The sequence below is a fragment of the Ursus americanus genome, chromosome 4 (genome assembly GCF_024610735.1).
Source record: "Ursus americanus isolate L20-20 chromosome 4, mUrsAme1.1.p, whole genome shotgun sequence".
NCBI lineage: Eukaryota > Metazoa > Chordata > Mammalia > Carnivora > Ursidae > Ursus > Ursus americanus.
Genome location: NC_142130.1, coordinates 51,702,455 through 52,279,170, shown reverse-complemented (window position 1 = coordinate 52,279,170; position 576,716 = coordinate 51,702,455). Strand labels below are relative to the sequence as shown.

At 35.8% G+C, this 576,716-nt stretch overlaps 1 long non-coding RNA gene, 1 other non-coding gene and 3 pseudogenes across 2 annotated transcripts; 1 reads left to right on the top strand and 4 right to left on the bottom strand.

Moving 5' to 3' along the window:
- Positions 1 to 69,094: 69,094 nt before the first annotated feature.
- LOC123784256 (large ribosomal subunit protein eL6 pseudogene) lies at positions 69,095 to 70,077 on the bottom strand (annotated as a pseudogene).
- Positions 70,078 to 155,766: 85,689 nt separating this feature from the next.
- Positions 155,767 to 418,177, top strand: LOC148110248 (uncharacterized). The gene is made up of 4 exons (XR_015724101.1): positions 155,767 to 155,978; positions 210,668 to 210,858; positions 229,112 to 229,196; positions 417,951 to 418,177. It is a non-coding gene; the product is annotated as an uncharacterized LOC148110248 (long non-coding RNA).
- LOC123784445 (U4 spliceosomal RNA) lies at positions 284,187 to 284,251 on the bottom strand (annotated as a pseudogene).
- Positions 418,178 to 447,795: 29,618 nt separating the features above from the next.
- On the bottom strand, positions 447,796 to 447,957 carry LOC123784440 (U1 spliceosomal RNA). The gene has a single exon (XR_006777439.1). It is a non-coding gene; the product is annotated as a U1 spliceosomal RNA (small nuclear RNA).
- Positions 447,958 to 526,455: 78,498 nt separating this feature from the next.
- On the bottom strand, positions 526,456 to 528,024 carry LOC123784255 (ATP synthase F(1) complex catalytic subunit beta, mitochondrial-like; annotated as a pseudogene).
- Positions 528,025 to 576,716: the final 48,692 nt, after the last annotated feature.

Here is a 576,716-nt window from a genome sequence, read left to right as displayed (position 1 = left end):
TCATTGAACACTACATCAAAAATTAATGATGTACTATATGTTGGCTAATTGAACTTAAAAAAAATCTTAAATTGATGGAGAAAGAGGAATTGGTGAAAAGGAAAAAAAAATAGGGGGATTGAGAAAGGAGATTCTTCCTTCAACTTTTCTGTTCAGAGACAACTTCTGTAATCCACATTCATAGGTAGCAGTTTAGAGGAGAATTATCCCCCATTGAGATCCACTTGGGGGAAGGAAGGAAGGAAGGAAGGAAGGAAGGAAGGAAGGAAGGAAGGAAGAAAGGACGGAAGGAAAAGAGGAGTGGGGGCAAAGAAGCAAGGAGAAAAAAAAATCTATTTTATTTCAGGGGCTCTTCTTCCTAAATGAGCATACACAATTTTATTTTAGTTAATCTTGATAGGTTCACAGTCCAGTGAGATTAGAACCACTATTTCCATTTCACTCTGAAACATAGAAAACTCAAAAAGTAAATAATACTTCTGAGATTTTGTAGCTAATAATATAATGGAGTTAGAATTTGAACCTAGGTTTTTAAGACTTAACGTTTACCTCTTTACCTCTCTTTCCATGTCAACAACTACCAGCTCTGCTTAATGCCTTCTTACAGGTAAGAAGTTCTGAGCTGGTAATTTTGGTCTCTTGCTTTACAGCCCAGTGCTCTAGCTTTATTCCATTTGAACTACAGTGTTTTGGATGGGAAGATACATTTTTCCTATACATACATTTTGATTGTGGCCATCAACATTAACCATCGACTGAATGGCCATCTGTTGGATTAATTTAGCTCACACCATTACTCATGTTCCCCCCCCCCTTAGAAATGATTAGAAAGGTTAAATAATTTTGGACTACCAGGTATAGACCAAACAGCATGCATTGCATATCATTGAGTAATTCTGGATTTTGAAATTATTCTTGGTTCCATGCCTTGCTCTTTAGAATATATTGAACTAAACACGGGTTAAACTAGATGTTAGGCTAAGAATTTAATAAGTTATGTTCTAAAAGCCCTTGAGGCTCTGGGTTCTTGGCTATGATATTTAGAATTGTGGCAATAATGTGTTACAAAATAAGGGTAATAGGGAGGGACAAAATGGGAAGAAAGATTTTTATAATGTTGAGATGGCTTCAATACAGTGAAGAGTAAAAATAAGCTTGGCTGTTCTATAGCATCGGACAATGACAGTGTAAAAAAAGAACACTGTAGTAGCAACACTTTAAATGAGAAAATAGCTTTGCTTTATCCCACCCTGGACAATATAAGATGTTTTATCTCTCCAGTTGACTGGATACATAAGTTCTTAATAGAGTCCTCAATAACAACTACAACAGCAACAAAAATAGAAATAAGGACGATTTAAATGCTTTCAGATCCACCAAAATTCAAGTGGGTATGTGATATGGAAGGGTTAAATTCTTGCCTTTAAATTTCCTAATAAACTTGGTAACAGGCTGTTAAAAGTTTATTAGCTTGATGTTGGTTAATCATCCTTATTGTTTCTGTCCTGGACCACAGTAAAGGCACACAAACCAAATTAACCAGCACACGAGCCCTATATCAGAACCTCTTTAAAATAATTTATTTAGCTAATTCACTCCCACATTTTTGAGTTCTCTGAATTATAGAATTCCTCAAGTGAACCAGTACCCCAAGTTGTTTGCCAAAATATAAAGATGAAAAGAAAAATGAGCTCTCTGAAAATACCCTCTGGGACTAATTACCCTGATCTGACTAGACTGGTTGTTAGATCTGAATTATAGTCATGAATAAGTTAGATCTTAATTAAAGTCATGTATGGGGTCCAAGAGGCAATGTCATACAGGCAAAAAAGCTGTTTTGTAATAAGTGGAAATTAGTACCATAATGCTTTATGAGAAATTGGGCTCCTGGTTAGAAACTTATCTGCTGAGATGTATCAGAAATTTCAGGTTTAAAAAACTTAACCCATCTTCTTTCACCACGTATGGATCTTTTTCTAAATTTTCAGTTCCAAGTCCTATTAATTGTTGGGCTTCCAATAACACAAAATAAATTATTTTTGAATTAGCCTTATTTTTCATTTATTTTCTTTCACCTGCAAATTTTTTGTAGCTTTATTTAAGGTTTCAAATTTTCCTAATAGTTCCCAACATCTTATATGAAAGGAAGACATAGAAGCAAGAAAGATTCTGGTTAGGTTAGACAATACAGGAGAGAATTTCCTGGTAGTAGAAGGTATTATACCTTAGGAAGTAGCCTTGGAGTGCATAATAGCATTTTCTTCTCTAGAGGCCTTTAAATTTAAAGAAGTTTCCTTTGGAAGGCAAGCGGATGAACTGCCTCTATGTTTCTTGTCTGTTTCTTTCACTGAACAATGAAAATGTTCTAAATTTGTCACCAGTCATCGGAAGGAAATAAGGTATCAACCGTATACACATAAAACCCCCATCGGGGCCACCCCCTTGTTAGGCCTAAGCTAAGGAGTTGTGCACAGGGGATGCCCATTCGAAGGAAACCCACACTGAGTGCTGATTTACATTTTTCTGAAATTTTTCATTTAAGTCGAGGTTCCTAATATTTCCTGGGAGAATAATTTCCTGGGGGAGGGGTGCAGTAGTTTTAATTTTTCCTCCCATTTGAATAGGACTTAGGATCGTGTTTACGAAATGCTCTCAACCTGGGGCGCCTGGGTAGTGCAGTGGTTAAGCATCTGCCTTCGGCTCAGGGCGTGATCCCGGCGTTCTGGGTTCGAGCCCCACATCAGGCTCCTCCGCTAGGAGCCTGCTTCTTCCTCTCCCACTCCCCCTGCTTGTGTTCCCTCTCTCGCTGGCTGTCTCTCTCTGTCAAATAAATAAATAATTTCTTAAAAAAAAAAACAAAACGAAATGCTCTCAAACCTACAGTGAGTTGATAGATGAATAGGAATGGTTATTCCCATTTTATAACTGGAGAAATTAAGACTTGGAGAAATTCAGTGACTTGCTTGGGCTATAGAACTGGAAAATGGCAGAGAGAAATCTCCAATGCAAGTGTCCTGACTCTCTTAGTGTTTTTCATACGTCTTAACATTTTTAAAATGGGTTTAGAGTCCTGCTTTGCTGGGAATTGAGGTAGTGAAGGAAGCTCAATAATTTTCTTTCTTAAGGGAAATTCTAAAAATTGTCAGAGTAGAGCTTTTTTAGCTGTTGATTTGGAGAGTTAAGGCCTCGATTTCAACTATCCCATCTATGAAGCCCAGCATGTAATGTTACATTGATATGCATTTGAAGGGACTTGTATAGAATGGGTCACAGGTTCTCAAGTTCTTTTTCAATACACGGTTCATAAATTCATATACCATTAGGGTCAGATAGGATCTTAAATATTTAATCTACTGTTTTGATTTACACAGGAGGAAACTGCAATAAAAGGGCTAATTCTATGCTCATTAGATATAAATAACAAATGAGAAATCTCAGTGAAAGTGTTTTTTTAAGAAAAATTCCAAAGTAGAACAAAAGCCACAAAAGCCCTGACCAATATTCTTTAATAGGAGTTGAGAAGGAAATTAGTAGCTTCTGCATTAACCAAATTTTAACTTTAAGTTTGTGTAAAGGAATATTAGTATCATTATGACACATCCATGAACTGTCACACCATGGAGTAAGACATGATGGATACAGGTGATCTGTGGTCTAAGAATGACCCGTAAAAATGCAGCAATTGTCTCATTAGCACATTTCCCGATTTTTGTAGTATTATCATCAAGCCTTAGTAGTCTTAAAGAATAGGGCATTGTGGAGATGAGTCTGCATTTCCATATAAATCTCCAGGCTCTGTGCAAGGGAAGCAGTGAATTTAAAAATGTATGTGTTTGTCTTTTGCTTTTTTCTGAATCATCTGTATATTTGCGTTTAGCCTACAGCATGCTTGTTTCTTATCTTAATCGTCCTTAAACAAAGTCATCTGCTAATAATGAATGTTCATTAATGCCTTAAATGACTTACATATGCAGTCAAATTGCACTTTTCTCAGAAATTGGCTTATAAAATAAGATCATAAGAAGAAAATCATAGATGGTCAGAGTTGAAATGTCCCGTAAGGTGTAGTATCAGAGTAATCCGAATTCGTTTTTTTTTTTTTTTTAAGATTTTATTTATTTATCTGAGAGAGAGTGCAGGAGAGCACAAGCAAGGGGGAGGAGCAGAGAGAGAGGGAGGGGGAGAAGGCTCTGAGCTGAGCAGGGAGCCTGCCACTCAATCCCAGGACCCTGAAATCATGACCTGAGCCTAAGGCAGACACAACCAACTGAGCCACCCAGGTGCCCCAACCCGAATTAGTTTTATACAGCTCATTTTCCTTCTTCTTTCCTGAAGTGAGCTCCAGATGAAGCATCTGGCTTATTTTTAGGGGCCATATGATACAAAACAAACAAACACATATCGCAGCTTTAAACACTAGAATCAGAATAGGCACAGAGCACGTGTGCATGATGTGGCTCGTGGAACCCAGACCCCGTGGCCTAGAGCAGGTGCCTCTTATCTCATGGTCAGGCTGGGCTATTCACGACTGAGTAAAATGGTGACAAGATTCACCTGTGTTATTTAAATTGCTATTTCTCCTTCCCTCTTTCGATTCTCTGCATGGAATTGAATTAGCTAAGTTAAATGCATAAATATGTGGTTTTTTTTAGCATTGCCCTCCCAACTCGTTATGTCAACAAGTACTAAGTGTACCATAAATAGGAATATCGACAGGTAAGATATTTGATAGCACCTGCTGTGGTCTGAATGTTGTGTCCTCCTCAAACGCATATATTGAAATCCTAACCCCCAAAGATGGTGTTTTTAGGAGGCGAGACTGGGGAGGGCCTTGAGGGTGGAGCCCTCTTGAATGGGATTGGCGCCCCTATAAAAGACGCTCCACAGAAGCAGCGTAGATGCTTCCACTGTGTGAGTACACAGCCGCAAGTCTACGTCCAGGAAGAGGCCTCCCCAGCGGCGCTGACACACTGGCAGCAGACTTCCAGCCTCCAGAACTGTGAGAAATAAATTTCTGTTGTTTATAAGCCCCCCATCTGTGCTATTTTGAAAGAGCAACCTGAACAGACTAAGACAGCAGCATTTGAGTTTGGACGATAGAATGTCCCTTTCTTACCCCAATCCATCCCTCAACAAAATCGGCTGAGTAATTTGGTGGATTGGTTGTGACTTCATTGCGTAGCACAGTTGATCTAAAAAATATTTTCGCATTCTGGTTATTCAACAGCCTTATCACAAAACATGTTTACTCTCATGGTAGGTGGTTCTTTGAATGGAATTAACTCAAGAGTGGTAGGGGAATTTAATGCAAATGATAACGGACATGCTTTGGGGAGTTAAGCACTTAAAGATTCCGCCCCGGAAGTATTTATGAGGATTCTCAGCTTGAGCCTGGGCTGTATGGAGGCTGGGAATTGGGCAGGTCTGGGCAGAGCCTACTAGCAAAGGAGACAGAAAGGCTCTGAGAAGACAGGTCTGTGCAAAAGAAGCAGCCAGGTTTGTGAAGCTAAGATAGGCCTTTTTTTTTTTTTTGCATCTCAAACCAAAACAGCTCTGAAAATAAAGATTTTTTTTTCCCCCTAAGTTTTCTGCAAAGATATTTGGTGGGAAAACCTGAAGTGAATTGACGCATACATCCTGAGCCTTTATCTGACCCTCTTTGACTATTCTAAATGTCACTGCAGATTGTTGGAGTGTTCGATTACTGGTACTTTGCCACAATCAGCTGGGGGGGGGGCGGTTATGAAATACATGGTGTGGACACCATGCTATCTTTTTCAAATTGGAAAAATTCTGAATTCTAAAACTCATTTGGCTTTTAAGGAATGGATCATGGACTTGTGATATTCTGCTCTGCAGTTTCCGCATTTTTGTACTAAATTTCCTTTAGGCCCCAGGTCTGCAGTTTTGAACCTACTTACCGTCTTCTCTCCTACGTGACCCCTTCATTTATGCTAAAATCTATGATTAGTGAGAAGGCTAAGTAAGGGTATTTATCCTTCAGATTTCTCCTCTGTATATGAAATTCTAGATAGAAAGTTTTTTTATTAAAGAACATTTCTGTTTACTGTTTCTGGCATTCTTTGGTACCTTAAGTTTGAAAAAGCAGTAAAAATAACCTATTCAGTCAGAAAAGGCAAAACAACAAGAGCGATGGGTATGTCTGGAGAAGTCAGTGGCACTTCAGGTGTGGAATCCCCATCGAGTGCAGGAGGCTAACGGCCTATCACTGAGATTGTCGTCATGGGTGTAACTCACTGAGAACCAACAAGAAACACCCTCTGCTGTCCAGTATTTCAAAGCTCTTTATTGCTTTATTTGTTCAGAGCTGCATCAGGTAAATGGAGTGCTTATAATTGTAGGTGTAGTACCAGCCATTAAAGCAAATATATTTACAGCCCCTGTAATTATATTTTGGTAAAAGTGGTTCTGGATGGCTCGGCAGGACTCCTCCCTGGGTAATATGTTTACTTCGATATTTTCTCCAATGATGCAGAACGGCTTATAGTCCAAACATTTTCTCCTGATGATAATTTTATTTCTGGCATGACCTTCTTCTAAGTCTGAAAGAAAAAAAAAAAAAAACAATTTGTAGAAACATATAGAGTGACAGATAGATGTAATGCACTCCAGGAACTTATTGACTTATTGACCAATAGTCACATTAAAAAAAATCTATAATCCAGAGGCTAATGAAAGAAGGAAGGCACAGTAAGCATGTTGTTAAATAAAGTCTATGTGGAAGCGTGATGTTTGAATTCCTCCCATGATGTCCTTACACTTAGATATTCTTGCACAGATTTCTCTGCTGCTTAAGCCATGTATGTAGAAAAACAGGGCGATAGATACTGTTTAATGGAAATATTGTATCACAGCTTTCTATTCAGCAACTTGAGCCTTCTCTTGGGAGTGTTTTAAAACCTACTTAATTAGGTCACCTTTGGGCAAACTGGGTTTCGGGCAAATTGAAAGGTATCTAAATTCTTTAGGATCACCTCAGTACCATTTAGTGTCCTGGTGTGTTAATTTGCCAAATGGAACCCCAGGGAAGAGAAATAATTAAGTCAATAAATAAAGAAAATAAGTAAATGCTTGCTTATACAGGAGAACTATCCTGTATTTGTATCAGATCTTTGACTTGTTTGTGGAGTATAAATAAAATATGTGATGAAAGGAGTTTTCATTATAATTTTATAACTGTTTCTTTTTCTCCTTTCAAAATGCATTTTCATGTTTTTTCCCCCATAACAGCTTTATAGGTTATAAGGTCATTGAAAGAATTATTTTCTCTTTCTTTTATAACTTTGTAATGCTTAATGTGGTGCTTTGAATAAATGGTGGCTATGTGCAGTATGTTGGAATTGGACATGTCTATTATAAAACCCAGGATTTTGGAGTTAAGTGAGAAAAAAATATAAATTAATATGTCTCATGGAAATTTTAGGCCACTTACAGCAGTGGAATTCTATGGTTTTGGCCTTTCCAATACCTTTTTTCAATGGATAGCCCCATGTTTTAAACATGCAACATAGCATGTCTGTTAACCAGTGTCTCATTGCTTGACAACAGGAATTATGCCCTAGGATCCTCTAAATATGGAATATATTTTCCCACTAACAGTACAATAGACACCTGTTTTTAACAAGGTCGATAAGCTTTCCATGATATTTTATACCTAGATGTTAAGAGAGAGAAACACATCCTTTTAGATTGGAAGCTGTTAAAATAGACCAGAGAGCATCTATCTTTCCATACAGAGTCAGTTTGTTGAAAGAGAACATGAGGCCAATATGCAAAGAGCAGCAAGAAATGGAGCCAAATATGGAAGGAGGGTCATTGAACTCCTTGATCTAGACATACCTGAATTTCACTTTTGGGCTTTCTAGTTATATGGCTCAATTTCCCTTTACTTAAGCTTGTGTCAGCTAGGTTTATTCATATGTAATTTAAAATATTTTGACTAATACATTTTGCACCTTTGGAAATGAAAAGTGGCTCAATAGAAATAGCTTTCTCCCCCCCAGCAGTCTTGTCTGCTTTTTCAGAAGCTAACATTATGTAAAGGCTGATACTTTGGATGTTGATGCATAGAGATTACTCAATATAATGAGAAGTGAAGTCAAATGTTTTAGTTATACTTATTAAAAGCATACCTAGCAAAATAGCGGTAGATAATGTTTTCTTTTACAGTGATGAACAGAAGGATTCAGAGTGAAGTACATTTTAAAGAATAGTTAAATACAATGATGGCATATATACCCACTCAATCAGATGTTATCAATCGTTGCTTAGCTAAATGTTGACTTTTATTCTTACCCATAAGAATAATTTTTACTTTTCTCACCTATTTAATTTTATTTCTGCACAAAATTCCATTTGCCTCTTCCTTTTGCTTCTCATCCTTTGCAATGAATCTTGCTACAGGTGTTGCAGCTACTTCCGACTTCAGAATAGATTCAAAAGTTTTAAAGCTATCTGTTTAGCTTCTGAGGGATGATTTTGATTTGCTTTGTGCTTCTGGAAATACCCTGCAAGGGAAAACCAGGCTCCTGCCTGTGGTTTGTTCTGATCCATGTCTTGGACAGACACAACTTCCCTCCCTCCCTCCCTCCCTCCCTCCCTCCCTCCCTCCCTTCCTTCCTAGCTTCTCCCTCCCTCCCTCTCTTGCTCTCCTCTCTTTCTCTCCCCCGCCTCCCCCCCCCCCCCGGGCTTTTCTTGCCCCCATGCACAGTCAAAGCAAAATGAAAAATGGGCTTCATTGTGGATGGCTTGTCTTGGTTGTGTCAAACACTGTGAGTATTTTCTCTGCTAGAGGAAAGATTATTTCTCCAATCATCCCAATCCATTTCCTTCTGTGAAACTGGGACATGCTCACCCCCTTCCCAATTTATATTATTTTAGCACATATTTTTAAATAAACATGCACAATTAAAAAAACAGATACACATTGATTTTTTTCATATATAGCAAGTTTGGTAAATATTTGTAAACCAAATGTTTATAAATTGCAAAGTTACTTTTAGGACCCTAAGTTTCTTTACTATTGTTATTGATCACCATATTGTCATAATTTCATAAAATTCCCCAATAGAATTAGCTTTGAAAAATGCAGTGTGATTCGCAGTACTGTCAATACATACTCATTTGACAGTTGTTGCTTTTTTAAACACTGGCAAGCCTGCAGCAAATTGTAAAATATATTAAAAGGTGTTTATCATACCCAGTATCTAATAGATGTAATCACACAAAGGTTTTCAAGCCAGTTCAGAAGATTCATTTTATAGGCACAAGATTATGGTAATTTATCATTAATGTTATCTTCTGGATGCTGTAGTTTTGGTTGAGGTGAAGATTTGCAGTTGCACATCTCTCTGTCCATGGTCAGTGTTCATCTAATGGCTAGCATCCTCCCTAAGATGAGATTTATGCATTTGTTTTTGGTTCAGGGTTTCTTGCTCCCGCTGGCAAACACAGATGCTCCTTAACTCCTCTCCACCTGAATGTGCACAGAATATAATTATGATGGGAACTAACATTATCTGAAATACATTTCTGTTTATGCTTGTAGACCAAGGTCAGAACAATTAATCTGAAAGATGGTAGCACCGCGGATTATGCCAAACAATATTTCCCACAGGAATGTGATACCGTATATCACAAATAGGCAAAATATTCATGCAGATCCTCTGCTGGCCTCTCTGTCAACCCAGGTTTACTGTCACTAAATACGAAGTTTACAAAATAGACTGCGGGGAATGCAGGTGTTTCTGGTGGTGTGTGTTTCATGCACACGTTGAAAGAACATTATGATGATTAATTCTTCCAGCTTTATTGAGATATAATTAATATATAACATTATGTAAATTTAAGGTGTATGACGTGATGGTTCGATATACATATGTTGAGAAATGATTACCATAATAAGATTAGTTGACACATTGTGATGGTTATTTTTTTGTGTTGACTTTGACTGGATTATGGGTATCCAAATGTTTGGTCAAATGTCATTCTGTGTGTTTTGGGATGAGATTAAATCAGTAGACTGAGAAAAGCAGATTACCCTCCCTAATGCGGCTGGGCCCCATCCAGTCAGTCAAACGGCTGAATAGAACAAAAATGCTGACCCCACTCCCCACCCTAGAGTGAATGAGGATTCCCACTACCTGGTTGCCTTTTAACTGGGATATCATCTTTTTCCTCCTTTGGGCCCAAACTGAATCCATTCTTCCTGGGTCTCAAGCACGTCAGGCTTTGGTTTGGAACCACACCATTTGTTCTCTTGGTTTTCAGGTCTTCAGGCTTGGACTAAAACTAAACCATCAGCTATCCTGGACCTTCTTACTCATTCATTTTCTCATTCTCTCTCTCTCCGCCCCCCTTCTTTCTGTCTGTCTCAGTCTCATCTATCTATATCGGTATAGATAGGTGTATCCTGTGGGTTCTGTTTGCTGGAGAACCCTAATACATTGATGATTTGTAAAACGGAGAGAGTGATCTTTTTCTGCCTATCTGACAAGGGTCTGGGAAAATCCCAAGTCCATTGCAAACATCCAGAATGACTGGTATGATGTTGTTGAATAATATCAGGTTTAATACCTCCTCCCTTCAGTTGCCTAGAGAGATTTGTGGCATTTTGATAACACAGTTGACCTAGGTAAAGTCTTGCCCTTTGGGTTGGTGAAGGCATAACCGCTTCGGTCACTAGGGTCCTGACACCAGATTTTTGCAACTAAATCAATAATTGAAAAACAGTTTTCCCTTAACCTTGAGCTTTCTGGGAACCAGGTAGAACAACAACAACAAAACTGTGGCAAAGATCTGGTAGTTGGGGACTTACTGACACATTTCACAGATCCTATGGCTGAAAAGCCATGGCTGCTGTGGTTGGAGAAGGGGCTAGTTTGGGAATCTCTGCCACCTCCTACCTCCAGTCATCTCTTCCTCACTAAGAAAAGTGGTCCACTCTTCGCCCTCTTCTGTTTATGGGAAGTCGCGGTTTGCCTTTGCATCAGAGTCCTCCACAACCTCTCAACTGGCTATAATTTGAGAATAAAACCAACTGATAAATCAAGTTCGCAAGGTCATAATCATTTGACAGAATGGGAAGCTAATTCTTTAAACTGTCTTTGATTTGACAAAATCATGGAATCAATCAGCGCCCGAAAAGGCCAGTCTTGTTACACCATGAACCTTTCATTATTGCCATATTCCCTATCACTCCTGGCATCAGTTACTTCAGCTTACAGGGCATGGAAGTCAGAGTTGTAGAGAGGTGGACAGCGAAGCCTGGTGACCTATTGACTTGACTTTGACAGCAGACTGAAACTGCATTTTTTAAACTAATCAGCCAATATAAATTTTTCCGTTGTATAGATGTGATCTAAAACACATAAAATATTCTGGGGCTTGAAAACACTTTATATCTGTCTAAAAACCATGGTCTTTAAAACTGATTTTAAAAGCTATGACCTTATGTAGGCTGCATTCTGGGACTTGAGTTTTATTTTCAATTTTAAATCTTTATTTAAAATCCAGGCGTAACATCAGAAAAAAAAAAAAAAAGTCTGAATCTAAGAGCAAAGGAATTTGATCCTGTGAGTGATTGTTGCTAAAGGACCATTTCATACAAATTAATCTGTAAACATTTAGCAGCTAGATACCTGATGGGAGGAGGGGAAGAGTGAAGAAAATTAGTCCGTTGGAGAGCAAGAAAATTACTCCCATCTGATTAGAAAAAGATAATCATGGTGTTTTCATGCAGACCAGCACCTTCATGATGTTTCTTTAATTTCTCTTTCATTTTTGCTTGCCTTGGGGTTAGGATATGGAGTCCTGAGGAGTACGGGGGGATACCTGATTCTCAAAAGGCTGCCTGGAAAAGTAAGGCAACTGAACACATTTCATGTTAAGACAGCTACTCAGGTATCTCATTAAAAAAAAGATCAGAAGCTAGAAATATACTTGTCACGTATTTTCCCCCAAAGCTCATTGGAGTTTTCAGAGTTGCTGACAAATTCTGGTTGAATTAGAAAGATGTATTTTATCAACATTTGAGGGAAACCAAGAGCTGCTTACAGCCATGTTTGGGATTGGTTGGATCTTATCTGTAAAAGACAGGAAAGCTTCTAGGAAACTCAATTTTTTCTTTTAAATCTTAGTGATAAAAAAATCCAAAGTCAAAAAACAACAGCAAGTGATAGTTATGCTTTATATCTTGCCTCTGGTGATGGTTACAAGACTCTGCACATATGATAAATTACGTGCATGCACACAAACACAGGAGTGCATTTAGAACTAGCAAAATCCGAATAGGTCAGCAGATTGTATCAATGTCAATTTCCTGATTGTGATATCACACTGTAGTTATGAACAATGTTACCACTGGAGGAAACTGGCAAAGGGCTTAACAGAGCTCCCTATATTGCTTCTTACAACTACATGAGAATCTATAATTAGTCACAATTTTAATTATTAATTAATATATATCATAAAGTATATTATTTTTTATTCACTTCCCCGAAAATTGGTGTTTGAACATTTTAAAAGCTCATACCCTGAAATTACTCTGAAAAACTATGGAAGAATTCAGAACCTGCAATTTTTCCACAGAGCAGAAAACAATAGGCTTTCACTTATAGGCCAAAAGAAAAATTCTAAATTATTGCTAATCTCACGCACTGTACTCATAAAATTGCCAGCATGTAACAAATTTAACTTGCTTTAATTCAATAGGACAGAGCAGTGAATACAATGTAGTCTATATAAAGACCTAGTCACTGTAAGTGTATAAGAAATTATTTCTTTTCATCATGTGACCTTGTGGATGAGTTAGTTTGAGCAGATACATTAAAAATTTTAGAGAATATTGAAATATATTTTCCCGAGTGATTTTTAAAAATATAGATAAATTTAAAAAATAACATTCATTTACATTTTTATTATATTAAAGATCCTGCTGATTATGTGCAATGTTAAACATTGAGACAACTAAGCAACTTTAAAAAAAAATTCTTAAAGATCATTACAAAATATGCACCAATTATTTGTCAACTACGCTGTGTCAGATAACAGATATAATAGTAAACAAGAAAAATGAGCTTTAATAGCACCTCTGTCCCCTGAAAACTTAATAGCATTATGGTACTACCAATAATAGTGCTATTATATTAATAATATAAATAACACTGATGGTTAACTAGTAGTGTCAAATATGGTGCTAATCACTCTTCGTGTTTTCATTAATATTCACTATAAACCTTCAAGTAGATTCTAGGAAGGACGTGTCTGGGATAAAGGGGTTTTGACATAAGTGATAGAATGAACTAGAGCTTAGAAGAACTCAGGGTTCTGATAAATACCATTGGTAAATTACAAAACAAAAATCCATTGAAACTTAAAATGAAAGCAATAAAACTCTTATTTGAACTGTACAGGAGAGACCTGGGAGCCCAAGGTATTGACCTATACAGAAGGAAATGTAATGTTTGTATACTGCTTGATGTTTCAAGGAAAAATAGCTACATAGTCATACTAATGAAAACATAGTTTCCTGGTACTCAACTTTTAAATACACTAACAGATAAATTATACAAAAACATTTTAAATGATTACAAGAGAAAAAGTAAATGCCAGTGTAAAGTTATAGTTGATGGAGGAAGGGATGTAGAAGAGAATGAAGGAAGATATTAGATTGGACAGAGAAGGACATCAAGACAGACCTTCTATAATTGATGAACAAAAGCAGAATGTAAAGATGATGTTTGAGGTTGCAGAGATCACTGTACTAAGGTGGAGGAAGGGGGGTGGGAGGGCAGAGAGTTCAAGCCCCCATAACACAAAGTTAGTAGACAAGGTCTGAAATAATAAGCTAAAAGTTAACATATTAATAGTACAATTATTGAGGAGGGGGAAACAGCCAGAAGTGGCTAAACATGATTGTCTCTGAAATGCGGAAAGTGTAGGGATAAATATGAAAGTTTCTTTTCACCATACACCCTTATTTAATTACTATTTAATTACTTAAAAAAAATAAGCCACAATGGGCTATCACCTCACACCTGTTAGAATGGCTAAAATCAAGAAGATAAGAAACAAGTGTTGGTGAGGATGTGGAGGAAAAGGAACCCTTGGCACTGTTGTTGGGAATGCAAACTGATGCAGTCACTGTGGAAAGCAGTATGGAGGTTCTTCAAAAAGTTAAAAATAGTACTACCATATGATCCAGTAATCACACTACTGGGTATTTACCCAAAGAATATGAAAACACGCACTCGGAAGGATATGTGCACCACTATGTTTATTACATTATTTATAATAGCCAAAATATGGAAGCAGCCCATGTCCATTGATAGATGAATGGATAAAGAAGATGTGGTGTGTGTGTATATATATGCATATACACAATGGAATATTATTCAGCCATAAAAAAGAATGAAATCTTGCCATTTGCAACATGGATGGATCTAGAGAATATAATGCTAGTGAAATAAATCAGTCAGAGAAAGACATACTCTATGATTTTTTCACTCATTTGGGATTTAAGAAACAAAACAAATGAACAAAGGAAAAAAACACAAACCAGAAACTGACTCTTAACTATAGAGAACAAACAGATGGTTATCAGAGGGGAGATGGGTAGGGGGGATGGGTGAAATAGGTGATGGGAATTAAGGAGATACTGATGAGTTCTGAGTAATATATGGAATTGCTGAATCACTATATTGTATGCCTGAAACTAATTTAACACTATGTTAATTATACTGGAGTTAAAATAAAACAAGATAAAAATAAAAAAATCAAGGTATTTTGTTTTATGTAGGAGAGTAAGTTCCCCCATTAAGAAATACTTGAATTTCAGGGTGCCTAAGTGGCTGAGTCGCCAGTTAAGCATCCAACTCTTGATCTCAGCTCCGGTCTTGATCTCAGGGTCATCAGCTCAAGCCCCATGTTGGGCTCCATGCTGGGCATGGAGCCTACTTAAAACAAACAAAACTTGAATTTCAGGTCTTCACTCAATAAACCATTCACTGAGCATATACTTATGTAAGGGCGGATTCAACTCAGAAAGTAAGACGATGCTTTATACTGGGTATATTTAACTGAAATGAATTTCTGGTCCAAAAGTTAAGATTTGGATGTGTGTGACTATATATTCAGGGGCTGAGAATGTGGAAGATGACATGGTTAGAATCATCAAGGTATACATCTAAGGTGTGGTAGTCATGAAGCTATTTATTATACGTAACTAATGAATCATTGAACACTACATCAAAAACTAATGATGTACTATACAGTGGTTAACTGAACATAATAAAAAATATTTTGCATATATCCAAACTTTGTCATGATTTCTAAAAACCCAAATCAAGAGTAATGATTGCTAGTCAACATGTAGTTGTTCCCAGCCCTGTCACCTTGGCTAAGTGTTAAATAAATCTGACCCCTGGAACTCTCAATCTTTTCCTCTGTTAAAGAAACATACTTCCTTACTGTGTAAGGCCCTAACTAAGTGGAGATGGTAATTTGTGAGCATTTTATTTGCTGCAAAAAAATCTGAAGCATTCTGGGGAGGTAGCAGTGCAATGTCTGTACAGAAAACATTTCCCAATTTAAAACCTGTTCAAATCTTGGGAAATTGTTGAAAATAATTGTTGATCTGAGGTAATTTGTTTTAAAGGATGAGGCTTTCAATATAAAACACATTATTTCTGCATTTGTCATCGACATTATTATTTGCTTAAAAGCATACAAGTCTTGCTAAATAAAGCAGGCACTTGAAAGGCAAAGTTTAAGAGATAATAATGGCAATAATTCTGTTATAGCAGCTGCTTTGGATGGGAAGTCTCACTGCCAGAGTCTGCTTCCCTCTGATACTCAAGGGGCAGAGCACGGATTTAGCAGTTAGTTGGCAAAAGTGGAACAGACACCTGGGGTCATAACTCAGATTGTCTCAGTTTCAGTCTATTCATCTGCAAAATGAAGAAGGACTACAGATCTCCCTTGATATGTGATGGGGTTACATCTTGGTAAACCCATCGTAAATTGAAAATAAAAGGGGAAAATGCATTTATACACCTAACCTACCCAACATCAGAGCTTAACCTAGCCTACTTTAATCGTGCTCAGAACACTTATATTAGGCCACAGCTGGGCAAAATCATCTCACCCAAATGTGAGATCCACTTTCAAAATTCAAAGTATGGTTTCTAGTGAATGTGTATTGCTTTTACAGCATTGTAAAGCTGAAAAATCACCTGTCGAATCATAAGTCGGAGACTGTTGGTATTATCATTCACCGAATCACTAACATCACTATCACTGCCAGTAATGAGAGCTAGCAGGTACTGGCGCTTACTGTCTGACAGTTTCCGTATTGAGCGCTTAGACATGAAGCTGATGTGATCCTCCAATGATCAGAATCCACATTTTTAATATCAAGGGTCACAGAGGCCTTAATTCTTAGTAACAGTAAGTAATGGAAAAGAAACTGAAACCTACGTCTCTCGGATTCCAAAGCCCTTATACTTAAATGCTACCTTAAAATACCCACTTTATATGAACTGAAGCATTCTCACAATTCAAATAGTCTGTTAGTAGCTCTAATTCCTGGACCCTGGACTCTGAGGGTGAGGGGCTGGGGCGGGGGTCAGGAGGGGGGAGGTGGTCACAGGTCCTGTAAAACATTCACAGCCCACATGTATCCAAAGCAGAATTTGTAGACCGAATAGTGTTATACACATGCATTGTTATATTTCAAGAGTAAATAGATGCCATGTGATTAATAAAAAAATGCAGTTAATTTATAATAGACATGCTTATTTTTTCTAAAGAGTAGTTTCTAAAAGTACAGTTTTTATCCTTATGGGAAGTGAAAGAGATTTTAGTGTTAAATAGACATCATCAGACTCCAGGTCACTGTACAACTCCAGGGGTGCCATTCCGTGGACCCTGGTGTGAATAAGGTCCCATGGACTTGTGTAATGCACAAGTCGTACCACTGCATGTGCCCAAATTCAAAGTCTGAATTTTATTGAATTTTATTGAAATGAGTATTGAAAAACGAAACATCCTTCATTGTATTGCATGTGTTTATACTAGCAAAAATGTGCCTTTGGAGATACGTAGTTAAAATGATTTGGTTATGAGTAACAGAAAAAACACCAAAAATAATGGTGACAAACAAGTTTATTTCTAGGACCATTAGGTCATTTCATGGCATCAAGGACCATGCTTCTTTCTTGTTGCTCTGCTGTTCTCAGCAAGCTACATTCTACCAAATACTGCTGAATCGCCAAGGATCATGCCCACATTCCAGACTGTAAGAAAGAGGAAAGCGTTAAAAGGGTGCGCATCTCTCTTTAAGGATATCTTGGAAGACCTTTTGCGTATCTTATTGGTCAAAACTTAATCACATGATACAAGGGTATTCTAGCTAAAACTTACTTGAGTTAGTACTTGGAAGAGGCAGTAGGGGAGAATGGATATTGGAAAAAAGTCAGCAGTCTTTGCTAAACACACTGGTTTCTCTTTGTATCTCTTTCATTTTCTGCCATAACAAAGTACCTAGGTAGTTTACACAACAGAAGTTTATTTTCTCACAATTCTAGAGGCGAAAAGCCCAAGATAAGGTGTCGGCAGGCTGATTTCTTCTGAGGTCTCTCTCCTTATCTTACAGTTGGTCGTCTTCAAATATAGTCACGTTCTGAGACGCAGGGGTTAGGATTTTAACAAACAATTTTTTTTGGGGGGGGTACAAATTCAGCCCCTAACAACTGCCTCACAGAGAATTCTTCCACAGAGAATTGCACGTGCACGCTCATGCTTTGCTAAAGTTGGTGGTCTCCGGTTTTGCCGTCTACTTCCCTGGCTTTTCCTTCCTAGGCATTCGCTAGCTCTACTGCTTTTTGTCCTCTGCCTTTCTCTGTCTACTCTTACCGTTTATAAACAACTTCATCCAACCTCCCCCTAGAGCTTCAGAATCCAGGGATTCTAAGGGACGGTGCAAACTCGACATGCCAGAACAGAATTCTTAGTATTTCTCTCTCAATCACTCTTCCTCTGTCTCAGTAACAGTACCAGCAATTACTACCATTGTTCAGAACCACAACTTTGGAGTCATCCCGTACACTGCTTATTTCCTCCCACCCGTATGCAATACAGAAAAAAAAGAAAAAGCCTATTCGCTCTACCTTGAAACGTAAATCGCAATTTCCAGTTTTTCTTTTCTCATCACTTCAAAAATTTACCATCCTAGTTTAATTGTGCATTATCTCTTTTACATAAACTATAGTCATTTCTTCCTAACTAGTCTCCAGGTTCTTTTGCTTTAATTTCGCTCACTCCCTACAATGATCTTTTAAAAGCATAATTCTGACTGGTGGTTACATGGTGTATATTTTTGTAAAAAGTCATTGATCTGTATACTTCAGATGTTCTCGTTTTGCTTTATGTAAATTTTTAATTCAATTTCAAAGAATTCAGAAGAAACAAGCATGGTTCAGTTCGTCCCTCATCCCTGCTCCTAGCTCTTCGGTGGCGAAATATTACGCTCTGAACGCTCTACCAGTTCTGTGTTGCACGTCCAAGCAAGCCCTCCAACTTTATCTGTTGCTCTCTGTCACTTACTCCGTCCTGTTCACACTGGCCTTCTTAATATTTTTTGAATACACCAAGTTAATTTTTGTCTTAAGGTCTTTTCCTTCTGCCTCAAACACCTTCTTTTTAAATTACTGTGTCTTCTCAAATACCACTTGCTTACAGAAGGGCCTACCTGGTTGCACTATATCAAATAGTACCTGGGCCCCACCCCCTCGCTCCATTATTCTTCACCTTCTTTCACTGCTTTCTTTCCCTTCATGGAAAAGATCATTTCTCGTTATTATACCATATTTTTATTCTTTTGGTTTCTACTGTTTTCTCCACTAATGGAGAAAATGCATTGCTTACGTCATTATTAGTATTCAGTAAGTCTTTGTTGAATGACTTACCAAAATATTTACATGAAAACAAAACTTAAAAATCACTTTAACCACAGTTTTGAGGTAAATTTTGGTAAAATTTCAAATAAAATTCAGGGTTTAGGATGTTCTCGCTTTTACTCCAATTCTCCATTTCTTTTTACATGCAGAACTCCAGCTTAACTAAAATCTGCTTTCAATTTTTTTTAATTTAGACAAACTTGATCTAAATTTGATTTTAAAAAAATTACTCTTGTTCTCGTAAACAACCAGATGAAGTTGAAGTTCATATGGCAAATCCATGCTTTTTCCCTAAATATTTGTAAATAGAGTTTTATCACTTAAAAGACATTTTCAAATACAACTGTGCAAACAAAATGTCCTTATTTTTGTCCATAATGTCCATAATGTGGCCTATAATAAGTTTTGGGAAGCTTTAATAGGTTCCCTATACATAAGAACACTCTGGAGGCCTTTATAAATCAAAGTAAAGTTTTATGATGTGAATAGTTGGTCTCTAAACTTCACTACTTTGATAATCCTGGAAAAATCTTAATTTTTTTGACCTTTCTTTTTATATGTTAAAAAAAAGAAATGGTTCTAAGAATAATGGTAATAACAATGAAATGATCACAGAGTAATTATATCACAGGGTAATTATAAGGTGAAGTAAAATAATTATGAGAGAACATATCGTAAAGTGCAATACTTTATAAATGCTAGAAATTTTACTTCAAATCAAAACAAGAAATATTCGAGATTCTATCATTTGAAGCACAGTGACCAAAGAAAAATCGTCATTTTAGCTCTAAAATGAGAAAACCCTGTTGAAACAGAGTTACAAAAAAGTTTTCAACTGGAAGTTAAGTGTCCTGATAAATATAATTAGTAAATCTTGACAATAAAAGTCAATTTTATAGTCACTTTTAATTTTTTTTAGACTTAATTTTGGTTCAACTGATTTTCTAGAAACTTACCTTTGGCATCATATTTTTTGGCGTCAAGTTTTCCTTCTCCACTGAGAAACTAAAAACGAGTCACTGATTTTTCTGATTCCCAAGAGCTGTCTTTCAAAGTGTTCACGATGTAGAAAAACTAAGCAACTAGATCTCAATCAAAAATACCTTAATAATTTGTCTATCTATCCCATCTATCCTTCTTCTCTCCAGTCTGTGATCACAAACCAACTTACACTTCTTTGTTTACTTAGATCATAATAGCATAAGCCCCTATGTACTGCCTTGTCAGAAATTACCTCCAAGAGATTTCATGGATTTCTGGGAAGTTTCCTAAGATACTAACACCAAAACAAGATCTTCAGATTCTTTGACTCACGGCCTCTTTCTTGCCACCAGCCTGCTATGCCTGTTGCTGGAGATGCTTGTGAATTATGAATTCTGCTGGGCAAAGCTATCTGTACTACGGATGTCACCTCTTCCCCCATTCCCATCTCAGAAGGGGCACTTCTCACTAATCCGTCCAAAGGTCAGTCTTGACTGCTCTTACTTGCTGCTCCGGATGGTGGCTGCTCTGGAGGCTAGGCCCTCCCTGTACTGCCCTGTGGTGACTGCCAAGGGCAATGTCCTGCCGTCCTGCTGCTGGCAAAGAGTAGAAGCTCACTGCCTCCACATGGCCCGGAGACTGTCACTGCATTCCAGGAATCACTCCAGGCCTTTCCACTCTTTGAAGTTTGTGATGATTAATTTTATGTGTCAACTTGACTAAGGGATGCCCAGATAGCTGGTAAAAATTTATTTCTGGGTATGTTTCTGGAAGAGATTAGTGTTTGAATCAGTACACTGGGTAAAGAAGATTCACCCTTACCAACGCGGGCAGGTATCCTCGAATCAGTTAGGAACAAAGAGGTGGAGGGAGAGCAGTTTTTTCTCTTGGGCTGAGGCATCCATCTTCCCCTGCCCTTGGACATTGGAGCTCCTGGTTGTGAGACCTTAGGACCTTGGGACTTGTATCAGCTGCACTCTGCCCCACATCCCAGCTCCTTCTCAGGACTTTGGTCTCAAACTGAGAGTTAGACAATTGGCTTTCCTAGTTCACAGGACTTTGGACTCAGACTAAATTATACCACTAGCTCTCTTGTTTCTCCAGCTTCCAGAGGGCAAGTCATGGGACTGCTCAGCCTCCTGTAATAAATCTCCTCATTCATTTGTGTGTGTGTGTTTTCCTATTGCTTCTGCTTCCCTCAGGGACCCTGGTTAATTAAGAGTCTTTTGGCTCCAAGTCACAGGAAAAAGTCTCTTCTCCATCATCAGTTCAAATTCTTGCCTAATAATCTACCCCAGGATTAACTCTACCTGGGAAGACTGATAGTGGGTATATCCCCCCCCCTTAAGAGATAATTTCATCTTTAGCCACCAGGTCATAGATTTGACCCATGGCTCTGATAAGGCCATTAAAAATTAATGCAAGATTGGTAAATTTCCGGAAATCCACTATTCAGTGGATTTTTATGATCACTTTGTTACTTATATTAAAACCAGACGGGTACTAAACATTTTGAAAGCTTTTAAAGTTTGAGCTGAATGACTGTCCAGGCTGAATGGAGTTAATAAATCTCAGCAATGGAGTTCATTTTGTTAAGGGCTATCAGCAACTAAGTACATAACATTTTATAGTGTACCTAACATTCTTTATAATTTAACCATAGGCAATAACTTCCAGATGTGCTAATTTCCAGTTTTTTGCTGATTGTCAGAACATACTGGTTATAACTTGGTGATCACATCAGACATATCTTCAATAGCAATGAACTTTAATTTGCAGATTTCTTAAGTGAAAGATATACTGCAAGCATACATATTCAGAAATATTGGGGTTTATTTGATATATGAATATGTATATAGTGTATGATCATTTTCTTTACAGATTACTACCTTTTACAGGAGATAATGGTCTCACCTGTAAACACATCTTGTATTCAAGTGCTCTTCATTCTTATCACTCTGCCATTAAATAATTGTCTAAGATGTGGGAACTATCTAAATAAGAATATTATATAATAAGAATTGCTGGACTTAATTCTGTTCTCAGATGTTCAAATTCATATTGACTTTAACTCTGACTCAGAACATCTATTGTATGTGACCATTCATGTACAAATGAGGCTGAGTAATTATGCAGGGCATTAGCATATTTGCACACGGTGATGTGAAGTGAATTCCAGATAACCCTCTGAGCTTTTTACAAGAAAATGGAAAGAAACTTATATCTGTTCAGATACCACCAGGCGTGCTCTTTTATCTAAGAGCCATTTCTTCAAGCTTACTTTAGGATCATAATCAGATGCAAATAAATGCAGGCAAAGTTATAAATCGCCACACTTCACAATGTCCTTTTGTGTTTAAGAGTCTGTCAGTTCAGAGTGGAAGCTCAATTTTAAGTTCTATTTGGAGTTAGGCAACACATCCCGTTACCTAGCTCCAGTTTTGTGCATTTATTTGTAGAAGACTTTGAGCCTCCTAGTAAATAACTTGTCTACACTTAAGGATCAGAAATACCTTTGAGTATCTGCTGATCTTGGGAGGAGGCCCAAATAATGCAAACTACAAAGAGAGCTACAAGATCCTTGCGAGAATTTGCTAAGGGACAAGGAGTCTTGTCGACCAAATTTGGTGACCTGGCCTGAAGTACAGGGGGTCGGTGATGATAAGTACAGAGAGAGGCTGCATTTGAATTCACTCTGCCCAAGGTGCCCTTGCAGTTCCTATGTAGAGATCAGAAGAAGTTCATTTTGCAGACCCTCTGCAGAAGAGGTCTGAATATTGAAAACCAGGATTCTCAGCAAGGTGAAATTATAATTTGTTATCCCAAAGAGGACAAAGTTGAGAGTCAAAGGAGATGTTATTTATAATTACTCTGGGACAAAATGCATATTCCTGACTATTCCAGTTAAATTTGTATATGCTGTTACCAGACCTAAATAACACCACTGTGGGTCCTTTTGCTAAAAGAATAACATTTAAGAGAAATAAGGCTTTCCTTCTGTTAGAAGAGCAAAAATCATCAAAGATTAAGAGATGGACTCTGATGGTAAAAGTCTCTAAGAGCCGTAGGCAAAAGGGACTCACGGGCAGAGGTGCAGACAGGTCACGAAGGCAAAGATTTTCAAGCCACGTTGCGGTGTCTGCAGGTGCAGCAGACGTAGCTTGCAGCCCATGGAGCGGTCTGCGTGAAGAGTGCAGGCTGGGGGCAGTGGTATGGAGCAGCAGCCCGGGAAAGGCCAGGTGGTGGGTCCTAGGTGGCTAGGATAGCAATCCTTAATAACTGTAGGGCCCATGGGAGGTCAAAGCAGAGCAGTGCTACAGCATGGCTGGCAGTGTGAGAAACAGCAATCAGGTGGCCAAATGTCCTGGTTTGCTTGAAATGGTCCTGGCATAATTATTAATGATCCTCCTATAGTGAGTCCCACTAGGGACTCACTGAGATGCTTTTACAGGCTGGTGTACCCACTTCTCAACTGCTGTGAGTGTGGACGGCTAATGGCTTACGACTGGCACCAGCTCAGCCCTCCCTGCCCAACACACGCGCGTGCATGCACACACACACACACACACACACACACACACGCTCAACTAAAGTGGTGGAGTGGGATTCACAGTCAATGGCTAGCAAAACAGATACAAAGGGTCCTTCCCTCAGCTCAAGAGGGAGGTAACTCTGTAGAGCAATTGATGCCTCAGTTTCCTGTGGATCACACCAGGACCAGGCTAAGCCCGCTTGCTCAGTTCTTTCCCCTTTTCCTATTCCGCTTGCCTTACTCCCTTACAGTTTTACCCTGGAGAGCTTCCCCTCAGTAAGTCACATGTATGTAAATCCTTGTCTCAGGTGGCTTCTTTTTGGGGACTTGACCTAAGGCAACATCCTTTTACTCTCAATGGTGTCCCAATGTGCTTAATAAATTCACCCTAGAAAGTAAAGCCTAATGCAGGCACCATCAGCAGAAACCAGCAGAGTAAAGTTTAGAGAAGACAGTGAGATTGCACGGGAACAGCAGGAAGGCAGAGAGAAATGGGAGGCGAGTATGTGACACCATATGCTATGGCCCCACTCTAGGGATTTTCACAGCTATATTACACAGAAGAGGGATAAGGTCCTGTGACGGTACGTGAGAGCTATTAATTTAATGGGCTTTAGGTCTAACTGTCAAAGTGAGTTCATTTTGTGTGATCCTAGGGGATATTCTGTTTATGTAGATATTAATGTAACCTGGGTATTAGTTGAAGTCACTCTATCCTTTTTGGTAAGATGAAATCAGCACAGTTTTATTACCTTGCATCTTAGTCTCATGTGCCGTTCCAAGACTTGTGTGAGTTTTGGGTGCTTAATAGTCTGTATCGGACTCTGGGTTCTGCTTTGGCTGACCTGGGTCTCACTCACTTGGCTATAGTGAAGGCCACTAATGACATTAATTGAGAGCTTATTCAGTGGAGTCCTGTGTATGGGGGGGGGCTTATTGGGAAGAGTGGGAGGTGAGGAAGTGGAGATATGAGAAAATGTCATTTTGAAGAGTTCACTAGAAAAAAGATTGGTGAAATGAGGCTGTGGCCTTGTGTCTAAAGAGGATTTTTTTTTCAAATATGGAAAATATTGAAGTACATTTTTATGTTAATAATAAAAATAGCTCTACTTACGTAGCTTACCATGTGCCTGAAACTGAGTGCTCCCCAAACATAAGCTTCCTTATTCTCAATTAAGGAATTCTCAATTTTCATATGAACCTACCACCCTACAGATGAAATGAACTCACAAAAGGGTTTACTAATGCAGCTACAACAGGTGGGGCCAGGATTCCAATCAGCACTCTAGATTTCCAGAGCCCATGCTTTTTAGAGTAGAGGGCACCGCCTCTTATAAAATAGGAGTGATCCTGCAGGGAGAGAGGTGACGGTGAAAGAAGGGGGAATGTTGCAGGAGCAAAGTCCTGAAGATTGAGAAGAAGGATGGGATCAGGGTGTAGGTGGAAGGATCCTACCCATAGAAATTGCAACATGAAAAGAGGTTATTAGCCTTCCTTGTGGCTCTCTTCTGGTGTTGTTTTTCATATTTCCTCAGCATGTGAGTTAGGAGTGAAGTAGAGAGGGACCGTAGTGAACATTTTAGAGGAGAGAAGACGTGAAACATATGAGTAATAATTACCTCATTTCTTTCATGCCCCACCATAGATCTTGAAGAGGATATCTGGTGCCTGTTAAATTTACACCTTTGGCTACTTCTAACCATTGTGCTTGGTTCACATCCATCTGTGTGCCATGGTTACTTTCTTAGTGATCCAGGAACTCCCTTCTATGTGAAGCCTGAGCTCCTTGACTTGGCCAACTTTCATGAAAATGGAGAAATGTCTCTTTTCCAAGATCCTATTAAGGACATATGGGAATGAAAATAAGGTTTTAAGATGGCCAAGGGCTAAACTGAAGCGTTTCATGTGCCTCGTTAAAACAAAATACCAAATACCACAATTGAAAAAGAATGAACCTTTAAAACCAATTGTCTGAGACCTCACCCCAGGAAGTTTTATTTTCTTACAGATTAAGCATGTCTTTTCATTTTCTTGGAAAGATATCTGCTTGTAAAAAGTGTTTTACGTACAGTTGAAGTGCCATTAGTGTGGTGTCACAGGAAAATGTGCATTGCTTTGTGAGTGTTTTCTGTATCTTTCTTTCCTGCTTCCTGTCAAGATATGTCTTCAGGTCCTGCTCCATTAATGCCTGAGACGTTCCAATATATAAACACATGCACTATGAATTTAAAATTTGGCAAATAATGCACTAATTCCTTCCTCTACTCATATTTTCAGTTGTAGCTCAGCATCCTTGACCTAGGCTCTTCTACATATTCTTCTGAATTCTAGAACATTTTTGATGCTATTTCTAAACCTAAATTTACAACTGTTTTGAGAGGAAATAAAATTTACTGAAGGTTTTGCCTCACTTGTCTAAATGACCGATTATATTTAAGCAGTGACAAGTTTTCTCAGATGTGTTTTAAAAGCCATTTAACTCTTCTGTGTCCAGTGGGAATTTTCAGTGAAAATGGTGAACCTAGCCTTAAAAATGATCAGTCTGCATCTCATAACCTCCCTCCTTGGACCCACTGTGAGAGTCACTACATCTGCTCATTGCCGCAGAGGGGATATAGAGAGAGTTAATGGAATGTTTAAGAGGGGCATGTAACCCAAAGTAAAAGGCTTTCTCAAAGCAGTGACATCATGGAAAAGGAAGAATTACTTTGGGCAGAAGGGGTTCCAATTCCATGGGCCAGGATTTAAAGCCAGGGAGTAATAGGACTGGTTTCCTCTTCTATCTGCAATCCAACATGCTGTGAATTTGAACTTCTAATTCTGCTTGAAACATCCCAGTTTCTTCCATTCACTTCTAGTATTCTGTGTGATGGAGACATTAATTGCTCCTTGTCTTTTAGGAGCTATGGAAAAAATATAATAATTTTTGATAAAGAACCCTGAAAACCCATTTGTAAAATCTCCTTTGGGAAAGGAATGACTAATCCTTGAATAAATAACTTTATAAGCCAAAAAGTGAAAAGAAGGCAAATCTTAGAAAGTTAATCTATAAATCCCAGACTCTGGTCACTCACTAGGCTTTTCTTAAAAAGGGAAATTATTATTATTATTATTATTATTTAAAGATTTTATTTATTTATTCGACAGAGATAGAGACAGCCAGCGAGAGAGGGAACACAATCAGGGGGAGTGGGAGAGGAAGAAGCAGGCTCATAGCGGAGGAGCCTGATGTGAGGCTCGATCCCATAACGCCGGGATCACGCCCTGAGCCAAAGGCAGACGCTTAACCGCTGTGCCACCCAGGCGCCCTGGGAAATTATTTTTTATTTCAGATTGAAACCTTTGAGTGGAAAGGAGATAGAGAAGCACAGCTAATTTCTGTATGCACGGAGATAGCATTTAATGGTTTAATTAATATGCAGATTAAGTGGTAGATAGAAAACCTTACTATTCTGAGTCTAACCAGGGAGTTAAGAATATTGTGTTTTCATTTCGAGCAAACAAATGCAAACAAAGGAAATCATAGTTGATAGAGAGGTGTTTGCTGATTGATATATTACCTGCAATATATATGATGATCTTTCTTGTAATGTCAGAATTTTTTTTTTTTGGTAGTTCATATCTAGTGTCTTTGGGTGTCTTTTATAGTTTCAGATATAGTAACATGGAGTAAACTTTAGGGACTTTGATTTTCTTTTCAAGATTTATAATTTTAGAGAGAGAGCAGGGGGAGGGACAGAATGAGAGAGAGAATCCTGAAGTAGACTCCCCACTGAGTGGGGGGCTTACCAGGGGCCTGATCTCAGGACCCTGAGATCATGACCTGAGCTGAAATCGAGTCAGCTGCTTAACTGACTGAGCCACCCAGGTGTCCCACGACTTTCCTTTGATTTTAGTTAGGTACAAATTATTTTAGTCATAGAGATGCTAAAATATCCCCTGACTCTTTAAAAAAAATTATGGTGATGAAATACACATAATATAAAATTTACCATCTTAAACATTTTTAAGTGTGTAGTTCAGTGATATTAAATATATTCACGCTGTACAACCATCACTACCACCCATCTCCAGAACTTTTTACGTCTTGTAAAACTGAACTTCTGTGCCCATTAAACAATGACTTCCCATTCCCTGTGCTCCCCAGCCCCTTGACTTTTAAATAGAATGTGCTCTAAATGACTTTTAAAAATTGAAACTGCAATTTATTATAGAAGCAACCAAACTAGTGGTGATTGAATTCCGAAACCAGTCCACAAAAGCCTATTTATAGACTAGCTCACAAGACCTAGTAAATCGATTAAAAACAGACAAATTAATAGAAGTCATAATAAGCAGTGGTCTGAAATTTGCAGTCAATAAAAGATATCTGTACATAGATACTGCCTACTGAGTACAAGATAATCGTGGTAAGCAAAATTTGGAAATGGGCAAAGTTTCTGTTTGGTATGCCTTCTCTTGCATTTATCTCCTTTATTCTGGTACTTTTCTCTCCAACTCCCAAGCTCTTACTTCCCTGGTACTATCTTAAACCTGAATGTTATGCTCCACACACGTCTGTGTCATTCCTTGAGAGTCCCACACTTTCAAAGTACTCCCTTCTCTGCACATTTTGGAGATTTTCAAAAGTAAAGATGGGGATGTTTTATATTAAACCAGGCTTGAAGGATTCCTGCGAATATCTACAATTCATTTTTCACATTCTTAGACCCCATGAGAATTCACAGGTAGTACATCGCCAGATAAAATTGTAATGAACAGATTCCATCACACCATGTGAAATAGTAAATAAAAAGCATTCACAAACACCAGTGATGAGATTCATTACAGCCTGGGCTCATTATCAGCCATTTTTCAGATGCCAACTTTGTGGTTTGCAGAGAAGCTGCTCTGTTATTAAACATAAAAAAGTAGTAAATTAGATTTGTTAGTTGGATCATAGATATTGAACTTTATAGATTCCCTCTAGTCAGTATCTCATTTTGCGTTCTGTATCCATTTTGCTCTCCCTATTTTATGCTCCTTGGGAAACTTTAACCTGAGATGGGGCCAGGAGTGGGGCGGTGTGAAAATTTAAAATGTAAATTTTGGAGGAGGAAGTGTTGCCTGCAAATCCCTAGGCCAGAGATGATTCTTTTAAACTTCTGTGGGTGGGGCCTGCATCTAATGGTCCTTATTTTACTGAGAGCTATTACTGTCAGGAAAAGAAGGCAAGTTGCTTTGCAGGCCAATAGTCACCCAAATGATATTTCCTATCTTATGCTATTATACTCATCATTTCCTGGGAGACTTTCAAGCTTTTTAGTGGTCTCACCTAACTCTGCTTAGACAATCACTAACCCAGACCAGAAATTTCATCTGCTAGAAAACAGGCAACCATTCAGTTTTTCCTTTTCGCAAAGTTTGGATTGTCATAGTTTGCCTTGGGATCTCTGTGGGCATGTAAACTTTTCTGGAAGGAATGCAGGAAAGGGAAAGATTCCTTCTGATATTTAAATGCTGAAAATTTGTGTAATTCATCAGTGTTTCCTCACAGTATACCTGGTGATCTTGGTTGGGATAGTCTCATAAGAAAAGAAAAAGCTTTTCCGATTCCATTACTCCATCCATGGCGCTCAGTCCAGTCCGGTTCGCCTGTGTAGAGCTCTTCTTTAGCAGGGGGACCACAGCTTATGTCTGGTGTATGAAGGTCAGCCCTTGCTTGAAGGTCATCCTTCAGCTGAATGTTACCATTTCTTGCTGGCTAGGATGTTTCAGCAAATGCCTTTGCTTTAGAAAGAAATCATGCAATTGTTTTTATAGCATACTTTGGTAATTAGAATAACCACAAGCGTTGTGGTCACAAAGAGTACCATTTGTTACAGTATACTATTTTAATATTTCAATTCTCAAAGATTATTCATATACTTACTAGTATGCTGGGAGAATAGTATCCATTAAGGGTTAGATGCTTGAAAGGTGTATTTTTCAGTAACACTAACTCTTTTCTTCTCATTCTTCTATTTTAATCATTGCTGTACTTGGTTTAAAACTGTGACATCTTCACACCAGTAATTCTTACAGGTATAATGCCAAGTAAAGTTACCCTTTTCAGCTCAAAATATCGCCATGGGATAAAACTAAATCGGGGTTAAAGAAACAATATAAAAGTAAATCAGAACAGACATTTATAGGGTGGAAATAATATTTTTATTGAATGGCCTACAGCAGCAGTAATGTTCAGAAATGGGAAAATGCCATTTTAAGGAAAATAGACAAATAATAGGAGACTCCATTTGAAGGACCAAAAACTTGTAATTTATAAATTTTCTCAATGTTATAAAACTTTTTTTTTTAATCAAAAGGAGAGGCTATTATTTCTTTATACACTAAGCCTGGTCTACATAAACAAAAGAAAATCGAATTATGTAATGAAGACGACCAGCCTAAGGAGCTGATCTAGATTAGTCTTCTATATCTTTACCCTTTCTGTATTTGGATTCTCTTCATAATTCTAAATAGAATCATCTATAACCAAATATCTGTTATTTATCTCAATTAATGGTGAATGTGTGCAAAATCTTTGGTCTTAGATTATGACTATATCTACCAAAGCCTAGTAATAGAAGCTGATCTTTTCTGACCATTCAGTCATGCTATTCTAATAGAGTCACTCAGTGATTTACATATAGGGGAGACAGGTTGATTGAAGGAATAGAAACCATGAAGTAAAAATACTCCTTTGCTACTATGCCCTATTTCTGTTACTGGGAATATTAGAATCAGAGTTTTTTGACACAGCTATAGTGAACCGTCTATGAATGGTCTGTAGTATTTAAATATTCCTACAAAGCCTACAAAACCCTTGCCCCCAAATTTTTACATTTACACTGTGCCTGGCTTTATGTATGGGCTGCATTCACCTGACAATTCACAATTATTTATTTTATAAGCTTTGGTGTATGCCCTGCAACGACTGGAATGGTTTGTGGGCTCACCTTATCACCAGAAATAAGCCAGTAATTATTCACAGTCAGTTGCACAAGGTAAGGCACAAGGCAATGCATTTATTTGTCAAAGGGCACCTAAAGGTCTCTTCCTTTATTTTCTACTCCCTTCTCTCCCTTTAGTTTACTAGCTCCCTCGGCCTCAACTACTTGTGCCCCAAGCCCACAAGTTCCAGTTATTCTCTGGGACCAAGGCTCCAAAACTTCTTTGCTCTAGAATTTCACAAACTTATTTATTACAAGATAAACCTCTCTCTATATATATAATATTTGTTTGCCTTCTAAAGATTTATTATGCCACTATACTCATTTTCCGCTAGGGGTTGTGGTGGGGCAAGGCTACGTAAGTGAAAGGTCCAAGGATCTGCGGCCAGCCCATCTTCTATGGTGAGTGTGGAGATGACCTTAGAGAGCACCCTGCTATTTTCAAACTGTTTACTAAATAAATAAGGTAGAAAAGAGAAGACACTGTGACTTTGTGCTAGATGATAACAGCAATTTGGCTGCAGCTTTCCTATGTTACCCTTTACTTATAAGGTGCATTTTTAAAGATTACACTGTTAATAGGCAACATTTTCCTCTAACTTTGTTGTATACTTTTACATGCTGTATCACGTACAAAACTGAATTTACGATACCCAATATTGGCTTTAGCAAGAGTAGTGCCTTACTTTTCCAAAGTTTAGAAATGGAAAAACAATCTTCTTTTCACTTCTGATTTTTCAATTTAAATGTGTATGAACAAGAATATCCTTTTATGAACATCTCACCAACAGGATTTTCTACTTGCAAATGGAATTTTTAAAATTTGCTAATGTGATATATGGGTAGTACACTAGTTCTTGACAAATATGGCTCCTTTCCTACTGTTTTGAGACTACACGAGTAACCTTTGCTGATGGGAGTCACAATGTGGCACTGAAAGAAATAAGTTTAAATCATTCAGAAGAATGCTGAGAGGTATGAAGCTGAGCTTGGAAGGGCATATAATTAGCTGGACTGTATGTTTCAGTCACTTTGGAGGTGTTGGTGGAAGATTGAATTATCTGAATAAAGCATTTCACTGACTTTCAAAGAGAAAAAAGATCTAAGATGGAAGAAATAAGCTGTATGCATCATCATTGCACCTGATGGAGAATGTGAGATTATGGAAGGGATGTTGCAAACGGATAACACAGTAGTGCTGGTGTGGCAGTTCTAAGATCTTGGTTATAAGCAAATTACTAAGAATTAGTTATTTGAATTGGTTACTGAATGCAATCTGTAATTACTATTAGAGAACCACTGGCCTTTGAAAATGCTCTCCAGGCCTTTCTTAAAGCACAGAGGAAGCATCCCTACTACCACATGGGAGGCAACAAGGATTAGAAAGTGTCCTGGCATTACAATTTGCCATATGTCACTAGGTGTTACACGCAAACAATGAATCATGGAACACTACATCAGAAACTAAGGATGTACTATATGGTGACTAACATAACATAATAAAAAATTATTTAAAAAATTTGCCATATGTATTTGGAAAGTCAGCAAAAGTTATCTTGGTCCTTTTAAAATTTTAAGGGCTCTCAAGAATTGTAATTCTCTGTGGTGTTGAATTATAGGCAAAAATGACACACACACACACACACACACACACACACACACTACCCTGTGTTTTCTAGAACACTTCTAGATAAAATGCCCAAAACTTATTAGCTATCTGTGGAGAAGAAGAAGGAAGAGCATATTGCAGACATACGCCAGGGCTACCAGAGTGCAGACCACACATAAATGCACAAGTCTTATTTTTGCACATTTATGTTTGTGAGATGGAACATTCATCTGATCTTTAGTTACTGAGCATCTCTTATATGCTGGGTGCTCTGCTGGATATTAGGAATACAAAGAGTTCTGACCTCAAAGAGTTTACTCTCTACAAAAGGAAATAGAAATAAAGAAACAAAAAAGTACAAATTGTATTGAGAACTCTAAAGAAAACAAATGTGTTTGTAATAGGGAATAGCATGTGAAAAGAACTATTTTAGGCAGTATGATCAATATACTCCTGAGAGTACATTTAGGTGGACCTGAGAGATACGAAGAAACCATTCTAGTGGAACAAACACCCAAAAAACCTGGTGTGGGAGAATGTTTGAAGTACTAAAAGAATCCAAAGAATACTGCTGGGGTTGGAATAGGGTGGACACGTAAGTTGATTTTCATAATGATGGTTGAGGATGCAGTTAAGCGTTTCCACTGTGCTAGAAGATTTCAGTAGATAAGGCTTAATGTATTTGGCTATCAAAGGAGGTGTAATTTTACATGTTAACTTCTCTGCATAGACAGAGATGGTCTCTACTGGCCAAGAATCAGAACTTGAAGGGAAGAAGCATACAGCTCTTCCTTTCTACTCTTGGAAAAGTGAAGTTTATCTTTATTACAGATGATTGCTTATCGATCAGTGGGATCCTTCCATCCAGGTCACAGCTTAGACACCTCTCTAAGACACATTATCCATGTGATCACTTATACTTGGGAAAACTCAGGGGTTCTAGTAGCCAGGAAATTTGTTCATTCTAGAGTTTCTGAGAGTTTGGAATCTTATGCTTTTTTTTCCCCAACTTGAGATTTTTTGCTCTGAATTTGAGTTTCTCTTATTCTGTTGCACTCTCTCTCTACATAGATACTTAAGATGTATATTTTTGGTTTCAAATCTATGTATTCATCTAAATGCCAGCAATATGGATCTTGAATTCAGCCCTGGCTTGTAATTTGTGCCATTTCCCTTTAAATTTTTTAGAAAATTTTCTCACCCAAAAATATCTTTCTCAGTTAATACTTCTAAAAATAGTTCCTAATTTGGAAATTTAAAAGCCTGAGACATGTTTGTATCATCCTTTCATAGAACCACTGGCTAGGGAACACACAATTTTTGAGGTCTTCCTAGGTTCTTTATAGGAAGTTACCCATGTTCTGCACAAACACTGAACATACTAGGGAGGGTTAAGCCAGATTTCTGAGCTCAAATAAATAATAACTTACTGGTTGTATGGGTTAGGAGAGTGTTTTTATGTTTGTTTTTAATCAAGAGAAGACTGAAATCATCAGTGATAGCTTTTGTTGGGGGACAGCATTTGTCCTGGGTAGGGGTGCAATAGATTAGCAAATAGCTTTTCCCAGTCTCTGACAGGGCCCAAACATGACATCTCGATGGGTGGCGCAAGGATATTTTGATGGTACAGAAGGCCTGGGGAGCCACAGCTGTTAGGAGCAGCAACATCAACTCTATGATATTCCGGCCTAATAGTTAAGAGAGGTGGCTTCTGGTCCTGACTGTGCCATTAACTTGCTATGCTTTGTGGAACAAGTCACTTAGCCTGTCTTGGCCTCAGTTTACTCATCTGTTTAATACATTATTTGCATCAGATTCTCTTCAGAGCATCCGTATTACTTCATGTACCAATATTTAGTGAGCACCTACAATACTAAGTATTGTGATGAGTGCTAGGTAGTCAACTTAAAACTAAAGACACTGGACAATTATTTCTCCAAGGTCCAGCTTTTTCATGAACAAAACAAGTGTTACAGATAATTCCTATCTCACAGGGTTTTGAGAATAACGTATGTACCTTGCATAATCTATAAAGAAGCATGGCACATAGGTTGTGCTCAAGATATGGTAGTTATGACTATGACCAGTAGGAGTGAAGATTGTAGTCCTTGGCCTCATGGAGCCACTGAGGGGATCAGACAATAGCAATACTGTGATAAGAGCTAGGGTAAGGGAAGGAGGCCTTGCTTTGGTTCTGAAGGCTGCTCCTGAAATACCCAGCCCAGCAGTTGCCTGAAAGCAGCCTGTGATTTTGAACTCTGAGCCTCAGGGTCTCATTTTTCTCTACCTATTATAGTCATACACATGGTCTGTTCTACTATAGAGTTGGTGAAATTTAGTCTCCAAAGTCATTGATCATCTTGTACTTGCCAAATTTTCCTGGTATAAAAACCCTTAATGTCAGTGTTGCAGATCTCATTTGGTATTAGTTTTATCTTATGTATTTTCACAATTGATCAATAAATACTAACAAATATCACCACATAGGAATATATTTACAATTTGTGCTTTTAAACCTCAGTAGTATTTACATACATCGAAAAATTGTATTGTATCACTTAGAGCTCTCCAGGGAAAATGAAGCAATATGGATGCCATGTATGACTTACATGAATGTGGGGCTGTTAAGTCCAAAATTTGTGGGGCAGGCTGGCAGGCTGGTAGCTCTTGAAGAGGAGCTGATGTTGGGATCTTGAGGTAGAATTTCTTCAGGGAACCTCAGTCTCGCTCTTAAGGCTTTTCATTTGATTGAATGAGGCCCACTCACATTATGAGGGGCTAATCTCCTTTACTTAAAGCCAACTTATTATGGATGTTAAAATTCACTACAAAACAGCTTCACGAAAACACCTACATTAGTGTTTTATCAAATAGCTTGGTACAGTAGCCTAGCCAAGTCAACACATAAAACTATCACAAGTACACATTTCTAAAAGATATTTGATTTATTCATCCTGCAAAAAGCATTTTGACATGCATATAGATTGAAGAGACTCTCTTTGGTTTTCTGGAGGTCAACGATCACAGATTGTATTCCATAGACTTAGATCAATGGGAAGATGGCATGATTTTTTAGGACCCCCAATCTTTCTCTTCTAAGGGCACAACAAGAACATTAGGCAAGTGTCCAGCTACTTTTTCCGGGGAAAACTCTGACTTTGCTTATATCAAAGTTGTTTTCTATGCTTGGCTCACACTGTGACACTACTCAGCAGAACAAGCCGGCTTCTGAGAACTCTGTACTTGTGATTTGTGATTCTTGTTTTGTTGTTCAGTATTCTTCCTAAAAACCCAGCTAGCAAGATATGACTGCTCTAACTGGCCCATAAAGGCAACACAGAGAGGATTATGAATTATTACTAAGGCATATTGATTTTTTGAAATGCTGCTGAGATTTAAAAGGAAGCAGAAAAGCCAAATCCTTGATTGGGGAAGGCTGGCCCTTATACAGGTAGAGGAACATCTTTATATAAATTTCTAGGAAGGAAATACACTTTTATAAAAATAAGTCTTTCCCTTCTAAATGCAATTTCTCATCTTCTCTTGTTGCTTTCTATCTCCCTCCTTTTCAGTTCCTCTGGTCAAAGATTTTATAAAAGAATGTGCATTTTATAGGCTTTAGTCCAAACAGATTGAAAGTGGCTAAGAATTATTGCTTAACAAGTATTTACCTAATCTGAGCAATTCCATATAACATAACTATAATTGTTGAAGTTGGCATGGTTCTGTCACTACAAGAGGTTTGAGGATGAGGAATCTTTCTTCTAATTTTAGCCTAGCTGTAGTACTGACCAACTATATTGCATCTCATGTTAATTATTTAAAAAGGAATCCAAACAAGGGAAGTAAAAATGATTATACAAATCGAAAAGTCATTTGAGAAAAAGTTAAACTCTGGTGAGAAGAACCCTAAGGGCAAACCTGATTACTGTCTTTGAGAATTTGTAGGACGTTTTGTCAGGGAATGTTGCTCAGTTATACTCTATGTCCACAAGGCATGGTCAAGAGAAAATAATCTTAAATCAATGGCAAGAGAGAGCTCTGTTGGACATGGGAGGTACTTCTTGATCACCCGGGTGATAAAACACTGAAATTGCCTGCGGAGGAAAGCAATGCTGTCTTTATCCCTAGACATTTGATATGCTTGATAATAGTCATAGTTGAATGAGAAATTTCCCTGATATAGGAGGCTGGACTACATGTACCTTCAAACTCCCATGCAACTCATTACATTGGGCTAACCTTTTTATGTAAAGGGCAAGCATTTATTGAATATCTACTCTATTAATTTCCTGTGCTGCCATATCAAATGACCACAAGCTTAGTGGCTTAAAATAACAAATTTGTTACCTTAGAGTTCTATGGGTCAGAAATCCGGAGACATCTCACTTGGTGGTAGGCTGTGTTCCTTTCCGGAAGCTCTAGGAGATGCTTGGTTTCCTTTGTCTACTGACAGACTTGTGCCTGTCACCCGAGGGCTAGTCCCACCTTCTAGAGCCTGCCTTATTCTTTGGTTCATGTTTCCTTTCCTCCATCTTCAAAACCATCAAGACAGGATTGAGTCCTTCTCACATTCTATCTCTCTGACACTCCTCTGCCTTCTTCTACTTTTAAAACCTTCTTTGATTAGATTGGACCCACCCTAATAATCCAGAATAATCTCCCCATTTTAAAGGAATTAAGGTACTAGGTACAAGGTAATTAAAGAATTAAGGTAATAAGACCTTAATTCTATTTGGAACCTTAATTCTCTTTTTCTATATAACATAACAATTCACAGGGTATGGGGATTAGAACATGGACATCTTTTGGGGGGCATTCTGCGTATCACAACTGCTGTGATATCAGCACTGACTGATTTTTGTGTTGGAGAAGAATCAATGTTTAAGAAGTTATCCTACCATACTCTGAGTTTACGAATAATTAATTAATTCAAAATATTTATGAGTACCAAGCATGCCAGACATTGTTTTAGGGGATGTTGTCCTTGCCCTAAAGATAATATAGGTTACCAGAGATATCTACTATATAAAGAAATGAATGTAACACTTAATGAGCGCTATAATAGAGTATAATAGAGTGGTGAAACAATCAACTATGTTTTTATGGCTAAGGTCTGGGAAAGTGCAGAGAAGGAGATGTTTAAATAAAATCATTTAGGATGAATACAGGAAAGTATTCCAAACCAAGGGAATAGCATGGAGAAGTGAAGTGCATGGCATAGCCAGGACTATAAATATAGAGGGCATGTGTGAGTGTAGCAGGAAATTCTAGAGCGATCTGAGGAACTAAGAGTTTATACTTTTGGCACTGAGAAAAATTTGGAAAGTTCTAAACTAGGATATGATGAGCTGATTTTCATTCCAGAGAGATCACTGAAGTAACACAAGTTATAGCAGTAGAGATAAGAATATCTGTCCCTCTTACATAGCTAATCTTCACTTATTTTACTTCCTAATCATTTATGTACATGCCTTAGCTTCTTTATAGATTGAAAATCCTTTAAGGCAAATATCTGCATTTGGCATTCACTCAATGCTCATAAAATTATCTTTAAGCAGAAATGTAGATAAATATTTGTTTGATAAATAATGCCAAACATATAATGAATGAATGTAATCTCTCTCATAATAAATTTCAATAATTATAATGTAAGTAAATAAAACATTGTGTGCTTATAAATCAAATGCTCATTTTCTGTATGTAATCGACCTATACTTGCATTTCTTCTAAGACAAAGACTATCATACTATTTGATTAGGATGAAGGCCAAGGTTCATGCTCAGGAAGGCACTATGCTAAGTGCTGAATAGTCAAACAGGCATAAAGCGAAGTTCCTTTAACCTAGGAGTTTTTAGATATACCTGGAGTGAGCAAGACATGCGCATAAATTACCTAACAATAGTCAGGAACATATGCTGAACCACAGTAAACAGCATACTCGATGAGTGTTTTTAGAAGTAAATGTTTGGGGAATTACCATGAGGTAGTTATAGGTTAGGGACATAGACTTTTCCTTTAGACAGATCTGGGTTTGAGCTTTGACTCTGCCTAGTTCTGCGACCTTGGGCAAATTGTGTGTGACTTAATTTTTTGACCTGTGAATTAAGATAATTAGGGTACTTCCTACTTCACAGGGGGTTGTGAAGATTAAACAAGATGTGTATGTGTCTTATGTCTAATATGTCTTCTATGTATCTTATATCTAATAGATATGTGTGTGTGTAAGCTAAAATATTTATTTTTTAAAAGATTTTATTTATTTATTTGTCAGAGAGAAAGAGCTCAAGCACAACAAGCAGGGAGAGCGGCAGGCAGAGGGAGAAGCAGGCACCCCGCTGAGCAGGGAGCCCGATGCGGGACTCGATCCCAGACCCTGGGATCATGACCTGAGCTGAAGGCAGATGCTTAATCGACTGAGCCACCCACGTGTCCCTAAGTTAAAATATTTATATACAATAAATGTATTTGTAAAAACATATAAATAAGATTATGATCTTATTTAATCAAAGATTATCTGTCTACTTATTTACCTATAAAGAACAGTGCTTGGCGCACAGTAAAATCTTATAAAATTTTATCATTATTTGTGTACAAAGAAGATTGGAAAGTCTTCCTGGAGAAGATGAGATTTGGGTTGAACCATGAAGAGTAAGGGAGACTTTTGTGGGAGGGAAAGGCAGGGAGAAGAGAGGGACTGAATTACAAAAGTGGAAATTCAGCCTTTTAGTGCTCTTCTCTCTTTCTGATAACCTCCAGAAACTAAAGTGCTTTTAGTTCAGGAAGGTTAAGGAAATGTAAGAGAATACCTGAAATTATTCTTCTAATATGACTGGTAATGTATTTAAAGATGGCTTTAGCTGTGTCATAGGACTTTTAACAAGAGCAATAGCCATCAGAAAATGGATATCAATAGAATTAGAAGGTCTTTTTTTAGAAGAAATCCATAGCATATAAAGAGCATTCGGATCTTGTAGATTGACCTGTTCTGAAATAAAGTGCTGAGGTTGAGTCACAGCACAGAACAGGTGACTTAGCTAACCTGTCACTCTGGCTCTTCACTCAGAGACTTTAGTAAGTTCTATGTCCTCTTTCAGGAGAGGAGCCCATGGGGAAACACGAATTTTGCCCTTATTCCCTGGAACCACCTGTGCAAATGAAAACTCCCTCCTCCTTTGAGAAGTGGCCCTAAGAAAGCAGGGTGGGTGGGGGGAAGCACATTTTGCTGCCACATTTCTTAGGAGACAAAAGAAGGGTAGCTTCTATTCTATGAATGCAAAGTGAAGCTTCTGACAAATGTCTAGGGCTGTGGAATCAGAGACGTAGTGGGCTACAGTATAACAGAGCATAGGCTTTGCACCAGTCATGGGTGAATCAAATCACATCATGCCTTACCACCCAAATGACAAAGATTGAAATGGAAGGTATGGGCTGAAGTCATTTAAAAAACCATCTCTGTATCAGCCTGCTTAGATTCAAATCTCTCTGTAGGGTAATCAAGCATCCAGATTGGCTTGGGATGAAGAAATTTCTTGAAAAAAGGACATTCAGTGCTAAAACTGGGACAGTATTAAGCAAACTGGTGTAGTTGGTAACCATAACCCACTAGCTGTGTGATCTTGATTCAATCTTTCTTTTGTGCCTCATTTTCCCCTTCTGTAGAACATAAATTATAATATTGCCCACTTCTTAGGTTTGTTGTGTAATATTTTTTTACCAGACCCCAGGACACAGAAAAGCACTAATAATTATCAACTAGGTGTATGTGTTAGTTTCCTATGGCTGCTGAAACAAATTACCACACACTTGGTAGGTTAAAACAATAAGCAATAGTTGAGGAGAGGAAGTCCAAAATGAGTTTTATTGGGCCAAAGTCAAGGTATTGGCAGGGATGCACCCCCTTTGGAGGCTCTAAAGGAGGATATGTTCTTTGCCTCTTCCCGCTTCTAGTGGCTACTGGCATCCCCTGCCTGTGGCTGCGTCACTCCTATCTCTACCTACTCCTATATATCACCTCTTCTCTATGTGGTATAGCCTTTCTTATAAGGACACTTGTGATTGCGTTAAGGGCCAACCTGGATAGTCCAAGACAATCTCCTCGTTTTAAGATTCCTAATTACATATGCAAAGAAGCTCTTTCCAAATAAGATAACATTTAAAGCTTCCTGGGATTAAGACCTCCTGATAATTTTGTGGGCCAGTATTCAGCCTACAATAGTGTATTACTAACTTTCTGACCTTTATCACTTTTTTATTTATAGAATAGGCACAAATATCTGCCTCACAGTCTTGTTGCAGTGATCAAATGAGGTAAGAGTTGGGCATATAGGAGGTGCTCTTTGTAGCTTGAGCTTTTTTCTCTTATTCCTTCCTCTTTCTCCAATGGATGGCTGAAAACAACTTTAATGCCTCACAGTTTTGGAAACTAAATGTCTGAAATTAGTGTGTCAGCAGGACCATGCTTCCTTTGAAATGTGTCAAGAGGAATCATTTCTTACCCCTTCTACCTTCTGGTGTTTGCCAGAAGTCCTTGCTGTTCCTTGTTTGAAAATGCATCACTGCGGCTTCTGTCTCCGTCCTCACATGGCCATCTTCTCTGTGCATCTGTGTCCAGATTTCCCTCTATTATGAAGACATGAGTCATGTTGGATTAGGGTCCACCCTAATAACCTCATTTTAATTTGATCACATCTTTAAAAAGCCAGTTTCCGTTTAAGGTTGCATTCATATGTCCTGGGGGTTAGAGCTTCAACATACTTTTTGGGGAGACACAATGTATGTTTGTGGGTAGACAATATACCTTTTTTTGGGAGACACAGAATACAATCTCTTGATTTTTTTTTTTTTTGGAGGAACCATTACGCTCTCAATTCTCAGGCTTGAATTTTGAATAGGATTGAATTGACCGAGTCTCAATTCCAAGGAAGAACTATGACTGGTTTAGGCAGAGAATCCTACCTCATCTCCCTGGCCCCTCTGCTTGGTTCTGGGTGTGGATGTCTTTCAGTTACAACTGTTGAGACACTAGGAGACATTTGCTGGGGTTCTTGGGAAAAAAGGGGGCTTATTTGTTTACTTGTTTAATTTTTGGAGACAAAGTATGGTATAAGGATTTGAAGTTTGAATCTACTAAAGCCATCTCACTACCATTAGGGGCATCAAAAAAGCAGATAAAGCCAATTTACAGAAGGAAGGATACCAAGACATAGAGCTATGCCCTGATGACATTGTGTCTCAGCCTGTCAGTACCTGAAAGCATCCCATTGCCGGAGTTTTCTGAGACAAAAAGAAAAAAAAAAAGCCCAAAAACCTTTTTATTTCTTTTCATCTAAGCTAGTGTGTTGGAGTTTCTATTCCTGCAGCAAAAGTATCCTAATTCTATTGTGCTGAGATTAGAGAGATAGCCCTTCCATTTATGGCAGGAATCTGAAAAATAATAACAGTGAAGATAACAGATTTGAATGATTACTGTGTTCCCAGCTTGGCACTTTGTATGAATTAGGTCATTCAATAGCTACAGTGACTCTAGGAACTATTATTGTCTTTATTTTATAAATGAGGAAGCTGAGACACAAATACATTAATTTTCTTATTTGAGTTCAGTGATCAAGTGGCAGAATGGGAATTTAAACTTTACAGCTTGACTCCAGGGTCCATTCTCCTAGCCACTCTGATACTCCCTCTTCTTTGCTATCAGGGTCTTTGCAAAGGTAGCTTAGAGAAACCCCAAATATTTCATATACATGAAACAGGGGACTCATTAACACTATATAAGATCCCAACCATTCTTCCCCCACCTCTGTATTAGTTTGCTATTGCTGTGTAGCAAATTAACACACACTTAGCAACTTAAAACAGTGTCCATTTATTATCTTCTGTGAATCAAGAGTCCCAACTGGGATCTCAGGGTCTCGCTAGGTTAAAATCAAGTTGTCACCACACTGAGATAATGCCTTATGCCAGTTAGAATGGCAAAAATTGACAAGGCAAGAAACAACAATTGTTGGAGAGGATGTGGAGAAAGGGGATCCCTCCTACATTGTTGGTGGGAATGCAAGTTGGTACAGCCACTCTGGAAAACAGTGTGGACGTCGCTTAAAAAGTTAAAAATTGAGCTACCCTATGACCCAGCAATTGCACTACTGAGTGTTTACCCCAAAGATACAGACGTAGTGAAGAGAAGGGCCATATGCACTCCAATGTTCATAGCAGCATTGTCCACAATAGCTAAATCGTGGAAGGAACCGAGATGCCCTTCAACAGATGACTGTATTAAGAAGATGTGGTCCATGCGTACAATGGAACATTACTCGGCTATCAAAAAGAACGATTTCTCAACATTTGCTGCAACATGGACGGCACTGGAGGAGATAATGCTAAGTGAAATAAGTCAAGCAGAGAAAGACAATTATCATATGATTTCACTCATCTATGGAACATAAGAAGTAGGAAGATCGGTAGGAGAAGAAAGGGATAAAGAAAGGGGGGGTAATCAGAAGGGGGAATGAAGCATGAGAGACTATGGACTCTGAAAAACAAACTGAGGGCTTCGGGGGGGGGGAATGGGATAGGCTGGTGATGGGTAGTAAGGAGGGCACGTATTGCATGATGCACTGGGTGTTATATGCAACTAATGAATCATGGAACTTTACATCAAAAACCAGGGATGTACTATATGGTGACTAACATAATATAATAAAAAATATTATTATAAAAAAAATCAAGTTGTCAGCTGAGCTGTGCTCCTTTCTGGAGTTTGAGATTCTCTTCTGGGGTCATGCGATTATTGTCAGAATTCAGTTCCTCATAATTGTAGGCTGAGGTGTTCAGCTCCTAGAGACCATCCACCTTTCCCTGCCATGTGGCCTTCTCCCCAACATGCCAACTTGGCTCTTTGAGTCCAGCAGGAGTGACAATCCCCCCACTTATTCAAGGGAGAAACTGTATCATCATATTCACGGGCATCACTGGCACTCAAGTGGAAAGAATTACACAAAGTATGTACACTTTAGGGTGGAAATCTTGGGAGCCACCTTAGAATTCATGCTTCTATACCCCCTTCCTCCATCCACAGTGCAAAGAGCCATACACAAGGAAGCATGCTATGGGGGACACCACGTGTGCTTCCTGCCTTAGACTTGTCAATGGCCTTCCAAGAACACAAATCTGCTATTCTTCATTGAGATGTTGTGGGGAAACATGCCAATCACCTAGAACATTATGAGATTAGAAGATCTGGAAAATGATTGAGAGTTTCTAAAATGAAAGAAGACTTCAAGGTCACCCCTTCCTAAAAGTACTACCTCCATGAATGTGGTTAAATTGGGCAGAAACCACCTTGCAAAATGGTTATTACACTTAGTTGCAGTTCATTAGGACTGTTTTGTGAGTAACTCTATTTGTGTTTCTGAATCCCCATTGCTTGTGGGGTCGGTCCCACTAAATCTGCCCCACCGCAATAACAAATCTTTTGGTAAAAATCTATTTGGACTACAAGTACTTAGAATCAACCTGATTTATTAGACTGAATTCAAAGAGGATTCTTAATTTGAAATCTGTTTAAAATGAATATTAGTTAAAACGGTTTATTTTTCATTAAGAGAACATTTCCATGAAAGACTAACCTTAAATTACCCTTTTTATTTAGCTAGACTCTGCCTAAGAGAATGGGAGGTAAATAAACACATTGTGTTATTGAGCAATTTTTATCTTTTGTTTATATTAAGTAGGCGCAGCAAGACTATCATTACTGCAAAGAAAATTGCATTATTCTATTGCTCACTTTTAAGCTTCGAAACAGAAACTAATGCAAGCTTTTAAGCTATGATATTCAAACATATATTTCCAAAGAAAATTGATTGGTCATTTAGGGTTTTTTCAATCACTAACTATGGTCATCTTTTTTCCCTGTTTTGATTTTCTTTCATCTCTTCTGTGTGGAATGAAGCCTCTAAGAGTTGTGTGAAGTTGATCTTATGAAGAAGTCTTAAATTACTATTGATCATTTTCAGTGGACTTTATTTAAATGTAATTTCAAATATCCAGTTATCTTATATGCATATTATGCTGACATTCTTTCTTGATGCTGATTACATTGCCATAGATTTAAAAGCTCTGTGCCTATCCCCCTTCTTCTGCCTTCATTTCCCATTCTGCCTCTGCCAAGTCTCTGATTTTCTCACCCATTCTAGCTGACTGTAGTCCCTTGCACAGAGAACCCTGTTTGTAGCTTCTCCAAGCCTCCCTGACTTCTCATGGAAAGGAATCATTATCATACTAATGAATCTGGCTCCAGGAATCATTGAGAGGAGAGGGGTTGTGATAACGGAAATGGCCTTTTGTTTTTATTGCCCTATCCACCCTCAACAACACACTTGAGTTTCTAAGACCCACTCCTTTTTTCATGGCAGATGCTCAGAATGGTCTTCATTTGTTGCTGACCTTTTTTGCCCCAATCCATCCCTTTCAAATATTTTTGCTTGTGTAATTCAAACTTTAAACCTATTTCTGGTCATTTTTGATTCAGTGATCCCTTTTGATCAGCTCTCTTTAAAGGCCAGTTTGTTTCACTCCTCAGAGTCATAACAACCTGGCTGCCTCAGGTAGGAACCCTCTAATTTGGTTCCATGGGACCAACCCATTGTAACATGAAAGGTTAGCCATGATTCCTGAAAGAAGGGAGAACAGATGCCAGAAACCATGAGAGGTGGTTTGGGAGGTACCACTAGTTGGCATAATGCAAGTGTTCACCTACCTAATCCCTGATGGAAGACAATTTCTTAGAAACTAATGTCATTCAGTGCGGGTGCCTAGTAAAAATAGCTCTAACACTGGAAGGGTTATACTCAGTGACAGCTGCACTAATGGCTACAGTAAATTTTTTCATGAAATTCTACAGGAGCATTTGATGCTTATAGTTACATCTAAGTATTTGCTGGGTTTGGGGTTTTAGCTATATTCCTCTGCAAGCTCAGGTCTAGGCTAAGCCCAGTCACCACATGACTTAGATTGGATTCCCTGGAGACAGTCCCAGAAACTGAGAATTGCATGCATATTTATTGGGGGCTGCTTTCAGGAGATACATCAGCAAGACTGGGCAGAAGAAGAAGCTGACCCATAATGAGTAACTAACGAGACATTAGCCAGCCAATCTATGGCAAGCTCTGGAGTTGGGATGGCCCTCAGAGTTATCCTAAATGGAGGCAAAGGGCAAGGACTTCTTATCTCTATGTAATCTAATCATTTACATCTTTGAGTGGAGTAGCACAATATCCACTATAGTACATTGTTACGTAAAGAAAGAGTGCACAGTTAACTGTACTAGCAATATTTGACTTACAATCAAGCAACATGCTTGCAAACATCTCCTATCCTTAACTACCATTAAGTGTACACACTGTTAGCACTTATGGCCAGTGTCTTGGAAAAAGACAGCTCATCATTTGAACCATCTGGAATGATCCTGTCTATTAAAGTAGCACTTTAAAGATAAAGATGGGTCAGGGGATATATAGGGATAACAAGGCATACTAGAAGACTAGCAATGGTAGGGTGCAATTCATTCAACTTAAGTTGAAAGGACAAGAGAGGTAAAGAGAGATATGGAAACCCAACGAAAGTTGGAGAGACAGAGGAAGGTCTACGCTAGAAGGAACTGTAGTCCCGGAGATGCACAACTACTAACAGAGAAGTGGTGCTGAAGCCCTTAATTACACGTTGGTGACCTCTTATTGGCCAACCGAACTGAAAGTCACCTAACCAGTGAGTGTCAGAAATGCAGTGCACAAGAGTTAGTCTCCTATGGCAAAGAGTAGGATGAGAAGAGCAAAGAATGATAAGAACTGGCAAATGGAGAATAGTCAGCACAATTTCCAAATAAAACGTAGATTGCTTTTCTATCCAAAAAGCAAGCCATTTTCTCTAGCATATTTGACAAATAATCCCTAAGTAAAGCACTTAATAAAAAGACTATTCCAGCTGAGATTCCTAGGTCTAAAGATAAAACTTCATCTACTCATTTTATTTTTTCCTCTTTAGAAGAAGCCCTCAGTAATGAAATGTTGAAAGGAATTTCTATGTTGTAACCACCATTCCATTTTACTTGTTGGGCAGGTGCCATATGACGAATGTTGGTTTTGAGAATGTGGCAATTTTAGACACTAGAGAAGCCACCAGGAGAATAACTAAAAGAAATAATTATTCCTGAATGCTCAATGTGGTGTATGTGGCTTTTGCAGTACAACACCCATTAAGTGAAAGTCACATGATTCAACTTTATACATATTTTTTCCCAAATTCACCCCCTAAGGGGCAAATTACAAGCACAGTTCTGAATAACATTATTGTGGCTGTTAGTCTTTGTGTGCATAATTCCCCATCCATGATGTTTACAATTTTCTCCTCAGTGTTGCTTTGAAAAGTGGTACAATTACAATATTTTCATTATACTATAGCTTACACAGATAATTAAACAAATAAATATGCCCTTACACAATTCATATTAAACATTCCCAGTCTTTATAAAACACCCTCATTTGGAGGAATAAAGACATTAGAGAACCTACAATTTTTATTTTCTTTTAAAAAGACATCACCTGAAAGATTAATAAAACTCATCAACCTAGGGTAAAACCTCAATAACTCACTTTACAATCAGAAATTAAGCTAGTGCAAAATAATAACCACCTCACAGCTTTTACATGAGAATAGTAAGAATAGTATATCTCCATTTTGAAGAGATGAAAATGTATTTCTCACAACTCATTGACTTTATCATTGAGGCAGTAGTTCAGTAAATTATGTGTTTAGTACATTTACTAAGATGAATTAAAATCTTGAAATTTGGGGTTTTAACATATACCATTTTTTGAAGTGCTAAATCTAGTAAAAAATGGTACTTAGCTGCAATAAGCAAACTTTCAAAAAAAATCTAGACCTTATTTTCAAAGTAATAGAATTTAGAGTAATTTGGATAAATGGGCTTATTTTGCCAATAAGGAAACCAAGTCTCAGAAATATTAAATGGCTTTCCAAGGTCTCACAGCTGGTTCCTGCCAGAGGCAGAATTATAAGAGGCAGTCTCCTTAATACCACCACTGTGTCCTTTCTCCTGTCCGGCATGTCCCTTCCAAAGGTCTTTATAATTTCTCTTTCAATAAACATTTATGGGCCTTTACGCTAAGCCAGGTCCCACTTGTGATGTCAGGAACTGGCAGGTGAGTAAGACATGGTTCCTGTCCTTATAGAAACTCACAATTTAGTGAGGGAGATGGGTAAGTAGATGAACAATTACTGTTTACTCTGCATTGTAATACATGCTTTGACGTCACAGAGGAAGGAGTGTTTAGTTCTGTCTTAACTTAACCTGGCTTTGGGAGTTCATTTCTTGGCTTCAATTAAGATAGTCCCTGGATCTTTGAACACATCAAGTCCTTAACAGGCATGGTCCTAGTTTCTTGCATGGTTTCTGTTGGCCTGCTGTGTTTTCCTGTCCCTCCCCCTGTCCTTCCTTCTGATTTATTGCCTCGTGCAGTAGTTGCTGCTTATGTGCCGCCATTTCTGGTTTGGGAAGTTTGAAACCATCCGCAGCAGGAATAGAAACTGCTCTCCTGAAGGAGAGAGAACACTCTCAGCGATTTCTGCTTCTTGGTTTTGCTTCTCGAATGATTGCCTTATTCTTTGTATTTCCTCTTTTCTGCCAACCTCTAATACCCCTCACCCCCAAAATGGAGAACAGACTTTCAGTGACACCATCTGAGTGTTATACCCTAATTGACTCACTGCACATGACCGGTGACATTCTTAAGCATGACATGCCACCGTGTGTGTACCAAGGATTGTGCACCCCAGACACACAAGGCATAAACTTCTTCTTCTTTTTTTTTTTTTTTTCACATTCATAAGAAAGCCCATAGGGGAAAAAATGAAAAGGAATGAGAGTGTTATGAAAGAAATGAATACCCCTTAACTGTTGACATAAAGTTATGAAGTCAACTATGAACAAAACCACTGTTCTAAAACCTGCTTCCTCAGTATCCAGGATCAAGCCCAGAGCACTGAATGCTGTCTTCCTCAATAAGGTTTCTCCTTTCCAAAGTGACTCCATTTCTTCTCTCTGTCCTTCATAAGTTTGTAATCCTAGGCTGATCTTTGGAGGCTAAATCATTTTCCCAGCTTCTGCAGCCAATCTGTCACATATTCAATTCACTCAGTAGGGATCAAAGGTGGGCATGAGAGCGAGCTAGTCACATTACCCTGGCTGCAAAGAACTACTTTGCAGTGTCTGCAATATCTGACCAGACCATTGGGCAAGCTCCTGCCTTCTGTGCTATCGCAACAGGCAGCTACTGCCTTTGGGCAAGTATCCTATTGACCCTACAGCCCCACCTCTTAGTATGTTGTCCAAATAAAGCTTAAATTGCCCACGGTTTCCAGCTAAGTACTTTCTGGTTAACTCCTGTGTGATTAGGATTTGTCCTAAAAATTAACACTGATGCCTCTGAAAACTTTAAATTTTACTTCTTTCAATTAATTATGGTTATGCACACTTTTACACAGTGATATTTACTGATAGCCGTTGAAAAATCTACCATGTGATTTTGTGTCTGATTCATTAGAAGTATGTGAAAGAAATATGTGCATTTTTTGGGCAGAAAGGTGGAATTTTTATGATTATATGTAATTGTATAAGGTTGTGGAATATACACTTCAGAAGATTTATTATAAATAATTTCAATCCCAATTTTAAGCCTAAGGGAGAATGTTGTACATTTGAAATGGTAGACACTGGGCTTCACCTGAGAAAGTCTGTGTGTCTTACTGCCACAAGTACATGCAATAGAAATTCTAAGATCTGGCTTGTAAGTTCAATGCTCTCCTCATTGAGAAAGGGATGTAAATCTGTGCTAAATAAGTGATCCGTGGCTTCTCCTATCTCAAAGCCCTTTTCTATTGAGGATGAGTGTCTTAGAAGAAGTCCCACCTGTGCCCTGACTTCCCTAATACACCCATAACTTCTAGCATGCTGCTGTGCACACAGTCCTATTTGCTCACTCAAGGGATAAAGCAGCAGCTTTTTGGTCATGCATGAACTCCCTACGAAGATAACAGGATTTACATGTGCATACAGAAGGATAAATCAGCCTTTTGTTAAACTGTTACATAAACTGTTCTCTTATTTTCCCTGAAATAAAATTCTGTGATCATTCCCTCCAGTTCTGTGGCTTTGCACTGTTGGCCTAATTTAACTATCTTTGCTTTTTGACTGAGGTCCCCTATGATGCCTAAATGTAAAATCAATGTTTGATGACAGATACTTTGTGTTCATTTAATATGTGAATTATATTCCTCCTTTCTTTTTAATAGATATGCCATCCGCAGCATCTTCATTTCCAGTTTCACCCACTGATATTCTCATTTCTTCCTTCTTGGTCTCTTGCCTTCCTGATAGTAGAAACACTTTGTGAAAGTTGAATTTAGCATTACTTTGTATTTTTAGTGTCTTCCTCTGCCATTAGTTAGTATTTTGGTTGCTCTTCTGAATATATCTCTTTACGTAAGATTTTTGGAAAATTTAAGAAAGTTTCAAACTCATTTCCTTTTTAAGTTCATGTTTCCCCTTTTCTCATCCATAAGCAGCTTTCATTATACACAGTAGAAAATTTAAATTAATTGCCGTTCCATAATTATTTCCTTTGACATCTGAACCTACTCTATCTAAAATTTTGTCTTAGGGTAGAAAAGGATAATCTTGACTTTTTAAAAAATGACTAATTCACAAATTATACTTAAGTGGCCTCATGCAGGGAGAATACTGGGTATCAGGAGACCTGATCTCAAGTCATAGCTTTACTGCTAACAAGCTTGTATCTTTGGGCAAGTTACTTATACTCTGAGTCTGTCCTTTTTATGGGCAGAGGGTTGGGGGAGGAGGATGATGAATTGAATTTCAGTTCTTTTCAGCTTTTTAAGTCTTTGTGAGAAAAGGCCTCTTTGGTTTTACTCTAATGTACCAATTGAGAAGGCAGGGGAGAGAAAAAGGTAAGAATTTTCTTGGATATAACACTGAATTGCAAGTCATATGAATGCTTTGATCAAGATGCCACCTCCCTGAGGGTTGTGTTTGAGATAAAGAGAATAAACCTCCATGAGCTCTAGTTCTTTCCTCTTTCGCTTCATTCTCTGTGCTTCCAGTAGGAATGAAAATCCATTATAACATTAGAGAAGGTTGGGGGGATGTGTGTGGGGGGGAAGATTAGCAAAGTCCTTTGCTGCGTATTAGGAAGCAGGGGTAACTAAATAATGGTGTATTTCTCCTGTTAAAATTGCCTCCATAACCTTCGCCAGAAATAGCATTTGAGACTGGAAGAGAATTAATGTTCAGTAATTTTTGGATCCTTATTTAAATGTGACTTTCAAATATCTTTCCCAAGAGGAGCACTTAAAAAGATCCATCAAAGCACTAGTGCTGATAATCTGCCATGGGACCTGGGCAGTAGGTTAAGAGACTAACCTCTCGTTAATTAGGTGAAGGATTCACAAAATGTTAGGAGTGCACCTGAGCCGAGTTTTCATTTTCAGAAGAGTGATCTATCCATGAGTGAAATGATATTGGAATTATCAAGCATCTAAGCCAAGGGGAGGACAGGGGAGTAAAATTTTTTTAAAAAATCCAGAAGTCATAAATGTGAAGATAGTGACATTGTTTTCTGTTTAAATGGTTTGAAAGGGTATTTGCAATGCAATCATGTTGGCATTCACTAGAAAGCAGAGAATGTCTGTGTGTATGAGTGTGTGTATATGTCTTGAAAGTGGAAACCCAAGTGGGTATAAAGGATCAGTTCCTGAGGGAACACAGTCCTAGAAGACCTGGACTTATGTTTCCCGGCTCCACGTCACCAGTACAACTTTGTCTGTGACACCCATGAGTCACCAATAAAATCTTCCAAAATCACGTTGCAAAGGTGGTCCTCCAAGCACTTCAAGCCCTTCAGGGAGGTAATGGGGGTTATTTAAGCCTATGGCTTAATCCGTTGATTCATTCAGTCACTTGGGGGGTGGAGAGAAGGGGAGGGGTAGCATGGGGAGCAGCTGAAAACAGTAGCCATCCTGTTCTCCGGCCCTGAGGAAGTAGGGCTTCTCTTTTTCAGGATCAAAACTATTTGCGGGAGACATAATCATCTTTCACAATGAACTGGAGCAAAATGATTTATCCACCATACCCAAACCCCAGAACTTTTGTTAGCTTTGGTTATTCCATTGCTGACAGATGTAGAGAAGAATAAATTCTGACTTGGCAGAAACTCCTCTTCATAGAGTCTGAAAAATACATAGGAGAGAGTGAAGGGCTAGTTCAACCACATTATTTTGAAAGATATTTTCAAATAAGTCACCTATAAAACTTTGGTCATTAAAGAGAAGGTATGCCACGGAGGCTGAAAGTAAAGAAGAAATAAAATGACCTAAGTTGCATCTTTTCTCCACCCTAAGAATTGTGGGGCTTTGTACAAAGCCTCCACTCTCCTTCCCAAATCCGCCTCCTCTTCACTGTGTGTCTCCAGTTACCTGAGTCTCTTTAAGTACACAAAGGGCCTTTATTTTAGCAGGAAGGAATGCAGGAATCCATTAAGGTCAATTGGGTACTTTTAATGTTCCTTATGTTCTGTGGGGAGATCAGATCAGTGTGAAATGAGAAGATAAGAGTAACACAAGTGACACCATAACCACAACAAATAACCTCAATTATCTGCCAAGGCAGTGTGGCCATGATGATGGAGGCGTCTCTGAGTGAGAAGTCAGAGGGTCTGCAGCAGTGGTTTCCTATGTCAATTTAAACTGGCTTGCGTTCATGGAAAATCAATTCACACTTCTCCCAAAGAACCAGCCTTTGTGGTGGTCTGTGATCTTAATTAGCAATCCCAGGGCCCTTCTACTCTTGATCAAATACATCTAAAATAGGATTGTACTGACTTTAAGGATTTTAAAGTGAAGGTGGCTTGGGAGCCTTTAATTTCTTTTGTATTCCTACAACCAGACTTGCCTGTTAACATTTTGAGACGAAGGCAGAAATGGACATGAGAATATACGAGAGGTTCATCACCTTGTGTATAAAAGATAAGAAATCTTACCCTTGAGCTCTCGAAACCCCTAAAATCTCTTCTATGCAAGGCCAGCAACTCTAGAGACTGGGAATCCAAGTTGAGCAATTCTAGCCATAAAATATATCTTTACATAAAGATGACAATGTTGAATTTTCCCCAGGCCCTGTGATTCTGGTAAACAGTGACGTTGATAGGAATGTCTATCCTTATCTACAATGAAAGAAAACAAAAGCACTTCCTACAAAGAACCACTCTTCCCCATATTTACTTTGATAAACTTAGCTGAGGCTCTGGGATGCCTCCACCCCCACTGTTTACTCCATATTCCCTTTCTTTGCCTCGTAAATAATTAGCTGCGCTGCTTGTCCCCACCACTTAGTCAGAATGAAGTGCTTGGTAGCCAAATTGTGGTTAGGATTCTCTCCCTCCCTCAAGTCCCTGAACTGTGGCCCACCCTCAGCCTGATCCAGCACAGAATCCTCCCGAAGGGCCCCTCCTGGAAAACAGAAAAATGGGCTGGCTGAAAAAAGAGGCCTGATGGCACTTTCTCTGGTCCACTATCTGATCCCACCACTTTTCACCCCTCTTCCCCACATCTCGTCCTCTATCTTGTCGATTCCTCTCTGTAAAAACATAGCCCTTTTCGCCTAATTCTTGAGATTCTTGCAGATCTTATGGCCACAGATTATTCCTGTTGCAATAGCTCCCCTTTTCCTCCTCTGAGAGTCTCTCTCACAGCTTATAATTATCCTTTTGAATAAGGTCTCTCCTTACCAAGGTCCAGAAATGTTTTTGTTTTTGTTTTTGTTTTTTTTGATTTGACGAAGACTTACAAGTTTGTTCCAAAAATAATTTCTGTTTATTTTTATTCGTGGTTTGTAAGGAGGATTGCTTTTCTCTATGCTCCATGTGCAGTTTAAATACCTAGTTTATACATCAACGAACTCTGTGTTGATTTTGAGAAAAGAGACCATGGTGTAGGTCCCTCTGGGATTTGTCTGTTTCCTGTAATAAGAACGGTCTCTGAAGTGACTGGGCAAGAAGAGGGGCACGTGCTCTTTAAAAGACTCTTCAGGGCGTTGGAAAACCAGACAAAGAGCTAGCTAGAAGTGGGCAGACTGCTCAGTACATTCCTAAATCTTTTGAACATCCAGAAGTGACTTCAGGTAGAGGGATGATCCGTGATTACATTGCTGGATATGGGATACCATTCACTCCTAAAGAAAGAGGAAGAAAACATTACTTATTCAGGTCATTCAGAGCCAGGGATTCTGATGAGAGAAAATGACACAGGAGTACTTCCTGAGACAGATGCCAAGTCTTGGTAAGTTTTACAGTAGTGAGGTTTCATCTGCAACTGTTTTCATTAAACAGCAAGAGAGCCTTTGAGTCGTGGCTTGGAGTAATTCTAAGATAAAAGCCTGACGAGAACACGATATGTAAATGCAGAGGGGCTTGGCTCCTTAACACAATCACTATATAAACCAAGGACCTTTTTTGTTGTTGAGTACAATTACTGCCTAGAAAAACCAGCATTCCCACCAAGCTGCGGTCCTTGAGTTTTTAGTCAACATGTTCAATCCTAGTGCTTGGCTGTTTTTACTGTTGGCTTCCCTACTGAGTCCCCAGAGAAACAGAGGTTGAGTATCCAGCTATGCCTAGGGCAAGACGCTGATTACTGCGGAGTCAGAAGCAAAATAAACTATCTGCAGATAGATCAGAGAACAAAAAGATTGGCTTTGGAACAATGGGGAAAAATTGCAACTAGGCCTTTTCTTCCCTTTTCAAAGCTACACTTTGGCCTGCATTATTTATTTTGTATCTTTGTCTATTGGTCTTTTGGCCTATCACAGTGCTTTCTACATTTTGATAGAACAGTAATACCAGGACAAACTTATTTATTACTTTCGAATTGAATGTCAATCATTTTCCATTAGAAAAGAAATGGCCTTCTTTGTAATTGAGAACTTCACTGATCTTTCCTATTCTGCTCTAATATTTTAGTACATACATTTCCTTTTATTTTACTATTTATGAAGTCATTATAAATCAAACCAATTGCAGTATAACAGGAGATGGTTGGCATTTTCTATCTCAAAGACTCATTCATAATTTCCCAATTACATGTAGTTTAAATACATAGCATCCAATCTGCAGTCTTTGGAATGGTGCCAAATTCCATCTGCTTTCCTGCATATCATTACAGTTATTTCTGATCATGACCTGAGAGGGGGCTTCTGAGAACTCTAACTTGAACACAAACTTCTCTCAGTAGAACCTTACTGTTAATCTTGCAATTTTCTGTTCAATATCCTTCTCTTACATAAGTGCATAGTTTTATTGATTTCCATATCCGGCCGCTTAATGACCTCCACTAGCAAGTTATCAGCGTTTCTTTTCCATTTGGACCAGGGGGAGCTGATACCTCTTCCAGCATTGCCTCAAATTCATAAAAGGTCGATTCTAATGGAATGCAAATAGAATTGCCATGTGTAAATGCTGCCGCAAGGCTAGATTCTTCCTGTGCAATTCTTAGGTTTCATCTCCAAATTCTACCCAAAAGTTTAAAGAATTTAAGTTACCCTTTGAGAAGGCAAATTCAAAATTCTTTTCTACATACAGTGTCACTAGTCAACTCTCTTTCATTAGTTTAGCTTTTCCTTAGGATTCCTTGTTTTCTCTCCTAGTGATACCATTTAGTTTCCAGAGTGCTTGTGGTATTATACATAATGTATGAATGAGTTTTTAAAAATCGGCACATTGAGTTGACAGGATTTAACATTCCTCTGGAAAATTATAAATATCGCAGTGTTAAAGTCTGCTGTCCCACAGGCACACCGAACAGCTGAAACAAATGGAAAAAAAAATCTTGTTCTTTATGCATTAGGGCTAACGTCATGATAGATTAATTACATAATCTCTAACACATTCTATGTCGGATTCACAGCAAAAGTGCTGTCATTCCTTAAAAAATTAGGCATATCGTTGCCTGCAGAAGTACCTAAGTATTTTCTCATTCTCTTTTTAAACTTTCGTTTGCTTTGTACTGATTTTTATTAAAATGCTAAAAGAAATATTAAATTTTGATAGCACATATTGCCTGTGCGATTATTTCCATTTTTAGACAAACTCTCAAATGCTGGCTCATTCAGTGGGGTTTCTGTTATTCTCCTCCTTGTATGAGTATTTTTATGGCTTCTACAAGTCATTTGGACTTGCCAAAACATTTTCTGTCTCTCCTTTCTCTAGTAATATTAAACTTCCTCCACTGCAATGTTTTCTGTGGCAGACTGGAACTTTCTGTCCATCAGTATTAGCAACAGTTTTTAAATATGGTGTGAAACTCTTTTGGTGAATTCCATACTGTCAAGAGGGGTTACACAGTAACAGACTTTCCATTTCTTAGCTAGTCCCACGTAGATGGCAACTGGGTATAGACCCGAGGCCAGAAACTTAGATTTACAAGACATACTGTATTTGTCCATTGTCCCTGACTTAACGTTATTTTTTTTTTAAGATTTTATTTATTTATTTGACAGAGATAGAGATAGCCAGAGAGAGAGGGAACACAAGCAGGGGGAGTGGGAGAGGAAGAAGCAGGCTCATAGTGGAGGAGCCTGATGTGGGGCTCGATCCCATAACGCCGGGATCACGCCCTGAGCCAAAGGCAGACGCTTAACCGCTGTGCCACCCAGGTGCCCCTAACATTATTTTGATGCCAAGCCCTCATCCTGCAGGCTGGTGAGATATTCAGGCTTTGCTATGCGTTGGGCTTTCCTCCTCCCGGAGATGGACAAGGTTTGATGCAGGGTGTGATTCTTGGTGGAATGGGAGGGGGCACTGTCTGGTAATGGTTATGTGACCACACTAGTAACTACCAGTATGTCCCCTGTGCTCATCTACACAGCCCACTCAGATCTCATCCTCACCAGAGAGAGTTATTTTCATGGGGCTGAGTACTCTGATGTCCGTGCTCCCTCTTTTTAGAAATCCCACATAGAGTCTTCTCTTGCTGTCTTCGAGGGCAAGCTCCCTACTGATCTAGGATCTACAGTCCTCTTCCTTGCCATTCTAAAACCCTAGTCTCCAAATCAGGCATAAAATTTAGAAATCTTGGGGTGCCTGGGTGGCTCAGTTGTTAAGCATCTGCCTTCGGCTGAGGTCATGATCCCAGGGTCCTGGGATCGAGCCCCACACCGGGCTCCCTGCTGAGTGGGGAGCCTGCTTCTCCCTCTCCTGCTCCCCCTGCTTGTGTTCCCTCTCTCACTGTGTGTCTCTCTCTGTCAAATAAATAAATAAAATCTTAAAAAAAAAGAAAAAAGAAAATAAAAGATTTAGAAATCTTAAGTCTGGAAGTCCTGTTGGCTACTGCTGCTGTCCACCCTGCCGGAAACTCCCTTGTTGGCACAGAGAGACAGTTGGGGGTGGGGGGTGGGGGTGGGGGAAATCTGTATCTCAAAAACACATCCAAACCCACATTAAATGTCTTCTGCCTCTGCTTCTACAGTAAATGCTGTGCTGGTACTCCAGATATCCCTCTGGCACTGAGAAACCTCTCCCAGTAACTGGGATTGCTTCCCACAAATAGTCCTCAGCTGTCTAATCTTTCTAGGAATTTGTCTTAGCTGAAGAGACCCATATTGCCCAAGGTCACAGCCCTTTCCAGGGGCAGTCTTCAGCCCAGTTAGGGTCTCAGGCCTAGCCCCTTTGCCCAACTCAGGGCAACTTTGAGGGGCTAGTCCATTTTAGAGGTGCTCAGGGAATTGGCTGAACCCTTTCTGTGACTGCATGAGGCCCTACATCTCCCTCAGCCCAGCCCTGCTTCCTTCCATTTCATGCAGATACTGATCCTAAAAAAATTCCCCATTAAACTTGCAGGAGAGAGATTTCTTCTCAGTCTGCTTTCTAAGGAAAGTATGCTGAAACAACTTGGTGCCTTGCTGGATCAGTAGTCTGCCTATTACCTCCCATTAACGGTATAGGGTATTAAAACATAGCATGCCTGAGAGAGGGATTGCAGATCATCTAAAGCTGTATTACTCACTGAGACATAGACAAAATAAGGGAGGACCCTGGCAAGGTGGTCCATTGGCAAAGAGCTTCCTGAAATCCAGGTAGTGGGAGACACAGAGAGAGATAAAAAGAGAGGGTTAGAGGAGGTAGTGAAGGGAGGGAAAGAGGAAGAGAGAAGGGGAAAGAGAGCAGGAGAGCACAAGCCTTGTTCTGGGGATAAATTGTATAGATATAGGTGACATAGGTGATATCAGCCCATTTATATCTATATATAAAATAACCTGCTGGCAGGATTTTTTAAAAAGATTTTATTTATTTGAGAGAGAAAGAGTGAGAGAGAGAGCACAAACCAGGGGGGAGAGGCAGAGGGAGAAACAGACTCCCCGCTGAGCAGCAAGCTCCATGCAGAACCCTGGGATCATGACTTGAGCTGAAGGCAGATGCTGAACTGACTGAACCACCCCAGGCGCCCCAGGATTTTCTTTTTTTAATGCAACAGGCAAATTTTGAGGAACTAGTCCTGGTGGGGAGAAATCAAAGGATAGGACACGTTGCCCTGCATGCAGGGATTCATGGGACAGAAGTGAGTAGAGCAAGACATCTGATGGTTTCTGTCCTGGCGGGGGTTAAAATGGTTTAGTTAAATGGGGGGACTTACTTCTGGCTAACTTTAGTTCTCCATACAACGTCTCTTTCTCTTTGCAGACTTTTCATAATCTTGTTACTTGAGCCCTTTAGAGTTTCTGGTGAATAGGCTGCCCTAATCAATTTGGGCTGCTGTAATAAAATACCATAAACAGGGCAGCTTATCAATAAGAAACATTTATTTCTTATAGTTCTGAAGGTTGAAATCCAAGATCATGGTGCCAGCATTGTTGGCCTCTGGTAAGTTTCCTCTTCCAGGTTGCAGACAGTTCCTCCTATTGAGCCCACTCTCTGCTCCCTTAGAAGGGCACTAAACCCATTCATGAGGGCTTTTCCCCTGTGACCTGATTACTTTCTCAAGGCTCCACCTCAAATTCATGACATTGGGGATTGGATTTCCAACATATGAATTTGGGAGGAAAACAAACATTCAAATACATAACATACAAATACCTTTATTCCTTAATCCATTAGGGAGTCTCTAATTTTTTCTGAAAAACAGAGCTTTTTTTTCCCCCTCTACTGCAGTGTTTTTTTACTTATTTTCAAGTCACCGTGCCTTACATGCCTATTCAACTTATGTCTTTTGTGTTCTCTCCACTGGGTTCTCCCTATCCTCCAGTAGTCTTCTCCTGGTCTTGGGCTCCTCTGTGAAACATTCACCATGGGTCTAAGTGTCTAGCCAGCAATATGGAGCAAATGAAATGAGGGACTCATTCTTATGGAAATAGGCTTGGCTGTTGAATTTGGTGATGAACGTGCACCTAAGAAGGCAAGGTGTGTCAATAGGGTTCTAGGAACCTGGGGATCAGCTTGCCAAGACAAAATAAAACAAGAAACCAAACAGAAACCATGTCATGAAGTTTAGATGGAAAAAAAAAAAAGAGAGACAAAGTCAGATTCTCAAAGCCTATGGGCATCTCTGACACACACCAATCTGGTACCTGATTATAAGTCTCAGGGTGACATCAGAGTCCTCTTCAGAGTAGGGAAGTCCTGGTGTAGAAGCATGATCTATGTTTAAAGTCTGGCTCACAGGGTAGTCTGAGAAATGTCTGTCAGATCTGGGCCCAGAGTTAGGACATGACTAGTTTTCAGGAGAAAGATCATAGATCATATTCTCCTAGTTTCCCAGTGGTAGACCAGGGGCCCCAAACATTTTCCGCAAAGAAGAATATGGTTCATATAAATACTGGCACCAAATTTTTGAATTTCTTCCCATTCTCTTCTTGTGTCAAGGACTGTATTAGAGTCGACTCCTTCATGATGGCTTCCATATTGGTAGGCCAGTTGCTTAGAACAAAACATAAGTTTACAAAATCAAAGAGTTGCTGTAAATTCTTCTTAATTTCAAATCCTCCAGCCCCACTTACCCCCTCCCCCATTCAGTCACAGAAGTATTCCAGTAGCAAATTCCAGTTCTTCCTTCCCTTCAGTTCTTTGATGTGTGCCAGTGTCTTAAACATACCCTGTAATGTTCTTTTCCAGTTATTTTTAACTTAGATGACATTTGTTCTCCCTCTTTCTGCACTGTTTCCTTCTAGATCTTTACTACCAATTCTTTTTTTTTCCTGGGCATTGACATCCTTCTCCAATGAATTCATAGGATTATACTTCTCAAGTAACTTCACCTGTTTAAGACAGTTTGCATTTTTGCACTAAAGGTAAAATTTCTCCTGCAAGACTGGAGTGTTCCATTGTGGGAGAATAATTGAATGTGGTATAGTGGGATGGGATTTCCTTTAAAACAAGCAGAAGTTCCTGGGACTTCATGGTAGTCTTTGCAGGTTATTAATGTATAGGAGAAAAAAAGTAGTGGACAGATGAAGAATCATGAGAGGGAAAAGTTGGGGATTTAACAAAGGGAGATTTAGAGCACCTTAGGGAAGTGGAACTTGGGAGAGTTGTTTGCCTTAAAGTATTCCTAAGGAATGATATCAGAATCCAAGAAATAAGTCTTGCTTAGTAAAATTTCAGGGTCTTTTGGGGAGAAACATGTAGGCATGGTGCTTCCTAACATCACCTAAATCAAAATCTATTCCCTATGTGCATGTGACTGACTCAGAAGAATTACTGTAGCTTAAAAATTTATCTGATTCAGTGTCTACTATTCTTTAATATTTGTAAGGTGCTTCATTCAACACCTGACTTTGCATACAGTATCAGCACAATAAATGATAACTATTGCTTCACCTTTTTTATTCTCCTAGATGAATTTTAATATAATTTGATCACATTTGAAAAAAACTCATTGCTGATACATTCAAATGAATTGCTGATTCAGTACATAAAGCAAGGTAAGTCTCGCAATCAAGCATGATAAGAGAAAGGAGAGAAGGAACTATGAAATAACTGGCTTGGAAACTGACAAGGTGGAAAATAGAGACAAATAATATACTAAATGTAGAAAACATTGTTTTTGAGGAAATCAATAGTATTATCATGTAGTCTTTCCACACTAAAACGTATCTGAAAGGTACCTCAAACTCCTGCACGCCCAGTTTTTAAGAGCTGTTGATCTTACCTGTTCCTTAAAACTGCAGTCCCATGGTTATGCAGACACGCGGGGTGTTGTGGAGATGTAAGGGAGAGATTTTGATATCAAAATTTATCGTTGACCTCTGAACAACATGGGTTTGAACTGTGCAGGGTCACTTATATGTGGATTGTTTTCAACAAATACAGTACAGTCCTATAAATGTATTTTTTCTTCCTTATGATTTTCTCAATAACATTTTCTTTTCTTTAGCCCACTTGTAAGAATTGTAAGAATACAGTATGTAATACATATAGCATACAAAACGTGTGTTAATCGACTGTTACGTTTTCGAGAAGGCTTTCAGTCAATAGTAGGCTATTAGAAGTCGTTTTTGGGGAGTCAAAAGTCCGATGTGGATTTTCAGGTGCACAGGGTGGGGGAAGTGGGTCAACACCGCCATGTTGTTTAAGGGTCAACTATACCATTAACTTTTCTTTTCAGAATGCCTTTGGCAAATTAACATTCACAGATCAGTTGACTCATTTGGACAAACAGACGGGTTTTCTAATTCAAATGGAATAGAGGTGAATGACAGGCTTGGCAAAGGCAGGTGAGAGACATTTTATAACTGACCATGGGTACCAGCTCTTTTTTTTTTTCCCCTCTTCTTCGTCTTTTAGTTCTGATCCAACATAATCCATTAGACTGTCACATTCACACTTGCTTGTTATTTATTTAGTGAGCTCTATTGAGTCCTTGAAGACTTGTGGGCAAAGCTTCTTGACTTGAAAAACTGCGTTACTAAGGGCAGAGGTGTTAATATAGATTTTGGCCCCTCAACCAGGAAAGCACTTAAAGAGAAGCGGCCACTAAATGATTCAATTAGTCTAACCTCTCACCTGCCCTTTTTAAGAAGAGAGACTCCTCTGCCACAGCAGTAGCCCAAGACCATCCCCTTTGTCCACACTCTGCAACAAATGGAGTTGTTTTTCTAAGTCGAAAGCTTTTGTGGGACAGATCTAAGGAAGAAAGAATAAAGGGTTGTTGATAATCTGAGGACAGTATTTCATGAAATGACTTGAACTGATGACTGATCCTACAGTACTAGTTTATAAAGTGTTAACTATAACAACAAAACTAGCATGAGTATCGGTGATTTGACAGCTTTCATGGTAAGAATTGGGTTTACTAACAAATCGTGGATTCCCAGCCCTCTACACTACACAGTAATTTCCAGGCATTTTAAAACCACTTCTGGCCTGCCCCCTCTACTTGAATCTACTGCTGAGTCTAAAAGCCTTCTTGATTCCCTTGTGTTTTTTACAGATTCTTTTGCCATTTGAAGAATCAATACTAAATGCAGGCTTAGATAGACAGCATTTTATACTTGGTATTTGGAACACCAGGAGGGTGTCATTTATCAATACTTTTTCAGGCACCAGAAAATTATAAGGCAAAATAAATTTGTAGAATAAACAGTTTTTCAGTCACAGAGATTATGGCACATCAGTTTCTAATGAGATATACATATCCAGGTAGACACAGAAAGCCTTGATGGAAGTGTAAAAACCCTTTGAAATGAACTAGCATTGTTAGTATTGTAAAACTGGGGAAAATATTTTGTCTGTTTACTCAGAAACTTTTAAAGAAACCTAGCAGCAAGAGATGCTTGAAACGTAACACTATGGGGTGCCATTTCCAAATTTTCTCATTGAAAAGAAGAGTGGGGATAGTGATTTACCCTTTTTAAGGTTTTATATTTGGGGCATACTTTGGGAAATTCACTACTTCATACTGAATGTGAGACACTGATAAGCCTTATAAAATGTTTCCATTTTTATACTCTCAATACAAACAATATTTATCTATGCTTTCCATTACCTGTCACTCAGCAAGGCACTGGAAACACAAATGGTCTCATTAAAATACTCCCTTCAAAATGTTTTCTCTGAATAGAAGTTGGAAGAGGTTTCCAGCTGAATTGAAAAAAGAATAAAGAGATGGAATAACAAAACATTGAACTTGGAAATGCCTTATTGTAGTTTTAATTTTGGATTTAATGTATCCATGAGATGTCAATCAAATCTGCTCTCTGTATGTTTCCAAATCATGTCTGTTAAGTATATCCTAATTGAAAAAGTACATTTTAAAAAAACAATCATCTAGGTCCTATTCTTGCACCTATGTAGAGATAAAATTTAAAACTGGAAAGGATCTGAAACTGTATGTTTTATCCCCACTGTACACTAATGTACTGTTTCATATTCCTTTGACAAAATGTTCTAGAAAGTAGTTACAGATTTAAGCGGAAAGATAAATGAGAATTTCATAAAATCATGCTATGTACTAGGCCATATGTGAAGTCCTTTCAATATTTTATATTACTTAAATCTTCAGCCATGTAAATAAATGTTGGACTCCTCATTTTGTATGTAAGAACGCTAAGGCTCAGAGTCATCAGGTAACCCGCTCCAGGTCCTACACTAAGAGATGGAGTAGATAGTCAAAGCCAGAATTTTGATACTAAATACTTCCTTGGATCCAAAATGCATTTTTGAGAAACAAGTTATGTTATGTCCATTAGTGGATGGCCAACCAGGAGCATAACACATCATTTGTTCAGAAAGTGCACTTTTATTTATATTACAGGTTATTTCGTGAGTACAACTTAGAAAAAAATAGTGCCCATCTAATAAGTGCCTTGATGTCGCTGGAGGATCACATTGACCGATTCTTTCAATCCGATCGCTCTGTTTCCTCTACCTTTGACCTTTCAAGCCTCCCTAGATAGCTTAGACAACATTTCATAAGAATTTAGCTTTTTTAATTTGTTTCCCAAATTGCCCTTGTGGGTTTAAAAGAAAAGTGTTCTTATTCAAGAAAGCTCGAACGACATATGAGCAGGAGATGCTACTTGTGAGTGTCGAATAATACCTCGACAATCAGTTCTGGAATTGCTGACTTTATGCTAAATTATATAAACATCTATTCCTAAAATCCCAGTAAACTGATTTTCTCTCCCATGTTATATGAATAATTTCCCTCAACTTAAACCTGTGTCTTATAACTAAAAAGGTGGAAACTATTTTATTTTAGCCATATACCAGGCATTAAATTCTAAGTATGGAGACAATTATGACTACCACTGCTAATTATTATCCCATCATTACTATTATTATTACTCCCAGTCTGAGCACTTAGCATACAACAGGCACTGTTCAAAAGACTACCTAACTCAATCTCATTGTGTCTTCATAATATCTCTAGAGAGAAAGTAGGACCCTTATTTTTTTTTTTTATTTTTTTAAGATTTTATTTATTTATTTGACAGGATAGAGACAGCCAGCGAGAGAGGGAACACAGCAGGGGGAGTGGGAGAGGAAGAAGCAGGCTCATAGCGGAGGAGCCTGATGTGGGGCTCGATCCCAGAACGCCGGGATCACGCCCTGAGCCAAAGGCAGACGCTTAACCGCTGTGCCACCCAGGTGCCCCAGGACCCTTATTTTATAAATGAAGCCAATCCTTAAAGGATTTGGAAAAGTTGTCTCTGGTAAAGGAGGCATAATTGTCTACCTGTATATAAAATAACTGTTTCAAGAAAATTAACCAGGGGAGCCTTGTTAATGATTTCAGCTCTGTGTGGATCTTCTTATGCTGAAATACCCTTTTTACTATAGACTCTCTATGGCATCTTTAAATGTCAGAGATAATTCTACTGCCAGGCCTCACCTGATTTTAGTAATTCTACACAAAATTTCAGCAAAACCTATAGTTACATTTCAATTACCCTTGAGGAGTGACCCTTACAGTAATTCTGTGGCAGTTACACTAAAATATTATTTTTATTTTAAAAGGAGAAGCATAATATAACCACATTTTTATTCTCCTGGAAAGTAGAAAAATGAGAATGTTATCTATAATTTATATATATTTTACCCTATGTTTCCCTGAGTTTTACATGTATCATTATGAATCTATAATTTTGCATTTGGCTCTTTCACATAATATTATGTAAAAAATTCAATTCATTACTGAGTCCTCTATATTTTACCACCTAAATATCTTTTGCCTGTGGTCTTTTCCTCTTTAGTTTTTCCGCCACCATCCTAATCCAAGCTACTAGCTTCTCTTTCCTGGACTTCAGTAGTATCTTTCTTAACAGTTCTACATTTTGGTTCACCTCCATTCTTCAGTTAAGATGTTCTTCTCAAAAAATGTGAATTTAATAATATCATTCTTAAAACATTTCACAAGTTTTTTTTGCTGACCTTGATATAAAGGCAAATCTTCTGCAGAGGGGTGCTCACCTGCTCTTCCAGCTTCATCCACGACCAAATTCTGCACTTTGCTCTTAATTTCAGTCACATTGGTTGTATTAGTCTGCTTGGGCTGCCATAATGAAATACAGTAAACTGAATGCCTTTAAAAAAAAAAAATTATGGCTGCCCAGGTGGCTTGGTTAGTTAAGCCACGGACTCTTGATTTTGGTTCAGCTCATGATCTCAGGGTGGTGCAATCAAGCCCTGCATTGGGCTCCATGCTAAGCATGGAGTCTGCTTGAGATTCTCTCTCTTCCTCTCCCTCAGCCCCTCAGCCCCTCCACCGGCAAGCACGTGAGAGTGTGTGTGCATGTGTGCCCATGCGCACTCTCTCTCTCTCTAAATCTTTTAAAAAATTTTAAAAGTTTTTATTTGAATTCTAGTTAGTTAACATATAGTGTAATATTAGTTTTGGGTGTACAATGTAGTGATTCAACACTTCTGTACAACACCCAGGTGCTCATCACAGCAGGTACACTTATTCCCCATCACCTATGTAACCCATCCTCCCACCCACTTCCTCTCTGCTAACCATCTGTTTGTTCCCTATAGTTAAAAGTCTTTTGGGGGGTTTGTCTCTTCTTTTCTTTCTTAATTTGTTTGGTTTCTTAAATTCCACATATGGGTGAAATCAGCACACCTGGGTGGCTCAGTCAGTTAAGCTTCTGACTCTTGATTTTGGCTCAGGTCATGATCTCAGGGTTGTGAGACTGAGCCCCACATTGGGCTCCATGCTCAGCATGGAGCCTGCTAAGGATTCTCTCTCTCTCTCCCTCTCCTTCTGCCCCTACCCACTTGTACTCATTCTCTCTCTGTGTCTCTAAAAATAAAATAAAATATTAAAAAAATCATATGGTATTTGTCTTTCTTTTACCAACTTATTTCACTTAGCATTATACCCTCTATATTCATCCGTGTTGTTGCAAATGGCCAGATTTCATTCTTTGTTATGGCTGAGTAATATTCCATTGCATATATACACCAAATCATCTTCATCATTCCTCTATGGATGGACACTTTGATTGCTTCCATATTTTGGCTATTATAAATAATGCTGCAATAAACATAGGGGTGCATTATCCTTTTGAATTAGTGTCTCATGTTCTTTGGGTAAATATCCAGTAGTGTGATTATTGGATTATATGGTGATTCTATTTTTAATTTTTTGAGGTGCTCCTATGCTGTTTTCCACAGTTGCTATACCAGTTTGCCCACCAACAGTGCATGAGGGCTCCCTTTGTCTTTGCATCCTTACCAATACTTCTTGTTTCTTGTGTTTTTGATTTTAGCCATTCTGACAGGTGTGAGATGATATTTCATTGTAGCTTTGAATTACATGTCCCTGGTGTTGAATGATGTAGAGCATCTGTTAATGTGTCTGTTGTCCATCTGCACATTTTCTTTGGAGAAATGTCTGCTCATGTCTTCTGCCCATTTTTAAATTGGATTATTTGTAGGTTTTGTGTTGAGTTATATAAGTTCTTCTATATCTTGAATGCTAACTGTTTATCAGATATGTCACTGGCACATATCTTCTCCCATTCAGTAGGTTGTCCTTTAGTTCTGTTGATTGTTTCCCTAGCTGTGTGGGAGCTTTTTATTTTGATGTGGTCCTGGTAGTTCATTTTTGCTTTTGTTTCCTTTGCCTCAGGAGACATATCTAGAAAAATTTTGCCACGGCCAATGCCAAAGAAATCACCACCTGCACTCTCTTCTAGGATTTTTACAGTTTCAGGTCTCACATTTAGGCCTTTAATCCATTTTGAGTTTATTTTTGTGCATGGGGTGAGATTGTGCTCCACTTTCATCCTTTTGCATGCAGCTGTCCAGTTTTCCCAACACCATTTTTTGAAGAGGCTGCCTTATTTTTTTTCCCATTGCATATTCTTGCCACCTTTGTCAAAGATTAATTTACCATATAATTTTGAGTTTATTTCTGGATTTTCTATTCTGTTCCATTGATCTATGTGTCTACTTTTATGCCAGTACCATACTGTTTTGATCACTACAGACTTGTAGTATAACCTGAAGTCTAGAATTACGACATTGCCAGTACTGTTTTTCTTTTTCAAGATAGCTTTTGGCTATTTGGGGTCTTTTGTGGTTCCATACAAATTTTAGGATTGTTTGTTCTAGGTCTGTGAAAAAATGCTGTTAGTATTTTGATAGAGATTGCATTAAATGTCTAGATTGCTTAGGTAGTATAGACATTTTAACAATAATTATTCTTCTAACCCATGAGCATGGAATGTCTTTCCATTTGTGTTTTCTTTAATTTCTTTCATGAGTAGTTTTCAGTCTTTCACATTTTTGGTTAAGTTTATTCCTCAACATTTTATTTTTTAGTGTAATTGTAAACGTGATTGATTCCTTAATTTCTCTTTCTGCTGCTTCATTATTGGAGTATAGAAATGCAATAGATTTCTGTACATTGATTTTGTATTCTGTGACTTTACTGAATTTGTTTATCAGTTCTAGCAGTTTTTTGGTGGAGTCTTTTAGGTTTTCCATATACAGTATCATGCCATCTTCAAATAGTAAAAATTTTATTTCTTCCTTGCTGATTTAGATGCATTTGATTTCTTTCTGTTGTCTGATTACTGGGGCTAGGACTTCCAATACTGTGTTGAATAAAAGTGAGAATGGACATTCCTGTCTTATTCCTGACAGTAGAGTAAAGCTCTCAGTATTTCTCCATTTAGGATAATGTCAGCTGTGGGTTTTTCATATACAGCTTTTATTATGTTGAGGTATATTCCCTCTAAACCTACTTTGTTCAAGATTTTTAATCATGAATGGATATTGTACTTGCCAAATGCTTTTTCTCTGTCTGTTGAAATGAACATATGGTTTTTACCCTTTCTTTTATTAATGTGGTGTATCCTGTTGATTGATTTGTGCATATTGAACCACCCTCACAATCCAGGAATGAATCCCTTTTGATCGTGGTGAATGACTTTCTCAATGTATTGTTGGATTAGGTAGCTTTGCTATTTTGTTAAGGATTTTTGTATCTATGTTCATCAGAGATATTGACCTATAGTTCTCTCTCTCTCTCTCTCTTTTTTCTTTTTTTTTTTTGTGGTGTCTTTATCTGGCTTTGGTATCAGGGTAATGTTGGCTTCATAGAATAAATTTGGAAGCTTTCCTTCCTCTTCTATTTTTTGGACTAGTTTGAGAAGAATAGGTATTATCTCTTCTTTAAATGTTTGGTTGAATTCACCTGTGAAACTGTCTGATTCTGGACCTTTGTTTTTTGAGAGTTTTTTTTATTACTGATTCAACTTCTTTGCTGGTTACTGGTCTGTTCAAATTTTCTACTTCTTGTTTCAGTTTTGGTGATTTATATATTTCTAGGAATTAATCTATTTCTTCTAGGTTGTCCAATTTGTTGGCATTTGTGGTTGTTTCTGGAGGTTTCCCCTGATCCTTTCTTGTCTTTCTCTCTTTCATGTTTTGCTGATTTTCCTTTGTGATATATTTGGATTACTTTCTCTTCATTCTTTGATTGTTTATTAGTGGTTTTCAATATATGGCTACCGTTAAATTTGTATATAACCTCTTCTGCATATAGCAGTCTATATTAAGTTGATGGTCATTTAAATTTGAACCCATTCTTTTCTCCTCTCTTCTCCATGATTTGGGTATATGTTATTTTATTTTATTCCTTTTTTTGTGAATTCTTTTTCTTTCTATTTTTTTTACAGAAATATTCATTTTTACTGTTTTTGTGTTCTCTACCTTTATACCATCACTTTTGGTCTCTCCTTTCCACTCAAAGAGTCCCCTTTAATATTTCTTGCAGGGCTGGTTTAGTGGTCATAAACTCCTTTAGTTTTTGTTTGTCTGGGAAACTGTTTATTTCTCCTGTTCTGAATGATAGCCTTGTTTCATAGAGCATTCTTGGCTGCACGTTTTTTCCACTCAGCACTTCGAATATATCATGCTACTCTCTTCAGCTTAACAAATTTCTGCTGAAAAATCTTCTAATCTTAAGGATTTTCCTTTGTAAGTTAATGACTTGTCTTGCCGCTTTTAAGATTTTTCTCTTTATCACTATATTTTGTAAATTTAATTGAGACATGTCTTGGTGTGGGCCTGCTTTTGTTGATTTTGATGAGAGTTCCCTGTGCCTTTTGGATTTGGATGTCTGTTTCCTTCCCCAGATTAGGGAAGTTTTCATCTGTTATTTTTTTAAGTAATTTTTCTGCCCCTTCTCTCTCCTCTTCTGGGACTCTTATGAATGTTATTACATTTGATGGAGTTACCGAGTTCCCTGTCTCTTCTCATTTAGCATAATTCTTCCTCTTTTTGGTTCAGCTTCATTGCTTTCCATTACTTTGTCTTCTAGATGATTAATTCGTTTCTCTGATTCTTCCAACCTGCTGTTCATTGCATCGAGCATGTTTCTAATCTCATTTATGGCATTCTTCATCTCTCTCCCTTTTCTTAATGGATCAGTTATTTAATTAGGTTCTTTGTAAGAAATTCAGAACACCAATTTGTGAGGGATAAACTCCATTTGTGAGAGAAAACACAGAGGTAGCCCTGAAGCTGAGGAACAGCTTTGATTTTGGGCACTATTTGTGAGTCCATAACTTTCTTTTCTTTTTCTTTTTTTCTTTTCTTCTTCTTCTTTTTTTTTTTTTTTTGAGGGAGAGTGAGAGAGAGCACACACACAAACAGAGGGAGAAGAGTCCATAGCTTTCTAATCAACCTTGCACTGCTCTGTAATCTCATATTTCTCTGTGTTGAAGATCTCACCTTCCTGGTGTCTGGATTTATTCAGCTTCTTCTTGTTGAAGTAAGCATCAGTGAGGTGTTTGGAGATTTTCACACTGCTGATATCAATTTTGGTGGAAGTGGTAATGACAAATTTCTGGTTTGTTCTATGCAGAGGAACTCAGTTGAGGGCCAGACGTCCAGTCACAAGTAGCAAGCCCCTACTTAGTTGCTTCAGGAAAACCACCCTCTTGCCTCTGTGGCGCCCGGTGAGGATGATCAAAATGGTCCCAGGAGTGATGCTAGCTCATAATTTTCTCAATGCTGACAGAAAGGTTTTTTTTTGCCATGGCTCAATAGCTTTCAAGGCACATCTTCAGTAGGATAATACTTAGGCATTTCGTAAAGTTTAACCACTCATGTACCACCTTCTTGTCACTACCAACTGGTTTTGTGACAGTAACAAGAACTTTCTCCTTCTTTTTCTTTTCAACCCTGGACTTAGCTGCTGAATACTCCTCTTGTACATGGCCTTTTTGGAATACATAGCCGATCAGGAATATCTGCCTATTCCTCTGTCTAGGACAGGGTTTCTGATGCAGTGGTGCTTCCCCTTCTTTGGCCTCTTAGCCTTGAGGTTACCCTTCTTAACCTTTCCACAAGCATCAGTCTTCTTAGTTCCAGGTTTCTTCTCCTTAGTATCTGGTTTCTCAGCTTTTTTACCTGCCATCCCCTTCATGTCCCACCATAAACTGAAGTGAGAGAAATTAAGCATCTGGGAGGCCTCTTAGTCTCAGCATGTCTGATCCCTGCAGGTGTCCACTTGACACCCTCCTGGTTCAGATGGTGAAGGATTGGGGGTCCCTTAATTGAGTCTTGCAGAGAGGTCACCATTCTTGCCTTGTAAGATGGGAAAGCACAATCTTCATCTTGGATTCTTTTTTAACTCTTCTGTCTCTGTGGTAATGTCTCACTGATGTCTTCTATTCTTTTCTCAAGTCCAATGAATATCGTTATGACCATTGCTTTAAATTCTCCATCAGGCATGTTACTTATATCTGATTTGCTTAGATCTCTGGTTGTGGTCTTATCTTGTTCTTCCATTTGGGGTAAATTCCTCTGTCTCACATTTTGTCTAAGTCTCTGCCTGCTTCTGTGTGTTAGAAAAGCAAGTTATGTCTCCTGTTCCTGAAAATAATGACCTTATGAAGAAGAGGTGATGTAGTGCCCAGGAACTGGCACTTCTGTGAGTGTCCCCAGTGTCCCCAGTGTATTACATGCACTGCCCTTGTGTTCTGGCTGCTCTATCCTTTAGGCCAGTCATCTGCAGAGGTCCTTCTTGGTTACTGTGGGCAGTGTTCAGTCACTTGCCCGAATGTGATGAGTTTTAACTAGGTGTGCTCTGGTCTGCTTGTGAAATGTGACCAGTCACCAACTCCACTGAAAATGAGGCCCAGCAAAACTCTCTGGTCAGGAGATATGGTTGGGCAGGGGCTTGTGCTGGTCTTCTGGGGAAGGGGCCCACCACACAGACTGAGAAGGACTGTTCCACTGGAGAGCAGGGGTGTGGGGCTTAGTGTAAGCAAGTTAGGCAGTCAGTGTCCATACTGCACTGCTTCCTGCAGGTGTCTCTGTGTTTATGCTGAGGAGCAGGGGAGGGAAATAGGGAAATGGCACTGGCAAGCTTTTTTGTTCCCGGAGAGGTCTGTGAATGCTGCCTCTCAGGGACATGCTCCAAGAAGAGCAAATAATCTCCCCACTTTGTGCCCCAGGTGCTCTTCAGATCACTGTTTCCACACTGTCTGACCCTGGGTTGTTTACCTGCCTTCTCTCCAGGGCAGCACAGTGCCTTCCAGGCTCCATCCCAGCCAACCCTGCTGACCTTTAAAACTCCAGGCTTTAAACCTCCTATTTGCAAGAACTCACAAAATTCAGCACCTCTCATTTTCCAAGCCAGTGACTATGAGGAAACATTTTCCTTGTGCATTCCCCTGTGCGTTCCTCTCTCTCACCCTTCTCTGCAACCATGGCTCCCTTCCCTCCACAGCAGCCAGGATCTGGTTCTCTCCTAAACCACATCTCCACACTTCCTACCTTCTTTGATGTGGTCTCTTCTTTCCCTTTAGTTGTGGAGTTTGTTCTGCCGGTCTTCAGGTTGATTTCTGGGGTATTTGGGATGATTTGATAGTTATCTGGTTGTATTTGTGGGAGGAGGTGAGCCTTGGGTTTTGCTACTCCACCACCATCTTCCTGTCTCCTTTAATGACCATTATTTTAAATTCTCTCAGGCATATTACTTATCTCCACTTCATTTAGATCTCTTGATGTGATTTTGTACTGTTTTTTCATTTGGGACGTATTTCTCTGTTTTTTTTTTTTTTTAATCTAACTCTCTGAGTCTATTCCCATGTATTAAGAAATTAAGCTTCATCTCTTTAGTGGCTTATGAAGAAGAGATTCTATAGTGCCCTGCAGTGCAATGTCTCCTATTCACCAAAACCTGGTGCTTCAGTGGTGTCTCTTATGTGCGTTGCATGTGCCCTATTGTGATGAAGCCAACTTTGCCTTCAGTCCAGTCACCTGTAATGACTTTCTTTGCCTATCGTGGGTGGGATTTGATCCCTGCACGGTTAGTGGACCAATCTGGGGCTGTCTTAGGCTTGACTTCAGTTAGACCAGACTTTTGCCAGAGCTGCAGTAGCATAGAACTGCAGGACCCTTTCCCTGTGTTGTTTCCTGAGAAGCTTTTATTGGTGGGCAGAATCTGCGGTCAGATCAGATGTCTGCCCCCAGCCCACTCCTGGGGCTGCACTTAAACGGGTATGTGTGGTTATCTTTCCCTCTCCCCAGAGCAGAAGTCATTTTGGAGTGGTGCTGGACACTCTCTGGGCTGCTTGCATACTGTCAGGCTTACAAAGCCACTTTGGATGGTGTTTCTGGCCAAGGTCATATTGGAGCAGGCAGGTCTGCAGGAGAACATGGGGGTGAGGCACATGGTTTTAGCAAGGTTTGTGCAGGTCTGCGGTGGGAGAGAACCTGGAACCAAGGCCTGACTGGAGGGAGCATGTCAGTAGAACAAGGGGGCAGGGCATACTGCTAGCAAGCTAGGTGGAGAGCGTTGGCACTGCACTGGTTTTCACAGGTGTCTATGTATCTAGGCGGGGGTGGGGGGTGGGGGGTGGGAGTAGGGAATGAAAACCGGAATGAAAATGGCACCCTCCAACTCTTCTGTTCCTGTAGTCTCCCAAAGTTCCCTGTCCTCCAGCATACACTGGGAAATTATTAAATAAATCTCCTCCCCATATATCCCAGACATTTTTCAAACTACTGCTTCTATGCCGTACCTCCCTGGAGCTGTTTGTTGTGCTATCTCTTTAAGAGTGGGGACTTAGTTTTTCTATCTCCCTCCCAGCTCTTCTAGAGCAGAACTCACTGTTTTTATAAAGTTCCGCATGTTAAGCCTCACTGATTGGAAAAGCTCCTAAAGCCAGTCCCCTCTGTCCTTCAAAGCCAAATGTTATGAGGATTCGTCTTCCCAGTGTGGGCCCCCAGTGCATGGGGTGCCCTACACATTTCCTCTCCTCTCTCTGAACCTCCCCCCCCCCCGTGTCTTCCCTCCTGTGGACAATCCTGAATACCTGTTTAGTTCCCAACTATGTCTCTACCCTTCCTACCTTCTTTATGTGTCTTTCTCCATTTAGCTATAAAGAGTCTGTTCCGTCCATTTTCTGATTTATTTACACTAACGTGGGTGTTATCTAGTTGTCCAGGATCCTCCAACTCTGCCATCTTCCCTGGAAGTCTTTTGGTGCCTTTTTTCTTCTAATAAGGTCTCTGCCCCTTTGTTTCTCTCTTCTTCTGGGAGCCCTATAATGCAAATTTTAGTCCATTTGTTATTGTCATATATGTTGCTTAAACTGTGTTCACTTTTATTTTAATTTTTTAATTTTCACCACTCTGGGTGAGTTACTCCACCTTCTCTTCAAGTCAACTCATCGTTTCTTTTGCTTCATCTAGTTTGTTGTTGACCTACTCTAGTGTATTTTCAGGTTAGTTATTGCACTCTTTAGTCCGTGACTTCTATTTGATAGTTTCTTATATTTTTCATCTCTTTGTTATAGTTCTTACCTTCTTCATTCATTCTTCTCCCTAGTCGATCTTTATGACCATTACTTTGAACTCTTTATCAGGTAATTTACTTATCTCCATTTATTAGGGTTCCTCCTTCCCTCCTCCTGGGGTTTTATCTTGTTCTTTCATTTGTAACATATTCCTCTGTTTCACTATTTTGCTTGACTCTCTATTGGTTTCTATACAGTAGATGAAACAGCTATCTCTTCTAGTCTTGAAGGAGTAGCCTTGTATAGGAGATGAAACTCTTCATTCAGCCCTGCCCCAGTTCCTGGTCATCTCTCAAACTTCTGTGCGTGTCCAGGCAGTCCACTATACTTTTAATGGCTCCCAGGAGTTGAGGATGTACCAATACCTGTCAGTGTTCCGCAGATTCAGGCTGACTAAAAACCAGGCCCTCAGTCAGCAGCTCTTAAAAGTATGCGAATATATGTAGTCCTGAGGGTCCACAAGCATAAGCTCTTCTGGCCCCTAGAGGCCAGCAATCTGGAGGTGCATCTGGATGGCAATTACAAAAATTTGGGCTACAGATGAGTGTATAAGTTCCTGTCTAAGAGAAACCAGAAAGCTGGAGAAAAACCAAAGAGGAAGAGTACCAAGATGGTGTCCATAGCCTATGTTCCTTGAGAGCAGCTCCATAGGCCACTAAATGTGTACTAAACCTGAAGTTTGCCTCTCAGTCTGAAGCTCCAGGATGAGCAAAGTGGCCTATTTTAACAGAAAGACTGGGGGGAGGGATGCCTCAGACCACTGTCCGTGCAGTGCTCTGGAGGTGCCAAGAACCATCCCTCCAATTGCCACAGTCCCATGGGACCCAGGAATGCAAGGCCCTTTGGCCACCAGAACCAGGTGATCAAGGGGTATCCCCTGGACATTGGCTGCAAAAACCAGGCAATAGATGCATATAAAGTTTCCCATGAGGAGACACTGGCACAGAAAGTCTGAGCCCCTAGGTCTGTTGCCTCTTTCTTTGCCCAGAGGGTGATAGCTGCTTAAGAATTCTTCATTGATTACAGTCCTGTGGGATCCATGAGCATAAGTTAGCCCCACTGGCCAGCAGAGCCAGGCTATGTAGAGGTGTGCCATGGCAGTATTCAAAAAAATCATGCCCCCAGACAGGGGTATAAACTCCTTTGGGGTGGCACTGATTATTACAGCCTCATGTGACCAGGCATGCAAGCTCCCCTTAACTCTAGAGCCAGGCAGTCAGGAGGCACCCCCTGAGTGGCAGCTGCAAAAATCGGGGCATCAGAAATGTGTAAATGTCTCCCTGGGAGACACTGCTACTTTAGAGCACATCAAAGGGACAGTGCAAAGACAAGTGTCCACCAGTCTCCATCCCTGGAGAGGGTTCCTACAGGTTCCTAGGGTTGTGTGTGTGTGTTAAAATATGTGCTTGGGGCACTGGTGTGGCTTAGTCAGTTAAGGATTAGACTTTTGATTTCAGCTCAGGTCATGATCTCAGGGTCATGAGATCCAGCCCACATAAGATTTTTTCTCTCCCCCTCCCCCCACTCTTTCTCTAAAAAATAAAAATAAATAAATAATTTTTTTTTTTTTTGCCCCTCTGGCTGAGATTTTAATATAAGCAGGTGAGCTGGCCCCTGAGATGGTGAGTCCAAGAGCACAGGTCCTTTAAGGGGCGTTTCTTAGATCACTACTGTCCTATGGGTCTTGGAATGACAGCCCTGTTGGTTTTCAAATTATTTGGGGGCTCATCTTTCAAGCGAAGGTCTTAAAAGTTGGGGTGCCCGATGTGGGGTTTGAACCCTTTGCTCCTTAGGGAGAAGGTCTGGGGTTTGAGTTCCTTCCAGTTGTGAGTCACCACTACTGAGATTGTTTCCCAGCCTCTCCTACCCACTTTTTCTTCTTCTTTTTTTTTTTTTTTTTAAAGATTTTACTTATTTATTTGACAGAGAGAGAGACAGCCAGCGAGAGAGGGAACACAAGCAGGGGGAGTGGGAGAGGAAGAAGCAGCCTCCCAGCAGAGGAGCCTGACGTGGGGCTTGATCCCAGAATGCCGGGATCACGCCCTGAGCCGAAGGCAGACGCCGAACGACTGCGCCACCCAGGCGCCCCTACCCACTTTTTCTTCTTTACCCAATGTGTAGTCATCACTTAGCCAGTCTTTAATTTTTTTAAGAGGAAATTTTTCCATATGTAGTTGTAGACTCAGTGTGTCTGTGGGAGGAGGTGAATTCATGATCCTTCTATGTCGCTGTCTGTCAGAGCTCAGGGGAAAACTGGCCTCTCCACACTAGACTTAATGCACAGGTACTTAATTGCAGCTTCTGAAAGGAGTTGCAGTCCCTTTTTTTTTTTTTGACTGAGTATTAATTCCCAATTTCATTAATTACGATTAGAGTATCTTATTTGCATTTCTATTTTCTTGAAAGTTTTAAGGTCTTTTTTGAGCTGATTTTGGGTAGTTTTTCATAATTACGTGTGTGCTGGGGAAAATGATACATTTTTTTCATAAGAAACAATTCAATTTATCTATTAGGCTTACATACTGTGTGTCTTTCTTAGGTCTTCTATATCTTTGCTAGTATTTTTGTCCTCTTGATCTATGTAGATCTGAGAAGTATGTTAAAATCTCTTATTAGTGATTAGTGTACATATCTGTTACTTTTATCTTTGTAGTTTTTGCCTTATGAAAGTTGTTGCTATGAATTGGTTATGGAGATCTTAGAATTATGAAGTGTCCTTCTTTGTTGCGTTTGATAATTTTGGTCCTGAATATTACCTTGTTTGACATTAAGACTGCATTTTATCAGAATATGTTATTTGCATTTGTGTGGTACACTTTTTTCCCCAATTCTTTTCATATTTGCTTTGTGAATAAATTTGGTTTATGTGAGCCTCTTATAAACATAAAAATCCAACTCTAGGGTTATGAACCAATATGAAAAATCTTAGGTTCATCAGTAAGTAATCTTTATTTCATCTTTTCTGGTTATTAACATAAATTATATATTTGTATTTGGTTTCAGTTGTCTCATCTTTTTCTGTGTTATATATACTGAAATTTTCACTACATGGATTATTTTATGGTTTTTGCTTTGTTTTTGGAATTTAGGAAGACTTATATTTCTTTATAGTGGTATACTTCTATTAATATCTCCTCTTTGAAATCTTTCTTAGTTTCCCCATAAGCAATAAAGGAATTTTTTTCTTTACTCCTGCCTGTATTCTACCTTCCAATTTTATATTATTAATATTATCTTTTGCTTTAATATGTATGATATTAACTGTACTTAATTTATTCTACTTGTTTGTTAGTTGCAAGTGACAACTTTTACTTGCAGATAATACCTGTAAATCTATCAGAATGCTTTATTGTCTATGGATTTTATTTTTTCTTTTTCTTCCCGTTTTTATTACCTATATTATTTCTGTATGTTCAGACCCTGTGTTTCTTAATATTATTGTGTCATAATTATGCTTTCTAATATTGGCATTATAGCTAAATATATTTAGTGTTAAACTGCAAATCTTAGGTTGACTCTTCTGAAAGTATTCTATAGCTGCCTACAGCTTATTTTCTATTTTATTTCATAGCTAAGTCTCCTGGGATCAACAGTCTTAAGATTTTTACATGTTAATAACTGTCTATAGTCTTTATACTTGAAGGATAGGTTAGCTGGATATAAAATGTTAACTTGTATTTTTCTTAAACATATTTTTGTTGAGAACTCTAATAGAAATCTAATTTTATTTTCCTTATTAGTAATTGAATTTTTATCCTGTATATTTAAAGAACTTCTTTCCTGAGTTTAAAGTCCAACATTTTCACTAAGTTTGGCCTCAGTCTTGTTCATTTGGGACTAAGTTCACAAGTATCCAGTGTGCCCTTTCTCTGGTAGTCTTTATTTCAGGATTTATTACTCCAGCAACTTTTCAAACATGAACAAACATTTACATTATTATCTGACAATATAAGATACATGGAAAAAAACACAAATGACATATCATTCAAGAAATATGTATCCGTTCATTGCCTGTTTGTTCCACAAATCTAGTTATAGTAATGTTAAGATGAGTCTGGTAGTCAGTATTATGTACTATTAAAATGTACAGATACTGGAGTTAAACTGCCTGAATTTAGATACTAGATAGACCTGCTGTTTTATTAGCTGTGCAATCTTGGGTGATTTTCTTAAACTTTTTTTCTGCTTCAATTTTATTATTTATAAAATGAAGAAAACAGTGTATTTCTCCTAACATTTTTGTGAAATTAAATGAGATAACACACAGTGCTTAAACATTAATAAACCTGATACCAAAATGTTAACAGGGACAAAAGTATTCATTTTCATTTCAGATTTTAATGAGCTCCATAGGTTATGGTCATCAGATAATTTCAGTCTTCCAATTGTTTTGTGTAATCACAGAATCCCTTTGTGTAAGGGATATAGTATTAGATAGTGGAAAGTAAATGAACCAGTGCAAAGGAAGTACGACTTCCAATCCTGGAGTTACTATGTGCTTAAATCCATCTATTGATTATTTGTCAAATGGGCACAATATTTGCACAGACCTCTTGGCTCCATCTTTCCAGGAGCCCATCTTATCCCTTTGCCTGGCTGCCTTGTTCTTATTATAAAAGAATCAGGCTGATTTCTACCTGCTTTGCTGGGGTAGGACCCTCCTAGTGTACATTAGGGCTCATGGAATATCCTTACTAACTTGTAGTTTAATTCTTATTATATACTCTGACAATTTTCTGATTCCATGGCTATTTCCTCCAGAAACAACTTAAGGGTGGAGAGTATATTTTTAAACTAATTTTGATAATGCCTATTTTTTTTGGTTGAACAATATATTTTTGTCAAACTTATATTCCCTAAAGAACAATTATAAGGGTAAAATGGAAAAATAAAAATTATGTTTTCCTAGAAATGCATTGTGTAAATGTTTAACAATTATAAATAATGAAACCCAACTTTAGAGATTGAAATTGAAGAAATTATGTCATTCAAAATCTAAATAGATTTATTTATTTATTTTTAAAGATTTTATTTATTTATTTGACAGAGACAGCCAGTGAGAGAGGGAACACAAGCAGGGGGAGTGGGAGAGGAAGAAGCAGGCTCCTAGCGGAGGAGCCTGATGTGGGGCTCGATCCCAGAACGCAGGGATCACGCCCTGAGCCGAAGGCAGACACTTAATGACTGACCCACCCAGGCGCCCCTCTAAATAGATTTAGCACTGTAAATAGAAAAAATCAAGGACATCCACTTTATTTTAACATGCCTTTCGAACCAAACAACATTACTAGCATATTAAATAGCTTTAAAAGGTGTGTTAGCTTTTTAAGAGGCAGGCATATCTTTAAGTGTTGGTTTATCATGTTTTCATTTGTTTGAGAAGCAAACAATAGGCTGTTCATTTTACCTTCCTCTGTGGTATGTATAAACACACCAGAAAGTCTACAGCTTATCTCTGAGCTCCTCAGTGCTGTCCAATTATAAACACAGTTGTAAATATATCTGGCCTGTTAACAAAATCTTATCCTATTAACGTAGGGTATAAAATTTCTATTAGTAAAAAGAGAAAAATATGAAAGCATTATGGATAAAGGTTAAGAAATGTACAGATGAAAATATTTGGAAAATATTAGTGTCAATAATGTGAAATTTATCATTAGCAATTTCCACATCTCATTTGGGTATCTTGTGCATCTCCATCACATCTATAATCGTCATTCTAGTGATGTCCTAGAAGATTGGAGAGATGAGTCTTAGAGAACAATTAGGAGATTATAATAGTTTGATTTGCATTAGCTCCCACAATGGCTCCCTATTCCTTAATAAATAAAGCATAGGTTATTTAATAATTCAAAGATTATTTGCATACTTTGAAAATTTTTCTACTACATTAAATTTGCAGGCTTATAAACCCCAATATCAATTAAATGTTTATCCGTTCTTTAATACATAGCTCCATGACTCTTCCCCTTCACTTCTGGCTTATAATTTTCTATAATTATTCTGCCTTATCTCCTGTGTCACAATTGTTTTTCATTCATTCATTTATGAAACACATATTTATTGGGATTCCTATATGTAATGTGCAGTGCTTGGCACTGGGGATTCTATTTGGCGAGTAGAAATACATAGTCCCCCATGGGGGCGCCTGGGTGGCACAGCGGTTAAGCGTCTGCCTTCGGCTCAGGGCGTGATCCTGGCGTTATAGGATCGAGCCCCACATCAGGCTCTTCTGCTATGAGCCTGCTTCTTCCTCTCCCACTCCCCCTGCTTGTGTTCCCTCTCTCGCTGGCTGTCTCTATCTCTGTCGAATAAATAAATAAAATCTTTAAAAAAAAAAAAAAGAAAGAAATACATAGTCCCCGATAACCGATGTGTTCTAGGGAAGTAGTAAGCAGTCAATAGAAGTTAGGTTTCCTCCATTTCTGGTTTTACACTAGACATGCAAAAAATTTTACTCTTTACCACCTCTCTGTCTCCACCCTTTCTTCTTAAAGAATCTGCATTTACCCCTTTTTAAAAAGCCTGCAACCAAAACAACTTCTAAGTAGAGAGTGGACCAGATGACTCCATAATGTAGCCATTTGACCAGACTTATAGTCATGATCCAAGCTCACACAACCCATTTCCTTTTCTAGGATCTTGGAATTTGAAGTCAGAATTGATTTAGTCTTTGTTGGTACTTAAGTTACAGGTTGATAAATAGCAGGAAACCTATGTGGCTAGTCTCTGGTATGTTAACTGAAGAATCAGGGGGAAAGTCATTGTTGAAAGAGAGGAGACTAGCAGAGGCTTGCAGAAAGAAACAGAGAATTGAAGGGACACCTGGGGACTCGGTTAATTATCTGCCTTCGGCTTAGGTCATGATCCCAGGGTCCTAGGGTTGAGCCCCATGTTGGGCTCTGTGCTCAGTGGGAGCCTGCTTCTCCCTCTCCCTCTCCCTCTGCCTTCCACTCCCCTTCCTTGTGCACATGCTCTCTCTCTCTGTCAAATAAATAAATAAAATCTAAAAAAAAAAAAAAGTAATTTTGGTTCCCAAATGATTACCTTCTTTGGGAGGCTTGGCTACATTTCTGGTATTCTGATACATTTTTCCATTTGCTTAAGTTAAGTGAGTTTGTGTGCTGTGCTACCAAATGTAACTTGACAAATTTATCAGACAGTGTAAAAAAAATGTGGAATATTAATGACAGTGAAAATTTCTTCATTCAAAGCAGGGGAATGGTTTTACTTATGGATGGATGGTGAAACACTTAATAAACTGTCTCCCATATTTTCTTGGCATACAGTAAGACTGAGTCTTATGGGAAAGGCAGTTTACCACCCCCAAAAAGAAAGGTATAGCATTGAAAATATAAGAATCTTCATAAAAAACTCTATCTGCTGTAAACTATCCTAAATTCTGAAATTTCTGATATTCAGAGCAAGAAATCAATTGAATGCTATGTTGAATTGCAGCTGGTGAATTCTCTGCCCTGTTTTGGCCACATCTATCATCAAACTACACAGTTCAGCAAAAAGCCAGGATTCTGACTTTAGGAATGATATGAGGGAGAAGCTGAAGGTAATAGAAGACCTCAATTTTACTAGATTATACCATTTGTGTGTGTGTGTGTGTGTGTGTGTGTGGGCATCTCATGCTAAATAAGCCTGATATGAATTCCTGGAGTATAGTGTCTTCAACACAGTATGAGCCTCGGGGGAATTGGCATTCTTCACATATTACGAGAACAAATTGTAGAATGGCTCATTATTTTCCTGTCTCTGTTCACTGTATTGTCCATTTATGTCTTCACTGATATCTTCATTCATCAGTCTTTGTGGGATCTTGATACTCTTCTGAGCATAGACTATGCAATAGTGAATAGAATAAGGTTTCTCCTCAAAGGGCTTATATTCTAATGGGAGAGAACTTTCAGACACAATGAAGAAAATTAAGTAATGGAATAGAAGGGGATTATGGGTGTGGAGGAGATAACACATTATCTAGAGTAATCTGGGAACCTTTTTCTTACAATGGTATAACTGAGTATAAAATAAGAAAAGAGAGAGAATAAGAATAAGAGAATAAGAAAAGGTCAACTATGGAAAGATTTGGGCAAGGAGCATTCTAAGAGGAAGAAACAGCAAGTTTCCTGAGACAGGAACATACTTGGTGTGTTCAGAAGAGGTTCAGAATAGCTGGAGTCCAGCAAAATATGAATACTGTGAAAAATTAGATCCGAGATATTACCAAAGTCACGTACTATACAGCCTAATAGGCCATGTTAAGGCAGTTGGTTTATGTTGCAGTTGTGATTGCAAAGATATTAGAGTTGCAAACAAAAGGCTAATATGAACTCATCTGGGTTTTAGAAGGACAGTGTATATACTTTGAGCAAGAAGAATTGAATTGGGACAAGGGAGGAAGTGGGTTTTGTAATAATCTGGGAGGCATGAGAGTGGCTGGGCTGTAGTGAAAATGTTGAAAAGTGGCTAGGAAAACACACTGGATGTGGGGATGGTGAGAGAAGTGACTAATGACTTTTAGGTCTGTGGCCTGAACATTTGGGTCAATATGATGCCATAATAGAGATTGTAAAGGATGGAAGAAGAGCAGATGGATTATTAAGAAGTAGATTTTAATTGTGCAAGGCGTAGGCTGTCTGTTCACAATCCAAGTGTAAAGATTGAGGGGACAACTAGACTTATGGATTTGGAGCTCACTGATGCATTTTGGGTCCAGAAATAAATAATGGAGTCATCAGCATATAGACAGTATGTAAAGCCAAGAGCAGGAAGTGATGAGTGAGTGAAATTTAGGTGAGAGAGGATAGATAAAGGTGTCTAGGATTGTGCTCTCAGTTGCTGAAACATTTTAGTGCAGGAGAAAAGGAGAAGCCAGCAAAGGACACTGGGAGGTATTATATAGTCAGAAAGACTAGGGAAAAGTATATTAGAAGAGAAGAGTGGTCAATCATGTCAAGTATCGTCAAGAGATTGAATAAGAAGAGTAGAACCAACCATATGATTCCTTAAGATGAATGCTGTAGTGACCCGAACAGAGGTAAGCCCAACTTGAATGGTCTTTAGGAGAGAATAGGAGAGAAATGGTGATAGTAATTACAGATAAAGAAATCTTTTGAGGAATTTTGTGCTGAAAAGTTACGGAGAAATGCAGAGAAAAATCAAAAGAGGTTCTTATTTTAAAAATTAGAATAAAAAAGTAAACTTGTATGCTAAAGAGAATGATCCAGAAATGAGGAGCAAACTGATATTATTGGAAAGAGAGGGGAATAATGGCAGAGGTGAAGACATTGTGTAGGCAAGTAGGGATAGGATATGGAGTAGCACTGTCTAATAAAAATACAATGTGAGCCATGTATGTAATTTAAAAACTTTTTAGTAGCTGCATTAAATTCCTAAAAAGAAATAGTGAAATTAATTTTAACAATATATTTAACACAAAATATCAAAATAGTATTTCAATATGTATGAATACAAAATTGAGATATTTTTCATTCCTTTTATCATATTAAGTCTGAAATTTGGTGGGCATTTTATACTTACAGCACATTTCAATTTCAATTGGTCATATATTAAGTGCTCAATAGCTACATAAAACTAAGGGCTCCTCTATTGGACAGTGTAGATATAGAGCACAGCTAGAGAATTTTGATTGAGATAAATGTATGGAAATTTCATCTATTGCAATAGGAAGAAAGATAGAATACCGATGTTTGGTGGCGGGAATTGGAGGTAGTTCTCATCTGATTGTATATGTTTTTAAGTTATGTAGAAGAAGTGTTAAAAATTTTAAGAGGACAGGGAGGGACTGTCCAAAGACCATTTTGGAGAGTGGAAAGATGAGCCTGTTAGGCTCAGCTCCAGAACATAGGAAATGGGTGAAGTCCTAGTTCAAGTTTTTGCTTAGCCACAGAAGCCTCAGAGTAGTGGCCAAATTTGACTGTGTGTGTGTGTGTTTTTTTTTTTTTTTTTTTTTTATAGGGGCAGCATGTTATGGAGCAGTAGAACCTAATTAGATGTTAAGCATTTGCTTGTCACTAGTGGAGATTGCTGAGCAAAATTTACTGTAAAAAAAAAAAAATCTGAGTATAACGAATAGGGGCCACTGCTTAAACTCAAGTCACCATAGCTCTCTATTTATCCCTTGGGTCTAGTATGAGGCATAATGGAACCAATTGGAAAAGGACAGCAATTTTCCACTACGTGAACAGTAAAATGGAAGAACCTTCTTTGCAGAAAGAGTGAATGAAGCATGTGTAGAAAAAGGCAGAAATGAAAGACCAACAACCCCAGAGAGATTTGAGAGAATAACTGTTTCAGTTACTAGTTCTAATCCCTTTTCAAGTTCATTGCTTTTCTTGGGTTTTGGGTTCCAAGACATAGCCCCATCATGCTATGAAATCGATCACTCTCCTTTTATTATCCTAGTTTAGTGATTTCTATGATTTGCAGCCCTGCCTCCCTCATATGTAGGGATAATGAGGTCCTGAGTTTAATATGGATTTAGTGGGTCAGTTGTAAAGAATTGTATCACAAGGGGCTGACTGAGCAGAGATACCTGACATGTGGTCAGGGAACACAGAGAACTCACAATGCCTACTATTTGATCTTATTTTGAAAATATATATTTTATTGAACAAATGTATACATTAACATACATCTCTTAGAAAAAAGAGAAAATACCAAAGAAAAAATAAGAAAAAATCCCCACTTATAACTCTAATGAACATAACTGTTTTGTTTCATTTTTGGTTATCATTTACTGAATTGAATGCCAACATGTCTACAGTCATCATATAGCTTTTTTTCCTACAAATGTCAGAGAAGAGAATTTTCCAGTTATCATAGAAATGCATCCCTATAAAGAACACTCCTCATTCTCTTTGCCTCCTTAACTCCACTTGACCCTTTCTTTATTTCATTTCCATAGAGAATTGTTATTTAGCCTTTGCTCCTTGAAATTTCTTCATTGCAGCTCTTCACAATACCATGGAAATGCAGGCATGCATCTCAGTGAGAAATTCCATTCAGGCTTTTGTTGGATCCTGCATAGAGATAGGGCCGCTGCTGTTGGGGAGATTTCTAGACTAATGGCATTTTTAATTTCCTCAGCAGTGAGCAATGCTTCCTTGGGAGCTCTTCTAATGCCTCAGCTTAGAGACAGCCTATGGAACTGGAGGCTAGCTCAACAGAGCTGTCACTGCAATAGTAACAACCTAAACAGAATCTTGGAAAAGAAGACAGAAAGCTTGTAGCATTTACACAGGGTTTCTGCAAAGGCTCTTCTTCTGGGTGAAGTAATTATTCTGGGGCATTACCTGTCAACAAAACAGCATCCCAAGAAGCTGGAGTTAAATGCCAGAGACTTCTGAAAACAGAAGGAAGACTACCCTCAATTTCAAGGTCTTTGCTTCTGGCAGCTCCTTTAGTTATATAATGGGAGAAGGAATTTTCCTTAGACTTTGCACCATCAGGAGCATGGACTGTGAGATTCTTTTTGAATAAGTCAATTTTCTACTACTACAATGAGCTAAATATACAGCCTATTCACCAACCCAGAGAGGTATTCGATTTTGTTTTTATAATACTGAAAACTCTCTTGATACTCACAGTGGGTCTGTAAGGGAGCAGTAACACAATGTGTATCTGCTTTTTCAATTTAGGAAATCTTGTTGAATATATAATGGCACGACTGGGATGAGGTTTTACAGAAGCCACATACACACATAAATCCAGGCATGTTGTTTTCATCTACCTCTTTCATTGGCTAGCTTTCTTACTCTGTCAAACATGTCTGTACTGTGTCAAAATAGTACAGTTTATGCTAAATCATCCACATTTGTTTTCAATTTAGCAAAGACCCACCTACGTGCAGGTGGTAGTTTATGGCATATAAGATTTTCTTTCCTATTACCCCGACTTCATTCCTTATTCCTTTAACAAATAAAATACTAGTTGGAATTTATTGAGCATGTATCATCAGGGACCATCTCTGCTTGTTCACCCCCGAACCAACAACAATTGTGACAGTAGTTAGCCTACGCTGTCTCATCAACAGAATGAAAGTGTTTATTGAATGAACAAATTATTTATATTCACATGTTAAAACACCCTTGCATAAATAGGTATTACTGTCTTAGTTTTGTAAAAGGAGAAATGTCTCAGATAAGTTACCACTTAAAGTCACAAAATGAGTAAGAAAAGAGCTGGGATTCACACATATTGCATGGTGCACTGGGTGTTATACGCAAATAACGAATCATGGAACATTACATCAAAAACTAAGGATATACTGTATGGTAACTAACATAACATAATAAAAAAAATTATTATTAAAAAAGCTGAGATTCAAACCCAGGTTTGGTCTTCTCTATGATCCTTCCTCTTTACCCTGCTTCCTCAAACATAGCTTTGATATGGACATCTACTATTTTTCTGACAGGTTCATTGTTAATTCCATGCTCTGTTGCCTTTAAGGGAACTGAGCACAAGGTTTCTTCAAAAATTAGAGTGAGTTACTTGATGATTTTTCTCACTTTATTTACTCAAACATGCAAAGACAGTTTTATGTTCACATGTTAATTCAGTTGTTCGGGTTCAGGTTTGCTTTGGAAACTGAGTTAGCTAATCCCTTTCCCCCATGCTTTTCCAGTAAGTCTGTCCTGTTGCTGTACTCACCACATTCGGCTCCAAAGACCCACTTTCTGGGGGACTATATGGGTGGAGACTTCTATACATTTCCATAATGGTAACAAAAATTGGTTGTCATTCTGTTATGGAAGTTAACCTGAAAATGCTCCATCTTTTAATAAGCAATAAAGTTGGTCTGATTAAGGTTCTTTATTCATTTTAATTTCATAAAATGTTTGCCTTGGAAAGTAACAGCAAGAATATACCAAGATACCTAGATATAAGAGCCCTCACTTCCATCTAATTACTACATTCATTTTTTTTTCTGTTGAATTCCTACATTGCTTGAATTTTAAATTCTGTTTCACTTTAGGCCATTCGAATTTCTCTAGTATCACTTCTTCGTATCCTCCTTTCTCAGTCCCACCTCAATGCCATTCAAAAGTTTTTGATTTGTTCATTTTTGCTACGTCCCTTCTCTGCCCTTCTGGAATTTTTTCCTTCTATAAAAGACATAGTTAGTTCTCCTTTCTTCTTTATATATTTACCTTACTGCTTGGAGAATATCTTTAGTAGGAAGAAATGGCTGCTGGCTATTTCTTCATTAACACTAGAACAAAACAAAACAAAACAAACCACCAAAAACCCCACACCAACCACACTAGCAACACGCACACACATACACACACCAGTTTCATGTGGAAAAGAAATCTGCAGAGATGTATGTATGGTTTCGTTCTTAGGCGTCTTGTTTTTCTTCCCTTTATATCCCCATTTTTGGCTACTACATCACCTATCATGTCATTTTTTTTTGTTTTCTGTTTTTGTAATGCTTTTATCTCTCTCATTCATTTCTCCCATGACACCTTAGACTATCCAAAGTGTATAGATCATATTAAAAGCATTAGGATTCTGCTGCATTTTATTTCCCCAGGAGACAGGAAGAAAATTGCTGGCTGTTCTGGTATTTTCATTAAGGTGAACACACCAAACTGAAAGAGCAATATTAATGCTGATAGTCGAGTTTCTATATGCCTGATGACGTGTTCTGATTTTATCTCACTTTTCCTGATATCAGTTTTTTTGGCAAAGAGGATATGAGGGTACAGAGATTCTGAGGCTGGGAAAATTAGATAACTAATTTGCCCATTTGATGAGTGGTATGAATATCGGTGGTTCTCACATTTGGCACTATGAATATTTTTGAATACCAATCCAAATACATTCAGCTGTCGGGTATTAGTTATGTCTGCTCAGGAAGATTGCCAGCTGCAAGATGGAGCAAAAACCTTGAACTTGGGGTACATCACATTATTCTGATGGAAAAACCCACTAGAAAGGGATTGATATAGTCATTAACAGAGATCCAAAGCTCTATTGAAAAGAGATTCAGGACATCTGGAGCTTCCAAAGTCTCTTCTTCAACTTTCCCTGCATCCCACTCTGTAGGAATATGTCCAACAATTGGGTTCAGGTAGACCATATTCTCTTTACCTCTCATTTTGCACTTATATTGCTGTATATTCTTTATACACATATGCGTTATGAGACATAAATGTCCTCTCTTTGAAATAGAAGAATACAGCTCTTTAATTATCTCTATCCAATATCTTACCCATAATTCATCCTCAGCCATAATTTTTGATGAAGGTCACTCATTTTCCTCTTATTTTACATTTAAGCTTTGGCTATGTGATCTCTTCTTGCCTAGTTTATGAACTATTTCCTAATTTTTTATCACTTTTTTTCCTTAGTTCAAATCTTTGAAAGTGTGCGTTTTAAATCTGATTTTGAGGAGCTCAAGGGAAAGAGAGTCCAAGATGAATATGGTTAATTGTGCAGGGCAGTCTGAGGAATAATTTGCAAAGAAGTAGTGAAGAGCATGAAGTTAAGGGCAGGAGAATTATGAAAAATAAAAGTTAGATGGTTAAGTGGAGACACTTGACAAAGACGTCAGTCACTGTCATCCTGGTTTTGGAAGCAGAAAACTAGAAATTGTTCCTGCCTCTTCATAACTTTATTCCCATCATTTTCAATGACCTGTCAATTTTACTTCTAAATAATCTCTTGAATTTATCCAATTATCTTTATGTCCACTATCTCCACTCTTGTCAAAACGCCTGCATTAACTTTGTGGAATCCTATAATAACATCCTGTTTCTCATCCATTTATTCATTTGTTTATTGTGTCATTAAAAATTGTTGAATATCTGCATAGAAATACAGTAATGCACAAAAAAGATGGTTTTTTTTTCTGTCTTAATGAATTATGTAGTTTAATAGGAGGAAAAACCTTTAAACAAATAAGCCAAACAAAGTGACATAGAAAACATCAGGGCTGGCCCTTTCTAGCTGTGACTTCACTGTATCACATCCAGGGTGATTTTCTTAAAATGCAGACATATATGTTATTCCTGTGATTAAAATGGCTCAACATTGCCCTTCAGATGAATGCAGAACTCTTTAACTTTGTCTCAGGACCTTCCATGCTCTGGCCTCTGCTTACTTCTTTTGCCTCTTCTCATCTCTCCACATATTTCTTTCAGGTTTTCTCTCTTATTTCACCATTTCTTACCTCAAGACCTTTTCAAATGTTCTCCACTCTTCCTGAAAATCTCTCCTCCAGCCTCCTTTACTTCTCTTCTTAGATCTCAGTTTAGATTTTATCTCCCCTGGAAAGCATTCCCTAATCTCCTGTCTAGGTTTGGAGACCCTGTGCTCTGCTCCCATAGCAACCCCTGCTATCCCATCATAACACTTACCTCCTACTGGAAATGTTTGTTGAATGTTCTGACTTACCTGTTAGGCCACGTGTTCTGTGTCTGTTCAAGTTAGTTGTTTCCCTAGGAACTAATAATGTGCCTAGGTCAAGTGCAAAATAAATAAATAAATCCATCTCATTTAACGTAAGTGTTATGTGGCATTCTTCCTCCTGAGCCTTTCAAATTAGTCCCTTCCTTTCGCTCTCTTCCCCATCTTTAGTTCAGGCTTCAATTCTAACAAGACTCTCCAAACCACTCATTTTATCTTTAATTGGCATGACTCAGTATGTTTCAGTGGGAGTGATCTTACTAAGAGGCGACCGTGATCATACTATTCCTTTGCTTTAAGAAAGCATCTGGGGCTCCCTATTGCCCAGAGCATAAAGCCCCAAATCACTGAATAGCATAATAGGCCCTCTAATTTTTCTTTGGCATTCTCAAACCCTACTGTTTCATACTGTTTCATGACTCATTTGTTACTATCACTCTACTCAACTGTCTGGGAAATTTCTACTCATCTGAAAGAACTTTCTCAACTATATCCTCTTGTTCTGAGACCCTCCCCCAAAGCTAAGTTTTTTCCCTCCTTTGTGCTACCAGTGTGCATTGCATGTATCTCTATTAAAGTGCTTTGTACATGCTATTTCAAATATTCATATAGCTTTTACTTCTCTTCTACTGGGCCATTCTTTTATTCTTTGTGTTAAAAACAAGAGAATAGGGCCAAAATGGAGTCCCTTATGTTAAACCCCACGTCACCAAACCAAGACTTAATTGTAGTTTTGGTTCTCTCAGAAATGGAATCTTAAAATAGTCAATCAGGAATCACCTGATCAGCACTAGTTAAATAATCTGTCTGACAAGCCCCTGCCATCCCCTAAAGGAAAATGATTTTGCAGTAACCAACCCACTTTTTTGCTCCCTTCTGCCTGTAAAAGTCTTTCAGTTTGCACAACTCCTCAGAGCTCTTTTCTGTCCACTAGACTGGATGATCTCTGATTCATGAATCATTGAATAAAACCAATATGATCTTTAAGATTTACTCAGTTGAATTTTGTTTTAACATTAGCATCTAGTGTTTTTTGTGTATGTGTGGAAAAAAAAATACGCAGCAAGCTGCTGTATCTGTTATGGTAGAGTTAAAGACACAGTATATTATAGCTGTGTTATCTACAATACATTTGGCAAAAGACAATCTTCCATGTAAAATTACTGGCACAGAAAGCACCTATTGGCTTAGATGTCATCAGTCTGTCATCTATGACTAAGTGGTGTTGTTTATGCAATTATCACTGCCCACCTTTGGGATATAGATACACCAGTGGGCTCACAACTCAGGTAAGCTCCTTCTTTGCATATCTTTGAAAATATACTTCTGGCAGTGCAGTTGGTCTGGGGACAACTTCTATAGCTTCTTCCTCTCTAGAGGATGTAATAATAACAACTGTTATTATTAAGAGTTTACTTATATACATGGTAACTATAATTTTGGTATAATATGGTTCAAAAGTCATACTAATTATACATAATTCCTGTTACTGAGGACATGCAAAATAAGCAACAAATAAGCAGCACAAACAAGAAGACATGTGAAAAGCATGTATCTTGTCTGCAGTCAGTGTCAGAATGAACATAGGTTTTATGATCTTAATTATTTGATCAACACACCATTTGCTAATATTCACTCACATCCCTGCCATGAGGGCCAAACAAAAGGTGGTCTGTCACCCTTATTCACAGTAATATTTGCATTGGGTTAATTGCATTTGAATAGGATCCTTATTGTCTGATTTATTAATTTTCATGAATCCTATATTTCTCAAGTACCAGAGGAACATTCACAACAAAAAGGCACTAAAAAAACCTATAAATAGGCAGGAAATACACAGCCAAAGGTGGATTGCTAGTGTAATCCCCGAGAAACTTTAATGAATATAGCTTTCTTTTCATTCCTAGGAAAGGGGTAGTCTAAGTAATTTATGAAGCACTAGTCAGAAATTAACAATGCAATAGCTACCACTATTACTGGCTCTACCTAAAATGGACCACAACATGAAATATGTTTCTCAAGTTGAAGTCAAGGTCGAAGCATATTTTTGAGATGCATATGGCTTACAAAGAGCTTATAAAGAAAGCAAAGAAATATCCTTTGTTGAGAAGAGGGTTCTGATAGGATTAGGGTTAAAAGAATTCTGCCAAACATGCCAGCAGACAGGCAGATTTTGAAACTGTTAGCCTGAGTCATTTTCTTTCTATCACTTTTAAAAGTTTGAAAGATTTGACTTAGTCCAAAAACTACTGAGGAAATATCAAATTGCCCCTTATTGTAGTTCAACAATCACTGAGGCTTCTCATCTTAGAAATTGCAAAACGCTTTTCTTACTTCGGACGAAAAGAAGCATAGAGATCATATATTAAAAATCTCATTTTCAGATGAACTTAGAGATATGCAGAGAATTTAAAAACTAGTAAGTTACAGAACCACAACTACATATATGTATTTATGACTATAAATATACATACACATAGATATACATGTGACCAGATTCTCTGAACTACTTCTCCAATTCCTTAGACATGTTTGCATCACAAAAATAAATCATTAGTTAATATTAAGGGATTTTAAATAATTTAGGTAAAGACTGAACTGTACTGTGTCTTGTTTAGAAAATCCTTTCTTTTTAGGTAGAGATATCTGCAGTTTTTATCTACTATTTTTGGCTGAAAACTATTGAAATATCCCAAATGTCTAAAGAAAAAAATCTTTACACGAATTCTGGAACTCACTGATAATTGTTTTCCGTATAGACAAATCGTTTTACTATATTCTCTAATAAAAAAAGTTTTTTAACTTTATTATACTTTAAAAATAAAACTGTTGTTCTTTATATTGTTCAGACTACTAATAAATTTTTACTTCATGATTCTTTTTTTCCTAACCGGAAATATTAATTGTATCCTACATTCATAAAATTTTTTTTTACCCAAGGGTTTCCAAATATTCTACAAGCATTGGTCTCACCATGGTTTGGTTTAAAAACAAAACAAAACAAAACAAAAACAGTATGGTGCACTCAAATTTAGTACTTTCTTAGCACTTAAATTTATGCCTCCTTCTCCTAGTGCCATCCTCTATGAACATGGACATCTCACTGTACTCTTTTAGCCTGGGAAATTGCGTTTAGAAAACACCTTTATGTGGAGCTTCACATGAGGTTTCTTAAAAGGACCCAAGGTTTTATAAGAAAGAGTCTTTTTCTCAAGGAGCTAAAGTTTTAAAGAAGATAAGCCATGAATTAAAATTTAAAAAATAGTACTAGAAAGTGTGTTAGGTATGTGGGGGTAAATAAAGTATTATTGGGGGATCAGAGAGGACTTCATGGAATAAATGACTTTGGGTTTGATTTTGGAAGGATAAATAGGTAGAGAATAAGAAGGGAGCATTATGGTGTAAGATATCCTATGTTAAAAGTATTGAAATTAGAAAGTATAAGATATGGCTAGTAGTTCCTGTTTGGGAACAGGGAGGTGAGATGAGGCACTTTTTAAAAAAGATTTATTTATTTACTTTAGAGAAAGAGCAAGAATGGGAGGGGCAGAGGGAGAGAGAATCTCAAGCAACTGCACTGAGCATGGAGCCTGACATGGGGCTCAATCTCATGACCCAGAGGTCATGACCTGAGCTGAAACCAAGAGTTGGACACTTAACCAACTCTGCCACCCAGGCGCCCCGAGATGAGGCATTTTTCAATCCCAGACCTAAGATCTTAGTAAGAGGTGCTGTGTGCCTTTCTTTCTAAAATGGCAGCCTAATGAGTCACCATTCATATGTTCTCCAATATACTCCAAATTCTTCTCTCTGGGTATTTAGAGAATTCTGTAATTAAAGGGAATCCACAGTCCTTTCAGGGGAGAACCAAACTTCTCACTCAATGGGAATTTTCTAGCAAAAGGAGTGGATAGCACCAAATCACTATAAAGCAGTGCTTACTCCAAGTGTGTTCCAGACAATTTAAAAGTGTTGGAAACCAATCCACAAAAGATAAGTATACAAACTGAAAGTAAGAATTTAGAAACTCTTTAGGCAATATAACATTGCCACAGCATCCAAGCCCAAGGCTGGGGGACTTGTTTTGTTGAAGAGGGTGTAGGACAGTTTGAGTATATTGAACTCATGTGCTGATTCATGAGTGACACAGGCTGTATTGTGATCATGCTTAGGGAACCACATAACAGTCTGTGATGGGCTAGAAATGAAAAACAACAAAACATTTCTTCACTATAGAGAAGCACTACAATAAAGAGTTAAAGGGAACATAAATTCACCTTTTCTCTTTAGCAAATATTTATCTTATGCCTACTACATTTTATTTTCTTTCTAAAGTAGTGTGTTTCATTCACAGGGTTTGCTGAGAAAATGGTTTGCCTTTTTCTCCCAAATTCAGCTACTTTTCTGCTGACCATGGAAACTAGGGATCAGGTGCTATTGTCCTAATAAATAAGTCAGAAATAAGCTAATAATGCTAAAAGTTTGAAACTTACTATGTACTATGGGACATTCTAAGAACTTTACAAATACCTACTTACTGCATATTGTGGTCCAGTCAGAAAAATAATAACCACAATAGGTATTCAGGTAGGGGCAATTAGGAAATTGGTTATATAGGTGTTGGGAGTTGAAATAATAACCATATGAAGGAGCTACATGGGCTCTGCTCCCCACAGCTGGGAGGACAACAGAAACTGGATTTACTAGAATCTGATAGATCACAGGAGGGTACTCAGACTTTTGATGAGAGGGTCACTTGGCTGCATTCGACATCTCATAAATTTGAGAAACAGCTTCATACATCCAATGTTTCATTCTCTGAAACAATGGCATGGACAGGCACTTGCTTATATCTCTGAAAGGGCAAGTGTTTTGAAATAAGCTGGAAACCCAATACACTGGCATGAATAACGATGACAAAAACAGCAAGAAACAGGAAGAAGTCTATTCTTCTTCCTTCTACTTTTCAGTCTAACTCTTGTGCCTCCTATTGGTAGAAACTAACTGGCCAAGGAGTCTGAGAGATATAGTTTGTAGAGTCCCTTCTCAGCACCAGTGATCAGAGGTTAGAAGAGTAGATTTGGGCTAAGAGACAAAAGGCAAATTATAGGCACAATCATTTAACCTCTATAATCCTATGAGGTAAGTGCCGCTTTTATAAGCAGAATATGATGAGCAAAAATTAAGCATTTTTATTATCCCAATTTTCAAATGAATAAAACAAGGGCCAGAGATTCTTATTTAGTTGTCTAATACCAACTGGTGGCAGAAGTGGGTATGAATCAAGGCAGTCTGACTTTAGAGCCACTATGCTTGCTCTCCATGCTATACTATTTCTTTGTTAAACTGGGTGTTAGGTCTATCAAAAAGATTAGCTGGTAAAAAATATTTACATACACCTATCACTGTTTCTTTAATTTTATGATTCCTGTTAAAGTTTTTCATTTTGAAGTTAAAATATTTTTAATTATTCTAGAACATTGAAAGGATTCTGCCATTATTCTATCTATACAGAAGAGATGAAAATAAGAGAAGCTTTATATTTCTGATGAAGCCTCAACTTTCTGCTTAATATGCCTTGCTATGTTTAATCAAATCTATGTGTATGTGCCTGGAGTGGTTTCAGGTGATGGGGTATGGTGTTAGAAGGGTTTACTCCTTCCTTTATTTAGCATATATTTATGGATCCATTCATTTATTTCACATATTGTAGGTGATGTTGAAATACCAAGGAGCAAGAGGTCCTAGCTTTCACAGGGCTTACATTTTATTTGTCCAACAAAGTGGACTAGTGAATTAGTGAAAGTCAACAGTGAATTTAAATGTCTTGGTGACTTGCTTATCTATCATCTATCTGTCTGTCTGTCTGTCTATCTATCTATCTATCTATCTATCTATCTATTTAAATGAGTAATTGGACCAAGCATATAGGTTGCTATAAGATGTAGGCTTAATTCTCCCTGTCTTTGCATCCCAACCAAGAACAGGGCAGTAGGGTAATGGCCAGACTGGAAGTGACCATTTCGTTGGGACTTCAGAAGATAAGAACACAGAGGTAGAGAAAGGGCTAGCAAATGAGAGGGCTAGCAAATGGGAAAGGGCTGAAAAAGTGATCAGAAAAGTTCCATTGGAAATAAAGCCAAAGTCTATTTGGTAATTCTTTTTTCCCCCTCAATAAAAACAAATAAATCTCAGCAATATAGTTCAAGATAAAAGAGCAAATGGTTGGGTAATTTATTGATGCTCCATCATTAACTCTAGAAATTTTCAACTGGAGCCTAAAAATATTGGCATGTGCCTTAATTTAATGTAATCAAAATATATTCACCCAGCAAGACAGAAAATGAATTCGGCTAAATAGATTCTGGTTTTTACCTCTCATGGGTTTTTGCCATGTTTCTAGTTATGATGGGGAAATCTGAGTTTGCATGTTTCAAATACTGATATTTCTGGAATAATATTTTTATGGGCAATTAGAATATTTGATAGGGGATATATAATATAAAATCATATATGATGTCTCCATTCTTCTTATAATGCTTATAATATCACAACTAGCTAGGCCCTTAACTCCAGGGATTTTTGTAGGTATGTTGAGGTAGAAGCTTAGAATAGAGACCAAAACATAAGAGAATACACATTAATAAAGCTAAGATCCAGGCAGAGCTATAAACTGGGGACATCTCCTACTCCAGTCCCCGTACTGCAAGAGAAGAAAGTGAAAAAGAAGGACCTGAATCCAGGAATCTGCAAAACAAAATGTTGGAGTAGATTAGAAGTGCTGCCAGTGCATACTGTAGGCTGGTTTGACCTGAGAAGTTCATTACCAGGATAAGGCACCATTCCGGCTTTCATCTAAAGATGACACGCTCTTATGTGTAACACCCTCTTCTTATCATCCACTTGTTTCTTTGGGACATTTAAAAAATCTTTCCTATTGTCTGATTCACCCTTCTCTTGCCTTAACTCTTCAACTTTAAAGAATGATTGATACTTTCCTGGAAATTAGCCTTTAACTCTATTTCCTGGTTACTGATTTTACATCTTGCCTTTGGCATGTTGCCTGTAAGGATTAATCCTTTGGTGAGAAGTTGTTTGGCTCAGCTCTTAGGCTTCTCATGCATATGCATTGCCCTTACAGAGAGCCCTACAGGGCTCGCCTGGGATGTATATCTGGGTAACCATCTCCTGGGATATCTCCTGGGTAACTATCTCCTGAGACTTGGACTGATGTAAAGAATGCCCAGTGCTGCTAGGCAATAGAATAATATTTGTCTATAACTGATATGTATCCTTTCAAGCTATCAAATTTTCTTTCACATTTTAAACTAGTTTTGATTTTTAAAAAATCCAAAAAATGTTTCATAAACTTTCCTGCTTTTATAAGCAGAATATGATGAGCAAAAATTAAGCATTTCTTGATGATTCATTTTAATTTTGAAAATTAACTACTACACCACAATATAAAAGAGAGTAAAGGCACTACATTAAATGGTCCCAGACAGCTATGTATTTTGCATCCTTATGTCATAATTATTTTCTGTTTGTTTTCTGGCTGTTAAAGTGTCCAATCCGCTCTTCTCCAATCTTCCCGACTTCTTTTGTAGTATGTTGTTTGGAATTGGAAAACCAGGTAACCAAACTGATTAAATGATGTCTCTCATAAACATAGGTGGTCTCTGAGTGATGGCTGATGGACCTGCCTTTTGGCAAAATGGAAGACTGAATTTCTGAGCCTTGACAAGGCTGTTTAGAGGCCTTTTGGTTCTCAGCTGGATTCTGGAAAATATAAGTCTGCAAACCCTCAAGCAAGTGGTATAGCATACTAATGTCTTCATGTTATAAATCAGTAAGGAATCAGCATATCGTAATAGGGCCAGGTGGGTTTGAATCCTGTTTCTGTTGCTTGCTAGCTTGAACAAACCACATAGCGCTTATGAGCTTCACGTTAGTCATCTGCAGGGCCATCCTAGTAACGGTGATCCGTGTCAAGGGTCTTGTGAAGTATACACCAAATACCCTATGTGAGATCCTTGGTGCATACTAAGGGCTTAACACTTGTTAGTCACTCAAATGACTGTGGGTAGATGGACCACTGTTACATGAGCCGAGACCAGCTCCACCACATATCTTGAAGAAAGTGACTGTGTGTAGCACCTGGGGTGGAATAGACTGGTTCAGAGTTTATCTTTGCAAAACCAAACTGTATATGCAAAGCCATATGTGAAAGTCATCTTTTTTTTTTCAGTTTTAAATATCTTTATTGTTAGAATTCTTATAATGGAAATCTTTGTCCACTCTTTAGGTCATTACTCTAGTGATGACCAGATGGCCAGGAGCCCAGAACCAACCTCTTGTCACTGCTCCCCACCCCTACCCAAGTGATTGCCCTTTCCAAAGGATAACTTCAGTGAGACAGAGTCTGTCAGAGGCCAGGGAAAATAATTTAATTAAATCCAGGAGGCTGGGACAGGCAGGCCAGAATTAAGAATATAAACCTGAATGGTACATTAACTCTTTGGTTGATGGAATCCATTACTTTGGTTCTATTTTGGAATATTCTTCTAGCATTTTAAAGCAGCCCAAGCTGGTGAAGTTACACTCCCTGGAGAGTGTAACTTCAGGAGCAATGCTTAAGCCATTCAGAGACTCAGAACTTTGTCCTCTTACCTGGATTCATGATTATACCCTAACCCACCCAAGGCTCTCTTTCCTAGCTTCTGAAAGTTGTTCACCCTCTTTTACCTGAGAGCAGAGGTCAGGAAACTACAGCCTATTGAGCCACATCTGTTTTGTGTGTCCGGCAAGGTAACAGTGGCCATTACATTTGGAAACAGTTGAAAAAAATCAAAAGAGGAACAATATTTCATAACATGTGAAAAGTTCTTAAAACTGAAATATGTATGCCGATAAATAAGGCTTATTGGGGCACAGCCATGCTCATCCAGTTATGGATTATCTGTGAGTGCTGTCTCATGACAGAGTTGAGTAGTTGTGAAAGAGATGACTCTCAGGCAGAGCCTAAAATATGAATTATCTGGACATTCACAGAAATGTTGCTGACTCCTGTAACAAGAGGATGGCCTGAGTCTTTCACTTTCCCCTAGCAACATCTGTCTGCTTACCTTCTTTTAGTAAATAGGAACTTTGGTCGCAACGGTAACAACTACACAACATTTATGTGTTTTAAAATAGTACATATTTAAACACGGTATGATATTAAGTGCTGAGTATTGAATCCCCTCATTTCAAATGCCAGCACAGAGTTTCATCAAGGGCAAATGCCCAAGAAGCCCTGAGAAATCAAGTCCTCGTGGCCATTGACCCTGACTATATCACAACTCTGAAAGTCTCTTTGTGGATGTATTTAGTCTCTACTCCTTTGGGAATGCTTGCTAATATACCTGGGGTAATATTTATTATGACTTGACTCATTTTCTCTCCTTTATCCTGGGGAGAGGGAATGGCAGTGAGAAGGAACTCTCTACTCCCACACAGTGACACTGCCGGGAAAGGGGGAACAACTATCATCATTTACTTCTTTTGTATGAGGCAGGAGGGAAGGGATAACTACGAAACAGATTTATCAAGTGCTCCGCTGTGCAGACTGCCCCATGCTTAATTTAGCTAAATACACATAAAAGGCAAACCATTATTCTGGAGGAGCCTGAGCCTAAAATCAGAACATGAAGGTCAGGTTGGCATGTATTGACTACAGAATGAAGCCCTCGTGCTGCTGCTCTGTATGGTCCTGTTGGCTCAGTCCTTCTCTCTTCCGCATCTCCACTTCCATGTTCTGCTGGTCTGGAACACAATAGGGGGCCCTCAGGGCATCATGCTTGCCTCCAAACATTTGTTCATGTTGAACCTTTACCAGGAGTATCCTATCTGCTACATCCCTCCTAGACAAATTCTGTGCAAGACTCAAGAACTGAGAAATATTCCCACTATTTAAAAAATATGTCACCTTTGAGTCTTCCAAACTCTGAAATTTTATTAGCCTTTTTTTTTTAAGTAGACTCCACACCCAGCGTGGTGCCTAACTCGGGATTTGAACTCACCACTGTGAGATCGAGACCTGGGCTGAGATCAAGTGTTGGACACTTAACAAAGTGAGCCACCCAGGCACCCCTTATCAGCATTTTAATTTTTGAGTATAGTCTCCTTATATATCCAGCTTATATTTTCTTTAAATGTTTCATTTGTGCAAATCCTAATTGTTTAATTAAATGTAAACTCTTGAGGTCAATTGGAGGTTGCATCTTTGTTTCTAATTTAAAATCATGGCATTCTACCATTTATAACTACATACACACAGAGTTTATCTTCATTATTCACAGATTCTGTATTTGTGAATTCACTTATTTTCTAAGATTTATTGGTAATTCCAAAATCAATACTCCTGATGCTTTCATGATCATTTGTACACATGTACAGAGTCTACAAAAAATTTGAGGCACCCAGTGTGTATGTTCTCCGCTCATACTGTTAACAAGTCTTCTTTTCAAGGTCCAATTAGTGCTATGTTTTTGGCTTTTTTGATTTTTTGTTGGTGGTGGTGGTGGTGATTTTGCTGTTTAAAATACCCTCAAGCATAGTGCAGAAGTGCTGTCTACATTGCCAAGTGTAAAAAGGTATGATGTGCCTTACAGAGAAAATATGTATTAGGTAAGCTTCACTCAGACATTAGCTCTAGTGCTGCTGAATATGAGCTCCATGTTAATGAATAACAATATATATTAAATAAGATGTCTTTAAATGGAAACACACACATAAAATAAGGCTGTTTATTGGTCAGTTGATGAAAACCTGTATTTACCCTCGGAATGATTGTTTACTATTCACTACCTCAGTGTCCATGGTGAGTTTAAAGAACATAACTGTGAATAATGGAATTGATGTGTGTATATGTGTGTGTGTGTTCTCAAGAAAGCTGAGAGTAGTGGTGGCTTTTTGGGCATTTGTCTGCACATCCTATGGACCCATAAGCTTGCAATAACTAAGTCTTCAGCAGCTCACTTTCTGCTGCTGACACTGGGTGAATAGCTAGACAAACAATTGAGATCAAAAGTAGTATGTCATTTTGAATATTGTAAAATGACTTGACATTACCTATCTATGGTCAAACCATACTGTTTTCTCCATTTTAACATGAATTGACAGCCTGCTTTTACCTCAATATCAGTAGCTACAGTGAAAGGAAAAATAGGCCTTAACTCAGAGATGACAAATATGTGACCCACTGGCCACCTCTCCCTTCTCCTTGTTCGTGGTTCATGTTACTAATTGCATGTGATACTCTGGCTACACCCTGATGTGATTAGAGCATCATTCTCAGCTCGGTGCTGTAGGAGGCCTCTAATACCAGGTTGGAGTGAAGATACTGATTGAAACTGTTCCTCATAACAGTGAGCATAATCTGTTCTCGTCAGCTTTGATAGACTCCAAATTGTATACACAGTGTGGATTTTCTGACACCCAATAAAAAGCTTCTAGGAAACAGTCCTGAATGGGCTGTATATTACCAAGTCATCCCATGTAATACAGGATTGTAGCGTAAACTTGCACTGGCTCCTACTGTGGTTAGGCAACCTTCACAGTGATTGCAGGGAATGTGCTCACAATAACCAATAACCCCAGTCAATGTTTCCAAGAAAGGAAGCTCATCCTGCTGCTTTTCACTGCAAAGCAGAGTGAAGTTAGATCAGAACAAAAACTTAATTATCATGCCCTATTTGTTCTCTCTCATTTCTCTCCCCTAAACTGATTTCCATAATTGCTATATGGTATCTCATTCATAAAGAAGTTCAAAATGCAAACATTAATGCTTTTCTTTTAATATATTATAAACTCTAATTTTGAATTTGCTTATTCTATAAAATCTGGTGGATAATAATGGAAGTTACAAGGACATTCTGAATGAATAAGTGAATGAGGGGTGTTTTGAATAAATGAAGTGCATAAAGCAGCTTTTGATGGGATTTGTTTATTTTGCCAGTTTAAAAAAAAAAGTGGCTTTCCTGCGTTCAGAGAAGAGTTTCCATTTCTCTACTCTTGCCTTTAACAAATTGTGTTGAATCTCTATTCCCCACATGCTGATTATATCTTAAGCAGGTGACATAACTTTTCTGATATTGGGAATACTATCCTTTTCAGATTTAAGTAGTTCAGTTCTATCTAAAAAAGAAAAAAATAAATGAAATTCTGTCCTCCATGCAGTTGAAAGCTCTGCCTTTCCCCAGGTGGAGCCTGAGGGAGGGCTTCCCCAACCAGCGTCGGAGCAGGGACACGATTTCGGTTCTTAAAGTTTTCTTTATGTCAACTCCTCCCCTGTTAGCTCTTCTGCTTCAGGCTCCTCTGGCTTGCAGGGAGAAGACAAAATATTGCTTTCCTGGCTTTGCTTATAATTCTTGATCATTTTGTAGTCTCTAGCAGGCAGCTCTCTCTCGGGGGGGGGGGGATTTTTGTGGATTCTTAAGACGCACTCCCCACTCTCAGTCTCTTGCATCTATGCTGCACACGCCTGTCTTGGAACATATAAATAACCCTCAGCTCCCACCCATGGATTTCCTCTGAAGTCCTCTCATGCCAGCAAGAAATGTCAAGGGCAGGATCTTTTCATAAAGGATCTATCTCAGTTCTCTTTGGTAACGTCTACTCGGCTTTTAGGGAAATACATATGCTTGTTCTACCAAACTCTGGAAATGTATATCATTCACAGAGCTCTTTTCTCTCCTTGTTTTCAGGCAAGAATCATACACTGGTCTTCATGCTTCCCATATTCCAAAGGACATATGCCAAATTTTCCAAAAGCCTCTTTTATTGCATATGTTCATGGTCCTACGGGGATGTCTTAGTCTGTTCAGGCTGCTATAACAAAACACCATGGACTAGTGGCTTATAAATTATAGGTATTTATGTCTTATAGTTCTGGAGACAAGGAAGTCCAACATCAGGGTGCTGGCAGATCTGGTATCTGGTTCATAAATAGCTGTCTTCTTGCTGTGTCCTCATATGGCAGAAAGGACAAGGAAGCTCTCTGGGGTCTCTCAAATAAGGGCACTAATCCTAATCATGAGAGTTCCACTACTGTGATCTAATCACTTCCCAAAGGTTCTACCTCCTAATACCATCATACTGGGGGTTAGGATTTCAATATATGAATTGGGGGGGGGCATAAACATAGCAGCCTGAACTAAGACAATGGTGTACTTGTAAAAAAAAAAAAACCAAAAAAACAAAACAAAACAAAAAACCCACTAAGTCTGCCACAATTTAGGATGATTTTACATTACTTTTCACAGACTCCCAGAAGAGATAAGGATTGTAGATGTCAGTTAGTTCACCACACGATGGTTAAATTTCCTCTGCAACGTCCCTGTCAATAATTCATTCAGTCTCAACACCTCCAGTCGTGGTGACAACACATTGTATTTGGGAACAGCTCTAGTTATAAGTCTGTTCTTTGTATTAAGTCAAATTTGCTTGCCTCGCTCTAATTTCTTACCAAGATTGTTCTTTATTCTGTTCTTTGAAGCTAAACAGGACAAGCTGTTCTCTCTTTCTCTTTCTCTCTCTTTTTTTTTAACATGAAAATCTTTAAATATCTAAGGAGAACACAGATGTTTTTCTTCTTTTCTTCCTTGAAGACTCAGTACTTCCATTGACTCTAATCGTTCCATACAGAGAAAGTTCCCTGTTAATAGAGAGGTCTCCTTTGGGCACAGGAGCACTCCTTTGCCCAGGGAGTTGGACTTAAATCAAGTAGATTGGGAGAATTGTCTCCCTTATTTTTGGATACTCTGCTTTTAAATTCCACCTCTCCCAACGCTGAGCGTCTTTTTCCTGATGGAATCCCATTCATTCTTTAGAATTTGGATATCTCCTCTCTGCCTACCACTGTTCTTAAATATCACTTTATATGTACACCTTTATTTTGGCACATATGACATCGAACAGCGATTTTATCTATTCAGTCATTCATTCATTATTTATTTTACACTGGTTTTCCCTACTAAATGCTAAGCTCTTTGAGATAAGAACAATGTGTTGTTATTCATTACTGGATTCCCCTTAGGTCTGGCGCAAACTAGAGACTTGATAAACGATGTTGAGTGAATGCATAAGTGACTGCAGACTAAGACTTGAGTCTTTTTAGCAGTTGTATTGTATGGTGGAATCACGTTGAGCATGTTGCCAACTTAAATTTCTGAGACTCTGTCACTTTTGCTTGGCTAAACCAGGCTTTCTCCATCACAGCTACATCTATGCACATACACTTTAACCCTATGTATACATTGCAAAATTAAGATCTGAAAAGTATATATTTTAAAGATTTTATTTATTCATTCAAGAGAGAGTGAGAGACAGAGCACCAGCGGAGGGGGAGGGGCAGAGGAAGAGGGAGAAGCAGACTCCCTGCTGAACAGGGAGCTGGACATGGCTGGATCCCAGGACTCTGGGATCCTGACCTGAGCTGAAGGCAGAATCTTAACCAACTAAGCCACCCAGGCGCCCCTGAAAAGTATATTTTAATTTAAAATATTTCCGTATTATTTTAAACCATTTATTAATCCAGAGTAGACCTTATATTAACTCACAGTACAACAGGTGCTTGAAAACAATGAAACTTTGTATCTTTTAACCTGTCCTTCATTCTTTCATATTACCTTCTCCAGGGAGGTTTTATTAGCTGTTTATGTAAAACGTCCTGATGTAAGCTATTGGGTATCTGAGAATCAACAAGGACAACAAGCTAAAGCAGATTTTGAGTGTTTGTTTTTGTTCTTTTTGATAGCACAGACTACTGTGGGGGAAGAAAGGACTTTCTTGCTCCTATTCCCAAATTCTGTGTTTTGGACAATGTGATCCATTTGTTGTTTTCATGTCTGTAACATGTCCACTAGGTTCCTTTATGTGTTTCTGTGTCTTTTCCTCCCTGAAGACCAGTTCAACTTGCTCATTTTGAAAGCAATCATTTGGCACAAAGTACCAAAACAACATCTGAGCAACCAAAGTATGTTCTCAAGAAGACTTGAGTAGAATAGCAGACAGATAAAATAGAAACTCACTCCTCATCCGGAATTTTCTCTTCCTTTGAACTGTCCTTTACTTCCCCTTAACTTTTCATGCGGTTTGTTTAAAAAAAAAAAAAAAAAGCAAATAAAAATAATCCTGGTTAATTCCCTTTGTAATTTCTCTTGCACATTTATTAGGTTCACAGAGTTTATTACAGCACATCATATTGTGAAGTGTATGGCGTGGGAGCTGTGGTTGGGAAAAAAAACAAACACTTATAATTCTATTTTAACCATTTATCACAAAAATTAGTATTTTTCCACTAACCATGTCATTATTTACTCTATGCTCAGTGTGATTTATTTCTCTTCTGGATCCATTTTCCACCCCCAGCCCCCAACCCCAGGGAAGAAATGCTTGTAGTTTCATAATGGATCTCCATGGAAAAAATCAGGTCAGGTTATCGTAAATTTATTGTACTTGGCTATTTGAAATTTGTCATTGTACGTGCCTGAGAACACAAGGAGAATGAAAACGGAGCGCAAGGAATCAGGTAAAGATTGGTGGACTACCTTGGAATGAGTCTGGAACATCTTTGTAGTATAAACTATTGCTTTCACATTTTTAGAGCGCTTATCTAAAAATCCTTTTTACAACCAAAGGCAATATTTCCAACCTCTTGAAACAGAAGTATGTTCCAGTAATAGTCTGATTTCTATTTATATGTTATCAACCTTCTAAGTAGTTTTCCTCTCTTTCTTTGCCCTGTAAACTCCCTAACTTCAAATTTTGCATTCTCTCCAACATTTAGCACATCGTTGGTGCTCAATAAATGTTTAACAGTTGGGATACTTATGTTTAACAGCTGCAACATTGACTCCAAGGACAGCTGCATTTTAACGGTGTGTGAAGTGATTTATATGTAAGCTGCTAAAACTCATAACTAAAGTACTTAGCACTTTAGGCTCCTCTGGGACTAAAGGTGATAGATTAAGGTAAAATGATATTATTATTTAATTCCGAAAGAGGTAAATTACTCTGGCAAAATGCTATTTGATGTTGCTGGCAAACCACTGTGGTCTAACACTACGCTGCCATCAGGAAACATGGCCCAGCGGTTGGAACTGTGGTATAGGAGGCAGGAGTCCTGGGTACTATTTCTGGTTAATTCACTGACTTCCTGGGTGACCTTGGGCAACTCACTTAACCTCCCCATGCCTCAGTCTCCCTCCTTAGAAATTGAGAAGGGTAAAGCTTTTCAATATTCTGCTCTGAAGGAACATTTTAAGAATAAAACTTAGAAATGCTTCATTTGCCAATAGCATTTTTGCAGTAATGGATGATCTGTTTTTCTCCCAGCTGCATTGCTGGCTGCAGGAAGGCAGTGCATATTAATATGCCCTTAGCCAGAACACACAAGTGAATGCTCAGCATGGCCATGGGCTCAGGAGTCCGGATTTCAGAACAGACCTCCCCACCCCCACCCCGTATCTCTGTCTCATGTCTCTGGCAATGACCAGAGAAGAGTCTGTTCATGTGTTTGGGAAAAATGACAAACAAACCCCTAAACTTAAGGCTTCTGCAAGTTCCTGAGTTGAAGAAAGAGTCGAGGACCACAGAGGGTCCTTATCTCAGTCTCTTTCAGCCCAGTGAGCCTGCTGAATGAGTATGTCACGTAATGCAGCAGGGAGCTTTTCAGATTTTGTAGGACCATATTTTGAATTTCAACTACTTTTCTTCCCTCTGAATTCCTGGAATGGCGACTTAAGCTGCTGTTCCTGGCAACACCTAGGCAGGCATGTAGCATTCATCCCTACCACCTGTCACGTGTAAGTTCTTTCAGAAATTGGTAGGTATGAGGTAGGTCGTATATAGAGGAAAAAGAAAGAATAAGAGAATATCACTATATAAAATCTACTCAGTTTTTGTAAGTAATAGACTAGAATGTTTCACTAAAAATTTTTCCTGATGATTCTTTGTCACTGATGAAAATATATCGGGCTTTTCTTAGGGGTATGGGGACTGTCTCTGACTCTGATCCTCATTTTAACTATCTCTAGAGAGACAATAATTAGTACGTACTCAAATAGTGCAATGGCCCCTGGACGGGGAAGTTGAAGTGACCTTGAAGGATACTGGGAAAGACAGTGATCTTAAAGGTAGAGAAAAAAGATTATATGGATAACATAAATATGCTCAGCTACTTTTTTGAATTTATGAATTATGGCTACTGGTTACCATCATATTTTTTTTAACTGCTGATAGTTATAAACTACACTACGATTTATTGCTATTTTGTGATTTTTTTTTTTAAAAAGCAACTTATTCAGGTGTGCTTTGTACAGTATAAGAATATAGGCTAAGTTTATAAAACTCCCACAGATGTGGACTCAAAGGCAAAGAATTGGTTAGTCTCTTATTTATAGCTTTGATCAAGAAATTTATGATGCAATAAAAACAACTTTTAACCATAAAAGCTACTTTTTTTTTTAAGATTTTATTTATTTATGCGACAGAGAGACAGCCAGCGAGAGAGGAAACACAGCAGGGGAGTGGGAGAGGAAGAAGCATTCTTCCAGCGGAGGAGCCCCATATGGGACTCAATCCTGGAACGCCGGGATCATGCCCTGAGCCAAAGGCAGACACTTAAGGACTGCGCTACCCAGGTGCCCCCATAAAAGCTACTTTTAATACTAAAATTTCCACAGCAAAGGCGCCTGGGTTGCTCAGTCAGTTAAGCGTCTGGCTTCGGCTCAGGTCATGGTGTCAGGGTCCTGGGATCGAGTCCCATATCGGGCTCCCCGCTCGGCGGGGAACATCATTCTCCATCTTCCTCTGCCTGCTCCTCCTCCTGCTGTACTCTCTTTCTGTCAAATAAAATCTTAAAAAAAAAAAAAAAAAGTTCCCACAGGAAAAAATATTGTGAATCTAAGATTTCGATTATAGCATAGTAGTTTCTAAAAATCTATTTCTCCCCATTATAATCATTACTTTTTATTTTTATTTTTTTTAATCATTACTTTTATAAGGATTTTGGTTAATTTGAGGTGTCTTTGGAATGTAACTTCAGATTTTGGTAGAAGAGGCAATAGGTACTAAATGCCCACAAATCCTTATCGGAAAAAATATGTGTATATATAATGCTTAATACAGGTAGTAAGAAACAAAGATTTTATGACAAAAAGCTATATAAGGAGAGAGTTGTAATGATTCTTTTTCTTAAAATTATGATCTGTTAGTCACCATACAGTACATCATTAGTTTTTGATGTAGTGCTAATAATTCCTAAGAATTTTTTTTAAGAGGGAGAGAGCAGGGTGAGGGGAAGAGGAAGAGAGAGAATCTCAAGCAGACTCCCCACTGAACACGAAGCCCACATGGGGCTTGATCTCACAACCCCGAAAACATGACCTGAGCTGAAATTAAGAGTCAGACTCTTTAGGTGCTGAACCACTCACGTGCCCAATTGTTATGAAATTTTAATGTTGATTTCATTATGCTGATTATGAAGGTATTTTGAGGAAACAACACATCAGTTAATGTTGGTGTTAACCCAGGAAAGAGGTATGAAAGAGAGCAATGGTTAAAAAATACAAAATTTTAAGAAGTAAATAAAAGCATTGAATTTCACAAAATTAAGGCATTAAGCCAGATTTATCCGATATATAGTCTCCCTCAAATCACTGTGACTCAATGAAATCAAACAGAGCTGAATTATTTGATTAGGCTGATTTGTGCAGGTAAAAACAACACAATTACCGACTGCCAGGTTTTATTAACAACACTGAGGTATATGTTACTAACTACAAAGAAACGTTAAGTAACTTGTCTGAGATCATATAGCCAAGAAAGTGATAGAATTGAGACAGCACAAACTGACGTCACAGTCTGTACTCCCAGTCGCTACACTGTATTCCCACTCCAGGAGTTTTCTGAATTCTGCAGAAATGGTGGGACTAAAGTGTCAAGAGGCTAGCTGGAATGTAGGCATGCTACAATGGTGTCCATATTAGCAAAATTACATTTGGGAGATAGCGACTCAGCTATTTTTCCCTACCCACAATACACATGAACCCAAATACACAGATACACACATTTTCAGTTTGTAAGGTAATTCTCCAGTGTAATAATACTATCTCAGAATTGTAAAGATCTACAAGTAATTTTAAAAAGCTCACATTAATGTATTTACATCAAGAACCCTGAGGATCTGAGATAGTTCCCTACTTCTGAGCTAAGGGTTAGCCTGTCCTAGACTCACGAATGCTAGAAAGAGAGGAGATTCCGGCAGTAGAGACAAAGGACTTGATGATTCATGGCAAAACAAGCACCATAGGCTTTGGGTTTACATGGATTCCCTTCCCAAGGGAGTCACTTGAGAAGATCCAGGATCCAGGTAGATGCTGTGTGTACAGTGTGTGTCACAGCTGAGAAATCCCAATCTTTAAACGGGCTGCAAGCAAACCTGCCCAACCTTTGCCTGGAGGGAGCTCTCACTGTGTTTTATTATCGTTATTATGCTGGGCAGCAAACAAATCTGCCCTCTGCCCAGGAGGGTGACACTACGTCTATCTTCCAAGGCTGCTTGCCACTCTTGAAAATAATGTCTTAAAAAGACATTTTGGGAAAGATATATGGGATAAAAGTTATCAGTAACTCTGCTGATAAGACATGCACATTCACATAGGGACCCATGGTCTCCCAACCACATATTGTTTCCTATGATCCATGCTGTCTCATTTGACACAAATTCTGTGAGATTAATAGGATAAATCTTTAATTTTATATTTTCTATTTTATAGATTTTTCTAATTATACAATGATTCTGTTGGCTAGATAAGACTAATATAGCTTCCATAACCTAAAAATAATTTAGTTGATGAAGTGTGTTGGTGTCTGAAAAAAAATCCCAAATATACAAATTGATATTGAAAAAGAGTAATTCTTATAAAATAAAAGATTAATATAAAAAGGACTCCCCCCCCAAATACTATTTTATATTCTTTGCTTATTTTTTTATTAGCTATTTGATCAGGGGCAAAGGAGCTAAGTGTAAGGGTCTATATTGGTAATCACTGACAATTGAAGGAGGAAAAGAAATAAAGATAATACACTTCCTAATTTACATTATTAATCAATAGAAAACGGGTGATCTGAATTGATAGCCTATGGAGGACTGCAGCTTTTACGTTAAGCAATTCAAACCTGTGTTGGAATGCCATTATGTGCATAATGCACTTAGCTGCCCAGTTTCCAATGTGTATAACTTCTAAGTGCGCTCAATTGTGAGGCCAAGACATCCTTTAATAATTGGAAGAATTTAAAACCTAATGAATGTGTTCTACTCCAGGAACTTCAAAGTAATTTGCCCACTATTACTTGGCTCTTTAATTTAGACAAGGCAGGTTAGATTTCAGCCCACTTTGATGAACAAAATTAAGTCACAGAAAGTTGGTTATTTGTCTCTCATTAATGAGCAAAGAGGAGATATCAATGTGGTGTCATGTAGGGGGTGTGTGAGGGCTGGGGATAGGATGGTTCTCATTTCCCGTTTCAGCTTCTACATGAAATGATTAAAAAAAAAAAGGCAAGGAAGCCAGTGAAAGTCTCTGCCAGCTTGAAGTGAATCAAAGCAAGCAGCCGAAGGGCAGTGAATAGTGTTGACCATTTACTCAGAAGTACTCTTTGGGTCTGTGGCTATTTCAACACCAAATGAGATTATTGTTTCTCATTTTAGGAAGCCTTTCCATTATTATTGATGACAGACACAAGCAGAAAAATGGCCACGATTGTACAACATCCAAAATATATTTGCAGTAAATTCTGGAAGATTTGGCCTCATCCATCAATTGAATAGGTTGTCCTAAATACACAAGATCATTCAACTCACAGCATCTGTGTAGCAGTTGACAAGCTATCATTGTTCAGTGGGACATTTAAACCTTGTCCTTCAGCAAAGTGAAATGAGAGAAATGTTCTCATCAAAAGTCAAAATCTAAAAAGCAAAATTTGACTGTCAAATGGTCAAGTGTGTTAAAGGTGAAAAATAAAGCTGCTGAAACACTTAGGTCTTTTTTTAGACTCTTGTTTCCCTGGCACGTGGAGTCTTTCTGAGGCAGGCTCTTTTTCAGTCACGTTTCACAGTTCTTTGTTTACCTACACATAAGCTCTAAATAATAACATTAAGGTCACGGTAAGACATTTTTACAGGTTTCTAATCACTCTGTGGTTATTAGTTTGGGGTATATTTTAATGCCTAGATCTTTAGACCTTGTGTTGCTTTTTACCAGCTCCCAGCTGAGAGAGATGTGTTGCAGAATAAATATGAATTCAGTATGAAAGATCAATATGAACTTAATTTAATTCAATGCTGAAGATATTACTTTTATTAATTATTCGTTTTCTAGGATTTAGCCGACCCACACCTATAATAATAGCCAAAAATGGTAGCAAAGATGACAAAGTATATATTTTGTCATTCAGGTCAGCCCTAATAGAATTGTATCATCTAAAATTTTGGCTAAATGTTGCCTTTACTTGGGGGTGAGGTAGGGTTGTCAGATAAAATGTGAGATGACTAGTTAAATTTAGATTTCAAATAAAAGATGATTTTTTTTCAGTGTATGTTCTAAATATCGCATAGGACATACTTATACTAAAATAGTTTCTTTGTCTAAAATTCAAATTAAATTAGCAAAATCTTTTTTTTTTTTTTCTAAATCTGGCAACCCTAGGGTGAGGGGAAGCCAATGTTTGAAAATAGCTAGATTCTATCGAAGTCTCAGAAAAGGTGAGGAGACACTTGTTAAGGCAGCAGTGCAGCTCAGGTAAGGTTTTTCCTATCCTTCCCCCATTCACCAAACAAGTTACCAGTACCATTTGTCCTCATCGCAGTCCTGGCCCATTTTTTAAAGTGCTCTCTTTTTTCCCTAGCACTTCAAAAGTAAGTACATCGCTCCGCTTGGAGATTTTTTCCCCGAGTATCGTGCAGCCACAAGATGGCAGCATCAGCCCATCAGACCCCACCCCCTCCCAGGCATCCCGAAGCCAATTTTCTGTACCTTGTCCTCTTTCTCTTTGCAGGTTTCAGCTTGTCACTTTTCTTCTCCCTCTTTGTTTTCTATTTTTACTTTTATTCAAACGCCAGAAAAACCAGCTGGTCGAAGAAGTCATGTGGTGCTCCACACGTTTGTCACAGGGGGTGCTGTGACTGAAAAGCTTAACTGATTTTCTAGGCTGCCGGGCTGAATATCAGGCAGGAGGGCAAAGGGACACATGCTCTGAAAGCTGTGGCTGGGTTGATGAGGACAGAGAGTTTGTGCTCTGCTAAGCCCTGGACACAAGGCCGATCCTCCTGCATGTGGGAATCTTTCTTGGCCGCTGGCAAAGACAGCCAGGAGCAAGGAGGTGGGGTCAGGAACTCAGGTGAGACTTCCCCAAGATTGGAGCTGAATTTTTAGTGGCTGTGATTTGTCCTTTTTTCAGGAAATGAAGTTTATTTTTACAGAAATAAAACCATTGAATTGACAAACTGTATACACAGAGGTGTCAGGAATTGATCTTGAAATTGTAGAGTGAGTTGAGTACTCTAGAGATTTTGTAAGTTGTGCAAAGGAGAACTTTACCATTTTGCTAAAGACCGAATCCCCTAAAATTCTTGCTCCAAGGAAAGAGAAAGATGGAGAATACTGTGAAGAAAATGGGTTAAATGAATTCGAGTTCCATTCTCGACCTTACTAAACGCACGTTATCCACATGACGAAAGGCACTCCTCACACTGAAATTCTTTTTCCTCCCATCTCTCTGTTCTGTCCCTACTCTTGTGCTGGTCCCCGCCACAGTGGTACCCAGTAAGATCTGGAGGAGATGTCTGTGCAAAGCTTTTGCTATTGATACTGACTAATGCTCCTCTCTCAGAATCCACACGTTAGTTCTTTCCAGGGATATAGCTTTTCTCATTTGACTATTCCTACGCAGATTATAAACGTAGTTTGGATCCTATTTGTACTACTTCATTGTTCTTCATGTTTGCCAATGTAAAACTAGGTATGATATACGTATATTAAGCTGGATGTTTCTCCTCATCCTTCTCTCATTTAGTGAAGAAAGTCAAGTAAAACACTCCTTTAACAACACTCCTTTAACTGGTCCGCAGACAGTAATACAAACAGTCTTATCTGAGCACAATGGACTTGATCTTTGCCCCCACTAACAACCAGCTGTATGATGGCCCAGCCTCCCATCTCTTTTAGATCTGTTCTTGACTCTTCCTGGAGAAGAGTGGAGAGTTCAAGCTTATGATGAGAATCTTCAACCCACTGAACAGCCTCTGGATCTAGGAATATGTCAGTTGTGTGTTTCTTCTTGCCGTGGAATGTTTAAAACAGGGAATTCTGTATAGAAAATTCTATTTGTGATTATCCATAAATTATTTATTTTCTTCTGCTCTGGTAATTATAAGCAAATGGTTTTCCTTAAAGGAGTTTCTAATACTGTACATCAGGAGATTGCCAAATAAACAAACAGAAATTACTTTTCAATAACATTTTCCAATAACATTGGGATATTCATTCATTCATTCATTCATTCATTCATTCACATTTTATTTGACAAATATTTATTGCGTATCATGGTAAGAGTTGGGGAAACAAAACAAAACAGATCAAAATGGATATTGCTCCAGCCTTCATGGAACTTAAAGTCCATAGGTTGGTTTATTTTAATGGGAATTATATATGTATTTAGTGATTTTAAAATCAGAGGCTGTGTCATATAGTGGAAAGAGGGAAACTAACATTCAATGAGTACTCCTATTAAAGGCATATGTCATTTCATTTCTCACCTCTCACTCTAGTATACCATCCTATGTCATGAATGCATAGACACACGTTTACCACTTTTTTTTAAAGATTTTATTTATTTGAGAGAGCGAGCGAGAGAGAGACAAAGCATGAACGGGGGTGGGGAGGAGCAAGAGGCAGAGGGAGAAGCAGACTCCCCGCTTAGCAGGGAGCCTGATATGGGGCTCAGTCCTAGGACCCCGAGATCATGACTTGAGCCACCCAGCTGCCCCATGTTTACCACTTTTAAACAATTATTTATAAAGTTTATCTGGTAGGAAAATGTCAATAGATCTCCTAATTGTAAACTCTATTCATACACTTATTCAACAACAAATATTTGTTGAAAGACTATTTACTGCCAGATGTGATATAGGGCATAGTTTAGTAAATAAGATGGGCAATATTCCTGCCTTCATGGAGATTATCTGTGAGTAGTTATAACAATTTTATTTATTTTTTATTTATTTTTTAAGGATTTCATTTGTCAGAGAGAGTGTGCACCCAAGTGGGGGGAGCAGCAGGCAGAGGGAAAAGCAGGTTCCCCACTGAGCAGGGAGCCTGATGCGGAACTCGATCCCAGGACCCTGGGATCACGACCTGAGCCGAAGGCAGCTGCTAAACCGACTGAGCCACCCAGACGTCCTGAAAATAATAATTGTTATTTTGACGTTCAGAACGATATTTGGTGGGCTATCAGATATCTACTCATTTGCTTCTATTGAGTCTCTCTCTTCCCATCTACAAATTCTGGAAGTTGATCACTAGGCATTTGAAAAACTTTGTCCTGGGATCAGAGAAGCAATGAAGCGTCATATACTTACTATACATTGCTTAGCTACGGGCGGTAGAGAAAATTTCTCACAAGGATGTGGGCATAAGCCTTCCTTTCAAAATTCAGCTAAAATGTCGATGGGCAATTTTCTGTAGGCAAAGCATGGTAGGACCACAGCTTTTATAGCTTTCTGAAATCCTATGGACTAAGATTTCAGAAAACTTTGCCCCTATTTCATCCCAGAACTCGTGCCTGCAAACTCAATACAGCTAAATATAAATGTAAATGTAGACGGAACTTTTTTACCCCTTTAACATAAAATGCTTTTCATTTGATTTCTCTTCATTGCTGCCAAGATGAGTAGATAGATACACTGCAGCTTGTGGTTTCTGGATTTTGTTGCAAACGTTGGAGCAAGGGGTTGATTGATTGGTATAAACATGTAGCAATGGCAACAGCTGCTTTAAAAAAAAAAGCATAAAAGGGAATGAAATGATTTAAAATAAACAGTAGTTACATTTATGACATACATACTGCCTGGATATTTTTAATTTGCCTTGCCTTGGCTAAAAATGAAACACTCGTACAGATCGCGGTAAAATAACTACATCCCAAATTCAAGTGTTCATGCCTCAGAAGTGTGAGTCTTCTTTAGACCTTTTTAAAATTTTTATTTCAATGACTTTTTTTTATTGCATTAGACTTAATTTTCCTGTAAATGTTATCATGTTTATTTAAATTTTGAAAATGGGGCAATTTTACAGCAAATTGTAAGCTTTTCCTTGATCTTGACTCTTATAAAGTAGATAATATCAATGAAAAAATTGCTAAGTATTTATTTTGCTATTATAATTACCTACCTCTTATTTTCAACAGTGATGTCATGAGTCATAGGTGGCATCTGAAGTGACATTTTGTTTTTTTTTAATTCTCAAACTTTTAAAGAGGGGTCTTTGAGTGACCTCCCTGTAAATGTGAATATCTTATTCCCCAGGACGGTTGGATTTAAATAGTCTGATACATCACAGGAACTTACTTTCTCTAACTTTGAGATTGGTAAAAACAACATTTTCCTTTAATATCTTCTTAAAAATGAGTGTTTTCTGGTCACATTGTTCACAAAATAAGAGACTATGAAAACCAGAATAGATGGTTAAAGGCCATGTAGTCCAAACCTCCATTATTCTGATGCTAGATAGTCTTCTAGACGGGAGACATTGAGGGACTTTCCCAATCTCTTTGAACCCAAAGAAAGTGAGAGAGAAAGCCAGAATTAGAAATCAATCTCAAGTTTCAGTGACTAATGAGCTTTTTGCATTAAAAACAAAAATGGGCTTCTGGGTGGTGCAGTCCTTAAGCATCTGCCTTCGGCTCAGGGCACGATCCCAGCGTTCTGGGATTGAGCCCCATGTCAGGCTCCTCCGCTAGGAGCCTGCTTCTTCCTCTCCCACTCCCCCTGCTTGTGTTCTCTCTCTTGCTGGCTGTCTGTCTCTGTCAAATAAGTTTAAAAAATCTTTTAAAAAATTTAAAAAAATAAAATCAAAAACAAAACAAAAAACTGTCTTCTCAGGGCATGATATTAACCAAAAGATACTGCTTCTTCCTAAGATTTTACTCACACATACACATCTGTGGCCTTGAGCACTCAGAAAAAATAGAACCAGGTCTTAGATTTTAGGTCTTAATTATCCCACTCATTTTTCACCTTCTCCCTGGGAGACAAGTTAGATTACTGCTTCTGTGTTACTGACAAGGAAATTGAGGTACAAAGAGAGGAGGTAAGAAGCACAATAAGACACTTCAACTTCTGATTGAGAAAAAGGTTTGTTTCAAAAGGTCTTTTGTAAATCTATTGTTTGCAACTCAGAATTCATTTCCCCATAAAAAGTCAAGTTATGCATAATGGTTGAGTGCCTATAAGAAACCTTCTAGAATATCTATTTAATATACCTTCTCTCCAGAATGTAGCTCTGAATGAAGATCGGTGTAGAGTCTATGCATGTCATTTTTAATGACACTTCTATGGGGAAAATAGATTAATTCATCATGTAAAATTGGGATGCACAGAATATCATTTATAGGGCTAACTCACTTTCTTTGGGTTCAAAGAGATTGGGAAAGTCCCTCAATGTCTCCCGTCTAGAAGACTATCTAGCATCAGAATAATGGAGGTTTGGACCACATGGTCTTGAACCACCCATTCTGGTTTTCATAGTCTCTTATTTTGTGAACAATGTGACCAGAAAACTTTCATTTTACATAGTCATTAGTGTAATACTTGTTACATATTAGGGTGTATTTGTTCTTTACTCCTATCTCATTCTTTCTCATATCTTTTCCTAAACTTTTGTCAGTGAAGAAAAAAAATGGACTTTATCAAGTGCCTTGGTTAGGCCTTGCCTGCAGCACATTCAGAGCCAAGGAAAGAAGGGGAAGGAATGACTGGGTGTTTCAGGTTGGGATAAGTAGAAAGATTATGCCACTTGTGTTTTAAAGACTTATCCAGATTTTGGAAGTGTTGAAGTTTATACATTGTGGTGGGCTTTTTAAAAACAATTGAATTTATGTATAAGAAATTAGGTTAAAAAGTAAATATTTATGATGAGAACAGAAATAATCCAAGTTAAAGACTTTTAAAAGCTGAGACACACCACAAACATCACAAAATCCCAAACAACTTAACATTTTTTCTTAATTAATTCTCTGGTACAACTTTTCAATACTTTTTTTTTTTCTTATTTTGGCTGCTTTCTCTTTGGCACTTTATATGTCAATGGTTTAATATCACTTCTCTATCAGGAATAGAAGGATAATTTAATCTGTCTTCTATCATTAATTTTTATTGATATTGAGGTGTACATAAATATGTAATTTCATATACAGATATGTTTGTAGTTTATAAAGTTATTACAGGTTTGTGACATCAAACAAAGGATTGTATACATTCTATTTCATGTGAGTCTCATAAAATGTTATACATTTATATTTGTATATTCATTATCAAATATATTTCTGACAGGATGAAACTTCCATTTTGACTAGGTATTAATGAGAACTGAATCCTCTTTTATAATTTTACATCTCTGATGACTGGAAGAATTTCCCATAGATTGTCTTCTGACACATTACCTTCCAAATCTTCTTTTTCCCTCCTTACCACTTACTTCTGGTACAGGGCACTGGGGGAAACGTCCATATAGCACTATGTCAAGGTGTAAGGGAATCAATACAGGAGGTAATAGGAGTATTCCTAGAAACCACTCCTAAACTGGGATAGCTAGCAACAACTTATTAAGAATGGAAATGACTATGAAATCACAAAAATATATTACACCAAATATACTAAATATGCACCCAAAATTCTCTTTCCCTGGATTTTCACAGTGGCATGGCGACTCCAAACTATCCCAACAGGAGGGAGATTCAGAGTGGAAAGAAATAACTGTGTTAACAGACTCTGGTTAAAAAACCCTAGTTTTGTAAGGCTCACGGTGAATCTGACCACAATTGTTAGTGACCTGTTCACATGGGGGGTCTTGTAGCTGAAGCATTAGTAGCTTGATGGGAAATCTGCATCTGGACTCAATATACTTTCTGTTCTTTTTGTCACTGTTCTCCAGATCCCAACTCGTGGCCTCTAGAAGGTGATCTGTTTGCTGTTTATAAGTAGAGGATTCATTTTTCATTAATACCTAGTCAAAATGGAAGTTCAATCTAGTCAGGAACATATTTAATAATGCCTTTATCCATACCACAAATGAGAATGATACACAGTTTATTATAGGCTTAACACAGACTAGATTTAACATGGACTGATAAAAAATGTTCAGTGGAGTTTCTTTTGTTGTTTTTTTACTTTTATTTTATTTTTTTTCTTAAGATTTTTTATTTATTTGACAGAGATAGAGACAGCCAGCGAGAGAGGGAACACAAGCAGGGGGAATGGGAGAGGAAGAAGCAGGCTCACAGCGGAGGAGCCTGATGTGGGGCTCGATCCCTTACGGGATCACGCCCTGAGCCGAAGGCAGGCGCTTAACCGCTATGCCACCCAGGCGCCCCTTTTACTTTTATTTTTGAAGACAGTTTTTAAAAGTAGTTTTAAGTTCACAGTGATTTGAGAACAGAGGTACAGAGCTTTTTTATGTACCCCTTGCCCTATCACATGTTCACCTTACATCTCCTCTTAAGGAATTAGAAACTCCTAACCCTAGGTGGTTAAAAAATTTCAGAACAAACTTCTTTCTCATCTCTTCCCTCCCTCCCTCCTTCCCTCCTCTTCCTTTTCTCCTCTCCTCATTCCTTCCTTTCCTCCTTTCTACTACTTCTTTCCAATTTTTTCCTTCTTTCTCATTTATTATTTTAAGGACCTCAGAAATATAGTTAGTTGAATCATAATCTTTAGTTCATTATGCACCATCATATTTCCCACATGCATTGTCTTCTTTTTATATTATTTTTTCTTGATTTTTAAGTAACATAATGATCTCACTGAATATCTTAAAAGAACAATGATTCACAAAAACTGTGTTCCTCCACTATCCCTCAGCTTCCTCATAGAGATGACCGTTATCCTAAATTTTGTGTTCATCATTCTCTTGAACATCTTTATATGACTAAAGAATATATTGTTACTTTCAAACATCATAAAAAGAGTATCATACTATTGTAGTCTCTTGCGAATTTTTTTAAAATTCTATTTTATATTACTAAAATTGCCCATGTTATTCCATGCTACAATAGCCAATTGTGTTAAATTGCTGTAATATGATCATTAAACTTCCTTTTGATGGGAATTTATATGGTTTCCAGTTTTTAGTAATAAACTACTTGAGCATTTTTTCCAGGAGTGAAATTTTGAAGCCATGGTTTGTTATCATTTAGTTTGTAAAGATAATCTCAACTTGTTTACAAGACAACTTGTAACCATCACATTCGTATCTGCGATACATAAAGATCCTTTTAATCTGTTTCTCCTTCAACACATAATATTGTTAAGCTTCTTAATTTTAGCCAATGAAAAGGGGGAAGTGGTATCTCATTATGGTCCTGACTTTCCTAATTACAAATGTAATTTGTTCTTCATGTATTTTTTTGCCAAATGAACTTCATTTGTTTTGTCCATGTTTTTATTGTCTTTTTTTTAAAGAGATTTGTAGGAGTTCTTTTTATGTTCTTAATACTAATCCTTTCTCAGTTAAATGTATTATAAAAATCTTCTTTGAGTTTAGCTTTTTTTTCTTTTCCTTTTAAAATATATCTTTTAATTAATAAATTTATTAATATACATAGAACTTTCAACTTTTTTCTGCTCAATAATTTTTGTGCATTGTCAATAAATTTTCTTACACCAAAATCAGTAAAATGTATTTATTTAAAGAAAATTTAATGCAATTATATCAATGTCAAGTGATATTTGATAAAGTAATTCCCTTTGACATTCTTTCTGCTTGTGTGTGTGTTTACATGTATTTTCTACCCACAACTGCATTAATATGGACACTTTCTTATATCAAAATAATTAATGCATTTGCAATTCCACTAAGTTCTGTTATTAACAGAATCTTCATGAATTATATGTGTAGGTCACTTGATGTCGCCTAGGTAGTTTTGAAAAAAGTCTGTTTTTACTTATTTATCACCTTAGATGCTGGGTTCTCAAGTTTCAGCATGCATTAGATTCACCCTGGTGGCTTGTTCAACTAAAAATTGATGGGCCCCACCCACAGGCTTTCTGATTTGAAATGAGACCCTAGGACTTGGATTTCCACCAAGTTCCCTGTTGAGGTTAATGCTGCTGGCCTGGGAACCTCACATCGAGAACAATTATCTTAGACTAACTTTGCTTGTATAGTCCTTATGAATTTCTGCTTCTTTTCCTGTCCTTTCTGACCATTGCTTTGTTTTCTCACCATGTGGAGGCAGTGAAGTGTGTTAAATTCTTTCAGAAGATGGAGAGTCAGCTGAAAATTATCTCCTTAGGAAGATACTTTAAATAACATTTAAAATAACAGGCAATCTATTGACCTAGCAGTGTAATAGTATGTAACACTCCTTGCTGGCTGCAACAGCCTGGGTTTTTATTCTTTAACTATTCCACATACATTGTTGTATAAGATATAAAGGGGACTTGAGTTCTATAGGGGAAGGTATGAAAGGGCAAGAGGGAATTCACAGTTTGTGTTTCCAGAGGGAAAAGGCAAACATCTATTCTGGAATAACTATTTATAGGCGACTATCCATTTATAAAGCAATTACTTAAGCTGGTTAAAAGTAACTTGGAGGTTTAGAGAATATTCCCAGGATTTTGGTTCTAGAAGCTTCTTGACCTTATTAGTTTTGCCTATAATTTATTTGCTTTGGTTTCAGAAGAGGCTTGCCCTAACAGAATGTCATGATTGATAAAATCTTCTTCAAACTCTGGTTACCTGTGCAAATTGTATTTGCCAATGAATGAAGTATATAGAATTCTAACCCCGTGAATGATACTTCAGATTCATGAATGCAGAGTTACATCTACTTTTTGAAGCACTGTTTGGTTGTTCATCGTGGGCAACTTATTTTTCTTGTAAACTGTTGCTCTATTACAATGACAACCATGTTAACAAAGACAAAGCCACTATTCATTTGTACAGTAAAAATTAATTGAATACCACCCTGTGCCAAGTCTTCTGTTTGGCAATGGCAATAAAATAATGAGCAAGACCGATATATTCCCTCATGTCCTGGTCTCCTATTCTTGCAGGGAAGACAGATAAGTAAAAAAACATACCAACAAAGCACTGTATGGCATGTAAAATGATAAACGTATTTCAAGTAGGTCTAATGGGATCTGGCAAAAAGAGATTCTGGAGTGCTTTGGCATAATGAGGAATGTGGTACCACACACTTATAAAGGAAATGAGAGCCATCTCTACTCACCTCAGATTAAAAATTTGGTACTGCTGAGGCACCTGGGTGGCTCAGTCAGTTAAGTGACCTAATCTTAATTTTGGCTCAGGGCATGATCTCAGGATCCTCAGATCAAGCCCCATGCGGGGCTCAGTGCTCAGTGCTGGGACTTGAACCTGCTTGAAATTTCCTCTGCATCTCCCTTCTCACCATCCCCTCTAAAGAAAAGACAAAACAAAACAAAACTGTTACTTTTCCTCATACAACCCTTCTTTTACTCTAAACTGCCAAACTTTTATAATCAATAAACATTCTCGAGTAAGCATTTTGTTTGGAATTCAGTCTCAAAGGGCAGGGAAAAGAGACCTACGCCCCTCAGGAATAGTTCACATTCACATAAAAAAGTATGGGACACAGGCTCTCAACTTAGACACCAGGAATTAAGCAATCACCAATCAGCTATAACAGAAACGAAAATTCAGAAAGACATAATGGCCTTCTAAAGTGAAGCATTTGGCAAAACTTGTCCAAGAGCTTTAGAAGCGCTGTTGGGCCCCTTACCATCTTTTCCCCCCCAAAGAATCAATTTTGTCTACAGCCTGAATTTCACAGCAGTGATCAACTATTGTAAACCAGAGTAATAGCGTCTTTGGCAGTATTGCTTGTAAAAATAACTGGGGAATAGCAGTAGACCTGCTGAGAGCACCCTAGGGGGCTGCAATGCAAAGCTTCCTGCACTTGTAGGATAATAGGATGAAATTCCCCTTGGCCACCTGTTGTGCAGTATAAAATCCCATGACAACCCTTCTTTACCAGCCTTGACTTTACCTTCTCCCCACCTTGCCTTTTGGCTTCACTTACTATTTTTTTTTTTGAGAAATAAAATGCAAATACCTTAAATAGTCTTACAATAATTAATGTGCTTCTATTTTTAAAAGAACATCTGCAATTGCAGGAAGTATTCATAAAACTTCAGTCTTTTTTTTTTTTTTTTTTGATCCAGCATCTTCTACTCTGGGACTTGTCACTTTCTTTCAGGTCTCTTGTCAAAGAGGTGCCTGCATGACTGACATGATAAAATGAGAGAACGTTTTAGAAGGGAAGAAAGAAGAGGAAATGTAAATCTCTCCTCTAAGATCAACACACTTCCCCATGCCTGCAGACTTCATAAATCAGGTTTGGTAACGAGGGTTGAAAGCGAGGGTTGAAGGCGTATGTGCTATGGGAGAAGAAACTGGTGAAGTTCTTGTCTGAGAACAGAAAGGTTCTGATCTTGAGCTGAAAATTCACAAGTTCATCAGAAACTAATTTTTAAGTCTGCGTAGAGGTGGGGATACAAGGATCATCTCTCTCTCTTTGTATTTGGGATGTTTTCAGTGCTCTAAAATGTTTAATGTTACTATTTATAAAATTATTCGGAATCAAATTCAGAGATAAATACAAACCATGGTATGGCCTGTGGGGTATCATTCTAACAAATCACTAGCAAGTAATCAAAATACCTTGTACAGATGCATACATCTTTAGATATTAAAGTTGAATATACCTTCGCATTTGTTCCTAGTTAGAAACATGATCCTCTGGGAAAATCTGGGAAAAATATAAATATTGGTTTCCTAAAGGTTATTTCATTTTACATTACATAATTGCCTCACTTATCTGTCTTTCCACCATCTGAAAACCAAATATCTAATCTTTTTCTACAAGTGTTCTGGGCTAGGTTTAGTTGCAAATGCATTTCATAATCTTCTACTGGAGGAGTTTTTTTGTACTTGAAGCTAAAGAAATTGAACCAGGGAGTTGCTAAGAACTTTCCAAAATTTGATAAATTAATGCTTTGCTCTCTACTCTTGGGGAATTACATTTAGAACTTGATTGGCTAGTGGTCAGGAGTGCAGGACATTTTTTCCAGGTTTAGTTTAATATATACTGGTTGGTTTAGAGCTAGGCAATTAGAGTTAAGGACAAACTTTTTCCCACTGTGTACGAGCATAGCAATAGAAAACCAAAGGTGTTACGGGTCCTGATAAATGGGTTCTACCAGTAAAGACAGAAGAACACATAGAAAGGATTTTTATACTGTGCATGTACTTTGTATTTATAGGACATTTTTTATTCCAACATCTCAGATTTAAACATACTTATTATCAGCTGAAGGAGGTTACTTCTCTGCCAAAGACATTAGAATGTGATTCACTAACTAACCCAAGCTCACTTACTACATTGGTATAAAGGTCGGAGGTGGAATTATAAGGTTTTTGGATCCTGCCATTTCAATCTCTCTACATCCTGACCCTAGTACTTTCTCAATGAAAGAAGTAGGAAGAGACCGAAGTGGAAATCAGATCTGGAATCTCTCCTGGATGGGCATAGAGACATTGAGTGAACAGGGGTGAAAGGGAGTATCTGGAGGGGGCATTTTTTTTTCTTTTTAAACCATATGATCTATTGATATACATATTAGGATCAAAATATTTGATATGGAGAAAACATTCTTCGATAAACTCTAAATTTAATTGTATTATCAAAATGTCTTTGAGCTGGAGCTCTCTTTCTGGCTATTAGCCCTACTAGAGACTTTAGCTCCATCCTCAATTTAAGATTGAAGTTTTATACGTATGCACAACGCCAAGTGCATAATAGTCATGCAATGTAAATTTTTTTGAGAAAATGGTATAGAAAATTGAATAAATTAGTAGTGCAAACTTCTCTGTAACATCCCATTTATATCAATTTCTACTATGTAACAACACTTCAGAACACATTAATATAAAAAGACAAAAAATATAAAATATCTTTGACTTGGTATTACTTCTGCTTTCTTTTTCTAACATATGAAATAATTCTGAGCTACATCAGTCTAAGTGTTTCTCTTCTGATGAATGTATGTTTTTGAAGGTGTGTTGAACTTCTAAGATAATAAGGCTAGAAGCAATATGTCTTGTTTTCATGATGTCTACAATAACTTGCAAATCATAATGACACAGACTGCCTTATTTTTTTAGCTCTGAAACTTGCAAAGGTGCCCAGAGGCTAATAAATGATGGGTGAATCTCATAAATGTAATAAATACATAATAACTAAATAAATAATAGATATGTAGCTTTGCTATTGACTTTCATGAGAGATACATGTGTATAGGAAGGGGAGATACAGGTTGACAGTTTTTAAAGTGCTTTATAAAAGGATCCATTTAAATATAATATATTGCTATTATTCTAGAGGCAAATACTTCCCTATAAGTAAAGGGCCTGTCAGCATTTCTATTGGAAGCTTTCATTTTAAGGGTGTGTAACTCAACCCTAAATTGTGCTGTCAGCTGAAATGTGGTATATAAAGTTTCAGTGTCATTGCCATTTTTTTTCAACATTTGGAATCACAAAACTCCAAATTTTTTTTTGCAAATGTGGACATTAATCTAAAGCAGAAGTCAGTAATTGCCAATGCTATCAAATTTTATTCCAACTGAATAAGATGCTATTTCCTAAGAAATCAAGGCTGCCAACACTAAGGAGCATACGTAAATATATTTTTGTGATTCTGCTTTATGTCAGTGTTTTGGTCAAATAGAATGTGTAGGTGGATGCTGTAATACTGGCTTCCAAGTCATTTGGAGGAAAATAATTATGCCTAGGGCACTGGAAAAATTTCAATTTTGAACTCGAGATGTGAAAGTATTAACAATCACGCCTACTGAGATGAACTATCTACCGGTGACATTTAAAACTAGCCTATTCATTTCTATTCTTTATGAGCTAGATGTCTATTTCAGGAATTTATGGCAAACATCTGATCCAAAAGTAGTTATGTTCTTGACAACAGAAAGTGATAAAGAAGCTGTAGAGAGCAATGAAAATTGATGGGGATAGAGAGTGATAAACAGCAAAAGAGACCCGTTAAGGGCCAAATGATTGGTAAAGCTTGTGGAGAAGGGAATGAGAGTAAATTGGAGTGCAGGTTGATCATTTCACAGGTGCAGTTGGCCAGCTTGTACACACCACTATTTCTGCTTGGTTCTGGGTGGAAATCTGAAGGTAACTTAGAGTTTGAGCCTGACGTCACTCTGCAGTTGTAAGAAGGAAAGAAGGACCGCGATTTATGCCTTAGGAAACTTAACATTGTAAAGTCCTCTAGTTTTAAGTTAAGTTCACAGAGAATTTTTTAAAAATCAGGATTGAGCAAGATAAAAATTAAAGAGTGAAGTGTAAATTTCCCGGAGTGTGTGGCTTCTAATGAATTCTGACTTTTAAAAGCATAGTGTAGGGGCGCCTGGGTGGCTCAGTCGTTAAGCATCTGCCTTCAGCTCAGGGCATGATTCCAGGGTCCTGGGATCGAGCCCCGCATAGGGCTCCCTACTCTGCTGGGAGCCTGCTTCTTCCTCTCCCACTCCCCCTGCTTGTGTTCCATCTCTCACTGGCTGTCTCTCTCTCTGTGTCAAATAAACAAACAAAATCTTTAAAAAATAAAAAGTATAGTGTAGTCTTCTCTTCAGATATTAGGGACTCATCTTTGGTCAGTTTTCGTTGTCAACAAAAGACTCAAACGCAAGACTTTGGTGCCTTAGAAGTTACATTCAAGACTGCGCTTTCCCTTCCTCTCAGCAAACAGAAATAAAGACGGTAATCTCCACTTTGCTTGTCATTCTTACCACCACAGTGCGCATGTAAGCTGAGTGGAGAGACTTCATGTTCTGTTTTCAGAAGCAAGCAGAGGGAGTGCCAACTCTCATCCTGGGTGTTTGGGGTATGTTAACCCATTTAGTTATCTGTACAACATCTATTGCAGAAGAAACTCCTTCCCACTTATGTAGATGAGGAAGCTTAAACTCGAAAAGATGAAAGTTGCTTGCCAAGTTGACATAACTAGTACATTACCAGAGATAGGTCTTTCTGGCTTCAAAGTTCATTTGCTTTCTATGAAAGCAAATTATATACCATGTTATATAGAAAGTGTCAACCTGATCTGTTATTCCAGGGATTAGCAATTTTCCTGAAAAATGGAAATATCTTTTTATCTCAGCAGCTATTTATTAGTGTTTACTAGCAAACCTATGGCATTTAATTGGCTCTGAAGCATTATCTAACTCGAGACTCAAGGCATTTTTGCTGGCTTTTAATGGGAGTATTAATGGCTGCAGGGCACACACGTTATCTTCTGCTCCTCAACTGGCACACTGCTGGGTCAGAAATGGGTTCTCAAAGAAGTTTCTAGATAGATTTCTATATCATCTGATAGTCTGCATGAAGAAATAGATGTTTATGTAGCTTCTTTTGTATCTACAATGAAGCATCAGCTCTCTCCATTTTATTTTACTGTAGGATGCTGAAGACGCCGGCTTTTGTGTTGAAACTTGTCTTTGAATCAACTTGCCTGTCACAGCAGAATGCTAATACTGCCTTCTCTTGTGCACTGGCTTCTGGGTTAGGCTTGGTTACCGATACAGAACTCCTTCCCTCAGCCAAAGTGTTACGAACAGAGAAGGGAGTATCAACGGACACAGCGTCTTTGCCTCAGGATGAAAGTGGCTTTAGGCAGATGCAGAATTACAAGTGGTTCCTGGACCATGACGCACCTGCACTAGCCCTCTACAAATCATCTGTTCAGTGGGGAGCCGTAGAAACAGGAGTGGAAGTCAGAGTGGAGCCAGAAAAAGATGGATGCCAAATGTAGCAATTTAGGTCTAGATCAGGGATTACCAGTTTACAGTTTTTCCAGCTGCCCCCTGGCTTCCCATTAACCTTTTGTCTGAGCAGGTCTTCCTTCGCACCTTCTCTCGTACAGGTGTCTACCGGAGGTGATGTATTTCCTCCTCACGCCCAGTCAGTCACAGGAGCGGGAGTTTACTTAGCATTGATTACACTGGTGTATTATTAATTATGAAGACATACTAGGAATTCAAATGTTTACTTAACCAGTGGAAAAATTTTCTCAGGTTCAAGGCATGTTAAAAATACTGTTTAACTAACTGCTATTATAAAGGAAGAAAATTGTGACCATATCCGGTAGTTAAATTCTCATTTTCGAAGCTTACTTGTCCTTCCCTTCTCCTTTTCCTTTTTTCCCAAAATCAGACAGCAAAATAATGTGAATAAACATCCTGTAAACTATACTGAATCCAAAAATGAGGTTGCTTGAATTGGCATAGTATCTTTTAATGTTCTATGATGAAGTCATTTTTAGAATGTTTCTAGTGTTTTATATTTTATCTATTTTAATTCATGATTGCTCCTGAATGTGGGTGAATAAAAACCCTCCTGCGTTTAACCCTCTGTGATTAACCAGATCCCTGGAATCCAACAATCTAGCAGTAGCCGGAACTGGTCTGGTGAAAGGGACCTTCAGGGACACTCTGCTGAGACCTGACACTTTAATGTTAGGCCAGAAATGGGAAAGGAACAGTGTCTTGGAGAAAAGAGGCAAAATGTGAGATGCATGGTTCTTTGCTTCCTGCTTTATTCTTTCATGTTATCTTACCGGCAGAAGCAACTAAAGGAAGTAAAAGCAATGGTATGAAATTTTATTTTATAATATGTTAAAGAAGACAAGTGCCTTCTGGACTGAGAGTGAATGTAATATATACTAAGTTTCAGCTGGGAGCAATTTTTTTCCCACGTAGACAGTTATAATAAGTCTGTTCTGGAAGCTTATGGGTTTTATAATGGAAATGCTGAACCAAACTTAACAGAGGCATCATGTGAAAGTGTGGATATAATAACAGCTCAGAAACCTCCAGAACAAGAGGATGATGAGATCCTCAGTGAGTAGGAGGGAAAGACTGAGATGTACATTAAAAAAAAAATGCATGCCTAAAAAAGAACAAATATGTGTTTTCAGTATTGCAGGCCAACATTTTGAATTATTTGGGGGAGATGATTTGGGTGACTGTCTTTACAATGGAGTTAAATTGGTTTCTTATTTTAGCCACTGCATTGGTTCAGCTTCACTCTGTTCCATTCTAAAAATGCATCAGCATATCAGTCAGCTGCAGGGCACTTGACTCAGCGTGCGTGCGTGCTTGCTATGAGATTAGGGTAAGTGGATGGAAACTTGAGAGAACAGATTTTGAAAGTTTACTGATAGGTGGTCTGAAAAGCCAAGCAAGACAAACCAGAGCAATCTCCAGTGGGGGTAAATCTCTACCACCCTTCACAACATTATCCATATTTTAAATGAATCCATTTGGCCTTGGGTCTGTTTGGGTATATTGCACTTTGAATGTTTATCCATAGCTCTCTTAAACACTTAAATTTTATTGTTGGATTTCCTGCTTATTAAACCATCAAATAAAATAATGGTGCCTTAGCAGTGAAAACAATTAAAAACAGAATATAATGAAACTGAAAAGCATCAGAATCATCTTCCTTCCTATTAACTTGCACAACTGCACATGTGTGTCAGCAATCACGGATTAAAGAAGCAATTAGTCTGAACAGGGAAAACGTGAAGCTGATACTTAATACACCAACTGACTGTGAGCTTGAGAGCCTCCGTTTTTGGTACGGTTGCAAGCAGAATTGCAAAAATCTGTTCCATCATAGCCCATCATTCTAATCAAATTGAAAAAGCCAATACTGGTAAATTGCCTCCCTATGTCATAAATCCACATTTTTAGAGATTTATGGACCCTAGAGTTAACTGACATGATGATTTATATCATCCGTGATTAGAAGCTGAACGACTTTATTTGTCTTGATGTTTCCAAGGAATTGGACTCCTAAAACAGCAAAATGTCAAGGAGCAGCATCTAGTGCTTCCCTTCATAGATGACTTCCCTAGTGCTTAGGGACATGTTTAGGAGCAAGTGGGACTAGGGTCAAAGGTAAATGTCGAATGTCAATTGTGTTTACTGAGATAAAGTTTATGGAATTATTTAATGCATGCAAATAGGGGAGGAAAATGAAAGGAATTTTTAATTACGTGACAGAGAGGCAGCGCAAGAGGAAACACAAGCAGGGGGAGTGGGAGAGGGAGAAGCAGGCTTCCCGCTGAGCAGGGAACCTGACACGGGACTCGATCCCAGAACCCGGGGATCATGACCTGAGCCGAAGGCAGACGCTTAACGACTGAGCCACCCAGTTGCCCCATGAAAGGAATTTTCATACCAAGTACTACTCTTCTTTCCTCTGCTTCAATCTTTGGTTTCCCTTCTGATCCACTGACTCCTCATGTCACCCTTCATCTACCACATGCACACACACTTAATGAAAGTCTTGGGACTAGAAGTAAATAAAAATTAGGTTCTCCAGATACTTTCTCAGTCTGCATGCTCATTTGCAATTAATGGTTCCAAAACATCTTAAATTTCTGAAGGCAATTCTAGCAGATAAAGTGAGCATCAGAATGAGCAGTTACTGTGCTAACGAAACCAAGGATTTAAGTTTTCCTTCAATTAAAATGAAGGAATGCACCAGGACTTCTCAAGTTTGCTGCTGACAGGTCATCAGACCCAGGGCAGAAACCATTGGCTTATTTTTATAAAATTACCACTCCTTCATTCATCTGGAGTGGCTTCTCAAATATTTTTGGTGGAAACTTTTTTTCAAGTAACATAATGTTTTCAAACTGAATAACATTTAAAAGATTTAGATATGAAAGAATATATTATCTGAAAACAGTGAAGAGATTACGAAAAAGAAAAATAGGAGAAGCATGCTTTATAAGTGATGAAAATATACTCTAAAAACATAGCGATAAAAACAATATGATGTCATTAGAATAGAAAAGAAAATAAGTGATGAATTAGAATAGAGAATCCAGAAATATAAGATATCATAAAGGTAATTTTTTTTCATTTGGGAATAATAGTTTTACTTAATCAATAATTCAAGCACAATTGGAAATCTTCCAGAAGGAAAATAAATCCGAATTTTACTTTGACAAAAAAATAAGGGATAGATGAAGTATATATTTAAATTTAAACATTTAAAGATTATATAAATCTATATATAATCTAGGAACTTAGAAGGCTTATATAATACAAAAATCTCTGCTGGGCAAAGCAAAAACAAAAAATCCTATAGACACATTTTTATGGCAAAATCTATCATAAAGTTTATAATAAATGATTGAGGGGAAAATTCGTAATATATATAAAACAACAACGTTAGAATAAAATGAGCTCTTATAAATTGATAAGAAAATGACGAGAAAAAATAGATGAACAAAGTGCATCATGAATAAATAATAGTTTATGAAAGAGTAAATCCAGAGAACCAATGAACATATTGACAGAGGCTTGGCCTCACTGGTAGTCCTCACTGCTTGTTTTAAAAAATGACATATTCTTTGTGCTTATAAGTTTGAACCAAATTATAAGAAGAGATAACACCCTTTGTAAATCATAGGATAAAAGGTAGGCTCATACTTTACAAGTAGAAATGTTATTTATTATAGCCTTATAAATAAATCCGGCAACAGATATTAAAATTGAAAATACACATACTTTTCAACTCAGAATTGCCTCAGCTGGGAATCTATTCCATGGAAAAATAAGCCACTGGGATATATGAAAACTGAAAACAAAGTGGATGCCCAACAAAAGGAGAATGAGTGAATAAATAATATAAATTCATAACATAGAATAATGTAGGTAAGGAAAATATAAAATTTTTTCTGGCACAGTTGATTTGGGAAAGATTTTTAAGATGTAATATTAAATGATAAAAGCACAAGACCAATAACCATATGAATGATAAACATAAGGTTATCACTTTTAGTAAAACAGATAACAAACCCTTATTATTATTATAAATTGCTGAAGAACATACACCAGGTTGTCAATACTGGTTATTCAGGCAAGCAAGGAAGAGAGAAGAAAGGCAGAGGTAGAAAAGAAAAGTGAAAGTATCAATGATAAAAATTGTATGTTTGCTATGATCTTGATTTCGGAAATGTTCCCAGCATTTTGCTGGGGTTATTTCTGAGTGGTGAAATTTCAGGAGATTGATATCTCGTAGTTATAGCTGAGGACCTAAAGCTGAGAAAAAGATAAGCTGCATACCAATAAATAAAAGTGCAGGACCAGCCCTAGAGTCCTTGCCAACTTTAGCTGGTCACCCACTTCTAAGCTGTATAAAAGAAGATTTGACTATTGGAGAAAGGGATTTTTTTTTTTTTATCAGATTACTGAGGTCTTGTCCCTCCTCTCAAGTTGGAGGATACGTTTTCTCCCAACTCCTCAAGTAAGTGTTTGTGTTTCAGGAAACCATCAGAAAGCTGGGCATGTGTTCCAGAATATAAGGGACAAAAGGACTCATAAAATATGTGAAAATGAGAATCTTGTTGAAGCAATCTCTGGCAGGAAAGGCTGAAGTTTTAAATTGGATAAGATGCTGAAATTTTGTTCATAGGCAGCACTATAAACTTTTTAATTCTCTGAATATTGAGGTCACTTGTTAGTTTTTGAAAATGACTAGGAGAGTTATAGAATCTGCCTGAAATCTCATTTAGATATGGGGAAAACAAGTCAAGAGGAGAGATTTAAAGATGTAGCTAGAAAGAGTAGCACTACTTCCTGTTTGCACTCTACTGAATCTCTCTCAATGAATTAACTATAGGTATGCTTTTATACATGATTAAAGAGTTTTTAAATGATCATGTATTTTTATATAATCAGATACAAAATCCAAACGTGTTTTCTTTGTGAAAAGAAAGAGAATTACATTCAGAATTTCAAAATACAGTCGTGCCTGTCTGGCTCAGTCAGTAGAACATGCAACTCTTGATCTCAAAGTCATGAGTTCAAGCCCCACATTGGGATTAGAGACCACTTTTTTAAAAAATCAGAAATTAAAAAAAAAAAAAAAAAAACCCCAAACACAACATTGGGATTGCTCTGACTGAAGGTCTCATGCAACGGCTCTCTCCCTCAGCAGCCATCTTCACTCACATCCCCTCATTACCCAATACCACCACCCACCCCCATCCAAACAATTAGATTCCTCCATAGAACTCAAGGGATCTGTGGTCTACAGTTTAAATACCACGGATCTGGACCATGCGCAATAAGTGGTTTTCGGCCTGTAACAAAATCAAATGTGTCTTAAGTGCCTACTCAGTGTCTCTCACTCTATACATATTCTCTTTAAGCTTCTTACTAACCCTTTGACAAATTCCAATATTATCTTTGAGAAGCTGAAACTTGAAAAGGGCGAATAACAGACTCAAAATCACACAGTAACAGAATTGGGAAGGGGAACCCAGGTTTGTCTGATTTTTGAAGTTGTTGCTCCTTAGGTCACAATATCATATGACTTTCAGGGGGTAACACTGAATTACTGAAGTCTATAAGAAAATAGATTGCCAGAACCCCACTGTCTTTGGCCATAAGGCAGAACACAAAGATTGCTGAAAGAGGACAGAGTCACATATTAATATCCTCCTCTGCGCTTTCATATATCTCTTCCACCTAAGAGCTTAACCAACATGAAGACTCACCTTAGGGATCTGAGGAAGCACTGAAATGCTCTGTTGAGATCTGGGAGATTAAGAGACTTTTAGTTCATTGACTTGTTATATATCTTGGAGTTATTCCTTATATATGGCTGTAATTGGTAGTTTCTTTCCCAAAACTATTGAGGGGATGGGCAAAGGTGGAAGCAATCCAATTCTGAACAATGCAAATGAATACTTAAACTGAAAGATTGGTAATAATAATTTATTCACCCTGTCAGCCAGCAAATACAGAGTATGAACTACCAGGTACTACTCCAGAAACAGAAAGTATAGTGAAAAACAAAATCAACAAAGTCTGTGCCCTCCCAGATCTTGCAATGTAGTAAAAATGAGATCGAGCAACAAATATAATATAATATAATATAATATAATATAATATAATATAATATAATATAATATAATATAATGGCAGATAATACAATCTTATCTAGAGCATGATAGGCAGGTGTTATTTTTAGATAGTGACATCTAAGATGACATTCAAAGTCCAAATAAAGTAAGGGTGTAAATATCATTGCTTCATGGGGGAAAGTATGTTCTAAGCAGGAGAAAGGGCAGGTACAAAACTGTCAGGCAGAGGCATACTTGCTACTGTACAGGAGAGTCAAGGGGACCAGATAACGGAGAAATGGATGAATTAGTATAAGTGGTAGGAAATGAAGTCAAAGTGGTAGATTAGGTAGATCTGGTATTAAGATAATGTGATGTTTTGGTCCTTCTTGCTCTCTAAAGTATCATTGACTCATACTCAGGATAGGAGAGTAGCGTCCCATGGCACCTCTACCCAAGATTTTTTCTCATTTACCCTCTCTTGCTATAATTCTTGATTATAGAACTTTTGATGATAAATATCTACAAGAATATGCTCTGGAAAGGTGAAGATTTGAGAGAACAAAAAAGCCTTTGTGCCAGTTGTGATAGGAATGAAACCCCTGGCCACAACAAGAACATAAATTGGGGGAAAAAAAAGAAAAAAAAAACAATTCATGGCAACATTGGTCCTTTTGATTCCCCTGCGAACTGCAGAATTAACAGTTTGTTGACAGGGAATCGCCCTTTGGTTAAAACTAAGTAAGTAAAGCGGGATGATCTCGTATGGCCAGATCATTGGAAGGCAATAATTAAAGGTATTTTTTACAAACTCCTAAGAGACTGGTTGGTCATGGCAGAAAAATAGCTGTTCAACTGGAAAAGATTGTCTTGGGGATGAAATCTCTGGAATTTTGTGTGGTTTTGTCTCTAGAGAAAAAGTGAAGGGGCTTTCTGTTTCATTCCAGGACAGGATAGGAAACTAGAGATCTGAATGACAACATATCCTGCAAATACTTGCACGTAAGTGTGAGGAGTGCGCTCAGTTAATCAAAGTCATCCTAAGATTCTTGGTTCATGGTGAGATATAAATTATGCACTTAGTGTTTTATATCAGTGTTATATCGTTGTAATTTCCAATAGCTGGTCCTAGAAATTGTTCTATCCTGTGATGTGAAGCAGGGAATAATTGTCTTACTCTGATATTATTGTGCTCCTATTTGATAGAAGAAGTTATAAATGACTTTTATAAAACATAAAAATCCTAGCTGCTGAAAGGATGAGGGTGGGGCTATTTTTTCACTCTGCCATTTTAGCAGCTTGCAAATGGATAATTCCTGCTGTTTTATGGATTAGATACCACACACACACATACACACACATACATATGCATATATATATATATATATATATATATATATATATATATATATATATATTTGAAAAATAAAGATTGAGCAACAATTTGTTAGTGGCTTGATCTTTTATTACATTTTTATTAAGATTTTATTTTTTTTTTAGGGCAGTTTTAGGTTCACAGCAAAACTGATGGTAAGGTACAGAGATTTCTAACATCCCTCCTGAACCTACACATACATAGCCCCCCTTATCTACGTCCCCCAGCAGGCGGTACATGAAATGACAAACCCGCACTGACACAGCCTAATCACCCGAAGTCCATAGTTTACATTATGTTTCGCGTTAGTGTTGGGCATTGTACGGGCTTGGACAAATGCATAATAACAAGTATCTATCATTATGGAATCGTACAGAGTATTTTTACTGCCTTAAAAATCCTCTATTCTCTACTTGTTCATCCTTCCCTCCCTCCCACCCCACTCCCATTACCCAGCAACTGCTGATCATTTTATTGTCTCCATGATTTTGCCTTTTCCAGAACGTCATATAGTTAGAATTATACATTAAGTAGCCTTTTCAGATTGGCTTCTTTCACTTTAGTAAGAGGCATTTAAGTTTCCCCCATGTCTTTTCATGGCTCACTAGCTTTTTTTTTTTTTTTTTTTTACGTTTTAAATAATATTCCATTGTCTAGATGTACCACAGTTCATTTCTCCATTTACCTACTGAGGAACATCTTGCTTGCTTCCAAGTTTTGGCAATCATGAATAAAGCTGCTATAAATATCCATGTGAGGTTTTTGTGTGAATATATATTTTAATTCTCTTGGGTAAATACCAAGGAGCACTACTGGTGGATTGTATAGTAAGCATTTGCTTAGTTTTGTAAGAAATTACTACATTCTCTTATAAAAGAGCTATACCATTTTACATTCGCACCAGCAATGAATGAGAGTTCCTGTTGCTCCACATCCTCAGCAACATTTGGTGTTGTCAGTGTTCCAGAGCTAGGCCATTCTAATAGGTGAATAACTCAAATAAAAAAAAAAAAATACTGGCCTATGAAATCCCAAAGAACAGGAATTCCTACTTAAAATTTTTTTAAAATGCAAGTTCTCTGTATTTCTTTGTGCCATGGGTACTTGTCCTATATTTTATTTCATTTTGTATATTTTAAATTTTATTAAGTAAGTTCCATACCTAGCATAGAGCCCAATGTGGGGCTTGAACTCATGATCTCTAAGATCAAGACCTGAGTTGAGATCAAGAGTCAGACACTTAACCATTTAACCGACTGAACCACCCAGGCACCCCACTTGTCTTATATTTTAGATTTTCTCAGGAATCCTATTCACTATAACACCAAGTATTATTCAATGAAACTGTTTCCCTGGGTGAAAATATGAGTCTTTGGATAGATAGATAGAAGATATGAAAAGAAATGGACTTAAAGCATTCATACCAATATTTATATGGGGAACTTGAAGAGATCAACATTTTTAGGGTAAGAACCACTATTTGTGGGGCGCCTGGGTGGCACAGCGGTTAAACGTCTGCCTTCGGCTCAGGGCGTGATCCCGGCGTTCTGGGATTGAGCCCCACATCAGGCTCCTCCGCTATGAGGCTGCTTCTTCCTCTCCCACTCCCCCTGCTTGTGTTCCCTCTCTCACTGGCTGTCTCTATCTCTGTCGAATAAATAAATAAAATCTTTAAAAAAAAAAAAACACTATTTGTTTAGGAGTTAAGAGGTCTGATTTTGAGACCTGATTAGTCACTGGCCTGGGTGCAACACTTCATATCTGGTTTTGTCTTTTTGAACCTCAGTTTTCTTATCACCAGTATAAGAGAGGGTGGCCTAATAATTTTCAAAGATCACTTAATTGCCAATATTCAATAATTTTTGGCCAATATAGTCAATATGGTTCATTTCTCTTTATCCACAGCACTTAATATAAGTTACCAGTTTAGCATATTAAATGTTAGTTTAGTTTAGTTTAATGTTTTCTATATTGGACTTCAGACTATGTTACATGTGTCCTATGGACAGTTATATTTACATATTTTGGGGTCTATATTAAAATGCCTTAGCATTCCTTAAAATGTTTAAGCAATATGCACAGTAGACAAGTCAGTCTAACATGGAAAGTCTGAACGAAATTGAGAGTAGATTGAATGATACTGTTTTGTTTGTTCTTTTGTTTCCAAAAGGCTCAAATTCTTTGAAAAATGGCAATGACTCTAAGTTCAGAGCACCAGATTCTAATAGGAATTGATTGAGTACTTACCATGTGCCAGGTACTTGGTAACAAATCTATGAAGTAGGTGTCATTATCCCTCTTCTACAGATGAGCAGGTGAGGTACAGACAATTAAATGACTTGCCAAAGTTCACACCAATTATAATGAAAACAGGCAATATATGAACATAGAATGGGATATATTTCTTAAAGAGCATCCTAAACTCTATTGCCAAGTGGCTGTTAGCATTTAGAATAGTTCCCATCATATAGGAAGTGCTTATAACGTTACTAACCTGCTAAGGGAGATATAAATGGCACTCATTGGCAAATTGCTTAATTTTTCTAAGCTTTATTTTTATTTATCAGTCAGGTGCCTGGCAGAAAACAGATGGCATGCACAAACAGAGTAATTAAAAGGAATTTAACAAAGGTCCTCATAATAAAGTTGTGGGAAAGGTTAAAGGAAATCAAAACGGGATGAAGATTCATCTTTGGGCTAACAGGGGCTGCATTATGTGAAGGGCCAGGGGAGGGAGTAGCTACTGGGGCCCACAAAGAGCTGTGACTGTAGCTGTGGCCACTCTGCCCAGCAGACATCGTGGCTTTCTATGGAGCCACACAGTCACTGACAATCTCCTGTGACAAAGTGATGGAGCGGGGGAAAATAACTCTGATCTCTCTTTCCTCCCACCCTTCAATCTCTCGCTGCCCTCTCCACTGGCCATACCCAAGCAGAAGCCAGAGGGCAAAGGTACCTATGGAAGTCAGCCTCCAGAGCAGAGTGGAAAATGGTAGAAAGATCTGGTGAGGCAGAGAATATCTAGTGCATTCACCTTTCATAAAATGAATTCATTAACGAGTATTTTTGTATGCCTACCCAAAACTGTGTTAAGTTCTGGAGAGTATTTCAAGTGTAAATGACAATGTCTTTTGCCCTCAGGAACTCAATTGTTAGAAATAGAATTGAAAATGACACCAGTGTAGAGTTCTTATGTTAAAGTGCAGGCTTTGAAGTTTCAGTGTAAATTTGGAAAAGTAACTTAAAACATTTAGAAATCAACTTCCTCATCTTGGAAAATGAGAACAGAAATGGTACCTTCCGCATTGGCCTATGTTGAGCATTGGATGTGCTGATTCACGTAGAGCATTTGGAACTGTGCTTGACATTAGCATCAGACTTAATAATGTGGGTTATGATTATCTGCCAAGTGCGATATAGAAGGTACGAGCGAAGCCTTAGAACTATTTCCAGAGGAGAGTACATGCCCCTGGAGGGGCTGGATTAGACATCTTTAAGGTCTATTCTGTGCCCTGCGATTTCATGGCAGGTCCTCAAGGTCACTCAACAGGTGGAGACAGTGTCAGAAATACTGCCAATTTCCAGGGTGCATTTAATCACTTGACCAGTCTTCTTCCCTTCTCCGGGTCTATAGACTGCATAAAGAAACCCTACTCAGGATGGTCATAAGTGAAATACTGCATCAGCTATTTAAATGTTCTAAGAAGCATATATTAAGGATGATGGTATTGATGATCTAAAATACTTACTGGCACTCGAACCCAAGGCAGTAAGGCATTTTATAAATCAGCCAACATCCCTTATGTCCTGGATCTAAATTTTGAGTTCTTGAGCTATATATCACAGATGTCTTTTTGTAGTCTATGCTTTCCTCTTTGGAAGGCAATTTGTTATTTTTGTCAATATTAATGTAATTGCCAATATATTTTTTTTAGATGAAGTATACGTGTCTGTCCATATCTGGCCTGGACAAATTTCTTTTGGATCAATGAGAAGTGTGCTGCTGGCTTTTTCTTTTTCTTTGCAAAATGTCTAAATGTCTTTTGCTATGGTTTTTGTTTTTATTTTTTTAACCAAGTAGCTAAGTAGCTTTAGTTTTAATTTGATTCTGTACTTTGATGAAGAGTGATATCTAATCAGTAAAATGACAGGAATTGCTCTTTTGCAAGAGAGAAATAAGCTTCTAACTAAAATGGCAGAGTAAGAACCCCCATCCCCATAATGCCCCTGCGGAAGCTGGAATTTTTTGAAGGCTTATTTTCTCCTATGGTTTTGTCATGACCAGCTACAGTATCTCTTTCCCATCCCATGGTTTGCTTTATGAAGTAACAGTGATAGTCTATTAAAATATTTCAGGCTGGAAGGAAGTTCAGAAAAATGCCAAAGGAAAATCCTGCTTTTCATAAATAAGAATATGTGGAAATTTAACTTGGTAACTTAGTTTGGCTGGCTTTTAAAAATTTTCTCTGTTGCTAAGGGAGCTTAATGGTAGGTGTAGAAATGAGCTTAAAGCAAGTTCTTAGAACAAGTTTTGCCCAACAGCAGTCGCAGTGTTTATGAGTGGCAACCCTGTCCATATGGAAGAGAAAAGCAAGAAGTGAGAATTACATCATCCCTTCCATATCAGACAAGTTAATTAGTTGGTCCGTAATCACAGACTCTGCTCCAAATGAAAAGAACAGCTTTTCTCCTTTTGAACGGAAAGGCACAGAAGGTACAATACCTGTGTAATTCATTAACAGTAAGAGTGTTTTGAAGGAAGAAATTCTGAATTTAGATTACCCTGAACTTCAACGTGTAATGGCCAAGGTTGTGGTGAGACTTTTGCAGTTTCCCAAAACAAATTTAAAACGTGAGAATTTCCTTTTGTGCTTCTCAGAAGCAATCTAAAGTGTTTGGAAGATTGTGTGACATTTTTTGTTTATTTGTTTAATTTTTAAGATATCAGGGAACTGTGTAGTGTATTGAATAATCTATGGATGCTTGAAGTTGAAGAACCAGTTGAAAATGTCAGGTCCAAAGTAAGGCCCCAAAGAACTTGAAAAATGGGAATTTCTGGATCTAAGTTCCTGGACTTTATATATATATATATTTGAACTCAAGCACTTTATGTATATATTAATGTCTAGGCTCCTGAAGTTTCCATGACCAGAGAAGGAGGGGTTTGCAGGTTATTGAAGCATACCCTGCGGTAGCTGGAAAGGTGACTCTGGATGATCAGATTGTAGGGAAGCTGCTCGGCTGAAACACAAAAAGGAAGAGCCAGTGCTTTGGTGTTTGGAAATAAGCCTGATCAGCCATTTGTCTAAATCTAGGTGAGATTGACTGAATTTTTCTTTCTCTCTCCCATTCCCAAATAAAAGAGGCAGAAAAATCAGAAATGTGGCATCTGGTTCCTGAAGAGAGTGAATTAACACAGTCTGCTGTCCCCTCCCCCAAACTCCCAGAGAAACTATAGAAGCAGAGAGGAGCCTGGATCTGGAAATGATGCGAAAGCTATGAGAAACCCTTGAGCTGTGGGAAGAAAGTTTAGGAAAGAGGTTTTCAGTTCTCGTGAGTCTTGTTCTTTTATATGTTACTTGGGCCTGTTTTTGCCTCATCATCCACACGGAAATGCATAGCAACAGCCTGGACCTAGAAGTGCCAAGGGCATAATATTAGGGTCTGCAAAAGTTCTGTTGCTCAGAGCTAATGGAACAGATGTCAGCTGCCAGGATCTTACATCCCTTCCCTAGTTCCTTGTAAATGGTAGGGCTAGTGGGTTTTATTTTTGGGAGACTTTGCCATCTTGAAAAATGACTCAAAAGATTTGTCTAGTCGAGTGGCAGCAGACAGAAGTGACTGAGAGAGGTTCTTTGGTATTATGAGGCCCCCACTTATTCTTACTCTTTCCCTTTTGTTTAGATTCATCAGAAGGAATAAAACTTAGGTCATTCCCTAATTCATATTATCAGACAGTGTCATGAGCTCAGAAAGGAAAAATGTAGATATTGGCAAAAACAACCCATAAAAGAAAGGAGATAAACTAATATCATATGAAACAGAATTCTTGGAACAGATGGACTAAGAATTTAAAATAAGTTTAACTGAAATACTCAGTGATAAGGAAGGTGTTAATTAAATGTGGAAGAAGTCATAAAAAAGAACCAAGTGGAAAGAGTAAACATGAAAATTATAATAGTTGAAATAAAAAACAGAAGAAATAGGGTAAATAATCCAAAGGGTTCAGCTGAAGAAAATTCATTTGCTGGAAGATCAGATTGAACACTCTCAGAAGGTTAACAGAAAGAAAGAAAGAAAGAAAGAAAGAAAGAAAGAAAGAAAGAAAGAAAGAAAGAAAGAAAGAAAGAAAATGTAACAATAAACTAGAGATTTGGAGAATAGAAATTAGTAAATAAAAATTAAAGCGCTAATATCCAGCTAATAATAATCTCAGAAGAAAGGTGGTGATGGTCATCATGGGGGACAAAGGAAAGATATATTTGAAGAAATAAAGAATATTAATATCCCAGAGTTTAAAAAAAGACATTGACCTCTTATTTGAAATACTGCATAAAGTAAACATTCTGTACCCTAGTTTATCCATCAATAAGATTAGGACAGTAAAATGTCTATCTTACTATCTTAAAAATATACAGTGACGAGTAAATGAGTTAATATATGTAAAGCCTTTAGAATAGTGCCTTGTTCATAATCACTATTTTAGTATTAGCTATTATTATCACCTAGATGTATTCTATCAAAGGCAAATCGAAAATGCTTCCCAGGAGAATGGAAGCTACCAAGGAAAAATATTTAGATTTATATCAGCCTTCTTAACACCATAATTACATGGTAGAACCAAGGGCTTTATCTCCAATCAGACCTGAGAATAATTACCATATGGAGTCCCACTTTGAAAAGCGCTTGGAGGGTGTACTGAAATAAGATGACATCTAAAAGCACAAGGGCACTATAAGAGGTACACGAAGAATGGTAGCTGAAAAACCAGAGGATGTTATGATTATTTTTAAAAGTTCAGATTGAGATAAATAAATTCTAAATAACTTCAACGTTGTGTTGGAGGTGGGAGACAGGGAGAGAAGACGAAAATGGTGTGAAAGCTGCAAGATACAAATATTCCTATATTGAGGAAATTAATAAAGGAAAAATAAAGGGAAGAATCCCTAAGTATAGATCTTAAGTTAGGGACAACCACTCTAAGAATAATAATAGCCAGTAAGAATTTTCATGCATTTCTGGCAGGATGCAGCTATTCTGGGTAGTTATTCTGGTAGTTATTAGCCAAGTTATATAGCATATAAACTATGGCCCAGTAAATGTATTTTTGAGTCTGCATCAAAGAGAAATTACTACAGAAGTCCATTTGGGGACAATGATAGCAATGCATTTTGGGGTCTCCTAGAGGTGTCCAACACTGGGTGTGGATAAGTTAAATCAAGAACAAAGTGACAGCAGCAAGCACTCCGGCAGCAGTGTTGGCCACTCTACAACCAGTACACAACTAGGACAATGACTTTATTGAACTGTCATTGTGGCGAGTGCAACCCAAGGGCTCTTTGTGGATGTCCTACTCCGTAAAAGATGAACCTCTAGAAGCGGTGGCAGAGAAGGAGAGAGGAAGTCACCGTGAACCATGAATGGGATACTGACAAGACTTGAAGGTCAGCCTTTGCTGAAGTTGGAGCCGTTTGGTACAGTGGGGTGATGTGTTTTTGTAAACATTGGGCATCACAGGCTTCTTAGTCTTACATCGCTAATTGTGAGAGCAAGAAAAGGACAAGAAAAGGGAAATTAGGGAGGAAAAGACTGGTTTCATTACTAGATGATTAAGGTAGTATGTTCAAAGTTAAACTATTAGAAGTGCTTTTCTTTTTTTCTTTTTCAAGTGAAGTGCTCTTAAATATGTATTGGAGTTTTCAAAGGGATCCAGGGTAAAACAGCACCCTTGGTTCAAACTCCTCTGCTCTTTTCTGTACATTTTCAAACTGTGTTACGCATGGTAAAATAGCAATTTCAAAGTCTTGCAATACTGTGGAATCAATAATTTTTTATTGGTACAAAAGCTTAGCTCTCCCCTAGTACGAGACCCATAGTATAGTGGCTAAGTGAGTGGCTCTGGGAATAGACTGTGTGTTCTTTTTTTTTTTAAGGCTTTTTTATTTATTTGTTTGACAGAGAGTGTGCGCGTGTGAGCATACAAGCAGAGAGGTGGGGTGGAGGGAGAGGGAGATGGAGAAGCAGGCTCCCCGCTGAGCAAGGGGCCCAGGATGGGGTTTGGTCCCAGCACTGGGATCATGACCTGAGCCAAAGGCAGAAGCTTAACTGGGTAAGCCACCCAGGCGCCCCTAGACTATGTGTGTTCAAAGTCCAGCTCTCCCATGCACTATTTTAATAAAATGATAATATAAAGTGTCTGGTACATAGTAACAAATGTTTTCCTCATTTCTTTCTATTTAATTATTAATCTGGTTGAAGAGGGAAATCTTTGTTTATGTGATTCATAAATCACATTTTGTGACAGTGTCCAAATTAGGCAAAGTTAAAGTACTGGACTTATCCGATTCTCATTGCTAAGTTTGGTTTCAATTTAAGACCCAGATGCATTAGTCTCTTGAGGAGACTTAGGTTGGTTAAAGAGAATTTTGGATTCTATGTTTGATCAATTCACATAGAACAGATTTGGTCTGTTATCCCATAGTGGGCTCTGAAATTCTTGGTTAAGGAAAAGCTATACAAGTTATAAACAGCCATTTATAATGTGACATAAATTTGCACCATTATCTTTATTAATTTATAATGCTAGAGTATATAATTATGAAAATGATTATTATATTTATGTTTTTAAATATGTATTTTTAGGCCAAAGTGTTCTATAATTTTCGATCACTTCAAGTTTCATGTTTATACCCTTTTTGACAATTGGATTTGGAGTATCACAGTTTATGATATGTACAGTGATTATTACGTGTTTGCTCTTTCCTTTAGCTTGAAAGGATGGAATTAATGTTGCCAATTTAGCATTATAAACAACCTAAAAATTTAGAATGAGGAAAATGCTAGAAATAATAATTATAATTGTCAAAACATATGTAAACATTAATTAATAAAATTTATAATGATTTAGGTACTTATACTCATTTTTAGATCATTTCAATAGTAAGTGGGAAACAAAACTGCTTTAAGAGTGACTATGTCGTATACGTACATGGTGAGTGGAGTCTACCCTCTATTCTTTTCACTTAGATTTTATTTGGTGAAAGAAAAGAGGATAAATCTAGGAAGGAAAAAAGAAGAGAGAGGGTCTAAATTACTTTTAGTTTAGTTGCTTATTTAAACACTTGAAAAAATGTAAATATGACTCAATATTCTCAAAGATAGGAAAGAAGGGAAGGAAAACCAACCAAGAGCTTTCACTCTTCAATAATTATGAGGCAAAATTAAAATTCCATTTCTTCTGGGAAGTTTTCCCTGATACTCAGCTGGAAGTAATTTCTTCCTCTTCTGACTTCCCAGTGCCTCTCCCAAAGCACTTAGAACCTTGTATGGTAGTGATTTATGGATGCTCTCCAGGGTCTTATGATACTGCAAGATTATAAACTAATGGAGTAGAGGATTTATATTTGAATCTGCTTCAGTGTGGAAGGCTGTGGCTTATAATAGAAAAGTATGGCATTTAGAGTCAGCAAGAACCTAGTCTCAAGCCAAGCTCTGTCACTTCCAAACTGTCTGAACTATGCATTAGTATTTCTGTGCTTCGATTTCCTCATATATAAAATGATGATAATATTTATCATTATAGCTTATAGCTTTTGGGAAAGATTTTATGAAATAATTCTTGGACTGCTTCTATTCCCTTGCATATATTCAATAGATGTTAGCTCTCTTCTTTCCTATCTCTGATAAACATCCCTTTCCTCCATGTAGAAGGGATTCCAATGACTAAAAAGTTAGTCATTTTGCAACTGTATCTCTCACTAAGGAAAAGGCAATGTAAATATTATGTTTGACAAGTACAGCTTATGGGATGTAATCATAAAGCACTCTTATTTCACTCTCCACACTGTTCTTTTAAACATTTTCCCTTCCTCTGGATAAAATTTTGGAGCAGTTCCATTACTTCTCTATCACTGATGGACAATCAAAATTTTCTGGTCAGCAGTTTACAGTTCTCATTCATTGCATGTGATAATTGAAACTTCACACTTTATCTGGGTTCCAGCTACTTCCCTTAGCTCAGTTCTGTTGTAGGTTAGCCATTGACTAAGGGGTTGGTTGGAGAGATGGCTGGCCTCTTTTCTTTTCCATTGATTTATGCTTCTCACTCTAAAGAGGCAGGGAAGTTATAATTTGACTAATGCTCTCATGAATTGGTGCCAGATTTTCAGGTTATGATTGTTCTTGTTTTGTGTGTTTGTTTACATGTTTTCAGATGGAAATTTATTGCTCAGAATAGCTTAATGGATTCTTCAGGGAATCATTCCAACCTAGACTCTCCCCATTGCTGGGGATTTTTCTATCTGCATTCCCTTTGAGATACTTTCTCTGGCTGAATATGAGACTACCATGAATAGGCCTCAGATTGTTGATGGTCCTTTCACTCATTCATTCAGATAATATTTATTGAGCCCTGTTAAGTGTCAAGAACTCTCCTGGGTGGACTAATTAGTGAACAAACAAAGATTTCTATCTTAGAAACATATATTTCAAAGTAGAAAGAACAATAAACAATAGCCCTAAAAAGTAAATATCAATGTATGTTAGAATGTGACATACACTATGGAAACAAGAAAAAGTAGAGCAGATCAAGGGGGATCAGGATAGTCTGGATGGGGTTAAAGCACAATTTTAAATAGAGTGATCATTGTAGTTCTTATTGACAAAGTAGGTTGCTGCTCTTCTCATTCCTGTACACTCACCTTTTTGCAATGCAACCTTGGTGCCCAAGAAGTAGACTCTCTCTTCCTGTGTCTTAAATATAGGGTTAGTCATGTTATTTGCTTTGGCTAACAGGCATTAAAAATTATGAACAAAACAAATGCTTGAAAATGCTTGTGCGTTGGTGTTTGCCCTCTCTTGTTGCTAGGGAACCCTCTACCACCAAGTGAAACAGCCTAGTTTTGCCTGCTGGAAGATGAGAGTCCAAGTGGAGATAGAGCTTTCAGCTTTCCAAAGCATTTTAGCTAAGGTCCCAGCTGAGGCTGAAGGCCATCCAACTGAGATCATTCTAGACCATCCAGCTCCAGCTGAGCTGGCACAGACAAGAAGATTAGACTAGCCAACCCACATAATCATGATCAATAACAAACTGTGACTGTCTTAAACTACTGAAATTTGTGGTTGGGAATAGCTGGCTGATACCCTGAAATTTTAACAAATGCTTGAAGGAAGGCTGGAGGTAGGTTAGCTTCCTCTGAGTACCTAGATTTATGAGTGAAGATGGTTAATTTTCAGATTCTGTTAAGAAGAAGGAAGGGGTGAATTAATGTTTGGTTGATAAGAATGCCCACAGCTATAGGTCTCAAATAGTTACAAGAGAGGAGAATTACACTCAGTTTTGTGTGTTGGGGAAGGGGTCAGGAAATGAATCTGTGTGGCAGTAACACTTTAGATATGGCTAGGAATTTAAGCAGGAGTTAGTCAACATGGTTGGGAGAAAAAGGGTGATGAATCCTTATAAGGGAAATAGCTTGGGCAAAGCACAGTGGTCTGTGGATTGTGGGACTTTGGAAGAAATACAAATAAGTTGGCTTATCTAGAGTAGAATTGTGTCCAGATATTTACAACATGATCTGAAGGGATTCATCAGCTATGTCCCTGGTACGAAGAAGTTGAGAAATATCCAGGAACAGAAATATTGAACTTCAGTGACCAAAACCTATGAAAAGATTTCCTGGAGAATTAAATGTCCAGGGAAGGTCTAGGCAAAGGCACTTGGTATATTAGGAATAGCTGATATTGTATTGCCATGTAGAACTAGAAGAATGTCCTTTGAACCTGCTCTTCAAGAAGAAACACAATTTTGAAGAACGTAAGAACCCCAGAGCCAGACTGAAAGAATTTGAATCCCAGTCCTGCCACTTGTTTACTGCTAGGACATCTTATGTAAACTCTCTGTTCCTCAGTTTCCTTTTCTGTGATATGGGCATAACAAGCCTCTTTCCTGCTCCCTAATATTATCCCCTACCCTTATTTCCAGAGTCTAGGTGTAACATTTCATAACCTGCTGGGGCTTGCTGCTTGACCTGGATGTATGTACTCTTTACCTTTCTTACACGTACGATGTCAGCATTCACAGCATCGCATGTCTGTTCTTGTTCTGCATGACCATACAGAAATATTTCCTTTTTTTGTAACCTCATGATTACATTTTTTAAATTGAATAGATAGCTATTGTTCTGATAGCCATTTCCCTCATCTGTTCCTGCTTTCTAGGTTCAGAGAATCCAGAGTTGCATTAACGTATTGTTAAGGGTTAAATTGGGTCTCCTGAAAGATATACTCAAATCCTAACCCCATGTGCCTTGGATGTAATAGGGTCTCTGCAGATGTAATCAAGTTAAGATGGGGTTATCCTGGGTTAGGGTGGGCCAAAATCCAGTGACTAGTGATCTTATAAGAGAGGGAGATTTGAGGGCACACAGACACATGCCGAAGGGAGAAGGCCATGAGACTGCAAAGGCAGAGACTGGAGTGATACACCTGGCAGCCTCGGGTGCCAAAGATTGTTAGCCACCACCCGAAGCTAGGGGGAGATGAGGAAAGAATTTACGCCAGACTCTGCAGAGGGAGTGTCCCTGTCGAACCTTGACTTTGGACTTCCAGCCTCCAGTCTTATGAGAGCATAAATTTCTGAGTTGTGGCAGTTTGTTATGTCAGTTCTTGGAAGCAAATACACCTATGTTGAAATATGCAAAGACTCTAGAATATAGGCCATAATAGTATGTATTGAAACTATTGACTATAAAAGCCAGAATTCTATATCACTCTGCTGTGGCTGTTATAAAAGCCAGTATCAGTATTTTTATTAGGAAGAAATGGATCTATGCAAGAGATTCAGTATTTTAAATAAAGAAATGAAGACTGTTGGGAAGGAAGGACTTTTTCTCCCATTTAGATCTTGTAGCTAAAACATCCTCTGCTGCCAGTGTGAATATTTATCATTACCTCTTGCTTACACTTAAAAACATTTCTATCAACTTTCTTTTTACTGTATCAGAATGTTTTGTAGGATGAGAATAATGATGCTAGCCCTATCTTTGTAGGATCCCTTTATCAACTTTGGTTTTGTTTTGTTTTCAGCCGACTTAATGAAGCATATAAAGACTTACTATTCCCCTGGACACGTTTTGTTCTTTAGCAAAGGAATTTGAATGTAACAGTTGCTGATGAAGAATGACAGAGCATTTTGGTTAGTGCAGTGTTGTTTGCTCGGCTTATAAGAAATACATTTTAAATTTAATTTCAAGTTTCCTCTTTCTTCTCTCTATGAACCTTAGCTTGAAATGCTTCTCATGGCCAAAATGCTTCCCCCAGTTGGACAGACACACCATTGCATCTGAGACCAAATTAGCCTCCAAGATGGGCTGCTTGGTACTGGCTTTGCCAGCACCACCACGGCCTGCAGGCCACTCGCCAGTCTGTAGTGGCGTCCGGGGAGATATCAGCTTCCTAACTGATTTACTCCCTCTTCCCAATCTAATTATTTGGAGACCTTCAAGCTTTCCAGAAATATCTGCAATTAGTCAGCTGGTGTCTAGGGCTTTGTTTAAAATTACAATAGAAAATTTATCAAGACCATTTGGTCTAATCTCTCTCATCATCTTCCCACTGGATTTTTTTCCTCATCTCTCTGGAGAGTTAGAAACGAGGTATCATGATTATTACATAATTACAGAGAATAATAACGATAATAATGCTTGAAGTTATTATACCATTAAGAAGAATGAAGTGTGTAAAGATAACTTCTTCTCAGATTTATAAAAATTTTCTTCCAGAAGCTCAAACAATGCATAATTATTAACTTTACCACCTCCTTTTGCTGATAGTGGTTACAACCCTGGTTTTATAAACCAGGGGTCATGAATTCATAGTTCGCTAGAGTCTCAACCTATGTCTAGTATCTAAATATAATGGCTGGTACAAAACAGTTATTCAATAAATATTGTTGCATGAGTTCATAGATAAATTAATAACAGGGAAATTTTTTGAGGTAAAGATAGATTATATTTCATTATGAGTAACCTCTTTTCCTAATTGCTTTTGGATAGTTTACGGCTATGCAGCATATCTGGTCAAGCAAAGGCTAACAGAGAAAACACTAGACTTAGAATAGTTGTCTGAAGTAGCTTTTAATATTTAGATTAATTGAGGGAAAATATACCTAAATATGATTTTTGTGGTTGCTGCCGAATTGCTCTCCTTTTATTCAGTTTTTCCTTGATGTCCTTGAAGAGTGTTTTGTAAGTTTCTCCTGAGGAATAAATCAGAAATGTGTGTGGATTCATGTTGTAAAATGAAAAGAGCTATGTGATTTTAAGCACTGTGTTTTTAAAGGAACTGTTATAATTGCAATGCACAGGAAGATTCTCAAAATCTGATTTTGTCTAATTACATTTCCCTTTGTCCTCAGTGAAACTTTTATCAACTCTTTGTCTAAGTAGTAAAATTGTTTATTCTTAATTTCATCCCATTTTATTTTTCCACCTCATATCATAGTAGAAAAATTATGAATAGTGAATTGTACAGAAGTGAGCATCCAGGAAAATTATGTTCCTCCAAACTGGGACAAATTATGAAGGTTTCTGCGATGCCAGTTATGCTGATGTTTACTTTCTTTTCTCGTAACTCCACTTTTGTCATCTGTCTTTTCTTACTTTGATATTTATGGATTTTTTCATTTGCAAAGAACTATGTTTAAAATTTTGAAACACAGAAAAGAATTTAAAAGCACTGTCCTTGCCTTAATTGGAAGCTAGCATATATTAGTTAAATGGCATAAAGACAATGAAAAAGAACATATCTTTTAATGTCAAATATTACAGATTATAAGAAATCTTGTGAATTTTTTTTCCCGGTTCTTATTTAACCAGACTGCTCATCTAATTCAACATCTGATTTCTCCGCGCAAGGATTCAGAGACACCCTTTGAAGTCCTTTTTCTTACATGAAAGTGCTATATATTACACATTTTCCTTGTGAGTCTATATAATTTTTTTCTAGTATCCCCTCCTAAATTAGAATAGAGCTGAGGATTCAGTTTCTGGCTGAGGCACTATGATAAAGTGATTCCTTGTGCTTTGGAACCCAAGCTTCTGGTTAAAGTTGCAGCTTCACGACGAGTTGAGTGAACTCAGCAAGTTGCTTAACCTCTGTACTTCAGCTTTCTGATTTACTACCTGTGAACATTAAGTGTGGATATACTACACAGGTCATAAGATTGGTTTGAAGACTAAATTATATTACTTATATATATAACTATTAGAACAGTGCCTGACACATGGTAACTATCCATTGAATGTTAGCTATTATTATTATTCCTTCTAATAATGTAGAGTTACAGGGCTATCTAGACATGTATTTAGAGGGTTTAATCAAATTAGGCCTTATGTTTTTGTGATGGTATGAGGAGAAGTTACCATCCTAGCAGATGGTATTCGAAAAGATATTTAATAAGGTCTCTTTAAGGTTAATAAGTGACTATCCTATGTTCTGTGTCCTATATTTTAGGATGAAAAAGATACTTTGAATGGAAAAGGAGGAAGAAAAGAGATGAGTAAAGTTGAGCTATGCTCTGGTATATGGCAGGTCAGAAGAAAAGGGAGACACAGTGATTGGTAAAGACAAGTACTTTGGGAGAAGATTCACACTTAAATATTTTTTCCTAGTGAAATACTGTGATCCATGAAATGTGGTGATTACCCTTTACCACAAATTTTTCAATAAAATGACAAGAATTACAATTTATTTGGTAAAGCTGGACTTTTAATAGAAAAGGGGCAAGTGGGAGCACATGGTTTGCTTAGTCATTTAAGTGTCTATCTTCACCTCGGGGGAAGGGTCCAGGGATCGAGCCTCACATTGGGCATCCTGCTTGGGCTCCCCACTCAATGGGGAGCCTGCCTCTTCCTCTTGCTCTGCTCCCTGCCATGCTCTCTCTCTCTTTTGCTCTTGCTTCTCTCTAATAAATAAATAAATACAATCTTTTTAAAAGGGGGAGGGAGGGGCTGAGCCTAAAGCCAAAACATGTACTACTTGGGTTCCATATAAATTCTATGGAAACCTGTCAGTCAGGAAAAGCATTTTGCAATTCTGTTTTTGGTGGGAGTAGTTCGAGTTATTGATGGTCTTTCTGGAACTACATGTTCTTTAATAAACACTGAAATCTGTCAGGACAATTCCATTTTATGAACTAGGAATAATTTCTTATAAAAATATGGATTTACAATAAATATGTAAAATTATGAATGTCAGAATTAAACTCAAGAAAAAATGTGGTCAACATCTTGTATTAATTATAATTTACCATTAATATTTTCTTTGCCTGGGTTTACTTATTTCATTAGTACACTAGTACACCTTTGTTGTAGGAAAACAGAGGCTAACATCTATCACACAATTTCTCATTCTATCCCGTAATTGCCCACTTAGTCTCTTTCCCTAATGAAGAATGACTTTTTGGAAAATGGGACTATGTTTTATTGCTTTCTATTCTTATTGTAGGAGGGTGTCTTGCATAAAGTACTTCACAAATATTGGTAGAATGACTTTTAATAGTTGAAATCTTGGTCCTGCTTGTGGATTATTGTTATTCCACAAGAAAAAATAATTGAAGTTGTTGAATTAAACCTTGAATTACAAGACTCAGGAAGGCAGTTCCTATGGTTACAGAGACATACTGATCTATCCTTTGCTAGACTTTTCCAAAAGGAACTCAAGAAGACCTGCGAAGCTGAAATACAGTTTTGGTTTATAATGTCTATTTCAGTTCTAGATTCTAGGAACCACTCAAATTACAAAACAAAGATCTCCAAAGAAAAATAAAGAACTCTCATGGTATATGTAAAGAGTGCCGAAAATTTAACAAAAAATACCCAGAGAAAAGATTTATGATACCCTTTATTCAAAATAGCCATTTAACTAAATTTTGGAACTTCTAGTATTTTTCACTGTACCTATTTACTTCATACCCCTCCCACCCCCCACCAAAAAAACCCAAAAACAAAAAAAAAAAAACAAAAAAAATAAAATAAAATAAAGGAAGAAAGAAAAGAAATACCCGAAAGGGGCCCAGGTTGACAGAGGAACTAGAGAATATATTGTTTATCTTTGTTTTTGTTTTTTTTATTTGTTTCTAGTTTGATGACTTGATGATTTGTGTTTTCCATTTTATATAGCTGATTTAATTATCATATTATATTTTAAGTCCCAGGATATTTTGGACATTTACCACTTCTTTTCTCCTAAGGATGTCAAGATGAGATTGTGGATGGGGGTTATATTATACCATGTGGAGAATTTTGTGATTTGGAACCAGGGAGGCATGAAAACAGCACTACCTCACAACATTCTCTTCACCTTTCACTTCATACCCTTGCAAATTCTATCCCTTCCTTCAGGATTGACCCTCTCTGATGTGGACTGTTTAATGTCCCCCCATAATTTATATTGAAACCCCAGTGTGATGATATTAGGAAATGGGGCATTTGGGGGGCACCTGGGTGGCTCAGTCGTTAAGCGTCTGCCTTCGCTCAGGTCATGATCCTTGCGTTCTGGGATTGAGCCCTGCATTGGGCTCCCTGCTCAGTGGGAAGCCTGCTTCTTCCTCTCCCACTCCCCCTGCTTGTGTTCCCTCTCTCACTGCCTCTCTCTGTCAAATAAATAAATAAAATCTTAAAAAAAAAAAAAAGGAAATGGGGCTTTTGGAGGTTATTAGGTTTAGATGAAGTCATGAGGGTAGAGTCCTCATGATGGAATTCATGTCCTTATAAATAAGATACCAGATCTCTCCTCCACTCTTGTCCCCTCCCCCACCATTTGGGGATACAACAAGAAGACAGCTGTCTGCAGGCCAGGAAGAGGACCCTCTAGAACCACACCATGGTAGCATCCTGAGTTCAGACTTCCAAGCCTCCAGAACTGTGAGAAACAAATGTCTGCTGTTGAAGCGACCCCAGTCTGTAGCATTTTAGCTGCCTGAGCTAAGACACTCGCCCATCTTTTCTTATGAAGCCAGTCTTCAATGCCTACTTCAGGTATTATCTTTCTTTGTGTGTATGTATGTGTGTGTGTTAGACTCTATTTTTAAACACAAGTTACACAAGAATGTATTTTCAATGTTAATATGAGAATGCAAAAGTTGTGAGAAATATACAAAGTAAAATATGGAAAACAAGGTTTCCAGGATCCTGAGGGGGCAGCTATTGTTAGGAAGAGGTCATTTATTACTGTCTAGAAAAACTCAGTCACGAGACCCTTCAGATATATATCGGTGGGTTATGTGCTTGGGGCATGATTGCCAACATATATCTTGGGGGGTAGACATAAAGGAAGTTTCCAAAGGAATTTTTATATGTTAAAGTAGACACAAAATCCTGGGGGTCGGGCTAAGATTGCCTCTTGCCCTGAGCAAAGTATTAACATCGAGGCAGCTGAGTTCCTAATAGAATGTCACTGTATTTCAAGGACTTGTCAATGGGCTGCAAGTAATAAGAAAATTTAATTTTTCTTTTGCCTTTGTTTCCCACATCGCTTTTGGTTACTCTTACTCCATCCTGCTGTCCGGGCACAGCCCTTCATTATGTTCTGTTTCATACTCTGAATTGGGTTTAGAGTAAATTAATGAAACTCAAACTTCAGAAACACTTACTTGCACAGGCTTCTTCCAGAATTCTGGGAGTGGCCTTGGCAATGTGTTCACATGATCGTAATTTTATATATTTGCAATTGTGGGGTGGTGGTTCTTGTCTTTTTAAAGTGTGTTCCAAATTGCATAAGTTTTGAGACCCTACAAAGCCTGACTATACCCCTGCTTGAACTATATTTATTTAAATAGAATGGAGGACATTATTTGATTTTTTTTTCCTCTGCAACAAAATGTGCAGATTCATCAATTTGTTCCTAGTGGGTTTGTAATAAAGTTAGGATTGAATGAGCCTCAGTAGTACCGAGGATTATGTAGAAGAGACAGTTTTAATCAGGAGCAGGGAATGTAGGTACACTATGGCTTGGATGTTTTGTTTTCCCTTTTGTATAATGTATATTGGTAAATAAATTTTAACATGTCAGTTTTGTTTTCCACTTCCATACTAACCAACACATCCTATCTGGTATATTTTGCATTTACTACATTAGGTAAGGAACAAAAAACCTCTGACTTCTTACACTTCAAGAAGGCCAGATTTGTAGTTCCTTAGTTTATGAGACTTCCTTTAAAGTAATGTTGTCTAATAAAACTTTATGAGATGATGGAAATGTTCTATAATATCTGCGCTGTCCAAGATGATAGCCACCGGCCACATACGGTGATTGAGCTTTTGAAGTGTGGTGAGTGTGATTGAGCAACTAAATTTTAAATTATATTTAATTGCAGTTACTTTAAATGTAAATGTAAATAGCCACACATGGCTGGTGGCTACCGTATTGAACAGTGCAGCTCTAGAGGGTTATGAACAATGTGATCTACTTCGGAGGGTTTAATTAAAGAAGTCAATACATGAGTTATAATTAAACATGAAGGATCAAGTTTGGACAATATTGCATCCACTCTGCCCACAGAAAATTTGTAAACCATGTTTGGCTGCATGCAAACTTAAAGGAAATCAACACACAACAATGTGATGAATTGAAAAAGCAATCTCAAAGGCAATGTAAATAACATTCAGTTTTTAAAAGCTATACTAAAATGAAGATGGAAGGGAAAAAATCCCTTTCTCTCATTCTGCTGGAGAACAGAAGCAGAACAAAAGAGAGAGATTAAGAAGGCCTGTGGGTATGCCAGGAATCTCATTGTTTCAATGTGTGCAAATATTTATGTGGGAAGGGAGAAGTAGGGGTAGTGACTACAAAAATACTGATTTGAAAAGGTATGAGCCAACAGGGACCTATAGTCTAAAACATTAGTACCACTGTAATCCCCAAAACCTCTGGAATTTGCAAATTGGATTATTTACTTTGCTAGTATGACAGGGGAAACATTTCAAATTATTTGCTTACTATGGTCAGCTCTCCAAAGTTATTGTTGTATGCTTTCTTGTTAAAAAAAAAAGAAAAGAAAAAAGAAACACAAACATTTCACAGACCTCTCTTTATTGTAATTGTGTGTGACTGGTTATGAATGTAAATTCTTTGACAAGAAGATGAAAATATACCCCTGGGATGCAAATTAAATTATGTGTCCCTGAAATCCGCATTTTGTATTATTTTAGAAAGTGCCTGCATCTGTCATTGCTGTTTATCACATATCTATGATGTTATTTCAGTGGTGATGGTGGGCTTTTGTCTAGAAGATGAATTTCTTTTACATGCAGTACTTGCAAGTTAGTTTCACTTTTGCAGAGATTATTTGGTACTTTTTAGATATTTAAATGCTGCTCTTTTAAAAAGATAAATATTTTAGCATGCATTTCTGGCCGAAAAAAAGAAAAAGGGCAGACTTTGTTGAGTTATACTTTATTGCGTATTAATGGTATTTTCTTGTTTGATTCATCAACCATTAGAAAAATCTCATTTGTTACTTATTTATGAAACTTCACAAAATATATCCTAAAAAGCTCATGAAATTGGTGTGGATGGGTTAAAAAAATAATTAAACATGTGCCTTGTTTCCTAAAGGAGAAAGAGCGTGGGAATAGCCCTAATATGTGTTCTAAATTCCTTCTTAGTTTAGCTTGTGGAGTAAATGAAGTGAAACATGCTTAGCCTCAGGAGCCATGAAGAAGGAGCTTCTAAGTTATCCAGCTGAGAGCAAGTTACCTGATGGAAGATTCCACTTGAACTTGGCTTGTGTTTTAGAGCCAAGCTTTCTGGGATGCCTGACTGGCTCAGTCAGTAGAGCATGCAACCATGCAACTCTTGATTTTGGGGTTGTGCGTTCGAGCCCCATGTTGGGTGTAGAGATTACTTAAAAATAAAATTAAAAAATAAAACCAATCTTTCCTTAAAAAACCCATACATGAATATTAAAGAAAACCATAGTACTAGAACCTAACTCTTGCTAACATTTCAATAAATTTTCAAAAGTATTCTTTGTGTCTTTAGGCTTATTTTATGTATCTGTAATGATACATTTTTAATACTTGTTTCACTTGGCATTAAATGACTAGCGTGCTTCATATTGCTTTATGATCATTAGAAACATTTTTTTTTACTGACTATATACCTATCAACAAAATCAATTATGACTGAATGACTAACTCAAAGATTCAAGGAATTATTATCTAGTTTGTAGATTATTCAGAACTCTTACTGTTTGAAATTCCCCCGCTTGTTACAATCTTCAATAAATTGCTTAATAAGACAAGATGAACTCAATAAAATTATTTCTCATATATAATCTAGTTGATTCAGCTGTTTTAGAAGAGAGCAAAACTAATTTAGGAAGCCCCCTTAAATTCTCAGACTAGGGGCACTTAGATGGCTCAGTCCCTTGAGCGTCAGACTCTTGGTTTTGTATTAGGTCATGATCTCAGGGTGGTGGGATGGAGCTCTTCATCAGGGTCTGTGCTCATCAGGGAGTCTGCCTGGGATTCTCCCTACTCCACCCCACCCTGCCTGCTAACCCGTCCCATCCCTCCTCCTACTCTCTCTCTCAAATAGATTAATCTTTAAAAAAAAGTTCTCAGACCACATTTACCATAATGAGCATTGAATAATATCTAAAACTGTCAAATCAACATGTACATCTGAAACTAATATAACATTAAATTTATTTAATACTTCATTGTACTTCAAAAAAAAAAAAATTCTCAGACTCTCACTCGTTGTGTTGCCATCACTCTGAAGTCTTCAAGTAAATGGGAAGGGCCTGAGAAGGTTAGTTGGCAGAAGAACAAAGGCGTTAGGCCTTGAGAAAGGGGGTAAACAGACTCTCTCACCCTCTTAAGGAGGGAAGGACTGCTCAGAAAGAGAAGCAGGAAGCTGCTGATCTCAAAGTTGCCCAGAAGATACCTACTTTTCTTGAAGCAACAGTGCAAGGTGGCCACACCTTTCTTGAATAATCTAAATAATCTTTGCCTCAGTAGGCTAAGTGAAAGCCAGAAGAGTGTTTAAGAACAGAGAAACCAAGGAAAAGAAGTAATTTCAAGATGTAAGAGGACGTCAGCAGGATCAGATATACTAACAATGTTGAAGAAATGAAAGGAAGAAATATTTCCACTGGATTTGGTAAGAAAATTATCTTTTAAGGGCCTCCAAGAGAACAATTCTAGTAAAATTGTGAGAATAAAAAGTTCACATTATTAAGAAGATAAGGAGTAGGTAAGGAATTAATGGAGGTAGAAGAATTCAGTGAAGAGAAAAAGACTGTGTTTCCAAAAAGGGAAAATATAACAGCAAGTTGCTTCAGCAGTTGAGGACAAGTTGAGTCAGGAGGGTTAGGGCATCTTGTCTACCAGTGCAAAGAAGAAAGACAGCTTATGCAGGTAAGGACACAGATTCAGATATCTATCTATAGATATATAGATTGAGTTACTGGACTAGGAAAGGTAAAAGCTGGAGCTCAGAATATATGATCAGCGAAGGAGCCAATATAAGGTGAAGAGGTATACAGTGGGAGGCTTCAAGTGAAAATTTGTCTTTAACAGTATTTTGGGGCCTGGGAGAATTTTAAAAAGGAGGCAGAAAAGGATGACAAGTAATATTCAGGATCTGGATGATGCTTAATGGGGTAAACGTATGGTGGATCAAATCTCTATGGTTCTAAATATTCCTCCAACAATGCTCAGCCGAAGCAGAAAAGGGGAAAACAAAACTCAGGAGAGGTGGAGGAGTGAGAATCGATTTGTAGTTCTCTGATGAGTGGTCTAAGCAGCTTAGAATATATTGATAATCAGAGCACAGAAGCTTCACATGTACTTTGTCAAGTCTCACATATTAAGAGGTAAGAAAGTTGAGGAATTTAAGGAATCTAAGCTCTATTCTTATTCTGTTATGTATATATGTATCTATTATCTCCAGAGTTCTAGATATATATATATTCTCACTTGAGAATGTAAGAGCATTGGCTTTGAATTCCGAGGTATCTGTGTTGGAATTTTCTCTATCACTAATTACGTAGTCATGTGATTTCATGAAGTACAGCCTTGGTTTCCTTATGTGTAAAATAGAGATCATGCTTCGCTTGCTGGGTTTTTAGTATTTATAAAAGGAATATAATGTTACTAATAATACTTGATATATAGGAGATATTTAATCAGCTATTTTGTGCTATTTTTATGTCAATATAAATGGAAAAAGTCTCAAAATCCTTTAATATACTTTTGATAAATCTACCTGACCAAAATGTTGTTAACTAGTTTCAAAAACTTTTTTTCTTCCACTTTTACATTCAATAAATGATACATTTGAGAGATTTCCTTTGGGTTTCACAGTAAATTGGCAAAGTAATGATTTTACATTTGGTTCTTTTCTTAATGTCTAATGGAAGTAAAATAACTTCCAGATTATTTCAAATGTGCTGAAAACATAAATAGCAATAGTTTGCCAGCTGCAAAATTGATGCTGAAGGTGCTTAAATGGCACACAGAATATTTAATGCCCATAATCACAAGTCGATTCAGTGCTGCCACTTGGCTGAAAACATGAGTTAATGTTTTAAAGTAAGTAGAACTCAAGTAGCATCTCTCCCTTGAACTAGTCTGCAGTGGGGGAGCTTTGAATAATCACATATTTTATATGATTTGTATCGGTTCTAGAATCCCTTCTTGTGTTTCCCCCGAAAACCCCACCCCATGTGAATTTTAAGGATCATGTACCTATAAGGTGCTTGGCCAGCCTCTAGATGGCACTTTTACAGTTTTGATAATTCTGTTGGTGGTTTATTTTTCTCCAAGAATGACCTGTAGGTAACACAAAGACAGAGATCATATTTTCTCCAGTGAATTAACACTTTATAGGCAAAATTTACATATTTCAAATATATGCTAGATCTTGAAATACCATTTCAACAGAGCTTTCCCCTCCCAGGATAAAAATTTAGCATTCATGGGAAAATTATTAAATTTTAACCCTTGCCATTTTAGCACTTCCATAAATGTTCTGATTAACTACAAAACAAAACAAAACAAAAAACCTTTTATTTAAATATTTCCTTTGGTTAGAAAACATCTGTCAGCATCTTTCTATATACATATCCTCAGTGGTACTCCAGAGTGCCATACTTGTCACCAAGCCTGATGCATCAGTACTCACAACTTCGCTTTCGTTTAGTTAATGAAATACTTAGATTATGCATATGAGCTGTTCCTGTTAATTTCATTTTTGGTATCCAGACTGTGAACTTCATCTCTGCTTCTCCTATGCATTATCTTCCAAATAAAACCAGTAATGCCTCTTTCCCCTTATGATCCTAAAATATTGAAATCCAGTGAGAAATAATGAGCAGAAATCCATTATACAGACAATCCTATAGTCAGCTTTTTGTCCCTTCTGTAACTGAACTAATGTGAGTTTGCTCCTTGGCGAAGCACAGAAACTGCACCACGTGAATTGTTGTACAAAGAAAACTTAATCTGCAGCAAATAAGATCGCAGGGAATGACTTCCAAAGCCATGACCTCCCGAGCAAGGGTGGATGGGTCCCTTTAGGGTTGCATGCCTGTGCCTTAAGGAAACATGCCTGTACACACACTGTATGTAACGTAAATGAGGCTTGTGCTCCTCCTTGGGTGGAGATTATGGTATTATGATTAGGTAAAGGTAGTGGTTAGTCATTCTAGCAGTCATGCCATGTCTACCTGCACAGGGTCAGGGTCGGTGTGAGCCACAGGTTAAGCTCAAACTGGTCTGGGTGGTCTGGGTTGGCTGAAGGTCTTGTCAGGGCATTCCCTATCACTAGAGAGGCAGTTTTGTTTTCCATTTGTCTGAGTTAAGAGATAAGTTGGAAAGCAGAACTTAAGGGAAAATGTGGGACAAAGGTCAGTGAGTACTAGCAGGTCTGCAGGAAAAGTTCAGGTCTTAGGGTTTAGCTGATGACACCTCTGTCCTTTCTTTTTATTTGCCTTCCTCAAATATAGATAATCACTTAGGGTGGAGGAAGTTGGTACTGAAGCTGTGTAGAATTTTTTTATACAAATTTGCTTGCTTAACAAACTGTCTTCTCCTGTATGAAAACCTTTTAATATGCCCTTCTGCCTTTACTCTGGGTCCTATCACTTGTCACTGCTTTAGGGACAGGGCAAAACTTGTTGGAGTCCTTTTCTCTATCATTTATCGTTAGCTTCTGTCCTTTTAGTAGCTCTTAGTCTTAACATTTTCCAGTCTTTCTCATCCTAAATAACAACCAAGCAAACTTTTCCTAAATCCCATCTTCCCCTTTCATTATGGTTTTATCTCTTCTTTCTAACAAAATCATGGTTCCCAAAAAATAAGATATACTTGGGGTACCTGAGTGGCTCAGCTGGTTATCATATGACTCTTGATCTCAAGGTCATGAGTTCAAGTCCTGTGTTGAGCTCCACACTGGGCATGGATCCTACTTAAAAACAAACAGAAAAATAAGATGTACTTGCTGTCTCAAGTTCTCCACTTTCTATTAATTTTTAACCCACGAGGACGGCAGGTAGCAGAACAACAGAAATCCTATTTTAAAACACATTTTCTCTACCATATTGCATTTTGACATTTCCTTTGGGAACAAGGTACTTCAATTTTGAAAAATGCTCCCTAGCTGATTTTCAGGTGAGAACCACTACTTAATGCAATGCCTCACAGTTAGCACTCATCATTCCCCAGAGTCTACTCACTAAGATGGCTCCCAACTGGCAAATTCTATTGCCACTTTCCAGCCTTATCTTACTTGAGCTCCTTGAAGCCTTTGAACTTGTTGACCATGCCTTCTTTGCAATCTTTTCTTGCATAGACTTCCTATGCACCACATCCTTCTTTTCCAGGTACTGCTAGTACTGCTATCCCTCCAGCCACTCTCCTCTCTTTCTATGCTCTCTCCTTGAAGGGTCCTATGTATGGATACATTTTTAGCTTGCACATGCACTGATAGCTCTCCAACATATCTCTCGAGGTCATGTCTCTTTTCCGGGTCCTAGATAAGTATATGTTTCTGCTTCACGCACCTGGCCACTTGGAAATGCATCCAAGTCCTGCTTAAATTTCACATTCTTTGGCTTAAATATTTTAATTATTACCTGTCTATCCTTTCTACTAGTCTGTGAACTCATATTTATCCAAATATTCCCAGTAACTTATACTGTGCTAAGTAAAGGATCAAATATTGGAAACCAATATATTTTACAGCCATCTTGTCTGTGAATATAGTGTACATAAACTCTGTAGTGAATGGTCAAATTAACACAAATCTTTCTATAGAATTCTTAATTAACAGAAGTAACATGAGAGTGTTCGTGTGGTAACTGATAAAGGAACAGTTTAATTGAATTTCTCTGGACATAGTAATGAGTTATAAACATTGAAAATATTTCCCTGCTCACCTAAAATATGAGTAATTTTTTACTCCATGATAACAATAAATAGTACTAGCTTCTCCATTTCAGTATCTGAAAGCTCTCTATGGAGGAAGGAAAACTGAATGGAAACAATCACAGTCTATCTAATTAGGGGTCAGCAAATTCCAGCTGATGCTGGCAGGACAGATGGGGGCTATGGCTTGTTTTTGTGGGGCTAGCAAGCTGAGAATCATCTTTATGGGCTGTTAAAAAAAAAAAAAAGAAGGAGGAGGAGGAGGAGGAGAGAAGAAGGAGAGGAACAGGTTCTCTGAGTTGGCCAAGTTCAGCAACTTCAAGTTAGAGTTGTAATGCATTTATTTCAATCATGGCCTGAATCAAAATGATTGACCTAAGATGGATACATACCTGCTTATCAGCTCCATCAAGTAATTAAATTTGTAACTTCCTTTAGATATCAGATTTATCCCAAATATACTAGTCTTTCTCATATTGGACAAAAGTCACAAAGACATTTTCATATCGAATAGGAGTGGGGAAAACATTTCTGTTTTTTAATAGTGTCTATAGCAATGCAACTTGTTTAAGATAAAAGAAAACATTAGAAAGTACCCAATCAAACGGAGATAAAAAATATATAAAACATGTTTTGGATTTTTACCAGCCATTCAGTAATTAAATTTTTTAAAACTTTTAACATTCACAGAGTGTGTTTAATATACATTTTTAAAAATTAATGATTTTAACAAATTAAAAATTGAGATTAAGTGACCCAAGCTTCTTATGGTGTCCTAAGGAATGTAAAAGCCCATGGAGTGCAACTAGGCTATGTTATAGCAGACTTCATGCACGCCTGGATGACTTGGGTGAAGTTTAGGGGAGTGGTTTGGGGAAAGATTTACCTTTAGCAGGCTCCTCTGTTTCCTGCCATAATTACATTTTTGCTGTGCATCGAGCTCAGATCATTTTCCCTCTGTATACTTACAGGCTGGTTGTTGAAAGACTAATTGAAGACTGTGGCATGAGAAGTCGCAGAGACATGTTATGGCAGATTCAGTACCTTTGGCTTTTCCTCTTCTCTTCCTAGTCCCCCCCCCCCCCCCCCCCCCCCCCGGTTTATCTCTATCACCGTCATAGCTATATGGTCCCAGGATTAACATTCTGGACTGAAGAGCTATATTTGATGACAATATCCATGATTTGCAAAGGGAGGAGAAAGGGATACAACGTCCTTCCTTGTCCTCTTTTGTCTGGGGACCATATAGACCTGTAGGGGACATACCTCCTTTGTGATTTACTTGGATCACAATTTGAAAATGACTGCATTACAATGACAGACAAGTTGCATGAACTTAAATGTTGTTAAAAAGAACACCACAGGCCTGAGGTGGAATCACTTGGCCCCAGGACAGCAAACTGAGACTTGATTGCAATTTCAACCTCTCTGGAAGTGGAATTTTAAGCCAATTAATCTGGAATTTTCTGATCTGCACCAATGAGGGACTCTGTCACAGGGCCCTTTTCATTCCCCAAAGGAAGGTGGGGAAATGCATCTCATAAGATCCCCTTCACTTCCTCCTAAGAGAAAGTAACCTTGCTTGAAACAATCCTTTCTTTTCTTTCTTTTTTTTTTTTTTTTGCTAATAACTTCTTGCCTCACCCTCCTGCCTATAAAAACCTTCCATTTTGTACTACTCCTCAGAACTCTCCTCCACTTGCTAGATAGGATGGTACCTGATAGATGAATGGCTTATTAAAGCCAATTAGATCTTCAAATTTACTCAGTTGAATTTTTGTTTTTTAACAATGTGAAGAACGCACCAAAGACTAGTATCCAGGTTTAGAATTATGACAATGGCACCAAAAATTGGAATTTAAAACTGAATTAAAAATAAATACAGACTTCAGGCTGGGAATACTCAGGGCAGATATGTTATGTTCAGAACAATTGTAAATAGAGCTCACCGAATTGAAATAATGACAAAATGAAACCTATTTGGTTGACAAGAGTTTTGTTACATAGGAAGTACTCAAAAAGATTAGTTGTGGTTTTATGAAAGGGAAAGCAAACCATATCAACTGAGGTCATAATAATTTCACTAGAAGTGTAAGAGATAGAAAAATATGAGTTAAAATATGACACGTGTCTGTATAAAATTTAAGAACTATAGGAAGACACTCATCATTTTCTAGATTACAGGCAGAAATTTGTGGAATAGAGTTATTTACCTAGATCAGGAATAAGAACTTGGTCATAGTAAAGGATTACATAGGATATTTGAAATAATAGAACTTCCCACCACAAACCTCATTGCAATTGCTCACCTAACAACTCTCTGGAAAAGATGGTTTACACTTAACAATTGATCACATACAAAATAATAGTTGAATTGTTGAAAAAATATTTATTCAAAATTGTAGTTGAACGTAGTCTGAATGACTGTAAGTTTGGTCTTACTGCCTGGTAGAAATCTTTAGCACTTTGAGTGTGAAATAAAGTAATTTACAAAGCTTTAGGAAACAAGATTCCCTTCCAAGGTTGATGGGAAGGTTACAAAAATCCTAGAAGGGCTTTGAAAATCACTGACTCAAATAGAAAATTCATGAAAGCTGAGACCAAACCAAATTAAATAGGCCCAACTCAACTCAGCATTATAAAGGATTTTCCAAAATACTTCTCCAGTGAAATACACAGGCAGCAACTTTGTTTGTATATAAAATCACTCAGGTGCCTCTGGAAATCAGTTACTGTGAAGTGCAAAGCTAAATCTCCAATTCATACATATATTATTTGAAAATTATGAATAGGATGGCCAAGTGGGACAATATAATAAAAAAAAAAATCCAGAGTTAGAGAAAATGAGCGAGGCTTTTCAGTTATTTTAACCACTTATTATATGTGCATATAGCATGTGTATCCCTAAATACTGATAGTCACATAAAGTCTTATTAATTTCCCTCATCAGGAAATATATATATCCTTGTGTAATAGATTCACTTATTCAAAATAATTTTGTTATTTTTTTCTACACTGAAACTGTCTTTGAAAGAAAAAATAAGAATTTGCAGAGATGGTGAGGAATGGTGGTGATGGCTAAGAATAGAGGAAAAGCAATAGAGGAAATACTTATGGTGAGGACCTAATTACATAATCACCACATCAGAGAAAATTAGTGCTGGAAAAGTTTTCAGAAATGTCAGCTAGTCTGTCTTCTCTGTCTTTAGGCAAACTAAGTTGGAAAAACCATCCCACACTCCTTTTAAAGGCTAGCAGATAAAAAGATTTTCCAAGCTTATATTCTAGTCTTAACAGACCCCTCTGTCAGCAGATCCCTCCAGATATCTAACTGAAATCCCATAAGCTTTAATTTAAGTCTATTTGTTCCAATTAGAACACAGAGAAAATAACTTCTTATAATGACCTGTAATAAGAAACTTTTAGCAAAATTCCTAAAAAAGAACAAGGAATATTCTCAAACTGGAACTGTCACTCCTTTATCTTAATCCATATGATTTTTTTGTCCGATCTTTAACTCTTTTATGCAAAAGCACCATCATGAAATTCTATCCTATTTTTAAAAGACATAATTTTAAAGACTGTGATAGAGATTTTTCGAGGATGGTAACATCATTGTAAAGAGAACAAATAACACATGTTTCAGCATAATGTATAAGTCAAAATGAGGTTGAGTGACATAAACTAATTCATTTAAGAGTTGGTGCTGGACTGTTAGCTAGGGTACTTTTTCTCTATTCCTTTCTCTCTGAGACATTATTGTTTAGTTTCAGTTCCTAATTGTTTTCTGAAACATTAAGACTTTAAGAGAAAAAAAGCCAGAATGATTAGCATATTTATCATGCTATTGATGATTGCATGGGACAGATCATTTTAAGGTTGCAACACTGCGGAAATTTAGCACTTACTTGCTCATGTTTTTTTTTTTTAACTTATTTATTTATGCATTTATTTTTGTGAAGTTTCAAACAGGTTGATTTTATCTTTTGTGTTTGGAAACTTAAGGTCCTTGAAATCTCACAGATTTTGAGAGAGGAACTAACAGTTATAAATTTCCTTGTCTTTTGAGACTCATTAACCTGATTGCTTGTGTTTCGATTTAAAAGATTATGTTACAATTTGCTTGGAGTAGGTTAGGATTTGGGCTGTTCCCCCATGAAATTATATTTTAAAGAGGACTGGACATAGAATTTCACTATGAGGATTATAATACTCATTTACATATTTGGTTATCTTCAATTGCCTTTTTTTTTGGATTCTTCTATTTTTTTTAAAGAGAAAAAATAGTAACTGAAACATTATACCAGTATGAGGAAATGTCTTCTACTATGTCTTATGATCTTCACATTTAGAAAATAATCTGTTTTATTCTCAGGATTGTATTCTGGTAGTTGAAATTTTGAAAAGAACTATAAATAAATAAAAGAAAAATCAGATTTCTATTTTGAAGAAGTTTCTGTTTTGAAGGGTTTCTATCTTGAAGAAGAATGGGATACGGGGAATTTTAACATATATTTTCATATGCTTGAAAGCATGCTGGATCACTCCTGATAAGCAGCTGTCATTGAATTCTTGATAAGGAAGGGCAAATGCTCATTGACTGGTCTGAAGTTACATAAGGCAATATCTTTAAAGGCTTTTTGATGTAAGAATGCAAGACAGTGACATTTGACTCCATGGAAATTTATGCTACTCCAGAAACTTTTTTTTAAAAGCATTTTTATGGTAGAAGAAAATCATACTCATTATGGAACAATCACTAAACTCTTTGTAGTGTCATCATTTGCCTACAGTCCTTAGGCCTGATTGTTGAGACTGACTCAAAAATGCCAGATGCCTTCCTCCCTCCCTTTCATTATCCCTCATCACAATTTGGGTTCTTACCAACAGAAGCAATTTACTTTAAGTCCTTTTAAGTCCATTGGGCCCACAGACAATTGTGGACATAGTTTGAATACTTTCCCAAAGAGGCTACTCTACTTTCCTGTAAGTCAAGGGTGTAGTTAGGTACTTTGGAAAGCGGTGGATTTATGTAATTCCACAAATCACAAAGTCCTGTCTAGTCGTAGAATCAAGCCTTACACCAATATCCAGTTTTGCTCTATTTCCATGCATGTAGGAAGATAGTAATTGCATGTGATTTGATCTATTAATATATAAGTAGAAAATATTGTGTTTCACTTCTAGGGTGGACACCTTTAAAAAGTGGCAGGTGGAACTCCAATTTTCTTCCCTCCTGGGTTGACTTGGCTGTAGAACCAGATGGTTTTAAAACTTTCAAGAAGCATTATTAGGCGGAAGTACTGATGTCTGTGGCTAAATGCCTGGCACCATTTTTATTCTAGTTTTTATCTGACCTACTAATTACCAGGACGCTTCAGTGTTTTTTTTCTGGTAGGGTAAAAGCATCCATTTGAGGTTTGAATTTTCTCTAAGTATTGATTTTAGAATTTTTATTTCTCCATATTTATGGTTTTGGGTTTTTACCTCTGTACCATCAGTGATAGTAAGTATTTCAACTGGTGTCGTCACATAACCTTAGGGAGGCTGCTCTTGAGCTCTCTGACTTACATGGGAGGAAATATTTGATTCCGTTTCCTGACACACTGGATGAGATTTCTCTTACGATGAGCATTCACACTGCCAATGAACATGCCATATGTTTAGACACATGGTTTTATTTTTATGATCTTTAAAACTTAATTTATTTTATGTAGCCCATGGCTGAGATAATCATTTATGGATTTCTGAGTACCAGGGTTGGTGTCAGTTTTGAAAGTGCTCTGCTTTGGGCAGGAATGAAAGGATTGCTTCACTGCAAGGCATGCATTCAGAGAAGCATATATATTATTATTAATAGGAGACTTCTTAGCAAGTTCATTTTTTATTAGTACTTGGTGGTGGTGTCCAATATTATATAGGATAGATGTAAGGGAAATGTTACCCACATATTGATTTAGAGAGACAGCATTATAGATTACATTGTAGTTAGCCATCCTATGCATTGTTGCTCCATGCCCCTTTTAAAATGCATGTTTTGGTTTGAGTTAAAAAGAGAGAGAGAGAAAAGAAAGATTATTTTCTCCTTGTTTTAAGCCTGATCATTTCTATGTTAGAGTATTATCAGGACAAATGAATAAACTAGAGAAGCTAGGGAAAAATAATTAAAATGAATTAATATTCAATCTCTATTCATTAATGCTTTTCGGCAAAGGATTTATAAAACCCCATTTGGGTGTCTTGAGGATGAAATTATTTTCTCTCTTATTGTCAGGTAAATTAAAATAATTCTTAGTTCCAAAAGGTCAGAACAAACATAAGGCCCACTATACTAGCTCATGGTTCTAAAACAGTAGACATATGGAGACGTTACTATTGCTGGCCAATATCCTGGAGGTGAACCAATGGGAAAGACACAGCCTTCCCTTCAAGATTCCACTGATTACATGGGTTAACAAAGAACACCAGAAGGCCAAAATACTTTAGTGATGCTAGTGAAGCATCAGGCAAAAAATTTTAAGATGAGACGTTAAAACATTTAATGATTATTGTACATATCAGAATGCTTCAAAAGAATTTAGCTAAAAAAAATGCTATTGGGTAATATGATTAAAGGTTTTAAATCTGGTATTAAAGGAAAACTAGGGGTTGAGAGTGAAGAATCCTATATTTTTAACTACATCATGGAGACTCATTTTTCTTAGTTCTACAGAAAAGATAAACGGTCTGTAAATTTCGTAAATGCTATGAAATTTTCAATGGATCCCACTAACAGTCTTCATTTTGTTCTTAAAATATTTGCCAAATAAAGCATCTAGGGAAGATTCTCTCCCTTTATCCTTACCCTGTCTAAGGCTTCTAAAGAATTTGCTGATCATCATTAATTATTTTATATTTATTAACTCAATAGGCCTGGTCTGAGAGGTCATATAAGAGTATGGTTATTTCACTTCAAAAAGGAAGACCCTCTGTTCCAAGTGAAGTATAGAGCAATTTGTTGGTTGGCTATCCCAAATTGTACTGCTTGCTTGGCACTAGTCTGGTATTGAATATTCAGGATAATATTTACCCAAGGCTCAGGAAGGCTTTAGGCATAGCTTTTCATTGCATTCTTCATCATCTCATGGAAATATCTACCAGGAAATAAATCTACGTATTGTTTTCTGAACTCTATCTTTGTGGCCATCAGGTAGTGACAGGAGGGCTGCAGCTACGGATACAGACCCATTTGCTGCTCATGGAAGAGCTGCACCTCGTTTGGTAATGCAGTAATTAGAACTGGTAACAGTCTTCTAATCCAAAGTTAAGTTTTTAAAGGGGTAAAAAGGTATGTTTTGTTATCCTTTCTTTAAAATGTGTTTCTTAATGAGCTGACACTACTTTTTGAATGGTAGACAGGTAAGTGTCTATTATAACCTTATCAGCTTGAATTTGATTTGTTCAGAAACAATCGACCCTGCTTCTAAAACAGAGCCAATTACCTTTGATAGACATTTCCTTGCTTTTAACAGGTTTGTAAAAGACAAAGCCATAAAATAAATTACCTCATTTGGTTACTTTGGTGTTCTTTCATGCCCAGTCTACCTAGAAGTTATTTTGCTCACAAGCATGAGTCTATGTAGTATAGGATATACTACAGAGAGTTTACTATGCCTGAGGCAGTTGTTTATAATTACTACTTTTTTTTTTCAAAATAAAATAATTTACTTTATATTCCATGAAGTGAAGCTTGGACACTGCACCTCTAATGTGCCTGTGCGCTGGGCTGTATTTAAAATACCCATCCGTAGAAAGCACGTGACATCATCTCTACGGAGCAAAAATAGGATGGCCTTCTATTTAGATAACTGTCTCTATGGGACACCTCAGCTTCTACAAAATGATTTTACCTCAGAATTTTGTTTGGTAAGAAAGATATATTTATGCTCAAATGGCAGCATGGATTAGTTACCCTGCAGCCTTCTTTTGCCAAGAATACAATCTCAAGCTCTGTCACTCATTTTTCAAAACATTATTTTATGGTAAAAATATTCAAGGAGGATTGCTTAAATGTCAAGCATTTTTATAGATAATATAGATTATATCCCTAGAAGAAGTTAAAACAGCAGAAATATCTAGTTCATTAGCATCTACTGGAGGAAGTCACTGAGAAGACAGGGCTGCTGGTTCACCTGTGAGCTGGATCTGGCAATCAGAGTCTCCTCACTCCACCTGTCCTTGGAATATATGTCTACACCACTCCCCCACTAGGAGCTATTTCAAGTTCACAGCCTCGAGAGTAAGGTGTTGTTGAGACCATCTGGACTAAATATGTGACTGAACCCAGTGAAGGCCTCTGTATAAACTTAGGGTTCTGGCAGGCCAGTGCAGAGATCTATTAGTCTTGTGGCTGTCCAAAACAAGCCTCATATGTAAGTTCCCTTGCTTATTAAACCTGCCACCTACTAATCTGAAATGGCTCACCTCTTTTTTCAGTCTCTCCTTGCCCTCTGTGGATGGAGGCCAATTTCAAATTTCACCTAGGAAACTCCCGATTTTTCAAACTAACAGCAACCCTTTGCAAAACTGCTTCTTCTGAGTTGTTGTTCTGAGTTGGTCACTGGTATGATGCCATCAGCCTATATTGAGGATTGAAGTTGTCATTATGCTTATTTTATCACTGTTGTGAAGAGTACTATTTATTTCATCATACAATGGCCTTTTTATCAGGAGCCCTGGAAGAAATTACTATCTGACCTAACCACCAAGGTGAATTCTTCTTCATCTGAGCACTTGATTTTCTGTATTTTATTTTATTTTATTTTTTAAAATTTTGTTTATTTGACAGAGAGAGAGAAAGAGGGGGAGAGAGAGTACACAAGCAGGGGGAGTGGGAGAGGGAGAAGCAGGCTCTCCACTGAGCAGGGAACCTGCCCCAACTTGGGGTTGGATTCCAGGACCCCGGGATCATGACCTGAGCTGAAGGCAGACGCTTAACTGACTGAGCCACCCATGTGCCCCATTCTCTATTTTAAATTGTGAATTATACAACTTATAATTACATCTTCCCAAACAGGATTGAATTTTTCTTTTTTCTCACAAAATATCTTTGTTGTTATTTACTATGAGCAACGTGCTATGATGAGTGCTGGAGTTTTTCAGTGGGGATCACCTTGATAATAGTAGCTAGTATTTATTAATTCCTTCCTAGGTTGCAGCAATGTTCTAAGCAGGTTAATGTATTGTCTTAACTATTATTATCATTAATTTATAGATGAGGAAACCGAGATGCTAAGAGAGGTGAAGAGACTAAGAAACTTGCCCAAAAACACAAAGCTAATGAGTATAAAAGGTCAGTCAAGTCCAAATAGTCTTACTATCTTAGCTACTATGCTATGCTGTCCCTCAATTTAAATGGAAAAGTTATTTGTTTGACATTTTATCTTATTTCACCTTATCCTATTTTATTTTACCTATAAAATTCAGAACTATGCACTTAGGCTTCAATCATTAAATATCATTTTACAGCTTAGAGCATGTATGTAGTGGGCACTTGGTAAGTGTTAATGTACTTACCTGGAGAATGTTCAGGCACAAATGAAAAAGGTTTATGGATACCCTATATCCAGGAGTTTATAAAGTTATTCTATTACTATAAATTCTGTAGATCTAAAACAAAGTATTAAATCATAACCATAGGTTAAATTGAGGCAGAAGATAGGTTGGCTGATTTAGGAAATTGGAACTAAGTAGAAAGCAAAAGCTATCAAAGAAGTCTTCAAAAGGGTGTCCTTTGGGGTGCCTGGGTGGCTTGGTCATTAAGCGTCCCACTCTTTTTTTTTTTTAAAAGATTTTATTTATTCGACAGAGAGAGAGACAGCCAGCGAGAGAGGGAACACAAGCAGGGGGAGTGGGAGAGGAAGAAGCAGGCTCATAGCGGAGGAGCCTGATGTGGGGCTCGATCCCAGAACGCCGGGATCACGCCCTGAGCCGAAGGCAGACGCTTAACCGCTGTGCCACCCAGGTGCCCCTAAGCGTCCCACTCTTGATTTCGGCTCAGATTACCATCTCAGGGTCCTGAGGTGAGGCTCTGTGCTTAGTGGGAACTCTGCTTCTCTCCTTCTTCCTCTGCCCCTCCTCCCTTTCATTCAATCTCTCTCTCTCTCTCTCTCAAATAAATAAATAAATAAATAAATAAATAAATAAATCTTTAAAGAAAGGGGGTGTCCTTTGGTTGATATATGTTACTTGTGAAAAGATTTCTTCTATATTTGAGAAGAGAAAATAAACAGTCCTCTACTCATGGTAAGTGCTCAAAGTATTTTTAACTTACTAAGGAAAAGAAGAGAAGTATAAAAAGGAGTTTTCTGGCTATAGTGATACATATCTCCTGTATCATAAGCCTTTATTCTTTCAAATAGCTTAGTCTTGAATGTACTCATTTTATTTTTCAAAAAAGTTTCGGCTATGGATTGAAGGATTTTGTTTGTTTGGCAGTTGTACACGTTATACAGCTCTAATAGCCTTCATAAATGTTGTGGTGAGTTTATTTTATAGGAACAAATACTAGAAGATTATTGTTTTATTTCCCCCACTCCTAGAGTTAAAAAGGTTGAGTTTGAGACTGTTAAGCTATCTGCAGAAATTTGAAATATAAACTTCTATAAGTTTTACGCTCACACTATATGAAAACCAAAAGCTAATTAGTAACAGGAGGCTAGCAGCTGATTAGTGTTCAACCAAAATGCATCAGAAGTAGAGTACTCCCACATCAGTGCTTTTTAGAGTAAGCATTTGACTAATTTAAATATGTTTAAAGCTGAGAGCTGGCCGAGATCAGATGCAATCCAGGTTTGTATTCAGTGTATTTCTTTGAGAAGTCTTTCCCAGACAATATGGAGCAATCAGAGTGGGAAGGAGTTTTGCTCCCTGGGATTCTTATCCAAAAGGTAATTGCAGGAAGACAAATAAAACTCCATTACTCTTCCTTGGAATTCAATTCTATGAATCTCTGAACCCAGAAACTCAATGATAGGCTTTCTTTTATTTCAATGCACTCATCAATGTAAAAGGAAAAAAAAATTACATCTCTGAGAATATATTAATATATTATTAATTTTATTCACCTAATATTTTCTGAATGCTCTGTGCAAGGAAGGTACTACTCAGATCTTATCTCTAAGATAAGATGCATCAGTGAAGAGAACAGATAAACATCCTGCCCTCACGGTACTCACCATGTAAACTAAGCTATTTAACACTTTGTGATAATACGGATACAATTGGACTAAAGACTATTATGAAGAATGTCTTTTTCTAAGCTGAATAATTACATAAAAAGATATACAAAATTATTTCTAACTTTGTAAGAATAAAACAATATGAACTAGATGATATTTAAGTTTCCTTTTCCCAAAAATAGCAGGGTATAATAATTCGATTTCCCAATATAGCTCCTGAATTCTGTTTCCACACTGTAAGCTTCAAGTTTACAGGGTTTTTTTTTACAATTATTTGTAATTCTCTGCGTGTCGTATTCTCTCTGGCTCTGTCCTTTCCCTTCTTCCTGGCACTCAATTAATGTATCTGTCCCAGTTTGACTCTCCTTTATCCTGTTAATGTTTATCATTTTTCAATATCCATCTCAGATTTCAGTTTCTCCAAGAAAACTTCTCAGTCCTCAATATTCCTTATCACATCTTGGTTACTTGTCACTCTCCTAATAGATCTAGGGACTAAATTTAAGTTTGTATTGTCGGGGCTAAACACAATACCTGGCACATGGCACATACTCAGATATGGTTTTAAGATGGACTTTGATTGACTGATAGAATAATTGACATTTGATATTCAGATCCTGCCAAAATTTGAATTCTGCCCATATTTTCAGCCATATCTTTTCAGTTGCTCCATGCATAATCAATCAATCTAACCCAACCAAACTATTCTATTCACAATTCACTGAATATGGCTTTTATACCTTTGCCTGTTTGGCCACTAAAGCATATCCAACAACATTCTACCCATGTGTCAAATCTCAAATCCAGTTCCACTGATTTCATGAAGTCTCCTGTGACACTTTGAATTTAGGTAGCACTTAGTGATAATGTGACTTGTAGACAATTAAATGACAAAAAATAAAAATGAGACTCGGTTATTAATATGTATCCTCATGGGAAGGCCATCAGACTGTAAGAGCCTTTGCTTGCAAACATTTTGGTTGTGTGGTTTATCTTACATTATAAATACTACACAAAGGAATTTTTAAAATCCTTGATGGTTGTAGAGACTTTAAGCAATAGTTATTATTGAAAATAGAAAACTCAGATACATCCTTATTTCTTTTTTATCTTACTCATGTTCTACTTTATTGTGAAAGGTGATAGAGTCAATGTAGTTTTAGAATTCCTAAGATATTGGTGAGATGGTATGTTTTGAAATAAAATGATAAAAAAAGGTTTTGAGCTTTTTTCTATAAAATTAGTGAACCTATCCCATCATTTAAATTGACCATACAGAAAACTTCACTAGATAGTAATTTTAGGAAGGAGTGACAGTGATAAAAGATTGTTAATCTAATTGAGGGAGGAGATTCCCTAGTGGAGGGTCAACATAACTCGAATGATTTTGCAATTTGAGTTTAAGTATTTAAATATTATTGTAACTCTAATACCAGTGATTTGAGTTGGGCTAATTTTGATACTTGAAAGCAAATAGTACCTGGTGTTAGCTCTAGTGAGCACTGAAAATAATTGACTTGACTCTAAATTGGATATTATATATTATCGCTACCAGGGTAATACAAATGACCATCCTGTATATTTGCACAAATCAAGTGATCCCAGGCATGTGGTTTGCAAGGAAGTTAGTAATGCAACTGAAATTAACTTAGGTGGGGCACTTGAGTGGCTCAGTCAGTTAAGAGTTTGACTATTGATTTGGGCTTCGTGTCTTGCTCTCACGGTCCTAAGTTCAGGCCCCATGTTGGGCTCCACACCCCATACTTAAAAAAAAAAATTAGATAAACTTAACTTAGGTAAAAATAAAAATTATCCATTCACTGATTTGAAGAAAGAGCTAAGGAACCAAGCTTCTGGAAAGTAGGTCCCACACATCTCCAAGGACTTCAGAAACTAATAACTGTATACTCTTTTCTCTTTCTTTCCATGGTTACTTCAATATATCTAACCACTAAACTTCACAAAATAGAACTGTGTTGGCTGGCAGTTCTTCAGTTCAGTCTTCATAGCTTTATAACCCAAGTGATCCTCCAGGGATTTTTTTTTCCAACTATAAACACACACAAACAAAAAACATAAATACCAAAAATAAAACAAACCCTTGGAGAATGACTCTGGAGCAGCTTAGAAAAGTGTTCACCTATTGGACTAATACTATATATAGGCTTGTCTTCAGACAATGTAATTATGATATGGTCTTAATGGGTCATATAGGACCTCCATGGCTAGATCACAAATCAATGTAGTAATGGGAAGCCATTACTAGAATCACATAGTTCAAAGGAGCCATTTATCAAAGGAAGGGGTTTATTAAAAAAAAAAATGGAGGAGGTACTGAGAAGAAAAACAGTTATGCGCTATTACAAGTGAAGGGGATATGGCCTTTTAATTCTGGATGTCCTCTTTCCATAGACCCTCAGCTGGTGGTTGTGGGCAACTAAAGGAGAGTAGAGGAGAGATCCCTTGGGAGAAAGAGCTGAAAGAGCTAAGAGTTGGTCAGGCACCAGCAAAATGGATTCAGAGTCAATCTTCATTCCCAATAGGTATGTGAAAATGAGTCAGAAATCTGCTTATGTGTACTGATAAGACATGGGTATTCATATTAGAGGTTTAGGGTATGAATTGTTGGAAGAAGGGTGTTATAAACTCAGGAGATTCCAGTTTTGTCCATGATATGCTTTGTATTTAGGTGATTGACATTTGGATCCCACTACCTTGTGGACAGACATGATAATAAACATTTTTCCTGATTAGGATCAGTTGTGGCAGATCCTCTTAGTAATTCCATCTATAAGAGGCTGGTAAAAAGGCAACAGATGCATTCTTATCCTTCTCCCTGAAATCTAATTTAGCCACCTAAATTTAAGAGATAGCCAGTTAAACAATAAAGAATCGGTGGCTATTAAAATAATAGTGGCCCTTGCCTGCTTGCATGTGGCAAAGATTTGGGAGAAGGACCTGCATTTAATTTGGAACAAAGGACAGAAAAAAGCAATGACTGCATGAAAGAATAATAATAGAGACTAGAGGATTATAGTCATTAGTAGAAGACATATTAAAAAAATGCTTTTTTTGTGTGTGGAGAAAGGTGTAGGTGAAAGAAAGTAGTATATTAATTCTTTGAAGAGTGTCTTTATTCTAAAATCATATCAAATCTACAAATATTCAGGGAAAAATTATAATAATATTTAAACTCCTTAAATTATTTTCTTATCTAGACTGTAGAATTTGGTATTCATAGATTCCCAGATTATTGGGGGGATGTCCCAATAAAGACTAGAAAACTACTCAGGTAATTTTTGGGCCACATTTTTATAGTCTTGATTTAAAAGTATTATTTTAGTACTTTCTAAAGAACCAATAAAAAAAGGTCCTCAAAATTGAAAAAAAAAAATGAGCTGTTTTCCTGCTTTCACTTAAGGCTGATGTATCCCTCATGTATATTCTTACAGAGTTAATGAAATACGTATTTGCAAGACACCATATTGATAAGAAAGAGTGATTGGAAAAAGTGTCACCTGTATTTTGTTAATTTGCTGCAGTCTCACTCTTCCTGCAGCTGGCACATATTTTTAATCTTTTTATTTGGCAGGATAGAAGTATCTGTGATGGGGAAACCAGTAGCAGTTCTTTCTCTTTGTAAAGGAAGGAATGCTGAAAATCTGAGTAATTACAGCTCCATTTCAATTTTACTCACAGCAGTTAAATTATTTAAATGTCTCTTCTGCAGTCAAAATGAATATATTTTAGTTTACAAATATTTTATTACCATTAGAGCAATTTTGTTTCCATTATCTTAGCTTTCCAATTCCGTGTTATTAAAAATGAGAAATAACCCTCACAAAGTGATTCCAAATGAGAGTTCTGGGGTAGAATTATATACATTGATTTTCTCAGGTTCTTTGACTAGGGGGACTACACTCTATATCAGTAGCTAAACTACATTTTCATATATATATATTTTGAATTTTAGTCAAGCAAGAAACATTATATTTCAGGCCAAAATGAAATCTGTTGAGTGCGTTATAGAGTTTCTGCAACAAGAGATTTAATACCACCCAGTATTATGTTAAAATTTAGAGCACGACAATTTTATTGATTATATCATGAGCTTGATGTCTTTGGGCTGCTGATATTGGAAAGAAACAATTAAGAAGTTTTTCCATTTTTATCCTGTTATCTTTTGTGAACTCAGTTATGTTTGATTTTTTTTTAATTTTTGAAAATCAGATTTTAATAACTTTAACTTGAAAGCATTTACACAGAAGGTATGAGAGTAAACTTTTATGGGTTTTGATTAGGTTCTTAAGTTTTCAGTTCTCATTCTTTTGGTCATCAGATAGTTCATTTGTCTCTGTGGTTTAGAGGAGGCAGCATTTTTACAATGCTTACCGTCTATCAGGATGAGATGATGAAGTAACTAGAAATTTCGCTTTATGTATATATTGTATAATTTAACTACTCTGTAAACCCAACTGAAAATGATCAACTATACCAAGACATTTTCAGTTTTTCATTATTTGGCATTTTATATTATTAATATTTCTTATTCAATAAGATATTTGCGCTTCTAGTTATAGTATAATTATACTATTATCAACATTTTGTGCTATTATCTCTAGGACTAAATCTTAAAGCAGTTAAATATTTTATTGCTTACTGATTAAAAAGTAGGATCTGTGTTTACTTCTTTAGGATTAGGAATGCATGGGCCTTAGTTATTGACTCAAAGCCTCAAGTCTTCATCTGTAAAACAGAAACACCAATAGATACCTCAAAGCTCCGTTGTGTTTACTAAATCTGAAAAATGTGAGTAAAACTTTTAACACAAGTCCAAGAACCCAATACTCATTTCCTAGTTCCCCTTATCTAAGCTAATAATAAAGAAAATGATCACTCAGCCAGTTTCTTACTCTCATTCTACTGAGTTTCAACATTAGAGTCAAATTTGTGTAATAAGAGTGAATTTCAATGTTTATACTTATATGTGTGGGGAACATAGCCTTATTGGGTTTAATTTGATTTGCTTCTGGATCTACATTCAATATCAGTTATTTAAGTCCATTTTCTCAATTTTGTAATTAATTATAGAAAATTCATATGATCTCTGTGATCTAACTTATGCATTATAGGGCCAATTGCAGTTCAGTTTAAGTTCATAGGCTTACAGCCCAATGGCTTTCTACTTCTCTGCCATTCATAGACCCAGAACAGATAGATCTGGCTCTTGGGCTCCAGACTCCTTTGGCACACTGTGTGCCTAGTCCTTTCTGAGAATCACCTACTTGCTGAGAGTTGCCCTGTAAAGCTGCCCGGTATGCTAGGGACTTCTCCATCTCCATTCTAGGCAGCTTTGTCTGACATTGCTACTTTTTTTTTTTTTAAGAGAGTGACAGAGAGCAGTTGGGAGGAGGGGCAGAGGGAGAGGGAAAGAGAGAATCTTCAGCAGGCTCCACACTCAGGGCACAGCCCTATGTAGGGCTTGAGCTCACGAAACTGTCAACTTTTAGAGATGTAATGAAGAGAAATATTCTGTTTATCAATACTATGAAAGAAATATTCTACTTTATTCATTTTTAATGTTGATGCTTCTTGGCCAGAAGAACTTCAAGATGTATCAAACTGAAATGAGAAAGATGAATATTACTTTTAATATGTATATGAAAAGTAAAAGCAATGTGGGCAGGATAGACAAAAGAAATTCTAAGTGGATGTAAATGAAAAAGTACATTACTTAATAGCCATTTTCTTTTCAGAATGTCAATACTGATATAATGGGTTGCCATCTGAATTAATCTGATATTTTAGCGTGAAAAATTTTTAGAGATTATTGTGTCAAATTCTAAATAATTCAATAACAGAGATTTTAAACCACCTAGTTATAATTTGAATGTCCTTTGGAGAGCTAGAGAGATAAGGTAGCTTTATACTTGTTCAACATGGCATCATTATCATTTTACCAAAGCAAGAAATGGAACAGATGACCTCTAAAGCCTCTCACATCAAGATACTTTATTACAATCAGGCAAGCTTTGCACATAGAGCTTACAAGATATTAAAATTTAAAATATTAAATAATAAGATCACATACAACAGCATTTCATTACCATTAGCTTCCAATAAATCAAATTTGCAGGAATTAAAGTATAAAGTTATTATGTTTCAGTGAGAGAGGAAATATTAAAATTCATGAGTATTTTAAAGGACACCATAACTAAAGCAGAGCAGATTACAGTTCTGTCCATAAAGGACTAGAAAGTTCCAATATGTCTTTACCATGAAATTATCAGAAATCAACAGGAAAATAAATATTGTCATTGACAAAAAACATGTAGGGTTAACTTGAATGATGGTTATAGAAGATAAAATAAGTTAGAGAGGTAATTTAAAAATAGCTGATATCCTTTATAGATACTAGGAAAGAGAAAATACCAGCAACGAGGTTAAACAGATTATGAAGGACATTATTAAATAGGTTAAGGAGAACAAAATATGAAAAAGTTGAAACAGACCCTTTTAGAAGAAACTGATTATAGTAGCCACAGATACTGATAAACAATAATTAGGCTTAGAATCAGCATTAATTAATAGTAGAGAGAATATTGAAATTTTATAAACTGTTATTAAAAGTCTTTATAATATATATATATAATATAAAATTGAGAAGAATATGAATTCAGAGAAAATAAATTTAAAGGAAAAATAACTATAAAAAGTGATACAGAATATTATTTAAATGCTCTCCATCCTCAAAAAAATGTATCTTATTATGAATTTTTTTCTTATACTGACAAAAATATATGAATATTAAAATAGAGATATATTCAGGAACATCAGAAATATTTTCATTATGAATATTTTTGCTATTTATTTCATTATGATAAGGTATTGTGCCCAAGATGGGTCAATTTGCCAAATTAATTTATATTTTAATCTTAAACTTTCTTCCCCACATATCCTTTTTTTTTTAAAGATTTTATTTATTTATTTGACAGAGAGAGAGAGAGCCAGTGAGAGAAGGAACACAAGCAGGGGGAGTGGGAGAGGAAGAAGCAGGCTCCTAGCAGAGGAGCCTGATGTGGGGCTTGATCTCAGAAGGCCGGGATCACGCCCCGAGCCGAAGGCAGACACTCAAGGACTGAGCCACCCAGGTGCCCCCCCACATATCCTATCCAGGAAGTGTGGCTAGTGCTTGGATGTAGGCTGGGAGATGCTCATAAAGGAATCTTCTGGGATGGTTTTTAATGGGTTCTTTTCCTTTGGAATATAGGAACAGTGGTAGTTAACAAATATGTTTAAACTTTTTCTCTTACATTATAATCCCCTTTAATTAGCCCAATATTTCATTAAAAGAGTGAACTTCCTTCTAGCCTTTAAAGGTCTGCTTTTCATTGATTCTCTGCAATTAACCAGTAAGAGGAGGGACTCTGTATTCAGAAGTTTAGAATGGTGACTAATTAGTACAGAGCAAGTGGGCTCAGTGCTGGGATCAATGGTGAGGATGCATAGTGCTTAAGAATCCAAGTTAACCAGCAGGAAGGCATATGAAACAATGCTTTTCCTTTGTAATGGATGCTAGAGAGAGGTCATCCTTGCAAAGGGAATATGTTGGTGTGTCTACTGCTTGTATCTGTAATACTTGTTTTAATCATTCTCTCATTTTTAAACATGTAGGCTTCTTTAATTTTTCAATACTAAAAATGCAGGAACATGGATTTGGTAATCAGATTTTATTTACTAGCTTTGTCACTTAATCTTTTTGAGTTTTCTATACAAGAGAGAAAAGTAATACCTATGTCAAATGGTTGATTTTTAAAAATTTATTATTAGTTTTTTAATTCAAGTATAGTTGACATACAATGTTACATTAGTACAGTGTACAACATTGTGATTCCACAACTCTACATGTTATGTTATACTTACTCACCGCAAGTGTAGTTATCATCTGTCGCCATACAACACTATTACAATACCCTATGCTGTGCCCTTCATCCTGTGACTTATTCATTCCCTAACTAGAAGCCAGTACTTCCCACTCCCCTTTACCCATTTTGCCTACCCCCCACAACCCCTTCTCTCAGCAGTCATCAATTTATTCTCTATTTATGGGTCTGTTTTTGCTTTTTATTTGTTTGTTCATTTATTTTGTTTTTTTTTTTAGATTCCAGATAAAAGTGAAATCCTATGGCATTTATCTTTCTTTGTCTAACATATTTCACTTAGCATAATACCCTTTAAGTACATCCATGTTTTCACAAATGACAAGATCCCATCCTTTTTTTCTGGCCAAGTAATATTCCAGTGTGTATGTGTGTGTGTGTGTGTGTGTGTGTGTGTGTGTATACTCTACATTTTCTTTATCCATTCATTTATAAATTGACAGGTAGGTTGCTTCCATATCTTGGCTATCATAAATAATGCTACAGTAAATATAGGGGTTCATATATCTTCAAATTAGTGCATTCATTTTATTTGAGTAAATATTTAGTAGTGGGATTGCTGGATCATATGGTATTTCTATTTTTAATTTTTTGAGAAATGTCCATACTGTTTTCCACAGTTAATCAATTTATATTCCCACCAACAGTGCACAGGGCTCTTTTCTCTCCACATCATCATCAATATTTATCATTTCTTGTCTTTTTGATTCTAGCCATTCTGACAGGCATGAGGTGATATCTCATTGTGGCTTTGATTTACATTTCCCTAATGATTAGTGATGTTGAACATCTTTTCATGTATCTATTGGCCATCTGTATGTCTATGGAAAAATGTCTATTCAGGGTCTCTGCCCATTTTTAAATCAGATTTTTTTTTTTTGGTGTTATATATGTCCTTTATATTCAAATGGTTGATTTAAGCATTGCATTTCATGTGTTAGTTTACGTAAGTGTCTAGCCCAGTTGCTGGCACATGGTAGATAATAAACAAAATTTGATTCCTTTCCTATGCTACTTCACCCTTATAAAATTATTTAGGAACTTGAAACTGCACTTAGTTTAAGTAGGGTCTAATCATTACAAAAGTCATTAAGGTTGTTACCTTTCTTTATGATACTGTCCTTAAATTAGTATAATCTAAGATTGAGCTAGATTTTTTCCCCTCATGTGTTTCCTCATATTGTTGACTTATATTGAACTTGTATATCTCTAAAACCCCCTAGGTCTAACTCTTGTGAATGACTCAGGCCAAGTCTTGCCAATAAATTGTTCAATAAATTCCTTTTAACAGAATATCTTTTCCCTCTTCCCCTACTGATAATTTCTTTTTACAATCCTTTCCTTCCTGCTCCCTTCCAGAAGTCTGTGTACTACATGAAGCTCTCCTGGGATCCCATTCAGGCTGTAGAAAAGAGAAAATCTCTGGTTATCTATTGGGGTTGAAAAGTCAATCAATAAGAAACATGGATTTAGTAAGAACAAATAAAGCCAAGCACCAAGGCTTCAGTGTGTGTTGCTAAACTGTGGCATTCTGAAAGATATTTCTTTGATACCAGCTACCTGTAGACTTCTTTAAAAGAAAAAGAAAAAAAAGATGAAGACCTGGTGTAAGACCAAATTGCATTTAATGGTGGATGTTTTAAGTCATAGGACTAAACTAAATAAATAATTGAGGCAAGGGTTATTTATCACTGATTTAAAAGGGAATAATATGTTTAATTATGGGTAACACTTTTGGAGAAGTGGCTAGATGTCTTTGTGCATAGCACAAAGGATTATTGGAGGTTAAAAAAGCATAACTATAATGAGAGAGGAAATAAGCCAAGAGCATTCAGACTAAAGAAAGGAGGACAAAAAACAAATCCACTATAAAAGATACTGAGGGGAAAATATCAGATACTCTTTTATGATTCCAAAATAAAATATAAACATAGAAACAATAAGATTCGCTTTAGAAAAAAACTTGAAATTAAGTATTAGGATTAATCTGAGCATTTAGTCAAACAGGAATGTAGGGATATTTCTCTCAGGAGTTGTAGAAACACCCCCTCTTTGCAAGTGAAATCATCATTTAAAGAAAATGCTGGGGCGCCTCGGTGGCTTAGTCGTTAAGCCTCTGCCTTCGGCTCAGGGCGTGATCCCAGCATTCTGGGATCGAGCCCTGCATCAGGCTCCTCCACTGGGAGCCTGCTTCTTCCTCTCCCACTCCCCCTGCTTCTGTTCCCTCTCTCCTTGGCTGTCTCTCTCTCTGTTAAAGAAAATGCTTTATGAATGTCAGTGTGCTAATAGGTTCCCTGGCCCTGCAGTCACTTCCCTTAATTCTCTTGATCTCTGGCTTCCTAAAGATACAGTCATTGGAATATATTTCTATGAAAAACTTTTAAAACCTCCAAATTCTAGTTATGTCAGTATATTTTATAAGGATGCTATATTTATTTACCAAAGTATTTGAATTTTTACCTTAGAAAACTTTGGTATAGGGCAATTGTGGTTTTGGTTTGGAGTCTTCTCTTCAGGCTGGATCCCTATCCTTGAGGGTGTTATCCAGATCCAAGGATCCCTGGAATGTTGAAGGGAAGGCATTTCTGTGGCATTCTCTGAAAGCATACCTTAGAAGGGGTAGCTGAAAGTAAACTCATCTACTGAGTGTAAAGGGCACCTTGAGGATGGATGCCCAAATCTAGTAGCAGGGTGAGTTGAAATCTGCATTGTCCAAAAGAAAGGCTAAGGTGAGGTAGTTGTGCATTTATCAGCCAAGAGTAAAATCTGACCATTCCTAGAAGCACTAGCTCTTGTTGTGGAAATGGTGTGTCATTTTAAAGCAACTGTACATCTTTGGACAGTTTATACATGTCTTCCATTGTTTAATCATGTGCTCCTGTTTTAGTAGCCTGCTGCTATAAAATGAAATTATGTTCTACTTTTTCCCCAAATGGTTAGAAGGTGATTCATCGATGATCTCCTGCTGGGAAAGTGGCACCCCTGTAAAGATTTCTCTGTTTTATTCCTGGAAGTTTCTTAGAGTAGTAACCTTACTGTGCTCTGGAAAAGGCCCTCCATTTGCTCTGATCTGGTCTTATACCTTCTAATCTTATCATCACCTAGCTGTTTCAAATGCTGCTGACCCATGTGAGTGAACAGCTATTTTGATGTACTGCTTTCAAAAACTTATGACCTATAATTTGCATCCATCTCACCTGTTCCTTCCAGTTTGATATCTATGTCATTTGACTTCCCTAATCCTGCCTCTTCATCTCAGACATTGCATGTTCTTGAGGAAGGAAGCTTCACTCCCTTTCTTTCCCCACATTGCACGTTTGGCCTGGAAAAGACTTAAGAAGACTGCTGAAAACTTTGCAGTAGTGGACAACAAACAGAATAGCTTCAAATTTGTCCTATACATAATTACTTGTTATTACTAACTTGTTCAAACTTTTTGCCAGGATCTCTGTTCAGCTCCTGCAGGTTTTCTCTGTGCCATTGGAGGGTCAATTCAACCCCACAATGGCAATCTTCGGAGACCTGCACATCTCAGTTTTCACATATGCTTTCCTTTTGTGCCTTTGAGAAATGCAGAAGTTCTTTCCTCTTCCAGTCTCTTTCCTGTCCTGTCACAGGAGTCTGACATAGTCTTCCTGGCAAGTTTCCCCAACTTTCTCATGCTCATCACTGCCTTTCATCACAAGTGTGTGGTGTGAATTATATCACCAGACAAGGCAGCCCTCCTATTCCATAGTATATTCATCAAAACTGAGCTTTTGAATCCCAAATTATGCCATTCATTGTGTCTTAGTTGAGTTTGAAGCTGTGTCAAATCCATACGCATTCCTTTACATGTTGTTTTTTTTTTTTTTTTTTTTTTTTTCCCTACACGAAGTGAAGTAAGGTCAGGATTCTCTACTGTTCTCTGGGCAAAGTCTGATCTTGGGTCTTAATATTGTTCCTCAGAAAGATACACATGTAACAAATAGAGGTGATTTCCAAAGTCCAGATTTTTTTAGAGGGAAACACAAAATAAATTGATGATTAAATAAAGGATTTCTCCAACTTTCTACACTACTGCTCTGTTAAGAAAACCTATTTAAGTTAATAGACCAAAGATCAGACCCCTCTAAATCAAGTTTTCCTCAAGAACAACAGAGAAGTTTATTCTGTATATATGTATAAATTGAGGGCTTCAATTGAGTGGCACCCAAGCAGATCAAAGAACAGACTTTCCTAAAATAAATGTTGTTTCTATCCTAGAATGTGAAGTGAGATTTGCAACTCTCAAAATGGCGGACTTCCAACCTCAAAATTGAGATATTCTCCATTGCCTGTTATTATACGGATATTAAAGGACTGGGCATTGAGTATTAATAAGCCCGAGTCTCACTCTTTCTTAAAAGGAAATATCAACTTGATAAGGTCCTTCTTTGGGTTTAGTTTTCTTACTGAACATAAAAATTGTGCAGCTACTCTATTTATGGTCCTCACCTGGGATGTGGTCTCAGTGGTAAAGTTTTAATTATCGTAGAAAATGTAGAACTCACATATTTATGTTGTTTTCCTGTTGGGACATGGAAAGAGACTTAGTTATATAGAGAAATCTGTTATTTTTTTCTTCTGCAAGTAGCTACACTATAAACATTTACATTTATACATACAATATATATATTATGCTATATACATTTACAAAATAGGGTTGTTATTTACTTTTATAGTTACATTTTTGGAGTCCATTAGGTCTACTTTGGGAAGTAGATAGATTTTCTTGGTGCTGACTGTAATCATGACATCATTAGAGGTTACTCTCTCCTTTGAGATGCATTTAAAATTGATTTGCATCCCCTATTTTATGTCCAATAAGAAATCCAATGCTTTTCCCAACATTTCTGTGAATTCCCAGGAGTGTACATTCTCACAGTCACTTCTAATTCCAATTTCTGGTTTACTTTGAATTTAATATACCTATTTGTCCCTTCCCCTTGCTGCTTTCTTCATACTTTACTCAAATAAGGAACATTGCCCATGTCTTCAAGTTCTTCCATATTTCAGTCACAGAAAGCATTTGTAGATACAGCAAATTATACCGAAGATTTAGAGTCAAGGGGGTGGAGGGCATTGCGATAATATACAGCAATTTATATAAAAAGTGAGTGTCAGATATCTTTGTTCTTTGAAGTTCTTTTCTTACATCCCATCCTTTGCATCAACAGTCAGGAATTTCTAATTGGCAAAGACTTTATTGGGTATGTGATATTTTAACTCCACTGTTCCTGAGGACCCTTTTAGTAAAAATATTTTATCAGAATTATTTTTGAACAAATGGATTTTCACATAAAAAGTATTTTCTTCAGTACAATAAAGAAAATAATTAACCAAATATAATTATAAGTGATCTATCTTTTTTATAGCACAGTTGAATTATTTTAATTTTTCTTATTCTCTTGAATTTTAAACAATTTGTTGGTTTTTTGCAGGTTTAATTTTGATATAAAGATATCTCAGAGGGGCACCTGGGTGGCTCAGTTGGTTAAGTGTCTGCCTTTGGCTCAGGTCATGATCTCAAGGTCCTAGGATCAAGCCCTACATCTGTGTCCCTGCTCAGTGGGGAGCCTGCTTCTCCCTCTGCCTGCCCCTCTCCCTGTTCATGCTCTCTTTTGCTCTCTCTCTCTCTCGAACAAATAAATAAAATATATTTTTTAAAGGTATCTCAGAGATCAGTACTTTAACTATATAACTATATTAAATCGTATCAGGTATAACTCCTTGTTTTTCTTTTGTGGCTCTTTTGTTTTTAATAATAATTTGAATTTCCCCATACTGATTTTTCCAAATCTAAATTTTGTTCAGAATTTTATTTTTCCAGCAATTTTTAATGAATAACATATTTTGATATGTGCATCATTGGCCATTGTCAATTTTTTGTTAATTATTTCTACCAGATATTCATTTTAATTTGAATAAAGACAGCTAAATTTAACATTTAATTGATAGCATTGTCAACTTTAATAATTGAGAAACATTATTATTTATTTTTTTTATAATGATGTTTTATTATATTATGTTAGTCACCATACAGTACAACCCCGGGAGAAACATTATTATTTAATACGCTTAAGTAACAGCCTTTGGTTGAGAAGTTCTGTTTATTATGGTTTTAAATAAAAAAGAGAAGGGTTATACACAAAGGATTCCACCAAAGGTGGGGGAACAGAGAGGCAGAAACAGAAACAGGACAACTGAATAATGCAGAGTTGCTACTTCTTTCTGGCTAAATGGCTCTTACGTTATGCACACCAGCATCAGAATTCCATGGTGGACAACTGTCGATGTCAAAATGGAGAAATGAAAAGCTTTTCTGGTCTTCTTTAGATCTTGCGTCTAAATGCTTCTCTGTTTTGTTCACCTCTGCTGTCACCCTACCTTCCAATCCCTACTCAACTTTCTGCAACCCGCAATTCTTACTGCTTCTTATGGAGAGCAGTTTAGAGAGTTCACATCTCCAGCTAAAACTCTACAGTAGTTTCCCACCTAAAGCAATGTGTTCTGCTATATATAAGACCATCTACCTTGGAGAGAAATAGGCTTCTTCCTTAGGGGCAGGGGTAACTACAAAAAGTTGTGGTGCTCCTTGATAAGTTAGATACCTGGCATCTTTCCCCACAGACACACTCTGTCCTTGTCATTCCAGAACATTTGTGTTTTATTCCCCATTGTCCAGCACTCCTCCTGAGTGCTTGTTTTTCTTCCTAGTTCTATCTGACTTTGTTTTCTGTAGGACAGAAGATTTTTTCCTCAGGAGCCTTCTTACTCTACCACAACCAATCCCAAAGGTGCTTATTGCTTGAGGGCATTTTCATAGCTGGCACTAGTTGGTAGAGGAGATGATTTGGTCCAGGACTTCTTCCAGGTGGTACTGCTCATATATGGCATATGTAAATGATATTTCACTTAGGTGTAAGGCTAGGCATAGAGATCTAAACTTCTGTGACAGTAAGTAGGGCATACTATACTTAAGTTTCTATTTGACATAAGAATATATTAGAATGTGCTTTAGGACTCTGTTTCCTCAAAGCTAAGTATTTAGAATATAATCTTGTTTCATCGGTGAGCCTGATAGCCATTGCATTTTCTCAGTGTTCACACCAAATTGTACAAATGACAGATTTTACCTTATCTGAAACATCCTGTTAAGTTTATGGTTATATTTAAATGTTAAATATCTGTGTTTTTGGTTTTTTTTTAAAGCACATGCACAGATTTGGGTCAAGAGATTTATTTATTAATTTATTTATTTTAAAGTCATGATATGAATCCATTCAACCATACTTTCTTGCTCTAGGCTCTAGCCTACACACAATTTTTCATTAAAATATTATTCGAACTGAGGACATTTGCAGTGGTCTGGAACATATTTTCTCCAGTACTTGACTCTAAGCTCTCTATAAATCTTAAGAGTTCTCTGAAAAAAATTCTCTGGCATGTTTGAGTACCACTGAATAAACAGCAGCTATGCCTATATCAAGAGCAGTGTCAGTCTGAGTGGAAAATATGCCAGCTTTTTATTAAGAGCATCTTTAATGGATTTAATTAAGCTTCTTATTCTGTCAATAATACCATTCTCTGAATAAAGAACTTCTCCATACATAACACATTATATAGTATAAAATGTTTTAAACATAGAGAAAAATGTAGTGAAAATCATAATGAATACCTACCATCACCCAGCTTTGTCAAATCCTAATGTTTTGTTTTATATGCTTCTGATAGTTTAATTAAATATTACAGATTCATTTGAGTCCCACTGTTCAATTATCCCCTCTTTCATTTCCCTCTCCTTCTTTCTTTCTTTCTTTCTTTCTTTCTTTCTTTCTTTCTTTCTTTCTTTCTTTCTAGCTAACTAATCTTTTTGTTGTTAATCAAATTAGTGTATGTTTATACTTTAATTAAATATGTGTATATTCTGGAATAATATTTAATTTTTTGTGTTATTAAAGCTTATAAATGTTATCACAATATAATTATTTCTCTGAAACTTGGTTTTTCTTCACATTATGTTTTTTAAGATTTTTTTCTATCAATACTTATAGGTATAAATTCCATTGCATGAAAGCTCAATTTATTTCCCCTTCTCTTGTCCTTTGCTTTTCACTTTCCTAGCAGTTACACTCTCAAAGCAGTTACATTTCACACTACTTGATACAAAGACATGTGAGCATTAATAATGATTACTTTTTTAAGCCATTGAGATTCAGAATGGTTCGTTATGCAGCACTAGTGCTAATTTCATTCTTTCCATTGAAAATAACAGAATATTTCTCTTCTTAATCCCTAAAGTACTTTCTATTTCTCATTGGATCCAAGTCTGTAATGTCTTTTTGTTGTTCCTTATGATGTACATTACATCTTCATGACTTATTTATTTTATAACTGGAAATTTGTACCTCTTAATCCCCCTCACCTATTTCATTCATTCCCCCAACCCCTTCCCCTTTGGCAACCACTAGTTTGTTCTCTGTATCTATGAGTCTGTTTCTGTTTGTTTGTTTTGTTTTTTTAGATTCCACATATAGGTGAAATCATGCAGTATTTGTCTTTCTCTGTCTGACTTACTTCACTTAGGGTAAAATCCTCTAAGTCCATCCATGTTGTTAACAAATGGCAAGATTTCATTCTTTTTTATGACTAATATTCCACTGTGTGTGTGTATGTATATATCACATCTTCTTTATCCATTTATCTATCAAGGGACACCACTTAGCTTGCTTCCTTATCTTGGCTATTGTAAATAATGCTGCAATGAACATAGTAGTTCACATATCTGTTTGAATTAGTATTTTCCTTGTATTCAGATAAATATGTAGAAGTGGATTTGCTGGATCATATGCTTTTTCTATTTTTAATTTTTTTGAGAAACTTCCATTCTGTTTTCCATAGTGTCTGCACAATTTTTTATCCCTACTAACAGTGCAGGAGGGTTCCCTTTTCTCCACATTCTTGCCAACATTTTTTATTTTTTGTCATTCTGACTGGTATGAAATGATATCTCGTTGTGGTTTTGATTTGCATTTCCCTGATGGTTAGTGATTTTGAGCATCTTTTAATGTATCTGTTGGCCATATGTGTCTGTTCCTTGGAGAAATGTCTATTTAGGTCCTCTGCCCATTTTTTTTTAAATTAGATTTTTGCTTTCTTGACATTGAATTGTATGAGTTCTTTATATATTGTGGATATTAACCCCTTATAGGTTCTATTATTTGCAAATATCTTCTTCCATTCAGTAGGTTGCCTTTTCATTTTGTTCATGGTTTTCTTCACTGTGCATAAGTTTTTTCAGTAGGTCCATTTGTTTGTTTGTTTGTTGTTTGTTTTTTGCTTCTGTTGCCCTTGCCTGAGGAGACAGGTCCAAAAAATATTGTTAAGACCAATGTCAAAGAGCTTATTGCCTATGTAATGTCTTTGATAGTAGTTTTTGACGGTCTCTATCTTAGTTCACCATTGAATTGTATGTTCTTCGAAACATGGGCCTGGAATTCCTACCTTAAGTGTTTGTTTTCCTACACTATTATTCCTGACTTGAGATTTCTAACCATTATTTTATTTCTAATATAAGTGAAACAAGTTGATGTTAAAATACATTTCACTGATGTTTTTCTTTTCCACAAAAGTGTAGGCCTTGGTAAGGGGTTTGGTACAAACCTCCCTGAAATGTGCCACTTTGGCAAGTGGATTACTTTGAGCTGAAGTCAATCAAGGCCCAAAATTCTTTCTTCTTCCTAAGAAGAGCTCTTTACTTCCTCCTTACCTGTCTAAAAGAACCTAGATAAAGGGCCTTTTCCAGGAAGAGTACAGATCACCAGAAATAATTACCAAGAATGTGGGTTAAGTGTGATAAACTGTGAGAAGCTCAGCAAGGTCTGGAGATCAAATTCCTCTCTGTGTCTTATTTTCTTTGCAGGGGATGGCAGACTTTTTTTTGCCAAACATTTGCTCTTCCTATCTTCGTGTGAATTGTCTTTCTTTCCTTTGAACTCTCAAACCACTGTCCCCTTCTTCTTAACTCAGGATAGCATATAGGCCACAGTTGTCTGGCTGTCTGTGGGTCGTATACTCTTATGGGGCTCCCATATGTGTAATTAACTTTATTTTCTCCTATTATCCTGTCATATCAATTTAATTAATAGAGTAGCAAAAAAAAAATCTAGAAGGAAAGAAGGGAAAAGTTTCCTCCCCTACACTTATTTTTACTTAAAACTGTATACCCAACATTTCCTTACTGAGTTTTTCTAATCTCAGTATATGTACAATCAGAAAAAGCATTATTTGTGGTCCTTTCATTACCCTCTCCAGTTCTGTTCTCTGTTATTTTTATCTGTTGTCTCCAGGTTAGTCCATTAGAAGCATAAAACCTTCCTCTGACATGATGTAAAGTACATCTTATTGGATACACCATCAACTTGCCTGTTTTTCCCTTTCAGCTTAAGACCATCTTCTGAACTCTTTGGGTTTTGGTCCTACTTGCTCCCCAATATTTGGGTTCACTTGATTTTTCTGCCTCCTACTGGACTACAAAAGTATCATGTATTTTAGAACTATTATTTGATCCTGTGCCAATTTTTAACTCATCCTTAATAAATCTGCCCTACATTCTTTGCTCCTTTACTCTTCCTTATCCCTCTGTGAGTTCATCCAATTCAGTCATGTTGGATGTATTTTTCCAAATGAAAAGGTCAATAAGCATGGTCTTATAAACATTGTTTCCTTTTGTTCTTTTTCTTTTTACTGTAGCCTATATCTTGATTATCCATTGTCCATGTTGAGTACCAAGCTATCAATTTAATTTTTTTAAAAGTTGCTTTAATTTGGCCATTAACATGAGTTTAAATTACTCAACTGCAAACAATCCATTGTTTCATGTTTGGATAAAATGAGGGTGATGAAAAATGCCAATCTTACCATTGTAATTTTTGATTTGGTATACTCAGTAGAGATGGCCTATGTTGAAAGTAAACATTTTTGCTTTGCCCTTCTTCAGGAATATAGTCACTGTATTTCCTAATGATTAGTGATAGAATAGTTATCTTATGATTTATTGTTTCAGATCTATCATAACCCTATTGTCTGTAATCATAAGGTGTTCAATCTTTAGTTCATGGTTTAAATTATGCTTAATTTATGGCAGCTACATGATGATCTTACTTCTAGTTTCTTTTGTTATTCTCCTGGATCTACTGAAACTCTAACCTAGTGATATTTTCATTTAAAGAGCAGATAATTTGTCATGCCCATGGTACACTCTCTGAGCCAAGTATGCTTTGCTATCTCTCTTCTGGGGTCCATCTTGCTATCCTGAGTATAAGTAAGGATCAGTGAATATAAAGCAGCTGAAAGAATGTGTTCTGAGAAAGTTCCTTGTGTACTGATTAACCCTGTTCACCAGAAAGTACAATCTCTATGGCTCTCAAAATTACTTTAATTTCACCAAAAATGAACTCATATTACCATAGAATATCATGCCTGGGAAGGAGATCTTTGACTCCATCTAATAAAACCTTATTCATCAAGGCAGAAGTGAATGAAATAGTCAATATTTGGCCAGTTTTGATTTTAAAATCTAATTTTCATTTGGCTTACCTAATAGATGAAAGAGAAAAGCCCCAGTAACTTGCCAATGAGACATCTTTAGGACAGGGTCACTGCACTATGTGGATTCATCTCTATGATCTCAAAAATACCATTTGATGTGGGAAACAAAGGTAGAAGAGAAGTTATTAAATTTCCTTACTACCTACAGCCCATTGACAAGTCCTTGAAACAGGCAGAGTGACATCCCTCTAGGGACTCAACTGCCTCAATGTTGACACTTTGCTAAGGGCAAAAGGTAATCCTAGCCCAATGTCCCCCTCCCTTCCCCAGAATCCTGTAAGCCTACTTTAACATGTAAAAATTATTTTGGAAACTTCCTTTATCTCAACCCCCCCACCCAAGATATGTGTTGGCAATCATCCCCCAAGCATGTGGCCCACTGATATACATCTGAAGGGTCTCATGACTAAGGTTTTATTAGATGGTAATAAATGACCTTTTCCCAACAATAGCTAGCCCCGTCAAGATGCTGGAAACCTTGCTTCCAAAATTCCTTAGAGACGCTATTCCTAACCCCCTCCCAACTTGAAAGTATATAATGGGCCACTCTTCATGACCTTAGTACAGCTCTTTCTGCCCACGGGTCCCATCCCTGTGCTTTAATAAAACCGCCTTTTTGCACCAAAGACATCTCAAGAATTCTTTCTTGGCCGTTGGCTTCAAACCCTAACATCTTTCCTACATCACCATTTATTCTGTCTCTCATGTTGCTTACCTATCAAAAAAAAAATATTCTTAGACAGTTGATACATATTTTGAATGAAAGGAGTGAGAAAGGAACCACACCAAAATTTCCCTCAAGGGAGATTAGGACTTTCCAAATGACTTTGAACTAGCAGGATATACCAGTGCAATTCATTGCCAGCAGGGAAACATTCTAGATCATTTTCTTTGTTCCAAGCCATTCTGCTATTATCTAAATAGACTCTTCTTAAGTGATGAGTGAGTAACATTCCAAAAACATTTGTAAGTGAGTCCCTCTGGATCTTGGAAGGCATTTTCCCATACAAATAACATAATGAATGATTATTATGTTCCCTGGCCAATATTGCAAAGTCATTTTAACACAGCAGGCACCTAAATATATTGGAATTGTTTCAAATACAGCTACCCATCATCTGTTTCATTGTTTCTATGGGACAATTGCTTTCTTAATTCTAAATCTTTTTCTGTCAATAGCAGCAGCAACTTCTACATCGATGTAGAGCATGATCTTCATTGGAGGTAGGTTGAAATATGCCCAGGAACCATTAAAGGAATTTTTTTTACTCAATCCATTTCTGCAACTACATGACAGAAAAAATGATGCAGGATAAACACTTTCCAGTTCAGAATCAGAAGATGAAAGAAGCATTGCACCCAAGAGTAGTATGCAGTTTCATACTTGCGTAGAAATTCTTGATGATACTATTGTATATAAATTGAGGACCACCTAATCCTCAGTTTATATCTTCTGTGCTTCCCATTTTGTATCTCAATCCCATTTTAGAAAGTATGCTATGTGGAAATTTGAGAGCTACATTTAATTAGAATAACCACATTATACCCAGCTACTTCAGTTTTTCATGGGTCTGAACTTCTCAAATTATTTTTTATCCAACAAAGTGTTATATTTTCATTCAGCTTCATGATTTTTTTGTAATGTGCCCTGTAGTAACGGAAACTTTTAAACTTAAAAATTAACTTTGACTTGCCAAAAAAAGCTTTGTTTCTGAAAGTAATTATTTGCAATCATTGCCATGCTGTTTTCTGAAGAGGTAAGATTCCTGGTGTCACATGGCAACCCCATTCCTGGGTCTCCTGCTGACTTCTGTCAGATTAATGTGTGCTGCTCCCCTGCTGAAAAATCCACATGGGTTCTCCTCCAGGCCACCTGTGGAGGAAGAGAGGGGCTTTTTCTTTTTCCCCTTAAATTTCCGAGAGATTGAGAATAGATAGAATGTGGATCAGAGGATTAAGTATCACTCACAGTAATGCTGTTTGAGAGAATTTAATCTCAAGAACAAAACAAGTTGAACTTCTGGTCTTGCAACCTACTAGCATTCCTCTCTCACATTTTTCTTAAATAATTTGACAATACTTTGACATTCTACATGCCTTCTCATTCTGCTCAAATATTGCCATCGTCTATCTCCTCACTTTAAAACAACTTTTCTTTAAAAAGGTGCCAATATTGGCTCTTGGTAAAGGTTAAGAAGGTTCAGACAAGAGTCTTTTACTATTTTAATCACTCAGTGTCTAGGTTGACAATATCTGTAATTTTTCCCTTTCCATCATTATTTTAACTTTTCTCAAAGCAGAGTCATCATCAGTGAACATGATTCCAGAACCTTCTCTTCATTGTTTTCCTTTATTCAGGGAGGGGATAAGCTTGATAGCTGCATTCTTATCAGGCAATGTCAGACTGCACATCCATTTAAAGATCACAAAGCCAATATGGATCTGAAATACCAAAGGTGTCAAGTGTGAGAGGTGATAAGTCTATTGGATTTGTTATACCAGATATTTGGAATCAATTTCAACCCTGCTGGAGTGTCTTTTAATTTTGAAAAAGTTAACTTTGGGATCCTGGAATATTTGTTTGTTTCCTGCATTTTAGGGGACTCTCTTTGCAGTTAGGTGAATTGTGTAAAATTCTGCGTGGTTGGATTCCCATACAGGCAGAGCTTCGTCAGTCATTCTCTATGTTCTTAAGAATGAAGCCTTTTATCTTAATGAAGAAAATTTCCAGACAATATTTTCTTCCTCCTGGGGTAATATTTATGCTTTTAGTATTTGTTGACTGGGGAAAAAAATACAATGACTGACAATTACTATACATTTAGTAAAGCTTTTAAATGTATTTTATTGATCACCAAGTCATTTTCATATATATGACAAAGAATACAGAATTGTATGAAGGATATTTTACTCAGTTTATAGACAATGTTTAGACAGCAAATAGATATGATCTCTAATCATACTTCCATGTTGGCCCCAAGAGATTGTCTTTTATTTATTGAGAACTGTAGAGTATTGTAGTATAAGCTGGTTTTGTGGTTTTATTGGGGGTTTACATATATGCTAATACTTACTCATAAAATGAGTGATGGACCATAAAATGTAATCTATGTGAAAGGAGCTTCCTAATTTGCTAGGGAAAAAAGAAAGATAAAGATGATTTCATGATGGTCAGGTTTATACCAAATCTGATATTTGTTGCAATACATGAACCTTTACTTAACTCCTACCTTTAAGGTATAGTGTGTCTTGTGTGTATATGAACCGACCTCTCCTTAGCCCTACCTAATCATCACTTCAGAAGGCTTAGCTCCATTTCTGATTGCTCATAGCATTTGACAAGGAAATTATTTTTATTCTTCAAAATCATTTCTGGTGAATTGTTATTAAAGTTGTCTAGCCTTGGGGGGTAGGGGGATTATCTACCTTACTAGAGACCTAAAAGGAAATTTCTACCAAATACATACTAATATGCTTGACTTCACTGATAACTGTTGCTTGCTGAGAATGTCCAAGGCCTCTAGCTCAGCCTGACCCATGGTAAATCCTGCTCAGTATCTTCCCAATCCCTGAACATTTATGTCTCTTTCTCAAAGAGTCCAGCTCCCGAGTTTTATTCTTTTCTTTTATTTTTTTCTTTTCTTCTCTTTTTTTTAGGGTAGTTTTGCTTTTTACACGAAATTGGGAAATTATTCCTTCCCTGAATACCTAATTAAGACTTAAGGTATAACTGCTTCTAGGGATATTTCTAGTTAGGGCCCTAAGAAAGCTAAGAATCCAAGGATAGGGAATGAGCATATTTTACCCATTGTAAATCCTAGGTGTCTAAAATAAGAAACTCCTCCTAGTAAACCTCAATAAATATGATATGAATGAGTGAACAAACATCCAATGACTCTTGAGTAATAAAACTCAGTCATTGGGGGATGGATACGTATGTATATATATATCCATCCATATACATATAATTTTTTTTCCCAAGCCCTCAAATCATACCACTCAGTGTTGCCCACTTCTCTTATTTGTATATGTAGCTATACAATTGTGAGGTCTAGGCATAGGGGCTATTTTGCTGCTTTTCAGAATCTAGATTATTATCTCACATAATTGTTGCTCTTTTATTCAAATGCAGTCAGCTGACTTTGTTTTAATTGTTTATTTGTTTTAATAATTGGTCATGCATCCCAAGTGTTCATCGATAGATGAATGGATAAAGATAATGTGGTTATATGCGCGCGCGCACACACACACACACACACACACACACACACACACCCTGGAATATTACTCAGCCATAAAGAAGAATGAAATCTTGCCATTTGCAACAACATGGAGGGATCTAGAAGTTGTAATGCTAAGTGAAATAAGTCAGTCAGAGAAAAATACCACACGATTTCACTCATATGTGGAACTTAAGAAACAAAACAAATGAACAAAGAAAAAAGAGAAAAACAAAAGAACAGACTCTTAAATATAGAGAACAAAGTTACCAGAGGGGAAGTCGAAGGGGATGGGTGAAATAGGTGAAGGGAATTAAGAGTACATTTACTTTGATGAGCCCTAAGTAACATTTAGAATTGTTGAATCACTATATTGTACACCTGAAACTAATATAACACTGAATGCTGATTATACTGTAATTAAAATATAATAATTGGTTGTGAATCTTAAATCTTTTCTTATTAAACACTTTCCTAAGGCTGCATGTGTTGGTATAGACTAAGGACAAAGAATACATCCGAATTTAGAATATGCATTCCTTACCACTGGTGTGCAGCTCTAACAGTAATAGGTTGCTCATTTTATGGCAGAATCTGTGTTGGTATCTGATGAGGTCAGCAACATGGGCCCAGTTAGTACATGACATTACTATGTTATTAAGCAATATGTCCATTAACACACTGATGCTCTCTTTCCCTCCTCAAGGAATCATAATAGAGTCATAATAGAGTAAATCATTAGAGACACAATAGATAGAAAAATCTCTCTCTGTCTCAGAGGTAATGGAAAAAAGATATTCCCAGAGCAAATAGGACTTTTTGGTGGCACTTATCCCATTGACATGACACCTTCAAAAGGTGATAGGATGTTTTGCCAAATCACCACTGTGCTTGAGCTTTTGCTCAGTTCCCAATCAGGTTTGGCAGCTATCCATGTTGGGAAGCCTTGAGGCTCTGAAAAAGGTCTGGGTCTTGGTGGCCTCTCAGACACCTTGCTGTGACTTGGAATAAAATAAATCTACTCAGCAGCCAAAGAAAGAGAAAAGAGGAGAGAGGTCAGAGGAGAAAAAGTTGATAAAAATCTTCATCTACTATTGAGAATTGTTTTGTTTTGTTTTGTTTTGTTTTGTTTTGTTTTGTTTTGTTTTGTTTTGGAACCTTGCTTGTCAGAACTTGGAAAATTTAAAGAAAAAGAAACTTCCAATCTTCTGTGAGGTTGTATGTAAAAGAAACATCTTTAGTGACATGACATACTAAAAGGTCAATTGAAGTGACATGTTATGCTTAAGAAATGGGATTTTAGGGGTGCCTAAATTTTAGGGGTGGCTCAGTTGTTAAGTGTCTGTCTTTGGCTCAGGGCGTGATCCTGGATCCCTGGGATCGAGCCCTGCATCAGACTCCTCCGCTGGGAGCCTGCTTCTTCCTCTCCCACTCCCCCTGCTTGTGTTCCCTCTCTTGCTGGCTGTCTTTCTCTCTGTCAAATAAATAAATACAACCTAAAAAAAAAAAAGAGAAAGAAATGGGATTTTATTTATGCCTCCTTCAGAAGAAATATTTGACGACTTTCAACTGTCCCTTGCATAAACTTGGGTTGAAATTTAACATAGGAAAAGAAATAAAGGCCTTATTCTTTAAGGTTGCCTGCCAATCACAATTATTGGGCAAACTTGTCAGGACTATCACATACATGAGTATAGGGTACTTGCTAGTGATAGAACTATATCAAGGAACAATATTGGGTTCTGTTGGTTAAAGCCCTGGGATTAAAAGAACTAAATAGTATCTGTCATGATATTGAGTTCTTCAGAGAAATGTGCAAGATAAAACAAGTTTATTTTTAATCCATTTATTTAGCAGGGTGGTCATATTCAGAAATGAGCATTTTATGTCTCTAAACTCAGAGAATATGGTTCTTCATAAGATTTATACATTGGGGCAGAATTTGTGATTATGTTTGTCCTATGAGAGCTTCTCAGTGAAAAAAGCTGCTTTGCCCAAAAAGGGTTGGGCATCGTCTGGATTCCTTTGTCTGTAGTTAAAACATTAATGATTTTAATGTTTCATAAGAATCGTAAGTATACTGGCTGTGTAACTTAGGTTTCATATTTGTTGCTCACTAGTGCTGCTTGTATTAAATTTTGGATTTTTAAAAAGATTTTATTTACTTATTTGAGAGAGAGCGGAGGGGAGGGGCATGAGCGGGGGTTGGGGCAAAGGGAGAGAGAGAAGCAGACTCCCTGCTCAGCAGGGCACCTATGTTTCCCACTGGATCTCAGGACCCTGGGATCATGACCTGACCATAAGCAGATGCTTAACCAACTGAGCCACCCAGGCGCCCCTAAATTTTGAACATTTTTAGCTATAGAACATTTTTTGAGCCTTGTAATACCTGTCTACTTTAGCCACCCCTCCCCCATCATTGGTCTTCTTTCCTTGTCCAGTAGTTCCCACACTTTAACGTGAATAAGAATCACCTTGGAGGGGCGCCTGGGTAGCGCAGTCGTTAAAGCGTCTGCCTTCGGCTCAGGGCGTGATCCTGGCGATCCGGGATCGAGTCCCACATCAGGCTCTTCCGCTATGAGCCTGCTTCTTCCTCTCCCACTCCCCCTGCTGTGTTCCCTCTCTCGCTGGCTGTCTCTCTGTCACATAAATAAATAAAATCTTTAAAAAAAAAAAAAAGAATCACCTTGGAAACTTGTTATAATGAGATTTTAATTAGTATGTTGGGATGATCTCAGGCATTTCATTGAAAAGAAACTCTGGATACCTCCAGGGAAGTGGTTATTCACACTTCAAGAAACCTAGTTTAGATTTTTCCTCAGGTAGCATCTTTCTTTTGATTAACATTGAACTGGGTTTCTATCTTCTTGGATGCGGATTCTGCAGGATCTTAGCTGGCCTTCTCTTTACCACCTATACCTACAGTGAGTTCACTTCACAGGGTTACAGATAAGTCGGAGAATGGCATGCTTGAAAGATTGTAAATATGTTACCTTACAAGGCAAGAAGGATTTGGTAGAGTTAAGGATTTTGAGATAGGGAGATAATGCTGGATATGTAGGTGGGCCAGAGAGACAAAGAGAGAGAGGGAGGTGGTGTGCTGCTGGCTATGAAAATGGAGGAAGTGACTATGAAAAGTTCGTACCTAGAACCTCCAGAAGGAACACCAGCCTTCCAACGTGTTGATTTGGGGCCAAGGAAACCAATTATAGACTTCTGACTTCCCCAATTATAAGGTAATAAATTCATGTTGTTCTAAGCTACAAAGTTTGTTGTGCTATGTTTTAGTAGCAACAGGAAGCTAGTATATCCTCTCTAAACATGTTTGTTCAATTCAATGAAAAAGTAAGAATAATAATGATTCCTATCCCTTAAGATTTTTGAATAGATCAAATGAGATACATGTAAAATATACGGGTACATATCAAATATATGCTGCTGATAGAGAAGATGGTGATGATAACAAAACCAAAGCTCTGCTTCACCTCTTCTAGTTACTCAGAGCCTTAGCCACTTCTAAAAATACGGGTTATTCTTATTTGATTTTAGATCATTTTCCACTTCCAAATGTCCCCCTAGATAATAAATTCTCCCTTTTGTGTGTTTCCAGGAAAAGCCAGCCATATTCTTGTTCCCATATTAAATCAACCCAATTAACAAGATTTTTTGACCATCAACCAACTACCCACAATTATATGTGCCAGGAATCACTTGGCTCAATCATATTTCCCTTGAGTTTCTATAATTTATGGTTTTAAGGTTGGATGAGGTCATTTTCCCTCCAGAAAAGAGCTTCTTTTGAAAATTTCATGGTTCCATGACTTTCTATTACTTCCCTTTATCAGCACCTGGCATGTTCTGAAATGATGTAAAGGATTAAAAAGAAGAAGTGATTTGCCTCTTAAGGAGCTGGTGATGTATTATAACAAATATAGCATGATCAAGATGCCAATTGAATGTAATGATAAGAACTCATAGGAAAGGAGCTGCATATTGATATGTTTGGAAAAGGTTTTAGGGTGGAAGTAAGTCCTGAGCTGTGATTTGAAGGATGGATAAAATTTGGATAGAAAAAAGGATGAGGCAATGTACTTTAAATTGAGGGAACAATGAATGAAAAAAATCTATGGAGTCCACTTAGAGATAGGGATGAGGAAAGATTACATCGGAAAGGATCAGCTAATAGGGAGATGGTATCAAGGTTGGATCATAATGTATTCAGGCTTTACAAGTACTGCAAATACTGCTTATTCCATTGTATTCTTGAACTTCCTTAGAAACCCATACCAGCACATTTGTAAATTTAAACAAGAAGACATTTTTTTTTCTTTTCCTTTTGTATTAATCAGAATAGTCTATACTCATCCATCCAAGCTGCTTCTCTGCTTTGGATTCTGGGGTTAATGGACATCCATCCTCTATCCTGCCAAATGCTTGCACCTTCTAATACTGAATTCCATTAATGGTGATAAAGTTCCTATTTTAGATATTTTTTTAAAAGGAAAAAAATCTAATAGGCATATGGAGTAGAGTAGGAATATTCTAAGTATCTAGGGAACTGTTTTGGAGAAGGAACAAAGCAATCAGCAGTTTATCATTATTACTGCTTCTCCCCAGTCACATTAATATAAAAAGGGCCAGCACATCAGTGAAGTAATAGTGCAGGAGGCATTAGCACCAGCATCCCTAGCAAAAATCTCAGCTGCCTTCTGGATAGAAGCAAAAGAACAGAAGCTGATGAAATGATTCAAGAAAATAGCAGAGATGGTGAATCAGAGCCATCATGGGCTCCCTTAGAGATAATTTATGTTCATGTTCAAAAGATGGTAACTGCTTCCTAAAAAACATATAGTAAAATAAATAAAAAGTAGAAAATAGTCCATTTCATGATCCTGGAGTAAGTAAGGAAATACAGGGATTTTAGGTAAGGGGGGTCCTTGAGTACATTTGTTCCATGTGTCAGAAAAGACATTCCCCTAACTAAAGGAATAACAGGGCTCCCAGCTTGTAGCAATTGTTGCCTGGTGCTTCTCATACATTTTCCTTTTCAATGCTTTCATGAACCTCCAACTATATGCATTAAAAATAAAATGAATCAGCACAACACCCTGAAGTTTTTTTATTGGATTTATAAAATATACAAAAACATACATAAAACACTTATTAGTGGATAATTATAAGATAAACACACATGTTAATCACAACCCTAGCCATGACATAGCATATTGTCAGTACCACAAATGTAACCCCTTCTTCCCACTTCCAGGTCCCTTCATATCACTATTTCCTCCTCTCCCCCAAAGGTAATCACTATCCTGAGTTTCATGACAATCAGTTCATTGAGTCTTATTTATACATTTGGCACTTATGTATGCATTATAATAAACACCACAATTTAGTCTCACTTATTTCTCAATGTTATATAAATACGATTGTATGATAAGTGTTCTTTTGTGTCTGGCTTTTCTTTTTTCCTTTTAATGTTATGTTTATGAGATTCATCTATAGTGTTGCTTGTGGTTCTTGCAATTATGTTTGAAGTCACTCTAGTGGATATTACATTATACACATGCATTACAGAATGGATGTGTAAACAAGTGAATGTATATTTCAGATAACATTTCTTAAAGAATCTCAGTTAAAATGAACATTCATCAGTTCTTAAAAAAGTTTTATTAGTTTTCTATTACTGTGTAACAAATTAACACAAATTTAGCAACTTTAAGTATCTCCTATGTAGTGTCTCACAGTTCTGGAGGTCAGACAGTTGGGTAATCTTGACAGTTTCTCTACTCTCAGTCTCATTAAGTCAAAATCAAGGTTTTAGCTCATCTGGTCTTATATGGAGGACTGGGGACGAATTCACTTCCAACTTATTCAAGCTGTTGGCATAATTCAGGTGAGACTGAAGTCTTATCTCCTGACTAGCTCTTGGCAGGAGGTCATTCTCAGCAACTAGAAGTTGCTCTCAGGTTCTTCCACGTGGTCCCCTCCATCTTCAAAGCCAACCAATGCACATTTCTCTCATTTTCCCTTCTGTCAAGAGCTGGGAAAACTCTGCTTTGAAGTGATTAAATTCATGTGATGAGATTAATCCCACCTAGAAAAGCTCTTTTGTCATATAATGTACCATAACGATGGGAGTGATATATCATCATATTTACAGAATTCATCCACACTAAAAGGAAAGGAGGTTTTATAAGGTAAGGATCATTAAGGGTATCATAGAATTCTGCCTACTGTAGGAGTAAGGAAAAGAACCATTTTATCAGTTTAGAATCTAGGGCTCCATTGTATCCTTGTTGCTATAAACTTGGATCTTAAAATGATGAGGGACATTCATACTTCTTGTAAAATTGATGTCAACCTTTAGCAGAGAAAGCTGATATTTGGCATGTTCTTTTTCTCTATTCCTTAATTTAAGTGTATTTATTGAGCATATACTATTAAGAAATGTAGATGATAAAAAGATGATGTGACAATTGTATAATAATCTATGGGACAAGATAAATTGTAAAAATACAATACTTAGAATTTTTCTTAAGATTTATTTATTTATTTGAGAGAGAGAGAGAAAGGGTGGGGGTCAGGGGAGAGGGGGCAGAGAGGAAAAGAGAATCTTGAGAAGACACCCCACTGAGCATGGAGCCCAAGGTGGGGTTCGAGATGGGGCTTGATTCCACAACCCTGAGATCATGATCTGAGCTGAAATCAAGAGTCGGACACTTAACTGACCCTCAATATTTAGAATTCTACATGAATTCAAAAGTGGGCAAGACTATATTCTGCTGTGGGCATTGAAGAAGGCTTGAAGTTTCAACCAAACTTAATGCCTATCCTTTATCTTTGTTCTGTTCTCTTTATTTCCATTCTCCTCACAAATCCTTTTATTCATTTAAGAAATATTTACATATACAAGTACCATTCTAAACCTTTTACATATTTTGACTCATTTAGCCTCACAACAACTCTGTAATCTTACTATCTCATTTCACAGGTGAAAACACCCAGACACGAAAGTTAAGTAACTTCCATAACTTTGCACAACAGGTCAGTAGCACATCTGGGTTTGAACCCAGGCACCGTGGTTTTGAGAGCCCTTGTTTTTAAACCATTATGCTGTACTGATACCCAATGTAGGTTAACAATTGCAACATAGCCGTGTTATTTCCAGGCTCGTATCATTGTGAACCATCTAGGGAAGTGATTTTCAATAAGTCTATTTTTGTCCTCCCTCTTTCATCCCCCCATTCCTGCAATGGATATTTGGCAATATCTGGAGACCTTTTTAGTTGTCACAGTGACACTAGCATTTCGTGGGTAGAAGCCAGGGATGCTGCTAAGCATTCTAATTCTTTGCCTCCCATAACAAAGAATTATCCAGCCCCAAATGTCAATAGTGTTGAGGTTGAACTCTTGAAGCCTTATGACCCCCAGGATTAAATTAAAGATCTCTAACATGGCAAACAAGGTGTTTATCTTCGTGCTTATCAATCCCTTCTGGTATTTTATGTGCACAAGGTACATGCACAGTGCTGTTTCTTGACAGAGTGGCTGTATTTATTCTCTCTGCTCTGCCTGGAATCCTTTTCTACCTGTCCTCTCACCCGTAACAATTCTCAGACATTTACTCATCCTTTGAGTCTTCACTCAGGCCACAGTCATTCATGAAGCCTTTCCCTATACTCCAGTCAGGGTGAGGGGCCCCTGTACCATCATTCCAAATTATCCTTTGCATTGTTTAAGTGTTACACTTAAGGCACTGAACGCTTATTAGCAATTTCTTTGCCCCTTTTCCCCTAGGAGTTTGGGAATCTCATGGGAGCAGGGACTCTGTCAAATTCACATCAGTGTCAAAAGCACCTAGTAGAGTGTGATTTATGACACAGATGAATCCAGTAAATCTTAGTTCAGTGAATTAATAAATAAAAGTATTGTATCCCTCTGTTACGGCTGCCATAACAAAATGCCACAGACTGCGTAGCTTAAATAACAGAAATTCATTTCTCCCAGTTCTGGAAACTAGGAATTCCAAGATCAAGGTGTTAGCTGGTTTCTTCTTAGGCATCTCTTCTTGGCTTGCAGATGGTTACCTTCTACCTGTGTCCTCACATGGCATTTCCCCTGTACGTGTACACTCCTATTATCTCTTCCTTTTCTTACGAGGTCATCAATTCTAGGGTCTTACCCTGATAACCTCGTTTAACTTTAGGTACCTCCTTAAAGGCCCTGTCTCCAAATATAGTCACATTGGGGGTTAGGGCTTCAACATATAAATTTTGGGAAGATACGATCCAGTTCATAATAAATATGAAATGAGACAATATAGTTATTATTTCAGTTTAGTTAGGAAAATGCTTCTCAAATCTAATCATTTGATATAAGCAATTATTAAAATATTAATATTTTTATTCTTTTCTTTTTTTTCCTTTCAAATGAATGTATTTATGGTGTAAGTGTAAATGAAAAGCAAGCTTCTATCCTTAAATAATAGGTATCCATACAAATGCACACAATGAAAACAAAATACTATTATTAAATTGTAGCCACAGAGTATTGCGCATGAAGATAACTGTAGTTGCATTTATGCTTTCTTTATCATTGAGATTAGCAGGTTTTAGAGTCATGTAAAGAGTCACTTGCACCAAAGTAATACATTGAAAGAAGGAAAGAAAAGTAAAAATGGAATGTCATTCTTATTATGCAAATCAATAATGGTTCTTCCACATCTTCACCAAATTAGATGCATTTCAAACTTGGCCACAGAGTAGGTTAGATTCTAGGATGTGTAATCAGGAGCGTTGGGAGTGGAGGCTACTGAAGCTAGTTAGGGCTAGGGGGCAGGAGACCACGCTCCGACTGCTGGCTTGGGTTCTGCTTATTTGCTTGTCTGCATTATTTGATGTTACATAACTTGAAGTTACTCCTTGGATTTCAAGTATCCTGAAAATTTTATCACAGGTCGTCTTTTAGTACTAAGAGAATTTGCATACACACTTTATAAACCTTTTTAAATTTGCAGTGCTAATTTGATTCTCAACCCATAACTATGTTTTATTTTTGGTGGCTTCACACTCCAAGCAGTGCTTTAGAGTGATTTTGTAAGTGATTTATGGCAAGGGGTTTCACATTTGGCATGCATGAAAATCACCTGGAAGGCTTGTTACAACAGAGTTTGTTAGGTCCTCCACTCCCAGAGCTTCTGACTCAGTAGACATTGTTGGGACATGAGAATATATATTTCTAACAAAATGTCAGTTACTGATAATGCTGCTTTTTGGGGCCCCATTTTGAGAACCACTGCTCAATGGTTCTTGTAAAGTACTGCCTTGCATCTTTGAAATATCTAGGTATGAAAGAACCTCATATTGCTCTTCCAGACTGGGAAATTAAAGGCATATGTAGATGCCTTTATACCCCCCCCTCTTCGCCCAGAGCATTTGGACATCATTGGTATTTTGAGTGCAGTGCTTCTGTTCCTATTTGGACCTTCATCCAGTTATTAAAGACTGATTTATTGACTCTTTTTCCCCCCAAGTTCTATGCTAGGTAATTGGTATGCAGGAGTGTGCACAGGTAAGGTTGCAGGCTTTATACAGTTTATAGTATTTACAGGCAGCTATGTGGCTATTTTAGTCAATGTGTGATCTCACAGACCTGGGAATCCGGTTCTGTTTCAGTTTGCCAAACTCCAGCCTTGTGCCCTTGAAAAATCATGCAGCTTAGGGGTGCTCGGGTAGCTCAGTTGGTTAAATACCTGCTTTTGGCTCAGGTCATGATCCAAGGTCCTGGGAGCCACCCTCACATCAGGCTCCCTGCCCAGTGGGGAGTCTGCTTCTTCCTCTCCCTTGGCCCCTCCCCCTGCTCATGCGCAGTCTCTCAAACACACAAATAAAGCCTTTTAAAAACATAATGTAACTTGCCTGGATTCCAGGTCCATCCTCTCAAAAATGAGATTAGCATCACATCCAGTGACTGAAATATTTCTGGAAAAGTATGACAGTAAAAGGATAAGGGACAATATAATAACGTCATTTTTTCTCTCACTACCTAGGTATAATGGAATGAAAGGAAATGGTTACTGTTACTAAAACACAATGATAATTTGTGTGATTTGTGTAGCATTTAAGTAATTAGTTGATTAGAATCTTGTTTAATTAGAATTACTTCTGCTTGGGACCTGATACAGTGGAAGGTATCTGAAATAAGTGCCAAACATCACACAAATCAGAAACTTACACTGAAACCATCTGAATCATCTTGTAGCATGTCTACCATGAAGTCTTTCCTGTCTCTTTTATGAGGATTAATTCTATTTGTTGGCAGCTCTGCCATATCTGAGCACACATATGCTGAGATAAATCAACACCCTATCTCCAGGCAAAGGCAGAACAGCTATTTAAGAGACATTTGACAGTTATAAAAAAAACTTTGGTACCTAGATAAATCTAGTGGGTAGGATATGCCATTTCACTGATTTGGAATGATATTTTTTTCTCCCAAGAAGTGGACAGAATATTGGCTTCGGAGCTGTACAGATTTGGACTTGAATACTGACTAAGCTACTTATGACTTTAGTGACATCAGACAAGTTACTTCAACTCCTTGAAGCACAGTTTTGGCATCTATAAAATGAGACTAATATAACTTAACAGGATGTTATGACAACTGAACATAATAACACATGTAAAACATTGAGCAACATATGTGACATATGGTAGATGTTAAATTTTATTTAAAAATAACTTGTAACAAGAAAACTGTTTCAAGTAGATTATAGATAATCACTTTGGACCTAGAAAGGATAATAGTATAAGGACATGGATTGCTGTCAACTGCTTATCCTCTGCTACTGCATGGATAACCTGAGGCAGAAGGCAGAACAAAGGCTTAGGGAAATATTTTGGTTTGTGTTCTCCTGAAAGCAAAGTATGAGACAAGACCTTGTCTGCCCTATGAAGTAGGAATTAAAGAGTGGAGAGAATGAGACACAGAGAGAAAATAGGACAATATTCTCAATATTCAGGTGTGTTTTTGAGGTTGCCACAGTGGTTATTGGGACTGATTCCCCCAGGCCTCCTAAGAATTACGGAGAATGCTTCCCACAACACACCAACTGAAAGAAGAGGTACCAGGAACATGGGGTAAGGCTGGTCCTGGGAGCTTTAACCCACACTTCTGGATGGAATCAACACATGGATTGAGGGAGTTCCCATAACCTCAGAGAAGATGCCTGATAGAGAGTGGAAAGATCCTCTAAGCATCCTTTACAGGTGGAACACTGCATCAGAAAGCTACAGATGAACCTGAACTGCAGCTGAAGTCAGAGGCTGGCTAAAGGACAGATTTGGGGGAAGCAGAGGCATCTACTACATGAAGCTAGGGTGGCTTTGTTCAGAATTACATAGGGCCAGCACTTTTTAGAATGGTATGGCTACAAAAGGTTCATCCTCTTCTCTTTCCAAAATTTCCCAAAGTCATGTTCAAACCAATAAGTATTGCCTTATTTTAAGCATAAACCAAAAGAAAAGTATATACTTGACTTCCTACATTTTAAGGTATGGGCATAATGCCCTAGGCATAATGACCATGCTAATAGACATCTGTTTTGGATAATATGGTCCTTAGACTACCTATACCAGAATTACCAGTAGGTCTTACTACATTAAAATCTCTCAGGACAAGTTATCTTCTTTAATAAGCTCTGTATTGGAAGTCTGGGAATCGTTATGCTATATTATTTTGAGCTTTGTGTTCTCTAATTTCTTTTACATTCATTGTCTACAATTTTCTTCTTATTCCCTTATGTGGAACTGGAATAGAATTTGAGTTGTTTTTCTCCTGTCTTTTGGTAAAGGTATGGGGAAATCATTCATGGAATGATTTGTTTTGGTTACATTGTGTGCAGGGTGTGGATGAGAGATTCTTTCATCTGCCACTTCTACATGATTTAACATACACACTTTACTGTAGACCTGCATACCTTAGAATCATCCCATCTCCCAGGTACAAGAGGAACAGTAAAGTTGACTATATCATTAGAGGAAACAGAAGCTAATAACACTTGAATGTTCTATTTCAGTGCAGATACCAAAGCATAGCTGAACTGAGATTAGAACCTTGTCCAGTACCCTAATATTGTTAGGGCAACAGCTGCCTGGAAAACTGACATGGTAATATCTCATAGGCTTGTTGTTTCATCCTTAAAGGGAGATAACAACCAAACACATTTTTCAGAACTCTCTTTTCTCAAACCAATTATAGTTTTCCTTTCAGACATTTTATAAAAGTACTAAATCTTATTGCGCATATAGGCAGTGATATCTGGGCACAATGAACTGATTTAAGAATAAAGAAAATACTTAAGCATAGGATTTACTTTCTTGTCAGCTGGTGTCACTGATTAGTTTTATGTAGGATTTCTTAAAAAAAAAAAAAACAAAACTCTTCCTAGAAATATGCCATTCAATGCAAGGTAGACAAATGTATGGACTGTGACTTCCAAATTCTCTTTTATTAAGTGCCCTCAGAATGTCCTTCTTATACTCTGGGTACTCAGGACTCAAACAAGTTTGCTAATAAGATCAGAGTGAAAACTTTATTAAATACTGGTTCATTGCAGATTTTATGGTTTTATTATACAGTTTGATGGTACTATCTGAAGACTGCATTGTATAGCTCCCTAAATTCCATGCTTTTGATAGGTTCTCTTTCCAAAAGGGCATTGCTATAATAGCTATGTAATGGCAACAGGAGAACTTAATGATTTCAGAACATTATATTTTATAACCATTACCTGTAATAGATAAGACAGGGAATGTTTAGAATTTATTATGTCATAAATGGGTAATCAAATATTTGGGTGGTGGAATAGATTGGATAAGTGAGATGAAAGCTATTGGGGCTGAAATTCTTTGGTATTTTTTTGGGTGTGGGTGTGGGTGGGTGAATGGGTGTAAATGACAGCAAACCATTACTTTTCAAGTTCACATACCTGATAACTATAGTTTTTCTACAGTTCCTTCCATTGTCAGACTATGAACAACTACTTCTTTCTGCCTTAGTTTCCTTATCTGTAAAACAAAGATAATAATAATAGTCATCTCTTAATGAGACTAAGGCATACACATATACACATACATATACACACATTATGTGTATATATTCTGCCTGATATCACAGTGTTACAGAGTCTGCATAATCATTTAGAGGTAGTTTGGTAAATTTTTACACACAATGCTAACAATATTGGCTATTTTACTATCCACAGAAAATTTGATTAAAGGGGATATTGCTAAATAAACAATTGGAACTGCATCAAATTAAAAAAGGCTTTGCACAACAAAGGAAACTAGTAACAAAATGAAAAGGCAACCTACTGAATGGGAGAAGATATTTGCAAATGATATAACATATGAGGGGTTAATATCCAAAATATATAAAGAACTCATACAGTGACACCAAAAAACAAACAAACAAAAACCCCAAATAATCCAATTAAAAAATGGGTGGAGGACCTGATCGATGTTTTTTCCAAAGAAGACACACAGATGGACAACTAATCACCACGGAAATGCAATTAAAACCACAGTGACATATCACTTCACATCAGTGAGAGGGGCTAGTATCAAAAAGATAAAAAAATAACAAGTGTTGACAATGATGTGGAGAAAAAAGAAGGAACTCTTATGCATTGTTGGTGGGAAATTAAATTGGTATGGCCATTATGGAAAACAACATGGAGTTTCCTCAAAAAATTAAAAATAGAAATACCAAGCAGAAACAGACTCATAAATACAGAGAAAAAACATGCTTGCCATAGGGCGGGGAGTGGGGGGAATGAACAAAATGGGTGAAGGAGGGTGGGAGATACAGGCTTCTAGTTATGGGATGAATGAGTCATGGACATGAAGGGTACAGGATAGGGAATACAGTCAATGATATTGTAATAGTGCTGTATGGTGACAGATGGTAGCTACACTTGTGGTGAGCACAGTATAATGTATAGACTTATCAGATCACTGTGTTGTACACCTGAAACTAATGTAACATTCTGTGTCAACTACATTTCAATTAAAAAAAAATAGAATGCCCTATGATCCAGTAATTCAATTTCTGGGTATTTACCCAGAGAAAATGAAAGACAATAATTCAAAATGATGTATGCACTTTAATGTTTATTGTAGCATTATTTACAATAGCCAAGATGTGGAAACAACCTAAGTGAATGAATAAAGAAGATATGGTATATACACACAATGGAATATTACTCAGCCATAAAAAAGAATGAAACCTTGCCATTCATGACAACATGGATGGAGGGTATTATGCTAAGTGAAATAAATCAGAGAAAGACAAATACCATATGATATCACTTACACATAGAATCTAAAAAGCAACACAAAATAAAACGGAAACAGATAAAATAAATACAGAGAACAAATTGGTGGTTGATAGAGGGTGGGGGTATAGGTGAAGGGGATTAAGTGGTACAAGCTTCCATTTATAAAATAAATAAACCATGGGGGTGAAAAGTACAGCATAGAGAATAATCAATTAGATTGTCATAATATTGTATGGTAACAGTAAGTACACTTAGTCATGGTGAGCATATCATAATGTATATAAATGTCAAATCACTATGGTGCACACCTGAAACTAATATAATATTGTATTTAAAATAAAATTTAATTAAATTTTTCAAAAAGGGGATATTGTTATATAGAAGTTAAACGCAACAAGAATTACAATGTCATTAATAATAAAAATGTGGCTTATAGCTGATGCATACATAATGCTTACTATGGGCTAAACCCTATAAATGTTTATATAAATGGATAAACTCATCACAGACCCATTATGAAGTAGCTATTAATAGCATCTTTATTTTACAGATGAGAAAACGAAGGCAGAAAGAAATGATTGCTCCCAGTGACAGAAGGAAAAGAGGCAGAAAAATTAGATTATTTGGTATATTAATTTAAAAAGCAGGGGTTTGTAATTATTTATTGTAGGTTCAAGGAATCCCTCAGTAACCTCTTCAGGCAACATAGTGTGGCAGCCAAGTAAAATATGTGGGGTTCATAACAACAAGCCTAAAACCCTTTAAAAAAAAATGAGTCACTTGTTATATTTTGAAGACAAAAAGTCTATTCTAGTTCAAAAATATTTTCACCTAAAATAAATGCTTCAAGTTTTGAAAACTAAAAAATATTAAGTTCTTTTTCATTGGACAGATATAAAGAAAACATCTCCTTAATTTTACCCAGAGTGCAAAATGGTATTCATCATAACTTTCATAGGTTAAAAAAAAAAAGTGAAAACAAAGAACAACAACACACACACACACACACACACAAGATTTATTGAAATTTAAGGAGGTACTCTGAAACTCTCTGTTTTCAAAAACAGGTTTTAAAGCAGAGTAAAGGATGAGGGAGGAGTTAAGATGGCGGAGGAGTAGGAGACACCGTTTTCCGCCGGTCCTCCGAGTCGAGCTGGATAGGTACCAGACCAGCCTAAACAACCACAGAACCAGCCTGAGACGCAGGAAGACGCATCTGGATCTCTACAAATGAACATCTCCAGCACTGAGTATTGAGGTATGAAGCGGGGAGCCATGAAACCGTGCACAGATATCGGAAGATAAACGGAAGGGGGAGGGAGCCACCGCGTTCGGGCGCCGGGAAGTGGTAGCCACTTGCACGGGAGAGCGGGCGGGCTCGCGGACGGCACCTGCAAAACAGCAGACTGAGACCGTGAGCCGGGTGCGCGCGCCACCAGGCATCTCGTGGAACACCGGAATTCCGGTGCGCTCACTGGATCCAGACTGAGACGGGGAGCTTCCGGAGCGCGCGTGGGGCGGCGGGCGGCTGGCGGCTGGCGGTGTTAGAAACACAAAGGACAGAGACACGCCGGCCCTGGAAGTGAGGGCAGGGACGCCGGGTGTGGGGCGCACATCCCGGGACGCTGCAGGGTTGAGCAGCACCAACAGAAACAGAGTTAAAGTGGCCAGAACGTTAGTAGAGAACAGGCTGCAATCCCTCTGTTCTGTGACAGAGGCTGAAATTCGGCCGCTGCTGCTCTCTCAGAAGAGGCACAGCAAACCGCCAGGGAAAGCCGCCAGAGAACAAAAGCCTGGAAATACCGGCTCAGAGAGTGCCCATCCCCATCCCCCCTCGCAGGGGACACGGAGACTCTACCCAAACAGGGTTGCCTGAGTATTGGCGCGGCAGGCCCCTCCCCCAGAAGGCAGGCTGAAAAATCAAGAAGCCTACAAGCCGGGCTCCTGGGTGGCGCAGTCATTGAGTGCCTGTCTGCGGCTTAGGGCGTGATCCCGGTGTTCCGGAAAGGAGTCCCTCACCGGGCCCGTCCGCTGGGAGCCTGCTTCTTCCTCTCCCACTCCACTGCTTCTGTTCCCTCTCTCGCTGGTTGGCTGCCACATAAATAAATAAATAAAATCTTTAAAGAAGAAGCCCACATCCCTAAGATCCCTATAAAACAAGGGGCACGGCCTGGGACCCAGTCAATAATTTGGGCTCTGGAAAACCCCGCAACCTCTCCTCATCAGAATGACAAGAAGGAGAAGCCCCCCCCCCCCAGCAAAGAAAAGACAGTGAGTCTGTGGCCTCTGCCACAGAAATAATGGATATGGATGTAACCAAATTATCAGAAATGGAATTCAGAGTCACGATGGTCAAAATGATGAGTAGAATTGAAAAAAGTATTAACGAAAAGGTTACTGAGCATATAGAATCCCTAAGGACAGAAATGAGAGCGAATCTGACAGAAATTAAAAATTCTATGAGCCAAATGCAGGCAAAACTAGAGGCTCTGACGGCCAGGGTCACAGAAGCAGAGGAACGGGTTGGTGATTGGAGGATGGGTTAACAGAGGAAAAAACCAAAATAGAAGATGATCTTAAAAAAATCCACGCCCATGAATGTAGGTTACAGGAGGTTACTGACTCAATGAAACGATCAATGTTAGAATCATCGGCATCCCGGAGGGGGTGGAGAAAAACAGAGGTCTAGAAGAGATATTTGAACAAATTGTAGCTGAAAACTTCCCTAATCTAGCGAGGGAAACAAACATTCCTGTCCAAGAGGCAGAGAGTACCCCTCCCAAGCTCAACCACGACAAACCTATGCCACGTCACGTCATAGTGCAATTTGCAAATATGAGATCCAAGGATACAGTATTGAAAGCGGCCAGGGCAAAGAAATTTCTCACGTACCAAGGCAAAAGCATCAGAATTACGTCAGACCTGTCTACACAGACCTGGAATGAGAGAAAGGGTTGGGGGAGCATATTTAAAGCTCTTTCAGAGAAAAACATGCAGCCAAGGATCCTTTATCCAGCAAGGCTGTCATTCAGAATTGATGGAGAAATAAAGACATTTCAGAATCTCCAGTCACTAACCAATTTCATAACCACGAAACCAGCCCTACAGGAGATATTACAGGGGGTTCTATAAAAGTAAAAAGGCCCCAAGAGTGATACAGAACAGAAAGTCACAGCCAATACAAACAAAGACTTTACTGACAACATGGCATCATTAAAATCATATCTCTCAGTACTCAGTCTTAATATTAATGGCTTAAATTCTCCCATAAATGCCACAGGGTTGCAGATTGGATAAAAAGAAATGACTCATCCATTTGCTGTCTACAAGAGACTCATTTCGAACCCAAAGATGCATTCAGACTGAGAGTAAGGGGATGGAGTACCACCTTTCACGCAAATGGACCTCAAAAGAAAGCTGGGGTAGCAATTCTCATATCAGATATATTGGATTTTAAACTACAGACTATAGTTAGAGATGCAGAAGGGCACTATATTATTCTTAAGGGAAGTATTCAACAAGTGGATATGACAATTATAAATATATATGCCCCCAACAAGGGAGCAGCAAGATACACAAGCCAACTCTTAACCAGAATAAAGAGACATATAAATAAAAATACATTAAAAGTAGGGGACCTCAACACTCCACTATCAGAAATAGAACACCCTGGCAAAAACTAAGCAAAGAATCAAAGGCTTTGAATGCCATACTCGACGAGTTGGACCTCATAGATATATATAGAACACTACACCCCAGAACCAAAGAATACTCATTCTATTCTAATGCCCATGGAACATTCTCAAGAATAGACCATGTTCTGAGACACAAAACAGGTCTCAACCAATACCAAAAGATTGAAATTATCCCCTGCATATTCTCAGACCACAACGCTCTGAAATTGGAACTCAACCACAAAGAAAAATTTGGAAGAAACTCAAACACTTGGAGACTAAGAACCATCCTGCTCAGGAATGACTCGATAAACCAGGAAATCAAAAATCAAATTAAACAATTTATGGAGACCAATGAGAATGAAAATACAACAGTCCAAAACCTATGGGATACTGCAAAGGCAGTCCTAAGGGGGAAATACATAGCCATCCAAGCCTCACTCAAAAGAATAGAAAAATCTAAAATGCAGTTTTTATATTCTCACCTCAAGAAGCTGGAACAGCAACAGAGGGACAGGCCTAATCCACGCACGAGGAAGCAGTTGACCAAAATTAGAGCTGAAATCAATCAAGCAGAAACCAGAAGTACAGTAGAGCAGATCAACAGGACTAGAAGCTGGTTCTTTGAGAGAATCAATAAAATTGACAGACCACTGGCAAGACTTATCCAAAAGAAAAGAGAAAGGACCCAGATTATTAAAATTATGAATGAAAAAGGAGAGGTCACGACGAGCACCATTGAAATTGGAAGGATTATTAGAAATTTTTATCAACAGCTATATGCCAATAAACTAAGCAATCTGGAAGAGACGGAATCTTTCCTGGAAACCTATAAACTACCAAGATTGAAACCAGAAGAAATTGATTTCTTAAACAGGCCAATTAATTATGAAGAAATTGAGTCAGTGATAAAAAACCTTCCAAATAACAAAACTCCAGGCCCGGACGGTTTTCCTGGGGAATTCTACCAAACATTCAAAGAAGAAATAATACCTATTCTCCTAAAGCTATTTCAAAAAATAGAAACAGAAGGAAAGCTACCAAACTCATTCTATGAGGCCAATATTAACTTGATCCCCAAACCAGGCAAAGACCCCCTCAAAAAGGAGAATTACAGACCGATCTCCCTAATGAATATGGACGCCAAAATCCTCAACAAGATACTTGCTAATAGAATCCAACAGTACATTAAAAGGATTATCCATCACGATCAAGTGGGATTCATACCTGGGATGCAAGCGTGGTTCAATATTCGCAAATCAGTCAGCGTGATACATCATATCAACAAGAAAAGACTCAGGAACCAATGATCCTCTCAATCGATGCCGAAAAAGCATTTGACAAAATACAGCATCCTTTCCTGATTAAAACCCTTCAGAGTGTAGGAATAGAAGGTACATTTCTCAATCTCATAAAAGCCATCTATGAAAAGCCTACTGCAAATATTATTCTCAATGGGGAAAAGCTGGAAGCCTTTCCCTTAAGATCAGGAACTCGACAAGGATGCCCACTCTCGCCACTATTATTCGACATAGTACTAGAAGTCCTTGCAACAGCAATCAGACGACAAAAAGGGATCAAAGGTATTCAAATCGGCAAAGAAGAAGTCAAAATGTCTCTCTTCGCAGATGACATGATACTCTATATGGAAAACCCAAAAGAAGCCACTCCCAAACTATTAGAAGTTATAGAGCAATTCAGTAACGTGGCGGGATACAAAATGAATGCTCAGAAATCAGTTGCATTTCTATACATGAATAACGAGACTGAAGAAAGAGAAATTAGGGAATCCATCCCATTTACAATAGCACCAAAAACCATACGTTACCTTGGAATTAACTTAACCAGAGACGTAAAGGACCTATATTCTAGAAACTATAAATCACTCTTGAAAGACATTGAGAAAGACATAAAAAGATGGAAAGATATTCCATGCTCATGGATTGGAAGAATTAACATAGTTAAAATGTCCATGCTACCCAGAGCAATCTACACTTTCAATGCTATCCCGATCAAAATACCGAGGACATTTTTCAAAGAACTGGAACAAATAGTCCTTAAATTTGTATGGAACCAGAAAAGGCCTCGAATCTTCAAGGAACTGTTGAAAAGGAAAAACAAAGCTGGGGGCATCACAATGCGGGATTTCGAGCTGTACTACAAAGCTGTGATCACAAAGACAGCATGGTACTGGCACAAAAACAGACCCATAGACCAATGGAACAGAATAGAGAGCCCAGAAATGGACCCTCGGCTCTTTGGGCAACTAATATTTGATAAAGCACGAAAAAACATCCAGTGGGAAAAAGGCAGTCTCTTCAATAAATGGTGCTTGGAAAATTGGACAGCTACATGCAAAAGAATGAAACTTGACCACTATCTCACACCATACACAAAAATAAACTCCAAATGGATGAAAGACCTCGATGTGAGACAGGAATCCATCAAAATTCTAGAGGAGAACATAGGCAGCAACCTCTACGACATCGGCCACAGCAACCTTTTTCATGATACATCCCCAAAGGCAAGAGAAACAAAAGATAAAATGAATTTATGGGACTTCATCAAGATTAAAAGTTTCTGCACAGCCAAGGAAACAGTCAGAAAAACTAAGAGGCAGCCCACGGAATGGGAGAATATATTTGCAAATGACACTACAGATAAAAGACTGGTATCCAAGATCTACAAAGAACTTCTCAAACTCAATACACGAGAAACAAATAAACAAATCAAAAAATGGGCAGAAGATATGAACAGACACTTTTCCAATGAAGACATACAAATGGCTAACAGACACATGAAAAAATGTTCAAAATCATTAGCCATCAAGGAAATTCAAATCAAAACCACACTGAGATACCACCTTACGCCAGTTAGAATGGCAAAAATAGACAAGGCAAGAAACAACAATTGTTGGAGAGGATGTGGAGAAAGGGGATCCCTCCTACGTTGTTGGTGGGAATGCAAGTTGGTACAGCCACTTTGGAAAACAGTGTGGAGGTCCCTTAAAAAGTTAAAAATTGAGCTACCCTATGATCCAGCCATTGCACTACTGGGTGTTTACCCCAAAGATACAGACGTAGTGAAGAGAAGGGCCATATGCACCCCAATGTTCATAGCAGCAATGTCCACAATAGCTAAATCATGGAAGGAGCCGAGATGCCCTTCAACAGATGACTGGATTAAGAAGTTGTGGTCCATATATACAATGGAATATTACTCAGCTATCAGAAAGAACGAGTTCTCAACATTTGCTACCACATGGACGGCACTGGAGGAGATAATGCTAAGTGAAATAAGTCAAGCAGAGAAAGACAACTATCATATGATTTCTCTCATCTATGGAACATAAGAACCAGGATGATGGGTAGGGGAAGAAAGGGATAAAGAAAGGGGGGGTAATCATAAGGGGGAATGAAACATGAGAGACTATGGACTATGAGAAACAAACTGAGGGCCTCAGAGGGGAGGGGGCTGGGGGAATGGGATAGACCGGGATGGGTAGTAAGGAGGGCACGTATTGCATGGTGCACTGGGTGTTATACACAACTAATGAATCATCGAGCCTTACATCGGAAACCGGGGATGTACTGTATGGTGACTAACATAATATAATAAAAAAATCATTAAAAAAATAAAAAAAATAAAGCAGAGTAAAATTTCTTCTTTATTTTTCAACCAACTATATCACATTCAAGCCCCGTCACTCTGCATCAAGCCTGCTTATGGCCATCCATACCTATTTTCTGTTCATAATGCTGTGAGATGATTCATTTGTTTATCTAGATTAATATTCACTTTCTTCAAGCTGATGAACAGAAGTTGCATATTTTGAAATTCATCTGGTCTATTGATGCTGAACATAAGAGGAGATGTAAGGATGTGCCACGGATGATTTTTAAAAAAAGGACCATTTATGCTTCTGAAATAAGGCTTAGCAGTGAATCCTCTCAGACTTGTTGATTGTAATCTGATCCTACTAAAAAATGGAAAGTTTGCACTGACATTAAAAAACAATCTGTTTAACAAAAGCAACCATAAAAAAGTATATAAAAGGGTAATAGGAGGAAGGTATTTGCGATATCAGAATAAGGTATGAAATATCCAGAATATTTAAGGAATTCTTTTAACAATACATTAGTAGAGAGAAGAGAGAACTTAGAAAATGAAAAGTAATTCAGAGAGGTGGAAATCAGAAAGATCTGTAAGCATTTGAAGAGATTGTTTATTTTCTCATTATTCATCAAGGAAATACAAGGTAAAGAACACTTTGCTTTCTCCACAATGGAAAAAATTAGGAAGTCACATAATATCTAAGCCTAGTGAGGATATGGCAAAATGGGAGCCTAAGTGCATGGCTGTTGGAGGTATAAATACTGGAAAGCAATTTGGCAGTATCTCATGAAATTAAGTTGCCTGTGATCCAGCATTCTCATATCTGGGCATATTCTTTCAAAAATATGTACTTCATAAGAGAACATGTGGTGGGATGTTCATATCCACACTGGAGTGATAGCAAGAATTAGAGTGTGTGCAATGACTTTTACCCATTAAAATAGGGGAAAAAATAGAATAGTATTAGGAGCACAACACAATTTAAATAAATACTCACCTGCCATACTACAATGTGGTTACAAGGGTATAACACTATCCCCCAAAATATTTGAAAAATAGATGGGAGGGACCTATATCACATACATTAAAAAGGTCTTTTGTGAGAGTAAGGGCTTGGAAGAGGACAAACATTTATTTAATAAAAGAAAAGCAGATGATCATTATCCAAATCAATTATAGGGTGGGAATGATTAACTCAATTCTGTGCATGAATTTCAGAAAAGGAAACAAGCAAAAACCCTCTACACTATACTATTCTTTCTTCATGCAATTTATGTGGTTAGGCAGGATAGGCTAAAATTGGGGAGGGCTTTGGAAATAGAAGGAGGAATTTCTGTGATCTATAAATGCCTCGTCCAAAGATTTTTGGTGCTTAAACACGAGTGGCTTTTAGGCCTCTGATGAGTGTTACTGGCTTTGCAAAAATATTAAAATATTCCAAAATACTAAAACTAAGACTGATCTATTTAAATCTTCTATCATTGTGGTGATTCCAGGTGTCATGATTTCTGATGAGTAACCACCATCACATGTTATAATGCAGAGTTCCTTTTGGATTAGATACATAACCTGAGAAAGAGGGTGGACATAGTATTGGCCACCAAATGTATTAGAGGTTGATTGTAGCCACAGATTGCTACCAGATTGCAGTTAAACACAGGAGGGTTTTTTTTTTTATAAGATTTTATTTATTTATTTGGCAGAGAAAGAGAGTGCGCGCACGAGCAGGGGGGGCGGCAGGCAGATAGAGAAGCAGGCTCTCCACCAAGCAGGGAGCCAAATGTGGGGCTGGATCCCAGGACTTTGGGATCATGACCTGGCCCTACAGCAGACCTACTGAGCCACTCAGGCACCCCAAAAACAGGAGATTCTTTTTTTAAAGTAAAATATTGCCATCTAGTTTATTTTCTACTGGGTTTGCTATTGATCATGGTATTTACAGTTCTAATTAGGAAATGGGTAATATTAGCAAGTAAACTAAGCTTAATAAGCATGGATTATAAAGAGCAAAATATATTTCTAAAGCACTCCGTGAGCTAATACAAATAATAATTATATTAATACATTTTATGTATTTATATTAATTCATATATTAATATATATTTTATATACTTATATATTATATATTTATATTATAGATATGTATTATATAAATATGATATAAATACAGCATAAAATAATAATTTTAATATCTTAAAATATTAATAGATTAGAATTGATTTTTTAAAATAAAGGTTGTTTTTATTTTCATGAAGGCAAATCTTATTTATTTATGACTGAAAACAATGGAAGAGAAATATATGCATTATGTTGAAACTCTGTGTGTTTGGCAAACATGAAAAGATTCTATTCTACATAGGAATGGTATACACAAGAAGAGGGTTTTTTTAAATGCAGTTTTAAAAAAAAGCTAAGATTGAATTGCCTGAAAAGGCAACATTTCTGACTCTATAATATTTAAGACGAGTTATGAACTGATGTATAGAATCTTCAGGGAATCAACACTGATGGAGCTTGACAATGAATACAGTCAATGACGGAAATGGGCTGCATGAAGCTGTCTCTTTAGAACAAGTGAATATTATCCACCAAAATAAATGGAGTATTGGCTATACTCCAAGATGAAATTATTATACTTTTAGAACTAATATTAACCTAAGTTCAAAGATGACTGATGACCATAATAGTGCTTACCATGCAACAGTGCCAACACCTGATTATTGGACTGTCAGTCTCCCTTACTAGGCGATCAAGAATCTCTCAAGATTTTTCAAACTGTGTATTTTATTCTATTGAATAAAAGAATGAATGTATGAATAAATGCACAGATATGTGGATATATAGGTGAAAGGATGAAAACAATAAAAGAAAAAATGTAGAGTCATCTTAAGTGGGAGGAGACATGACTTACCTAGCTATCATTACAAATTGAAGAATTTAGGCTGCGTTGGTATTTAGACATAATTCCAAATTAAAATTTTAGCTACCACCACATACGAGTTCAGGATCTTACTGAAAATATGAAACTTAGAACCAACGTATTTCCTAAGATAGGAGTAACAAAATAAGGAAAACTAAAAAAACTGAGAGCCTTGTAGTACTGTTCTCAAAATTTGTAGTCACAGCCAGAAATAAGCTGCATGAGTGAGGTGAGGGTGAGTGTCAGAAGGGGCTGTAGCTAATTTTTTAAAAATAATGGTACTGGAAGCATTTATGACATCTATAAACGTGTTTTATTTTTAGCCAGTGACAGAGGTCAAAGTACAGGACAGATTTGGCTATGCTATACTATTTTGGCCAAACATCAAATGGGAGACCTAGTCTCTTATCATTTATATAATGCAGCAAAGAATATCAATTTGATTTAATTTGCTCCTTTAGATTGATATTATGAAAAACTGCTGCTGATAAAATGCTTATGATCCTTAATTTGTACTTCAAATAAATATGCAATGACAAACATTCCATTTATAATCTTGCACTCTGGAATGTACATCTAAAAATATATCCAGGGTAAAGATTTTTTAAAGCATTTTTCTGTGACTCAAAACACAATAAATAATTATTAGATTTATTTATAAGTTTTATTCCTTTCCTTGTTTTACCAAGTATTTAAAGTTTCTTGCAAAATGTATGTAATAAAGGATAAAACAAAATTTTAGATTAAAGTAAAACAGAGATGGAAAAATAATAAAACCGTGTAAATACAGACTATTTTGTGCACTTGCTACAGATGGATCTCAGAATGACTATGTTTAATTGTCACAGCAAAAGAAAACATATAAGATTTTTGTTCATTGAAATAAAACCATTAAAAATCAGGTTAATCTCTAATTGCACAGCTTTGCTTGATATGGAAATCTGATAGGAAATTCCCTCATGACCTCCAAAATGGTACAATGTAGTAAATGGTATCTCTAAACTTACAGTAAATATCACTGTGTGTGTGTGTGTGTGTGTGTGTGTGTACATGTATCCTAAGTCCATCTATATATTTATATCAATACATATGTAAAATAAAAATATATATATGTAAAATGCAGTAATGGAAATTCTATTAGAGAGGGCTTATAAAATTAATTAGTATGAATAGATACTCTGGTCTCTGATAACCTGACTTCTTACTCCAAGGAATTAATTGAGACTGTTTTGACAGGATTTCTTACCCCAAGATGTGTATTATCATCAGGATTCCAGTTATGGGATAGAGGGATTTTGCAAACCACCCAAAAGTATATGTAAATGCCACATATACTTTTTTACATTTCCCCTACTACCAGTACCAGTATCACATAGCATTGCCAAAATGAATTGTATCCCTCCAAATTTGGTGAAAAATTGCATACCACATGTGTATTGAGTTATTTTAATTTTGAATAAGTGTGTATAGTTATCCCCTTTGATGATTTGTTAATTGTTTATTTTATTGTTAGTGTTTAAGTGATTCGCTATTGATGCCAACAATGTCAGAAACAAGGGCTCCTTTATTTTGATATTTTAAATAAAATATCATGACATTTTATTCAAAATGACTGTTTTAGATAATATATATGACTTTCCCTGAGAACCTTCCCTTAAAGAGGTTAGCCTATATTTGGAGAGTCTTAACTATTAAGGATATAGGTTTGGTATGATAAAAGCCACAGATGAATTGTTTATGAGCCAATATTTGGAGAAGGGTTTTACTTTTTTTTAAAATTCATATTGTCTCAATTAATGAAAGCTATTGAATCTATCACTTCATATAAAATCCAGGTCTCTGCCTGTGTAAATCAGCAATATCATATAATTCTTGGGGCATTAACTATGTTTTCCCGGCTCAGAGTTTATACTTGTTACTTTGCGCATGCTGGAATCTTAATCCACGTACAATCCTGGAGAGAATGTTGGATGACAGCAGTGCAAGATGACAATTGCTATCTAATTTTGAGGTAACTGCCTCAGGTTAGGTCATTGCAAATCATCACGCAAGACAGAAGCTTCTGTCACCAGACAGAAGAAGAGGCACTTTTCCTGATCTTACAAAGACATTTTGTGATTTGTGGGTTAAAGTCCTTATATTCATCATAATTCTTCCAAATGCCCCATTCCACTTTTGAGAGCTCTAGTCAATCCCTTAAATTTTAGGAGATCTGGCAGGGCTGATAAATCCATTTATGGTATAATTTAAGCAACCTGTAGAAGTTTCTGCTCTGCTTTTCAGTTTCAGGAGCCCAACCCTGCATGTGCAAGAGATATGAGATTCTTTCAGGATAAACATGGGAGCTTTCTTTCTTTATTATTACTTAAGCTAAGAATTTAAAACCTTGAACTTACTTTTTTTTTTTTAAATAAAATCTCCAGTGCTATCAGAATAGCCAGCCTACTGCACATGTTGTTTTACTCAGTCTCATCGTAACAGTATGTCCCAGCAGCCAGCTGGTCTGCCAGAGGTTGCTTTCAATGAGCATTTTGTTCCAGGGAATTACAGGATAATAATTTATGTAACTATTTTGGCACAAGCCTGTGGCCTAATGGCACGCCATTTCCCAACTTTCAAAACAACCAAGTCAGATAAACCGATTCTGAGTCATTTTCCTGCAACTTCTCCAGGGACCTAATACTCTCTCAGGCAAAGTTCTAGGTATTTTAAACAGAGAGGGGTTTAATTCAGGTAATTTGGTGGTTACATATCATCAGAAGTGTTTAGTTAAGGAAAGTTAAAAAAAAAATCACTGAAGCCTTGATATAAAGACCAAATTATTTTAGTTGCAACTGGATGTTAAAAACTGTTATCATGTTGCTACCTGCATAATTACTTTTTGTCCATGACACTGGTAACTAGGTATCAGAACATGAAGCTTACAAAGGCGCGTGTCTTTTAGAATCTGTTTAGTAACTGTAGAAGATGACTCCTATTTCTGTTCTTGTCTTTCAGACCTCGCATATATCTCAGTGGCAAACACTAGATGGTATCCAATAACTTAGCCACAAAGGAATGTGAGAAAAGGTCTTTTAGGCTTTGCAGTACCGGATGGACCATGGGAGGGTTGAGTGTTCCTCAATCTTTTTAATATACTTTACATAGTTAATTTTCTTTTTTCTTTCTTAAAGAACTTTCTTCTCTTGCTTTCCATGTAATGGTATTTTTTTTTCTCCTCATGCCTTGCCTGCTATTTTTAAGGACCCTTTTCTGGATGAAGTGAGTAAGGAAAATGGAGACAGATGGATAAGTTCATTATCTTTGATATAATAGCCAGGAAGAGTGCTCTGAATAGGTGCCATTTAAATGGAGATTACAAGATTGCGTGTGCGCATGTGTGTGCGGAAGTAGAGAAACATGGGGTAGTTTTTGCATACCAGCTTTTTTTTTTTTTTTCTTGTTCCTTCCTTTCTCCCTTCTTTCTCTTCTGTGGCAACTGTGGAGACCATCTGTTGAAGGTGGCAGCATCACAGCATGGAATTTTTTGGCATCCTCGTGTAAGTAACTTCCTCAACGGAAGACACACAAAAGAAAGGTACCCTATTATGAAGAACTGTACTGATTGTCATATGAAAAATAAATAATCTTCACTTTGTTTTAAGCCACAAAACAAAAGAGAGCATTTAACCTGTTGGTTTCGTGAAGATTTGGGGTTAATCAGAAAGTAGACAGAGAAGAAAGTAGAGTAGAAAGAGACAAGAAAAATGTGGGCATATACAATAAAGTAATTATCAGGATAGACAATGAAATTTAGGTCACATAAGAACAGGTAGTATTGATGGACAGTTAGAAAGTGATAGTTTCAATATATTTATAGCATCGACAAGTACAAGGATTTTGGAGGTATTTGAACAAGTGAGAAAAGTTTGGAATGTTGTTTTAAAGTGTATGATATCAAGAATTGATGGGAGGTTTGTTTTCTTGTGATCTCAAGATTAAGGGTGTGCTCATAGAAGTGAATGATGGGGGAGATACAAGGTCAACAAACTGAGAGGCCAAAGGCTTATGGAGCACCATTTGAAAGACATTTAATTTACCCATTGCAATATTTTAAATATTCAGTTTTATTAGTAGATGAAGCCAGAAATGCAGAAAACTGGAACTGCAATACTAGAACCCTATGGACCCTTTTCTCTTTACATTTTACAGAATTATCTTTGGTGAGGCAAAGGCAGTGTTCCATATAAAAACAATGGTTATTGGTGTCAGGCTTCTCACCCTCTGATTCTGGTTTAATCACAAGTTAAGTGGCACTTGGCAATTGGCTCACTCTTAAAGACTATTTTTTTCTGATATAAAAGGAATTTTAAAGATGAAATAAAGGCAATGATTTTGAATGTCTTGGCTATTAAATTACTGTCATTACTGTGAAATACCATGGCTTCCAACTTTGATGACCTGGCATTTAAATTCACTACTAAATTTACTGAAGGGATTACTGGCAAGGACAATATCCATGACATCATTTCTTGTTACCCACATAGCTCCTTACTTTACAAACAAAAACCAAAAACAAAAACAGAAAGAACCTTCCAGATTGAAATGCCAGGAGAAAATTGCTTCCACTGAGAAGCTGTTGTGTATTTTCAAATTCTCCATAAATCATGTTAATGGATGTTTAATCCCTTTTAGTTTTGGTGACTAGGTAATCAGAGTCAAAATTGTGGCTTAACTTTAATATAGGAAAGGATTCTGTGAATACCATATGCATACTCTCTTCCCTCCATTATTTATAACATTTTAATTTATATTTAGCATTTATTCATTTTTTATTTTACAAGTCACCTCAGTTCCTTTACGCACGCGTGCGCGCGTGTGTGTGAGAATAACCTCAATATCCTTAATTCTGAAACCACAAACTGTTGAAGAAAAATGGAGGTCTAGAAGAAGATTTCTACTGCTAGACAGTTTTTGTCTGTTTTGTTTTGTTTTAGTTTTGGTTTGTTTTTGTTTTTTAATAGTGAAGGGTTTTCCATTTTGGGACTAGGATGAAGCAGTTCTTCTTTTGTGAGGTACAAGGTTCTAATACACCTTTTTCTATAAGGCTGATTTTTATTTATTTATTTTTATTGAGAGAGAGAGAGAGAGAGGGAGCGAGCGCATACATGCATGCATAATGGGGGGCAGGGTAGGGAAGAAGCTGAGGGAGAAAGACAGAATCTTAAACACTCCATGTGTGGAGCCCAATGTGGGGCTTGAACTCAGACCCTGAGATCATGACCTGAGCCAAAAATCAAGAGTCAGATGCTTAACCGACAAAGCCACTCCGGTGCCCCAGAAGGCTTATTTTGATTTCAGAGGTTGGTTGTGCATCATCTATTGACTTTATTTCTTAATTTAGTCCAATCTATTTTATGATTATTATTTCTTTACATTGTGATTGCTAGCATCTGATGAGGGCTCTAGACTTCTTTTCTCAATTACATTTTTATGGATATGTTAATGGTAAAGTGAAGTGAAAAAAGATGAAGTACTGTTTCCTATTCTACCATTGAATCAAGCAGATATCATTTTAATAATGTTCTATTTTCATCCCTGCCATGTAGAGCTTGCTGCTATGTGACTGAGACACCATGTTAAGTAGGACAACTGTGAGCATCTTTGAGAAATTGCTCAGAGTTTAAATGTTTCTTAATTTTCAAACCAGCAAATGATTTCATCTTTGACCTGTAATTTGACATTCTAAGCATAGGATGTTCTGTGTTTTAGTATCAGGTGTGATTAAGCCAATTGGATTTCATCCAATCTTCTACTTATGTTGACACAGGGAAGGCTGAGGATACATTATTGAATCTCAAACCTACATAAGTTTCAACAAAGGCAAATACATAAGAAAGAAATCAAGAAAGTGCAGTTGCTATTAGTTCTGACAATAGCTCTGTGAAGTCTGGAACATGATAAACCAAATAGCGTACTCATAAACTGTTCTCTCCTCTGCAGATTTATATTTAATTTTAGGAGATATTTGTTATGTACCTACTTGTGGAGAATGTTAAGCTCTTAAAAGACAGAAGAAATGAAAACAAAATTGTTCAGGTTTCAAGGAATAGCTCTTGATTGCAGAATATGCATCCAGTTCAGAGAAAAAAAAAAAAAAAGATGTTTTCTTTATAACTTGTACCTGACGAAGTAGCTTTTTTTTTTGAAATTTATAAGTATTAGAAAACTACAAGTATATAACACTTGACACTAAGTTAACTTTAGAAAATAAGAAGTCAAGAGCTGAGGAAGCCTATCACAAGTTCAAATTCCCAACTCGTTTGCCTATATTTGAGTACTCCAAAATTTGCCCCTATTTTGTATTATTCAATCTGATTTCCCACTGTGCTTATGCACATCTTCTGCTTTATTTAGGTTGATTTCATCTGGTTTATTTTTTTAAAATGTGTTGAAATCAGAGAATGAAATTAATGAAGATGTATTCCATGTTCATGGATAGAAAGACTCAATATTAAGGTGCCAGTTCTTCCCAACTCAATCTATAATTTATTGCAATTCCAATAAAAATCCTAGTAAGTTACTTTTTGGATATTGACAAACTGATTTTAAAGTTTAGATGGAGAAGTAGAGGACCCAGAATAGACAACTCAGTATTGAAAGAGAAGAACAGAGTTGGAGGACTACTATTTAACTTCAAGACATACTATAAAGGTATAGTAATCAAGGCAGTCTAGTATTAACAAAAGAATACATGAATAGATTAATGAAACAGAATAGAGAGTCCAGAAACAGACCTCCATAAATATAGTCACCTGATCTTTGACAAAGGAGTAAAAGCTATACAATAAAGAAAAGAAAATCTTTTCAACAAAAGATTCTGAAATAATTGGACATCCACATGCAAAAAAAAAAAATGTAGACATAGATCTTACACCTTTCATAAAAATTAACTCAAAATTAATTACAGATGTAAATGAAAAGGAAAAACTATAAAACTAGAAGATGACATAGGAGAAAACCTATATGACTTTGGATTTGGTGATGACTTTTGAGATAAAACACTAAAGGCAAGATCCAGGAAGGAAGAATTGATAAGCTGGACTTCATTAAAATTAAAAATTTCTGCTCTGTGAAAAATATTGTTGAGAGAATGAAAAGACTCATCACTGACTGGAAGAAAGAAGATATTTACAAAAGACATATCTCATGAAAGACTGTGATTCAAAATATACAAAGAACTCTTAAAACTTAACGATAAGAAAAAAACTTAACAGTAAGAAAATGACCAACTCAATTAAAATTAGGCAAAAGACTTTAACAGACATCTCATTGAAAAAGATATACAGATACTAAATAAGCATATGAAAAAATGCTAAACATCCTATGTCATCAGGCAAATGCAAATTAAAACAACACTGTGATATGACTACACACCTATTAGAATGGCCAAAAGCAGAACACTGAAAACCCCAAATGCTGGTAAAGATGTGGAAAAGGAACTAACTCTCTTCAATTGGTGGTGGAAATGCAAATGGCACAGCCAAATTTGAAAGATAGTTTGGCAGTTTCTTACAAAACTAAATATACTCTTACAATATGATCCAGCAGTAGTGCTCCCTGGTATTTACCCAAAAGAGGTAAAAACTTATGTCCACACAAAAACCTGTACAAGGATGTTTATAGCAACGTTATTCATCATGGCCAAAACTTGGAAGCAACCATGATAACCTTCAGTAAGTGAATGGGAAAATAAACTGTGATACATCCAGTCAATACCTATAATCCAAGAGTATGATTCAGCACTAAAAAGAAATGAGCTATCGAATTGTACCAAAACCATGGAGGAACTTTAAATATATATTATTAAGTGAAAGAAGCAAGCTAAAAAAGCCACATACTGTATGATTCGATCTGACCTTCTGGAAAAGGCCAAACTATGGTAAAGGGAAAAAGATTAGTGGTTTCCAGGGATTAGTATGGAATTTGGGTGATGATGTGTTAATCAGGTTGTTTAAGTGTAGCACATGTACCGCTCTGGATGTTGATAGTGCTGGAGGATGTGGGTGTGGGGGGGGCCCTCTCTGTATTTTACATTGAATTTTGCTGTAGACCTAAAACTGCTCTAAAAAATAATATCTATTTAGAAGGAAAAAGAAACAATGCAAATTAAACTTAAAGCGATAAAATATAAATGCCTGAGAAGAAATTAATGAATTGAAAAACAAACATTCAATAGAGAAAATTAAGCCAAAAATTGGTTCTCTATGAAACCTACTTAACCCATGGCAAGACTTATCAAATTGTAGCAGAAATACAAAATATCAGTGTAAGGAAAGTTGAAGAAGACATTTATACTGACCAACAGTCACTGCAAATAGAATACAAGAATATTATAAGCAAGTTTAAATGAATTTAAAAATTTAGATGAAAGGGATAATTCTTAGAGAAGTACAACTTAGTAGATTTAATATTGTAATGAAGAGAAATTCTTTTAAAAATCCTATTCTTTGAAGGAAATTTAATCCATAATGAAAAGCTTTTCCTCAAAGACATTCCTACCCCACATAGTTTTCAATGTTGGTGGTGTCTATTAAAATACCCTCAAGACCAGGAAATCTTTCCTCAGCTGTATCCACTCTACCAATAATTCCATCAAAGGCATTCTTCATTTCTCTTCCAGTATTTTTGTTTGGTTTGGTTTGTTTATCTCTAGCATTTATTTTTGGTTCTTTGTTAGAATTTCCATCTCTGCTTACGTTGTCCATCTGTTCTTCTTTACTGTACTTTATCCATTGGAGCCAACTTATTCACATTGTTTTATTTTATTATTATTTTTTTATTCACATTGTCTTAAATTGCTGTCTGATAATTCCCACATCCCTGCCATATCTTAGTCTGGTTCTGATGCTTGCTATTTCTCCTCAAACTTTCGTGTTTTGACTTTCTCAACAGCTGAACACGATGCACTGAGTAAAAAGAACTGTATGTAATGAGGCCTTTTGTGGCAAGGTGTGGGTGGAGGAAAGTGTAAAGTGTTGTATAGTCTTAAAAGTAGGTCTCAGTCTTTTAGTGACTGAATTGTGAACTTCCCACATGCTTCTCAGTTTTTGGCCTCCCTTCATTGGGACAGGATGGGTAAAGTGGGCTGGAGTTGGGTATATCCCTTCTTCTACATGGAAACCTAGAGGGGGGCAAGAGTTGAGTTTTCTCTTCCCCCAGGTCGATAAAGTGCTGATTAACTTCAGCAGGGTAGGCTCTAGTGAAACGGTTTCACCTGATGGCAGACATTTTAAAGAACACGGTGCTCTGGTGTATTTCAGAAGATTCCTGTTTCTCTCCCCCTGTGAGAAGCACAGAGGATTTTTCTCTGCTCTTCACTATGAGAACCTGGTCCGGCTCCTAGAGGTAAGACACAAAAATGTGTGAATCCCCTTATATTAATGGCCACAGATGGGCTTTTTGTTTCAGTTTTGTGTTTTCCCGTTTTACAGATGACCTGAGATGCAGGTAAGTTTTGTATCATATTTCTATTACCTGCAGGATTTCCTTTAAATGTGTTGCAGTAAATGGTATTGAATTCTCTATTTTTGTCTGCAAAAGTTATTTAGCTTTCCTTTTTGAAAAATATTTTCACTTGTTACAGATTTCTTGGGTTGAAGGTTTTCTTTCAGAACTTGAAAGATGCCATTCAGTTGTCTTTTGGCTTGCATAAAAATTGAGCTGTGAGTTTCATTGTAGCTGTAGTTCTCCTTAGTGTTTCCTCTGATAAAGTTCCTTTAGTGTTACCTTGTACATCAGGTACAAGTTAGATCGACAGAGGGTTTTTTTTTCTCCATGTTCCTGTTCTGTGATTAGATGCAGACATTCCCTAGGTGTTTCTATATCAGATTAGGTCTCTCCTCATGCCCTTACCCAGGAACGGACAGCAGCAGCTTATTAGGGGTGCAGAGTAGCCTTTTGGTGGGGACAGAAGGTCATTCTCTGTTGTTCTGGTTCAATCTCTTAGTCTGTTCTTGGGGATGGGACTTCCGCTATGATCTTGTCAGATGTCCCTGCCAGATGTAGGATACCTCTAATAGCCAGGGTCTGGAGAGCCTCCAAGCCACCTTCCAAGGGTAGAAAGAAGTGTTTTTTTTTTTTTTTTTTTTTTTATTCTTTTTGCTAGAGCTGCAACTGTGTTTGCTTACCCCTCTTCCCCCACCGCCATGCTCATAGCTCAAGACTTTTTTTTTTTTTCCTTCTGTAGAAGAGAGGTTCCCAGGTGGAACTATGTGCTTTCATGCAGTGTCAGCTGTTTTTCTTGCTTAAGCTTACACCATAAATGGGGTCTTTTGCAGTCTTTCACTCTGCGCAAATTTGTTCTTTTTACCTTGTGGTGACATCCGTGGAAAAGTCCAATATTGAGTATAAAATCCTTGGTGTCTGTGAGTTTTGGGAATTCTGTAGACTCAAGCTATCCCACACTTGGTCTTTAACAATTTGTTTATAAGCTTTAGCTGAAATTTTCTTACCGGCTTATAGGATGGCCAAGCAAGCCACCACTCACATTTCCCTGAAGGTGCCTACCTTTCCTTGATGTTAGCCTATTTGTTTCCGTTGTGACCTCACCTATCTTATTAGCTCAAAACAAAGTATAGCTTTGTAGATTGTTTGGCTTTTTCTTGTTGTATGAGTGGGAGCAATGCTTTTACTCCGTTTCTGTATACTAATTGGACCTCAAACCTTTCTGGAGAAAAGTTTTTGATCAGGTGGTAGCTATTAAATCTGTTGCGGACTTCATATAACAAAAAAAGTTGCTCACACTTGTGTTGGGTTATTGAGATTATTACTTCCATTACCAGCTGTGTTGGCATCCCCCTTTGAAAACTGGGTTCTTCTTTAAAAAGGCCAGAGCAGAATTTTTCTGTGACCAAGGTATGTATGTAACCTATTGTAAATGTGAGGCCTCTGGCATGTCGTTATTAAGCTGGAGGCTTTGCAATGCTATCTATTTAGTTTTTTACTAGTAGAGCAACAGATTGAACGGATGTTTGTATATGTACAGAAATTATAAAAATGGCTTTTTCAATCCAATCTCACAATAAAACTTTATTACCTACCCATTTAAAATTTTAGAAGTTTTATTTATCTTTGGAACACTGCAAAATAGAACAGTAGTTACTTGGACAGTCAAGCAATTAATTTTAGTACCTCAAAATTCTTAATTCTAATGTATTTCATCGTTTCTATTAAATTTGATTTCATCATTCTTGCCATTATCACATTTTACTTAATCAGTGTGAAAACTACTTCAACGTAGTGCACTCTTGACTTCCAACGAATAGGGTAATAGTCTAATGCACTCAGAAAATATTTTTTCAAAGCTGTTATGAGTAATAGATAAGAAGTGCTCTGTATTCATCCAGCCGGGTCAAAAAAAGCTAGAAACAGAGTGACACTGTGAAATATAAAAGCTGTTTATCATGAATGAGCTAGGGCCTGACATTTTCTTCTTATATTGTCATTGTCACTAATAGGATGAAGAAATAGGAGTAGTGTAAAGTCGGTTTAACCATGTGACCTTTATTTTTTAACTAGACTTCATTAATTCAATAAGTTAATTGAGTGGCTATTAAATGACAAGTGCTGCATTGGATTAAAGGAACTGTGGATTTAGCAGTGACTGAGAACTAGCCCTTCTTTTTGTATAGCTCTCCATTTTTTTTTAACAAAAATTGAAAGTACTTATTATACCTTTTATATTAACTTTCCTGATGAGATCTCAAATGGGTAGCTTAAGTTTGCATGTCATTAATAAGTTTTAGCTGTTAACTACAAATTCAACTGCTATATAACTTCTCTACCATGCATAATGCTTCTTATTTTTATTTGAACGATTAGAATAGTATATAAATATTGTCTTTAAGGTTGTCAATAAAACTGAAGAACTAAAATAGAACATGAAATATTTGGTTCAAATTTAAGTGAAGGCTTCTGCAAAGTGTCATTCACTGATTTTCCTTTTGTGGATGTTAGATATCTCTGTGGCTCTTTCAGCACTCTTTGTGCATGAGACAACATCAGGTTTTTAGCAACATGAGGAATAGGAATTTCTTTACCAGGTTTAGACTTAAGGTTGCACTTACATTGTATTGTGTTTTGGTTGTCCTGTGGTACACTGGAGCCAGATCTTGCTGGCCTTGTGAGAGCCAGTTGTTAAATTTTCAGTTTTCAGACCTGGTTGTTTAAGAATTGGTGGCTTAAAATCTGATACCCACATCGTAACCAATACCATCCCCATGTTAAAAGATTTCCTAGAATGACTCCTAAGACTGAAATCTTAGGAGTAAAACTGTATTTTATTACCTAGAAGTAGTAAGGTTATACAGCTGAATCATAATGGAAAAAGAGTGAAGTAGACTGTGGAAGAATCCTTCTGCAGACTTCCTTAATGTCTCTCCCTGTCATGAAGTATCACATGGAGAACACTGCTCCCCACAATGAAAAGGTTACAGCATGCATGCAGGGTTTTCTGGGTTTGTTTCATTTTGTTTTGTTTGAGGAAGCTACTAAGAGACAAATGGCCAAGGTTTTTACTGGGAGCTGGTCACATAGGCACCCTCTGCCTAGCACATAACAAAATTCCAGACTCCCAGAAGGAAAGCAGACGTAGTATAAAGTACATTCTCTACGCAAACAGTCTAGACCCAATATACCACCCTATCATTTAGGGAATGGTAGGAACACTACTACCAACCAAGTTTCCAGATACCAGCCAAAGACCAATCTTGAAAGTAGGGCTTCTAAGAATAGTAGCCTCTAGACAACTAACTTAACACTTTTCCACACAATTAACCTTTTCCTAACGTAATTGTAAAAATCTTAAATGCTAGTTACAATCAAGTTTCTAACTATCTATTTACATTAATTAGAATAGGTTAGAGTAATTAATCTGATCCATTAGGCAGGCTGTCTTACTTGCTGTGTTCTGATAAGTAGATCTCTCTGCTGCCTCCTTTATGCTCATCCCATTATTCATTTTATGCATTTAGTCCTTTGATAAACATTTATTGCTCTATATACCATCAACATAGTTCAAAATATAGAGTACAAAATAGTACAAACTTTGTTCTATAAAGTAACTTATATTTGTGTATGGCAAGTATGTGTATATTAGAGTATAGAGATTGTGAACTTTTGCTAAATACTATGAAAACAATCTAAGGGGAATAGAGAGTGACAGAGTGGGATTTGAACTAGTTTATATGTTTTCAAGAAAGGACTCTCTGGTGGGGGGACATTTGAACAGAGAAGTGAAAGAAATAAGGACATAAATTACACAGATATCTGGAGGAAATTCCTCCCAAACAGACTTCCATGCTCCAGAGGCACAAAGTGATGGAGGAACGGCAAGGAGGTCAACATGGCTGATGTAGAGCACACAAGGTAGAGAGTTAGCCAACAGAAGACACCAGAGAGGTAGAGCAAGAACAGAAAACTGATATTTTAGAGATTTGTAGTTTCTGTTAACACCTTTTACATTTTCTTCTGAGTGAGAAGGAATCTGGAGGACTTTTGGAAAGAGGAGTGATATGATCTTATGTACATTTAAAAACTCAGAGCAAAGAATATGTTTATAGGGCAAGGGTAGAAGCAGAGAGAATAGTAGGAGTATATTAATCCAGGAAAAAAGGATGATAGTGAGGATCAGAAAAGTAGCAATGAGTGGAAATAGTAACAATGAGAAGTAAGATTTGGGCTGGGTATATTTTCACCTCAGTACCAATGGGAATAGGATAGAACAAATAGTATCTTCTTTTGGATGGTACTTTAAGATTTCTGCTCTGAGTAACTGGAAGAGAGGTGTTGATATTAATCGAAATGGGAAAGCTGAGAAAGAAGCATTCGTGGGGAGAATCAAGAATTTATGTTTGGATGTGTTATGTTTGGGATACATATTTGATGACTAAGTAGAGATGCTGAGTCAACAGTTGGATACAGAAGTCTGAAGATAAACTTGGGAGTCAACAAGTTAAAGATGATATTTAAAGCTATGGGAATGGAAGATATCAGAATGTACAGTTAGAAAAAAAAAAAGCATTACAAGGACAAAGCCATAGTTAATTGTTACAAGTCTGGAAGACGAGTAGATGCCTGCAGAGGAGGATGAAAGTTAATGAAGTAAAAGTACCAAGAGAAAGTGGTGTCCATAATCAATATGAAGAACATCTTTCGAGGAGGAAGTGGTCAGCAATATCAAATGTTGATGATTGCATTAGGGAGAGTTTGAGGATTGATAAATTTGTTAAGGTGGGTGTTCCTGGTGATACAGACAAGAGTAAATGATATAAATTACATTATCCTAGTAATGTAAGTTAGTGTGGGTTCAAGAGAGAATAGGAGAAATGGAGAGATGGAGTGTGGGTACAGATGGTGGCTTGAGAAGAACTGGAGAGGTAAAGAGAATCGTTTAATAGATCTTAATACAGCATATTTGATTATGATAAAAATTGTCAAGAAGCAACTGATAATGCAGAAAGTTAAGAGAACAGTATCATGAGTAAGTGAGATAGGATGAAATCCAATGCATAACTGGAGGGATGAGTTTTGGGTAGGAATACGGATACAAAGCGATAGCAGGAGAGAAAGCAGAGTATATGAGAGTAAAAGTACGTGAGTTGGTGAATGGCAAATTAGGTGCTGCTGAATGTTTCTATTTTGTCAGTGAGATATTTAAAAGGTGAACACCTGAAAAGAAGGAATGCCCTAGGGGTGGGCAGGTGGGGTGGTGAGGGAAGAGTTTTTGTTAATTTGAGAAGACAGGAAATAAATCTATTTGTCTAGAAGGGTGGATGACTGAATTGAACTAAAGAAATACAATAGGATTGAAAGGAAGGACAGATTTTGCCTGAGATTTATGGTCAGGGCTTAAGAGTTAGTGAATGAATTCATGTCCTTCAAGAAGAGGATGCCAGGTTGACATTAGACCTGTAAGAGTTTTTTGGAGGGACATACCTGTGAAAGGTAGAGAGGAGAGTTAGGTATGATGGAGAAGAGTTTTCAGACTGTGATGCAGGTCTGATGGCTATGAAATGAAAGCCAGGAAAACTGGGTAAGTACTTCAGACTGCGCAGTGCAGGTCTGAGAATGTCTTGGTCAGGCCAACGTGAGGTCCCCCAGCAAAGGCTGATTGTTAAGAGAATTCCAAATTGAGCAGAGATGGTTCCCCTATAGTAGTCTTGTCAAACCCAGGTACTGGGTGGGAGCAGCTGAGGGGGAGCTCAGCTATGGCATGAGCACTGTAGAGAATCTGTAGGTGCTGCTGGTGGAGGCTTTCAGTCAACTGGGCTCACGGCAGCAAGTTCTGAAGGGAGACCTGAGCTGCACATGTCCATAACTGCCATGTTCAGCTTGGCCATGTGTTTTACTCCAGCAGTGTTTAGCTACTCTGATGAATTTGAGGAGGAAGTGGAATGTTGTATTTAAATGGCTTTGAGAATTCCTGGGGTCAAAATATGAAGGGAAAGGGGAATAAACCAATTGAAGCATAACCAAATAGTTAAAATGAAGAAACATAGACTCTAAGCTGGTTATGGAAATGAGTACCTGAGGGTACTATAGTTTTACCTATGCAAGCAAGAAGCTTAAGTCCTTTTATTAAGGTAAAAATCGATAATTCCTTAATTTTCTTTGCAAGCTTGACTGTAGAAGTATAAGGCTTATAAAGTCATATGTGTAAATTTTTATGTAGAGAGAGAACCTTCCAAAAGTTATCAATTTACACATACATATACGATTTAGATGTGAGAGGAAAGCTAGGAATTTACTTCCTAGGTAGGTTTAAATTTCCATATGTTCTTTATACTCTTAACCATACAGAGTTGGATTTTAATTTTATATATTCATTGCAACATTGGTCTCAAATTTCATTGAACTACTTCATCATGTGCTCAGATGAAGAGGAGAGATTGAATGCATTGAATTTGTTGGGAGATGATATGCAGTTCTACAAAGTACTACCTTGTTGTGAGAATTTGAAGGATACTTTGGATGCTAGGGATTTCAAGGTTTATTGACTGGCATTAGGGTTAAACCCTAGTCAAAACTAAGGCCAATACCTGTATTCCCTCTTAACTTGCCACTACTTGTCTATTTAGAGACTCCACTCCCTGAATGAATATTATGGAATTAGAAAATCCCTATTCATCTGTTACTGCTCACCAGATGCTAACTTCTAACTGTAAGACTGTAATTTCCTTCCATTTGTCCTTGAGTTCATCCCTTCAGTTCTTTTTGTATTTAGGCAGGTCTAGTTTCAGACCTGAATCTTCAGTAAGTCTTGTTCTACTCCAATTAACAAAGCCTGGATGGTCAGATATATTAACAAGTAAATCATAACTTCAATCATTGCCACTGTCACTAGTAAGTGCCTGGAAGTGAGTCTGTTCTGAGAGCCTTAAGAAATATTCATATTCAATCCTTATAATAGCCATGTATTTTATTATTATCATTATCTCTATTTGGAGATAAGAAAAATGAAATCCAAGTAATGTAACTTGCTGAAATTTATACAACAAAGCCACAGAGAAACCAAGCTGACTTCTAATTCTCTTTTAATCTCTATCATATACCTTTCGTGCTAGACATTAAATATATCAATTTATAAATGTCTGATTGTCCCCATTTTCAATACATTTACAGATTTATCTCCTTTTGAAGTTCTATATTCTAATAGATACGGAAACAGTACTATCTCCTTACAGGAAAAATAATAATCCTATGTCTATACAAGGCCATCATTAGCTACTTGTTGATTTCTTTCAGACCCTGAACACATGGCTTAGTGCTTACATTTATTGATGCTTCAGGGTAACTATTTTTGGTTATAGCTATAATCATAACCCTCAAATAGAAGTGTATGTAATTTTTTTCCTTATAGTTTCAGGTCCTATTTTCATCAGAATCATTGCTTTGGGCTTGAGGCTTTTCAGATCATAAAACTGGCCTCTTAAATCAGAAACGGAAAGGACTCTTCTATAGGATGATATATGCTTCCAGATGGCATGTCAGAAAAAAGCAATATCCTTGTTAAAGGATGATTTTACCTATTTCTCTTTCTTGGTCTAAGAGTCATTTTCCAAAACTATATTGGGAAATTAATTACTTAAAATTGCAATGGCTGAAAAGCAAACTGAAATTCCAGTAAAGTCAATGATAGTTTTTCACTGCTGAAGTAAACCAATTACCTGTTGGAAACATTGTCCTGTTTGTTTAAAAGTTTTCTGCCTTCAATTGTAGCATCTGTTTTGGAAAGTTGTGAGGAAATGGGTTATAGCATTTAAGTCAAGTATTTCATTTTAAATAGAGGATTTTATTTGATAAAATTAGACACAGCCTTTTCTTGCTTTTCCTCATAGTCTTAGCCACAACTGTGAGTTTGTTTTGTTCTATGCAGAAGAATTTTCTCCCACTGAATTAAATATGTTAGGAGTATTCATTTCACTGGCAAATTGTTGCAAAATTCAAGGTGTCATATTAATTTTTCTGTTACATGGGAATCTAAATAAAACAATTTGAGCAAATCATGTTTGGTATAGTTTAGGAATTATTTTTACAGAAACAACATAAAAACCTTAAATATTTCTTATATGTATACTTGACTTTTTAAAAACACCTTTGATTTCCATATGAATAGTCTGGGTATGGAGAAATAGCAATTAAAAGGGAAAAAAGATTTAATATTTGTATTCTGTGTCCCTTATGCAACTGCTCTTAAACTGGCAAACCAAGTGAAAAGGAGATGGAAATGATTATTCATATAATACAGGCATGTTCAAAAGTTACTGTACTGTTGGGAAGACAGTTTTATTTCCTATATGCAGTAAATTATCTATAGGTTCTCCCTTTACAGCCTTTCATATGTGTTTCTTCCTTTATATTATTAATAACTTGGCCTTTGATAACATTGCATTGAAAGAACTTCAATAAGCTTATAATTATATTTACTGACACCAACTCTTGCTACTTTCAAACTACTTCCAGGTGGGTAGTTTAAGCACATCACCCTCACTTGGTTGTTCCTGTTTTAAGTTCTTTATCCCTTGGTTCTCACTCAGTCTTACTTGATCGCTCCACGTCCTGTACTTTTCGGTGAGACCAGCTTATCTGTGGATAACACTGGATGTTCTGATCAGATTAGTTGTTATTGCTTAGCTGTTCCCCAAATGAGCCAAATGCCGCCTTTCCATTTTGTCCAACATAGACTCTATCTGTTTATTCCATAAAGTCTCACTCAGTTGATTTGTCTCTGCTATGAATTTCTCTGTTCTGAACTCCTAAACCCGTCTATATTGCACAGTCTCAAACTGGACTCAAGCTTATATTGTTTTCTAGTTGCTTCATGTACTCTGTTCTCCAAGTAGATTATTTTAGAATATTATTCTCTACTGAGGCTTGTTGAACACTAAGAAACAAATAGATATTTAGTAATTATAAAACATCCTAATACAGGATCTACCACAGTAATAACATTTGTTAAAATCCAGTAGCATGTGGCTTAAATGTTCAAGAAGGTGTCCACAGTTTTTTGAAGACCATTTCATTCTTAATTTATATACATGAAATTAGCTCCATCTTATTCTTAAATTTCTTTCAGTACAAATTAGCAAGATAGCATCCTGAATAAAACCTTAAAGTTTAAACATCACATGTCTAAAATTTCATAAGCTCAGTAAAATATTTTCAACAATAATTTTTAATTATGTTAAAATGAGAAAAATATAACACAACATTTGATTCTTTTTGTTGTTGTTGTTTTATATGCCACTTGAGAAACTGATAATAAGCTGTGGACCTGCCCATTGTTCCCTCTCCAAATACAGTATGCATACAATATTTTCATGCTATTTTCTCTAGTTTATATTAGAAACAGATGTCCTTTGTAAAAAGTATAAAGTCAATTTTAAAATGATACTGCCATACTTCAAGTTTGAAATGAAAATAATGGCTTCCTTGAAAAAGACAGTGCAAACTGGGCAAGTAAAACCCAAAGGAGGAAAGTTACCTTAGCCTATGTGGAATCTTTAAAAAAGGAATAAACAAAAAGCAGAATCAGACCTATAAATACAGAGGACAAACATGATTGCCAGAGGGTTGGGCAAAACGGGTGAAGGAGAGTGGAATTTCCAGGCTTCCAGTTATGGAATGAATAAGCCATGGGAATTAAAGGAACAGCATAGGGAATATAGTCAATGGTACTGATTGCATGGTGACAGATGGTAGCTACACTTGTGGTGAGCACAGCATAATGTATAAACTTTTCAAATCACAATGTTGTACATCTTAAACTAATGTAACATTGTGTGTGAACCACATACGAATAATATATATATGTATATATATATATATTATATATATAATATAGTTGTTTTTTTTTTTTATGAGTGAATTGCCAGTATTTTACTTAAATGAAAAGTCGGTCTTTTGGATTTGATTTTGACATGGCAAAGCTCATGTCCTCTTAAATATCCATTTGAGCTTTTTAACATTTTATTCTGGTGATAATAAAATTGGTAATCTAATTCACAGAGGCTCACAGAAGCACATCAATTCAGAATTCCTATAGCTCATGTTGCCAGTAAGTTTAGCTTATGTCAAAGAATTCTTGATTTTTTTTCAAGATTCTCTGAGTCAGATTCATATTAGATTAATCCTCTCCAAATGAATGAGGTTTTACGAGTGTGTGTGTGTGTGTGTGTGTGTGTGTGTGTGTGTGTGTGTAATATATAATGCAATGTGGCATTAGTCATGCTATTTCAGCAAGAAAATATCTAAATCTATAATTTTAAAGTGTTATGAGAATTAAGCCTCAAAAGGGTCCTGCAGTATTTTCTCTCTTTGCAGACTTCTGCCTATTAAGAAACTGGTAAATCTTTGTGATTGCTGAGTTTATCCCAGAGAAACTCCTCTCCCAATCCTGGAAAGTTCAAATAGTTGTCTCTATTAACTCTATCAATACTAATATCTTTATACAGAGATATTATTTGCCTCTTTCATTCTCATTTTCTCTTTAGTTTTTTTGTCACCTCAATCTTCCCTTGGTAGCCAAAGATCAAAAGGATAGCTAAAAAAGCTAAACATTCATGTAGTTGTCACAGGTCAAACTGATGCCTCAAACCCATCAGAAATATGGGCTTTCCAGAGATTTTCTATTCAGTGATGACATCAGATACAAACGATAAGAAGTCAGGGATTCATCACCACATGGTCCATCACTTTTACAATAACCATTTTATCTGGAATATTGATAGATCTCAAAAGCCATTAAAATATTCTTTACTGGCAACTCATATGCATCCCCTTATTATCTTGTCATTTCTCTGATTCTAAAAGATCAAAATTAAGACTTATGGAAGTAGGGGAGCCTGGGTGGCACAGTTGTTGGGCGTCTGCCTTCAGCTTAGGGCGTGATCCCAGCGTTCTGGGATCGAGCCCCACATCAGGCTCCTCCGCTGGAAGCCTGCTTCTTCCTCTCCCACTCCCCCTGCTTGTGCTCCCTCTCTTGCTGGCTGTTTCTGTTAAATAAATAAAAAATCTTTGAAAAAAAAAAAAAGACTTATGGAAGTGGTATCATGTAGTTTGGCTTAAATCCAGCTTTTTTTTTTTTTTTTTTTTGGTTTTGGCCCCTCTCATCTCTGTGGTCACACAAATCATAGATGTGCAACCTTTTTCTCTTCAACGTCTTCCTCCAGAATAAATTACTGATCAAACATGCTGTGTTAAGTCCAATGGCTTTGTACAAATAATTTCTGACACATTATAACATGGTTTGCCTAAAATATACTGAATAAAATAGAATCTTTCAAATCAACTATCTGTACCCCCAAAAATGTTCTGCTCACATGTCCATATGTTTACTTAAATTTCCATTATCCCTATATAAAGCTCACCTTTAATTTCCTACATTCTTCTTTTCTTATAAATATTACCCATTAATGTCCTTATAAATACTCTTCTATTTTAGCCAAATATTTTCGGAAGCATTGATAAAGATGACAACTAAACCTTGTTTCTAAAGATTTACCTCATTTCAATGGCAAGTTTATCTGCCATCTATAGCCAGTCCACAAATGTACTTTTCCCTGACACATTATTTTGAGCGTTGACTTTTGTATTCTTTCAAAATTATTAAGTTCCATGCTGTGGCAGTTGAATGTGAGTTCAGGGAACTTGCTTCTATAGGATCAGTCATTCCCAGCTCTGAGATTAGTCATTCAGTGCAACAGTGATTCCTAAAGCATTGTCCAGGAACCCTTGGTGTTCCCTGAGACCCTTTCAGGGAGTATGCAATATCAAAATGATTTTTACAAAAATGCTGGGATACCATTTGCCTCTTTACCCCTCATTTTTCCCATGAAGGAAGAGTGGAGTTTTCCAGAGGCTACATAATCTGGTATTGAAAAAATGAATGCAGAAAGCAGGTAGGAAAATTCAGCTATTTCCATTAAGAGACATTAAGGAAAGCTGTAACATGTAAACAAGGATACTCTTTCTCTGAGTTTTCATTGTTTGGGGAAGTATAGATATTTTTATAAAGCATATAATTTAAGTTAAAATGTAATGGCTTTATTGTTGATTTTAAATAAGGATTTTTAAAAATTTTTTAAAAGATTTATTGAAGAGAAAGCGTGCAAATGTGTGCCCACACAAGTTGGGGAGGGGGACAGGGGGTGGGAGAGAGCATCCTCAAGCAGACTTGCTACTGAGTGTGGAGCCTGATGTGGGCTTGATCCCAGGACCCTGACATCATGACCTGAGCCAAAATAAAGAGCTGGCCACTTAACCGACTGAGCCACCCAAGCGCCCCTGGTAGCTTTCTTTAAATAATTTTGCTTTGTGTATTTTTCACTAAGCTCTACCTGTACTTGGGGCTTGAACTCATAACCCAGAGATTAAGAGTCACATGCTCTACTGACTGAGCCAGCCAGACACCCCTCTTTGGTTGCAATTCTTAAAACTTTTATTCAAGTATAATATACTTTATACATACATATTATAGTTATTTAGGATGATATATTTTGATAAATTGAGCATATTAAAACCAAAATCCAGAACAAGAAACAGACACTACCAGCATTCCAAGATCCTACTTTGTCTACTTCTGGTCACTATTCCAAAAAAACCCACAAATCTCCTCTCTCTATATTTATGCATGTGTATATACTTATATATGATCAAACAATATACATTATTTTCTATATAGCTTCTTTAACATTTATTTGTGAATTATCCATATTTTTGTGTGTAGTTGCGGTCTTCATTCTCATTGCCGCTTAGAATTTCATTGTGAGAGAATTCTGCAATTTATTTTACCATTCCACTATTGTTCAGCTTATTGGTGTTCTCTGAATAGTACTGCTATGAACACTTTAATATTTCTTTCTCATGAACATATGCATGCATTTCCATTGGTTATATATTGTAGGAATAGAATTGCTAGATCCTAGGATATGCTTATGTTCAGCTACAGTAAATTTTATCCATGGCATTTCAAAGTGGTCGCATGAATTTATACTCCCATCAGTACTACAAGAATTTTGACTGCCATATCCTTCCCAATTTGCTGGGGTTTTTTTTTGACTTATTATAGTAGTGACAAATTGTGGTTTAATTTGCATTTCTCTGAATAATGATATTGAGTGTCTTTTTACATATTAGCCATTCAGATATCCTTTTTCGTACTTGTCCCACTATTTTGCCCATTTTTTCTATTGGTTTGCTTGTCATTTTCCTACTGATTTATAGTGTTTTGTATATCCCAGGCATGAGGCTTTTGTTACATATGTGTGGGAAATACTTTGTCTCATCCTATGGTTCACATTACTATTCTTATCAGCTCAGTTTTTGAAAGAAAACTTAATTTTCATATTCTTTATCTATTATTTACTTTTATGATTACCTCCCTGTTTTAGAATTCTTATTCAAGGGTCAAAAAGATGTTTTCTTTTGTTCTTAGTTTTGTTTTACTTTTTACTCTATTTTCAGTAAATTTTAAATTTTACTAAAGTTTTATTTTACTGAGTTACTTCAAGAATTTATTAGTCAGATTGTACTCCATGTAGAGTTGACTTTTGTATATGGCATGAGATAAAGGTCAAGATAATTTTTCTGTATGGAAATCTAATTAATACAGCAACATTTATTTTAAAGATAGTTTTTTCCCCCACTATTTTATAGTATCTACTTTGCTATAAACTGGTTGATACTGATTTCAAACTTTTTTTCTATTCATTGTCCTATGTGTCTATTCTTGTGCTAATCCCATACTGTTTTACTAATATAGCTTTTAAATACATTGTTATAGTAGGTAGTATAAGTCTTGCTGCTTTGTTCTTTGTTTTTGCTTTATGTATTCTTGGACTGTCATATTTCTCTAAAGATTTTGAACCATCTTTGTAATTTTCATGGAAATAAATATCATTTGGAATTTTGCTTGGCATTGCTATAGATTAATTTGGGGAGAATTGGCATGTATAAAATATTGAGTATCTGAAGCCATGCATCATGTTATAGTAAGGAAATTCTTTTTTATTCCAAGTTTGATAAAAGGCCTTATAAATGAGTAATGAATTTTAATTGCACATGTATTTAGAGCCCCATTAGACATTAGATTTATTCTTTATGTTCAATATTTATGTATATTTGCCTGTACATTTGCCCTTTCTGGTGTTCTTCATTGTTTATTTTTATGTTTCCATCTGAGTTTGTTTCTTTCTACCTAAAAAAAAAAAAAAAATCCCATTTAATGTTTCTTTTCAGTGCAAATGTGCACTGCAAAGATTCTTTCAAATTGTTTGAAAGTCTCGATTTAATTCTTATTTTTGAAAAAATCTTTTCTGTGTATAGAATTATATGTTCCTTTTTTTTCCCTTCAAAGATTCATTCCACCACTGTTTTTCTTTCAAAAATTTAACCGTCTTAATGTTTTACCTTGTAAGTCCATCAACCTAATTAGAGTTACCTCACTGGACTGTAGGGAGTTGATTAGTATTAATACTCCTGCTTTCTTTATTTCTTTAACAAAAGTTTTTCTACTGCCTTCTATGACAGCATTTATCAGAGAATGTAACTGAGGAAACTCTTAATATTCCTTATTTTATATTTCTAATAAGCATTAGATAAAGTTAGGCTTTCTCATATTGACATATCTAATCACTCACACATCCAATTATGAACTCTTAAAAGGATGATGTTACCCACAGATGTAGTCATCCTCTTGCTTCCTATTTCTCCTTTTATCATTAGCCAACTGCCTTTACCTCTATGTCTCCATGACCATTCAGTTTCACCCAGGTTTCTGTAGTGTGCCATTGGGATCATTAGTATGGATAACAGTGCATGGAGTTCCTTTATCAACAACCCAAAGAATGACCTTTTCCTACTTGTACCTCACTCACCTCCATGAGGGGCATGCAACCTTGGATTTTCTCCTAGGGATATAGGAAAGTTCCTCGCCTTCAATTATACACTTCTATCATTTTGTGATTGAAATGAATTCTGTACCATGTTCTACTGTAGTCTTCTATTGTAGTCTTCTTCTGATTTGCATGTTTTAGACTTCTTTTTACTTATTTCTTGAACTTATTTGAACTGATTTACACATACTTAGTTATTTTTACTAGGCTCAATACCTGAGTGATGTCCTTTTTGGAGGAATGACAGATGAAGTAGATTTTTCTCTCTTCCACGTTAATGATAATATTAGGCCACCAACTCTTTTTTAGTTAACTCCATTTATTTTCACACAAGTTTTTTTTTTCTTTAAGATTTTATTTATCTGTCAGAGAGAGAGGGCACAAGCAGTGGAGCAGCAGGCAGAGGGAGAAGCAGGCTCCACACTGAGCAAGGAGCCTGATGTGGGACTCGATACCCATACCCTGGGATCATGACCTGAGCTGAAGGCAGACACCTAACTGACTGAGACACCCAGGGGTCCCTATTTTATACAAGTTTAATCTCTTTCCCGATATTAACATTAGGCTGAGAGATGGTCTTTTTTTTTTATTCCCCATGTACCCTTTTTTGATTATTATTAATTTTTTTTTAACCAGCCATAATCTCAATGTAAGGTCATAGACGAAGTGGACACTGATCATATGGTAACTGTATGCTTAAATTTGTAAGATATTGTCAAACTGTCTTTCAAAGTGACTGTACCATTTAAAATTCCCAAATGAGAGTTGTGTTTTTCTACATCCTCACTCAGATTTCATGTTGTCAGTGTTTGGATTCTGGCCATTCTAACAGGCGCATAGTGGTATCTCATTGTTTTAATTTGCATTTCTCTGACAACATGTGACATGGAATGTCTTCATATGCTTTGAGGTCTGTGTATCTTCTTTGGTGAGATTTCTGCTCAGGTCTTTTGCCCATTTTTTTAATTCAGTTGTTTGTTTTCTTATTGAGTTTCAAGAGTTCTTTGTACATCTTGGCTAACAGTCCTTTATCACATAGGTCTTTTGCAAACATGTTCTCCCTATTTGTGGCTTGTCTTTTCATTCTTTTGATAGTGTCTTTGCAGAGCACAAGGTTTTCATTTTAAGGAAATCCAGATTAATTCCTTCTCTCATGGATCGTGTCTTTTTTATTACATCTAAAATGTCATTGCCAAGCCCAAGGTCATGTGGATATTTCCTATATTATCTTCTAGGAGTTTTATAGTGTTGCATTTACATTTAGGTACATGATACATTAGGTACATGATCCATGTAATTTTTTTTTAATTTGATTTTTGCATTTAATTTGCTAAATTGTAAGAGATGAGATTTAAGGCTGTATGAACAATATCAAACTAGCGAAATTAATGCCTCTATTTCTTATCTTTTTTAAAGTCTTAGCAGCCATTGAATCTGTAACTTAATACATTGGGGGTCTCACAATAAGCCATTAGGGTGCTTGGGACATCATGACATACAGGTAATACTCCTCATTTATCTTAAGCCACTGCATTTCAGAGTTGTAAGTAATTAACTTCAGGGTCATATTCCCACATGTCCTCTGTCAGGATACAAGTTCAAACCCTGTGTTAACCCTTTATCTGAGCATCTCATTTAGCATTTTATTTTTTGAAGCTGTTTTAAAAAAGAGTAATGCTGATATTGCTTGTCTTTGATTTCAGAGGCTGAAAGTTCTGCAACGGTCTTATTTCAATTACATATTTTGAAATACATATTGAAATAAGCATTTTCTTTTCTAGAAATACATTCTGTAATAAAACTTACCTAGGATCTTCAAGAATAATAAATTAAAAATTTCAAGCCCAATTTCCATTCAATTTAACTAATATGCCAGCTGATAAATATTTATTTATTAAATACCATCTAAAATATTCTATTAATTGGCTAAAGCAGTGTTTTTTTGTTTTCTCCATGAACCAATGTGCATATGTGAATAAACCACGTGCTAGTGGAAGTGCAATGTGATATCAGTGTTTTACTTGGTCCTACCAGTCTTTTGTTTACATGTGAACATTTAGCGATAGATCCAGTAGATGTTGCACAAAGCTCCATCAATGTGGCTGAGGAGGATGGATATGGAAAGATAGAAGAACCTACATCTAAAGAAACAAAATATATCTACCTTAGAGGGAGTTTTAGACTATTGTGAATGTATTTGTAATGCACATGGAAATAACCTAGGAACATGTTCTGAATAAAAACACTTTTCACTAAAACTAATTGCCCTTTTTTGGAAAAGGAGAAGGAGGAAACAATTATACCTTCACCTTGTTAGACATCATATTGAATATTATACATAGAGTATTATTTATATGTATATATAATTATATATACATAATTATAATAATGCTCTCTATAGGTCTAATTTTACTGATCACTCTAAACCTAATTTAAGAACTTCAGTTCAAGGTTACAGGACCAGAAAAGATGACAAGTTGTTATTCTCAGATCTAACTTAGCTCAAAGGTCATGTTCTTTTTACTATTTTCTCTGATGTAGGAAAAAGCCAAAAGTTATTCTTAAGTTTTTCTTTTTTTTTTTTTTTTAAAGATTTTATTTATTTATTCGACAGAGATAGAGACAGCCAGCGAGAGAGGGAACACAAGCAGGGGGAGTGGGAGAGGAAGAAGCAGGCTCCCAGCAGAGGAGCCTGATGTGGGGCTCGATCCCAGAACGCCGGGATCACGCCCTGAGCTGAAGGCAGACGCTCAACCGCTGTGCCACCCAGGCGCCCCAATTCTTAAGTTTTTCAATCACATTGTTAAAAAAAAAAAAGACAAAATTCTTTATACTGAAATAAAAATATACCATTCAGTCTTTTACTAACAGTGATATGAGCTGGGAAGGATTATTGGAAATGTCTATTCAATGTACATATATTTGAAGATATTTAAAATCATGGCCAAATCACCAAGGTTACTTTCAAACAAATATACTAGACTTAAATAAGAAGTCTTATTTTTCAAATAGTAAAGCCAAATATATATTATGTCATTTTGTGAGTTTTTTAGTTTTAGCAAATTTACAGGATTGCTCAATTAGTGTGTATCATAGATAATGTTAATCTTAAGTTTATTGAGTTTATCACTAAACAGTTAAATATGTAAACTTTGAAGAACCAAATATGTGCCAATTAAAAACTGTTTGCAATATCTTTTGGACATATTACTGACAGAATATAATAATTTGCCCAGTGGATGGGTTAAGATTTACCTTTAAGTTTTGAACTAAATTGCAAGAATCACATAAATACAATTTTTCTCTTAATTCTAAACTATATCAAAACCTTTACTAAACAAAACCTCCAACCAGAATGTAAAATCCATAAAAAGAAAAATGAAACCTTGTTGAATTTCTTTTCTTTTCCATAGCATAGTCCACATTTTTTTCTCTTATGAATGATTTTGGAATTTAATCTATGGGGCCTTTTGTTCTGTAGACACATAGTTGAATACTTTGATGGATCAATTTTTAAAAGGTCAATTCTAGGGGCGCCTGGGTGCTCAGTCCTTAAGTGTCTGCCTTTGGCTCAAGGTCATGATCCCAGAGTCCTGGGATTGAACCCCTCTGCAGGCTCCCTGCTCAGCAGGAAGCCTGCTTCTCCTTTTCCCACTCCCCCTGCTTGTGTTCCCTCTCTCACTGTCTTTCTCTGTGAAATAAATAAAATCCTTTAAAAAAAAAGTCAATTCTAATGGTTTTCATGGATGTTGAACTCTACACATAATAACCATTGATATAAAATTGATACAATAACCTTTGACAGTTCACCTCAAAAATACTGTTCCTGCAGATAATATTTGCAAGGAAAGGAGTATGAACTCCTATTCTTTTGCAAAATGCAAATTCTTTTTTGTTCTTTAGTAAAAATTTCAGGTTTTTAGAAGTTAGCTGTTATCCTCCTGGAGACAAAGGCATATGTAATTTGTCTCATTAAGGAAGCCAATGCAAAATTCAAATGGGTGACCTGAAGCAAAATAGACTACTGAAATTAGATTATGTTAAATATTCATTTGTTTTATTTATTTCTGTTCTGTGTTTTTACAAAAACAAGAAAAGAAAATGTGAAGATATGAAGAATGGGTCTGGAGATTTCAGTTGGACAAACATTTATTGTTTTGCCTTCTGGCCATCAAGTAGCTTCATGACAGATTTTACTTTTCAACAATTTTGCTACATGTAGTTACAGTATACAAATGTCCTTTGGAAATAGAATCTGCATGGATTTTAAATTGAAGGCTATTGCTTTTGGGAAGAGAAAAACATTTTAAGGAGTAAATAAATAACAAAGCATCACAGAGAAAAATCACCTCTGATTTAGTTGTCATATAAGATGCTGATCTTTATGTTAAAGTAGTAGCAGAAATCATGAACAAGGTTATTTCTTAGAAGTAATAAAACCCAGAGAAACAACATTGATTTATTCATTCTTCTGATTTCTTGATTGGTAAATTGGTTTTCTGTCCTTGTTTTTTGTTTGTTTGCTTGTTTAAGCAAAGGGCAAACTACAGAAAATAAGCCGGATGATTAAAAAATCCATTAAAAATGAACTAGAAGTATCTAACATATATATAAACATACTTATTACCTTTACTAAAAAGCTTAAGGTACATTTGTGTCTATGAACTAGATGAATACTTCAGCAAACAGACTATACTTTCTGTTTCAGTGAATGAATGGAATCTCAGTAGTACAATTCCCTTTGAATGAACAACAGAGAAGAAAAAAAATGTTCCAGTAAATGACATTTTACCATTGACAACTTGCATCAGACTGCATAGTCTTTTGGAAACTTTCTTCCCTTTATTTATTACATGAGCATGTTACAGCCAATTTGAAAAAGAAAAAAAACTAAAAAATACTCTTCACTGGCCTAACTTAAATTGTTCACAAATTTGCAATGGCACTCATTGCTGTAGAAAGGAGACCATACAGAAGAGTTTACCTGTGTAAAAATATAATATTCATATCTATATTCATGGAAATAGCATATAAGTCACCTAATGCTAAAACAGAAGTTACCTGGGTTTTTTTGTTTTGTTTTTGTTTTTTGGTTTTTTTTGCCCCCTTAACTCTCCTTTTGAATTGATTTAGGCTTTGGATTACCTGTGTAATCCTTCTCAAATTCATTGCTTTATTTAATTCACTTGCACAGACTCTATACCCATATTGTTATTAAGAAAAGAACAGAAGCCAGTAAATACAGAAATGTTATTGAGGATAAATATAAAATTTTTAGTAAGAGGGTTCCAAATGTATTGTACTGTGGGATTTAAGCTGTCTTGTGTTTTCAGATTATTCTCCATTATATTATTGGTTACCTATTAATACTCATTTGGCCATATTGGATCTTACATGATTTAAGTGAAATTTATATCCTGCTCATCCATATATTCCTGATCTCATGCACCAGTAATAACATACCTAGAAGAATGTTTTATATATCATAAGCGTCCAATGAATGTATTTTATGTAGAGGTGAATTTTAACATAAATGAACATATCAAATTTTATTTTAGGCTTCAGGTTGGAAAAAACTGTTCTTTGTAATGCAGTTGCAGCGAAAGGGTAACATAAAATATATGATGGTAATATAATTTAGTATCAAATATAATTCAGTATCAAATCAAAACACCAGAAATTTTAAGAGCAAAAAGAAAAATTTAGCAGGGCAATGTTTCTGGCACACGGGGGAAAAAAATAAAAAGTACTAACATGCTCTCGGATTTAGCCAAGACGCCTGTATTCTATTTATCATTGATAAATGATTAAAATTTGATGTTCACAGGAAGTAACTTACCTGTTTGCATCTCAAATAGGTATTTGACACTTCTTTTTCCATCACGCGTGGAACTTTCCACGTATCCAGGGTGAAGACAGCTAGTTTAATAATTTTTCTTATGGAGTCAAATACCTAGAAGTTGATTATCTATCTCTATTTTAGTGACAAGATCCATAATTTAAATATGCTGAACAAATCCTGCAGCACCTGGCTATTCTGTACTTTCTATTCCCAACATTATAGCACCAATGTTCTGTACATATTCTGTTGGCTCTTTCTGACTGTCTCAGTTAAAAAACAAACAAAAAAGCCATAATCAGCAGGAGTAATGTTGATGCATTTGGAAATGCTGAAATGAACACTTGCTGAAGGATAGCTTCTATAGGCACAGCTTGCAGAACAGCTCTCCAGAGTAGTATTAGAAAAGATGGAAACTCAGGCAATTTCTCCTATAAATGTTTTAATACTAATGAAAAAAAATCTTGAAATGTGTCTAATACTTCTTGAGTAGTAGTCATAAGAACAAGGCATAGAGAACATAATTCAAGAAACTGAACATAAATTATGTTACCCTACCCTAAACTCATGATTTGATAATCATCTAATCTTAAATTGCAAAGGAGAGGACCCTTTATAAAATTTATCTCTGTTAAAGAGGTAAATTGAAGTTAATACCATGATTCAATAGATTAAAAACTGCACAAATGAAGAGGAGCTTTGTAAACTGCAAAGCACCATAAATCAGTGACTTAAAATTTACAAAGCCCTTTTTGCATTATTGTGGGTTATTTCAACATAATATTGCTCGGCTTTATTCCCTGTATGATTAGGTATTTTCTACACCTGCTCTTTGTAGTATATTCATCCTCTATCTTTTCAACCAAGCTATTAGACTGGACACAATTTTTTACTTTCCCCTTCCATTTTTTTTTTAAGATTTATTTATTTGGCAGAGAGTGAGAACATGCATACCGGCGGGGAGTGGCAGACGGAGAGGGAGAAGCAGACTCCCTTCTGACCAGGGAGCCTGACCCGGGGCTCGATCCCAGGACCCCAGGATCATGACCTGAGCTGAAGGCAGATGTTTAACTAACTGAACACCCAGGCACCCTCTTGCCTCCCTTAATCCTCAAATTTAACTCAACAAATATATATCTTATTTTCCCTTTAAATTATTCCTCAAATTTCCTCTCCTAATATCTTCCTGATTTATCAAATCCCTTTCAACTTGTATGTATAGTACTATAGTTGTCTTTTTTCTTCTTTTATGAAATATAATTGACATACAACACAAGTTTCACGTGTAGACAATGAGTCTATTCATATATTGTGAAACAATCACAATAAGTCAACATGTCACCATACATAGTTACAAAGAGTTTTTTTTTTTCTTGTGATGATGACTTAAAAGATCTATTCTTACCAACTTTCAAATATGCTGTACAGTATTAACTTTGGTCACTGTGCTGTACATTATACCCCCATGACTTATTTTATAACTGGCAGTTTGTATCTTTTGACTCCCTTCACCCATTTCTCCCACACTCAACCCCCACCTCTGGCAACCACCAATTTGTTCTCTATATTTATGAGCTGGATTTTTGTTTTGTTTTGTTTTGTTTTAACTCTACATATAAGTGGAGTCATATGGTGTTTCTTCTTTTGACTTATTTCCCATAGCATAACTGTCTTCAAAGTCCACCTGTGTTGTTTCAGAGGGCAGGATTTCATTCTTTTTTATGGCTGAATAATATTCCATTTTAGATATATACCACATCTTTACCCATGCATCTGTTGTTAGACACTAAGTTTATTTCCATATCTTGACTGTTGAAAATAATGTGGAATGAATATGGGTGTGTTCACCCATCTTTTTGAATTAGTATTTTCATTTTTCTTCTGGAATGGAATTGCTGGATCATATAGCAGTTCCATTTTTAATTTTTTGAGGAACCTCCATACTGATTTACATAGTTGCTGAACCTATTTACATTCCCACTGATGGTGTACAAGGGTTCCCTTCTCCACATCTTCACCAACACTTAATTCTTTTTGATAATTGCCATTCTAACAAGTGATCTTATATCTTGTATGAAGGGATCTTGTATCTTGTGTCTGACATTACCTTTAGCTTTCTAACTGTTCTCCTCATTTGAATCTTGCCCCCATAAATGAACAAAATATGCCCTTTTGATCTGATTCACTGTTTCTTAAAATTAAATGTGTATAGAAATCACCAGGCAATCTTGTTATGATGCAGATTCTGATTCGACAGATCTGGAAGGGAGCCTTGAGCTTCTGCATTTATAGTCTCATATATTATGCTGACAATATTCTGCAGCTCACATTCTGAGAAGCAATAATCTTAGTAATTAATTGCTCATGATACTCCCTTTCATTGAATTCATCATAGTAACCCATCTCTGTTGGAATGGAGTCAACTTAAGCATAGAATACAAAGTTACTCAAGTTCATCATCCTATCTTTGATATCTACAACCAATTTTAAGCTCTTTCTCTGTTACCTATTTTAATATGTAATCAATATCAAATTTGAATAGTTCCAGAAATGAAGTTGAGACATGCCTACACTCCTGTTGACTAACATTCTTGTCCTGGCACAGATGCTTTCACTGCCAGTATCTCTTGTCCTTCAAGACTCACCTTGTTAACTCCACCAGAAAGCCACCTGAGGCTTGGGCTGACTGTTCTTATGCTCGCTGATCACTCTGGGTTGACTATTATGACAGCACTTAAGACTGTTCTGAGATTACTCAAAAGTGTTTATCCCATTGGTTTGTGAATTTGAGGCCATGGTATTTTCATCTTTGTGTCCCACAGGCTTAGTCACCGTACTGATGCATAATAGCTACTAAACATTTGTCTAACTCAACTGAAGTTATGTGAGATCACTTCTGAATTTTGTCCAAATTATACATGTAACAGAAGTAGTGCTGGAACAAGCAGAACATTTTAAATAAAAATTTTTCATAATTTTTTTAATGGTCTTAATAATGTCCCTTTGTTAACTCCCGATATTGGCTGTTTGTGTCCTCTTTCTTTTTTCCTTGATCTTCTTTTCCAGAAGTATCAATTTTATTGATATATCTTCTGGCTATGTAGATCACCTTGGCTGTTAGTTTTCTATTTCCTTAAATTTTTCTTTATCCTTTCTTTTGTTTATTCTCTGGTTTTCTTCATTCTTTTTCATTTTTTTTCCCCCAAAGAGTCTGGCCTAGATTACCGATTTTCAGCTTTAATTTCTAATGCTTGTTTAAATGTATAAATTTTCTGTTAGCCATTTGTATGTCTTCTTTGGAAAAAAATATTCAACATCACTAGCCATTAGGGAAATTCAAATCAAAACCACAATGAGATACCACCTTACACCAGTTAGAATGGCAAAAATTAACAAAACAGGAAACAACAAATGTTGGTGAGGATGTGGAGAAAGGGGAACCCTCTTACACTGTTTGTGAGAATGCAAGCTGGTATAGCCACTCTGGAAAACAGTATGGAGGTTCCTTGAGATGTTAAAAAACAGAGCTACCTGAGGCGCCTGGGTGACTCAGTCGTTGGATGTCTGCCTTCGGCTTGGGGCATGATCCCAGAGTCCTGGGATCGAGCCCTGCATCGGTCCCACTCCCCCTGCCTGTGTTCCCTCTCTCGCTGGCTGTCTCTCTCTCTGTCAAACAAATAAATAAAATCTTAAAAAAAAAATAGTTACCTTACAACCCAGCATATGCGCTACTAGGTATTCACTGCAAAGATACAGATGTCGTGAAAAGAAGGGGCACATGCACCCCATGTTCATAGCAGCAATGTCCACAATAGCCAAGCTCTAGAAGGAGCTGAGATGCCCTTCAACAGATGAATGGATAAAGAAGATGTGGTACATATATACAATGGAGTATTACTCAGCCATCAGAAAGGATGAGTACCCACCATTTGCACTGACATGGATGGAACTGGAGGGGATTATGCTAAGTGAAGTAAGTCAATCAGAGAAAGACAATTATCATATGATTTCACTCCTATGTGGAACATAAGGAATAGCACAGAGGACCATGGGGCGGGGGGGGGGAGGAGGAACTGAAGGGGGAGAAATCAGAGAGGGTGACGAACTATGAGAGACTATGGACCTTGGGAAACAAACTGAGGGTTTCAGAGGAGAAGGAAGTGAGGGGATGGGGTAGCCTGGTGATGGGTATTGAAGAGAGCACATGTTGTGATGAGCAATAGGTATTTACGCAACTAATGAATCATTGAACACTACATCAAGAACTAATGATGTACTACTAATGATGTACTAACTGAACCTAATAAAAAATGTATAAATTTTCCTCTAAGCCAAATTATAGCTAGAACTTGCAAAATCTAATATGTAATATTTTTATTACATAGTTTATAATGTCTTATAACTCCAATTGAGATTTCTTCTTTACCTTGAGTTATTCAGAATTATACTGCTATGTCCTTTGTGTCCTATCAATTAGAGTGTTATTAAAATAATCTCAGTAACTTGGGATTTGTTTATTTCTTATCAAGGGAACATTAGATTCAAATGCCAAGGTCACCTCTCTTGTCTTCTCTTTTCTTTTGAATTTTTGGCATACAAATTCTTTGCAATAGTAGACCTCCACTGAGGGTGTTTTGTTTTGTTTTGTTTTAGTAAATATTGTGTACTTTTTAAAGTTTACCTAGCCTGTAGACTTGTATAATACAATCTACTCAGCCATTGCCAAACCCCTAAGTGGCTTTTTTTAGTGATAGATTATCTTTAAATTCTTTCTAATATAGCAAAAAGTCAATTTATGTTTATGCTTCTTATTGGGCCAAATTGAATATTTCATCCTCCGGTTGAAAACTCTCTTTTTTTATATTTTCATATTTCTCCCCTTAGAGATGTTCCTAATATTTTCTGGCATTCTATCAGTATCTAAAGATACACATAAAGTCTGATTCTTAAGAACAAAAGCATATCCTTCCCAAAATGAAATAAAAAAAATGAAAATAAATTAAGTTTTTCAAAATCAAATCTAAACTTAGTGTGAATTCAGGTGGGTTGGAAACTGAGTACAAATTAAAGAACTTTGAAGTATTCTGATATACTCTAAAGAAATATAACATAAATACAAACCATGTAATGTTCTTTTCTCTTTGTATACTAATTTTGGAGCGATTTGCGTCTTTATATGATTGAGTTTTTCCATTCAGGAATATTATATATTTCTTCAGGATTCTTATACATATCACAGAATAGACTTTTCTATACTTTATTGCAGTTCTTGGGTGTGTTTTTTTTTTTTTTTTTTTTTAACACGGATTCTATAAATTCCTTTGTTTTTTTTTCTGGGAAGTTAACGTATGTTGCTAGTATTAGTTATTCCTACCCCCCCCCCCATTATATGTTCCAAAGGGTGAAGATCAGTTATAGAAAAGAGTTTTTAGACTACTCTGTTGCATCAGGGATTTTATATGAGATTTTTTTTTTTTCCTTCATGGGACAAACTTCTTATTCACCATTCAGTTTTTGGCTTACTGATCCTTTTCACCATGAATTTTTTCTTGACTTTGAAATTTTGGGCAAGGCCCCTCTCTTCTCTATTTTATCCCTATACGTAACTCCCTGCATGATAATTACTCAGGAATGGTGGTTAGTGTAAAAATTACTTGGAAACATTAATTTTTTCTCCTTTAATAAGGTGTCCTGTGCCTTGTCCTTGAATATTGTGACTCAGTAGGTTTGAAATATTGCTCATGCATGTATATTTAGCAAAAGACTCCTCTGGTAATTTCAACGAAGCTCTGATGACCACTGCTATAAGTAAACTCATCGTGGAAGGGATTCACTGTTTCATCTTTTAAGTAACAGAGCATCTGGCACACAACAAATACTCAATTATTTAACTAATAAATGAACATACTATAGATTTATTATGTATTTTATAATTAGCTTAATGCTCTTCCAGAGGTAGTCGTAATTTTCTCCTTTCTAATCACTTTCCTATTTCATTTTATTATGAAATTACACTGACAAAGAATTCCAGAACAAAGTTAAATTATATTAATATAAGGTACATTTTTATTGTTTCTTACATTATTTTTCATCTATTTTTGGTATTTTATACTTTTCTATTTTTGTTGAGATAATTGACATATAATATTGTGTAAGCTTAAGCAGTACAACATGATTTGATATACATATGTATTGCAAAATAATTACCACAATAAAGATAGTTAACACACCCATCAGCTTACATAGTTACCATTTCTTTTTATGGTGAGACCTTTTATGATTTATTCTCTTAGCCATTTTCAAGTATACCTTCACCCATTTCCTCTACCACCCAGCCCCCACCAACAACCAATCTGTTTCTGTGAGTTTAGTTGTTTTTTTTTTTTATATTCCACATGTGATGATCATGTAATATTTGTCTTTATTTACAGTTGTTGATTTTTTTTTAATTTTTATTTTTTTTATTTATGTCTTTCTTCTGACTAGCTTTAGTTAGCATAATGTACTCAAGTTTCATGCAATTTGTTAACAAATGGCAGGGTTTATTCCTTTTCATGGCTGAATATTTCATTAAAAATGTCACGTTTTTTAATCCATGCATCCATTGAAGCATACCTAGTTTATTTCCATGTTTTGGCCATTGAAAATAATAGCGCAGTGAATTTGGGGGAGGAGTGCAGGTATTTATTTGCAATAGTGCTTTCATTTCCTTTTGATACTTAAGTGGGATTGCTGGATTATATGGTAGTTGTATTTTTAATTTTTTAGGAAATCTTCATACTGTTTTCTACAATGGCTGCACCAATTTGCATTCCCATCAGGGTACAAAGGTTCCATGTTCTCCACATCTTCACTAATGCTTGTTATCTCTTAACTTTTTAATAGCCATTCTAACCAGTGTGAAGTTATATCTCTTTGTAGTTTGGATAAGCATTTCCCTTAGGATTAGTAAAGTTGCATACCTTTTCATGTACCTGTTAGGAATTTGAATATCTTCTTTTAAAAAATGTCTAATCAAGTCCTTTGCCCATTTTTCAATTGGATTATTTGAGTTTTTGCTCTTTAGTTGCCTCAGTTCCTTCAGTGTTTTGGGTATTAACCCCTTATCAGATACATGCATTACAAATACTTTTCCAATTTCATAGGTTATCTTATTTTGCACATTTCTTTTACTGTGCAGAAGCTTTTTAGTTTGATGTAGTTCCACTTATTTATTTTTGCTTTTGTCGCCTATGCTTTTGGTGACATTTACAAAAAATAAGACCAAAGTCAAGGAGCTTTTTCCTTGTGTGTCAGTATAGCAACCCTGCTTTCTTTTGGTTGTCATTTGCTTGAAATACCTTTACTATCTCTTTTCTCCGTCTGTAAATGCCCTTAAAAGTAAAGTGAGGGTTTTTTGGTTTTGTTTTTTTGTTTGTTTGTTTGTTTATAGGCGGTGTGTTGTTGGATCTCGTGGGGGGTTTTGCTTGTTTTTGTTTATTTTAATCCATTCAGCTGTTCTGTCTTCTCATTGGAGAATTTAAACCATTTACCTTTAAAGTGATAATAGATGGGTAAGGACTTGCTATTTTTTTTTTAAAGATTTTATTTATTTGACAGAGCAAGAGAGTGAGAACACAAGTAGGGGGAGGAGCAGGCAGAGGGAGAAGCAGGCTTCCTACTGAGCAGGGAGCCCAATAAGGGGCTCAATTCCAGGGTCCTGGGATTAAGACCTGAGTCAAAGCAGACACTTAACTGACTGAGCCACCCAGGTGCCCCAGTAAGGATTTACTATTGTCATTTTAATTATTTTCTGTTTTATAGATTCTTTGTTTTTTGCTTTTTGCTGTCTTCCTCTGTGATTTGGTTACTTTTTGTGATGTGTGCTCTCACTCTTTGAGTTTACTAGGGGTCTTACATGAAATAATTTACAGTTATAATAACTTATTTTAAGCTGATAACTGATAGCATACAGAAACTCTTCTGTCCTCCTGTCTCAGATTTTGTTACTATGTACAATTTACCTCTTTTTATATTGTGCATCCAAAAACAAATTATCGTAGTTATAGTTGTTATATGTTTGAGTTTAAAACTATGGTTGTGATTTATATCCTACCAATACGATATTAGAGAATCTGGTTTGAAAATATATTTATTTTTACTAGTGAGTATATTAATTAGTTTCCTCTGGTGGTGCTGTGTTTACCTGATTCTTAGTGATTCTTTTATATATTCTGTACATCTATGTACATGGATTAATCCTTTCTCAAATTCATATATATATATATATATATATATATATATATGAATTTGAGAATATATATATTATATGTGTATATATATTATGTGTGTATATATATATTATAATATATGTATTATATTCCCCATATTATATATTATAATCTCCATATTGACTGAAAGGAAGAGGTTGATAGATGATTCTATGGCTCTTTATATAGTCTCATGAACGGCTGATATTTTAGCTTGGTCAAATTATTTTCATGACATTAATTCAAATAATCTATAAAAAAAACAATAGAGCCCATATAAATGGGAATCACATTAATATTATGTGCCAGAACAACAACCTATACTTCATCACCAATAATGTATATTGAGTAATTAGTAACCAGTATTGATGAGATGCAGTAGCCCTGTGGAATATGAGTTAGTCATTATTCCTGAGGGGCTTTGGGACTAGCAACATAGAATAAAACCATGAAACTATGACTTCCCTGTGCTTAGGTGAACATGTGTATTTCCATTGTGAAATGATTTGGGGACATAGAAAGCTGTGCCATAGATGCTACATTGTTATCTGTCTTTTACCTAGCTTTAATTAAGAATGTATTTACTATGTGAAATGTACTGTGTCTTATGAGTTTCACTGTAATTTGAAGCCAAGGTCACCACTGTTTATTGAACAGAGTGAGCTAACATGGAAGCATTTTCATATCCTGGAATAAACCCTATTTGGACATCATATATTATTCTTATATTGCCAATTTTATCCTATATTTAGGAATTTCACAATTCAACAAATGATCTGTATTTTTCCTTTTCTATCACATTCTAGTTCTAACATCGTATTAACTTAAAAACTTGTATTTTTCCAATCTTAGATTTACTCATAATTTCTACTTTTTTCATTTTTATTCATATATTTACATTAATGTATTTCTCATCATGATTTAGATTATAATTTTTTTCTGAAGTATCTAAAATAGAATATTGAGCCATTTCTTTTACTCAGTCATGGTCTCAAATCAGTGATACACACACACACACACACAGACTTTGATGCTAAAATGCAATTTGAAGCATATTACACACTGAAACTATTGCACGCCATGATGAAGTTAGCCTACTCATAGGTTAAGATAACAAAAGACAAAAGCCTTTTTGTTGAGTTAATAAGCCTTCTGGTTTTGAACTAATGTCTGTTAATGTCTGCCTGGGTCATATGCACACTAGCAAAAAAAACAAAAAAAACAAAAAAAAAAAACCTCAAGATCTCTGCTTCCAGCTATGATGAAATATTAGACTTTTCTTAGTGCTGTAAATCATTAGGGAACTGGACAAAATACATAAAGGAGCTCTTTCATCTATTAGCTAACTAGTAGGGCAGGACTGATCAATGAAAAAAAGATAAACAAATGAAGTTAATGCAACAACAGCTCCTGCTTTCTGCTGCAGAAAAATGGAAGATATAAAGATAAGCAAAAAGGAATTTCTAAAGATGAGAAATACAATAACGAAAATAAAAATTTTTCTAGATTAGATAAATATCAGATTACATTAGATAAACATCTGCAGAAGATCAGTGAACCTGAAGACCTAGCAATAGAAACTATCCCAATGGAAGCACAGAAAATCAAAAAGATTGGAAAAAGAAGAAGCAGTGATTCAGTGACTTGTGGAACAATAGCAAGCAATCTAAATTCCATGTAATAAAAAACTTCTTGTATAGGAACTGGACAAATAAGACAATGGAATGACGTACTAAAAGCATAGGAGAAACAAGGTGCATATATGCTATAAAAACATTTTTTAATGAAATTTACAATGTTGCTTCATTTCTATGGTGTGAATAGTAACGTGAAGAGAAGGACTGAATGAAGGGGAGAAAGATTCTGTATATGAGAGGAATAGGTTTTGAATAATATTCTTTAATATGTTACAACTTGATAATGGCCAGAGAAACAATTGAAATATGGATTACTAATTCATTCCACTTATGTGAGTTGCTTAAAAGTTTCCAGAGAAAACTGTAATATTCAAATATAGAGCTATGGACTCAATAACCATGTATCATATCAAGTTTTTAATTTTTAATAGCTCAGAGATAATATTAGTTAAAATGTTGAAAAGAAAAAAATCTTTCAAAGTAACACATTAAAAATGTTATATTTTCCCATCTTTCTCTGGCTGCCTTAGATCTGACCTAAATGTTGTACTTTTACAAAGTTCAAAGGAATTTGCTTTATGACTACATATAAGGAAACATAATACCTACTGTGCAATATGTCTAGAGTTACACATTTTTAATACTTTCTGTAGGTTTTTGTTTTATATATATATAAATATATAAATATATATTAATATATATATAAAACACATATATATGTGTGTGTGTATATATATGTATATATAAATGTATGTATATAGTCCAGAAAGTTTACTCTAAGATAATATTTTTATTAGTTCCCATTTTAAAATCTGATAATCAAAGGTAGATCTAGGTTTTTTGGTGTCCAAGACTTATAGAGTTGGGAGACAGGGGGAAGCTCTTAAGGAAAAGGTTACATTATTAAAAATTTTATATGTAGAAGACCATATTTAGAATGAGAAAAAAATTAACACAAACGATTTTGAAAAAGCTGATGTCCATCATAAAATCCAGAAATGTAATTCTAATTATATAATATATATAGTATGTTTTCCTAAAATTTTTCAACTCTTGTTTAATTGCATCTTATGACAAAAAACTTATGCTGCTTTACACAGATGTGCTCAATGATTATAGCACAGCTAGAGGTTTGTGATCCAAAGTAGAGGGATTTTCATAAATTCAAATTTGTGCTATGTATATCAATCTCAAAATATGGTGCATTTAAAATTTTATATACTGTGTTATTGAGTATATTTTTTACTGGAATGAATTTCTCTTTTGCTTATGTCAATGCAAACTGAATCTTTTAGTTAAAATGTTACACATCTGATCACTGGAAGAATTTTCTAGAATCTAGTTTTCATTTCCATGCATTTTAAAACTTAGCTTTATTCAATTCCCAATTCTGGAGCTTGGTCATATAGGACAAATTCTTACCACCTTTTCCCCTTTATCTTGATATTTGATTGCTGGGCGAGTCAGTACACTGGACAATAGGCACTTTCTTGACAATATTTCATGAGTACAGCTAGCAAAAATTTATACGTGAGAGTGACTGCAAACCACATAAATATTTCACTATGTCCAAATTACATTCATTTTAAAGTTAGCTTTCCCCTCTTTGGATCATGATCACAATTGCTTGATAGTCACCAATAGGAAGGAAGGTGTGATGGAGGGGAAGGCAGAGTGGCAAAGACAGGGATACTGACCGATAATAGTTAAATTTCTTTCTTGTGTACGTTTTACAAAAATATATGACCCTGGAAACCATTCTAGCACCTGTCTTAGGGTTTTGAAACTGGGGGTGCTCTGAAGCTGAAGTTTCATTAGTCTTTTGGATTATCTATCTCTGTTGATACGCATTCTCGCAAGTACACAAATAAGAAACCTCTTAATATAAGAATTAAAAATTTGAGAAATCTACTTGTGGTAATCTTCTCACAGTTGATAGCATTGTGAGGTGCACAAGTGGTTCCTAGTAAACTCCATCCTGCTAAAATCTACAGTTTTTCATAGAATGACTCATGTTAATTTTTTCTTATAAGACTCTCTAAGCAAACAGTTTGAACCATTTATTCGAGATGCAACTATCTCTTTAACTCAGTTACTGAATTTCTTCTTTTTCTTAAAAGCATTGTCTACTACTATTTAAAAAAAACGATGAAAGGCTTTATACTTTTATTTTCAATTGTCACATTCTTTTTTTTTTTTTTAAAGATTTTATTTATTTATTTGACAGAGATAGAGACAGCCAGCGAGAGAGGGAACACAGCAGGGGGAGTGGGAGAGGAAGAAGCAGGCTCATAGCAGAGGAGCCTGATGTGGGACTCGATCCCAGAATGCCGGGATCATGCCCTGAGCCGAAGGCAGATGCTTAACCGCTGTGCCACCCAGGCGCCCTCAATTGTCACATTCTATATTATAAAACATTCCCTTGTTTTATCAACAACGTTGGTTTAAGATTTTAGTTTGTGTATTTTCTTAAGAAACATCATAGAATGTTGCTATCATCTGCTGTATTCAAGTTTCTCTTATTTTAAATGCATATTAGTTTCATGAATATGTACTCTTCTTGATTAGTCTTGAACCAAAAATTCCTAATTTACTGTATTCCTTGGCTGAGAAATGACCAAATATGATTTAACCTAAGTATGCTTTCCAGTGGAACTCAACCTCTGTGGAGGATCAGGGGTTCAGGATTGTAGCCTTAAGAAAATATTTGGCATTCCATGTTTAACAAAAAGCCAATTTTCTGGAAGCACATTTTGTTTGCCTAGGATGAGTTTTAGGAAGCATTAGATTTCATTAACTGGATTATACCATTTGGACAGAATGTTCCTCCTTTATTCCATTAAGTGTTGGATTGTCATAAGCCCTTTTGCTCTTGCCAGAAGTGACCTAGTTGATGTAGTTCCCTGTCAATTAAGGTAGGAACCAGGTGTCTCATATGGTGGTTCTGCTTTGATTACCACATAACAACTTCTGGCTTGCTGATAAGACCAAATAGCAGGAAAGGGCCACATTACAAGGGAGATGATTTTACTGTATCACAACAAAACGTCCTAAAAGAAAATATTGGCCATGGTAATTGAAATAAACTGGTTGAATATTTTTTCTATAAATAAGGGATCCTTCAAAAAGGAAATAATAAACAATAATCAAGCCTACCTCCAGAAATGCTTTTATTAGTCCTTCTAGGAAGATAAAATAAATTTTTAAATCTCAACTATAACCTCATGTGCTTACCTTATGTACTTGTTCCCAAGATTCCTAAATAGGTCATTTCTCCAGAAAAGACATATTGGTCTTCAGAAATCTGTGGGTCATGTGGGCTCTCAACCAAGCTCTGGCAGTATCAACGCCTTTAGACAAATTATATACCGTCTGTTGGTTACTCTGTTCTCTAATTGCTGGTTCTCTAGATTCAACAGTGATACTTTACACCGTAGAAGTAGCAGTAGAAGACTTTAAAAATAAAATCTATTCGGGAATCCCAATGTATTAAACAGATACCAGCATCTCTCCATTACTTCCATTACTGTCACTTTCTTTTTAAAATTTAATTTCAATTTTCTTTGTACAAAATCAATTGATAGGAACACTGGAGATGATCCAATGTAAACAAAAATTTAAAATTAGAGGCTATAGGTAATAGGCTTATGGCAGATTTTTGTCATCAGATGTTTTCTGGTTTATTTCCTTGCATGATGTTGATATGATCTTGGTTCATATAGGTAATTACTTATAATTTACATCAAATTTTTGTTTTGGCTGTATTTTATTTTGCATGGTGGCTCACAATATGCAAGCTGTACAAAAACAGAGACCTTCTCTGTTGCTTTCATTGTGTATTCTTGTACCTACCATAGGTGCTAGAAATACAAATATTTGGTATATTGATTTGTTGAATATGTTTTATTGTCAAAACTAATAATGATGTAACAATCAACTATTTCTTGAGCATCTGTTTGACAAGTAGAATTATATGTGCTTTAAAAATATTAACTTACTTAATACTTACAATAACTAAAATAGGTACCACTATCCAACATATAGTAGTACATCCAAGAAGTTAGTTAAATTTCCCAAGGTTCAGAACCAATTTGTATCCAAGCTGAAATTAAACTCCATGCATCCCAACTTCAGAGCAAACACTCAACAATTAATACTATATTATATTACTCGAAATGAGCTACACTCAAAATGAGCTACACATAAAATCACTAAAGTAAAAATTTTTAAATGAGCTAAATTTAAATTAATCAAAGTTTAATTTAGAAAATCAATTTCTCTATCACACTAGTCACATTTCAAGATCTCAATAGCTACATGTAACTGGTGGATATTGTATACAATACAATACAATACAACAGTGCAGATATAGTACATTTCCATCATCATATAAAAAGCTCTATTCAGCAGTGTCGATCTAGAACAGACATTGGCAACCTTCTTCTCTAAAATGCTGGATATTTAGCCTTTAAAGGCTGATTTCTTGAAGCAACTCTACACTGCTATTACAATGCAACACAGTCGTAGACAATATTTCAAATATGAGTGTGGCTGTGTTACATTAAAATTAGAGTTTCATAAAACTTCTGTATTTTATGAAATATTCCCTCCCAACCATTAAAAATATAAAAACTAGTTTTTCAAGTTTTTATTTAAATTCCAGTTAACATACAGTGTAATATTAGTTTTAGGTATAGAGTTTAATGATTCAACACTTACTTACATACAACACCCAGAGTTTATCACAAATGCCCACCTTAATCCCCAACACCTATTCAACCCATCCCCCCATCTACCTCTCCCTCTGGTGACCATCAGTTTGTTCTCTACAGTGAAGAGTCTGTTTCTTGGTTTTCCTCTTTTTTTTGTTTCCTTCTATGTTCATTTATTTAATTTCTTAAAGTCATATGAGTGAAATTATAGGGTATTTGTCTTTAACTTATTTTGCTTAGCATAATACTTTCTAGCTCCATCCACATCATTGCAAATGGCAAGATTTCATTCTTTTTTACTGCTAATATTCCATTATATATAATATATAATATATAATATATATGTGTATATGTATACACACACATACATATATACATACCACATCTTCTTTATCCATCAGTCAATGGATAATGGACACTTGGGTTCTTTCCATAATTTGGCTATTATTGATAATGCTGTTATAATTATTGGGGTGCATGTGTCCCTTCGAATCAGTATTTTTGTATCCTTTGGGTAAATACCTATTAGTGCCACTGCTGGGTCTAGGGTAGTTCTATTTTTAACTTTTTGAGGCACCTCCATGCTGTTTTCCAAAGTGGCTGCCCCAGTTTGCATTCCCACCAAGAGTGTAAGAGTGTTCACCTTTCTCTTCACCAACACCTGTTGTTATAAAAACTATTCTTAACTCTCAAGTCAGATAACATGTGGTGGGCTCAAATTTTCTGTTCCATGGCTCAGAATTTCTCTAATATTTTGATTCTAAAATGTTATAACTTTTATAAGATCCACAAATTTGAACACAATTATTGCAGAACATTAAGGACTAGTTTTAAGACTAATTTTCCCATGCTTTTAATATGATTTGTATATTTCATTATTAATTATTAAAGGGAAGTATAGTTTATTGTCTTAAGACCTCTCTCTCAAACTAGTTAGTGTTCCTCCAGGCTAACATCCCTGTCCATTGTTTGTTGTAGTATTCTCAGAACTTGGCAAATTTGTTGGCTCTTAGCAGAACCTTGGTTCCTGTTCCTTGAACTAGTGAGTGAATAAACTTTAAAATTTGGAAATGTTTTTATTAGGAGTTGTTTAAAAGAAAACATTAAGAAGGCCAACTTTGGTCGAGATTGTCAGCTTATATGTCAGTTAACAGTATGTAAGGTTTTCCAACTTTATCATCTCTAAGAATAAACTAAGAATGGCTTACCATGTTCATCTACACAGGGGTATTTTTCAAGTCCTTTAACAAACCTAATGAGTATTTGTTAGCTGTCATCCATCATTGTAACTTTCCTTTTTCTTACCAATTTAGTAGATTGAAGATGTACTTGTTTCTGTTTCTGATAATTTTCTGAAAATTCAGAGTGTAGTGAAGATTTTATAAGTTACCTAAAAGAAAAATATGACTCATAAATTGGGACCAGTTGTTTTCAATATAATGCCCAGCACCTCCACCAGACCATGAAGTGGTGGGGGTGGGGGTGGGTGAAGTGGTAACTGGGCCTAAAAGTTACTAGGAGATTCTAATATAAAACAAGTGTTCAGAAACACTGACGTGACAAAACGTACAATTAAGGGACATTTCTCCCAAGTTTTTTTAATAATATTAAAATTGGAGTTTGACACAGAATTGCCTGTGAACCCAATGCACTGAACAACATGGTACTAGGAGGAGTATAACGGGCAAACACTTGATTTGTTTGATCATGAGAGAGTCTCGTTGACATAGTTTGGTCAGTAATAAAGTGCTGTAATGACTAATTAGAAGGAGCTGCAACTCAGTGGTGGGCCTTACAGAAGCATGAATATAGTTATAGCCTAAATCCTGGATAGAGCTTCACAAAGAAGTATAAGAATATAATAATAGATTTAGGTCATGGCACCGGAACTCTTGAAAGATGATTTAAAACAAAGCCATTCAATTATTAGACAAAATGTTGAGCAAGTTTTTTAATATCCTAAAATAATTTATAACACACTAAACATCAGATCCTATAAAAGAACTGAGCACTTAGATAAAATTAGAGCATATATAAGGAAGTAGAAGATAAAGAATGTCAGAGTAAAGAACCAAAAGATGAAAGATATTCAGGATCTAAAAATGGTAAGATTAATATGTTTAAATATAGCAATTTAAATATCTAAACAGCATTATGGATCCTTCTGAGAAGACTAAAGTATTTTAGGTGATTTATAGATGTATTGGAAAGTTGAAGTTAGTGTTCTCATAACACTGTTAAGGGGCTTATTAAAATCATAATGAAAATACCAAATCTTGACAGAAATAATTGTCAATATCAAGATGAAATATGAGCCAAGTTTTCATTTTAAAGTATGTGAAAATGACTAATTTGTCTGTGATTAAGAACATTTAATGTTTTTTTCTTAGAAGATGAACAATACTGAATTTTATGTTAGGATATTTTTTTAATACTCCTATAGCTAGTATTTTGACAAGTGATTTTACCAGGATCAATTAAGGATATTTAGTTATTGTAAAAATAGTTACTTTATGACAAAAATATATGGGATAATTTTACATAACAGTATAGATAATATGCATATTAAGGTAACAATACTTAAAAAATGATAGGAAAATATTTGCAATGACACAATTTGTATATATCTTTTTGAACTCATTTTTGTGAGTACATTATATTGGATCTCATATGGACACTTGTTATGACTCTATCTGTAGCAGGATTTTATGGAATGACAGAAAAGTGAATTATGTTGAAGTAATAAAATCTCCAGTAACTGAAGTTTGGATTTCCTGGTCTGCTGAGCTTTGAATTTGAAAGTTTTGCATATGTGACCTATTTTTATAGAGGTAAAACCCTTAGAATGTTAAAACATATAAAGTTATATCAATATAAAACTAATAATATGATTAAACGCCATCAAAGAATCAATTCTGTTGATGGTTTAAGTTCTTTCTTGTCCGTATTTTCGTTTTTTTTTTAATTTTAATGTTTTTTTATTATATTATGTTAGTCACCATACAGTACATCCCTGGTTTCTGATGTAAAGTTCGATGATTCATTAGTTGCGCATAACACCCAGTGCACCATGCAATACGTGCCCTCCTTACTACCCATCACCAGTCTATCCCATTCCCCCACCCCCCTCCCCTCTGAAGCCCTCAGTTTGTTTCTCAGAGTCCATAGTCTCTCATGCTTCATTCCCCCTTCTGATTACCCCCCCTTTCTTTATCCCTTTCTTCCCCTACCAATCTTCCTAGTTTTTATGTTCCATAGATGAGAGAAATCATATGATAATTGTCTTTCTCTGCTTGACTTTTTTCACTTAGCATTATCTCCTCCAGTGCCGTCCATGTTGCAGCAAATGTTGAGAACTCATTCTTTCTGATAGCTGAGTAATATTCCATTGTATATGTGGACCACAACTTCTTAATCCAGTCATCTGTTGAAGGGCATCTCGGTTCCTTCCACGATTTAGCTATTGTGGACAATGCTGCTATGAACATTGGGGTGCATATGGCCCTTCTGTTTGCTACGTCTGTATCTTTGGGGTAAATACCCAATAGTGCAATGGCTGGGTCATAGGGTAGCTCAATTTTTAACTTTTTAAGGGACCTCCACACTGTTTTCCGGAGTGGCTGTACCAACTTGCATTCTCACCAACAGTGTAGAAGGGATCCTGTCTCTCCACATCCTCTCCAGCAATTGTTGTTTCTTGCCTTGTCATTTTTTGCCATTCTAACTGGCGTAAGGTGGTATCTTAGTGTGGTTTTGATTTGAATTTCCCTGATGGCTAATGATTTTGAACATTTTTTTCATGTGTCTGTTAGCCATTTGTATGTCATCATTGGAAAAGTGTCTGTTCATATCTTCTGCCCATTTTATGATTTATTTGTTTCTTGTGTATTGAGTTTGAGAAGTCTTTTATCTGTAGTATCATTTGCAAATATATTCTCCCATTCCGTGGGCTGCCTCTTAGTTTTTTTGACTGTTTCCTTGTCTGTGCAGAAGCTTTTTATCTTGATGAAGTCCCACAAGTTCATTTTATCTTTTGTTTATCTTGCCTTTGGAGATGTGTCATGAAAAAGGTTGCTTTGGCCAATGTCGTAGAGGTTGCTGCCTATGTTCTCTAGGATTTTGATGGATTCCTATCTCACATCGAGGCCTTTCCCTTAAGATCAGGAACACGACAAGGATGCCCACTCTTGCCACTATTATTCAACATAGTACTAGAAGTCCTTGCAACAGCAATCATACAACAAAAAGGGATAAAAGGTATCCAAATCGGCAAAGAAGAAGTCAAAATGTCTCTCTTCGCAGATGACATGATACTCTATATGGAAAACCCAAAAGAATCCATGCCAAAACTATTAGAAGTTATAAAGCAATTCAGTAATGTGGCGGGATACAAAATCAATGCTCAGAAATCAGTTGCATTTCAATACATGAATGATGAGACTGAAGAAGAGAAATTAGGGAATCCATCCCATTTACAATAGCACCAAAAACCATACATTACCTTGGAATTAACTTAACCAGAGACGTAAAGGACCTATATTCTAGAAACTATAAATCACTCTTGAAAGAAATTGAGGAAGACACAAAAAGATGGAAAAATATTCCATGCTCATGGATCGGAAGAATTAACATAGTTAAAATGTCCATGCTACCCAGAGCAATCTACACTTTCAATGCTATCCCGATCAAAATACCGAGGACATTTTTCAAAGAGCTGGAACAAATAGTCCTTAAATTTGTATGGAACCAGAAAAGGTCCTGAATCTCCAAGGAACTGCTGAAAAGGAAAAACAAAGCTGGGGGCATCACAATGCCGGATTTCGAGCTGTACTACAAAGCTGTGATCACAAAGACAGCATGGTACTGGCACAAAAACAGACACATAGACAAATGGAACAGAATAGAGAACCCAGAAATGGACCCTCGGCTCTTTGGGCAACTAATCTTTGATAAAGCAGGAAAAAACATCCGGTGGAAAAAAGGCAGTCTCTTCAATAAATGGTGCTGGGAAAATTGGACAGCTACATGCAAAAGAATGAAACTTGACCACTGTCTCACACCATACACAAAGATAAACTCCAAATGGTTGACAGTATTTTCTTACGCAAACATTTTGGGAGTATGTCATTCAAGGATCAATTGTTTTTAGACCTCAATATTTTCTACAATACATAAATGGTTCTCCTATCATGAATTTGATGTATGTAGACATAGTCCATTATTTGCTTTTAAGCCTTCTGTGTCACTAAAGTATCATTAGAAGTCAAATGGAAAATAATATGGTATCGTCAAAGAAGCATTAGTGATTGAGGCTTTCTGGAACATAATATGATCTGTCAGTACCTTTTCCAACATAACAGATAACAATATAGCTTAATACATCTAAACGAGCGTGCACTTCTATTGCTCAGGATGTCACTGTGTATTGATATAGGTTACTAACAAATGTGCAAAAATCAACCTGAAAGAACCTGTGGAGGAGAAAAATGGAGAAATGCTATTTTCAAAATGATTAGTTCACCATATAATAGGTGAGCTTTATGAGAGAGGAGAACTGTATTTATTTCATGTTAGATCTTGTATAATTTTATGGTCCCAAGATTTTGGCCAAGCTCTTGCACACACAGACTTAGGTAAGCATACTTAATGGTAAATCAAACCTGCTGCAATAGTGAATATTCCTTAGAAGATAATGATTACTTCATACGCTGTTTTTAATAAGTATGTAGAAGTCTTAAATCATGTGCGCGTAATTTACTACAAAGTTAACACCTCTTTAGTAATGCATATTGAGAGTGTTTGGTTTTATTCTAATTTAAAAACTAGATAAAACATTATCTTGATGGATCCTCAAATATTTGGATATAGTTCTCATTATTTTTCCAGTTATTCTCCAGATTATTAATTCCATTTCTCAGATCAATTTCCACATACTTCATTTTATTTTAGGTTGATGTGTTTAAAGGTCAGAAAACTTTTCAACAGTGATGGGATCCTGGGATTTTCACTGCAACTGCACTCAAATTTGATGATAGGGTTTCATATAAAAATTTATGGCAAATGCTCCCAAATCCTACAGTATTGATCTCAATGTAATTGGATTATGTCTACAACTTAGTGGATCATTTTCATGCCAAATCATCTAGTGCCCCTGTGATTTACTATTACTTGAAAAAAATGCTCCTGAAGAGGTCTAGAATTTCTACAAAAAGCATATTTTAATTCTACTGTCCAGTTTTATGACCATTTAAATGAGCCCTTACTTATCTTTCTAACCTGACTTAATACTGTGTATCAGTATAAATCCTCTATATCCAACAAACCGTGCTCCTGATTGTTCCCTTTCATTCCATGACCCACGCTGCCACTGTTTTGGCTCATCCTCCTTTTTCGGTTTGGAATTCCTTCCTATCTTACACTTTCCTCCTTTCCTTTTATTTAAATGTTTCCTAGACTATTTTCAGGGCCAAGCTTTTTCTTCTAATTTTCTTACTATCTCACCTATAACTGATTTCTCCCTCCCCTGCAATCCTCAAGATTAACTTTTCACTCTTTTTCTGGAACTTGATCCTGTTACTTTATAATGACACCAGACTTCAAGGGGATCCCTGGCTCAGAAGAATCATGATTCACCCCAAATGGGATAGTAAGAAAAATTGTCTACATGTAGCCTCTCAGTGTTTGTTCTGGGCATAAATATTGGCCTAGAAGCATTGGGGTCACAGGGTTTTATTATAGTCTTTTTTTTTTTTTTTTTTTTTTTACCCAGACCCAAGTCACCATTTCTGGATTCCCCTAGAACAATTATACAATTATTTATTCAATCTATTTATTGAGCACTTCGTGACTATAGAGCATAGTTCTAGGCTCTGGCAAGAAGATGATTTTGAAAAGCTGAGGTATTTGTCCCCCAGGGAACTCACATCTTAGGTTTAGAAAATGTCTGAATGTTGCAGTAGTATTTACAGCTTAGAATTCACTCTTCATATTACAAAAGGAATTAAGAACTCTGATATTCACAGAGTCAAGTACTCATCAATGCACAGGCTCTTAAAAGCAGAGGCTTGATTTTGAAAGCATAATTGGTCAGTGTAGCAAAGTATTAAGAGCACTAGGTTTAGAGTACTAACTCCTGGATTAAAAATATGGCTCCGGGAATTTCTGGTTTCAGTTCTGATACAGAGTTTGGAAATCTTCACTCCTCACAACAAGAAAAAACTGAAGAGACTAAACATCAATCAATGACAGGGCAAACTGCCATCCTGAAAATAGGGGAACCCATAGAGTCACAGGTAAGACCTGCTTATCTGAAGCAGAACCCATTAGAGCCAGAAGCTGGTAGGAACACTTCCTGATCATTTTAATGAATTATTGGAGGCTGAGCACAGACTAGTACAAGAATGAGAAATCCTAGGAACTGCAGCATTAAGAAGGCCCAGCAGTTTCATAAGTTTTTACCTCCAAGAATCATGCCAGCTTCACCAAAGAATCATGAAAGATGTTTTTGTGCATCCTATTGAGAAAGGGGAAAATTAACCACTGTGAAATAAGACCAGACTTTATCCATAACATATTCTACCCGTAGAATACCAGCACCCTATTTCACTTGGGAGAAAGCATTTGACTCACTCTAGACCTCTTTAACTTTCATTTTCATATAAGCGGTGGTGGTGGTGCAGATTGGGGGAGTAGTTAAAATATATCTGTGAATGTCAGGACCCACGGATGTAGATCTAGGAGACTGAGATTTAATTAAAAGATTATTGATTATTTCCTCTCTTCCACAACTACTTATATTAGTTTTCTAGAACTCTCATAATAAAATACAATAGACTGGGTCACTTAAACAACAGAAATTTATTTTCTTATGCTTCTGGAGGCTGGATGTCCAAGATCAAGTTATTGGCAGGTATGATTTCTCTCAAGGTTTCTCTACTTGGTTTATAGATGGCGGCTTTCTTGCTGTATCCTCATGTGGCCTGTGTATGCGTGTGTGTGCATGCATACACATGCACGCCTGGTGTCTCTCCCCTTCTTATAAGGTCACAAATCATATTGGCTTAGGGTCTACCCATATTATACCTCATTTAATCTTAATTACCTTTTTATTTTTATTTTTTTTTATTTTATTTTTTTTTAAAGATTTTATTTATTTATTTATTCGATAGAGATAGAGACAGCCAGCGAGAGAGGGAACACAAGCAGGGGGAGTGGGAGAGGAAGAAGCAGGCTCATAGCGGAAGAGCCTGATGTGGGGCTCGATCCCATAACGCCGGGATCACGCCCTGAGCCGAAGGCAGACGCTTAACAGCTGTTCCACCCAGGCGCCCCTTAATTACCTTTTTAAAGGCGCAGTCTCCAGACAGTCACACTCTGATGTACTGGGGTTTAGGAATTCAACATGTAGATTTTGGAAGGTACATAATTTAATCCATAATACCCACCACCACCCCAACAGGTATCCAGTATAATAACAGTGGATTACTAATGAAAGAGTTGCCAGATGAACAATTTTTTAGGAGTTCTTAGAGAAGCCAAAAGTCAACAGGAGCAACAAAGAAATAAGGACAGTAGAGAAATTTGAAGCCATGGGTGCCTACTGCTCCAAAAAATTTTTAAACACTGAATTTTTATCCAGATTAACATAAGCTTCACACTAAACACATACTTACTTCAGTTTCTATTACCCCATATAACTTTTCAGACTTTAAACCAAAAAAAATTTCAAGGCATGATTAAAAAGTAATCTGAAGTAACCAAGCATCAGAAACAGATTCATATATGACATAGATGTTAGAATTAGCAGAGAAGAATTTTAAAATAACTATGATTAATTATGTTAAGGACATCATGAAACAAGTAGAAAACATTTGAGAGCAGGTAGATATGTAAGCAGAGAGACAAACTCCAAGAAAGAATCAAAGGACATTCTGGAAATCAAAAGCAATGTAACAAAAATGAAGAATTTTTTGGTGGGCTTATCAGCAGACTGACATGATCAAGGAAATAGTTAGCTTAAAGTTAGGTCAATAGAAACTTTCCAAACTAATATGAAAAAGAAAGGGCGAGAGAGACAAGCAGAACAGAGCATCTAAGAACTATGGGGCAATTTGAAAATTAGAAAAAAACAAAAAACAAAAAACTGTGTAAGTCAAGTACCAGAAGGAGAACAGAGTAAAATAAAGTATTTGGAAGTAGGGTGGTTTAAAACTTTTTAAAATTAACATGATATCAACCACAGATCTAAGAGCAGTGCACAAAACCAAAGAATATAAACCAAAAAGTCTACACCTAGGCATTATCATATTCAAAGGGCATAAAAACTAAAGACAAATCTTGACAAACAACAAACATAGGGGAACAAGTGTAAGAATTACAGCCAACTTCTTATCAGAAACCATGTAAGCAAGACGAGAGCAGAGTGAAATAAAGTGTTGAAAGAAAAAAAAAAGTGCAAATTCAGAATTACATATTCAGCAAAGTTCTCTTTTGAAAGTTGAGAAATAAGGACTTTCTCAGAAAAAAAAATTCATCACTAAAGGAACTGCCCTTCAAGAAATATTAAAGCTCTTTCAGGAGAGGAAAAATGATATAGAGAAACTCAGGAATATATAAAGAAAGAACTCTGAGAATGAATGCAATTAAAATCTTTTATAATTGATCCAAATATAACTTTAAAATAATATCAGTGTATTGGATGATGATTTTTATATGGATAAATGAGGTGAATAATAGCAATGTTATAACTGATGAGAGGGAGAAATTGAAAATATTTATAAGGTAGCAGTACTCCCCACGAAGTGGTATAGTGCTACTCAAAAATGGTCTTAGATTAGTTAAAAATATATATTACAAACCTTAGAGAAACAATAAACAACTTTTCTGAAAAACATAATTACTAAAAAATAAAATTTAATCATATAAAATGATCTATTAAAACTAAAAACAGAAGGGAAAGAACAAACAAGTGCAATAAATAGGAAACAGTTACCAATTGGTAGATATTAGTACAACTCTATCAATTACTTTAACTGTGAATTTCCTAAATACACTATTGTCAGTATGGACTAAAAACACAGAAGACCCAACTCTAGGTTGTCTATGAGAAATCCACTTTAAATAAAGACTCAGGCCAGAAGGAAAGAGGAATAAAGATCTGCAATGCTAACACCAATGAAAGCTGGAATATTATCCAAGAAAACAGTACAATCCTTAATACATATGCACTTAATAAAAGACCATCAAGGGGCACCTGGATGGCTCAGTCAGTTGAGAGTCAAATCTTGATTTCAGCTCCGGTTGTGATCTCAGGATCATGAGACCAAGACCCACATTGGGCTCCATGCGGCATCTGCTTGAGATTTTCTCTCTCCATCTCCTTCTGCGCACCCCCCCACTAAAATAAATAAATAAATAAATAAATAAATAAATCTTAAATATTTTGGCTTTTACTTTTTTTTTTAAGCTAAAAATTGGTAGAACTGCAAGGAGATATGCTGTTATAGTTGGAGACCAATACCCCTGTGTCACTGATTGATAGATTCAGAAGGCAGAAAATCAGTAAGGATATAATTGAATTGAACAGCATCATAAATCAACTGGATCTAATTGACATTTATAGAAGAGTGCATTCAATAATAGCAGAATACACATTCTTCTCAATTTTGCATGGAACATTCACCAAAATAGACCGCATTCTGAGACATAGAGCACATTAACAAATTTAAAATAATAAAAATCGTACAATGTACATTCTCAAACAAAAATGGAATTAAACTGGAAATCAGTAACAGAAAAATACCTGGGAAATCCTCAAATATTTGGAGATTACCACTTTTTAAAATATAACACGGGGTCAAAGTCTTGAGAAATTTAAAATTATCTTGAGGTAAATGAAAATAAAGTTTAAAATTTGTAGGTTGCAGCAAAAGCAGTGGTTAGAAATGTATAGCATTAAAATGAATATATTAGAAAAAATCTAAAATCAATAATTTAAGCTTCCATAGACTAAAGAAAGAAGAGCAACTGAAGCCTAAAGCAAATATAATAAGTAAAACTCGAGTATAACTCGTATCTGAAAAAAAAAAAAAATTCATGAAACACAAAGCTGGTCCAGTGAAAAGAGGACTACAATTTGATAAAGCTCTACCCAGGCTAACCAGGAACAAAAGGGGAAAGACACAAAATACCAACATCAGGAATTAAAGAGATGTAATAATAACTTGTCAAAATGATATTATAAGTGTAAGAAAGGGATACTGTAAACTCTGTGCCCATAAATTTGATAATGTAGATGAAATGTATCAATTCTTTGAAAGACAAAAATAACCCTAGGATAAATAATCTGATAGATAAATAATCTGATAAATAAATCTAATAAAATGGATAAGACCTTTATCTATTAAAAATATTAAATCAATAATTAGCCTTTTAAAAGAGAAAGCAACACAATCAGATGGTTATAGTAGTGAATATTAGCAAATATTTTTAAATGACACTAATTCTTCACAATTTCTTTACCTCTGCCAAGTGATCAGTCTGCATCAATACTAAAAAGTATACTAATGGTATATATACCATATTATATTAATACATCATTATATTAATATCAGGTATATAGATAATAATTTGATGTTTGTATATATTGTGAAATAATCACCATAGTAAATCTAGTTAACATCTGTCCCCATACAGAGTTACAGAATTTTTTTTCTTCCTATAAGAAATTTTAAGGTCTCAAACTTAGTAACTTTCAAATATGCTATGGAGTATTATTAACTATCGTTGCCATGCCATACATTTCATCCCTATGACTGACTTATATGGGAAGTGGAATTTATACTTTTTTGTTCCTTCATCCATTTCATCCATGTCTCCTATACCCATCTCTGGCAAATACAAATTTGTTCTCTGTATGTACAAGCTTGGTTTTTTGTTTGCTTGCTTTAGATTCCATGTAAGTGAGATCATACAGTATTTGTCCTTCTTTGTCTAACTTATTTTACTTGGCATAATGCTATCAACTTCCATGCATGTTGTCACAAATAGCAAGATTTCTTTATGTTTTATGGCTGGATGATATTACATGGAATATATATGTACAGCATATTTTCTCTATTCATCAATGGACACTAAGATTGGATATCTTGGCTAATGTAAATAATGCTGCAATGAACATGGAGTGTGTATCTTTTCAAGTTAGTGTTTTTGTTTTCTTTGAATAAACACCCAGCAGTGGAATTACTTGATCATATGTAATTTTCTTTTTCAGTTTTTGAGGAACGTTTGTACTATTTTTCACAGTAGATGTACCAAGTTAAATTCCCATCAAGAGTGCCCAAATGTTCCTGTTTCTCTACATCCTCAGCCACATTTGTTATTTTTTGTCTTTTTGATAATAGGTTTTCTACAGATGTGAGGTGATATCTCATGGTTTTGATTTGTAGTTCCCTAATAATTAGTGCTGTTGAACATCTTCTCATGTGCCTGTTGGTCATCTGTATGGCTTCTTTGGAAAAATGTCTATTCAGATCTTCTGCTAATTTTTTAATTGATGAGTTGTGTGCATTCTTTATATATTTTCAATATTAACACCTTATTAGATGATTTTCAAATATCTTTTCCCATTCATTGGTATATTTTGTTGATGGTTTACTTCATTGTGCAATAGCTTTATAGTTTGATGTAGTCTCATTTGTTTATTTTTGCTTGTGTTTCACATGCCTTTGGCATCAGATCAACAAACACATTGCTAAGATCAATGCTGAAGAATTGCTGCCTATAATTTGTTTTAGGAGTTTTATGGTTTCAGGTCTTATATTCAAGTCTTCCACTCATGTTGAGTTAATTTATGTGTATGGTGTTAGTGATATAGTTTCATTCTTTTGCTTATGGTTGCCCAGCTTTCCCAGCTCCAGTTATTGAAAAGACTATCCTTTCTCCATTGTGTGTTCTTGGCTCCTTTGTTGTAAATTAATTTCCGTATATGTTTGGGTTTATTTCTTGGCTCTTAATTCTGTTCCATTGATCTCTGTGTTTGTTTTTATGCCAGCACCATACTGTTTTGATTATTATAGCTTTCTGATATAGTTTGAAATCAGGGAGCATAACTGTACCTTTGTTCTTTCTCAAGAGGGCTTTGACTATTCAGGATGTTTTGTGGTTCCATACAAATTTTAGAATTATTACTTCTAGTCTGTGGAAAAAATGCCATTGTTTTGTTGTTGTTGTTGATTTTTTTTTTTTCAGTTTAAAAACTTTTATTGGCTTACTGTTTTCTACAGAGTAACACTTTTAATTTCTTACCTGGGAGCACCAGACCCCCTGCAATGCAGTTCATTTTTTATGTTTCAAGTTTTTTTAAAAAATGTTTTAAGTTTTTATTGAAATTCTAGTTAGTTAACAATGTATTGTAATATTAGTTTCAGGAGTAGAACTTAGTGATTCATTACTTACATATAACACCCAGCGCTGTGGCATCAAATCTGTAAACTGCTTTGGGGAGTATGGACATCTTAATGATATTATTCTAATCTGTGGGTGTAATATAGTTTTCCATTTATTTGTATCCCTTCAATTTCTTTCCATCAGTGTCCTATAGTTTTCACAGAGTAGGTCATTTACCTCCTTGGTTAAATTTATTCTTTGGTATTTTATTGCTTTGGAAGAAATTGTAAATGGAAGTGTTTTCTTCATTTCTTTTTCTGATAGTTCATTATTAGTGTATAGAAGCACCACAGATTTCTCTGTGTTGATTTCATATCCTGCAGCTTTTCTGAATGAATTTATTAATTTTAGCAGTTCTTTGGTGGACACCTTAGGGTTTTCTATATATAATATCATGTCATCTGCAAATAGTGTCAGTTTTACTTGTTCCTTTCTTATTTGGATGAATTTAATTTCTTTTTATTGCTGTCATTTGGATTACCAGTACTATATTGAATATATGTGGCAAGAGTGTAAGTCTTTGACTTGTTCCTGATTTTAGAGGAAGAGCTTTCAGCTTTTCACTGCTGATTGACATTAGCTATGGGTTTGTTATATCTGGCCTTCATTATGTTGACATATGTTCCCTCTATACTCACTTTTTTGAAAGTTTTAATAATAAATGGAATTGAATTCCTCAAATGCTTTTATTGCATCTGTTGAAAAGATCATATAATTTTTATATTTCATTTTGTTAATGTGTATCATACTGATTTTGCAAATGTTGAAACATCATTGCATCCCTAAAATTGGTCCCAGTTGATTATGGTGTATGATCCTTTCAATATATTTTTGAATTAAGTTTGCCATATTTTGTTGACAATCTGCATCTGTGTTCATCAGGAATATTGATCTATAATTTCTTTTTTTGTGGGTTTTTTTTTTTTTTTTTGGTTTGGTTTTGGTATTGGTGATGTTGACCTCATAAAATAATTTTGGAAATATTCTCTCCTCTTAAATTTTTTTGAAATAATTACAGAAGGATAGGTATTAAATAAGATATATTATGTTTTAATTCATTTTCTAGGTTGAATTTATTAACTTATTATGTTTATTGTTCATTTTCTACATACCTCTCCTACCAGTGTGTGAGTTCTATCAGTTCAGGGATCTTTACTTTTTATCTTGTGTATTCCAAGTATCTCTACAAGTAGTAGAGATGCCATTTTGTAGACACCTGTTAGACATTTGTTGTACATTGAATAAATATGTAATGCAGTCATCTTCTACCATTATGTAGCTTGCCTCTAAAATTTGTTTTTGTTATAGTTTTTATATTGAAATTTTTAAATATTTATTTTCAAAGTTGTTAAATTTTATTTGGCTTTTGCTGTCATAACATCTTTTCATAATCAATGTTAAATTTTCTTTTCTAAAATTATTTAATTTTTTTAAAGATTTTATTTATTTGAGAGAGATACACACACACACACACAAGCAGAGGGAGCAGCAGGCAGAGGGAGAGGGACAAGCAGGCTCCCTGCTGAGCAAGAAGCCCAGTGCTGGGCTTGACTCCAGGATCCTGGGATCATGACCTGAGCTGAAGGCAGATGCCTAACCAACTAAGCCATCCAGGTGCCCCTAAAATTTTTATTTTTATTTGTTATTAAACTTACATGGTAATTTAAAATTAAAATTTTTTTCCATATAGTCAATTGTCTCAGTATCCTGATTAAATCCCTTCATATTGATTTTTGTTGTACAAAATCTTGTACCATATTTCTAGATAAGTGTTAGTTTATTTTGTTATTTTCACTATTCGCCTATTTTTTGGTTAATGCCACATTGTCTTAATTGTTAAGGTTGCATCTTCCTCTTTTCATTTTCCAAAGTTATATTGATTATTTTTGGATCTTTCCTCTTTGATATGAATTTGAGAATTATCTTGTCATAGTCTATGAAAAGCTCTTGGAATTTTCATTGGGATAACACTAATTTATAGCTTACTTGGAGAGAAAAAAATCTTCACAATATTGAATCTTTGCACCTTCCTTTTAATTTTTTTTATTGCAATGCAATAGACATTTAGCTTATTGGTTTCAGATGTACAATATTAATCATATATTTTATATTGTAAAATGATCATCACAATAAGTCTAGTGAACATCCATCACTGTACATAGTTATAAATTTTTCTTGTGATGAGAACTTTTAAGATCTACTTTTCTAGTAACTTTCAAGTATACAATATAGTGTTATTAACTATAGCCTCTATATTGTTCGTTACATGTCATGACTTATTTATTTTATAACTGGGTGTTTATGCCTTTTGACCCCTTTCACCCATTTTGCCCATACCCACCCCCTACTTTTGGCATCTGCCAGTCTGTTCTCTGTATCTATGTGTTTTTGTTTTTAGATTCCACATATTAACTGAGTTCATGTTGTATTGGTCTTTCTCTGACTTGTTTCACTTAGCATAATACCCTTAAGGCAAATGGCAAGACTTTCTTCATTTTATGGCTCTGTGATACTCGTATATATGTTTGTGTGTGTATGAATGTATGTATAGGTATGTATGTATGAGTATACATATATATCACATTTTCTTTATCCATTCATCTGTCTGTGGATACTGAGGTTGTTTCCATGTCTTGGTTATTGTAAATAGTGCTGTAATGGACATGGAAGTACAGATATCTTTTTGATTTAGCATTTTCATTTTTGTCAGATAAATATGCAGTAGTAGTATTGCTGGGTCATATGGTATTATGATTTTTAATTTTTTGAAGAAATTCCATATTGTTTTCCTTAGTGGTTACATCTACTCACAATCTCACCAACAGTGCACAAGTGTTTCCTTATCTCCACAACCTCACTAACACTTGATATTTCTGTCTTTTTTATAGTAGTCATTCTAATAGGTGTGAAGTAATGTCTAATAGTGATTTTGATTTATATTCCCCAATGATTAGTGGTGTTGAGCACTTTTTGTGTACTTCTTGGGCAACTGCACTTCTTTTTTGGAAAAATGTCCATTCAAATCCTCTGCCCATTTTAATTTGGCTTGTTTTCTTTCTTTCTTTCTTTCTTTCTTTCTTTCTTTCTTTCTTTCTTTTTTTCTTTTTCTTTCTTTCTTTCTTTCTTTCTTTCTTTCTTTCTTTCTTTCTTTCTTTCTTTCTTTCTTCCTGCCTTCCTGCCTTCCTTCTTTCCTTTCTTTCTTTCTTTCTTTCTTTCTTTCTTTCTTTCTTTCTTTCTTTTCTATTGATTTGTATGTATTTTTTTTTTTTACTTATTTTGGATATTAACCCCTTATCAAATACATGATTTGCAAATATTTTCTCCCACTCAGTAGGTTGACTTGTTATTTTGTTGATGATTTCCTTTGCTTGGCAGAAACTTTTTAGTTTGCTGTAGTCCTATTTATTAATTTTGCTTTTGGTATCAAATCCAGAAAAAAAAATCATTGGCAATACCAGTGTTAAGGAGCTTACCCTCCTATATTTCCGTCTAGGAGTTTTATGGATTTAGATCTTGCATTCAAGTCTTTGAACTGTTTTAAATTAGTTTTTGTGTATGGTGTAAGATGGTTGTCCAGTTTCTTTCTTTTGCATGTAGCTATCCAGTTTTCCCACCATTTATTGAAGGGAATGTCCTTTTTCCATTGTATATTCCTGGCTTCTTATCATATATTAATTGATCATATATGTGTGGGTTTATTTCTGGGCTCTCTATTCTGTTCCACTGATCTATGTGTCTGTTTTTATGTCAAAACCATACTGTTTTGATTACTTTGGCTTTGTAATGTAGTTGTAAACAACATTCATATTTTATTCTCTCCATATTACAGGTTTTCTTTAAGGTTGTCAAGAATTCTTTGTACTTTTATTTATGAATTTCTTGATCATATAATGATTAACTTATTCTTAGCTACTATAGTATGTATTGGTTCTGTTAAAGACTATTTTTCTTAAATCCTGCTACACATTTAAAGACTTTTTTGTTTTTAAGAACAGTTGTAGGTTTACAACAAAATCGAGAGAAAGATACAGAGGTTTTCTGTATACTCTCTGTCCCTGCACATGCATAGTCTCTTCCATTATACACATCAAGCACCAGAATGGTAAAATTTTTACCAAGGATAAACTTACATTGACACATCATAATCACCCAAGTCCAGAGTTTACCTTGGGACTCGATCTTGTTATTGCACATTCTATCTAGGTTTGGATACTTATATAAGAAAATGGATCCATCATTATAGTATCATACAGAGTATTTTTACTGCCCTAAAATTCCTCTCTGTTCTGCCTATGTATTTGTCCCTATCCCCACCTTGGTAACCATTGGTTTTTTTTTTTTTTTTTTCTTTCTCCATAGTTTTGTCTTTTTCATAATGTCTTATAGTTAGAATCATACAGTATTTAGCCTTTTCAGATTGGCTTCTTTCACTTTGTGATAGGCATTTAAGATTCCCCTATATATTTTCATGGTTTGATAATTCATTGGTTTTTAGGGCTATACAATAATATGTCATTGTCTGTACTTATCATGGTTTACTTAATATCTGTTCACTGACTGAAGGACATCTTAGTTACTTCCAAGTTTGGGCCATTCTCATAGGTGTATAGTGGTCTATGATTATTGTTGCCTAAATCATTTTGACATGGCAACTTTTTGCTTAAGTGTCTTTAAACTCACTCAATACCTTTAGTGATTGTAGGACAAGATTGTATGGGACTCTTTTCTCTTGGGCTTATTTTGGTAGTTGATTGCAGATTTCTGATAAGAAAAAAATTACTTGTTTGGGCTTCATACCTAGAATGATAAAATGTATAATATTCACAGAAAAATAGAAAGCCAAATGTATGTTCAAAAATACTAATATTCTTCAGGTATGACAAACAGAACAGAAATGCAGTTAGCAGTTCTAAAGTCAAAGACAGTTTGAACTGTGTTCCCAAAGTCTATCTATTCAGTTCTCATGTTTAATTTAATAACAAGGGTATTTTCCCATTTTATTGACCTTTATCTGATTCTTTAACTGTTGACTGGATTTTAATGGTGGTTTGATTCCATACTAATCTTGAAGCCAGGTCCAGACATTTTATTTGCTTCTAGTAAGCAAAAATGGTGGTGAACAAGATTTATGAGGTGAATTAATGTTAGTGGTTACAGAGATACCACAAACTGTCCGTGCTTTTTAGAAAAAAAAAAGCAAATTATGGTGCTACACAAATGGCTTTTTCCATAGTCCATCTTGAGAAATGAGAAGATTTTCATATGGCATTTGAGATTGGGACATGATGCATACATGATCATGTTAAAGGAACACTGCTAATGATTTGGAATGTCTATTTCTGTTATTGCTTGATTAAAGACATGGTGTGATGCTCAAATGATGTTCCATTATTTTCTCCATGCTTCTTCTTGATGAAAGTTGCTCTCAGTGGATAAATTGTTAGTCAGAACTGAGACTAGTTGCAGCTGTTGTGCATATTTAAATACTGCCAAGGAATAAGATTACCAAATTGGATAGAAATCTTGTGTTTGTACCTTTCTGTGTAAACACAATAGACCATTTACCAAATTATTCTGTTTCAAACTGTCTCTTCAACACCTGTGAAAAACATAAAGAAAAGGAATGGAAGACATGGATTGTTTACTCTGACAGAAGAAACAGAATTTCGTGATCCAGTCATGCTTTGGAAAGCTCCTTGGTTCCAAGGATGTATTCTTCTATTATTTTTAAGATGCTGTTTTTTTTAATTTTATTATTTTTTAAGTAGCTTCCATGCCCAACATGCGGCTTAAACTCACAACCCTGATATCAAGAGTGACATGTTCTACCAACTGAGCCAGCCAAGTGCTCCTGTTTTTCTATTTTTAAACACATAGAGTGCACATAAGTCATTTTTAATTAAAAAATTAATTTAATATTTTTAAAATTAATTTTGGGGGGGTTGAGGAGGGGCAGAAGGAGAGGGAGAGAAAGAACCTTAAGCAGGCTCCATGGCATGGAGCCTGATGTGGGGTTCAGTCTCACAACCCGGAGATCATGACCTGACCTGAAATCAAGAGTCTATTAGCAATAATCGCGCCTCGGATAAACCTCATTGGCTACGATACTGCCACTGCGCAAAGCTTGAAATCAAGAGTCTAATGCTTAACCAACTGAGCCACCCAGGAGCCCCTTAATAGCCATTTCTTAGAGAAAAGCTAGATAATTGAACATTTAAGTTTTCTCCTTTCATTTTACCTTCTTCTCATTATAATCATTTCTCATTACTTTGTAATTTCTTCTTTTGAGAGGATTATCTAGCTACTAGGTGATGGGAACTTCCTATATTTGCATTTTTTAGTCTCAGCATTTTAACAGATTTTGGAACTCTGACTTCCATTGAAAGAAGATCAGTATTTTGACATTGTTTAGAATTCCTGAAAGGCAACACTTTTTTAAACCTTTCATTGGTTTGTTTTCCTTTAATTTGTTTTTTTCTTCTGTGATATTAGCATCATTAGTACTTTCCCATTGAAGAATAAAGAATAATTCTCCTTTCTTTTTGTTTTCTATGTCACTAAAATGAACTTTTAAAATTATTTAAAATTCTAAAAAATGTATTTATTTTCCCTTTTAAAAATCACATATTTAAAAAGGCAAAAACAATGCTTAGACTTCACTATTTTATTATTTGAATGTCCAAATAACGTAAAAACTTCTCTTCTTACAGATTTACAATCCTATAAATATACTTGGAAAAAAATAGCAGGAAATAGAACTAAAAACACCTCCAGAGATTTACTGTATCATTTTCCATGTCTTTGAGTAGTATATGAAGGTGTGGAAGCAATGATTTACAAAATCTGTTCTCGAAGAGATAGCTGCGTGGTTTAGTCAGTTGAGCATCTGGCTCTTGATTCAGCTCAGATCATGATCCCGTGGGTCATGAGATGGAGACTGGAGTGGGCCTCCTGCTCAGTGGTGAGTCTGCTTGAAAATTCTCTCCCTCTCCCCCTACTTGTGTTCATGCTATCTGTCTCTCTTTCAAATAAATAAAAATTTAATCTTTTTTTTTTTTTAAATCTGTCTTTCAAAATAAGTATAGTAATTGGTATTCGGTCAGTTCAATTCCTCCCTTGTTTGTTCTCCCAGGACAAATTCTGGCTCTCTCCATTTTTTCAGTCCCTTATTTTTAAAGGATTAGTTTTTTGGTTGACTTTGGAACAACATATTAATTAGCTACACTCAATTCTTGCCAGAGTCTTACCTGATTTGTAAGTGCTAATTTTTTCAGTGGGGTTCAAATAATCTCCAGAAAAGTGTAATGACTTAGGTAGATTATATTGATATTTAGTATCTGCATTTTGGAAACAATAAAAAGGAGAAGTTGCTTAATATCCTTTGGAAAACTCCCCACTGTTAGAGAATAAACATGGCTCATTCCTACACTTATTTTAAGGGAACTCATTTTCCAACACCCATTGGCAAAAACAGTAACCTAAATAATTGCATAACAATTAAAATTACTTTTAAAATTCATAGTTCTAAAGAAGCTATTTTTTAGTCATGCCTTATGATCTGATGACCCTTTGGAAGAATTATGCTTTATTTGCTGTTAGAAAAAAAAACCAAGAATCCTTAATAACTTATAAGATTCCTCACATTAATACCAAGCATGGAAGAGATAGTTGAAATGAAGAACATGGAGAAGGGAAAGATGACAATAGAAAAGAATTATTTTCCTATGTCAAAAGTGGAGTGCTAATGGCATTTTTAAAGGACTGTCCAATTCAGATACTTTTGAGGAATTAATTTTGTTGACAAAGAAAAGAGAATGCTTAGAAATTGTGATTTTTCCTGTAATTTTATTGCCCATCTACACAGAAAAGTTACACTTTTAGCGTATTAAAATGCTTGCCATATCCCTGTGGGGTAAAGCATACTTTGTCATTGTAAAATTAGGGATTATAGAACTCTGTATCTTATGGGCTCAATAATAGATGACATGATTTAAAAAAAGCTCAAGGGAACAAGATTTAAGGTCCATGTCTTGATCATTGCCCAATGACTATTCTTCTAACTAACTGTGTTCACTAATAAAATATACAACCTGTACTGAATGTTTTTGCTATGTGGTAAGAAGTGTGTGGAACCATTATAAGCATTACCTTATGTAGTCTCAAAACAAGTTGTAGATGAGGAAAGAGTGGTTCAGAGAGAGTGACTTGCCCAAGTTTACAGAGTTGTTGGTAAATGGGAGAGCTGAGATTTGAACCCAGGCAATCTGATTCCAGAGCCCTCATTCTACCTTTGCAGGCCAGTGAGCAGACTTAGAACTGCCAGTGTATACCAGCTCAGTTACTTATGTCTCTTCCAAGTACTTAGAAAGAACACCACCAACCTCTATGAAAGCACATTCTTCAGAACACTACTCTAATAACATGGGTGTTTTACAATGCAAATATCTGATTAAGAGGGGACAGGTGCATACTTCCTTTTTCAAGCTGATGTTTAAGGAAATAAAGTCATTTATATCTAGATAAATTTCTTGGGAAAAGTAGTCAAACTAGTAATGTCATATATCTATTTGCTTTATATATTTAAATTTATTTAATTGAAGTGAAGCCCCCTAGATACAATGATCATTGTTTCTTTCATCATACCAATCTTATATTAAACACTCACACGCATTTACTCTTACTATTTTCAGTTGACTAAAATTTCAAAACCGGAAATAATTGTAAGCAATTTTATTCTCAGTATAATGTGAAAGAAATGTAATTTTTTAATTTAATGAGACCAATAATAAGAAAGTAACTTTTAGTTTTTCAAGCAAAAAGACCAACCTTTTGGGTTGTGTATATATATGTTTTCAAGAAGACAGATACAGGTGAAACTTCCTGTTTCAGGAGCATGGAGTCCAACCACCTGTCTGTCACTGTACTTGCCATAGCTACAACTTTACATTCATTTCCAATAACATGATTAACAGTGATGTCTCCTAACACTAAACTAGAATCTCCCTGGGCAAATGGCTGTGCACCCTAGAGCCTTGCACAGGTTCTGGTGTGAGTTAAGCTATTAAAAAAATTTGCAAAAGGAATCAAATGTGCATGTAGGTATGATTTATATAACATACCTCATGAAAAAAATTAAATTCTTTTTAGAAATTATATCTTGTGTAAAAATATATGGAGATTTAGGAAGAATTGACTAACAGATATTACAATTATTTTGCATTTATTGGATGACAACTAATTGTAACTCATAAATACTATTTTTTTTAGTATATATAATTTATAGATCTTTTTGTTTTCTTTTTTACAGGCTCTCTTTTGTTTAGAATAGACTTTCCTAAGGGAACTAGACCTAGGGGAAAATAAGATAAAGATGATTACATATTTTTTATATACCTTAGCAAAGGGAAAAAAATGATTCAGAATACAAAAATTTTCATGTATGGTAAGATTCTCATCATGGTTTGAAAAACAGCTCTTAAAATATGCAAGCAATGTATTGATTCCTCGAATAAAGATAAATACATCCTGATGGTCAGAAAAAGCATTCCCCTCTCAATTACCATTCTCCAGTTTCCCTAGTTTTCATTCTGTGTGGCTCTCTCTTATAGGACTGTGTATGAGAGAGAGGAAAAAAAAATATTGGGTAAGTGCTTGAATTCTGAATTAAGCCATTTTTTTCAGTTTTAATCTGAATAATTCTACAACATGAATGCTGTAGATTAGTCACTTTAAAATATGGCCCAGTTGCTGCTTTGGATATATTCATGATGTTTACAAGTGGCTGTTCTATATTCACAACTGATGCTGTCTATTATTACGTTACTACAAGATGAGTCATTGTTTTAATACTTCTACCAAGACTAAAGAATGCATTCAGGCATGTTCAATCGATTAGAAATAAGTCTCCCTTAGGACAGCACAGAGGATTTTTTTTTTCATTTCTAATTTTCAAAACAACATGTTTTTGATGAAATGTTCCAGATCAACAAACAGCCTTAAAGACTGATGGCCTCTCAAACCCCTCAAATACAGCCAGTGAGAATGATTGCTCCATGAAATTCCAACTGTTTTGGAGAATGATTTCTTCAGAAGCCATGAAAAGAAACTATGTTGTAAAAAATAGTTAGCACCCTTTGAGACTATGAGTTTTCTTGGAGGACATACACTCTTCTTCCCTCCTTCCTTCCTTCCTTCATTTATTTATTTTTTTCAACAAATATATTGTCCACTTAGCAGATTCTAGGAACCATGCTGCATCCTGGGAATGTAAGCATAAATAAGATGCAGCTCCTTTTCTTCAGGGTGTTACAGTCTATTTAATGAGATGAAAAACAGCTAAGAAGAAAATCCCCAGCAGAGTATCACATGGTTGCTGCTACATTTTTTACCTATTATTAAATATGATGACAAATCACTTAATTGAAAGGCTCTATCAAAGCTGCATCATACATTACAAATTTTAAAGGTTCTAGTATACTTATATCCTGAAAAGAAAGTGGTCACTTTATTTTAATAACATATATTTAATAATGTGTTCAATGAGGAGACCTATAATTTAAAAAAAAATCACTGAACCCTGAAGATCTCTTATTTGAATTAAAAGCTGTAGGAATGAAGCTAGGTTGCAGGATTTAAAAATAATTGACATTGCAGAATAATGAATCTGAAGCAAATCGATTTCCTCCTCAGTATCTCCTCTAGAGTTTCCTTTGTGGAGATTAAAGTGGTTCTTGGATATACATTGAGTTTTGTAGTGTTGTCTTCCACCCTTGTTTGTATACTTTTTGTCAATTCTTCTACCTCTTCCTCTTCTTGTGGTAAAGACCATAGCATGATGAATGTATTGAATAGATCATTCTAAAATGCTATATACAATTTGTTTCTCTTCTATGGAGTCTTTCTTCAGGAGACTTTCAAATATATCTAAAAGCAGTCCTTGATTATGCATAATTTATTCACTACTTGGCTCTCCATTTGAAATTTCTAAAAATAAACTAGAATTAGTATTAGAATTACTTGATTCAAATGTGGAGATTGGTGAAGAGGGATGGAGAATCCCTTCTCATGTGGTGTTATTCCATTACTGTGAAATATCTCTTAAAAGTATTTCCCTGTTATATAAATATGTAAAGTATGAAATAATCCATAGCCATAATAACAAAGCCCATATTTAACCACTATTACTATTTTAGCATAGGTGCTGCTATTCTTACGTATTTTTTACATGATATCATACTATATATAAATGGTGTTAATCCTTTTTAAATTAACATTGAGGGTTTTTTCCCTTTCTCATTAAAATATTCATATTAATGGCTGCATTACATTATGTGATATGGTTCATTTCTCAGTTCTTGGATTTTTAAAGTTGAATCCATATTTCAAAGTATTAAATATTTTCTTTCATTGTTTCGAACTTTCCATATACTCTCCTCCCCCTTTACTGTCATCTGATCATTGCTACAATTCAGGAAGCACCCTAATCTTATCAAAGGTCAGTCCTTCCACTTGAGTTCCAGATCCCATCCTATCTCATCTTTCAAGGTTATTAATCCTGAAATTTCTCTCTCTTCCACACCATCAATTCCTCCTTCTCTATTGAATTATCTTCATCAACATAAAATATTCCTTAGGTTCTTTCATCTATTTAAAAAAAAAAGGCTTCCTTTAAAATATAACCACATTTCTTTCCTTCCTTTTATAGCACAGCTCCTTGAATATGTTGTCAGTAGCTTTATACTCACTTTCTCATCTGCATTTTTCGGTTCATTAAGTTCAGCCAGACTTCTCCTGACCACTACACTGAATCTGCTCATACCCCATCACCAGTGACCGTTGTATTACCAAATACTACATGAGCTCTCCCCATTTCTCAAATTATCCTATCACTAGGTTCATTCTATCTAGGTTGACCAATCTTATTTTTTGGAAAAAAAAAAAAACATTATCGTAGTTTTTTTTGTGTATTGTACTCTGTTGGATTTTCTTTTTACTTACTGTCTGCTCCTCTTCAGTCTCTTTGGCTGGCTGTTCTTCTAGATCTCTTTTTCAGGACTCAGATTTGTTGCCATTTCCTTCTCTCTTTATTGCCCCTTCTAGAAAATCTCTCATCCACTGCTATGCATTTAAATACCTAAATGCCAAGTTACATCTTCAGCCTGATCTCTCTCCTGAACTCTAAACTCATAATCACCCACTTCTTTACATCTCTACATGAATATTTTATAAGTTTCTCAAAGTTAACATATCCCAAGTTAAACTCCCAGTCCACAAACTCCCTTGATTATGCATACCTCACTAATGTTGCCACCATCTACCATTTGCTTAAGCTGAAAAAGAGTACCAGGTACTGTTGACTCTTCTCTTATCTTAACCCCCACAGCCAAAGTGCCAGGAAATCCTGCCACCTTGAACTCATTATGTTCCTTATACATGCAGTTCTCATCTCCCTACTATCACCTTAGTCTCTCCCACAAGACCCTCCTCAATGGTTGCTTAATTTGCACATGTGACTGCTTACCATCCACTTACTAGAAGTATCCTTACAAAACAAAAATTACCTTTTACTCCACTTATCTGCCTAACCCCCTATATTTGTTTCTCACTGCATTTACTATAAAATCCGAACTCAGTACTCTGATCTTTTTGATCTCAAATTAATCAGATCCTGTAAACCCTTACTTTGTTTTGTCTCATAGAACCTCCCTGCATTTACTGTCTCCAGCCACACTGTGACTTTTCTTGCTGTTGTTTTAATAAGCGAAGTTTTACAGCCTTTCTGTTTGTTTCCCACATTCAGCATATCTACTGCTGGCTCCTACTTTTTATTTATGTCTCAGCCTAAATGTCACTTTTACACTAAGGTTTTCCTGTAACACCCGGTGAAAAGCAGCTCCTTTGTCTCTCTTTCATATTATCTAGTTTCATTCTTATCATGGAACTGATACTTTATTTTAGCATTTTTGGTCTTCTGTGAGAATGCCAGCTCTATGAAAGCAAGAATCTTATGGTATTCTTCTCTGCTTTATCCCCAGTGCCTAGAAAATGTGTGAAATTCAGTGTATGAAATGGAATATCTTTGTACAGGTACATCTGTCTGCATTTCTGGTTTTATTTCCTTTGAATTATGCCTCTAAATGGAATTATTGTGTTCTAGCCGACCGTTTTCTAGGAACTTTGTACCTATATATACCTTTGTACCCATATATATTTGTATCTATATTAGGGTTGCCAGATGTAACGAGAAATATCAAACACTCAGTTAAATTTGAATTTTAGGTTAACATTAAATAATAATTTAGTATAACTATACACCATGCCATATTTGGGATATACTTATATTAAAAAATTACTCATTATTTATCTGAAATTCAAGTTCACATGGGCATCCTGTATGTTACCTGGTGATGTTATCCTATATGCATTCCCAGCTAAAATGGATAAAAATAATGTCTTGATCTCCTTTTCACAGTGCAAAAATGCATATATCCCCTCCCCCTGCCCCCCAAAACACACACACACACACACACACACACACACACACACACACACACACACACACATATCAGACATGGGACCACTAAAAATAACAGAAAAATGTGACTTTGTACTTAAATTATAATCTGTTTTACAAGAGATAACTTTTATTTCACTGAAATCCTGCTTGAAGCCTTAGTCATTCTGTACAATGCCACCAATGTTCAATACAAGCCTTTCTGAATCCAGGTATGAATCTTGATTAGGCCATAAAGTTGTTTTGATCTGAATGGACTTTTTGAACCGTCATTTTCTCAGATAATCAACAGCATGGTGGAAACCTAATTCTGGCTGGGGTGATGTGGTACGCAGGTGGAAAAATGACCAAAAGCCTGGCATTTATGAAAGCTAGAAAACATTATGAAAATCAGGAGTCTGGGATATGTTAAGTCTCTGGGATGATAGTTTATGATCTAGAACTTCCTAAATATTCACTTAATACTTTGTGTTTTTTGGTTATTCAATAAAGGAATTTCACTCTATAAACAGACATGATTATATATATATTGATTGATGTATATATATCATGATAATATATATGTATAATATATATGTAATATATATATATAATCTTTTTGAAGAATAACTAGCAAAGAGAATTAAGCTTAATATCATCGTAAGCTTTCCTTTTGCTGTTGTATTTTTGTGTTACTGTAAACTCATACAAGAAAAATGGTAGCTAAAGTGAGAGAATGTTATCAAAATGTATTTTTGTCATGTATTTCTTTGTTAATCCACAATAAACCTCTAACATGTTAGGAACTTGAAAAAAGAAATATAAAAACCTAGGAGCCGCATTAAATGAAATGACAACATTGAAAACTCTGAAGTAGAAAAGAATTCTCATTAGGGGGTCTCTGCATTTTAAAAGCCTTAAAATTAAAATTGCTGCAAGTAATTTTCATAAATAGCTGAAATGTTTGGTTTATACTAGATTAGAGACTGCATTAGGTGCTGAGAATATCCTGTCTATTGTCCTCAACCAGAAAGGTTTGACTCTTTGATTTAGCATTTCCATAAAATGTAGAATTTTCTGAGTTCTTACTATTATTTGTTGGCAGTTCCCTTCTATCACCTGTGACTTAAGTCAGCAGGGTTGATCATTATCATGAAAAACAGGGGGAAAGGAAGGAGGTACAAAGGAGCTATACTAGAACACCTGACCTCACCAGTCTGTAACCATTTTCCCTTTGGATTCAGAATTACAGAATAAATAATTATATTCAATCCCACCTTTATCAGATACTAGTAGTAATGGTTCATATGCATTGAGTGTTCACAATAGTGTGTATAAGTGTGTGTTGCTAAATATTTAAACTAGTACTTGAAAACATAAGCTTTCTTTTCACTTCCAAATGAACATTGTTTAATAATAATAACCTAGAAAATTCACCAAGAAATCATAAACAGAAGCTAATGACCCACATTGCCATAGATGTTTTTTTCTCTATGCTTTCATGCCTTCAAATGTCCTAGCATTCCAGTTCACGGTGTCAAGGAAAGAGCAACGTCTCTGGTCTGAGAAGTTCTGGGCTTGACCTCTTATTCGCTACATGTCAGTAAATAACTATAACTCCCTTGAGTTTTAATTTCTATTTATAATATAGAGATTTGATTATTTAATAATGAAAACATGAGCAACCTAAGAAAAGCACTTATAACCACCATACTTGATGCATGTGGTAGGGATTCAAAAAATGTTTCTCCATTTTCCTCTTTCCTCAAGAAGTCTGAGAACTACACTCACCCTTATTGAGTTCATATTATGTGCCAGACAGTACTATTTCCTTTATATTGTTTTAATCCTCACAATGCTTCTATGAAGTAGTTTTTACTATTTTTATTATTCCCATTTTGTAGACGTAAAAAATGAAATACTGAGGCTCAAACATATTAGTCCCCTTCAGGTGTATCTTACTCTACTTTGGCTCCCATATCTACCTTGGTACATAAAATTTGGGTATACAATCTTTTTTAGATATATGGTATACTAAGTAATGCTCTGTCTTTCCAAAAATTATATTTCATTCAAGCATTCAAAGTGTCTTCTTTGCCTAAGTATAATGCACTATGTTAGACACTGGAAAAATACATGTGTCTGAGTCTCTGTCCTAAAGGAAATTAAGATTGGAAGCAATTTATCTTAGTTTGAACCTCAAATTCATTGACTGAGGAATGAAGCTTATTCTACGTTCACCAGAACAAAAAGGAGAAAACAACCATGTTGTATTCTCTTGGGCTATTAGAAATTGCTAATATAGATAAATTGCCAAGACATGCAGCTGAGAATTTATACACATGCTAATGAAATCTGGTCACCAGAGCAATTTACTGAAGTTAAGGCAACTCAATTAGAAGAAAAAGAATAATGGACATAGAATTAACTCAAAGAAGTAATTCTAAATGTAGACACAGTGTTCAGTTTTCCTTCTATAATGCAGGGTGAGATAATAAAATTTAGACCTCCATTTATTGGTATTGGTACCAATTTATTGGTATTATCTTCAAAAACTTGAAGAAAAAATAAAGTTTGCTTTTTTCCCCATAAACAGTGGAGTTTGAGATGAGAGGTTTTTTGTTTTGAGTATCAAGTGTTTTCATCTGATTATAAGAGAAGTCCCAGAGTGATATTTTAATAAAATGTAATTAGAAACTGATAAACTGATAAACTTTATACAGCTTAACATGAACCTTATGTGGTTCAACAAATGCAGATTTAACACTGTTTGCCATAGTCCCTATACTATTCAGGGCCTGAATACCAGCATTATTTTAAGTATCAAAATAATGGCACACTAGACAGGGTGACTTTAAAATATTGACTTTAAAATATTCTACATTCACATTGTAGAACAGAAATTCTATTTTTCTTTTCTGAGTTTTAAAAAGGGCTAGATTGTCAAGTAGGCATTTGAATTATTTATTTTAAAACAGCAAGATAGCTCTATTAGATTGAATGTGAAACTGTCTCTCCTTTTGGCTGTTGATTGGCCAAAGTATTATCTATTTGATTTTGTATGTAAATACAGACAGTGAGTGTTCAACATTCTTAAGACATGAATTGTGGTAATAAATAGGAAAAAAAAAGAGATGATGGATTATTATTAAATTTCTAGCTGTCAAAAGACATTTCTCTGACCTATCCTTTCTTACCACCAAAATACTCATGTCTCTATTAAAACAAATCCTAAAAATATTTTCTGGCTAAATTCTAGCATAATTGGATTGTAACTAAACATGGATACTATCAACCACATTAGTGTTGCTTTCAGTATCCTCTCCTGGATATGTTGTACATTTCTTTCAGTTTTTCTGCAATTGCTCAAAACATTTTGTGAACTAATTTTTAGAAATTGCCATTATAATTGGAAGCATGTTTATTTGAATATTCAAAAATAGGTAAATCTCCATGATACATTTTTAAATAGGAAAAAAAGTTGCAGAACATATTTTTAGGGAAAAAATGAGTTCTATATATGAATGTATGCTGTGGAAATGATTTCGGATAACTAAACACAATGCCATTAACTCTGGGTATTTTGGGAAGGTGAAATTGGAAAATGACAAAGATTGAAATTTTATTCACTTCTTGAAATTATTTTGATTGTGAAGATGTTCAATACATATGTAATTGAAAAAAGACATCCATGAAGTTATATTTAAAAAAATATATAGAAAAGCCTTTCTTCCCATAGAGAACAACACAGCATGAATCCTTTAGAACCTCCTCAAAGTGAAGAATGAAATTTTCAGATTGATGAATTTAAACAACAAAAATCATAGTTAACACTATGTTATGTGTAAGAGTAACATATTCCGAATATTATGATAAGCAATTTTTCTTTCATTTTCACCAAAATTCTACCTTCAGAAATTGATTTTATATAGTTGAATAACTTGCCAAACAAAACATAACTACTAAATGTTATATTCAGAATTTCTAATATTTTTTATGATTTTTTAAAAAAATTACTTCAATTTATTTCACATATAGTTTATTATTAGTTTCAGGTGTAGAATTTAGTGATTCATCAGTTGAATATTATACCCAGTACTCATTACATGAAGTGCCCTCCTTAATGCCCATCACCCAGTTATACCATCCCCCCACCCACCTCCCCACCCATAGCAACCCTCTGTTTCCTATAGTTAAGTCTCTTATGGTTTGCCTCCCTCTCTGTTTTTATCTTATTTTTCCTTGCCTTCACCTATGTTCATCTGTTTTGTTCTTAAATTGCGCATGTGAGTGAAATCATATGATAATTGTCATTCTGATTGACCTATATCACTTAGCATAATACCCTCCAGTTCCATCCATATTGCTGCAGATGGCAAGATTTCATTCTTTTTCATGGCTGAGTAATATTGCATTATATATATATATATAATGTTCTATTGTTTATTATTTATATTTATTTTACTTTATTTTTATTTTATATTTATATATTATATATATAAAATATTTTTACTTACATATATAACAAAATATTTTTATATTTATATTTATTATATTTATATTATATTTATATTTATATTATACATTTGATATATATCTATATCTATATCTATATCTATATCTATATCTATATAGACAGATATCTATCTATCTATCTATATATATATATTATCTCACACATCTTCTTTATCCGTTCATCTGTCAGTGAACATCTGGGCCCTTTCCATATTTTGGCTGCACTTTTTATTTGTACTAAAAAATCAAGTAAAAACAGTAACAATTCTTCTTTGAGATATCTTTCATGCTGTCCTGCTGCTGTGAAACTGCTTCACTAAGAGGTGTCTGATTTTATTTGTAGTCGCTTAGCATTTGTAGGATGGTTTTGCAATTTAAAACTTCCTTAGAAAAAAAAACAATTTATTCTTACTTTGTCTTTGCCACATGGATTCAGAGGATTAAAAGGTCCATAACTTAGCCTTATCTGTAGATATCCATAAATACATGTAGTATAGCTTATATATTGTTGAATCATTTTTACTTTTTTAACTTTTGTGTTTTTGTTTTAAATACAATTTTAAATTTAATCTGCAAAAGTACACCCTATGAAATTTAATTAGTAGGTGTTTTCTTAGATTATTGTTCCTTTGTTTTGTTTAATTTACAATCTTTCAAATCACTTGACTTGCTAGAGGAAAAGAACAACTATCTGTAAACATACAGATAGTCTTTGAATATTTAAACTGAAACAACCTTTGATTTAGTTTAGTGATCAGAACCCACAAACATTTGTGTTTACTCCTTGAATATAATCATTACTGGATACTTATAACAATTGCTATAATCTAAGCATTTGCAAAATAGAGAAACCTTAGAAAATGAAATTGCATTATATATCTTTTCTACTTCTTTCCATAACAAATAATATTATTATTATTTTAATAAAAAATAGAACCACCTCCTAACTACAAATCCCTGCTAATCAGTTTTGTTCTGGATTTTATCAGTGGGATATAACTTATATTTGTAAAGTTATTGTGAGTTTGAAAATGTTTCCAATAAGCCTTTCTATGTCACAGCATTTCTTACCAGGAGCAGCTGCTAAAGACTATATATACTATGGGATAGGTTGGTTTGGAAATGGCTAAATGGGGTAATACAAAAGGGAGTAGTATGCTGAATGCACTGAATTAAAAAGTCAATGGGTTTTGTCGTTTTAAGTAAGTCTTTTGTCATGCAGAATATCTCAATATATTTTATATTGATTCTTTTAGTATTTTTGATATTACTCTTTTCTAATTATCTTTTTCTAATTTTAACTTCTAATTTCTAATTTAATCTAGTAGTTTACATTTCAGACAAGATTTGTGTTGGGTTGAAGTATTTATGCATTTCTATCAGAAAAAAATACAAATATTTCTCTATAGTCCTTCATAAGTTTAAATAACAGAAGAGGAAAACTAACACCACAACAAAACAAAATGAAACAAAAACTATCCTCATAACCCTTGAAAAGGCAATTTTTGGACGTAATGAAAAATAGGTAGAAAGTACTAGGACTCTGCTTTGTCAAAAACCATCCAGGTGTCCCTCATTTGGCCAGACACTTTCAGCCTGGCACAAACACACCAGCATGTTACCTTCACTTGGTTGTGTAAGAGAAATAGACTCAGAGGGAAGAAAAGCAACTAAATCCAAGCTGAGAAGTCTTTGTTCCAGTACTGGAGAGGCCAAAGGGACAACTAGCCATAATAGTATTTCTGTACAATATTTCACAGAGACCCAAAATGTGTTAATTTTAATTTCAAAGTTTTAAATTATGAGGATAATTTACATTTTAGGATTTTTAGAGTCTGATTTTTATTTTAAAATCTTCCAAATAATAAAACAAATGGAGCGCTTAGGTGGCTCAGTTATTTTCGTGGCTGACTCTTGATTTTGGCTCAGGCCATTATCTCAGGGTCTTAAGATTGAGCCCAGTGTCAGGCTCTGTGCTGGGCATGGAACCTGCTTAAGATTTTTTTCTCGAGGGGCGCCTGGGTGGCTCTGTCAGTTAAGCATCTGCCTTCAGCTCAGGTCATGGTCCCAGGGTCCTGGAATCAAGCCCTCGCATCAGGCTCCCTGCTCAGTGGGGAGTCTGCTTCTCCCTCTCCCTCTACCCCTCCTCCCTGCTTGTGCTCTCTTGCTCGCTTGCTCTCAAATAAATAAATAAAACTTTAAAAAAAAGAGAGAGAGTCTCTCCCTCCCTTTCTTCCCCCCTCCCTTATGTACACTTGCTCTCTCTCTCTCTCTTAAAAAAAAGAAAAGAAACAGAAACAGAACAAAAGAGCAAAGGAGAAACAGAGACAAATGAAGAAACAGACTCAACTATAGAGAACAAACTGATGGGGGGATGGGTGAAATGGGTGATTGAGGGCACTTGTGATGAGAACAAGAAAATGTGTGGAAGTGTTGAATCACTATAATGTACATCTGAAATTAATATTACACTTTATGTTAACTAACTTGAATTTGAATAAAAAACTTATAAAAAGGGATGCCTGGGTGGCTCAGTTGGTTAAGCATTCAACTCTTGATTTTGGCTCAAGTCATGATCTCCAGGTTGTGAGGTAAAGCCCGGTGCTGGGCTCTGTGCTCAGCATGGAGTCCGCTTGTCCCTCTCCCTTTGCTCCTCCCCCTGCTCGTGCTAATGCATTCTCTCTCTCTCTCAAATAAATAAATAAATAAATAAATAAATAAATAAATAAAATCTTTAAAAAAAAAACTTAGAAAGATTCCAAATAAGATTCTCTTTTTAAAGTATAGTTGATACATAATGTTACATTAGTTTCAGGTATACAAGGTAGTAATTAAGCTTTTTACCTTACGCCATGCTCATCACCAGTGTAGCTAACATCAGTCACTGTACAACACTATTACAATACCATTGATTATATTCCCTGTGCTGTACCCTTTATCCCATGACTTATTCATTCCATAACTGGAAGCCTGTATTTCCCACTCCTTTTCCCCCATTTTGCACATCTTCCTACAGCTAACTCCCTTGGCAACCTTCAGTTCTCTATGTGTATGGGTCTATTTCAGCATTTTGTTGGTTTGTTTTGTTCTTTAGATTTCAAATGTAAGTGAAATCATATGGCATTTGTCTTTCTCTGACATATTTCACGTGGCATAATAACCTCTATGTCCATCCACGTTGTTGCAAATGGCAGTATCTCGTCCTTCTTTATGGTTAAGTAATATTTCATTGTGTATACATACCACATCTTCTTTATCCACTCACCGATCATGAATCCTTGAGTTGCTGCCATATCTTGACTACTGTAAATAATGCTGCAATAAGCAAGGGTGCATTTGTTTTTTTTGAATTAGTGTTCTCATTTTCTTTGTGTAAATACCCCATATTTACAGGTTAAATTAGGGGATCATGGTATTTCTGTGTTTAATATTTGAGGAACCTCCACACCGTTTTCCACAGGGGCTGCACCACTTTATATTCCCACTAACAGTGCCCAAGGGCTCCTTTTTCACCATTTGTTATTTCTTGTCTTTTTGTTTCTAGGCATTATGACAGGTATAAGGTAATATCTCATTGTGGTTTTGATTTTTATTTCCCTGATGATGAGTGATGTTGAACATCTTTTCATGTGTCTGTTGGCCATTGCATGTCTTATTTGGAAAAAATGTCTATTCAGGTCTCTGCCCATTTCTAAATCAGATTAGGTTTGTTTTTTTTTTTTTGTGTGTGTGTGTGTGTGTTGAGTTGTGTAAGTTCTTATATATTTTGGATATTAACACCCAGATATATCACTTAGAAATATCTTCTCCCATATAGTAGGTCGTGTTTTCATTCTGTTAATGATTTCCTTCATTGTGCCAAAAGTTTTTATTTTGGTATAGCCCCAGTAGTTTGACATATCTAGAAAAATATGCAACAGCCAATGTTACAAAAATTACTGCCTATCTTTTCTTTTAGGAAGAGGAAATGTTTTTGTGTCTCACATTTAGGCCTTTAATCCCTTTTGAGTTTATTTTTGTATATGGTATAAGAAAGTGGTCAAGTTTTATTCTTTTGCATTTGGCTGTCCAGTTTTCACAACACCATTTGTTGAGGACCATCTTTTCCCCATTGCGTATTTTACCTCCTTTGTCATGGATTAATTGACCATATAAGTTTGGGTTTATTTCTGGAGTCCCTATTCTATTCCATTTATCTATGTGTCTGTTTTTGCACCAGTACAATATTGTTTTGATTACTACAGCTTTGTAATATATCTTGAACTCTAGGATTGTGATGCCTCCAGCTTTATTCTTCTTTCTTAAGATTGCTTTGGCTATTTGGGGTCTTTTGTGGTTCCATACAAATTTTAGCATTATTTTTTTCTAGTTCTGTGAAAAATGCTGTTGGTATTTGGATAGGGATTGCATTGAATCTGTAGACTGTTTTGGGTAGTATGGACATTTTAACAGTATTTTCCCAATCCATGAACATGGAATATATTTCCATTTCTTTCTGTCATCTTCAGTTTTTTTTCATCAATGTTTTATAGTTTTCAGAGTACAAGTATTTCTCCTCTTTGATTAAGTGCAGTCCTAGGTGTTTTATTCTTTTTGTTGCAATTATGAATGGAATTGTTCTTTTAAATTTCTCTTTCTACTACTTTGTTATTACCATGTAGAAACATAACCAATTTCTGTGTATTAATTTTGTATCCTGCTGGTTTACTGAATTCAGTTATTCTAATAGTTTTTTGGTGAGGTCTTTAGGCTTTTCTATGTATGGTATCATGTCATTTGCAAATAGTGGCAGTATTACTTCTTCCTTACTAACTTGGATACATTTTATTTCTCTTTTCTGATTGCTGTGGCTAGGACTTCCAGTACTGTGTTGAATAAAAGTGGTTAGAGAATGATACCTTGTCTTATTCCTGATCTTAGAAGAAGAGCTCTTAGATTGTCACTATTGAGTATATTAGCTATGGGTTTTTTGTATATGGACCTTATTATTTTGTGGTATGTTACCTCTAAACTCACTTTGAGGGTTTTTATCATGAACAGATGTTGAATTTTGTCAACTGGTTTTTCTGCATCTTTTGGGAGGATCATATGATTTTTTTTATATTTCATTTTTTGGATGTTTTATGTTGATTTGCAAATATTTAATCATTCTTGGATTCCAGGAATAAATTCCAATTAATCATGATGAATATTTCTTTTAATGTATTGTTGAATGTAGTTTTCTAATATTTTGTGAAGGATTTTTGTATCTATGTTCATCAGGGATATGAGGCTGTAAGTTTTTTGTTGTCGATGGGTGTGTGTGTGTTTTGTTTTGTTTCTGGTTTTTGGGTTTGTTTTGCTTTGTTTTGTTTGTAGTGTCTTTGGCTGGTTGTGTTATCAGGGAAAATCTGGCTTTATTGGATGTATTTCGCAGTTTTATTTCCTCTTTCATTTTTTTGGAAGAGCTTGAAGAGAATACGCTTTAAAAAAAGGATTTTATTTATTTATATGACAGAGAGAGAGAGAACAAGCAGGGGGAGCATCAGGTAGAGGGAGAGAGAGAAGCAGGCTCCCAGAACCCTGGGATCATGACCTGAGCCAAAGGCAGATGCTTCAGATGCTTAACCAACTGAGCCACTCAGGCACCCCAGGTTTGAGGAGAATAACTATTAAATCTTCTTTAAAAATTTGGTAGACTTCACCTGTGAATCCATCTGGTCCTGGACCTTTGTTTGTTGGGAATTTTTTGATTACTCATTCACTTTCCTTACTTGTTATTGGTCTGTTCAGGTTTTCTATTTCTTCTTGATTTAGTTTTGAAAGATAGTGTGTTTCTAGATATTGTAGGTATCCATTTCTCCTAGATTGTCCAATTTTCTGGCATGTAATTTTTCACAGTATTCTGTTAAAATCCCTCATATATCTGTTGTGTCAGTTGTTACATCTCTTCATTTCTGATTTCATTTGTGTCCTCTTTTTCTCTTGATTAGTCTGGCTAAAGGTTTATCAATTTTGTTACATTTTCAAAAAACTGACTTGTGTTTTCATTAATCTTTTTCATTAGTTTTTAGTCTATTCCATTTATTTCTGCTCTGATCTTTATTATTTTCTACCTTCTGCTAACCTTAGGCTTTGTTCTTGTCTAATTTAGCTGTAAGGTTAGATTGAGATTTATCTTGTTTCTTGAGGTAGGCCTGTGTCACTACAAATTTCCCTCTTAGAACTGTTTTTGTTGTGTCTCAAAGATTTTAGACTGTTGCGTTTTCATTTTAATTTCTCTCTCTCTCTCTCTCTCTCTCTCTCTCTCTATATATATATATATATTTATGTCCTCTTTAATGTCTTTGTTTACCCATTGGCTGTTTAGTATCATGTTGTTCAGCCTCCACATGTTTTCATCTTTTCCAGTTTTTTCCTTTAATTGATTTCTAGTTTCATACCATGTAGTCAGAAAAGGTCAGAAAAGATGCTTAAGATGATTTCAGTCTCTTAAAATAATTGAGACTTGTTTCATGGCATAACGTGTGATCTGTCTTGGAGAATGTTCCATGAACATTTAAAAAGTATGTGTATTCTGTTTTAGATAGAATATTCTGTATGCATTTGTTAAGTCTATCTGGTCTAATGGGTCATTTATGGCCACTGCTTTCTTATTGCTTTTCTGTCTGGATGATCTATCCATTGAGGTAAATAAGGTGTTAAAAACCCCTTATGTTATTGTATTGCTGTCAATTTCTCCCTTTATGTCTGTTAATATTTGTTCTATAAATTTAGGTGCTTCTGTGTTGGGCGCACTTATAATTGTTATATTCTCTTGTTGGATTGATCCCTTTTTATCATTATGTAATGCCCTTCTTTGTCTCTTATTACAGTCTTTGTTTTAAAGTCCATTTTGTCTGATATAAGTATTGCATTGCTACCACAGCTTTTTTTTTAATTCCTTTTTCATGGAATACTTTTTATCATCCTTTAGTTTCATTTGTATGTGTCTAGATTTGCAGTGAGTACCTTATATGCAGCAAAAAGTTGGGTCTTTTTTTAATCAATTCCACCATCCTATGTCTTTTGATTGGAACATTTAGACCATTTACATTTAAAGTGATTATTGATAGGTGTGGACTGCCATTTTGTTGATTGTTTTTTGGTTGTTTTTATAGTTCTTCTCTGTTCCTTTATTCTTTTGTTTTCTTTCTTTGTGATTTAGTGACCTTATTTAATGTTATGTTTGGATGGATACCTTTCTGTTTATTTTTTGTTAATCTATTATAGGTTTTTGGTTTGTGGTTGCCATAGGATTCATATATAACAACCTACATAACTCTATTTTAAGTTGGTTGTGGCCACCAGGGTGGAAGCTACTTTGGAGGGCTACCAGTTTTGGCTGAGGCCTTCTGCCTGGTGTGGTGGGGCAGTAGGTGCTTTGTGGGGGAAGCTGGTCCTGGTCAAGGCTATCCAGGGCAGGAGCTGCTTTGGTGGGGTGCCTGCAGAGGCATGTCCACAGGAGAACACAGGTGGGGTGAGTGATTCCAGCAAGGTAGATGGAGATTGTCAAAAGTGGCACACACTAGCATTGTGTCAAGAAGGCAGAAGGAAGACAAGAAAAATGGTGCCCACCAGTGCTTCTGTTCTGGAGAAATTTCCTACAGATGCCTATCCCTCTGGCACACATCCTAAAATTAGTCATTAAATCTCTTTCACCTATAGCCCAGGCACTTTTTAAACTATTGCCTTTGTGTTGAGTTTTAGAGCAAGTGAGTTTGTGTGAGCCCCTTAATAAAGAGTAGAATCTCTTTTTCCTATAGCCCTCTGGCTTTCCTAGAATTAAGCCCCACTGATTTAAAAAGCTAGATGTTATGGAAACTTGTCTTCCCTGTGTTTGTCCCCAGGGTAAGGGGTACCCAATGAAGGGCTTGAAGCCCTTGCTCCTCATGGAGGACTTCTATGCCTGTGATATCCTTTGTGCTTGAGGGCCATATATACCAGGAGTATGGGTCCCAAACAGACCACATCTCTGCCCCTCCTGCTGTTCTTGACTGTGGGAGAACTATTCTGCTAGTCTTTAGGCTGTTCTCAGACACAGTTGCCCCTTTTGTAGTTGTAGACTTGCTACATCTATGGAAGGAGGTGAATTCAGGATTTTCTTATTTTGTCATCTAGTTAGGGATTAGGACTTATTTTTTTATTTTTTTCCTTTTCGCATAGGAGAGTTCTGTTGGCTAAATAGCCTTAGTGAAATATCGATCAATTGTTCAAAAAAGGGCAAGTGCACTGATTGATTAAAGGATGTATTACGTGCAATTAGATCATATTGTATTGTGATTGTAGAAAATAGATATGCCCTGAAAGTTGAGAAATCAGTTAAACAGTGGTACCACAAGTACCATATAACACACAAAATTAATTAAAATAACTGTGTTTTCCATTGGATATCTAACTTTCATAGTTCCTAAAAAAAAACAATTATAGATCATTTCTATCAAAATCAGCCTCTTGACCTGATATTTGATTGCCTTTAACATAGTTTTATAACACCCTACTCCAAAGTTTGTTTACTGGTAAATGATTTGATGCTGATGACAATCTTAGGTGTGCAACTGAGGAAGATGTGATAGAAATCTATGCTTAAAAAAAAATTGTTTGGTCCTCAGCAGTCACCTTACTGACTTTTTACAGTATGCAAAGATTTAAAGTAAGAAGCAGATCAGGATGATAAAGTGTCTGTTTTGGCCATTTCAAAGATTCTTTCTGTGAAGGGTTCTTTTCATAAATGCCAGCTATGCTAAAATGCAAAGCATCAGCCCAATAAAATAGTGCATATGGTCATTCAATTAGATTATCCTCTCCCTCTTAAAGGAGAACTGCAACTAATGGGCCTAATTGCCTCTGAGAGCTTGGGACATTTTAATTTCCCCCCACATGCTTTATATTTCATTTGAGCAACAAGAGCTTTCTGCGGTAATGCCCTTATACTTTAATTAAAAAATTGAAGTCTGATTTTAATGTTCAAGCAGCCCACTAAGATGGAAATTGCAAATATTTTTGAAGAAATAATATCAGCAGAATTGTGTTAAACTCTACTACTAAAATATTGTAAGTAAAACATGTGCTAGGTTTAATTAACTTCCATTATCCACCAGAAAGGCTACATACCTGGCGACAATATTGAAAACAGATGTACAAATACTGGAGGAGCCTCTCTTGCTAAAAAATACCAAAGATTTTTCTTAGTATGCACAGCCTACTGCTAGAGGATATGGCACTTTGAAAAATTGTGGCAAATGTTCTGAATTTCACATGGAAGGATGAATTTTGGAGTGTCTCTTCAGCTTGGGACCAGATTTCCCCTCCTGAAAGTTTAGATTGAGTCTAGGTTTTATAATATATGTAAATAATGGCCCATGATATGATGTTTTCAGATGACTTGAGGAAACTAAATATTTCGGGAAACATAGCTATTTTGTGTGTTTTCACTGAAAAAAAAATTGTAAGTACACATGCACATTAAGCATATGTAACTTATAGTGGTACACATTTTATTAGTAACATTTAAATGTAATTATTCTGGACAGTTACCATTTAGATAATACATGTAGTTTGGGATTAGGTGTAAGTTAGAAGACATGGTGGCAGGTTATACCTGGAAGTGTGTGGCTACTGGCTCTTGTGCGGGAACCATAGGACAGAGAGTGTCTCCTCTGTTTAAGCTCTTTTCCTGTAACCCTGTATCCTTACTGTGGCTGATTGGTGACATGAAGACACCCAGAATATCTTTGTCACAGAACTCTTCTAGTGCTTGCTCTACTTGGCAAGACCCTGTTGGGGGAACTTCCCTGATGTCACTCCATCTGATGACAATCCAACCCTCCACTGTTAGTGACTAGGCTATCTGATATGCTTATAAACTGTGATAGGAACAGTCTATCTCTGAAGCGAGAAAGTGAGAGGAAAAAATGAAGGAAATGCCATTCTCTAACTTTTGTAATTATCACCTTTCCTCTCTAATTATTGTAATGAAGTCTGTTGATTCTCAGGAACTTTTTTTTTTCTTTCCCTCTATAATGAGTGTTCCTAAGTTTCTAGAAGTAAGGACTCATTGTTTTTGTTTTGTTCCTGCTTTATTCCTCTGTTGTGCCTTTTACTGTCATTCTATATAGCAAAAAGGAAAGCATTGATGATAAAAAGTGCAATGGACAGGAAAGGATAGGTTTTGTGGCAAAGATGAGGGCCAAACATGAGAAGGAAAGAAAACAATATGGGATTACTGAGGCATAGAGGAGAGGTGGTCACATCTGTGCTCTTACCCTGCTTGCCTTGCTTTCACATTGGGGAAACCATATATCATGAGTTATCCTGATTAACACGAAGTCCTGAAAACAACAATAACCTGCATGTGTCAGTAAAATGTTCTGGAGATTTGGGAGGCCAGAAACCCTCAAGAGGCTCTCTCAAGGAACAGGAAAATTTCCTAAGGTCTAGTTAATTTTCCTCTTTACAATGTTACCTCATTTAAAAACTGCAGCCGTAAAAATAGACAAGGCAAGAAACAACAATTGTTGGAGAGGATGTGGAGAAAGGGGATCCCTCCTACATTGTTGGTGGGAATGCAAGTTGGTACAGCCACTCTGGAAAACAGTGTGGAGGTCCCTTAAAAAGTTAAAAATTGAGCTACCCTATGATCCAGCCATTGCACTACTGGGTGTTTACCCCAAAGATACAGACGTAGTGAAGAGAAGGGCCATATGCACCCCAATGTTCATAGCAGCAATGTCCACAATAGCTAAATCATGGAAGGAGCCGAGATGCCCTTCAACAGATGACTGGATTAAGAAGTTGTGGTCCATATATACAATGGAATATTACTCAGCTATCAGAAAGAACGAGTTCTCAACATTTGCTACAACATGGACAGCACTGGAGGAGATAATGCTAAGTGAAATAAGTCAAGCAGAGAAAGACAACTATCATATGATTTCTCTCATCTATGGAACATAAGAACTAGGATGATGGGTAGGGGAAGAAAGGGATAAAGAAAGGGGGGGTAATCATAAGGGGGAATGAAACATGAGAGACTATGGACTATGAGAAACAAACTGAGGACCTCAGAGGGGAGGGGGGTGGGGGAATGGGATAGACCGGTGATGGGTAGTAAGGAGGGCACGTATTGCATGGTGCACTGGGTGTTATACACAACTAATGAATCATCGAGCCTTACATCGGAAACCGGGGATGTACTGTATGGTGACTAACATAATATAATAAAAAATCATTAAAAAAAAAAAAAAAACTGCAGCTGTAGTGGTACCTGGGTAGCTCAGTGGGTTGAGCATTCAACTCTTGGTTTTAGGCTCAGGTCATGAACTCCGGGTGGTGAGATCGAGCCCCGAGGCTGGGCATGGAGTCTACTTGGGATTCTCTCCCTCCCCTTTTGCCCCTCCCCCAAACAATCTCACAATCACCCTCTTTCTCTGAAATAATTTTTCAAAAAATTGCAGCCATAAAGAAAAAACAAAACGACAAAACCAAATTCTCCAATCCTTACAGAACCCCAGTCCTTCACCAGGATATCCCTTCCGTGTCCTGGCACAGGGCAGGTTTAATGGCACTCTTGAGATGATAGTCTAATCTGTCTCCTGGCAGTGCAACTCTTCTTACCTGCAACTGTGTTTAGATAAATGTTCGTAAAATTCTGCTTCTGACCTGTCTCCTCCTATAGATCATTTTAAAATGAATTTCTATTACAAGATAAAATACAGACTCTGAGTCTGAAATTCAGTCCTCTACATACAATCCGCTCAGTGACAGCCTTCGTAAACATCTCTCCAGCTATTCAGTAATTCCAACAGAAACACGCCTCTCTCTCACTCCCCTTGATCTGCCTACCAAGACACACAAATCATTTCTACACCTGAACCTCTGCTTATAGTCTCCCTCTGACTTGAGCACCTCTCTTCTCTTTGACCGAATCCCAGGTATTCTTCCTGATACAGTTAAGCCCCACTTTCTCTGAGATGTTGTCTTCTAATTGCACTGCCCAGAATTAAACCCCTAAATTCCCGTTGTGCTTCCTCAGTGATGACTTTACATCGCACTTGTATATTGGTATTGCACTTGCCATTGGGTGTCTTTTTCTGCTTAAAAAACAAACTTTGAGGTAAAGGATATTAGCAGAGTTTTAATCATTTATAGAATCTGGTATGGTATGATATATATATAGCATGTATTTATAAATTATCAAGTGAGTAAATACAGGCTTCAAAATCCTTCAGTTTTGAATTCTGTAGAAAAATGTTTAAGGCCAAAAATTAAGTTTGATAATCAAGAAATTCAAAATCAAGAAGTAATAGTTACTAAAATCATACTAGTTTATAGACCTATATATTAGTTACTATACAAAATAACTTGTGAAATTTCAAATGTAAAACATAATCTTAAAATTTCATACTTGTTTGATAAATAAAAGGAAAATTCATAATACCCTCCATTGAATTATAATACTCTGAGTAAGTTTATTAAAATTTTAAAACTTAAAATAAGCTGATGCAGTTAATGGACATCACTCTGAGAACGCGAGTACTATCCTATCTTACTAAAAATCACAAAATCACAAAAATAACAAAAAACATGCCACCAAATGATACTTGTCAATTGATTGAGGACTCAACTCTTCCAAGTTCTGAAATTTCCCAATTAAACTATTAAAGTAATTGGATTCTGTTCTTAATTCCAGCATCACAGAAACTGTACATTGAAATGACTTTCTCAAATTCAGTGGTAGGAAAAACCATCTCACTGTAGTTGATGTAAGAAAATAGTAATGAAAGGGCTTCTGCTATCTACAAGAAACATGCAGCTAGAACATTTTCCCCTTCCTCATAGAAACTTCAAAAAGATATTTTTTCTTTCTCTCTCTTTTTCTTTTAATCACAAACACAGTCTGGAACAGAAGCCAATAATGAACTGAATCTCTTGGTGAGTTTCAGGCATTTGACAATTATATAGGTTGGTTCATCAGGTAGGCATTGATTGTTCGCATTAGCCAGGAGTATATAAACACTTACAAATATTGCATGCAGAAGAGAAGCTGCACTTAGATGGATGATTAATAGTCCTGTTGTTGGTAATCTATTGTAGTTCTTTTGCATGGAAAAAGCAATTAGAAACACATTTCCGACTATCCCAGACAGACCTTAGATGCTTCATAGCGGAAAATTAAAATTTTAGACATTGCAAAGAGTGTAATAAATGTATCTTCAGTCACCACATAAAAACAGTACCTGGGGGACCTGGACAGACCACAATTTGACTTAACTTTCTTCCTTTTGATAATCAACTTTAATAAAGCCATAAAATTTTTTATTGTGATAGTGGATTTGTGTGCCTGTGTGTGTGATGGTGTGAATGTGTTGTGACCAAGAACAGAAAAAAAGACAGAAAGAGACAGACAAAAAAGAACTCCAGACAAATGTGTATTAGAGCACAAGAAATGGCAATTTTGACAACTGTGCCATAATAAACCTATGTGCATGCAGAGCAGGAGTGTAAAGCAACAGTCAGGAAATGAATTTGACTATCGAGCTTCCAGAGTCTTATTATAACCTGTGAGTAAAATTGATTTTTTTAACTATGAAAAAAAAAAACCTTCATTGTATCATTAGAGTTTTTCATTATATCCACTATAAACTAGATATTATAAATCAGGTAAGTAATTCTGGGCTAAAAACTGCCATATCAGGTTTCTGTCTAGAAAAGAATTATGATTCGTATTATAATTACCATCACTTACACTGAGGAAATGCTCTAGAAAAACTTTTAAAAATCAGTTTAAGGTGAATAGAGAGTAGTGAGCTAAATTCATGATATTAATAATCCATTAAAAATCGGTCACAGGCATTTACTTTCCTTCATTTTAAATTGCCATGTATAAGAGGGGATTTTTTTTTACAGCAGAGAAATTGGGCCTCCAGAGAGTACTGTTCATTGTTACATGTAACATGCTCACTACACCTGAGCAATGAAAAGAAATCAGAATGAGGATATTGTTTTGGAATGAGGTTGATCTTTATAGTATATATTTTTTAGAAACACAAGACATAGTTTCACATGCATACTTCCAAATTGTAGCATCAAATTCTAAATGGTATAATAGAATTTTTTATTAATGTAAACGCACCTACTGATATAATTAAACCTAAACTTTACATACGAAGTCTTTCCTTTGTACTCTTTCTTTAGTAACCTCCAACCTTTAAAAAAAAAAAAAAAGCTTTGAATTGAATAAAAGTGAGTGTTGAGGAACATGGTAATGAATTTTTTAAATAAAGACTTTATTTGAGAGAAAAAGTGAGCGCGCATGACGGGGTGAGGGGGTGGAGCAGAGGGAGATGGAGAAGCAGCCTCCCCCGTGTTGAGCAGGGATCCAGAAGCAGGGCTTGATCCCAGGACCCCAGGATTAGGACCGGAGCTGAAGGCAGATGCCCAGCCAACTGAGCCACCCAGGCACCCTATGGTACTTCCAAAAGCACATCTGATGCATATTTCCCCATAGTTAAAATCTTTACTTAGTTGTGGAAACTGCAGTATTCCCATTTAGGAATTGAAATCCATCCATAGAATAAAGTCCTAAATTAACTACGTTTTTTTCTTTTACTCATACAGCATAGTTTTCCCTTAGTCTGTGACAAAATTTGAAATGTGTAAGATGTATCGACCAGTTAGAAGGGTTTATCAGATTAACCAAAGAATTCTTGAGTCTTTACAGAACTCCTTTCTGTTAACTAGTTTTAACTTAATAAATGCTAGTTCTACAAATAAAGCTTTTTTGGTTCAGCTATTTTTGTCAGATCTATTTGGAACTTTTCTGAATGATTCATACTTTTCCTGGTTTTAGTATTCTTAGCAAGGTCCAAGACTACATAATAGACCTTTTGGGTTGGCTTGATAGATGTGGTTTTCAAGCCTAAGTACCTAGCCAATCTAACTGCTTCAGTATGGCCAAAAAGCTAAACTCAACAGCAATTATCAATCCTCATCACAGAACAGTTTACTAAGACAAGGCTTCATTTGGAAAACAAACAAACAAACAAACAACAAACAAACACCTCTTCTCTTCAGGAAGATGTTTGAGGAAGCCAGAGACATGGTGTAGGTATTGTCTCTGTGACAGTTTTGTGGCAGAGACTCTTCCTCAATTGCCTATCTAGCTGGGAGAAAGCTGTATTAGACACACATCTTTTATTCCCATTGCAACTGGTGTTCTGCAGCTTTACCCTCCAAGTTAATTGTGTGGCTCTTTTTTGGGCCATGTGAATATACCACTGAAATAATCATTGGTTATTTTGACTATAGAAAGATTTAAATTATATTGATCTTGTGGCAATCTAATTGTTTGCTAAGAATTTGACTTATATTTTAAAAAAGCAAAATTGACCTGTGAATGGTTGATTTCATGTACTTGTTTTTCAATATGTAAGTACCTATATAAAACCATTTATTTTCTAGAAACTTGTAGCCAAACAAAATATAGCCCCAGTTTAATCACAGTTTTCAAACATGCATCGATATGTGCAACCTTCTTCTGTCTCTGCTCCTTCCTCTGTATGCCCTTCTTATGTTATTTGTAAAACTGCTTCCATCCTGGACTCTGAAGGAAAGCAAAGCTTTGGGCTACTTCATTTCTGAGAATGATTCTCTATCCTTAGCAACCTCCAGTCCCTCTAGTGCTATTTTTCTGAATGGATTTGTTTTTGTTCCGTGGTGTTTAGACTACACAAACCAAACTGCATGAAATATTGCCCACCTGCAAAAGTTCCCAAGGGCACTAAATGAGGTAACCGTGCCATGCAAGAATGATTGTTTCTGGGATACAAGGATGGAACTATTCAAAGGCAACACTTTCTCAATAAACCTGGAATGAGTCATTTGACATATTTCAAAAGGCAAACTGAACAACTTAAAAAAGGCTTATTTGGTAACAGGGAAAAAAAGGTATATGAGCTATACATTGGTTTACTTAGAATGGCCCCACATTTGCCATCCCTAAATATTATCTTTTCCTATGAGTCTTTTCCTTTCTTCTTCTTTTCTATCACTTGTTAGGAATGTCACAAAGCAAATCCTGGCTCCTAAAAGCATGTGACAGCTCCTCCAGGTTCACTGTACTTTCTCCTTCCTTGAAATCTGTATGGAAATTATCTAGAAATTTAATTATACATTACTTGATAGTGATTTCACATTATTTATTACCATATTTTCTGTGTGAAGTACATCATAGAAAACTATATGTGCCATTAAAGAAAAGAAAAAAAAATCATTGTCTATTTCTCAGCTTAAACATAATTATTACCACTAATTTTGAAGTCCTGTGTGAAATGCTTTTTTTTCTCTGTTTTCTATTAAATTGTCTTTTTTACTGATTTTACAAATCGTTATTTATAATGAATTTGGAGTTAATTTTATATTCCAAATGGAATCTTTACTCAGTTATATGTTGCAAAATCTTCTCTAAATTTGTGGCTTAAAAACAGTCTTATTAAAAGAAAGTAAAGGAGACTATTCTTCATGAACGTGGGGTAAAGAAGGATTGTTTTAGAACAAGACATAAAAGGAAAAGATGGAACGCTTTTACTACATTAAAAATGAGAACCTACTTTAATTAAAAGTAGAATAAGGAGAATGAAGAAAACAAAATCATACCACAATTATACTTTGATAGATATTTTTTCTCATCAATCTGAAGATATTATTACTTCATCCTCTTCTGGCTTTCTTTTTCTGCTATTGAGAAGTAGACTATCTGATTGTTACTCCTTTGTAGGTCAACTGATCTTGCTCTTTGCTTTTAAAACCTTTTTTCCTTTTTTGCTCTGCTGTTTTACCATGACATGTCTAACTGTAGATTTTCTTTTTATTAATCCTGCTTGGGATTCTTTAAGTTTCCTGAATCTGAGGAAGGGGATCTTACAGAAAATCTAGGATATCACTTAATGTTATTTCATTGAATATGGCTTTTCCCCTGATCTTCCTAATTCTCAGCTCCTCAAAATATAATTAGACAGAATTTGGGCTTACTCTATCCTCTCTGTTTAATATTTTTTATCTTTGTCTTTCTGAGTAGTTTTCTATAGACATATGCTCCACTTAATTCTTTCAGCAGCTATATTTAATTGCTTTTAACTTGAAGTATTAAAATTTAAATTTTAATATTAGTAGTATTTAAACTCTTTTCATATTAATATTAATATAAGTAGTCCATTTTCTACTTTTTGAAGTTTAATTTGTCCTATTTTTCAACATTTTCAGAAATATTTAGTTGAATATTTTGTTTATAACTTCAGTGCCTCTCTTTGTTTACATGTAAATATATTTATTTTATGTACTTATATTTGATGAGTCTATCATGTACAGTTTGGGAATCTTATTCTTTAGTTTGACTTTTCTGTTGGGTTTACATGATTATGTGATCCTTGATGGGTCTTATTGCTTTGATTGAGGAGTGTTTTCTGGAATTTCATATATAGGAGAAGTTGAGCCTTTAAGATATTTTCCTCCAGGTGTGCCTGGGTGGCTCAGTTGGTTAAGCATCTGACTTCCCAGGGTTCTGGGATCTAGCCCCACATTGGGCTCTCTGCTCAGCAAGGAATCTGTTCTTCCCTGTTCCTCTGCCTGCTGCTCCCCTGCTTGTGTGCTCTCTCTCTGTCTCTCTCCGTCAAATAAATAAATTTTAAAAGAATCTTTAAAATAAATAAAAATAAATAAAATGTTTTCCTCCAAAGAACATTTATATTTGCTTTCTCCAAAATTCCTATAGGCAAATCAATATGGGGCTGCCTTAGATTCCTTTTTAAGATTTTATTTTTAAGTAATCTCTACACCCCGTGTGGGGCTCAGACTCAATATCCCAAGATCCAGAGTTGCATGCTCCACTGACTGTGCCAGCCAGGCACCCAAGAGTACATTTTTGTCTTCATATTTTTAAGGCAACAACTGGTATGATTTCATGACACAAGTGTGTGTAATTGCTAGCTTACGGTTAGGGCATATTTTTTTCTTTTCTATTTTATTTTCCCTTCTACTTTGTCCCAGTTCAGTCTCAAATTAGGTAGGCATGCTTTTGAAAAGTGGATTTGTTGATTTTTTTGGTTTGTTTTCCCAATTCACCAACTGAGCATGTTCTCCTTTAAGGAAGTTTGCTTTATTGTGGAGAATTCTGAGCTGATATTCTTTGTGATGCTGGATGTTTATCCATTTCCCTGGCACTTGATCCTTCTTTTAACCCCTCCTGTGTGACTTCTGAAGATTGATAGAGGTCTTTAAACCAAATGTTAACTTCATTGGTACTCTGTCCTTGTGTAAGTTAAGTATCTTTTTCCTCTGTCTTGTCTTTCCCTTACAATATTGTTCATACAGGCATGATTTAATCTGTAGGTATTAAATATTGCAGAACTTTGTATTCTGTCTAAGGAGAGATTTCTCTTTTTTGGTTTATCCCATTTCAGTATATTTTTTTCTCAGAATAGTTATAAACTTCTTTAAGGTACAAATATTACATAGCTTTCATTGAAATCTAGATTATATCTTCTTGCTCAATGTTATGCATTTAGAAGGTGCTAAAAAAACTTTGTAAAATGGATTAATTTTAATATTTAATCAGTGGGCTACAAACCTTGTATTAGAGTTGCACTTCTCCCTTGTACACCCTGCAGATGTGCATCAAGTCAGTACCATCTACTTGTTGAGCACTTATTACCTGGAAGGCATGTTAATTCCAATCGTCACAAAAAGTAGCAACTGAATTTAATTAGCTGATAGTATTTTATTTGAATTGGATGCCCCTTAAAGGAGTAAAAGGAATACCTTAGTTATTTTAATTTTAAAATTTTTATGGTATCTACCATGATCCCTGATACTAAAAAAAAATTAAAATTACATGTATGTGTTAGTATATCCCACTAATTGGAGTGGGATACTCAATGAAACATGATTATTTAATACATTTCTAAACTCTTCCTCCCTCCCTCCCTCCCTTTCTCTCCCTTCTTCCTCCCTCCCTCTTCCCTCCTTTCTTTCTCCCTCCCTCCTTCCTTTCCTTTCCTTCTCTTTCCTTTCCTTCCCTTCCCTTCAAGTTTTTATTTAAATTCCAGTTAACATACAGTATAATATTAGTTTCAGGTGTACAGTAGTGAGTCAGCAATTCCATACAACACCCTGTGCTCATCACAAGTACACTCCTTAATCCCTACCACCTATTTAACCCATCTTCCCTCTGGTAACCATCAGTTTGTTTTCTATAAAGATATGTTTCTTGGGGCAACTGTGTGGCTCAGTTGGTTAATCATCTGCCTTCAGCTCAGGTCATGATCCCAGGGTCCTGGGACCAAACCCCAAATCAAGCTGCACAGGGAGCCTGCTTCTCCCTCTCCTACTCCCCCTGCTTGTACTCTCTAGCTCTCTCTTGCTCTCTTTCTCTCTCTGTATGTGTGTGTGTGTGTGTGTGTATATATACACACACACACACATTTTTAGTTGTTGTTCACTCCTTCTCTGTTTTTCCCTTTGCTTATTTTGTTTACTAAATTCCACATATGAATGAAATCATATGGTATTTGTCTTTCTCTGATTTATTTCACTTAGCTCCATCTGTGTCTTTGCAAATAGCAAGATTTATTCTTTTTGATGGCTGAGTAGTATTCCAATGTGTGTGTGTATATCACCTCTTCTTTATCCATCTATCAATGGATCCTTTGGTTGCTTCCATATTTTGGCTATTATAAATAATGTTGCAATAAATGTAGGGGTGCATATATCCCTTTGAATTAGTACTTTTGTATTCTTTGTATTCTTTGTGCTATTACTTAGTAGTGCAATTGACAGTCAACAAAACTAAAAGGTAACCTATGAAAATGGGACAAGATATTTGTAAATGACATATCTGATATAGGTTTAGTATCCAAAATATAAAAAGAGCTTACAAAACTCAACACCCCAAAACCAAATAATCCAATTAAAATGGGTAGAAGACATGAACAGACATTTTTCCAAAGAAGACATTCAGATGGCCAACAGACACATGAAAAGATGTTCAACATCACTCATCACCAACAAAACTATAATGAGATACCACCTCACACATGTCAGAATGGCTAAAATCAACAACACAAGAAACAATGAGGGTTGGGGAGGATGTGGAGAAAGGGAAACCCTTCTGCACTGTTGGTGGGAATGCAAGCTGGGGTAGCCAAAACTTCTGTATCCATTCATCAGTCAATAGACATTTGGGCTCTTTACCTAATTTAGCTATTGTTGATTATGCTGCTATAAACGTTGGGGTGCGTGTGCCCCTTTGAATCAGTATTTTTGTATCCTCTGGATAAAATATCTAGTAGTGCAATTGCTGGATCATAGGGTAGTTATATTTTTAATTCTTTGAGGAACCTCCAACTGTTTTCCATAGTGGCTGTACCAGTTTGCATTCCCAACAACAGTGTAGGAACTTTTTATCTTGATGAAGTCCCAATAGTTCATTTTTACTTTTGTTTCCTTTGCCTCAGGAGACGTGTCTAATAAGTTGCTACAGCAGAGGTCAAAGAGGTTGCTGCCTATGCTCTCCTCTAGGATTTTGATATGTCTGTCTCACATTTAGGTCTGTCATCCATTTTGAACTAATTTTTGTGTGTGGTATAAGAAAGTGATCCAGTTTCATTCTTCTGAATGTTGCTGTCCAGTTTTCCCAACACCATTTGTTGAAGAGACTTCCTTTTTTCCATTGGATATTCTTTCCTGCTTTGTTGAAGATTAGTTGACCATATAGCTGTGGGGCCATTTCTGGGTTTCACTTCTGTTCCATTGATCTGTGTGTCTGTTTTTGTGCCAGTACCATACTGTCTTGATCACTACAGCTTTGCTTTTCTTTTTCAAGATTGCTTTGGCTATTGGGGTCTTTTGTGGTTCCATACAAATTTAAAAATTGTTTCTTCTACGTCTGTAGAAGAAGAAAATTGTTGTTGGTATTTTGATAGGGATTGTATTAAATCTATAAGTTGCTTTGGGTAGTATAGACATTTTTACAATATTTATTCTTCTAATCCATGAGCATGAGATGTCTATTTATTTGTGTGGTCTTGAATTTTTTTCATCAGTGTTTTATGGTTTTCAGAGTACAAGTCTTTCACTTCTTTGGTTAAGTTTATGCCCAGATATTTTATTGTTTTTGGTGCAGTAGTAAATGGGATTGTTTTCTTAATTTCATTTTTTTGCTGCTTTGTTACTAGTGTACACGAATGCTACAGATTTCTGTGCATTGATTTCGTATTCCGCAATTTCACTGAATTCATTTATCAGTTCTAGTAGTTTTTTGATGGAGTCTTTAGTGTTTTCTATATATGGTTTAATGTCATCTGCAAATAGTTTTATTTCTTCCTTACCAATTTGGATGCTTTTTCTTCATTTTGTCACATTGCTGTAGCTAGAACATCCATTACTATGTTGAATAAAATTGGTGAGAGTAGACACCCTTTTCTTTTTCGTAACCTTAGGGGAAAAGCTCTCAGTCCCCCCTCCCCCAATTGAGTATGATGTTAGCAATGGGTTTTTCATATAAAGCTGTTATTATGTTGAGTTATGTTCCCTCTAGACCTACTTTGTAGAGGGCTTTTTATTATAAACCAATGTTGTACTTTGCCAAATACTTTTTCTGCATCTATTGAAATGATCATACGGTTTTTATCCTTTTTCTTATTGATGTAACATGTCATGTTGATTGTTTTGTGAATATAAATCTCCCTTGCTTCTTGGGAATAAATCCCATTTGATTGCGATGTATTATTTTTTAAATATATTGTTAGATTTGGTTTACTTATATATTATTGAGGAATTTTGCATCTATATGCATGAGAGATATTGGCCTGTAGTTTTCTTCTTTAATGGTGTCTTTATCTAGTTTTGGTATCAGGATAATGCTGGCTTCCTAAAATGAATTTGGAAGTTTTCCTTCCTCTTATATTTTTTGGAATAATTTAAGAGGAATGGTTATTAACTCTTTAAATGTTTGGAAGAATTTGCCCGTGAAGCTGCCTGGTCTCGGACTTTTGTTTTGAGGGAGTTTTTTGATTACTGATGCAATTTTCCAGCTGGTGATTGGTCTGTTCAAGTTTTCTATTTCTTCTTTCTTTACTTTTGGTATATGTTTCTAGGAATATATCCATTTCTTCTATGTTGTCCAATTTGTTGGCATACTGTTTTTCATAATATTCTGTTACAATTTTTTGCATTTCTGTGGCATTGTTTATTTCCCCTCTTTCATTAGTAATTTTATTTAGGTCCTCTCTTTTTTAATGAGTCTGGCTGAAGGTTTATCATTTTGTTGATTTTTTTTTTTTCAAAGAACCATCTCCTGGTTTCATTGATATGTTATCTTTTTTGTTTGTTTGTTTGTTTGTATTTCATTTCTGCTCTACTCTTTATTATTTCCTTCCATCTGCTGATTTGGGTTTTGTTAGTTCCTCTTTTCCTAGCTCCTTTATATGTAAAGTTAGGTAATTTGAGATTTTTCTTGCTTCTTGAGGCAAGCCTGTGTTGCTATAAACTTCCCCCTTAGAATCACTTTTGCTGCATTCCAAAGAATTTGAACTGATGTGTCTTCATTTTCACTTGTTTCCATGTCATTTTTTTAATTTCTTCTTTGATTTCTTGGTTGACCCATTCATTGTTTAATAGCATGTTATTTAACCTCCATGTATTTGTGGTCTTTCCAGATTTTTTTCTTTTTTTTTTTTTTTTTTAAAGATTTTATTTATTTATTCGACAGAGATAGAGACAGCCAGCGAGAGAGGGAACACAAGCAGGGGGAGTGGGAGAGGAAGAAGCAGGCTCATAGCGGAGGAGCCTGATGTGGGGCTCGATCCCAGAACACCGGGATCACGCCCTGAGCCGAAGGCAGACGCTTAACCGCTGTGCCACCCAGGCGCCCCTTTCCAGATTTTTTTCTTGTGGTTGATTTCTAGTTTCAGAGGTCAGAAAAGATGCACAGTATGACTTTGATTTTTTTGAATTTATTGGGACTTGTTTGTGGCCTATTTTGATCTATTTTGGAAAATGTTCCATGTGCACTTAAAAAGAATGTATTCTGCTGTTTTAGGATGGAATGTTCTGAGTATGTCTGTTAAATTCGTCTGGTCCAGTGTGTCATTCAAAGCCACTGTTTCCTTGTTGATTTTCTGGTTGTATAATTCATCTATCAATGTAGGGGTGTTCAAGTCCCCTACTATTATTGTATTACTATCAATTTTTCTTTTTTATTATTATTAACAATTTTATATATTTGAGTACTCCCATGTTGGGCACATAAATATTTACAATTATTATATCCTCTTGTTGGATTGTCCCTTGTTTTCGACAAGTTTTACAAATACAGAAAATTCACAAGAGTATTTCAGAGAAGGATGCCTGGGTGGCTGTCGGTTGGGCATCTACCTTTGGCTCAGGTCATGATCCTAGGGCCCTGGGATCCAGCCCAACATCAGGCTCTCTGCTCAGTGGGGAGCCTGCTTCTCCCTCTCCCTCTGTCTGCAGCTCCCCCTGCTTGTGTTCTCTCTCTCTCTCATAAATAAATAAATAAATAAATAAATAAATAAATAAATAAATAAATAAAATCTTAAAAGGAATATTTCAGAGAGTCCGGTACATCCCAAATCTAGTTTCTTCTATTGTTAACATTACTGTGGTATATTTGTCATTAATGGACCCATATTGATTCAATATTATGAATTAATGTCTATACTTTATTCTGATTTCCTTAGTTTTTTACCTCATGTTCTTTTTCTGTTCAGGATCAAATCCTGGGTACCATATTACACTTAGTCATCAAGTCTCCTTGGGCTGCTCTAGATTGACACTTTCTCAGACTTTTCATGTTTTTGAGAAACATTGATTTTTTCCCTTAAAGTATAGATGACATACAGTGTTACATTAGTCTCAGATGTACATGTGACTTGACAACTCCATGCATCACTGATCAACTGATCCCTCTGCACAATTCCCTTTTCTTTAATCTTTCATAATATACTTGAACAAAATATTTTTAAATCCATATATAATCTTTTGGAATTTGCATTTTTCTGTTGAACATTATGTTTATAAAACCCACCTGTATTATTGTTTTTACTGATATTTATATTCATTTGAGCTCTTAATAAAAAAGGCAGCAAAGTCGTATGATAAAAGTAAGTGCACACAGGAAGGGGAGGAAGTTGAGGCCATTAAGCAATCTACCACATCATGTGAATATTAAACTTCACAAGATAATGTCAAATGGAACTAAGTTGAAATTGCCCTAGCAATGTGTAAGAGATTCTATTGCTTCCTTGATCTATACCATACATTTGAAATTGTCCAACTGCTTAATTTTTGCAGATTGAAAGGATATTGTCATTTTAGTATTGATTCGTATTTCCTGATTACTTATTTTGAACATCATTTCTTATATTTACTGCCCATACATTTTCTCATTTATGAAATAATTTTCCATAAAGTTTTGTTTGTTTTTTATCTTACTGGCTTATAACTCAATATTCTGAAAACTATTTTGTCAGTAATAATACTGCAAATAATTACCTCAAGTATGTGGATTAGTTTTTTACCTCCTTAAAGGTCCCTGATTGAAGAAAACTTCTTTATCTTCAAATAAATTATCAAGTATTTTTATTTCATAAATTTGGTATCTTATTTAGGAAATCCTTTTTTAAGCTCAGATTAGAAAGATAGTTGTATGTTAAAAATTTCAAGTTAGGTTTTCACAACGAAATTCTTAATCCATGTGGTAGATGAAGTTGATTATGTTTCTCATCTTTCACTCTTTTTTATCATACAGTGGGAGGTAGGAATCCAACTTTGTTTTGTTTTGCTTTGTTTTTTTATGTGAAACAGTATTTCTTTCTGGCACTTTTCCCCCCTGATTTACCATTCTATCTTCATGAGATACCGAAATACACACACACACACACACATATGCTTCCATTACCTAGGCTGTTCTATTTCATTCATTAATTAATCTACCCTATAACAATACCATGAATCTTATCTAATATCATTTTATAATCATCTTCACATATAGTAAGGCAAGTAAATCCTCTATACTTCAGGAATGGTACTACACTTTAGAACAAACTGTTCAAATATTATTAGAATCCTGTTAAGATTCTTTTTTTAAAATAATTTTTATTTTGTTATATTAGTCACCATACAGTACATCCCCAGTTTTTGATGCAATGTTTCATGAGAATCCTGTTAAGATTCTGACTGAAGTTTCAATGCATCCATATATCCATTTGAGAAGAAGTGACATCCTCATATTATGAAGTCTTCCTACCAAAGCCCATGAGATATGTCTCTACTAATTTAGTTCTTCTTTATGGACTTGCAGTAATGTTTCATGATTTTCTGGAGGCAGATGCTACATGACCTTTTTTGTGTTTTGTTATAGATTTTTCTTATTTTGATACTATTTTAAATGTTTTTAAATTTTAATCTTTGCTGGTACACATACGAGTACAATTGAATTTTGTATAATGATCTTTATTTAGCACTTAACACATTTTATGTAATTTAAAAATCTTCTTTATGTAGACATTTCTATCATTTGAAAATAAGGGCCAGTTTATTTCCTCCTTTCTAATCATCTGGTCTTTAACATATTTTTCCTGTGTTGTCTCACTGGCAAACAATATTGAACAGAAAAAGGTGAGAACAGGCTTGTTTGTATTAAGTAATGTTCTTATACAAAATAAAATGTGGTTAGATAAAAGAACATCCTGATACAATTTCAAAGGATGTTTCCAAAAGGACAATTGCTGCTCTTAATTTACCCATTCTATAAGCAGCAGTGTAGAAGAAATAATACAAATTTTGAAGGGACTAAATCTTTCATTATATTAGTTCTACCACTCACTGAGTGGTGGTTTTGGGAGTTTCACAAGGAATTTAAAATTGACCAAATACATGTCTCTTAGAGTTGATGTGAGGAGTCAAAGGCCTGTTGATATGGGGTGGGGCATATACATAAATAGCTACAAGTGAGGCCAACGTTACCAGACCATGCTAGATTATAGATACAAACGTGGACAAGTTAATATGGCGCATTCATAACTGCGTTTCCTCTGCTCATAGTAAGTACTTGTGGAAGTTCTCAAAGGAGATTCACATGTACTTCCTTATTATATCTAGTTTCTCCAGGGCCTTTGAGCTGCTTTGGGGAGTGCTTTCCTGCTTCGGGTACCTTTTCTCTGATTTGTGGTCACCACTGGTCTTTAGGCATGGCAAGAGTTGCTGCTAATTGGTGCTGTTATAGCAGATGACTGAGAATTCTTGTCATGGCCGAGCTCTCTCTTGGCTCTTTATCTCACTGTGGCAAACAAGGGCTCCTCTTTATACGTGCTAGGATAAGGAACAAATAGTAGCATTGCCTATACTTCATAGGAAGGAACTGTTTCATTTTTTTTTTTTTTAAGATTCTTTATTTATTTATGTGACAGAGATAGAGACAGCCAGCGAGAGAGGGAACACAGCAGGGGAGTGAGAGAGGAAGAAGCAGGCTCCCAGCGGAGGAGCCCGATGTGGGACTAGATCCCGGAACGCCGGGATCACGCCCTGAGCCGAAGGCAGATGCTTAACGACTGTGCTACCCAGGCGCCCCGGAACTGTTTCATTTTTACTAACATTTTTTTTTCTCCCTTGGACTTGAATATGAAACCAGGGAGTAGGGGTGAAAATGAATTTGAATAATTTACTATATTCCCCATTAAATAACTCAGAATCACTCCTCATTAAACAATTGAGTTTGTACCTTCAGTTCAGACCTGGGCAGGTGATGGACAGGGTGGATTATCCAGCAGACACACACACATAAATAGATTTCTATTAGGCTTATACCATCAATTTGAAACACATGCCCAGCTAAATCTGGATCATGAGCAGAAGATGACACAGCCTAGGGAAAAGCAGAAATAACAAGATGGCAAAATAGCATTGAGCATAGGATTCCTATCTGATTTATTTTTATACCAGGAGAGGAACACAGTGTAATCCAAACAGCATTACTATGGAGTAACTCAGGTTGGGCTTCAATCAGATTTTCTCCATTTACATAATTCACACTGGAACTTAGGATAAGCTTTGTTGTTGTTTTACCAATTCTGGGTCTCTCTTATGAAAAACAGTTTTAGTATCTACTTCATAGTTGTTAAATAAATTGCATGATATATTTGTAGATAATTATTTAGGAAGATCTCTGTATGGGACCTATTTCTAGTTTGAGATTTAATTCTTAGATCAAATGTGTATAATACAATCATATATGCTGTTTCTATGAAACAGACCAGTTGCATGATAAGACAGGTGAATAGTTTTTTGATAGTGTGGTTTATAGATAAAACAGTATACTGATTATAGTTTTCAGTTTTCAAAGATGGGTAGTTCCAATCTAAGATTCTTAGAGCATATATCATTAATAGCATTTATATGTCTGAATCTGCAGCTGTAATTCTTATTTATATCATTTTAATGTTATGGAGATGATTATCACCAAGAATGAAAAATTGGCATCGTGGCATGAGCCATGTGTAATAAAATCAGTTATAATTGCTAATTCAAGAATATTTGAAAATCTAACTTAGAAACCAAGTAAGAGAGTCTCAGCTTAGTTCAAGTATACAACATTGTAATATCAACAATAGTCACTATGCTGTACATTAGATCCTCAGAACGTATTCTTCTTATAGCTGAAAATTTATGCCCTTTGACCTACATCATCCCTGAGGGAGGGGGGAAATATATATATATATTTTTTACCCCTGAGATTAAATCTTTAAAAAAATTAGGAATAATACATAAAAATTTATTTAAAAAATTCTATTTATCTTACATTAAAAAATAAAGAAAAATAGGCCTATTTCAATATAATTGTAAAAATAGTGGTATGTTTTTGGAAATGAGACTAATTTGAAACCTATTTTCTTAATTTCCTAAAACAGAAGAAAGGAGAGCTACATTTCCTTAATTCTGTCAAGTATGCATTAAGTCTATTTGGAAAGAACCTTAGTGATAATAACATTGCATCATAAGAGCCATATTTTTTTGCAGCTATATTGATATAATTAAATAAGGTGTTAAGATATTTAAGGTGTAGGTTATGAGGATTTGATGTAAATATACATCGTAAAAGAATTCACCCACAGGGTTAACACATTGATTGCCTCACATATTTATTTGCCTTATTTTCTTTTTTTTGGTGAAGACTTTTAAGTTCTACTCTCTTACTAAACTTCAATTATACACATAAGGTAATTACACATTTTTTGATTTTTGATACGGATTTACACTCATTGAAATTATCAAAATTTCTATTTGTCTTTTATATGTAGCAATTTATAGGCTATGTAATAGAACTAATTCTTTAAAGATTAGGTCAATAGATAATATTCCTGAGTCTGGCTTTTTATCACAATCTTTGACAGAACATGGGAAGTATTTAAAGTGCTGACACGGTGGTGCTGTTTCCTTAGGTCTGTAGTTAGTCAGAAATAAGTTAACATTCCAAGTGTCGTAACAAATCTATACATGGGATTTGAGAACCACTTCTCTAGCATGACTTGACTTTTTTGGTTCAGTAAGTCAGCTACTAAGGAAAGGCATCATACTAGAGGATTTATAACACAATGATTAGATAGAAAAACATTCTTTCCTATTATTAGGCTAACATTTATTATAACTAGCAAATGCTAGTTAATTTTCATTTCATTTTCTCTCATCAAAATATTTCCTGGTTTATCTGCTTAATAAAAGACTAAAGGTTACTTTCATATTTAACTCACTGAGAAGGGAGGCTATTTTTATGTCACATGTTATCTTTATAGCCCCTTTAAATATAATCACTATTCCACAAATAAATTCAAAAGGTTAAGTCATGATATCAAATAGGTGACAGATCACTGCTCAATATATGTCCAGCTGACCAGTTAATGCTCGTGTAGCTTCATAATTTGTCCTGTAATAATCCCATTGTCTCGTAGAGAGAAAATGTGGCTCAAAGAGTTGATGTGATTTTCCTTGAGTCATGCTTATGGATACAAGAGAATAAGGCCTAGATAGGGGGCTTTCCTAGATCAGGTTTGCAACATGGGCTTCTGAGAAGAGACTGACTCTAAGAATTGGAAAATGATGTTAATATATGTGATATCAGTCAAACTAGTGCAGGTGTCCTAGTGGCATGAATGCAAGGAAAGGCTGAAGTTTTTCTTGGTAACTGATATAAAGGTATGTGGAAGCCATACTGTTGCCTCACAAGCGTGTTGTTCTTTAGGGAGGATGAGAGAGGAATCTTTTCAGGACTTAAAAGGAATGGAGAATGGGAACTAAAGAGTGAGGAAGAGTGGAGAATATGTTCTCTCTTGATCCTAAATATGAAGCCAGAGGGAGAATTTCCAGAACCGCAACATGATTCAGAGGGCCTGAGAACAGGAGTAAAGAGTCTCTCTTCTCTGCTGATAGCGAGAGAGAATGTATAGCAATACCATAAATATAAATATTACTAAACACATTTGTTATGATAATGTTTATAGTTAATCCAAATGATTAAATAGGAACATGGAATTCAAAGATAAGTATAAAATACTGAGTTGCCATGGGAGTGAATTTCACAATGAAACAGCAAAAGGAACCAGCTTTAGAATTGACATGTGTAATGGCAAAATTTGTTCTAAGGTACAGCATTAAAATCAGGCACTACGGGATGTATTTTTATACGATTTGAAATTGTAGCTAAATGAATAGTCAGTGACCAGGAAATACTAAAAGAATACCTAAGTGTAGTCACAGATCAGTGTATTTCCTGATCTTAAAAATGTAAAATTTACATAAACATCATGGTATCTCAAGAATGAATGGCCTCTGGTACAAAAACCTCTTCCTCTCTATCATGGAAGATAATTAGATCCGAGACCACTGACAATATTCAGGCCCTCTGAGCAATAGCATGGTATTATTCACATGAAAGTTGTTTGGGATTCACTCTACTTGCTGGGAACACACATTTTACCTCTTCTTTTAAAACTAGACATATTTTTTTTAAATATTTTATTTATTTATTTGACAGAGATAGAGACAGCCAGCGAGAGAGGGAACACAAGCAGGGGGAGTGGGAGAGGAAGAAGCAAGCTCATAGCAGAAGAGCCTGATGTGGGGCTCGATCCCAGATCGCCGGGATCACGCCCTGAGCCGAAGGCAGACGCGTAACCGCTGTGCCACCCAGGCGCCCCAACTAGACATATTTTTGTACAAATTTTTCTGTTGCAGAGTCTTAGAATGATATATAAAAATCATGATGACTTATATATAATGAAATGATAAAAAATGTAGGAGTAAATGATCCACATAAAAAAACATTTTTACCACTGTCAGGTTAAAATTAATTTTGGGAGCTTTGCTGTATACCCACTATCATGCTTTTGTGGCCTAGATGAGATTGACTAAGACATCTTGGGTTATATCCACATAGGTATAAGGGAGATCAATTCATTTTTTCCCCCTATGACAGTTGAGGAAAGCATAGGTTTAGGCATTGTGGTCTCTGTCATATTTCACTATGTTGTGTAAATTCCTCAGATACATATTCAACCCTATTCTTCTCTTTCTCATAAATTTGACCCACATTTCAAGGTCAAAGATTTACTTAATCATTTGAAATGGCCCTTTACAATACTATGCTATAGAATTCTAAGATGAGAAAACAGTATTTCAACCCTCTAATTGTCTAAAAATGGGCCACTTCATCTTTAAGTTTGGACATTAGTTAGCTCTCTGTATTCCTGTGGCAAGCCTCTCTACCACAGCAATGGTGAAACCTTCTCATTTAAAGATCAATAGCCATCCACATTTTTCTTTTATGCAGTCCAGTTTACAACTCACTTTTAATATCATTTAAAAGTACATAAGCAAATCCTACATGACATTTTTATTACCATTATAATATCTCAAGTTTAATTTTTGGCAGTAAATATAGTCTGCTACAAACTTAGAAGCAAAAAAAAAAACAACAACTTGAATTTAAGTATATTTTGGTTTATAGGGTAGTTTGACTTTTTGGGGTGAATACCATCTTTGTAAAAGATACCTGTGTGTGAAAATCATTTGATTTTCAAATGACCTGTTTATTTTATTTATTTGTTTATAATACATTACATTTTAGGAAGTCTATCACAGTTTTAAATAATATTTTCAAAAGCCTTCACATGGAGTTGTCATAAGTATATCAATGGGTTTTATTTGACCCAGTCTACTAAGTTATAAAAGCCCCACATTGCAGAGTCCAAAATACCAAACATGGTTATTTTACCTTTGAAGACATGTATAGTCATTAATACACATGTTTAGAATCTGTTATCTAAGGGAGAAAAACAGGCTAAAAGCCAGGACTCTGACCTCTCACAGACTTTGGGTTTCAATTTCTGCCCTGAATTTTAATTGAGTAATCTGAGCAGGATAACTTATTCTTTCTACATCTCAATTTTCTTAACTTTAAAGGGGCAGGTGAAAATGTCTTTACAGAGTTAGTATGTGAAAATAGTAATAGTACAACAAAAGAGCACAGTATTGATACCATAATAATTACATGTTCATTTCCTATTACTAGCCTCTTCTCTGGTCCAGGAATGGATTTAGTGGAGATGAATGGAAGGTGAGGCTATCCAGGGAAGACACACAGGATTAGTGCTCTATAAAGATGAGCAAAAATCTAAACCTATGAGGGTTACTCAGAACTCACACCAGAGAACACTGTCATTATCTTGGGGGACCGTTATTGTACATTTCCTATTTGGTAGGTATACCAAAGCATCTCTGCCTGCTTAGGTTGCTTTTTCTGAGTTTCCAAAATTAGTCACAACAGAAACATGGTAAAATATATGCTCGTCTAAGAGTCACAAGGGTAATAAACATAATTATTGATGTTACTAGAACTGTCTCACCCATTTATAAATGTAGAAAAATACTTGTCTCTCTCTCTCTCTCTTTTTGTGTTACCAGTGAAAGCATACAAAACTGAATGCCTTTAAACAAAACAATGAAATATAAATATTGTTAGTTTGGAAAAGATTCAAAGCAAACATAGAAATGGTAGGAATTGTGGTATTATATGTGTGTATTTAAAAGAATAGAATATTAGGTTATTGAAAAGTCCAAAGAATTTTATTTTTCTTAGTTTTGTATCCAGGAAAGCTACAGATTTCTGAAATAGTTGCATTTTGAACTTCATTTTGACCATTATGTGTTTTAGTAATCCAATCAACAAAGCTTTTAATTTCTCACTGTTTTTGGAATCTGCTTTGGCCAAAAATTGGAGCTCCAGCAGGGTTAGCTTCTACTTCTTCTTGGCATCTGGTAATGAATGGTTTAATGATTGAACTTTCACAGTATGCTCAGGGAGAATCATTAGTACTGTGTAAAAACCTTATGATTTACTTAACAAATACACAGCATAGAGAATGTATTATTTTTAAATGGTAGCATGCCATGACTATTTCAAATTATGTCATCTTAAAACTTGCTGGTTTCTGCATGTTATCAATTTAGAGTATTTTAAAAATAAATTGCTAAACACGTTTGAGCTTTTGGTACAGTATTAAAACATTTCTATTATGCAATAAAATTGGTTATGTGGAGTATTTACATTTCTAATTAAATATGTAAAGCTATAGGAAAATGAACAAGATGGCTGCACCACTGATGTCAGTGAAACTTGATGGGGAAGGAATACTCACACACAATCATATTACTTAATATAGTTACTTTAGATCCTTTCTATAAGGCCATCTTTCATTCTGCTACCATAGTGCTACCATGCATTTTGCCATTATGGTCACAGTGTATGGTAGAGAAAAGTATTCTAAAAAATACCAGAAGCTCTTTTTTGCCTGAAATGGTATGTCCTCCTTTGAAATCATCTAAAGATGTTTTCATAGAATATTCTACAGAAAATGATCAACACATCAACCTCTTTACTGACCACCCCCTTCAAAACGCTCTGCAGATGACTTATTTCAAATGTTAGTAACTAATGTTTTTTTTCTGATTCACTTACACTTCTCATTAAAATGTCATCTCAAAATAAAATTGAAATCTATATAGATGAAATTCATTACATTGAAGCAGACACTCATTAATTTTTTTCTTTTCAGTAATAAAAAATTAATAGCACTAATATCAAGGTTGAGTTTAAGCATACCTACCATCTTTTATTGCTATTTCCATTTACTATTAGAATTTCACATTTGGAAATTATGAGTGTGGGTATTGGTATGAAAGAAAATCTGTATTGACTGTAAAATACTCTAGTAATCATAGAAGAAAAATGGACCTTTTAAGTATGGTTAAGATACTTGCTTTATGTATTAATATATTGATTTTAATATATAAAGAATACCTATAACTGCTTTAGAACAGGATCAAAACCTAAAAGGGAAAAAAGGGGGAATGTTTGAGAACAAGCATATCATAAAAAATAAAAATGATTCTTAAAGTAATAAAAATATGTTCATTCCTACATATAATATGAAAACATACAAAATTATACTCAAAGACCTTATATATGTATATGAGAGCTGAAGAAAGAACAAAGAATATTCCATCTATCTAGATACACCAGATTACAAAATAACCCGCAAAATACATAAGAAATAACTCACATTGTTGCCCAGGCTATCGGAAAACAGACACCCTGTATATTGCTGGCTTCAATATGGGTACAATGGGCAATGTAGCCAGTATGAAAAGTAGTTTGGCAATGTTGAACATAATTTTAGCTGTTCTTTAACCCCCAAATTTTATTTTAGATTTAGCCTATAGAGACATTTCACACATGGGTGAAATAAGATGTAAAAAGATATTCATTTCTGCATGTCTATTGTTAGAAGACTATTAAATTACAGTAGTTAAAAACATAATTTTTTGTGCTGTTATGGAAAGATCTCAAGGATTTATTGTAGAGTAAAAAAGAACATAAGAATATTTGATAGCCTATTTATAAAATAACTGTAGACAAAAACAAGAGACTAACAACAATGATGTAACAAGTGGGTGGCTCTGAGAAGGAAACTTTTTGATGTAATATGACTGTACTATATGAAAAAATATATTAACTTAAAATTTAAAAATAGAGATGAGGTGCAATTAAATTAATTAACTGGGGTATTCTTTCAGATACCAGTTCTCTCTAGATATAAAATCAACATTGATACCTACATAAAATGATTGCTTTGTAAGTCATACACAGAGAATGTATGAAGGAACCAAGAACACTCATAAGTAGCAATAGATTTACAATTGATTGGAGAGTATGGTTGCTAGGATTGATATGCTAAAATTTCACATCTCTATGTCTTTGCATAAGCTGTTCATTGTGCTCAACATTTTCTTTTCCTGTCTTTCCTGGTTTTCTATTTGAAGAACACTTTTTGGTCTCCAAGGCCTCCTTCAAACATTAAAAAAAAAAATGTAAACAGATACTCTAGTACAATTAGCCTCTCACTTTGTTCTTTCCTAAGGACTCTGATTATGTATCCATTATAATCTTTTTTCTTCTACTCTTCCCTAATACACTGTAAACTGCTTGAGAGCAGGGATCGTATTCTCAGGATTTGGCACTGTCTGGCACATAGGAGACCCATAAATGAGATGTATTAGGTAATCAAAATGGGTACATGAATATGAACTATTTTGAAGAAAAATATAAGAATATAAAAGAAAATGGTTCTTTATACTATGACTATTTTTTATATTTATGACTGTTTTGAAGTATAAAAAGTGTGTGAAAGAAGTGGTTAAGGGGCACAGTGCAGCATGAATTTTGAACAATGTGCTCAGGCCTTAACTAACATGCATAACTAGAGGGGCGCCTGGGTGGCACAGCGGTTAAGCGTCTGCCTTCGGCTCAGGGCGTGATCCCGGCGTTGTGGGATCGAGCCCCACATCCGGTTCCTCCGCTATGAGCCTGCTTCTTCCTCTCCCACTCCCCCTGCTTGTGTTCCCTCTCTCGCTGGCTGTCTCTATCTCTGTCAAATAAATAAATAAAATCTTTAAAAAAAAAAAAACATGCATAACTAGAATAAAGTAAACTTAGGTGAATAAAGGTTAGATAATCTTCCCCGGATAAGGCAATGTAAAAATTGAACAATTAGGGATTTGAATACAGTCTGATTTCCTCCAAAGTCTGTACTCTCTGTGGTATGATTCACATATACAGTAAACCAAGATGACAAAAATGACCAAAGAAAAATATAGACTCCAGGAACTACTTACCAAAACATCTGTATTTATTTATTCTACCAGTTGGGAACCATTGGGCCAAGTATAGAGATGACCAGTTAGTACCATATTTTTCAGTTTGTTTTAGCTGTGCCTTATTAGTTCTGCTCAATATTCATGGAGGGTGGAGATGACAAGATGAAACCAAAACCTATGATTTCTTTTTCAAAATTATTTCCTGAGGAAATGAAACCCCAGTAAGGGGAACTTAGAGAGTTGGTGGATATTCCTACTGAGTTTATCAATAGCCAGGTTGGTGAGTTCTTAAAATACTGCCTTCAAATTTCTTTATTCAACCTGTTTTCTGAGTGTTAGAAAAGGAGACCTAAAACTGAATTTTTAATTTATTTTAGCCTTTTTTTCTTAGTAATATACACTAAAGCAAATATTGTTCATTTATTTTCCGTAGGATATTTTGCACATCCATTATTAAATTGGTTTATATGAGCTCAAGATTTTTCAATTTTTAATACAAATCCTTGTAAATGTGATTGCTTAGATTTCAAGAGAAAAAATAATTAAAACAACTAAAAGCCAAAAAAAAAAAACCAACAAAACCTAGTTCAAAGTTGGTTAGAAAAAAGACTTCTTTCCATAAGTTTTACATTTAATAAAACTGAAAACTAAGTACTAATTAATACATTTCTCATCTATGATTATTCCTGAAAATTGGCAAAATCATTATATGCCTTAAATTGTAGGAATGATATAGAAATTCACTGATAATTTGTTAAATAAAGGCATACCTTGGAGATATTGTGGGTTTAGTTCCAGACCACCACAATAAAATTACTATTACAATGAAGTGAGTCAAATAACATTTTTGGTTTCCTAGTATATATAAAGGTCATCTTCATACTATACTGTAGCCTACTTTTAAAAAATGTACATACTTTAAAAGTTACCTTATTGGTAAAAAAAAAAAAAAAAAAAAAAAAAAGCTAGCATGTGAACTTGTGCTGGTAGAGGGTTTTGCCTTGACGGATGGCTGCTGACTGATTAGGGTGGTGGTTGCTGAAGGTTGGGGTGGCTGTGGCAATTTCTTAAATCAACAGTGAAGTTTGCCACATGGAATGAGTCTTTCACAAATGATTTCTTGTAGCATGTGATGCTGTTTGATAGCATTTTAGCACAGAACTTCTTTTGAAATTTGAAGTCCATCCTCTCAAACCCTGCAGCTGCTTTATCAACTAATTTTATGTACTATTCTAAATTCTTTGTCATTTCAACAATCTGCATCTCAAGAAATCACTTTCTTTGTTCATCCATAAGAAGCAATTCCTCATATGTGAAAACTTTATCATGAGATTGCATCAATTCAGTTACATCTTCAGGTTCCACTTCTAGTTGGTCTTGCTGTCCCTACCACATCTGCTGTGACTTCCTCCACTGAAGTGTTGAACCCCTCAAAGTCATCTATAAGGGTTGGAATTAACTTCTTCCAAACTCCTGTTCATGTTGACATTTTGACCTCTTCCCATGAATCACAAATGTTTTTAATGGCATCTAGAATGGTGAATTCTTTCCAGAAGATTTTCAATTGACTTTGACCAGATCCATCAGAGGAGTTGCTATCTATAGCAACCATAGCCTTCTGAAATGTTTTTCTCAAGACTTGAAGTCAAAATTACTCCTTGCTCCATGGACTGCAAAATGGATGTTGTATTAGGAGGTATAAAAACAACATTTATCCCACTGTATATCTCCATCAAAGCTCTTAGGTGATGAAGTATAATATTTTGAAAGGATTTCTTTTTTTTATGAACAGTGGGTCTCAACAGTGAGCTTAAAATATTCAAGTAAACCATGTAAACAGAAGTGCTGTCATCCAGGCTTTCTTGTTCCATTTCTAGAGCACAGGCAGAATAGATGTAGCATAATTCTTAAGGGCCCTAAGATTTTTGGTATGGTATTGGTTTCAACTTAAATTTGCCAGCTGCATTAGCCCCCTAACAAGAGTCAGCCTGTTCTTTGAAGCTTTGAAGCCAGGCACTGACTTCTCTCTAGCTACGAAAGTCCTAGATGGCATCTTCTTCCAGTAGAAGGCTATTTTGTCTACATTGAAAAATCAGTTGTTTAGTGTAGCCACGTTCCCTTAGTTAGATCTTTTGAATAACTTGCTGCTTCACCTTGCAGTATTATGTTAATGAAGATGGCTTCTTTCCTTGAACCTCATGAACCAGTTTCTGCTTGCTTCCAACTTTTGTTCTGCAGCTTCCTCACCTCTGTCAGCCTCCACGGAATAGAAGAGAGTTAGGATTTTGCTTTGAATTAGTCTTTGGTTAAAGGGAATGTTGTGGTTGGTCTAATCTTCTATCCAGACCCCTGTAACTTTCTCCATATCAGCAATAAGGTTGTTTTACTTTCTTATCATTCATGTGTTCAATGTAGTAGTACTTTTAATTGCCTTTAAGAACTTTTCCTTTGCATTCACAACCTGGCTGTTTGGTCTTTCTCCGCTTTAGACATGCCTTCTTCACTAAGTTTTATCATTTCTAGCTTTTGATTTAAAGTAAGGGATGTGTAGCTCTTCCTTTCATTTTGACACTGAGAGGCCATTGCAGGGTTATAAAATGACCTGATTTCAAATTGTTATGTCTCAGGAAATAGGAAGACCTGAGGAGAGGAGGTGAGACAAGGGAACACACAGTCAGTGGAGCAGCCTGACACAACATTTATCGAATAAGTTCCCCATCTTATATGGGCATGGTTCATAGTGTCCCCAAACAATTACAATTGTAACATCAAAGATAATAGATCACACATCACCATAACAAATATAATAATCATGAAAATATTTTAAATATTGTGAGATAACCAAGATATGGCACAAAGACATGAAGTAAGCTAATCCTGTTGAAAAAAGTACTTGATAGACTTGCTCAACGCAGGTTGCCATAAACCTTCAGTTTTTAAAAATCAAAGTATCTGCGAAATGCAGTAAAGTGAAGTACAATAAAAAGAGGTATACCTGTAGTTTGATACAATGAAAGGTAGCATCTACCAAGACTTACATTTATTATTTTCATATATGACTAACATTTATGACTTTCAATGCTTGACATGTTTACTCAGACAAAAGTCATGATCTCTCCTTTAACCCTGAGAAACTGAGATATACATTTTTCAGATAAAGACCTTTTAGCTGTATTAAAACAGATCACTCAAGGTTTATCAGATAGCCAACACATTCTATGTTCTCAGGTCCATTTCCTACTGAAAATTCTTCTGATAGATTCATATGACTGAAAGTCAAGGAAAGGGAAGAAAAAAAACAGTTTCACTATTTGAACAGTCTCACCTAATGTATTATTCTTAAAAATATAGCCACAGATCAAGAACTTAAGCTAACCCTTAGTTTGACATATCTAATGACAAGCTGAACAGAAAAAAGAAATGGATAAACTTATGAGGGAGGCAGAATAGAAATTACTTCTATTTCCATAGTACATTCCTTTGAAGGAGCTCAAGGCAATTGATGAAAAAGATATGACAGTAAATATGAACTAATTTTCTCTCAGAGACCAAATCTGAGAATTGGGAATACAAAATATTCACTGGCATATTGTGTTGTTTGCTGAGGCTATTTGTTAACATGTGATCTGACCCTAATGCAATGCAATTATAGGGCAGGATTTGTGCATTTCTCTGTTGATTCAATCCTCACTCATTTCAAGGCTTAAGTCCCTTCCTCCATGAAACCCTCTTGAAATGCTTCAACCCAAACTGCTCTATTCTCTCATAGAAGGTCTATTGGGGACTTTCAGTGAGTTAAAATCTTCTTCATATTTTAGAATGAAATAACTGACAGCACTGACATCAAAGCAGTTGTTTATTGAAGGACAACCTTAGTTAAGCAGACCTGTTATTGTTAATTTGTTTGGGGACGCACCCCCCTCCGCCAATCTTTTCTTGCTAGAACACAAGAGACTTTACGTTTGATCATGATGGTTAATTTCATGCCTCAGCTTGAGTGGGTCACGTGGTGCTCAGATATATAAACATTATTTTGGATGTGTTTATGAAGGTGTTTCTGGATGCAATTAACACTTGAATTAATAGACTGAACAAAGCAGATTATTTTCCCAAATGGGAGGGCTTCCCTCCAGTCCAGTGAAGGATTAAGTAGAACAAAAAAGTTGAGCAAGAGAGATTTTGCTCTCTGCCTGATGGTCATAAGCTGGAATACTGGACTCCTGGTTCTCAGATCTTCAGACTACAGATATTGGGACATCTCAGCTTCCATAATTGTGAGCAATTTCTTATAATCTCTTTATATGTATCTTCATAGTTCTATTTCTCTGGAAAACCCTGACTAATTCAGTAATCAGTGGAGAATGACCTTTTGAAAGCCTGTGTTCTGGAAGAGAGAGGGAACAATAGAGGGAAAGAGGTGTAGGAGGAACAGTCATTGCCTTTTTAGGCTGCTTCATTAAAAAAAATCTGGTATTGACTTGATCCAGTATAAATTAAGTTCAGTGTTTCAGTGCATTTGTGGAACTCCAAGGAATTAGGGAAAAATCAATGTACCGAGGCAACTAAATTGGGCAATCTTAATCCAAATGTATAATCTAAAAGTAAAAAGCAGATGTTTTTATATCCTCTCTGAAACTCTGATTTCTCACCCTTTTCTGTGTTAGTCTCCTGTGAAAAGAATAAGGAAAATATATAAATATTCATTCTTAGCTTTTCATATTGTAGGATCCCTGTATTTTAAAATAATGTGACAAAAGGGAAAAAAAAACCTCTCTGGAAAGAGAGATGTCAAGATTAAGTTTAAAATGGCTTAGACATGAGATTTTCAGTCATGCTACATTTTCATGTTCACAATTAGCAATGTTACCTTACAAATCATTTATATCTATCAATTCTTATTCTACACCAATGTTTGTGACTTAGGTCAACAGAATTAAAACAGTATTTTGTATACCCTTTACATGATGTATGGGGAGTTTTTGAGGGAATAAGAATGCCTTTTTTACTCTGCTCTACTGCTGATCTGTCTGAGAAGCCAGGAACCTGTGAGAAAAGGCTTAATGCTTTTCCATTCTGTCCTTCCACAATTGTGCTTCTCATTTAAAAAGAAAGACATGTCGGGGCCCCTGGGTGGTTCAGTCACTCAGTGTCTGCCTTCGGCTCAGGGCGTGATCCTGGAGTTCTGGGATTGAGCCCCACATCAGGCTCCTCCTCTGGGAGCCTGCTTCTTCCTCTCCCACTCCCCCTGCTTGAGTTCCCTCTCTCGCTGTCTCTCTCTCAAATGAATAAATAAAATCTTAGGAAAGAAAAAGAAGAGAAAGAAAGAAGAGGAAAGGGAAGGGAGGAAGGAAGAAAGAAAGAAAAAGAAAGAAAGAAAAAGAAAAAGACAAGACAGGCATGGGGATTCCTGGGTGGCTCAGGTGGTAAAGTGTCTGTCTGACTTTTGCTCAGGTCATGATCTCAGAGTCCTGGAATGGAGCCCTGCACATCAGGCTCCTAGCTCAGCACAGAGTCTGCTTGGCCCTCTCCCTCTAATAAATAAAATCTTAAAAAAAAAAAAAAGACATGAATCTAACAATCATTCTCAAAACTTACAGTGCATTGTCTCCTGAGGGTGCACTGAATCTGACAGTTTCACCATGTCTTTAATTAAGTCACCAAAACTTGTCTCCTCTAGATCTTTAAGATGTGCGTTTGCAATGATTTTTTTACATAACTGTTTTTATCAAAGTTTATAATTTTGTTGTCTTAATTTTGTTGTCCTAATGCTTGTTATAGTTGTGTACACCATTTTTTAAAAATAATGATCATCAATGTGTGTAAAAGGACAGAATGATAACAGACTTTTCCAGTGGAGGAGACCAATTGTCATCATTTGAACCCACTGAAATCTTTGTATTTCTAAAAAGGGTGAAATCACTCTTTGTCTTTCCAATAATATGCTGTGTAAAACACCTCACACACACTTTTTGCAGCATGCTTGCCAACATACTTTTCCCTGATTTTAGCTTAGATAATGCTTACATTTATAGAAAATATAGGGGATAGAAGAACAAGGTAAATAATACTTCAAAGAAGCAAACTGACAAATTGTGGATCATTCTAGAGGGTAACTGATTCTGTTTCTGTAAAGAATTGGTAGCACAAAGAATGAAAAGGAAAGAGGAACATTTATAATTAAAAAGATTTAAGAGCTATAACACCAATAGCATGTGTGATCCTAGGGGGATCTTGTTTTGAATAAAATAATTTTAAAAATGTATTTAAAGAAACAAAAATTTCACTATGAACTATCAGATGATACCAAGTACTTACCATTAATTCGTCAGGTAGGATAATGGTTATAATAGAAAAGTCCATATTATTTAGAAACATATACTGAAATAGAGTATGATTTCTGGGGTTCATTTTATGATGCCTCAAAAAGAAAAATAGGGTTAATTGAAGTAAAATCCAAATAATTGTTGAATTTGGATAATTTATTGTACTGTTCTCTTGAGTTCAGAATATAGTTGAATATTTTTCTAACAAAATAAATTGAAAACTTAAGGTGTTAATATCTACAGTATTGCAGAAACCTATCATTTGTAATTAAATATGACAAAATTTTACATTCTAACCTAATGTATAAGGGGAACATGATTGTTCATAATTGTTTTGGGGGGGCATACCAAAAATTAAGAATCTGGCTAAAGTACACCACCAAACTTATTGAATAGTGTAGATGACCTGAAATTAATTATGATATCTCTGATCCATTTAGATACCATATTTCATAAAAAAGAGTTAATATGGCTGCAAATATTCTAGGGTTATGTATTTATTTACTTACATATTGGTTAATTGATCTGACATCCAGAGTTTTGTTCCTGGAGTCTAAACTTTTTATCCTATTGATTGTTCACATATCATTTTACAACAGAACATTTTTATTCTTATTTCAGTTTTGTAGGTGAACTTAACATGGTAAATTTCTTGCTTCCTACAGTATGATATACAAATCACTTTGTATATCACTTTCAAGTGGAAATTAGGATTATGGGTTGTCAATTTATTTGTAAAATATTCTTTCCTCTGGTAGGAAAATGGAATTTCCAAATTTGGTATACATTTGGACAAACTGAATAAAATGCTATACTTACAAGAGTTTGCCCTTAAATACATGTTTTTGAGTAGGTGTCATGTACGAAATTACAACTAACTACTTTTTTGGCCAGCAGATGGCAAGACATAGGGCTAGCTACAGAATCAAAATATAAGTTCCAAGTTTTGTTACAATGAAATGCTATTTCTTGGGCAGCAAATGCAAATAAATTGAGGCATTTAGCATTCAAATTCTAAGACAAAAATATTAAGAGTAAAATGGATTTTATGTTTGTAATTATGGTACACAGACTTGACCACAAATCTCCCTATTAAATAGGACACAGATGCTTCTGTATTAAGTCATTTTAGTAGCATGAAAGAAAAATTCAGTGAAAGATGTATATGTCATTATTTTACATTGAAAATGTTTTTATTGTACAATTTAAAAATATTTACCATTTGAGAAATACAGAAACTTGGACTATGATAGGAAAAAAGCACACCAGCACTCCAAAGTAAAAAACCATGGGATAAAGCAGTTAAGGAGGGGAGGGTGGGTCCATTAACACACTGACCTCACACTAGTAGTTTGACAGAATCAGTACCCAGGATTTGTATTTGTACAATTTGCTAAAAGCAAAGTGTAAATCAAGCCTCAGAATCAGTAGGACCAGAAAGTAAAGAGGTGTGATGCTGCTTCCATGAAGTCCTCTCTACCCTGTGCTCATATCAGCTATACCCAACCCTCATATGGGGAGAGTCAAAGTTCACAAACTAGGTTGTTAGAGTGCTCCAAAACCACCTAGGGAATGCTAAGACTGAGAGGGCCCAGTGGGCTTACAGCAAGCATGACACAATTTTTCCATGAGTCTTTTGTCCTCAGAAACTACAGCTGAGTCTTGACTTAAAGTCATTAAATGGGGTGAAAAAAAGACCTTGAGCAAAGAACATACCGTTAAAGTGAAGTGAAGTAGGCTGTTTCTTTACAGTAGGAATTAGAGGGTTTTTAAAGGACTCTCATCACAAAAGTCCTTTTCTTCTACACACTCTCATTCCCACACTCCCTTGCCCACACATCAGATATACTGAATTTGAAGTCCCTTGTATATGTCATAATTTTTCTCTCTGGAATGCTGGTCCTTCCTTATTATCATCTACTATCCACCCTCTTTCTTATCCTTTAGTTGTTGTTGTTGTTGTTGTTGTTGTTGTTGTTGTTGTTGTTTGCCCCTAAATAATCTGTGGGAATTTAAGATTATCATACTCTAATTAATCTACCTCTACTTTCAACTTCCCCTTTCTTCACAAGAGATTTTCATGCTTCCTCCTTTCTAATGTTATACTTACCCATCTTCACACTCTTCCAAAGTAAGGTTTACCCCAAGGCAAATGCTTAGATGTGTATTAATTTCACCTTCAGCTATCCTCAAGGAGATGCTACTCCATTAATTGTCTTCTCTCTCCTCTCTCATAGCTCTTCAAACATTTTTCTCTATTGGCAAGTCTTTCCAGTACATACAAATAAGGGAATCACTCCTGTCTACAAAACTCTTGACCAATTTCCATAGCCATTTAGCTTTTAGCCTGTGCTCCCCTATCTTCAAAGAGAAGATTATAAAGTTCTACACTATTCTATTTCATATTCACTGAAATTGTCTCCTCTAAAGCTCAATAAAATTTATAAAGTCTCAAGTTCCTGCATTGTGGATACACACCACAAAATAAAAAAGGGGTAAATACTATTTGGATTCATTTTTGAAGATCCTAGAAATCTGTGTACAGTACATCTCCATCTCCAGATAATATTTTATTAAAGTTTTTTTTGTGTGTGTGTATATGTCTCCCATTAGATCTTTAGGCTACTAGAATAAAGGAACTATTTTTGATTTTACTTTTATACTTCTCAATTGTATAGTAGGGTATTAATACTAGATAGGGTTTCCTTTTCATTTTTTCTTTTCTTTTGTTAACTAGTCACTTTACTGTTCTTGCCTCATGATCCTCCTAGGGCCCTACATGACCTGGTCCTTGTTCCTCTCCAACTTTACCTTATAAGTTCTAGTTTCATGGCCAGCTTTCTGTCCTTCAGCATGTAAAATTTATCCTATCTCAGAGCTGTTGTACTTGCTTTTGCAGAGTCTACCCAATGATCTTTGCTTGGCTAGTTTCTTATCACTTAGTCTCAGCTCCAATATTATTGCCTCATCTCAGGGTCTCCCTATCTAAAGAACCACTTCTCCCCTTTATCATATTATCCTGTTTTTGTCTTCTTCATAGAAACTAACAGTCCCTAAAATTATGCTATTTGTTTTGTCTGTTTTGTTCCCAGTATTTCCCCATTATGTTAAATGGTGCCTGGGATGGGAAAGGAGCTTGAAAAATATTTGTTGAATGAATACATGAATTAAATAAGCTGGGGTTTGGACTATATCACATCTGAGACTGGATAGGGATTTTTCTAGGACTCAAGGTAACCAAGAAGTACAGCAAAGGTAAATGAGAAAATATGGGTATATGTGTGCACTTAGAAGTGACAGAATAGCCAAACCAAATCCTCACCAAATGCTGCTGAAATATGTACATGTGAGAGGACACATTAGATGAGCTTTGCTAGTACATTGTCTAATATACCATCATTACATTGCTCTCATGAGCTCTTCAGAAGAACCCTGTTTTTCTTGTGACCAGAAGCCCTAAGATAAAATAAAGATGGACCCATCAAATATGCATTAGATGAAAGAACAGAGGAGAATATTCGAGTAGACCCAGTTGCATATCAGATCCCCAACATCCAGGGGCTACCCATTAAACAGAAATGTATAATATATAATTAAATCCTACATAAAGAAATAATTTCTTTCACATTATATTGGCCCTCAGGTTACTCAGGCATCTAGAGTACAAATGTTTTCAGTAAATATTTTTGGTCTATCCCCCTTCTTCTTTTAGCCTAGGGAGCTAGCAAGGTAAGATCTGGATCTGATTCTTTCTCCAAGTCTGTCTTCATCTCAAAACACTGCCTTCTTTACTGTTAAAGATACAAAAGGAAAAAGGGAGAATTATTGCCACTCTGAAAGACTTTTTGGGTCTATGGATGTGGCATTTTGGGTCTTCTAGGATGTTGACACCAAGATGGAATTAGATGTGCAAGGAATTTCCTCAAACATCTGTTTTCTCTGAAAAATAAAGCCTCCAGTGTGGTGATCTACAGAATACAAAACCTAAAGACATAGATGAAATCTTCACCTCACACCCAGCTCAATAATGCATTATTCAAGAGAGAGAAGGAGATAAAAGGGGTCAAGTATACCCAAAAAGGTGACTGAGGAGTAAAGAAAAATGAAAGTTGAAAGATCTTTCTAGTCCTTCAAACTAAAATGTACACTTTCCTTTTCTGTGATGCCTAGCACACTTTTATACGTCTATAATGAATGTTATCTGTGTATATTTCTCAAGTAGTAATAATGTATTAAAAAGCAATGAGATCATATCAATATTTGGATCCTCTAGCGTATTCAGCACAACATTATAATGTAACCAAATAAATGTGTTAGAAGAAAAAGGACAAAATGTGTCCACTTCTATCATACATCCTGTTAATATTAAAACACCTAAATAAAACATGAAGGTCTTTAGATAGGCCAAAAAGGTACAGAAATTACACGATAGGGACAAGGTATCATGCACCTTTTGGAGTATCTGCCATGTCTTCAATATCTTCCTTAACTAGCCTCTCTAACCACCCCTTCAGCTTAACAAACACAGGTTCCTATTTGTTCACAGTGGCCACAACCAACAGTTACAATTGACAAGACCAGGGACAGGCCTGTGCTTCTCTAATCCAAAGCCCTCCTGGTTGAAGCAGGACCAAGACAGAATCAAACATTTTCATGTACCTGAGCCCATGACATGTAAACCTGGGATTCATTAGCACGCAGATTTAGTTGTGCAGACTACAAATAGAGGAAGTCAATCTATATAGATAAAGAAATGAGTAGAGAGGGGCAGAGAGTATATTTCCAGGGGTCCCAATGGCTTTTCAGTTTGCATCTTTCAGTTCTTCCTATGACTGGCTAAATGTCTGACACTGAATTTCAAGAGGTGTGCCTACACCATTATAATATATTATTTCTTTTTAAGCTCTCAAGTTGGTTTCTGATACTTGTAACTAAAGAGATTTAACTTACCCAGGTAATGAACAGACCTGCTAATGAGATAATTATTACACTGTTTACCACTATCTCATGGCTTGGCCTATATGTTTACATGCTATATTTAACTTTATTTATTTAACATTTTTCTAAGAGCCAACAATTCAGGTTGGTTATGTGAAATGAAAAGGAATAGTTGGCAAAATTAAAGAGGTTTTTTTTTTGTTTTTGTTTTTTTACTGTTTATGGTATAGTTTTTCATAAGGAAGACTGATATGAAAACTAACTGAAATCAAATTTATTACTTCATGAAATATTTTGCTAATTAATGCTGAAACTTATTCTACTTATCAGTTTTAGTTAAAACATTAGGTTTTAAATGCTAAAAATTGGATGTTTACCATAACTCTAGTTCTAAACATTGTCTAGCTCATCTATGCAACCTTATAATCAATAATAGATACTGATTCACACTGCACCTTTAACAGGATTAAAAACCATTCACAGAACTGAAGGCTATATGTAAAGGCATAATAAAAGGCTACTCTATTAACTGCCAAATGGCCTTTTTGGTTAAATGAAACCCAGCTAATTTAACACAAAAGAGGCATTAAAAAAAATTAGAAGCAAAAAAGCCATGCAAATAGCTCATCCAGTTATAGGAAAAGGTAAAATTTAGGTAGAATGGAGGTAATGTTTGAGATGAGGCATTTGCCTGGATACTTCCAGAAACACAATGGAACTGAATGAGTATTTTCATAAACAGAATATAAAATAAATTCTATTGAAAGATTTTTGACCCAGAGATGACAATCTTGAAAGATATATGAATACAGAAGAGGAACTGTTCCCAAGCCAGTATGACTGATAGGAGAGACAGCCAGATGCTTTTTTCAATTTATAAAAAGGTTAGGATATTATTAAAATGGTAAAGCATAAGACACATGTTTTGTTTTCCTTTCATCTTTTTATCTTAACGTTTCACTCCCCTCTTCAAAATGCCTTTCTCACCTACCAATCTTTATTATTCTTTTTTCTCTGGTTCTCTAGCACCTTTCTTTCAACAAAATTTTCTATCTTATTAGTGCAATTATTTCTAGCCAGTGCTTAGGAAAATATCTGTCCAATTAATTTAATTCTTGCCATGATGTGGGGTACTAAGAACAAGAGTTTCTCCCTTCATTTGTTTCTTTAGCAATCGATTAATTTCTGCCTTGTGCCTCACACTGGAAATTAACTAAGACTCAGACTTCGGTTCTTTAAGGAGATCTTAGAGGCCGATATTAAAAAGAGAACCTGCTCTGAACTGTTGGTTGTCCTTGCAGATGTATTTACATGTGAAATATACAAACTGGAACATGGTTAATTCTAGCTGGGAGTAGAGGTCAGAATAGATTTATTCTTAAAATTAAGGCAAGATTGATTGCCTGTGTAGAAGGGGGAGGATTACATTCTAGGAAAAAGGAATATTTGAACATGAATAAAATTTTGGAGGTAGCAAGCATTCCAAGAGTACTGGCAAATAATTCACTTGGTCATAGAGTAAGCATGAATGTGTGTCAAAAAATGACACTGGAGAGAAAGAAACAGTTTAATCACAGAAAACCTTTGTATAATAGGATAATGTGTTTCAGCTTTACACCATAGGCGGAGGAAGCTATCAAAGATTTTTAAGCCCTGAAGCAGAAACATAGGGTATTTATTACATAAGATACTGACTGAATCTGGGGAGTCATTGAAATATCTTTTGGGAAGTGTACTATTAAAAGATAATTATCCAAAAAAGTAAAATGACTCATACAAATATGAAAACTAACATGCTGGAGATTTTAAGTTATGAGGGAAACACATGGAGGTTATAATTAATTGAAAGACTAATTATATGATCTGGCCATAGTCCATTTGTATATAATCATGGTAGTCTGACTCTAAACTTTTACAGCAACCAGTCCAAGAAGCCAAATCACAACATCTATTAGCCTATTAGAAGAACATCTATTAGAAGGGTCAGGATTTGTCAATGCCTGCCAGGTGCCCTAACTTTTACTTCTATTTCCAACACATGACCAACTGGAGAAAGCCAAATATACTCCCCAAACTAATCACATAAGGTGTCTTCCTCCCTTCTAGTTAGCCCACCTCCGATTCTGCATGCCAACAACCCCCTATTAGGTATACCTGAAATCTTTCCTTCTTTTCACTCTAAAGCTTTCCCACTCACCTGACTGCCTTTGAGTCTTTGCCAAGTGTAACCATTGGTGACTGACTCCCTTGATTTAACAAAATCTGAATAGTCCCTGTTCTAATTTGGGTGGCCTTTATTTATTCCCACAGTTTTCCTGCAAGTTCCACCAAGTTGGGATCTGTTCTGCCCATTGAGATGATATCCGCCCTTTTACGGGATGCAGTCCCCACAACAGCCCCTTGTGCCTATTGCTCCTGGCTTGTTGGGTCAGTGTCACTGTGGGCACTCAACCTCATGGTCAACCACCTCTGAAAGCATAGACTAAAAGTGTCTCCTGGTGAGTGGAAAACCAGAGCGATTGCCTTCTATATCAAAACCAAGTTCTTTGGACAAAATAACCAAGATGGAAGGAGAATCTCATTTTGATTTATTGGTGACCCACAGCATAGTTTGTCCAAATGGATAGTAGTCCAGTGAAAACCTCAAATTCAGCAGTCTGTGAAGCAAGCTCAAACAACAGGTTGATAGGACCTATAACCTATGTTCTACTCTGTGATTCTTGTTTTTATGACAAGCAACACTTTTGGACAATACAACAGAAAACAGAAACACAAAGGTGAGCAAAAGTGGATGAAAATGAATGGTCTGATTCTATCAACAATAGGGACCAATCACAAACAAATAGAAACTGATAAAAAAAAAACTGAATTATTGAACTGCGACGAAATAGTGAGGAACTCAATGCAGAGTGGGGTTCAGATCTGATGGTTCTGACTTACTACACTGACATAGACTAAACACCGCTTTAGTGATTCTTTCCTCTACCCTTTTCAGTGTGCCTCTGAATCAGAACAATTAATACCTTTGGAGAGGTACAACAGTATACCTGGGGAATCATAAGGGTTTACTGAAGTCCATTCTTATTCTTCCAAGGTCTTCAATAAAAACTTAAAAGATAAATTTCTCTTGTCATTTGGTCTTGATACAATATGTAAGTGATCTCTAATTTGTTCAGAGAACAAGTGAGCCTGTTAAAGGATTCCATTTACTTGCTTTCAGTATTGGCAGAAAGAGATAATATTCCAAGACACAATACAATTTTGCTAGAACACAATTCATTATTAGGGCATAACTTACTTATGCAAGGAGTGAAAAATAAACTAGACTAAAGATTCTATAAACTTATCCTAGATTCCTTAAAAATGAAATCAGGCATACTTTTAGATTTAACATATTGATTGATATTGAACACAATGGGTACAAATTTTTCTGAGATTATGACTCCTCTTTATGAGTTGACTGAGTTCTAAGATATAATCTCCTTTGAGAGCCCAACAAAAACAGGCTTCTGCAACAGAAGAAAACTCTTCAACAGCCTCTTTCCTAGGTGTTACTATTTGCACATGAGTGATCTGGACAAACATTAAGATTTTAACTCAACTTGATGGGAACAATCAAAACCTATTGCTGCTGATGCAGTAAGACAAGGAAGTAAAAGGTAAGTGGGTTGGAAAACAGGCTGTTATGGAAGACATAACACTTTATTTGTTCACAGAGACATGATCATCTTTGTAGAAAACCCAAGAGAACTGATCAAAAAGCTCCTGGAACACATTAGTGATTATAACAAGGTTGCAGGATACAAAGTTAATATATGAAAATCAGTTGCTTTCCTATATACCAGTAATGAATGTTCGTGATATTTGAAATGAAAAACATAATAAAATTTACATTAGCACCCTCCAGAATTAAATATTAGGTATAAATCTAAAGAAACATGTATAAGATCTCTACAAAACCTTGATGAATGAAATCAAATAAAAACTAAATGAGAAATAGTCCATGGGTATGGATAGGAAGACCTAAGAGTAAGATATCAGTTCTTCCCACTTTGATCTATGGAGATCTGATGCAATCCCAATCAAAATCTCAGGTTATTTTATGGATATCAACAAACTGATCATAAAATTTACATGGAAAGAAGAAGACTCAGAATAGCTAATACAATTTTGAAGGAAAAGAACAAAGTTGGAGGAATGACACTGCCCAAAGTCAAAACTTACTCTAAATATGGTAATCATGGTGAAAGAATAGACAAATAGATCAATGGAGCAGAATAGAAAGCCCAGAAATAGATCCCCAGAAATATAGTCAATTGATCTTTGATAAAGAAGCAAAAGCAATACAAGGGGAAAAAATAGTCTCTTCAATAAATGGGGATGGAACAACTGGATATCAAATGCAAAAAAAAAAAAAAATCTAGGTACAGACCTTACATAATTCACAAAAAATTCACAATGGCTCATAGACCTAAATTAAAATGCCAAACTGTAAAACCCCTAGAAGATAACATAGGAGAAATCATGGATGAACTTGGGTCACTTGAGAGAAGTTAACTAATTCAAGGAAGGCTACATATGCAGATCTTTACCACATAGGAATTGTTCAGTTACCTCCCTAGTCACTGTACTGCAAGTTCTGCTTGACCTTTTCATTGTTGTTTAATCATGGTGATTATCTAATGAGAGGAGCTGTGAAGTATTTAAGAATGAATAGAATGCAACAGACCAACATCATTAGAGCTGATAAGGTCACTTTTGATGAGGTTCCAAAGCAAATTACTTCTGATGCCTTTCCTAGTCTATGAGATTTTTCTGGTTGAAGATCATAAAAAAGCTACTTATGAAGATGTTGTGGGAAGGCAACCTTAACCTTTGCAACCTTAACCTTTTGGTGATAATCCTTTGCCAAAAGGCAGTACTAGAAACTGAATATGCAAACAATATCTGACCATATGTGAAAATAGAAGCATCACTCATAACCAGTCTGGAAAGTCCAACCACAAAGTCTCAGACCAGGCAAGACTTGGTCAATGACTGCTACCTTCCAACTCAGGGCCAGCCTAAGGTCAAATATGCTATCCAAACCAATCACAAAAGAAACCTCAATGTAAGTTAGCCCACCTCCAGTTTCCCTCCAGTTTCCACCAACAATCTCCATTAAGAACATATCTGAAGTCTTCCCTTTTTTTCACTACGAAGCTTCCTAAATCCCCTGATTCCCTTTTAAAGCAAGTCATGGAGGCTGCCTACCATGATATAGCAAACTTTAAATAGATAATCTCTATTTTTTTCTCATTCGGGGCTCTTTATTGCTACATTATTCAAAAAAGAATCTCAGGAACATACGCATTTATACATTGAGAATATTAAAATGTGGACATGAAGCCCAACTTTTTTTGGGGGGGGGGAGTAAAAGAGGGAGGTTGGAGGAAATGAAGGGAAGTCAATAAACTTATACAGGATAGGATATAATTTGCATGTATATAAATGAACAATTTTGTTTTACTGTTACCTTACATTCACAGAGTTGAAAATAGCTTTCATGAAGGGAGAAATGCCACTAAGATGGTGACATAGATTGTTCCTGGCTTTGCTCCCCAACACAAGAAAAACAACAACTATTCAAGAACAATACACAATTGAGAGAATCCTGGAACATGAGGTGAGGCTGAAGCACCCCACCTCTGGTAAGAAAAGCAGCTATATTTGACCACCTTGTTCTTCTACCATGCCAGCCCAGCACTATGTGGAGTGGCTCCAGGGCAAAGAGCTCCAGGTCGTCTAGTGGGAGAAGAGAACCTAGCACCCCCCTCCTCCCAGGGCTGTAGGTTGCTTTGTAGGAGACCCTACTTTGATCTTGCATTACGGGGATTGCAGGACAATCTGCAGGGCTCAACCACTGGGAATCTGGCTGTATCTGAGAAGGAGGAGAGGCTTGCAACAATCAACACATAAATCTTGGCAGACCAAGTCTGTGCACTACCCAAGCAGTAATCCTAATTGGAGGTTTTGCTTATCTGCATAACAAAGTCAGGGTGCACTCTAACCAGAGAACTCAGTGGAGTATAGATCTGCCATATTCCCTGTCTGAACAGGGAACCTAACCAGAGCACATGGGAAGCTGTGTAGCCCATTCAACAGTGCTACAGACACTGGCACTTGAGTGGAGGGCACAGCCTGTGGCTTCCACCATCTGCAAAGCAAAACCAGTGGTCTCACCTAGCCAGGAAATTCAGTGCACACTCAGACCTGATTCAGTTTTCCAAACAATGAGCTATATATAGACCCAGGGCCTGTCCTGATGCCCTGACAGGGCAAGGAAGTTAATTTGTAGGCCCATCTCCTACTGAATATAGTACCCAGTCCCAACCATCTAGTAAACCTGACTAGAGAATCCAGACAACCACAGAGCCCAGCACATAGCTTCAGATGGGTAGGGAACCAAGCCAATAGTTCTATCGAACTGTTCACAGCCAGTGGCACAACACAATCCTTAGTCTTTAGGCAACTCAAACAGTTGCCTTGTCAAAAAAAAAAAAAAAAAAAAAAAAAAAAGACAGTAGCAGGCCCAACCCGCCCAAGGACATTACCAGCAGACATACCCAGAAACCCAAACTGAGCTGATTTGTGAAAAACTGTCTTTGCCAAAGCAAACCTGTGAAGACTGGAAGAGGGGTTCAATTGCTCAAATGCATAGATATCAATACAAGGAATCAAAGATCATGAAAAATCAGGTACCTTTGATAATACTAATGGCAATAATAAACTCCAATAACTGACCTTAAAAAAATGGAGCTCTATGGGCCATCGGACAAAAAATTCAGAATAATCCTCTGAAGGAAGTTTTTGAACTATAAGAAAACACAATTAAAATTAGGAAAACAATAACAAAATGAGAAATTCAACAAGTAAATAGCAACCATCAAAAAACAAAATCCTAGAGTTGAAAAACATAATAACAGAACTAAAGAATTCAATAGAGAGTTTCAAAAGTAGAATTAACCATGGAGAATAAAGAACCAGCAACCTGGAGAACAGGATATTAGCAATTGCTTAGTCAGAGGAGCTATATAAATAAGAAAGCCTATGGGAATTATGGGACACAATAAAAAGACAATATTCACATTATAGAAATTTCAGAAGGAGAGAAAGTGACAGAAAATATGTTTAAAGCAGTAATAGCTGAAGGAAGGGGATCGAGATGGCAGAGTGGATCCTGACTTCCACAACTAAAGAAATAAAAAAACACATTGGTTTGGACAGGAGAGGCAGAGATGGGGTCTAGTTGGGACCCACACCCCCAGTGCAGAAACCCAAAAGTGGGAAACATATAAGAAATGTGGAAGTCCGGGGTGCCTGGGTGGCTCGGTCATTAAGCATCTGCCTTTGGCCCAGGGCATGATCACAGGGTTCTGGGATCAAGCCTTGCACTGGGTCCCTGCTCCGCTGGGAGCCTCTTCTTCATCTTCCACTCCCCCTGCTTGTGTTCCCTCTCTCACTGGCTCTCTCTCTCTCTCTCTGTCAAATAAATAAATAAAATAAAATCTTAAAAAAAAAAAAAAGAAATGTGGAAGTCCTCCCTGAGGAGCAAAATAAAAGCCCCATATTGAAAACTCCATCTCTGGGCACCTGCATTGGGAAGACAAGCCCACATAATGTCTAGTTTAAAAAATAACAGGGATTAAATCTGGGAGAGGCAGAGGGCTATAGAAAACTGAGAATTTACTCTGAAAGGACTCAAACACAAAGTCACTTGCTTTGAGATCCTGCATAGAGGCAGAAGTTTGAAAAGCATGACATTTATTAATTTTAGGGCATGTGCTGAAGAGGCAGGGATCTGTAGGAATTTCCTCTTGGAATGGAAGCAATGGTGGGTCCCATTTTTTTTTTAACCTTCCTTCTACACAGCTGACCCACTGCTGGTGGGTATCATATTTGACATTCTCTATCTACCATGTTAGCACCCTCATCTTGGCTCAGGCTTCCCCTGCAGGCCCACCCTGCCCAACACACCAACCACATCAGGTACCCCTCCAATGGTGCTCTCATCCCACCACACTGAGTAGACAGCCTCAGCGACCCCCCAAATTACTTCCCCATGAAGAAGTGCTAGCTCTGCCCACCAGCAGCACTCTTGTTACACCTCACAACCAGCTGTACCAGGGTCAGCCTCCCCCCACCAGTGTACCCACATCATGTGTAACCCAGCCAAAATAGGAGAGTGCCCACAGCCCACAAAAGGGTCACCCCTGGAGCACCTGGTTCTGGTGATAAGGGGGTATTTATTGTACTTCTGGGCCTCTCAGAACATCTTCTACATAAGGCCATTCCTTCATGACCAAGTGACATAGCTAATCTACATGATACATAAAAACAAACACAGAGTCAGGAGGAGACACAGGAATATGTTCCAAAAAAAAAAAAAAAAAAGACAAAACCTCAGGATAAAAAGAGCTAAATGAAATGCTGAAAAACAATCTACTTCATAAAGAGTTCAAAATAATGGTCATAAAAATCTCACTGAATTTGGGACCAGAATGGATGAACACTGAGAATTTCAAACAAAGAGATAGCAAATTGAAAAAACACAACAACTAGAGTTGAAAAATACAATAACTAAAATGAAAAACACCCTAAAGGGAATCAACGGCAAATGAAATGATGCAGAAGAATGAATTAATGATCTGGAAGACAGGGTAGTAGAAATCAAGCTGAATGGCAAAATGAAAAAAAAAAAAAGAGTTTTAAGAATGGAAATAGTTTAAGGGACCTCTGATACATCAAGTGAACTAACATTCTTGTTTTAGGGGTCCCAAAAGGAGAGATAGAGAAGGGGGCATAAAACTTATTTGAAGCTGAAAACATCTCTAACATGGGGAAAGAAACAAACATCCACATCCAGGAAACAGAGATTCCCAGACAAGATGAACCAAAAGATGTCCACACCAAGATGCAATTAAAATGTCAAAAATTAAAGAGGGATAATTTTAAAAGAAACAACAGAAAAGCAACTATTTATGTATAAGGGAAACCCCATAAAGCTATTAACCAATTTTTCAGTAGAAACTTTGTAGGCCAGAAGAGAATGGGATGATATATTAAAGTGCCAAGAGAGAAAAAGTATACAACCAAGAATATGCTACCTGGTAAAGTATAAATTAGTATAAAGTGGTAAATATGTATGCATCAACACAGAAGGACCTAAATATATAAAGCAAATATAAAGGGAGAAATTGACAATAATACAATAGGTGAGTTTCGCACCTGAATGATATCAGTGGATAGATTATCCAGACATAAAAAACAATAAGGGAACAGTGACCTTAGATGACACATTGGAAAAGATAGATTTAATAGATATATACAGAAAATTCCATCCCCCAAAAAGCAGAATACACTCTTTTTTTCAACTGCACATCAAAAATTTTTCTAGGCTAGAATACATGCCACAAAACAAGTCTTAATAATTTAAGAAGATTGAAATAATATCAAGCATAATTTCTGACCACAATGGTATGAAACTAGAAATTACAAGAAAAACTGAAAAAAACACAAACGTGGAGGCTAAACAACAAGCTATTAAACAGTTGATGGATCAACAAATACATTAAAACAAAATTAAAATTTACCTCATTACAAGTGAAAAGGGAAACACAATGTTCCAAAATTTATGGGATGCTCCAAAACCAGTTCTGAGATGGAAATATATAGCAATGCAGGGGCGCCTGCATTGAGTGGCTCAGCCATTAAGCAGCTGCCTTTGGCTCAGCTCATGATCCCAGGGTCCTGGGATCTAGCCCCACGTCAGGCTCCCTGCTCGGCGGGAAGCCTGCTTCTCCCTCTTACGCTCCCCTTGCTTGTGTTCCCTCTCTCACTGTCTCTGTCAAATAAATAAATAAAATCTTAAAAATATATATATATAGCAATGCAGACCAACCACAAAAGAAATAAGAAAATCTCAAATAACCTAACCTTCCACCTGAAATTAGACTATAAAAAGAGTAATAAAGAAAACCCAAAGTTAGCACAAGGAAGGAAATTAAAAAAAAAAATGAGAGTAGAAATAAATAGAATGGAGACAAAAAAGAAAGAAAATATCAATTAAGCTAACAACATTTCTTTGAAATGATTAACAGAATTGATACACCTTTAGCCAAATTCATCAAGGAAAAAAGGGGGGGGCAAATAAAATCTGAAACGAAAGAGGAGAAATTAGAACAAACATCACAGAAGTGCAAAGGATTCTAACAGACTATAATAATTAAACAATTTGTACAACCTAGAACAAATGGATAATTTCTAGAAACATACACTCTTCTAAGACTAAATCAGGAAAATATGAACAGACTAATTACTAGTAATGAAATTAAAACAGTAATTAAAAAAACAAATAAACTCCTAACAAACAAAAGTTCAGGATCAGACATCTTCATAGGTTAATTCTATCAAACTCCAATCATTTAAAGAATAATTAATATCTATTCTCAAACTATTCCAAAAAATAAGAGAGGCAGGAAAGCTTCTAAATTCATTCTACAAAGCCAGTATTACCCTGATACACAAACCAGAGATACAAAAAAATTTAAAAATTTAAAAAATAATTAATTATAGAATTATAGGCCAATATCCCTGATGAACATCGATGAAACAATCCTCAACAAAATATTAGAAAACTGAAATCAACAATACATTAAAAGAATCATATATCGATTAAGTGGAATTTATTCAAGGATGTAAGGATGGTTCATTATCTGCAAATCAATAGAATACAACATATTAGCAAAATGAGGGATAAAAATCATATGATCATCTCAATAGGTGCTGAAAAAACACCTGACAAAATTCAACATCTATTCATGATTAAAAAAAGCTCTCAACATTGGGTATAGAGGAAACAGATCTCAACATAATAAAGGCTATGTGTGACAAACTCAGACCTAACATCATACTCAATGGTGAAAAGCTGAAAGCTTTTCCTCTAAGATTAGGAGCAACATGAAGATGCCCACTCTCACCACTTTTATTCAACATAGTACTGGAAGTCCTAGCCAGAGCAATCAGAAAAGAAAAAGAAATAAAAACATCCAAGTTGTTAAGAAGGAAGTAAAACTGTTATTATTTGCAGATGACATGGTACTATATATGGAAAACTGTAAAAAGTCCATCAAAAACCTATTAGAATAAATGAATTCAGTAAAGTTGCAGGACACAAAATTATAAAAAGAAGTCTGTTGTGTTTCTATACATGAATAATGAATATCAGAAAGAGAAATTAAGACAACCCTATTTACAACACATCAAAAAGAAAAAAACAAACAAACAAACCAAAAACCTAGGAATAAATATAACCAAAGAGATGAAAGACCTGGACTCTAAAAATTACAAAATTTTGATGGAAGAAATTAGAGAAGACACAAATAAATGGAAAGGTATACCATGCTCATGGATGGGAAGAATTAATATTGTTAAAATGCCTATACTACTTAAAGCAATCTATAGATTCAGTGTACTCCCTATAAAAATACCAAATTTTTCTAATAAGTAAAAGAACAACCTTAAAATTTGTATGGAACCATAACCGACCTAGATAGCCAAAGCAACCTTGAGAAAGAATAATGCTAGATATATTCTCTCTGATTTCAAACTATATTACAAAATTATAGTAATCAAAACTGTATAGTACTAGCATAAAAAGAGACACCAGATCAATGAAACAAAATGGAGAACCCAGAAATAAACACACACTTATAGGGTAAATTAATGCATGACCAAGGAGGCAAGAATATATAATGGGGAAAGAATAGTCACTTCAATAAATGGTGTTGGGAAAATTGGACAACCATATCCAAAAGACTGAAACTAGACCAAATTCTTTTACCTTATGTAAAAATAAGCTCAAAATGGATTAAAGACTTAAATGTAATACCTGAAAGCATAAAAATCCTAGAAGAAAACAAAACAAAGTCTTTGACATTGGTTCTTCCTCTTCTTCTTTTTTTAAAATGTCTCCTCAAGCAAGGCAACAAAAGAAAAAAAATAAACACATGGGACTATATCAAACTAAAAAGCCATTGCACAGTGAAGGAAATCAACAAAATGAAAATGAACCCTATCAAATGGGAGAAGATACTGGCAAATGATATATCCCATAAGTGGTTACTATCAAAAATATGTAAAGAACTTATACAACTCAACACACAAAAATAATCCAATTTAAAAACAGAGGACTGAATAGATATTTTTCCAAAGACATTAATATGGCCAAAAACACATGAAAAGATGCTGAATATCACTAATCATCAGGAAAATGCAAATCAAAACCACAATGAGCTATGACCTCACATCTGTCAGAATGGCTAGGTCAGAAATAAGTGTTGGCGAGGATATGAAGTAAAGAGACCTCTCATGCACTACTTGTGGGAATGTGAAATGGTTCAGTCACTATGGAAAACATTATGGAGATTCCTGAAGAAATTAAAAATTGAACTATCATTTAATCCAGGAATTCCCCATCTGGGTGTTTATCTGAAGAAAATGAAAGCATTAATTTTAAAAGATATACCCCTATATTTATTCCAGCATTGTTTACAACAGCCAAGATATGCTATTTATATTTATATATATATATTTAATACATAATGTATATGTATTAGAAATATGTATTAGAAATATATATTAGAAAATGAAATCTTGCCATAACACATGGGAGGACCCAGAGGGTAATATGTTAAGTGAAGTAAGTCAGACAGAGAAAAGTAAATACTGTATGATCTCACTTATATATGGAATCTAAAAAAACAAAGCAATTGAACAATACACAACAGAGATACACTTATAAATACAAGGAACAAACTGGTGGTTGCCAGAAGGGAAGGGTGTGGGGTGATGGGTGAAATAGTCGAAGAGGATTAAAAGGTACAAATTTTCAGTATAAAATAAGTACGCTATCAGAATGAAAACTACAGCACAGTGAATATAGTCAATAATATTGTAATAACCTTGTATAGTAACAGATGTAACTATACTTATCATGGTGATTATTTCAGAATGTAAACATTGAATCACTATGTTGCATACCTGAAACTAATATAGTATTGTATATCAAATATAGTCCAACAATAAATAAATAAAGCAAGCAATTAAGGCTGAAAACTTCCAGAACATGGAAAGAGAAATAGACGTCAATAAGGCAACACCAAGATATACTATAATTGTCCAAATTTAAAAACAAGTAAAGAATTTAAGACCAGCAGCAGATTTCTCAACAGAAAATTTTCAGGCCAGGAGAGGATGGGATGACATATTCAAAAATAGAAAGAAACTAGTCAACCAAAAATTATATACCTGGAGAAGTTATTTTTCAGAACTGAAGGAAAAATAGTCTGCCAAACAAAATCTGAGGGAGTTCATTACCACAAATCTCATTTTATAAGAAATGCTAGAGGGAGATCTTTGAGTTGAAGTAAAAGAATGCTAATTAACATTATTATAACATAAAAAGGTAACATAAATCTCCTGTTAATGGTAAATGTATAATCATAGTTAGACTCTGCAATATGGTAATAGTGGTACATAATTCACATAAAACCCTGAAAGTTAAAAAAGAACATGGTAAAAAAAAATCATGTAAATTGTAACAGCAATAACCTAAAGTATGAAGGGAAGTAAAAGTATAAAGTTTATGATTTCTATTGAAATTAATTTGTTATTAGCTTAGAATTAGGTATTATAAGTTTAAGAAATTTTATGTAAGGCTTGTTGTAACCACAAGGAAAAACCCTGTAGTATTACACAAAAGAACATGATAAAAAATTGAAATCATACTGACATCAAAAGTCATCAAAATACACACAGAAAACACAGTAGGATAAGAAATAAGGAGCAATGGATCTGTAAAACTGTAAAGCAATTAACAAAATGGCAATAGTAAATCTTTATGTATTAATAATTAAACATAAATAGCTTAGATTCTCCCATTAGAAGACATGGAATGGCTGAATTGATAAAAAAAAAAATCAACAATATGGTCTTAAAGAGATTCAATTTAGCCTTAAAGACACATTGGCTGAGAGTAAAGGGATGGAAAAAGACATTTCAAGCAAATGGTAGCCAAATAAAAAGCAGGAATAGCTATATTTATATCAGACAAAATATACTTTAAAGTAAAAATTATAAAAAGAGACAAAAAAGGTTATTATATAATAATAAAGAGGTCAACACGTTAAGAAGATATAACAATTATAAATATTTATGTACCCAACATTGGAGCATCTAAATATATAAAGCAAAAACTAACTGATCTAAAGGGAGAAATAAGCAGTAGTACAATAATAGTTGGAGACTTTTTTTTTTAAGATTTTATTTATTTATTTGACAGAGAGAGAGACAGCCAGAGAGAGAGGAAACACAAGCAGGGGGAGTAGGAGAGGAAGAAGCAGGCTCCCAGCGGAGGAGCCTGATGCGGGGCTCGATCCCATAACGCCGGGATCACGCCCTGAGCCGAAGGCAGACGCTTAATGACTGAGCCACCCAGGCGCCCCTAGTTGGAGACTTTAATACCCCATTCTCAACAATGGATAGATCATCTAGACAATCGATAAAGAAACAGCATATTTGAACACCATAGACCAAACGGACCTAACAAACATATACAGAACATTCTACCTAACAGCAGAAAACTATTTTTCTCACATGCACATGAAACATCTGTAGAACACACAGATTATTATAGGCCACAAAAGAAGTCTTATAAATTCAGTAAGATTGATATCATACCAAATATCTTCTCTGACCACAATGGCAGGAAACTAGAAATCAATAATAAGAGGATAACTGGAAAATTCACAAACACATGGAAATTAAACAACTCTCCTAAACAACCAATGAATTAAAGAACCAAAATAGGAGTTATTTCTTTGAAAAGATAATCAAAATTGACAAACCTTAGATAGACTAAAATTGACAAACTATAGATAGGGAAAAAAAAGGACTTAAATCAACAAAATTATAAATTAGAAAGAAGACATTACAACTGATAACATGAAATTCAAAGGATCATAAGAGACTACTATGAACAACTATATACCAACAAACTGGGCAACTTAAATGGAAAAATTCTTAGAAACTTACAACTTAATGAAGACTGGGTCAGAAAGAGATAGAAAATCTTAATAGATCAATTACTGGTAAGAAGATTGAAACAGTAATCTAAAATCTTCCAGCAAAGAAAAGCCCACAGACAAATGGCTGCACCAGTGAATTCTGGCAAATATTTAAAGAATTAACACCAATGCTTCTCAAACTCTTCCAAAAAGTTGGAGGACAGAAAACTCTGAAACTCATTTTAACAAGGCCAACACATACCAACACCAGAAAGGGACACTACTAGAAAATTACAATATCTCTGATAAATATGGATGCAATAGTCTCAATAAAATATTAGCAAAGTGAGTTCAGCAGCACATTAACAAGATCACTCACCATGACCTAGTGAAATTTATTCCTAAAATGCAAGCATGATTCAACATATGCAAATCAATGTGATTTTATCACATTGATACAAAGAAAGAAAGAATCATATGATCTTCTCAGTAGTTGCAAAAAAAAACATTTAACAAAATTCAACATCCATTCATTAAAAAAAAAGTCTTAGCAAATTAGGCATAGAAGGAACATATCTCAGCATAATAAAGTCCATATATAACAAGCCCATAGCTGATAGCACTCTCAATAGTGAAAGTTTGAAATCTTTTCTTCTAGGATTAGGAACAAGACAAGTGTGTCCATTCCCACAATTCCTATTCAACATGGCACTGAAAGTCCTATAGATCAGACAATCAGACAAGAAAAAAAAAGAAAACGGTATTAATTGCAAAGAAAGAATTAAATTATCTCTATTTGCAGATGACATTTTTATATATTGAAAATCCTGGGGCACCTGTGTGGCTCAGTCTTTAAGCGTCTGTCTTTGGCTCAGGGCGTGATCCTGGCGTTATGGGATTGAGCCCCACATCGGACTCCTCTACTGGGAGCCTGCTTCTTCCTCTCCCACTCCCCCTGCTTGTGTTCTCTCTCTCTCTGGCTGTCTCTCTCTGTCAAATAAATAAATAAAATCTTGAAAAAAAAAAGAAAAAAAAGAAAATCCTAAAGATGCAACCAAAAAACTTAAATGTAATCAATGAACTCAATAATGTTTCAGGATATAAAATTAACACACAAAAATCAGTAGCATTTTACTAAAAATGAATTTTCTAAAGAATAAATCAATCCCTTTTACAATAGCATTGAAAACAATAAAATACTTGAGTAAATTTAAAGAGATAAAAGATCTCTAGTCTGAAAACTATAAGACATTGATGGAGGAAATTGAATAAGATACAATCAAATGGGTGAGGTGCCTGGGTGGCTCAGTCAGTTAACAATCTGATCTTTGATTTCAGCTCAGGTCATGATCTCAGGGTCCTGAGATTGGGCTCCACGCTGGGCATGAAGCCCGCTTAAGATTCTCTCTCTCCCTCTCTCCCTCTGCCCCTCCTCCTGCTCTCTCTCTCTCTCTAAAATAAATACATAAATCTTAAAAAAAGATAAATAAGTGCTAGAGATGTAATGTACACATGATGACTCTAGTTAACACTGCTGTATGACATACAAGAAAAATGTTGAGAGAGTATATCCAGGAGTTCTCATCATAGGGAGAAAATTTTTTTCTTATTTTTCTTTTCTTTTTATTGTATGGGACAATGGATGTTGGTGAACCTATGATAATCATTTCATAATATATATAAATCAAACCATCATGCTGTACGCCTTAAACTTATACAATGATGTATGCCAATTATTTCTCAATAAATCTGGAAAAAATAGCTTCTATAAGATTGTGGTCCGATAATCCTGAGGAGTATCCTCCAATATGTAAACAATGCATGGTTTTCCAGTATAGCAAAACTTTTTCCTGTGTACCCTTTAGTTAAACCTGAGTTTTGAGTAGGAAAAACTAGTTGAGTGACAGAAGTTAGTAAAGAATTCCTTAGCACAATTAACGCATTGTTCTTGGTGAATCCCTAACTTTGATTTCTTCATACCTCAAGCTCTCAAGCTAACTGCATACCCAGCAGGCAAAAGATGGCCTTTTTACCCCTTCCCTGAATGTTCCCTATTACCATCAAAGACATTGCTAATTCAATCCAAATTGAAATCCATCATATATTTTATGAAGCAGGATACATTTTACTAATTTTATTTTATTTTATTTTTTTACAGAAAACGGAACTGAGACACAAAGAGCTAGTGTGAGTAATCTGATATGGGGTACAGTGTATAACTAGACCCCCATATCAGAGAGCTTCAAATTACACTTTCTTTACCTTGAAATATGCAATTGCATTTACGCCCATGATCCCCTCCCAAGACCAGTATCTTACTAAACATATATATGGCAAAATTTAAAAGGATTTTGAAGTAGAAACCAAACCAAAACCCCTTCCCTGATGAAAAGAACAAACTAACACAACATAAGTTGTGAAGAAATGTATCAAATATTAGCAAGTACTTATTTCGTATTTACCAGTGGGTGTTGCATTATAATTTGAGTATTGAATGAATGCTTGATCTTGGTAAGTCATCCTCCTGTTCTGCCTTAGTTTACGGATTTTTGATGTCTATTCATTAGGGTTTATGTCACTGCCTATTTGTATTCTCATCTGATGTTTTATTAAAACAGATCATATATATTTTTTAATCTCCAATCCTCCATTAAGGATGCAGAATTAGGAAGAGAGATTGAGTGTTCAGAATCTGACCAGTACCATTGACTAATACAAAATTTCTTTTTGAGGTATCATATTTTGGGTACCAGCTCTCTCCCACGGCATTGGAGAAATAGTAGCCCTCTAATCACATTACGTGATTGGCACCTAGGTTCCTACTGGCCCAGCAAGTGGCTGAGCAGCTATCACTCTTGTCCACTGCCTCCCTTGTGAATTCCTGCTTTTGTGAAGATAAGAGCTTTTCTCACTTTTTTTTTTTTGAGAGACTATAAACATTACGGCTTACTCTCCCACTCCAAATGTCATGTTATAGTGGCGAAGTTATTAGAATCATTTTTTTCCCCTAATATGCACACATGAGAGGTCTTTAACAGTTTCATGTAGAACTTTACTGCAGGCTCATCCTCATTAAGGATCATTTTGCAGGACTCATTGCTTGACATAATTTAGCGTTAGATAAGCAGAGCTGGGGTTCATTTCTCAACAAAGAGTCACATGTTTTAACTATCATCACAGTTAATAAACATATGAATGAATATGCATTATTTATATAAGTATTATTATACCTACTAGATGTAATTTTCTCAATTGGGCACTGGGAAGGATATAAGTGTATAAAATATTTTATAATGAACTTGTAAAATAATGGTGATGTATTCAGAAATTGCTATAAAAAGCAGGATGCTTTATAGTACAAGTACAGTATAGTACTGTTACCACTCAGCACTGTGGGGTTCCAGGGAGAGTTCATACCTTTATATTTCACATGATTTGGTTTGGGCTTTGAAGGATGAGTGAGATTTTGAGATCAGAGACAATATCATAAGTGGACACATATCATTAGTCAGAGCTGATGAAGCCCAAAAGATGTCAAGGGAAATGGAAGCTGTTCATTTAGTTGTAGGGTAGGTTAGATCTAGGAGGATAGGATGGTATATTTCTAAAACCAGAGAAAGGGAGAAAGGGAGGAACTTCAGTAAGTCTATTGAGAATTTATAGTTTTTAACATAAGCGGTAGGGTGTCACTGAAACATTAAAAGCAAGGCATTGGTATAATGTGATATTATTTTAGAACGGTTGAACTGTTGGCATTGGACAAGATGGACTGGGAGGGGTTGGCATAAGAATAGAGCCAGGGAGTCCAAGGGGGGAGTTGACTGCTTGTATGTAAAATAAGGTGAAAAGTGAATGATTGATTTGGATGAAAATATGTTTTGATTTTGATGTCAGAAAGAAGTAGGACAGAAGTAGAAAAGTCAAGGAAAAGTATATATAGAAAGGAAAACAAAATTTAAGACCTGCTGAAAATTATTAGTATCGTAGGACATCTATACCAAAGTGTGTAACTAGAAACGTAATTAGAATCTAGGTGGTAGGAAGGGCTAATAATAAAGATTTGGAAATCCTCAATATATAACTTAACATTGAATTTATGAGACCATATTAAATTATTTAGTAATATACATTTATGCACATTTACAAACACATTTTCTTCTAAGCTCCAAAACCAACTCTGCACATTGGAATAATACCTCATTCATTTGAACTACTCAAATAAGAATTTGTGATAATTTGAAAGCAGCTATGCCATCTGTGAAAAACAGAACTTGCCAAGTAAATCCACAGGGTAATCAAATTTGTAGATTGGGAAAAGGAATAGTAAACTACTCAGGAGAACAAATTGTTTTCAAATATTTAAATGTGTTAGAGGAAAGCAGTCATTAAAAAAAAGGAAGAATCACATATCTTATTTAATAGATCGCAAACTTTCAGAGGTCAAGAACAACATTTTATATGTAGATTTGGCATACTGATTGAAATACCTTGAGTATTATAAAATATTTGTTGGCTGAAAAAATAATTGACTACACTATTTCAAGTAGTCCTTCCAACGAATGCAGTAGTGGTTGACAGCAAAAGCTGCCGAGGCTGTCAGACATGGGACAGAGCACTGGCTACAGCACTTACCATATATGTGACTTTGAAAAAATAAACTTTTGAGCATAGTAATCACAATAGCTATTTCATAGGTTTATAATGAAGAATAAATAATGCATATGAAGAAAGTAACAGAAATATAGTTTCTTTTCAGTAAATCTAAGAAGAAAACAACTCAATTTGGTAATGTATATTAATAGAAAGTCACATTCTCTCCACTCTAGACTCATTCTTCTCCTCAAGAGGATGTAGATAGCTATGTGTTGACTGGGTTATTAGAATATACTGATTGGCTTACACTGTCATTCAGTGGAACTTCCACTATTCTGAAAAAGAAAGTTGGCATCCACACGTGACTAAATTTTGGCAGGCTTTCTCTTTTTCATGAAAGTCTGGAGAATAAAGTCAGCTTTAGAGGCATCTCTGCTTTGAGATCTCTCCTTCCATAAGGATACCTGGGGAAAAAGTCCAGGAGAGTTCCATTCCAGGTATGGGACAGTGGGATGGGAGGGCAGGAGGCAAGCATTCTATATCTTTCATTAGCTATGTTGCTCATGAGCTGGCTTCCTAAAGGCTGGTATACTCTTCTTGGGCTGGTCTTTTCTGCCACCAGAATTGCAGTTTAGTTGAATATTATTGTGGACTGAGGCAAGAATTTTTGAAAGAGGCTGCTCTGCCACTGTCAATTCCAGGCCTTTGAATTGACTCTAGTCTGAGTAAAAGCAGTTCTCCTATGTGCCCAGTCAAGACATAAGAGAGACTATATAGCATTTGTGACCAGACTTCATAGTAATATAGAATTAAAGGGGGGGGGATGGAAAAGTTAACATGACTTCACTGAACCAGGAATTTGAGATATTTTATCTCTTCCAATCTCTATTATGTATTTATATATTCATTGGTTCCCTTTGCAATATAGTACTTTGTTAGTTTAGTTTCTGTAATGATGTGTATACAAAACCAGATAAACTATCTATAGTAAGAATTCATAATTTATCTATAATATTGTGTTTTCCATAAATATTTATTGAATATATGCTAAGAATTCTGAAGCATAATTTATCTATAATATTGTGTTTTCCATAAATATTTATTGAATATATGCTAAGAATTCTGAAGCAAGCCAAAAGGAATTGGATATGCATTGCCCTTATGAAATTTTCAGTGTAAAGTGAAAGAAAGTCACATAAATAATACAGTAAGATGAGGATAAATAGTATTTTAAAATTTAAGAATGATGATGACATTAACATAAAAATAGCTGCCATATCTCCTTGAAATAGAAGGTGAAGAATTAATTCAGTTATAGATAAAAGTTTGAGATAAAGGTAACATAAATAGGTAGTGATATTTAATAATCACTTGGAGATGAAATTGTGTGAAAGATCAGTGTTAGAGAAGAGCAAGCTATAGAGTATATAACCCCAAAGTAAATAAATGAAAGTTAAATGTAAAGGAAGACTTTTTCTTGGGTAGGAGAGTAATATACTTTTCAAACAAGCTCTCACATGATTCTTTGGCAACTCATTCCTTGAGAAACTATTGAGCATCTACTATGTGTCATGTAATGTGGGATGGTGTAGTGAACAAAATTCGTCTACAATCCTGGCCACAAAGAGCTAACAGTCCAATAAATGACACAAAAATAAGCAAATGAAAAAAATATACATATTATATGGAGATAAGAACTTTGAAGAAGATAAAACAATGTAATAAGGCAGGGAGCACTTGGAATTAGGGAGGAGGATTTCTAATTTGTATATAAAATTGCTGAGAAAATTACAAAGCTTGAAGAATGTAGAATATGTGGACATCTAAAGAAAGAACATTTCCAGGAGAGGGAAAGGGCATGTAAATTCCCTGAGGTGGAGACACGTCTGGAATGTTCCTGTTTAAAAAAATACCAAGGAGGCCAATGTAACTGAAATGCAGTCATGAAGGTGGAGAGGAGTGAATAACTATAGAAATTAACTTGGTAGTGAGAGGGTTATATTAAGTAGAAATATACTGTAAGAATGTTGCCTCTTTCTCTGAATAAGTGAGTGAGATGTCATTTGAGCAGAAGGGCAAGTAGCATGATCCAATTATAGTCCTGCTGTGTGTACAATGGAATACAAGGAGACAAAAAACAATGCAGGGAGGTGAAATAAAACTTGGTGGTTCACTTTTATTGCTGAATTTAGTCTTGTAAGTTTCCCTTTCCTCAATAAAACTTCTTCCTTAACCCATGCTGTGTGACGTGGAATCTGTCTTACTCTCTGCACAATGAAAGGATATAGTAGGTTTTTTGAAAAATGCTGTAATATTCTCTTCCCTGAATCCATATTTCTTTGAAATGTAATTTTTCAGGTTCCCATAAAGATGCGGGAACTTTTTTCGACCCTTTGATTCTGGGCTGGCTTTGACCAGTAGAATGTGGGAAAAGTGACATTGTGCCACTTTTGATGATACATTTCAAGAGGCTTGGCATACTTTGGCTTGTTATTCAAGTACTTTGTGCAGATGATGCCATTCTGGATATGCCAGCAGATTTACCAGCTTACTAGAGAAGCATGAATGAGCCCAATCAAGATCAGCGAAAATTCCCAGATGACTGTAGACTTATGATAAAAACAAATGTTCTTTTATGTTATGGTCTGTTTTGTTATGCAGCAGTACATAACTCTTATAGAAAGCATATAGAAAATGCCTCTGAACTTTCCATAAAGGGATAAAGAGAAATGGAGCAGTAGTTGAAGAAAGATATGGGAACAAGATGATATTTTTTTAAAATCTTGGAATAAATTAAAATTTACTTTGCATACTATTATAAAGTAAAAGAGAAAAATAATTTGGAATATAGAGCCATTAGAATATAAATTCCATAATGACAGTAATTTTTGAGGTTTCTCCTGTTCACAATTTTTATCTCAGGGTCTAAAATAGTGTCTGGCATATAGGAAATGTTAAATTATATTTTGTTGAATAATCAATGAATACAGGATAAGGGAACATATAGGTATATCTCTATATGAATGATCCAATAATATTTTAAATTCTGTATATCAAATATCAAACTCCTAAGGTTATCCACAAAATCCTGTCCTTCTCAGACATATACTCATTAGTTTCATATCCATCCATTTATTTATTTAACAAATATATATTAGTTAAGTGAGTTGTATGTGTCAGATGCTAGGTTAAGTGCTGGGAATACAGCAGAGATCCTAAGAAACAAGGCCCATTACTTCATGAAGCTTGCTTTCTTACAGCAGAAGAGAAATAAAAGCAGAAAAAGAAAACCAGAAATATTTAATTAGCTACAATTGCGAGAAATAATATAAATAGTAATGAGTATTTAATATGAGTATTTAATAATACACATTATTATTCTTCAGCTGCATCAACTAAAAATTAAGGAAAATCTTACTATTCCTCTTCTCTCATCTCCTACACTCAATGATAAATCAATTTAGATTCTAAACTATTTCTTAAATGACCATTTTTACTGTTTTGTATCAGGGACCAGGCCTTAATACCTGTTTCTTGAACTATTTCAAAAGCTTTCCAATAATCTTTCTTTACCTACATTTCTCTTATATGTATCAAGTCTGTCCTGTGCTAAAATCCATAAAATAGAAAGTTTCTCTGTATGGTCCTTTAACATCTAGGCCCAAACTAATTTTCCAAACTGTTTTTAAATGCATTCGTTTACCTCTAGCTTAACTTGATTCATAAATTCATATTCCAATACAGTCCCTTATTTTCAAACTTAAATTGATTTAGTATACTCATTATTCAGTAAATAATACATAATTTGCATGATCTATGCATTTGTCGAGGGTGGTTCCTCTTCCTCAAAACTGCTAATCTTTTTTTTAACTACTGAAATTGTCTGCATTCTTTAATAGACTAATATAATTCCATTATTTCCATGCTATTCATATTGACCTTATTATTTATAATTGCTAAATGTTTTCTCTGAGCTTATTTTTAATTCTTGATTATAAAATGTGTCATGCTTTACTTTGCATTGTACTTTAATATTTGCAAATGCATTTCAACCACTATATTGTATTATTCCTTGGCAAAAATTACACTTTAATCATATTTGAAAATACCTATTCTGGTCCACTGTACTCACTAGATGTTCAATACCTAGTTCCAAATTTATTGATTTTCAAATGTCACATCAATTGTTATTTCTTAGCTAGCACTCAATTGTCCTAACCCAGAAGTTTCTAAGTATTCATAAATAATAACAGATCATTTAAAAATATTAGCTAATTGCAGTTGGTATTAATAAGGGCAAGGGAACTAAGTAACACAATCTACAGATGACAACTTCAAGTACAAGAGAAGGTTAGCTAATGCCTTAGTTGTCGGGGCAGGGGGACGAGTGAGGTAGGGGTATGGCAAAAAGAGAATGCCAGTACTATTTCAAAGCATCAGAAATTATAGCAGTATTCCCAAATGTTTTCCTACTGTTGAAAAAGCATAATTGATCTCATGTAAGTATATACTCACTTCTACAAAGAGTATTTTCCATGTTTTTGAAATTTTCAGCAGTAGTTATTTCAGATAAAAGGAGACCCCATATTTCTTTGTAATGGTTAAAACAGGGGAAAATGAGGAGTCTAAGCCATTTTGTTTGGAAGATGAGTGGAAACAAAAACAGTAATACAAAAGACAGATACTTTAAACGAGGCAATGCTATTCTGCTGCAGTTGTGGTTGTAATTTACAATCTCAGACATCACCTAATATGCAACGATTATCATTTCATCTGATTAATATTACTCTTCCATCAAAGGCTGTTTCCACATCTGCAGCAGGACAGCTGAATGTGGCCAGAAAAAACACTCTACTGTTTTGACTTTTTATTCCATTTTAAATTCAAGACAGTTCATCCTTAGTACTATTATGCAATCCTGCCATATTTCTCCCAAGTCTTTTGACTCATCTCCCCTTCTAAAATTTGACTGTTTCCAGGCTAGATCCTGGTATCTGTTCTCTTCTCTACTTACATATGACCTTGTATTATGTCATTCCATCTTGTGCCTTCAAATATCTTTTGTTTTTGCAGATATGCATATTTTCATATCCAGTTCAAATCTGTTTCCTGACCTACCAACTTCTATAGAACTCCTTATTCAACATCTTGATCTGTATGTCTAGTAAGCATTTCACATTCAACATGTCCAAAGAGGTCTCCTGACCCCATATCTTCTATAATCCTCTCTACATTGAAACAAACTCATTCCAGTTGATCAGATCAAAAATTTAAAAAACCAATGATGTACTATACCTTGGCTAATTGAATATAAATGAATGAATGAACAAATGAATGAATGAATGAATGAATGAATAAATATCACTGCATTTAGAGAATAGGAATTGGGAATGGAGAGGATGAAGTAGACGCTGCTCTTTAAAGAAGATAAAATTATAAAATTGTTTCTTTTCTACATGATCTTGTAAGCCCTGTGTAAGTTGATAAGTTGTAAGCTGATAAAGATATTTTGTAAAGAAAAAAAATACTTTCTTTTTTTTTTCCTATTACATCCTGTATCAACAAATCTGTTAGCTCTGCTTTCAAAATATACACATAATCAAACTGTCTCATGGCACTGGCATTGTTACCATTATGGTCCTAGCCAACATCTGCTCTTTCGTAAAATTATTCCCATTACCCCAAGTGCTTGAAACAGTTACAAATGTATTGTATCTCAGCTCCAAATCAATCCTTCCATACCTAATCTGTGATAATATACTGGACTTTTTAAGCATTTCTCCTTTATAATGAGCATGACATTAAGCTCTGTCAGTAGAGGATGTTGGAGGGACATCATAGAAGAAAACCCTCCTTCCCCTTTCCTCTGTGTTGTGTTTTAACAAAATACTACTCTCACATGCTCTGCCAGTGGTGTGGGGGTATAAAGACATTTGGTGGTGCTGTTCCCAGCCCTGTGCCCTGTATACTCTTTTCTGTGTTGACCACCATCCTGCTGCCCTTCCAATATAGAGACTGCATGTTTCAGGCTTCACACCTACAACTGCTCTCAGACTCCCCCTGTATGACTGCCCATCAGCCTTAGCTTGTTTGTGCCCCAGAGGGTTTTCTCTTGCTTGCCCAGTTGACGGTGAACCAGTCCTGTCCTTAACAATCCAATGAACTTCTTGACTATACAGTGCACTACAACCACTTCTTCTATGAGGTCCGACTTCCATTTGAGTGGAGGGCCCCCTCTTCTAAGTTTGTTCTTCCTTCGGTCTGTTCCCTTAGCCCTTATCCTTTGGAGCTCTCTTCACCTCATTATATTTACTCTTCTATCATTGATTCAGAGGTGATAATTCTTTATATTAAACTTACACTGTTCAAATTGCTATGTCCTTTCAATCTCCTCACTGAACCCAGAATGATAACATTGTTCTCCCTGCTTCTGCTAGTTTCACCATATAGTCTCTTCACCATACAGCAGTCAAAGAGATTCTCTGAAGATTCAGACTTCAGATTAAGTCATTCCCCAGATCCAAGCCCTCCAATAAGTTCCTGTTTCATGCAGAGTATAAATCAAGGAGGCATTTACTATTTGACCTCCCAGTACCCACCTGACATCTATCTTTGCTCTCTCTGGTACACTGGCTTCTGTGTTTTTCCTTGAAAACACCACACCAAGATGTTCTTATTTTAATATATTTGACCCTGCTATATGCCTATCCTTGAACACCTTCTGCCCAAATGTCCACATGTCTCAGTACTTCATTTCCCCTAGTTCTTTTCTCAAAGTTTCCTTCTCTGAGAGGATTTTCCTGGACACTCTATATAAAATAACAATTACTATACCCTCCTTCCATCTTTCACCATCCCAGCACCCTCTCAACCATGATTTTCTTCATGATACTTAGACCTATATTTTAAAAAAATAATTTGTTGCTTTTAACACCAATGCAAGGTAGAGATTTTACTTTCTTCACTACTATTTCCCCAAGATCTAAATAATCCCTGGCACATAGTAGGTGCTCAATACATATTTGTTGATGAGTGAATTTATTTGGAGATTATTTTTGGATGCCTGAATGATAAAGACATAAGCTATCATTATGGCTCTTACCATAATGGGATCCGACTTATTTTTAATTATAAGTCATTTGAGGATGACGACAATATCCTAGTCATCTCCTTTCAGATCTCAAGGATGGTTGATCTCCCTTATGTTTTTATTTATTTTTTTTGTCCACTTTTTAAAAAAAATCAGCTTTACTCAAGTATAACTGACAAACTTGAAAGATATTTAAGGCATACTTTGTGTTGATTTGATATACATATACATTATGGAGGGATTCACCCCATCTAACTAATTAACACATTCGTCACCTCACTTTTTGTTGTTGTTGTTGAGAACATATAAATTCTATGCTCTTAGCAAATTTCACTTCTACAATTCAGGGTTATCAGCTATAGTCACCATGTTTTACATTAGAGTCTCAGAACTTGTTCATCTTATATGTGAAAGTTTGTTCACTTTTACCAACTTCTATTTCCCACCCCCAACCCCCTGCCCCTACAGCTATTTTTTTTAATTGTTTTGGTGAGTTTGGCTTTTTTTTTTTTTTTAGATCCCACATATAACTGATACCATGTAGTCTTGTCTTTTTCTGCCCACCTTATTTCACTTAACATTATGCCCTCAAGTTCCATCTATGTTTCTGCAAATGTCAAGACTTCCTTGTTCCTCATGGCTGAATAATACTTCATTGTATATGTATATTTTATCTTCCTTATCCATTCATCCTATTTTAATTTCCTTCATATATATGCCCAGAAGTGGTGTGGGATCCAATGTTCATAGCAGCATTGTCCACAATAGCTGTGGAAGGAGCCGAGATGCCCTTCAACAGATGACTGGATTAAGAAGTTGTGGTCCACATATACAATGGAATATTACTCAGCTATCAAAAAGAACGATTTCTCAACATTTGCTGCAACATGGATGGCACTGGAGGAGACAATGCCAAGTGAAATAAGTCAAGCACAGAAAGACAATTATCATATGATTTCTCTCATCTATGGAACATAAGAACTAGGAAGATCGGTAGGGGAAGAAAGGGATAAAGAAAGGGGGGGTAATCAGAAGGGGGAATGAAGCATGAGAGACTATGGCCTCTGAGAAAGAAACTGAGGGCTTCAGAGGGGAGGGGGGTGGGGGAATGGGATAGACTGGTGATGGGTAGTAAGGAGGGCACGTATTGCATGGTGCACTGGGTGTTATACACAACTAATGAATCATCGAACTTTACATCAAATACCAGGGATGTACTGTATGGTGACTAGCATAATATAATAAAAAAACATTAAAAAAAAGTGGTGTGGGATCATATGGTAGTTCTATTTGTAATTTCTTGAGGACCTCCATACTATTTACAATATGTTATAATTCAGGCAAAATTGGTATGAAATAGCCTTAAAAATTTATCCTTTACATCCTTAATTTTATAATAGCTTGCTGTAGTTACTGCCCCTTTGTCTAATACATCTACAAAGTTTCCTATTTCCATTGTAATGGTGGTTCAAAATATTTTATTTCTTTGATTTTTGTCAAGTGATGCTAAGTGTCTTAACAATCTTCTACCTAATTTTTAGGTTGTGGAATAAACCAATGTTAAGGCTACATGGTTTAGTGTCAATCTCCTCGTGTTTATGCATTCTTATGTCTTCTGAACTTTACTTTTGGTAACTTATAGATTTTCAAGCCTATAAAGCAGGGCACTAACTTAATTTCCCCTTCTATATTTGAGGGTAGGAAGTGGAATTATGTCAGTAGCAAGGGCACATACATAAAAGTGATTTTTTTTTAGCTATGTTCATCTTCTCAGAAAAAAAAAAAAAACTTACATAGTGCCCTGAAGAAAATTATAATTTTCTGCTGTAAAATATATAACATTCAAGAATTAATTCTCTTTTTTTCATTCTCAAGAAATATTTCTGGGATGTCTAAATGACTGCTTTCAAAAGTTATTGTTCTCACTGGTGATTCCAGTTCAAACAGAGTAAGATTCAAGAAAGATGTTAGAGGCAGATAATTAAAGGGGAGAACAGTAGTGCTGGATGATAGAACTGACAAATAACCAAGCTCCAAAATGTTTCTTAAGGCAATAGGAAAATTTCTTCTGTTAAGATCAGTTTTGATAATCCCAGCCACCTGATTTACTGGTAATATAGAGACCCTGAATTTGAGGGAAGAGCCAGTACCCCTTCAGGCAACTCTGGTTAGTCTAACTTACATGGAGTTTTTTCACTGCAAGTAACAATGCAGGCATTTTGCAAGTATACCAATTATACAAATCTATCTAATAGTGACCTATGTTAGAGTTAGAAATGTTATCTTTGTAGTCAAGTCCTATAGTAGCAAAAAATTAGATCATTTGAACATCCACTGTTAAAATGAAGTGCTTTAATAAAATGTACTATTTGGGAGAACTTCAGGTGAACACAGTTGGATATGAAAAAAATGCAATCATATAATTTTAATTGATTGGAGTTCTAAAAGTCAGAGTTTGCAAAATGAGTCTTTTCTGCTTTTGAAGTCATTTTGTTTACATAGATATTTCTGTGACATTTATCAGCAAGTGATAACTGTATGCATTTTGATTATTCAATCTAACAAGCTTTTGGATATATAGAGTGAAGTGCAAAATTAATTTATGAGTATTCAGAAAATTCAGAATTGAGGCACATATGAACTTACCAAAATTATAGAGAAGAAATTGTCTAATTTGTAACTGAAGTAGCGTTCAGTCTTGGTGAGACTGAAGGGCATGCAATTGCAATTCAAGATAGGTTGATTGCCACTAAAAATAATTGCAAGTATATAATGAGAATAAACTTCCTTGATGAAATAAGCAGATGATATATAGTGTCTAACAAGACAATAGAACATATAATTGGATGATGTATTGTGTTTCTTGTAGATTAGGTGAATGTGCACATAAATGTTCTATCATACACATCAGAATTGGATTTCAGCTACAAATTCTTAAATGGATTAATACAGGATTAAAAATAAGAAGAGAGGGGCGCCTGGGTGGCACAGCGGTTAAGCGTCTGCCTTTGGCTCAGGGCATGATCCTGGCATTATGGGTTCGAGCCCCACATCAGGCTCCTCTGCTAAGAGCCTGCTTCTTCCTCTCCCACTCCCCCTGCTTGTGTTCCCTCTCTCGCTGGCTGTCTCTATCTCTGTCAAATAAATAAATAAAAAAAAATCTTAAAAAAAAAATAAGAAGAGAAGCATTAGCTCAAAACACTTCTAAAAAGGCATAGAGAAAAATACTGTTATTATTGGCAAGTCATTCCACAATGTGAAGAATTTAACAATGGAATCCAAATTGTTCTTGTATATTGCAGCAATAGAGTATGGGTTGAGAAACTATTAAGCACTTGGATATCACAAAGGAACTCCATTTTAGAGCAAGTGACTAGGAAAGAAATTGGAAAGGTTACTATATATAATCTTTTGCCGTGTGTGTGTGTGTGTGTGTGTATACATATATGTGTGTGAAAGTATGTTGGACAGAATAAGTACATAAATAAAAGTACTTTTTCATGCTTAAAAATATTGTACCCATTACAAAATACTAGATTATTAAGAGATTTAGCTACAAAGTTGGCAACCATACAGGTACCTAGAGACTTGAGTTTTACTTTTTTGCACTTTTTAAAGAATAAGATATCACTGACAACATTCTCCTAAGCTACTCATAAGGAAATCTTAAAGATCTGAATTGATTATTCTAATGAAGACACCAAGGAGGGATTTCATTAAATCTTTACTATATTAAAAGTATTTCTATCAAGTTCTTGAAGATCAGCTTTTAAAGTGTACCAACTAAAAGAATGTAAGCTTAAATTAAAATCCAAAAAGTTGCCATTAATTACTTTAAAATGCTCAGTTAAAAAAAGATCTGTTAACTGTGAGGTTGTAGAGATTCCTTCTCCAGATGTCATTCAGAAAACTAGAAATGATTATATATTCTGTATAGTAGAAGATCAAACATTTGTCCTTATATTTCTAAAATTTAGTTCTGGTTAAGGCATATAGAAATAATTTTGTGTAAATATCAAATAATAAAATATCTTTCATTACAGTTTTATTACATTTTTTCAAGATACCATTTAGAACTTTCAATGCACATTGAAACATGTCTGCACAGAGCACTCCAGAGAGCACAGGACCGCACCTTTAGTTTTAGGGGCATCACTGGCACTGAGATTAGCAGTCTTATGGCGAGTACTGAGAAAAGTAGGCTGATAGGCAGCGGTGAATGATAGGCTTCCCTGAAAGTGATAAACAAGAAAGGAAAAAAGTCATGGATGTCACAGATGAGCACAGAAAATTGTTTTGTGAGCTCATAGGAAGTAGCATTTTTATAATTTTCTGCATTAGAATTGTTTGTGGTGGGGTGGGGGAGGATGTTAAATAAAGATTATAAGTCTCATTCCCAGAAATTCTGAGTCTTCAAACTTGTCCTGTAATAAAATACTATCAAGGTACATATAATAGGAGATTAAATAATTGACCCTATTTGCTCCTACTGTATTTGCACCATTTTTACGGGCTTTTCATAGGCTTGGCTCATAGACATTGGGCTTAGTCATTTGACCTGTTTTGGTCAATGTCATATGGTGCTTCTAGGTCTTAAGAAGCCTCATGTGTTTCTGGTTGTCCCCTTGCACTGTCATCAACATGAGAAGATTAACTCATGAAAAAATAAATTTTATAGAAAGTTGTTTTACTGCAAGTGGCAAATATTACTAGATCTCTTTTAACAGTTATTTTGAGAACCTTACATTCATCCCCAATGTGGAGAGAAAAATTTTATCTTTAATCTGCCCAGTATTTTCTGGAATAAGTTGATTCTTATAACCATCCCTTGGGTAATTGCTGCCCCATCAGAATGAACCCCAAAATATACACATGTGCAGCAATGCCAACCTAGCTAATGCACAGACGTGGAACAATAAAAACTCCTCAGCTGCTGCAACCTGAAGCTCAATCCCCCAGCCAAGCCTGTTCTAGAGCAACAGAACTCTTCCAACAGACCCATGGGCTCATGAGAATAAATGATTATTATTTTAAGATGCTAAGTTTTAGGGTGGTTGATAATACATTTTTGTTGTGGTAATAGTTGATTGATATTTTTGTGATAGCATATGTTTTCATAACATTTCTAATAAGACAATGCAAGTAACAGTGACAACAAAAAACAAATCTCAAAGGCTTCTAAGAGAAAAAACACTTTCTTTCCTACCCTCAATCAGGCATATTTGGATTAGCTGGGTAGCTTTGCTTCAGATTGCAAGTTGGTTCCAGGTCACTTCCACCTGTCTCTCAGTCTGGGAACAGGGCATGATCTTTTCCTGGCAGAGGGAAAAAGGGCAAGAGGGATGCCAAACATGAACGCAACCTAGCACATCTGTCATGTTTGCTCACTTTCTATATGTCAAGCAATTCATGTGGCCATTCCCAATGTTGGGGAGAGTAGAAGGAAGTATAGGAAGCGCTGTAAGACAGAAGGGGATAGGGAGGAAAGTAAACATTTGCAAAATAATCATCACATCATACGTTACTTGTATTAATCTCTGTGCTGAGGTTTCAGGATAAAGGCTGATAAAGAAAGGATATCAGAAGCCATGATCTTCAACTTCTTTTTCTCACATCCACAGTGGGTGGTCTTAAAAGTGTGTAGAGTTAATGTTCTTCAAGGAGGCCTTATTTTCAGAAAGGTGCATGCTTGCCAAGAATCAAGTTCTGAGTGTTTTAGCCTACTCAGGAATGTTTCTCCTTTCAGAATTCCATGGAAATCCTTCCAGACTCAGAGCAACATTATTTTCTGTAGTATTATAGACCTGATGTTAATTATCACCATTCTTTTTTTTTTTAATATTTCTCACCTCTGTATTACCTATTTTTAAATACTGAAATATTACAACCCCATCAGGATCCCAAACTTTGATTTTAGCATGGATACATTATTTTGGAGGTATAAATGTACATGCCTGTCTTTGTTGAATCACAAGTTCCCCGAAGGCAGAGAAAATATTTTGCTCATCTTTCACCCCCAATATCTGGCTCACTCACTGTCCTTCTGTAATTGAACATTGGTTGGGACCCACTTGTCTGAGAGAAGTACCTACTCCTGTCACAAAGACACTCCCCACTTAAAGTTCAAAGAAACTACATTAGCACACTGTTTTTGATAATAATTAGAGTAAAATCAATTCCAAACACCATACATAGTCTCTGGATATGATGAAAAATTATTTTTAAAATCATTAGATTATTTGATTGTATGATCACTTTTTTTTATAATCGCTAAACTAATTAATTCAAATGTTTGTATTATCAAACCTAACAATAGGATTCCCTCTTCCACATTACCTCCACCTTCATCTTTTTATGATGGAATTCATCTATAATCCCTCTGTCGTTGGACCTAATGAATATTTAGTGCTTGACTTTGCCTTATACATGAACTCATCTGATTTCTCCTTTAGTTTTTCTTCACCTACTCTCAAATTGCAACTATTGAAATTTCCTTTTTAGTTCTACTTCAGGGTTGTATTTTATTTCCAATGTCATATTCTATTGCTGATTGCTGTCACAGAGTGTCCTTTGCAAATACTTGATCTTCTTTTAAGGAAAGTCATGGTTCTACCCTTCACGCTAAATATTCTGAGGACTCAAAGGGCTCTTTTATATTATGTTTCTTGATAATCCATTAAAAATAATATAACCTTCTTAGAGGAAGATGGCAGGGGAGTAGGAGGACCCTAGGGTCATCTCATTCCATGGACACAACTTGATAACTATCAAATCATCTAAATACCCCAGAAATTAACCTGAGGACTGACAGAACAAACTTCACAACTAAAGGGAGAGAAGGGGTCACTTCAAAGAAGTTAGGAAGCACGGAGACAGGGTTTAGGGGAGAAGCAGATCGCAGATGCTGTGGAGGGTAGGGAGACATGGTCAAAGAGAAGGGCAAGAGAAAAAGGAGCACACAGGGAAACACACAAGGATAAGTTTTCCCAAAGCCATTGGCTTGGAAAATGAGAGGGGCTGAATTTCATGAGTTCTTGCAACCAATGGGGCTTAAGCCTGAAGTTTTAAAGTCAGTGGGGTTGGTTGGGATAGAGCCCTGAGGGCATAATGCTGATCCTGGAGAGAGGACAGGTAAATAACCTGGGGCTGTGTACCATGGAAAAGTGAACTGAAAAATTATTGGGGCACAATAGGGGGAGGTTACTCACTCTTCTCAGAGTATGTGTCCCCTATGCTTAGCTCACCCCTGACACTACATGCCTAACTTGCTTACACCAAGCCCCACAGCCCTGTGCTGTGGCAGGACTGCCCTTCTCAAGCTTGCCTTTGTCCCAGTACAGTGGGCTCTCCCCCAAAAGTCCAGGAAAACCTCTGCCCAAACCACAGTTCAGGTAGCCAAATAGAGTGTTCTGCAGAGCCTCAGTTCTGATGGAGTTGGTGTTAGGTCTCCTTTCACAAGCTAACCAGAATATACCTAATTAAAACTTACCACATTCAGGCCAAGAACCAAACACTTCCCACAGAAGGCAAGGAGAGCCTCTGTAGGTAACTAGCCTGAACGACAGAGCCACCAAAACACAACAGCTGAGCAAACACAGTACACACTGGAGACATTCCCTGAAGTGCCAGGCCCTGGGCACTATATGACTTCTTCTTTCTAGGGCCATTACTTTCTGGAGCAGGAGACATCACTGTCTTTTCTAACACAGAGAAGACAGAGACTTAGACAATGTTAAGATAGAGGAATTTATCCCAAAGGAAAACAAGATAAGGCCATGGCCAAAGATCTAAGCAAAACAGATGTAAGTAACGTGCTTGATAGAAAATTTAACACAACAATCATAAGGATACTCACTGGGCTTGAGAAAAGAACAGAAAACCTCAGCGGGACCCTTACCACAGAGATAAAAGTTAAAAAAAGAATGAGAGATGAAAAATACAATAACAGAGATTGGAAATAGGTTTGATGTAATGGACAGGAGGCTGGAAGAAACAAAGGAACAAATTACTGACCTAGAAGACAATGGAAAATAATGAAGCTGAACAAAAGAATAAAAGAATTATGTAACATGAGAATGGACTTAGTTTGACTTCATGAAACATAATAAAATTCATATTATAGAAGTCCCAGAAGAGGAGAGAAAAAAGAGGGGCAGAAAATTTATTTCATAAAATAATAGCAGAGAACTTCCCTAATCTGATAAAGGAAACAGACATCCAGATCAAGGAGGCACAGAGAATTCCCATCAAAATCAATAAAAGCAGGCCAACACTAAGACATACTGTAATTAAATCTGTAAAATATAGTGGTAAAGAAAAAGTCTTTAAACAGCAAAAGAAGTCATTAACTTACAAGGGAAAACCAATAAGGCTAGCTGGAGATTTCTCAACAGAAACTAGAGAAGTCAGAAGAGAGTGACATGATATAGTCAAAGTGCTGAATGGGAAAAATCTGTAGGTAAGAAACTCTTTGCAGCAAGGCTATGATCATTCAGAATAGAAGGAGAGATAGAATTTCCCAGATGAACAAAAACTAAAGGAGTTCGTGATCACTAAAGTAGCCCTGCAAGAAATACCAAAGGGGACTCTTTGAGTAGAAAGGAGAGACCAACATCTCTTCTCCAAAAGAAAGGACCAGAGAAAATCTCCAAAAACAATGACAAAACAATAAAATGGCAATAAATACATATCTATCGATAATCATTTTTGAATGTAAAAGAACACTATAAGAAAAAGACATAAGGTGTCAGAATGGATTAAAAAAACAAGACTCATCTCTATGCTGCCTACAAGAGACTAATTTTGGCCCTAAAGACACCTGCACATTGAAAGTGAGGAGGTGGAGAAACATTTATCACACAAATGGATGTCAAAAGAAAGCCTGAGTAGCAATACTTCTATCAGACAAAACTTTAAAACAAAGACTGTAACAAGAGACAAAGAATGGCACTATATAATCATAAAGAAGACAACCCAACAAGACCTAACAATTGTAAATATTTATGCACCCAACCTGGGGGCACCCGATTATACAAAAAATTAATAACAAACATGAAAGAACTAATTGATAATAACACAATAATAGTACAGGACTTTAACACCCCACTTATATCAATGGACAGAACACCTAAACAGAAAATAAACGAGGAAACAATGGCTTTGAATGACACACTGGAACAAATGGATTTAACAGATATATTCAAAACATTCCATTCTAAAACAACAAAATACACATTCTTTTCATGTACACAAGGAACACTCTCCAGAATAGATGACATAATAGGTCACAAAACAGGCCTCAACAAATATAAAAAGCTTGCAATCATACCATGTACCATTTTTGACCACAATGCTATGGAACTAGAAGTCAACCACAAGAAAAAAAAAATTAGAAAGACAACAAATATATGGAGGTTAAATAACGTACTACTAAACAATGAATGTGTTAACCAGGAAATCAAAGAAGAAATTAAAAAAAATATATGGAAATAAGTGAAAATGAAAACACGATGGTCCAAAATCTTTGGGATACAGCATAAACAGTTCTAAGAGGGAAGTATATAGCAATACAACCTACCTCAAGAAGCAAGAAAAATCTCAAATAAACCACCTAATTTTACACCTAAAGGAACTAGGGAAAAAAAAAAACAATGAATGAAGCCTATAGCCAAAAGAAGAGAGGAAATAATAAAGATTAGAGCAGAAATAACTGATACGGAGACTAAAAACAAACAAACAGAAACAAAACCAACAAAAAACCCCAACAGAATAGATCAATGAAACCAGGAGCTGTTTCTTTGAGATAATTAATAAAATTGATAAACCTTTAGCCAGACTTATGAAAAGGAAAGACAAAGGACCCAAATAAATAAAATCACAAATGAGAGAAGAGAATCAATGACCAACACCACAGAAATACAAACAATTATAAGAGAATATTAAGAAAAATTATATGCCAACAAACTGGGCAATCTGGAAGAAATGGATAAATCTCTAGAAACATATAAATGCCAAAACTGAAACAGGAGGAAACAGAAAAATTGAATAGACCAATAACCAGCAAAGAAATCAAACCAGTTATCTAAAATCAACAAACAAAGAAAAGTCCAGAGCCAGACAGCTTCCCAGCAGAATTCTACCAACTGTTTAAAGAAGAGTTATTACCTGTTCTCCTCAAATTATTCCAAAAAATAGAAAAGGAAGAAATACTTCTACATTCATTCTATGAGGGAAGCATTACTGTGATACCGAAACCAGATCAAGACCCCACTAAACAAGAGAACCAGAGGCCAATCTCCCTGATGAGCATGGGTGCAAAAATTCTCAATAAAATACTAGCAAATGAATCAACAATACATTAAAAAAAAAATCATTCACATGATCAAGTGGGATTTATTCCTGGGTTGCAAGTGTGGTTCACTATCCGTAAGTCAATCAACATGATACACCACATTAATAAAAGAAAGGATAAGAACCATATGATCCTCTCAATAGATGCAGAAAAAGCATCTGACAAAGTACAGCATCCATTCTTGATAAAAACTCTCAACAAAGTAGGGATAGAGGAGCATCCCTCAACATCATAAAGGCCATAAATGAAAGATCCACAGCTAATATCATCCTCAATGGGGAAAAACCGAGAAGAAACAAGACAGAGATGTCCACTCTCACCACTGTTTTTAGCATAGTAGGGGAAGTTTTAGCCACAGCAATCAGACAACAAAAAGAAATAAAAGGCATTCAAATTGGTGAGGAAGAAGTCACTACTTGCAGATGATATGATACTGTATGTAGAAAACCTGGAAGACTCCACAAAAGAATTTGCTAGAACTGATAAATGAATTCACTGAAGTTGCAGGATACAAAATCAATATACAGAAATCTGTTGCATTTCTATACACCAGTAACAACATGGCAGAAAGATAAATTAAGGAATCAATCCCATTTACAATGGCACCAAAACCCATAAGATGCATAAGAATAAACCTAACCAAAGAGATGAAAGACCTGTACTCTGAAAACTATAAAACATTGATGAAAGAAACTGAAGAGACACAAAGAAATGGAAACACATTCCATGTTCATGGACTGGAAGAAAAAATATTGTTAAAATGTCTCTACTACCCAAAGCAATCTACATGTTTAATGCAATCTCTATCAAAAGCCAGCAGCATTTTCCATGGAGCTAGAACAAACAATCCTAAATTTTATATGGAACTACAAAAAACCCCAAAAGCCAAATCAACTGTGAAAAAGAAAAACAGAGCTGGAAGGCATCACAATTTTGGACTTCAAGTTATATTACAAAGCTGTTGTTATCAAGACAGTATGGTACTGGCACAAAAATAAATACACAGATCAGAATAGAATTCAAAACCCAGAAATGAACCCACGATTATAGGGTCAATGAATGTTTGACGAAGAAGGAAAGAATATCCATTGGGAAAAGGACAGTCTCTTCAACAAATAGTGTTGGGAAAACTGGACAGCAACATGCAAGAATGAAACTGAATCATTTTCTTAGACCATATATAAAGATAAATTCAAAATGGATGGAAGACCTAAATATGAGACCAGAAACCATAAAAATCCTTGAGAGCACAGGCAACAACCTCTTTGACCTTAAATGTAGCAATTTCTTTCTAGATACGTCTCCTGAGGCAAGGGAAATAAAAGCAAAAATAAACTATTGGGATTTTATCAAAATAAAAGGCTTCTACACACCAAAAGAAACAATCAACAGAACTAGAAGGCAACCTAGGGAATGGGAGAAGACATTTGCAATTAACATATCCAATAAAGTCTTAGTATCCAAAATATATAAAGAATTGAAAAACTCAACACCCCAAAAATGAATAATCCAACTAAAAAATGGGCAGAAGACATGAATAGACTTTTTCCCAAAGAAGACATCCAGATGGCCAAGAGGCTCATGAAAAGATGCTCAACATCACTGATCATTAGGAAAATACAAATCAAAACTACAGTAAGATATCACCTCACGCCTGTCAGAATGGCTAAAATCAACAACTCAAAAAACAAGTATTGGTAAGGTTGTAGAGAAAGTGGAACCCTCTTGCACTGCTGGTGGTAATGCAAACTGGTGCAGCCACTCTGGAAAACAGTATGGAGATTCCTCAGAAAGTTAAAACTAGAACTACCCTATGATCCAGCGATTGAACTACTAGATATTTACCCAAAGGATACAAAAATACTGATTTGAAGGGGCACATGCACCCCGATGTTTATAGCAGCATTAGGTACAATAGCCAAATTATGGAAACAGTTCAAATGTCCATCGACTTACAAATTGATAAAGATGTGGTGTATACATGCAATGGAATATTACTCAGCCATAAAAAATGAAATCTTGCCATTTACAATGATGTGGATGAAACTAGAGAGTATTATTCTAAGCAAAATAAGTCAGTCTGAGAAAGATTTCACTCACTCATATGTGGAATTTAAGAAACAAAACCAACAAGCAAAGGGGAAAAAAGAGAAGGAGGCAAACCAAGAACCAGACTCTTAACTACAGAGAACAAACTGATGGTTACCAGAGAGGAAGTGGGCAGGGGGATGGGTGAAATAGGTGATGGGGATTTAGGAGTGCATTTGCTATAATGAGCATCTAGTGGTGTATGGAAGGGTTGACTCACTATATTGTACATGTGAAATTAATATTACACTGTATATTAACTAACTAGAATTTAAATAAAAACTTAAAAAAAATTAAAACATTCCAATTCTTTACTTCTTGGAATCCATCTTTGGTTATAATTGAATCTTTCTGACTTTCTGGCCTAGTTCAGAAGTTCCTAATTCTTCTCAATCATGATTTCACTGAATATTAAATATACCGTATTTGTCCTCTCTCTACTTCTTATGTCAGTTTACCTTTGGATTATTGTAATCATTTGCATTTTGTTGTCACCAAGATCTGACATCAATTGTAATAACACATTTTTTAACCATAACCATTCCTCCTGTTTTCTCTTGCTCCTTCATTTTTTTCAGTTTTAGTTTTATATATATCCTTAGGAGAATTGCTTTTAGAAATCTTTAAAAAATTAAAACAGGATTTACCTTCTAAAATTTTCTATTACTTCTCAGATGAAATATAGGCACTATTTTCTTCATTTCTCCATTAGGTTGTCGATTAACTAAATTACTGTTTAATTTCCCTTCAAAGTCTGGCTACCACTTCTACCATACTTCTGAACATAGACTCTTGTTGGTATAAAATAATCTCCTAAATATAAAACACAATGAATTTTAAGTCTCCCTCATCTCATCTCTTAGGAAAATCTGGCACTGCTACTGATGTCCTAGTTCTCTCATCTCCCTAAACATTCTCTCTGAGGTTTTCCCTTCATTTACCCTTTGAAAAATGTGAACCTTTCTCATAGGTTAGTCCATTGCCCTCTCCTCAAGTATTCTCTTTTCTCCTTCAGAAAACTCCTGCACTCCTAACAATGCGTACCTGCTTGACTTTTTCTCTTTGTTCTTAGTTGCACATCCCAAACATCCTATCAACTATTTCTTCAAAGGTATCATCTTGTGCCACCTCAGACTCTTTCCAGATTTACCACTAATTTATACCACTTAATTTCTCATTTCCATTTAAGAGCCCTGCTATTTCTCTACTCATTAAGGCTTCAAGTCTTGGTTACAATAGCTAATGTTTATTGAGCCCTTGCTGTGTTGGATATATAGGTATTCTTCTTACACAAAAGCTGTCATATTTTACTCTGTGGAGGAACTGCAGACTTTTCCTCATTCTGATGTCTCAGAGAATTTTCTATAGGAATATATTCAGTTAAAATACATATTCTGCTGTAAACATTTGTAAAAATGTTGTACTCTGTTCTATAATATATGTGCTCATCCTCCAGACTTCTAAACTGTTAGAGTGTTTCAGAGTTTAGCTCTTGAATTTCTTCTCTGCTACATCTATACCTGCTCCCTGAGTAATCTTGATAATGAACACTCAAATATTTATAATTCCAGCATCAGCCACATGCCTGAAATCTAGCCACTTACCTCACATTTCTACTCAACATTTTTACCTCAATAACTAGTAACTAACTCAAACTTAACATGTTCAAAACAAAATTCTTGGTGAATACATCCCTTAACTGTGCCAAATCCTGTTTTTCCAGGGTTCTTCATTTCAATAAATCAGTTTCACTCTTCCAGTTGTGCAGACCATTAAAAAAAAAAAAAGACAATGAAGAAGAAGACTCCTTTTACATCCCCAAACTAATTCTGTTAACTGTATTTCAAAATATATCTAGGGGCGCCTGGGTGGCTCAGTTGGTTAAGCATCTGCCTTTGGCTCAGGTTGTGCTCTCAGGGTCCTGGGACTGAGCCCCACATCTGGCTCGCTGCTGAGCAGGGAGTCTGCTGCTCCCTCTCCCTCTGTCCCTCCCCCTTGTGATTTCTCTCTAATAAATAAAATCTTAAAAAAGCAAAAACTGAACAAAACAAAACAAAATATATCTAGAGCTCTCCATTTCTTACCACATTCTCTGTTACCATTCAATGATTTATCTCTTATTTGGATTGTTCCAAGAGCCTCCTAACCAGGCCCTCCTTCACTCTTCCTCACCTACAACCTATTTTCCACTCATCAGTCAGAATGGCCCTAAAACTTTTTCCTTTGCCGAAATCACTGCAATGAAGGTCCTTAAAATGTCCTACAGGGTCCTCCTGTTACTGACTTCTAGCTCTCCCTCTTAGACCACATCTCCTATCATCATCTCTCATGTTCCTTTTGTCAAGATCAGGGTTTATATCTGTTCCAAATCATAGGATGGGGGTGATTTTGGCCTTCTCCCTCCCAGGCAGGAACATTTAGCATCATCTAGAGGTATGGTATATTTACAGGGGGCTGCTACTGGCATCTGGTAGGGAGAGGCCAAGACTGCTAAACACCCTACAATGCACAAGACAATTCCCTACAAGTTATCTGGCCCCAAATGTCAGTAGTACAGAGTTGAGAAACCCTCCGTTATGACAATGATTCCCTACAAATTCCGACATTAAAAATATATTAAGAATATGTTAAGAGTGCCACACACTCTGGCCTTTTCACTAAATGTTGGCTCTCTGGAACATTCTTTTCCTGATGCCTCTCTCAAAAACATTCTTTTTCTGATAGAGGTAAGATTTGTTTGTTTGTTTTATGCAGATCTCTGTCCAACACCACCTCAGAAAACCCTTCTGTTACTATCCTGTCTACCCTCCAAGTAGCTGTTATCATGAAACCTATTTTCTTTTCTTTATTATAATATTATATATTATTTGTATATTTGGATTTTGTCTGTTTCTGTCCACTAGAATGGACTCCATTACAGCAGGGTTTTTGTCAGTACTCATATCTTATTCCTAGAATCCAAAACAGTGTCTGAAACATGTAATAATGATATGATAAATGAACAGACGAATGAATGAATTGCTTTTCCAGATCCAACTCACCCTATCCTATTAATTTCCTTCTATTTATGGTATTTTAACTCCCCAAGTTTTAAGGCTTTTCTTTCTCTAATAGTGTTTACTACTTTCACCTGCTCTTTGGAATTAGAAAGTAATAGCATTTCTGTTTTCACATAAAATTCTAAAAGTTTGTGTTTGTAACTTTAACTACTTAGCAGAAAATGCGCACCACAAACCACTTATCCTATGCAGTTTAATAGTCCACTGCTTCATAAAGTCTATTAGTAAAATTTCTCTGAATTATCGAATTTAGTTTCTGCATTAGGTGCTATTTTCCTGGTTGACTAACCATAATTTTTATGGCAGCATATATTTTTTAAAATAGGACTATAACAGTTTTTTCTAAAAAAACCCACAAGCTGTGACAATCTTGACTATAAATATTAAATTCAAATAATCAAAAATATCCTCTTGATATTAAGGAAAAATGGTACAGACTCACATTTTAAAAAGTTAGTTAAAGTATATGGGCCATGAAAAAAACTTACTCTCCTTCAGACATATTTTGTTTTTATCCATAAGACTTAGGAATCTGGAGTTTCATATTAATTCATTAATGAATGGATGTTACAGTTAATACAATGGATAGAAATTAAATAGGCAGATTAGTTTTGAACTTGAAATGAAGAATAACTCTCTAATCCTGGAAATTATGAGTCCTATTAAGGAAAAAAGACAAGTTTTGAGTCCTAGGTATTCTTTTTTTTTTTTTTTTTTTAAGATTTTATTTATTTATTAGACAGAGATAGAGACAGCCAGCGAGAGAGGGAACACAAGCAGGGGGAGTGGGAGAGGAAGAAGCAGGCTCATAGCGGAGGAGCCTGACGTGGGGCTCGATCCCATAACGCCGGGATCACGCCCTGAGCCAAAGGCAGATGCTTAACCGCTGTGCCACCCAGGCGCCCCTGAGTCCTATGTATTCTTGATATGGACAAAATTTATTCTGAGTTGAGCTGAATAATAATGGCACAGACCTTTTTTCTTTCATATTCTGCTTACATTTGTGTGTGTGTATACGTATATGTATATACTTATTTATACAAATATGCTTTATTAATTTGTTGCTTGTATTTTCGTTTTTATTTTCTACAGTATATTTTGAAGAGCTGAACATTTCAATTTTGATAAAATCCAATTTTTCCATTTATTCTTTTATGATTTGTGTTTCAGTGTTTTATTAAGATATCTTTGCCTAACTCTCGGCCATAAGGATTTCTCTTATATTTTCTTATCATTTTAGGTTTTATATTTCAATCTATGATATATTTGAGGCTAATGTTTTTATTTTTTTAATTAATTATTTTTTAAAGATTTTATTTATTTATTTGACAGAGAGAGGCAGCGAGAGAGGGAACACAAGCAAGGGGAGTGTGAGAGGGAGAAGCAGGCTTCCCGCCAAGCAGGGAGCCCAGTGCGGGGCTTGATCCCAGGACCCTGGGATCATGACCTGAGCCGAAGGCAAATGCTTAACAGCTGAGCCACCCAGGCACCCCAAATTATTTATTTATTTAAGTAATCTCTACACCCAACGTGGGGCTTAAAATCACAACCTGGAGAGCCATAGTCACCTGTTCTCTGGACTCAGCCAGCCAGGCACCCCAAGATTATTGTTTTTAATAGTGTAATAAAAATATTGATATTCATGTCCCTTCCTTTACAGATATTCAGTTGAATATCTTGGAAATTTGGTTTTAAAAACCCCAATTGATCACATTTGTGTGTGCCTAATTCTGTATTCTTTAGAGCATTCATTTGATTCATTAATCTAACTTCACACTGCACCACACAGCCACAAACTTGGTAACTTTATCTTTAGAGTGAACCTCTAAATCAGTTAATGTAAGGCCTGTAACCATGTTTTTTATACAAATTTTAGAATTAGTCAAATTGTACAAAAATTTTCTGACTTTTTTTGGAAATTGATTTATATCTATGTACCAATTTAGAGTGAACTGCTGTGTTCATAATACTGTATTATACCTCACAAGCCATAATAAATCTCTAATTTGTTTAGGATTTCATAAATTTCTGTGATATTTTTCAGTTTCAAATGAACTAGTCTTACACATATTAAATATATTGCTAAGTATTTTAACTTTATGCAACTATAAATTATATCATTTTATTCTACTTTTAATAGTTTATTGTAAGTATATGGAAAAAAATTTCTTTACTAATGTTATATCCTGCAAACTTGCTAAATTATTAGTTATAATCACTTTTTGAATTTCTTAGACTGTTCTAAATACAAAATTATGTCATTTTCTTGCTTTCCAATCACTTTTTTTATACTAGCTTTTCTAGTATTAATGCACTGGGTAGGCTCTCCAGTCCAATGTTGAGTTAAAGATATTCTAGCCCTGTTTTTGATGCTAGAGAAAAATTATAGTAATTATAGTAATATAGTTAATATAGGATTACAATAGTTTGTAATGTTAAACTGCACAGCCCAGTAAAATTACTTGGTCAGGATGGATTATTAGACTTTTATACTGTTTAGTTTGATTTGCAAACATTTTGCTAAGATTTTCTGTTTCTTATAATATCTCTCTGTCACATCAAAGTAATGCTGGCTTCATAAATGATTTGCAAAGGTTCCTCCTCTTCTATTTTTCGGATTTTCTGTGGGATTTCTGTTATTTCATTAAAAGTTTGATGGAATTCTTCATTGAGTTTTAAAAGCCTGGGGTTCTCTTTTGGAGAAGGGTTTAACAGCAAACTTATTTGTATATTAGACAGAAATATGTTCATACCAGTCTCTTCTTGGTTTAATTTTAGTAATTTGAGTTATTCAAGGTATTTGTCCATTGTATCTAAAGTAGGCATAAAGCTGTTCAGTAAGGTAATTAGAGATTTATCAGTTTTATCGATCTTTCAAAACATCAGCTTTTGGTTCCCTTGGATTTTCTCTAATGCTTGTATTCCATTCCATTGATTTCTGCTTCTTTCTGTATTCTTTCTTTTATTTTAATTCTTTGGGATTTTCTTTTTATCTTTTAAAATTTCTTGAGATAAACAACTTACTTCACTAATTGGATATCTTTTTTCTTTAATTATGTAAGCATTTAAACTTAATAAATTTCCCTCTAACCACTGTATTAGCAGATTTTTATTTTTTTAATTTCTTTTTTTATATATTTTATTTATTTCAGGGGTGTATTAGCAGAATTTAATAAACTTTCATATGTTTTTACATCCATTCCATTCAAAATATTTTCTAAATTCTTCTATAAAATCTTCCTTGACCCTTGGGTTATTTGTGTATGTGTGTGTGTGTGTGTGTGTGTGTGTGTGTGTGTGTGTGTGGGTGTGGGTGATTTTCAAAAAGTTGAGGATATCACAAATATCTTTCAATTACTAATTTCTAGCAATTTAAATTACTTTTATGGAACATGATTTATATTAGCTATATCATTTGTTAAATTTGTTAGGGAATGTATTATGGTCAAGTATATGGGCTATCTTTGTGATTGTTTCATATACACTTAAGAACAATGTATCTTGTGTTGTTGAATCGAATTAATTATAAATACGTAAATATAAATTCAGTCTTTTTGTTTGATGGTTGTTCAAGTCTTCTACAGTCTTACTGAATTTTGTGTCCTGCCAATAATTGAGAAAGGAGCGTTAAAATATCTAACTCTAATAGTGGTTTTACCTATTTCTTTTGTCTTTTTATTAGTCTTCAGTTTGTCACTGTACTTATGTATTTTGAAGATCTGTTATTAGGGGCTTAATAAATCAGAATTCTTATAACTTTTTAATTTATTAACCATTTAATTATGATATATTCCTACTTATCTATAACATTTCTTGTCTTTAAATCTATTTTATGTGATATTAATATAGATATTTCAAATTTCTCAGAATTATTGTTTTCTGGTATATTATTTATTACTTCTTTTTTAAAAAATTTACTTTGAAAAAATTTAGGCTTAAAAAAGATTGCAAACATAATACAAAAGACCTAGTATATCCTCCAACCAGCCTCTTTTAATACTGCTATCTTACATAACCAAAGGACAGTTATCAAAACAAAAAATTAATATAACAGTTTTATTAATTAAGGACTTTATTTGGATTCTACCAGTTTTCCACTACTATATTTTTGTTTCAGATCCAATTTAGGATTCCACATTGCATTTAGTTGTAATGCCTCCTTAGTCTTCTCCAATATGAGAAAACTTAATTTTGACTAATCATGGCTTTTGTATTATTTAACAGTTCATGTGGGGTTTTTCTCACTCCTTTTGTCTGTTATTTGGTGAATTACATTGATAATTAAATGTTTCATGAGCCTTTCATTCCTGAAATAAAATAAACTACACTGGATCTCTTTATATGTTGCTGAATTCAAATTGCTATATTTTAAAGAATTTTTGTGTTGATATTCATGATAATATTAAACTCTAAATTTGTTTCTTGCAGTCTTTGTCTTGTTTTGGTATAAGAGTGAGGCTGGGCCCCATAAAATGAGTTGGGAAGAGCCTCATTGTCTTTTTTATTCTAGAAGACATTGTGTAGAATTAGTATTATTTCTTCCTTAAGTGTTTGGACGTAGTGATACTATGTGTGGCTGGAATTTCTTTTTCCAAAGCTTTTAAATATAGAATTTCATTAATAGATAGAATTATTTGTATTATTTATTAGTCCTTGATTGACTTTTGTAGTTTGTCTCTTTCAATAATTGGTCTATTTCATCTAAAATTTCCAATTTGGACACAGATTTTTTTTTTTAGTAGTACTCTCTTATTTTATTTTTAGTAACTGTGAATCAGCAGTAATGTCCCCTCTTTCATTCCAGAAATTAGCAATTTCTTTTATCTCTCTTTTGTGCTTGGTCAGTCAGGCTGGAAATCAATTATATTTATTTTTCAAAGAATCATCTTTTGGTTTCTCTATTTGTTATTCTTAAGTTTTATTAATTTGTGCTCTGATTTTTATCATTTTCTAACACCTGCTTCCTTTGGATTTAATTCAGTCTCCCTTCTCTAGTTGCTTAAGGTGAAGCTCAAATTATTGATTTTATATATATATTTTTCTAATATAAGTGTTTATTCCATGAAATTTTCTGTAATTGGTGCTTCAGCTTCACACTATAAATTTGGTACATTGCATTTTCATTTTAATTTAGCTAAGATATTTTAAAATTTTCTTTAAAGTGTTTTCTTTTTTTGACCCATGGGCTGTACTACCTAGAAGAAATGTATAAACCCCTAGAAACAAACAACCTTCCAAGACTGAATGAAGAAAATTTGCATAGACCAATTACTAGTAAGGAGATTGAATTAGTAATCAAAAACCTCCCAACAAACAAAAGTCCAGCCCCAGATGGCTTCACTGTGAATTTTACCAAATATTTGAAGAACACTCATCTTTTCAAACTCTTTTAAGAAAAGAAGAGGATGGGGGCGCCTGGGTGGCACAGCGGTTAAGCGTCTGCCTTCGGCTCAGGACGTGATCCCGGCATTATGGGATCGAGCCCCACATCAGGCTCCTCCGCTATGAGCCTGCTTCTTCCTCTCCCACTCCCCCTGCTTGTGCTCCCTCTCTCGCTGGCTGTTTCTATCTCTGTCGAATAAATAAATAAAATCTTTAAAAAAAAAAAAAAGAAAAGAAAAGAAGAGGATGGAACATTTGAAACTTATTTTACAAGTTAAGCATTACCCTGATACTTAAACTAGGTGAGGACACCACAAGAAAAGAAAATTACAGGCCAATAACCCCAATGAACATAAATGAAAAAAGCCTCAACCAAAGATCAAACAAAATTCAACATACATTAAAAGGATCATATACCATGATCAAGTGGGATTTATTCCAGGGTTGCAAGGATGGTTCAATATCACAAATTAATCAATGTGATATATCATTTTAACAAAATAAAGGATAAAAATTATATAGTCTTTTCAATAGATTCATACAAAAGCATTTGATAAAATTCAAAATCCATGTTTGATAAAAACTCTCAACAAAGTGGGTATAGACAGAATGTACCTCAAAGTCAAAGAGTCATATATGACAAGCCCACAGCTAAATTATAATCAGTGGTAAAAAGCTAAAAGATTTTACTCTTAAGATTAGGAACAAGAAAAGGACACCCATTCTTGTAAATTTTACTCAACATAGTACTGGAAATCCTTGGCAGTGCAATTACACAATAAAAAGAAAAAAAAAGGCAGCCATATCAGAAAAAGGTAGATTTGGGGTTAAGATGGCAGAGGAGTAGGGGACCCCTTTTTCAGCCGGTCCCCTGAGTCGAGTTGGATAGGTACTAGACCAGCCTGAAAATCCACGGAATCAGCGTGAGACGCAGGAAGATATATCTGGATCTCTACAAATGAACATCTCCAGCGCTGAGTATTGAGGTACAAAGCGTGGAGCCGTGAAACTGCGCACAGATATCAGAAGATAAACAGAAGGGGAGGGAGCCACTGTGTTTGGGCGCCGGGAAGCGGTTGCCACCTGCACGGGGGAGCGGGTGGACTCGCGGACGGCACCCGCGAGAGAACAGACTGAGACCATGAGGCAGGGAATGCGTGCCACCTGACTGAAACGGAGCTCTGGTGTGCTCACTGGAACCAGACTGAGACCGGGAGCTCCGGGAGCGCGCACGGGCAGCTGGTGGTGTTAGAAACACAAAGGACAGAGACACACTGGACCTGGAAGTGAGGTCTGGGACACCAGGGGTGGGGCACACATCCCGGGACGATGCAGGGTTGAGCAGCACCAACAGAAACAGAGTTAAAGTGGCCAGAACATCAATGGAGAATGGTCCATGATCTCTCTGTTCTGAGACAGAGGCTGAGATTCGGCCACTGCTGCTCTGACTCTCAGAAGACATAGCAAACCACCAGGGAAAGCCGCCAGAGAACAAAAGCCTGGAAATACCGGCTCACAGTGTGCCCATCCCCATCCCCCCTCGCAGGGGACACAGAGAAACTACCCAAAAAGGGTTGCCTGAGTATCGGAACGGCAGGCCCCTCCCCCAGAAGGCAGGCTGAAAAATCAAGAAGCCCACATCCCTAAGATCCCTATAAAACAAGGGTGCATGCCTGAGTATCAGAGCGGCCGGCCCCTCCCCCAGAAGGCAGGCTGAAAAATCAAGAAGCCCACATCCCTAAGATCCCTATAAAACAAGGGCGCACGGCCTGGGTCCCAGTCAATAATTTGGGCTCTGGACAACCCTGCAACCTCTCCTCATCAGAATGACGAGAAGGAGAAATCCCCACCAGCAAAGAAGACAATGAGTCTGTGGCCTCTGCCGCAGAACTAATGGATATGGATATAACCAAATTATCAGAAATGGAATTCAGAATAACAATGATCAAGATGATGTGTAGACTTGAATAAAGTATTAACGAAAATGTTAATGAGAATATAGGATCTCTAAGGGCGGAAATGAGAGTGAACCTGGCAGAAATTAAAAATTCTATGAGCCAAATACAGTCAAAACTAGAGGCTCCGACGGCCAGGGTGAATGAGGCAGAAGAATATATCAGCGAATTGGAGGATGGGTTAGTAAAAAAAAAAAAAAAAAAAGCTAAAATAGAATCTGAACTCAAAAAAATCCACGCTCAGGAATGTAGGTTATGGGAGATTACTGACTCAATGAAACGTTCCAATGCCAGAATCATCGGCATCCCCGAGGGGGTGGAGAAAAACAGAGGTCTAGAAGAGATATTTGAACAAATTGTAGCTGAAAACTTCCCTAATCTAGCAAGGGAAACAAACATTCGTGTCCAAGAGGCAGAGAGGACCCCTCCCAAGCTAAACCACGACAAACCTACACCACGTCACATCATAGTGCAGTTCGCAAATATTAGATACAAGGATACAGTATTGAAAGCGGCCAGGGCAAAGAAATTTTTCATGTACCAAGCAAAGGTATCAGAATTACATCAGACCTGTCTACACAGACCTGGAATGAGAGAAAGGGTTGGGGGGCCATTTTTAAAGCTCTTTCAGAGAAAAACATGCAGCCAAGGATCCTTTATCCAGCAAGGCTGTCATTTAGAATTGATGGAGAAATAAAGACCTTCCAGAATTGCCAGTCATTGACCAATTTCGTAACCATGAAACCAGCCCTACAGGAGAAATTAAGGGGGGGCGTTCTATAAAAGTAAAAAGCCCCAAGAGTGATACAGAACAGAAAGTCACAAATCTATAGAAACAAAGACTTTACTGGTAACATGGCATCATTAAAATCATGTCTCTTAATAATCAGTCTCAATGTAAATGGCCTAAATGCTCCCATAAAGTGCCACAGAGTTGCAGATTGGATAAAAAGACATGACCCATCCATTTGCTGTCTACAAGAGACTCATTTTGAACCTAAAGATACATTCAGACTGAAAGTAAAGGGATGGAATACCATCTTTCATGCCAATGGACCTCAAAAGAAAGCTGGGGTAGCAATGCTCATATCAGACAGATTGGATTTTAAACTAAAGACTATAGTTAGAGACACAGAAGGGCACTATATTATTCTTAAAGGATGTATCCAACGAGTGGATATGACAATTATAAATATATATGCCCCCAACAGGGGAGCAGCAAGATACACAAGCCAACTCTTAACCAGAATAAAGAGACATATAGATAAAAATACACTAATAGTAGGAGACCTCAACACTCCACTATCAGCAATAGACAGATCACCTAAGCAAGAAATCAGCAAAGAAACAAGAGCTTTGAATGCCATACTCGACGAGTTGGACCTCATAGATATATATAGAACACTACACCCCAGAACCAAAGAATATTCGTTCTATTCTAATGCCCATGGAACATTCTCAAGAATAGACCATGTTCTGGGTCACAAAACAGGTCTCAACTGATACCAAAAAACTGAAATTATTCCCTGCATATTCTCAGACCACAACGCTCTGAAATTGGAACTCAACCACAAGGAAAAATTTGGAAGAAACTCAAGCACTTGGAGACTAAGAACCAACCTGCTCAGGAATGACTCGATAAACCAGGAAATCAAAAATCAATTTAAATAATTTATAGAGACCAACGAGAATGAAAACACAATGGCCAAAACCTATGGGATACTGCAAAGGAAGTCCTAAGGGGGCAATCCATAGCCATCCAAGCCTCACTCAAAAGAATAGAAAAATCTAAAATGCAGTTTTTATATTCTCACCTCAAGAAGCTGGAACAGCAACAGAGGGACAGACCTAATCCATGCACGAGGAAGCAGTTGAACTAGATTAGAGCAGAAATCAATGAATTAGAAACCAGAATTACAGTAGAGCAGATCAACAGGACTAGAAGCTGGTTGTTTGAGAGAATCAATAAAATTGACAGACCACTGGCAAGACTTATCCAAAAGAATAGAGAAAGGACCCAAATTAATAAAATTATGAATGAAAAAGGAGAGGTCACAACCAACACCAAAGAAATTGGAAGGATTATTAGAAACTTTTATCAACAGCTATATGCCAATAAATTAAGCAATCTGGGAGAGATGGAGGCCTTCCTGGAAACCTATAAACTACCAAGACTGAAACAGGAAGAAATTGATTTCTTAAACAGGCCAATTAATTATGAAGAGATTGAGTCAGTGATAAACAACCTTCCAAATAACAAAACTCCAGGCCCGGATAGTTTTCCTGGGGAATTCTACCAAACATTCAAAGAAGAAATAATACCTATTCTCCTAAAGCTATTTCAAAAAATAGAAACAGAAGGAAAGCTACCAAACTCATTCTATGAGGCCAATATTACCTTGATCCCCAAACCAGGCAAAGACCCCCTCAAAAAGGAGAATTACAGACCGATTTCCCTAATGAATATGGATGCCAAAATCCTCAGCAATATCCTGGCTAATAGAATCCAACAGTACATTAAAAGGATTATCCATCATGACCAAGTGGGATTCATCCCTGGGATGCAAGCGTGGTTCAATATTCACAAATCGATCAGCGTGATACATCATATCAACAAGAAAAGACTCAGGAATCATATGATCCTCTCAACTGATGCAGAAAAAGCATTTGACAAAATACAGCATCCTTTCCTGATTAAAACCCTTCAGAGTGTCGGGATAGAGGGCACATTCCTTAATCTCATAAAAACCATCTATGAAAAGCCTACAGCAAATATCATTCTCAATGGAGAAAAGCTGGAAGCCTTTCCCTTAAGATCAGGAACATGACAAGGATGCCCACTCTCGCCACTATTATTCAACATAGTATTAGAAGTCCTTGCAACAGCAATCAGACAACAAAAAGGGATAAAAGGTATCCAAATCGGCAAAGAAGAAGTCAAAATGTCTCTCTTCGCAGATGACATGATACTCTATATGGAAAACCCAAAAGAATCCACGCCCAAACTATTAGAAGTTATAGAGCAATTCAGTAATGTGGCGGGATACAAAATCAATGCTCAGAAATCAGTTGCATTTCTGTACACGAATAACGAGACTGAAGAAAGAGAAATTAGGGAATCCATCCCATTTACAATAGCACCAAAACCCATACATTACCTTGGAATTAACTTAACCAGAGACGTAAAGGACCTATATTCTAGAAACTATAAATCACTCTTGAAAGACATTGAGAAAGACACAAAAAGATGGAAAAATATTCCATGCTCATGGATTAGAAGAATTAACATAGTCAAAATGTCCATGCTACCCAGAGCAATCTACACTTTCAATGCTATCCCGATCAAAATACCGATGACATTTTTCAAAGAGCTGGAACAAATAGTTCTTACATTTGTATGGAACCAGAAAAGGCCCTGAATCGCCAAGGAACTGTTGAAAAGGAAAAACAAAGCTGGGGGCATCACAATGCCGGATTTCAAGCTGTACTACAAAGCTGTGATCACAAAGACAGCATGGTACTGGCACAAAAACAGACCCATAGACCTATGGAACAGAATAGAGAGCCCAGAAATGGACCCTCAGCTCTTTGGGCAACTAATATTTGATAAAGCAGGAAAAAACATCCGGTGGGAAAAAGACAGTCTCTTCAATAAATGGTGCTGGGAAAATTGGACAGCTACATGCAAAAGAATGAAACTTGACCACTCTCTCACACCATACACAAAGACAAACTCCAAATGGATGAAAGACCTCGATGTGAGACAGGAATCCATCAAAATCCTAGAGGAGAACATAGGCAGCAACCTATACGACATTGGCCAAAGCAAACTTTTTCATGACACATCTCCAAAGGCAAGAGAAACAAAAGATAAAATGAACTTGTGGGACTTCATCAAGATAAAAAGCTTCTGCACAGACAAGGAAACAGTCAAAAAAACTAAGAGGCAGCCCACGGAATGGGAGAATATATTTGCAAATGGTGCTACAGGTAAAAGACTGGTATCCAAGATCTACAAAGAAGTTCTCAAACTCAATTCGTGAGAAACAAATAAACAAATCATAAAATGGGCAGAAGATATGAACAGACACTTTTCCAATGAAGACATACAAATGGCTAACAGACACATGAAAAAATATTCAAAATCATTAGCCATCAGGGAAATTCAAATCAAAACCACACTAAGATACCACCTTACACCAGTTAGAATGGCAAAAATTGACAAGGCAAGGAAGTGGAGAGGATGTGGAGAAAGGGGATCCCTCCTACATTGTTGGTGGGAATGCAAGTTGGTACAGCCACTCTGGAAAACAGTGTGGAGGTCCCTTAAAAAGTTAAAAGTTGAGCTACCCTATGACCCAGCCATTGCACTACTGGGTATTTACCCCAAAGATACAGACGTAGTGAAGAGAAGGGCCATATGAACCCCAATGTTCATAGCAGCATCGTCCACAATAGCTAAATCGTGGAAGGAGCTGAGATGCCCTTCAACAGATGACTGGATTAAGAAGTGGTGGTCCATATATACAATGGAATATTACTCAGCTATCAGAAAGAACAAGTTCTCAACATTTGCTGCAACATGGACGGCACTGGAGGAGATAATGCTAAGTGAAATAAGTCAAGCAGAGAAAGACAATTATATGATTTCTCTCATCTATGGAATAAGAACTAGGAAGATCGGTAGGGGAAGAAAGGGATAAAAAAAGGGGGATAATCAGAAGGGGGAATGAAGCATGAGAGACTATGGACTATGAGAAACAAACTGAGGGCTTCAGAGGGGAGGGGGGTGGGGGAATGGGATAGACTGGTGATAGGTAGTAAGGAGGGCACGTATTGCATGGTGCACTGGGTGTTATACGCAACTAATGAATCATCGAGCCTTACATCGGAAACCGGGGATGTACTGTATGGTGACTAACATAATATAATAAAAAATCATTAAAAATAAATAAATAAATAAATAAAATAGCAAAAAAAAAAAAAAAAAAAGAAGAAAACAATCTCATTACAATTGCATTGAAAAGAATAAAAAACCTAGGAATAAACCAAGAGGTGAAAGATCTGAAAACTATGTCTGAAAACTATGAGAAATTGAAGAAAGAAATAGAAAGTGACACAGCTGAATGGCAAGATAAACCATGCTTATGGACGGGAAGAATTTTGTTAATATGTCCATACTGTCCAAAGCAATCTACAGCTTCAGTGTAATTTCTATCAAATTGTGTTTTCCACAGAACTAGAACAAGAAAACCCTAAAATTTGTATGGGGTCACAAAAGACTCTAAACAGGCAAAACAATCTTGAGAAAGAACACAATTGGAGGGTATCACAGTCCCAGATATTAAGATATACTACAAAGCTATTGTAATCAACACAGTATGGTATGGCACATAGACACATAGATCAATAGAACAGAATTGAAAGGCCAAAAATAAACCCATGCATATATGGTCAATTAATCTATGATAAAGGAGGCAAGAATATATACAACAGGGAAAAGAAAGTCTCTTCAATAAGTGGTGCTGGGAAAACCAGACAGCACAATTCAAAAAGTGAAACTGGACAACTTTTTTACACCATACACAAAATAAACTCAAAATGGATTAAAGAACTAAATGTAAAATCTGAGCCATAAAACATTTTAAAAGAAAACACAGGCAGTAATCTCTTGGACATCCACCTTAGCAATATTTTTTCTGGATCTGTCTCTTCGGGCAAGGGAAACAAAAGCAAAAACAAACAATTTTGACTATTATCAAACTAGATAGCTTTTGCACAGCAGGGGAAACTATCAATAAGATGAAAAGGCAACCTACTGAATGGGAGAAAATATTTGCAAATGATAGATCCCATAAGAGGTTAATACCTAAAATATATAAAGAACTTATAAAACTTAAAAAATAATCCAACTAAAAATAGAGGAACTAAATAGATACATAAAAAGCTGACAGATACATTAAAAGATGCTCAACATCACTAATCATCAGGAAAATGAAAATCAAAGTCAGTCATCTCATACCAGTCAGAACTGCTGGTAACAAAAAGACAAGAAATAACAGGTGTTGGCAAGGATGTGGAAAAAGGGAACCCTTGTGCACTTTTGGTGGTAATGTATATTACAGAGCCATTATGGAAAAGAATGAGCATGGAAGTTTTTCCCAAAACTAAAAACAGAAGTACCAGGTGAGCCAATAATTCCACTGCTGGATATTTGCCCAAAGAAAACAAAAACACTAATTCAAAAAAAAAATACATGCATCCCATGTTTATTGCATTATTTACAGTAGCCAAGATATGGAAGCAACCTAAGTGTTATCAATAGGTGAATAGGCAAAGATGTATATATATACACAATGGGATACTCAGCATAAGAATGAAGGAAATCTTGCCATTTATGACAATGAGGATGGACATCAAGGGTATTATGCCTAGCGAAGTAAGCCATACAAAGACAAATATCACAAGATTTCACTTGTATGTGGAATCTAAAAAACAAACAACAGGGGCGCCTGGGTGGCTCAGCTGTTAAGCATCTGCCTTCAGCTCAGGTCATGATCCCAGGGTCCTGGGATCGAGTCCTGCATCGGGCTCCCTGCTCAGCAGGAAGCCTGCTTCTCCCTGTTCCACTCCCCCTGCTTGTGTTCCCTCTTTCAATGTGTCTCTCTCTGTCAAATGAATAAAATCTTAAAAAAAAAAAGAACAAATAAAAAAATAAAACACAAACAACAGCAAAGAAAGAAACAGACCTATAAATACAGAGAACTGGTGGTTGCCAAAGAGGGGATGGGGGGGGAAAGGGTGAAATGGGTGAAGGGTATTAAGAGGTACAAACCTCCAGTTATAAAATAAATAACTTGCAGGCATAAAGAGTAAAGCATAGAGATAATAGCCAATAATACTACAATATACTTATCATGGTGAACATTTAGTAATGCATGTAGTTGTTCAATCACTATGTTGTATACCTGGAACTAGTATTAATGACACCTATACATCAATTAAAATTTTTAAAAAACGAAAGAAAGAAGATACAAATAAATGGAAATATATTATGTGGTCATGAATTGAAAGAATTAATGTTAAAATGTCTATATTACCCACAGCAATCTACAGAGTCGATGAAATCCCTATCAAAATTCTTTTTTAGGGGCGCCTGGGTGGCACAGCGGTTAAGCGTCTGCCTTCGGCTCAGGGCGTGATCCCGGCGTTATGGGATCGAGCCCCACATCAGGCTCCTCCGCTATGAGCCTGCTTTTTCCTCTCCCACTCCCCCTGCTTGTGTTCCCTCTCTCGCTGGCTGTCTCCATCTCTGTCGAATAAATAAATATAAAAAAAATCTTTAAAAAAAAATTCTTTTTTATTTTATTTTTATTACATTATGTTAGTCACCATACAGTACATCCCTGGTTTCTGATGCAAGGTTCGATGATTCATTAGTTGCATATAACACCCAGTGCACCATGCAATATGTGCCCTCCTTACTACCCATCACCAGTCTATCCCATTCCCCCACTCCCCTCCCCTCTGAAGCCCTCAGTTTGTTTCTCAGAGTCCATAGTTTCCCATGCTTATTCTAATGGCATTTTCACAGAAATAGAACAATCAAGCTTAAAATTTATAAAACACCTTGTATAGCTCATCAATCTCAAGAACAAAGCTGAAGGCATCATGTTCCCTGATTTTGTACTATATCACAAAGCCATAGTAATCAAAACAGTATGGTAGTGGCATGAAAACAGGTACATAGACCAATAGAACAGAGAAGAGGGCCACAAAATAAACATACACATATGTTGTTAGTTAATTTACAACAAAGGAGCCAATAGTAGATAATGGGGAAAGGATAGTCTTTTCAACAAATGGTCTAGAAAAACTGGACAGTCACTTACAAAAGAACAAAACTGGACCATGATCTTACACCATATGCAAAAATTAACTCAAAATGGATTAAGACTTAAATGTAAGACCTAAAACTCCTAGAACTCCTAGAAGATAACTTAGATGGTAAACTCCTTGACATCGATCTTGATGATGAATTTTTGGGATCCGATTTCCCAAAAGAAAAGGCAACAAAAGCAAAAAATCAACAACTGGTATATATCAAACAAAAAAGCTTCTGCACAGCAAAGAAAAATCAATAAAATGAAAAAGCAACCTACTAAGTGGAAGAAAATATTTGAAAATCATGTATCTGATGAGGTTAGTATCCAAAATATATAAACAACTCCTACAACTCAACAGCAAAACAAAACAAAAAAACTCAAACAATCCAATAAAAAATTGGGCTGAAGACATGAAATAGACGTTTTTCCAAAGAAGATATACAGATGCCCAATAAGTCCATGAAAACATGCTCAACATTATTAATCATCAGGGAAATGCATATGAAAACCACAATGAGATATCACCTCACACCTGTTAAAATGTCTATTGTCAAAAAAGACAAGAAATAACAAGTGTTGACAAGGATTAGAAAAAAGAAACCCGGGGCGCCTGGGTGGCACAGCGGTTAAGCGTCTGCCTTCGGCTCAGGGCGTGATCCCAGTGTTATGGGATCGAGCCCCACATCAGGCTCCTCTGCTGGGAGCCTGCCTCTTCCTCTCCCACTCCCCCTGCTTGTGTTCCCTCTCTCGCTGGCTGTCTCTATCTCTGTCAAAAAAATAAATAAAATCTTAAAAAAAAAAAAAGAAAGAAAAAAAAAAGAAAAAAGAAACCCTTGTGTACTATTGGTGGGCTTGTAAATTAGTGCAGCCACTATGGAAAACAATATGGAGATTCATCAAAAATTTAAGAAGAGCACTACCATATGATCCAGGTTTTGCACTTCTCAGCATTTATCTGAAGAAAATGAAAACACTAATTCAGAAAAATATATGCACCCCTATGTTTATTCTGCCTTTATTTATAATAGCTTACGTGAAAGCAACCTAAATGTTCATCATTGGATGAATAAACACACACACACACACACACACACACACACACACACACACACACAAATAGAATACAATTCATAAAACAGAATGAAATCTTGCCTTTTGAAACAACATGGATGGACCTTGAAGGCATTATGCTAAGTGAAATAAATCAGAGACAAATATAGTATGATCTCACTTACATGTGGAATCTAAAAATAAACACCAAGCTCACAGACACAGAGAACAGACTAGTAGTTGCCAGAAATGGTGGTTGGGGTATAGAGGGTTGAAGGGTGGGCATAACGGGTTAAGACCAAAAGGTACAAACTTCCAGTATAAAATCAATAAGTCAGGGTATGTAATGTACAGCACAGTGACGATAGTTAACATGGTACTGCATGTCTGGAAGTTGCTTAGAGAGTAAATTTAAAAGTCTTCATCACAAGAAAATAAAATTTTGTAACTATGTTTGATAACAGAAAGTAACTAGCTTATTGTGATCATTTCTCAATTTACACAAATATTGAATCATTATGTTGATTACCTGAAATTTATGTAATGATTTTTGTCAATTATACCCTAATTTAAAAAATATAAACATATGCTGGGAAGGAAGTTAAGGAATTGAACTGCTGTCTTGGGGGCACACTGCACTGTGAGAATTCAGAGGTTCTACATTTATCTCTGCACTTCTGTGTGTGTGTGTGTGTGTGTGTGTGTGTGTGTGTGCGCGCGCACACACCTGTGGTATCCAATTGTTTTACCCCTGCTGGAAACCTATCCTTTCTCCACTGAATTGATTTTGCTGCCTTTATGTTTTCTATACTTGGATGAGTCTACAAGTGGATTCTTTTATGTGTCTATCTGCTAATATCACACAATCTTGATTACTGTGTCTTTATATTGAGCCTTAATATTGGATAGAGTCATTCCTCCTATTTTATTCTTTTTCCACAATTCTTTTAGCCATTACAATTCCTATGCTTTTCCATATAAATTTTAGAAAAAAATTATCTATATTCATAAAAAATTCTGTGAGGGTTCTGATAGGAATCACATTAAACATATATCATTTGCTGTAATTGAAATCCCTACTATGCTGTTTTCTAGTCCATAAGCATAACATGTCTCTCCATTTATTCCGTTCTGATTACTTTCATCAGCGTTTTGTATTCTCAGGATACAAGTTCTGTTACATTATTTTTTAGATGTGTTATTTATATTTTGTTAGATTTATATCTAAAGGTTTCATTTTGAGAGAGAGAGATTGTTCCCCGTATGCATAGACATAAGAGAGCATTTCAATTTAGGACTTGGGTGGAAAGAGCAAAGGTCAGGTTTCATCAAGCCGCATCAGCAAGAATGAAGGAAGTCATTCCAAATGTATTAGTAGAGAAGTTACAGGCCTTTAACTATGAATGAAGTTTCATTACATTTAAGGCTGCACTTAAGTCTATTTTCATCTGACCGACCTAATAAGAAGAAGGGGTAGATCAATGAATGTAAAGGCAATGCTAGATTTGCTAAGTGACTTTCTCTATTTCTTAACTACAATATTTTATTGAAATATTTCATTCTATAGTGCCTTATAATTAAAAACTTCAATCAGACAATTCATTTCATGTTCTTTTTACTAATAGCCTGACAAGATAGTTTCTTTCCCTTTGACACAACTCAGAGAGGAGTACCACTAAAGCCTGGATACATGAAAAAGTTATTTTGTTCTACTTTCATAAATCTAAAGTTGTCACACTGTTTTCTAGCTTGGAAATACAATTTTTCACAGAAGTTTTTTCCTCTCTTTCCTTCTAATTTACCTCTTCAATATGTAGTTATCTCCAAAATTTTATTTTATTAATGTTAAATTTTTATTATTTTAATTGTTTTACCTAAATATTATAAAAGACGAGGTTATCCTTACTTTGATTATATTATTATTCTGATTGTCATTATTGTAGGCCATATTCATTTGTGTAGATTATTGGCCAAAGATGTAGGCCAACAGTGAAACATAAGACTTGTTACAAGGCAGGAATTAGATATTTGTAAAATGAATAGGTTACTTAATATTGTCTAGCATTTTCATAGACATGCTACCTTTAAGTTTCCGAGAAAAGTGTACTCAGAAGTCAAGGTCTGTCAAATGTAGGTTCTGTTTATGGACAAGAATTATAGTGAAAAAATTAGGAGTGTGGAATATGGAGCCAGGCTATTTCAGTTGTGATTCTAATTACTTCTCTTAACAGCTGTGTGAAATTGAGCAACTCACTTAATTCTCTGGTCAAAATACTCAAAAATGTGAATGATGATAATAAGGACTTTTGTCCATAGGCACATTGAGATGTTAATAGGAGGTCAATATGCATAACATTTTGTACGTTTTGTAAACATCTGTAAAGTGTATATGTAATACACTATAAATATTCAATACTGCTACATGCTACCATGAGAGAGCTTCTCCAAACTGCATCTCATCTTGTGCTATGCTACACTTGGAGAATTCATTTGACATAAGCTATTAATGACATAGAAATTACAAAATTATAAGTAGGCCAAATGGCCTTCTCATGACCCCGCCCCTTTAGCCCTCACCTGAATTCTGGGCTAAAGTTCTGATGGTGTGTAAAGGAAGATATGGAAGTGGCAAGAGGATTAAAGACTCATCAACAACAACTACAAAGAGAATAGCCACTCTTTAAGGGTTAGAGTAGCCCCCGTATTACCACCTGGGATTCTTGAAATGAAGACATTTCTAAAGAGGCAACATCTCCTTTGAATCTAATGTTCTAGTCTTATGGAAATCCCACTCATCCTAAAATGCACTCCCATATAAGAGCTAAAATGTTCAATCCCATTCTTCATCACTCTGACAAATCCAACCAGTCCAGACCCATTATTTTTCACCTGCCCACTAATTTTCTTCTTCTTTGGGAAAAGGGAAGAAGCTCAAGGCAGAAGCAAGTTGAAGGGAGGCAAAATTCAAGCTCCCACTAGGGCCTACAGATGTACTGATCTCCACTTGGATTTTGCTAGGTTTTTAAAACGTCCTTTTCCTCAATGAAACAAGACAAAACCAGAGAGGGTGACAAACCATAAGAGATTCTTAATCTTAGAGAAAAAACTGAGGGTTGATGGAGGGGAGAGTTTGGGGGGGGTGGCTAGGTGATGGACATTGAGGAGCATATGTGTTGTGGTAAGCTCTGGGTGTTGTTTAAGACTGATGAATCACAGACCTGTACCCCTGAAACAAATAATACATTATATGTTAATTAAAAAATAAAATAAATAAAAAACAAAAAAAATAAAATGGCTTTTTCCTCAAATTTAATTCCAATAGAATGTGTACACACCCTGATGCCATAGCATGACAGTGAAACACACTTACTGTCTGAAGATAATTTCAGCAAAATTATTAATATTATTCCAGAAGAATGATGTTACCATTCAAACTTAATAATTCATTCCTTCATTTATTTAGTCACATACCAAATATTACTGCCCACTATTTTGTGCTAGCAAATTCTAGGCAACAGAAATAAAGTATGACAGAGACTTTCTGCTAGAATTGCTATCTCACCAAGAAAAGGTATTGAGCCTGGATGGAAAATGGGAGGCTGGGTTGGCTCACAGTAAAGGATGGGTTGACATAAAGCTTGGAAACCTAAGAAAAAATGGGAACGCATACAGCATTAATGGTGAAGACTGATTTAGGAAACAAAGATGCATTTTAACCTAAGCTTCAGTGCAAATGTTCAAGACTGCATGGTGAAAAACAGGTCTTAGAAATGGCTGCTACAATTTTTGTAAATTTGTGAGAGTAAGAAGCAATTCCTAAAATAATGCTATTCATAAGGAAAAATGAAAAATGTTCTATGGGAAGTTTGTTATGTTTCTGCTTTCATTAGTAGAAGTTTTGATTATATCAGAATTGATGTTAATAAAAAAAATTAGTCCCATACCCACCCTCAAGTCTGTCTCATTCTTATGGCTATTATCCCAAAGCACCCTTCAGCCCCTAAGAAGGGTAAAAAAGGTGTGAGGCAAACCATGACTGGCAATGGGGATGCATCAGCTCATTCTCTGGCCATGACAATATGGGCACTGATTTCCTTCAAATGCTCCTCTGGAATTTGAATAGCACCCTAGCAAAGTACACATGTGACCAATTCAGCACAGTGAACCATCACAGAGTTATTCATTCATTTCTGAGTATTTTATATTAATTGTACAAAAAAGTTATAACTGACATAAACATCTTATCACTCATCCCTCATTTAGCTACAGACAAGTTTAAGGTGCCCTGACCAATGTAGCATCATAGTCCACAAAGCAATGTAAAAAAGCCATGAATGTTCTCAAAAATAGATCTTGAATGGTAAGGCAATAAGAAATATGCAAAGGAGCTGAGTCAATCATTTATAGAGTAGTTACTAAATAAACAAGAAAAAACTTTGCATTATTGACACATCAAAGGACAGAGTTAAAGCCATTACTTTGTATATAACTCAGAAAGGAGCCTGGTCTACAGATTTCCACAAACCCAATTTCAATTTATACCCAAAGGTTCTAACACTTAGATACAGGTGTCTTTCCCTAGCTAGTCATTGATTTGAGAAAGAAATGATCTCCACACTTTTTGTCCACTACAATCACATATACTCCCAAACTTCTTTGCCTTCAATCTCTCATTCTTGATGCTTCCAAATTCCTGACCAACCAGCCAAGCTCTTCCAAATGCCCAGCAGTCCAGGAGCATTTATAACTCAGTATACTTTTCCTCTCATTCCAGGTTATGACCTCACAAATTGGCCAAAGCCATGTTGATTAGGAAGGTTTACCTCCACGCTCTTTTAGGACCATCTCCAGGCAAAGATGGAGCATAGCTTAATTTTCAGCCCTCAAGGGTTAGAGTAGCCTCTACACTCCAGGCAAAGATGGAGTGTAGCTTAATTTTCAGCCCTCAAGCCATCCCAACCACAAAGCAGGCCCATATTTTTAATTCCAACTCTATCACTTGGGTGTAGATTATACTCTGCAGGGTTATTAACATGTGTCGAGGGAAAAGTTCCAACAATAGTAGGTGACTTGGGGCTCCATAACAACCTCTTTGATACTTATATTCTCTAGGCTAGTTCAGGCCCAATCCTGAATAAACCACTTCTATAATACCATACTTTACTGATATTCTTACCTGAATTTATGACTCGGTAGATGCTTTCTGACTATACAATCATTTGAGGTCCCATGTTAGGTGCATAGTACCTACTTAGGGGCCAGTACCATAGCAGAAGTTGCTTTTCAGGTGGTAAATCTTTATCTGAGGAATATGGCATAGCATTATTCCAGAACCTTTAGGATTCTATGCTGCTATAACTCCTCTAATAGGGCTTTAAAAATTCAGAGAAAGTCTTTATGTACCAGAGATACCCACAACACAATAGAATCTGTTGGTTTGTATGCCCTAAGAAGTAAGGCCCAATGGTATCGTAGCTCAAGTCTCTTACACAACTCCCTCTTACACTCTGGGCCACTTTCAAAACTGTGGTTCTTTCCCCAAAGATACAGACGTAGTAAAGAGAAGGGCCATATGCACCCCAATGTTCATAGCAGCATTGTCCACAACAGCTAAATCGTGGAAGGAACCGAGATGCCCTTCAACAGATGACTGGATTAAGAAGTGGTGGTCCATATATACAATGGAATATTACTCAGCTATCAGAAAGAACGAGTTCTCAACATTTGCTGCAACATGGACGGCACTGGAGGAGATAATGCTAAGTGAAATAAGTCAAGCAGAGAAAGACAACTATCATATGATTTCTCTCATCTATGGAACATAAGAACTAGGAAGATTGGTAGAGGAAGAAAGGGATAAAGAAAGGGGGGTAATCAGAAGGCAGAATGAAACATGAGAGACTATGGACTATGAGAAACAAACTGAGGGCTTCAGAAGGGAGGGGGGGTGGGGGAATGGGATAGACTGGTGATGGGTAGTAAGGAGGGCACGTATTGCATGGTGCACTGAGTGTTATACACAACTAATGAATCATGGAACTTTACATCAGAAACCAGGGATGTACTGTATGGTGACTAACATAATATAATAAAACGTTAAAATTAAAAAATGAAGAAAAAAAAAACTGTGGTTCTTTCAACACACCAACAAATGATTTTTTGCAGTATTCTCAAATCTGGTATGTACTATCTCCAAAATCTGAAGAGGCCTGCAAGTGATGTGCCTCTTAGTGTTTAGGAAGCACCAGGTATAATAACACGCTCTTTACTTTGGAGAGGTCTCAGCATATGAACACAATTAAAAACTTAAGTAATATAGCATGTCTTTGAGTTTTTAGAGGGTTTATAACTACCATCTGGCATGCAAGTGTATTTACAGGGGCACTCCAAGAACTACAACTTCTGCTCCAATAGATATGATGGCATCAGTATGGTGGGACCACAGAGATGGTCCACAGAATATCCAGATAATCAAGTCCCCTACAGACTATATTATCAAAAAGAGTGTAAGACCAACAAGCATATGAAGAGGCATTCAACATCACTAATTATTAGGGAAGTGCAAATCAAAACCACAGTAAGATTCACCACTGAGACACCTCCTATCAAAAAAAGAAAAGGAAAAAAAATGAAATAAGTGGTGGGGAGGATGTGGAGAAATTGGAATGCTTAGGCACTGTTGGTAGGAGTATAAAATTGTGTAGTCTCTATGGAAAACAGTGTGGCAGTTTCTCAAAATTTAAATGTGGAATTACCACATGATTCAGTAATTTAACTTTGAGTATATAGCCCAAAGAATTGAAAGCTGGATCCTGAGAGCTCTTTGCATACCCATGTTCAAAGCAGCATTATTTGTAATAGCCGAGAGGTGGAAGTACATAAATGATTCCATTTGTATGAGTACCTAGAACAGGCAAACGCATAGAGACAGCAGACTGGTGATAGCCAGGGACTGGAGAGGTTGCTGGTAAATGGGGAGTCACCCCTAATAAGTATGGGATATCTTTTGGGGTTCTAAAATTGATTATGGTGATGGTTGCACAACTTCATGAATACATTCAAAACCACTGGATGGTATAATTTAAGTGGTGGAACATATGGTATATGAGTTATGTCTGAATAAGTGTTCACAAAAAAAAAAAAAGTATGGGAAAGTTACTATGGTCCTACAGCAAGAATACGAGTGTATATGCCTGCTGTGGTTGTTGCTGTTTTTTCTTTTTAATATACATTAATGCATTATAGCTAGTGTACTTGCCAGTGAGAGACTGTGCACCTCTAGTATACTGTCCGTTAGAGAGGTTTTTCCAATTTCAACAGAGGGCCTTGATTTAGCAGACTAACAAAGTGAATAGCAATTTTTATTTCTTTATCTCTGAAATAAACCCCACCTGACCACCATTTCATTATAGCAAAGCCCAGTTCAGACTAGTAGCCAAACTAAAAAGTTTATTTGTGATTTAGAGCTAATGACCAATGTGAGCAGCTGAATATTCCACTAATGATAAAACTCTCAGACACTGCAGAAGTCAGGCAAAGAAATCTATTTTTGGGAAACAGTGCTTTTGTTTCACAAAATATAATCCATAATACTAATGAATATCTCTGTCTATTCACGAACTATATCATAAAATTGTGTACGAGTATATATGCAAGTGTGCATTTACTTTTAGTTAACACTTCATCCTTTTCCAAAGCTGGGAAAAAAATGAGATGGAGTAGCATATCTTTGCACTTTCAGCTACCACATTATAAACCACATGGCAATAGGTTATTGTAAAGATCTGGCATGGAATGTGTATATAACTTAAAAATTCCCAGAATGAAGCAACCCAAGACAAGTTTGTTTTAAATGCTTTCTAGGTCCTAAAGCAAACTTTGAAATGCAGTATGTCATCTTCAGAAATTATTTCCATTTGATTAAAAAAATCATTGCTATCAATTTTGCATTTTCCTTAATTTTATCAATGCTCTTCTTTTAAAATGTTAAGTGAGATGGAATATGATACGAACTTTGCCATCATTTAAGAATCAAGATATGACTGTCTACAAATCAAGACCAAAGAAATGCTTCTAAAAAGCTTTTGAGACCCTCTTTATATTGACATCTCAACTCTAGGGATACCTGTGAGGAAAATTTTTCTAATTCTCATCTCTCTCCAGCCTGTTTTATCTTGCCTAAGTGAAGCACAGTGTTAAGCAATTAGTCAGGTAATTTAGGAAAAAAATACACACACAAAACACATCAACTATGTAGGACTGTGGCTTTGACTTTGAAGGTCACAGAATGAAAGGCATTGTAAGGGTAATTATTTCAATTTCACTCTGATGGAGACAATGAGGGCAATAAAATGTTAAGCTTTTTCTGTTTTTAAGAGGCCAAAATGAATGTAGAATTCAGGGTGTTTTTGTGTGCGTGTGGGTATGACACTCCTGAAAATTGACCTTCAACTTTGAATATCTCTAAATTTTAGATTATTAAATGCTACTTAGGTATTTCTAACATTGTCCATATTCTTCTAATACAGTTTCTTCTTAACATCACAGTTAGAAGCAGACAGCTGGCTGACAGTTCCAGAGATCCTCCTACTCTAATTAAATAGGAGATTATTCTTTTCAATGGTCCATGTTGCTGTGTTTAATATCAGCAAATGACATTCATGATGACCTTTTATACTTCGTGACAAATAGGATTCCAGGAAGCCTTCGAATTACCCAATGTAATAGGTAAAATGCCCTCCACATCACAGTAAAATAATTAAAGAAAAAAAATCTTCATTTCCAGGTGTTAGTTTTGCCAAAATAGAGAAATTCTGAAATTGCTTCCATGTGTGTATAAAATAAATATTAAATACTTATATACCCAAAGAGGAAAAATTATTAATAATATTTTCTCTTTTTAGTCTACTTTTCTATATTTTGTTTTTTATTTTAATCATGTATAAGTATTACATAAGAGGCCAGAAGTTTTGATTTTGCGCTCTATTTTTCTATTGGGTAAGCCCCTATGTTCTTTTTGAGTTAATTAATCATTAAATAAAAACTTAAGACAATGATGTTTTAATAATGGGAATTTCCCCTTTAAAAAAAAGATTTGTAGCCCATTCTATGTTCCCCAATAACATTTATGTTTCAAATCTACTAGTTATCTCTCGGACCTTATCTTATTTGACCTAATAACAATGTTTGGCATTGGTGATCATTTTCTGCATAAAGTACTTTCTCTTTTGTCTTTCAGAAAGTCACTGGATTTCTTCTACATTTTTGAACATTTTTCTTAGTCTCTTTTTGTTGGTTTTTCCAGACCTCTAGAAGTCTCAGCCCTTGCACCTTTTCTCTCTGTAAATTCATCTAGTCTCATGTTTTAAAACACCATCTATATGCTGATTATTCCTGCCTTTATATCACTGTTTAATTCCAGAACCAGGTATCCAATTGCTCACTCAATATCCATGTGGATGTCCAGTAGAGATCTCAGACTTGTTGTATACAAAATTGAGCTCTTCTATCTTTCCCAACTCAGTTTATAGTAACACTATTTTAGTTGCTTAGGCCAAGACATTGGTACCAAGTTCAAGTCCTCTCTAAATTTCAAAACTCACTCTGGTCAGTCATCTATCCACTGTACCCTTAGTATACAGATTTCCACTGCTATCCACAGGTAGAGCATGGCTATGAAATTTTTCACAAGCCAAAACGGTGGTATAAAGCAAGAAGCAATTAATATTAATTTATGAGGAAATTTTTTTTTAGTGTTTTCAGACTCCAAAGATGACCTCTTTTAAGCTTTTCTGATACCTTAGGACATATCTTGCTAAGGAATACACAAAATAAATCGAGACAAAGCACAGATGCTCACAGACACAGTTCAAAGCTATGGCAAATTCGTGCTGAGATGCTGAGTGTAGTTCCGGGGGAAGGAGCTTGGTGGTGCCACTCTTGCTGCTGGAGGTTTGCTGCAAAACAATTGTTCAAGGCTACTTTTGCTTTTGTCTTTTTTCCTGAAAGCAAAAATCCTCTGAATTTCTTTTGGTTAGCAAAAAATAGGTACTAATATAGGTCTTTTATAAAAATGAAGTGGCTTAATGCAAACTTTCAAAAAGCAGGGTATATACCTCTATTCAGAATTCTATCACTTCTAATTTGACCACCATCACTAGTTTGGCCAAAACCACCAACCATCCTCACCTTCTAACTGGTTTCTTCAGTTTATCTTCATTATAGCAACCAGAATAGTGTTCTTCAAATGTGAACCCGATATCCATCTTCTGGTCAAAATTTCTCAACGACTTCTCTTATCACTGAGGAAAAGCCAAAATCCTTATAACTGAAAAGGCCCTACCTGATCTGGCTGCTCCTTAATTTTCTGGCTTTCTCTCCTGCTATGTTTCTCTCCTTTGTTCACTCTGCTCCTGGCTGGTTGGCTTTTCTTGCTGTCATGTTTTTTTCCCTTTCTTATATTTGGTAAGACATTTGCCTAAGTTCTTCTACCATTAAGATTATTTAAAATTCACATTTGTGAGTATTTTCCTCTTATATTCCCATTGCTATTTGCTTTACTGGATCTTGAAGAATTCTTTAAGTGAAGTGACAGTGCTCAATACAGTACTGCCACCAAGGCAACTGCCACCAACGCTTCTAGTAAGCACCAGTAACCCTAAGTATACAAACAGATCAGATATTGGAAAAGCATGTAAGAATTTTGCTAATTCTCTTCAGAAATGTCAAGTATTTTTTGATAGGTCTTATCTTTACTTTCAAGGAAAATGTTTGGGAGACATACAGTTGAACCAGAAATATATATAATTGGAGGAAACTTAGACCATATCTAAGTAGCATTGAATTTGAGCTTCTATTTCTTTGATTTTTTATTATAATGTCATTCTTTTTTTTTTTTAAAGATTTTATTTATTTATTTGAAAGAGATAGAGACAGCCAGCGAGACAGGGAACACAAGCAGGGGGAGTGGGAGAGGAAGAAGCAGGCTCATAGCGGAGGAGCCTGATGTGGGGCTCGATCCCATAACGCCGGGATCACGCCCTGAGCCGAAGGCAGACGCTTAACCGCTGTGCCACCCAGGCGCCCCTATAATGTCATTCTTTATGTAACAAATTCTGAAACCAATTCTGATTGCATATAGAACATTTACTATTTTTTTCATCCTATTTTAATGTGCCTTTTCTTAGATGAGCTTCTTTATATTAAATCTAAGGATTGGTAATTAACAGATTACCACACTTCTCATGAAAAGTATGCTAAGAAATAGACATTAAGTTGTCAAGCTAAGAAATTCAGCTTGCTGTCTTTATGCATCTCTGATAACCAAATAATATGCTTTCATTTTCCCCCACAAATGATGTCAATCCAGAATTTTAAATTCTTGCCACTGAATTCGTAACCGATCATTTAAAAACTAGAAGTCATTAGAAAAATACATCTAATAAAATGAATTCACAAACTCTTCAAACTCTAAGTTAATCCAAGAATTTTACAATTTACTATAAATGTTGCAAAAATCTCCAGGGTATGCAGAGGGTAAACTAGACATCTGGAACAGAAGAATAATTATGGGAAATATTTAAAAAGTAATTAAATCTCAAAATCTATGTGTTGATGAATGACTGCTTTTTCCTGTCCCACTTTAGCATTTGCATCTGCATAAAAATCAATGCTTCACAGGATAATTTTTTTTAATGGGGAAATGAAATAGCTATAGCAAATGGAAGCATACCTCTACTGTTCAGAACTCTAACAATGATAGTGGCCTAGCTGGGTTTAACAGTGTTTCCTTTATCATCTTTCTTTACTCCTGAACAATGTGTACAATGACTATCACTCAGCTTTAAAAAAAAATTCTATGCTTAATCTTTGATATTTAGAATAAAACAAATCTTTGAAGATCGTATTACATCCCATATAAAAACTTTGTGTTAGTATTCTCCCTATTCATAATTTCTAGAAACATACACTGTGGTATGGCATATGCACATAATACTTCTCAGTATGCCAAGGCAGTTAGCTTGAGCTTACATCTCTATTACACAATTAAGGAAGTTTAAAGAATATCAAAGTTTCTCTACTCTCCAAAATGGGTAGGCATTAAGCATGATGTTGTTATTTACAGTCATTACAAAAGGCCTTTTTAAATTTTAAAAGCCTGCCTTCTAGAATTCAAAGTCCTCTTCTACTCAGCTTCATCATACAACCATGCCTCATCTTTCACCTCAATGGAAGCAATCATCCATTGCTTATGTTAGTCACGTCCTTCAAGAAGCAGACCCCAAGTTGGGAGTAAGCACCAAAAGATTATTAGGTAAAAAGCAGGTCGGAAAACAAAGGGAATGGAGGCAGGAGCCATCTGTCTGCAACACAGGTCTGACTTATGAAAGAGAAACAGAAGGAAAAAAAGCTGCTTAGACTGTAACTTAGATCTGTGGATATTTAGAAGGGCTGGGGGGCCTCACAGAGCCAAAGTCTGTCATCAGAGCTGTGTCTGGTCTCCCAGGAGTAGTCCACCTTACTATCCCTGCCATGCTCAGTTACTACCTGACAGCAGCCTGTGGGAAGTGTATCCTCAACATGAACACGATGATGGTTTTAGGGCACAGTTGTTGGGGTGGTCAATCCATTGGGCTTCCCATAGTCAGAGATGTGCAAAGTGCATTTTCCTACACTATGGAAATGCTGATACCACAGAATCTCATAGGAACTAAACTGAAGATTTTTTTCCCACCCAACAGAACACTGTGCTATATAGGCAGCCAGCTACTGGATAGATGGTAGATTGATTACATAGAGAGATGATAGGTAGGTAGGTAGATATAGATTAAAAGTGTGTCTCTTGTCAGAATCTTCCATCAGAACCTCCCAGCAGAGAAACCCATTTGTTATTAACAGAGCTGACAACTGGAACTAATTTGTATAGCCAATCTCCTTTTGAACAACCCAGGACAACTCTTAGTCCTTAAAATACAGGTGAGGTGGTTGAATTTTCCTGCAGTTTTGTTGTATAAGGGAAATCACTAAACCCTAGGCCAAAAAGAATAACTCAAAATCCCCCTCCTCACCCAGTCCCTTCTAGGCTTTTCTTGTCAGCCAAAGCCTCATCTGCAATGGCACTCCAAAACTTTCTAGGTCTTCTCCCAAATTCTGGCCTCTCTCAGGCTGTAATATTTTTTTTTTAAGATTTTATTTATTTATTCGACAGAGACAGAGACAGCCAGCGAGAGAGGGAACACAAGCAAGGGGAGTGGGAGAGGAAGAAGCAGGCTCCTAGCGGAGGAGCCTGATGTGGGGCTCGATCCCAGAATGCCGGGATCACGCCCTGAGCAGAAGGCAGATGCTTAACTGCTGTGCCACCCAGGCGCCCCTCAGGCTGTAATATTTTAAGTTATAATGCTATTCGATTTTCAAGAGTTAATCAGTTTCTTAGATTATAAAATAATGCCTATGATTTTATATATAAGATTTATAGAAAGGTTTTAAATTTGCTAATAAAAAAATCAGCATTTCACAAAAATTATCCATCATTGGTTAAATGGTTAATGTATAGTTTTTTAGATGTGGATTGTGACTATTATTTGCTAGTAATACTGCTAATAGCATACGGCTTAAAAGTTATGTATATTTCCCTACAAGGTTTATTTTCTGGAATTATTTCTGAGGCTAGAGCATGTCAAGTGTTGTATCTTGTTTTCCTTCATTAATCAGGGGTAAGGCTGAAGGTCATAGCTAAGTAACAAAACTCACCTGGTGGAAAATACCAGATACACAGACATAATCATAATGAATATAAAATTTGCTTCTAAGAGTGAGCCTTTATTATCCCAACCTAAAAGTGGTTGTAATCCTCTTCTATCTTCTGTTTAGGAGTCATATCCTGAATTTCATGTCTATCCTCTATATAGTCGACCATTAGGCTGATCTATAACTGCTGTTCATTACTTCTTGATTAATTAAATCATTCTGCATTCTAAATGAGGCCCATATAGTTTTTTTCCTCAGAAAAAGTCTCATTATGTTCTTGCTCAAAAAAAGTCAACTAGGATTGGAGAATGTTGGCATTGGATGCACCTTGTCAATTATCCTATTAATCTGTTCTTGGCATTCATTCTCTCTGTATGTTCTCCATATCTTATTTCCATGTGATGGAGATTGGGAAGAATAAAGTGTAGTTCATCTTCTGCTTTGTATTTCTAATAACAAGGAGTTCCTCACTAAATTTCTATTTTTCATACTGTGCTTTCTTTTTTTAACCTGTAATCCTTTCATTTTCATTAATTTTACTTATTTTCTGGTATTAGAGAAAGTTTGTTGTTATTTCCTTATGCGTTATGGCAACCCATTAGATATCTGAAAAGAGCGTTTATATCCCCTTTTAAATTTGTTTAACATAAAAGGCAATTTTCAGTTCTTACCACCATTCTTCTTGTTACGATTTCTAGACTAGTGATTTTTCCCATTAAATTCTTATGAATTCCGGTTTGTCATTTGAAAGTGTCTCACCTAGATGAATGCTATGATTCCAGGAATACAGGAACTGAATTTGAGAAAGAAAATATGTAGTCTTCGTGATTATACTACCCAGCTATCAACACTTGAGTAATTTTGTGAGTGGTTACATTGGGTTGAGCATGGATAACCCCTGACTGGAAAAGAGTACTTGAACCAAAACTGCCAAAAATAGCGTCATCAGGAGGGGAGTAGAAATCACAACCGTGCAGAAAGGCTAATGATTCAAGCCAGTTTAAAGCATTAGGATAATGCACTGTGGGGTGTGTGTTTATGTATGTGTATGTGTGTGAGATTTGCAAAATCATAAATCAGAAAGACCCTGAATAAATCAAAGGAATTGGAGATTCATTAGAACAGGGAATTCTTCGTGGTTATTTTGTGTGGTGCCTCCTGCCCAGCTCCAGTGCATACCTACAAGAAGAAAGGTATTTTTTTGTGAATGTACCCAATTTGGGAGGCTTTGTGTCATGAGCCTTCAGCTTTGCATTTAAATGGTATTTGTTATCTCCATTTCCTTGTGAGATCATAAAAGCACCTATGTTTATACACCTTTCTCCTTGCTCCAAATTCTATAAGCACACCTGATTTTGTGTGTGATGCCCAAAGTGTTATACTGAAAAGAGACTGAAAAAAATTAGAAGTAAAGAAAATCATGGCTGAAGAATTCAGTTTGATCAGTAGACATTAGGGGTTACTACGGGGAATGTTAAGCTATTTTTTATTCCAAACTCATTGAGAATAAAATATATAACAGGGCTTTAATAGTAGTAGAGAAAACTTAAAACAGCCAAATAAAGATATAATTAATTAAGCATCCATCATTTACTTAGTATGTTGCTAGGTATTTGTACATAAATCATGCTCTAAGTGAAATATTACAACCACCATTTTGTGGAAGAGGAAATGGCCCCGTAGATAATTAATTCAAGTTCTCAGGATTACACAAGCTATAACTGATAGTCAAGACAGATTAAAATCTGTGTGGCCCAAATACTTGTGGTTAGGCTACTATGCAGTAACAAAATTTCCAAAAATACTCCCTTTTAAAATTTTAAATACATTCCCAAAAAATCTATTTGTCAATGTATTGATAATGATGCATCAAATTAGAAATTTCATATATTGGAACTTCCTGAGACCTCCTTTAAATTCCATTATTTTCTTATTCTAGGAATCACCTCTTGAATTGATAACTGTGTTCCAAAAATGGCCACAGAAATTAAAAGTTATAAGTTAGAATTTGGAAGTTATGAATTATAAATGAAAAATGAATTAGGCTAAGTCCTAATGTATTCTATGTGAAAAAAACCTGAATTATGTTAGCCTTTATCATAATATAATCAGGTAGATAGATAAAATGATGTTGAGGGAAAATTTTTCCAACTCAAGAAGAATAATTTTCATACATAAATTAATGCCAGGCAGTTATCTAGCCAACATAATAGTTTAGATCTGTGGGAATTGGAAGAGAAAACATCAATTTTAAAATGAGAGAATGAGGAAAACTTCAACCAGAACATGATATCAAATAAAATCTATTTAAAAAAAATGGAATACACTAAGAACACAAACTATTAAAAAGGAATGATCTCATTTTTTTAAGGTTTGATATTCCATAACCTTGACCATTTGGAATATGAGCTCCAGAAAAAATTACCTCCTAGCAATAAAATGATGCATTTAAAGTTTTTGTGGTTAACTCCTAGATGAAATCTTCAAAGAGATATTTGCACACAATTCTGCAAAGGCAATTACCTCTTTTCCCTGGCCAGAGCACATTGAAGGGGGATGAACTAGTGAGTGCAGAAAAAAGTAGTTAGTTGTAAAGCAGTTTCAAGAAGTGAAAACCTACAGCCTGAAATTGAAGTGAGAAGATAAAAATCTGCTGAAACACAAAGGAACTTTGTGAAGCACAGCCATTTATTATAGGGTAAACAGTTCTAAATTCCTCAACTGCCCCTGGGGATATGTAGGTGCTGAAGGAAGGAAATTCTGAAGGAAATGTGCTCATATTAATGTCCCTGTGTCAAAAGAAAAAAAGTAATTGTGCTCAGTAGTCTCTGAGCACCATAGGTCACTTTGAGTACTAAATAGAATTAGTCACACTTAATATTGACTATTCAATTTTTCCAACAAGGTATACTTTTTTTTTTTTTTAAAGATTTTATTTATTTATTTGACAGGGACAGCCAGCAGAGAGGGAACACAAGCAGGGGGACTGGGAGAGGAAGAAGCAGGCTCCCAGCAGAGGAGCCCGATGTGGGACTCGATCCCATCAAGCCGGGATCACGCCCTGAGCCGAAGGCAGACGCTTAACGACTGCGCTACCCAGGCGCCCCAAGGTATACATTTTTAAGAAGAAAAAGAAAAATCACTTTTTCCTACTTTGGTTCTTTCCCCATCATTTCCATTTGCTCTTCTTCTTCTTCTTTTTTTTTTTTTAAATCACTTTCCTTGCAGTCACTTACCTGCTCCGCCTTCCCTCCTCCAGTTCTATAGCTATAACAGAGCATAAGGAACTCCAGGAAACAAACAGACAAACCTATCCTTTCTGTGATCAGCTCTTCTGTCAGACAAGCTGATGCCGTAAATCTCTCAAAAGACAAATTTGTCAGTTGTTACTGAAACAGCATGTGAATTCTATTCTCAGTGACTCTGCGAGAACACAAAGAGCTTAGGGAAAAGTTAAATTTTAAAGTTACCAATATGGGAAATGCATTAGAAAGAATCAGGTCAGAGAGGCAAAAACTCAATTATAATCCCCTAAATTGAGACAGTGAAAATCTCAACTGACCCAAATTTCTTGGCTCCTACAACCAGCTACATTTATATTTGAAATGAGTTGAAACCCGAGCTGTGCTGGCAGCCTAACACCTGCTCCCTCTTTTCCCCTTGGGTGGCTGAAGTAATTACCTACCTTTACCTGTACCAGCTTAGGATCTGTGAAATGTTGGTCATGTAGAGTCAATCATTCCCATATTCTAAGGTGCCAAATGATCATCTGCTAGTCAGATTGCAACACTGCTGGCAGGCGAACCTACCAGTTCATTTCATTTTCGAGTCTGGTCATGCCCAAATATTTGCTGGCCAATTAGTATTTTGTTTTCTACAGTATATATCCTATGGAAAAAATTATAACTTAGCTGAACTGTACTTTCTAAATATAAGATTTTTAAACAATTTTTACACAATTTTAGAAATATTCTCAATTAGGCCTTTGAATATAGTCATGCTGTCTTTAGAACAAACACGTACACAGTGGAGAATACTGCTTCTCTTCATATGCGCACGATTATGCCAACTCTGTGGAATATTTATCAGATTAACCATGGCAGACTTTAATTTATAGTTCCGACCTCAGCCATAAATCTGTCCTACCTGGGTAAAATCATGAACAAGGGCAGCAGCCAAGTTATAACATCACTATATATCACTGGGAACAAAACATCTAAGCAAAGAATTTTGGAACTTTGTTTTTCGGTTACACACTGAATAACTAAGAAAAATCCCTACGTTTTTCCTATTCCATTCCATATTCCATATTCTTGACTAGTGGAATAGTCAGAGGATATTCTGTGGCTTATACTGACCATGCAAGCATTTTTTTTCTTCATCTGGAGAAGATACAAATGGACTCAACAGGCTAGAACATAACTGTGCATAAATAACGAGGATGAAATGATAGAAAATCTGAAGTTCAAGAGTAGAAAATACATAGAATTCATATTATGTCATCTATAACTTTTTTTCTAAAGGACATGGTAATATATCTGCTGAGACAAAGAGAATTGTGTTGGATTTAGATACTTGAGGGAAGAGCCATTTATACAGGTATTTTGATGAAAGGAGAAACACATGAAGGGGTACAAGTTGGTCATGAGTTGTTAGTTTAAACATATAACTGTTTTGAGGCTCAATTCTTTAGCCAAAAAACAGGCAAACGGGGCTGTATTATATGAGTTAAATTTTTTTAAATTAAAGATTTATTTATTTTGAAAGAGAGAGAAAGAGAAAGCATGCAAGCAGGGGGAGGGGCACAGGGAGAAGGAGCGGAATCTCAAGCAGATGCCCTCCTGAATGTGGAGCCCATCGCGGGGCTCTGTTCCAGGACACTGAGATCATGACCTGTGCCAAAATTAAGAGTCAGATGCTGAACTGACTGAGCCACCCAGGCACCTCACAAGTTAACTTTTTACTACTAAATTTATTCAAGCCACTGGTACACTATTATGTCCCTTAGATAGTATAACTATGGATAGATAGAGAATGCTGAAGCAATGTAGGGTAAGGAACTCAACCATTGGAAAATATGTAATAGGTGTCCATCATTATTCTAAGGACTTTATATTAATTCAGTCAATTAACAACTCTCTAAAACTGATATAATTTTATATAACGAACGAAAGCACAGCACAAAAATTGGCCTCACATTTACACATCTACTTTAGTAAAAGGCAGTATTTTGCATGTAGGAAAATGTGGAAAATGGGTCAAGTTACAAAGCTACACACGAAGATAATCAAATAGTAGAGAACAAGGTTTTTAATATATGATTGTTAAACTGAACATTACATCTATCCTTCATATACCCATTGGTATTAATATTTTGAAATAATGTATGTGTTTAAAGTAGTTATTAGAAAAAAATTTAAAATACACTCCTACATAAAAATAAAAAAGGACAGCTGCTAAGGTGGAGTGTGAACTTAACCCCCTTGGAGATGAATTTCTTAATTTACAAAAGAGGAAGGACAAGGCTCATTTACTGAGGCTTTTGTGAGGAAAAGCTAATTAATTATTATACTTTGAGCATTTGAAGTGATTACTAATGAAGTGCTTTCAAATATAAGCAGCTAAATAAAAGTTTAAAATGCCTAATGAAATTTGAAACTTTTAGTAAAAACTAAATATATTGTTATTTTTAAATTGTTTATATAAATTATTTTGATATTTTTATGCCTCTGTTCTATTAATTGCAATACTGTGTATAGATGAAGATTGTAACAGCTGCAAACATAAAACTGTAATCATGATGCTTTACCATCAATTATACATAACAAAAATATTATATAATATTACATAATATATCATATGTATAGTATGGTTATGAACAAACTGAATGCTGTGTCCTCCCCAAAATTCATATGTTGAAACCCATTCCAAGAATGTGAGGATATGAGGAGGTGGGGCCTTTAGAAGGCCTTAGGATTAGATGAGGTCATAAGGATGAAGCCTAATGACAGACTTAGTTTTATGAGTCACAGAGAGCTTGCTTCCCTTCCCTGCTCTCTGCATGTGAGGGTACAAACAAGTTGGCAGTCTGCAAGTCGAAAGAGGGCCCTTTGCCAGTATTCAAGCATGCTGGCACCCTGATCTTGGACTTTCATCCTCCAGAACTGTGAGAAATAACTTTATGTTGTTTATAAGCTATCCAGTCTATGGTATTTCTTTACAGTCCAAACTAAGACAAGTTTTATATTTATATTGACTCATATGTGAACTGAATACACTAGATATCTAACTTTGTGAAATAGAGTCGATACTTTAAACAAAACTTGTTAGTTTACAGAGTAGCTTTTATATTCCAAAGTCTGTAATACGAAGACAGATAATCATACTTTTTAAAGGTGCTTACTGTCTAGTGTTTACTGAGATAAAAATATCTTTTTTGTGAGCTGAGAAAAAGGAGAAGTGAATAATAGAGCATTTGGGATATTTTATATGAGCAAAACCAAAATAATTTTTATTACTTGAAACATTATGAATCAGGAGGATACAAGAAATAATGGGAGTAGATTTGGAGTGGAGGGAGTCAGTGGATAAACACACAGAAAAACAAAAGAGGGGAAGTCCATATTTTCATTCATCCATCCACTTTTTTTAAATCCACCAAATATATTTCAAATACCAACAATGTACCAGGAATTAGGTTCAGTGTTTTAATAAAGTTGACCCCAGGTACCAATATGAGCAAAAAAAAAAAAAAATGGCTTGATGACATCAATATAAAGGCGAGTCAGGCTAAACAATACCTATAGAACAAAACCGGTACCTGAAAATTGTCTCCACATTCAAAGTTGGCCTATGCCAAGACCTTCAGAATCAGACAACCTCAGGTATCATCTTAGCTTTGTTCCCTAAACCAGTTAAGTGAACTTTGATAAGTAATAAGTCACTTATTCTCTATGAGTCTCAAGATTTTCATACTTGAAACATGTTTCATATTTTTCTTGCCAGAATTGTTAATTAATGTTAAAGAGTATTCTTAAACTTATAAAGAGTGAGAGCATAGTATCAGTCCCTCTAAACTTTTATAAAATTAATATTTAATATGTACATTTACAAAAGGAAGGAACATGTTATCACTATTTTTTTTTTTTTTTTACAATTTTAACCTAAGTTGTTTTATTTTGTGTAGTACTAGTGGCATAAGAAAGTTATAAACGGTATTAGTTATTTTCCCACAGTATTTATATTCTTTCTCAGTCTGGTTATTATTTCTTTTAAAGAAAGGAATGTTGATAAGAAAAATAATATCTACTCAAACAAAATATCCAAATAAGTTCCAATGTGAAATGATGTCAATCTGGCAGGAGGTTTCTTATGAAGTGACTCTCTTTCTCTACTCATTCTTACCCTATTCAATTTGCATATTGACTTACATTAGAAACTAGTTGACATCTTTAATAAAAGTGTGGTCAGCAAAAAAGGTGATAGAAACAGTAACTACTTAAAGGATTCAGAATTCAGAAGAGATACTATTAGTTTAGGAGGATGTCCTAATTATCAAAAGATGGAAAATAAACTGTAATACTGGATATTATAAATTTATTTCTGTATCTGTGTTGCATATACTTAACCAATGTTTATAGAATAAACAACATAGATAAATTACATTTATTTGTGCTTTAAATTTGTGATGCATTATTTATGTGCCTTCCTTGTATTATTCTCATATTTTATCATTGTAGCAACTATATGATGCAATACCATTATCCACCTGTTGTAAATGAGGAAATTCATATAGTGAGTTAAAAGAAAACAAATGTGCCCAAGGATATGTAGCTAAGATATTTCAGAGCACAGTTTGAACAAAATAGTCTGGAGCCTAAGTCACACATTTGAAAATATTAGGGGATGTTATGTGCATGAAAGGTAGTGTAAGAAGTTCTGAAAACTTCTACATAAAAGCAATGAGAACATTGGCAAAATTTGTCAAAAATCAACATTTTCAGAACTCTAGAAAATAAAGTATTTCAGCATTCTGGGATACATTAAAAAAATCAGAATCTCAGTAAGAACAGCAGGCATTTTGACTTTGTAACTTATTCATCCCCCTCTTCCAGCACGCACCTGTTATAGATTGAATTGTATACCCTCAAATGATATTTGAAGTCCTAACCTCCAGTTCTCTTAATGTGACCTTATTTGGAAATAGAATCATTGCAGATGTAATTAGTTAAGATGAGGTCATATTATAGTAGGGCAAGCCTTTAATCTAATATGACTGGTATTCTCATAAGAGAAGACACAGACAGATACAAGGGGAGAACGCCATATAATCACAAAGGCAAAGACTGAAGTGCAACAGCTGAAAGCCGAGGAATAGCAAGGACTGCAAAGCACCAGAAGCTTGGAAGAGGTGAATTTCCGTTACCGATTTCAGCCAATGCCTTGATTTCAAACTTGTAGCCACCAGAATTGTGTCATAATAAATGTCCATTGTTTTACCCACTCATTTTGAGATCCTTTGTTATGGCAGACCTAGGAAATTTATACAGCACCTGGCAAAACAGCCCTAAAATACATGAAGCAAAAACTGTCACATGACTTCCAGTTTCTTCTGCATGTAGGGAGCTTAGAATTCACCACTCTGTCCTAACAAGTAAAAAGCTGAACATACTAAAAATCAACAACTCTTCTTGGATCCTTAAGAGAGAGGAGAATACATGATAAATTGCTGCCCAAAGATTGGAGGGACTGACAAGCAAATACTAAAAACAACAACAACAACAACAACAAAAAGTCAACTTACCAGAGCAGAGACTCAGAAGCAGAAACAACAATGGGAACCAGTGTGGGGGTAGGAAGTCTTGAACTGTAACTAATGAATTGCTGAAGCTCAATGTGGACAACTGTGAGAGTTAAAAATACCAGAATGATTGACTAACAGGAGGACCTCCATATTGCTGTGAGATTTGCCTTAGGAAGTCAGCCAGGTTCCCACAGTGAATACTGGAGAAAGATCGCCTCAGGCTTCTGGCAAGGAGAGGACAGAGAAACCATTTTGAAATATACTAGAGCACTCTGTTCCTCTTTTAAAAAAAACTGACCAAAGACGAAACTAGTTAACTAGAACTTAAGCAGCTGGGTATTATCAGAGCGTAACTGACATGGGTAAGGGAATTACCCTACTCCAGGTGATTCTCCTTCCATGTGGGAGAAAAGAAATACGTGACTGTAGCCCACTCTAGCCGCCTGTCTCACTTAAGCAGGGAGAAGAAAACCAGAAACTCGTGAAGTTCACAGTGCAGAGGCCTAGGCTGAGACCTAAAATCTAAAAGACTGAGACCTACTTACAATAAAGAATGCTTCCCATCCCGCTACATCTCACCATCACATTCTACAGCTATTCCTTTAGCCCGATACATCATGCTTTCCTATCAAGAAGAACACAAGGCATACCAAAAGGCAAAAAACAGTTTGGGGAGAAAGAGCAAGCATCAGAACCAGACATGGAGGGAGGATGGAATACTCAGACCAGGAATTTAAAACAATTATGGTTAATATGCTAAAATAGCAGGCAGGGACAGATGGGTAATGTAAGTAGAAAGATAGAAATACTGAGAAAGAACCAAAGGAAAAATAAAAGACTAGAGATAAAAAGCACTGTAACAGAAATGAAGAATGACTTTGATGGGCTTGTTAGTAGACTGAATACAGCTGAGGAAAGAATCTCAGCACTAGAAGATACATCAATAGAATCCTTGAAAACTGAAAAGCAAAGAGAACAAAGACTGAAAAACATAGAACAGAATATCCAAGAACTGTGGGACAACTACAAAAAGGTGTTACATACACATAATGAGAATACCAGAAGGGGAAGAAAGTGAGAAAGGGACAGGGAAATATTTGAAATGATAATGACTGAGAATTTCCCCCAAATTAATGTCAGACACCACATCACAGCTTCAAGCAGCTCATTCGCCAAAGGATAAAAAAAAAAAAAAAGCCTTACACTTATGCATATCATTTTCAAACTACAGAAAATCAAAGATAAAGAAAAAAAACCTGAAAGAAGCCAGAAGAAAAAAAAATAGCCTTACCTATAGAGGAACAAAGATAAAAAAATTACATCCAACTTCCCAGAAACCATGCAAGCAAGAGGAGAGGTGAAATGTTTAAAGTGTTGTGTGTGGGGAGGGTACCCACTAACCCACAATTCTGTGTCCTGTGGAATTATCCTTCAAAAATGAAGGAGACAGTGGCGTGTGGGTGAAATGAATGTAAGGGTTCAAAAGAAACAAACTTCCAGTTATAAAATAAATAAGTCTTGGGGATATAATGTACAACATGGTGACTATAGTTAATAATACAGTATTATATATATGTAAAGGTGACTAAGAGAGGAAATCTTAAATTCTCCCATCACACGTAAAAGAAATTATAATGGTGTGTGGTAACAAATGTTAAATAGACTTATTATGGTGATTATTTTGCAATATATACAAATATCAAGTCATGTGTACTTGAAACATAATGTCATATGACAATTATATCTCAATTAAAAAAAAGCAAAGAAGAGAGAAAGGATTTCTGAGACAACCACAAATTGAGGGAATTTGTTGCCAGTAGATCTGCCTTGCAAGAAATATTGAAAGAAGCTCTTCAGAAAAAAGAAAATAATATAGGTCATGAACTTGGACCTACATAAGGAAATAAGAACATGGAAGAAGGAATAGAGGTAGGCAAAACTAAAACACATATTCTTATTCTAAAATGACCTAACAATTAACAGTTTGTTCAAAATAAAAAGAATATTCAATTATGTATACTTGTGCATATATTATGTATACATTATATATATGCTTACATATGCTTATACATAAGTGAAATGACTGACAACAATGATACAAGGGATGGGAGGAAGGAATTAGGATTACTTTATTATTATAAGTTACTCACACTACCCCTGAAGTGATATAGTGTTATTTGAAGGTGGATTCACTTTTTTTGTAAATGATATTACAAACTCCAGGGCGATGACCTAAAAAAAAAAAAAAATTATAACTGATATACTAAGAAAGGAGAGAAAAATTCAGTCATATAAAATGTTTAAGTAAAACCACAGAAAGCAAAAGAAGAGTAGAAAAATAGGAACACAGAGTAAGGGCAACATATAGAAAATAGTAATGAATGTGGTAGATATTAATCCAAATTTATTAATAATAACTTTTTGAATATTGATGGTCTAAATGCTCTATCAAAAGACAGAGATTGTCAGAATGGATCAAAAAACACAACCCAACTATATATTGTCACCATGAAACTCACTTAAATATAAAGACACAAATAGATTAAAAGTAAGTGGATAGAGAAAAATATACCATGCTAATACTAATCAAAAGAAAGCAGGAGTAATTATATTCATTTTAGACAGAGCAGACTTCAAGATAAGGAAAATTATTAGGGATAAATAAAGGCATTGCAAATGGATAAAACAATCTTCCAAGAAAACACAACAATTCTTAATGCTTATATAACTAACAACAGACAACAATGTCAAATTCTGTGAAGAAAAGGCTGATAGAACTGCAAAGAGAAATAAGTGAGAATCCACTAACATATTTGGAGATGTCAACACCCCTCTCTCAGAAATGGACATATCTAAACTCAACAATACCACATATTTAAACTCAACAATACCATTAATCAACTAGATGTAATGGACATCCATAGACTACTCCATCTAACAACAAAATAGACATTTATGCCAAGCTCGCATGAAACACTCACCAAGACAGACTATATTCTGAGCCATAAAACACACCTTAACAAATTTAAAATAATAGAAGTCATGCAATTTCTGCTCTCAGACCACAGTGGAATTAAGCTAGAAGTCAATAACAGAAAGATAACTGGGAAATTCCAGAATACATGGAAATAAAGCAACGTACTTCTAAATAACACATGGGTCAAAAGAGAAATCTGAAAAGCAATTAAAATCTATTTTGAACTAAATGAAAATGATAAACAATGTACAAAAATCCGTGGGATACACCAAAAGTAGTATGTAGAGAAAACCTTATAACATTGAATGTATATACTAAAAAAAAAGGAAGAAAGCCCTAAAATTAATCGTCAGTTTCCATCTTACAAAATTAAAAAAAAAGAGCAAATTAAATCCAAAATAAGCAGAAGAAAAGAAATAATAAGAATTAGAGCAGAAATCAATGAAATTAAAAACAGAACAATAAAGAAAAATCAATGAAACCAAAATGTATTTCTTTAAAAAAGATCAATAAAATCAATGAACCTCTAGCCATGCTAACTAAGAAAAAAAGAGAACACAAGTTACTAATATCAGAAATAAAAGAGGTGACATCATTACAGATTCCATAGAAACAAAAAGGATAAAAAAAGAATAGTATGAACAATTCTATGCCCCCAAATTTAATTACCTAGATGGAATGGAACAATTCCTTGAAAGACACAATCTATCAAAACTCACACAAGAAGGGGCGCCTGGGTAGCGCAGTCGTTAAGCGTCTGCCTTCGGCTCAGGGCGTGATCCCGGCGTTCTGGGATCGAGTCCCACATCGGGCTCCTCCGCTGGGAGCCTGCTTCTTCCTCTCCCTCTCCTCTGCTGTGTTCCCTCTCTCGCTGGCTGTCTCTCTGTCACATAAATAAATAAAATCTTTAAAAAAAAAAAAAAAAAAAAAACCTCACACAAGAAGAAATAAATAATGTGAATAGGCCTGTATCTACGAAAGGAATTTGAACTAATAACAACTTTTCCAAACAGAAAGCACCAGACCCAGATGTGTTCATTGGTAAATTATACCAAACATTTAAGGAAGAAATTGTATCAATTGTCTACAATCTCTTTCAGAGTATATAAGTGGAGAAAATAATTAACTCATTCTGTGAGGTCACTCTAATGCAAAAACCAGACATTATAAGAGAAAGGATTATAAGAAATCTGCAGACCAATATCTTTCATGAACATAGTTTAAAAAATCCTCAGCAAAATATTAGCAAACTGAATCATATATATATATATAATATTTATATATATATATATATAAATATATATTTATATATATATATAAAGAATTATGCACCATGACCAAGTGGGATCTATCCCAGGCATGCAAGGCTATTCAACATTCAAAAATCAATGTAATGCATCTCATCAACAAACTAAAAAAGAAAAATCACATAATCATACTAATAGACGCAGAATGAGCATTTGACAAAAACCAACATGCATTCATGGTAAAAACTTAGTAAACTAGGAATAGAGAAGAACTTTTTTCAATTTTACAAAGATATTCACAAAAAACCTACAGGTAACATTGTTCTTTCTGATGAGAAACTTGAAGGTCCCCCATTAATATCAGGTACAAGGCAAGGAGGTCCAGTCTCACCACTTATTTTTAACATCAAATTAAAAGTCTAGTAAGGAAAGAAAAGGAAAGGAAAGTTAAGCAGTTTGGGAAGGATGATGTAAAACTGTCTTTGTTCTCAGATGACATAATCTTTTATGTAGAAAATTCAAAAGAACTGAATAAAAAACCCTCTTAAAAGTAATAAGCTGTTAGAGCAAGTTGCAGGATACAGGATTGATACAGAAAAGTCAATTGCTTTTCAATACACTAACAATGAACCAGTGGAATTTGAAACTAAAAATGCAATGCCATTTACATTAGCACATCCGCCCAATGAAATACTAATATAAAAATCTAACAAAATATGTACAAGAGCTATTTGAGGAAAACTACAGAACTCTGATGAACCAAATCAAAGAACTAAATAAATGGAGAAATGTTCCATGTTCATGGGGAAGGCAACATTATCAAGATGTAAGTTCTTTTGACCTTGATCTACACATTTTAATGCAATCTCAATTAAAATACCAGCCAGTCATTTTATGGACATTGATAAACTGACTCTAAAATTTATATGGAGAATTCATATAAAGTTCATATGAGGATGCAAAAGATATACCAGAGTAGTCAATGCAATATTGTTGGAGAAGAACAAAGTTAGAGGACTGATGCTACCCAACTTCAAGACTTACTATACAGCTAAAATAAGCAAGACAGTATGGTATTTGTGAAAGAGTAGACAAATAGATGAATGAAAAAGAATAAGCAGCCTAGCAATAGACTCTAATAAATACAGTAAACTAATCTATGACAAAGTAGCAAAGGTAATACAATAAAGCAAAAATAGTCTCTTCAATAAATGATGCTAGAACAACTGGACATTTATATGCAAAAAAAAAAAAAAAGAGAATCTATATGCAGATCTTACATCTCTCATAAAAAATAACTGAAAATAAATTATAGACCTAGATGTAAAACACAAAACTATGAAACTCCTAGAGGATAATAAAACGGAGAACCTAGATGACCTTGAGGATGGTGATGTCTTTTTACATACAACAAACACACAATCCATGAAAGAATTAACTGATTAATGTTAATTGAAGCTGGACTTCATTTAAAAGCTTCTGCTCCACAAAAACAATATCAAAAGAATTAGAAGACAAGTCCCAGACTAGGAGAAAATATTTACAAAGATGCATCTGAATAAAGACTAATATTCAAAATATACAAAGAACTTTTAAAGATCAACAATAAGAAAACAAACAACCTGATTAAAAAAATGGGCCAAAGGCCTTAAAAAACAGCTCAGCAGAGAAGATACACAGATGTCAAATAAACATATGGAAAGATGCACCACATCATATGTCATCAGGGAAATGCAAATTAAAACAACAATAAGATATCACTACACGCGTACTAGAATGGCCAAAATCCAGAACGTTGAAAACACCAAATTCTGCAGAGGATGTGGAGCAATAGGAACTCTTTCATTGGTAGTGGGAGTGCAAAATGATACAGACACGTTGGAAGATAATTTATCAGTTTCTTACAAAATTAAATATACTATTACCATATGATCCAGCAATCGCACTCTTTGGTATTTATGCAAAGGAGTTGAAAATGTGTGTCCACACAAAAACATATGTGGGAATGTTTATCACAGTTTTAGTCATACTTGCCAAAACTTGGAAGCAACCAAGATGCCCTTCAGTAAGTGAATGGATAAATAAACTGTAGTATATACAGACAATGAATTATTCAGAACTAAAAAGAAATGTATATTAAGCCATGAAGATATGGGCAAAACTGAAATGATACATGGAGGAAACTTAAACTTAAATATTACTAAGAGAAAGAAGTTGATCTGAGAAGGCTACACACTATATGATTCCAACTACATGTCATTCTGACAAAAGTAAAACTAGAGTCAATTAAATAGTAAGTGCCAGAGGTAGGGAGGGATATCGATGAACAGGCAGAGCACAGAGGATTTTTAGGGCAGTACAAATACTCTGTATATTATAATAATGAATATGTGTTATTATACACTTGCTCAATGCTATACAATATACAACACCAAGAGTGAACTGAAAGGTAAACTATGGACTTTGGGTTAATATGATGTGTCAAGGTCGGTTCAACCTTGGTAAAAATGTACAATTCTGGTAAGTGATATTGATAATGGGGGAGTTATACATGTGTGTGGGCAAGAGATGTATGGGAAATTTAGGCACCCCCCTCTAAATTTTGTTACAAACCTAAAATTGCTCCCCCAAAGTACAGTCTTAAAAATTTATTGAATTTGAAGAGCAAATTAAGAGATTCAACAATAGCACCTGGAGACCTTAATATCCCACTTTCAATAAAGGATAAAAAAAAACAATAAAAAACATCAATAAGAAAAGAGTAGACCTGAAAAATATTACAAAACTAGCAGACATAACAAACGTCTACAGAACTCTCTTATAGCCACAAACTACACATTCTTCTCTAATATACCTGTAATATTTACCAAAATAGACCACGTTTTAGGCCATTTAAAACGTGTCAACTACTCTGAAAGGAATTTATATCATAAAATATATCCACTCTGATCCCAGTGGAATAAAATTATAAATCAATACAGTAGGACAATTTGAAAATTGGCAAATATGTGAGAATAAACATCCTAGTCCTAAAAAAAAAGGTGTTAAAAAAAGAAATTGCAAGGAAATTAAAAAAAATAGCGAGATGAATGAAAATGAAAACACACCTACTAAATATTAAATGTAGAGAAAGAAGCACATAGAGGCCAGTTTATAGCTATAAATGCCTATTTTTTAACAATTTTTTCTTTTTTCTTTTTAATTGTAGTAAAATGTACATAGCAAAACTTCCCTTCTTAGCCATTTTAAAGCTTACTCTTCAATAATGTTAAGTATATTTATATTGTTGTGCTTAATTTATATTTAAAGACTATATCAGAAATGAATTATTAATATATCTTGAAAATCATTACTAAACAGATCCTAAGCAAATTTACAAAATAGGTAAAAGGTATGTTTATATCCCAAATTCCTCTCAATGTCCCAATTCCAAATTCTGGAAAACCTGCTTACCGTAGCAGATACTGGTCCCTGGGTGTTATCAGAGAAAAACAAAACACAATGTACAATGTACTCAGTCATTGAAATCCAACATGACTGGCACTGCACCTGAAACTGTTGGGGTAATAATAACCTATCTTTAAATATTTTGATCAGAATGGATAATTGATTTGACTACGCAATTACACAGTGAATAAAAGTAAAAATTTGACCTAATTCATTCTAAATCTAAATTTCTGATTTAGATTACCTATATCTTTTATTACCTATATTAGCTTTTAATTAGGAAGTGTGCATCACTAAAAGAATATGATTTTTTTTAAAGACATTCTTTTTTTTTTTTTTTAAGATTTTATTTATTTATTCGACAGAGATAGAGACAGCCAGCGAGAGAGGGAACACAAGCAGGGGAAGTGGGAGAGGAAGAAGCAGGTTCATAGCAGAGGAGCCTGATGTGGGGCTCGATCCCAGAACGCCGGGATCACGCCCTGAGCCAAAGGCAGACGCTTAACCGCTGTGCCACCCAGGCTCCCCTAAAAGAATATGATTTTTGAGACACATGAACATATATCAAAATTTTCTCTGGAAGATATGAACTATCAAAGACACATATAACTAAGTCTCTGTAAACAAAATGCTTTAAGAATTGATTGTTTTGGGATGCCTGGGTAGCTCAGTCAGTAAAGTGTCTGCCTTTGGCTCAGGTCATCATCCTGGGGTCCCGGGATCAAGTCCCGCATCAGTCTCCTTACGCAGCAAGGGGTCTGCTTCTCCCTCTGCCTGCTACTCCCCCACTTGCAAGCTCTCAATCTCTCTGACAAATAAAGAAATAAAATCTTTTAAAAAAGAGAATTGATTGTTTTACTTTGTATTGCTATTTTAAAAGTACACAATATACAGCCAGACTCTGTAAAAATATCTATTTTAAAAAAGAAGGAAAAGAGATCAAATCAATAACACAACCCTTTTAATGTAAGGAACTAGAAGAGGAAGAATACCTGAACCCAAAGCAAGTAGAAGAAAGGGTCATAAAGATTAGAGCAAAAACTTATGAAATAGAACATAGGGGGGAAAATCAATGAAACCAAATTTGGTTCTTTGAAAAGAACAACAAAATCAACAAATATTTACCCATACTAATCAGTAATACACTAGAGAAAGTCAAATTATTAAAATTGGAAATAAATGGACATCACTCCTGAATTTATAGAAATAAAAAACATTTATGGGAACATCATGAAAAAATTAGATAGCTTAGATGGAATAGACAAGTTCCTTGAAATACACAAATTATTGAGCATCAAGAATAAATGAAAAATATGAATAGGCCTACTACAAATAAAGATATAAAATTAATAACTGTAACACTTCGCATGAAGAAAAATTCAGGAAAATATGGTCCCCTGGTGAATTCTACCAAACATTTAAGAAATTAACACCAAACCTTTACAAACACTTCTAAAAAAAATGAGAGTGTACTTTCCAAATCATTTTATGAGTCATTGTGACCAAGTACCAAAATCAAATCATCGCAGGAAAGAAAAGTAACAGACAAAATCTCTTATGAATACAGATGTAGAAATCCTCAACAAATACTAACAAACCAAATCCAGTAATTTATAAAAAGCATTATATACCATGATCAAGAACATGATCAAGAAAGATTTATATCAGGAATGTAAGGTTGGCTTAACATTGGAAAATCAATTAATATAAAGCACCATATTAATGGTTAAAAGACAGAAATCACATGATCATCTCAACTGACACAGAAAAAGCATTTGAAATTTTCTAACAACATTTCATTATAAAACCACTCAAAAAAACTATTAATAGAAGAGAACTCCCTAAACCTGATAGAAGCAATCTATGAAAAACTCACAGTTAAAATTATACCTAATTGTGAGACTGAAAGATTACCTTCTTAGATGAGGAATAAGAAAAAAATGTCTGTTCTCGCCACTTCTATTCAACAGTGTGCTGAAGATGATAGCTAGAGTGATTAGGCAAGAAAAATCAATAAAAATAACCAGTTTGGAAAGGAAGAAGTAGAACTATTTCTCTTTAGAGATGACATGATTTTGTACATAAAATACCTTAAGAAATCCACAAAAAGAGGCGCTTGGGTGGCACAGTGGTTAAGCGTCTGCCTTCGGCTCAGGGCGTGATCCTGGCGATCCGGGATCGAGCCCCACATCAGGCTCTTCCGTTATGGGCCTGCTTCTTCCTCTCCCACTCCCCCTGCTTGAGTTCCCTCTCTCGCTGGCTGTCTCTATCTCTGTCGAATAAATAAATAAAATCTTAAAAAAAAAAAAAAAGAAATCCACAAAAAGCTATTTGATCTAATAAATTCCTTAATGTGGAGAAACAAGGTCAATAAAAAATCAATTATATTTCTAAACACTAGCAATAAATAATCTGAATGAAATTAAGAAAATACTTCCATTTAAAATTGCATCAAAAAGAGTAAATTATTTAGGAATAAATTTAATGAAAGAAGTACATGACTTATACACTGAAAACTATAAAATATCTTCAAAAGAAAAAAAAATCCAAATAAAAGGAAAGTCATCCTGTGTTCAAGAATTAGGAGACTAATTATTAAGCTATTAGTATTGCCCAAAATTTTTTCTTTCTTTTCTTTTTAAGATTTTATTTATTTATTTGACAGAGAGAGAGACAGCCAGTGAGAGAGGGAACACAAGCAGGTGGAGTGGGAGAAGAAGCAGCAGGCTCCTAGCGGAGCAGGGAGCCCAATACGGGGCTTCATCCCAGGACCCTGGGGTCACGTCCTGAGCCAAAGGCAGATGCTTAACGACTGAGCCACCTAGGAGCCCCCCAAAAATTTTCATACATTCAATGCTAACCCTACCAAATCTCAAAAACTTAGGGTTTTTATTTTTTTATTTTTTTTTATTTTTTGCCAGAAGTTGACAAGATGCTCCTAATATTCGTATGGAAATGCAACGGACACAAAACAGCAAATACTGAAAAAGAATAAAGTTGGAAGGCTTATACTTCCTAATTTCAAAAACCAACTGTAAAGCATAATAATCAAGACAATGTGATATTGGCATAAAGATGTACATATAGATCTGAATAGAATTGAGTATTCAGAAAGAAAGGTTTACATTTATGGTCTATTTATTTATTTATTTAAAAGATTTTATTTATTTATTTGATAGAGGGAAAGACAGCCAGCAAAAGAGGGAACACAGCAGGGGAAGTGGGAGAGGAAGAAGCAGGCTCCCAGCAGAGGAGCCCGATGCGGGGCTTGCTGCGGGGCTCGATCCCAGGACCCTGGGATCAGGCCCTGAGCCGAACGCAGATGCTTAATGACTGAGCCACCCAGGTGCCCCAAATTTATGGTCAATTTAATCTTCATTATGGTGTCAGGACAATTCAACAAGGAAAGCACAGTCTTTACAAAGATCAGTGCCATGAAAATTGGATATCCAATACTAAGAATAAGTTTGGATCCATACATCACACCACAAATAACAACTAACATAAATCAAAAACTTAAAGAGTTAAAATTATAAAACTTTTAGAGGAAAACATATAGGCAAATTTTCATGTGCTTGGGTTTCAGCAATGGTTTCTTGTATATGGAAGTAAAGGTACATGCAACAGACAAAAAAAAAATTAGATAAATTAACTTCATAAATTTAAGAAACTTGTGGTTCAAAGGACAAAATCCAGAAACTCACAGAAGAGAAAAAATTATTTGTGAGTATGTCTCATGAGGGACTTGTATCCAGAAAATATTAAAAAAAACCAAAAACCATAAAAGTCCTTCAACTCAACATTAAGAAGATACACAACCCAGTTAAAAATGGGAAAAGTATTTGTTTTTTTAAAGATTTTATTTATTTATTTATTTATTTATTTATTTATTTATTTATTTATTTATTTTAGAGAGAGAGAGAGAGAGAGCAAGCACAGGGAGGGTAGAGGAGGAGGGAGACAGAGAATCTTAAGCAGACTCCATGCTCAACATGACACCCAATGCAGGGCTCAATCTCATCACCCTGAGATCATGACCTCAGTCGAAATCAAAAGTTAGGCATTTAACCAACTGAGCCATCCAGGCAAAGAATGGACAAAGTATTTGAACAGCCATTTCATCCAAGGAGATATTCAAGTAGTCACTAAGCACAGGAAAAAATGCAAAACATCATTTGTCATTAAGAATATGAAATAAAAATCATAATGTGATATCACTTTATGATTATGATGATAACTATAAAAAAGGAGATGGACAATATCAAGTATTGGTGAGGATGTATAGAAATTGAAATCATCATGCATTGCTGGTAGGCATGTAAAATTTTGCAATTGTTTTGAAAAATAGTTTGGCGGTTCCTGAAATAGTTAAATTCTGCATTACTATATTACCCAGCAATTCCACTTCCAGTTATATAACCAAGAGAAATAAAAACATATATTTACACAAAAACTCTTACATAAATGTCCACAGCAGCAATATTCATAAATAGCCAAAAGTGGAAAAACAAGCCAATGCCCATCAGTTGATGAATGGATAAACAAAATGTGGCATATTCCTAACAATGGAATATTATTCATTCACAAAAAGGAATAAAGTTACGGATATATCCTACAACACTGATACACCTTGATAACATAATGCTAACTGAAAGAGGATAGACACACAAGGACACATTTTGTTTGATCCCATTTGATTCCATATGAAATATCCACAAAAGAAAAATCTTAGAGACAGAAAGTTGATTAATCTTTACCAGAGGCTGGGGGGAAGGCATAAAGAGGGGGTCCCTGTAGTTATACAGATTAATTTTCTTGGTTGGCTAGATTTACTGGCTCAATATTCAGTTCTTCACCTCTTTTGATCTATGTTGATTTGTTTGTGTATTCTATATGATAATATAAAGGTGGATACATATCATTATTTGTCAAAACAATGAAATGTAAAATGGTACAATGCCAAAAGTGAATTCTAATGTAAACTATGGACTTTGGGTGATAATGTTGTGTCAGTGTTCCTTCATCAATCTAACAAGTGTATCATTCTGGTGAGGAATGTTGATTTGGGGGGAAGCTATGCACATGTGAGTACAGGTGTATATATGAGAACTCTCTGTACTTTTTGCTCAATTTTGTTGTAAACTTAAAACTACTTAAAAAAACAAATTCTATTAGAAAAAGAACACCGTATTTGACCATGCAAATCACCTCTATATGAACACTGCTAGGTGTTCCCAAAGACCTACCAGCTCTGACTGACTACCTAATCACATTTTTGTGATTTCTAAGGATACATTTCTTTGAACATTCCTTTAAAATCAATTAAAATAACGGGTGCACTATTTTGTATTCACTTTTATCTAAATCCTTAAGATGCAATCAGACTTAGAAAGAATAAATTTTGACTATTTTTCTAAGTATATTATTTTACAAATAAAAAGACTGAAAGGCAGATTTGTCCAGGGGAAAAAAAGGTAATATTTATCATTAAATCCTGAAATTCATGTGTTCTCACAAAAATTGCTGTTTATGAAAATAATTTAATATTTAATACTAGTAAAAGGATATTTTAAAAGAAAATAATGTAATATTTAATACTAGTAAAAAGAACATTTTGTTCTGTCTTATTGCTATTTTATTTAACTATCAGGTACCAGTTTTAATATACAAGTCATTTTCTACCAAGAATATAATGTACGAACCTGTAACTTGGCTACAAAAGAAAGCAACAACAACAAAGTTTTGCATGTTTTAATGTATCAATCTGTTTTTAAATTTCAAGAATGCTTCTCTGGAAAATTACCACAACTCCCTAGCTTATTGCTGCAGAGCTGCGTAAATGTCATAAATAATATTATCTACAATTAGGTCAAATTCCTGGTGTCCTCTAACCTTTTAATTTAAGAATAGATAGAATTTTCTGACAGAGACAAAAACAGAAGTTTCTGACAGAGAAATGTAAAATAAACTTTAATTTAAAAATTCAATGTGGTTAATGTTTTAAATATTTATATAACTCTGAAGGCTATGATTCACATTAGGTATCTTCAAATGTTGTAGAAGCAGAACTGTTCTTACTGGAAATCACAACACTTAAAATCAGCCAGGCTGCTCTGTTTAAGTGGGGATAAGGGTGGGCATTTCATAGATTTTGCAGCTTACTCAGTCTCCCTTTCATGCCTAAGAAAGTCTCTAAATTGGATCCTTAGGACCCTGAGCATCTGAATTAGATATTCCAAAAATCACTGATATTCAAAACAAAATTTTCATCCTGTGAGAAAAATGTTACCATCGGCCTTTGTCTTCCCTCCTTATATTGGTTAGGAATGGCTCAGTTTTAAGTAAATAAATACACACCTTTATCTGTTAAACTATTAACTAATAAATGGCTTAAATTAGAGGGCATTTTTTCCCTTCTGAATATGGAGTCGGGGTATGTGCAATTACCTATGCTAGCTCAGTAGCCCCAAAATGCCATCAATTCAGGTTATTTCTAATTTTCAGTCTCAAGATTCCTGGCCATATTCAAGATAAGAATAAGGGAAAGTTTGAAGATATTTCATTAGGTAAAGTTGAGGGGTTTTCTTTTATTTTGTTTTATTTCAGGAATGAAAACCTCAGTTTTATGCCAGTAGATTTCTTACATCTTGTTGGCCAGAGTGTCATTTGCTCACACATACACCAGTCATATAGCTAGAAAATTGAGTTTCTGTGACAGGTTTAGTTAAATAATAATTTATTCTTTTGAGATCTACCCTTCCAAGAGCAGTGGGTTTTGATCTTCTACTTAAATATGTTATAATTAAATCAGTAGGGAAAATGGGGGTGGGGGTGGGGGAGTGTGAAGAGGTATATGACTGCAATAGGAAAACTGCAATGTCTGCTCTACCAAACATTGTGACTCAAGTGACTCAATACATTTCTAAATGTTCTAAACCATTGGTAATTTGTAGGGCTCAAACTCATATTAATATTGAAGGTAATTTGAAATGTGTCTAGCAAGCAAAGGAATCAGTCCACAAAACCAAATGACAAAGGACAGAATGGGAGAAGATATTTGCAAATGAAATATCAGATAAAGGGTTGGTATCCAAAATCTGTAAAGAACCTATCAAACTCAACACCCAAAGAACAAATAATTCAATCAAGAAATGGGCAGAAGACATGAATCAACATTTCTCCAAAGCAGACAAACAAATGGCCAACGGACACATGAAAAAATGTCCAACATCAGTCGTCATCAGGGAAATACAAATCAAAACCACAATGAGATACCACCTCACATCAACCAGAATGGCTAAAATTAACAAGTCAGGAAATGACAGATGTTGATGAGGATGCTGAGAAAGGGGAACCCTCTTGCACTGTTGGTGGTAATGCAAGCTGGTGCAGCCACTCTGGAAAACAGTGTGGAAGTTCCTCAAAAAGCTGAAAACAGAGCTACCCCTCGGGGCGCCTGGGTTGCTCAGTCAGTTAAGTGTCTGCCTTCAGCTCAGATCATGATCCCACATCAGGCTCCCTGCTTGGCGGGAAACCTGCTTCTCCCTCTCCCTCTCCCTGCTGCTACCCCTGCTTGTGCTCTCTCTCTCTCTCTGCCAAATAAATAAATAAAATATTGAAAGAAAGAAGAAAGAAAGAAAGAAAGAAAGAAAGAAAGAAAGAAAGAAAGAAGGAAAGAAAGAAAGAAGGAAAGAAAGAAAGAGAAAGAAAATAGAGAGAAAGAAAATAGAGAGAAAGAAAGAAAATATGGCCCAGCAATTGCACTACTGGGTATTCACCCCAAAGATACAAATGTGGTGATCCGAAGGGGCACTTGCACGCCAATGTTTATAGCAGCAATATCCACAATAGCCAAGCCATAAAAAAGCCCAGATGTCCATCAACAGATGAATGGATAAAGAAGATGTGGTATACACACACACACACACACACACACACACACACACGCATACACAATGGAATACTGCTCAGCCATCAAAAAAATGAAATCTTGCCATTTGCAAGGACGTGGATGGAACTAGAGGGTATTTTGCTAAGTGAAATAAGTCAATCAGAGAAAGACAATTATCATATGATCTCACTTATATGTGGAATTTAAGAAACAAAGCAAAGGATCATAGGGAAAGAGAGGGAAAAAAAGACTAAATCAGAGAGGGAGACAAACCATAAGAGGCTCTTAATCATAGGAAACAAACAGGATTGCTGGAGGGGAAGGGGCTGGGGGCATGGAGTAACTGGGTGATGGACATTAAGGAGGGCATGTGGTGTAATGAGCACTGGGTATTATATAAGACTGATGAATCACTGACCTCTACCTCTGAAACCAATAATACATATATGTTAACAAATTGAATTTAAATAAAAAATAAACAAACAAATAAATAAATGTGTCAGGCATCATATTTTAGTAAATCTTTGATTAATACAATTAACAATTTTTAAAAAATCTTTTTAGAGATGATCTAATAAACCAGTTTATTTTAATTTAATTTTATTTAGTTAATTATTTTTATTGTGAGTTAAAAGGGATAGTGACTTTGGATGGCCAAATGACTTTGGGGTTATGACATTTCATAGGAAAGAATAAGAAAGTAGAGAAGAAATCCAACGATTTAAAGTAATAGAATTAAAGAATTAATTACATGGATTCTTATGAAACAGAATGAGATAGAATTTCAGTTTGGGTTTCCTTGAAATCCGCCTGGGCGGGGTTGGGAGTAGGTAGTTTACTTTGGAGGTCATCTCAGAAAGCATAAGTAAGGAGCCAGAAAGAATGATAGAAAATAAAAAGGCATTGTACGTCATCCATTAATGAGGCCAGTCCTATAGGCAAAGGAGAGGGGAGCTTGATTCCTAATGGGATTTCCTGAGCAGCATATACAATGTTTGTTTAAAGGGTGGGAGAATAGGATATTTACCCACTGTCTCTGTCCCCTATTCTTGAGGGTTCCTTCCAGCATTAGCTCAATCACTGGCTATCAGATTCTCAAAGAAGACCCTGGCATACAGCAGAAGGATGCACAGTGCACCTTTGAGTCAGGATTTTGTTAGATTGAGAGGAGCCTGACTTGACTGTCTACCATAATTTCAGCTAAAAAGAGCAGGGGCTAAGAAAAAGTGATGCGGGGCACTAGAAAGGTGTGCTGCAAATGGTTTAAGATTTTTACATTTTATAGAATTTGAAGATAAATTATATAATAAAGAGGTAAGTGTATTTTTAAAGCAAAGGGGAAGATAAAAACTGACTATTACCTCATTTTCAGGTACAGGGATAAGAAAAGTTATTTTATTCAAATGTCTCAAAAACTTGAAACAGTAGGTATTCTTATTCTCATTTTAAAGAGAAAACAGCCTATCCAAATCCCTACAGATAATAACAGATAAATCTGGGATATGACCCCTACTCTCTTGTGATGTTTAGTTGTTTCTCTTTAATATACACCATGTCTTTTCTCGAGCTTTAAAGGTCCTTACCTTGAGTAAATCTGGTTATTAGTTCCCCATTTCACACAGGCAAAACACAAATTTTTAATCGTGATATACAGGGCTCCTCCTATTTCCTGTCTCTGCCTATTTCTTCCCTGTAAGACTATGATTAGTCCTGGGCCTGTGATTAGCCCCAGTGGCTTGACCTGCACAAGCTTACCTTAACCCTTCTTATATGACATTCTCTCTAATTGGAACATTATGCCTCAGATCCCTTTCCTCCTTTCAATCTCAGCATAGATGGTACCTTTCTTTGGAAATCTCTGACCACCCTCCCTGCCCAGATTAGATTAGGCACCCTAGTGAGTCTCCTGTCTTTATTTCCACAGCTCTCTGAAAGCAGGAACAGTGCCTTCCATTTTCACTGTGCATACCTGCACACCACTTTCTCATGCTTCTGCTACCTCTTTGAGAATGATTTTTTAATGTATTCCTCTATGACTTTTAAAAACTCAGTGTTTCCATGCATTTGCTCTGAGCTCACGTCTGTTTTTATGTAAAATGTTCTCCCTGGGAAAAATCTCATTCATTTCCCTGATTCCCAAATACCAACCTAATTTGAGCAATTCCCAAATCCATTTAAACTCCTAGCATCCTATGAATAATAAAAGACAAACTTCTTTCAGTGAGTATCCTTGTTATTTCCACCTGTGGTGTAACAGGTCCATGGAAACCAAACGCACACAGACAGAACTGGAAAGCTATACAGATATCTCTCAGCATCTTATAAATCTGTTTCTTTTGTGCATATTTTGATGCAATCTCCATTAATCCCTATGCCCAAACTATACAATTTACTGTGATTGTTTTTAACTAATAGTTTAGAGATTATTTCAACCCCACATACCTTTTGGAATAATAGAATGTCCTAATGATTATTTAAGAAAGTTTAAAAATTATTCAATCATTTTTATAAAAAAGTGAGGAAATATAAAAAAATAGTTTCTTTTAGGTCGGTTTGCTTCTTTAGACAATTTTGTTATCATTGTGGTAATTGATTCAGGCATTTATCACTAATGGGTATTAGAACTAGTTAGGATAAGGGGCGCCTGGGTGGCTTAGTCGTTAAGCATCTGCCTTTGGCTCAGGGAGTGATCCCAGCGTTCTGGGATCGAGTCCCACATCAGGCTCCTCTGCTAGGAGCCTGCTTCTTCCTCTCCCACTCCCCCTGCTTATGTTCCCTCTCTCGCTCACTGTCTCTCTCTGTCAAATTAATAAATAAAATCTTAAAAAAAAAAGAACTAGTTAGGATAAAGTTGAGAAGGAACACAATATTTATACAGTTTTAAATCATCTCTGTAAATGACCTATTAATTAAAAAGGGAAAACAGTAACCTCTTAGTGAGGAAAACTGGCAGACAGGATCTTAACTAAGTGATCAATTTAACACCATGAATAAAGGCACAAACCAACAACCTGTGCCTCCTGATAGGACACACTGAGAGGAGCAAGTATCATTCTCCGTAATGTTCCTGCTAAAGATGCATAATCTGAATACAGTCATGAGAACACATCAGCTGAATCTAAACTGAGTTAAATTCCACTGAATAACTGGACTGTACTTCTCAAGTATATCAATATCATGAAAGACAAAGAAAGATGTAAAACCATTCTAAAATAAAAGTGTAGAGACATGCCAATTACATTCAATGTGATATCTGAAATACAATCTTGAAACCTAAAACATAGATAAAATTAAAGCTACAAATGATCCTTAAAAAAACCTTTTCAAGTTTATAAATGTTTCCAAGATATGTTTTGTCATTTGTTTGTATTTTTTCCTCCAAACAAACAAACTAAGCTTTGATAATAGCCATTACTACTATGGTTAACTTTGGTGAATGTAGACTTGGATAGGGCATAATGGATGCGTTTGATAAACTGGTAATTTTCTACATTTTGATATGGGTGATAGTTTTAGAAATATATAGTTGTAAAATTACATTGATCATTACATTTAGATTTGTAAACTTTATATAATTCAATAATAGCAACAATTGGATTGCATGTAGGTTTATTTCTAATTGATTTATTTTTTTCCTTATGGTTTCAGTCATTTGGTCATGTTGTGTGGAATGTTGATTAATTTTATGTGAAATGCTGAGATTGTACATGGAAAATTGTAGAGGGAATATCAGTTTCTTCCAGTAGACAGATAAAATGCAAGCAAATGGTGATACAAATTGGGATTAAGAAATCTGAAGGATAGACCAGATTTTTGTGAGAGGAAAGCTTTATATGGATTTCTAAGCCTTTTTTGCAGATTTGTGTTTTATTTTATCTACTATTATTATTATTAGTCTATTATTATTATTGTTGTTGTTTTTGCCATTATTATTATTATTATTTGCATTCTTTCTTTTCTTCCCATCCCTGACATGCACAGCTTAGATATCAGCAAATGTCTTGAGAAAAAACTGCAGGCGAATGTTGGCTAATTTCTCTGGTTTTCCTTTAGGTCTATGAAAGGAAAACAAACAAGTGAAAAAAAACCTTTTTTTGTCTACTTTCAGAATCCTTCATTTCTGACACCAGATGTGTGAGGATTTCCCAAACCAAGTAGTTCTTCAATTCTCTGTAGATTCCAATTGGGTGTCCTCAATTCAATTCAATTCAGATATATCAACCTGAGGTTAATGCAGACCGACCCCACAGGCTTAGGGCTCAGTCCTAAAAGACCATTCCCACTTCAAATGCCAATCCCAAGTTCCAGGTTGTTATATGTGCTTCTGACCAATTGGCTATAAATTGGGATCCAATGATCCCCTTGTTGGCTTTGATAATTTGCAAGAACAGCTCACAGCTCAGGAAAAATATTACCTGTTTGATTGCTGGTTTATTATAAAAGGATGCAATTCAGGAACAGCCAGATGAAAGAGATGCATAGGGCATGTGGGAAGTGACACAGAGCTCATGCCCTCTCTGGGCATGCCACCCTCTCGGCACTTCCATGTGTTCATCAGCCTGGAAGCCCTCCAAACCTCATTGTTTAGGATTTTTATGGAGGCTTCATTACATAGGCAGGATTAATTAAATCATTGGCTATTGGTGATTAATTCAACCTTCAGTTCCTCTCTACAGTCCTTCTAGTGCAGAGGTCGGTTAGGGATGGGGCTGAAAGTTCCAACCCTCTAATCATCCTAGTTGGTTCCCTTGGCAACCTCATTCTGTGGTTATCTAAGAACTTTCCAAAAATCATCTCATTAACATAAACTCATGTGTGGTTGAAGGGGGCTTGTTATGAATAACAAAAGACACTTCTTTTGCCTTTGTTGCTCTAGAGATATTTCAGGAACCCAGGACAAAATACCAAATATCATGACAAATAATTCTCCCATTGCTCTTATCACTTAGGAAATTACAAGGGTTTTAGGGGCTACTGCCAGGAACAGGGATGAAGATTAAATATATATTTCTTATTACAAATCACAACAACACTGCCTGGAAACCTGTCTTCTTATAACCTGTTTTAGTAGCACCAAAATCTAGTCTTTTTCTACTCAGTCAAAAGAATCTTCCACAAGCTCTACTTACATGGTTTTCTATTTCTTCTCTATGACACTTGATTGGAAATAGAGAATGCTCTGAGAGATAAAAGTATAGCAAATATGGGGCTTCCCTCGATATATTTCACCTTCTTCTGCATTTTAGCCCTTTAAGATTTCTAGGCCCTGACAGGTCTCCAAATCTCTTAAAACAGCTTTCCCCCAAACTTATGTCATTGTTTTAAGTGAGATTACAAACTACTTCTTCATAACTGGATTTAAACACACTTTTTAATAATACATTTGTGGCAAGTTTTTTTTTTTTTTTTTAAGATTTTATTTATTTGACAGAGAGACAGACAGTGAGAGAGGGAACACAAGCAGGGGGAATGGGAGAGGAGGAAGCAGGCTTCCCACCGAGCAGGGAGCCCAACGTGGGGCTCGATCCCAGAACCCTGGGATCATGACCTGAGCCGAAGGCAGATGCTTAATGACTGAGCCACCCAGGTGCCCCAAGGTTTGATTTTTTCTGATAAAATGGAAAGCATGCTGTTTAATCACATTGACAATTTAGAAACCACTTATTATATAATATTTAGATTTGAAAATAATTGCATATTCAAGTGCAAGTTGGAATATATTTTTTATATCAACCATAGGTAAAACTTCATGACCTGATGTTTTGATTCCTATAACTTTTTTTTCAATTATACTTTTTAAAAATTTAAATCGTAGTTAACATACAGTGCAATATTGGTTTCTGGAGTAGAATTTAGTGATTCATCACTTACATACAACACCCAGTGCTCATCACAAAAGCCCTCTTTAATACCCATCATCCATCTAGCCTGTCCCCCACCCATATCCATCCATCAATCCTCAATTTGTTCTCTATCATTAAGAGTCTCTTATGGGGGCTCCTGGGTGGCGCAGTCGTTAAGCGTCTGCCTTCGGCTCAGGGCGTGATCCCGGCGTTCTGGAATCGAGCCCCACATCAGGCTCCTCCGCTGGGAGCCTGCTTCTTCCTCTCCCACTCCCCCTGCTTGTGTTCCCTCTCTCGCTGGCTGTCTCTCTGTCATATAAATAAATAAAAAATCTTAAAAAAAAAAAAAAGAGTCTCTTATGGTTCATTTCCCTCTCTCCTTTTTCCCCTTTCCTATATGTTCATCTGTTTTCTTACTTTAATTCCACATATGAGTGAAAGCATATGATATTTGTCTTTATCTGACTGACTTACTTCACATAGTATAATACATTCTAGCTCCATCCACGTTGCTGCAAATGAGATTACATTATTTTTGATGGCTGAATAATATTTTATATATATATATATATATATATATATACCACATCTTCTTTAACCATTCAGTTGATGAACATTTGGACTCTCTGCATAGTTTGGCTGTTGTTGATAATGCTGCTATAAACATTGGGGTGGGCGCGCCCCTTCAAATCTGTATTTTTGTGTCCTTTGGGTAAATACCTAGTAGTGCAGTTGCTGGATCCTAAGGTAGTTCTATTTTTAACTTTTTGAGGATCTTCCATAGTGTTCTCCAGAGTGGCTGCACCAGTTTTCATTCATACCAACAGTGCAAGAGGTTCCCCTTTCTCTGCACCTCACCAACATCTGTTGTTTCCTGTGTTGTAAAGTTTAGCCGCTCTGACAGGTGTGAGGTGGTATCTCATCGTGGTTTTGATCTGTTTTTCCCTGATGATGAGTGATGTTGAGCATCTTTTCTTCTGTCTCTTAGCCATCTGGATGTCTTTTTTGGAAAAGTGTCTGTTCATGTCTTCTGCCCATTAAGAAATGGATTTTTTGTTTTTTGGGTGCTGAGTCTGGTAAGCTCTTTATAGATTTTGGATACTAACCTTTTATCAGATATATCCTTTGCAAGTATCTTCTCCCACTCTGTAGGCAGTCTCTTAGTTTTGTTGATTTTTTTCCTTTGTTGTGCAGGAGCTTTTTATCTTGATGAAGTCCCAATAGTTCATTTTTGCTTTTGTTTCCCTTACTTTTGGTGATGTGTCTAATAAGAAGTTGCTGTGGCCAAGGTCAAAGAGGTTTCTGCTTATCTTCTCATTTTGATGGTTTCCTGTCTCACACTTAGGTCCTTCATTCATTTTGAGTTAATTTTTATATGTTGTGTAAGAAAGTGGTCCGGTTTCATTCTTCTGCATGTTACTGTCCAGTTTTCCCAACGCCATTTGTTGGAGAGACTTTTTTTCCATTGGATAGTCTTTTCTGCTTTGTTGAAGATTAGTTGACCATATAGTTGTAGGTCTGCTGAATGTTTTGAACTGATGGAATACAGTTACAATAAACACTTAACTGTCCTTCTCTGGTGATTCTCACATCTGTGTCAGTTCTGGGTTATTTTCAGATGATTGATCTGTCTTCTCAGGAGGGGTTATGTCCCTGCTTCTTGGCATGCCTCACTCTCTTGGAGAGTCTGGATGGAATGCCAGACAATGTGAATGTTACCTTGTTGTTTGCTGGATCTGTTTGTGCTTTCTATGATTTTGAGCTTTGTTCCAGGATGCATTTAAGTTACTTCGAAACAGTTTGATCATGTCTGGTGTTGCTTTAATGACTTGTTCAGTTGTCCAGAGCAGTTTTCAGTGGAGGGCTAATGATGAGTTCCCAATACTGTGGCAAGACCTCCCTGAGTCCTCTACTTTATGCCGCATGAATTAGGAGGGCTCCTTTTTTTCAGTCTCTCTGTTGGGGACAGGCTCTATTCCCAGCACTGTGTGAGCACCAGGCCCTGTTTCCTCTAATGCTTTCAAATAATTTTCCCCTGAATTGGGGTCATTGCCTCCAATGGAGGCCCTGAGCAGGACCCTGCTGCATGGGGGAGCCCCCCTCCCAGCTCTCACTAGTTGACTTTCCTTAGTTCTGTCCTGCCCTGTATGCTGTCTTGTGGATGCTCAGCTCAGTGTCCTCAACTCCACCAGGTCTACTGGGCTTCTCTTCAGTTTCCCCTCCCCTGTGCCTTGCTTGCAAACTCTCTGGAGGCAGTACCGTGGAACAACTATAGGGCTCCACTCACCTGCATGTTTCCATGTCTCCCGGATGGCTGTCCTCTTTGCCTGATGCCCAGTATCTTGGAAATCTGAATTTCGTGAATCTTGTGTGGTTTTGTTGCTGTTTTGTTTTGTTGTTTCAGGTAGGAGAGTAAACCAGTTCCTGTGAGTCCACATTGGTGTGACTCCCCTTTGTCCCCAGGGGGAAGAGAGAAACACAAAGCAACTTAACCAAAGCACTGATGGGCTAAGCACTAAAAAGGAAAAGGAGCACAAATTCTCAGACTTTGTCTCAGAGATCTTACTGTAGTGCTTCTAAGAAGACTCCAAAAAGCATGAATGCAGTTCCCCTCTTCAACAAATTGTGCAACCAAATTTCCCATATTTGGGGAAATTGCAGGGTCAGCACAGCCAAAGTGCAATAGATAAGCCTCACCCCGGAGAAACCACCTTTGTGATCATGACATATTCCCTCCCCCTGCTGATTTCATAAAGATATTAGTGATGAATGAATCTGAGATTCTAGTTCATTTTCCCCATTTATTGAAATAATCTATTCATTGTCATTGTCCTTTTTCATGTTATAATTGGTCTTTTTCCTGGAACGTTTCAATATATATATCCTTATGACTGAAAACTGAGAGCCATCTAAATGACTCCCAGTTTTAGTGAAAAAAACAAAACAAAACAAAACATATACTTCCAGGAATAAGAATATGCATATAGTTACTTCAATACTGTTATAATTAAAAAGTTACAGATATTTTCAAATTTGAAATTCCTTCCTGGTGGTTGATCCAGGGGAAAAATATATGTATATATGTATATCTCCCCCCCCAAACAAACTTTGCACTTTTGGCTTATTTCAAACTGCATTCTAGCACTGTTTTAGGGACCCATAATAAAGATCATGAAGATTTCTTCTTAGAGTTATCTATGATGGGTCAGCAGGAGGGTCTCCATAAAATGATATAGATTAAAAAAATTGTTCTGCTGTTGGTAAACTCTGTCTTGCCTCAGTCATGATATTATGACTTTGATTTGTTAACAGGTTTGGTGTTGGGAAGTATTACACATGATTAATAGACTTAAGTTACATACGTCTTTATTTATGAATAATTTTATATTCTTTTGGTTATATCTATTATCAGTCCTATTTTGTCCTTATCATTGAGGCTGGAGATGGTAAGGGGAAATATAGTAGGAGGCAGTGAATAAAAATAGGAGTGCATAAATGAAGGTCTACCCTAAACCAGGGTTTTCATGATGCCAACATAGTTACTTTGTCCTTTGAATTATGACCAATTAGAAAGGTGACTATTCAGAGAAAATTTGAAGTGAACATGCTTCAACTTCTAATATCCTGTATAGTTTTCAGGAAAGTTTGCTTAGAGTAACAGAGACAGTGATTGTGAGTTTGAATGAGTATGTACCTATTATTATTATTATTATTATTATTATTATTATTATTATTATTATTATTTTACTTCTACCAAAACATGTGTAGATTTCAAATGATTTAACATTAGGTCTTGTCACCTTGACATGTGCTTTTGGTGTAGCTTTGATTTTTTTGTTGTCGTTCTTATTTTATTTCTAAGAATAATCCTAACATTCTGGTGGATACTTAGTAATATGATATTTTTTCTTTTCTAGTCAAGTGGAAAGCTTATTTGCAAAACTTTTATGGGCACAGAAGTAACTTAGAAAATTGAAGTAAAGTTACAGAGGGTGAGACAGGGTAATAGTGGACATTTTTCTAAGCTGCTCATAGCTGGGCTGTGTAACATTTGATGAAATTTGTCTTCTCTTAAAGATTAAGAGCTAGAGATTACTGAATCAAATATTAGGATAAAACAACAGAAATAATTTAGAATTAAATTCACCAGGCTTCTCACCTTTACATTAGTACTCTAGAATGAATTGGAATTTAAGAAATGTATTTCATATTATCCTATAGAGGAAAGAGTAGTAATAAGCAAGTAAAACCCTATGTTATATCATTATAAGAGAACAATTGACTTTCTAAAGATTAATTACTAAATTCAGAGAAAATAGGAACACATTCATCCAAAAGACCTAGAAGCATAAGAAGGGATGAGGGATTGTATTTTGAAGAATAAAGAAATTGGGTTTTGTTCTTTGAGGGTACTCAATAAATAATATCCTCTTCTTCCCCCACGTTTTGAACAAATGATACATAAGACCAAAGTAAGCTATCTGAAGTTCAAAATATTCTCTGTTACTGATTAAGGGTCAGTTGACAACATAGGGCATTAGATTTACTTATCCTATTATAGGTAATAATGGCCTGTGGTAGGCCTCCCCAGGTGAGATGACCTCCTCAGTTAAGACATATTTGGAAAAGTGGGGAACCACTCTTGTTTATTTTTTTTCTCCAAAAGGGAAGAAGTAGAAGGATTAGATTAGTAATTTTATCTCTGTAGGGTGGAGAGTCTAAACGAGGTTTGGTCTGGAAGGAAAAACAGAGGGCAGGATGACACAGAAGAATTATTCTTTAGATAGTTTTATTTTTTAGCTTTGAAAAAATAAGAACTATATATTGGGACTCCTCCTGATGAATTTCAGCTCCAAATAGCAAACCTCCTGATAGCTTTCTCAAAATAGAGTATGGGAATATGAATAATGGATGTAAAGTAATGCAAAAGAGTTTGGCAAAGCTATTATGAAGCACACATTCAAATGATATTTCTCCTTTAAATTACAAACCTTCAGAGTTTACATGTTTTATCAAACCATAACAGAATTGCTCAAAAACAGTTTTGAAATCTTTCTTTGGAAATTAATTTTGAGATTGTATGATGATCTTTTTCAGGGGATTACATTCTTGAAAAATTTCAAAATAATTCAGAGGCAAGTGTTTGGTTCCTGCTTCCTCAATGAGCTCATTCCCTCATCCTCATTGTCTTCCAAACCCACACTACTTCCGTACCACATCAAATAGACATCTAAAACTTGAGAAAAAGTAAAAATTTGTATATGGACAGTCTTGCAGAAAACCCCTACAAAGTCATGCTAAAAATAGTGCTCTCCAAATCATTCTGTTATCCCAGAGCATTAGAATATCCTACTGGGTCCAATGGCCAGAATATATTAAATTATTCCCTTGCTAGGATAAATCCCATGCCTACCTGGACTGGTTTTGCTTAATTGGTCTCAATACTTAATTCAGGTCTAACAGAAATCCTAAACATTTCCTTCTAGACTGTTTCTTCCTTTCATACATTCTTGCCCATCATCAGGTGCTGAATTAAATGAAAAGCTTGTATTTAAGCTAAAATTACATAATGCAAATTTTATCTAGTTCTCCAACACACCAATAAATGGAATTGTGGTTGTTATTCATCAAACTCTGGATAAAAGTAGCATAAAAATCAAATCTATATTTTGATACAAATAATTATTAAATAGTAATTAATCAAATATATTTATCAATCTCCTCTCTGAACTGCAAGAAGCACAATATTGTTAATGTTCCAAATGTCAAATAAACCATAGCAACATCTAGCTCAACTTCCACCAAGGAAATTAAGTCTGCATATGTGAAGTAAAGTTAGTTTAGAAAAATATTGCATATAGAATCAGAATCCTAGAATCAGATTCTTCGGGTTTTCTCTATCAGTTAAGAAGAGCTATTGGCAGGTAGCCTTTGAGTGTAAAAGCTGAGGAATTATCTTCTTTAAATATAGCTGACCTGCATTTTATACAAGGCAGAGAGAGTCAAAAATAGGAAATTTTGGCTACTCTCTGGAAGAGTCAAATTCCTTCAGTTTGTGCTAAGCAAGTGATAAGTTGAACCTTAATAAAATGGTTACATCAAAGGGAAGTTAATGAATGACCATTTTCCCAGATTTTGTTTCTGATTATAAGCTTTAAACATCTATTCCTTAGAATGAGTTAAAATCTGTTTTTCTCTTTCCTTCCCAGTAACTTCTTTCTATTAACCTCATTTCAGTTTGCTGCTACATAGAAGCCTTTATTGCTTGACTGGCTTCTTTACGAGACAACAGTTATTCTCTTCCCCAAATTAAATTTTCTCAAGTCTTTCTGCATAAACTAAAATATATAATATGTAATTAAATATTTTATATAATTAAGTAGATAATTAAATATTTTATACACACACACTGATATTTGTCAAAGGGGACACATTAGAATTTTAGGAGGATAATTCTTCATAGTATGGAATTCCCCCATGTAATACCAGTTGTTTAGTATTCTTGCCCCTTTCCTTAAACTCCAAGTGACATTTATAACTCATTGAAATAACTACAAAATAGCCCTAATGCATTTCTAAATATCCTCTGGGTTTGGTATAGTCTTGATTGAAACCACATATATCCTTACTTAGCCTGTACAAATTCCACTGTTCCACAAGACTAGATGTCTTCCTAGAACTGAATGAAGTCCAACTTTACAGAACATAGTAGAATTATCCTTCTGTTTTCTTCTGGGCACCATATGTTATTACTGAATCCCATTTTTGACACACTATTTTAAAACATATTGATCTCAAAGTCAATTGAAATCCCAAAGTCGTTTTCATATGTGCTACTATTAAGCCTCATCGGTCCAACTCTGGGCATAGGTGGTGGTACCAAAGAGCAAGGATTTTTATATTTATTCCAAAAATTAATTGTTTCTTTGGATAAGTTGCCCACCGTTTGTGAACTTTTGAATTCAAAATACAGACAGTGTTGGTAACACATCTAGTTCTACTACAATTCGGGAGCTTAATATTTGATGTTTTCCACCTAGAACACTTTGAGGAACCTCCACCCACCAAAATTTGTATGGGGATTATCTGATGACCCCCAGCCCTCTCAATCCATGATATTCTATTTTCTTCTTAGCACTTGCCATAATCTATAATTATTTTGTTTGTTTGCTTGTTTTCTGTCCCTCACACTAAAATGTTAGCTATCTGAAGGCAGGTATCATCTTACCCACTATTTGACCCTTAGCACCCAGCACACGATTAGCCCACACGTGCTGCCTAAAGAGGTACTGTTAATTTTCCATCTTATGTATCAGATTTTTCTTGCAGGTTTAAATATGTACAAATATAAAAATATTTCCCAAGCAATTTGTAGAACCTGATGGCAGATCATTGTGGCTTTTTGAGACCTTTTTCAAGCAAAAATAACTTGTTAGCATAATTTAGACACGGTCATTCATTCTGTTTGGAATTCAGCTGTTTCTGTTATTAGTGCTGATTACCTATTATTCCTGGCTGCCCACTTCTCAGGTAAATAATTGAAAAATATTTGTGAATAAGTCACTTGCTTTTACCCCCACTCCCCCCCAAAAATGTAGGTTGAAGCAGCATGTGCCCCTTCTGAGTAGAAGTTTAGAGTGTCAAAATATGCTGGGCTTTTCCTTCAGAAAGATACTCTAAAAAGCAAATATCTAGATGGAACCTCTGTCGGTCTAAACCTCTGAGTGACTACACTAAACAGATAAACGTATTATCGGGGAATAATTCTCCACGGCCTTGTGATTATTTTTGTCCTAGACTGTCCTTTTGTATAGCAAACACCCCTAGATAATATAGGTAGCATTCTCCTAGACTATCCTTTTGTATAGCAAACACCACTGGATAATATAGGTAGCATCTCCCTTTAGGGCAGAAGAGAGATCTGTTTCCTGACCAGGAAATTAAGATAATGTCTCCTCTGGGGCAAAGACTGAGCAGTTTTGTTTTAAGCCACCTGTATAGTATTGTTTTTTTTTAAGCTCCGTTTTCCTCAGTTGTGGCATAGGCCCATTTGTTTGTTGCATACACCTAAGACACTTGCCATCACTTCTTGGGACCTGCAGAAAAAGGGGAACTGATACGAACAATTAACTCGTGCTGCCTGCTGTGCTTTGAGCAGTAAAATCTCTTGTCTCCAACCCAGGAATCCTGTGTCCAGTGCCAGCATCTGTGATACTGTTGTAGGCTACTTTGTTAGCTCACAAAAAGGATAAAATCTGAGGCCATTCAGAATTCTTTACATTATTTTTGTTTTGTTTTAAGATACTGTGATTCAGGAGGGGTCACCTAAAGTATTCTGAGGACACACTCATCATCCATCTACATTTCCCTTAGGCTTTATTTCTGTTCATGTTTATGACATTAAATTGGGCTTTATTAGTAGTATCACAGACTAAAGACAGGTGAGATGGATGCTGGGAAAAAACTCAAAGAGCAAAAAATATGCAATGGTCTCACTGAAAAAAGGATGTGAAGGAGGATGTCCCAGAATGTATTAGAACTTGGAAACTGGGGGGGGGGGGGGCGCCTGAGTGGCGCAGTCGTTAAGCGTCTGCCTTCGGCTCAGGGCGTGATCCCAGCGTTCTGGAATCGAGCCCCACATCAGGCTCCTCCACTGGGAGCCTGCTTCTTCCTCTCCCACCCCTCCTGCTTGTGTTCCCTCTCTCGCTGGCTGTCTCTGTCAAATAAATAAATAAAATCTTTAAAAAAAAAAAAGAACTTGGAAACTGGGGGATAGCCAACGGGCTATGTTATTCATCAAACATTGTGTCATGTATTAACATCAAGTTAAATCTTGTGACTGAAGGAATAAAGGACACTGGCATCTTCTTGAACAATCAAGAGAATTTGAAAATGTTTGTGCTAGAAGGGATATTAGAGACATAATAAGACTTTGAAAATGAAAGAACCCAGAAGCTCACAAACTAGATGACTTTTGGAAGTCATTCAGGTCGTTGGTAAATGATCCAGAACTGCTAGCCAAGTCACCCAACTACTGGTCATAACCCACTTCCTACAACACACTGCTATCTTTACTCCCTCCATAGTTCCCTCATTTGCTCATTTAATGAGTATTCTCTTAATGAGTACCATCTATGTGCCAAGTTCTATGCTAGATATGGCAACAGAGACACAATTCCATAATTATGAAATTTTAATCATTTGTTTATAAGCTGGAGACATGTTTCTATAGATGGGATCCAGGAACCTTTACAATAATACCATGCAAATGATTAGAACAGAAACTAAGTCTTAAGGGACTATCTGACTTGAGGTTGACTGAATAATCTTACAGTCCTCTATGTAAACTCATGTACCCTGGTTAAAATAGGAGAACACAATATTGTTTAGACTTCCTTTGGTTTCAGAGAAAGAAATTGTAGAAAGAATGTAAAGTGCTTGATATTAAAAAGTAGAAATTTTACCTGCCCCGTATCAGGTTACTTACACAGTAATCCCAACAGGTAATACATGACAGAAGAAAGAGTACGCATGTTCACTTCAGAAGGTCTGTGAGTGAAAAAAGTACAGAAACCTGTACTGCATACTTGAGCATTTACCTAAGCTCTTGAAATTCATTTACTTCATTAGGAAATGGAGATACTTGATCGGCTTGTGAGGATTAAATCAGGTAACATACAACCTCTAGTACATTCTATATTTGAATACATATTAATTATCTTTATTTTTATGTAGCTACTTTTGAATGAGGAAAAGCAAATTTCCTTTATATAGCCAACATGTATTCAACACACGTTGGGCTACCTTGCAGTTGTACAGCCCGTTATGGTTTACAACTTTTTCATATGATTTATTTTACGTGATCTTCATCACAAAAATTGTAAAGCTCAAATAATAAATTAATCATTATGGAGATACAAAATATGTATAACAAAGTTCCTGTGTGGAATTACAAATTTGCTGTAGAATATAACATAAATCTAAATAGGATGTAAATATGACACAAAGTAGAACAGTGAAGTTGTAAAAACAAAGAAATGCAGAAGTCTAGAAGAGGGTGATATCACATCTGATTTGGCCGCAAAGGTTCTTAAAAGCGAGAGTAGATAACACTATCATTTTCCATTCCACGGAGCTTTAGGTGATGTGTAGTGCTTGTTTGTTTGTGTGTTTGTGTGTTTACAATGCCTAGAACTTATGTATACTTATGTCCTGGATGACCAGGAAGACACAAAGGAGTTCAGAAAGTAGCTGATAAATAACACAACTATTTTGTAACACATTGTAAACCTCAAATTTTAAACTCCAACTCACAGTCTGTGTTATTGTACTAAATAAAACCATGAATGTAAGTCATGTAGGGCTCTCTGAGGCCAAACAGGTGCAGGCACGTGGGTTTGAAAGTCTTCCAAAGAAGAAAATATATGGCTTATGCCACCTACAATGGCAAATAAAAGAGATTCAGTATCATCCCCTGATCTGGTGCTTCTCCTGTAGAGTGCAACACAGTACAGAAAGGAATTTGGAGGAAGTGAAGACATAAAGATCTTCTTTTTGGGAAACCTAATAGTTAATATAAAACTGACTAAAAAAGACACGAAAAAATATATGTACATATATTTGCATTTGTGTTAATATTAGAAACAGATAAATAAGTACACCTTAGCTATTAGTTCTTCATAAACACGGTGATGTTGAAACATTACTGGGTATCCTGGAGTCAGCTGCACTCTTGTAATTAATTTGGGAAGACTGCCTAAAAGAGATGAAGTGCAGGCATAGGTATTTAGGTCATCTTCAGAAACTCCAGCATGAATTTGGCTACAGTGATTTGAGTGATTTCTTTAAAAAGTCCTTGCTAATTTTCAAGCTAGTTGGAGAAATTGCATTGTGTTTGCTTGTACCATCCCCGTGTTTCCTAATAGGAGCAGGAAAAAGATGAGGCAGATCATTTTGTCACTAAAGTTCAGATGAGGAAATCATGATGGAAGGCAATATTCCTTGGAATAAAAATAGGCAAAACAGTTGATGAGAAAGAGCAAACCTGTAAATCTACCCAGCTGTAGAATCCTTCAGGGATGAAAGACTGAAAGAATAAATGTGGTTCTGACAGCAAATTTACCACTAATATGAATACTAATCTCTTTATCCCTGGAGACTACTTCTACTGTAGGTATTATCATTGAAAAAGGACTTTAATTCAGACATGTCTAATTACACTACAGGTTAATTCTATTAACTAGAAAATCTCCAAAGGACTTTACCATTTTTGACTATTAAATAAGTTTCAGTGGTCTAACCAAATTTCTAGTGATTGCCTTTCATTGCGAAGTAGAAACTATTTGATAAATCTGCTCTTCTTTCTGGAACACTGGAACAAAGACTTGATTTTAAGGGCAATAACAATTTATTGCGATTACTCTTAATGTATGGTAAAGATGGCAGTATTAAATATAGTCTGTATTTTTCCCAGCAATTGCTTCCTTTGCTATTGTCATCCCTGTGTGTAGGCGCAAAGAGCCTGTTACTAGTAATAAAACAAATAATGATAAAATAAATGGGCTTCCTTATCATAAATGCAGGGAAGTCTCATTTGCAGTGTTGATGGAGTCAGAGGAGTTTTCTTTCATTTAGGTCATCCAGTTATACTAGACAAATACCAGTTTTTCTGTACAGAGTGTGTGGATTCTCTGAATGTGGTTATTTTTCTTTTTTAAAGTTTAGGCATTGGTCTAGACACATTGGAGCAATTAGAACGGTAAAGATTCATTACAGTTGTTTGTTCCAGCTCTGCCTGAGCATTTAACAAACTTTTATTTGTATGTAGAAGAATGTTATATCCCATTCCTATCTCTCCTCTCACCACTGGAAATTTCCCATTCACTTAATTCAGTGTTTCTCATTCAATGTTTAATAAGAGTTCAGCACAGCACAAAACACTGGAGAGAAAAATACCAATAAAGCATAGTGCCTTATCTCAAGGAGTTTACAACTTTTTAAATGAGGTAGACTTGAACACAGATAATTGCAATAGGGGAGCCCAGAGGATATGCAACTGGCTACACTGAGGCTGTCTTACAGCTGGAACCGAAATATTTGTGACTAGTTTCAGGAAAACAAATCAGTTCAAGAGTTAGGAATATGCTTTTTATAGGATTATATGACTATACTATCTGAGATGCAGATCGGGCAAATACTGAAATATTTCATGTAAAAATCTTGACTTTAATATACAAGGCAAGGACTGTAGAAACAATTATCAGTTGGACGTTGGAAATGGGCAAGTAGACTTTTTAGGACTGAAGGGTCAAGTGGTGAGTTTAAAAGGAGGAAAATAGGATATGGCTTATGATATAACCTGGTAATTGCACAAGGGAATCTACGAAAGTGATTAGTGGTAGTTGCATTACGGAGAAGGAAGACAAAGGAAAGGAGGAAAGGAAAGAGGTAAGGAAAATAATTTATATTGAAGAGATATGGAATTATTAGAATCCATTTAAATAATTTTATTTGGGAGCATGGCCTATCCAACACCTAATCACAACTTCCTAGTATATTTGTCTTACAAAAATGACAGTACTATCACATAGTGAATATACAAATTCAATACTGTCTCATTCTTCCTTAACTTGCCTCTCCCTCCTCATTATACTCCTTACAAAGTTATATGAATGTGAGGGTCATGGTTCCCAGCTCTGCCCTCTACTCAGAAATAGATAGGGAAATTGTTAGAAAAATATACGGATTGATAGAAACATACAAGCGGAGTGCCTGAAGTTGTGGAAGTGTAGAAATGGGAAGGATTTCTCTGAGGACCTCCAGTTCTACCACAAGGATTAAGCTATGGTCAACACGCAGGGAAGAACAACTGAGAGATGAAAATGAAAGTATTATGTGAGAGTATAGAGGGGGAAAGGCCTTGGAAAGGAAAGAAAAGAATGAACTAAAGGTGTAAAGAAGTATAAACAAATAGGATCACTGCATTGGAAATTATCAGTGCCCTTGGTTTAGGATTAACATGCATGTGATAATATTTTTACACAGCCAACAATCATCATATATAAAGTCTCTTTATGTATCAGGTATGATGCCTTCCATTTGCTATCTTCTGGAACCTACTTGGCAACTCATTAGTTCTGTATCCATGTATTTCTAGACATCTTTTTTCCATTACCTTCAGATTATGTGGGTCTACTACCTCTTTATGCTATCCCTTCTGTAAGAGTAGGAGTACAACAACGGTCATTTAAAGAGAACAGTTATTACATTCAACTAAAAGGTACTTGTTCCAAAGAAATACATACATCAAGCAGACTAAATTTTCAACTTTTAGTAGTCTCTCTAGATTACCGGGGTCTCTAAGATTCTTTTGCCTTAATTACAACCCTTCCACAGCCATTGAGGATCCAGTATCTTCTCTTTGATAGACAGGAAAGAGCACTAAGAGGCTAGTATTACCAATTCTAGTTTCATAATTCTGGGGAGATTGAAGGCTAACACTCAAAATGGGCCCAGCATGACTAATTGACCAGAAAAATGTATGATGTCATCGTTTGTCTTTCACTAAGCAATCATACTGGTGAAACCAGTTTTCAGCTCAGCCACAGGCAGCCAGCAAAAAAAATGTCCAGAATTGACTGTTATCACTGTAAGTTTTATTGGCATCATACAAGGGGATGTGGGACAGAAATGAGGAATTAAGATTATGTGTAATTCAAAAAATAATGAGACTTAGGAAACCTTATTTTTTCCCTTGAGCTAAGACAACTTGACCTTAGAGTTAAAAACCCATTTCCCTGATGTAAAGCAAATTATTAAGGTTAGAGTTAATGCTAACAATTATGAACATTTATAATGACAAATGCCAAGCTTTTATGTTACGCCTGTGGGTATGTGTGCTCAGGGAGATATATGAATATATACTAATTTTGAGGCATGTCTTGTGGACATGGTAAGTAGAAAAGGGGAAAATAAACTCCTTCTGTTCTCTTCTGTCTCCCTCACCTTTCACTACCATTACTTTTTCTCTAGGTCTATTGCCATTCACCTTCACAGTCCCCAACACTTTCCTCCCCCAGTTCATTTTATGCAGACTAAGTTTCAGATTGAATAACATGACTGAAGTGTCCAAAATCAACCAACCTTCCTTCGTTCCTTCCTTCCTTCTTTCCTGTTCATTCATTCATTCCAAATTTCTCCCAGGTGTTTTTTCTGTGAATCTAAGATCTACAAGCTTAAAGGTATACTGGAGGGAGAAGTGGAGTTTAAGGGAATAGTTTTATTTTCTGATTTCTACTTGTCTTTAATATTCATTATAGAAAAATAAATCCTCAAAGGGATTTGCACTGCATTAGAAACAGGAAGATAAAACAAGGAATTTTGATGGGCAGGAAAATGGAAGAGGACTGTTTTGAAACATAAACTAATAGAAGCAGAAAAGGAACAGCTCAGGCCAAACCCTGAACCAATATCACATCCAGAGTGTGAATGGAATGCAGAAGATTCACAAAGCGTTAATTTTCATGAATCCTAAAACAAGTATTTCTGATTTGTGGAAATTTCCATCCCTGATTCTCAACCTTTGTTCTCTAGTTCAGTTTTGTAAGTCTCTGTCCCATTACTTGAGCCCCACCAATCCTTACTATAGTCCAATCCTTATTATAGTCCATGCCAAATACTGTGGAACTACCTCCAGTGATTCATAACCAATGGGCTCATAACCATTTGTTCGATGCCAGGCTAGTGAAGGAGAAAGGAAGCAGCTCTGTTCCCAATGACTGCATCCAGATTTGTAACTGTTCCCACTTCTCATAAGCTAATGCTTCTCATGGCATTAAAATCTATAGAAATACAATGCTTCCTGGCCTGGGTACCTGTTTAAAGTCAAAAGAATTTTGTAAAGAAACTGTATTTGGACTTTAATTGAAATCTCATTTTTTTTCTCCCTTTATAGGTTTTCTAATGTAAACTATGTCATCCCTGACAGTTGCTTCAATTTTTTTTTTTTTTTTTTTTAGATTTTATTTATTTGTCAGAGAGAGACTGAGCACAAGCAGGGGGAGCAGCAGGCAGAGCAGGCAGAGTGAGAAGCAGTTTCCCCGCTGAGCAAGGAGCCCATTGCGGGACTTGATCCCAGGACCCTGGGATCATGACCTGAGCTGGAGGCAGGCACTTAACCAACTGAGCCACCGAGGCATCCCATGTTGCTTCAATTTTTATCTGTATTCCAGAAGCCACCTTCTTATTGCTAGCATCCCCATTTTGTCTAAATTTAGTTCGGACCACTTATCTAAGCTCCCAACCTTTATATCCAAATGCTTACTCAATATTGCACTTAGTTGTCTCAAAGAGAACTGAACTCAGTACATACATAATCATACTCCTTCATTTTTCTTCAAATCTGGTTTCATTTTAAAAAGTACCTGGCATTTGTTAAGTGCCATATGATAGCTAGTAAAACTTTAAATAGTATTAACCTATATGATATGGGAAACTATATGAGGTTTCAAGGGTGTCTAGGTTTCAATCATGTATAACTGTTTGGATTAATTCACTGAATTAGAAAAAACAAATGGCTTAACAAATACCAGGTACTTTTTAAAATGAATTGCATACACTGACATTTTGAACCCTTATAACAATAAAAAAATAAGGGTTATTACACCTTTTTAGAGATGGGAAGGCAGACACACAAATAATTTTAATAACTTGCCCAAGATCACATGGCTTGTTGGGGTTTAAACCTGCGAAGTCTGGCTCCAGGCTCCATGTTCTTGTCTAGCACATACTATGAGCTTTCCTAAAATAGTAGTGTTTAACACTAGTTAACTGTTCACGGTGGACCAGGCTTTGAACTAAGCGCCTCAAAGATATTACTCAAACTTAACATCAATCTAAAAGACAGATATTGTAATTATTCCTGTTTTACAGATGAAGACACTGAGGTACACTGAGGTTAACTGATTTTCATAACTAGTCTTTAGTCAGTTGTGACACCACCTTTCATTATATGCCATTCTAATGCCAGGTCCCACATTTTTAACATTCAACATTCTTGGCACTTTACAACGCTTATTAAAAAAAAAAAAAAGCCCAGTTTTGGATTGGAAGAAAATGACTTTTTGAAGAATAGAAAAGTGTTTTATGTATTATGTAAAGGTTCTCTCTCTTTAAGTATGTTATCAAATATGACAAACAAATTTAAATTAAACCCTTTGTCTTACTCTGACCCGATTCTCTAATCTCATCTAATGTCCAAGTGTTTTTAATTAAGTACATGCACAGCTTTATCTGAAGAAATTGGGTTTTCTATTGATGGACCAAAATTAAATAATAAATTAAATAATTTTCACTAAATTTCTTTTAATTTTCAGCATCATTTTTTTTTCCAACATAGTAACTTTTATCTCTGAGGAATTTGGCTGCTATGGAGTCAAACATTTCTCTGAATTTTGGAACATAAAGTGAAGCTTTTAGGCTTTTCCTGTAATTTTTTCTTTTAGAAAATAGAATGCTGTAGGTCCCCTCCCCTCTCCAAACTTTGAAAAGTAAATTACAGTGCTGGTATCACCTTGGGAGCATATTTTATTTGAGTAATAATCATTCCCTTTGACAACACATGTCATCTTATTAAAAAAAAAAGAAAGAAAAGATGATTTCCAGCAGCTCATAAAAAGGCTCCAAATATATAATAGACATCATCAAAGATTTTCCCATCCCTGTTTTATTTTTATGAATAGATCAAGAAACATACGTATTTAAATTTCCTTTAGATGAGTGCTTTAACAATGAGATCTAGTACTTGGTTACTTCAAAATATATAAATTTTATTTGTAATGATTATAAATCCAAAATGTACTTTAATATTTTCTAGTCTCCAGTTAAGTTTTTTTTATTGAAATGTTATTAATGTTTAATATTCTATATGAATCTCCTTCAGCAGAGTTAAAACACAGGCAATTTTGAAACACAGGTATTAATTTTACTTTTAAAATCATAGGGACATCTCGAGTCTTCTAAGATAGATTCTCTGAATTTTGATCATGTTGAAAATCAACTCATGATCCTAATACGAATCTGCTCACTGGCATAGTTTAACAAAAAAGTGGCTAGAATTCCATATTATAGTGATCAGTTTTGTTTTTGAAAGAACACATAAAAGGAAGAGCAGTGCAGGTGACAATGTTCAAAAATCTGAATTAACTCATTTGCTGTTTAATTAGCTGTCTCAGATACAAAGACTGCTACTGTGAGACCACATCAAAGGGAATTACCCTTGTCTCTCCTCACACACTTGTTGGTTTCAGCTCCAGCAGTCCTAGAGGAGACAAAGGAGAGAAAGGACACTCCCAGGACTTATCTCCAAAGAGAAAGAGTGGTAATAAGTACCCTTCTCTCCCCTCCGCTCTAATTCATTAATCTTTACTATTTACGAATATCCTTTCCTCCTTTCAAAGAGGCTCCTTTGTAATCAGTAAACACAAAGAAAGGAGAACGTGGTTCTTAAACTCTCAACAAGTTTGTATGTCAGAATATCAACTGGTCAGTTTCCTCTGCTGCCCTGAAAAAATTCTACAAAGTGATTTCTCCAGTCCTCATCTAGAAAGACAGGCAGCTGGAGAGCTCTCAGCCCCTAAAAGAATTGAGTCTATTAAAAAAGTTTCTAACATATATATGATTCCTTTTATTCTTTTTATCGTCAAAGTGTTTGTAAACATTAAGCTAATTAAGTGAAAGCAATTTGTGAATTAAGGCACACTTATAAACAATTGCCTGTCATTGGCAAGAAATACTTGTCCTTGTCTGTTTATTATTTCATTACTAGGCTTATGGGTGGCTTTTTAATTTTCATAGCCTTAATCCAAAACATCGATGGAGCCCAGAGGAATGGAAATGCTTCATGGTATAGTCACTCACTTGGTATGTTATGAAATGACCCTAATCCACCCTAGTACCTCTTCCACACACAACTTAATTCGTTTGATAGGAGCAACTGGAAGAGGTTTGCTGAAGAGATAAAATAAAAAATAAAAATCCCATTAATCTTATCTCCTTTCATTCTCAATATTTCATGGAAAAAAACTTGGATTTTATAGACTATCTTTTATATTAATATGTTAAGAAAAATAATCTAAAACCTCAAATCTCTTCATAAAATGCTAAGTAGGTTAATAGGAAAAGTAGGTTTATAGGACATTTCATAAGGAAACTTCAAATGCATATGTAAAACTTTTCGAGAATGTTTGTGTCTTCTTGAAAAATTAAAAGCTCACTGTTCTAAATGTTACTCTTAATTTATCAAGTTTCTCAAGATTAAAATGTGTATACCATTGCCTAACCAGGAAGATATAGGGGGAAAAAGGCTGAGGTTAAACAGGTATGTTCTTAAGTTACTCTCTGAAAAAATTCCTTCAAGAGAAAAAGTATTTTACTAATAAATTTAGAAAGATTTGGAAACTTTTTTTTTGTCAAGCAGCGTGTGAAATTTTTAAGTGATGGAAGTAACTGCCCTGACGATTTGTACTGGAAAAAAAGATCAAAATTCTTCAGAGATAAACCACGTGCTGATCTTGGGGAGAAACCTGCATGAGCAGCTAACCAATAGCTGGACAATTAAGACAATCTACGTGGTTTTTGAAACTTGTGACTATGGTTAATATCTAATTAATTCTAACGGTGAAAAGATGGCTAGTCTTAACACTTCGAATGATAGAAGAATCAACACAATAAAATTCCACTGCAAAGCTCCTTTAATAATACATTTGCTTATACTGGGAGTAAAAAAAATTCATTTTAATCAAGGAAATATTGACATCTGCAGTAGAATTTTAGATCTGAAAAAGCTAAAGTTTCTCATTTCCTCATTACATAACTGAAGAAATAAGTTCTGAAAGTTTAGATGCTAGCAAAGTCAAATAGCAACTTTGTGATACAAGTTAGAACACAATTATGCCAGGTGATCTTTCCACCCCACCAGATTGATCTACATCTAATTTGAGAAGCCTGCAAAACAGGCACTGTTCCAGCATATTTTGCTATCATGCTACAGAAAAGTATTTGCGTGTGAAGAGATGCTATTTGGCACCATATCTTCTAACCTTAGTTTCCTTGAGTTGTAAAAAGGGATTGTCAGTATAAAATTTTTTCTTTGTTAGTCTTTGAAAGGTGCTATTTTATTTGTGCTGAAGTTTTGTTTGGCCTTGACTTTGTTAGCCTCTGAAGAATACATTTCTATCACCAATGAATCAGGAGTTTTTAACATATTGAGTGCCAGCCACTTTTTGGCAGTCAATTGAGAGCTATGGATCTTTCTCAAAATAATGTATTTAAATGCCTAAAATACATTTTATTTGATAATAAAGGAAACAAATTAGGTTGAAATGTAATTATCAATATATTATAAATTGAAATTTGTGCGAGAGTAGAATATGTTCCTTTATAATGCAGTACTCTGTAGGTATAATAATTACCATAATTTTTCAGTAGTAATGAACACAAACAATATATTTAGGTACACGCAACAAACTGCAATGGAACGGGAACACATCTCTGATTTCTGTTGGTAACAGTCACAGGTACTGCTAGCTATTATGATTTGTTGTCTGTATTAATAGTCAAAATTGAGTGAACAAATTGTACTTAGTGATTGCTAAAAAAAAAAAAAGAGGTCACTTTACTTCCTACCAAAATCATGTACCCTCTAAATTCTGACCTCACAGATCTCAAAGGTACTCACAGGTTCAAAACATCTATTTCCGTTGGTTTACATTTTAGATAACCCCATTTGTTCCGTTTCAATTCCTTTCTTTCAGGGTCTACTCTTTATTCTGTGACCCAGAAGATTTCTGAAGATTTTATAGTTCAGCACATTCATTTTTCTAGTTCAGCTTCTGGACAATCACTGGAGGTAACATCTTTGAACAACTGATCTTGTTTAACAACATTGAAGCAATTTGCTGCCACCCTTGTTAATAACTGAAGTTGCTGGAGACACTTTTTGCCTTTATAGGAATAGCAACATTGTTAACTGAAGCTCTTTTGAAATACGACAGCCCAATAATGACAGCAGCCAATAACACTGCTAAGTTGTAACGAGTTACGATGATAAATCAGAGCTGTCTGAATACCTTAAGCTCAATATGAATCTTCACATGCTGGCCTGTTGTGATCTATGTTTTCTAACTCTGACAGGGACGACTAACACGACTGCAGTGCCAGACTCTAGTTAACCCAAATGGATCCCACGTCATCAGGTACTCATGCCAGGGAATACAGATTGGTAGATTATTAGATTTGAATGAAAAGAATGTGTTTTTCCCTCCAGGCTTCCTTATTCATGTGTTTGCTATCCTCAATATGGATTTTTTATGATGTTTTAACTATTATTGTTTATTATTATTATCTCATTTTAATTGTGAATCAGATGACCCCAACATCAGGGAGGATCAGGGGAATATAATATAAATAAACTTGTCCTGACACACAAAGACTCCAGGTGGTGTTTAAGTTTGTTTTTCTTGTCTCCTCATGAAATCATAGAGGTATTTAATTTATTTTCTTCTCTTTTGCTCACTTTCTTTTCCCTCTATGACACTTAATCTAGAAAACACCTGCAATTAACATGTTTTTCAAGAAACATTGCTTCTTTACCTCAAATATATCTTTTTTAAGGGAACATAATTTGTAGTGATCTTCAACTATGCATGAAAGATGCCGGTCAGATTTATTTCTCAACAATTTTCTGTCTTTTCCAGAGACAAAAATGTTTCTCAAAATATGCATTACATAATTATATTAATAATGTCAACAATGTCATTTTTAAATACCTTATAAGTGAGAATGTATGTGTATGTACAGCAGGTAGTCTCAGCAGTAACCATGGAAACAACTAGAATCCAGCAATACTTTTACATTGCCTACTCTGTGCTAAGGGCTGTGGAAACAGGGATAAAAACAGCAACGTGAAATGGAGGAAAGAACTAACCTCCTGTTGACTCTATGTCAAGGACACTGAAATTCATTATTTCGATCAATTATACTCTCTCAGTTATCCAGGGAATAGCATTATTTTCCTCCATTTTACAGATGAGACAAATGGGTTTCAGAACAATTAAGCAACTTTCCTGAAGTCGTGGAGCTAGCAAATGTGGTGGAGTCGGAATTCTAACTCACAGCTCTCAGAAGTCAGGTGATAGCTTCACCATGTTAGTTTTGTAGTTTGGAGCTTGGTGTGAGGAAATTGGGAAAGCTTGACTTGAACTAAGACATCTTCCCCCAAGGTACCACTAATTGTTCCTTGGGGGAAGCATATCATCTAAAGAAAGCTCCATTCTAGATAAAGAAAATATAGATAAGGAAAATATTCTACTTATAACAAGTATTCTTTTTGTATCTTCTACCATTTTAACACAACTGCCCTCACCAATTTCTTAAAAGCAATGTTCTGTAAGAATAACAACAATAACAAAAAATAATACACCACAAAAAGAAGTAAAGTTGATTGAACCAGATGACGTACATTCATTCAAAGAACTCTGTAGCTGCTGCCTCAGTGGGAAACTTATGTGGACACTGCAGAAACATCACTGTCCAGAGCTGATGATTTTGTCAAATTGTTAATTATTGTCTCCTTGTAAGAGAAAAATTATTACCAATAAAACTGTGATTAATGTTAAATAGACTAATAGGTGGCTAGATATGATTTTGAACGGGTGAGATAAATTGTCCTAGGGATGGAGAGAGAGCAAACTATTAAAAAAACACTAACATAGATGGATAAGTATGTGGTAACTGGGAAAAATATACGATAGTCCAAAATGATGGTTTCAACTTGATGCTAAGAATTAATTCACTTCACTATTCAAGATAATAGATACCATTTGTGACTAAATCCCATTGTTCAGGGCAAAGTGAAAAGAATTCACTGGCTGGAGAATGGCATAGGAGACTACTCCACACCTGTTGACTTGAGATAATTAGATCAAATCATTATTTTTAAACAACTTGTATATATTAGTGATAGAAGGCACCAAAAGAGAAGAAGAAGAAGGGATATCCTTCAGATTCAATGAGAAGACCTTATGTTTTTCAGAACTGCTATGAAAGGAATCTAAAAAAAGAAAGCCATAACAAAACAAATGAAAGTGATGTAATTTATGCTGAACCTAACTTTCTTTAAGGGCAGATACCATGTTGTAGTCACTAAGTGAATTTCCAATAATTAGTAAAACTTCTGATACATAGTTAATACTAAGCAAATGCCAAATGCAGGTAAGACTAAAACAAAAGGAGGAAAGGGAGAAAGGAAACAATGAAGAAAGGAAGGAAAGAAAGAAGAAAGGAAGCAAGATAGGAAGGAAGGAAGGAAGGAAGGCAGGCAGAAGGGAAAAAGGAGGAGGCAGGAAGACTTATTGAAGTCTTATTTGTTGAACAATATTTAGTAAGGCCCATTGTGCAGTTCATCAGTAGAAAATCCACCATTCTGAAAATATTCTACTTGAGGCCATAGTGCCAGTATCCCAAAGTTGGTCAAAGATAGATAAGGATCTGAATAACTTCCTTCTGTTCTTTCTTTCAGACTGTTAAAGTGGAACCAAGTGGTAGATTTGGTTTAAGTTCTTTTTAGGTTCATGTGTCCTAAAAGACACACAAAGTCATTTATGAGAGGAAAAATCAGAAGAGATAAAAATTATTTATCCAAGTGGGACTTGCTCTATTGCAAGCTGCAGTGATGCTCTCCTTAAAGGTCAAGGCTGCTATAGGCTTCAAAGTTTAGAGAGCCATGTCAACAGGTGAATTAGGAGCCCCAGGTTATTTGCTCCCATAACACCATATATATTCTTTGACATTGCCCCTATCAAATTGTATTTATCTTTCTGTTCCACTTTCTTAAATCTTCATTGGAGAAGAGAGCATTCATGACTGAATACCATTGTCTACCAACCATGCTGAAAATAAATGAGAACTTACTAAAATTTCACTGAAATAATGGTGTAACCCAATTTAGCTTTAAATTAAAGTTTTTTTTTTTAAGATTTATTTATTTATTTGAGAGAGAGAGAGAGAGGGAGAGAGAAAGGGAGAGAGCATGAGCAGGGGGAGGGGCAGAAGGAGAGGGAGAGAGAGAATCGAGAGAGGATCTTCAAGCAGACTCTCTGTTGAGTGCACAGCCCCACACGGGACTCCATCTCAGGACTCTGGGATCATGACCTGAACTGAAATCAAGAGTCCTACACTTAACCAACTGAGCCACCCAGGTGCCTCTAAATTATAGTTTCTTAATTTTTAAAAATCTGTGCTAGTCTTGTTACAATAGCTATATTCAAGCTTAACCAAGTCTGAAATTATACTTTTTTTTTTCTCTCCCAATCTATGCCATCCTTGAACACAAGCAAAGGCTCATATTCTTGGGTTCCACAGATTTGCAGAATTAGCCAAGTATATATAAACATATCAGGTGACTTAAAACTATTAATAATATAAATCGTAAGCTATATAACCAACATTAGTAATCACAAGTAAGCCTTTCATGACAGAAAATGCTAATTGTTATTTAGTCAAAGGCTAGTAGTAAACTATTTGACTTGTTGCTTGCCTCTGTAAAAAATTGTGTTCCCTGTAGGCTGTCTTTCAGCTTCATGGTCATATCCAGTGTCTAAATGGATGCAGATCACAAGACCTCACACTGATAGCAAGACTTCTAACATGAAACTTTTTGACCAAATTGGTAAAAGGAGATGAAAAAATTCTATTTAGTACCACTTAAAAATACCTACTAAATATGAGACACCTCTCTGTCAGATTGAGACACTTCAATTTTGTTTGCAAAGATACCATTGCAGGTGGAAAGTACTACTTGAGGTGATCTATTTGCTGATTCCAATGTAAACCCAAATCACACAAACATGCTTATATCATCAACATTATAGAAATATGAAACATGTGATTGTATATAACACTTCTAATTTTGTTGCTTATGCCTTTTAGATTGCATTAGGGAATGGGATTTAATAAGCAAGCAGGTTGGGTTGTCCACAAAGCATAATTAATTTTGTGTGGAATGCCACTCTACTCTGTGCTTGCAAGTAATAATAGAGCTCCTTCTGCTGCCAGGAAATGCATTGTGCCTTAATTTTTATTATACTGTGCACCCAAATTCTCTGGTGTTTACTCCATAATTTACATTTCTTGTAATCATTACCCATTTCTGTTATTTTTAAGTTATTTTTATATTCTATTACTTCCTTTTTAAGGCAAAGCAGGTCAATTGAATTCAGTAGTTAATTATTTTAATTAACTAAAAATTATCTCCACTTAAATAGTAATTGCAAATAATTCTTTGTTGTAAAACCAAAACATCAACATACTCAAAACTGCATTAATCTCAGGAATGTTACAATTGCCCAAAATTTCAGGGAAATTAGTATTTTGGCACATACCTTCAGAGAGTCTAACATATGAACTTTTCCATAAATGGAGCTAGTATCCTCAACCTGATTATGAAAACCTTAAGACAGCTATAACATGCATTTTAATTGACCTAAACTCATAGAAATGCCAAAATGGGTCTTTCTAAAATTCTGCATGGAGCTTGAAATATGTCTAAATGGTTTCTGTAGCATGACTGAGATTTCTGGAGACACCTCTGTTATTAATGATTTCTCCCAAAACATTTACACACGACAAGGAGGAACACAAAAGTAATCTTGCAATGAGGATGCTAAAGGCCAACTGGGGTTATTCACAGTATTTTCAGTTCCTATCACTTAAACTGTGCTTCAGCTAAATTATAATTACTTTATATCATGGATCTTGGAGGTCACCCAGGAGCAGGTAAACCTCTAAATATTAAATTCTCTGAATCTAAAAATTTATTGTTTTGAAATTTCATTGACGGTGCTATCAAAATCAAGGAATCCCAACACTGAGATTAATTTTGGTGATAATTCAGGAGTAATCTAGAATACAAAAATTATACTGAATGAAATGCACATAATGACTCCAGAAAGCATCAGTTATTGACACTTTCCTTGCTAGACAGGGGAAGCTATCTATAGTTTTCTGCCTTCATGGTCACAGGGACCATGTCCTGGGAGATGGCCAGAATTTTCTAAACAACTCTGGTAACAATAACAGCATGTGCATATTATGTAAGATCTGTCTTTAGGATAATTTGATTCGTCTACATCTTACTGTGTTAACAAAGGTACAGATTTGTTCAATATTAGGTCATGCATATAGTGATCACACTAATGGATTCAGACTTACCTTACTTTAGAGTAAATCAGGTCTAGTAATCACCTATAGCAACTGATTGGCAAGGGACTAAAATCTGGCACTGAGCTAAAACCTCAGAAAATGAAAACTCGGCACAAGTTTTAGGTGGAGTATGTGAGGATGAGGGTAGAACGAAACAGAGTGAAAACAATCAAGAATAGACGCAATAAAAAAAATTGTCAAATTATATGTATATAATTGAACATATATAAAAATAATTTGTCAAATAATATAAATATGTATAAAGTATATTTTTCATACAATAAGTAAAACCAAACCTCAGTTGTTACATCATGGCTTTGTGATATTTACAGAGTGCAACACTAGAATGTTGAAAGCAGATGTGGAAAGATGCAAAGGAAATATCACGAGGCAAAGGAGCAGTGATGGTTCAGATAGATTGATTCTGACATTTGTAGAAGTCAGAAGCCTGGGAAAAAACACTGAAAAACTAAGATTTCAAATCTGAGGATGTTGAGTTAGTAAAAAAAAAAAAAAAAAAAAAAATCAGAAACTACAGAAATAAAGATATACTTTCAGGAGGATATGATATATTTTCATTTCTCTGTCTTAGGAAATTATAGATTTTCTGCATTCCTATAATTGCATTTCAGGGAGCTAGCTAAATTTGTAAAATTTATTTAGAAATGAGTAGAAGAAAACATGTCACTATTAATGTGTTGGGCATCAAAAATATATACGATATTTTTAAATAAAATTAACATGAAGTCAAGGTTGAGTTTTAAACAACAACATCTCTTGGAATGAAAAAGGACTATGTCCAAAAAGTCACTCAAAACTTTTGCAGAGAAGACAATGGTGCAACATTTTTTGGGTATTTGAAAAGATTATTAATGTCAGGTTAACAGAGCTCTTACTTTTGACTTTTTGTCCCTTCTTTTGCAGTCTTAAAACACATGTCATTGACACATTTGGTCTAAGTGTTCCATTGTTCCTTTCCTTTTTCTAGTCCTCATTTCACTAGCTCCTATTTTCTATCTCCTGCCTTTATTTAATGAGAAGCAAGTTTATTTTCTAAGTTATAGCTAGCGTTTCAACAACAAACATTTATTGAAAACCCATGATGTATCTATTATTATGCAAGGCATATGAAGTATTTGAAGAGATTAATGCTTACATATAGAACAAGTAATTAGGGGACAATTAAATTTTGAATTATGGCATGACTATAATCATAAAAAGAGTTCAGCGATGGAAGAGATTATTTGTGAATTTATACAATCAAAGAGATCAGTGCCGAAACATAACAAAGAACTGGGAAGATCGGAGGTATGATATTTGGTCCACAGACGTGAGACATATTCATTATTGAGTAAAGCAAGAAGGACATCAACAAAGTATGAGGCAGACCCAGGGTAAAATAAAAGGTATATTCCTAGGGTGAAGAAGAGTGTTCTTAATTTTAGAATTTGTTCCAGAATGGAGCAAGAATGTGAAAGTAAGAGCAATGGGTGTTGCCTAAAAACTTTATGTAGTGAGTAGATAAAAGGACTAACAAAACCAAAGTCAGAGGGATTGCAGTCTAAAACGTAACTACTTATTAAAAGTTAGGGAATGTCCGCTGCCCATTCCAGCATTAGTCCAGCCCATCCCCCTACTCACATCCATCCAGAATTATACAGTTATGGCAGGTCAGAAAAGAGAAGTAGGAGGAGCAGCTTTTTATTAAGGAAAAGGGAGAAGAGAGTAAGGCAAGCAGTGGGAATTGGAACCTGCTTCTCCTTTCACGGCCGGTGTGAGACAGCGGCTCCCACCCCCACAAGGCCAGCAGAAGGATTGTACAGTAGAAGTCTGAGGGCTAACCTGGGAGCTTGTCTTTCAGAGATTCAGTGCATTGACCTGCTGGGATGGCACGATGGCTCAGTTGTCTGTGCTTTTCCTGCTCATAATACTTCGGCCTGTATTTTCTAGACATGATTCCCAAATCCTTACCATTTAAGATTAACCTTAGAGAAAATCAGGACATAAGCAAATTTTATCCCTCACTTTCAGGAAAAGCCACTGCGCAATAAGTAATAAGGATGTGATGTCCTAGCACATCTAGAGGTCATCCCTCGAGGGCCACGAGAAAACACAGAGGGAGGCGTGGCAAGAAGTGGTCGATGATCATCCCAAGGCGCCATTCACTTGAGAGGAAGTACAACAAAATGGGTAAGAGGGCAAAGTCAGACTTCTTGGGCCAGATCCTGGCTGCTTCATTACTAGTGTGACCTTGCCCAATCTTCCCACTTCTTTGTGCCTCTGTTTCCTTTACTGTGAAATGGGGATGACAGCAGTACTTTCCACACAGTGTTGTTTAAGGACAAATGATAATGTGTGCTCAGTATGAGGCTTTGTAAGCCCCACATAAATATAACTGATATTTATACCAAAACTCATTTTACCAAAACACTGTACAAACATAATTTCATAGTATCCAAGAGTGGTTTTCATTATTATCCTCATTTCATGGATGAAACTAAGGCTTAACAACTTCGTATAACTTTCTCTAGATTATGGAGTGTATGAAGGTTCAAAATGATTCACCTGTAACTTTGCTCTACCCTCACCTACTCTGTCTCTGAAATCTGACACTTATCTCCAAACATATCCTTTTCTACCTTGGGCTGCAAAAACGTAAAGGAAGTATGGAAGAGGAAAGCAAAACAGTCAATATTTTACAAGTCTCTACACGATTTCAGGTTATACTCTCAAATCCTTTGCATTATGGCACCCTCTGTACTACTAATCTGCAGTACAGTATACTGCCGTCCTCATCTTTCGCTAAGCTTGTCAGCAACTTCTAAACATATTGTACCAAAAAAAGTTAGGCTAGTTATCTTATGGCTATTTCTCCAAAAAAGATATGCCAAAAGCTAAGTCTTCTTTATTATGTCTGTGTTAACCTAGATTTTCCTTCCTTTAGTATCATATTCACATTTAAGCAACAATGCAGTGATGTTCATAATTCAGAAACCACGCAAGGTGAAATGAGTCTAATCGGAAAAAAATGCATATGAATCCTCACAGCAGGCACACTACAGCCAAGTTCAAAATGTACATGGCTCCTTTACAGATATTCCATGGCGGCTGCACCAAAAGCAACACATTGCATTTACACATAAGCATGAAAATACCATAACCTATTCATTGGAGACAGGTGTTAAATGATAGGCGTGTGTTTTGTTCATATGGTATTTATGTCTTTCAGGTTTGTTTGACATTCCAGAAACACTGTGACTGGGACTCATGAATAAAACTGGAATAATTTTCTTTTCTTTTTTTATTATATTTTTTCCTCATTCTTACTTTCTATTGGAAGATAAGCAGAGGTAAACTCATCCATGTATCTTATGAACACGCACACTAATTATGCGTAGGGAAGCCAATTAACTAGGTGGAACACTTTTTACCTTTATACTTCATGTTATTCTTTTTCTGATTCCTGTGGTTTCAAGTGGCAGAATCCGTTCAAAATATGGGATGGCCATAGTGCTAACGGTAAGCAGAGAATGAGAAATAAAGGTATATAGGGATCTTGGAAGAGCAGTAACAGTAAAAATAAAAAAAAATAAAATTTACTTCTTTCAGGAATATCCTACACATTCTAATGTGATAATTCATAATACAGTTCACTTGACAGGATACGGAGAAATATGTGGGTTTGGTATACTAAATAGCCCTAGAGTAGACTGTAGTTTTTGATACTGAATAGATAAAATATCTATATATTTTCTTATATATTATATATCTATAAACCACGGGAAAAATTAATCAGTCATATTTAGAAATGGCTCTTTCCCCTCTTTGTATCTTAGTTCTATTTTTCATTTAATCTAGTTTTCATTATAAATTGGATGAGTTATGCCAGAGTGTAGGTTGGATGAATTTTAATTAGTTGATCCTTAGGAGAGAAATATATTGTACAGAAAGCCATTTTAGTGCTATAGTGTATTCTGAAGTTGTGAAGTTTGAATGACTAAACACTATATATATATATATATATATATATATATATATATGCATATACATTATATTCATATATAAACATTAGTAAAGCCTATATGCACAATGCTAATTTTATATTTTACATATATACAGACACACTAATAAGAGTCATGATGGTTTCAGCCATCTGACAATGATACTAATAGACAATGTGGCTATATAGGCACCCCTTGACCTTGCTTTATTGCACTTTGCTTTCTTGTGTTTCACAGACAATGCATTTTTTCCAAATTGAAGGTTTGTGGCAATCCTGCATCAAGCAAGTCTATCAGCACCATTTTCCCAACAACATTTTTCTCACTTCATGTCTCTCTGTCACATTTTGGTAATTTCCACAATATTCCTCTTTTTCTTCATTACTATATTCGTTATGGTGGTCTGTGATCAGTGATCTTTGATGTTACTATTGTGACTGTTTTGGGCTCCCCGCCCCCAAACTATGCCCCTGTAACATAGAAAACTTAATCAATGTGTGTATTCTGCTCCACCGACTGTCAGTTTCCCCATCTCTCTCCTTCTCCTCGGGCCTTTCTATTCCCTGAAACACAAAATATTGAAATTAGGCCAATTAATAACCCTACAATAGCCTCTAAGTGTTCAAGTGAGAGAAGAGTCCCATGTCTCTCATTTTAAGTCAAAGATAGAAACGATGACGCTTAGGGAGGAAGGCATGTCAAAAGCCAAGGCAGGCTGAGAGCTAGGCATCTTGTGCCAAACAGTTTGCCAAGTTGTGAATGCAAAGGAAAAGTTCTTGAAGGAAATGAAAAGTGCTACTCCAGTGAACACACGAATGATAAGAAAGCAAAACAGCCTTATTGCTGATACAGAGAAAGTTTTAGTGGTCTGGACAGAAGATAAAACCAGCCACAACTTTCCCTCAAGCCAAAGCCTAATCCAGAGCAAGACCCCAACTCTCTTCTATTCTGTGAAGGCTGACAGAGGTGAGAAAGCTGCAGAAGACAAGTCGGAAGCAAGCAGAGGTTGGGTCATGAGGTTTAAGGAAAGAAGCCATCTATCTCCATAACATAAAAGTGCCAAGTGAAGCAAAAAGCAGTATCTCTGAGGCATACCTGCACATTCTCAAGGTACTGGGTGCAACGCTGTATTGTGTCCATTACAGGAAGATTGCTGTTCATATTTTCTACATTTTGACTTTTCCTCTAGTCTGCTTATATTATACTAAGTGACATAAAAAAATCAGCTTCAGTGCAGGTGGATTTGTCCATTTCTCATTGTAATTCTGTCAAATTTTGTTTTATATGTATATCTTTTAAATATATATATATATATATCTTTTAAAAATATATATGGTTCTTTTTATTGAGAGGGAGAGGGGAGGAGGGACAGAGGAAGAGAGAGAGAGTCTTAGGCAGGCTGCACACCCAGCAGGAGCCTGATGTGGGGCTCCATCCCACGCCCCTGAGATCATGGCCTGAGCTGAAATCAAGAGTCAGATACTTAACCGACTGAGCCACCCAGGCGCTCCAACTTTATATATTTTTTGAATATACAATTTATGGTGTGTTACTTGATAAATAGTACACCCCAACGTATTTTTCTTTTATTGTTATCTAACTACATTTTTATCCTGAAAAATTATTTTTGCCTTAAATTCTGTTTCATGTGCTATAAATAACTACATTGCTTTTCTTTGATTAGTTCTTTTTAACATAATATTTCTCTTTCTATTTCTTTACTTTCTAATTTTCCATTTTATTCTGCTTTAAGCATATCTCTTTCACAGTGCATACACCTGTTTTGCTTTTTAAAAAAAATCTTTGCTAGGGTGCCTGGGTGGCTCAGTTGGTTAAGCATCCATCAGGTCATGATCTCAGGGTGGTGGCATCAAGCCCCGAGGCTGGCTCTGTGCTCAGCACAGAATCCACTTAGAATTCTTTCCCTCTTCCTCTACCTCTTCATCTGAACTTTCCCCTACTTGTTCACTCTCTCTCTCTCTCTCTTATCAATAAATCTTTAAAAAAATCTCTGCCTTTTGAGTGGTGAGTAAAATTCCATCGAATTACAATTTGTGGCTGCGTATGTTTGTGTGACTGCTAATACATCTGGATGCATATATATAATCCTTTTTGGTCTGATTTTCTAACCTATTATCCATTTTCAGTGAGTCCATTTTTTTCTTCACTGTATTTTATTTTATTGATTAACTCTTCTATTTATTTTTTCTTACCTCTACTGATGTAAAAATATTCTATTCCATGTTTATTCTCTCAGGAGTTACTCTGAAATATTTAATATGTCTCAAATGAAAAATAAATAAATAAATAAATAATTCCAGCACCTGGCTGGCTCAGTCGGTAGAGCATCTGACTCTTGATCTCGGGGTCGTTAGTTCAAGCCCCATGACGGATGTAGAGATTAGTTAAAAAAGTGTAATTTCAACACAATATTTCTCTCCCTTTCCTTAACAACAAAAAAAACCTTTAAAAGGTTTTAAGTCTGAATCCTCACTCATGTCTTTCATTTTTTTTCTCATCTTTTAGCTATATATCATGCTCTCCTCTAAATTTATTATTGTTCTGGTTGCTTGATACAGCCAAAACTTACTTAGATTTTGCTATATTTTCCACAAACTTCGTTATGCTCTCTGGCTTTTTCCCACTTATTCATTTCAGGTGATTTTAATCCTGAGGGACATCATTCTGTATCTCTTTCAGTCAAGGTATGAGTGTCAATTTTCAATGTTTAACAATGAAAAACGTTTCATTTCGCCCTCTTGAATAATAGCTCCACTGCTTACAGACTCCTATGCTGGCAGTTGTCTACTCCGTGAATTTATTTGTACTATTATGTCACCATTAGCCTTTATGGTTGATACTGTGAATTTTTTTCTTATAAGTGTTCTTCACATATATTCCATATTTTCTGGTTGTTTTCAATATCTTTTTTATTTTGATGTTTTATACTTTTACTCTGAAGTGTCTAACATTTTTTCTGCTAGAGACTTCTAATATTTTTAAATCTGGGGTTTGTATTTTTTCATCTGAAAATTTTTAGCGAGTTTCCCTTGGGCTCTTTCTCCACCATTTCTACTATACACTTTGCATCCAGAATTTCTTTTTAAATCTCTACCGGAACTTCTCATTCTATTCTCCATGTCTCTTAGCCAATATTTGCTGTTTTACATGTTTTTTCCTTTCTCTGAAATGCATTCTTTGTTATTTCATCAAATGTTCCAATTCACCTATTCTCTCTCAGCTGTGTGCACTTCACATTCATTGTGTTTTCCTTGCAACTCCCCTTATTTCATTTCTACAAGTTTTCTTAGAATATCTTATTATTCTGTATTGTCTTTAACTTTGCTATTTTATTATTTTAACTGCTTGTGACACTAATCTTTTGGGTTGTATTTACTAATAATTTTTATTCATTGTGAATTGTTACTGTGTGTATGTGCATCCATGTATGCTTGACCTCATTTTTAGTGGGGTTTTTCTGTTTAGTGGGCATCGTGCCTCAGCTAGACGTGAGAAGTTCACTCAATTTCAGTCTGCTAAATCTTCAGGCAGGTCTATAGCTCATGAATAAATTTTATGTTACTGTATCGGTTTAAGGTTTTTTAACCCAATTGGGGAAGGTAAATTCAATCCTCAAACCGATAAGCAACATAGGTCAAGGTTTTTCTTTCTCAGGGGATTCTATTTTCTGTAATCAGAGTCTCCTTGCTGTCACCCTCAGTGGGTAGGAGAACTCTGTAATTAGACTGAAACTAAGCACACTGGTCTTGGGAATGCTTCTTTTATGCAGATCTACAGTTGGATCTTTTGCTTTCAAGTAGGTATTTAAACCCAAGATCTTGGGCTATTGTGGTCAGTGATTATAAGAACATGCACTCTGTCTCTTAAATACTAATCACTCTTGTTTTTAGCTTCTTTTTTGTTTATGGTATGTGGAGATTACCTTATTATTGGTGAGCTCAGTGATGGATTTTATGAGTGTTCTATTGTTATATTTTTTATTCAGTACTGTAGGTGCTTGACACAAAGGACTCTCTCATATAATGTCAGCTCACCATTTTACCTGTACCTGCAATTCCCTTTTTGTTGAACTTTTATAAGAAAGTTTAAAAAATGTGGTTGTTTGAGGCTACCTCTATTCCATACTAGGAATTCCTTTAAAAGAAAATTAGAGACATATTTTAGTCACTCATGTGCTACCTTCAGGATTTGTGGCATGACCATATGTGACCAATATTTCTGTCATAGTTTTTGTAAATCAGCTTGCTAAAATGCAAAACAAACAAATAAAAATAAAACAAAACACAAGCAAATCAAAATGCCAAATGGGTTATTTATCCTAGACCTAAAAATAATATCTGGTAAATCATGGTTTTTGAGAAACCATTAATAATTTTCTAGTTAAGCACTAAATTAGATATGTAACTGTTTTTATTAATTTTGTCTGTTTTACCACCTAGGTTCACATCTCATGACACTAAAAATTCATAGGATACTTCAGAAAATTGAAACGCTAAAAAATCTTTTTCACCTATGATGATAAAAAGAGGCAATCCACAGAATGGGAGAAGATATTTGCAAATGACATATCAGATAAAGGGCTGGTATCCAAGATCTATAAAGAACTTCTCAAACCCAACACCCAAAAAACATATAATCCAGTCAATAAATGGGCAGAAGACATGAACAGACACTTCTCCAAAGAAGACATTCAAATGGCTAACAGACACATGAAAAAATATTCAACATCACTATCCATCAGGAAAATACAAATCAAAACCACAATGAGATACTACCTTACACCAGTTAGAATGGCAAAAATTAACAAGACCAGAAAAAACAAGTGTTGGCAAGGATGTGGAGAAAGGGGAACTCTCTTACATTGTTGGTGGGAATGCAAGCTGGTAAAACTACTCTGGAAAACAGTATGGAGGTTCCTCAAGACATTAAAAATAGAGCTACCCCATGACTCAGCAATTGCTCTACTAGGTATTTACCCCAAAGATACAGAAGTAGTGAAAAGAAGGGACACTTGTACCCCATGTTCATAGCAGTAATGTCCACAATAGCCAAACTGTGGAAGGAGCTGCCAAGATGTCCTTCAACAGATGAATGGATAAAGAAGATGTGGTTCATATATATAATGGAATATTACTCAGCCATCGGAAAGGATGAATGCCCACCACTTGCATCAACATGGATGGAACTGGAGAGGATTATGCTAAGTGAAATAAGTCAAGCAGAGAAAGAAAATTATCATATGGTTTCACTCATATGTGGAACATAATAGCGTGCAGGACCACAGGGGAAGGGAGGGAAAACTGAATGGGAAGTAATCAGAAAGGGAGACAAACCATGAAAGACCCTGGACTCTGGGAACCAAACTGAGGGTTACAGAAGAGAGCGGGGTGAGGGATGGGCTAACAGGGTGATAAAAAATGTAAAAAATGTTCACCAAAATAATAATAATAATAATAAATAAAAATCCTCCTTAAAAAAAACTAGGTGAATATAGTTACCAATGAACTTATGCTGCACATTTGAATATTTACAGATGAAATACAAAATGTGTTTGAATTTTAATAGTTTACTAGATGATGAATATATTATTCTATATATTTTATATCATTATATAATATCATGTATAATTTATATTATATCTAATTATCTTTAATATTTTTAGCCTCCTAAACATTTCTACTAATTATTTTAATAATTCTTACCTTACTCCACCTTTTTAAATTTTTTGTTTTTAAGTTATTGAAATATCACCTACTTATACTTGTTTTCAAGTTTTCTTGTGGTTTTATACTGTAAGCATGTTGAGGGTTAAAAAGTATGTCTTACTCATCTTTGAGTTCTCTATGATGTCCAGTACAGTATTTTAGACAGAAGTGAAACTCAATGTTAAATATAATTAAATTGGTCAAAATAATCAAAACTACTTGGTATGTACATGACCTTGACAATTACTAAGGAGCTATTTCTCTTGGATTCTGATTAACAGCATTTTAGGAGAAGCAATGTGTCTACAGTCATTCACTCACACAGGAAAAGGACGGCGTTTTTAGTTTTACATGCATTGACTGATATTTTCTACTGCTTCTGATATTTTCATTGTGTCACTAAATCTTTTATATAAGTTAAAAAGATGTATCATGCAAAAATTTTCTTCCACTAAAATTGTACTTTTTCCTTCAAAATTAATGTAAATGTTGTTAAAAATGTAGCAATAAATCTAATTCAATTGCATTGTGCTATACATCATTATAAATCCCAATAAAATGTTATTTTTCCTAATGAAAACATTATTGAAAACTGTGATTCAATCTTATTGTTTTGCCCACAGAGGCATGAAAAACAGTATTAAAAATAAAATTATTTTTCTGCTTTGCTTGTATTTGTTATTTCCAAAACCCAAATATAAAAAATTGGACTGCGATAATGTATAAACACATATTAATTTATCAGTAACAGCTCGTCCATCTCTGTAGTGACAAAATTTTCCTAAAGTATAAATGTCCTGAAAGAGGAAGCTTACATTATTATATATATGTGTGTATATATATATATATATATATATATATATATATGGCCAAAAAAATTGAATTTTAACTTTGTAAATATTTATTGAATGTCCAGTACAACTGAAGTATTATGAAGATAAAAAAGTAGTCAGACATTGCTCCTATTCTCTAAAAGCATAATAATGTAATGATGGTAATGATGGAAGCTTGCATAGCTTTTCGAGGCACTATGAAGGGGTAGGCTTTAATTCTGCTGTAGGAGTCAAATTTCTATACAAAACCTTGACAAGAAATTTGCTTCTCAGAACTGGGCTGTAAAGGTATTTCTGGGAGAAGAAGTATAAAAATGCACAGAGACATGTAACAGTATGTCATATCAGGTAAAATACTGTCATACTGCCTGATATAGAGATGAGCGAGATGCTCTAAGAGATTGAGTTTGGAAAAAGGGTATATAGACATGCCTTGTAAATTACAATTTGAGGACATGAAAATTCATAAGGAGCCTGTTTCTCCAGTTTAAAACAAACTTTTATTTATTTATTTATTTATTTATTTATTTATTTATTTATTTATTTATTTTTTACTTTTAAAATCTGGCATTGGACAGGAGATATTGATATCTAGTCACGGGCATTTCATCATATCAGTATACTGAAAACAGAAACAGAAAACTAACAAATTATTCTGAGAAGAAATCTTGGCAGTAATTTGGAGCACATTTAACAAAAATTTGGAAATATGCTTTGATAGTTATGTAGGTGTCTGCAGTGCCTAATAAAAATATTTTCTAGGACTGATCTAATAACATTTGACCAAAATGCATTTCACAGAATGTGTTTGCTATCAACTGACAAGGTGAAGAATGTAGAAGTCTACACTTTTGTTACCTTGATTAGAAATAAGAAACACTAGTGAAATAATGTCAGCTCATTTTATACATATTTAACTATTAAAAGAATGTGTCTGCCATTAGAAAATCACCTTTTTAATAATTTATTTCCTTCATTCATTCAATAATTTATTGAGTACTTACTTTCCTTGAATATGTGTGCATATATATTGATATAGATGGATTTAGTCTTCACTAATATTAATTTTATAAAGTATTTTTTGAGTGTTTAAAATATGGGCTTTGTAATTAGGATTCCCAGAGTTTGAATTCTGGCTTTGCTATTTTCTAGGTATATAAAACTAGAGTAAGTTATTTCATTTCTCTTAATTTCAATTTCTTCACCTTTACAATAGGGATATATGGGCCTTAGGGATACATGTAAACAAACACTGAGTACCTTCTCCCCCACATAGCAAATGCTCACCAAATGCAGATTGTTGCTTTTGTTAATAAAATAAGAATTTTATTATTATTATAATAAAAATAATTTATTATTATTTATGTATAGAAAGTATATTTACAAGTCCTGCTGATGATCTACTAACAAAAACCATGTATCAGTGGAATCCAATATTCTGTCAATCACCCATACAATAGGTAAAAAGAAAATAACTTTATGTATATTCTATCTCTTCTTATCTACACTTTCTTTTCTTTTTTTTTTTTTTTAAAGATTTTATTTTTATTTATTCCACAGAGAGAGAGAAAGCCAGCGAGAGAGAGAACACAAGCAGGGGGAGTGGGAGAGGAAGAAGCAGGCTCATAGCGGAGGAGCCTGATGTGGGGCTCCATCCCATAACGCCGGAATCACGCCCTGAGCCGAAGGCAGACGCTTAACCGCTGTGCCACCCAGGTGCCCCCGTTATCTACACTTTCTGTAACTACTTATCCAATTAAATCTCAAAGGACAGTATAGGAGGTGATATTCTGTTAAACATACTATCTATAAATTCTGTTTCAATTAGTTGTAATCTAGAAAATCTACCACCTAATCAGATTTTATTTGATTATTATTTATATCACCTTATAGTAAGATTAATAAAACTCTTATTCAATTGTTATTTTCTTATTTACCTTCCCAATATTAGCTCTGTCTTTAACTTTCATCACTTTGCAGGAATCTTGTTCTCAGTGAGTCCACTTGATATAGGTGATTTTAATTTAAATTATATAATATGTAAATCCAATTAATTTGCACACATGTAAGCTATAATGTATAACAATGTGCTGAAAGTTAATGAGTGAATTTGTTACTCTTGATTCCTTTTTGTTTATTCATTCAAAAGTATTTCTTGAGTGTTTATAATTGCCTGAAACACATTCAGATAGCAGCACTGAAATAATGAGGAAGAATTCCATTGGTCAGAACCAGATAATTAAAATATACACATATATATAACATATATATAGTTATATATAATTAATTAGATAATTTAATTAGCTATAACTAGATATAATATATATAATTAATTCAATATAATCATAAATTAGAAGGAGTTAAGTACTATGAAGAAGACTAAAACCAGGGAAAGAGGCAGGTAACCAGGAATAACAGAGTAGCCAGAAGTGAAGTCATGTTATCTTTGCATGAGAATAAAGCCCAGGATATTTCCTTTTCCATCTCCATATAATTTGATCCCTGTGAGGCAAGGCAGCACAACACACTGGCTCTTATTCTGTGGTGCACTGTTACAAGTAGGGGAACTGCTCCTCTTGTCATGGGAACATAGATTGCATCTTGGGCCACTCCCTGCCTATGATGAAAAATATGCCCTTACAGTAGCGGTTCTTATCCAGTTTGCAGGTGGTTTTCCTGGAAAATGGGGCCACTGGATTATCTATCATTAGAATTTTTACTTGGTATGCAAATTATCATAAGGCACATTTAAATCCAGTTCAATCCAAAAGAAGATTAAAGTAACCTACTACTTTGCCCATTAGCTTCAATCAGAACAAAGGAAGACTCCTTAATTTAAGTCCTGGCTCCAGAATCTCATTAACTCTTAAATTACAATAGTATGTTTCAGGTACCAGAATGACAATGTAACAAGTAGATTTCTAAACCACCAGTAACCATAGCAGTGTTTCCCCCTGGTCCTTTATACTGAGTACTGGAATTAAAGAATCAGGTCCCAGAACACTTTATTTAAAGCACATTCCTGTGCTTAGGACCAGGATTTATTACTATATAAACCAATACATTCATGATTGGAGTAATCTAATATAAATATCTTATTTATATTTCAGTGAAAAGAATGAAGGGGCCTCTGGAATTTAACTAGTTATGAAAATACAATGGATGCAGAAACAAAGTTCTTTCAACACTAAAGAAAAATAAATTCAAACCCTTTTCTTTACACCTATTATTAAAGCTATGAAAGTCCATCTAAATATCTTTGGGAGGATGTAAAAAGAAAACCCAAAATGGGAAATGTAATAAAACCAAAGGAGAGAAATCACAAAACAGAAAAAAAGTCACTATACAATATGGTCTGAAGTTTTCCAGTAAAATTGGTTTGGAACAGATACATAAACCAATTTGGTTCATTGACTTCTTGATGGTGTACATTTTGTCCTTTCAGATCTTATATTGAACGTAATAGATCACTATATATGGAATGGATATAGTTTTTATTAGAGAAAGAGAGAAAGCTGGGTTTCATTAGATTTTATCAAGCTGAAACACTATGATTTTTAGAAAAAAGTGGGGTCTCCATGCCCAAGAAAAGAAATATTTTGTGGATATGTTCTCTTTTAGAGTTCTTAATAGCATACGTATTTAATAAATAAGTGCACCTGTATAAATTTCTTATAAAATCTTCACCTTTTTTTGAGTTTTAAATTGATTGATCTTTGATTTGGGCTTTTGCTGAAAACACAATTTTATGTTGTTTATCAAGCATTTGAATGTTTGCTCTTTTAGTAAATTTATTTCATTTTTGTGAAATTGATTTTTTTTTAAAGACCTTATTTATTTATGTGACAAAGAGACAGCCAGCGAGAGAGGGAACACAGCAGGAGAGAGGGAGAAGCAGGCTCCCAGCCAAGGAGCCCAATGTGGAACTCGATCCCTGAAGGCCGGGATCATGCCCTGAGCTGAAGGCAGACGCTTAACAACTGCGCCACCCAGGCGCCCCTGAAATTGATTTTTTAAGAAAAGATCTTGAAAATCAAAACCTAGGCACATTTCTCAAACAAAATTTACCTTAAACTTTACATCTTATTTTAATCACTTGAAACCATAAAGGACATGCAACTTTTCTAACGCATTCACCCATCACAGTAAGCCCACTATTTTTTTGGGGGGGGGGAAGGACAGAGGGAAATAATCTTCAAGCAGACTACTTGCTGAGTGCAGAGCCTGGGGCTGGACACAGGGGTCCACCTGCTGCTCCACCAATGGCTCAATCTCAGGACTCATGAGATCATGACCTGAGCCAAAACCAAGAGTCCTATGCATAATCAACTGACCCACCCAGGCATCTTTCAATAAGCCCACACTTAATCAAATCCTTTGTAGTTGACCTTTAACAGGAAGTTAGGAAATATAGGATGTAGAAAATGTGGATGTAGGAAATTATATGAAAATGGATAGGACCGTTTTATCTATTAAACAAATCATAGATTCTGTTATCATTTCTCCTAACCGGAGCCAAATAGCAGCTATCTTTAATGAGAAGGAATAGCACCTTACAATTTTAGACAACTATATCACTACATGGATAGAGCAATGAGTGTGATGAGTTTTAAATCTCTTATCAGTTGCATAGCTTCAAGAAATGGAAACAGGGAACTGGTTGGCATGCAATGTTTAAATACTTGAAGAAATAGAACAATCACATCAGTTTGCAATTAACTTAAATTTCTGTGCATTCCAAAAACATAGATGTTCTATATTTTAACCACTGCTATTTATTTTCTCTCAAAACTATATTAGAATTTCACTTTGAATAGATACATAGTTGTCACTACTAACTGTAACATGAACATGAAATTAAGTTTATATATGAGTGAAAATGAATGTAATAAGACAAGTTCTGCTTTACTTTTGATACTTATGATATCCCTTTCTCTAGAGAGAATGTCTGGTTTTCCTTCACTCTGTGTGTGTGTGTGTGTGTGTGTAAAGATTCAATCAATTTTGAAACACAATTACTGATTTAAAAGAAGACCATGAGAAGAAAACTAAGGAAATAGAAATAGGTCAGAACAGTGCTAAAAATTATAAAAAGGGCAGTTCTCCCAGGTAATAAATCCTATTTTTTTAAAAGTACAGTGACTAAAACAACAGCTTAATGTAAGACTAGAGAACTAATTAAAAAAAAAAAAAAGAAGAAGAAGAATAGTTAGTCCAAAAACTATTCCAGTTATGGTGCTAGTGAACATATTAGAGAAAGGGACACCACACACTACTATATAAAAGAGCTCATCAAATACAAAAGAAAAGTATGAAGAGTCTGGCATATAAATGGGTAAAGAATTCAGACATTAACTTACTAAAGAAGAAATCCCAAAGGTAGTATATTAGTTTATTAAAGCTTCCATTATACAGTACAACAAAATGGGTGGCTTAGAACAACAGAAAATTATTATCTCAGGCTTCTGGAGGCCATCAGTCCTGAGGACCATGAGAGAGAAATCTGTTCCAAGCCTTTCTCCTAGTTTCCAGTGATTTGATGATGATCTTTGGTGTTCCTTGGCTCTACCTCATCACTCTAAGCTTTGCCTTCAACTTCAGATGGTATTTTCCCTGTGCATGTCTGCGTCTGAATTCCCCGTTTTATAAGGACACCAGTATGCCTCGGATTAGGGGCCCACTCTACTACAGTATGGCCTCATCCTCACCTATCTATCAGTAATGACCTTATTTTCAAATTATGAAGTACTAGGTGAATTTTATGGTAACACAAATCAACTCATAACATGTTGTAAATGCATAATATATATTCCATTCTGCATGTAATGAAATAGCTTAAAATTAAAATTAATAGACTGATGCCATTAAAATAAATGAATATTTATATTATTCAATAATGATAAGTCACTTTCATAAACTCCTGGTGACTTTTTATGTCTGTGCTTTCTTCTTGGGGGAGAAAATTTATCCATATGTATCAAATGTCTTCAAATTCTGTTTTTGGCCAAATCATTTAACATGTGCAGATATCCTCAAGGAAAATTATCTTAAAAGTAGTTATATGTTTTATAGAGAGTTCATCAAAACATTTATTTATAAATATTGGAAAAAATAATTTCCAACTTTAGGAACTAATGGAAGAAACTGGTTGATGTATATAAAATATAATAATATCCAGACATTAAATAATTGTAACTAAATTTTTTATAGCATTTACTAATGTGCCAGGTATTAATCTAAGCATTTGCATGTGTATGAACACAGAGAATTCTCACAAGGACCCTATGAGAAAAATACTACTACTAACTCTTATTTTTGGTAAAATTACATATAAAAATTTTAAATAACTTATCTAAAGTCATCCAGTTTTGCAAGCAGCAGAGCTAGGGTAAAACCCAGGCATCTGGTCCAAAAATTCATTTTCTTAACCATTTTGCTATGTTGACCTCAAAAATTGATATTGAAATATTTAGTATATCATGTTTAAGTGAAACAAAGTATAATATTATACACAAAAATTTCAATTACTTTCATAGAGAAATAAGTCAGAACATAATATGCCAAGATAACTAACAACTGTTGCCTTAGAATTGTGTTATTATCAGTGATTTTACTGTTACTTATACTTTTGTATTCTTTTTATTTTTAAATTGTATTTATATTTTTTGCAAACACTTCTTTTGTTTTAAGATTTTATTTAAATTCTAGTCAGTTAACATATAGTGTAATATTGGTTTCAGGAGTAGAATTTAGTGATTCATCACTTACATACAACACCCCGTGCTCATCACAAGTGCCCTCCTTAATACCCCTCACCCACCTAGCCCATCCCCCATCCACTTCCCTCCAGCACCCCTCAGTTTGCTCTCTATAGTTGAGAGATGTTTCTTATTCTTAGTCTTCTTATAGGTTCTTATTCTTAGTCTTCTTATAGGTTCCAGAAATGGAACATATTTCTGTACATTGGTTTTGTATTCTTATTCTTAGTCTTCTTATAGGTTCCAGAAATGGAACATATTTCTGTACATTGGTTTTGTATCCTGTGACTTGGCTGAATTCATATTTCAGTTTAGTAATATTTGGTGGAGTCTTTCCGGTTTTCATGTATCTGCAATGTATCATGTCATCTGTGAACAGTCAAAGTTTGGCTTCTTCGTTGCTGATGTGGATGCCTTTTATTTCTTTCTGTTGTCTGAGTGCTGAGGCTAAGACTTCCAGTACTATGTTGAATAACAAGGGTGAAAGTGGACATCCCTGTCTTCTTCCTGATCATAGAGGAAAAGCTCTTTTCCCCATTCAGGATGGTATTAGCTGTGGGTCTTTCATATATGGCCTTTATGATGTTGAGGTATGTTCCCTCTATCTCTACTTTGTTGAGGGTTTTTATCAAGAATGGATGCTATATTTTGCAAACGCTTTTTCTGCATCTACTGAAAGGATCATATGGTTCTTACCCTTTTTTTAATTAATGTGTATCATGTTGATTGATTTGCCAATATTGAAGCACACTAGCAGCCCAGGAATAAATTCCACTTGATCGTGGTGAATAATTCTAATGTACTGTTGGATTTGATTTGCTAGTATATTGTTGAGAATTTTTGCATCCATATTCATCATGGATATTGGCCTGTAATTCTCCTTTTTAGTTGGGTCTTTGTCTGATTTTGGAATCAAGGTAATGTTGGCTTTGTAGAATGAGTTTGGAAGTTTTCCTTTCATTTCCTTTCATTTCTAATTCTTCTTTGAGAAGAATAGGTACTACCTCTTCTTTAAATGTTTTAGAGAATTCACCTGGGAAGCCATCTGGCCCTGAGCTTTTGTTTGTTGGGAGATTTTTGACTACTGATTCAATTTCTTTGCTGGTTATGGGTGTACTAAATTTTCTATTTCTTCCTGTTTCAGTTTTGGTAGCTTATATGTTGCTAGGAATTTATCCATTTCTTCTAGATTGCCTAATTTGTTGGCATATAATTTCTCATAATATTCTCTTATAATCGTTCGTATTTCTGTTGGTTGTGATTTCTTCTTTTCCATTCATGATTTTATTTATTTGGGTCCTTTCTGTTTTCTTTTTGATAAGTCTGGCTAGGGGTTTACCAATTTTATTAATTCTTTCATATACTTTTCTAATTTATTTATAATTTTAAGATGAAACAACAATAAAAATACTTAATTGGTGGTCATATGCATTTTTTACATACATTTACTGGATCAAACATGCCAGTAAAGTATTTGGTAATTTGAATTTTTGTTTCTCTCTAGGTAAAGTCTTAGTTAATCCAAGCTTCAGGCAGCTAGATCCACTAACAAAATATAAATAGATTACATGTTTTATTTAATTAACCCAGGGTCACTATCTATTAGAGCTTAATTTCCATATCTACCTTAAGGGACTACGGAATAGTCAGGGCATTTCCTGTGGCCTAATTTGCATATATAGACCTATGTCCCTGATAGGGGGATGCCAAAGAAATTTTAGCCTGTTGTTAGGTTCCCTGGATACTTGACTTTGGTTACTACCACACAGAATTGTATTCACTAACACATTCTGGGAGGGGTGAGGAGTTGAAGGAGTTTTGAAAATATAATAATTTACCACAGACCAGTAAGCAGTCTACAGAAGCATACCTAGTTCAGCAAGAATAAAAAACAATCCAAAGAAAAGTAGAAAAATATGAAATGCAACAGGGTACAGAAACGTGACTGTTGTCCCCCTTCCCCAATTTCCCCAGTATCGCAGTATATATTATACTTATTGCCTGAATATTAAAGGTGGTGCTGGAGGGAGGAGGATGCAGTTGGACTATATATTAGTTGTACTAGTAAATAAGGTCAGTTAAACTGATAGTTAAACAAAATATATCTTTGTTTTTTGGCCTTATCACAACTACAAAGACAAAATATGACAATATCTGGTCTTAATATCTACTGCTAAATATCCAATCATATCTTTCAAACCCGGACATAAAAAAAAATATTTCATTCAACATTTTTTGCCATTAATGAGATATGTTACAGTATAACTGAGGCTTACATCCATAAAATAATTTAGAAGGATGTCAGATAAGTCCCTTAAGCCTTGAAAAAAAAAATTCCAAGAAAAGACTAGGAAGTAATACTTCCAAAAACAAGGAAGAAATTCAGATTTTAGAGTTAAGACCACTAAGTCAGAGCTGGATCACTCACAAGGCTGATAATCTGAGTGACAAGATTTTGCTCAGATAAAACTTTCTGAATCTCTCATGCCACAGAAAATTGTGCAGAAAATGCTGAAAATAATTGTTCATCCTATTGTTAATATTTATTAATACCCATTATATGGCATAGAATGTTCCACACACTGGAGATGCAAAATAAGACATAATCACTCACCCCACGGAGTTCTGTCTAAAACAGAAGGTAACACTGTCTGCAGGTCTATCCCTGCAGGGAGATAACCTACAAAACATGAGTAACAGACAAAGGGCATCCACATAAGCTTGGTTAGGGATAGAGGTAGCATTAGAAGTGAAGCACCATTAAGGAAGTATTCCTAGAAAAGGTTATACTTGAGCCAATCATATAAGGATTGCTCTCTTGCCTGTGTTTTGACTTGAGTTTGTTAAATTAACATTTGTTATATGGAGTACAGGGTGTCAGACAATGAGCTAGTATTTGACAAAAGACCACAAGACCACAAGAGAAACTGGAGGAAGTACATGGCATGCCTCAAAAAGCCACACAGGGAGATCAAGGCAGAATACAGGCAGAGTGACAGGACCTGGGTATGTGCCTCTGTTGGGGTCCATGGATGAAGTGCTTTGGAGGTCCCTGGCTACAGCTGGATTGGTTGATTCAAACCAGAAAAAGCAGAATTTTGATAAGCTCTACAGAGGTCTTATTTAAGAGGTACACAAAGGGAAGACTTTAGGGATGGGGGAAGCTAATGATCACAAGGATCATTGGGGAAGTCATATCAAGAACTTACATCTGTTGTGGCTCTGCAGGCTGTTATTTGGGACATGCACTTGCATGAGGGAGCTGGTGTCAGTTTAAAGTCCCCCACAGGCCACTGGGCCAAAGACAATAGATGCTGAGCCAGCAATACCATGGAGTAGCTTAGCTAAACTCTCAATGCCCCGACTCACTCTTCTCATTATCATTACTTTGGAGAAGCTACAGCTCTATTTTTTATTTAAAGTCAGTAATAAACTTACAAGAAAAGTGAGGGATTCTTATGGGTATCATATGGCAGAGATTTGGGTGTTCTCTGAAATCTCACATTTCATGAATTACCTCTCAGAGGTCTTATAGGAAGGATGATAACCCTTTTGTTAGTAACATTAACAGGGAAATCTCATGAATAAGCTTTGGATCTTTGTGCCACATAACTTATTTTCTCTGTAGCCTAACAAGAAAAGATAACTATAACATCTACCAGTCAGCCTTTTCAGTGCTCTTGACTGATAAGGAACAAATTGACCTGGGATCTTTTTCACTACCAATAGGCCTCTATAGGGGAATATGTCAGGTGAGTTAAAAAAGAAGAAAAAAAATGTATTTATGTGAAAAGGAGAACCACACAGTTATTTTAAACTTTAACTGTCATTCATTTTCAGAAACTTGTTCCACATGGATATTACTGTGCAATGCTATTTTAACAGAGAATTACAGAGAATATAATAGAAATAACAACTTGAGCTATTTCAAATCAAAAGCCAAGAGCAGAAATGAAACCACGGAATCTGTAAATTTGACACTGAAAATTGTAATTCTATCAACGTGATCATAGAAACAGCCTCAGCTCTAACAGCACAATTTTGGAAGTATTTTGGGACACCTAATATGAGCTGCTTAACAGAAACAGCAAGGCTACTTCACACATATGCTTTCAAATCTTTGGAAACTTAAAAGTCACTATAAAGTTATTATTGTGCATTAAAGAAGTTTCAGTGTCAGTGTTGCATTTTAGGTCATGGTGGATGTCCAAAATTAGTTGACTTAGCAGGATGTAATACCCAATATTTTTATTTTAGGTAATGCCTATTTGCTTAATTAATTTGTACTACAAGTAGAGGTCAGAAGCATGGAGATTGAGAGAGGTTTGTCATGGGTGGGGGTTTGTTGTTGTGGATTTAATGTTTATAATTTTCATTTCTACCGTTCAATCAATGACCAGGGGCATGATATGAATTCATTATGAGAAAACAAAGATTGAAAAATTGAATAAAGGAATCCAGAACTATATGCTTAGGTAACTGTAAAAATCAACTTCTATTCACAATTCAGAAGTTGGAAAGATTAGAAAACTGGATTCAGTTACTGACATAAGAATGTAGGCTTAGGGCTTGCTGCATTATTAAGTGGGAAGGATCTGAGATTTTACCCTATTAAACACTAACAATTTAGTCTGCCATACCATTATGGATGATGACTGAAGATATGAGAATCCTGGATCAGAGGGAGGACCTTATCATCTTAGGACAATAAGCCCCATAAGTTTATCTTGCATATCAGTTGCCCTCATTCCCCCACTCTCACAGGGACAACACAGAACATCCCAGGTAGATGCTGTGATGGTTGAGAAATCTTTGGAAGCCTAAAAGTCAGCTATAAGGTTGAGGATGGTTGAGGAATCCTGAGTTTAATTAATTCAAATCTTTTATTTTAAGCTGTAAGCAAACATGGCCAATCTTTGTTCCCTCCATGAAGACACTATATCTTCTAAGGTCATTTGAAATGAAGCATCCTTGAAAAGATAGTCTAAAACAAAAGCTATTGGTGCCTCTGCTCATAACATTGCAGAAAGACAGGAGACTCATTGAGAATTATCTCCCACGTACTTTTATATACCTGAGAAAGTTTTGGTGCAGCTGAGGTCCTGTTGATTAGTTTATCAAGTTGTGGACATATTTAAAAATATTGAAATCTCATTTTTCAGTTTTCCTAAGTACCCTTTCCCATTAGTTTGGTCTTTGGCATTTCATATGATTATCTTGCACATGTGGCCACTACTCTGCTAGCAAGCATTTTAGTGATTATATTCTCTATGACCTGAGTAATATTTTGGGTTATTTGGTTGTAGATTCAGTAACATCTCTAATTGTAATTTAAATTGCTGTTTCTAAATATCTTAATATTAATCTGATTAACTTTTTTTTTTAAAGATTTTATTTATTTATTTGACAGAGATAGAGACAGCCAGCGAGAGAGGGAACACAAGCAGGGGGAGTGGGAGAGGAAGAAGCAGGCTCATAGCGGAAGAGCCTGATGTGGGGCTTGATCCCACAACGCCGGGATCGCTCCCTGAGCTTAACCGCTGTGCCACCCAGGCACCCCTAATCTGATTAATTTAATAGTTATAGTTTTGAAGTTGGGAGTTTTTTATGCCTTTATAAAGTTGAGATGTGTGTTTACCTTTATTAATTTAAGAAAAAAAGTAACTCAAATGAGGATGAAATCTGTATTCAAGGTTTCTAGAGAAAATATTTTATAATTTTTTTCCTCTTTTTAGTAAGAGACTATTAATGTGGCAGGAGCAGTCAGAGACATTGTTGGAAAAGTCCACTTGAATACCACCCACATATACAACAGCTAGAACAAGAACTGAGCCCCAAAAGATTTTCTCTGAAAAGCTTGTATACAGCAAACAACACAGCAGAGTCACAGTTGAATTGAGCATTTCTGCTTCAAAGGCAAGAATATTTCTGTTTCAATGGCAAGATGAAGACTTGTGATAAACATGTTCTGTCTCTAACATCCTTATAAGCACCCCCTGATACAAACTACCTCTTTTAGAAAATAATACCTCAGTGTTTGCATATAATATGACCACAATCACGATTTTACAGACTTATTTCATGATTTCCTTTATCCATATGGCACTGGATGCTTATTTCCCACACTGGGTAGGTTAAAATGGCTTGCATAACGGGGTTTCAGAACTAGCCTACATTTAATTTATGGACGCTGACAGAGATTATTGTCACACCTAAGCATCCTGTGTAAGTCTTCTGCTATGAACTCTCATTCCTCTCTTGTCCTAGTGAGGTCAAAGCTTAATTCAAATTGTCAAACAGCTGTTTTCATGCAAAATGTTTAAAGAATCTTTCTTTTGATTAGGGACTGCCAATTAAGATACTTATAGGACTCAGATAATTATGATATATCAATGAAATGGGTCAGCAGAAAAGGAAGTTCACACTAAAATTCAGTGCCAGAGGGACAGTAAGAAATGAGGGGACCTGGAAAATACCCACCCTCTCTAAAGAGCATCTATGACCTATTGGGTCAATCAATTGTGAGAAGGTGTCATATTGACAAATTTTCCAATATTTTCAAGAGGAAATTCAAAACTCTATGTAAATCCCCCCCCCTCCTTTTTTTTCCTTACTTAGGCTACCTTGTGAGCTCTTAGATTTTGGTTCTTGCTTTTCATAGGAATTGGTACTAGAAACAGGTGCTATGAAATCCTTTTATTTACTAATGACCTACTAAATTAACTGTCCTAGTCTGAAAACACTTCAGGCTATTTCTGAGAATGTAGAATGTGCATCAATGCCTTTATGGCTGGCTTCTCATGCACAGCTTTGATTTTGTGAATAAGGCCTAAATCCAGTTTTTCTCATGTGTGTTCTCATGAAAGTTCTCCAACTGATGGTAGAGAAAATGGAAGAGGATATTTAAAAGCTAAAATCAATTAGTTGATTGAACTAACATCCTCAATAATATTGAACAATACTGGTTCCCAAAATATGAAACAAGTATGGTCTTGCATAGATCATTGCAAATGTGCTCTTAGGAATGGTAATGAAAATAAAATCTGGCCCATTCATTACATACGGCTTTGAACAATTCAACTGAATGCCTCACGTCTTAAAAGGTTGGAGTGTTAACATGCAAAGCCCAACCAATGATACATGAAAGATTATATGGCCCATTCCCTCAAAAAGATAACTCCATTCAGGTGTTAGAGTCAAACTTCACTTTGGACTCAGAAAGTTTATTTTCCTTTGGCATTAAACAGGTAACCACCCTCCTTTTATTTTCTTAACTATTATATAATGTCTTAGAAGTACTTGTAATGATTTCTACAATCAACCTTAAATCTTAATAGTGGAGAAATTAATCCTTCTAGGTATTAATTATGTAAAAAGCACTCTGGGATTTGAGGAGGTGTTTGTTATAGTATTGAATTAATGATTAAATAATAATTACAGAATATAGTGAATAAGGTGAATAGTGCAATCAAAGTACTTGTAAAAAATTCTAATGTACAATATTCCAACAGCCTCCCTGTGGTTGGCTCTAAGCCAATAAGCAACTCATAGAAAAAAGGCAAGAAGTAAGTATATAAAAGAGAAATTTAGAAAAATCAATTGTATCTGTATTCAGGTCTTCAAAATACTAAATCTAGGATCAGTCGTATGCTGGAAAGCACAGCACAGAAGACACAAAGGTAAGGTTTCAGGGCTGCTACCCAAATGTCTTCTACCATTATGCCTTCTTGAGTGTCATTCTTTAGGGCATTAGGGGTGTGCTGACTTGAATGTCTTAGGAGGTCAAACTATATAACCCCAACAGAGTGACATTTTTTACAATACTGGCTAGCTGGCAGTCAGAAGACAATAAATATCCTAAAGATACACAATGATGTGATTAAGTAGAGATTAATATAGAATACTAAGTAACCTGCCAAGGAAGCTGATCCTTCCACTATACTTTGAAAAACCAAAAAACTGCTCCTCTGAAAACTTACCCTTACACTCTCAGTTATCCCTTTATATATATATTCAAATTCTCTCCCATGAATCATATTTAAATATGATTGTCTTGAGAGTTCTGATTCAAGATGGTGACATAGGAGGACCCTGACCTCACATTCTCCACAGAAACACCAAATTGCACCCATTTATACAACAGTTCCTCCTAAAGAACTGAGGGCAGACTAAACAGCTACTGAACAACCAAAGATAGAACAGCAAAAGAACAGCAAGAGAAATGGACACACAGTAACAAAGGGAACTCTCACCCCAATGCTGCAAATGGCTGGGGGGAGGGATAGTACTGAGGAGCCCAGAACAGATCCTTTTGTCCTTGGGTACAGATAAAAGCCATAGTTTAAAAGAGAAACTAGTGTATAAAAAGACAACACTAGAACTCTGGCAAGAGGCAGAGGAGCTGCAGGAAAGTTCTCCAGGTCAGAGGGACTGGAGAACAACATAGTTATATTCTCATCCTACCTTAAAAGCCTAGATCAGAACAGGGTCTGGACACCATAGCAGGCAAGTCCAGTCATCATAGAGGGCTTGCAACTTCAGTGAGCCCAGGGTCTAGTAGCCCACGCCAGCCACTCTGTGGTATGGGAGCACATAAAACAGCCTTGGTTTTGTGGTTTGTTATGTTGTTGTTTTTCTTGTTTGTTTGTTACCTTTTAAAATTTGTCTTGTCTTCTTTCCTTTTTTTCTTTATGGTTTTGTTCTTTTATTTCTTGTTCTCTTTTTTTAATTTTCTTCTTTTATTTTTTTTTTCCATTATTATTAATTCTTTCTTTATTCTTTCTGTAAAAAGCCATGGATTAAAGAGTAATTAACATACACAGTCACAGCTCCAGCCAGCCAGTCATCAAGGACACACAGTTTGCATAGGGAAGATTATACACAAGACAACTCCTTCAACTTTAGGAGAAGTAGCTGTTTCATCTAATCCATTCAGAAAGTCAAGCAAAATGGGGAGACAGAGGAATATGATCTGAAGAAGGAACAAGTAGAAAACCTCAGAAAAAGCACTAACTAAAACAGAGATAAGGAATGTGTCTGATAAATCATTTAAAATAATGACTGTAAAGACACTCCTCAACCTGGAGAAAGAAAAAAAAAAAAGATGGAAGAACTCATGAGACCTTCAAAGAGATAGCAAATAATAAAAAGAACCAGAGTTGAAGAATACAATAACTGAAATAAAAAAACACACTAGAGGAAATCAACAGATTAGAGGATTCAGAAGAACGTACCAGGGATCAGGAAGACAGGGTAATGAAAAGCACATAAGCTGAACAGCAAAAAGAGAAAAGAATTAAAAAAAAAAAAGATAGATTAGGAGATATCTTGGACAACACCAAGTGAAGAACATTTGCATTATAGGGGTCCCAGAAAAAGAGAGAGAGAAAGGTGTAGAAAACTTATTTGAAGAAATGATAACTGAAAACCTCCCTAACTCAGGGAGGGAAATAGACATACAAGTCCAAGAAGCACCAACAATTCCAAACAAGATACTCAAAGAGGTCCATAACATGGCACATATTAATTAAAAAGCCAATAGTTAAAGATAAAGAGAGAATCTTAAAAGCAGCAAGAAAGAAACAAAAAGTTACCTACAATGGAAAACCTATAAAGCTATCAGCTGATTTTTCAGCAGAAATTTTAAAAGCCAAAAGGGAACGGCTTGATGTATTCAAAGTGCTGAAAGGAAAATGCCTACAACCAAGAATACTCTGCCTGGCAAGGTTATCATTCAGATTTGAAGAAGAGCTAAAGAGTTTCCAAGACAAACAAAAGATAAGCGAGTTTATCAGTAATAAACCAGCTTTACAGGAAATGTTAAAGGGACTTCTTTAAGTAGAAAAGAAAGGATCATAATTAGACATAAGAAAAACATGAATAAAAAGATGTAAAATACCACAACATACACATATAATGTGGAGAAGGGAGTAAAAAGGCAAGTAAAAGAAAGAAAGATTTTTTTTTTCTTTTTCTTTTTCCTCCTTCTCCTCCTTCTTCTTCAAGAATGTGTTTAAACTTAAATGATCATCAAATTAATATGGACTACTATTTATTCAAAATGTTATATATAAAAAAATGAAATAAAATAAAATGTTATATATGAACCTCATGGTAACTACAAATCCAAAACCTATGATATATACACAAAAAATAAAGAGAGAAAGCCATACGAAACATTATACATACTCACTGATCACAAAGAAAGAGAGAAAGAGAAGAAAGGAACAAAGAACTACCAAAACAACCAAAAATAAATAGGAAAAAATGTCAGTAAGTACAACCTTTTGATAATTATTTTAAATGTGAATGGGCTAAATGTTCCAATCAAATACATAGGATAGCAGAATGGATAATAAAACAAGACCAATCTATATTCTGTCTATAAGAGACTCACTTCAGACCTAAACATGCATACAGACTGAAAATAAAGGGCTAGAAAAAGATTTGCCATGCAAATGGAAGTGAAAAAAAAATCTGGGGTAGCAATACTTATATCAGATAAAACAGAATTTAAAACAAAGACTGTAACAAGAGACAAAGTAGAGCATTACATAATGATAAAGAGATCAATCCAACAAGAAAATATAATAATTGTAAATATCTATGCCCCAACACTGGAGCACCTAAATACATAAAACAAATATTAATGGACATAAAGAGAGAAACTGATGGTAATACATCATATTATAAAGTAGTAAGGGACGTTAGCTCTCCACTTACATCAATGGATGGATCATCCAGACAGATAATCAATAAGATAACAATGTCTTTGAATGACACATTGGACCAGATGGACCTAACAGATATTCATAGGACATTCCATCCAAAAACAGAAGAATACAGATTCTTTTTAAGTGTATATGGGACATTCTCCACAACAGATCACATATTAGGCCATAAAACAAGCCTCAATAAATTTAAGAAGATTGAAATTGTACCATACATCTTTTCTGACCACAATGATATAAAACTAGAAATAAATCATAAGAAAAAAATGAGGAAAACACAAATAATGGAGACTAAACAACAAGATACTAAACAACCAATGGGTCAATGAAGCCATCAAAGAAGAAATTAAAAAAATGCATGGAGATAAATGAAAATGAAAACACAAGAGTCAAAAAGCTCTGGGACATAGTTAAAGCAGTTTTGAGATGGAAGTACATAACAATACAGGCCTACCTCAAGAAATAGGGAAAAAAATGCAAATAAGCAATCTAATCTTATACATAAAGGAACTAGAAAAAGAACAAAGTCCAAGGTTAGTAGAAGAAAGGAAATAATAAGGATCAGAGCAGAAATAAATGAAATAAAGACAAAAAAAATCAATGAAACCAACAGCTGGTTCTTTGAAAGGTTAAACAAAATTGACAAACCCTTAGCCAGTCTTATCAAGAAAAAATGAAAAAGGACAAAAAAAATAAATAGAATTAGGAGAAAGGAGAAGTAACCATGGATACCACAGAAATGCAAAGGATTATAAGAGAATACTATGCAATATCATGCCATCAAACTGGACAACTTAGAAGTAGATGAATTCCTAGAAATATACAATCTTCTACAACTAAATGGTAACAAGGGACAAAATTGAACTGGTAATCAAAAACTACCAAAAAATAAAACTCCAGGACCAGAAGGATTCACCAGTGAACTTTAGCAGACATTTAAAGAAGAGTTAATACCTAGAGGGAGGGGAAAAAAATAGAAGAGGAAAAAAAGCTTCCAAATATATTCTATGAGGCCAGCATTACCCTGATACCAAAACCAGGCAAAGACAAAAAACACCACAAAAAAAGGAAACTACAGGCCAATATCCCTAATGAACATAGATGCAAAAGCCTCAACAAAATATTAGCAAACTGCATACAATAATACATAAAAGATTATTCACTGCCATCAGGTGGGATTTATTCCCAGGATGCAAAGATGCAAATCAATCAATGTCATACACCACATCAACAAAATGAAGGATAAAAATCATATGATCACCTTAGTAGGTGCAGAAAAATCATTTGACAAGATGCAACATCCATTTGTGATAAAACAAAACCAAACAAACAAACAAAAAAAACACCTCTCAACAAAATGTGGTTAGAGAACATACTTCAACATAATAAAGACAGTATAGGAAAAACTCACAGCTGGCATGTTCCTCAATAGTGAAAAGCTGAGATTTTTCCCTCTAAGGTCAGGAACAAGACAAAGATGTTCCACTCTCACCACTTCTATTCAACATAGTACTGGAAGTCCTTGCCACAGCAATCAGAGAAGAAAAAGAAATAAGAGACAACATATTGGAAAAGAAGAAATTAAACTGTTACTATTTGCAGATGGCATGATATTATACATGGAAGATCTTAAAGACTCCACCAAAAAACTACTAGAAATAATAAATGAATTCAGTAAAGTGGTGGAATGCAAAATTAATACCCAGAAATTGGTAGTGTTTGTATACTTTCTACAACAATGAAGTTGTAGAAAGAGAAAAACAACATTTACAATTACACCAAGAAGAATAAAATACCTAGGAATAAAGTTAATGAAAGAGGTGAAAGACTTGTATTCTGAAAACTGTAAAACACTGATGAAAGTAATTGAAGATGACATAAACAAGTGGAAAGATATTCCATACTCATGTGTTGGAAGAATTAATATTGTCAAAACATGCATATTACACAAAGCAATCTACAGATTTGATGCAATTTCTATCAAAATACCAACAGAATTTTTCGCAAAACTAGAACAAATTGTCCTAAAATTTGCATGGAACCACAGAGGACCCAAAATAGCCAAAGCAATCTTGAGAAAGAACAGAGCTGGAGGCATCACAATTCTGGATTTCTTTTTTCTTTTCTTTTTTTTTTTAAGATTTTGTTTATTTATTTGAGAGAGAGAGAATGAAAGAGAGAGAGGGTGCACAAGACAGGGGAGGGGCAGAGGGAGAAGCAGACTCCCTGCTGAGCAGGGAGCCCGATATGGGACTCGATCCCAGGACTCCAGGATTATGACTTGAGCTGAAGGCATTAACTTAACCAACTGAGCCACCCAGGTGCCCACACAATTCTGGATTTCAAGATATACTACAAAGCTGTAGTAATCAAAACAGTATGGTACTGGCACATAGATCAATGGAACAGAGACCTCAGGAAAAAACCCATAGTTACATGGTCAATGAATCTATGACAAAGGAGGCAAGAATAAACAGTGGGTAAAAGACGGTCTTTTCAAATAATGGTGCTGGGAATCCTGGACAGCTATATGTAAAAGAATGAAACTGACCTCTTTCTAACACCATACACAATAATAAACTCAAAATGGATTAAAGACCTAAATGGGAGACCTGAAACCATAAAACCATAAAAATCTTAGAAGAGAACACAGGCAGTACTTTCTCTGATATCAGCCATAGCAACATTTTTCTTGATATTTCTCCTCTAGCAAGGGAAACAAAAACAAAAATAAACTATGGGGACTATATCAAAATAAAAAAGTTCTGCACAGTGAAGGAAACAATTGAGAAAACAGAAAGAGAGCCTACTGAATGAGAACAGATATTTGCAAATGACATATCTGACAGGGGTTAATATTCAGAATATATAAAGAAAGTATACAACTCAACACCAAAAAAAAAAAAATCTGGTTAAAAAATGAACAGAGGATCTGAATAGACACTTTTCCAAGGAAGACATCCAGATGGCCAACAGGCACATGAGAACATGCTCAACATTACTCATCATCAGGGAAATGCAAATCAAAACCATAATGAGGTATCACTTCACACCTGTTAGAATGGCTAAAATCAAGAAGACAAGAAACAATAATTTTTGGTGAGAATGTGGAGAAAAAGGAACCCTTGTACATTGTTGGTAGGAATGCAAACTGGTGCAGCTACTGTGGAAAACTGTATGGACGTTCCTCAAAAAACTAAAAATAGAAATACTATATGATCCAATAATTGCACTATTTACCCAGGGAAAACAAAAACACAAAGTCAAAAAGATATATGCTCTCCTATGTTTATTGTAGCATTATTTACAATAGCCAAGAAGTGAAAGCAACCTAAGTGTCCATCAACAGACAAATGGATAAGGAAAATGTGTATATATACAATGGAAAATTGCACAGCTATAAAAAGGATGAAATCGTGCCATTTGAGACAACACGGATGAACCTAGAGATATTATACTAAGTGAAATAAGTCAGCTGACAAAGACAAATGTCATGATTCCACTCACGAATAGAATCTTAAAAAATGAATTAACAAACAAAAACAGAATCAGAACTATAAATATAGAGAACAAATTGAGGGTTGCCAAAGGGGAGGAGCTGAGGGGTTGGGCAAAATAGGTAAAGGGGAGAGGTAGGTACAGGCCTCCTATAATGGAATGAGTAAGTCGTAGGAATAAAAAGCAGAGGGTAAAGAATATGGTCAATGATATTGTAATAGCAATGAAATGGATGGATGGTAGCTATACTTGTGGTAAAAACAGCATAATGTATAAACTTGTCACATCACTAAGTTGTACACCTGAAACCAATGTAACATTGTGTTATGAACTATACTCAAATAAAAAAATATATATTAAAAAAAGAAGAAAGAAGTAATTGTGTCACAAAAAAACACTTGCCAAATAAGGAAGATATTAAAGGATCAACATCCACAGAATAAATATAAATCTCTACAGATTCTTCTTGTAACAATTTTTCATAATTTGTATAAAATACCAATTTTGAGTGTGCTTTCTTAAAGCAACTATTGCTATTTATGATAATTAAATATTTCATTTATTCCTATATCTATTTTTTTTCAGAATTCACTGGCATAATGTATTCTAGCATGAAATAAAATTTTGTACTGGCTTCTTAAAAAAAAGTAAAAAATAAGATAAGTTAAAAAAATACGTCTTACTTACCTTAAAAACAAGCATACAAAAGACCTCCTTTAAGTCTTCCCCCTCTTCTTGAAGGATCTCTCTTTTCTACCTCTTAAACTGCTTAAAAAATCATGTATCCTTTCCACCTACTTTTTTTTTTTTGCCTTTTGTTTACTATTCAACCAATTTGATTTAAACTACCTTTGATTCACATAAACATGTCTACTAGATCCCAAATAACTTCCTTGGTTATGGTTCTTAATCATATTTCTTCTTTAAAAAGTGAGCATAAAATCTGTACTCAAGGTTTCCAGGAAAACGTTTTCTAAAAGCTTTCCTCTTTTCCAGGGAGAACCCAATGGATGTTGTTGGATGTGGCTACTTATCTTAGAGAGGTCATCTTACTTGACTTTCCTGCTACAAAATTTTCATTCTCCTTTTTGTACTGTCTTTGAAATCCAGAGTGTATTTTATACTTACTACGTATCTCAGTTTGTTCTAGGATTGCTAGTGCTCCATAGATACATGAGGCTAGCAGCCAGGGTATTGAAAAGCACAGTCCTATATGCTGGCCTAGTTAATTCATAATAAGTTTTGTCATCTCATCTAATGTACTATTTTTCTCAAAAATGCCTTCTCTGATAGTCAGTGTATCTTTGATATATGATGTCATAGTATCAGTTCCCTCTCATCAATAATGTTTATTTTGTTTTCAAATTATGCCTTTATATGGAATGATAACTTGTTTGACATCTCATCAGAGCGGGAATCACCTATTTGTTTTTTTCCCCATCATTGCCTTCCCAGTCTTTAGTTTGATACCTGAGTCCTAATAGGCATCCAAAATATATATTAATCAACGCATGAATGACCAAATAATTGAACATGTAGGGAGGAAAAGGAAATGCTGGCATAGAAATGGAGTGGCAATGAAGACAAACTCTATGATATAAAACAAATGGTATGGGTTTGTACTCAGACGGACTTAGACTTACAAACTGACTCTCTTCCTTTAGTTGGGTGATTTGGGTATGTTTCTTAGCATTATAATATTTATTAATGTTCAATCAACTTAGGATGAAAAAAACAAGCAAATTGATTAAAACAATCCATAACAATGATAAAGATACTTTCCTATGCCAGTATTTACCTGGGGACTACTGATGGTTGAACATTCACCAGGAGGATAGCGTGGGACTGTTACAACTCATTTTGCACAAATATGTATATTGAAGAACTGATTATATTCCGAATCTTTCTTTGTCCTCATTCAAGGGTATTTGTCTACTAAAGTATGAAATAGAAATTTTTTTGAAAAACAGTGATTAATCAGCTTAAAAAAGAAGAAAATCCTACCATTTGCACAACATGGATAAACCTAGAAGAGATTATGCTAAGCAAAATAAGCCTGTCATTAAAGGGCAAATACCGTATGATTCTTCCTAAAATAGTCAAATTCACAGAAGCAGAGAATGGAACGGTGGTTGTCAAAGGGATATAGGGAGGAGGAAATGGGTAAGTGTTGTTCAATGGGTATAAGGCATAGTTTAACAAAATAAGTTCTAGAGATCCATTGTACAACAATAGTGCAAGTTAACAATACAGTGTTGTACACTTAAAATTTTGTTAAATGGATAGAACTCATGCACAGTGTTATTACCATTAAAAACAAAACAAAACAAAGGGACACAAGAAATCTTTCAGAGATGATAGATTTCTTACCTTATTTGTGGGGATGGTATCACAGGTGTATGCATGTATGTCCAATCTCATCAAAAGCTATGCATTAAATACACACAACTTTTTGTATATCAAATATATCTTAACAATCTGTTTGATTTTCTGAAGAAAAATCTCTTTGACCTTACATCAATGACGATAAAATGTGCTTATTTCCTGAATCTACATGGTATATGACCAGGAAAACATAAATTTCCTGAAGGAAAAAAAAAAACTGTACAACTGTATTTGTTATTGTATTGGTTCTACTCAAAGACTGATTTACTCAGTGGCCTCAAGAGTCAGCATCAGATATCAAATCTGTGCCAGGGATCTCTAAGACCACCTTTATGCTCAATGATTCATTAGAAGGATTCATAGGACTCAAAAGCTGTTATCTTCATGGTTATAGTTTAAACTATAACTATTTATAGTTAAAATCAGCAAAGAGAAAAAGGCATGTGGGTAAAGTCTGACAGAAACCAGGTATAAACTTCCCGGTGTTCCTTCCCAGTGGGGTTGCACAAATGTGTTTAATTATGCCAGGAAGAATATTTAACACTGGACTCGAAGTGTTGCCAATGAGAGAAGCTCACCTGAGGCCTTGTGTCCAGATTCTTCCTGGGGATCAGTCACATAGGCCAGGCCCCACCTGCATGACTGACATGAGCTATGCAGACTCAAGACTCCTCCTAGCAGAAACCACAAATCACATTGCAAGCACAAACTATCTGGTCAAACTGGTACAGCATGGCCCAATGCCTCAGGCTTACAAAGAAACTCTTACCAGGTAGACTATTCCAAGGGCTCAGAGCTCAGCAACTAGAAGCTGGCTATGGGCCAGTCCTGCGAACAGGTCTTCTTGCAAATGTTTAGGATCTGACCAACACAATCCTGCTGAATGAACACTTTTCTGTATGATATTTAAAAATGACAATGTCTGGAACAACAACAACAACAAAAACCCACGAATTTCCACCTCTAGTGTCTCTTTCACAAGTTCTAAGAACTCATTCTTAGAAAATGTCTCAGGGTTCATATCTCCAAAACAATCCCAATCAAGAGAAATAGTATTTCATGACTGGCTTTAATTTTGAATTAGTATCATTTTAGCTGAGGGCAATATTAAGCACAAATGGGGTTCTGTTAGGAAGGGGGATGTAGAATTGAATTGGGCAAATATGTTTCCTCCAACATAACTTTTAATAGTTGTCAATTCTGACAGAATGAAATATAAAATCATAAGCAGTGAGGCTATTCTTGGATTATTTTTACACATACACACAGATATGTATAAATACACATACATATCAGAGTGTGATATGTATATCACATATATATACATATATACATATATCTGTATCTATATATACAGATATATGCACATATATACACATATATCTGTATATACATATACATATATCTGTATCTATATATCTCTCTATATATCAGTAATACCTACCTTAGAAGAAGATATTAGAAATGAACTTAAATCCTATAATAGGTTACTTTTATTTAAATGTTCTTACTGTCAAACTTTGAGATCCTTTGCAATCACATGTATACATTTTTTTCTGAATAAACTACCTTCTCATTTTTTCTATCCTTGCCTCCATACCTCTTTTCAATTCCCCAGAAAGTGATTATTAAAAACTCATGAAATATTAATGCTCCTCTGGATCCAGTTTCATTCATTCCCAGAAGCTGATGTTCTCTTACACAAGCTTTTAGAGGAAATTGATGTACATAAAAATTGTCTCCTATCCTGAATACCTTTTATTTATCTTTTAAGGCTTCCTACTACACTTTATCCTGGTTACTAATGTTATCATCCAATCTAAAATTTTTTTTAAAAGATTTTATTTATTTATTTGACAGAGAAAGAGAGAGAGAGAAAGAAAGCACAAGCGGGGGGAGAAGAGGGAGAAGTAGGCTCCCCGCTGAGCAGGGAGCCCAACATTGGGTTTGACCCCAGGTCCCGGGACCAGAACCTGAGCTGAAGGCAGTTGCTCAACCAACTGAGACAAGCAGGTGCCCCTGTTATCATCCAATCTAAAGAAATTAATTCATTTTATATATTTCTAATCCAACTTCCCAGACACTTGCAATTTTAAGTTTGACTTCAAAAAATCATCAGTGTTTTATCCAAAGAAATAATAAATTCTTTTTAAATACTAGACAGAAAATTTTGAAGTGGTTCCTCAAAGCATATAGGTATATACTAATTCTACAAAAAATCCTTCATCTATTCCTTGCCTTTGAGCAACTTCCTTGTATTTGAGGGTTTTCACACTTGGCCTCAACCTGCTTGTCTAATCTATGTGACTGACCCTTTCTCTTTTTAGTCCTCTCACCTCCACGTTGTGTATGGGCCCATATTACAAAATTCCCCAGTGCTGTATGGAGGTTTTCATTCCTTTATGTCTTTTCAATTCCCATATTCTCCGACTGGCCAGTCCCTATCTCTATTGTCTCATCTGCTTTTATTTAGTTAGCTCAACCATCACACATTTGTGGGACCTTTTCGATTTCCCTAGATAAAATCAATGACTCCTTCCTCTAACGTTCCACAACACTAGGTATAAATCTCTACTAGTTTGTATCACATTATATACATATTGGTACCCCTTCAAAACCTAGCTCAAAATCTGGCTCATAGTAAATGATTGATAAATCTGTGGACTGAGAGAATTTTAAAGAAATACATCAGGGTGAATACAAAAGGTTGTTATTAATTAGATAAGAGAATGATTCATATGGGTGTGGGGAGAGTAGTGTTGTGACTTAGAGAAGTCTTGGTAAGAAGTGACGTGCAAAGGTCTTATAAATAGAATTCTTCCATCTGGAGAATTACAGGAAGAACATTACAAACAGAAAGAATAGAAAAATAACATTCATTAATTATATTTTTTTTCCTACCAGCATCAGAAATCCATAGAGACAGCTTAAATTTAAAAAATAATAATAAAATAAATCTATTAAGAAGAGATATATAATTTCTCAAAGAACCAAAGGTAGGCCTCACAAATGGCTTATACCAGGGAATAAAACCCTGCTGAGGCTTGCTTTTTCTCTCTTTCTCATAAAGACCAACCTTCTCTGTTATTCTAGTTTGCATGTGGATAGGGTAGTTTAGGGATAAGAGGAACATGGCTTTAAGTCAGACTCAGCTCCAAAAATATCACCCTGGAATGGATCAATACGTACCAAGAGCAGTGTTTTTAATAAATATGAGAGTCCTCTTCTCTATACTTGTCCCCAAAATTAATTCTTCATCTGGCTAAGGCCTGTTTTCATTTCCCATATATACCTCAATGTAAAAAAAGGAATAGGGGGCCCCCTAACTCACCCTTTCAGTCTGAAACATTTCTGTAAGGTTTTCTTACAATTTAATGTTGTTGCTTTGTAGGCACACCAATATCACACCTCTTTTATTACATGTTATACTTTTTTTTTTTTTTTTACATGTTATACCTTTTTAGAGCTAATGAGAAAGGAACAGGGTTTGTAAAGGTGAGGTGGTTTCTGCAGAGAACAGGGTGTTCACACAGATACCCAAGAAGTACCTGTTTATACTAACAATAAGACAACCTACAAATGTAGTTACTTTGTGTCTTGATGTTTCCAGTTTGAATGTCTTAAGCCTTCCAAGTACATAGAAATGTTCTGAAGTTATGCAAATGATTTCTGCATATATTTCTTTCTTTTGTCCTCATTCTCTTTAGTTCCTCCATGGGGTCACAGGCAAGATGCCCTTAAAATCAGAGCCTAGAGGACTTCTCAGAGCTTCTCTAGTCAGGAAATTTTGTGTGTACTAGAATATTCTTTAGGCAGTTAAAAATTCAGGGTACTACTTTTTCTGAAACAATTAGAATCTGTCTGCTTCCTCTGATAACTTTTTCTCCCAGGGGTTGCTTGTTACTGATGATCAAGGCAGATGTTTATAGCTGCGTAGTCCAGATCTTGCCACTCCGTTTGGCTAGACAAATATACCTGAAATGCTGCTTTAAAAAAATGTGTTTGTTGAAGCTTTTTATTAAGGGGAGAATATTTTGGTAATGTGCATAGTCTTACTCTACATGAGTTTTTTGTTTTCTTTTTTTTGAGCTCTTTATTTTACACTAAACTTAAAACTTAAATTGGTAACATATCAGTATGAAATAAATTAAATATTTGTCAAAACACTTTTATTTTATGTGCAATAAACAAAATATGTCACTGACACTTTTATGCTTATGGTGCCTGAGGACAATTCATTTAGAAAAGCAAAGAAGAAATACATGGGAATAAAATGCATGTTATTAAATATTCAATAACAATTGGCATGGGCACAATTAGGCAAAGAAACATTTAGTGAAATAAAAAGTTATATGCCTCTTTAGAAAAAAAAACACAACAAATATTTCAATAGATTAGTGGTCAAATTATACAGGTTATAATTATAGCAAGACTAATATGATACTCTGTCAGAGTTCATAATGTCACCTTTGTAATGATTAAATCAAAGAGATGACCAAGCAAATTTAATTGGTCTATATTTAGCTTTGTCGTTAAAACTACAGAATTTCTTAATATATGTCAAGTTTTTATTTTTAAATGTGTATTATCTGGCTTTGGAAAAACAGCTAAGATGCATGAAGACTTGAATAGTATCCAATATTTAAAAGTTTTTATTTTACTTTCCAGAGGGGCCAGGAGGTGGTGGCCAGGGGGCGACACCACTTCAGAAGAAATGCATCGAAGTATCAGTGGGACAGAATGCTTCCCATGGAAAACAGGATACATTGAATTACATAAAAGTGGTGTCTTTGTATTAAATCAGACCATTTTTTTCCCCTAACGAATATGTGGTGGTTCAGGTGTGCCTGGGTGGTTCAGCCACTTAAGCAGCGGACTCTTGGTTTCAGCTTAGGTTATGATCTCAGGGTTGTGAGATCGAGCCCTGTGTTGGGCTCCTTGCTCAGCACAGAATCTGCTTGACATTCTCTCTCTGCCTCTCTCCTCCTCTCTCTCTTTCTCCATGAATAAATAAGATCTTAAAAAAAATAAGAATATGTAGTGGTTCATGCCTATGTAAACTTAACTCAAGCTGGGATAACTATGAAAGTGTATGTGGAATGGCTAAAGAGAAAGAACTGCTCACATTAAACGGACACCTGGATAATAAGGGAAAGAATAGTTGTGATTAACTGTTATACACATGTTTCAAATCATGCCATATACAAATGCAGGAAAATGTTTCCTTTTGAGGCTTCTTAATGTATGGACACTTTTTTTCTTTCTTTTTTTAGGTAATTTCCTATCCTGGGGGTTTTGGTGGAAGGCAAAAACTATCTGCATGACTGAAGCTGAAAACGCCATGTTATCCTGTCTTCCCTCAACTAGGCTGTGGTCATGGGCTACCTAATCCTTTTATTTAGAAGTCGGTACTATAGAGAATCAGGGATAATGGCAATACCATGTTTACGGACAACTGTGACACCAGTGTAAGTTCTGAGAGGAAGACATTGGACAAAGGAAACCAAGAAATAAAGTAGATTTAAGAACTATGTTAAGGAAATAATTTGGGGTGTGTTTATGGCACAGAGGCTTGCCTACAAGGAAGTAAATCAGAAGCTTATTGTAATTCTGAAGGAATGACATTGCCCAAAATACTGGATATCAATCCTAACAATTACTTGATAATTGAGCACTCTGGCCTACAAACTTTAATGAGAGGAAAACAGGCTGCAAAAGCTATATATTTTAAAAACATCCACTTTATATGTAGTCATGAAAGAAACAAACAGGGTGACACTCCCAGAGGTTGGGAGAAGGGGTCTAAGGGGTCTACAGGAATAAAAGACAAGGGAGTTCTTCTTAGAGACAGAATCAAGGACTTCTCGAGGAACTTCTTTCTAAGAGTTTCTCTGCAGAATTCCATTATTACTATGAATCAGTGACAACTATTTGTCTCATGCATCATTTTTTAAAATAGGAATTTTTATTACATTTATTTTATCCCTACTGTATATGAAGAGGGAGGTACTAGAAACTTGTTTTCATTTATTTTGATTATAAGAACAGAAGCAATCTCTTCCAGATGTGATGGAGAAGACTCACATAGAAAATATGAACGTTGAACTGATGACAGTAAGTAGGTGGAACTTCGGGTTATCCCCTCGTGTGTGGGTGGAATTGTGTTCTAGGGGGAAGAAGTACTGTCCGTGGGTATTTGGTATCCATATTCAACACAGATGACTAGCTGTAACCAAAGATTTATATCCCCTCTCATAGATTATAGTTCCTTCTGGGAACATGCTACATTTAAGAACTATATTTCTAAGCCCTGACCATTGAAAGTATGTGCAAATATAGTTGTTTCTAATACATGGGAGTAGAAGTGTTGAGTATCATTTCTGGGCCAACCTGGTTAAAAAGTTTGTATGCTACCTCTATCCTTTATCTTCTTTAATATTTAAGCTTTATGGCAACGTTGAGGGCAAACTGGGATTCATGAAGTAAAGGCGTAAAAGCCTATGTTAACCTGTAGCCCTCAGTGACTGCCAGGAATATAGGCCTTCCCCAACCCCACCACTAATCAGAAACAGCAATACTGGTATTTATCTGAATATAAAAATAAACATCTACTGTCACGATTTACAAACATGCTGAGCTAACGTTAACCTACCTAAAATGCCTGTAACACCTTAAAACAGAGACATGTTAAGTGACTCATTTTCCTTATTATTAGCATATGCTTATATTTTAATAGCCATCTGGCTAATAATATTGATAGCACATAGTATACATTTTTTTCATAAAACATAGTATATTTTTAATATTATGTCACCCACTTATCTTCAAGTATCAGAGTTTAGTTAGGAAAATAGAGTCACTCTAAGTATTGTAGAAAAAAAAATTCAAACAAGGATTAGAATTTACTTGAATTTAGGAAAAGATGGGGCAATGAATGCCTAGAAGTAGGGATTACTGAATCAGAAAAATAGTCACTGATGAAGCCATGCAAAGTACTGGTATAGGTAGATAGCTTGAAGGAAAACCAAATAAACCATTCAGGACTAGATGTTGAAGTGATATGCCACAAAGGGGGAGCTTATAGAGGCATGGAAACTACCACCTAATGGAATCTACTGACTAGAAATTGCTGACTCTGAGGCAACAGTTGTTACTATGGGAATGTCTACCTCCTCAGGTCCTTAGTCAAACACCTTCTGGTAAATTTGGAGCTGCTGTTGGTCAGCAAAGCCAGTAACCAGAAAGTTAAGTGGGGCATGAAGCAGGAAGAGAATGAGAACAAGCTGAGCTTGAAGAGGAAACATTTCATTGTTTGTCATCATTTATGACCTTCACAGAGAACCTTGTAAGAAAAATGAACTCTGCTTACCTTATTCCTTCCAAGACATGCATAAGTTCCTCCAGTCAACTTACTCTAATCTGGAAAAGAAGATCCTGGAAAAAATAGGTTCCCAATGTTAGATAGGAGAAATGTGCAAAATTGATAAAACAAAACCCAGCAAATCTGATTTTGCAGGTAGCAAGATTTAACATGCATCTGCTATAATACCCTCTATTTTGTTTTGGAATTTGGCCAAGCCTATGATGGAGAATAAGAGAAAATTATAGGAACTCCAATTTTATTTATTTATTTATTTATTTATTTATTTAGTTATTTATTTCACACACACCAAAAAAACCCATTGCCTTTTATTGTCTGCTCTTTTCTTTAAGCATAATTAAATGCAATCAAGTGGGATTTATCCCAACTATGCAAGGCTGGCTCAACACACAAAATCAATTATTGTAATTCACGTCAACAGATTAAAAAAAGAAAAATCACATGATCATATTAATGGATGTATAAAAGGCATTTAACAAACTCCAACATCCATTCAGAATTAAAAACTCTTAGAAAACTAGGTCAACTTGACATAAAAAATCTACAGTTAACATCGGACTTAATGGTGAGAAACTTAAAGCTTTCCCATGAAGATCAGGTAAGGTAAAAAAAATCTCCCTTCACTCCTTTTCAACTTTGTACTGGAAGTCCTTGTTAGTCCAATAAAGCAAGAAAAGGAAATAAAAGGTACACAGATTGGGAAGAAAGGCACAAAACTTTGTTCACAGATGATACGATTGTCTATCTAGAAAGTACAAAACAATCAATAACAACAAAAACTCTAGGAACAAATTAAGTGATCATGGTAAGGTATAGTATACGAGGTTAAAAACAAAAGTTTATTGCTCTCCTATATACCAGCAATGAACAAGGGGAATTTGAAATTTAAAACATAATACTATTTACATTAGTATCACACAAAATGAAATACTTATGTATAAATCTAACAAAATATATACAAGATCTGTATGAAGAGAACCACAAAACTTGAATTCAAAGAACTAAATAAATGAAAAGATATTCCACGTTCACAGAAAGATTCAATATTGTTAAAATGTCAGATCCTCCCATCTTGATCTATAGATTCCATGCAATCCCAATCAAAATCCCAGAGGGGCGTCTGGGTGGCTCAGTCATTAAGCATCTGCCTTTGGCTCAGGTCATGATCCCAGGGTCCTGGGATTGAGCCCTGGGTTGGGCTCCCTGCTCCGTGGGAAGCCTGCTTCTCCCTCTCCCACTCCCCCTGCTTGTGTTCCCTCTCTCACTGTCTCTCTCTCTGTCAAATAAATAAATAAAATCTTTAAAAAAAAATACTTTAAAAAAATCCAGAAAGTTATCTTATGGATACTGACAAACTGATCCTAAAGTTTCTATGAAGTGGCAAAAGACCCAGAATAGCCAACACAATATTGAAGCTGAAGGAAAAGGCTCTTGGAGGACTGATGCTCCCTAGCTTAAGACTTAATATAAAGCTACAGTAATCAAGTGGTATGGAACTGGGGGAGGGGGCAGGGAGATAAATGGAACAGAATAGAGTCCAGAAATAGCTCCCCATAAATATAGTCGACTAATTTCTGACATAGCTGCAAAGCATTACAATGGAACAAAGTTAATCTCTTCAACAAATGTAAAATATGAATCTAGACAGAGACCTTACACCCTTCACAAAAATTAACTCAAAATGGATCATAGATCTTAATGTAAAATGTAAAACTATAAAACTAGAAGATAATAAAGGAGAAAACCTAGATGACTTTGGGTGTGATAATGACTTTTTAGATACAACACCAAAGACACAATCCATGAAAGAAAGATACAGATGTAGTGAAATGGGGCACATGCACCCCAATGTTCATTGCAGCAATGTCCACAATAGCCAAACTGTGGAAGGAACCCGGATGTCCTTCAACAGATGAATGGATAAAGAAGATGTGCTTCATATATTCAATGGAATATTACTCAGCCATCAGAAAGGATGAATACCTACCATTTACATTGATATGGATGGAACTGGAGGGTATTAAGCTAAGTGAAATAAGTCAATCAGAGAAAGACAATTATCATATGGTTTCACTCATATGTGGAATATAAGGAATAACATAGAGGTTCATAGGGGAAGGGAGGGAAAACTGAATGGGAAGAAATCAGAGAGGGAGACAAACCATGGGAGACTCTTAACTCCAGGAAACAAACTGAGGGCTGCGGAAAGGAAGGTGGGTAGGGGGCTAACTGGGTGATGGGCACTACTAAGGAGGGCATGTGATGTGATGACACTGGGTGTTATACACAACTAGTGAATCAGTGAATACTACATCAAAAACTAATGATGTACTATATGTTGGCTAATTGAATTTAAATAAAAAAAGGAAAGAAATGATAAGCTGAACTTCATTAGTTTTTAAAAATCTCCTGCTCTGTGAAAGACAACATCAAAAGAATTAGAAGAGAAGCCACAGAGTGAAATAAAATATTTCACATCTGAGAAAGGACTGGTATCTAAAATATACAAACAACGCTTAAAACTCAACAGTAGGAAAATAACAAACCTGATTAAAAACATGGACAAAAACTTTGACACCTCACCAGAGAAGATACAGAGGTGGGAGACAAGCCTATGAGAAGATGCCCCACCTCCTAAGTCATCCAGGAAGTACAAATTAAAACAACGAGATAACACTACCTACCTATTAGAATGACCAAAATCGGAAAGACTGACAACACCAAATGCTAGCAAAGATGTAGAGCAACAGGAACTCTCAAACATTGCTGGTGGGAATGCAAAATGGCAAAACCACTTTGAAAGACGGGTGCGTTTTTTTTTTTTTTTTTTTTTTACAAAACTAAATATACTTTTACCATAAAATCCAGCAATGGCACTCCCTCATTATTTACCCAAAGGAGCTAAAAATGAATGTGCGCTCAAAAATGTGCACACAGATATTTGTGATAGTTTTATTTATAATTGCCAAAACCTGGAAGTAACTAAGATGTTCTTGAGTAATGAATGGGTAAACTATGGTACACCCAGATAACAGAACATTATTTAGAGCTAAAAGAAATGAGCCATCAAGCCATGAAAAGGCATGGAGGAACTTAAAGTGCATATTACTAAGTAAAAGAAGCCAATTTGAGAAGGCTCTGATTTCAATACGCCATTCTGGAAAAGGCAAAACTACAGAGGCAATAAATAGATCAGTGATTTCCATGGGTTTTAGAAGGTGTAAGGTGTATGAATAGGTAGAACACAGAGGATTTTAGGGCAGTAAAAATACTCTGTATGGTATTATAAATGATGGATATATGTCATTATACATTTCCCCAAACCCATAGAATATATAGTACCAAGAGTGAACACTAAGGTAAACTATGGCATTTGGGTGACTATGATTTGTCAGTGTGGGTTAATCCTTGATAATAAAATATACTATTCTGATGAGTGATATTGATAATGGACCAGAGTATGCACATGTAGGGGCAGGGGGTATATGGAAAATCTCTGTACCTTCCTCCGAATTTTACAGTAAATCTGTTATGTACTCTTTTCAAGGCAATTATTTTAAGCAAATAAAAAGACACAGACTAGAATGATTTTGTAAAACAAATGTCCATCAAAGACCTTGAAACCAGAATATACAAAGGACTTTTATAATAAGAAGACAAACCCAATAAAAGTGTTGGCAAACTATTTAAACAGATATCTCAAAAAAGAAGTTATATGAATGTTGAATAAGACAAGAAGCAATTATCATCATTACTGGTCATCATAGAAATTGAAACTATAATGAGACCTCTATACACACACACACACACACACACACACACACATACACACAGAGAGAGAGAGAGAGAGAGAGAGAGAGAGAACAGTGAAAGTAAAAGAGATTGACAGAATGCAGAGCCACCACCTATCTTATACTTTGCTGATGAGGATTCAAAATGGTACAGCCACTTTGAAAATGGCATACATTTACCTTATGACACAACTATTCCACTTCTAGAAAAATTAAAACTTAAGTCCACCCAAAAATGTGTACATTAATATTCATATTAGAATATTCATAGACTCAAGCAACCCCAAATCTCCATCAAATGGAGAGTAGATAACCATACTGTTGTATATCTAAACCACAGAGTTCTACTCAGCAATAAAAAGGAGTGAAATATTAATACAATCAACAACATGGATGAATCTTGAAAATATTACACAAAATAAAAGAAGTGAAATAAAAAAAAGATTATGTACAGTAAGTAAAATTCTAAGAAAGGTAAAACTATAGTAACAGAACAGATCAACAATTCCTTGGGGCTGGAACTCTGGAAAGGAGATTCATTTCAAAGGCAGAAAAGAAAACATTTTATGGTGTAGGGACCGTTCTTTGATTGTAGTGGTGGTTATAGAGTTACCAAAATTCAACATTACACACACTGGTAAATTTTATTGTATGTAATAATACTTTAATGAACAAAAGAGGGATAAAAGCCCAAAAGATCAATATATTTCCCCACATTAACAAAGAAAGGACATGAAAAATAGCATTAGCTGATTGAAAGACTAACCAATTAGTAATGGAAGAGAATTGCAGCTACCACAAAATGAGAGTGAACAAAAATTACAACAAAAATCATATTTAATGGTGAAATATTGTCATATATCCTCAGATTGAGGACAAACAAGGACAACCATTATTACCACTTTTAATCATTTTTATTACACTGGAGACCAAAAAGTTAAGGGAAAGAAATGAAAGAATATGGATTAGAAGGAAGAAATAAAACTCATTATTTACAGATTTAATAGCTGAATACATGGGAAATCCAAAATATTGTGTAAACTATTAGAATAAATAAGTGAATTTACCAAGGCCATTGTATACAGGCCAATACACAAAAAGCAACTGCAGATATTCCCTTCTGCCAAAATGAAGCAAACCTATTCCCTTAGCTCCTCCCTCACATCACTTAAAAAAATAACAACAACAAACAAGCAATAAAAAACAACTGAACATAACACAAGTTTAGAAAGGCTCTGAAAAGGTACAGAGAAGAAGGCAAACAGGCTAAGTGATGACACAGATGTGAGTTCCCTGCTCTGTTTTTGTCTCCCAAATATCCCAGACAGGCCACCGTAAAAGCCTCTAACCTAGAACAGTCAACAAGGAGTAGGGTGTGGGGGCGGGGAAGCCCCAAGAAAGGCTTATTCCTTCCTAGTCAAAATGCCAGGGAAGGGATGACCTAACAATAGAAAACCTTTTTGTCAATACCCACCTTCCTTCAGCATAATGCTGAAGAAAACAAAACAAAACAAAACAAAACAAAACAAAACAAAACAAAACAAAACAAAAGTCTTCTTCCTGTGATTCCAGTGGGGCTGAGCAGAGTTTATCTTTCATCCCATCCACCTGCAGGTGAAAGCATGTAATGATGCTCCTATTCCTGTACTTAACTGACTTTACAGGATGGAGCAAGGAGCTAATCTGTTTCTAACCAGGCAGTGCTCTGATTTTCCCAACTGGTTGAGTCCTTTAGAGAACTAGTCTTGCATCTTCTGGCTGGTGGAAATCACCTGCTAGGTTAGTGTTGGCAGCACTAAGTCTGCAGGTAATCTTGCATTCACTGCCCAATTCCCCTGCTGGGATATTAGCAGGATTGAGCTAGAAGTTGGTTACCTATCTCTCACTCAGCAGAAGTAGCATGTCCTTCCGTTAATTCCTCTTCCAAAGTAGACTTAGAAGGGCTCAGCAGGGAATTAATTTTCCATTTCCTGTCTGGCAAAAGCAGGAGTGCTCTAATTTGCCCAGAGGGGTAGTGTTAGTGGGCAAGGTTCCAGCAGAACCCTCACCTCCACTCAGCAAAAATAAGTCAGGGGACGTGGCAGGAGGTGGAGTAATAAGCAATCTTTTTTTATGCTTTTCCTCTGTTGGTGTCAGAAGAGCAGAATGGGGAGCTGGAACTTGCAGGAGGAAGCAGGTGTGTGTACACCTTCCACTTCTCCCCTCCCTGGTGCCAATGGAGTCTAGTGGGAAAGTGAACATACACACCCATCCAGCCTTAACAATATACAGAGCAGGGAAATTTTTGCCTAAAATAGAGGATTAAATAAGATGTGGAGTCTATACTATTATATAAAAAAATACAGGATACAATTGAAAATCATTTCTCATATTAAGAACTAGGAAAATCACACAATAAGTGAGAAGAAACAATGAACAAATGCCAATACCAAATTGAATCAGATATTGCAATTAAGAGGAAAAAGTATCCATCATAAAACAGCTCTAACAAGTAATTACAAATTATACTGAAACAACTTTTTTTCATTAAAGAAAGAAATTCTCAGCAAAGAAATGGGAGTTATATAAAAAGAAATAAATGAGAATTATAAAACTGAAAAATACAATAACCAAATTAAGGTAAAGGACGTAAAAGGAAATGAGCTTTTTACATTTCATTTGAAGTGGCAGAACTTCAATAACAGTAGACTATAGTAAGTTATATAAATAGTAGTACTTAAAGAACCAATAGGAAACTATGCAGGGCAATATATTCAAGAATACTATTTAAAAAAATAAAATAAAATCCTAAAAATGTCCAAGGAACACACAGGAAATTAAGAAAATCTAAACAAAAATGAGAGAGAGGATGAAAAATGAGAAACAGAAAACAAATAATTGCAGATTTAAGCACTAACCTAGGAAAAAATATATCTAAGTGGTCTAAATACATCAATTTAAAGAAAGAGATTGGCAGAGTAGATAAGAAAATACTATACAACAACATTCTGTCTACAAAACTCATTTCAAAACTCACTTCAAACTAAACCAGTTAGTGTGAAAGTAAAAGAATAGAAAAATACAAAACATGCCAACCTTAATGAAAAAAAAAAAAAGGCAGGGGTGACCTTATTAATAGAAAAACTAGACTTCAAAGGAAAGAAGATTAAGAAAGATAAAGAGGACCATTACATAAAGATAAAAGGACCGATCTACCAGGAAGACATAACAATCCCAAAAGCATAAACACAAAATAATAAGTGCTCAAAATACATGAAGGAAAAACTGATAGAGCATAAAGGAAAAATGCAAAATTATAGTTGGAGATTTCAACATCCACCTGTTAGCACCTGATAGAACTTAAAGACAGCACATCAGTAGGGATATAGAACTCAATACCACCAACCAATAGATCTTAATCAACACATAGAGAATATTTCACCCAATAACAGAATACACATTTTTTTCAAGCATCTGTGGAACATATACAATGACAGACCATCTTCTGGGCCATAAAACAAAATCAATAAATTTTAAAAAATTGATGTAAGGCAGGAGCACTGGGATGGCTCAGTTGGTTAGGCACCAGACTCTTGATTTTGGTTCAGGTCATGATCTCAGGGTCATGCGATCAAGCCCTGAATAGGGCTCTGCACTCAGCAGGGAGTTTGCTTCTCTCCTTCTCCCTCTCCCTCTAACCCTCCCTCCACTTGCATGCACGTGTGCTCTCTCTCTCTCTCTTATAAAATAAATCTTTAAAACTTAAATTTAAAAATTTGATGTAAGGCAGAAAATTAATTTGAGTGGAATGGAGTCAACTGGAAATCAATAACAAAAAACAACAGAAATCTTAGAACACTTGAGAATTATACAATACACTTCTAAAAAATACATGCATCATTGAAATTACCTCAAAGGAAATTTAAAAACTACAGAGGACTACATGAAAATGAAAATACAACTTATCAAAATAATGAGATGCAGCTAAAGCAGTGCAGAGAGGGATAGTTACAACAATAAACACTTACATTGGAAGATTCTCAAATCAATCATTTAAGTCCCTACCTTAAATGAGACAAATAAGAGGAGAATAAACCTGGAGTTTGGAGAATAAAAGAAGTAATAAAGAATAGAAACCGATGACATTGAAAATAAGAAAATAACTTTAAAAATGCAATAAAATAAAGAGCTGATTCTACCAAAAAAAGTAAGAAAATTGATAAAACTCTAGAAATTCTGTCAAATATAAGCAAAAGGGGATACAAATCTTAACATCAGGAATGAAACAGTGATATCACTATAGACCTTACAGCCATTACAAATAAGAAAATACATTAACGACTTCATTCTCATACATTTGACAACTTAGAATTTGGATGAATTCTTAGAAACCTACAAACTACCAAAACTCAACCAAGATGAAATAGATCATCTGAATAGTCTTCCTATAAACATCAAGAAATTGAATATTAAAACTGAATACTTTCAAAGCAATCTCTAGATATAAGATTTCAGGGAAAATTTTACCATTCAAAGATGAGTTAAGTATAAATTTTACAAATTCTCTTTCAGAACAGAGGATGAGGGAATACTTCTTACTCATTTTATGAGGCTAGTATTTCTCTGATACCAAACAAAACAGACAGTGCCAAGAAAAAAAAATCAACAAACAAAACAAAAACAAAACAAAGAAAAATAAAACCACTGACTTATGGAAAAAAAATTATATTAACAAATCAAATCCCACTATTTATAGATAGAATTATACAAAATGACCAAATGGGATTTAATCCAAGTATGTAAGGCTTTATTGGTATTCAAAATTAATCAGTATAATCCATTACATCAACAGATGTACAAGGAAAAATCATATAAACATAATAACCGATACATAACAAGCATTTGTCAGAATCCAAGACCCACTTATAATAAACTCTCAGGAAGCTAGGATTAGAGGGGAACTTCTTCAACTTGATATTGATAAAGATCATGTACAAAAACATACTGCCAGCATTAAACTTAAAGAGTAAGTCTGTATATTTTCCCTCTGAGAACAGGGAAAAGGCCAAAGGTATCTCTTCTCACCACTCTTTTTCAGTATAATATTGGAGATTCCAGCCATTGCATAAGGGAACTAAAAGAAATAAAAGGCATTCATATTGTAAAGGAATACATAAAACTGTCCCTATTTGCAAATGACATTTTCTACATAGAAAATCTCAAGGAAAATTAAAAATGAACAAACAGGAGTGCCTGGGTGGCTCAGTTGGTTAAGTGTCTGCCTTTGGCTCGGGGCATGATCCTAGAATCCTGGGATGGAGCCCCGCATAGGGTTCCCTGCTCAGTGGGAGTCTGCTTCTCCCTGTGCAACCCCCCGCCCCACACTTGGGCTCTCTCTCTTTCTCAAATAATAAATAAAATCATAAAAAAAATAGAACAAACAAAAATCTCCTTGAACTAGTAAGTAAGTCCAGCAACTTCACAGGATATAAGATCGTACTTCTATATATTGAAAATGCACCTGGGGGAGAAATTTAAATTATAATACTATTTGCTATCACTTCAAATAAAATAAATTACTTAGGTGTACACTTAATATGTACAGGACTTAAATGCCAAAAAATTTGAAATGCTGATGATATCAAAGGAGCCCTAAAAAAAAAAAATGGTGAGGCATAATGTGTTCATGGATTAGGAGACTTAACATAACAAAGATACCTATCTTCTGAAATTGGTCTATAGGTTTTATACTGTTTCTGTGAAAATTGTAGGAATGGTTTTTAGTACACATAGACTAGCTTACTTTAAAATTTATTTGGAAAGAAATAGGTTCTAGGGTCTAGAATAAAAATTTTGCAAAAGTGAGGATAGATTTTGCTCTATTATTTAATACTATAATACAACTATATTAATCAAGACAATGTAGTGGTAGTAGAATAATAGACACATAGATAAATGTAACTGTATAGAAAGCCCAGAAGTCCCCAACCAATTTCGGCAAAGTTGTAAAAGCAAATCGGTGGGAAAAGGATAGGCTTTTTATTTTATTTATTTATTTATTTATTTTTTTTAAAGATTTTTTTTATTTATTTATTCGACAGAGATAGAGACAGCCAGCGAGAGAGGGAACACAAGCAGGGGGAGTGGGAGAGGAAGAAGCAGGCTCATAGCGGAGGAGCCTGATGTGGGGCTCGATCCCAGATCGCCGGGATCACGCCCTGAGCCGAAGGCAGACGCTTAACCACTGTGCCACCCAGGCGCCCCAAGGATAGGCTTTTTAATATATGGTGCTAAAGAAAGCAGTATCTATAGGCAGAAATAATGAATGAATGAATGAGTGAATGAATGAAAAAATAAACAATTTTGATCTAAAATTTACACCTTATGGAAACATTAACTCAAAAGAGAATATAGACTCTACTATGAAACTACAAAACTTTCAAAAAAAATGTAGGAATAAATTTGAAATGTGGGGCTAGGGCAAAGAATGTTTACATCTGACACTAAAGCCTTGTTCTGTTAAAAAAAAATAATAAACTGAACCTCAAAACAATTTAAAAAATAAAACTTTTGGTATGTAGAAGACTCCATTTATAGAATAATAATAAAAAAGCTACAGACTGAATGATTATATATGTGAACCGTATATCTGATAAAGGGTTAGTAATTTGATTACATAAAGAACTCTCTGAACCCAAAAGTGAAAAAAAAAAAAATCCAATTACAAAATGGGCACAAGACATAAATTCAACTTTCACTGAAGAGGATATACAGAGAGCAAGTAAGCACACAAAAAGACGTCAAACATAATTTTCCAGTAGGAAATGCAAAATAAATCACAAGGACGAATCATTAGACAACAATTAAACTGGTGACAAAACCAAATGCTTGCAAGGAGGCAGACAAACTGGGTTACACATGCATTGCTGGTGGGAATGTAAAATGATACAGCCACCCTGCAAAATATTTTGGTGAGTTTTATAAAACTAAACCTACAAATATCATATGACCCAGCAATTGCACTCTTGGACATTTATCTCAGAGAAATAAAAATTTACAATCACATGAAAACCTGTATACCAACATTCAATAGCAGTTTTTTTTTTTTTTTTGTAATAATTCTAAATGGGAAATAACTCAGATGTCTTTCAGTGGAATAATGACTAAACAACTATAGTACCATGTAATGGTACTATACATGTAATACCATGTAATGCTACTCAAGCAACAACAATAATAAATAATAATAATAACAACAAATTATTGATAGGTACAATGACTTGGATGAACCTGCAGGAAATTATGCTAAATGTAATACCAAATAACCAAGGAATGGATCATACACTGTATGATTCCATTTATATGACCTTCTTAAAATGAAAATGACATTAATGTAAAACAGATTATTTGTTGCCAGGAGTAAAAGATGGTAAGAAGGAGGGAAGCAGATTTGGCTGTAAGGGGTAGCACAGGGAGGGATCTTTGTGATGACATCACTCTTATATGCCTTGATTTTAAAAATGTCCATATTTTGGTTGTGATATTGTACTACAGTTTTGCATGGCTTCCCTTGGGGTAACTGGGTAGAGTACACTAGAATTCTTTGTATTATTTCTTACAAGTGGAATTGGTCTAAAATCATCTCAAAATAAAAAGTTCCAACAACAAATAGACATTTACATTCTAAAGTTATATTAGTATAATATTAATTACATTTAATGTTTAAAATATCATTAAAACTTGTGTAAATCCTCTACAGTGAAAATTACAAAACACTATACAGATAATGTACAAAATCCCAAATAAATGAAGGTATATACCACACTTGTGGATTGGAAGACTATTTTAAAGAAATCATTTTTTCCCCAAATTTGTCTATTGATTCAATGAAATAGCAAATATAATTTTCAGAGAGATCAATAGATTCTTTCAGACAATACTTTGGATATCTGTATATCGGTATTCACTAAAGGTGATTAAAGCAAGGCTAATGATCAAGACCTTTCATTCTTAGGGTTAAATTCAACAGAAATGTGTCATGTGTTCATCAAAAGCCTTATATGAAAAGTTTTGTACCAGCATTACTGACAATAGCCAAAATTAGAAACAACCCAAATGTTTAATAATAATCAAGTGAATTTAAATAACTGCATTTCAACCACATTATTTCATGCTACTACAGGAATTAATTTCATAAACGCAATGCTGAACAAAAAATCCAGAGCCCAAAAGGGCATATTGTGTATTTCATATATATAAAGTTCAAAAAAAGGCAAAATTTACCTATATTAGTAGAATTCAGAAATGGGGGTTCTTAGTGATGTCAAAAGAACAGGAAGGGGTTTCTGGAGTTATAATGGTTTGACTTTTATTCTGAATGTGGTTATATTTTCCTGATGTGATCTATTTGGGAAAATTTACCAAGCTGTACTGTAATGGGTGCAGTTTTGGATATATGTTATTACTTTAACAAAAACAGTTTCAGTATATAAACCTCACCATTATCTAATTCAATAACTGAAATCATTATCAAATAGGTATCACTGGGTAAATAAAATCACTGAGCTTCTTAATATTATATAACTCATCGAGTTATATACATACACACACTTCATTTTTTAATCCAAATTGCACTGCATGTTGGATAAGCTGTATCCCCCCAAATCTACAAGACCATGGATAAGTTAAACTCTAAAATTTTTTTTTCTTTCTTTCTCTCTCTCTCTCTCTTTTTTTTTTAAGTAGGCTCCATACCCTGTATGGAGCTCAACACAGGGCTTGAACTCACGGCCCTGAAATCAAGACCTGAGTTGAGATCAAGAATCGGACACTTAACCAACTGAGCCACCCAGGGGCCCCTTGTTTCTTATTTTTAAAAGGACATAATTAGATTGACATCTCTGAAGTTCTCATCACTCAAAAGCTATGTTTGCAGTGTATGATGTTTATATAAGTTGTTTGCAAAATATTTAAAATGCAACACCTTTTCAGTTTATAATCTAAAATTTCAAATACATCAGAGAAAACTGAAATGGTCCTGTATTTAAATTTATTTCATTGCATAACATGTTACTTTCTTTGCAGATTTGATTTAAAGGAAATGTTTATGTTCCTCAGCACGAAAGAACCATGAACTACATATTTGCCAACTTGATGTGATAGTTCTAGTTTTGATATAAAGCAGCTTTGTAACCTTGAATAAGTCACAAAATTTTTTTTTTTTGTCTCAGCTTCCTAATTCCTTGAATGAATAATAGATCCCCTGCCACTCAAATGGCTCATGTGTGGATTAAATAAGATAACATAACTTAAAATCTGTAAAGCAGTCCACAAATGCAAATGTAGTTGCTATTATTACCCTCATTATTACAGGTTTTCACATCAATCTTTATTTTCTTGATTTTAAAGGAGAGAATATAGAATGATCATATTTACTGATATACACAAACACACCCTTAATTAGGCAGTGGGAAAGAAAATGTAGTACAATTTGTTTTCCTTTTTCTACTACTGAAGCTCTGCTTTGCTCATTACCCCTCCATTACTTTCCCTTCATTTTCCTCCCATGGGGCAAATGAAGATAAGCTCCTGTTGATAGATCATGAATTTCAATTTATATACCCAGGGGCAGGGCATTTTCGATGGAATGTTCCAATACTAGAACTTTTTGCCACTCGTGCTTTCAGAGAGCCCATGTTTAAACCTTCAGGCCAATATGTAAATCTGTTTTTGTTCCTCTAAACAGAAGACTTGTGGGTATTTCAAAACAGATATGCATTAAATAAGTATTTATTCAATGTTACAGATGTTAGAAGTAAGAGACTTTCCCAGGGACAAATAAAGTGAATGAGACAGCAGGGACTGAGGCTGCATTTCCAAGTGCCTGGCCCTGAACAAGTGTCCAACAGGCAAAGCATAATGGAAAGGATTATCTCATTGTAAAAAGAACATGTGCCTGTGCGTAGAGAGAGGCATTGAAGTACAGTCCCAAAGTACTGAGGCTCTTTTCTCAAAATGTTGGGATTTCAATTGGCATTTACTTTCTTCTTAAAATCTTTACACAGTTATCATGATTTCACACTTAGTATGTAATTTTAATATAAATGTTATATAAACATATATGAAGAAACTATTTTATAGTGAAAAAATACTATTTCAATACAATTCAATGTCCTCACAATAAATAGTTTTATTGATTTATAAAAGCTATTATGCACACTGTTTAAAGAGTAATTAAAAGCAGGAAATTATTATATGGGCTCTACATAGTCTCCAGCTTGTAAAATATTCTATAGGCATACCTTGTAGATATTGCAGGTTTAGTTCCAGACAATCATAATAAAGTGAATATTGCAATAAAGTAAATATCATAATAAAGCAAGCTGCATTAGTTTTTGGATTCCCAATGCATAAAAATTTGTGTTTACACTATACTGTAGTCTAGTAAATGTGTAATACCATTATGTCAAAGATGTATGTGTGTACATATATATGTATATATACATATATACATATACATATATATGTACACACACAGACAGTAATTTAAAAATTCTTTATTACTAAAAAGTATTAGCCATCATCAAAGCTTTCAGTAAATCCTAAACTTTTTGTTGGTGGAGGGTCTTGCCTTGATGGCTGATGACTGATCAGGGTGATGGCTGGTGAAAGCTGGGGTGGTGTGCCAATTTCTGAAAATAAGACAACAATAAAGTTTGCAGCATCAATTCACTTTTTTTTTTTTTGAGGGGTATACATTTTATTGGAAACCTTCAGTACTCCTCAGACAGAACATAATGTCTTCAGTCAAGGATCTCATGTGGCCTACAGAGCAAACTGCGATTTTTTGATTAGGGGCAAACAGAGGGCAGCTTGAAAAATGAGTACTTAGTTTGCCAAAATGACCCCCTCACCAATGCTCTTCAGTCAGCTTATCAGCTTTTACCATAGTTTCTTTCAATGGGTCCCAACATATAGAAGTCCTGTTCTGGGAGATGGTCATATTCACCTGCCAAAATCTGCTAGGATCCTTCGATGGTCTCCTTTGTAGGTACCAGCTTCCCCATATGACATATGAAAACTTCAGCAACCTGTAATGGCTGACACAAGAAACTCTGTATTTTCCATGCATGGGACATAGTCAACTTGTCTTGCTCAGTAAGTTCCTCCATATCCAGGATGGCAATGATGTCCTAGAGTGATCTGTAGTCCTGTGGGATCTTTTGAACCCCATGGGCAACATCATAATACTCATTTCCAACAACACTGGGATCCATGATTCGAGAAGTGGAATCCAGAGGATCCATAGCTGGGTAGATGCCCAACTCAGCAATAGCATGGATCAGCACAGTGGTAGCATCCAAATGGGCAAAGGTAGTGGCAGGACAGGGTCAGCCAAGTCATCAGTAGGCACATAGATAGCCTGTGCAGAGGTAATAGATCCCTTCTTGGTCGTGGTGATTCTTTCCTACATGGTACCCATGTCAGTGGCCAGGGTAGACTGACAGCCTACAGCAGAAGGAATTCTGCCCAGTAAAGCAGACACCTCAGAGCCAGCCTGGGTGAAGCCAAAGATATTATCAATAAAGAGCAGTGTATCGTGACCCTCTTGGTCTCTGAAGTATTCAGCAACAGTCAGTCCATTCAGAGCTACCCAGGCATGAGCACCAGGTGGTTCATTCATTTGACCATACGCCAGCACCACCTTGGAGGTAGCATCTTTTAAACTGGTAACACCAGACTAAATCATTTCATGGTATAAGTCTTTGCCTTCACAGGTCCTCTCACCAACACCAGCAGATACAGTGTGACCACCATGGGCTTTGATGACATTAACTGAATGATCAATACTGTCTTGCCAACTCCAGCACCATCAAAGAGCCTAGTTTTGCCACCTTGAGCATAGGGAGCCAGCAGATCCACCACCTTGATACCAGTAACCAGAATTCTCTACTCAACACTCATTTCTATGAACTCAGGAGCCTCAGCATAAATAGGTGCAAATTGTTTTATTTTGATGGGACCTCCTTCATCAGGAGGTTCTCTAATGGCATTCGTGATTCTGCCCAAGGTCCCAGTAATTTTGATGGGTGCACCAAAATCCAGGACTTTCTGGCCTCTAACTAAGCCTTTGGCACCATCCATGGCAATACTCCTTACTGTGTTCTACCCAAATGCTAGGCCACCTCCAAACCCAGCCTGATCTCTCTGCCCTGCACTTGCAGTGCATTTAGGATGAGTAGTAGTCTTTCATCCAACTGGACACCCACCACTGCATGATGACTACCACTATGCTCCCAGTGGCAGCCCCTACCTTCAGGGAAGGAAATGTTTGGATGGCATAGTCTCTGGCAGGTGGGAGTGCTGCCAGGTTGGGCCACAGCAAGACCTGGACTTGGGATAGCAGTCCTGAAGGGCTGAGAGCCCACAAGTCCCTGAAGGTCAAGGTAGCAGCCACACAACCTACAAAACCCAACATGGCAGATCATGGGTGTAGACTCTAACTTTTCTTTTCACAGTTTCTCTGTAGCATGCGATGCTGTTTGATAGCATTTTACTCACAGTAGAACGTCTTTTAAAATTAGAGTCAATCCTTTCAAACCCTGCTGCTTTATCGACTAATAAGAATTAGAAAATCTTTTGTTGTCATTTCAACAATATTTACCACATTTCCCCAAGAATAGTTTCCATCTCAAGCAACCACTTTCTTTGCTCATCCTTTTTTTTTTTTTCCTAAGATTTTATTTACTTATCTGAGAGAGAGAGAGACAGGGAGAAAGAGAGAAAGAGAGAGAGAGAGAGAGAGAGGGATCATGAGCAGGGGGGAGGGACAGAGAGAGAAGCAGACTTCCCAGTGAGCAGGGAGCCCAATTCAGGGCTCGGTTCAATCCCAGGACCCTGGGATCATGACCTTAACCGACTGAGCCACCCAGGCACCCTCTTCGCTCATCCTTAAGAAGTGACTTCTCCTACATGAAAATTTTATTATGAGAGTGCAGCAATTCAGTCACATCTTCAGACTCCACTTCTAATTCTGGTTTCTCTTCCTATCTCCATCACAGTGGACTTATTTCCTCCATGGAAGTCTTGAATCCCTCAAAGTCTTCCATGAGGGTTAGAATCAACTTCTTCCAAACTCCTCTTAATGTTGATATTTGGTCTCTTTCCGTGAATCACAAGTGTTCTTAATGGCATCTAGGATGGTGGATCCTTTCCTAAAGGTTTTCAATTTACTTTGCTCCAACCCATCAGAGGAATCACAATCTATGGCAGCTCTAACCTTACGAAATATATCTCTTAAATAATAAGACTAGAAAGTTACTCCTTGATCCATGAGCTACAGAATGGATGTTGTGTTAGTAGGCATGAAAACAGCACTAATCTCATTATACATCTCCATTAGAACTTTTAGGTGACCATGTACATTGTCAATGAGCAGTAATATTTATTTTCAAAGATTTTATTTATTTATTTTGACAGAGAGAGACAGCGAGAGAGGGAACACAAGCAGGGGGAGTGGGAGAGGAAGAAGCAGGCTCATAGCGGAGGAGCCTGATGTGGAGCTCCATCCCAGAACGCAGGGATCATGCCCTGAGCCGAAGGCAGATACTTAACCGCTGTGCCACCCAGGCACCCCTATGAGCAGTAATATTTTGAAAGAAATCCTTTTTGTTTTTAGGAGTAGGTTTCAACAGTGGGCTGAAAATATTCAGTAAACCAAGTTATAAATGGGTATGTTGCCATCCAGGCTTTGTTGTTCCATTTCTAGAGCACAGGCAGAGTAGATTTAGCATAATTCTTAGGCCCTAGAATTTTCAGAACGGTAAATGACCATTGGCTGCAACTTAAAGTCACCAGCTGTATTAGGCCTAACAGGACAGCCAGTTTGTCCTTTGAATCTTTGTAGCCAGGCGCTGACTTCTCTTCAGCCATAAAAGTCCTAGATGGCATCTTTTCTCATGTAAGTCTCTCTTATCTACATTGAAAATCCATTGTTTAGGGCAACAACCTTCATTTATTTCCTTTAGGTAGATATTCTGGATAATTTGCTGCAGCTGCTACATCAGCACTTACTGCTTCATCTTGTACTTTTACGTTATGGAGATGGCTTCTTTCCTTAAACCTCATGAACCAACCTCTGCTACTTTCAACCTTCTCTTCCATAGCTGTTTCACCTTTCTCAGACTTCACAGAATTGAAGAGCGTTAGGGCCTTGCTCTGGATTAGGCTTTGGCTTAAGGGGGTGTTGTGGTTGGTTTGATCTTTTATCCAGACCACTCAAATTTTCTCCATATCAGCAATGAGGTTGTTTCACTTTCCCATCATTCATGTGTTCACTGAAGTAACACTTTTAATTTCCTTTAATAACTTTTCCTTTGCTTTCATGACTTGACTAACTCTAGTGTAAGACCCATAGCTTTTGGCTTACCTCAGCTTTCAACATGCCTTCCTTACTAAGATTAATTATTTCTAACTTTTCCTTTCAAGTGAGAGACATGCAACTTTTCCTTTTATTTGAACAATTAGAGGCCATTGTAGGACTATTTGGCCTAAATTCAGTATTATCATGTTTCAGGGGATAGAGAAGCCTGAGGAAAGGGAGAGAGACAGGGAACAGCCAGTCAGTGGAGCAGTCAGGACACAGGGTATTTAGTGATTAAGTTCATTGTCTTATTTGGGTGTAGTTTATGACACCTGAAAACAATTACAATAGAAACATCGAGGATCACTAATTACAAATTACCATAACAAATATAATAATAATTTAAAAGTCTGAAATATTGGGAGGATTACCAAAATGTGACACAGAGACATGAAGTGAGCAAATGCTGTAGAAAAATGGTACTGATAGACTTGATTGACGCAGGATTGCCACAGATCTTCTACTTAAAAAAGAAAAAATGCAATATCTGTGAAACACAATAAAGTAATGGACAATAAAATGAAGTATACCTGTATTTTTTTTACAAGAGCAGAACATTTACAAAATTTGCTAATATTCTGAGCCACAATGGGAGGCTTAAAAGATGACAATGAATCAATTTAGAGGTGACATTCTGTGATCCCAATGTGACAGCAAAAAAATTGTATCTAAACTCTTTTCACTTGGAAATATCAAAACATATTTCTAGATAACTACTTGGTAATGGAAATTGTAATTGAAATAAACTAAGCATTAGAATTGAAGGAAAGCAAAATCTTTTTACATTATCACAGAGAAGACCAAACAAAGTCGACTTTGAGGGAAAGTTATACCATCAGTACACATTACATATAAAATATATATACATATATATTTTATATATATTATATATATATATTCACATATATATATAAAGTATGACTTAAGCATTTTGCTTACAAAATTTTTATTCAGAAAGAGTAAAAATCACAAATTTAAAAAAATGATTAAGAAAAAAGTTAGAACTTACTAAAGAAAAAGCAAAAAAATAAAGACAGAACTGTCAAGAACATAATCTACAAATTTAGGAAGAATAATAAAACAGTATATAAGTTTGACTAAGAAAGGAAGAAAGCATAGATAAGTAACAATGGAATTGGAAGGAAGAGTATAACTATGTATAGAATGGAAAAAAGAAAATCATATAAAAACTCTATGTCCACAGTAGTAAAAAGTTAAGCAAACATTTATTAGAAAAATGTATCTTAAAACATTTTTTGAAATTATAAATAAAATTGTTTTCTAAATATTAAAGAAATCAAATTGGCAATTAAAAGTCCAACCACAAAAATTTAGTTGTTTTTCAGAAGGGTTATCAAACTCAAGGACACCAAAAAGTAGTATATTTTATGAATATAGATATATGTTAAAAAGTATAAAGTCATGAATGTCATTAATACAGTTACCTGTAATTATCTTTGCAAGGAAAGAAGCATGAAGAGATGGAGAATAAAACTTTAGTAGTTTATGTTTAATTGCCTAAAAAGAGAAAATAGACATTTGCAAAAAATCTTAAAAATGTTAATGTATCTTTAACCTTTGTTTTAGCTAAGAAGGGGTTCAGAACAAATTTCTCCAAAATGTGCCACTTAGGCATGTGAAATATTTTGAGCTGAAAGCAATTAAGACCCAGCAAACTCAAGAAGAATTTTCACATCTCCCTAAACTACCTGATAATTTAGATAGGGGCCTGGCCCAGAAAGAGAGCTATTATCAAAAGACAACTTTTTTATCTGAATAAATTATCTGTATGGCAGGATGCATATCTGATTAGGATTTTCTCTTCTTTTTGTCCTATGAATCACCCTCTTCGCCTTTGAAACCCCATGCCTCTATCCCACTCCTCTGCTCAGCTCAAAATGGCATAAAAGCCTCAATTGCCCAGCTTGTCCTTGGGTTTCATATTCTTATGGGGCCCCATATGTACACATTTTTTTCTCCTGCTAATCTGTTTTATGTTAATGTGATTATTAATAGGCCAGTCAAAGAACTTAGAAAGTTAGAAGGGAATTCTTTTCTTTTTCAACAGTCCATAACTATATGTTTTGTTTTTCTGTAATTTGTATATTTCAAATTTTCAAAAATGAAAAATAGAGTATAGATAGTAATATATAAGCATAAACCAATGAAGTGCTTACAAAAATGTTAAGCAAGTTAGGGAAGTAGTAGCGTCACAGATTGAAAGCACTATTTTTCTCCCTTATATGGTTGATGAACAGCTTGAACAAAAATATATTTTGCTAAGAATTTCATATCCTTAGGCATTCAGGCAAAGGGCAAGGAGAGTTTTTGTTGATCTCTGGTCATTTTTCAGACATTCTGTTTTCCATGAACTTGACATATATGCCCTAATTAATCTTCACTCTGATTCCACAGAGAAGGAACATATCCAATTCACAGGGAATATATGGCTCAAGGAAAGGTAAATAATCTGCCCAATTTCAATTTTGAATAATTGGTGGGAAAGGGATTTGAACCCACATCAGCTTAACTCTAAAATGTATATCGTTTTCACAATAGCTCAGTAATAACCTGATAATGATGATGATGATGATAGTAGCTACTATGACACTGTGTTTAGGCACTGAATCAAGTGTTTACATATGTGTTATCTCAATTAATTCTGAAAAGAACTGTTCATTTTATTCTCTCATTTTACACATAAGGAATTTAAGGTTTAAAGAGATCAAATAAAGCATCCAATATGTCACTGCAGTGTGCTCCAGAACCATAAATACAGCCTCGTTTGAAGTCAAGGCTTGTGACATTCAATACTAGATCGACTCTAATAAAGTAAGTTAGAATCTGGTTTTAGGTGAGACAGAGGCAGATTTAATTTATGTGCCCCACACAAGACAGTATTTAGGAGAAGTCCTCTTTGAGACTTCCACTGACAAAAGTCTAATGCTCTCTTTACTTTAGGAGACGACAGCATGGTCAGGACATCCAGTGCATGGAAATGGTGTGCTCGATCTGCACAATAAATCATGGAGAGCAGAGTTATCGCACACAAGCCATTTAACTTTTCTCTGACTGTCCTTTACCTCAAGCCTTAACACCAGACTCTGATTCAAACTTGGCAGAAACAGTGGCATCTTTAAGTGATATTATGTTTTATGTGTTCACATGGATCTATCTTGGTGTCAAATGGCATGAACGCCGGATCATGTTCCATCTGCAGACCTGAGTTCCTTCCTGATGCAGTGAGTACAGGGAATCTCTTACAGAAGGAACTCGGCCTCTCTGAATACCAGTTTCCTCATCATTAACATGGAGGTAAGTCAGGCCATGAGGTACATGAAAAGTCTATTGCAAACTGCAAATTATCATTCTAAAATTACTATAATTTGAGGGGACAATGCTTTATTTTTATCTACTTTTCTTCCTTCAAGGAGAACTATGGTTTCTCTTCTGCCTTCCCTTCTTCCCTGCCCAGTGAAATTCTTATTTTTAGATAAAAAGGGGATAAAGAACAGAATTGATCAGATCTGTTCAGCACCTCAGCCCTTCTTTCCATATTCTATTTCATTAACCATCAGAAAATAAATTTCAAAATTTCAGCTTTTACAGATATTTAATGAGAATGGGATTGCAGGACAAGTTAGAAGCCACAACTGGGGAATATTTATTTACAGAAAGTGGATGAAACCAGAGAGGGTTGGGAGAGAAGACATAAGAGGAAAGAAGAAGAGGGGAAGAGGACAAGGTGAGGAGATGGGAATGGAGGTGAGAGGAGAGGAAAACAAACAGGAAAAAGACATATAACATTGGGGATCCCACATATATAATTATGTGGTTTTAGAAAGTAGACAAATTTAAGAAGGTGGCAGAATAGAAGCAATCAGAAAGTTAAAAAGATAGTAAAAAGAGGATGATTGTGTCAATAATATAGCATCAGTATAATATATCAATAGCTACCAATCACTGAGGGTCTAATATGGACTGTGTTACTTATTGCACATATTTAAGTAATTGTCAAAAGAACCTCTACTGCCATTTAATCAGAGATTAGTGGATTGGTACAGATTTACTCAGTTATATCTAGAGCAATAGGGTACATATCAGAAACCTAACTATGCATGTGTTGAGACATCACAGGGAAGAAACAGCAGACTATATGCTTCAAGTAGAGAAACGGGCACCAAAACCAAGAACGGGATCAAATTTTTAAAAATTTATCTAATTTTTGTGGTAATTATATGGGTCAATGTAGGTGAAATATAACCACAGGTTCTACAGTTGTTTATAAATGTCCACAAATGAACACTGACATAGTTGTCAGAGGAATTGGTAATAGTGATCTATCATTCAAGGTCCTGCTAACCCTTATGGACATGTAATCAACTCTCAAAGTCTCAACATCCATTTTCTCTCTCTCTCTCTCTCTCTGTGTATCTGTGTGGTTTCCCAACCCCTTCTTCTTGTTGACCCCCCATTCCGAAATAGCTATAAACAGCTATTGTCAGCAACACATTTTTTTTTTTTAATTTACCAATTCTTAAACCAGATCCAGTAGAATAGATATTTTCATAAGTAGCCAGGCACTGACCATGCTGGTTTACTTCTACCAATTCTTACTAATCAGATGACCATATAATCATCCCCCTTAACTATTTTCCCCTTTGCCAAGTGGCTTCAGGCTATTAAACCTTCTCATAACAGGAGTAGTCACACACACGCACACAAAAGCTAAATGTATTCAATATGGATTGAATATGGAAGTTCTTAAACTTTTTGTTGCCCTGATCGTTGGTTGTAGTGGCTAATGCAAACATGGATTCAACATCAGCATTTGATGAAAACTTTAAGTGGCTAAAATTCCCTTGAAACAATGCAGAGGAAAGATTTTTAAAACTCGAGGAAACAGAAATGCTTGATGGGTTTATCGTTTGTGTCCTACAATTCCTAAACTAGGACCCCAACCAGGAAGACTAAGGACAGAAGTCAGTTTTTCCTTCTTTCAGGTACGTGCCACATACATGTGAGCACACACACACACACATACATTCATATACATACACTATATTTATTATTTTATTTTTATTTAAATTCCATTAATTAACATATAGTGTATTCTTAGTTTCAGAGGTAGAGTTCAGTGATTCATCAGTCGTATATAATACCCAGCGCTCATTACATCACATGTCTTCCTTAATGTCCATCACCCAGTTACCCCATCCCCTCACCTTCTTCCCCTCAAGCAAGCTTCAGTTTGTTTCCTATGATTAAGAGTCTCTTATGGCTTATATCCCCCTCTGATTTTTTTCTATGCATATTTTGTATCATATGTTGCCTTTTTCAGAATGGAGCCTGACACAGAGTTTAGTGTTCCAGATATTTATTAGAGATAAAAAACCTTTAAAAGGAAAGGAGAGGACCAAGGATTGGGTTGAGGTAAAGGATGCACTATGATGATCTTACAAAGCTTTAACCAGCCTGGAGAGGAACTCTAGAGTGACTATTGCCAGGCAGAGTGCCCCATGTCAGGTAGAAGTGTCTGGACCTTTCTGCCCTCACCTCTCTCAATGACTGGTTATAGATGGCCCAAAGAAGTCAAAGGAGAGCAGAATATACCACCACAAAATAATGTCTCTTTTACATAAGGATTATTTTGAGCTGATTATTTTTAAGAAACAGAAGATACAGGAAGAGTTCTGAAAACGAAGTAGGTAACCTTTCCTAAGAGACATTTCTATTTACAAAGGGAATCTCCATTTGTAAAGGTATCTCTCTCTCTATACCTGGAAGTGTAGGATGCCCAAATCTCTAGAAACTCTTACCAATGGAGAAGACAGTGACTTAAATCTGCATAGCAACCATACCTTTCTTTGCTATATTTTGCCTAATAATCTTCCATAATTGGCTTCCCTCCCCTCAACATCTTTTGTCTTTAGCTGAAGATGGTATTTAAGGTGGCTGGGCTGGCTTGAGCCATTTTGAGGAGTTACTCAGTTTTTCTAGATATCCCCCATGTATATAGGGGTTATGTAGTTATTAAACTTCAGTTAGATTTTCTCCTGTTAATCGGTCTTTATAATGGGGGGTGGGGAAGGGGGAGGGTGTCTCAGCCAAGAACCTAGAAGAATAGAGGGAAAATTATTTTGTCCACTACAAATGGCACTATCTGGGATACAGGGGCTCTCTGCAGCTAGAACATACTTTGAAGGAACCACACCTGGAGATTTTTGTTAAGGAGCTGGACTGAGCAAAATTGATTACTTCAGCTGGTATCTTTGGAAAACACCACTTAGAGAGCCGGTACCTATGAAAAGGGTTGCAATTCATGTATTCAGGAATATCATGACACACAGGAATTTCTAAATCCTTTTCTTGACTGACAATTTCTCCCTTTGATATCTCCAAGGAACAAATCAGGACAAATAAGCACTTTATTATTAGGCGCAACTCCATTCTCTAATATAAAACGTTAGTAAACTAAGCGTAAGGAATTGAGATCTTTTTCCCTAAACAACATAGACTTGAAGGCCTATATGGAAAATAGACCTCCTTTACCTAGTCCTAAACATTTTAAAACCAAACCTGAATCCAATTCTTATTACCTATCCTGAGCAAATTTGTGAATGAGAAGATTAAGCAGAAAAGGAAAGCTAATCCTAATGCTTAGAGGAGAGCTGAGTTGAGATTTCTTCCGTGGGCATATAGGCCAGGATCATAAACCCAAAGAAAGTTCATGAAGGAGAAGAACGTGCTCACATGCTCTTCTACCATCAACTCTTTATAAAGCTCCAATCATTTCAAGCAAGATTTCCAGACTAGGAAACCAAATATTACTCTCAAGCTTGTCTCAATGCCAGCATTTGCGATTTAAAGGAATCCCAAAGGGAAAATGTAAAGAAAGAAAAATTAATTGTATTCCTGTAAAGAAAAGGAACAGTCCCATACTTCTCCAAGCTTTGATTTATCCTTTTGGGCTATGATCATTAAGTCCTGTGGGAGTGCAAACCCTGTGGTTATGGTGCCTTAAATTATCCTGGCATTTGGGCCAATAAAGATTTGTAATTCTAATCCATAAACTTGAAAAGTAGTGATGGGATGGGGCTGAAAGAGAGAAAATGCTTCCTCTCCTATAGATTCTTAACTAGATCTTGTGCAATTAAAGAGAATATGACTTTCTAACAGGCACTTTAATAAATTGCTATAATCTGCAATTTCTCTGAACACTCCCACTCTTCTAAGAACCTTATGCTATTATGTCACTGTTGCTAAAACTTTCAGCTCTAGGTACATTTCCACTTCTCAGAACACTCTATTTCTCCTTGTCAGCCAGTTAGATATTCTAAATGAATTATAAAGGTTAAAGATGGTTTTGCCTTTTTTTCTCCTTTAGGCTGAGAGAACAAGACGTGAAATAGGTAGAATTATGACTCCTCTCCATTAATTTCTTTTCTCTTTTTTAACAGTTGCCTATGAAGATCTTCCATTGTCTCTGATAAGCTCTCACAGAAGTGAGATTAGATGTCAAAGTTGAAGCAGCCAGGAGAACCTCTGAGAGTTGAAGTATGTCAGGTAAAGATGGTTTATAGCTGTTGGGTCTCAAGAGGGTCCTCTTGGTCTTGTGCCCAAAGTACAATAAAAAGCTATGGGTTCTAGCTGAAAGCTTCATGGCTAGTGATGTTATAGGCTGAAGCAGTTTGAAATTCAAAAGTTCAATCTTATCCTGAGGTCAGTCTCTTCTGAATGGTTAATATATAGCCAAGCAGATTTTATTTTTTTAAATAACTAATATAAATAAGAGAATATTCAGAAGCTGGGATAGCACAAATGTGTGTATATGTGTGTATACATGTGTGTGTTGGCTCAAGCAGTTGGCAGTGAGGTGGGGACAGAAAGAAGCTATAACATGAAGAGTATAAGTTGAAACCTTGGAAGGTTTGAACAAGTGAATGTGTGAGCAGGCTCAGGTGTCTGGTAGTTTTATGAGTTGGCAACCAGGAATGGTTCCTTTGTTGTATTCTAGTTAAATTTCTAAGAGTGACAAAGAATAGAAGCTTTAGGGCACAGCGCTGAGAGAGAGCTCCATGACATTCGTTGTTGCAAGTCTAGCAAAACATAAGCATTAAAGACTGTTAATTTGAGACTCAGAAATCAAAGGAAGTGAATTATTGTTCTGATTGCAATGCAAACTCCACTGTCAGTACTAGAGTAACTGCTGTGGAGTGGTACAAGCATGGGAGTCTAAGGAGATGTACTCAGGAAAGGAAAGAAAAAAAGGAGAGCGGTGGCTGTTTGCCTGTAGGAAACATTCCTTCCCATTCATAGCCTCACAGCCCTCAGTGCTGCCTCAGGCTGCATGCTGACGGAAACTTCAAAAATCTTGTGGCAGCTGATATTTGCTTATTCTTTCACATATCAACTTCTAAAACTCCATTAGACCATAATGAAGGAAAATCAGATATTGACCTAAGATAAGTGGAATGAACTTTTTTCTTATTCTCCCTTCCTCTCTCTCCTTCTCAGAATTTTATTGAAATTTAACTGTGACAGCAATGTAGATTTTATTTCATTATTTTATTTTATTTATTTTATTTTTAAGCATGAATGGACATGATTTCTCTAAGCTTTCTCCAAGAGAAAGTTGGGCACTGATATTTAAAATATGTAGGCTGTTGAGGATCTGTAAGACTTTGAAGATACAGATATAGATACATGCATATATAGTTTCAATAGACTCTACATTGCCTAGTCTTACTTCCCATGGACAAAAATTAGAGTTCCCTCTAGATAGATGTCTGTTTTCCTCTTCCTTGGAACTCATTTTAAAGGCAACATAGTATAAGTTGAAAATCTCAGGATTTTAGACAGAAGACATTGGTTCTATTTCCATTTTCTAACTTTGTGACCTTGGATTATTCATCTAATTTTTAATTTTTTTTTCTTTTGTCTAAATTGAGTATCAAGATATTTATAAGATTTAAGCAAAATAATGTAAAGATTAATTGTAAGGAGTGATACAGCCAGTGTAGATACCCTTCCATACAGCAAAAATTACTTAACATTGCACCACAAAATAAGAACAATTTATAAGTAATACGTATTTCACAAACACTAATATAAGCAGTAACTAAAGAATGCATAAGATTCACATTTTTAAATTACATACAAATAAAAAATATTTATATAAAAATTCTTTTTTTTTTAAAGATTTTATTTATTTATTTGATAGAGAGAGAGACAGCCAGTGAGAGAGGGAACACAAGCAGAGGGAGTGGGAGAGGAAGAAGCAGGCTCTCAGCAGAAAAGCCAGATGTGGGGGTCGATCCCAGGACTCCAGGATCACGCCCTGAGCCCAAGGCAGATGCTTAACGACTGAGCCACCCAGGCGCCCCTCCATAAAAATTCTCATATTAATCCATCTGTCAGGAATCTTACTATTAGTAGCTAGAAGTGCCTCTGATTGCTTAGGGCAGACAATGAATTTATTGAATGGATATTGGTTGGCTCCCAGAATCACTGAGAGGTTTTCTAACCATGATCAGAGGCTACCGGACCAGAAGCCAAGTCCAAACAAGGTGTAGAACCAGTATAGTGGGAATACCACTACAGGGTACTATAATGCTTCAACCTTCATAGCTGTCATCAATGACCACTTTGGCTGTACCTGCTGCTCCAGGAACTTCACTTTTCTATATCTACAAAATCAAGAAAAAGGATTATCCTGATTACTGCTTGTATTTTTATTAGTTCCCAATTCATTATCAAGGGTTGAACTGTCTGGTTTGAGGAGCCTAGCTGCCTGATTCCTAGCTGCAAGAGAGGTTGAAAAAGAATCTGGTATATTCAGCACCTAAAATAGGTAATGCAATCTGTCATCTATCAAGACTCATAAAATCAAGACACATGGGCTATAAAAGGAGGTTTCAATACAGGCAAATAAAGGGGGAGGTAAAGTTTATTATATTAACAATTTAATACATGTGGTGGTATCTGCTCTAGTCTAATCTGTTCTTATTTTTTAAGATCTGATTCTCATTTGTGTGCACTAGTTAAAATTTGTGAAAATTGTCTATACTATGGTATCTTTTTGTTGTTATTTCAGTATTAATTAGTAACTACAGAATGTTTGTCCAGTCCCATATAATTGCTTCAAATTTTATTTTAAGTGCAACTCTCAACTATTAATAACCATCGGGTTTGGCTCACTTCGATAAACTCTATAAAATGATGATTGTGTAATTTGAATTTCAACCTAGAAATACCAATGCTTGCATTCTCTTAAATGTTATTAAAATACATATTCATAGATCCACTCATAAAATTCTGATTATAATAATCGCAAGCTGTATGGGCTATAAAAGCTGATTTTGATGCAGTTGAATGTGCTCAGTAATTTGAGGAACAGTACTCAATATTGAGTGTTCTCTATCCTGTGTATGTACGGATCTCTGCAATTGAGAAGAAATTTTTATTTCTTGATCAGATTGAAGTTGCAAATATATTTTTCAATGAGTGAAGAAATGTAAATCCTTCTGGTTTCTGGTTATCACCAAATTCAGGTAAGTCACAGACTTCTGATTTTTATGTGGAAGTGAGAAGAATTTGGTGATCTTACACAAAAATCAGAAGAATTTATGTTTATCAAATTTGTATATGGAATTGTACACAAATACCATTTTAAATAAAAATGGATTAGTCCATTTTTATATAAAGCATGACATTAATAGGGTTTACTGTTGTACTTCAGTTACATACCAAAGAAATCTTGCATATTTTTCCTCACCCTCTCTTAACAACACTGCTATTATATTTAAGCATGAAAGAAACTCAGAATAATATCAAGGTGGTGAGATTTCAAAGATCCTAACAAATAGTTTCATTTTGAATCTCGATATATATATATATTTCTGTATTCTAATATCTGTTTTATTACATCTATAGAAAGCCACGAAATTGAAAAAATAAGCTATTAATAGGAAAGAATAGCAAGACTCCAGTGATATAATCCTCTATTCTACTTAATGAAATTCTCTAGCTATTTATTGTTTTTAAAGCATTTTTTTCAGCATACACCTTTAAAAAGACAATTTTCAAAGGTTTTTGAAAGTTTAAAAATGTGAATTCATACACCCCTCTGAGTCCCTCAAGTCACCGACAGTAGGTTAGAAATACCACGAGAATTTTTCTGAAATGTCTGGTACTTCCACTTTAGTGACCAGAGTTAATACAAAATGTTAGTGTGGATGGAAAAGTTTGGGAGGCCTGCTTATCAGATGATAAGGCTTAGAAAATAGAAACTGGGTATCAAGACTCACTGGACAGGCAGAAATTTTATTTGGAGTTCTTATTTAAAATGTAGTCATTTATTTCTTAATATCTTAATACTTCAGCTCTATGTGCACTTACTATGGCTCAGTGCACCCCTAAGTAGTTCCTAGTTGTTATCAAAAGAAATGAAAAATCAACATGGACAATGGAGTAGCCAGGAGAATAGTAACCATTTGTTATAACTTGAGATATTATAGGCATTATCTCATGATATTTTGTTTCTCAAATGTCTACAACAATATATTCCTTAACAAAAATAGAACATTCTTTGTCTCTTTAACATTCTTAAACTCCCAGCAAAGGTGCTAGATTACTCAAGAAAGAAAAACAAAAACAAAAACAAAACAAAAAAAAAAACAACAGCAAGAACAAAGAATGCTTCTGTTTTAATCAGTCTTGTTTGTTCTGTAGCTCCTATCTTTGCTATAAGATAAATATTTTATACTTTGAGGCAGTGCTGTATTTCAAACAAATGGATGGTCTTTCCCTTGGTACCACAGCAGAAAACAGCTCTGTTCCTGGGACCAATAGAGGAGAAAATAATAGAAAAAGGGACACTACAATACTGACAATGAACACAGGACCTTTATTAGGAGAAGGGAAAATAATGTTTGCAAAGGCAAAAATATACCTTCATGATTATTTTTAAATTTGATAGTGCTAAGAAGTTAAATATCCAGCTATTTGTAGCTTATTGTATCTTGTTCTGTTATTTCTTTCTCCAGTTCAACTCAGATTTATAGGGCATGCAGCCGGAAAGAAAATAGAAATCCATGACTGTGGAGTTAATGTTCAACAGATGTGGAGGTTACACAGTTGTTCTACTGATCTTCCAGGGAGAGTATGAAAAGAATTTGAAACAACTCAGCAAAAAAGTGCTCAGGCTGAGTCTTTCCAGCACCAAATAGAGAAGTTACATTTGCATGTCTCATTGCCAGCATTAAAACCATCAAACCATATAGATTCAGCTCTGCAGAAGATTTGTTTTGTTTGCGTGTGGTTGTAATATTGTGATTTATAAGAAATATATATTTGGTCATTCAGATGACCAAAATATATTTTTCATATTTATTTGGTCTGTATTCACAGGTCCCAAAACTCTGGGAATTTCCCAAGTAATAAGAGCAATGGGATCATCTTTTGTCTTAATATTTGGTCTCTTGTTCTCAGTCTGAAAATGCTTTAGAGCCATAAAGGTGAAATGGGTGTCTTGTTATTCATAACAAGCCCCTTTCTACCACAACTGCGTTTACCTAATGAGTTGACTTTGGAAACACCTAAGGATGGAGGCTGGTTGCCAGGGAAACCAGATATGTAAATAGAGGGTTGGCACTTTCAGTCCCATCCCCTGATTTCTGGGGAGGGTAGAGGGGCTTGAAGTTGAGTCAATCACCAGCGGTCAATTTTTAATCAATCCTGCCTATGTTATAAGGCCTCCACATACACCTAAAACAACAGGGTTTGGAGAGCTTCTGGGTTATGAACACACGGAGATTTGGAGAGAATGATTCACTCAGAAAGGACATGGAAACTTCAATCCCTCTCCCTATACCTTGTCCTTTGTATCTCCTCCATCTGGCTATTCCTGAGTTTTATCCTTTCATAATAAACTGGTAATCTAGTGAGTAAACTGGTTTTCTGAATTCCATGAGCCTTTCTAGCAAATTAATCAGACCCAAAGAGGGGTTGTTCGAAAATCTGACTTACAGCCAATTGGTCAAAAGCACAGTGATAACCTAAATTTGTAAATGTCATCTGAAGCAGAACTAAACCCTTAACTTGTGAGTCTGATGCTGTCTCAAGGTAAACAGTATTAGAATTTAATTGAATTTAATTGAATTGTAGGACACTCAGCTGGTATTAGAGCACTGCTGGGGGTTGAATCCTTATATGTTGGAAATTGGGTCCAGAACCTTTTAGTGGTGTTCTATGATATTCTCTATGTGTTTGTTTGTTTGTTTAACTAGATTTTATCTTCTCTGTCAAGTTTAAGCTAGCCTTGGCTATATATTTACCTGAATTCCTACATTTAGTAGATTTTCAGAGTATTTCATTGGCCTTCCTTATTTCATTTTACTTGGTCAACAATACTATTACTTAATAAAAATAAAAGCTTGTTTCTCTTTTGCCCTCATGCTGGAAATAGCATATGCAACTCTTTCAGCATTTAAATGTTTAATATTTATTTTATGCCATCCTGTTGCCCAATAAGATAATATTTTTGTTTCTTTGTTTTTACATTTGTGATCTGACTTATTTAAACAGCCTAGAAAACACAGACTGGAATACAAAAAAAAAAAAAAAAAATTATGTTACCAATGTCTACTGTCTACTCCATGTCTACTCCTACATTGCTAGGTTACTTAATTTTAAATTACATTTCTCTATTGGAAAACTCGGTTCATTTTAGAGAATCAAAGCTTTTGAAACATACTTAAACAAACAATAGAAGGAAGAAAGAAAGAACAAAAGGAAGAAAGAAGGAAGAGAAGGAGAAAGTAAGAAAGACCAAAGACAAAAAACCCAGCATAGCTTATGACAATGATTTTAGAATTAATGGACAGGAATTAAAAACAAAACAAAACAAAACAAAAAAACTATGGTTAATATGTTAAGGGCTCCATGGAAAAAGTGGACAAAATCTAAGAACGGATGGGTAATGTAAGCAAAAAGTTAGAAAATTTAAGAAAGGATCAAAATAAAATGCTAAAAATAAAACATAGTAAAATTGAAATAAAAAATGCCTTCATGGGCTGGTCCATAGTGTAGAAATGGCTAAGGAAAGAGTCTGTGCCTTGCAGATAAGTCAATATAAACTTCCCGAGCTGAAATGCAAAGAGGAAAAAGAATGCCAAAGATAAAATAGAATATACAAAAACCTTAGGATAATTAAAAAGGTGTAAGACACATGCAATTGGAATATCAGAAGGACAAAGAGAGAAAACATAGCAGAAGTATTTGTAGTAATAATAAGTGAAGATTTTTCAAAATCAATGACATGCACAAAACCACATATCAAAAAAGCTTAGGAAACACCAAGAAGGATAAATACTAAAAAAAAAAAAAAGAAAAGAAAAAAAAAGAAAGAAAAAAAAATTACACCTAAGATTAGCCATAGCGACTTACTAGATACAACTCTGAACGCAAGGGAAACAAAAGCAAAAATAAACTACTGGGACTTAGTTAAGATAATAAGTTTTTGTGCAGTGAAGGAAGCACTCATCAAAACTAAAAGGCAACCTTTGGAATGGGAGAAGACATTTGCAAATGACATATTTGATAAAGGATTAGTAGCCAAAATCCATAAAGAACTCAATACCCCAAAACCATATAATCCAGTTAAGAAATGGGCAGAAGACACAAATAGACATTTTTCCAAAGAAGACATCCAGATGGCTAATATACACATGAAAAGATGCTCAACATCACTCATCAGCAGAGAAATACAAATCAAAACTACAATGAGATACCACCTCACACCTGTCAGAATGGCTAAAATAAATAACACAGGAAACAACAGGTGTTGGCAAGGATGTAGAGAAAAAGGAAACCTCTTACACTGTTGCTGAGAATGTGAAATGGTCCAGCCACTCTGGAAAACAGTATGGAGTTTCCTCAGAAAGTTAAAACTAAAACTACCCCATGATCCAGCAATTGTACTACTAGGTATTTATTCAAAGGATACAAAAATATAGATTCGAAGGGACACATGCACCCCAATGTTTACAGCAGCACTATCAACAATAGCCAAATTATGGGAAGAGTCCAAATATACATTGACCGATGAATGGATAAAGGAAATGTGATATAGATCTATAATGGCATATTACTCAGCCATCAAAAAGAATGAACTATCGCCATTTGCAATGATGTGAATGGAACTAGAGTGCATTGTGCTAAGCAAAATAAGTCAGTCCGAGAAAGATAAATATAATATGATTCCACTTGTATGTGGAATTTAAAAAATGCAACAGATGAACATAGGGAGAGAAAAGAGAGAGGCAAACCATGAAACAGACTCTTAACTCTAGAGAATAAACTGAGGGGTGCTAGAGGGGAAGTGGGTGGGGAATGGGCTAAATGGGTGATGGGTAATACACCCATGTATATCATATTCAAAGTACTGTAAAGCAAAACAAAAGAATACAAACAGAAAAACAAAAACAAAAATACATTGTGAAGAAGAACAAAATAAAAATATCTTGCAGATAAAGGAACAAAAAATAATAATTAAAACTGCTTCTCATCAAAAATCATGTAAGCTAGAAAAGACATACTTAAAGCATTTAATTAAAAACAACAAAATAAAACAGCAATCTAGAATTCTTCTTTGAGCAAGATTATCCTTCAAAATGAAGGGGAAATAAAGCCTTTCTCACAAAAAGAAAAAGAGAGGAGGGGGAGGGGTGAGAGAGAGAGATCTAGAGAGAGGATTCTTAGAAAAAATATTTGAAAGAAAGAAAGAAAATTATACAGGTCAGAAACCTGGATCTACATGAAGCATCAGAGAAGGAATAAATAAAGCTAAAATGAATTGTATTTTTCTTTGTCTTGATCTCAAAATTAACTCTGTTTAAGCAAATAACATTAATTATGTAATAGGTGATTGAGTGATTATAGCATAAGGACCAGTGAAGTAAATGACAGTAATGTCATAAAGAATAGGAGGAAGGAATTGGGAATACTGCTATAAGGTACCTGCACTAAAGGAGGGCATCACATAATGATAAAGGAATCAATTCAACAAGAATACATAATTGTTAACATGTATGTACCTAACAAGAGAGCTCAAAGTATACCAGGCAAAAATTGATAGGACTACAAGAACAAATAAACCCACTATTATCAACAAGGATATAGCTAACATGAAGAGAATTATCAATCAACATAATATAATTGATATTTATAGAATATCCTATTCTAAAAGAGCAGAATACTTTCTTAAGCTTACATGAAGTAATCATCAAGACAGACCAAATTTTAGTCAGAGAAAGACAATTATCACATGGTTTCAGTCATATGTGGAATTTAAGAAACAAAAGAGACGATCATAGGGGAAGGGAGGGAAAAAATTAAATTAGACAAAATCAAGATGGGGAAAAACTATAACAGACTCTTAACAATAGGAAAAAAACTGAGGGTTGCTAGAGGGGAAATGGGGGGGGGATGAGGTAACTGGGTGATGGGCAATAAGGAGGGCATGTGATGTACTGAGCACTGGGTGTTATATGCAATGGATAAATAACTAAAATCTACATCTGAAACTAATGATACATTATATGTTAATGAACTGAATTTAAATAAGTTAATAAAGAAAAAGATAGACCAAACTTTAACCATAAAACACATCTGAACAAATTTCAAAGAAGAGAAATCATACAAATATTTTCTCTGCTCACAATTAAATTAGAAATCAATACCAGAAAGCTAGTGAAACATTCCAAAATATTTGGAGATTAAAAAACACATTCTAAATAATGGATTGAAAAGAATTTCAAGGAAAAATTCTAAATACCTTAAACTAAATAAAAATGATAACAAAACAAGATTGTGGAATGCAGTGAAAACAGTGCTTAGAGACAAAATTATAGTATTAAATGCATTTATTGGGAAAAAAGACCTAAAAATCAATAATAATCTAAGTGTCCATCTTAGAAAACTAAGATTCTAAGTTTTCTTTAGAAAACCTAAAGAAACCAGAAAGCAGAAGAAATAATAAAGCCTAAAGAAAGCAGAAGAAATAATAAAATTATAGCAAAAATAAAGAAAATTAAAAACAAAGAAATAACAGGAACAAAATCAATGAAGTCAAAAGCTAGTTCCTTGAAAAGAACAATATAACTGATAAACCTTAGCCATGCTAACTAAAAAAGAAAGCAAAGACAAATTACCAACATTAGAAATGAAAGAAAAGTTGTCATACTGATTTCATGATAATTAAATGGACAGTAAAGAAATAACATGAGCATCTCTGTGCCCAAATATTTAAGATATTAGATGAAATGGACCAATGTTTGAAAGATGAAAATTACAAAACTCACACAAAAAGATATCTATATAGATATAGAGATATTAAATAGGCCCATGTCTATTAAAGGAATTGAAAAAGAAATCACCATGGCCAGATGCTTTTACTTGTGGATCAACAGTGATGTCATGTTGGCACACCTGCGTGGCTCAGTCGGTTATGTGTCTGCCTTCCACTCAGGTCATGATCCTAGGGTCCTGGGATCAAGCCCCATGTGGGGCTCCCTGCTCAGCAGGGAGCCTGCTTCTCCCTCTCCCTCTGCTGCTCCTCCTGCTTGTGCTCTCTCTCTCAAATAAATAAATAAAATCTTAAAAATACAAACAAACAGTGACGTCATGTTGATAGCATGGAGCTTTGATTTGATACAATGAAAATGGTATTTTTCTTCTATGGTCCTCCTCCTAAAAATCCATAAATTCAGTCTAAGCATGACAAAAAAACATTGGACAAACCCTAGTAGAGGAACATTTTGACTGGACAACTGATCAATACTCCTTAAAACTTTCAAAGACATCAAAAACATGGAAACTTTGGGAAATTGCCTGTAAAGAGACATGGCAAATAAATGTAATGTGGTATCCTGAATGAGATCCTTTTTTTTAAAGATTTTATTTATTTATTTATTTGACAGAGAGAGACAGCCAGTGAGAGAGGAAACACAAGCAGGGGGAGTAGGAGAGGAAGAAGCAGGCTCCCAGCGGAGGAGCCTGATGCGGGGCTCGATCCATAATGCTGGGATCACGCCCTGAGCCGAAGGCAGATGCTTAAGGACTGAGCCACCTATGTGCCCCTGAATGAGATCCTTAAACAGAAAAAAGACACTAAGAAAATCTAATACAACATGGATTTAGGTGATAATAATATATCAATACTGCTTCACTAATAATATAACAATACTGTTTCACCAATCAATACTGCTTTACTAATCAATACTGCTTCAATAAGAAATAAACCACACTAATGTGAGATGCTACTATAGGTGACCCTTGGACAACATGTGTTTGAACTACATGGATCGTCCACTTATATGTGATTTTTTTATAGTACAGGACTCTCCTTCCTTATGTCTTTCTTAATAACATTTTCTTTCCTCTCTTACTTTATCATAAGAATACAGTATATAATACATATAACATACACAATGTGTTACTCAACTGTTTATGCTATTGGTAAATCTTGTGGTCAACAGTAGGCTATTGGTAGCTTTTGGGGAGTCAAATGTTATATGCAGGTTTTCAACTGCATGGGGGTCTCTGCTCCTAACCCCTGCATTATTCAAAGGTCAACTGTAATAGGGAAACTGTATCCAAAATATATGGGGATTTTCTGTAGTATCATCTTAATTTTTCGGAGAACTAAATTGTTATAAAGCTTATTTTTCAAAAAACAAGAACATGTCCCAAATCAGTAATATGAATTCCTACCCCAAGAAACTTGAAAAAGTCGTGCAATATAAGCATAAAGCAAGTAGATGAAAGGTATTAAAAAAGACAGGAGCAGAAATTAATGTAATTCAAAACATGACAAAAATAGAGGAAATGAAACAAAAGGTTATCCCCCCAAAATCGATAAAATGATTAAAATTCCAGTAAGACTGACAAAATAAAAAGAGAAATAATCAATATTAGGAATGAAATCGAGTATATCACTACACATTCTGTATCCATTAAAAGTATAAGAGGACATTATAAAAAACTTTTTGCTTGAAAATTCAACAACTTAGAAGTAATGGGTCAGCTCCTCAAAAACCTCATGCTACCAACTCAACCAAGATGAACTATATAATCTGAATAGTCCTGTTGCCATTAAAGTTATTAAATACCTAACTAAAAAGTTCCTAAATAAGAAATACTCATGCCCAGACTGTTTCACTGGAGAACTCTTTCAAATATTTAAAAAAAACTTAATGCTGATTTTATGCAATTTCTCCAGAAAATAGAACAGGAGTGAACACTATCAAACTCATTTTATGATTTATGATATTACCATGATACCCAAACCAGAGCAAATATAAAGAACAATAAAAACCTACATAATATCTGTCATGAACTTTTATACAAAAACCCTCATCAAAATATTAGCAAATAAAGGACAGCAATATATGAAAACAATTAAACACCATACTGGGTGGGATTTATTCCACATGTGCAAGACTAGTTAAAAATACTCAAAAACCATACCATGGAATATTACTCAGCAATAAAAAGAACAAGCTACTGATTCATTTAGCAACTTCAATGAATTTCAAACGATACATGAGAAGTGAAAAAAGCATATTCCAAAATGTAACATACTGTATGATTCCATCCCTATAACACTTGGAATGACAACATTATAGAAATGGAGAGATGAGTGGTTGTCATGCCATGGGAGTCAAGGAGCAGGGGGCAGGGGGTTGTGATTACAATAGGACAACGGAAGGGATTCTTGTGTTAATGTTTTGATGTCTTGACTGTGATGGTGGGTTCATGAACACATACATACAGAACTGCATGGAAGTAAATACACACATAAACCAGGACAGGTAGAACTGGGGACATCTAAAAGAGACTGGCGAGTGTATCAATGCCAATTCTCTGGTTATGATGTTTTACTATACTTTTTCAAGATGTTACATGGGATCTCTTTGTTGGCTTATTTGAGAATGCCCAGTGGAGTTTAATGAGACCTTCAATTATTCAATTTTTCACAGCTGGCACTGTGAAAATTCAAACAACTCAGACTTCATGATTAATGTTAGCTAATGCTTTCTTTGGGAGAAAGAAAGATGAGAAAATGAGAATGAAAAGTCAGACTGGCTCCAAGGCTGCCCCTGACTTGAGGCTGCTAAACTGTCAATGCCAATGAAACTTGAAGGTAGCACTATAATGGGAGGAAACGTTGAATGGACTACAAAAGAAGTTCAAGCAGTAATTTCGTAATTTGAACCCTTTTGCCCTCTTTGGTGAAAACTAAAATAAATGAAGATGCTGAGGCCCCAGGTCTGCTGAGTTTCAGCTGATGACCCTGTTTATGCTGGGGCGGGACATGACCTGATGCCAAAAGGCAGTAACACAGACTTGTGTTTTAATCTGAATGCTCACAATCCCTACTAATAATCACTAAAAAAAGACTGTATGTATATTACTGAAGGAAGAAACCAAGAGACATATGAAACATGTTGAAACAAAGATTTAAGTCATTTTGTGGGCTGATATGAATAGGTATCTGTGAAGGCTGTGCTAAAACGGATTTTATACTTTAGCAATCAGGGAGTTAGTTCCCCTACATTAGATGCTGTCAAATGGAAGGACATATTCATTCTTATTTGTGATCCTCATTAGTTGCAATTTCTGCAGAAATATGGACAAACTTCCAATAGGTTGAATTTCATAAAAGTGAGGATGCATAAAGCATACCTTGAAAATGGGAATTGTGCAATTCCACTGTTAAAACTAAATATATCACATTACTTTTGAGGTTGCTTAAATGGTGAGAGCGCAACATTTGGATTGAACATATGATGACAATAAAGCGTCCTCTAACTTTATACCATTGACCTGACTGATATTGGTGCTTTGATGAGGTGAGCTCCCACTGCTGCATACGCAGGACTCTCCAGCTGTTAGAAGGACAGTGATATGAGTGAGGCTGTAGCAAACCTGTTAGTTCATTCCCCCTAAATAGGATTGGATAATGAAAATATATTAGGATCATTCAAACAAGGGGAGACCATAAAAATCAAAGAAATGTTAAAAATATAACAATGAAAGTGGGTAGAAGTATTCAGATAGTTTATTTAAAATGGCTTGGAAATAAGGGAGCTAGATAAAAGAGCCATTCAAAATTTAATGGACCGTCTAGTAGAGATTATGTGATCTAGTTGCTCTACCAACTCTTCAAATTGTAAAAGAACCATGGCAATAAATTGATTACTAATTAAAAATTTTTTCTCTTGATAATCAACTATAGATGAACATCTTTAGGGGTTATAATTCAATTTCTGAATGCATTAGGTAATTAATATACATTATTATGTTTTTAATAATCATTCAAGTTAATCTTATCCATCATACCAGTGTTAAATAAAATTTTGAAATAATCTGTTGATTCCTTTCATAAAATTCAAATTTCATTGGTGAAAGAAGGTTAAAGAGGTGCCAAACTTTTGAATGATTATTAGCATATACTGAAATATTTGGTAAACTGAAATGTGACTTTAAAGCAAGGATTGGCAAAATTTTTCTTTATAAGTCCAGATAGTAAATATTTTAGACTTTTCAGGCTACATACACTATCTTTTCCATATTTTAATATCTTTGTTTTTATGTCCCTTTAAAAATATTTTAAAAATCTATTTTTAACGCCAGGGCCATGCAAAAATATGTCTATGGATCAGATTTTGTTTGTGGACCATAATTTAGAGACCCCTGCTTTATTTATTTATTTATTTATTTATTTATTTATTTATTTATTTATTTATTTATTTATTTATTTTCCCAAATATTTTATTTATTTATTTGACAGAGAGATAGACAGTCAGCCAGAGAGGGAACAAGAGCAGGGGGATGGGAGAGGAAGAAGCAGGTTCCCAGCGGAGCAGGGAGCCTGATGCGGGGCTCAATCCTAGGACGCTGGGATCACACCCTGAGCCGAAGGCAGACACTTAACGACTGAGCCACCCAGGTGCCCTGATACCCCTGCTTTAAAGTAATATCTAATACCTAACCAGCTGACTGGAAATATTACATATATTTTTTAAATACAGTCACATTATTATTGCTAAGGTTCTTCTTAAATTGTCATATGATTGACCCTGAAGTTCTTAAGTAAATGTTCAGTCATTGTTATAACGTAGACAAACCGTGACTAGTTGAAGATGTACCAACTACAGATTTTAGAGACTTCTGAATTCATGACGAAATTGTTAACCGGCAGGTTTGTTACTTCTAAGCCTCCTTATTACTGTCACAAATTCAGGGTTGCTTTGTTACCTTCTGCTACTCCTTCCCCATCCTTGAAGCCCACCTCAGGCCTTCCTGTTGGCTTTCCTGCCAGTATGGGACTCTTGTTCTGACTCTTATGGGAAAATAGGGTGGTGTTCCACTTCTACCTTCCCGAAAGCCACTTCATCAGTTTCCTCATTTTTCCAGCTCTAGAGGCTGCCCACACTGCTTGGCTTCCTTCCTCCATTTTCAAAGCCAAAAATGGGGGGTTGAGTCCTTCCCATAGCACATCAGTCCAACCCTTGCTTCCATCATCACATCTCATTTGTTCTATTGTTGTAAGACACCACTCTTAGTTTTTGACTCAGGTGTCTCATAACTCCCATCAACTTCCACGAAACTGTGGCAGAATATTTATTATCTTACAAGCATGGTAAAATCTCAGACTTCTCACAGTTCTTGATACTAAAGAAGCTCTCTAGCTTTCATATTTAGCTTTCAATTGTTAATTAATCACATTAAGTCTTTCATTATCTTTCTCAGTAAACACATTGTCCCTACTAACTGCCACGTTTTTGTTTAGCTCTGTATTCTAAGGACATAGAAGGATGCCTAGAACATACTAGCTGTTCAGAACATTGTTGAATAAATGCATGAAAAAATGTACTATATAGATTCATTCTGGAGCTAAGAATCTTCTACACACAGAAGAGTATCAAAAATATGAACAGTATTTTATCTTTCTCCACATAGATCCTTGAAAAAAGAACACAGTATTAGTCAAATCAGAGTGAAAGGAATTTAGCATCCAGGTATAACTACCTCCCTCACTTCATGTCAAGGGTTAATTGGCTTATGCAATGTCTTCAGGTATGAGTGATAATTAGGATGAAGAAAATTGCTTGCCTACTGCTATATTAGGGTTCTCCAGAGAAAATAGGACCAATAGGATGTATACATATATAAAGAGATTTACTATATGGAATCAGGTCACATGATTACAAAGCCACTAAGTCCCAAGATCTGCAGAGTGAGTCAGTAAACTGGAGACCCAGGAAAGGTGGTGGGATAGCTCTAGTCTGAGCCTGACATCAGCAGAACTGATGTGGTCCCAGTCTAAAGGCTGCAGGCTCATGACCCAGAAAGAGCTGATGTTTCAGTTTGAGTCCAAAAGCAGTAAAGAGCCCATGTGACAGTCTGAAGCTAGAAATGCAGGAAAAAATCGATTCTCTCTTACTTGGTGTGGGGGTGGGGGTTTCAACATTTCTGTTTTATGCAGGCCTGCAACTGATCAGATGATCCACGCTCACATTAGGGAGAACAATATTTATTCTGTCTACCAATTTAAACGTTAATCTTATCCCAAAACACCCTCACAGAAACTCCCAGGATGATGTATGACCAAATATCCCAGCACCTGTAGCCAAGTCAAGTTGACACATAACATTAACCATCACAACTACCTACTTGGTCCTGGTGATGCATGGGAACATAGTTGGGCATAAATAAAGAGAAAACTACACCTTGTATGCTTACAGATTTGCTGTAACAGATTTTCTGTTGTACAAACTTTACCAAAGCAAGGCCTAGAAACAAAGGCTCTCACTTTCAGGAAGACTTCCCTACCACAACTGACAAATACCATTTCTTTCTTCTCTCACGAATTTTATCTGTAAAAATTAATATTCTATTTAAACAAAATCTGCTACTTTATGAAAATCTTTGCAAAATCTTGGCTTTTACTTTAGTCTTTTGGGAAAGATTATGACAGCAATTATTTAAATCTTTTTATTGTCTATTTTTTATTTTCTGGTAGGAAGCAGAGGGTCCTACACATAGTAACCCATTAATAAATGCTTGTTAAATACATGAAAATATTATAACTAAATATGTTTGTAAGGAGAATAGAGAAACAGGTAAAACAGTATGATATTACTTTATCTTACAGCAGGAGAGGGTACTGACTAAAGATGAGTCAGTATTTAAGAGTAAAATGATAAAATAGTTACAAATCCTTTCAATTTGGCTTTCAGAGCTTTATTCTGGAACAAAGCTGAACTGGATATGCCAAAGCCACTGTTTCTCTTCAAACTTACCCTTGGTAACTATGCACTCTGCTTTTGAAAGATGTATCTTTGAAGACACATCATTCACAAACCGACAAAACCATCTAACCAGAGTAGAAAATACAAACACTCTTGTTTCAGAGGCTTTCAAAAACATTCACAGAGGAAGGTGCATTGCATCCTTCACACTACTCAAAGACACAGGTCATCAGGGGCTACCCTTGCATGGTGTGGAACTCAAAACAAACACTGATTTCATGTGACCCAACCAGTGTTAGATACTTACAGGTAAAATTGTTGAGAAAAAGAAAACTAAATAAAGGCTGTAGAAAAAGTGACAGCACTTATTTATATTTGATAATCTTTCAGCAAAACTGAGCAAAGGTGAAAAAATAGTCTTAAAAATACAACTTTCATGAAACACAATAGTTAAAATAACAACTACAACACAAACTGCTGCAGGCATATATCCAAATTTGTCTTTTCATTCGAAGCATGGTTTTCAAGTATACGTTCTCCTTTCCTCTCCTTACATGTAACCGACAAGAGGATCTGACTTACAATATTTTTAAATACTATTTATTGGCCAAGCAGAGTAAAAACTATATGAAATCTCTAGAAAGTAGAGATAAAATTAAATTTGCTTAACACTGATCCCCAAAATTCTACAAATTCCTTTAGGTTATTTGATATTTGTATTCTTATTTTTCTTCCTTCCTTCCCCATACATAACTAAGCATGTGCATGATTTGGGTGATCTATTTTTTGTTGTTCAATAGCAAAAATATTTTCTGTTGAGTTGATAAAGAAAGGTTATCTTTAATTTGATTTTTTGTTTTTCTCCTATTACTGTTCACAACTGTTTAACTTACTACTTTAATTACAATGCTTAAACCTTACTGTAAAATGATAAATCATTGCAAATATTGGATTTATATATTTTTCTGAGAGTTTAGGCAGTCACTGGGTAGGTCCAGGTGAACTGAGAAATCTGGACATCTCTTAGTAAATTTAGTCTGGAATCACCAATTCACTGGATATGATGTGGTCAACTATTTAGAAGTTCCACTTTCTGAATAAAATCTTAATGAATCAGGAACTACTGTTTATGTGCATACTTTTTAATTAGCAGCTGGAAAAAGTGGGTAGAATGTATTTATAAATTACACTATGGTTCTGAAAAGGATTGGAAGCCCTTCAATTGTTTAAATCAACAGAAGCAGTTCCATATGTTTAGGTAAAATTTCTTTTTGTTTGTTTTTGCCAAAGAAAGAGGGATATGGGGAAGTAGAAGGACACAAGGAAGAAAAGGAGGTGATGGAGGTTTGAAAAGCTGACAAATCTGTGGCTTCAGGCTAATCTTGTATCTTTCCCCCATAGCGTTGGTCAGTGGGGTTTCATGGCTACTACAAAAACTGCCTCTTCCGTTCTCAGTGGATGGAGTCAACTTATACTAAGCCTCTGGAAGCCCAGCAATAAAAAAGCATTACCAACAATACAAAGCATATATACTTAATATATACACAAATACATATTATATATGTGATATGTGCTATATATTATGTATAATGCATAGACATTTAATATAAATAACTATTAAGAGACATTCAAGCTAAGACTAAAATACTCTCCTTACGTGATATCTGCTGCTAGCTTCCTAAAATAACGGTTACATATCATTCTGTTTTTAATCAAAATTCTCATATGATTTATCTGCTGAGGCCTTCCTGGTAAAAGGAACGTTGTTTTTTTTTATCCAACGCTTCTTTGAAGATCCAGGTCCAGGCATCTAGGATTCCATTCTGATTAAAAGTAATACATGGAGGGTGTGTGCACGTTGCATATGCATTGTTCATAACATGGCAGGTAAGCTACACATTTCTCTTGACACATTGGGCAGAACTCACCACAGGAAACCAAAGAAATGTATTTTTAGTTTGCTTTTAGGTTTGTTTAGGCAACAGTATTCCTCCTGTGTATTCAGAAGATTTTTTGCTTTTGGGCCCCCCAACTGCTAGGGGCATTGACTTTAGGGTATTTGTTAATGACCTTTTCAATCACAAACTTTAAAGCGCTTTAACTGTGCGTGCATGTGTCTCTCTCTCTTTTTCTCTCTTGCTTCTCTCTCTTCTGTACTGCCTTCACTATTTCTCTTTCAGTGTATAAAACATTTGTATTTTAGCATTTGATGTAATATTTAGTGGCACAGCATTTGTCTTGATCATTGAGGGCTGTTTCCCTAGCCTTGCTGCTACATAACAGAAAAGAAAAAGTTCATTATCCAGAGATTTATAATTTTACTTTGCATTTGATATTGGATTTCTGCTCTAACCTCTGAATGTTCTATGATGTACTGATTAAAAAAAAAAAAAAAGCACTGTGTATGAACAATGGAATGTGCATTTTAAATTGTATGGTAATTATCTGGTAATATCTTCTTGGGCTCTTTTCAATCAATGTTTCCTTCCAGCATGTGACTATTGTAGGAATCTGCCTATTAAAATTCAAATTAGGTAACAAGGTGCAAATTGCCTCATGAATGCTTTTTTTCCTCTTTTGCAAATTCTTCTTCATGTTTATAGCTCTCACAGTTGCTATACTTTCCATGATGCTGAGTTTTCATACAAAATTATTGTGCAAATATGAGTATGGTGGTTCTTAAATGAGAAACATGCACATTTCCATCATGTTGCCTTTGAAATGGAAACTCAACCGGTTAGCACGTTAACAAGAGCAGAAGAAGCTAATTAAGAGTCTCCCTAAATCCTGAGGATGAGTTTATAGTAGAGAAGTATAAGTCAGTTTTCAAAGTTCTTACTATCACGTAAGTGAAGTTTTTGATGGGGGCAATGTGGTAATCTCACTCCTGGGGCTTGTGGCTGTAGCCTGACTAAGTTGCTTATGAAAATGTGATTTCTCAGGGCTTTGGGCAAATTTGATTTAAGGAAAGAAGCCAAGGAATTTTTGATACAGCCCTGAAGTGACAGGTTAATATTACTGGGAAAAAAGTGGAAATGTACGCTTTTCCATTTCAGTTATTCGATTTTGTCAATAGGATTGGCACTATAATTATCTCTGGATTAGTCACAGGCCTACATACTTGTTAAAAGCGAATATCAAGTAAACTGTAACTTGACAGGAAATTTGTTTTAAAAGATATGACGGGGGAGGGGGCGAGAAGTTCAAGCAGAGAAAGAAGTTGAGTGTTTTAAAACTTAACTGCTAAAACTTAATATTATTTTTCAGAAGATGTTGCTGATACAGGCAGCTTCAGGGAATCTCCACTTTCTCAAGAATTCGGAAATCACAGAACCAGGAAGTTTCTAACAGTAAAAATATGTCAAGCCCTAGGCGATTCCTGGACCCTTCCTCCCTTGGGATTCTGTCTACCTTCCATTGAGCACTTGGCTTTTAACTCCTCCTAACACAGCAGAAAAACAGAAAGTATCTGTTGAATGGAAGGATATGAAAAGATTTCCTCTTGCTTCTTTCTTCCATTCACTGATCTGTTGCTCTACATTTTTATTATAACCATAATCATATACTAAACATAAGCAGTTCTTTAGGCGAGTGAGAAGTGTTGGGTTTTGTTCTTCTCTTCGCTTTTTTTTAAACAGAACTTTGTTCCTCAACAACAGAAATCACATTTAGAGATTTCGGGGGGGGGGGCAATAAAAAAATAACAAAGCCCGGCCAGATGGAGAGACATGACAAAAAACAAATATATACTTCATACAGTGTTTGGAGTAACACCAAGCTCTTTATTTTTTTTCCCTACCTGTACATTTTCCTACATGCTGCTAAATATTCAGGATAAAATGTGTTGAAGAGAAATGTAATCATTGTAAGGGCAAAGTACAATACATACTGAGACATCAAACAACAACAACAACAACAACATGTCATTCCTTTCCATGATGCTGGAATATTATAATCTACAGCAGCCACAGATACGTGACACAGATATGAAAACTTTAGAGCACACACAAAACCACAATTCTTTTAGGAATGTAGTCCAAAGAAATGCTTACTTGCACAAGATGCATACAAAGAACCATTGTTGTTATAACAATGTTTTTAGTAGTGAATGAAAATTAAGTTGTTCACCAGTAGGGGACACACTGAATGAATGATGATGAGATTTTAAAATTCATAATCATGATATTTTTCATTAAAAAATATATATTCCAAGTTAAATTTGTCCCAAACTATACAAATTTTTGTTTTCAAAAAACAATAAAAAATAACAAAATTTGTTTTCAAAATTATGACATGAACACAACAAGGATGATGAAAGGCAAATAGTAACAGATTAGACAAAATTCCAAAGTGACTATGAACAAATATCTAATTCTTGGTTTCTTTTTTCTTTTTAAGATTTTAATTATTTATTTGAGAGAGAGAGTGTGTGCGAGAGAGAGTAGGAGCAGGGAGAGAAGCAGAGGGAGAGGGAGAAGCAGACCCCCGCTGAATAGGGAGCCTGACATGGGGCTTGATCCCAGGACCCTGGGATCATGACCTGAGCCGAAGGCAGACGCTTAACCAACTGAGCCACCCAGGAGCCCCAATTCTGGGTTTCTACTTTTAAGAAATTAAGCCCTATTCCTTCTCCTTGGCGTGATTACAGTGAAAATATTTAATTTTAGCATATCACCTATGTTATACTATGTTTGGAATATGGTAAGTACCATAATCATAGTAGGCTCAACAAATGGTCACCTTTCATTTTTTTTCCTTTCTATATAATGCTAGTTTAATAATAACAAGTGTTTTTGTATTTGCTTCATTCAGATTAATGTATGATATGGTAAAAAAAAATAACAACACACAAAAATTATCATTGACCTACGTTAGGGAATTTTTTCTATTTTGCCTGCTTATACCCCACCTGGTGCTAAGATATTTAATTAAATTCAGTCAAATTACTGAATACCCATAATTTATTCTGCATTTTGCTAGGTACATTGGAGATGACAGACGTAAGTACTACAACGATTCTTCCCAAGAGGCAACATACGAGAGGAAAATAATTATAATGCAGTGAGAAGTATAATATAGAAATAGACGCAAGTCACAATGACACCACAGAGGAGGGCCTGCTTAACTAGATGTTTGAGGGAACGACAGAGCAGGCTTCCCTTCTGGAAGACATGATTTTTTTTTTTTTTTTAAGATTTTATTTATTTATTTGACAGAGAGAGAGACGCCAGTGAGAGAGGGAACACAAGCAGGGGGAGTGGGAGAGGAAGAAGCAGGCTCCCAGTGGAGGAGCCTGATGTGGGGCTCGATCCCAGAACGCTGGGATCACGCCCTGAGCAGAAGGCAGACGCTTAACGACTGAGCCACCCAGGCGTCTCAAGAAAGACAGGATTTTTGAGGTGGGCTTGGAAGGTTGACTAGATGGATAAGGAGGCAACAAGTGCTAGCCCAAGATTAAGACATAGAGAAAACCATGTAAAATGCTTTTACATTTGGAAGAATTGTGAGTGTACCTCCCCCAGGAGCAAAACACAAAGAGGGAAGTGAGAGGTGGAAACAGGAATGGAGAAGGGGGCTAGCGTTAGTGCTGGGAGACCCTCAGCAAGCTCCCAAAGCCCTCTGACACAGCTACATTGTATTTCTTTTCTTTCTTTTGAGAAGCATATGAGTTTTAAAATGTCTATTTTGCTTAAGGATGCTACAGTAGGAACTCTGTGATCCTTTTCCAAAAGATAAACTTTACCGAGAAAACAGAAAATGTATGGTCTATGGAATCTCTGCACAAAATCTCTTTGTTTGGAGATCAGGCTGACTTCCCATCTAAAATTCTGCTAGAGAAAATAAACTTGCCCTCAGTTGAAAAGCTTTGTGACCAGATGCCATTGCAGTCCTATAAGTCTGTTTTATAGGAAATAACAAAAGGGGTCACTTTTCTCTCCACCTGAGTAGCCACCCAGAAGTACCCATATAGCATGGCTATGGTAGAATTCAAACTCCTCCTTGGCTACCTACTGACTGACCCATTGAGCCATTTCATCTCAGTATTTTCTGTACATTTAAAGAAACCTTACTTTTGTCAGAAGGCTTGAAACTGTGTAAGACCTAAATTTGCTTAGCACTGTCATGGATAGTGAATAAAAAAAACGTAAAAACTATTCCCTGATATTCCGAAACTTTTTATCTCACTAAAATTTAAGAGTTAATATTAGTCCTGACCCAGAAGGGGAAAACATTTCTAAATATTTGGCTGTTACCAAAATGGCTACATTATAAAAGCACTCACGTGCTTTACTAGAGAAATGCCAAATGCTTTGGAGTTAGGCTGCTTGTAAATCTACTGTAAAACCGTCTGGGCCTGGTTCTTTTGAAAGTAGTTCTATTTACTTCTTTCTCTCCTTCCTTCCTTCCTTCCTTCCTTCCTTCCTTCCTTCCTTCCTTCCTTCCTTCCTTCCTTCCTTCCATCCTTCTAACATCCCAATCTCTTCCATCGTTATTGATTTGTTTATGTTTTCTCTTCTGGAGTGAGGTTTGGTAATTGGATGTCTGTTTTACCTAGCAGGAATGAATTATAAACATGCATTACTAGTAATTTGCCAATCTTAACAATCCTTGAGGTTTATGTTTTATACCTGCATTGCTCTCTCCATGTATTCATTTTCCTTTCTAGGGAAAAAAAGAAATCCTACTTTGCAGGCTTCCTGCAAGGTCCATCTCCTTTTGGCATACACTCACAGGATGGCAAGGAAGCAGGATAGAATCAGAATCCATATAAGTGCAAAATTTATTGATCCTATAAGATGGTACAGAGATTTGTTTTTCTTTTAATAAAATTTTACACAGATGAATTGGAATTATTTTTTTTAATTGTTTCTGTGTAGCTCTGTTTCTATTGTTTGATTGGATAGTCATATACTGGAAGTAGGAAAAGACAACTATATTGCTATCCACTGATCCACTCATACATTATTCAACATGCATTCAGGGGACAATATTTTGTCACATATAATAAAAAATGACACTGGTAATTAGCTACCTTAAAAGACTGATAATAGGAATATTTTCAAACTAAAAATCTCCTCTATGACCATGAACCATATCATGAAAGTTTTGAAAGTGTCAAAATAATTGACACTGTGCAGATGACAGACTTATTGCCAGTGTATACATTGAACAATCCATAATCAGTAGAGTTATTGAACAAATAGTTGGGGATCATACTTGAGGTAAACAGCATTAGCACTTTGACCACTTCAGTCTGCTGTGACTTGTAGCAGGAACATGTTAAAAGTTTAACTTGAAAAGGTGAGCCTGGAGGTCTTAAATCTAGTTAAGCAGAAATTTTATCGTGGTACTTGGCTTATACCAAAGATGTATAAGCAAGGAACCCTCCACTGGACAACTGCTCCACTAGGTTTTTACTAAAAACTGATAAGGCTGGTCTCCTAAAAAATCTATTTCTTTACTCTCCCCTGACTCACAGTGTCATTGATACACCTTGGCTCCATATTTTTTAACTGTTTTATTATAGATACATCTATTGCAAAATCCAGCCTTTTGCCATTGCTTTACAATGTTACGCTTTTTTTGTGATTAATGCTAATTGTTTTTAATGGATTGCTTTCCAACTTTAATTCAACCTTATTTTAAAGTTGGTGTCATATTGCAACCCTGTGTCTCTATATTTCTCATGTACCATACTTTTATTTCAGGTGGGAAACCAAATGCAAATCCAACAAATTATGAGCCCTTCCAAACTTAACTTCCCATTAGAGGCTGACACACCCTAAAATGATGAACAAACATACATCTAAAAGATAACTACTTCCCTAGAGATGAGATTTTAGCAAAGGTGTCCCATAATATAGAGATTTTAACACAGAAAAAAAAGTGCATAAGAAGACAAATTTTCCCATCTTTTGCTACCCCTCAAACCCAGTCCTTTAATGCTTGCTCAAAGCAATTGCATGGCTGAACAGGTCTTGAGAAATCACTGGCATTCAAATACTTCTTTATAGTAAGTACAAAGAAGACTCATATCATACCCAGGTAAACAGAGAGGGGAACCATGAAGAATCTATCTAAACAATAATTTTTGGTGAAAATTACAAATTTTTTTTAAAGATTTTATTTATTTATTCGACAGAGATAGAGACAGCCAGTGAGAGAGGGAACACAAGCAGGGGGAGTGGGAGAGGAAGAAGCAGGCTTCCAGAGGAGAAGCCTGATGTGGGACTCGATCCCGGAATGCCGGGATCACGCCCTGAGCCGAAGGCAGACGCTTAACTGCTGTGCCACCCAGGCGCCCCTGAAAATTACCAATGTTAACAGGAGAAAAAATATACATATATATGTGTACACACACACACACACACACATACATATGTATATATATATACAACTATGCAAATATTTGTAATATGCGAATGATAGAAAATACAATTCTGAAGGAGACACTCTAGGAAAAGAAGACGCATTTGTATGGCTAAATTCTCAAGGAAATTTTTAATGAATTCTATAAAATAAGAGATAAAAGGGGAATTGGAAGAGTTTCAGAATTCACTTGAAAGACAAATATATCAACACTGCTAGCAGCAAAACTAGTGCTAAATAACATAGAAAACCAAGTGGAAAGCCACTAGAATTGAAGATACTGCAAAAGAGACAAATTAATGAAAAATAAGATGATTTGCACAGAGGATGGATGAGGCTGATCCAATCAGATTAGTAACAGACATAACTGCAGAAATGAACTAACAAGTAAATCAGAGAATGTATTTGAAGATACGAAAGAATACTTCATTAAAATGAAAGAATATCTAAATAAAATTATTGTTAACAAAACATTATTAAAAAATCTCATACTAGACACTGCAGTAAAAACATTGAATTTCAAGGATAAAGAAAAAAAAATCTGACACAAATTGCCTATAAATACTAAGGCAAAATATCTGGCTCACCTAAGACATCTCTAGGTACAAAGCAATTTGATGAGGTGATTTTGACATAGCCCTTTCCACATTCCTCGGATGACAAAGGGACGTTCTGAATTAACTTAGAAAAAAATAGCTTAGTATTTTTTAAATTGCCTAATAGGTAGAACAAACACATATTCTATCTTAAAGATTTATTTATTTATTTTACAGAGAGAGAAAGAGAAAGAGAGAGAGGGTGAGACCGCAAGAGACTGCTCATGCCCAAGCAGGTGGATGGTCAGAGGGTTAGGGAGAAAAGCAGACTCCCCGCTAAGGCTGACATGGCAGCTTGATCTCACAACCTTGAGATCATGACCTGAGCTGAAATCAAGAATCCCATACTTAATCGACCGACCCACCCAGACACCCCTGTTCTATCTTAAATAAGCATCCCACCCCTGGCTCTGTTTTATGTGTGTATCCTCAAGATTGTCTAATTTTCTCTTTGATGTCAAAAATGTCAGTGGTTTGCTAACCTTTCATTATAATTTTGCTTTCAATTTGTCTTTATATTTTTATCAGGTTTTCTTTATATATTTTATTACTTCTTTGTTGCATAAAGTTCATTGTATTTATATATTTTTATTGTACTGTCCCCTTTGGCAATTAAAAATTTACTTCATTTGTCTGATTTGATGATTTTTATAATGAATTCTAAATATGTATGATTTAATATCTTGACCCAGGATTGTATTTTGCTTTTTGTATTTGTTTATTGTATCTTTGAACAGTATTTACATTCAAACTTCTAAATTTTTTTTTAAATTATGTCATGTTAGTCATCATACAGTACATCATTAGTTTTTGATGTAGTGTTCCATGATTCATTGTTTGCATATAACACCCAGTGCTCCATGCAATATGTGCCCTCCTTAATACCCATCACCGGGCTAACCCATCCCCCCACCGCCCTCCCCTCTAAAACCCTCTGTTTGTTTCCCAGAGTCCATAGTCTCTCATGGTTCATCTTCCCCTCTGTTTTCCCCCCTTCATTTTTCCCTTCCTTCTCCTAATGTCCTCCCTGCTATTCCTTATGTTCCACAAATAAGTGAAACCATATGATAATTGTCTTTCTCTGCTTGACTTATTTCACTTAGCATAATCCCCTCCAGTTCCATCCATGTTGATGCAAATGTTGGGTAATCATTCTTTCTTAAGACAATTTGGTTTTGATAAATCTCTTATAATTTCATATATTTTTAAAAACACATTTCAGGGGTGCCTGGGTGGCACAGCGGTTAATCGTCTGCCTTCGGCTCAGGGCGTGATCCCAGCGTTATGGGATCGAGCCCCACATCAGGCTCCTCCGCTATGAGCCTGCTTCTTCCTCTCCCACTCCCCCTGCTTGTGTTCCCTCTCTCGCTGGCTGTCTCTATCTCTGTCAAATAAATTAAAATCTTAAAAAAAACACACACATTTCAAATGTTTTCCTTTTAGTAGATATGCTTTTTATTAAGTCATATCCCCTACCTGTCTGTAAGCTTTCTATTTTTTACTTTTTTTCTTTTAATGCTGTTTCCTGTTTTCTTTCTTTTCTCACTTTCCCTACAGGTCAACTTTCTTTAATCACATCTCCCCCCCTCCCCCATCCCCTGCAGTGGAAAAGAATAATAGCTTTTAGGTTTTTTGTTTTTTGTTTTTTTTTTTTTTGGTTTTGTTTTTGTTTTTTCCTGCCATCTAAACTCTGAAAGTGCTGATAGCTACGATATTTCTCAACTTTACAAAAAGAAAACCAATATCTGGTACTTAAATTTCTCATCTCTTTTTTTTCCAATTCTCAATTTTGTTAGTAGGCTTGAGTTTTTACTCAGTCTTTTAGATCTAAAGTATAGCTGTTATTGGCATTCAAGTACTCCTTTAGAGTACAAAGAAGATTCATGTCACGCCCTGGTAAACAGAGAGGGGAACCATGAAGAATCTGTCCAAACAATAATTCTTGAAAGTTTATTTCAAAAATTATAAACTTTAATAAGGTTTTAAATATAATTTCACATTATATTTCTATTTATTGCAATCTTAAAATGTAGTCATTGCACAACAGGATTTCATTCACACCATTTCCTCTCCAATTAAGAATTCCTTTTTTAGACAAAATACTGTCACATTTTACATATGGTTAAATTCTACTGACAGCATGTAGGATTACATTGATCTCCATCAAACTGTCATTGAAAATCCCTTAAATTACAGAATTATGAGCAATATATACTCCATTATCTCCTGTAGCAGTCTAAAGTTCTTATTGGGACCGTACATGCTATGTGAGAGCTGCATATGTGAAAGAGATTCACTGTAATCCAAATGTAATATTACTTACTGAGATCTGTTTTGACCAGGTCTCATTATCTTAGTTTGAAAAACTCTTATGAAAAAAAAAAAAAGAAAGCCCCTAAGTAACTAACTTCTGTATTTTACATAATTGAGGATATAATTCGCCACATACATACTGTGCTATGAGGATACCCAGGGATCATTCCTTTGGTTTCAATAATAGAGTAGTTATACTCAGCAATATTTCTGTTATTATATTCATACACTATGAATCATGTAACTAATCATGAAACTCTCTTTCTCTTGGCTACTTGGATGTCACAGACAAATTTATGGCAATTGATTGACATATTCTTGTCTAAATATACATTTTTATCTTTATCTCCTTTATTTCAACATGTATTTACATGAATGCCAAATTTCTCATCAAATATTTTTATTCATTTTGACTATCATCTGATGTATATTCTTTGTCAATCAATCTCATTTAGGAATAAGGTACAGTATAAATCATTAGTAATCTAGAGCATCTATTAGGCATGTATCATACTGGAAGGCAAGTTTACAGATAGAAATCTAAAGATTAAGTATAAAATAAAGGTTCTAAGTGATAACTGAAATGAAACAGAAGGACAACTCAGACTGCTGAAATGGTTAGGAAAGGCTTTAGGGAGGATGTAGAGGTTAAGCTTGGTTTTGGGAGAAGTAGGAAAAGTATTTTTCCATTAGAAAAAAATGCAAAGGAAGAAACTATAAAGGCATATATGAGGACTGATAAAGGAAGACATCCTACTAGAATAAAGGTGGCTGTAAGAAGAAAGCAATAAAGTTAAAACAGGCATTGGGTAAAGAAAATGTCAAGATGTTGTTATCATTAAACAACTATGAACTTTATCCTGCTGGCACATGGGTGTCATTGATAATGGATGGAAAGAAAATCGGCATTGATAAAACTAGTTTTAAAAGAAAAAACTTACCTTAAAATATAAATAAAAAGAAAAGAAAAAACTTATCTTGCAATAATGTGTCTAGTAGATTACATAAGGTTGCAGAGATAAGGAAGTCCGTTAGAAAACTACAGTGACAGCTCAGGCATGATATCTACCACAGAATACAAATGTTTAATACATGTTCATTCAATAAATTAATGACTGACATAACAAAGGAATGGATAAGAGGGAAAAGGAACACCATTTACTAAGATGGATATGAAAACAATTACAAATGGTGAAGTGACAGAATTGGAAACTAATTGCAAAAGAAGGTGTAGAAAAGATTAGAAATTCAGATGATTATCATGTTGGCAAAATATGAAACACAAGAACAGTAACATCTTTACTGAAGATGACTAATTTGATTTTAATTATATTGAATTTGAGGTGAAAAAATCTAGATGAAAATATTTAAGTATATTTAGAATATAAGATTATAAGGCAGAGATTTTTTTATTTATTTCATTCACTGATTTACCCCAAGCACTTAGAAAAGTACATGGTACATAGTGGGCATTCAATATATATGTCTTATATTAAATTGAAATGTTTAGGCAAATGTGACTTGACTGACATTCCCAATAGACATTATGTCTCATGGTAATTAGGTACATTATCTACATAAAAATAATATTGAAAGCATTCTTCTGAAGTGAACATAAAATAATGTAGCAATACTTTTTTTTGTGTACATTTACCCAGAATTTATTTTGATCTTATTGGATTATCTTTTTTTTTTTTTTAAAGATTTTTATTTATTTATTCAACAGAGATAGAGACAGCCAGCAAGAGAGGGAACACAAGCAGGGGGAGTGGGAGAGGAAGAAGCAGGCTCATAGCGGAGGAGCCGATGTGGGGCTCGATCCCATAACGCCAGGATCACGCCCTGAGCCGAAGGCAGACGCTTAACCACTGTGCCACCCAGGCGCCCCCTTATTGGATTATCTTATTAAATATTCTTGGTAACAATTTTTTTTTTTTTTAAAGATTTTATTTATTTATTTGACAGAGATAGAGACAGCCAGCGAGAGAGGGAACACAGGCAGGGGGAGTGGGAGAGGAAGAAGCAGGCTCACAGCAGAGGAGCCCGATGTGGGGCTCGATCCCACAACGCCGGGATCACGCCCTGAGCCGAAGGCAGACGCTTAACCACTGTGCCACCCAGGCGCCCCTCTTGGTAACAATTGAACAGAGATTGAGAGTACCATAAATCCATATTGAAAAACACTCCATAGATTTATATGAAAGAGAAGGAGTTTCTGACTCATACTTTACTGGGAAGCTGAGACCTGTTGTATGTGAAATTATTCTATGCATTCTGGCTTAAAAATATTTTGGTATCAGGGTGTCTGGGTGGCTCAGTCAGTTAGGCATCTGAGTTGGGCTCAGGTCATGATCTTAGGGTTCCGGGATCTAGCCCTTCTTTAGGCTGTCTGCTCAGCGGGGAGTCTTCTCTCCCTCTCACCATCCTTCTGTGCTCTCTTTCTCTCTCTCAAATAAATAAATAAAATCTTTAAAAAAATACTTTGGCAACTTAAAAAAAATATTTGGCATTAGGTATTCCCTGTGTAATATATCTTTTCCAAAGAAGCATAATACAAACTAAGAATAGAAATTAAGCTCAAAGAGCCCAAGGAGTTACATGGAGGGCTTCTCTTCTCACTATTATTAAATAGAAAATAGTTCATTGAATGCATTAGATCCTATTAGCTTTCAGAATATTACTGAAAAAAAAAGTTGGTATGACAGTGTCTACTCACAGTAATGTGCAGATCTGTGGAACAAAGGCAGAAAGAAAAAGGGATAATTTCACTTCATCAAAAAATAAATATGAACAAATGATATTTTCTTGCTCTTTCTTATAATAATCCACACCTGATTTAAGAAATATTCATGAGGTCTATAAATTGTCATTACCTCATTTTTATACTTCCTGAAAAGAGAAAAAATAAAAAGGAGATCTGATACTACTACTGCTGTGTTAACAATATAAACTTAAAATTATATACTAACCACTTTTCCATGATGTTTTATTGATTTTCTTTTGGTTCAACTTCATTGATTAAACGAGACAAAATATATGGTATTGAGGTTTCTCACTGATGTTTTCATCAAGACTGGATAAAATCCAAATGATACAGTATCTTCTAGCCTGAATCAAAGCCCTGATTTTATAGGATAGTTGTCTATTTTTTTTCTTTCTTTCAAGGGCTGGTTTCTTTCACTTGTTACTTAATATTTAAGTACAAAAGTGATATTTTCACAGTCTCACTTCCTCATAAATAATAAAAATCAAAATAAATATTTTAATAAAAAATTTTCTAAGTCATCATTATCAGCCCTAAAAACAATAGCCAAATGGTATTTGAGCAAGAGAGAACAAGAAAAAGAGAGAGAAGGAGAGGAGAAAAAAATAATTAAGAGAAGAAAAAATTTTGATCATTTATTTATCAGTTGGACTTAGTATTAAGTAAATATTTAATATTTTCTTTTATCTTGGGGACTTTCTGAAGATTCATACTATATAAGTCATATAACATAAGAATTTGCTCCACCATGCATAAGAATCCTGTGCAACGGTGTATATCTGTGAATTATTTCATGGCCCCCAACAACAACAAAATTGTCCAGATGAAGGCAAATGAGTGTCTGTCAGAGATTCTGAGAACTAATCCAGAATACCCAAACCTAAGCTCTCATGAAATATGCCCAGTTTAGGTCTGCATTGTCAGCTCCCTCTCTTATCATTTCTTATCTCTCAAGCCGTTCTTGTATTTAATATGCTGTGTGCCCATTAAAAACAAAAACAACAACAAACCTAAAAGTATAGATTTTCCTTTATTATCTAGTTTGTGATACTGCTTTGTTTCTTTTTTCTTTTACTTTTTGTTTTGTTTTAGATTTCTTTTTTTCTTTTCATTTTTAGATTTTATGTGAGGTGCTTAAATTCTGCTTTTAACTCTTAAACCACTTCTCATAAAACCAAACCAGGAAATAACAATTTTGATCAAAAGTTGCATATAAGCAAGAGTTTATTTTATATTACATAATTAATTATAATGTTGGATACAACATCTGATCTCTCTGCCTCTAAGCATCTGTTTCCCGTATTCCTGAAATCCTCATCAAGTTAACTCCTACTCATGCGTACCACATTTTTCTACAGGCCACTTGGTTAAATAGGGAGCTCCACTGCCTGAGATCCCTTTACCTGCTGGGTTCCTGGTTAGATCTGGCCCAATGAGTAAAAACATGGGAGATCTGAGAAGTGAAAGTGAGCTAACAACATTATCCTTCAACGGTCTTACTGTGATCACATAGATGGCAGAGAGACATGGTAGTCCCTGGCGGATTGCAGTTTGTTCTTGTTCTCCTCCACTCTGTGACCAACTCTTCTACCCGACTGTTGACAACCTGATAACTAACAGTGACCCCAGATCAAAAGAGGCAGAAGTTACACAGAAACAAGAGCTTCCTCTCAAATTCTTTAGGAATTTCCCTTACAACCAACCTCTTAGTTGGTTACATTTGCATATCTATATTAATATTCACAAGTGACAAAATTCTAGCTTGATTTCTTCAAGCAAATCACAGTTCTTATAGTGGATGTATCAGTTAGTTAAGTCATGAATATAGAAACTACAGAAGTATTTAAAATAGGAATAGATTTAACACTGGAGATCAGAGATTTGCCTAATTGTTGGAAGAGCTAGGACAGAGAAGATCAGAAAGCTCCTGGTAGATTTCACAAAACTGGGAAGTGTAGAAATTATAGAAAATTGCCACTCATGTTCTCAGGGCTTACAACAACGAGGTGGATGACTCTCAGGAGGGCACATGGAAGTGGCTGGCAAACACTCACAACTGACATCTGCCAAAGCCATGTGCCTGTTCATAGCTGTTGGCTAAAGAATAATTACTTCTGTTTTTCTTCCATTTCCCAAATATTTTGAGAGTACCTCTCATTGGTAGAAATAACCATACTGGCAGGAGATAATGGTAAATCTAGTTTCCAAATTCTAGTTCCTATCATATATGGGAAAGCTTAGACAGGAAGGGTGTTATATGTGATATAGTGATTGCTTTTGATATAAAAATTCATTTAGAGGCATTTATCTCCTCGAACCTCAACACATAATTTAGTTTTACCTCCCATTATTATTATTATTATTATTATTTGCCCATTGGTAAAATTTAAGTCTCTTCTAAAAGTGATAAGATTATATACTCTTCTATTGTGTCACACATATGCTATTTTATTCTTAAATAATAACCAACTTTTCTAATTATTCTCTTGAAGGAAAGTTATAATACACACATAGAGATTTGAAGCAGCATGTGTGAAAAACATCTGAAAAAAATTAAAGTTTCTGGACAGATGTTATAAGAGTCTTGTAGAAAAAGCTATCAGCATTACAATCCCAATTCTAATTTACTTTACATCAGGCATTTAAATTTATTATCTTTAGGCCATATGTTCCAAATGAAGCTTGGTTCTATATTCATGAATCAGTTGACAATGAATAGTTAAGTTCTGCTAATTCAGAAAGGTGAAGTTGAGTGAGCTTATTTAAATGGTAGAATATTTGTAACTACAAATTCTATATACCATCAGAAAACTTCCAAAAAAGACCTGCCATATGTTTTAAACCGTGATGGAAATGGTTTAAAAAAAACCCTGCAGCTTTTATGCAGCTATACTTGAGAATATCTTAGCATTTCCATTAAAATTCTATTTTGAGAGTTTTAAACTTGGCTCTAAAATTCATTGTAGACTAAAACTTAACATGTGAAATCTAAGAGAATATTAAGTAACAGAATATGTTAAAATAATTAAACAGCTTCAACATTTTATAGGTCTTTAATACTTAAGCAGTACAGTTAGATTTAAATTATTAAAAAAATTTGTGCCACATGGACTATTGGTTGTGGCTCACTTCGGTATAATAATGAACCGTCCCAGCACAACAGTCATAATCTACATGAACATTGCACTCTACTTGCTGGAAAGAGCAAAAATGACTACAGGTAGAAAAACTGGGAATGGGAGGCAGGATTCCCTGAACTTCCAAAGACAAATAAAAAAGTCAAGGATATGTTCCAGATTCTCTGAAAAGTAGCCCATTTAAATGGGAAGCAGTGTGTTATCCCTGCAAATTTAGAGACTGGGTACCAAATGCTTAAGTAGAACCTGAACAGAAGTTAAATAGAACTGAATATATGAACTTGAGATTCCTTCCAGTTGAAGGAGTCGGTGAAGATCATACAAAGAATATGTTTATATTGTGATGTAAAGCCTGATTCTCTCCCCTGAAACCCAGCTCAATCAGGGTCAGTATGAATTATCAGCTCAGAAAGGCTGCAGAAGGAGAGACCCACTCTTGTCTAGAGCATGGTTCCAGGAATACATTCCTAGAGGAAACCTGTTGATCCTCTGTGGTTTACCCTGGGTTAAAGGGATGATGCAGAAGAATGAAGAGCTTCTGTATTGTGTTAAAGTCACGTTGGAATCAGAGAAAGATGTGTTTGAGCCTTGGGTTCTGCCATTTTCAGTCTGTGTGCTCTTGGGCAACAAAATAACCTCTCTAAATTTCAATTTACTAATCTAGAAAATGGGGTGATAATATAAACCTCAGAGGTTTTTAAAATTAAGATTAACTAGATAACTATAAAGTAGCAACAATGTGCTTATCACATACCAAAATTCAATAAAACCTAATTGTTGTTATTTTATATGTATGGAAACCAAACACTGTTTCATTGACTGGAACCACCTACTATCACTATTCCAGCTATTATCAAGAGGAGGGTCCACCTGGTTACTTTTGATTCTCCCTCTGACATTGATTATCACACCCATGGGTATCAGGAAGGTGATAAGAAGGCAGAAGATAAAAGAATAGTACTTGAGCTTGAGGACCAAATTCAATTTTTTTCTGAAATAGTATTACTTGATTTGAATATTGATCTTTCAGATCCATTTAGTTCTAATAATTTTTTTAAAGATTTTATTTATTTATTTGACACAGAGAGACAGCCAGCAAGGGAGGGAACACAAGCAGGGGGAGTGGGAGAGGAAGAAGCAGGCTCCCAGTGGAGGAGCCTGATGTGGGGCTCAATCCCAGAACACTGGGATCACGCCCTGAGCTGAAGGCAGATGCTTAACGACTGAGCCACCCAGACGCCCCTAGTTCTAATAAATTTTTGCATTACCTTAGTTCATTCATTAAGGCTTTGTTGGACGCCAAGTTCTCTGTTAAAAACCAGTGCAGGGAAAAAAAGAAAAGAAATAAAATATGTTTCTTGTTCTCAAAAGCTTGTAGTTCCAAAGGTAAGGCTGACAGGAATGAAATTATCCTAATAGCATGGGATAAGGGCTGAGAAATCAGATGCAGGGTGCATTAATATTAGATTGAGATGTCTGGGAAGGCTTCTTAAAGAGTGTGATGAAACAGGTTTTAAAAAAAGAATTTTAGCTGAGCATATGAATAAAGGAAAGGAGAATGTTTTAGTAACAGGAAGAGCACATTTAAACAAGTTATGAGAGAAAGAAATCATTTAGTTTGGAAAAAAGTCTAAAATCACAGTACTAACCCATATAGAAAGAAAGATATGCAAGGAAAAATCAGAAAGAGTTTTTCCCAAATCATATGGGAGCCCATCAAAGGATTTTAAGTAGGTAACTGGTAGAATTAAATCTGCATATGAGATTTTCAGTTCCGTAGCAATATGAAGGATAAGATTGCACTCAGATCAGTTAGGAAGCAATTCAATAATCCTGATGAAATAGTGCGGTATTTACTAATTGTATAATACTGGGAAAGTTATTTGGTTTTACTTGACTTTTTTAAACCTCCTTTTCATTAGTATTATGAGAAGGTAAATACTAACAGCAGCAATGACAACAATAACAACCGGGTAGGTCAGATTACCTATCGGAGATTGATACAAAGATAGATGACAAGTGCATGTGACAGCACCGCACTCTGTGTCCATACAGGAATTGAATGTGCTTGTTCACATTTTTCATTCCAAACCACATTGGCTCATGTGGAATAAACACATGGAGGTGAATTTTTGAGCTGTTGAATGCTTGTGATCATTTTGGGATCTAGGCAGAAAAGGGTGACGAGTGATAAGTATCTACATCTCCTGTCGGGCAGTGCTTTGCATACTTGAACATATATCACCTGAGTACTTTGGTAAAAGGCATATTTTCTAAAGTGCAGATTCAGGATATGCAGGCCTAGAATAGGGCCTAAGATTATGCATTCCTGAAAAGCTCCCAGATGATGTTGAGGCTTCTGGTCCATGAACCACCTTTTCAATTATAAACTATAGGGGTACTTGTAATTTTGTCCATGTTCCTAGCAGTTGAAGAGGAAGATTCTATTTATTTATTGAATATTTTATTTATTTATTTGAGAGAGAGAGAGAGAGAAAGGCGGGGGGGGGAGCAGTAGAGGGAGAAGGAGACTCCCCGCTGAGCAGGGAGCCTAACTTAGGATTCTCCTGAGATCATGACCTGAGCCGAAGGCAGATGCTTAACCGACTATGCCACCCAGGCGCCCAAAGAAGAGCCAGATGTTAAAAAGCAAATGCAAGAGACGTGGAATTAACATGCTGAAATGCTATTGTGACTCATTCTGTAGATCAGGTCCTATTTCCCACAACAGTTTTCATCTTTTTGCCCTTTAAAGCTATCTACTATATATTGTATATATAAAGCTAATACTAATTCTGTGATTTCATTTCAGACTATTTAATTTCAAGTTATGGGTGAAAAGACATTCACTGTTTATTTTATTTATTTTTTAATCACATTCTCAAATTACTTTCAAAGTACTCCATCACCACACAGGCTTTCAGAACAGATTGGACACTGGCTTCCCTGGAAGGAAGGGGTATCAGGTGAACTTTGAAATTTGAAGATGAGAAAACTTAGGGGTCAGAACTGGCAAAAGAGAGAATAATGTGTTCCTCTACTTTTCCAGAGACTTGGTCAGTGGCATGGAATTTTACATAGAAAGACCCAGCTGATATTTTCTGAGGAGCAAAATTGTCCTTATCAGCAATTGGACAGATTGTTAAGAAAATGCCTTTCAATTATTTTTAACTTAGGATCTATTTAAAAAGAAGTATTTTGCTATTGACTCCCATGATGTGTTTTACTATTGAGAAACCTCAGGACTCCTAATTTCTAGGGAGTTAAGTAAGAGAAATCAAATAATGATTGAGGATATATAAAACTGTTCTTGCTCAAAAATATGCCACATGCAGTTGTGCAACCAAGAGATCAGACATAAGTCAACACTTTTTTACTTGGATTAGAAATGTTTTCTAGGAATAAAAAGTACATATTCTGAAGCAAAGTCAAGTCAAATCTGAGGCTTGGCTTTTGAAGCAGAAGTCAATCCTTCTGTAGAATTGACCTCTTTATTTAATTATAATTTTTCTACGTTCAAAAGTATTTTAGTACTTTATATTCAATATCATTCTGAAGGCATCAGGGAATATACAAGGGTGAGAGATAGAAGTACAATGCTTCCTGATGATTAGAGCACGCCAGTGGCACTTTATAAAAGAAAACTAAACAAGACAATATTTTCAGGCAATATAAGGTCAAAATACATCCCTCATATCAGGATGGACATTCTTTCTAAACACCAGGTTTGAGAAGCATTTTGTAAATCTCATCAATGCCTAAAACGAAACCTGATAATGCAGAGAATGACCCTCTGATATCTGCCAGGTCATTCAGTAGACCATCCAGACTTGATAGGCTTTTATTTAAAAATATATTGTAAAATCTGAAGTTTAAAATCTCTTTCTATGCTTTATTTGTAATAAAGATTCAAAGGTTATCAGTTGCAAAGAAGAGAAATTCAATGTTTGGATTAAACAAATGTGCCATTTCTGGAAAAATTGCCTTTTCTTGTCTATTTTTGCTTGTTTCATACATCTGTGCTTTTGTAAAATAAAAACTAGTTAGCATGGCAACTGGAGAATCACGTGTACTATCTCAGAGCTAAAATATTCCTTGTTTGAGAAATATTATGTTTGCTATTTATTTGAAAATGTATAATATTATATTCAGAGGAGAAAATATTTTATAGGTACCATATCATAAAACTATTCAGTGTATTTTGTTTAACTCTTTTTCCAATAAATAATTTATTGTTATTTAAACAACATGTTTCATAGTACCAATGAAGAAAACTCGGATATAATAAAAATAAAGGAGGTTAAAATTTAATATTCTAGATGAATCAGATGTCAACTGAAGGACTCTTCCTTTTAGTGAGGGGAAAAAGTTGTTTTCCTAAATATGTTAAAATTATAGTAAACAAAGGTACCTAAGCACAATTATAAACTTAAAAAAAGCTGTAGAAGCTTCAGTATATACTATAAAGTTGCTACTCATTTTACCATCATTCTATTATTCAAGACATTTTCTGTGACAATTTAAACTAACTTGAACATAAAGGAGACAGTTATGGATTCAACTTAACCAAATTTCTAGGAGGGATAGAATAACTCTAGTCCTAAACCATGCTCCTATGTGTCAAGAGACTCTACTATTAATTTGTGATTGTCTTTTAAAATTATCTTTATTCTCTCCTACTTCCATCCTCAACAAAGCAGGGTATACCATCTACATCTCAAGGATTTTACTCTTTCAACTTTCAAACTAGAGAGAAAGGGTAATTTTTTCTGAGAGGAATAACTCTTTCAGGACCATCCTGGGTGTGGTACTCTATTGTTAAATTATTTACCTATGGTGAAAAAACTGAGGAATAGGATCGAATGGACATGAAAGCTAGGGAAATTGTAATGCACCCCACATCTGTGCTGTGTAAGCACAGCTATGACCTTAAGCCCAATATGTATATTCTCTAATTACCCAGAGAATAAACACTGAGTTCAAGTTTATCTTCTCTGAATTAAGCAAGAATATTGTTTACATATCTCCTATTCACTAAAGTCTGTATTTATTTTGTGCAGATTTTCTTCCTTTGCCAGGAAAGACGTATTCCTTGCTTTGCAGCAGTAATGTGCCTGCCTCCATCACCATTTCTATAGGCTTGCTTTACCATGCTCTAGGAATGATTTAAAATGTCAACATTTTTTTATACTAATTTTTTATTATGTTTTGTTAGTCACCATACAGTACATCCCTAGTTTTTGATGTA